At 41.2% G+C, this 576,716-nt stretch overlaps 7 protein-coding genes across 25 annotated transcripts; 3 read left to right on the forward strand and 4 right to left on the reverse strand.

Annotated features, from left to right (window-relative positions):
- Positions 1 to 8,641: 8,641 nt before the first annotated feature.
- Positions 8,642 to 56,357, reverse strand: PPIL6 (peptidylprolyl isomerase like 6). 12 transcript variants are annotated; one of them, XM_033234848.1, is made up of 8 exons: positions 55,628 to 56,356; positions 51,317 to 51,412; positions 48,284 to 48,472; positions 44,213 to 44,275; positions 43,963 to 44,110; positions 35,721 to 35,777; positions 18,679 to 18,814; positions 8,642 to 11,432 (listed from the first exon to the last, which is right to left on the reverse strand). In XM_033234848.1, the coding sequence occupies exons 1-8, from the start codon at positions 55,760 to 55,762 to the stop codon at positions 11,321 to 11,323; spliced, it is 936 nt and encodes a 311-aa protein (XP_033090739.1). In that variant the 5' UTR covers positions 55,763 to 56,356; the 3' UTR covers positions 8,642 to 11,320. The 12 variants fall into 12 exon arrangements, with proteins under 12 accessions (XP_033090739.1, XP_033090744.1, XP_033090751.1 ...); XM_033234849.1 differs by having other exon boundaries at positions 11,230 to 11,432; positions 43,963 to 44,068; positions 55,628 to 55,815; XM_033234851.1 differs by having other exon boundaries at positions 11,230 to 11,432; positions 55,688 to 55,805.
- On the forward strand, positions 55,897 to 59,098 carry SMPD2 (sphingomyelin phosphodiesterase 2). The gene is made up of 10 exons (XM_033234846.1): positions 55,897 to 56,339; positions 56,524 to 56,620; positions 56,728 to 56,804; positions 57,148 to 57,241; positions 57,384 to 57,473; positions 57,717 to 57,799; positions 57,926 to 58,058; positions 58,153 to 58,257; positions 58,443 to 58,596; positions 58,693 to 59,098. Exons 1-10 carry the CDS (start codon positions 56,290 to 56,292, stop codon positions 59,079 to 59,081), a joined length of 1,272 nt encoding a protein of 423 aa, XP_033090737.1. The 5' UTR covers positions 55,897 to 56,289; the 3' UTR covers positions 59,082 to 59,098.
- A 136-nt stretch (positions 59,099 to 59,234) lies between these two features.
- Positions 59,235 to 81,907, reverse strand: MICAL1 (microtubule associated monooxygenase, calponin and LIM domain containing 1). 5 transcript variants are annotated; one of them, XM_033234842.1, is made up of 25 exons: positions 71,134 to 71,267; positions 69,359 to 69,668; positions 69,058 to 69,265; positions 68,700 to 68,804; positions 67,938 to 68,042; positions 67,673 to 67,828; positions 67,028 to 67,128; positions 65,444 to 65,701; positions 65,112 to 65,227; positions 64,803 to 64,929; positions 64,546 to 64,627; positions 63,864 to 64,023; positions 63,338 to 63,528; positions 63,061 to 63,149; positions 62,867 to 62,908; positions 62,554 to 62,637; positions 62,269 to 62,425; positions 61,879 to 61,970; positions 61,306 to 61,582; positions 60,943 to 61,031; positions 60,583 to 60,696; positions 60,377 to 60,470; positions 60,076 to 60,175; positions 59,905 to 59,978; positions 59,235 to 59,512 (listed from the first exon to the last, which is right to left on the reverse strand). In XM_033234842.1, the coding sequence occupies exons 2-25, from the start codon at positions 69,614 to 69,616 to the stop codon at positions 59,364 to 59,366; spliced, it is 3,228 nt and encodes a 1,075-aa protein (XP_033090733.1). In that variant the 5' UTR covers positions 69,617 to 69,668; positions 71,134 to 71,267; the 3' UTR covers positions 59,235 to 59,363. The 5 variants fall into 5 exon arrangements, 4 of the variants coding, with proteins under 4 accessions (XP_033090733.1, XP_033090734.1, XP_033090731.1 ...); XM_033234843.1 differs by having other exon boundaries at positions 71,083 to 71,196; XR_004442852.1 differs by lacking the exons at positions 60,377 to 60,470; positions 71,134 to 71,267 and adding an exon at positions 81,747 to 81,907.
- Positions 81,639 to 99,848, reverse strand: ZBTB24 (zinc finger and BTB domain containing 24). Of its 2 annotated transcripts, XM_033234844.1 has the most exons (7): positions 99,619 to 99,846; positions 97,621 to 98,600; positions 93,004 to 93,171; positions 92,417 to 92,500; positions 91,658 to 91,741; positions 83,715 to 83,796; positions 81,639 to 82,631 (listed from the first exon to the last, which is right to left on the reverse strand). In XM_033234844.1, exons 2-7 carry the CDS (start codon positions 98,570 to 98,572, stop codon positions 81,908 to 81,910), a joined length of 2,094 nt encoding a protein of 697 aa, XP_033090735.1. In that variant the 5' UTR covers positions 98,573 to 98,600; positions 99,619 to 99,846; the 3' UTR covers positions 81,639 to 81,907. The 2 variants fall into 2 exon arrangements, with proteins under 2 accessions (XP_033090735.1, XP_033090736.1); XM_033234845.1 differs by lacking the exon at positions 93,004 to 93,171 and having other exon boundaries at positions 99,619 to 99,848.
- Positions 99,849 to 110,830: 10,982 nt separating this feature from the next.
- On the reverse strand, positions 110,831 to 286,899 carry AK9 (adenylate kinase 9). Of its 2 annotated transcripts, none has more exons than XM_033234862.1 (41): positions 285,998 to 286,899; positions 276,263 to 276,390; positions 274,956 to 275,019; positions 272,878 to 272,930; positions 272,680 to 272,776; positions 265,651 to 265,763; positions 262,336 to 262,521; positions 257,263 to 257,391; positions 245,002 to 245,076; positions 241,898 to 241,996; positions 235,512 to 235,651; positions 235,251 to 235,431; positions 222,669 to 222,813; positions 219,657 to 219,752; positions 219,473 to 219,568; positions 214,651 to 214,734; positions 212,978 to 213,126; positions 196,481 to 196,637; positions 195,689 to 195,803; positions 190,084 to 190,160; positions 183,740 to 183,898; positions 178,521 to 178,610; positions 177,845 to 178,045; positions 177,371 to 177,486; positions 163,471 to 163,683; positions 159,586 to 159,846; positions 155,485 to 155,609; positions 152,853 to 153,072; positions 148,638 to 148,700; positions 135,126 to 135,338; positions 134,553 to 134,771; positions 132,925 to 133,138; positions 127,585 to 127,786; positions 125,069 to 125,215; positions 124,742 to 124,962; positions 116,917 to 117,113; positions 115,710 to 115,879; positions 115,381 to 115,479; positions 113,321 to 113,423; positions 111,971 to 112,085; positions 110,831 to 111,545 (listed from the first exon to the last, which is right to left on the reverse strand). In XM_033234862.1, exons 1-41 carry the CDS (start codon positions 286,143 to 286,145, stop codon positions 111,343 to 111,345), a joined length of 5,883 nt encoding a protein of 1,960 aa, XP_033090753.1. In that variant the 5' UTR covers positions 286,146 to 286,899; the 3' UTR covers positions 110,831 to 111,342. The 2 variants fall into 2 exon arrangements, with proteins under 2 accessions (XP_033090753.1, XP_033090752.1); XM_033234861.1 differs by having other exon boundaries at positions 219,455 to 219,568.
- FIG4 (FIG4 phosphoinositide 5-phosphatase) lies at positions 286,873 to 422,403 on the forward strand. 2 transcript variants are annotated; one of them, XM_033234864.1, is made up of 23 exons: positions 286,873 to 287,013; positions 310,285 to 310,383; positions 311,649 to 311,772; positions 323,152 to 323,308; positions 328,960 to 329,010; positions 331,430 to 331,578; positions 334,619 to 334,747; positions 337,887 to 337,987; positions 339,530 to 339,692; positions 340,405 to 340,502; positions 352,129 to 352,262; positions 354,285 to 354,401; positions 356,143 to 356,188; positions 357,219 to 357,367; positions 358,933 to 359,099; positions 368,365 to 368,503; positions 376,071 to 376,129; positions 377,393 to 377,540; positions 380,577 to 380,660; positions 382,348 to 382,543; positions 383,550 to 383,632; positions 386,798 to 386,884; positions 422,060 to 422,403. In XM_033234864.1, the coding sequence occupies exons 1-23, from the start codon at positions 286,948 to 286,950 to the stop codon at positions 422,235 to 422,237; spliced, it is 2,724 nt and encodes a 907-aa protein (XP_033090755.1). In that variant the 5' UTR covers positions 286,873 to 286,947; the 3' UTR covers positions 422,238 to 422,403. The 2 variants fall into 2 exon arrangements, with proteins under 2 accessions (XP_033090755.1, XP_033090754.1); XM_033234863.1 differs by lacking the exon at positions 286,873 to 287,013 and adding an exon at positions 287,026 to 287,160.
- Positions 422,404 to 570,270: 147,867 nt separating this feature from the next.
- Positions 570,271 to 572,667, forward strand: GPR6 (G protein-coupled receptor 6). Its single transcript, XM_033236542.1, has 2 exons — positions 570,271 to 570,421; positions 571,041 to 572,667. Exon 2 carries the CDS (start codon positions 571,059 to 571,061, stop codon positions 572,145 to 572,147), a length of 1,089 nt encoding a protein of 362 aa, XP_033092433.1. The 5' UTR covers positions 570,271 to 570,421; positions 571,041 to 571,058; the 3' UTR covers positions 572,148 to 572,667.
- The last annotated feature ends 4,049 nt before the right edge of the window (positions 572,668 to 576,716 follow it).

The following is a 576,716-nucleotide window of genomic DNA, read 5'->3' on the forward strand; positions in this document are numbered from 1 at the left end:
CACGTGGTTAAGGAGTTTGTGCTTTGCGGCCCACGTATGGTGGGCGGCTGAGGCGCCGCCCGGGTCAGAGCCGCAGAGCGTCTACTCTGTCACTTTCCCAGCCTGACTTTTCCGAATTGCTATTTCAGGCGGCGGTTGCAGCAGCCGGTCTGTGTCAACTCCACCACTGTAGTCAGAGAATCAAAAGCGGTCTGAGTTGGAGGCCATTGGGGCGGCTGCCACCCCCACATTACCAGTGAGGAAATTGAGACTTAGAAAAGTGACCTGACCTGGATACGGGATTGCCTGGCATCACAGCTGGATTCTTAAGTGCCTGTTAGTGTTCAGGCATTGCTAAGACTTTTATTTAGTAAGGGTGAGCGCCATCTACTGCCAAGACTCTCAGAATGTTCGCAAAATTTGATACGGTTTTCAAGTGATAAAAATTAGACTTCAAAGTTGTATTTAATGCTGTGTTTTCAGCTGTTGTACACTTATGTAATTTTAATTATGCAAAGTTATCCTAATAATATAGGAATATTAATTGCTTTTGTGAGGTCTGTTGTGATGTGCCACGAACGCCAAAAAAGATGACTGCATAGTGCTTTTACCTTTTTGCTCAAATAGAAAGCTTTTTATTTCCCCTTGAGATCTTACCAGTGTCGTCCTTCTGTACCCTCAGGACTATGAACATTTGTTCCAATACCTACGCTAGTTGGAGTAGTGTTGCTTGGATGTAAACAAAAAGCTGATAGTTTTGACTGATCCAGCCCATGGGCAGAAGCAGCATGAGAATTCTCAGGGAAGTGAGCTCCCACCATCAGTAGTTCAAAGAAAGAAATGTCTGCTCTTCTTTCAGGAGGCCTCTCTCTGTATTTAACACTTGACTGTCTGGCAGCCAGACCAAATGAAGCACAAGGCAACTTTAATTTTTTTTTTAAGGTTAAGAATGTAAATAGGGGCCAGGGGCGGTGGCTTACGCCTGCAATCCCAGTACTTTGGGAGGCCAAGGCGGGTGAATCACCTGAGGTCAGGAGTTTGAGACCAGCCTGGCCAACATAGTGAAACCCCGTCTCTCCTAAAAATACAAAAATTAGCCAGGCATGGTGGCTCGTGCCTGTAATCCCAGCTACTATCGGGGCTCAGGCAGGAGGATCGCTTGTACCTGGGAGGCGGAGGTTGCGGTGAGCCGAGATCGCGCCACTGCCCTCCAGCCTGGGCAACACAGCAAGACTCGGTCTCAAAAAAAAAAGAAAGAAAAAAAAGTGAATGGAAGCTCTGTTCTCAGAACCCGGTGTGTTGTCTTCTTTCCACCCTAGGATAAACACACTCCTCTGTGGAGACCATTGTTTAACAGTTTGTCACCTGAATGTTCAACTCTAGTCCTCAGGTATTCCTCAGTCCTGATAAAGGGACATTTCACGCTCTTGTTTTAAGACTAGAAAACTATTGGTTTATTTTATTTTGCGTGGCAACTGTAGAGATAGATCAAGGGAGTTCCAAAGTCATTTTCACCACTTCAGAGAGACAGTTTTGTTTTTTTGTTTTTGTTTTTTTTTTCAGTTCCTGAAAGAGTAAGCTTCTGTTTATTGTTGTCATAGAGCAGCGTTTCTCAATCTTGGCACTGTCAGGATTTCAGGCTGACTCATTCTTGCTTGTCCTGTGCATTGTTGGATGTTCAGCAGCCTCTACCCACTGGATGCCAGAAGCACCCCACCTCTCAGTTGTGACTACCAAAAATATCTCCCGATATCGTTAAATGTCCCCTGGAGGTAAAATCACAGTTGAAGAGCACCCTCAGAAAGTTCTGCCTGCAAGGTCAGCCATCACTCAGGTTATTTCCTCTTAGACACTTTGCTTGCAATTAGGTTGTTGATTGGTTGTTAGAGCCACCTTCTTAACCATTTATTTTCTTGAAAGCAGCAAAACAGAGTGCTTCTGCGCTTGTGAATCTTCTAGCAGTATAAGCTCCTGCTAAGATTTTTAAACAGCAAATTTTTATACAATGCTTCAGCCTTATGTCAATACCTTTCCCCAAATAAACAGACCAACACTCCAAACAGGACCCTGCCTTCTAGCTATAACTAACATCCAGTGGCCCCTTATAATCAGAGGTTTGGCTCCACTACTTGATAGCAAGAAGTACAAACCCTCTTGTACTCGCTTGTGTTAGAGGGAATCCATTCACTGTAAGAATATGACAGTAAATCTTACAGGTATTCAGGGGTGGGAAATAAAATGTGTGAGGGCCAATGGAGACTTGAACTTAAGAGGAATCCGGCCGGGCGCGGTGGCTCACGCCTGTAATCCCAGCACTTCGGGAGGCCGAGGCGGGCGTATCACGAGGTCAGGAGATCGAGATTATCCTGGCTAACACGGTGAAACCCCGTCTCTGCTAAAAAAAAAAAAAAAAAACCCGGGAGGCAGAGCTTGCAGGGAGCCGAGATCGTTCCACTGTACTCCTGCCTGGGCGACAGAGCGAGACTCTGACTCAAAAAAAAAAAAAAAAGAGGCCGGGCGCGGTGGCTCAAGCCTGTAATCCCAGCACTTTGGGAGGCCGAGACGGGTGGATCACGAGGTCAGGAGATCGAGACCATCCTAGCTAACACGGTGAAACCCCATCTCTACTAAAAATACAAAAAACTAGCCGGGCGAGGTGGCCGGCGCCTGTAGTCCCAGCTACTCAGGAGGCTGAGGCAGGAGAATGGCATAAACCCGGGAGGTGGAGCTTGCAGTGAGCAGAGATCCGGCCACTGCACTCCAGCCTGGGAGACAGAGCAAGACTCCGTCTCAAAAAAAAAAAAAAAGAGGAGGAATCCCTAGCGTGTGGAGCTGGTTTGCTAGGAGTTCAGGCTTCACCCCTACAGGACATTGCCAGATCTATATCCCCACAGCCAATCATCTCTATTGCCCAGTATTACAGTTACAACTCTTGAAAGAGATAACTTGACTGAGTACCATGCCTTCTCATCCTGTCTGTTACCTACTGTCTGCTCTGACACCATCCATGCAGTCTACACTAGAGCTTCCAATTATCCTAACTGGTCATGTTTTCTTCTGCATGTGGATCTTCATCCGTGCAATTTCTTCTGCCTAGACCATTCTTATTCCCTTCTGGCATCTGACCAACTCCTACTTCTACTTTCAGGTCTCTCAGCCAAGCTGTAACTCCCATCTTAAGCTATCCTTAAAATATTCAACTACCGCTTTCTCCCCACTCCCAGACTACAAACGATGTTCCTGCTCTGTGCACCCTGGACTTGCCCGTAACAAAGCATATACTGCTTTATATAACAATTGTCTTTCTTGCTAGATTAACTCAGAATACAGACAGTGCTCACCAGTTTATTCCCTGCACTTAATTTTTTTTTTTTAATGAATAAATGAACAGACTGGCTTATTTCAGTCAGTTGTCCACCCTTGCCAATAATTAGCTGCATTGAAAAGTACAGGAGGAGCTCGGCGTGGTGGCAGGCTCCTGTAATCCCAGCTACTTGGGAGGTTGAGGCAGAAGAATCTATTGAACCCAGGAGGCAGAGGTTGCAGTGAGCCAAGATTGCACCACTGCCTTCCAGCCTGGGCAACAGAGTGAGACTCCGCCTCAAAAAATAAAATAAAAGAGAATAGAATAATAGAATAGAATAAAAAAATAAGCGTAGGAGGGCAGCTGCTACAAATAGCTCCCTGAACTCTTCAGCTGTGGGTCAAGGCAGATTCATCTAGAGGAGTGTGGGTGGGAAGCAAGGGCTGGCGTCTATAAGACAGTTTTAACAGCATATATTAAAGCTCATTTAGTAGTATTTGAATCCGTTTTGACAAAGAGAAGGATTGGACAAATCAAATATTAGTGAGCTAAAACTGTATATGCAGAGTCTTACTATTAATATTGTGATTAAGATTGAGGGTGATGGCCGGGCACGGTGGCTCAAGCCTGTAATCCCAGCACTTTGGGAGGCCGAGACGGGCGGATCATGAGGTCAGGAGATCAAGACCATCCTGGCTGACATGGTGAAACCCTGTCTCTACTAAAAAAAATACAAAAATCTAGCCGGGCAAGGTGGCGGGCGCCTGTAGTCCCAGCTACTCGGGAGGCTGAGGCAGGAGAATGGCATAAACCCGGGAGGCGGAGCTTGCACTGAGCTGAGATCCGGCCACTGCACTCCAGCCTGGGCGACAGAGCGACACTGTCTCAAAAAAAAAAAAAAAAAAGATTGAGGGTGAAATTCTAGAGATACTCTCATTAGGAGGCTCTCCACTTTATGGATGTTTCTTTGAAAAGTGTGCCAGGGCACCAGAGGGGAGCATTATACTTCAGAGCAGTTGTTCTTTTTTTTTTTTTTTTTTTTTTTGAGACGGAGTCTCGCTCTGTAGCCCGGGCTGGAGTGCAGTGGCCGGATCTCAGCTCACTGCAAGCTCCGCCTCCCGGGTTTACGCCATTCTCCTGCCTCAGCCTCCCGAGTAACTGGGACTACAGGCGCCCGCCACCTCGCCCGGCTAGTATTTTTGTATTTTTTTTTTTTAGTAGAGACGGGGTTTCACCGTGTTAGCCAGGATGGTCTCGATCTGCTGACCTCGTGATCCACCCGTCTCGGCCTCCCAAAGTGCTGGGATTACAGGCTTGAGCCACCGCGCACGGCCCAGAGCAGTTGTTCTTAATTAACCTTAGCTGCACATTGGAACTACCTGGTGGCAGCAGTGGTGGTGGTGGGTGTTGAAAAATACTGATACTAATGCCTGGGTACTGATTTATTTGGTCTGGAATAATGTCAGAGCATCAGGAGTTTTAAAATCTTCCCAGGTGTTTCTAATCTGCAGCTTAGTTGGAAAACCAGCGCGTTACCCTTGCTTTCCAGAGTGTGGTTCTCGAACCAGTATCGTTTATATCATGTAGAAATGCATAAGAAATGCAGAACTTCAGGCCTCCCGCTCAGATCTCCTGAATCAGAACCTACATTTTAACAAGATTCCCAGAAGATAGGTACATGTGTGTAGTCTTAAAGTTGGAGAACAGCCAGATGCAGTGGCTCACGCCTGTAATCCCAGCACTTTGGGAGTCCGAGGCAGCGGATCACCTGAGGTCAGGAGTTCGAGACCAGCCTGGCCAACATGGCGAAACCCCGTCTCTGCTAAAAATACAAAAATTAGCCAGGCGTGGCTGCGGGCACCTGTAATCCCAGCTTCTTGAGAGGCTGAGGCAGGAGAATTGCTTGAACCCAGGAAGTGGGGGTTGCAGTGAGCCAAGATCATGCCATTGCACTCCAGCCTGGGTGACAGAGCGAGACTCCATCTCATTAAAAAAAAAAAAAAAAAGTTGGAGAACACTGCTTTACACTATGACTTGCACAAAAGTGTCTTATCCTAAACCGCTGCAATTTTTTTTTTTTTGAGAAAAAAATGAATAAATGAACAAACTGGCTTATTTCAGTCAAACTGGTGCAATCTAAGCTCACTGCAACCTACGCCTCCCTGGGCTCAAGTGATCCTCCCACCTCAGTTTCCTGAATAGCTGGGTGTGCCACCACACCCGGCTAATTTTTTGTATTTTTGCTTGAGACGGGGTTTCACCATGTTGTTCAGGCTGGTCTAGAACTGCTGAGCTCAAGCAATCTTCCCCCACTGGCCTCCCAAAGTGCAGGGATTACAAGCATGAGCCACCATGCCAGGCCTGCAATTCTTAACAGCGATTCATCTACAAAATTACATCAAGACATACTGTTTTTGCTTCTTTCTTTACAAACATATGTAAGGTTAGCACACAAACAGCACAAACCTCTTGAATGTGCAGGAGTCATGGCCCCATCCCAGATTCCCTTTAGGCTGGCACCTGAGATGCATGCTTTTTGTTTTGTTTTTTTGAGATGGAGTCTCACTCTGTCACCCAGGCTGGAGTACAGTAGCACGATCTCTGCTCACTGCAAGCTCCGCCTCCCGGGTCCACGCCATTCTCCTGTCTCAGCCTCCTGAGTAGCTGGGACTACAGGCGCCGGCCACCACGCCCAGCTAATTTTTTGTGTTTTTAGTAGAGATGGGGTTTCACCGTGTTAGCCAGGATGGTCTCAATCTCCTGACCTGGGGATCCTCCCGCCTCATCCTCCCAAAGAGCCACCGCGCCCGGCCTGAGACACATGATTTTTTTCTGCTTCAAACCCTGGGTCTGCTAGAGCTCTTTGCATCACATCTTTTGGTCCTTTAGGAAATGAAGCCTTTTCCTGACTTGTTCCTTAGGAATAACCTCCAAGTTCAAGCTAAACTACACCTCAGGCGGCTTGCTGCTATCTTGGATTAGCTATGACTTCCCCTTGTCCCTAGGTATTCACTGTGTTTCTTCCGATCCTGTCTTGGAGAGCTGATTTTCAGCCAGAACACACCTCATGGCCACTCTGGTTATTAAAATATTCTAGTAATTCGGTGTTGACTGGCAAAGTGCATGTCCTGAGCAGCCCAAGTGTCCAAGTCCCTCCCTAAGGACCTGACTACCACGTTGCCACTGTCCAGCACCTGGAGGTCTCACATCTGACCTGGCTAAGAACCTCAGCACCTTGCAACAGGGTTCTGGTCACTGTCTAATTGGTCAACATAGCATACCTCCTCTGCTGCCTTGATGAAATCAAGGTTTCTTGTCAGTTTCCTTCATTCTTCCTTTTCTGTTGTAGGTTACACTTTACCGTTGTGACTTTTCTCTTCTACATACCTGTGTGCCACAGGTCTCTCATAGATCTGTCTCTAATATATCCCATCGGTTCTTAAAGTGTGGTCTCCAGACCAGCAGCAGCAGCAGCATCACCTTGAACTTGTTCAAATTCTCCAGCCCTACCCAGAGCCACTGAATCAGAAACTCTGAGGTCCAGCAATCTGTTTGACAGGCCCCGGCATTCTGACGCATGCTAAAGTAAAAGAACCTGTGATTTATCACCATACTTACAAAGCCCTCTATCAAATATGCAACTTGTAATTCATGTTGTATACATTACTACTGAGTTTGTCACCAATATTTCGTATGATATTCGAAAGTCTTAAGACTTGCCAGATTTAAGTGGTGGTGATTCCACTTTGGGAAGTGTAGGGGGTGGTAATATCAATATAGTTTAAAAAATAAATCTCCATAAGAGAGAATATTGCTAGGTGTGGTAGAGACCAATTTTAATTTTAAAGATATACCTCTGAATTAGTTCAGTTGATTGAAAGTTAATCTGATGTTAGTGAGAACTGCTAATACTCAGTATAAAAAGGGCTCGATATTTCTTGAAATGATGATGATGATATTCTCTTAGTGGTAGCGTGACTGGTTTTTGCAGGGAGATGTTTCAGAAGGGAAACGAATTCTTACGGAATATCTGTGTGCCAAGCATTATTAGAAGCACCTTCACTTGCTGTCTCAATCCTCAGAACACTGAGACAGATGTACCCCCATTTCACTTAAGAAATTTTTATTTTATACATTTACTCAGAAAAATCACTGAAGTTTTAGAGCCAGAAGAAAGCTAGCAACTCAACTTCTGTTATTTCTTACAAATGAGGACAGTGAAAAGTTAAGTGATTTGACCATCACATTGCTGGACAGGTGGTTCTCAAACAAATATGCTTCATTTAAAATATGTATTAAAAACTCGGGGTCTGGAATCCTGAGGTTGCCAGACTATCCATTCCTTAACAAATAACCAGCACTGTTCGCAGTAGGCGCAAACAAATTCCTTGGATAGAATTTTAAATATTTCCTCATAGAAGAAATCTCCCCATAGAAGAAAAAATGTTTAGATATGCACTCCCTTATTCACACGGCCTAGTACAAGATACAGCGTATGTACCTGACTTTGCCATATCAACAGTTAGGGCAAGTTTAGATATATAACTTAGCATTTTGTGTAAATCATCAGAAAGCCTTTATGGTCCTATCTACAGATGTGGGAAAATCTAGAATCCCTTCTGTTTAATTAATGTATTTCAGTTTGGTTACATCAAAGTCTTACGTGTGGAGTTCATTGGAGTCAACTTTTGAGTCCTTCTAACAATCAGTTTCTTCAACCAGGAGGTTAAACATACAAATCATTCTAGCACAGAAGTATCAGTGTGTATACTTTTAAGTGTTGGTGATAAGAACCACTGCACAGATCTGTGGTTGAGGTTTCTACAGCCCAGAAGTGGAAAGTTAGAGTGAACAAAGGGACCATGAACTCGCCATCCTTTAGAAGACTGGCAGAGTTCTATCTTTCTATTGCTGCTGACAAAGGGAGCTGGAATCAGTTTCTTACACCCACGCAAATATTCCAGTTCTTTCACAACATCAGATAAAATGCCTAATGCCATTAATACATAGGTTCATCACCAGTAAGAACCGCCCTGCTGCTTGTTATTACATGAGCAATCCTTGCCATGTGTTTATTACTGGGCTCCTTGCAAAGAATCAGTTTTCATTCACCAATTGTTTTGAATCCTGGTGGCAAACCCATCTCCCTTTTGTCTGAGATGTCCCCAGTGTGACCTGAGGAACCTGGGCAAAGGCCCAGCGAGAGAGTCTGGAAGCTGCAGACAAATAACCTAAGTTCTCAGACTGCCCAGAAGTCTGCGAGTGCAGGAAGAGGGAGACTCTCCTCAGGGATTCCCAAATCTGGCTGTCAGAATCCTTGGAGAGCTTTCAAAAAGTCCAAGCTCTGAGGCTACACCCTGAAGATTACACATTAGTAATTTATTATTAAATGTTATCAAGCGCTTACAGCAGACCAGCCCTGAAGGTTACACATTAGTAATTTATTATTAAATTTGTCAAGCGCTTACAGCAGACCAGGTCCTCTTATAGGTTCTTTATACAAATTATTGATTCATGGAACCCTCACAACAATCCTATGTGGTAGGTACCACTGTTTCTCGGATGAAGGAATTGAGGCACAGAAAAGTTCTTGCCTGAGTTTGTGCAGCTAGGGAATGGCAGAGCCAGGATTTGAACCCTGGCAGTCTGGCTCTAGAACACACATTCTTAACACTATGCTGCTCTGGGTCAATTGAGAATGTAACATAGGCGGTCTGCTTCCTCCCATCCACCTCAGGTCTTAGCATAAAGCATATGTCATATAGCAATAAAGCTATCATAAAAATAAGCAAATGCCAGTTGTCAGGAGTTAGGGATGGCAGGGGACAGGGGAGCGGGTGTGGCTGTAAAGGGGTACTGGAAGGGGGTCTTTGAGGTGCTGGAAAGGTTCTATATTTTCTCTATAGTATTGGTTACATGATTACACTCATGATAAAATGGCATCACACACATTTTACCAATGTCAACTGCCTGGTTTTGATATTGTACTACCATTTTGTAAGTGTAACCACTGGGGAAAATGGGTGAAATATACACAGGACTGCTCTGTACTTTTTTTTGCAACTTCCTGTGAATCTATAATTATTTCAAAAGAAAAAAAAAAGTCTATGCCTACTTTTGGCAAGCCCCTTATCTACTAAAAGCCTGCTCCTTTAAGACTGATGTAAATAGAGATTGTCCTTGGAAGACAAACCTCATTCTGCTTAGGGTAAGAAAAGCACTCTCGGCCGGGCACGGTGGCTCACGCCTGTAATCCCAGCACTTTGGGAGGCCAAGGTTTGGGTGGATCACAAGGTCAGGAGATTGAGACCATCCTGGCTAACATGGTGAAACCCCGTCTCTACTGAAAATACAAAAAATTAGCCAGGCGAGGTGGCGGGCGCCTGTAGTCCCAGCTACTCAGGAGGCTGAGGCAGGAGGATGGCGTGAACCCGGAGGCAGAGCTTGCAGTAAGCCAAGATTGCGCCACTGCACTCCAGCCTGGGCGACGGAGCGAGACTCCATCTCAAAAAAAAAAAAAAAGCCCCCTCAGTCTGGGCAGACGAGGGGCATAGGGTAGTGGTGTAACAGGAGCTGAGCAAGGTCACCAACAGCAGAGTCAAGCACTCTGCTGACTACACTGCACCATGGGGGCTGGAACCAGTTCCTTATACCTTGCAGTGATTCCCAGATGACTAGTGCCCAGCTGTCTAAATGGGAACCCTGGGGAAAGAGCTAAATGAACACAGAATCTGTGCCCCATGCCTGGGAACCCTGGGGAAAGAACCAAATAAACACAGAATCTCTGCCTGACGCCTGGGAACTCTGCCTCAGTAGGTCAAAGACAAGGTCTGTTAGGTTACATTTTAAAAGCTCCCCAGGTGATATCAGCTTGAGAACTTTAGACTACAGAGTAGTGATAAAACTGAATCTCCAGTAACATCACATGAGTCAGCCACCATGGAGACTGTAACACAATCCCTTGGTTTTCACAGGGTTGGTATGGCTCAGAGAGAGAAGGATGATGTTCATGTCGTGTATGAAAACATCCAAAGTATAGATACCCTTTCTGAATGCTATGTATAAACAATAAAATATTTAAACGAATTGCTTTTTCTTTTGCATCATTCCTATTTGGTTACTTACCAAGTTTCTCCTGGGAGTACATGTAGTTACAAACAAGAACATAATTTTATGACATGTCTTAGGCTATCGAGTATGTTGCTAAATTAAGAATTTTTTTTGTCTACAAGTAACAAAATTCTCAACCAACAGTAACATAAACAACACAATACAGGGCTCTGTTAGTCTCATATACTAAGAAGTCCAGAGTAGGTGGTTGCTGGTATTGGTTCTGCAGCTCAAGAGACTAGGGCTGACATCTCTGCAGTACTTGGCCTTTTTTTTTTTTTTTTTTTTTTGAGACAGAGTCTCACTCTGTCACCAGGCTGGAGTGCAGTGGCAAAATCTTGGCTCACTGCAACCTTTGCCTCCCGGGTTCAAGCGATTCTTCTGTCTCAGCTTCCCGAGTAGCTGGGACTACAGGTGCACGCCACCATGCCCAGTTACTTTTTATAGTTTTAGTAAAGACAGGGTTTCACCATGTTGGCCAGGATGGTCTTGATCTCTTGACCTCGGGATCCACCTGCCTCGGCCTCCCAAGTGCTGGGATTACAGGCGTGAGCTACCGCGCCTGGCCTCGGCCTTTTCTTTATGGCCACGAAATGACAGCTGCAGCTCCAGCCTCTCCACATTCCAGACAGGATGAAGGGGAAGGGGCAGGACCACTGGCATTCTACTCCTGTCTCACTGGCCACAACCATCTCTTGTGGCCACCCGTGGCTGAAAAGGAGTCTAGGAAACTGAGTATTGTCCTTTCACAGTCTCTATGGCAGAGACAGGAAAGGAAGATGGGGAGGGATTGGGTGTCGATGAGGCAACCTACAGTGTCTGCCACAGCTTTCAAATTACAATTTATCAAGTACTGTTTAATTAAATCTACAAACAGCTGATCAGATACAAAGTAATAAATTATCACAGAAAATATTGATATGAAAATCAAGCATAAGGCTCTCCACTGTCAGTAATTCTACACATATGTATTGGTCTTTCATTCTCTGTTGGAACTAATTCTAGTTGTTTAAGCACTTCTGTTCCTTCAATCAATTGCCTACATAGGAGAAAAAAACAGAAAATTTAGTCAGTCATAAGTTTTCATATTTAACTTACATTCCGAAATGGAGTCCTACCCAGCTATAGTCAAGATTATTTCCTACAAATTAAATGAACATCAGCTCTAAGTATCTTAAACCTCTCTGGATGTGTGCACTTTGCCACACCTACAGTACTCAGGACCATCATCCAGGCAGCTGGCCTCCTGCTGCAGCTCTGAGCTGGCTTCCTCCATCTGCTTGGCACCTTCCCCTCTGTTCTTCTCCCTGCAGTCAGCATGATTTTTTTTTTCTTTTTCTTTTTTTTTTTTTTTGAGACAGGGTTCTCACTTTGTTGCCCAGGCTGGAGTGCCTTGGCATGATCTTAGCTCACTACAGCCTTGACCTCCTGGCTCAAGTGATCCTTCTGCCTCAGCCTCCTGAGTAGCCAGTGCTTACAGGTGTGTGCCACTAGGCCTGGCCAATATTTTTATTTATTTATTTTTGTAGAGAAAGGATCTTGCTATTGCCAGGCTGGTCTTGAACTCCTGGCCTCAAGCAGTCCTCCCACTTTGGCCTCCCAAAGTGCTGGGATTATATGTGTGAGCCACCACACCTGGCCAGCATGGTCTTTTAGAAATAGCAATCTGTTTTCATCTCCTTGCTCAAAACACAACAATAATTTCCCATTATCCTTAGGATGAAGACCAAAAATCCCTGCCATTGCCTACCAGGGCCTGCATGGTCTATCTCCCATGGCCTCTCAGGGAGGTTGGGCCACATGTTTCCTTTTGCTCTCTGCGCCAGCCAGACTAGCTTTCAGTACCTCAAGAGCTCCACACTCCCTTCTTCCACAGCTCCTGTGTTACTCCCCAACCCCTACCCTTTGGCATGGTCACCTCCTGGTCTTCCTTCAGACCTCAGCTCAGTCATCACTTCCTTGGGGAAGTTTCCCAGGCCACCCTGCTTGTGTTAAGTTCCCTCTCTCTCCTTTAGAGAAGTTGCCAGGATTGAAACCTTACATTTATTTGTATGCTTCTTTGACTGATTTCTGATTCTCTCATGATGGCAGGGATCATGCTTGTGCTCAGGCTCAGTGCCTAGCATAATGCCTGGCACATAGCAAGCACCTGACAACATCCACTGAGTGGATGAATAAAAGACAGCTCAAAGCCATGCTAGTTTCGACTGATGTGGTGACTCATGCCTGTAATCGCAACACTTTGGGAGGCCAAGGCAGGCAGATTGCTGAGCACAGGAGTTCGAGACTAACCTGGGGACAACATGGTGAAACCCTGTCTCTATTAAAATACCAACAATTAGCTGGGCTTGGTGGTGCACGCCTGTAATTCCAGCTGCTCGGGAGGCTGAGGCAGGAGAATTGCTTCAACCCAGGAGGTAGAGGTTGCAGTGAACTGAGTTTGCACCACTGCACTCAGCCTGGGTCATAGAGTGAGACTCATCTCAAAAATAATAATAATAAAATAAAATTTAAAAAAATAAAAAATAAAAAAAGTCATGCTAGTTTAGATCTCCATAGACACTTGCTGGCCATGAGCTAGAACTTTCTGGGGAGTGGAGCTAGACTTCTGATGGTTCTTTCAATTAAAAGAGGGCAGAGAGACAGGCCAAGACATAGGACTGGTGCCCTCTGCCAGTGCTTGGGCTGGGACAGTGGCTGAGGGGAAGGGTGCAACTTCCATCTCATGAACCTTTACAGGGGCATGGTCAGTGCAAACACCAACTGTACTCTAGCCCTCTCTTTGCCTTTGGGATCTGTTTTTGCCATCCAAATAAAAAACCACAACACAGGACAATACAAGATACGTTCCAAGGATGAAGGGCAGAGGATAAATAGATTCATTTCTGTCCAAAGAGAGTACGAAGCCTGTTCTCCAACAAGAGAGGATAAGCAAAGGCACAGAGACTGTTCTTGGAGTGATGGTACTATGGCCTGGTTGCAGCTTGGCTGCTAGTCTACAAATTGCGTCCAAATTACATTTCCAGCTCTGACTCAGCTTGAATATCCACCTCCTGGGATGCCACCAACTGGCTATCCTATAGGTATCCTAATATGAAACTTGTCCAACTTGAACTCATGATCTTCTCTCCCAAATCCTCCTCCTTATAGTCTCTATCTTGGTGAATGGTACCACCCCTCCAATCAGTTCCCAAATCCTAGGAGTTACTCTAGACCTGCACTGCCCAGTATGGTCGCCACTAGCTACATGTGGCTATTTAAACTTAATTATAGGCTGGGAGTTGCGGTGGCTCACACCTGTAATCCCAGCACTTTGGGAGGCTGAGGTGGGTGGGTCACTTGAGGTCAGGAGTTCGAGACTAGCTTGGCCAACATGGTGAAACCCCATCTCTACTAAAAATACAAAAATTAGCTGGGCATGGTGGTACATGCCTGTAATCCCAGCTACTTGGGAGGCGGAGGCATGAGAATTGCTTGAACCTGGGAGGCAGAGGTTGCAGTGAGCTGAGATTGCACAGAGTGAGACCCTGTCTCAAACAAAACAAAACAAAACAAAAACAAAAACAAAAACCCCACCTTAAATAGAATTAAATATAGTTCCTTAGTCACACTAGCCACATTTCAAATGCCTAGAGGCCACATGTGGCCAGTGGTTGTCATACTAGGTCGTGCAGACTACAGGACATTTCCATCATCACAGAGAGTTCTACTGGACAGTGTTGGTCTGGACTCCTCTCAGGCCCCCTCACCCCTGACTCTAACTTCTTTGTTTTTTGAGACAGTCTTACTCTGTCGCCAGGCTGGAGTGCAGTGGCGCAATCTCGGCTCATTGCAACCTCCGCCTTTTAGGTTCGAGCATTCTCCTGCCTCAGCCTTCCGAACAGCTGTAATTACAGGCACCCGCCACCATGCCCGGCTAACTTTCTGTATTTTTAGTAAAGATGGGATTTCACCATGTTGGCCAGGATGGTCTCGATCTCCTGACCTCGTGATCGGCCCACCTCAGCCTCCCAAAGTGCTTCTTGACTCTTAACTTCTCAATGTCTTGAGTTTGTCCACTTATCGCCTGCTCATCTGTACTGCTGGTGCTTTAGAGCAGGACTTCATTTATAGCCTATTATAACCAGAGCTTCTTAAGTGGTCTTGCTACTTCCTTTTCATTCTTTGCCAAATCATTCCTCACTTCTGCTAAAGAGATTTTTTCTTCAAAATGAGAAGCTGGTTGTGTTGCTCACAATGTAAAATTCTCCCATGGCCCCCATCACCTTTGGGTGAGGCTTGTGCTCAGCAGCATGGCACCCATGGTCTGTTGGGAGCTGGACCCTTGCTGACCCTCTTTTTTTTTTTTTTTTTTTGAGACAGAGTCTGGCTCTGTCGCCCAGGCTGGAGTGCAGTGGCCAGATCTAAGCTCACTGCAAGCTCCGCCTCCCGGGTTCACGCCATTCTCCTGCCTCAGCCTCCTGAGTAGCTGGGACTACAGGCGCCCGCCACCTCGCCCGGCTAGTTTTTTTGTATTTTTTAGTAGAGACGGGGTTTCACTGTGTTAGCCAGGATGGTCTCGATCTCCTGACCTCGTGATCCGTCCGTCTCGGCCTCCCAAAGTGCTGGGATTATAGGCTTGAGCCACCGCACCCGGCCAGCTGACCTCTTATCCAGCCTCCACCCTCTCCATTCTCCCCTAGGCACTAAGCTCTGCCCAGACCAGATGACTCGTAGATAAGATGCTCTCTTACTCCTCAGGGCCTCTCTGCAAAAGCTCTTCAATTTTCCTAAAATTGATTTGACTCATTGTAATTGCTAGCTTCTCTATCTGGCTAACTTCTACGTGACTTTTCACTCCTCAATTCACCTTCTCATGACACTTTCCATGACCCCCTCCCACCTTACAAGTCTCTTGAAATAATTCCCCCTCCAACTAACCCCTCTCTACCATGGGTGCATGTGAATGGAGAGCTTACAGGCTTGTTTTGTGGTATTCTTTCTCTATGAGCTCACTGGGCCAGCCATGCTCTGTGGATTGCTACAGTCGTTCCTGAAGGACATTCCCAGTATCATCCACCTGAGGGATCATGTACCTGAAACCAGGCTTGGAAGGAGTGCCTGTCTTGGATGAGAGAGGAAAATTCTGTATCTCTCTGGACCTTGCTAACCATGTCTGGGCTTCCAAAAGCTCAGACATACCTGGGGATACTGAGAGATGATAGGGAAGAGGCAGTTCTACAACTGGGAAGGAAGTATCCCTGAAGGAGCTCTATTTCATTAGTTTAACTAGATTATCTAGTTGCCTATTATGTTTTACCTTTCCGCTTCTCCCTTAGCGTTCTATAAGGTCTTGTTTAAATATTCCAGCCCAGCCTCAACTGTGATTTGGAGACTTTTTTTTTTTTTTTTAATTTGGAGATTTAAGGAATACACTGAGATCCTACTTGAGGCAAAATAGCAGAATAGAAGGAGGGCAGTGCCTCCCTGAGGCTAGAGTGATGATGATAAAAATTAGAGATTTCCCCAAGAGGAAGGTGGATCATAGAGAACAGGAACCATCAAAAGGAGACCGAGTGCTCTCCACTCCATTGCCGCCCTGTAAGGCTCTGTGTTCACTTTGGTGAAAGGAGTTGGAGGGTGTTTTCTTACCCGTCTGCCAATGCACCCTTTACATGGTTTGCATAGCCCATGTCTCACTGTCACATAGCTATTGGCTATTTGACTTATTTTTCATAACATACTCTAAGCTCCCTGAAGAGCAGGGATTGTACATTGTCACTCTTTTTCCCCAGCACTGAGTACCATGAATGGCATACTGCAGGTGCCTAACAAAATTCTGTTTGAATGAGTTGAGGAAACAGCAGAAGTGAAGGCTGAACAAAGGATGTGGAGCCAGAGAGTGGAGGACCTGGAATGCCACTCTAGACTTCAGGCTGTGCAGATGTGGAGATGGTAATGGAGGCACTAAAAGTTTTAAAGTAGTCATGTTTGTGTTTGAGAAAGGTACCTTTAGCTGAGATACAAAGGATCACCAGGAAGTTGGTAGAGGATAGAGACTGTCAGCAATATGACAGAGATTTAAATGATCCAAGAAATGTTATTTGGATTTAAATGATCCAAGAAATGCTATTTGGATTTAAAACAATTTTTTTTTTTTTTTGAAACGGAGTCTTACTCTGTTGTCAGACTGCAGTGCAGTGGTATAATCTCGGCTCACTGCAACCTCCACCTGCTGGGTTCAAGCAATTCTCCTGTCTCAGCTTCCTGAGTAGCTGGGACTACAAGTGTGTGCCTCCATGCCCAGCTAATTTTTGTATTTTTAGGAGAGACAGGGTTTCACCATGTTGGCCAGGCTGGTCTCGAACTCCTGGCCTCATGATCTGCCCACCTTGGCCTCCCAAAGTGCTGGGATTACAGGCGTGAGCCACCGCGTCTGGCCTTAAAACTAATTTAATAATGCATTTTCAAACTCAGAATACAATTTATTTGGGACCAGGGAAAACTTAAGTCATTATTTTATGTTATGCATCTATTAACGTAATGTTATCTCTTTAAAGATATCCTATGGATGAAAATACACTTTCTATTTTTTCATCCTGGAAGTATCACAGAAAGCATTACATTAAAGGAATTATTGTAGTTAAAATGAACATCGGCATGAAATTCCAGGTGCTGGAGCATCAGTAATTATCCCTATGGAGTGGGTGGAATAAATCTAACAGTTATTCAGAAAAATCCAAACACTTTACGCTATCTCAGGGAAGACTAAGTAAGCCCTCCCTCATATTCACTCAGTAATTAAAGAGAGATATGAAACACTGGAGTGATGAAAAGTATTTCCATCATCCATTTTAGGTCCACATGCCTTTAAGCATCTTGCTAATAATATTCTGATAATAACTATTACCTGTGATGTTTCCATATTTAAAATCGTTCAGTAAAAATAGTTACATGTAACTTGAATAGTTTTCATCTACCTCTTCATGATGTACATGGACAATTAATTAAATGACTTCACCTCTTCACTTCTACATATTAGTATATCTATATTATTAAGCACTGTGGTATGATTCATAGTAATGAAGAATTGATAATATCCTTAAGGCTGAAGACTGATAGGTGGATAGAGACACAGAAAGAACACTATTATGACTATGCCTAAATGGTTTCTGTTTTTATTTTTTTATTTTGTCTTATATATTTTTTTGAGGTAGGGCCTCATTCTGTTGCCCAGGCTGGAGTACAGTGGCACAATCATGGCTCCCAGGCTCAAGCAATCCTCCCACCTAAACTTCGTCAGTAGCTGGGACTACAGGCACATACCACCACACCCAGCTAATTTTATTTATTTATTTATTTATTTATTATTTTATTTATTTATTTATTTATTGAGACAGATCTTGCTCTGTCACCCAGGATGGAGTGCAGTGCACTCACTGCAACCTCTGTCATTGCAACCTCTGTCTCCCGGGTTCAAGCAATTCTTCTGCCTCAGCCTCCCAAGTAGCCGGGACTACAGGTGCACGCCACCAGGCCTGGCTAAATTTTTGTATTTTTAGTAGAGACGGGGTTTTGCCATGTTGGCCAGGCTGGTCTCGAACTCCTGGCCTCAAGTGATCTGCCTGCCTTGGCCTCCCAAAATGCTGGGATTACAGGTGTGAGCCACTGTACCCGGCCTATTTATTTATTTTTGAGACAGAGTCTTGCTCTGTCACCTAGGCTGGAGTGCAGTGGCATGATCTTGGCTCACTGCAACCACCTCCCATGTTCATGTGATTCTCCTGCCTCAGCCTCTGGAGTAGCTGGGATTACTGGCACACGCCACCATGCCTGACTAATTTTTGTATTTTTAGCAGAGATGGGGTTTTACCATGTTGGGCAGGCTGCTCTGGAACTCCTGGCCTTAAGTAATTCACCTGCCTTGGTCTGCCAAAGTGCTGAGATTACAGGCACGAGCCACCATGCCCACCCAGCTAATTTTAAATTTTTTTGTAGAGATAGGTTCTCACTGTGTTGCCCAGGCTGGTCTTGAACTCCTGGGCTCAAGCAGTCCCCGACCTCAGCCTCCAAAAGTACTGGGATTACAAGCCTGAGTCACTGTGTCTGGCCATTTTCTGTGTTTTTATAGATAGCAAACTTCTTGCAAAATATTTCTTAAATACTTTTGTCTCTATTTGTATTATTTTTGCATTTAAGCCCTATTTTTAGCTACCTATACACTATATACAATACTTATCCAAATATTTTTAAATGACATTTTTACAGGTGTGAATATTATATAGACAGATCTACAATATACATACCCAAAAGCCACAAATTTTCTATCTAGATAAGGGGTTGCTTGCAGTGTGATATAGAATTGTGACCCGTTGCTGTGACGGCCTTTGTTGGCCATTCCAAGTACTCCTCTTTTATTATGAGGAACTGAAAAGTTTTCATCTAGGAAAGACAATAATCAGTAGGTCATTAGCACATTTCTATTATCTCAATTTATTGTAACACATAAGGAACAAATAGAACCCTTGGTAACACTCTCAATCATATGTATCAATGGATTCCAAATTGTAAATACTCTATTTATTTCAAATTACTTTCAAACATTCAAATGAGCAGTTAAAAAAAATAAACTGTAAAACCTCATTAGAACTATTGGAGCATTCAGTTTTAGTTTGTCTTTACCATAAACAAGTGTGCTAAGAAAATTAATAATGTACAAGGAAATATATACAGTATTCTAATCAAGAATAAAGGTCAGCAAACTTTCTTGTGCTATTTTGGTATTTCTTTCAAACTACCACCACGCTCATTAAAAACATCTCCTCTGAGAAGTCTTTTGTGGATCTGACCTTTCCCCTGAACCCCAAGCATCTTACACATAGTTCTTGGACAGTCCTTATAACACTCTATGTAATTATTGGTTTACATGACATTTCTTCTCTAGTAGGTGAAGGCAGGAACCGTGTCTCCTTGAGGCTTTGGCTCCAGGCTTCCTAGCACATTAATTGGCATAAGTGTGGCCCTAAATGTTTGGGCAGATTTCCATTCCATGTACCTTCCCATTCCATGTAGTTTTAAAATGTTGATGATGAAAGGAAATTAATTATGTTTATTTTTAGTAATCTTCAAATAAATTTTAATCTGAAACCTTGTTTGGATCAACCAAGATTTTGTGGAAAGCAATAGCTATTTTAGCGTAAGATTTAGAAGTAAAAAGAGTTGTATGGTGATTACCAGGCAACCAATTTGAAGATGTACCATTCCCAGCTTTGCCTCCAAGTTCAAATACACAGAAGGAAATAATGGATGAGAAGTTCAGTGAAAATTTTCATTCAATAACTTCACAAATTTCTGAGAATAACTGAGAAATACGAATATTAACTGTCTATAAGATTTTATTAAACTACAATTGCTGTTACTATTTTAAGTTTCAAAACTAAGCAAACTAAGTGATTAAGCCATACCTGGGGTAGTTTCTTTCAGCCTGTTAAGTTGAAAACTGAATAAAGACCCCTGAAACCTTATGAAATGCTAATGAGGCATTTTTGTACAAATAAGTCTATATAATTACGCTGATGCTCCTTATTCATTTCAGTGAAATAAAGAAAAAAACTCATTAATTTCACAGAAAATTGCATGAAATGGAAATCTGCCCACAGCAAAGATTCAGAGAGTTTTAACAGAATGGTGTTTGTCATTGCTTCTACATATTCTGATTTATTTTTCTTAAATTCTGTAAAAATTGGGAAAGAAAATTGATAGAGTTGTAACATTTTTATCAAAAATTTTGTGATTGTGGGAAATTTTAAAGCAGTTAATCATAATACCTATCAAAAAAATTGCTACCTATGTGAAAGCCCATGTATAAAACAGTTCAAAAAGTGCCTAGAGCAGCCAGGCACAGTGCCTCACACCTGTAACCCCAGCACTGTGGGAGGCCAAGGTGGGTGGATCGCCTGAGGCCAGGAGTTCGAGACCAGTCTGGCCAACACGGCAAAACACCGTCTCTACTAAAAACACAAAAATTAGCTGGGCATGGTGGTGCGTGCCTGTAATCCCAGACACTTAGGAGGCTGAGGCACAAGAATCGCTTGAACCCAGGAGGTGGAGGTTGCAGTGAGCTGAGATTGCGCCAATGCACTCCAGTCTGGGTGACAGAGAGAGACTCAGTCTCAAAAAAAAAAAAAAAGAAAAGAAATGCCTGGAGCCCTCTCATCTCCTGACCACATTTATTTAGGAGAGCATGGAAATCCTTAGAGACAATTTGAGAACCACTGCTATAAAGGGATAGAATAAATTATATTTTTAAAAGGTGCAGGTAGTCGCTGACTTAGAAACTTAAAAATGTATTGACCTGAAAAAAAGTGTGAAAACTAAATGACTATGTGTGGATTCTCTAAGTCCAGAATGTGTATGTGAATCTTAACAACCTGAGGCTAAGCTACTTCCAGTCAGGTAGTAATGCCAGGGCCTACGGAAACCACTCAGTGGTCATGCCATAACTGGCCTACTTGACATGATCTTGTATGCATCAAATAAAATGATGTGTAAGAAAGAACCATTAACTCTAACTAGGTTTGCAGACATAAAGTATTACAAGGGTAATTTACATGTTCTTTTGTTCTGCCTCGTCTCTCCGACTCAACTCTTTAACCGTCTGCTCACCTCGGTATTTCTCGATCTTCCCAACCCCTCTGCTTTCCTTCTGCCTCTTTTCACTTCTCTTCAAGCTTCCATAAAGCTCTAAAATTCAAGAGCTATAATTTTAATTTAAATCAAATTTAATTTTTTTAGAGAAGGCATTGTGCTAGTTGTCCAGACTGGTCTTGAACTCCTGGGCTCAAGGCCTCCTGTCTCAACCTCCTGAGTAGCTGGGACTACAGGTGTGTGCTACCACACCTGGCTAGCTATAATTTTTTTTAAAAAAATTATTTACTAACGTAAAGTTCCCTGATTTTTTTTCTAATAGTAAATTTTTGGTACATTTTATTTAACACTTAAAACATTAAGTTGCTTTATACTTCCATGATAACAAAATGCACCCTTTGGCAGTAAACAGCACTGCTGAAGGGGGCTGAGCCTCTTTAGGTTTAAATAGAGTGAAAGCCCCCATAGAGGAATTTTTGCCCTCTTTGTTTGGTGAGGAGTGAGGCCACTCCTCACTCCTCACCAAATAGGTTTGATTCAAGCCTATTTTCTCCTGAGTGTTTCTGCCAGGGAAAAAGTATGTATGGGAACAACCTACACAGAAACCAATAGCTGAAACTTGCCTGAGTAGAAAGAACCTGTTTATTTAGGACTTTAAAAGTTGTGATTCAAAACAAATCAAAACAGACTTTCCCTAGGTTAAAAAAAAATTAACTCGTTTATAAAATAATAAATCTAATTTAATGATACATTATTTATTGCATTATTTTTGTGTTAAGCTTAATAAAAGTGAATTTTGTGGTTGCAGTTTTTCGCAGCCCCGGTTTTAATTCTGCATCTCATGGAAATAGGACCCCATGAGAGAAATGTGGAGGAAGGACTGGCTGGCTGCTGCCTTCACATTCCCGGGCAGGTGAAGGGATGAGGGAGACAGACCCATGCCTTAGCTGTTCTGAGGACTAGCCGTGCTCTCGCTTTCACAGTTACTCATCTTTCCTTCTGGAACATCTCTCCTTCCCATTTGATTGCTTCCTGGATTTTTTATAATTTTGTGCTACCAGACCAACCGAATAATAAACACTTCACTGAACGCACTGGGACTCCATGGGCACAGTGAGGACAGCAAAGACTCTATCTGGAGACCAAATACTACAACAGTCTAAGGATAGGGCGAGGGATAATCAGCAGAGACTATCAATCCCCTGAATTGAACAGATCAATCCCCTACTGGACAGGAGGCCTATGTTCCATCTGAGGCTGTGCCTCCAAGCACAAAGCATTTGGGTGCTCTGATAATGGCTGTGGGGTGGAGAGGTACAGTGGATTCTCATCAGGGATTGGGGCCAGGAGAGTCCTTTCCCCATCCGCAACGTGTTGCTGCAGACGCAACTCAAAGCTTCTCTGTGCCTCCATGCCCAACTCTCCAGGCAGCTATTCTTTCTTTTCCCACGGCACTCGGTTCCTTCCTTTCTAACAGCAACTGGCACAGCACCTGTAGTTGATCTGTTTTAACATCTGCTGGCACAAAACCACTACAAGCCTTCAGAGTAGAAACTCGGTTATACCATCTTTGTTGCCACAGGCCCTAGCACCATGTGGAAACCTACCTTGGAGTTTAGTATTTTATGAATGACTAAAGGAATGGTGTCACTTGCATGCTTTCATTTGATAAAGCTGTCTGCAGGAATTTAGAAGGAAAGTAGCTATTACTTTTCCCTTTCACTGTGGCCATTGATTCAATAAAGGTATCTTTTCGGCCGGGCGTAGTGGCTCTTGCCTGTAATCCCAGCACTTTGGGAGGCCAAGGTGGGTAGATCACGAGGTCAGGAGTTTGAGACCAGCCTGACCACCATGGTGAAACCCCATCTCTACTAACAATACAAAAAAATTAGCTGGGCATGGTGGCATGCACCTGTAATCCCAGCTGCTCAGGAAGTTGAGGCAGGAGAATCACCTGAACCCGGGAGGTGGAGGTTGCAATAAGCCGAGATCATGCCATTGCACTCCAGCATGGGTGACAGAGAGAGACTCCATCTCAAAAAAAAAAAAAAAAAATATATATATATATATATATTTTATAATCTTTTCATTGTATTAAAATATAGACACAAAAAGCCACAGAAAACTAATGTATAAAGTTATTATAAGGCAAATACCCTTTTAACTACCACTCAGGCCAAGAAAAGAAACTTTGCCGGCCTCTGCCCAAAGTTCCTTGTCAAGCCCCTCTCTTACCCAGAAGGAATCATTCCCCCGACTTTTATATAACTATGCACTTAATGTTTCCTTGTAGTTTTAACATCCAAAATATGTATCCCTAAGCACTATAGCCTTTTCCATTTAAAAAAATTGGTTATGCTTTTTAAGCCTCTTTTAATCTGCAGGTTCTTACCTCCATCTCTTTCTTTTCCTTACATTTATCTATTACTAATGAACCTCAGCTGTTTAACCTCGAGAATTTCTCCCAGTCTTGAGTCTGTTGATTGCACACATGGTACAGTCCAGCATGTTGCTCTGTCCTTTGTCCTGTCAGTTCTGCTAAAATACTTGTTTTGAAAATGCACATTTGCTTCAACTTGATGGATACATTAGGGAAAGTCTTGTGCATTATGAATTTCGCCCCCACTTAACATTCTTCCACCATGAGAAACACTAGGGAAATGAAAACTGCATTCAGCTACATGGAGCCACATAGGAACACACACACCTCAGATATCTACCAGCTACTCTGGAGCTGTGCTGAGCCTCTCCTACCCACATCTAGGGTTCTGATTACAGAAAACCCTCCTGCCGCCACTTCAAGATTGCTCAAAAGCTGCAACTCTTCCCATGCCCACCTTCACGAACTTCAGGTCTTTTACAAGGTATGTATGTTTCGTGACCATTTAACATATGTAAAACTGTATTGCTGGGTTTTTTTGGTTACTATCCTGTTTTTTAATGCCATCAAGAAAGTTTTTCTTAAACCTCATTTTCACAATAAACTCAGTGGTTTTTGTTGTACAATGCTGCAAAGTGTAGATTTTTTTGGTTTGTGTTTTGTTTTTCGAGGCAGGGTCTCACTCTGTCACCCAGGATGGAGTCCATTATGGCTCCATGATCATGATGATCATGGCTCACTGCAGCCTTGGACCTCTCCAGCTTGAGATCCTCCTACCTCAACCTACCAAGTAGCTAGGACCGCAGGTGCATGCCACCATGCCCAGCTAATTTTTTTTTTTTTAAGAGATGGGATCTCGTTATGTTACCCTGGCTGGTTTTGAACTCCTGGGCTCAAGCAATCCTCGCACTTCAGCCTCCCAAAGTGCTGGGATTACAAGCATGAGACACCATGTCTGGCCAAAGTGTGGAGATATTTTAGGAACACATATGTCGCATTACAAGGGAACTGACTGTATTTCTTGCAAATTGGCAGCTGAGTCCAGAGGCTTAATCAGACTCATATTATTTGGTTGTGTGTTCTTTCAACAGAAGCCTCATCATGTCTGGTTGTCTCTGTTTTTGTGAAATTAGCAGACTGATGCAGCAAATGCTTAGACCCATTATTTCACTGGGGCCAGCAAAATGGTGACATTCCAATTCTATTTTTTCCTTTTCATTTATCAGTGGCTATCCTTTTATAAAGAGATGTTTCCCCTTATCTACAATTTAGTACAGTTCATACAGGAAAGGCGGGTAATTGATTCTTTCCCTATACTTCCCACTTTTCACGATAAATTCATTTCCTAGTATTCCTCCAAAGGTAACCCATTAGCCTTTATCTGATAATATAATTATAAACTCACAGATTCGAAGTATTTGTTGGGTTTTGATCAATTGCAATTACTATTGTTCGTGAAGCTCAAACTACTCCATCTTTGGTCAGTGAGACCCTCTTCAAATTGGCTCCTGAGGCCTTTTGACATGACCCCAGTAATCTTTCAGAAAAGAAATCTCTGCACTTTGCAGCATCGTACAATAAAGGCCACTTTTGCTATCTAATAGAACATGAGGTTCCAGGCTCATTTTGTAGATTTCCTCCCTGAGATCTGGCATCTGCCATTTCTCCCAGAGACTCTGGTTTCTTTAAGTGAGAAATGATATTTCAAAGCAACAATCTAAATTCTAGGACTACCCATCGCTACTGAGTTGTGGTCGTTGTTTATAGACCTTTTCAGTGAATAGAGCTATATATATAGACATTTGATACTTCTTGAGTTTAAAGTCATGTTCAGGACTATGGAATATTCTTATCAGCCTCTATTATATTTCATCTCTATCTTCTTTCTTCCACATTTTGAGAATCCTGGATTCTCAAGGACAAAGAAAATGATGAAATTTGAATATTCCATAATTACTCAATGACTTTATCCCACATTACATATACAACAGTCTCAAAATAACAATACTAAAAATACCATCACCAGTGTACTTTACTGAGAATTAAAAAATAAAACTTGTATATATTCATTTTCTTCTATTTTTTAAATAGACGATATCTCCACTGCACAAGCATATCATCATTACACAGCATACTCTCACCCTTTGAGATGGGGTCTTGCTATGTTGCCCAGGTTCCTGGGCTCAAGCTCCTGGGCTCAAGCAATCCTCCTGCCTCAGCCTCCCAAGTAGGTGAGACTAACGGTGCATGCTGCCATACCTGGCATACTCCTCACTGAATGTGGTAAGTTCACAAATAATAATATGATTAATCCTCACCACCAGTTGCGTGTCAAGGTCTCTCTTATTATTAATATTTGGTTGTGTGAAATTCATTCTACAGCAGATTCTGCAGAAGGGGCTAATGGCAACACTATTCCCTGAAGTCTTGCATGTTGATAAACCTGTGGGGCCCTTTATAATTCAACATCAGTTTGACTGGATATAAAATCCTTGCTCATGTTTCCTTTGCTTGAGTTCATAAATATATTATTCCACTTTCTTCTAGCATAAAGTGTTGCTGTCAAAGAATATGATAATCTAATTTTCTTTCCCTTATAAATCACTTGCTCTTTTTTGCCTAGATATCCAAATAATTTTTCAATGTCTAATAATGTTATGAACAAATAGGTCTTGGTGTTGGTTTTTCTGCTTCAAATTGTCAGGTTCATGGTATGCATTTTCAATAAGTGGTTTCAATTTTTTACAGATATTTTTATTTGAGGTATAAACATTTTCACTTGAGATATATAAATATTTTTACTACAGTATAAACATATGCTTGAGGTATACACAATTGTCAAAATGCATCAAACATCTAAGATATATGTGTTTTATTAAAATTTAATAAATGTATCTTTGATGTTCAGTTTGATGCTGTATAATCATCTTCATGGTTGCTGGATTTGTCATGAACATTCCCAGGATAGAGAGTTCTATCTTCTGGCTTATCTGAGAAATCTCACTACCATCCCCCCGACCTCCTAACTAACAACAGTGATCTTCAAATCCCAAACCCCTACTTGTTAAATGGAACTCTCCCCCACTTAACGGATTCCACTTGAAACCCCTGCCACCATTACCTGGACCTGGGAAATAGGGTATCTATATCTCCAGCGCACTAATGATTCTATCTTTTGCATTCACTGTTGTGTTCACGACACAAGAGGGGAAGCCTCCCTGTGATGCTCTGATTCAACTTTAGTTGCCACATTCCCAAGGCCACAGCAAGGTAAAGGGATTCCACTTGTAAGCGAAGAGACCACATATGGTGCCTTCTGGATCAGAACATATAAGAGAAAAACAACTGCCTAGTCTGGGAAGGTGGGAGTACTGTCCCCTTCCGGAAAAGAAAGAGTGTCCCGCCACCCTCATTGGAACAGCGGAAAAATATCTCTACAGACACAACTTCGCAGCAAAGCATAAATACCACACCCCGTAGGGCTTCTGTTTGTGCCCCAACTGGCTCATTTTTGTTTGTGGCATGAATGGAAAGAAGTTACAACCTGAACTGCTCCCAACTCCCTAGGGAGTCACCTGTTCTCTTAGGAGCAGTTTTCCTTTGTATATTAAAAACTTGGAACAGAGGTGAATGTATGCTGGCCACTCTTGCCCCTCCAGGAGTCACTGTCTATAACCCCATAACACCGAAGAATACCAGAAGTAAGTGAGTAATAGGAGTAATTCTGGCAGGAATTGGCAGAGACAGGACTAGCAGCACCCTGGGGCAGCTTTGCCTACCATGACTCAACTCTAATGAACTTGACTCAATCTAGAATCCTTAGCCACCAACACAGGTCAGGCATTAAAGGGAATTCAAGAGTCTTTAGGCTCTTTGGCAAATGCAGTTCTCGATAACAGACTAGCATTGGATTATTTACTAGCTGAACACGGTGGAGTCTGTGTAGTTATTAATAAAACCTGCTGAACATATTTTAACAACTCTAGACAAGTTGAGATTAACATTCAAAAGATCTATGAACAAGCTACCTGGTTACACAGATATAACCAGGGCACTGACCCCAACTATAGCTGGTCAACTATCAAGTGCTTTCCCAAGTCTCACCTGGTTTTTACCTCTTGCAGAACCTTGGAAAGTTATCTTTTTGTTTCTAATTTTTGGCCTTTGCTTATTTAACCTCTTAGTAAAAGTTTGTGTTTTCTAGATTACAACAGTTCCAGGTAAAAAACAATGCTGGCACAAGGCTTCCAACCTATCCCATCTACTGACCTGGAGAATTAAAGTGTCCTGCCTGTGGGACCCTTACATCAGGTATCCAGAGATTTTTTTACTCCTCCAGTGCTAGGCAGGGCCTATCCTATGCCCATGAGCTCAGCAGGAAGCAGTTATAGAAGACTGGCCTTTACCCTTCTGCAGCCCCCTTAAGATTAAGGAGGAGGACCTAATTTCTGAGGGGGAGATGAGGTAGGAGGCAGGACTTGACTCCAGAGGTGGGGCTCAGACAATGGACCAGATTGAGGACTAGCTAAAATAGGGCCAGGGTGAAAGCACCTTTCAATCAGACCTGTCCATCAGTGTGCCATGTCAATTTACTGTTGCCATGGCAACACCTGGGAGTTACCGGTCTTTTCCATGGCATCTAATGATCCAAAAGTTACTATCCCTTTCCTGCATAAACTGCTCCTTAATCTGCATGCAATTAAAAGTGGGTATAAACGTGACTGTAAAACTGTCCTGAGCTGCTACTCTCTGTCTACGGGGTAGCCCTGCTCTGCAGGAGCAGTCACAGAGCTATAACACCACCAGAGCTGTAACACTGCCTGTTCAATAAAGCTGTTTTCTTCCATAAAGGAATTACCAATGACATTCTTCATGGAAATAGAAAAAACAATCCTAAAATTTACATAGAACCACCAAAGACTCAGAATAGCCAAAGCTATCTTAAGCAAAAAGAACAAAACTGAAGGAATCACATTACCTGACTTCAAATTATACTACAGAGCTATAGTAACCAAAACAGTATGGTACTGGCATAAAAACAGACACAGACCAACGGAACACAATAGAGAACCCAGAAACAAATTTACACACTCATAGTGAACTCACACCCATTTTTGACAAAGGTGCCAAAGAACATAAGCTGAGGAAAGTACTTCAATAAATAATGCTGGGAAAACTGGATATCCATATGCAGAAGAATGAAACTAGACCCCTACCTCTCACCATATACAAAAATTAAATCCAAATGGATTAAAGACTTAAATATAAGCCTTCAATCTATGAAACTACTACAAGAAAACATTGAGGAAACTTTCTGGACAAATGGGATCATATCAAGTTAAAAAGCTTCTGCACAACAAAGGAAACAATCAACAAAGTGAAGAGATGGCTGGGCATGGTAGCTCACACCTGTAATTCCAGCACTTTGGTAGGCTGAGGCGGGCAGATCACAAGGTCAGGAGTTCAAGACCAGCCTGGCCAACGTGGTGAAACCCTGTCTCTACTAAAAATACAAAAATTAGCCAGGCGTGGTTGTGTGTGCCTGTAATCCCAGCTATTTGGGAGGCTGAGGGATGAGAATTGCTTGAACCCAGGTGGCAGAGGTTGCAGTGAGCTGAGATGGCACCACTGCATTCTATCCTGGGTGACGGAGTGAAACTCTGTCGCAAACAAACACACAAACAAAAAACCCACAGAAAATATTTGTAAACTACCCATCTGACAAGGGATTAATAACCAGAATATATAAGGAGCTCAAACAACTCTATAGAAAAAACCTAATAATCAGATTACAAAATGGGCAAAAGATTTGAATAGACATTTCTCAAAAGAAAACATACAAATAGCAAACAGGCATATGAAAAGGTGCTCAACATCACTGATCATCAGAGAAACGTAAACCCAAACTACAATGAGATATCATCTCACTCCAGTTAAAATGGCTTTTACCCAAAAGACAGGCAATAACAAATGCTGGCAAGGATGTGGAGGAAACGCGACCCTTGTACACTGTTGGTGGGAATGTAAATTAACCACTATGGAGAACAGTTGGAGGTTCCTCAAAAAACTAAAAATAGAGCTACCATATGATCCAGCAATCTCACTGCTGGGTATATACCCAAAAGAAAGGAAATCAAGGCCGGGCGCGGTGGCTCAAGCCTGTAATCCCAGCACTTTGGGAGGCCGAGACGGGTGGATCGCGAGGTCAGGAGATCGAGACCAACCTAGCTAACACGGCGAAACCCCGTCTCTACTAAAATATACAAAAAACTAGCCGGGCGAGTTGGCGGGCGCCTGTAGTCCCAGCTACTTGGGAGGCTGAGGCAGGAGAATGGCGTAAACCCGGGAGGCGGAGCTTGCAGTGAGCTGAGATCCGGCCACTGCACTCCAGCCTGGGCGACAGAGCGAGACTCTGTCTCAAAAAAAAAAAAAAAAAAAAAAAAAAAAAGAAAGAAAGGAAATCATTGTATCAAAGAGATATCTGCACTCCTATGTTTGTTGCAGCACTGTTCACAATCACCAAGATTTGGAAGCAACCTAAGTGTCCATCAACAGATGAATGGATAAAGAAAATGTGGTACACATACACAATGGAGTACTATTCAGCCATAAAAAAGAATGAGATCATGTCATTTGCAACAACATGGATGGGACTAGAGGTCATTATGCTAAGTGAAATAAGCCAGGCACAGAAAGACAAACATAACATGTTCTCATTTATTTGTGAGATCTAAAAATCAAAACAAATGAAATCATGGAGACAGAGAGACAGTTACCAGAGACTGGGAAGGGTAGTGGGGGTTAAAGTGGGGTGGTGGGGATGGTTAATAGTCACAAAAAAAAGTAGAAAAAATGAGTAAGGCCTTGTATTTGATAGAAAAACAGGGCAACTACAGTCAATAATAATTGTACCTTTTAAAATAAAAGTGTGTAATTGGATTGTTTGTAACACACAGGACAACTGCTTGAGGAGATGGATACCCTATTTTACATGATGTGATTATTTTGCATTGCTTGCCTGTTTCAAAATATCTCAAGTACCCCATAAAGATATACACCTACTATGTACCCACAAAAATTAAAGCAAACAAAAAAATTCCTCTGCCTACCTTGTACTTCTTTTAGGACATACGTTGTATTTTTATTTCCTCTTGTGTTCCTTGTGGTTTACTCACTTCTGAAATTATTTTTCTTTCATTGCTTTCCTCAGCCCTTCTTTCCTCAGCTCTGTCACATCATGTTTAAGTTTTTCTAATTCTGACTTATGAGCTCTTTCATGTCTTGTGTCATTTTCTTAATGTCTTTTAGCTTTTTTTTTTTTTTTTTTTTTCGAGACAAGGTCTTACTCTGCTGCCCAGGCTGGAGTGCAGTGGTGCAGTCTTGGCTCACTGCAGCCTCTGCCTCCCAGGCTCAAGCGATGTTCCCACCTCAGTCTCCTGAGTAGCTGGGATTACAGGTGTGCACCACTATGCCCAGCTAATTTTTGTATTTTTTGTAGAGATGGGGTTTGCCATGTTGCCCAGGCTTCTTTTAGCTTATTTTGATATAGACTGTTACGGTTTTGATCTACAGTTGACCCTTAAACAATGTGGGGGTTAGGGACACCAACCCCTCGGAGCAGTCAAAAATCCACATATAACTTTTGACTCCCCGGTAACTTAACTACTAATAGTCTGCAATGGACTAGATGCCTTATCACTAACATAAACAGTTGATTACATATATTTGGTGTGCTATATGTATTGTATACTGTGTCCTTACAATAAAATAAGCTAAAGAAAATAAGATGTTATAAAGAAAATCATAAGGAAGAGAAAATATATTTACTATTCATTAAGTGGAAGTGGATCATCATAATGGTCTTCATCCTTGTCACACTGAGTAGGCTGAGGAGGAGGAAGAGAAGGAGTTGGTCTTGCTGTCTCAGGGGTGGCAGAGGCAAAGGTGGATGAGGTGGAAGGGGAGGCAGGAAAGGCAGGCACACCAGTGTAACTTTACGGAAATACATTATAATTTCTGTTTGACTTTTTGCTTTTTCATTTCTCTAGTAATGTTTCCATACAGTATCAATCCTTCTTCCACTCTTTGCTTTAGTTTCATTGCTCTTATCATAAAAGGGTCTATGTTGTAAAAGAAGTCAAAAGTAGTCTTGAGTAACTGGAACCCTTCCGCCAGATTGTCTAGTGTCAATTTGTTTCCTGACACTGCTTCTTCTGTTTTCTTCCTCATGATCTGGCACTGGTTCGGAGGCACTCATCTCCATCAAGTCATTTTTTAATGCCTCTGCTGTGGTATATATTAGGCCTTGAATTTCTCCAAGATCCGTATCTTGACAATGTTCACCCCTCATCTTTTTTGCCATACCCTCAAATCTCTTCCATGATTTCCTTTATGGGCTCTGTCATAAATTCCACGAAACTTGTTTTGAGCTTGATGGCTTTCATGACTTTTTCTATAACAACAATGGCATCTTGAATGGTATAATCCTTCCAGACTTTCATGATGTTCTCTCTATTGGGGTTCTCTTCCATAATGTTGACAATCCTTTCCATACAGTATCATGTGTAATCAGCCTTAAAGGTCCTTATGACCCCCAAACTAGAGGCTGAATTAGACACGTTGTGTTTGGGGGCGAGTAAACCACTTTGATGCCTTCAGTGTTGAACTCACGGTGTTCTGGTGGCCAGGGGCATCATTGTTCAATATCAAAAGAACTTTTTAAAAGGTAGTCCCTTACTGGCAAGGTACTTCCTAACTTCAGGGAGAAAGTACTGATGGAACCAATCTAGAAAATGGGTTCTCATTGTCCAGCCCTTTTTGTACAACCAAAAGGCTGGCAGTGGGTGTTTAGGTTAGCAGCTTTATGGTTAGGGGCAGTCTGGATCATAAACCCAACTGCATTGGCACAAAACAGTACAGTTAGCCTATTCTTTCCTGCTTAAATGCTAGTGCTTACTTCTCTTACTAATAAAATGTCTTTTGTGGCCTTTTTTTTTTTTTTTTTTTTTTGAGACAAGAGTCTTACTCTCTCTCCTAGGCTGAAGTGCAGTGGCGTGATCTCAGCTCACCGCAACTTTGCCTTCCGAGTTCAAGCGATTCTCCCGCCTCAGCCTTCCAAGTAGCTGGGATTATAGGCACCTGCCATCACACTCGGCTACGTTTTATATTTTCAGTAGAGACAGGGTTTCACCATGTTGGCCAGGCCGGTCTTGAACTCCTGACTTCAGGTGATCTGCCCGCCTCAGCCTCCCAAAGTGCTGGGATTTCAGGTGTGAGCCACCATGCCTGGCCTTTTGGTGGCTTTTTTTTTTTTCCAGAATAGGTCACTTTTGTCTGCCATAAAACTTGTTCAGGTAGATATCCTTTTTCCTCTCATTTTGTTAATGACATCTTGGAATTCATCTTCTGCCTCTTGGTCAGAAGATGCTCTTTCTCCTGTTATCTGGACATTTTTAAAGCCAAACTCTTTTCTACAATTATCAAACCATCTTTTGCTGGAATTAAATTCTCCAGTTTTAGGTCTTTTACCTTCCTTTTGTTTTAAGTTGTCATATAATAGTTTTGCTTTTTCTCAAATCATATTAGAGTCTATAGTTCTGCCTTTCTTATAGCCATCCTGTGCCCACATAAAAGCTGCATTTTCAATACAAGACAAAAAAGGTATTTTGCAGGCTAGGCGTGGTGGCTCACACTTGTAATCCCAATGACTCAGAAGGCCAACTCAGGAGGACCACTTGAGCCCAGGAGTTGGAGACCGGCTTGGACAACAGAGCAAGACCCCATCTCTACAAATTTTTATTTTTTTTAATGAGCCAGCATGGTGGCATGCACCTGTAGCCCTAGTTACCTGGGAGGTTGAGGTAGGAAGATCCCTTGAGGCCAGGAGTTTAAGGTTACCATGAGCTATGATCACTCCATTGCACTTTAGCCTGGACGACAAAGTGAGACACTGTCTCTTAAAAAAAAAATTGGTAAAAGTATTTCACAAATAAGTGCAAGGTTTTCACACCTGATGGTATAGCTCCAGTGGCAGCTTCTCCAAAAAATGTTCTCATATATTTACTGAAAACAAGCCAAGCTAGGTGGTAGTCCAATTAGGCAGCAGTCCCACCTACTCAGGAGGCTAAGGTGGGAAGACTGCTTGAGCCCAGGAGTTCAAGTCCAGCTTGGGGAACATAGTGAGACCCTGTCTCTATTTTTTTTTTTTTTTAAAGAAACTATAAGTTTCTTTAAGTGGACTCGTACAGTTCAAATCCATGTTGCTCAAGGGTCAACTGTATCCTATGAGCATGTCTTTCTAGGGTACATTCATTATCAGTGCTGATGTTACTCTGCTCCTTATTCTCTTTATTCTTATAATCACCTTGAAACTTCCATTGTTCATTTTAATATAAAATTAGTGTAATAGTGGTCAGAATCAAAATGTACTCATGTGTGTTTAAAAAACGCTGACAAATAGAGCCAAGGAAAGGTATGAACAGAGAACTCTCACACTTGTATGCCTGATAACAAAACAATCACAAAGAACTACAAAAGCCACAACCTTGCATAAAGGCCATTGCAACCTTAAGGAAATATTAATACTTCTGCAGGGATACCTGTCCAGTCCAACCTTGGACCCTTGTTACTGATCGCTGCAGCCAAGGATAATCATTTCAAAACAATAATGAAATCTTCCCCAATTTTCCTTTAAAACCCTTTCTCTCCCTTTACCTTCCTGAATATGCACATCATTTCCTACGGCACACGTATGCCTACTGCAATGCCCTATTCCTGAAGAAACATCATTTTCTTTCAGAGAACCTCTCTTTGTTATATAGGGTGACATTAGTTTTCCTAAATGTCAGAGGATGTGTCTTTAGAAAGAAAGTAGATTTTCGGCCGGGCGCGGTGGCTCAAGCCTGTAATCCCAGCACTTTGGGAGGCCGAGACGGGCGGATCACGAGGTCAGGAGATCGAGACCATCCTGGCTAACACGGTGAAACCCCGTCTCTACTAAAAATACAAAAAACTAGCCGGGCGAGGTGGCGGGCGCCTGTGGTCCCAGCTACTCGGGAGGCTGAGGCAGGAGAATGGCGTGAACCCGGGAGGCGGAGCTTGCAGTGAGCTGAGATCCGGCCACTGCACTCCAGACGGGCGACAGAGCAAGACTCCGTCTCAAAAAAAAAAAAAAAAAAAAAAAAAAAAAAAAAAAAAAGAAAGTAGATTTTCTAGTTTCAAAAAGCTCCCTCTTGCATGTTGAAAATCTTGCATGTTGAAGCATGTGGCTTTCTTCCTTACATTTCTGGCTCTGTTCCTATTCCCTCTTTGTCATGATTGTCCCTGTATCCTGGATGATTTTGATGCCATTCCCAGCAGTTCCACCTGCATGGGAGACTGTCCTGGAAGACAGCCTTGTCAGATCCGTTTTCAGAGTATACAGGGGTTAGACGGCCCCTGCCTCTTCCAACCTTCCTGGGGGACCCTTGTACTCACACACTATTGGCTACTTAGGGGATCCTAAGTACCCTATTCTTGGGAAGCCCTGCCTTCTTCCACATTGTTGGTTTGTTGTTTGTCTTTACCCGTTTGTATTTTGGAATTTAGGTATATTCCTTGTCACCTACTTTTGTTGCAAATGTTATACAGGATTTTTCTACCGACAGCAATCTTTTCTTTTTCTTTTTCTTTTTTTTTTTTTTTGAGACTGAGTCTCACTCTGTCGCCCAGGCTGGAGTGCAGTGGCACCATCTCAGCTCACTGCAACCTCTGTGTTCCAGGTTCAAGTGATTCTCCTGCCTCAGCCTCCTGAGGAGCTGGGAGGCGTGCGCCATCACATCTGGCTAATTTTGTATTTTTAGTAGAGGCGGAGTTTCACCATATTAGCCAGGCTGATCTCAAACTCCTGACCTCAAATGATCTGCCCACCTCAGCCTCCCAAAGTGCTGGGATTATAGGCGTGAGTCACCATACCTGGTTACCTGACAGCAATCTAAGTAGAATGATTATCAAGGTACCAGTTCTAAGTATCAGCACGGAAAATTACAAGTCCTAAAAATATAAATTCCCTTTGACTCTACAATCCTAATTCTGGGATTTATCCTAAAGAAATAATATCATTAGGTAAGTGAAAAAAATATGTGCATATGAAGCTGCTCTGGTCGGGCCTTAGGGTGCTTCCCCCTAATCTGCTCATTTTTAACTCTTGCTTTTACTGTTAAGTATTGCCCCCAGTGATATCTTATCTGGAATTGTGAAACGGTCCAGTCCTGTTAACGGTCCAGTCCTGTTAAGTTTGAATAATCAACTAATATATAACTAACAAAATGTAAAGATACATACCTTCAAATGTTGGTCCATAAATCGACTCTCCATTATCTCCTTTTCCATACACTATATCTGAGAAATAGCAATAAATAAACATTAGAATTTTGAGATGAAAAGATTTAGGATGCAGTAATGACAGGGAATAAATGTTGCTTTAAATGATGATTCCAAGGCTGAGGTGGGATGATCACTGGAGCCCAGGAGTTTGAGACCAGCCTGAGCAACATAATGAGACTCCATCTCCATAAAAGAAAAAAAAAAAAAAGGAATCAGCCAGGTACGGTAGCTCACGCCTATAATCCCAGCACTTTGGGAAGCCGAGGTAGGCAGATAACCTGAGGCCAGGAGTTCGAAACCAGCCTGGCCAACACAGTGAAACCCCATCTCTACTAAAAATACAAAAATTAACTGGGCATGGTGGCATGTGCCTGTAATCCCAGCTACTAGGGAGGCTGATGCAGGAGAATTGCTTGAACTCAGGAGGCGGAGGTTGCAGTGAGCCAAAATTGCGCCGTTGCACTCCAGCCTGAGCAACAAGAGTGAAACTCCATCACAAAAAAAAAAAAAAAAAAAGAATACAATATGATTCCACTTATACCAACAAATAAAGTTACCTAATTGTTCAATATCCATACTATGAAAAATTACTATAATAATTTCCCTTGTATCTTGTAAGCACTTTTACATTCATAATGCAAACTTTTGAAAGGATGAAGCATTAAATTATAATTGTGGCCACAATTTTTCAAAAGTATGTTCACATAAATTCTGCTTACTTCATAAATTATTCCACAGTCCATCGTGCTTTTCTGAAATTAAGATTAAACTAAGAGGCTAAAACAGGAAAAGTAAATTATTTTTAGAATATGTATAAAAAATAGAGCCGGGCGCGGTGACTCACACCTGTAATCCCAGCACTTTGGGAGGCCAAAGCAGGCAAATCACTTGAGGCCAGGAGTTTGAAACCAGCCTGGCCAACATGGTGAAACCTGTCTCTACCAAAAATACAAAAATTAGCTGGGTGTGGTGGCTGGTGCCTGTAATCCCAGCTACTCAGGAGGCTGAGGCAGGAAAATCGCTTAAACCCAGGACGTGGAGCTTGCAGTGAGCCAAGATCGCGCCACTGTACTCCAGCTTGGGTGACAGAGCGAGACTCCATCTCAAAAAAAAGAAAAGAAAAAAAAAGAATATGAATAAAAAATACGTGCCCAAACAGAATTCATGTTCAAAATTTCATATCCTATAGTGATAACTCATTTATTTACCTAGTGTATTGGAAATAAAGTTTCCTGTAATGTAACAAGGTTTTTTTTCAGGTGTTCACACGCTATGCATATTTTGGTTTAGGCAATGCTCCCACTATAAAAAGACTCCATGAACAAGTTATTTTTTATCTATCCACAGTTAAAAGAGGAGCAAAGCTAACTCTAGTGAAAATAATGGGCTCTGAGGTCTGTCCTCTCTCCCCCATCCTCCCCATCAGTATCTCTCTACGAACTTCAGCTCTACTCCGCTCCCTCCTTTAATACAGTGCTCAATAAATGTTTATTGAAGGACTACGCTTTTTAAAGTCAGTATGAGCAATTTACCTACAATAAAAGTGTGTGTGCTATTTTTCAAAGAAAACTGATGCAACATCAAGTATGCAAAGAGAATTTATCCCAGAAAGGCCATGTAGCATTTAAATTACACTATTTCGAAAGCTAGCTCAGAAGTTAATTGATAAGCCTTAAGTCTCCAACCCGACTCACCTAACACTCAGTCACAGTTCACTACACAGCCCCAGGCAACTCTTGAAAGGAAGTTGTCATGGCTGAAGGCTAAATCTGGAAATGGGGAAGCTGAGGGACCCCCCATCAATTCCTTCAGATCCTAGGGGTTGGTTCTCTCAGGGAACTCTGCCCGGGTGGTCTTCTCCCCTGCCAACTTACCTACCCATCGGTCACATTCCCTTACCCCCTCCCTCCCACACTCACCAACATTACTCTTGTCCTCTGCTTCAGATCTCCTAGGTGAATATTTTATATTGACACCATTTCAATCCGTATTTACTATTCTTTTTTTGTGGCCACAGTCCACCCTCTTGAATTCAGCCCTGTATATCTGATATTATTGCTATACTTCTGACAACAAATTCAGAGTGCCGAATACTGGTTTAAGCAAATTTTAAAGTCAGATGATTTTGATGAAAATGTTGATGTCGGTTACTTTTTCCAAGCCTGTTTGCTTATCTGTATAAACAGGGATAATGGTAACTGCCTCACAGGTAGCTCTGAGGATGAAATAACACAGGTAGAGCACTCGGGCAGTGCCTGGCAGAGTGTCATGCCCATGCAGCATCACATGCTTCTAGAATGCCCACTCTCATTATCATCTTCATCATTCTGCTCAATATGATGATGATGGTAATAAAATGCATTAAATTTATCTCAAAAGATCCTTCTGAACTCACACTGAAGAAATGTCTTATGAATAGAGGAAATGTGGTAAGGGCCTTTGGTGTTCTAGTTCTATTTGATAATATAAAACAACTCATTCTGGAGAAGAGCTCTGAATGTACAGAATGTGGCCAGGTACGGTGGCTCATGCCTGTAATCCCACCACTTTGGGAGGCCGAGGTGGGAGGGTTGCTTGAGGCCAGGAGTTCAAGACCAGCCTGGGCAATATAGTGAGACTGTCTCTACAAAAATTTTTCTTTTTGAGACAGAGTCTTGATCTGTTGCCCAGGCTGGAGTGCAATGGCACCATCTCGGCTCACTGCAACCTCTGCCACTCGGGTTCAACCGATTCTCCTGCCTCAGCCTCCTGAGCAGCTAGGACTACAGGCACATGCCACCACAACCAGCTAATTTTTGTATTTTTAGTAGAGACGGGGTTTCACCATATTGGCCAGGCTGGTCTCAAACTCCTGACCTCATGATCCACCTGCCTTGGCCTCCCAAAGTGCTGGGATTACAAGCGTGAGCCACCGTGCTCGGCCTACAAAAATTTTTAAAAATTAGCTGGTCATGGCGGCATGTGCCGGTAATCCCTGCTACTCGAGAGGCTGAAGTGGGAGGAGTTCAAGGCTGCAGTGAGACCTACGATCGTGCCATTGCATTCCAGCCTGGGTGACAGGCTAAGACCCAACACTTTGGTGGGGCTGAGACAAAAGGATTGAGTCTTTGAGTCCAGGAGTTCAGGACCAGCCTAGGCAACACAGAGAGACCCTGTCTTTACAAAATTTTTTTTTTAATTTGCCAGGCATGGTAATGTGTGCCTGTAATTCCAGCTACTTGGGAGGCTGAGGTGGGAAGATCACTTGAGTCCGTGAGGTTGAGGCTGCAGTGAGCTGTGATTGTGCCACTGCACTCAGCCTGAGCAACAGAACAAGACCCTGTCTCAAAAAAAAGAATGTGGGAATGCCTTCATTTCTCTCGAATCCATTCAAAGTCACATAATAATACACACTGGAGGTGGACCTTATAAATACAAAAATGCATACTTGATTAGAACCCTAGTAGTTAGAAAAACACAGAAAAGTTAATTTAGACAATTAATTTAAAAGTCGTGTGAAAACTCCTACTGGAAAGAAATCCTATAAATGTAAGTCAAATGGAAAGCCTGAAGCATATTAATTATTTTGTAATGCTCCAGAAAATTCACAACATGAATGAAATGTTTTATGAGTTATAAACATATTGTGCTTATCAAAGCAGTTCTTTTTTTGTTTTTATTTGTTTTTACTACTTTCATTCATATCTCTTTACCTTCAGCCAACTCACACCATAGCAATGCTCATTCTTAAAGAGAGTCTCTGGACTATGGATTTCCACTTTTTTTTACAAGGGAAAACTGAGGTAAGAATTCGGTATGTTCTCTTTAAGCAATAATATATGAGTTCAGCCGGGCACGGTGGCTCATGCCTGTAATCCCAGCACTTTGGGAGGCCGAGGTGGGCAGATCACTTGAGGTTGGGAGTTCAAGACCAGTCTGGCCAAAATGGTGAAATCCCATCTCTACTAAAAATACAAAAAGTTAGCTGGGCATGGTGGAGCGTGCCTGTATCCCAGCTACTTGGGAGGCTGAGGCAGGAGGATCACTTGAACCCCAGAGGTGGAGGTTGCAGTGAGCTGAGATGGTGCCATGTAATCCAGCCTGGATGACGAAGTGAGACTCTGTCTCAGCATAATAATAATAATATAATATATGAGTTCAATAGGTACTTTTTTTTTTTTCTAAAGCCAGTTAATAAAATTTTCCTCTATCCATTTTAAAGTGTGTTGGATGTATGGGTGAAATGAAATGTATTTCTAATATATAGGTAGGTTTAATTGCTAATAGTTGGGTAATTGTTCTGTGACTAATGGGCTATTGAAACATGAATCTTTGTTAAGTGTTTGAATTTTCTTACTGGAATTATTTGGTGGGTTCTGGATATCCTCGCCCATCATATATATATATCTTTTAGTCTTATGTAAAACATGATCATTTTTGTGTAAAAGAGTTTGTTTCATTTTCTTTGATTAACAAAGAGTTGGTGTCGATTTTTTTTTTTTTTTTTTTTTTTTTTTTTGAGACGGAGTCTCGCTCTGTCACCCAGGCTGGAGTACAGTGGTGCAATCTCGGCTCACTGAAAGCTCCGCCTCCCAGGTTCACACCATTCTCCTGCCTCAGCCTCCTGAGTAGCTGGGACTACAGGCGCCCGCCACCACGCCCGGCTGATCTTTTGTATTTTTAGTAGAGACAGGGTTTCACCATGTTAGCCAGGATGGTCTCGATCTCCTGACCTCGTGATCTGCCCGCCTCGGCCTCCCAAAGTGCTCCCAAATTACAGACACGAGCCACCACGCCCGGCCGACTTTTTAAAATCCTTCTGAAGGAAGTAGGCCTCAAGGGAGCCCAAGGGGGAATCCAACCAAAGTGGTAGAACGACTTGCTATCTTAACTTTGGACTTTCAAAATGCAGAGAATGTATGTTTTCCGTTTAACCATCTATTTTCCTTCTTTCTCTGTCTTTCTTCCTTCTTTTCTTTCTGCAAGTATTTATTAAGCACCTACTATACCTCAAACACTGTTCTAGTACCTGGGATACCATAGTGAATAAAATAGATAAAAATTTCTGGCCGGGCGCGGTGGCTCAAGCCTGTAATCCCAGCACTTTGGGAGGCCGAGGCGGGCGGATCACGAGGTCAGGAGATCGAGACCCTCCTGGCTAACACGGTGAAACCCCGTCTCTACTAAAAATACAAAAAACTAGCCGGGCGCGGTGGCGGGCGCCTGTAGTCCCAGCTACTCGGAGGCTGAGGCGGGAGAATGGCTGGAACCCGGGAGGCGGAGCTTGCAGTGAGCCGAGATCGCACCACTGCACTCCAGCCTGGGCCACACAGTGAGACTCCGTCTCAAAAAAAAAAAAAAAAATTTCTGCCCCTATGGAATTTAGAGGAACAGACAATAAACAAATGAACTAAGAAACATATGGTAGTATGTCTAATGATGAAAAGTGCTAGGAAGAAAGATAAAGCAAGGTAAGGAGTAGGAGGGTGGAAGGAGGAGTGAGCAGAGTGTGTGGAGAGAAAGACGGCAGTTTCATATAGGGTGGGCCAGTAAGGCCTTGCTGAGATAAACTCTGGGCAATAATCAGAAACAAGGGATACCTGCAGGAACAGGTTGGGTGGTGTGTGCCCCAGGCAAAATAAATGAAGCCTCAGGGCCCCTGTATGCTTGATGTGCTTAGGAGGCAGCCAGAGCCCGTGTGTGCAACAGAGTGTATAAGACGTCAGAAGATAAGTTGTGGGGAGAAGGGGCAGGCAGTGTCCACTGGGTAGAGCCTGTTAGTCCCAAAGGGCAAGCAACAGTGCCTGGAGGCATCCTAAGGCACAGCACAAAACCACATTTAGCTCCTGCCCTCCAACATTCTACATAGTCCCGTGGTATCAAAGGCATGTGAACCAGAGCAACTTCATCTTGAATAGGAGCTGGGTAAAATGAGGCTGAGACCTACTGGGCTGCATTCCCAGATGGTTACTGCATTTTAAGTCACAGGATTAGATAGGAGGTCGGCACAAGATACAGGTCATAAAGACCTTGCTGATAAAACAGGGTGCAGTACAGAAGCCAGCTAAAACCCACCAAAACCAAGACGGCGATGAGAGTGACCTCTGGTCGTCCTCACTGCTATACTCCCATTAGTGCCATGACAGTTTAAAAATGCCATGGGAACGTCAGAAAGTTACCCTATATGGTCTCAAAAAGGGAAGCATGAATAATCCACCTTTAGCATATAATCAAGAAATAGCCACAAAAATGGGCAACCAGCAGACCTTGGGGGCTGCTGTGCCTTCGGAGTAGCCATTCTTCTATTCCTTTACTTTCCTAATAAACTTACTTACACTTTACTCAACAAACTTACCCTGAATTCTTTCTTGTGAGAGATTCAAGAACCCTCTCTTGGGGTCTGGATTGTGGAAACTGGACATCCGTAGGAAGAGAGGATGATTCCAGAGCTTGGCACTTTCAACACACCAGGTCATTGAATCCTCACCACATCCTGTGATATTCTTATCATTATCCCCATTTTATGATTAACCAACTGATTCAGAGAGGTTCAGTGGCTTGTCCAAGATGGTATAACTTACATGAATCAGAGCTTGGCTTTGAATCTAGCAATCCCACTTTTTCCCAAGCCGTCCTTAACGTTGCTGCCTCACTGTTTGAAAACATGACCCAAGACCTGGGCACTTTACTATTTGAAATTTTACTTTAAATAAATAAAAACACAAACAAATAATACGACCTACTTTTCCCAGATCTTGCAAGGGTGGTGGGAGCTAAGCAAAAACAAAAATAAAACGAAACAAAAGAATGCAGCATCTGAGGCTGGGTGTGGTGACTCACGCCTGTAATCTCAGCACTTTGGGAGGCTGAGGCAGGCGGATCACCTGAGGTCAGGAGTTCAAGACCAGCCTGACCAACATGGCAAAACCTGTCTCTACTAAAAAGATATAAAAATTAGCCGAGTGCTGGGGTGGGCCCCTGTAATCCGGCTACTCGGGGGGCTGAGGCAGGGAGAACTGCTTGAACCCAGGAGGTGGAGCTTGAAGTGAGCCGAGATCGTGCCACTGCACTACAGCTTGGGCGACAGAGTGAGACTCTGTCTCAAAAAAAAAAAAAAAAAAAAAAAAAAAAGAACACAGCATCTGAAAGCCTAGCACTTGAGAGTCAACACCGAACTCAGTGTCAGGAGCCCCTAATATTAACAGGCCCCCTTGAGAAATGTTTTATACTAACCAAAAATGGAAAACCATCTAAATGTTCACCAATAGGAAATTAATTAAACTGGTATAGAAATATGATTAAAAAAAAAAAAACTAGGCAGACGCTAAACGTTTTGTATGTTTATGTTCATTGGCATGGTTAGATTGATACCACATATTCAGTGGAAAGACACAAAATGGAAAAACACTTGAAAGTGAGGTTAGATAACAATACTTGCTGTATGATCTCATTGTGGAGAAACCAAAGGGAAAATAACTTGCTTTAACATGCAGGATGCTCAGAATATATCTATATTTTTCTCCTCATCAGCATCAGGATGTTCTAGATCATACAAAAAATGGTCAACACCAATTTAAGCTTCTCAATATGTCATCAAGTTCAAGCAAATCTCCTTTGACACTAAGCCAATTATTTGTAAATTGCTGCCTGGTTGCTCCCTATGGAATATCCCCCAAAAGGCACCCAAAATTTAATTCCATGCTTTTAATCAGACACCTAGTCTATGTAAAACCAAAGGACTGACCTGAAAAGAAAGCGAACATAGAAACCAAACTCCTTTAGACATTACTTTTTACGTGTAATAATGTAACATGTTTGGTGAGAAATAAGTTGTTTTCCATTTATTATATTTTCAAATTCCCACTCTTAGTATACTTATTAAAACCACTGTACTTCTAGGTACTATGTATTTAGGTAAGCATTTAAAATTGGTGAAAATAAAATTGGTAAAATAAAATGTCACCCTACTCTCCTCTGTCATTTTTGAATTTGGAATATTCCTGGTAACATAAATTAGATTTACTTATTTTAATAATTAGAGTGTTTTTTAAAGAATACAAATATCTTACTTCATTATTTGGCTATATAAAGCATAATTATTCTTTAAATATGTCTAATTTTAAGTATATTTAATTCTACATACATTTCATAAAGATAAACGAAAGTTTAGACCTTCTCATTTGATATTGCAATTAAGTTGTATTTAACATTTTAAACTTACCCCCTCCTTGTATCCAGCCATTCCGTACTATTCGATGAAAAATGGAATCTTTGTAATGTAGTCTTATGCCACGTTGAGAAAACCCTGCTTTTCCTGTGCACAAGACCTGAAAATTTTTACATGTTTTGGGACATACATCACAGTATAGCTACAAAATAAAGACAAAAGGGTTCAAAGATTAAATATTCAACACTCCAGCAGTTAGAGATCCTACCCCCACAAACTTATTTAAAAAAAAAAAAAGTCTTACCTCAAAAATCAATCTTCCAATTAGAGAAGAATCAATACAAATGTCCAAAAACACAAAATCATGCTGTGAAGATTAAGGAGAAACATATAATGCAGGTCAAAGTCTCATAAGAAAGCTTTTAGAAATGACCAAAAATATAGCAGATGCAATATTTTTAGTGATAAGATTTCAATAACATTACCAATGGATAATATTACAGTAAAATTAAGTGAATGACTTGTATTAGTTTATTTCACTTTATTGAGTTTTTACAACCCACTTTACATATTTTAATTTTTACTATTGTATTTATTTATTTATTTTTGAGACAGGGTCTGGCTCTGCCCCCAGGCTGGGGTGCAGTGGCACCATCTCGGCTCATTGCAGCCTCAACCTCCTGGGTTCAAGTGATCCACCCACCTCAACCTCCCAAGTAGCTGGAACTACACACATGCACTACTACCAGGACTAGCTAATTTTTGTATTTTTGGTTGAGATGGGGTTTCACCACGTTGCCCAGGCTGGTCTCGAACTCCTGAGCTCAAGGGATCACCTACCTTGGCCTCCTAAAGTGCTGGAATTACAGGCATGAGCCACCGCCACACCTACCCAACATTACACATTTTTAAAACCGTTCAGTAGTGAAAGTTCTGGAAAACATTAACCTATCTCATAGGAGTGAAACACATGGCCAAGTTATCTACCACATTACAACTAGGTATAGAAATAGCCACACCTAGTGTGGGGAAGAAAACAGCCCAGGGATTCTTCTCTACTTCTCTTCTTTCCTGAGTATTTTTGGGAAGGATCCATCATGAACACCATGCATTTGGTGACTGTGCATCCTGGATTTTCAGAGACAGCACAGATTAGCTAATCAGAGCCAGGCCACATCTGTTCTGAGTGGGAAAATCAGGTCCCTACATCCATAGCAGATGTAGCCCCAGAGATAGGGAAGAGAAGGATGCTGGGCTTTCAAGTTACATACAGTAATACCCTCAGGTGCACAGACGCTCCCAGCTTGTCTTCACTTGATATCCTTTCTGGTAGAGAAAAACATTTGTGAGACCTTGTCTAGCCCTATAAAGAGGCATTCAAAATGAAAATGCTAGTTTCAATACAATAGCATTAATTTAGTTGCCAAAGCACATTTAATAGAGTACATTTGAAATCTTGGGCACCATTCTCCTACATTAAAATGCCACCTTGGCTCATGTTGGTAATCCCAGCACTTTAGGAGGCCAAGGTAGGTGGCTCGCTTGAGCCCAGGAGTTTGAAATCAGCCTGGGCAACATGGGGAGACCCTGTCTTTACAAAAAAATTAAGAAATTAGCTGGGCATGGTGGCATGTGTCTGTAGTCCCAGCTACTTGGGAGGCTAAGGCAATAGGATCACCTGAGCCCAGGGAGGTTGAGGCTGCAGTGAGCTATGATCGTGCCACTGCACTCCAGCCTGGGCGACAGAGTGAGACCCTATCAAAAAAAAAAAAAAAAAAAAAGGCGACCTTATTGAGCAAGGTGCATAACTTGTCCTGTCCTCTTTCTTAAGAATTTAGGAAACAAATGAAATTAAATATATCATATTTTTATGTCACTCTAACTTTTCTTTTAATGAAAAGACTGAAATAATATTGTGCTATCTGGCATCTAGCAATGAAATGTTCCATCCATACTAATTAGAATTCATTTGTGCCTCTCAGCTTCTGTACTACAAGTTTTTAAGTATAAAATAGAACAGTGTAACTAAAGAATAGGAGGCATAATATATTAAACTTCAGAGGCTCAGGAGGATAAAGAGGATATATTGGAAATCGTGGTGGACTTAGGAAATGGACTTACAGTCCATTCAGACACCACTAAACTTCCCCATGCATCAAGATATTATCTTTATGAGGTAGTCCAGAATAGATAATTCTGAAAACGCCAATAAAAGAGTTCAAATGAATGCAACACAAGGTAATGTCCCAGTCACCTAGCAGCCAAACAGGCAAGCATATTTATCTACCACATGGTTCTAACTGGAAGTAAACAAATCCCTGGGTTTTATTCAGCAAGAAAAGTCCACTCTCTATGCGAAAAAATCTAAGGATTGTCTCTTGAATTCTTCATGACTATCCTTTATCCTCACTGCCACGAATTATTTCTGGCTTTCATTATGTCTAACCCATGCTGCTATCCAATCCCCTGCTCCCAAGCTCCCCCCTACTCCAGCCTGCATCTGCACAGACCTAAACATTTCTCCAGAAAAGCAAAGAGGATTACATCATACTCTTTATGGAAAGTTCTGTTTCCATAAAGTTCTGTTTCCTTCTGGATAAAATCTAACTCCTTCGTTCAGATGGACAATAAATCATAATCCAGCCTCAAATTTTCTTTAGGATCTATTGGATTTTTTTTCCTAATTAAAATCTGAGTACCCTTCCTATCTGGGGAACTCCTCACAGGGTCCCACCACCTTCACTAGACCCTAAAGGGGCCAGATTCTCCCTCTCCCCATGCTGAGAGCACCAGGGTTTAGGAATATGACCTAGGCTTGCCAGCTAGGTGCTCCTGCCTGGGCTTAGGTCTCCAGGGAATGATGAAAAGACACTGAAGCATCGAACAGTTAATCTCGTTGAAGGTGGCGATGTGAACAAAACCCAGCAGTGCCATGGCAGTTCCCTGGCAGCACATCCCTGTAGTGTGACTCTAGCCATGTCTTTCTGCTGCCAGGCCTCGTTGGTTCCCACCTGTTTTCCAAAGCTGTTGTCCAGCTTTCCTGTCAATTGTGAGATAACAGCATCCTTTCAATACACACCTTTTCACCTTCAATCAATCAGAGGAGTCTGGTAATGCTGGCACCAAGAATCTTGACTGAAACTCATCTTCCCAGCTTCATTCCCCACAAATTCTGGCCTCCTTGCTGTTGCCCTGCCATTCCCAGGGCATGTACTGCTGGACTCCTGACCCTTTGGGAATTAACTGTTTGAACATTAAATGCCTCCCCACACCCCAGAGTTTCCAGTATTTTCAAAGTGCACTGTTGATTCAATCAAACATGCACTGAGCACCTATTATGTTTCAAGTCTGTTTGAGCAGTGGTTCAACAAGGATGAATGAGACAAGGCCTTTGCCTTTGCACAGTTCAGATCTTAGCACTGGCTCACTGTGGGCACAGGCCGCCATGGGCAGGAAATGATTTTCTGCACAATGCAGTTGTTGCTACCAGAAGGTTTCTGAGCAGAATTGCAAACTCCCTCCACCCCTATTGCCATCACTTCCTGATAGCTATTTCTCACCCCTGGACCTCAAGCTTCATGACTATCCTCTGCCACTGGAAACCTCCCCACTGGCACAGCCTGTCTGGGCTTGCTCTTGCCAACTATGTGTTCATGCCTTTTTTTTGAGATGGAGTCTTGCTCTGCACCAGGCTGGAGTGCAGTGGTGCGATCTCGGCTCACTGCAACCTCCACCTCCCAGGTTTAAGCGATTCTTCTGCCTCAGCCTCCCAAGTAGCTGGGATTACAAGCACACACCACCACGCCCAGCTAATTTTTGTATTTTTAGTAGAGACAGCATTCACCATGTTGGCCAGGATGGTCTTGATCTCTTGACCTTGTGATCCGCCTGCCATAGCCTCCCAAAGTGCTGGGATTACAGGCGTGAGACACCGCGCCCAGCCTGTGTTCATGCTTTAAAATGTCACCTTTCTTCAATCAACTTTCCATTGTCTTAGCTCAGTAGCTCTTGCCTAGATGTTGGACAGTCTTAATTTAAATATTTAACACTCAAGATAAATGGATGATAGGTTTTACCTTCTCTGAGGGGGTGGTCTTTGTATTTTAAAATAGATTATTCATGCACATAAATCTCTAATGGGAAGTAGAAATGTCTGCACAGAGATGATTTCCCTGTGCAGCCCATGTGCTGTTAGGCACACTTGCTTTACATACCACCATATTATAATCTTTTGCAAATGGAAATGGAACTAGGCTTTAAACTTAGTCTCCTACATTTTTACAATCTCCTTCGTTAGGATATCAATGATTCATGCTGAATCAATATAAAGGGTCAAAAATTCCATGACTTTTCTTTAAAAATTAGTATAACTTGCCTTGGTGTCTCTTAAGAATTTCATGGAAAAATCCTCAGTGAGTGCATCATAAAGTGCAGAGGGTTTAATGTCAACTATATCCCACACCTCGTGGGCCCATTTCTGCAGATCCAATGCATCACCCAGGAACTGACCATCAACAAAAGACATCACAGAGGAAGAATATTCCCAGGTTTCATTTTTGAGTTCCTGTAAGGGAAAAGGACCAAAAAAAAAAAAAAAAAAAAAAAAGTAAGAAGTGGGGGAAACTTGCTAAACCCATAAGCCAGAGCTTGGGATCAACTCTAGGTCTGAATTTGTCAACTCTAATATTGAATCTTTTAAAAATAATTTTTAAACATTTTTATCATCCTTTACAATTTTGCTCTCAGATATAATTTAAGAACATTTTTAAGAATCTGACATCATTAAAAGCAAAGAATGATCTAAAAAGGAATCACAAAAATGTTACAAATGAAAAAAAAAATTTATCTGAGGAATGTGAGCCCCTTTAAATGATCATGCCCAGAAAGGCATTTAAAATATAATAGCAGTCATTTCTCACTCCCCCTGGAGCTAACTAATTACCTCCACTTACTAAGTGGGCTCTAGGCTGACACCAAACAGCCATAAAAAGCCATCCACCCTATAGTTCAACAACATATAGCCAATTGCTAACCAATGTTATTTCTGAAAATCAATGACAATTCCTGACCAACAGCTTTTGTAATCACCCCCTCTTCTGATTCATTCTTTTTTCTTTTTTTTTTTTTTTTTTTTTTTGAGGCGGAGTCTCGCTCTGTCGCCCGGACTGGAGTGCAGTGGCCAGATCTCAGCTCACTGCAAGCTCCGCCTCCCGGGTTTACGCCATTCTCCTGCGGCAGCCTCCTGAGTAGCTGGGACTACAGGCGCCCGCCACCTCGCCCGGCTAGTTTTTGTATTTTTAGTAGAGACGGGGTTTCACCGTGTTAGCCAGGATGGTCTCGATCTCCTGACCTCGTGATCCACCCGTCTCGGCCTCCCAAAGTGCTGGGATTACAGGCTTGAGCCACCGCGCCCGGCCTCATTCTTTTTTCTTTAAACACTTGAGCCTCTATTTTGTTCTCTGGAGCACTTCCCAAGGCAACTTGGAAATGTGTCCTGGGCTGCAGTCCTCAACCTTGGCCCAGATAAACACTCTATATTAATTTTGTTTCAGCTTCTTCCTTTTAGGTTGACACATTAATAGAAAGATAAATGGTAATCTGGTATTAAAAATCACCGTGAGCCTGGCATACTTGTTATATTAACTTGCAAACAAAATTCAGTCTCTGTCTTCAGTCCTAAAGCACATTTTACTGTGTGCGTACTTGGAAAGGATAGGAGGTTCAGGTAAGACGTGGGGTTCAATGCAGAGGACTGTGAAAATGTTTTTTGGGTGACGTGGGGCTTAAGGTTAGGAAATGACTTATGAGGGTCAACAGGGATTTCTGCGGCACAATCAGGAGCAGTGAGGAAGCTCCTTAGCACTGTGTCTTCAGCCCCTCAAAATGCAGTGTGTTAACGTTTTCATCAATACAACGCTGATGGTAAACCTTCTAAATCTCCAGTGGGCTTGAGGGATGCCCCCTCTGAGGAGATCTGGTTTATTATTACCCAGTACCAGCCATGAATAACTTGGAACAGCTATGCTCAAACTTTTGTGGGCAATGAGAATCATTGAATCTGAAATTCTTATTGATCTGATTCTCAGAATCACAGAATTTGAGTTCCCTCTCCCCTTCCCCCAATACTCTGATTCTAGGATGGTGCCTGAGAATTTGCACTTATTTATTTATTCGTTTTTTGGAGATGGGGTCTCACTATACTGCCTAGGCCGGTCCTGAATTCCTGGGCTCAAGATCCTCCCACCTCAGCCTCCCAAAGTGTTGGGATTACAGATGTGAGCCACTGTAACCCGCCAGAACGTGCCTGTCTAACAACCTCCTAGGAGGTGCTGGTGCTGCTGCTCTAGAGACTACACTTGGAGAAATACTAGTTTGGGGAACAGTTTACATTCAGCTTGCCAACTTGCTTCATTCTCCTTTGGAGGTTTAATATCCTATTGCTTGCTTCCTATGCCCTTAACAAAATCTGCTTCTAGGCAGAGAAGAGATTTGTCTATGCTGAACTATAAATTACTGATAGAGCCAGTGGGTCAATACTTCCTGGAGTGTTTAAATTTATCAGTGTTATCATATTTTACAGGACCTAAAACTTACTTTCTTTTTCCTTTTTTTTTTTTTTGAGACCGAGTCTTGCTCTGTCTCCCAGGCTGGAGTGCAATGGCGTGATCTCAGCTCACTGCAACCTCCGCCTCCTATGTTCAAGCAATTCTCCTGCCTCAGCCTCCCGAGTAGCTGGGATTACAGGCACCCACCACCATGCCCAGCTAATTTTTGTATTTTTAGTAGCGACAGGGCTTCACCATGTTGGCCAGGATGGGGTCTTCATCTCCTGACCTCATGATCTGCCCGCCTTGGCCTCTCAAAGTGCTGGGATTACAGGCGTGGGCCACTGCGCCCAGCCCAAATGATGTAGTTAAAAACAAATACAAAAACGAAAAACAGCTTGGTGGCCAATCACAATGACTCACCCCTATAATCCCAGCACTTTGGGAGGCCGAGGTGGGTGGATCACTTGAGCTCAGGAGTTTGAGACTAGCCTGGGAACACGGTGAAACCCCATCTCTTAAAAAAATACAAAATTTAGCCAGGTGTGGTGGTGTGTGCCTGTAATCCCAGCTACTTGCAGGGCTGAGGCAGGAGGATTGCTTGAATCTAGGAAGTTGAGGCTGCAGAGAGCCAAGATCGCCCCACTGCACTCCAGCCTGGGTAACAGAGTGAGACCCTATCTCAAAAACAAAAAACCCAGCTTGGTAAATGATTAATATAATTTAGGAAAAGTACATAATTTAGAGAAATAAAATCTAGTTACACTAAAATTACTCTTTCAGTTTTTCCAAAACAATGCATAAATAATTCAGGCAAAACTTGGTTTGTTGTCTACATCCCCCACATCCCAAGTATCCTTTACCCTTTTTTTCTCCTGTAGATATTGCTGCCATGCAAATTCTTGAAGAGGAACTAATATAGGATCTTCAAATTTGGATGGATGATTATTCTTCAGATTCTGGATTTCGAAATAGAATAATTATTTTAGAGTTAGTTCCCTTTTAAAGTCAATATCATGTTCCCCAATTTTTATGGGGTTTCCAGAAGTTTTATACAACACACGCCCAGGTCATGCAGTCTGACTGAGAAATTCCTTGCTCGCTCTCAGAGGCCCTTGTGCTCACCTCCAAGTTGCTCCCCAGTCCTGGGAGCTTATTTGTATAAGTGCCTCAAAGCCAAGAACTATGTCTTAGAGGCTGGGCGCAGTGGCTCACACCTGTAATCCCAGCACTTCGGGAGGCTGAGGTTGGCAGACCACCTGAGGTCAGGAGATTGAGACCAGCCTGGCCAATGTGGCAAAATCCTATCTCTACTAAAAATACAAAAAAATTAGCCAGGCATGGTGGGTGTGTACCTGTAATCCCAGCTACTGGGGAGGCTGAGGCAAGAGAATCACTTGAACCTGGGAGACAGAGGTTGCAGTGAGCCGAGATCACGCCACTGCACTCCAGCCTGGGCAACAGAGTGGGATTCTATTTCAAACAAAAAGAAAAACAAAACAAAACAAAACAAAAAAAACAAAAGAAACAAACTCTTGTCTTAGTCTTCCTATATTCCCACCTGCCACAACCTCTGGCACATAGCAGCTGAATAAACAAAGGAATCTATAAATGGGCTAATGCCAATAGCTTTGTGATATGTTATGTTCTTTTAGGACTAGTTTTTCCCAAAGTACAACTCTTGCTAAACCTCAGCGGATCTACAGACACTTTACTTATAACATAAACAAAAGTCCTTGCTTTATTTCACTGATGAATGGGGGATGACCCAAAAGATAATAACATTGCGGTTATACCCCTTAGGAAAAAGAGAAGTACGAAATCAGTTTAGGTTTAGATACTGAACATGTTTTAGTTTGACATAGATTGTCTGTAGGAATCAGAGAAAATTCTTATTGGTCAGCAATCCAGGCTTGGTTCTTGGTATCTGTCTCCCTCTAAAGCAAGAGAAGGCAGGTGAGGCAATAACAGGCTTCTTTTCTGAGTGGGTCTGGGAAGTAGATGGACCAAAGGGAAAAATAACAGCCGCTGCAGGTGGCACCTTCCCTGCTAGGGACAGTGCTTGGAGGCCCTGTCGTGGTCCAAAAGAGGGTGCTGGCCTAGCACAGGTCATCAGGAGTGAGTATTCCAAGGGGAGAAAACCAGGATGTGAGTGCGGCCCACTTTGGCAATACTCAGGAAGACGGCAACGATAATCAGGCCATTTCCTTCTGTCCCCAAGCAACAGGTGACGTGTCCTGTTTCTCAGTTCCAGTGTCTGTGCTCAGTTTGAGGCAATACTTCAAGTTGACTAATATATATATATATATATTTTTTGAGACGGAGTCTTGCTCTGTCACCCAGGATGCAGAGCAGTGGCATGTCCTCAGCTCACTGCAACCTCTTGTCTCCTGGGTTCAAGCAATTCTCCTACCTCTGCCTCCTGAGTAGCTGAGATTACAGGCGCCCGCCACCACGCCCAGCTAATTTCTGCATTTTTAGTAGAGATGAGGTTTCACCATGTTGGCCAGGCTGGTCTCAAACTCCTGACCTCAGGCCATCTGCCTGCTTCACCCTCCCAAAGTGCTGGGATTACAGGCATGAGCCACCGCACCCAGCCCAGCTGACTGCTATTTCTAACCATCTGGAATAAACTATAAATCCAACAGTTTTCAAATGAAACACATCATGTCTTTTTAATAATTTAGTATTTGTTGTAGAACGGACTATATCCAAATTAAAATATATGCAATATTTATTCTTATTCTCTACAAATCTCAATGTTTTGTGTGTTTGGTTTTTACACTTTGTTTTTATTTTTGAATTGACATATAATAATTGTACATATTTATGGGGTAGTGATGTCTGGATACATATAATGTATACCTATCATTGGCATATTCATCATCTCAACATTTATTATTTCTTTGTGTTGGGAACACTCAACACAAATCTAAATCTCTGTCAGTTAATCAGGCATCTGGGATCACTCACAAATTATCACATTAGGGATATATTCAGATATCCTTTATTAAGACAGAACTAGAGGCTGGGTGTGGTGGCCCATGCCTATAATCCCAGCACTTCGGGATATCGAGGAGGATTGCTTGAGCCCAGGAGTTCAAGACCAGACTAGGCAACATAGTGAGACCCCTGTCTCTTCCAAAAAAAGAAAAAAAAACTAGCTGAATTTTCATATTTGAATACAACTACAGTAGGTAAAAGTTTAAGAAAGGGAAATTGACATTAATATAATAAAGATATTGTTTTCTTGACCTAGTGTCTTCTACAACAGGGGTTGGACAGGAATAATTTTTAGATTTGTAAACAGTAGTTTTTTTTTTAAGACAGAGTCTCACTCTTCTTGCCCAGGCTGGAGCGCAGTGGCGTGATCTCAGCTCACCAAAACCTCTACCTCCCGGGTTCAAGCGATTCTCCAGCCTCAGCTTCCCGAGTAGCTGGGATTAGAGGTACCCACCGCCACGCCTGGATAATTTTTGTACTTTTAGTAGAGATGGCGTTTCACCATGTTGGCCAGGCTGGTCTTGAACTCCTGATTTCGTGATCCTCCTGCCTCAGCGCTGGAATTACAGGCATGAGCCACCGTGCTCGGCCTGTAAACAGTTTTAAAAAATCAAAAAAATCATATTTCATGTTATGTGAAAACTATACACAAGTCAAATTCGGTGTCCATAATATGGTTTTACTGGAATACTGCCATTTATTTCCATCTCTGTGTCTGTTTTTGCAACACAGGACAAAGCTAAACAGGTGGACTGAGACTCTATTGCCAAGAATGCCTAATATATTTACTATCTGGACTTTACAGAAAAAAACTTGCCAACACTTTCTTTACAATGTGGAGTAAGCACAGAAAATATGTGCCTTCAGAAAAAAAGCGAAAAAAAATGGGAAAAAAAAGAAATCCCCGAAACTCATTAAATACATTAACTTTGTAATTAGCTTTATGGCCATTAACTTTGGTAATAAAAGGTTGCTGATCCCGTCTGCCCAAGCAACACAGACCATAATTTCTACTTTTGATGATTCATGTATTATTTTCACAGACTTCTGATCATTTGTTTTCTTTTTATTATTGATTTATTTATTTTGAGACGGGTCTGGCTCTGTCGCCCAGGCTGGAGTGCAATGGCGTGATCTCAGCTCATTGCAAACTCCGCCTCCCGGGTTCAAGCGATTCTTGTGCCTCAGCCTCCTAAGCAGCTGGTATTACAGACGACCGCCACCACGCCCAGCTAATGTTTTGTATTTTTAGTAGAAACGGGGTTTCACCATGTTGGCCAGGCTGGTCTAGAACTCCGTCTCTGCCTCCCGAAGTACTGAGATTAGAGGCGTGAGTCACCGCGCCCAAGAAGTCTTCTATTTGGAAACATTTTGTTGTCAAGTATCCAGCTGAGGAAAAACATTAACTAAGGCATGGTCCTGGAGTCAAGTGAGGTTCGGCGAGAAGTCTGCCATGGACAACATTTCTGGAGCAAACCCTGTAAGAAGGGCTGAATTCTACATGCCGACATTTCATACATTTCTCCTGCATTTCGGGTTGTAAGTGTGCTGCAGCATGACTGATTTGGCCAAATTCTTCCAGTTTCCTCAAGTGCTTTTCCTTTAATATCGTTCTGAGTGTTTACAAATGATTTTCCAAAGCACTTGTGAAGCATCTAGTTCGATAGGAACGCAGTGAGGGGTCTATAAAATTCAAAGAAAAGAACCTCCTCGAATGAATAGTTAACAAAAATCCCTTGGCGGGGGGGGGGGGGGAGTGGGGGCGCGGGGGGTTGTAAAAATCAGCTAGTTATATAGTAATCATTTTTCCATGAATTTTAAAATCTACAATTAAATAAAAAATTGACGTAGAACAAAATCCGCGGGTGTGTGTGTGTGCGTGTGTGTGTGCCTCGGAGGGGATTTCCTTATTTCCCAGCACGGTTCTGAACCCTTCCTTCGCTCAGACATCGTCATAAGTCGAACGCCAGCCCCTGGACCCGCACTTGCTCCCCTATACGCTCCTCCCGGTCCTCCAGACGGAGCCTGCCCGGCCAGGACACGCCAGCCCCTTCCTCGGCCGGTGGGGCCTCGACCCCTGCCGCCTCGAGGGGACGCCGCGCCTGCAGTCCACGCGGCGGAGAGGGGGGAGCGCGGAGGGCCGCCCGCGACGGAGGTTTCTCTGTGGTTACCTCAGCGGCGCTCTTCGCAATCTGAAAGTTGGGGCAGCTGAAGAGCCCCACCACCTTCACCTGCAGCGGCCGCTCGGGCAGCGACGGCGAACCGCACCTGGCGTGCTGGGGCCCGCAGAGCTGCGGCCTTGCCATGGCCGCGCACGGGGACGCCGTGTGACCCCAAACACTGCGCGTCGCTCCGGCAACTGCGCGGCCCCGCCTCCGCCGCTCGCAGGAGGCGGGGCCCAGGGGCGGGGCCGAGGGCGGCCCGTGGCGGCCGGGCCTTTCCTCAACTTTGCGCCTGTTGCTGGGCCGCTGGCCCGCGGGCGGCGGCGGCCGGGGACGAACGGAGGAAAAGGAACCGGGAGCCGCCCACCCGGGGGCGCTCTGCGGACCCCCAGGGTCCTCGCGCGCGGCCCTCGCCGAGCCTGGGCACCCGGATTTCGGCAGCGGATCGTCTTTCCGGGTTGGCAGCCCGCCTGATTGGGACCAGCCGGCCGGTTGCCGGGGGAACGCGGGAGTCGGGCTCGGCCTGAGCCACGCGAGCTTGGTGCCCACCTGTGCGCGCCGCCTGCGTGGAAGGAACGGCCCGGGGAGAAGGCGCCGCCGGCCGCCCCCGTCCCCACCGCGGCCGTCGCTGGGGAGCTAGAGCCGCCTTGCGCCCCTGGTGTGCCCCAGCCATGAAGCCCAACTTCTCCCTGCGACTGCGGATCTTCAACCTCAACTGCTGGTGAGCGCGTCCGCGGAGTGCGGTCTGGGGGCCGCCTTCCGGTCGCACCCATGCAGCCTTCCTCACCCCATCGCGCGCTACGATCTCAGGGTGTAGGGGAACCCGAACCTCCAAAGTCCACATCTGGCCCCAGCTCCGGTGGTCCCAGCGGTCACCTCCCCTGCCCCGCTCTTCTCTTCCTTAGGGGCATCCCCTACTTGAGCAAGCACCGGGCTGACCGCATGAGGCGCCTGGGCGACTTTCTGAACCAGGAGAGCTTCGACCTGGCTTTGCTGGAGGAGGTGAGATTGTGTAGCACCATGTGGAACCCAGGCTGGAAGGAGGGCACCTGGGGGCAGACCTTCCCCCTGGGGAAAGGCCAGGCAGACATACTCACCGCTTCCCTTAGGTGTGGAGTGAGCAGGACTTCCAGTACCTGAGACAGAAGTTGTCGCCTACCTACCCAGCTGCACACCACTTCCGGAGGTGAGAAGCCCACAGGCCTAAAGCCTGTTTTCATCCCAGGAGGCTCTTGGCCCTGCCAGCCCTTCCGTATCCTGCCTGCACCCTCCAGTCTCCTCCAGCCTTCTCTCCCTCTGGATGTGAGAAGGGGAAGGGTGAACCAAGAAGGTCCTATGACTTCAGCCCATTTCAGCTTTGTTTTCTGGCTGCCATATACTCCTCCAAAGGCTGTTGCCTTTGTTCTAGGACTAGTTCCAGCAGTAGAAAAAGAAAAAAATAGCTGATCAAAGCTGGAAGAGAAGGGAGGGGAAGAGGGCTGGGTGTCTCTCCCTGTTTTTCTGGTTATTAAGCAGGGCTTGGCTTTCAGCGGAATAATTGGCAGTGGCCTCTGTGTCTTCTCCAAACACCCAATCCAGGAGATCACCCAGCATGTCTATACCCTCAATGGCTACCCCTACATGGTAAGCCAGACCTCTGACCTCTTCCACCTCCCTTCACCACCTCCAGTAATACAAGATACAGGAGGCAGCTCTCTGAGAGCTGCAGGGGATGGGCAGAAAGATGGTGGTGGTGCCCTGAGTTTCTGTCTCCTCCTGCCTGCAGATCCATCATGGTGACTGGTTCAGTGGGAAGGCTGTGGGGCTGCTGGTGCTCCATCTAAGCGGCATGGTGCTCAACGCCTATGTGACCCATGTGAGTGAAGCTGGCAGTGCCTAGGGCTGGGACATGCAGCCCAGTCCTGGGACAGAGAGATGGTACTCCTCTAGCTCTAATGCCTGGGGGTGAGGTGTGGGGGCAAGATCTTATAAGGAAGCAATGGGCAAGGCTTATCCATTCTATACCAAACACCATGCCAAGTGACAGACACAGGCTTGATTCAGACATACCCCTGGAACCCTCAGTCTTATCTGCTGTGATCTCATCTGTCTTGCTCAGCTCCATGCCGAATACAATCGACGGAAGGACATCTACCTAGCACATCGCGTGGCCCAAGCTTGGGAACTGGCCCAGTTCATCCAGTGTGTGAGCCTGGGTTTGAAAGGGGAAGTGGGATGGGACCCAGGGGCTGGGGGTGAACAAGGCCCCAGTCATGGGGAAGATCTGATGAGGGAAGAACTCCCGCCTCACCAACCTGGTTTCCCCAGCCACACATCCAAGAAGGCAGACGTGGTTCTGTTGTGTGGAGACCTCAACATGCACCCAGAAGACCTGGGTTGCTGTCTGCTGAAGGAGTGGACAGGGCTTCGTGATGCCTACCTTGAAACTCGGGACTTCAAGGTGAGAGGACTTGCCTGTTACTTCCCCACCTATATCCCCAGCTTCTCTCCCTCCTCCTTCCCCACATCCTAGCATGAGCCAATGATTCCCTTAGGGCTCTGAAGAAGGCAACACCATGGTACCCAAGAACTGCTACGTCAACCAGCAGGCGCTGAAGCCGTTTCCCTTTGGTGTCCGCATTGACTACATGCTTTACAAGGTTGGGCTCCTCCCCCAACACACTTTCATCCGCTGTGTCTCTGTCTACCACCAACCTGTATAGATCCTTTGCTCAACTAGTCTAGTCTTGGACCACTGATGGTTGGAAAGTGGGGTAGCCAGGAGCTGGTTCTCTGGGAAGAGGCCCTCATCTATAAGCTGCTCTCTGGCCCTTACTTTTCCTAGGCAGTTTCTGGGTTTTACATCTCCTGTAAGAGTCTTGAAACCACTACAGGCAACGACCCTTACAGCGGCACCCCCCTCTCCGATCACGAAGCCCTGATGGCTACTCTGTTTGTGAGGCACAGCCCCCCACAGCAGAACCCCAACTCTACCCACAGTGAGTCACCCCCACCCTTTCCTTGGCCCTTGCCCTGCTTGAAGCAGCCCTTCCACTCTTGACTCTCTCCTGCCCCACTGCCCTGCCCTGTTGTAGGACCAGCAGAGAGGTCGCCGTTGATGAGTGTGCTGAAGGAGGCCTGGACGGAGCTGGGTCTGGGCATGGCTCAGGCTCGCTGGTGGGCCGCCTTCGCTAGCTATGTGATTGGCCTGGGGCTGCTTCTCCTGGCACTGCTGTGTGTCCTGGCGGCTGGAGGAGGGGCCAGGGAAGCTGCCATACTGCTCTGGACCCCCAGCGTAGGGCTGGTGCTGTGGGCAGGTGCATTCTACCTCTTCCACGTGCAGGAAGTCAATGGCTTATATAGGGCCCACGCTGAGCTCCAGCATGTGCTAGGAAGGGCAAGGGAGGCCCAGGACCTGGGCCCAGAGCCTCAGCCAGCCCTACTCCTGGGGCAGCAGGAGGGGGACAGAACTAAAGAACAATAAAGCTTGGCACTTTGGTGGCTCTGCCTTTTTACTTGTAGAGGCAATGGGAGCCAGGGATCAGTGTGACTGTCACACTACGGACCTTTAGGCTCCTACACATCTCCTGTCCCCATACATGCCCCCACCTCCCACCTGTAGGCAGTGTGAGCACTGTTTGTGGCAGAAACATTTTAATTGTAAACAGCAAGGCTCTCTGCCAGGCAGCCCAGATAAACAGGGGTGGCACTGTGCTGGGGTGAGGTGTTTTCCTTGTGGGAACGAAAGCAGACAGTCCACCCTCTTCTAGCCCTGGGCCCCTGTCCCCAAGGCCAGCTCGCTGAGCCTGCGCTCCTCCTGGAAGCGGATGAGGGCATCTCTCTGGTTGACCAAATCCACCAGCTTCCTCAGGACCTGGTCCTCAGCCTGCCGATCAGCAGCTGTCTTTAGGGTTTCTAAAACGGGGGAGACAAAGCTTAGAGAACAGGGAACTAGGCAGGGAAGCAGGAAAAGCCACAGCCTAATCCCAGCCTATGTGATTTCTATAACCCGGGCTTTGTTTCCTAAGCTGCCAAATTAGGACGGTTGCCAACACCAGTGGTTTTCTAGCACTACTGAGCAGCACTATTTTTTTTTTGAAGGAGATCTTGTATAAAAGCCAACTGTGCAGTGCAGCTCTGATTGAACTGAAGTGAGAAGGGGCTTTGCAGCCCCCTCCTCTGGCTTCCTTCTGAATTGTCTCAGAAGTACACAGACTAGAGGACCATGCTGCTTGGTCAGTATCTGAGATCATGAGGCTTGCATGACAACCCTGGGTTGTGTCTGCCTCTCCCCACATTTCACCTACCTTCCTGGTTCATGTAGCCTCGTAGCTCCTGGTCCAGCTGCCACTGTTTCTCCTCCAGGTTCAACTCCTGCACCCTGTGGAGGTCAGGGACTGTAGAAGCAGAGCTGTCTAGGGTGCCCAAAGGGCTGGAGCCTGGCCCGAGGGCCACTGTCACCATCCCCTTCCCCTTACGTGATCATCAGCTCAGCCTCCTCAGCCACCAGGCTGTTTTTCTTGTCAACGAGCTGTAGCAGCTGTCCTACCCATAGTTTCTTTTGCTGTTCTGGGGAACCTGAGAAGAAGGAAGATGGGTGGGGTGGTCAGGAGGTTCCCAGCCAGCACCAAAGGAGTCACAGGCTTAGGGGCCACAGGAGAGCAGGGTGTCACACGTATGTGTTAGCTGTGTGGCATGGCCACTGGGACTCCTATGGGCTGCAGCATGGAGCTGAACACAGTGGTAGGAGGCAGAGGGGTGTCCTAGCTTGTCACTCACTGCTCTGGCGCCTCAGGGCCAGCTCCAGCTTCACGCCCTCGGCCTCTAGCTCCCTCAGGGCACCCTCGATCTCATTTAGTCGCCGTTGGATGGTCTGAGGGGTACAAGACAGGATACCCAGGAGTCTCTGGGTTGCTCAAGAACAGAGCACTGGAGGAACTCAGAACTTTGACCCCGTCAGAATTTTGGGAACCCCTGGGCTTCACCTGGGCCTTGCGGAACCTCTTCATCTCCTCCTCCTTCGCACGGCGCAGCAGAGTCTGACGCCATGTTGGGTAGTCATTCATGGTGCCTGAGGTCTTGGCAAAGGTCTGCAGGGCCTATGGGAGGATCAAGCCAGTCAGGGATAGGGCCTGGGCCCCCTGGTGGATAGGAGTGTTGTTTGGAAAGGTAGAAAAGAACCCGTGCTGGAAGTGGGGTAAGCTCTGATAGAAAAGGTGGAGGCCAGAGATATGACAGGCTGAGTGAGGACATTCCAAGAGAAGGGTGCAGAGGACGGAGTGCAGTGCAGGTTTCTCCTGTAGTGGGCTGGAGAGCATTTCGTGGCTGCACACTGGCCCACTCACCTGTTCCACATCTGAGTCCAAAGGTACATCTTCTTCCTCCTCACTGGAGGAGGAACTCTCTTCTTCCTCCTTCTCCATGGCCACAAGAGCTGAGAAGAAGAACTGAGAAGTTCTACTGCCTCCAACACCTGCCCCAGTCAGGCAACAAAGAGCATGGTGGTGACGGAGGCCCTGCGAGTCTGGTAAAGACTGAATGTGTGTGTTGGGGCATGGGAGGAACTGAGAAGAATGGAGCAGAGGAGAGGCTGCCATGGCCTGGGATCCCCACAACTTCCCTCTGTATTCCCCAGAATCCTCTGCAGGAAGACAGTGCTCCCACCCTGTCCCATCCTGGGTCAGCACATCTGCGAGGATGGCAATTACCTTGAGGGCTCTGGACCGGCAGGCCCCAACCCACAAAGCTGCTCTCCAGGGCGTGGCGGGCCAAGGCGGAGCAGCTGCGGGGGGGCTTAGGTGGAGGCTCCATTTCCGGGTCAGGGGTAAGGTTAAGGGAAGACAACCGCTGGCGCTCCAGGCTGGAGAGGTGGATCCGCCGACGGGTGGGCTGGCTGGGATCTGGAACAGGACCGGCCCCCTCCTGCGAGGCTGTGGGAGTTGAGAGGCCTGGTGGCATGCTATTCTCACTTGGTGTGGGGAGCTCCTGGAAAAGCCACCATGTGGTCTGGTCAGTGACCTGCCCAGGGTGGGATGAGGTTGCGGGGTGAGGCTACGCCTTTGGAGCAAAAGTGAGCCTTGGCATTCATCTGCTTAAAACTGTTTACGAACAGTGTCCGGCTGTGTTTTAGATACTTGAGAGAACAAGAAGTGTAAGCAGACAGGCATTCCTGCCTTCACAGAGCTTACATGCTAGTAGAGGAAGACGTTCAGTTACCCCCAGCAGAGCGCTGGTTTGATGAGACCCTCTTCCTCTTCCCATGCCCCAGTACACACACATGCCTTCACAGTCTTTACCGGACTCTCGGGGCCTCCATCACTGCCTTCTTCTTTGTGGTCTGGCTGGGGCAGGTGCTGGAGGCAGTAGAAATATCCTGGAAAGGGTAGAGAGAGGAGGCATCTAGTGTGGGCAGCCCAGTGCCCAGACACGCAACAAGTTTATGAAGGAAGGTAGGGAAAACAAGACAGATTTGCAGGTGAATTTCTGCCAGCCTCCTGTTCCTCAGAACCACATATCTGGAGCTTTGGAGGGGATAGAGAAGACCCTGAGCTCAGGAGAACGAAGTGCCATCTTGAGCCTGTTTCCACCCTGTGCCCCTCTACCTCAAGCTCTTTGTCCCCCAGGCAGGACCAGGCCAAGAGTCTCTCTGGAGGTCTCCCAGGCCCACTCACCATCTCCTGGGTGCTGCTCGTAGCCACCTGGCCATAGTGTGGCCTCACAGGTGTGGCAGCGGAAGCAGTTCCGGTGGAAGAAATGGCCGTCGACACAGAGGCGTTCCAGGACATAGAGGTGTTCCCCACAAAGTGCACAGAGGTCCCCGGCACCAGCCTGCATGGACCCCCAGGACACGGGGTCAGGTAGAGCCAAGGCCAGCTCCAAAGTTCTTTCCCTCCCATGAAATGTCCCCGCCTTGCCCTCCCCAGGCCTCTGCCTGCACACGAGGCCCTGGCTCTCACCTCCTGGTGTTGGGATGGGGGTGTCAGGGGTACACCAGGCTCTGGGTCAGGTGGCACCTCAGTACTTGCGCTCTCGGCGTCCATCTAAGGAGATAAGTGCTCAGGCAGGGAGGGTAGAGGGGCAGGGCCAGCTGGGAGGGGATGCGTACAGATGAACAGAAGGGGCTGAAGGGAAGGGGAGTGAGACTAGGCAGGGAGGCTGGATGGGGGGTTTTAGGACCTGGGATGGGGGCAATGAGAAATCGGGAAGCCAGTATCAGGAAAGGGGATAAAATGTGCAGTAGGAGACCCACCCGCCCCTGCTTGCATTTACCTCCAAGCGCAGCTTCTTGCCACCAGCATCCTCTGCATTTTCCTGCAATAAGTCCTAACAGCTCTGAGTGTGATGTTTTGAGCCCCCAGTCCTTGCCACTTTCTGAATGTCTTCACCATCACTCCAGGATCTCCACTGCGTACCCCCCTGCCCACTCCTCCCTGCTCAGCTCCAGCCCTGCCTAGACTCTTCACCTTGGCCCGGGATCGCTGCAGGGTCCTCTGAAGTTTACCAAGGAATAATACAGCACTGGAGGTCCCTGGGGAGGCCTGGCTGACAGGGCCTGCAGGGAGAGCCAGGGCATTAGTGTGGATGGGGGTGCCAACACTGTACCCCTAGAACAGACAGTCACTCTCCAACCCAGGACACCCCTCCCAAGCTGGCCCTCAGAGGGTGCCTTCTCCCTCTTTCTGTCACACACACAGACACCTCCCCATCCCACCTATCCCGCCCGCCTTCCTTTCAAGTCACCTGGGCTGTGGGCCGTGCTCTTGAAGGCACTGTGGAAGTGGCTGAGGTAGGCAATGAGGCCCAGTGGGTCGCTCCCTGCCACCACGGCCTGTGCAGACACCACCGGTGTGATGCCCAGCTCATGCTCTGCCACCTTTAGTGCCCAGGCAGTTGCTTCCAGAGCCCCCAGCCCCTGCAGCTCTGAGGGTTCCCTGTGGGGTGTCAGGGAGAAAAGCCAACTAGAGACAAGAACCTAGCCCCACTGAGGGGAGAAGGGGCAGCAGGAGGGGAGGGACAGCAAGCAGTGGCTGGGGTACAAGAAGGCTTGAAGGTAGGTGTGCAGTCTCTGCTACCCAGTGCCCAACCCAGTGACACTACTGGCTTTGGCGGCCTGTGCCATTCACAAAGCTCTCCACTATCTGAACGCATTAGAGTCTCACAAGACTGTCGGCAGATGCAAGGAAGCACACTATCTCTAGGACTCAACTGGATGTGCTAACTCCTACACTGAGATCCTGACAGAGAGGTGGGTCTGCCAGGGACTCACAGCAGGCCAGGCTGCAACCGGTGCACCAGGGCACACAGAGCTAGCCCATCAGTCCAGGAGGAAGACAAATCGGAGACGTGGACTCCCGGGTACCCAGCTGTCTGCTCCTGGCACCAGCGTAGCAGCTCCTCCTGGGTGCCTGCCGACCCGCCTGCCGACCCTGGGAGAGAAGGCTGCGCTGTGCCCAAGGTCCCCTCTGCCCATCCCAGGCATATAGAGAACCCAGCTGTTGGGTGTGGGGGTTCTGTAGGGGAGAAGGAGCCAGGGACCCACCTCTACTAGGGCACCAGCCTAAAGCTCACTGTCAGCAGCCCTCCTTCATCCCAATTCTCTTTATAAAAAATCTCTTTGGAATAAAGTAGAGGAGTGAATAAAGTGAAATCGCAACTGGCCACATAGAGGGCAGCAGACTAACCTGGGAGCAGGGGAGATTGCCAGCGCCACTGTGGCTGTAGCGGTGGTTAAAACACGGAAGCGCTTCCACTCAGACTGGCAGCCCGCTGCTGCCTGTGCGGTGCTGCCCCTCTGTTCCTCCAGCAGGCCCCCAACCAACCCACCAGCCAACAACGAGTGCTCCGGCACGCTGCTCCTGTCCTGAGGCTGCAGCTGCTTTGCGGGGGCCACCTGGGCCTCACTGGGTAGTACATACTTTGGTCACCGCTCAGGAAGAAGGTCTGCTCACCGGTGGTTGGCATCCCTGCATCTCTCTTGTCGTTGTTCCTCTGCACAGGCTCCTTGGTTAGCACGTCATACAGGTCTCGTACCTAAGGCAGCCCCGCTCAGGTCTCAAGGCAGGCTGGCCACACAGCCTCTCAGTCCAGGGGTAAGGGCCTGCCGGGGGTAGGACTGACCCCAAAGGGCAGTGACTGGGCAGGGAGGGCCTGACCTGGGGGGAGGGGGTTGGCTTGGGAAGCCTGGTGGGGGTGCCGGGGGTCTGACCTGATTGGGGGTCACTGCCCGGAGGTTCAGGTTGGGGTAGCGGGTGGCTGGGTCCAGCCCGTACTGGGCCACATTGCGATGCATGTTTTCTGGGGATGTCTGTGACAGAAGCTGGTACAGGCTCTCACTGAGGGGGTGAGGGTAAGGGGCAGGGGCATGAATGGGAGGGCACCTGTCAGCACCCATCTCTCAGGAACTGCCAGGCCTTCTGCCTATTTTCTCCATCTATTCACCCAGCACCCCTTCCCCTCTTCCTGAGCCTTGTCACATGTCCTGCCCTGCCCACACCCCCCTCAACTCAGGTCTCACCGCTCAGCCAACACCTCTAGGGGCTCAGCGCCCTCTGCCCACCGCTTCACCATCCAGGCTGCATCAAAGGCTGCCAGGAAGCCCCGCGCCACTCCAGTGCCCAGGGGCCAGAAGGGCTGCAGTGTCAGAGGAATAGGAAGCAGCTCAGGGAGAATCCAACAAGTGCATCCCAAGCCCAGACACCCACCAAGATCACGGCAGAAGGGGCCGTCCCCACACCAGGCAGCCCTTAGCTCCTCCCCTCCACAGGCAGACCTTTTTATCCCCTCCTCCATACTAGGCTAACCTCCCTCCCCTAACCATGAAACTCCTGTGCCTCCTGAACCCCTCACCTCCACCAGGCAGTCCCCCACCAGTCCCAGCAGCAGGCGGGCACCATGCTTCTCTTGCACACGAGCAGAACTCTCTGCCCGCATCATGCTTGTGAAGTCAAAGGCAGAGACATCAGGCTGCCTGTGGGCATCCTGGGCAAACTCTAGTTTCCCGAGCTTGCCATGGGTGGCAAAGTCAGCAGCTGCCCGGGCAAAGCGCTGCAGAGCCTCGGGCACCACATTGGCACTGCCCAGCAGCCGATCGGTGTCTGGCCAGTCCTGTATGGTCAACAGAGCAGAACCTCAGAGAACTCTGAGAGCAGGGTCAGTGGGCCAGTGCTGCCCCCTTGGGCGCAGAAGGTGCACATCCTGGGGCCCAGAGAAGGAAGGGGCTACCCTAGACTACACAGCAGTTGAAGGCTGAGCTGGGACTAGAATTCCAGTAGGCTGGAATTCTCAAAGCCCTTTCCTCAGCACTCACGCTGCTGCTGGGGTCCCAGGCTGTTCTGCCTATATCACTACTGTCATATACTTGCCACAAACTCAAGAGCTTTAGTTTGTCCATCACTTAGAGACAACATGCCTAATTTATCAGGGTACTCATGAGAATTAGATGAGACAATGCAAATTTAACTCTAAACACAGTATCTAGCACATGGTAGGCACTCAACTAATTCATTCATTCAGCAAATACATACTGAGTGCTTACTATGTATTTGGCACTGTTCCAGGTACTGGCAATTAGCAGCAAGCAACAAAGAGACAAAAGTGCCTGTCCTCAGGGAGCTGACACATACCTACTGTGGCTGGTATAAGGTGTTTAGCCCAGAATATGATTTCTGTTGCCTTGTAAATCCCAGGGTAAATAACTTTTTTTTTTTTGAGACGGAGTCTTGCTCTGTCACCCGGGCTGGAGTGCAGTGGCCGGATCTCAGCTCACTGCAAGCTCCGCCTCCCGGGTTCACGCCATTCTCCTGCCTCAGCCTCCCGAGTAGCTGGGACTACAGGCGCCCGCCACCTCGCCCGGCTAGTTTTTTTGTATTTTTTAGTAGAGACGGGGTTTCACCGTGTTAGCCAGGATGGTCTCGATCTCCTGACCTCGTGATCCGCCCGTCCCGGCCTCCCAAAGTGCTGGGATTACAGGCTTGAGCCACCGCGCCCGGCTTTTTTTTTTTTTTAACGACAGTTTCATTTTGTTGCTCAGGCTGGAGTGCAGTGGCACAATCTTTGCTCAGTGCAACTTCCACCTCCCAGGTTCAAATGATTATCCTGCCTCAGCCTCCCGAGTAGCTGGGATTACAGGCGCCCACCACCACACCCAGCTAATTTTTGTACTTTTAGTAGAGACGGGGTTTTACCATGTTGGCCAGGCTGGTCTTGAACTCCTGACCTCAGGTGATCCACCTGCCTTGGCCTCCCAAAGTGCTGGGATTACAGGCGTGAGCCACCATGCCTGGCCGAGAGAACTTTTAGAGGTGAAGTTAATGCCAGGACAAAGGCAGGAGAGGACGGGGTCCCCACACCCAGGTGTCGACTATGTCCAAGCCTAGCCTCTGCCTCCCGGGGCTCACCACCCTGCCTCTCCCGGCCAGAACTGGGCCTCACCTGGCGCAGCACCCCCAGCCGCAGCAGGCACTGCTTTTTGGCTGTCATCACAAAGTAGTGGGTGTCATCCTTGTAGTACACAATGTTCTCCAGATCAATGCCTGGGGGTACAGGCCAGGGGAGAGGAGATATGTCTCCTGATAATGTATCACCTTCCCCAAACATCCCAACACGGCCAGACCTCTGAGCTGGGATCCCAGCTGAGGCTGCAGTGAGTGCTCCACACATAGAACCCTATGAGTCCTGATGACACAAACAACCATCTGCCCCAGGCCCAGGAGGCCTGAGGGCTTAGAGCAAAGAGGGAAGCTTGGAGGGGGTGGCATTTGGGAGATCTGCACCACCTGGTCACATGGCAGTGCAAAGCCAAAGTAAACACAGGCATCTTCTTGAAGTACCACTTAAGCAAAACTCCCATACACAGGTTAATCTTTGAGAGATTCCAGGACTTTTCATGCTGGGTGGTCAACTAGGGCTGTGCCTGCTTAATCCCTGAGGGGACAGTTTCCTTCTCTTTTGCGGCCGAGACCAAAAAAACAGAAAAGTGTGGAGTTCCTTGCAGCGAGGACAGGTTTGGAAGGGAGAGGCAGGAGCCAGGCCACGGTCAGGCAAGGGGAGGGGAAATTCAGCAAGAGGGTCCCTGACCTGTGGCTTTGAGAAGGCTCTGGAAGAAGCTCTGGTTGTAGATCCTGGCTACACCACTGATCTCCGGCACCTGTGTCTCCTCCACGGTGCGTCCATTCACAAAGTTGGCGGTGATGCCAATGGCCAGTTTGCCTCGCATTTCTCGAACTTTGAAGCCTAGAGGTGGCAGTAGGTGAACAACGGCAGGAGGAGGGTGTTATAACAATCTAGAAAGGCCCAGGAGGTGCCAGAGATGCTGGCTTCTTTGAGGGAAGTGATCACTCACCTTCAGGGACGAATTTACCTCCTGCAGCGGAGATAAGGACGTCAAATTCATAGTTGGCCAGCTGGGCAGGGGGGTTGGGTTGGAGCTGGGCACGCCAGCCACTCCCTGGGGCAGGGGGTATGAGAGGCACAAAGGTGTAGAAGTCTTAAGAGCCCCTATACTCTCAGGGCAAGCTAGTGAAATCATCAAAACATGTATAAAGGGCTCTCTGGTTTAGAAAGCAATGATATATTATCTATCAGATTATACCTGCACAGCAGCCATGGAAGGCAGGTAAGGAAGGAAGTGCTATTCTTGTTTTGCAAATGCTCAACCTGAGGCCAGAGTTGCTTGCCCAAGGCCACACTATTAGAAAAGGAGACTTCTAGCTGGCGCGGTGGGTCACACCTGTATTCCCAGCACTCTGGGAGACCGAGGCAGGTGGATCACTTGAGGTCAGGAGTTCCAGACCAGCCTGGCTGACATAGCAAAACCCCATCTCTACTTAAAAAAATACAAAAATTAGCTGGGCATGGTGGCACATGCCTGTAATCCCAGCTCCTCGGGAGGCTGAGGCAGGAGAATCGCTTGAAACTGGGTGGCAGAGGTTGCAGTGAGCCGAGATTGTGCCACTGCACTCCAGCCTGGGTGACAGAGCGAGCGAGACTCTGTCTCAAAACAAAACAAAAACAAAAAAGGCCACTCCTGGCCCACCCTTCTTCAGATACTGGCCAAGTTCCTGATGGAGGAGGGGGAGATTCCAGGGAGCATAGAAATACTTACCCTTTCTGGGAGGGGGCTGGAGGCCAGTGAAAGAGACACCCCAGTGAATTTCCACCCCCAGCAGCAATACTACCTTCAGCAGAAGCAGCTGGAGCTGCCGGATGCCTGGAAGGGAGAGGACATTAGGAACAGGGACCCTAGGGCAGCACAAGCTCCCCATGTACCAGTCAGACTGGAAAAGGTTGTAGCGATCACTCAGCCCAGAAGACCACTTATAGATGGGGGACCTGAATCTTCAAGGTCACCTGGCTGATATGGATCTTATCCACTTGGACTCTTGGCTGGCCCAGCATTTCCCCACTGGCCTGCCTCTAGGCCCAGGCTCACCCGCCCCTCCAGGCCACCACGTGGTGCTCACTGATGTGGTCCAGGGTGCCAGTGCAGAAGCGCCCGTAGAACTTCTTAGCACCAAGTGCCCGCAGGTCGTGGATGGTGAAGGGCCAGAGGTGGAGCACATTGTGGCGAGAGAACTTGGTGCGCTTTTCCACCAGCACCACTCGGGCACCCAGCAGTGCCAGCTCCACAGCAACCCGCAACCCACAAGGTCCGGCACCTACCACCAGGCACTGTGAACACACAGGGCAGTGAGGGCATGGCATCCTGTCCCTCCTCTGACTCCCCCTATTCTCCACACCGCATCCCAGGCACTGTGTATCCACCTTGGTGCTGGCGCAGGCCCGGCCCTGCTGGTAGACAGGCTGGCCTGCTCGCTTGTCCAGCTTGGTCCACAGTGACTTGGCACTCCAGTAGTTGAGCTGGTCCTTGATCTTGTGGTACTGGGGCAGCCCCCCACTGGGCTCCAGTCCCAGGGCCCCACATAGCTCCTGGAAGCTGCTCAGCACGTCCTGGCACAGCTGGGCCTGCAGGAAGCTCTCAAAGTGGGCATGCGCTGGGTTGGTGGAGGTGGGTAAAGCCATGGAGGCCTCCCTGGGGCTCCCGGGGGGGCAACAGCTGGGCAGAGGCAAGTGGCTGGAGAGGTGGAAAAAGAAGGGGAAGAGGCTGGAGAACAGAAGAAATAAAGAAGGGGAGGCGAAGAGAGCAGGCTGGTGTCCCCAGGGAGCTCGGGATTCACCAGTGATTGGCTTTGCTCCTCCCAGCCCACTCCCCTGCCAGCATCTGCTCCAGAGACAGCTGCTATCCCGTCCACTCACAAGTGAAATTTGCCAAATTTGGAAGTGAAAAACATTAGTCTTGGGCAGATGGGACACCAGGGGAGCCTCCAGCTCAGCCTCCCTGTCCAGGGATCTCCAAGCCGTTGGGTAGGAATTCTTAGCCTGCCTTCCTTAGGCCTTGGAATCAGGGCGTGGGGGGATTTCTTAGATGTGGAGAGGACAGAGCTGCCTTTGCATGCAACACATGGACAGATCTGATACCCACAACCCCAGCTGCTGCGCACACATCCTGCCCCATCTCCCTCCATACGTCCCTGTGCCGGGCGCCCCTCGATGGCCTCAGTGCCACGCTGGGTGTGAGAAGTGCCTCATGGCAAGGGCAAAGTTTTCCTCAGCACTCGTGCTTGCCTCCTGACAGAGAAACAGCCTCTGTCCGCGTGGGTTCCACTTCCCACCACCAAACTACCTCAACAAACGACGGGAGGATGTTGCGACTGACTGGGGAACAGAGGCCTGGGTCTATTTCTGATGCACTGTGGTCAGAACACTTCCTCTGTGAATGTGCCCTGCTCCAGGGGGCTGTGGGTAGGGCTGGGGGTCGACTGCAGCCGGGTTCGCCCCTCCCAGGTTCCCCCCTCCCGGATGGACCCCGCCCCGCCCCCTGTGCGCCCGGGCGCGCTCTCCCAAGAATCTCCGGAGACAAGGCCTCGCTTTGTCGCCCCCTCCCACGCTACCTGAAGGGTGCCCGAGGGGGTTTCTCACGCGGGTCCCGGAAGGGATCAGAGGGTAAGGAGGAGGCGGGTGTTCATGGCAGCGTTAGGGAGGGTGAGTGGCAGCAGCGGGGGCACGTCTCTGGGGCTCTGGCCCCTCCACCCTCCAGCTGCCCCTCCGTTCCCAGCCCGCCGCGCCGAAACAAGAGATGAAAGCCTCCCGCTGCGGGCCGCCCGGACGAAGGCAGACGGAATCTTAAGACGGAAGGGCAAAGATCCTTCTTGGGGGTGGAGAGTGGAAGGAGGAAGACCTCGGCGAAAGGGAAGAAAGGGGCGACCCAGCCTGGAAACGCCAGGACAAAGGCTGTGAGAGAGGTGGAGCGGTCTGAAAGGATGGAGAGGGAGCTGGTCCGCGGGCGGCAACAGTGGGGGTCCCCGACACTCTGGACGACAAAGTCCGGACGCGGGGTGAGCAAGGCTGGGCTGAGGGAAGACCCGCCCGACCTGCCAGACGTGATTCCCGAGCGCCCGCGGCCGCATTTCCCCGGAAGCGCACCCCACCTCACTCCACGCAGCCGCGGGGCGCGCAGCCGGCTCCGCTGGACGACTTACCGGCGGCTCCGGGACCGGGAGGGGCCACTTCCTGCCAGGCTGGTAACCCGGTCTGAGCTGGTGGGAGGGCGGGGTCGGAAACGCCGAGACCGGGCGGGGATGCTGGGATGCGGCACGGCCCCCGGCGTGCGCCTCGGGTGCCGCGGAGTGTGGCTTCCGCGAGGGGCGCGGGGCGCCGCCGGAGCTTTATTCGCGCTTCATTAGCATCTCATTACTTCTGGATCCCCCCACCGCCTCCAGCGGGGACAGTCCCGGGCCCGCCCACGCCTGCAGGGTGGCGCCCCAGGGCGTGGCGCTGCGGTCTCCCGGTTCCGCTCTGGGGCCTCGGTATGGGTCTGGCCTGATGGGGGCCGAGGAGTTCGAGAGTCAGGGCTGCTGGTGCTGGACCACGCACCCTCGGTCTGGGCATCTTCCCGGCGCCGGCGTGTGCAAGGCTAGCTCTTTCCCCGCGGCAAGCGAGGACCACCCGCACCACCCCCAATCCCGGCGCGGTCCCAGGTCCGCCGACAGCCTCCCAGCGTCTGGCCGAGAGGGCGCTCGGGCTCCTCAAGAGGTTTGGAAAAGCCGGCGGGTCCGAGGGTGGCGCCGAAACGTCTGCGCTCTCCTCCCGTCTCCCACCTGGAGATCCACGGCCCGGGCGCCCCAGGATGGATCCTAGCGCGGAGTGCGCCTCCCTTGAGACAGGTCGGCCCCTCACCCCGGGCCAAGGGCAAAGGGCGCAGATTAAAGACCTGGAAACGCAGCAATCTGCAGCTTCCAAATGGGTATGAGAAGTGAGAGGGAAGGGGATGGCCGGGCGGGTTAGACCACCACTGAGAGATGGGGAATGGGAGAGGTGTGTGAAAGAGAGACCAAGTTTTCAATGTTCAGTAATGCCTTAGAGTGAGGACCCACGGGACTGTCTGCTGAAAGGGGCTGAAGAGGCCTTTGGGATCAGCTTCGTCGTTTTCCCGATGAGGAAACAGCGCCTCAAGTGAAGGGACGCCTCCAGTCTTTCAGCTAGTTGATATTAAAAAAACATCGTCTCATTTATTGACCGTCATCCTATGAGTATTACCTCAACGTCAGTGCTTGCAAGAGTCCCATTTTACCAGAAAGTAAACTGAGTCACAGAGATTCTGTGACCTGCACACAGCAAGTGGCAGAGCTGTTTGGGGGCCCAGGTCTGTCTGGGCTCTACCCCAGGGTTGACCCAAAATGACATGAAAGGCTGGCATAAGCTGTTTCTTGGTTTTTTGTTTTGTTTTGTTTTTGAGAAGGAGTCTTGCTCTGTCGCCCAGGCTGGAGTGCAGTGGCGCGATCTCGGCTCACTGCAAGCTCCGCCTGCCAGGTTCACGCCATTCTCCTGCCTCAGCCTCCGGAGTAGCTGGGACTACAGGTGCCCGCCACCACGCCCGGCTAGTTTTTTGTATTTTTTTAGTAGAGACGGGGTTTCACCATGTTAGCCAGGATGGTCTCGATCTCCTGACCTCGTGATCCGCCCTTCTGGGCCTCCCAAAGTGCTGGGATTACAGGCTTGAGCCACCACGCCCGGCCTAAGCTGTTTCTTGTTTAGAGGAAGTGACACTGCTACACTGGAAACACTAATAAAACCCAGTAATAAATAAGAGGGTTGCTGTCCTTGAGATCCAGAGACCATAAAGAGCTGGGAAGCAATAGGGCTCTCCCTTTATTCTCATTTTGCATTTCATCTGAAAAATCTCTGAGACCCAGTAAGACCTGAACACTCACTGTTCCCAGCTCGAGCTGAGAAGCAGGCAGTGGGAGGAAAGCAAGGGAAATGTCTGTTCTCTGCCAGGAGAGGCGAGGGAATTCAGCCAGGTCACGCTCAGAAAATCAGGGCAGCCTCTCAGTTGGGCCCATCCTAGCTCTTGAGTGTGACACGTCATTTGGCTTGAAATTAATTTGCCGAATATCAGACACATCCATATTTAAATACATAGTGTAAAAACGTTCTAAAGTCCACTACAGTTGGGTTACCCTAGGCTCCACCAACCCAGAGTTGATTCAAAATGACATGTGAAAGGTTGGCATTATAGGAAGAGAAGCTATATCTTGTTTAGAGGAAGTAACACTGTTACACTGGAAACACTAATAAAACTGAGGAATAAATAAGAGGGTTGCTGTCCTTGAGATCCAGAGACCTTAAGAGATCTAGAGTCAGTCCTGGGCTTCCAGAATAATCTCATTTCCCTTTCACTAGCAGACCGCACACAACTAGCTGTTCCACTTACTGCCTTTGCAAAGGCTCAGTGGGGTCTGGCTTGACTCAATGCCTTCTGCCAAACAGGGTCATGTGGCTCTATGAATGACACATCATAAAATTTGTCTTCAAAAAAGATCAGAGAACAATAATGAGTTCATCAGTGCTAAAAACTGCTGACTTGGAGTTTCAACTCATGCTAATTAAATACTTAACATAGGGGCATAAAGCAGCAGGGAATATTGTTCTGGAATCCAGACGGTCTGGTTGGATTCCAGCTTTGCTTCACACTAGCCTAGTCTGACCTTGGATGTCACCAACCACACTTCGTCTGCCCATCTCTAAATGGAGGCAATTTAATTACTCGGCCTCAGCCCATTTCTACTCCAAAATCCTATCATTCAGTGTTGCCATAAGAAATGAACAGACTAGAAGACCCAAACTAAGTTCCACTTAGAATTTCTTCCAAGAAAAAAAAAAAAAGCTTTATTAAAGCTATTTATTAACTACAAGAGTTTCTCTCCTTAATTAGAATCTTGAGTCATGATTCAAATTATGTGTATATAGAACTAAAAATACTGGCACAATCACATTGGCCAATTCACACAGGATCAAATAAGTGGGTGGTACATGAAGTCAGCTTAAAAAGAGTCCCATTCTAAGGCTGGGCACGCTGGCTCATGCCTGTAATCCCAGCACTTGGGGAGGCTGAGGCGGGCAGATCACCTGAGGTCAGGAGTTCAAGACCAGCCTGACTAACATAGAGAAACCCCGTCTCTATGAAAAATACAAAATTAGCCGGGCATAGTGGCGCATGCCTGTAATCCCAGCTACTCAGGAAGGCTGAGGCAGGAGAATCACTTGAACCCGGGAGGCAGAGGTTGCGGTGAGCTGAGATCGTGCTGTTGCACTCTAGCCTGGGCAACAAGGGCGAAACTCTATCTCAAACAACCAACCAACCAACAACAAAAACAAACAAAAAAAAGAGTCCTATTGTAATGTTTTTGCAAACGGTAAAACCTAGCAGTAGCCTAGGTTCAACACCTGAGCCATGAAGACAGGATCTCCTTTTCTCTGCCCCATACCATGTTCTGTCACCTCCCAACTTCTCATCTCCTGGGCCTGGGGCCAGAAACTGGGTCCCTAGTACTGCAGGTGACATGTTTAAGTCACCCTATAATATGGCTTTGTACCTGCAGGCCAGTATCTTCAAGCAACAAACCCATGGTCCTGGGCCGGGCAGCTGTGGCTGCAGCATAGCCAGAGAGACAGAGACCGTGATGTAAAAACAGTGACATCTGCGCCAAAGGTGTAGAGAGTAAAAACTGACATCTGCGCCAAAGGTGTAGAGAGTAAAAACAGTGACATCTGCGCCAAAGGTGTAGAGAGTAAAAACAGTGACATCTGCGCCAAAGGTGTAGAGAGTGCCATGAGAGGATGTGACAAGGTGGTTTGATTGAGGTTAGAGGACAGATGAGTAGTCACGAATCACAGTAAGGGCAGACAACTTTCAAGGCTGAGAAACCACCCGCCACAAAGCCCTCAGGCAGGAAAGAACTGACTGTTTGGGGAACAGCAAGGAACCCACATGACTGGAATGAGAATGGGGAAGAGAGTCCCAAGAGGAAGTTGGATTGGAGATTTTATTCTGAAGGCCAAAGGAAACTGTAGAAGGATTTTAAGCAGAGCAGAGACACGGTCATATTCATCTTAATAACTAATGCAAATCCATTCATTTAGCAAGGCACTCTGTTTGATCCTAAGCTAAGGGTACAATGGTGAGCCCAAACAGATCACCACTTCCAGTGGAGAAAGCCCAGCAGGAGGTAGTAGAAAGGATCAATCAGGTCTTTGTCGGGAATCCAGGCAAGTGACATGTCGTACAGTGAGGATGAGAGAAGTGGATGGATTCAAAAGGTATTTCAAGGTGAAAGTGACATAACATGGCCATGAGTTGGGTGTGGGGGTGAGGTGGGCTCCTTCAAGAATGACACCCAGCTTTCTCTCTTGGCTTGGAGTGGGTAAATCACAAATTTGGGGCCCCCATTCTTTTCCATTCTTCCTTCCAACCTTATTCCTCTGTATGCTGCTTTTTACTCAATACCTTCCCCAGAAGTCAAAGCACAATTATGATTTCATACTCTGAGATACACAAGGACTCTACCTTGAGAGGCTGCAAAGATTAAACATACAAATAGGTTCAGAATCAGTTAAATACTTGCCCATATTTTTGTAATAAGACTGCCTTTGCCCTTCAAACACTAAGATTATAAGAAACATTTATCCAGAAGCCACTTAATCAAACTAAAATTATCTTGAGAGGTGGATTTTTAAAATGTAGTTTTGAACTTTGATTTAGTCTAAGGAAGCTTCAGTTTTGACTTTTCATTTAACAAGGATAAAAATAATATGAATGAACTAAAACCAAGACCCAAACTATTCTTTTGGAAAATCATCTTTAAATTATATTTAAAGTGACATATTATGGATATTAGGAATTCAGAATAAAAGTTTTCTACCCTGACCCCTGCTCAAATTTTTTCCTTTTTTCACATGTCACACTGAATATAGTACCACTTTTCAGACTCACGTAAAAAAGCTAAGATCCCTTGTTGTTACCAAAATGTGTTTAAATTCCTACATTTTGTATTAGTGAGAATGTGTGCTGAGTAAAGTGGCCTGTGTCTGTAATCCCAGCACTGAGAAGCTGAGGTGGAAGGATCACTTGAGCTCAGGAGTTTGAGACCAGCCCGGGCAATGTAGTGAGACCTCATCTCTAAAATAAATTTAAAAATTAGCTGAGCATGGTGATACATGCCTGTGGTCCCAGGTACTCAGGAGGCTAAGAGGCTATAGTGAGCCATGATCATGCCACTGCACTTCAGCCTGTGACAGAGCAAGACCCTATTAAAAAAAAAAAAAAAAAAAGCAATCAAATGAGCTTTGGTTAAAAGCTGTTGATGTACTATGTTTCAAGTTAGAATGGAATATATATAAATACACACACACACACACACTCCAGTCAACTAAAGTCTTTTGCTGCTTAATTATGTGTAAAGAATTTGAGAGCACGATAAACTATCACGACATTCCAGCTTCTTTTAGAGGTCACTCCTTGAGAGCTGCTATTTACAAAAGGAGGTAAGCAGATTTTTTACAGGTCATTCCTCTTTATCTGCTATTTACAAAACCAAGACAAAGTTTTCTTTCAATTCTTAAGAATTTAGGCTTAAGTTTAGAAACTGAAGATGAAATTTTACCTTAATGTTTATAAGGATAACGAAAATAAAACACACCTACCCTAAACTTAAAATATCCTCAGTCAAAAATTTGAAAAAAGGGCTCACTTACAGAGGCTCCTGTTAACTAAGACATTTTCACCTTACTAGTAACTTTTATCCAACTGGAAAATTTTGCTTAAGCTTTTTTTTTTTTAATTATACTTTAAGTTCTAGGGTACATGTGCGCAACGTGCAGACTTGTTACTTATGTATACATGTGCCATGTTAGTTTGCTGCACCCATCAATTTGTCATTTACATTAGGTATTTCTCGTAATGCTATCCCTCCCCCAACACCCGACCCTACGACAGGCCCTGGTGTGTGATGTTCTCTGCCCTGTGTTCAAATGTTCTCACTGTTCAATTCCCATCTATGAGTGAGAACATGCAGTGTTTGGTTTTCTGTTCCTGTGTTAGTTTGCTGAGAATGATGATTTCCATCCTTTTTTATGGCTGCATAGTATTCCACGGTATATATGTGCCACATTTTCTTATTAATTAAGCCTTAAATCAATAGTAATGAAACACTGATTATATGGTAGTTACTGAATTTCTGTAGGCCATAACTTTCACTATTATTGTTTTAACATAAAAAGGTTATAATTGTATTCGGGTGGCACATGCTTATAATCCCAGCACTTTGGGAGGCCGAGGTGGGAGGACTGCTTGAGGCCAGGAGTTTGAGGCCAGCCTGGGCAATATAGTGAGACCCCGTCTCCACTTAAAAAAAAAAAGTATGCTATAATTTCAGACATAGACCCTCAATTTTAGTCAGAAAGTTCTATTACATTAAGCAGGTCACATTACTTAATTAGTAAGTTCTTATTAAATAAGAAATTTTTAATAACTTAATAAGTAGGAAATAAATTATTTAATAATAAATAAGAAATTACTTATTTAATAAGAAAATTACCATTTTCTTTTGGTTCTATTAACCTTGGGAATAAGAAATCCAGCTTAAAGTTTTAAAAGCCTGTGCCCTAGTTCTGGTTCTACCACTTACTGTATGACATTTGGCAATAGACTTCCTCTTTGGGCTCCATGTTCTCATCTGTCCAAAAGGCATAATAATTACTCATCTCATCAGAATGTCATGAAGATTAAGATGAGACATGCTTCCAGTGGCTAAGGTGTGTCCCAGATACTGCTCCCCTCCTCACTCAGATGCCAGTCGTTAGGAGGTAAATTGTGTCCCCCTACGCCAAATTCACGTTGATGTCCTAATACCCAGCATCTCAGAATGGGATTGTGTTTGAAAAGATGAATAAATGAGAACATTAGTGTAAGCTGATCCCATATAACTGGTGTTCTTAAAAGAGAGTAGGACAGAGGGAAGGACATGTGAAGATACAGGCAGGGGAAGATGACTAGAAGGGAGGCCTCAGCAGAAAACAACCCCACTGACACGCTGATCTTGGACCTTTCCATGTTTTCAGTCATCCAGTCTGTGGTATTTGTTATGGTAGTCCTGGCAAACTAATATACCAGTCATGACCAGAGGGGACTGGCATCCTCCGGTTGTAAATCTGTGTGCCATGACATGGAAGATGTTGTAAATTGTAATTCTGTGTGCCATGACATGGAAGATGTTTGAGACCCAGTAAGATATGCTACAGATTTAACAGACCTGGCTTGGCTCCTAGCCAACAGTAAGGACTCCATATTTGGAAGATGTTGTTACGTTCCCATTTATGAAAACCTAGATAAGCATCTATAATGAGAATCCTAGGTAAGCATTTATAACGAGAATCTTTTTTCATTCCTCAGCATCATTTAATCTGTCGCTCATAACATTTATAACACAAGAACCAACTGTAGATAATACAGAGTAGAGGTGAGTTTCAAGAAGCACTGGGCAAGCACTTGAATAACTGATTTTGATGGTAAGAGCTCCAGTCATCCCAAGGTCGACCCTCTACTGGGAGAAAGCCAAAGATTCACCTTCAAAACGAAGTGTTTCAGGAGCCCCAAAGCATAACATTGTACTTCCTAAGAAACACACTCTGTATTTCTGTTAAAACAACTTAAAAAATTGTACACATTTAGTAGAAAATGAATTGTGAAACACTGCACTAGCAACATCATCTCTCAAGGACACATGAGAAGCACTTTCATGTTCATGACATTTCTTTTGGGTACTCAAGTCGTTGAACTTTTTTTTTTTTTTTTGAGATGGAGTCTCGCTCTGTCGCCTGGTTTGGGTGCAATGGCGCGATCTCAGCTCGCTGCAGCCTCCGCCTCCTGGGTTCAAGTGATTCTCCTGTCTCAGCCTCCTGAGTAGCTGGGATTACAGGCGTACACCACCACGCCCGGCTAATTTTTGTATTTTTAGTAGAGATGGGTTTCACCCTGTTGGTCAAGCTGGCCTTGATCCTGACCTTGTGATCCGCCCACCTTGGCCTCCCAAAGTGCTGGGATTACAGGCATGAGCCACCACACCCGGCGTCATTAAACTTTTTTATTCAAAGGGGTAGAACGTATATTTGGGACAACGAAGGAAGCTAGATTGATAAAGCTATCATTTCCTTGTTTCTCTTTGACAGCTGGTCAAATAATTCAGGAATAGCTAGGACTAAGGCTCAAGCTAGAAACAGGTGTCCCATGCTGTCCAATATAGCAGCCACTAGCCACATGTGCTTATCAAGCATTTGCACTGTGTCCCATGCAACAAGGAACTGGATTTTAATTTTAAATAATTTTAATATAAATTTTTAAACTGATAATTATTTCAATTCTTGAAAAAAAACTTTTGTCTGTAGCTACTTGACATGAGAATCTGTTTTCATCTGTAAGTTGTATGAAATCTAAATACAGATCAAGTATGTTCAATGAACATTAGCATCCAAATTGAGATGTGCAGAAAGTGTAAAATACACACCGGATTTTGAAAGCATAGTATGAAAAAGGGAATGTAAAATGTCTCACTAATACATTTTTACATATTTGGCTAACGTTGGATTACATAAACTTTTATTAAAATTGTCACCTGCTTTTTATGGTTTTAAATGTGGCTACCAGAACATTTAAAGTGACCTATGTTGTTTATGTTATAGTTCTCTTAGTGTAGAGGTAGACTGTTATAGAACCAGTGAAACTTGACTTACAAAGAGCTATGTAACCATATGTTCTGAATAATCACTTAGCTATCCAGAGTGAGTAAAAATTCACTTACTTAAATATTTAATTCCCTGGAGAAAATGTGGATTGGTAGGCTTTGAAAAGCTGGCAAAAACTTTGTGTTTTAAGAATAAAATTAAACACTTTAAATGAGAACCTGAAATAATACTTAGGGCTTAACAGTGTTTGCAGCCGGGCGCGGTGGCTCAAGCCTGTAATCCCAGCACTTTGGGAGGCCGAGACGGGCGGATCACGAAGTCAGGAGATCGAGACCATCCTGGCAGACAAGGTGAAACCCCGTCTCTACTAAAAAATACAAAAAAACTAGCCGGGCGAGGTGGCGGGCGCCTGTAGTCCCAGCTACTTGGGAGGCTGAGGCAGGAGAATGGCGTGAACCCTGGAGGCGGAGCTTGCAGTGAGCCGAGATCGCGCCACTGCACTCCAGCCTGGGCGACAGAGCGACACTCCGTCTCAAAAAAAAAAAAAAAAAAAAAAACAGTGTTTGCAAAAAATTGTTATCTTTGCTCTAGTCAGGCCTGATTTAAGATTCGTTTGGTTGATACATATAAGATATACATCATTTTGGAAATTTTGTGAATTACATATAATATAGATTAGCAAATATGCAACCAAAATATTTTTATCTTCTCTCAAACCTGAAAAATTCTCTATTACTGTAATCTCCAAATAACTTATTTAATTTAGATAGATATCAAGGATATCTAAAACAAAACAATTGATGGAAAGGCTGTATTAATTTTAGAGTAGATTACCCCCTACTCTCCATCAGCATTACTAATTTAGACATACTAGTGCCCACCTTCTTTTCTCAAAAATTCCCTACCAGCTTACAAGAAAGTGGTAAAAGAATTCAATATGCTTAGCTTGAAAACTTAACCCAAACATAATTTAATCTTATCACGATGATTTAAAAATCACACAATTACAGACACATGCTGGCTACAAATTCTCTGAGGCTCAAAGTTACTTTTAAGATTAGAAGATTAGCTGGGTGTGGTGGTACATCCTTGTAGTCCTAGCTACTAGGAGGCTGAGGTGGGAGGGCTACTTGAGCCCAGGAATTCGAGGTTACAGTGAGCAATGATTGTGCCACTACACTCTGGCCTGGGTGATAGAGTGAGACCCTGTCTCTAAAAAGGAAAAGATTAGGAAAAGATACTCACTTTGTGGCATCTGCAATAAAAAATTATAATAAGCTTCCATCTCCAGAAAGTTATCAGACACAAGACAGATCAACATTTTCAGATTAGTTAGAATTCAGTAGAGTACATATAAGATTTAAATTACACTGAATAAAATTTTATGTTCCAGGATAGTGAAGAAAAGCTTTACTTTCATGAAAATCAAGTCTCATTCTGACAAAAATTCAGAATTTAGAGTGAATGTCTGGATCCAATTTTGTATTTTAAACTTTTGATAGCTTGCTGTTAAAAAATATGTAAACTTATGTTTCTCAGAAAAGATACATTCAGAATTTTTAAAAAAATCCTGTACTTTTGGCTAGCTTGTTACATGAATTTTGAGTTAAAACACTGAGTTTATCAGTTTGAATCTTCCTGAAGTGTAACACCATAAGCCCACTGTACTGCACAAAGATGAAACGTTGAAGGTTACTTTGTCTTAGGGGACTGGAAGTTATTAAAAGGGCAAATTCCCCACACATTGTGATCTGTCATATTTAGCCCTGACTTGTCTTGTGGTAACAACTGCGTTGACTGAGAAAAATAAGAAAATAGAACAAACCATTCTGCTCAGTTCAACCAAAATATGACTCCCTTTGTCCTAGAAAATAAAAGAACGTAACTGGGGAGGTTGGCAAGACCATAACCTATGGCTGTGAACTTATTTAAACCTTACAGAAAAACTGAAATCAATGCCCCCAAAGAAAAATTACCCGAGTCTTTAGGACACGTTACAGATGAAAATGAAAACCATTCAACAATATTGAAATGCTCAATCCAAATCAGTACCTTAGACAAGACATTCACACACCTTGCTACCTGGATGGAGAGCATTATAAACATCAGTTAGTCATCACAGCTCTCACAGAAGGATCTGCAAGTCGATGGTATGGAGAGCCTGACTTCAAGCGTTCAAAATACAGTCAGAGCTGGCTTATGAGAAGAGCCCGATCAAGCAAACATGTTTTCAGGTCAGCTCTGATCCTGGCCAAGCGGCGTTGGCTGGGGCACGTGGTGAGTGGGTGGTGGCGGATCAGACTCCTGTGTCAACTGCAGGTGCTGAGCTGGATCTGAAGTATTTGTAGCTAAATGGAGCTCCTCTGTTTGCCCTTGATGGGCGTGAAGATGTTCCAGTGTTTCCTTGGACAGAGTGATCACGTGCACTGGCTCTGTCTGTGAGGGCCCCATCTGGCTTTCAATCATATTAAGGCTCTGAATGTGTTCTGTTTGCTCCTGTTGAGCCGAAAGAATTAAATTCTGCAGTTGCTCTGGTTGCTGCGTGAGCAGGGTAAGATTAGCAGCCTGGTCTGCAGTCATGTTCTGGGAACTCTCTGCAGTCACGATGCTGATTCCCTGGCTAGGACCGGGCATGAAATTGATGTTATGTACAGAATCAGTTACAAGAAGCTGAATTTCCTGCTCTCCTGAGGTGGAGAGTTGATATGGCTGTAGCTGAAGAATATTCCTGACCTCTTCTGTGTTACTACTGCCAGAAATGCTGCTGGCATCTGACACATGCTTCTCCTTGCTATGAATTTTCAAGTGAGCCTTCAAGTTGTCTACGCGAGCAAACTGTAAGTTACACTCAGGGCAGGAGAAAGGCTTCTTGCCGGTGTGCAGAATGCAGTGTCTCCTTTTGGCACTGGAGTCAGAGAAGGATTTGCCACAAATGCCACACGAGTACGGCTTTTCTCCTCTATGAGAAAATAAACATTTTATTTTCAAAATGGAAATACCTACTTACTACTTCCTGATTATTTGGGGGAAGCAATCAAGAGTAGTGGAAAATTAACTAGACTGCAAGTCACAAGTCATGGGTTCAGCTACTAACTCAAGGACTTGAAGCAAGTCTCACTTCCATGGGCAGTTTCTAATCTGAAAATAGGGTGGGGGTGGTGCCTGAGGAAGGGTGGCAGATGGGGCACGGCTAGATATGATAAAATTTTATGATTCCACGGTATGTATTTCAGATTAGAAAAGAGAGTAAATATTTATACATGAAACATATAGTTCTCTTTTGTTTTGTCTTAGTTTTTACAGCCAATTTTTAGACTCTAATGGCCCAATAAGTATCTATGATTGATGTTAATTTAAAACAATTGAAGCTTCCTCTAATTATTTGTGATGCTGTTAGAAGAACTCCTAAGTCCAACCTCGGGATAACTGTGTAAACAAAAACATTTATTCAGAAAACATCAAATATAATACTTATTTTTGATCAAAGATTTAAGTTTTGGACCAATCCCTAACCCCAGTCAAAATTTAATAAATGAAATCAGTAATGTATACTTTTACTGGCCAGAATCAGCATTCCTTTTTACCTAGGTGAGGAATTTCATTATTGAAAAGATAAAACAAAATAGGCCAGGCACAGTGGCTCACACCTATAATCCCAATACTTTGGGAGGCCCAGGCAGGCGGATCACTTGAGGTCAGGAGTCTGAGACCAGCCTGGTCAACATGGTGAAATCCAGTCTCTACCAAAAAATACAAAAAACTAGCTGTGTGTGGTGTCCCAGCTACTCGGGAGGCCGAGGTGGGAGAATCGCCTGAACTCCCACCTGCACTCCACTCACGCCACTGCACTCCAGCCTGGGCAACAGCAAGACCCTGTCTCAAAACAAACGAACAAAACAGAACAAAGCAAAGTAATAAAACGCACACAAAATTCTGCCAGAGTAACAACTGCGAGAAAACTACATAGGTAACACATGTCATCTCACTGAACATCAGAACTGAATGAGGCCTGCATGTGAGAAAAGTATCTGCAAAACTTTACCGATGGATTCTGATGTGGGTCTGAAGAGAACTCTTTGCTGTGAAAGATTTGCCACAGATTTCACAAGTAAATGGCTTCTCACCTAAAAAAAAAAAAATTTAACAATATACATTCAGCATAAGACAAAATCAAAAAAACACTTCGGTTTCACAATATAAACAGAACAAAGGCAATCCCTTCCATAAGCATAAATGAATGATGCACTCACTAAATATCTACTCTGTAACTAAGCTAAGCACTGTGTGCCGAGTGCCAAGAACATACACAGAAAGCCTAAGGCATGGTTCTCTTAAAAACCTGAAAACTGCAACAAGGAAGTGAGTTACACCCTATTTACTCCTGTTTTCTCCCCTTAGATACTACAGCCCCTATGCTCTCCTGCCTTATGGCTTAGCTAAGTAGCCCACTTGACCCTGAAAGGACTCCTGTGTGCTAGGGTGAGTTATGTATTACTGATGTTTATATCAACCTTCCAAATATATCCAGAATCTGACTCCACTGCTCCTCTCTGGTCCACACCACCACCATCTCTTGCCTCCTATGGGGTCTCCGTTTCTGCTCTTGCTTCCCTGCCATAAACTGTCAATGTGGCCACCAGAGTGAGCCTTGATGCAGTCAGGTCGTTCTATGCTTGGGCTGCAAATGTTCTGATGATTTCCCACCCCAAGATAAAATCCAAAGTTCTTGGCCTACAAGCGATCACAGATCTGTACCCTGAAAACCCTACTCCTCACCCCAAACTTCCCTGATCTCATCTCAGGGTGTCTCCCAGCATGGCTCACTCTCCTTATCTCCTTCAAGTCTCTGTTCACATGTTATTTTATCCGTGAGGCTCCATCACCACCGAGAGCACTACAAACCTTGCCACACACTCCTTAGTCCAATTCTCCAATTTAGTTTTTCCATAATGCTACTGCTGCCTCATATCATGGAGAAGTTATTTATTATCCATTTCTCCCTTTTTAAGATAACTTGTGGGTACGTCCGCTCCTAGTACCCCAATGCCAAGAATCTGGCCTGGCATGCCGTTTCAGAAATCCCTGCTGAATGAATTTCATGGCAGTGGCACACCTGAGATGCTATAACTGCTCCAGCACCCACCAGGCTTCACTAACACCAGCAAGTGCTTATTCAGTGTGTTTGCATGCTGAACATACAATAACAGACCATTCATGTTCCCCAGAAGCAAAATTAAGTAATCCTAATGCAGAAAAAAAAACTAAATTGGAAAAAAAGAAAAAAAAAAAAAGCAAGCAGCAAAATACACTTAACTGGAGAACAGGAGAACAGCAAAGGATAAGTACAATCTGAAATGGAAGATGGTCAGTGATCTTCCCTTTCACAACATCTACTGGAAAATTCAGGCAAGACACTTCTCCCCACTCCATCGAGGCAGAGGACAGCGGTAACAACTTGGATGAATCTGCATCTTTGCATCATGAACTCTTACCACTCCAAAGATTAAAACCGGGCCACTGCCATCATCTGTCTATAGCTTTCTACATCAGAGCGGGCCTTCTCTGATCTTGGTTGGTTTTCTCCCTCTCCAGATTCAAAGACTGAGTACCTGCTGTGTGCTTGTGAGTGTAAAATTCTTGTTGCAGTTTTCAGGTTTTTAAGAGAAAGAACAACAACAATCATCCATAACACCATTAACTATGCCATTTAGCTCCAGCTGAGTTTGTATTTCAGAAAGTCTGTCTGATGGCAAATGTTTTTTGAGGGTGTTTAAAATAATGGAACTTCTTTGCAGGAGCAACATCCTGCGGTGGAAGCTCTTTGAGGGAGTGAGCAGGACAGTAGGAAGGCAAATTTCCCTAGCCAAGATGAATCTGCAAGGGGCCTTCCCACTTAGTGGTTTCTGATCTGTTCCCCTGTGTACAATTCTACCACCTTCAATGGAGATGCCCATTCCTTAAATTTATTTAGTTCTCAAACACTGATAGATCATCAATAAAGTACACAGCTAAGAAACAGAAAAGAAACTTTTCTAATCTACTTGAGAAGATGCCCGAACTAATTAACATAGGACTGTGCTTCACTGAACATTAAAACAAGTGGCGTCAACAATACTGAGTGCAGACAGGGTGCTGGATGGGGTGGGCAGGATCTGGCTAGACTGGAAAGAAGCCTGGGCCAGGGTACTAGTCTAAATAGTATGAGCAGAAGCTGGTGTCAGAAATGACCACACGGTGTGCACCAGGAGCAACAAGGATCACTCTCAGGAGCCACGAGGCCAAGGCACCAGAAGCTATGAATTCCAGGCAGGGGACCTGTGGAGCCTCTGGAAGTTTTTAGCAGAATGACATGCTGAAAGTACTAAGAAAATACACCTGTGAATGCTGAGGAGGGTGGGCTGGAGGCAGGAGGACCTCTAACAGGCTATGCACAAGGCCTGGACCAGGAGGTGGCAGGAGGCAGACGGAGAAGAAGGATAAGGTACTAGGACAGGGCCTGCGGCATGGGGCCGGAAAGACGTGTGTTACAAGAGGATCAGACAGTAGTGATTAAAGGAAAAGGCAGAGACAGGAGTGTGACGAAAGGTCCCACACAGGGTGACATCAACAGAAGTACTGAAACAGCTCCAGGGTGTACTTCCAGACCCTCTTCTCAGCAGTTACTTCACCGATCCCAGCCCTACCCTTCCCCAATGACTTAAATCCTGGACCCCACTCCAGATAGTATCGATGACTCACTGCTTATTGGCATCACAGCTGGATTTTCCATCCCCACCTGCTGAAACCCAGAATAACTCTCTTGGTTAATGACAACATCACCCAGCCCCTGCCCAGCCAGGCACAACAATCACAGTGACACCTCCCATTCCCTCAGCTGTCACGTTCACCTGGCAGTCCAGTTCTGTCTGTCTAGACCCCTCAGCATCCTGCCTCCCACTGTGGATCACAGCTTTGTTTTTCTTTAAAAATTACTGTGTTCGGCCGGGCGCGGTGGCTCAAGCCTGTAATCCCAGCACTTTGGGAGGCCGAGACGGGCGGATCACGAGGTCAGGAGATCGAGACCATCCTGGCTAACACGGTGAAACCCCGTCTCTACTAAAAATACAAAAAACTAGCTGGGCGAGGTGGCGGGCGCCTGTAGTCCCAGCTGCTCGGGAGGCTGAGGCAGGAGAATGGCGTGAACCCGGGAGGCGGAGCTTGCAGTGAGCTGAGATCCGGCCACTGCACTCCAGTCCGGGCGACAGAGCGAGACACCGCCTCAAAAAAAAAAAAAAAAAAAAAATTACTGTGTTCATTGTAAAAGAACCAAATATTGAAAATACAAAGAATATTAAAACTGCTCCACTATTCGCATCCCTTGAGACAACCAGTTAACAATGGCGAGTATCTTTACAGACAAATCTGTTTATTTGCGGTCTTACTGTGTGAGGTCATCCAGTGCATGCCATTTGTCACATCAGTAAAACCACACTGCCATTTTAAAAGCCTGTGCTGTGTACCATTGTGTATACTGCCCCAAATTTACCTACCTAATCCCCTCCGGGGACATTTAGGTGGCTGTTAAGCTTGTTAAGTTATAAACAATGCTGCTTATGATGAATATCCTTAGGCAAACATCTTTTCACAATTGTGTGGTTTATGTTTTGGTAAGGATTGCAAAACTTCCTTCCAGAGAGTTCCCAAATTATATTCCCACCAACAATAAATAAAGATGTGCATTTCCTCAAGTACTTGCCAATCTTGGCAAAAAAGGGACACACATCCATAACTGTGGATAGCATGGTTCGACACCTGTGTACTTGGCATTCCTATGTGGTCTTCGCCATTTCCCGTCCTGTGGTCACATCTCTGCTGTGGCTCTGACCACACCATACAGTTTCATAATAGATGGCAAGTAGACTCTGTAAGGGTATGCTATGGTGAGGGGCCCCCAGGTCTCAGGAATATGGGAAGACCCCCAGGTCTCAATGTTAATGGATGGTCTCAACACACAGTTGAGGAGATTTGGGAAGCTTCAACTTCAAGCCACAATGAGGCTGTGAACAGAACTGTGACTTACTGAACTTTATCATTTGTTCCCAGGCAGGGTCATCTACCTGTGACTAGGAGCCCTCGGAGCAGAATCAGTGTTCACGGAACACCATCCAGGAACAGGGACACTGGCGGGGTGGGACTGTGCTGTGGGGTCAGAGGTCACTCACCAGGCTTCTCTGTGGCCTGGGCTAATTCCCTTGACTTGATCCCAGCTCAGCATACAATCTTCTGATCACTAACTTGGCTTTCGGGTACACTAATGTGAGGAAGGAGGTGCTGTGGGCAACAGAAAGGTGTATTCCCTTTGTTGAGTTTATTCTCTGGTTTATCAGTCTTGTGACTCACTTGGCTTGACAGGGTCCCTGTAAACCTGACCAGCGCCAGGTACGAGGACAGTATGTGAGCAGGAGGGCCTGAGATGTGGTGACCTGGCAAGTACTGCTTGTCTGCCTGATACTCTGCCTCCAGTCAAAATGTGTCCATCTCCCCTCACTGGGGATGCTCTCCCAGGAAAGAGAACATCTCTAATTTGCCCTTGACTTCTCCAGTGCTTGGTGCAGGACATCTAACCCAGAGACAGTGTGTGCCTAAACATCTAAGAGATGAATGACGGTTCATCTCTGAGAGGAAGTCTTGGTTTCCAACTGAGCATGGCCCTGAGGGCAGGACTGGCACTTCTCACCCTGGCTGCGCTCAATGCCCAGGGAGCAGGGAAATGGCACACCAATGCCCTTCACCAACATTGAAGCAGATTCCCCACACTAATGTAGGGACAGATGGGTCATAGCTGCTCTTGAAGAGCCCCAATTTTTGGAGAGGTTCAATTTATTTTCATATTTCTAAGTCATGCAAACCACTTTACAGAGGCCCATCTATCTCCTTTTTAATTCATCACACATCTTCCACTTTCTGTTCTGCTTCTCAAAGTTGACAGGTTGAGAAAAGTTTGCTGGAATTATAGGCCTCCGGAGGTCTTCTGTTCCTTTTCATCCCCACTTCAAGTCCTACTGCTACTCACAAAGACCAGAAACCTCACTCCCCCTTATACTCAGACAACAAAACCAAGCGGAAGTGTCTCCTCTGGCACTGCTCAGCATGACCAAGCCAGTTCCACTCTCCTCCCCCATCGCTGTCTCCCTAGGGAGCTCAGCACAGCACTATATACTATTTGCAGGCACATGTGTACGTGTGGAAATCCAGAGCTCTGGCTGCATCTCTTCCCTGAATTCTCCAGACCTAGAAATCTAATGATCTACCCCACACCTGCACATGGATGTCAAATAGACACCAACCAGTCCACAATGTAACTCCTGATCTGTTCCTCTTAGTCTTCCCCAGTTTTTCCTCCTTCCAGTGGCTTTTGCCTCCTCCTTCAACTCCCACATCCAATCAGGAGCGAATCACATGGATTCTTCCTTGGAACACATCCAGAACTGGACCACTTGACACCACCTCTGCTGCTACCGTGCTGTTCCAAGCCCAACTACCGCACAGCCTCCTAAGGGGCCTCTCTGCCTCCACCCTGGCCTCGCCCCTGCCCCCCACAGGGCGGCTGGAGTGACCCTATTACAACCCTAAGGCATGCCACGTCACTCATCTCAGTAAAGCCACCTCCCTCAGAATAAAATCCAGTCTTTATTGTGGTCTTCAAAGTACTTCAGCCCAAGTGTACTCTACAATTGTTGAGGGGTACTTTAAAAAACACCAATTCCCAGGCTCCACCCAAGTGAAGTCAATCAGAATCTTGGAGGTTGGGACAAGGCTTTTTTAAAACCTCCCCAGGTGGTTAAAAAGCATGCAGCTAAACTGAGAACATCCACCTACACTATGACTTCCTACTCCCAGCTCTCGGGTCGCCTCGGTGCTCCTCACCTCGGTGCTCCTCCCGCATGTCTCCAGCATGTCAAAAACATTCCTGCCCGAGGGCCCTGTGCCTAGGGCTTCCCCTGCCTAGAATGCTCTCTCCTGGGCATCCTCAATGGCTGGCTGGCTCACTGCCCCACTGCATTCTCATCTCCATCCAAGACGCCACCTCATCTGTGAGACCTTCCCAAACCAGTCTGCATATAAAAGGGCAGCTCTCCTTCCCACACTTTGCCCCCTTACCTTGCATTTTATTACTCAACGCACTCACAACACCTAATGTGTTATACACTTGTTTGTACTCTGTCTTCCCTACTGAATGTCGGCCCCTTAAGACAGAGGCCTGTCCATCTTATTCACTGCTGTATTCTCAAAGCCTAAAACAGTGTCTGGTTCCCAGTAAGTACTCAGTAAATGTGTTAAAATCCATATCCTATGAGGCGTTTACTGAATTTAAGAAGAAAAACTTATATTTAAATAACAATGTCCAGGCCAGGCACAGTGGCTCACGTCTGTAATCCTAGCGCTTTGGGAGGCTGGGAGGGTGGATCACTGGAGGCCAGGAGTTCGGGCGAGACCAGCCTGGCCAACATGCCAAAGCCCTGTCTCTACTAAAAAAAAACAAAAATCAGCTGGATGTGGTGGTGCACACCTGTAGTCCCAGCTACTCGGGAGGCTGAGGCAGGAGAATTGCTTGAACCCAGCAGGCAGAGGTTACAGTGAGCCGAGATTGCACCATTGCACTACAGCCTGGGCAACAGAGTGAGACAGTGACTCCAAAAAAAAAAAAAAAAAAAGGCCAAAGCAGCATAAATCAATTTGCTATTTAGATAATTCCAGTAGACAACAGAATTATTAAATAACCTGTAATGGCAAGTTTTTCTTAGAAAATCTGATAGACTTATTTTTAACACATGTTCTTTGCCAAAAGGTATAAAAGATCCAATTTTCTGATCTTACATAAAAAAACTGACCTGCCCTAATCAATGCTGCCTCCTCGTCATCTCTGAAACTGATTTTCTGGAGGCTGTGCTGCTTAAGCTTAAGTGTTGGTTTTAGGGGAGAAAGTGGAAAAATTCTCAGTGTCTATGCTACATTTGTGTCTGTTACATTTGGCTATCTTTTCTAAAAAAAATTATCTTGGGCCGGGCGTGGTGGCTCATGCCTGTAATCTCAGCACTTTGGAAGACCAAGGCGGGCGGATCACAAGGTCAAGAGATTGAGACCATCCTGGCCAACATGGTGAAACCCCGTCTCTACTAAAAATACAAAAAAAAATCAGCTGGGCATGGTGGCGCACACCTATAGTCCCAAGTACTAGGGAGGCCGAGGCAGGAGAATCACTTGAACCCGGGAGGCAGAGGTTGCAGTGAGCCAAGATGGCGCCACTGCACTCCAGCCTGGCAAGAGAGCAAGACTGTCTCAAAAAAAAAAAAATTATCTTGCTGAGCATGGTGGCTCATGCTTGTCATCTCAGCATTTTGGGAGGCTCAGACAGGGGGACTGCTTGAGCTCAGGAGCTCAAGACCAGTCTGGGCAACATAGTGAGACCTATCTCTACAAAAAACTAAAAACTAAAAAATTAGGTAGGTGTGGTGGTGTGCACCTGTGGTCCCAGCTACTCAGAAGGCTGAGGTGGGAGGATCACCTCAGCCCAGGAGGTCGAGGCTGTGGTAAGCTGTGACCGTGCCACTGCACTCTAGCCTGGATGACAGTGTGAGCCCTTATCTTAAAAAAAAAAAAAAAAAAAGTCTTGATATCATCTTCAATGCTGAAGTAAATTAAGAGTGAAGCACAGAACCAGACTCAGACTCACTATTCTGTGGTATTAAATGAATTGTGACATAGGAACAGCGCTCAGTAAGTGATCTCCGTTTTGCTCATCTACAAGAGATGTGATTTCCCCAAAGACAGTGCTGACAACATTCTGCCTTCAACTTTTAACTTATCTTCTTCCACAACTCCCATCCAATTTATAATAAACGTTTCCAAACACAGGCTGGGCAGGGCACTCACAGAAAGAACTTCATTCTTCACTCTCCCGAAAACATCCCGTGTACTGGGGAAACAGACGAGATGGAGTTTTACCTGTGTGTGTTCGCAGATGTTTCTTCAGCTGAGACACATCCATGAATTTGCGATGGCAGTCTTTGCATTCCGGTAATGAGTGTCCTTGTCGCAACAATAAAAAAAGTGTCAGTGCATATATGCTCTCCCTGCATTTTCTTCAGTGATTTGTGTTAAAGCACTTCCCTGAAAAATAATCACTTTAAATATAGTACTTTAACAACGAAAATGTTTTTATTAATTTGGTAACAGTTAATATTTTCCTCAGCACCTCAACTCACTGCCTCCTCCGAGAGAGCTAGGATCCTTCCAATTCTAAATGTAGTCTCTGCTTTTCTCCTCAAAGTATTGGTGTGACTGAGGCCACAAATGACCTCAAATGACACTTGTAACCCACATTCATTTCTTATCAGTTGGCAGGAAAGAAAAAGGACAACAGGTAGAACCAGGGGAGAGAAAGCCTGGGCTGACAACCGCGGGGTGATGATGTCTCTGCCTAGGCACCACTAACAACCATTCACTGAAGCTCCCTTGGGCAAGCGGCACTTCTGAAAGATGCCAATTATGTAGGGTTTCTGTGTGTGGCATCAAAACTGTAGTACGCAAATAAAATATAATTCACATGGTGGCAGACAGTAACATAAAAACATGTAATTTAGACTCTCAAGGCACTTTTCCCTAAATACCCATTTATCACCTACAATACGAACCTAACGTTTCAGAAACAATTTTTATTTGCATTTCTTTCCCCCCAATCTAAATGTTCTCACTTTACCGTACCTGTATGAACTCGGTAATGGCTCTTTAGTTGTCTGTTCTGGCTGAAATATTTTCCACACTGATCACAGGTAAAAGACTTCTGTCCTGCCAAAAAAACCAAAACACTAAAACTTGCAAAAAACTATAAAGAACTGGAATGCTCACTAATAAGGTAAATATTAGGTGGGTACAGGTCCCCATTTTCTACAAATGATACAAGTGACCTGTTTACAAACCCAGAAGCCTTCAATCTACCATAGAAACATAAATGTGCAAAGGTATGTAAGGCAATAGGGAGTAGTGGAGACTGGGGTAGAACTGGAGAATTTAAGTTTCCCCCAAAGGCGTTCAAAGTAAAATAATTCTAAACTTTGATAGTTTAATAAAACATGCTTGCACACCAAACTCCAGCAGCCAGTTTATAAGCTCTAGTTTAAGGATCAGTGCAGAACTCTAAACTGCACTCAGACAGATGCAAACTCCTGTCTTTCAATAACCCCACGTTGGAAATGATACTGGGCTGAGAAAACACCGTTTAGGTGTTGGCAATGCCCACCCTGGGGAATGGGAATCTGGTGACAGCTGGCCCTCTGGGCAAGTCCCACTACCTGAGTGCAGGCTCATGTGCTCCAGCAGTGAGTGCTTGGTGGTCAGAGCCTTGCTGCACACAGTGCAGGTGTACGGTCGCTCGCCTGTGTGCATCCTGGTGTGGACCTGTAGCGAGTGCTTCTGAGCAAAGCCTTTTCCACACTCATTACATTTGAAAGGTCGCTCCCCTGGAAGAAGAGCCCCAGAAGCATGGTGTAAGTAAGAATCCACACATTTTTGTCTCTCCTAAATTAAAATAACAATAAAGGATTTTTCTTAAAAGGCACACATCCAAAAGGCCAACAACGAACACAAGAGACATCAACAATAAAATTTTGGAAGCTGGAACAGATGAATCTGAAGCTAGCCATGGGTAGCACTAATATAAACTATATATATATATATATATATATATATATGTATTTTTTGGTAACAGGGTCTCACTCTATTATCCAGGCTGGAGTGCAGTGGCATTACCATAGCTCACTATAGCCTCAGCCTCCTGGCAACAAATGATCCTCCCACCTCAGCCTCCTGAGTAGCTGGGATACAGGCATGTGCCACCACCACACCCAGCTAATTTTTTAATTGTAACTTTAATTTTTTTTTAGAGATGAGATCTCACTATGTTGCCCAGGCAGGTCTCCAACTCCTGGGCTCAAGCAATCTTCCTGCCTCAGCGTCCCTAATTGCTGGGATTATAGGCATGAGCCACCACACCCAGCCCAATACAACCTAATTTTTAAGACACAATCTCCAAAAGGCTCAGGAATTGGTGGCACCTGCTATCTCTGGAAACAGGTGTGAGGGAGGGTAAATGAAAGTCTGTTTCAAAGGTACTTAGACCCCTGATCAAATCTTCCATTCTACACAGCCTGGAGACTGTCCCTCTCCCCAAAAGAAGATAGAGTGTTCTCTGAGAAGGGTTAAGAAAAAGGGGTCTCTGGATTAGGAGTTTCTAGGCACAGTTGGGTTGGGATCACCACAGGGAGAGTAAGTCAACATTTCCATCTGGGATGATGAGACTCCCCCACTCCTTCTTCCCTCTCCTGCTCTAGCCACAGGCGGGCAGCCAGGCCTAGTGCCTCCAAGTGGGAGAGTAGTAGAAGCGTCTTCCACTGGAAGGTGATAGGTCCAAGGTGAGAGAGCAAAGATGTGGAAGCCTGGCACCAGCAAGGACATGGGGCACAGCCACACCACCTCCAGTGAGGTTATGACAGGCCTGCATAACAACTGTTTCAGTACTGACCAAGTGGGTAAGTTAAATATTAAAAGCCAGTGCCTTTAAACAAAGGCTGGAATGTAACAAAAGCCCACCAAGAGTTTTCCCTAGGCTTCTCCTGGGCCTTAAAGCATGACAAAATAACAAAGGAATTCTTAACAGGACCCATTTAGGATTAAACAAGTTTTATTGGGGATCTGAAGGAACTCCCCAAACCTCCTTGATTTAGCGGAAGATAAGGGTAATCACTCCAGCACCTAGACCCATTTAGATTAAGTAAACTTACTGAGGCTCCAGAAGAAAGTCTCTGGGACGCAGACCTTAGTTATAGATTAAAAGAAGTTAATCACCTGTGTCTTTAGAGGAATGCACACTTACATGTAGACATACAGCTTAGGAGGTATATAAGCTCTGAAAAACTTTGCAATTTTGAGTTGGTCTGGCGATAACTTCCAGGCCTTCTCCCTGTAACCGGTTACAGAAATAAAACCTCTCTTCCTCCCCAGTTCATCTGCATCTTGTTACTCGCCACGAGAAATAGCAGCCTGACCCTCAGTGTGATCTGGGAGCAAGGTCACAGTTTTACAGGCTCTCTCATACAAAAAAATTAGCCAGGCATGGTGGTGCATGCCTGTAATCCCAGCTACTTGGGAGGCTGAGGCAGGAGAACCACTCAAACTCGGGAGGCAGAGGTTGCTGTGCTGATCGGAGATCACACCACTGCACTCCAGCCTGGGCAACAGAGTAAGAAATAAAATACAGGCTCTCTCCACACACGCAGCATTGCCAGTAGCTTTTAGCAACCCACTCTTACATATGATTAAATATGATTTTTAAACAACCACCAGGCACTCAAGGAAAGCCTTTTGTAGTAGTGACAGAGAAACAAGCAAGAAGGAAAAAAAAAAAGCAACTTGCCTCCAGTGAGGAAAATGTTGTTATCATTAACACGCTCACAGAAGTAAGATATTACATTGTAAAATAAAAAGATCATTCACGGCCGGGCGCGGTGGCTCAGGCCTGTGATCCCAGCACTTTGGGAGGCTGAGACGGGTGGATCACGAGGTCAGGAGATAGAGAACATCCTGGCTAACACGGTGAAACCCCGTCTCTACTAAAAATACAAAAAACTAGCCGGGCGAGGTGGCGGGCGCCTGTAGTCCCAGCTACTCGGGAGGCTGAGGCAGGAGAACGCCCTGCGAACCCGGGAGGCGGAGCTTGCAGTGAGCTGAGATCTGGCCACCGCACTCCAGCCTGGGCAACAGAGCGAGACTCCATCTCAAAAAAAAAAAAAAAAAAAGATCATTCACATTAAAACATTTAGAAAACAAAAAGCTCCTAAAGGGGGAAAAAAAATAAGAGCGAAACAGAAAACCTCAAAGGGCTGAAAAACAAAGTGGAAATCCCCCAGAAGGGCCAAAAACGATGGAAAATATAGGAGAAAATAAAGTTACAACAGAGAAAACACAGCGGGGAAATCATCTATGAAATAACTCAAGATTTTCCGGAACTGAAAGACAGTTTCCAAACCTTATGAATCTACCTGGTATCTACCCAGATGGAAGAAAACAGATCCATACTAAAGTGATGGGCTGCAAAATTCAGAATACAGGTGCTGCCTGAATTATGACGGGACTACGTCTCAACAAACCCATCATACTGAAAATATCATAAGGAAAGATGCACTTAATACAGAGTACTGTATGAATGCCCCAAATGCAGAGTACTGGTCACTTACCCAGGTGACTGTGTGGCCCAGCAGGGCATGAGAGGATCATACTGAATATTACTAGCCCAGGAAAAGATCAAAACTCAGAATTCAAAGTACAGTTTCTGTTGAATGTGTACTGCTTTCACACCATTGTAAAGTTGAAAAATTGAACCACTATGAGTCGGGGACTGTCTGTACTGGGGACATAAGGGAAGATCGATCCTACATGCTTTTTCTTAAGTCTTGTATAACGATTTAACTCCAAACTATGTCCATATAAATCTTTGATAAAAACAGCCAGCTGGGCACAGTGGCGCATGCCTGTAATCCCAGTACTTTGGGAAGCCAAGGCAGGCAGATCACGAGGTCAGGAGTTCGAGACCAGCCTGACTAACATGGTGAAACCCCCGTCTCTACTAAAAATACAAAAAAATTAGCTGGGTGTGGTGGTGTGTGCCTGTAATCTCAGATACTCAGGAGGCTGAGGCAGGAGAATCGCTTGAACTCGGGAGGCGGAGGTCGTGGTGAGCTAGATCGCGCCACCGCACCCTAGCCTGGGCGACAAGAGCGAGAATCCACCTCAAAAAAAAAGCCAAAATATAACCCATTACAGTTCAACAAATATTTCTCAAGTATCTACTTTTTTCAAAGTACCAGAATTCAAGGTCTTCAACCTATCTGTAGCTAAAGTCTTTAGGCAGCTTTTAAAAGCACCAAGGTTCCAGACAAATCAGAAGCTCTGGGGTTCCTAGGCACTGGTAGTTTTAGAAGCTCCCTAAGTGATTCTAATTTGCAGGCTGAGAACCACAGCACCAGATGCTGCTGGATCACAGGAGAAGACTTAAGCACCAGTCCCTATACTTCAGCTTACAATTAAGTTGAGGGATGTCAAGTGGCAACAACAATCTGACCCAAAGCAGAGTGGGTTTTAAGCACCTGAAAGGGCTCAAAGAAGGAAGGGATTTCTCGCTAGGACTGTAGTGTCCAATATGGTAGCCACTAGCCACATGTGGTTATTCAAATTTAAATGAATTAAAATAAAATTAAAAATTCAGTTTCTCAGTCACGCTAGCCACAGTTCAAAAACCACATGTGGTTACTGGCCACCATATTGGACAGCGCAGATGTAGGAACATTTCCATCATCATAGGAGGGTCCCCGTTGGTCAGTGCTGGGCTGGAGGGACCAAAAACGAGGTGTTTAAACCTAGATAGCTGAGTTAGAAAGTGGTCAACACAGACTTGGACAAAAGCATGGTTATGGTCAAGATGAAGAATGTTCAAGAATCAGAAAGCAGAGTACACTGGGCTAGATTTTGATAAGTGGACATTGAAGGCTTCATTCAACAACTACAAATGAGAGGGGTTCTTGAACCAGGCTACCTGGGTTCAATCCCAGCTCTGTCACTCATGGGTGACTCTGGCAAGTTATTTAGGCTCCCTAGAACTTGGTTGCTTCCTCTGTAAACTATGCACTTTAGCAACTCTCTCTTACATATAAGTAAATGTGATTTTAATCATACAATGTACAATGAGGATATTACCTACCTTGCAGGATTGTGGAGAAAATTAAGTGCAATAACATGTATAAAGGCTTTATTACAATGCCCATCATACAGAAGTTGCACAGTAAACAAAAGCTGTTATTATCATCCCTACTCCCAATTCTGAAACACACTGCAATCAGCTTTGAAAGCATCATTACCTGTGTGGCTCCTCTGGTGGATTGCTAAAAAGTGATTGTACTTAAAGACCTTGCCACAGTCTTTACAACGGGCCTCAGGGCCTCCAGGGCGCTTTCTCCTTCCACAGATCCTCTTGGCTGAACCATGGTCCTCTTGATCCCCAACAAGTTTGTAATCTTTAAGTTTGACGGATCTCCAAATCCTCCGCTTGCTGTAACGACTCTGGCTTGCCGGGCCATCCTGGGTCTTGGGATCATAGTCCTCATCTTTTTCAACTGGCATTTCCTCCTCTCTACTTGGCTCACAGGTAGGCTCCGATTCTTCCTTTTCTTTCGCTGCCATCTGCTTATTCAGTACACTACTGTCTCCTTTAACCACGAAGTTTTGTCTGTTCTGAACTGAATTGTTCACTCTTAACTGTATTTCTTCCTCTGCAGCCAGTTCTGACTTCTCCTCCTGCAATGTATTGACTTTTTTTGGTCTTCCCCGTTTCCGCTTTGGAGGATCGTTTTTCTTATTAGAGATAACAACCACTGGGGCATCAGCAGTGTTCAAAGTTGTTGGCTTTGGGGAGCTATGATTATTTTGGAAGTCTGTGTAAGCCTTTACCAGGTCATAGACTTTTAAGAACTGAGCAGTAGCCAGGATTTGTTCTGTACTTTTCTCACTGGCATGGAGATAACCTGTGTAGATAAATTCCAGCAGGATACCAAAGGTGTCTGCAACCATGCCTTCCAGCATACAAATGGACTGGCCGATTTCCCCCTCTTCTGCAAACATCATTGAAAAATATTCACTACTGGCAGCAAGTAAGGCTTTGTGGGCCCGGAAATGTACATTCTCCACGATTAAAGTAATGTCACAGAGGAAGCCTTTCTTCCTCTGATCCTCAAAACTGGCCAGGACAGTGTCACTGTGAGCGTCTGAGTGTACAACAAGCTGCCCAGAAGGCTCTGGCGATGTTTCTGCCATTTTCTTCAGAAGCCACGAAGGGTTAAATCTGAAAGAAGAAAACAAGGTTTAAAAAGGAGGAAGCACTGTCTAAAAGGTTAATGCCAGCCCACATGAACTTCCTATTCACTTCACATCATTAACTGAATTTTACCATTACCATTTTTAATTGTCTAAAAACTTAGCTCTGGGCTCGGGCACAGTGACTCAGGCCTGTAATCCCAGCACTTTGGGAGGCCGAAGCGGGTGGATCACTTGAGACCAGCCTGGGCAACATGGCAAGAATCCACCTACACAAAAAATACAAAAATTAGCCTGGCGTGGTGATGTCCGCCTGTGGTCCTAGCTACTGGGGAGGCTGAGGCAGTAGCATCACCTGAGCCTGTGAGTTCGAGGATGCAGTGAGCCGTGATCGTGCCACTGCACTCCAGCCTGGGCGACAGAACGAGACCACCAAAAAGCCCTCCAACGAGACCTCAAAAAACAAAAACAAAAACAAAAACTTAGCTCAGGGTTCTTTTCTTTTCTTTTTTTTGAGACGAAGTCTCACTCTGTCGCCCAGGTTGGAGTGCAGTGGCGCAATCTCGGCTCACTGCAACCTCCACCTCCCGGGTTCAAGCAATTCTCTCCCTCAGCCTCCTGCCGCACATTACCTAGCTGAGTGACTCTCCAGTATTCATGGAACGGTTCAGGATCTATCTTCTCTAAAATGAAGGAATGGGATCAACCATCTCCAAAATCCTCTACAGCACGAACTTTCTATGGTTGCACAACTATCTCAAGGAGATCGAAGCTGCCTCCATCTCCCAGATTACTAGCCATTTCATGTGTGGGAACCAATGTGAAGAGTGAAGAAATGTGCATGTGCAAAGCGAATTTGAGGTAGCTGCAATAAAATACTAATAACGTAAGCTGCGTGGGGCCGCCAGACAGACGGCGCCGCGCGGAGCCCCCGGAGGTCCGAGCACGGGGAGGAGGCGCGGAAAGACCCCCACCTCCCCACCCAGGCCCCGCGGGGCCCGACTGGGGAGCAGACGGCGGGGGAGGAGTCGGCGCGGTAGACCTACCTCTCAGGGGTACCCAGTGGGGTCCGGGTCGCTGCCAGCTCACCTGGCGGCCTGGCGGGAGACCCGGGTAGGGCCCCGCCAGCCCTCCACTCCGCCCCGCCCGCCTCTGGGGCTTCTGCGCCGCACAGGTTTCTGCCCCTGCGCTGCCGCAGCAGCCACTGCACAGCCAACCCGGAAGCGCGGCGCCAAGAGCCGCTTGCGCGCGGACGCCGGGCCACGTGACCCGCACAGGCGCTTTTGGAGGTGGGGGCCACGAGAGCGGCGGGGCGGGGCTCGGCGCCGCGCGTTGACAGTTGGAGGGTTGGGGCGTGGAAGGGGCGGGGAGGGGCAAGGCGGCGCGAGAGTGCAGGCCTGGGGTCTGGGGTTGGGGTGGGGGGCGCGGGGGCGAGACGGCAGGCCCCAGGCTTGGGGGCCGGGGCAGGACGGGGAGGGGCGAGGCGGGGCGCGGCTTCGGAAGAGGGACAGTGGCCTGGGCGGGGCGCACTCAAGGGCGGGGCGGTGTCGGCGCCCGAGGTCCTGCGTGTGGCACTGCTGGGGAGCCCAGACAGGAGGGACTTTTGCGGCGGATTGGAGGCAATGGACAGGAGAGGCGTTGTTACCCTTCCCTTTGGGAAGTTTTATATCCTATTAAACTGTTAGTTCAACGCCAATGCCTTAATCAATTTTATCTTCTTCTCCGACACTGAACCCGGTGTTAAGTTTTTGAATGTATAAAGGCAGGAAATCCCCCTTACCTTCATCATCGTTGTCATCATCATCACCATCATCATTATCTAGTGCTAATATAATAACTATTACTTCCTAAATGTTTTTCACATCTGCCTCCTTTTCCTTCCTGCTCCCGATGCCTTAGTCTAACAGAATGAAGAGAGCACTGCGGTCAGAGAAACCAGGGTTCTGAGAGATCTTGGGCAAATGACTTACCCTCACAATTTCTTTACCTTACTGTGGGGAAAAGAGAGGTCAGCCTGTTACTGTGTCTATATAGAAAGAAGTAGATTTAAGAGACTCCATTTGGTTCTGTATTAGAGATGCTGTTAATCTGTGACCCTACCCCCAACTTTGTCCTTGCAAGAGATATGTGCTGTGGTGACTTAAGGTTTAAAGGATTTGGGGCTGTACAGCATGTGCTTTGTTAAACAAGTGCCTAAAGGCTGCTTGTGGTTAAAGGTCATCACCATTCTCTTAAATCTCAAGTAAGAGAAAAACATTTGTCTCCTGCCCATCCCTGGACAATGGAACATCTCCGTGTAAAACCCATTATGTGCTTTGTTTACTGAGCAAAGAGAAAACCGCCTTTAGGAATAAGGTGGGACTTGGTGGAGCAATACTGCTAAAAGGTTTATGGAGATGTTTGCATATGCATCTCAAGGCACAGCATTTTCCTTGAACTTATTCAGGTCACAAAGATCTTTATCTATATGTCTTACTGCTGATTTACTCCCTTAACTTTTAGATGGTAAAGATAATTATCAATAAATACTAAGGGAACTCAGAGACTGGGGCCGTCATGGGTCCTCTGTATGCTGAGCGCCGGTCCCCTGGGTCCCGCTTTTCTTTCTCTATACTTTGTCTCCGTGTCTTATTTCTTTTCTAAAGTCTCTCGTTCCACCTAACGAGAAACACCCACAGGTGTGGAGGGGCAGGCCACCCCTTCACCTTACCTGTAAAATGGAGACGTTAACACTAGTGCCACTTTGGTAGGGTTGCTATTGCATCACCAAAAGTATGTAATGGGCTTAGGAAGTGTCTGGTTTAATTCGACTGGTATGATTAAAATGATCATTATTATTCAAACTTTCATCATCTTTGTTCAATAGACTGTTTCTAACTGGTCTCAGCTGCAGTGTTGTTCCCTTTAATACGCAGTAGTACAGAGGATCTCTCCAAGTACATATGAGATCCGGAGACTAGAGTCACTTCTCGGCTTAGAATCCATTGTGAAGTACAGAGGATCTCTCCACGTACGAGATCCAGAGACTAGAGTCACTCCTCGGCTTAGAATCCATGTGGCTCCCACATGCCCTCTGGATAAAGTCCGAGCTTCTTAATATGGTCTACAAGCCCCATCCAAATCCACTCCCCACCTATTTCCATCCATTTATTTCAGCATTTTCTCTCTCTTCGCCAATACCTAATTAGTTATTATTTATTTTTCTGCCCATTTCCAGATTCCCAACATGTCATCTGTAGCCTCCCTGATTTTGAACCAGAGGTGTAATTAGCAACCTGGCTCTTACATTTTTACTGTATTTTTATTAAAACTAGCTCAAGTCACACATGCTCCTTCTCTGAGGTTTCCCTTTCATATTGAATTGTCTCTTAAGTCCTCTGGATTTGTGGGGGTACAAGTGGGATGGGAACGCTCCCTGACTTCTGCATACCAGCAGGAAGTTAGCTACCTCATTGTTTCTTGCTGCTACGAGAGTTGCAGTCAAAACACTGGCCCTCTAGAGGTCCTCAATGGCATAAGATGACTCAGTGCCAAGGTAAGCTGTAAGAAATCAAACATATATCTCAGTCCTGGGCCCAGTGCAAACATTCCTCCATTTGTCTCAACTTCCTGGACCCAGTGCAAACATTCCTCCATTTGTCTCAACTTCCTGGGCCCAGTGCAAACATTCCTCCATCTGTCTCAACTTTAGAAAAAACACCACCTGGAGAGTCCCCGATAAGGTCACAACCGTGTGTGGAGTGGTTTTACTGAAAGCGCGGGAACCAATTAAAAAACTGCTAAATGTATAACTTAAAATGTTAACCAATTGTAATGCTGTAACCCAAAGAATTCCCTTGTTTCTCTGTAACCTTACATATCCTGTTTACATCGGGCTATAAAAAGCGAGCACATGCATCGTTCGGGGCCCTCTTGTGTGCTGTGGAGCAGAGGGACCAAGTTCGAACTTGCAGTAAAGATCCTTGCCGCTTGGCTTTGACTCTGGACTCTGGTGGTCTTCTTCGGGGAATAAACGGTCTGGGCATAACAAAGCCAGGTACTCCGTTTCCTCATTCAATCATTGCTCACTGGAGAATAACCCTGTGAGGGAAGATTGAGTCTGGAGGATCTTCCAGCGTCAGCCACCCACAACACAGACTAGCCCTTTCTTCAAGGAAATTTTGTTTTGGATCCATATTGATTTTTTCGAAACTTTTGTTACTGTTAAGGCCAGCTGGTCTACGCCTAACAGGTATTCTTAACTTTAAATCTTGCAGAACAGGATTTGGGGTGTCATACATTCATCTAACAAATATTTATCAAGTGCCTAGTAAGAGCCAGACACTGGCGTCAGGTGTTGGGGATACAGCAACTAATAAGGCCTTTGCTGTCATGAAGCTTACGTTCCACTAAGGGGAGACATGACAAATATACAAGTAAACTAATGAATAATAGTTTCGGAAAGTTAAATTTTATGAAGAATGATGATGGAGACTGACAGGGAAGTAAAATCAGGATAGGGTGACATTTGAGCTGAGATCTGAATGACATGGAGACAGCTGTGGGAAGATCTAGAATAAGAATGTTCTAGGCAAGGGAAAAGCAAGCATAAAGGCTCTGAGACTGGGAAGGAGCATCTGATGAACGGCAAGGACTGTGTGGCTGGAGCACAGTGAGTGAGGGGCAGCAGATGGAGTGGAGAGTTGCCAGATTTCACAAATAAAGACACAGGACACCTGGTTAAAAAAAAAATGCTGCCTCAGCCTCCCAGGCTCGGATTACAGGCATGAGCCACCTATACCCAGCCAAGAAATAATTTTTTCATATAAATTTAGCGTAGCTTAGAGCATACAATGTTTATAACGTCTATGGTGGTGTATAGCCATGTCCTAGGCCTTCACATTCACTCACCACTCACTCGCTGACTCACCCAGAGCAACTTCTATTCCTGTAAGCTCTATTCATGGTAAGTGCCCTACACAGGTGTACTTTTTTTTGTTTTTGTTTTTGTTTGGTTGTCTTTTATACTGTTTTGTTTTGAGCCAAAATCCCACCCTGTTGCTTAGGCTGGAGTGCAGTGGCATGATCTCGGCTCACTGTAACTTCTATCTCCTTGGCTCAGGTGATCCTCCCACCTTAGCCACATGAGTAGTTGGGACTGCAGACACACACTACCACACCCTGCTATTTTTTGTGTGTGTGTGTGGTATTTTTTGTAGTGATGAGGTTTTGCCATGTGGCCCAGGCTGGTCTTGAACTCCTGGGCTCAAGTGCTCTGCCCACCTAGGCCTTCCAAAGTGCTAGGATTACAGTCATGAGCCATCAGTAGAGTGTATTTTAAGTGTGTTTCTTATGTTTTGATATTTTTAGATACACAAATACCACTGTGTTACAGCTGCTTACAGTGTTCAGTACAATAACATTCTGTACAGGTTTGTAGTGCAGGAGCAATAGGTTGTACTAGGTGTGTAGTAGACTATACCGTCTAGATTTGTGTAAGTTCACTCTGTGGTGTTTGTACAGTGACGAAATCACCTAATGATGCATTTCTCAGAATATATCCCTGTCATTAAGCAATGCATGACTGTACCTATAAAAGAAAACCAGTTAAAATGACAACTGTTTTTCAAGAGCAACAGTAGAAGTCAGAGGTTAGTGGCATACTTCCAAAATTCACCTAGAATCTTTTTTATACACTACAATTATCATGGACAAGGACAAAATCAAGACAATTTTGGTCAAAGAAAAAATAAAACTATTAACCTCCTACAAACCCATACCATAGGAAGGAAAATAACACCAAGAGGAAAGTCTGAGATATAAGAGGTGTTATGCCCAGACCGTTTATTCCCCGAAGAAGACCACCAGAGTCCAGAGTCAAAGCCAAGCGGCAAGGATCTTTACTGCAAGTTCGAACTTGGTCCCTCTGCTCCACAGCACACAAGAGGGCCCCGAACGATGCATGTGCTCGCTTTTTATAGCCCGATGTAAACAGGATATGTAAGATTACAGAGAAACAAGGGAATTCTTTGGGTTACAGCATTACAATTGGTACATTTTAAGTTATACATTTAGCAGTTTTTTAATTGGTTCCCGCACTTTCAGTAAAACCACTCCACACACAGTTGTGACCTTATCGGGGACTCTCCAGGTGGTGTTTTTTCTAAAGTTGAGACAGATGGAGGAATGTTTGCACTGGGCCCAGGAAGTTGAGACAAATGGAGGAATGTTTGCACTGGGCCCAGGAAGTTGAGACAAATGGAGGAATGTTTGCACTGGGCCCAGGAAGTTGAGACAAATGGAGGAATGTTTGCACTGGGCCCAGGAAGTTGAGACAAATGGAGGAATGTTTGCACTGGGCCCAGGACTGAGATATATGTTTGATTTCTTACAGAGGGAGTTGTAAGCAAAAAAACAGAGAAAAAGTAAATATGAAGGAAATCAAAACAAACATTGATTATGCAAAATAATGTCTAATTTGGAGAGTAAACAAATAGAGGAGATCTAAAATATTGAATGAAAATACCATTTAAGATGGGAAGCTGGTTATCAGTATTCCAATGTTTTAAGGGTACAGCTATTGATTACTGTAAGGCTTTACATATACATGGTGAAAGAGTAAGGGACAGCCACTTAGTTGGTACAAATAGAGTGCATACTTCAAACACTGTAGAGGAGATAATAGCATTTAAAAGTTATTGGTCAATGCCGGGTCAGGCGTAGTGGCTCATGCCTGTAATCCCAGTACTTTGGGAGGCCGAGATGGGCGGATCACTTGAGGCCAGGAGTTCAAGACCAGCATGACCAACATGGCAAAACCCCATCTCTACTAAAAATACAAAAATTAACCGGGTGTGGTGGCACAGCTACTTAGGAAGCTGAGGCACAAGAATCACTTGAACCCAGGTGGCAGAGGTTGCAGTGAACTGAGATCATGCCACTGCACTCCAGCCTGGGCGACAGAGGAAGATACTGTCTCAAAAACAAAAAAAAAAAAAAAAGAAGAAGAAGAAGAAAGAAAAGGAGAAAAGGATGGAGAGGATATTGAAAAGGGAGGAAGAGCCAGATCATTTAAAGTCTTTTATACCAAGAAAAAGGAGTTCGGATTTTAACTGAAATAGGAGGCCATTGGAAGATTATTCAAAAGGACTGTTGAGTCTGACTTGTGTATTTAAAAATTACTCCAGCTGCTAGATGAAGAGTAGATCCTGGAGGGACATGAGTGGAGGCATGGAGATGAGGGTGACAGCAGTGTAAAATGTGAGAAGAGCCCATATTCAAGGTAGATTTGGGGGATAGGTCTTTCTGAAAGGACTTGCTGACAATGGATGTGGGGAGTGACAGAAACAATGCAATCAAGATTGACTCCTGGGTTTGGGGATAAATCAACACAGTGTACGGTGTTACCATTAACTGATCTGGAGGAAAAGAAGTTGGGTTGGATGATAAGTATGGGGTGGAGATACTAAATTTGAAATGTTAACTAGATAACCAAGTACAGTAGGCAGTCGTAGGTAACAATCTGGAGTTCAGAGCAGAGAACAGAATTGATATATTAATAATGGAGTTATCAGAATATAGATTATAAATTGTTGTAAGATCAGTTACAAAGTGAACATTGATAAAAGGCTATCCAGATTTTTTCTCTTTCCTCTTTTAGTCTCCACTCTTCTCTCCTGGTGGTTTTTTTTTGGCCCTGGGAGGCTACAGGGACTCAAAGATGTCATCATCGAAGCCCTGTGCCAGCTGGCTTCCAGATGTATTGAGCCAATGGAGAACCTGGCAGATTGGAAGAAGAAGGTCATGATCATCTGGCAATTAAAAGTTAGTGGAAGTCCTGGCTGGGCGCGGTGGCTCAAGCCTGTAATCCCAGCACTTTGGGAGGCCGAGACGGGCGGATCACGAGGTCAGGAGATCGAGACCATCCTGGCTAACACGGTGAAACCCTGTCTCTACTAAAAAAAATACAAAAATCTAGCCGGGCGAGGTGGCGGGCGCCTGTAGTCCCAGCTACTCCGGAGGCTGAGGCAGGAGAATGGCGTAAACCTGGGAGGCGGAGCTTGCACTGAGCTGAGATCCGGCCACTGCACTCCAGCCGGGGCGACAGAGCGAGACTCCGTCTCAAAAAAATAAAAAATAAATAAATAAATAAAAGTTAGTGGAAGTCCTTTGTCATGATGAAGGGCATCAAAAATATTTGTGTAGCCCGGGATGGTTGGTTGGTAACTGTGGCTGGAAGGAACTGTAGTCCAAGGCTCATTATGACATAAAGGGATTTGAGAAGAACAGAAGGATAATTGTCAATGTTCAGTGCCAATAGTGTATCTTTAGAGGGATTTTATAGCACTAATCCAGTAGTGCTCCAATTTCCAGATCTCATGTGTCCAGATACACAAGGGCAGGGTGTGTATCTGCTTATATTTTAATCTCCTACTGTGTATAGACTGGTAGAGTTCTTGTAAATATACATATGCTTGCATATGCTAAGCAGTCTTCAACATGCCTCTCACAGGTTTGGTAAATACATGTCCTCACAAATTAATTCTTGGAATGTCTTTCACCCCCTGCTTATAATCTTAAATTTGACTTATTTTTTAAATTTTTACCTGCTTTGATTTTTAAAAGTCCATTTAATTCAGATGTCACTCCCTCTGATAATTCTTGCCAGAACCACCCATAGCTAAGGGCTCTCAGGCTTTGTAGCTTGATATTCTTTAACCCAGATCTTCATTTGTAAAAGCAAGAACCAAAAAAAAAAAAAGAAAAAGAAAAAACAAAAAAATCACGCACAACTAGACAAAGGTATTCATGTATCTCTCATTCCTATCCTGTTCTTGAACCGCCTCCCCTTCACCACCGAATTTGTGAAATTTTAATGAATGACCTGAATTCAACAGATTATCAAATGAATTGCAAATAAAATGAAAAATATATAAACTTGAAAATGTTTAAAACCTATAATATTTATTACTGTACTTTGAGTGTTGAAGAATTTAAAACCACAGTACACACCATATCCTGAAATAAATTCTAGAGGGCTTAAAGAATTAAATATATATTTTTAAAAACACAAGTAAGTACAAGAAAACAGAATGGAATGTTCCATTTCTAGAGACTGAAGAATTTCCAGAGCTTAGAAGACTATTAAAAATCAGCCTGGCCAACATGGTGAAATCCCATCTCTACTAAAAATACAAAAATTAGCCAGGCATGGTGGCGGGTGCCTGTAATCCCAGCTACTCGGGAGGCTGAGGCAAGAGAATTGCTTGAATCTGGGAGGCAGAGGTTGCAGTGAGCTGAGAACATGCCACACCACTGCACTCTGGGCGACAAAGCGAGGTTCCATCTCAAAGAAGAAAAAAAAAAGAAAAATCAGAAAGGAATGATGAACAGGTTTTACATTAGTACTTAAAAAATGGAATATATTTACTACCAAAGGTTGATGTCTATATTACATAAAGAACCCATGCAGAATAACTTTTAAATGCCCCATAAGTTAGAGGGCAAAGGATGTGATAAAATAATTCACAAAAGAGAAAATGGAACTGGTGACCAACATATGCAATAACGTTCAATCTCACTATTAGTTCAGATTAAAGCAAAAAGGTTCTGCTTTTCACTCATTAAAGAAAAAAAATGTGAAGATACTGCCAAATGATTGTAAAGAAGTATTAAAATTGGTGCTCTTGGGCGCTCCTGGAAGCAGTATAAATTGCTAAAACTATTTTGGAAAGTCGCTTGGTAATATGAATTGTGAGTATCCATTTAAGAATATTCATGCCCTTTAACCCAGGAATTTTATTTCTCAGAATTTATATCAGGCTAATAATACTAAATATAAGAGGGAAAGATTCAACACAGTATTGCATTTATTTATTTTTAAAATTTTTGTAGAGACAGTTTCACTATGTTGCCCAGGCTGGTCTTAAACTCCTGAGCTCAAGCGATGCCCCCACCTTAGCCTCCCAAAGTGCTGGGATTACAAGCATGAGCCACTGTGCCCAACCTCAACATAGCATTTTAAAATATAGTACAACAGTACACAGTCCAGCAATAGGAATGGTCAAATATAGCATATGTATCTACTCAGTGTGGATCTGAGTGTAACTGTTAAAAAAAAAAAAAAAAAGGAAAGGAAGTACTCCAAAATCCTTTTCTTACTTTTCCACATTTCATTTACTGTTTGACTTAGGATCTGTCAAATGGAGACTGCTTCTCCTTCCTGGGTGAAGTTATTGTTGCTGTGAAAATGACATCTAGACAAGCCATGGAGAGGCATAGGCTGGCTGGAGTTTCCCTTGCCCTCAAAGCTGCACTGCCTCAGCCTCTTCTGAAGCAGTCAGAATTGGAGCAGCAGCTGGAGGATGGGGGTGGGCAAAAAGGAGTCTCTGTGAGCCTCAGTGAGCACCGTGGCCTGGCCACCCACTCTGTTAATGTTTCACACAGGGAAGGACACCTGTTCAGAATATTCTCTCATCATATTTGGGATGCTAGTTAATGGATAATTTATAATAATATGCAAGCATAATTTCTAAACAAAAGCAGAATTTCAATAAGAGGCTTTAAAAGGATACATGTTCTTCTTATTGCAGAAATGTTGTTCTCCCTTGTTGGGGACACAGACCCCTTGACCTGGAAAACACAGCTTGCTCCCCTGAGAAGGAAAGCAAACATGATAGGTGGGTGTGAGTGCACGTCTGTAGTGGGCCTGGAGGGGGAGTGGTTCTCAGGCTCCAACAAGAAGACTTTCCCGAGGGTCTCCCGTATGTTTTTTGTACTCTAAAGTACACTCACACAGACACACAGACACACATGAAGGACACTACTGACACTACTTAAGAACACTGACACTGTGATGGTGGCTTCCAAGATGCGCTTACCGTATAGGAAGTGGTAAGAGTAAGAGCAAGGCTCTGTAGTTAGGCAGATCAGGGTCTGAATCTGGATAGTATTTATGTGATCTTGGGTAGGAAGCTCTTCTCATGTGTAATAATGAGATAATGCATGAAAAGCCACTAGCACACTCTCTCTGGCCACATAGAAGACAGCCGGGAAATAGTAGCCGTGTCAGTAGTTACTCTAAATCAGGCCCCAAATGTAGCTAACTGTAGTTGCATATGAATGGTAGGGACCCGGGGTGTCCAGCACTAGAAGCTACTCTAGGAAATTTGACTCCTCACTCCTTCCCCACTGCTCCTACTTGCTATACTCTGTTGTATATATTTACTCAGAGGAAGATACTCTATGGAGAGAGACGTGAAAAGGGAGAATCACATGGCTTTTGGTTGCTGGCTCAGCTCAAGGACTGAGTTTCTTCCCACTAAGAAGATAAAGGGCATTTGCCCTAGTTTTGTGCAGAATTCAGCAGCTCCAGAACAATGATGCATGAGATGTCAGAGCTCAGAAGACAGCATCCTTGGGCTCGTAGAGTTCTCAGGGCAAAGCCATACTAGAGAACTTCATCCCCAGGAGATGTGCAGTGGGTGTGGACTTTCTCTGGAGCACACGGGACACTCCCAGGAGACCCCAAGAAACACTTGGCAGTATTCCTCAGGCACTGCTGCCCTTCGTAAAGGCAGGGGCACTGAAGCAATGAGTTGCTAAAGCAAACTCATCATACCCATAGGCTGAAGAGACCTGAGAATATTTATATCTTGTCAACAATGAAAAAGCCAGTAGATTGCAGTCAGTGATGGAAAGATGGTAAATTACAGGCATTAAGAAATGAGCAGGGAACAAAAATGGGGCTTAAGTTGCCAGCAAAACTTGGTAGATATTGGCAACTCCCAGTCTCCTGAAAAAGTAACGGCTTTTGAGGTTTATCCTAACTTTGAAAATAGGCTTCCAGTTTTTGTGTAAAAATCATTTTATTATGAAATATGTAATGCAAAACATATATAAAAAGGCTTCTAGTTTTTAATTAACATTATTGAATTTATAGGAATCAAAGAACTAAATCATCTATTGTAGAGATTAAGAAATGAAGGCTCAGAGAAATTTACCTAGGGTTACACAGTTAATGGTCATATGTTTTATTTCTTATGAGTCAATCTTGCTGTTTCATATTCCAGATCTTTTTACATTGCTGCTGAAAATTGTTCTTATTTTAAAAATCTCACTAAATTCAATTTAGTAAGTTTTCCTCTAGCATATACTGAGTCATATGATGACTCTAGATTTCATCCTTCTTAAAATTCCAGGTAATTTCTAATTATAAAATTAAGGTATAAAGCTTACTTCAATGAATACTTAAGAAAAAGAAAAGAGGCAGCCAGTCAGTTGTTGCAAAATTCATTTATTTTATTGGGAAAATGATAGTATCGTATGTTCACAAAGTTCACAAACAATTTCTTAGGTAAAATGTATAACCCATATTTTGGTTTCATTTATAAGAATGTTAATTGTGTTTCTTAAAGCTTTCTAGCATTTAATGAGTAATTTTAACAGACTGACTTTTCTACTGAAAATGTTAAAAAGGAAAATAATACATTTATTAAATGTTACTTAAATTTTCTATATGCAATTATGAATAGAATGCTTATTTTGTTAAAGCATCAAAGTTCAGGCAAGGAGCAATACATTTTAAAATTGTATTAAAACTTATGTTTCCATAAGAGTGCTCCTTCCTGGCTGGCAGACCTTTGAGTTCGTCTGAAGTCTGGCAGCCGTGGTACGTTGCTCAGGAGGCAGAAGTACTTCCAAGAGGCCCAGATTTTCAATCTACTTCTCTCAGTTTCCCTCTATCACTTTCAGATAACTCTTGAGATTCAGGCTGCTATCACCTAAGTAAACTACCCATTAATGGGGTCTATATTTCTGAGAGAGAGAAAGGTCTTTAACTTATGATCAAAGTCAATGGCTCTGAACTGAGGTTCCTTGTATTTTCTGGTCATCTTGGCACCCAGGTATGTTATGAGTTCACAACTCTCCATAAACTGCTCCATCTTCTTCTTATACTTTTTTCTTGTATATTCAGAACCTTTGGGATTAAATGCTGTGGAAAATTTCACAGAACTGTGAATAATTTCTGCTAGTTAGGGAGTCATTAAATGAAAGAGAAAGAGACCTGGATGTGTGATTGAGTTAGTTACATAGTTACAGTTGAGAAGATATCCAAATCCCAAATAAAATCTGGAGATTATTCTGTTTTAGGTCATAATTGCCTCTATTCACCCTTCTTTATGGCATGGATTATTGACAGCTGACTGTATTACTCATAGTCCCTACTTTGAAAATAGAATTTTAACTTTGATATTTTATTTAAAATATTTGGCCTGTATTGTATTTGCTACTAACACACACTCTCTCTCTCTCTCTCACACACCAAGCAGGCAACTCAGTTTAACAATCCTATTCATCACTTATACTACCATTAATGTTAAATTCGTTCAGAGTAGTAAATCATTAAAAAAGACATACCTTTGAGATGAAGTGCTATATATAGCAGTGCAGATCTCCTTATACTTAAGAAGGGGAACTTGGGCTTTAAGCATCCCACGGCATTCATTGCTTTAATTAGAGAAGTTGCTATACCCTGCAGGGAGGGAACAATTCAAATTTTGTGTATACTTGAGTTTGGTTTCTTTTCTTAGTGCCAATAGATGAAGAGGCAAATATTTCTTTGCCTCTCCCCTGGAGTAGGGATGGGGCTTATAAATATGGTTAAATGACCAGTTAGCCAACAGGAAAGAAATACAAAATACATTTGATTAGGAAAAATGAAAATACAAACTGACTTAGTGTCAGCTGGGGATGGATAGGAGTATGGGCTTCATTACACAGGTCTCTCTATTTTTATATGTTTGATATTTTTTATAACAAAAAGTTAAGAGAAGAAAGAAGGGGACCCTAGGCTTTGTGTTTTCTTGGCCCATATCTGCTTCCATTCTCAGAAATGGCTAGACTGCCTCCCACTCTGAGGACCCTTGGCCACCTGACAAGGAACTCCAGAGACCACAGCAGTCAGTGCTGGCAAGATTCCAGAGCCCAGAAGAAGGTAAGGGGCCCTCCTGATAAAATTTGACCTTCATGAGAATACTCCCCTCTGGGTGGGTCTCATCTGGCATTTTGATGTTAAACCAGACTGAAGGCTAACCTTATAGGCAAGTTGAAAAAATCAGAGTGGTTAAGAATTGCTGACAAAGGTTTGACATTGTGCCCTAAGCATTTATTTTGTATAATTTTTTTTAAAAAAGCTTTAAAAATAGTAAAAATAAATAAAATACTAAAGATAGTTGTAGGCTGCTGCTAAGTTTTGCTATTCTTAAAAAGTTATACTTGGATACATAAAATATAACTTAAATAGAATAAATAAATAATAGTAAATAAAACTGACTTTATCTGGATGTGGGGCAAAATATGGGCTTTTTGGTTTGGTTGTGTCACTGTAACTCCACTCTTTCGAGTACTGAGTGAATGACCCTCTCACAGACTGAATCTGCACATTTCAAATTACGAAAAGTTTCACAGACACTGAAATTCTAATGTAAGAACCAAACTACATATCTAATTCAAATGGAAACAATTTCCTGATGCTCTACTTTCTGTTCACTTTGGTGCAGATATTTTGGAATTAGCTATGGAAGCAGGGGATTTTCACACATTTTATTTTAACCACTACACATAAACAAAATAGGCTGAGTGAATTTGCAGCTCAAAATCAGAAAACTCTGCCTTGAATTTTATTGTTCCCAAAATGAAAATTAGTGTTAAAAAGAAGAAATCGTTGTATTCTTCTAACATATATAACAGAAAATTAAGTAAAAGAACCTGTTCCAGATATCCAGGCAAAGGAAGACTAGTAAGAAGTATCGGTTCCCTTAACGGGGGAAGCTTGTGTGGAAGCTTCTGTTCCCAGTATTTCAGTGGCGACCTAAGAACACAAAGTTCATTAGATGGATGCTCACAGTTATACTCAGTGTGTATAGATAGAAATAGACAAGAGATTATTAGAAGATAAAGTTCACTACTTGTTTTTCTGCACTGGGAAGGCTAGGGCTCCTGGAAGTGCACAGCCACTCATTCCACTAGGTACCCAGCCCTACTCACCTAGTCTCAGTTTTCTCATTTTTCACAGCAATTATATAAAACTTTATTTTCCTCAAACTTCTGACTCTCCCAAATGCCCCCTCACCCCCAGGCAGATGCCATGCTGTACTCAGAGAAGCCATCGGGATGGGACTTCCTCAACCCATCACAACAGAGCCACCCACATGTTCTCTTCCCATGGTGGAGGTGCCTCCCATCTGAGACCAGGCCCCTTGGTCCCACCGCTCCCTCTCTCCAGGCATCTTACTATAGCACCCACTTGCTCCCTGCCCTGGCATCTCTGCTACTTCCTTCTTTATTGGGTCCTTCCAGTGCATATGCATTTAAACATCTTCATAATTCCCCATTAAAAAAAAAAAAAGAAAAACCACCTTTACTCCTTAAATCCTATGTGCCTTCCAGAAACGAACATCTCTACTCTTTTTATAATTAAACTTCTTCAAACAGTGGCTTCACTAGAGATTGCAAGCTACCACATACATTTTATCTATAGATGGGATTTGATCCATATGTATTTTATTTTTAAATTTGAATCAAATATGGATGTTTAGGAATGTGAACAATTTAAACAGCAATAATGGTTTCCAGCTTCTTCCAGCAGTAGATGGGCAGCTGCTGGTCCCTTCAGCCGGCCATGTGCAGTCCAGTTTGTAGCAGGCCCCCTGACTCCTGTGTCTTCACACCCAGCCTGCTTGCCTTAGGTCCCTCACCTCCTGGCTGCTGTAGGCATCTGTGTTTGTTTGCAGCCTCTGCACTATAGGCAAGAGCTCAAGTTTCCTCAGCTCTGCTCCTTGGAGCTCTGTAGTCATGTCCTCTCGCGTCACTTGACAAAACCATTCTTGGCAAGATTACCAATGACCTGTTATACCCTAAATCTCAAACGCTTTTCAGCCCTTGTCTTGCTTGACCTCTGAGAAGCATTTAAACCTGTTGCCATGCCATCCCTCCCCTCCGCCTCTCTCAACCCTCCTCATCCTGGCTCTCCTTTCACGTCTCTGTGGTTCTTCTTTCTCAGTTTCCATTGTAAGCTCTTCTGACATTCATGCGTTGGTGCTTCTCAGGGCGTGGTCCCAAGCCCGCTGTGTTCCCCACATAACTATGGATGAGCTCAAACATGCCATCGTATTTCAGACAAGATCACTCTGGCAGCCTCATCACCCATGGTCTACACTTTAGTAGTGGTCTAACTCCAGAGTAAATTTGATTCTAACACTGACCTCACTTACAATCAGTCATTGTGCTCGGATTGCCCTCAGGATCACTATGAGGACACAAACTGTGTACACAGTATGAGTCCATGAAACTGCAAACACTTGATGGTTGTCTTACTTGACCTTCCACACTCTGGCCCTGCCCTCCACCTCCAGCCTCGCCTTCGCTCAGCCCCTTCTCCACATCGCATCCAGCTATGCTGAAGTTCTTGCAGTTCAGGAGTACCCTAGGCCAGGTTTGTTGTAGGTCCCTCTGTTTGGAACATGTCCCTCTTTCCCTTCATCTAGCCAATTCCTACTCCTTATCCTGACCTTACACCCACACACAATTCAGCTAGACCTTTGGACTACACTTTCTCAGAAGTCCAGGCATTTCCCCACCCTAAAGTCCATCACATGCTGTTGTTATCAGGCACTCAAAGTCCATCTTACCCTGGACAGTTTTGGGATGGCAGGGACCAGTGCTTGTTCACACACACACACACACACACTCACACTTCTCTCCCCAGTTCCCAGCATGTTGCATGCAACACAGGTTTTCAGTAAATATTTGTGATTTAATGGTCTCACCTCAAAAATTTCTGGAGTTTTTCTTTATTCTCACAAATATATATACGATTACGATATTCTAAAGCATAGTTAATGCTACCAGGTACTAGAGCTTCATATCTGGAAGACCAAAAAACAAAACCAAACCTCTATTGTATAATTAATATGCATTCTTGTATAAATAAAATGTCAAAAGTATTTTATTTTTCTACCTATGTAGCTCAAGGAAGAAACAATATTTTTCCAGTTAAACAATAGCGACCTTTTGACTAAAATGTTAAGATTGTTACATTAACCACTTCTTCGGTATAGCAATATCATTCTATACTTCCATGAAGGCCAGGGCTTGCCTTTGGTTTCCATCCTGATAGGTCACTGGACAGTAGCCCTGGAGCTCCGCACACTTAGGGAATCGACTCTTCAGCTCTGACAGCGTCAGCCTTTTGGGGATCATGTCAGCAGATGGGAGTGGATGAGGTGCTAAGGGAGGCACGTACAATTCTGGGTTCTCCAAGAATTTCTATTAAAAAAGAATTCCAGTAGCAAGACTATTTAAACCAGAAATGCTCTGCCAATCAGAAGGCCACCGAGGCTCTCCTGCACCCTCCCCATTTTCAGTAGCAGCATTCTGCCGCTCCTCAAACTGTAATAACCTCTTCTCTGACCGGAAGCTCCTTACAGGAATACTCCCAAGTGATCACATCCAAGATTTATCCTCATCTTAGTCAATCATTCATTCATTCCTACAAAAAACACTTGTTGCACTCCTACTACACGACAGGCACTGGAGAGAGCAGGCCCCTGCCAGCCCGTCTTTCTGTCCCCTGTGTAATTAACCGGTTGGGTGCATTTGGCAGGTGAGTTAACTTCTCCAGCTTCAGGTATTGCTCTGTAAAATGGAGGGGGTGGACCAGACATGTGGCCTTTAGTGTCACTTCCAGTTTTAAAAATCCTATGATTACCATTTAAGTAAGCAGGAATAAATAAATATCTCATAATAAAGGGAACAACAATTCTAATTCTCCAAGGAAATAAAATGTTCAGAGGCATCTGATTTATTTTTGTTTGTTTTCAACTACCAATCTTTTAAACCCATCAAATTGTGGACATTATGAGACGAAATCTATATTCTGTTCCATTAAGCAGAAATATAAGGTATATAAAGAGTTCTAGTGATAGAAAAAAATTTAAAGTGCAGGAGACATACGTCAGCTCTTGCTTCATTTCTACTGACTCTGATTCCCTTTGGCAACCCTGGGTCTTGAATGCCCTGGATCCCCTGTGGGCTGAGCCCTTGATGTTCAGCATCTCTTCCATTGATGGGGCTCACGGTTGGCTCTCCCTAGCCAACATTGACTCCTGCAATGTTTCAGATTATGTCCTGGGATGCAGTTTTGGAACTCACCACTGAGTTGCTTCCCTGGTTCCAGAGTCACAGGTTCCAGTAATGGGGCTCCTGGTACCAAGTTTCTGGGTGCCTATCCCTTCCTATTGATGAATTCCAAGATAAGACATTTTCTTTCCTTAGTAAATATTTGGAGTTAGGAACAAACTTACATTCAGTTTTTCCTGAGAACTCATTTTATAGTAGTGCCCCCTGAACTCTGCTGCAAATTCCAAGGAGTCAGTTGCAGAGCAATCAAATAATTCCTGGGATTCTGCCAGGCTGACAGGGCAGAACTGTCCAAATTCTCCCAGGCGAGAAAGCAGCTCTTGAGGTGTGATACATAACTTGTCAATGCAGGCAGCTTTTCCTATTATTAACATATTAACTATTATTATGTATATATTTTTCATAGAAAATACAATGATTTTAGAAATTGAAATAATTTTAATTACACAGCACTATACATCACATTATAAATTTCCAAACAGTAGAGTAAAAAGTAAAAGTTACTATTCACATCTCCGTTGTTTCAATCCAATACTTGACCTGAGAGGTAATCATCACTGTTGGATTTGTATCTTTTTCAGTCTTTTTTCTATATATTCACATATATATTTTTTGCATATAGTATGCTTGTGCACCTATACTATAAACATTATTCTGCAACTTGCTTTTATCAGTCAGTTATGGTCTTTGACCTCTTTTCATATAAGCTTATACAATTTACCTAATTTTTTTTTTTTTTTTTTTTTGAGACGGAGTCTCGCTCTGTCGCCCGGACTGGAGTGCAGTGGCCAGATCTCAGCTCACTGCAAGCTCCGCCTCCCGGGTTCCCGCCATTCTCCTGCCTCAGCCTCCCGAGTAGCTGGGACTACAGGCGCCCGCCACCTCGCCCGGCTAGTTTTTGTATTTTTAGTAGAGACGGGGTTTCACCGTGTTAGCCAGGATGGTCTCGATCTCCTGACCTCGTGATCCGCCCGTCTCGGCCTCCCAAAGTGCTGGGATTACAGGCTTGAGCCACCGCGCCCGGCCTTTTTTTTTTTTTTTTTTGAGATGGAGTCTCGCTCTGTCACCCAGGGCTGGAGTGCAGTGGCGTGGTGCAATCTCAGTTCACTGCAACCTCTGCCTCCCAGGTTCAAGTGATTCTTGTGCCTCAGGCTCCCAAGTAGCAAAGATTACAGGTGTGTACCCATCGCGGCCAGCTAATTTTTTAGTACTTTTAGTAGAGATGGGGTTTTGCCATGCTGGCCAGGTTGGTCTCAAATTCCTGGCCTCAGGTGATCCACCCACCTCGGCCTCCCAAAGTGTTGGGATTACAGGTGTGAGCCACTGTGCCTGGCCAATTCACTTAATTCTTTTTAATCGATGCATAGTATTCCACTGTATAAACACACAAGTAGTTTACTCAACTATTTATCTGTTGATGAATGTTTTGGCTGTTTTAGTTCTTAGCTATTATAGACTATATATGTGATACACAGACACACACACACACACACACACACAAAATTTATACATGTGTATACCTGCACATTTATAAACCTGCTACATTTAAAAAAACCTATGGGCCAGATTTCAGGAAGTGCAAATACTTTGTTGACATGATGTTACTCACACAAAGTTCTCCCTGTGCCCAGATCCCACCCAAGAGGAGGAAAACAAACATTTATCCAAAAGTGATTGGCTTTATTCTAAAGGGTAGATTTTAAAAAGAAAGTGCCCAAGTTCCTTTAGTGAACAGGATTAAGAGTTTTCTCTCTATGCTTACCCAGAACAAAAATATAAGTATACACATAAAAAAAGAGAGTTTTCTCTCTAATACTCCACTGGAGTGGGGACTTCAAAGCAATATGAGATGTTATAGAAAACAAAATTACTTTTTAAATACATTTTAGTTATAATGAGTGGACTTATTATAGCTAGTATATTTTGTTAGTTGTCCTTTTACCCAGGAAAAGTTTTACCTTATTTAAAGATTATGCCTAGGAAGGTCCTAAATTAACCCTAAAATTATGAAGCATAAATCATAGTTTGCTTTTTTGTTTGTTAGGATAGAAATGATCTCATCTGAAATGTACTATTACAGAACTATAATCCCTTATCTAAGACCCTTGGGGCCAGATATGTTGGATAATTCAGAATATTTTAGATTTTAGAAATACATCGCACTCAGCCAGGTGCAGTGGCTCACGCCTGTAATTGCAGCACTTTGGGAGGCTGAGGTGGGTAGATCGCTTGAGCCCAGGGGTTCAAGACCAGCTTGGGCAACACGGTGAGACCCTGTCTCTACAAAAAATACAAAAATTAGCCCAGTGTGGTGGCACATGCCTGTAGTCCTAGCTACTTGAGAGGCTGAAGTGGGAAGATCACTTGAGCTTGGGAGGTGGAGGCTGCAGTAAGCCACTGCACTCCAGCCTGGGCAACAGAGTGAGACTGTCTCAAACAAACAAACAAACAAACAAAATGAAAGAAAAGAAATGCATCACACCCTCACAGAGTCTGGAGAAGCACCCTGTAATTGATAAGATGAAATTTCTCCAACCAAATAGGATGACCCTTCCCCACTTACTGGGTTTCATAAAAAGACTGCAAATAGCCATATGTCAGCTCATGTCAAGTTTTGCCCTCAAATGATTTATAACTAAACTTGATATTTTTAGAGGTTTTTGGATTTTGGAATCACAGGCCAGAGGTGTCATGTCACATGATTGCCTCACTGATCTGCCTGCCTTTACTGGGGAAGAGGGTGTGGGGGTCCAGGAGATGATGTCCCCTGATACCAACTACCATTTTCACTTCTTCAAAAGGTCACATGTAATCCTGAAAAGGAGATGGTTGGGAAACCATGCCCAAAGAGGTTTCCATTATGCAATCTCTCCACAATTCTGCTTTTAAACGGAGTCAGGGAGGGGGGAAGTAATATACACAAAATGAAGGGATCTTTATTAACTGGCATTTCTTTAAGCAATCACAGCCCTCCTTCAATAAGGCAGGCATTTAAAACCATTGCTTATTGACTCTCATCCTTCATTCATCTCTTGAAAGCAAAGAATCTGGCCAGGTGTGGTGGCTCACGCCTGTAATCCCAGCACTTTGGGAGGCCGAGGTGGGTGGATCAAGAGGTCAGGAGACCAGCCTGACCAACATGGAGAAACCCCATCTTTACTAAAAATACAAAAGTTAGCTGGGCGTGGTGGTGCATGCCTGTAATCCCAGCTATTCGGGAGGCTGAGGCAGGAGAATCGCCTGAACCTGGGAGGTGGAGGTCGCCGTGAGCCAAGATCGCTCCATTGCACTCCAGTCTGGGTAACAAGGGCAAAACTCAGTCTCAAAAAAAAAAAAAAGACAAAGAATCATCAGTGTGGTATCAGCACTATTCCCATCAAGGTATTCAGGACATAAACCGATAAAGTGACAGTATTTTCCAAATGGTAACATCTAAGACTCATCAGAGTCAACAGAGGTCACTTAGAATCCCCAACTCAACTTCTGAGTCCCAGAAGAAAGGATACCAGCCATGAATGAATCCTGACCATATCATTAGGTTCTGGTCTTCTCTGAAGAGCTGAGAGCCAGCTGGGTGGGATCTCCTGAATGTCTTTGTGCCTGTTTCACAGAGTTAACAGAGGGGCTTTCTAGGAGAGCATTAATGACTTATGAAGTCATTAGTGAATTATTGTCACTTAACATTCCCAGTTGCCGGATTAATCTGAACATAAATCTGACTGTGAATTCCTTCACCGTATCATCATATCATGTGTATCACTGGAAGTCACAGGGTGGGCTGATCTAATGTGACTCCAGTGGTATTCTTGATCCCTGCCTTGTGGTGTTCATGCCTTTGTGTAATCTCCTCCCCCATGTGTGGGCTGGACTGAGTAACTTGGTTCTAATAAACAGAATATGGCAAAAGTGAGGGGCTGTCACTTCCAAGATTAGTTTGCCATTATGGCCTGAATTATGTTTCCCAAAAAGATATGTTGAAGTACCCCCAGTACCTATGAATATGACCTTACTGGGAAATAGGATCAGAGAAATACACACAGACAGACAGATATGGAAAGGAGAGTGATGTGTGAAGACACAAAGACACACACATGGAGAATGCCATGTGATGACAGAGGCAGAGACTGGAGTGATGCGTCCACAACCTCAGGAATGCTGAGGATTTCTGGCAACACTGGAAATTAACAGAAAGGCATGGAATAGATCCTCCCCTAGAACCTTCAGGCAGAGCATGGCCCTGTCAACACCTTGATTTTGGACTTCTAGCCACCAAAACTGTAAGACAATACATTCTTGTTGTTTAAGCCACCCAGTTGGTGGCAGTTTGTTTCAGCAGCCCTAAGTAAAACAATTACAAAAGATGGACACTCTTTCTTGCCCTTTCAGGTTGTTCACTTGATAAAGAAAGCTGCCATGTTGGAGAGGTTTACGTGGCAAGGAACTGAGGGTGGCCTCTGGCCAATAGCAGCCAGCAAGGAACTGAGGTCCTCAGTCCAGTAACACTCAAGGAACGGAATCTTACCAACATCATGCGAGTGAGCATGGCAGTGGGCTCTTTCCCAGTTGAGCCTTCAGAAAATGACATAGTCTTGGCTGACACCTTCACTGTAGCTTTGTGAGAGACTACCCAGCTAAACTGTCCAGATTTCTGACCCACAGGAACTGTGTGTGTGTGTGTGTGATTTGCAGTTGCTAAATTTTGGACTAATTTGTTATGCAACAATAGATAACAAATACACTGTTCTATCTGTTGCTTATTATACAGATGAAAAGGCTAAGAAGTCCCAATATTGATTTTCTACAAAGAATATTACACTATTATGATACTATAGTGGTACTATAACGTGGTACTATAGTACAATAATACATAGTATTATTAAGGTATATAGTATTAAAATACAAAGTATTATTATATCATACTACGTGCTGCTATAGTATTATAATACTATCTATTCCTAGGTTGCTCTTTAGCTCAGATGTACTGAATCTTACCAATCCTGATAGGTTTAGTGACAGGGTAATTTAGAATCATGTGACTTCAAGTCTCAAAAGACACCCAAATGTCTCTTTTTCTAATTATTGGGATATTCTTGATGACATCTGGCAATGTCTATGTACCCTCTTCCGGAACGTGGCAGGAGGAATCTCTTTAATCCTCTAGCCCCAGCCTTGCACCATCTCACATCTCACTGATCAGGGTAAATATTGGCCTCCTGATGGGGAGGATCATTTGAACAGTATACAAAGGAAACAGAGCATGAAAAAAAATCAAAACTAAATTCAAACAATCAAGTACAAGCTAGATTATCCGGGGGACGCTGAAGCAGAAGAGAATAGGACAGATTTCACTGAGATGAAACTATGTGTGGCAGAGGCAGGCACTGGAATCATGTAGTGGTTCCTCAGTTCCGTCTCCAGGGCTGACACACCCACCCTGCAGCTGCTGGACACCCTGGCGCTGATGGCTCACAGCTGGACTGGAAATTGCCCTTCTATCACAGCTTACACAAGTTATACTGCCCCCGGGGGTGGCCTCCGGTCAATGACAGGCTGATGCGAGGGTGGAGAGGATACAAAGCCTGGACCCTCCCCCCACTCTGGGGACATTTCGAAGGTCCCTCCCAGAACCAGTGTTTCCCCAGGATCTACTCAGGGCTTCTGCTCCCACCACACTGCAGGTTAGTTTCTCCCTCTACCGAATTTGACCATCCTGACTTGTCCACAGGTGTATCTCCTTATTAGAGTTGCTGGATAAAATAAAGGACACTGCTGGGCACTGTGGCTCATGCCTATAAACTCAGTACTGTGGGAGGCTGAGGTGGGAGGATCGCTTGAAGCCAGGAGTTTGAGACCAGCCTGGGAAACAAAGTAAGAATGCCCCCTCCAAACTCTATAAAAACATTTTAAAAGTTAGCTGGGCATGGTGGCATGCACCTGTAGTCCTAGCTACTGGAGAGGCTGAGGCAGGAGGATCCTTTGAGACTAGGAGATCAAAGCTGCAGTGAGCTATGATTGTACCACTGCACCCCAGCCTGGGGAAGACAGCAAGCTCCTGTCTCAAAAAAACAAAAAATAAAATTAAAGAATGCCTGGTTAAGTTTGAATTTCAGATAAGCAATGAATATTAATAGTTTTTAGTATAAGTATACCCTATGCAATTATTTGTGATATAATTATACTAAAGAATTATGGTTTATCTGAAATTTAAATTTAACTGGGTGTCAGTTGGGCATGGTGGCTCACACCTGCAATCCTAGCACTTTGGGAGGCAGAGGGGGGTGGATCACCCAAGGTCAGGAGTTTGAGACCAGCCTGGTTAACATGGTGAAACCTTGTCTCTACTAAATACAAAAAATTAGCTGGGCGTGGTGGCGCACACCTGTAGTCCTAGCTACTCAGGAGGCTGAGGCACGAAAATTGCTCAAAACCAGGAAGGGGAGGTTGCAGTGAGTAGAGATCATACTGCACTCCAGCCTGGGTGACAGAGTGAGAATCCTTCAAGAAAAAAAAACTGGGTGTCCTGTATATTTAGTTGCTAAATCTGGCAAGTCTACTCCTGAAAGTACTTTCTGATAAAACTTCTGCACATAACTTTTCATCTTGAGTCTGTTTCTAGGGAACCCAGTCTAAGACAGGGAGGGTGAAATAGAGTAACAGAAAGATGAATGAGGCACAGCTTTCGCTTCAAAGTCTGCTGTAGAGTGTTTTCCAGTGCGATCCCATCCAGAGCTTATTGAGATATTTCTAAAATCTCAATTCTCCCCTCCCTTGCGCTTTTATCTTCATGCCTTATGATCTTTAGGTGAAAACAGATTTGTAAACAAACAGGAACCAGAGATACTGGTTATGTCCACATGATGAAGCAAATCAAGATACAGTGATGCAGTTATTATTGGAATCCTCACTGCCTTTTTCTTTGTACAGGATTCTCTTAGTCACATTGCTCCCATAAACCTCATCATACCTTCTCTGTAGTTCCTGAAGTTAAAACAAAATCATGAAACAGATGTCTGTGAGACCCCTACAGATCACATCTTTGTAGTCATCACTCTTTTAAGAGATATTAGATGCTGATAACTTTCCTTGTATTTTGTGTATTTTCAGAGAACAGTCAAGAAACTATTTAATGAGACTATATAATCAAACATGTGCTTCTGTGAATTCCTAATATAGATTAAAAGACATTTTAATGAGCAAGTTCAGTTTTTTTTTTATGGACTCAACATTTACATCATACTATAATGGGTGTAAATAGTAAAAATAATTTTAATTCTAGATTCCTAAATAAAATTTTGCCAGATGTCATTCTGCAATCATGGACCCATATAACTACTCCACACATTCTGAAAAATAGCTTCTTACTATTGCAAACACTATATACCCTTTTAGTGAGAGATCATGCATTATTTTTATGTCCTAGATTCACAAGGCATTCAATAAATGATAGCTTGGGTAGCGGCAGTCATTTATTAGGACAAACATGCCCACATGTCGTAGTCTATTTTGGCTGCTATAACCAAATGCTACAGACTGAGTAATTAATAAACAACGGAGATTTATTGCTCACAGTTTTTGAGACTGGGAAGTCCAGAATCAAGGTACCAGGAAATCTAGTATCTGGCGAGGCCCTGTTCCTCATAGATGGTGCTCTCGCTGTATTCTCATGTGGTAGAAGGGGCAACCTGGCTCCCTCGAACCTCTTCTATAAGGGCACTAATCCCATTCATGAGGGCAAGCCCTCATGATCTAACCACTTCCTAAAGGTCCCACCTCTTAATACTATCACACTGGGGATTCGGTTTCAGCATATGAATTTTGGGTGATACAAATATTCAGACCATAGCATCACAATAATTGAATAATACATACAAAGTACTGATTAAGTCATGCCTGACTCATGTTTAAATGGAATGAATTACAGTAACATGAGTCAGGCATGTTTACACTTTAAATTAATATTTTATTCTACCTTAAAAAGTGCTTTCTTACCTGCTTTTATTCTTTCCAGGTATGTCTGCATGTATTTATTCACCATTTGAACATTCTTAATGACTTCATTCCATACCCACCACTTGCTGTGAAATCCATCAATCACATACCAGTTCTGATGCTGTTCTTGATAATATTGCCTAATCTCACCAATATTTTTGCGATACTTTGCATTATTGACAGCTATAATTTGTGCACTATTGTGCAATGGATAAGGCAATCTAATAGAGAAACAGAGAAGGAATGGAAAAAGCTGTTAAAAACATATATTTTCCCCCGTATGATTAAAGTTTATTCCTCTTTTGTTGTCTTCATCGTGCACGTTACCTTTGTTCATTTTCTTTTTCTAGGAGCAATCTTTTGAAAATCTCCTTGGAAGGCACACTCAATTCAAAGATGACCATGGGAATGATTGACCTGGCTTCCAAGAGATTCATTTGATGTTTAGTTACAGGATATCCATCGATGACAACACTAACAAGCAAAAACATGAAAATAAAAATTCCACCTTTCTTTTTCTCTCGTACTTCCTTTCTGTCTTCCGGAACCAGTCTGTCTCTTTAGGAGTAGCCCCATGGTTTTCCTTATGTAACTCATTTATTTTCTTCACACTTTGCCCTCTTCATCACTACATCTTTAATCTCAGTCAGGCCAAGAGCCATGAGGTGGGCAGGACACATCCAAACACAGTTCAGAAGGTGGGCGTAGGAAAGAGCTCTGAATTTCTACACTCAGCATGCTGGAGATAGGTTTTGGCAGAATTTGAGAGATAACTCCCACAGTACCTTGAACATTGTGTTCAATTGGTGCTATTAATCTAAACATGAAAGAGTATAGCTTTACAGGCAGATAACTTTAGACTTAAAATCTGGTTTGAACTTTCTGAGAGGAAATGATATTTAACTCTTAGAGTTGTTTTAAAGATTGGAGATCAGGTATGTAAAGCAACTAGAGTAGGACCTGGTACATATTAGATGCTCAAGAAGTAGTATTTTAGTAAGAGACTAAGCCAATATGGAAAAAAAAAAGTGTGCTCTAAGCTTGCTTTTTGTAGTAAATGCTCTGTGAGAAGCCTGGGAGTGCAGCTGGGGGAGAGGTGGTGAGAGTGGCCCTATAATATTTGGGTGGGAATCATTCCATCAGGACCCATGATGCATGCCTCTGAGCAGAAATGGCCAGGAGAATTTAAACTAGTTCAATAAATTGAGATAATGAGATTGTCACTAACAAACTGAGAGGAGGGAAAAAAAAAGGCTGGTATAGTTTCTAGCCTCCAAGGTCAGGAAACTCCCTGTGAGGTGAGAGCAAGCTGGGCATGCTGGCTGGTGGTCATTAGGGAGCTTGGTTTGGCCTAAGTCACAGGATGCCCTGCCTCAGTGCTTTCCAGCTGTTATAGCAAACTAAATATGGCCACACTTCTGTATTTGACTTATTGTGGATGAACTGTAACCTAGCTTAATAGTCAGACAAGATTGAAAACCTAACTTAGGAGTATGTGCCTATAACAATAACTGAGTCCTGGGCAATCCTAGTGGCCACACTTCAACCACTCATAGATTGCTAAGTGTTTAAACTGTGTTCAAATAAGGCAAACACCAACCTGTAACCAATCCAGCTGTTTCTGTATCTCACTGCCAATTTCTGTACATCATTTCCATTTTTTGTCTATAAATCTTCTTCCACCATGTGGCTGTGCTGGAGTCTCTATGAATCTGCTGTGATTCTGGGGGCTGCCCAATTTGTGAATTGTTCTTTGCTTAATTAAACTCCTTTAAATTTAATTCAACGGAAGCTTTTCTTTTATAACAGCTGAGTCTCTAGGCACTGGCCTACAATTCTACAGCAGAGGGGATTGTTGGCTAGGCTGGCCTCATAGAGAATGTATGAGGGTGCCATTGTTGTTTTTTTAATCAAGAGTAGCTCAACTTACTTGTTCTGTGAAGAGTCACTTGAGTGGCCCTCAGGATTAGGGAAATTCCAGGTGAATGAGCAGTGGTTGTCCTGGTATTAAGGTGGAATGAAATCTTTTTGACTCAACCATGATTGCCTCACTGAGGTCCTTCTTATGCAAAGCTGAACACCAGGGAGGAGGTAATTCAATTTGGGTAAGACCCGGGGCCTTTTCTGGGGATAAAGTCTGACAACCCAGAAGCTGCTTCCCAATAAATGAACTCACGAGAACTGTTCAAGGACTTAATTATGGGTCACAGATAAGGAAAGGCAAGGAGACTCCTAATAGAAAACCTTGAGTAAATTAGGGGAGTTCTAGGTCAGTGACCTGTGCTCAAGACCAGGGCCTCAGGTTTCATGGGGGAGGGCTTTTACTACTGGGTATGGCCCATGGCTATGCTGGAGGAGCAAAGGTGAGAAGTGTAAATGGAAGCGACAGCTCAAGTGCATAGCTTTCTTGTCCAAATGTGGTGTTAAGGGAGAGGCACTGCTACCCGTGCAGAATGCTGGGCCAGACATAGACCATCTCCATTGGACCAGCACCTGGGGGACAGGGGAGGGCCACTTCTCCATCACTTCATGGGGCAGTGAGAAGAACTGGAGTGTAGAAGTCACATCAGCCTCCTTTGTTTAAGTCTGAAGCCTTTTGGATCACTCAGGGGTTGCTGGAGTGAAGGGGCCTGCCTGCTAATCTGGGATGTGAATTTTCAAGCCAAGTTTTTGCTTGACAGAAAATCAAATACGTAACCATATAGGTGTCCAGAGTTTGAGAGAAGTAGATCACACCCTTTTACAAGAGCTTTAAGCCCTATGTAAGTGTTTTAAATCATGAGCCAGCAGATTCTTGAAAGATTTAACTCCCTCTGTCCCATCCTCTCACCCCATTCACTTACCCTGCAGTACCGCACACACTTTCCATCAGAGAAAGTTCTAAGGCTTGAATAGCCAGTTCATCAGGTGCTGTCATTCCTTTATGAAGATGCCAATTTAACATAAGTGCCAGCTCTGTTTCCGGGTAATTGTTTAGTACATAACGCAAAGCTCCTCCTATTGATATATGCTTTAACCCATATTCGCTTGTAATTTTTTTGGCAACTGAAAAACATAAAACTTTTAAATTAAATTAAGTGATTTAGATTCAAGGGGAACATGTGCAGTTTTGTTACATGGGTATATTGCATGATGCTCAGGTTTGGGCTTCTAATGATCCCGTCTCCCAAGTAGCAAACATAGTGATGGCAGTGGCTGCTGCTATCATGCTGGCTGCAGCTGCCCAAAACATGCTGCAGACCCAGGCCTCCTGCTCTATGGAGCAGGCAGGAGCCCCATCCTCCTGGGCGTGGCTACAGTCACTTAAACTGCTGCTGTGGGTCTGAGCCTCCCTGTACTCTTGGAGGCAGCCAGGAGCAGGTAAGATCTGCCCTCTTGGGTGCAGCTGCAGCCGCCTGACCCACGGCTGCAGCTCTAGGCCTCCTGCTCCAGGGAGCAGGCAGAAGCCATGCACAAGCCAGAACCCTGCCCCTTCTGAGTTGGCAGGATGGGAGCTCCCTGGCTGCAGCTTGGGGGGTTCTCCCAGATGCAGGACCCAGGCATCTCTGCATCTCTGCAGCCTGCATCCTCAGGGGCCTGGGAACCTCCCCAACCCCTGCAGGCTCAGTGGTGTCTGCTCCCGCTCTCTGGCCTCTCTCTGCTCCTGACCCTACTCCCATCTCTGAGCAGGGGTTGGGACCAAGCCCAGGGGCCATAAATAGCAGTGGGTGGCAGATTGATTCCTAGGCAGAAGGGGGTGGGTCCCCAGTAAGGCCCCACTTTCAGGCCAGGGAGGGCCTGAAGGTTGGGAGCTGGGATGCCAGTCTGTGGACAGGAGTGGGGACTTGCGGTGCCTCTTCTGGGCCTACCCAGGGCCACTCATGGACCAATCAGCAGGCACTTCCTCCCCTCTGAGGTCCATAAAAGCCCTGGGCTCAGCCAGAGCAGGGAGAGGCTGACCAGAGGACGAAGAGGGCAGAGAGATGACAGGATGACCAGCTGCAGAGAGAAGTACCCTCTCTGCTGACAGTGGAGTACCCTCTCTGTTGATAGCTGAAGAGGACAGGATGACCAACTGCAGAGAGGAGTATCCTCTCTGCTGATAGCTGGAGATGACAGAACAACCAGTTGCAGAGAGGAGCTACACTCTCTGCTGAGAGCTGCAGAATGACCTTCCAGCAGATAGGAGCCACCCTCTCCAGGGCCTCCTCTCTGCTGAGAACTGAACACTGGACAGATGACCTGCCTGCGCAGAGGAGCCACCCACTGTGGGTCTCCTCTGAGCTGCTGTAACACTCAATTCACATTTGTCTTTTTCACTGTTCAGTTGTCTGCCTACCTCATTCTTCCTGGATGCAGGACAAGAATGTGGGCAAAGCTGCTGCAGCCACAGAGGTTTCAAGCCAGAAAAGATCCAACCCAAAGATACCAGAACAGTAGTACCCAACAGATAGTGAAAAACAAAACTCTAAATTTATTTCATTTCACTAATTTATCAGTTCACCTTAGTTTTAGACTCTGGCTGATTATATCAACAGCAAGCTAATTTTCACATTTCTCAATGAAATTTCAAAAATTAAAATTGTCATATTTTATGGAACTAATAACTGTCAAAGGTCAGTCATTAACAGTACTTCAGGTCTGTGGCTGATAGATCTGGTTAATGGGCCAAATCTGCTTGTTTTTTTTTTTTTCTTTAACAAACCAATTTTAAGGGTTTTCTTTCTTCTGCGTGAGGTAGCAAAATTTTTGAGAGCTTTGCAAGTCATCTTATATGTACTCTTAATATCTGGTAGTATGCCCCAAATAACAATGTAACACTCCTGTTTCACTGAATCGTATCATTCTCCTTTCTGTCCATTTATGGACTCCATGATGCAATCAGCATTGCATAACCTATACAGTTAGATCTCAGTTAATACTCTAGGAAATAATTTTTAAAATGTATAATGGCACACTTGACATTTTAATAGTGACTTACAGCCTATGAGGAATTTTTCTTCCATGACTTTATTTGATATTTTTAACTATTTCATCAGGTGGGTGGAATTGATATTGAAATTTCGATTTTATAGATGAGGGGAACTGATTTGTCCAAGGTTACATAGATGTTGCCATTGGCTGAAGGAAGACTCACACTGGCTTCTCCTGAGTGAGACAACAGACAGATAAATGGATTCTGGTAGCTAGTAAATGTGGGTGTGCTCTGTTGTGTGTATATTCCTTGCCTGAGCACTGTGTGGAGATAGCAGTTGGTGGAGGATACTCAGAACCCTACTCATCCCATGAGGATGGTGATTGACTAGGGACCACCATCAGGACCATCCAATAAGGAAGTTCCTGTGAGAGCCACAGAGCACGTAACTTCAGCTTTGCACAAATGCTGGAACGAGATATTTTTTTTTAAGTTCTAACAATAATTAAGCTCCTAAAATTTGACACCTTGTTTAAAAATCAACCACCATTTCAACAAAAAAAAATGAGATATCAGGTAATCTACATTTTCACTTTGTGCTCTGGATGTGGGATCTTATTTTGCATGTCAATGTTCTGCTGTCTTTGGAAAGCATCATTATCTTTGTGAACATTTAGGATATGATTATGTCAGAGGCGTGCAAACCAGAGCAACTCCATCTTGAGTAGGGGCTGGGTAAATAAGGCTGAGCCATACTGGGCTGCATTCCCAGACAGTGAAGGCATTCTAAGTCACAGGATGAGACAGAAGGTCAGCACAAGATACAGGTCATAAAGACCTTCTGATAAAACAGATTGCAGTAATGAAGCTGGCTAAAACCCACCAAAACCAAGATGGCAATGAGAGTGACCTCTGGTTGTCCTCACTGCCACACTCTTACCAGTGCCATGACAGTTTACAAATGCCATGGCAACGTCAGGAAGTTACCCTATGTGGTCTAAAATGGGGAGACATGAATAATCCACCCCTTGTTTAGCACATCATCAAGAAATAACCATAAAAATGGGCAACCAGCAACCCTTGGGGCTGCTCTGTCTATGGAGCAGCCATTCCTTCACTTTCCTAATAAACTGGCTTTCACTGTACTCTATGGACTCGCCTTTAATTCTTTCTTACTTGAGATCCAAGAACCTTCTCTTGGGGTCTGGTTCTGGACCCCTTTTCCTGTAACAATTATAGACTCTTTTGTCATGTTAAGAACTTTATAAAGCCAAAACAAACTTTTCATCTGAAGAGCTGGAACATAAAACTCCCTTATCTCTCTAAAGAAGAGAACAAAGAGTTATCTGTTCAGTCAATCTTTAAGACTTACTGTTTTCCTTGGAAATGTATCCTATATCTGCCCTTTCCATTCTGTTCTGATTGTGACCACCCACTGTTCTTTTTGTTATCATGTCATGTTGAAATACTACAATCAACCAAGTTTTGGACTATTTGCCCTAAAGTCCAAAGTTACACAAAACATTACAGGAATACAGTTTATCAAATGCCTTTCCAGCAATGATTAAGATAATTATTTATTATTATTACTTGTTTTGAGAGAGGCTCGCACTCTGTTGCCTAGGGTGGAGTACAGTGGCATGATCACGGCTCACTGTACCCTCAATTTCCTGGGCTCAAGTGGTCCTCCCACCTCAGTCTCCTAAATAGTTGGGACTACAGGCATGTGCCACCACACCCAGCTAATGCTTTAATTTTTTTGAAGAGATGAGGTCTCACTATGTTACCCAGGCTGGTCCTGAACTCCTGGGCTCAAGTAATCCTCCCACCTTGGCCTCCCAAAGTGCTGGGATTACAGGCATGAGCCACTGTGCCTAGTATAGTAGATTATATTTATAAAATATTTTCATATACTTTATATACTTAGGATATTTGACTATAATTATGAATATTAGTTTGTAATTTCTTGCATTGTCTTGGTTAGGTTTTGATATTAGGGTCATGTTAATTAAAAAATGGGTTTGTATCCTATATGCCTTTTTGGCTGTATGAACCATATTCCTTAATAAAAAGGAAAATAAAAATAAGTTGGGAAACTTACTCTTTCTCCTTGCTATGAGAGAGCTTATAAAAATACAGGCATTAGCTCTTGAGTTTTTAATCCTTTTAAAATTTGCTATAATTTTTGTCTAAAACAATTTGATTCTGGGCCATTTCAGAGTTGGGTTATTATTTTCGAATGCTTTCTCTTCAATGGTTATTGGTCTATTTAGGTTTTCTACCTTGTTTTGAGTCAATCTTGATAGCTGGTTTTCTGAAAAGTGGCACTAGTTTTCAGGGTGAAGTCATTCTCACAGGATTAACAAGAATTCTGGACAGAAATATAGTTATAATAAGCCTGAATCAGGCTGCAGCTTTGACCCACTTCCTTGTAACTGAAAGTCACATAGCGTAGTTACTGACCACTGGCATCCCCATCATTCCTATAACAGGATTTCTTTTTTTTTTTTTTTTTTTTGAGACGGAGTCTCGCTCTGTCACCCGGGCTGGAGTGCAGTGGCCAGATCTCAGCTCACTGCAAGCTCCGCCTCCCGGGTTCCCGCCATTCTCCTGCCTCAGCCTCCTGAGCAGCTGGGACTACAGGCGTCCGCCACCTCGCCCGGCTAGTTTTTTGTATTTTTTAGTAGAGAAGGGGTTTCACAGTGTTAGCCAGGATGGTCTCGATCTCCTGACCTCGTGATCCGCCCGTCTCGGCCTCCCAAAGTGCTGGGATTACAGGCTTGAGCCACCGCGTCCGGCCTATAAACAGGATTTCTGATGTTCAACTCATAAGGCTTTTTGTTTAAGATAGATAGGATTTCTGATGTTAGAATAATAAGGCTTTTGTTAAGGAATTCCTTAAGCAGAACCTAAATGTCAGCAGAATAGCTGACACCAACAGGAGGTTTAAAGACCCCCACAGAGGAACCGAATCAGCAGGAGAATTCGGTTTCTTCATCTCCCTCTCCCATGACTTCAACCTGCATTCTTCAACCAATCAATGATTTTTGCACTTCAATTCAGCCCACTCCAAAACTCTTAAAAACCCTAGCCCCAAATTCCTCAGGGAGACAGATTTGAGATTTCCTCCTGTCTCCTCACTCAGCCACCCTACGATTAAATGTCTTTTTCTGCTGCAACCCAGTGTCCTGGTGAATTGACCTGCCATGTGCATCGGGTAATGTACCTGTTACAGTTAACAAGCAGATTCTTTTATGCTTGAGGGAAACAAAGGCAAACATACGCTCACCTGTAGTTTTCCCAGATTTTGGAGGCCCCACAATCATAATCCTAATGGGCACAGTAGGCTTAGGTTTGGGTTGGCGGATATATTTGATTGGGTTCTTCATAAATTTTTCTCTTGTTTCTTTACTAGATAAAAAATAAATATATTGACGATGGATTACAGGATAAATTGGATTCTCTGCATTTTCAACTGGCTTGATTGTCTCTCCTTCACTTAGCTGCAACATATACACAGTTGAATTTGAAAGTTAGTTTGAATTTATACAGCACTTCCCTGAAATACATTTGAAAAAAACAATTCATAAGAAAAAAAATTTCCTTACAGAATAGGAAAACTAATTATAATCAACAATTAATATTAAACAACTGTGGAAAAGTACACATTATTTTACAGCCGTATGTAATCAATGTAATAGTTCTTAATTGGCCTTCAGTTTATGACAATTATAGTCCTTCTACTTCCTTTATAGTGTGTTTAGTGTATACTGAATGTTTCTGTCAAAGAGCCTAAGGTTGTTTGCATTTTTTCACAGGCCAATTTATCCTCACAAAGAGGTCCATTCCTAAGGTGATGTTATGGATTGAATTGTTTCTCCCTTACCTCCTCAATTTCTGTTTGAGGCCCTAGCACCCAAAGTGACTGTATTTGAAGACAGGGCCTTTAATAAAGGAGGTAATTAAGGTTAAATGAGGTCAGAAGGATGGAACCTGAATCTGGTGGGACTGGTGTCCTTACAAGAGGAGGAAGAAACATCAGGGTGGGCACACAGAAAAGACCATGTGAGGACACAGTTAGAAGGTGGCCAACTGCAAGTTAAGGAGAGAGGTCTTGCCTTGTCAGAAAAACCAACCCTGCTGGTACCTTGATCTTGAACTTTTAGCCTTTAGAACTGTGAGAAAATAATTTCTGTTGTTTAAACTACCAAGTGGTATTTTGTTATGGCAGCCAGAGATGACTAATACAATTGGGTTCTTGGGTTATCTTTTGGAGTATTCTAGTAGGACAAATCCCACTGGGTTCTCTTCTATATTTTTGTACAGTTCAAATCCCACTGACATACACATTAAGAGCTATCATGAAAGGGAAAAATAAACCTAAAAGGCAGCCTAAGGTGTGGGTAGGAATGAAGTTGGAGGAGTGGTTCCACATCTTTGCATTGGTGATGATGAAGACTGGGCAATTGATCAATGCTACATTTGAATATCTTTTTATAGCATCAGATGGGCAAGTGTTAGCCATCCCTGGACTTGACAGAGCAGGTGTGAAACAGTACGGTGATATTGCTTCTCCCTGAGAGCTACCTCAAGACAGTTGTTACAGATCAATGGTAGTGTCAACATTGTAATTCTTGGTCTAGAGTGAAGTTCATGGATGGGAGTAAAGGCTAGAGATAAGGAGAAACTCAGGGGGAGGTAGGGGTGTCTGCTCTATGTTATACAGTTGGTGATAAAAGAAAAGTTGAAAGTTTAATGATTCCATTTTAAATTCCAAAGTATTTTTATAGCTAGATGAGACTACTATACAATACTTACAATTTTTGAAATTATCCAGTCTTTTTCCTTTTAAGAAAGACATACCTTTGAAAAAAATAAAGAAGGAACATGGCTTTCAGGTGCATTTGCTGAAATTACCTTTACAGGGTCCCAATAGCCAAATGAGCTTATATACTTGTAGGTAAAGGTGAGCATTTTCTGGGCAAGGGCTGCTGATATTGGATGACATTTCTCAAAAATGCTTGCACGATTTTCCACCAGTGGTTTCAGTTTCATATTCAATGTATATTGTACAATGTGATTTTTCCGAGCTCCATTAATGGAAATTATTGGTATCAAATACCTCTCAAGTTCATCCTGATAAGAAAAGTCACAAAAACAAATATATTTCGTGAGAAAAAGGCTGGTAGTATTTAGTCACAGCATGTACACACTGCTGGTGACTGACTACTTCAGTCCAGAACACAAATATTTTTCAGCTTCCAAGTGGCTGCATGTTGGTGACTAAACTTATTCTGACCCTCTGTGGCTTCCACGTTGCTCTTAAATTATGGACTTATTGCATAATTGTTAAATGACACTGATAAAAGGAAATACAGCCCTAAAATATACATTTTTGAAATGTTTAAAAAATGGCATGAACTAAATTGCTTTAGTCTGATTCTCAAATGTTACTTTTTGAATTATAAAAAGTGAAGGAAAAGTAGTAACCTGTATTATTTGTAAATTGTGTGTATCTGCTTCAAATTTTTCTCCTAGTTCACCTCTCAGGCGCTCAATTGCATCAGTTTCCTGTTCTTCATCTTCCTCACCACTCATCTCTTCCTCATCTTTTGGAAACTCATCTTCAAGGATGTTTTCAATATCATCATTGTCTTCTTCTAGTTCTTCCTCACTAATCTCTTCATCATCTCTAACAACATTCTAAGGAAGAAAACATTCTCTTTTACTATACATGTAAAATATGTAACAAAAGACACTATTAACAAATCATCTGGAATATTTTGTATGGCTTGATACTGGTCGGTATTGTATGTTGACATTCATCGAGTAACGCAACAAGGTTTTAAATATCTGACACTTTTGGGGGTGTTATAGAACCCTTTTCTGTCATGTTGCCAGAATTTTTTCTGGTTCCTTCTCATTTAGGTAGACTATTTCTTCTAATTATTTTTGAATTTATTTTGGATTTGACTGGTTTTTTTAAATTTCTTTTTTTTCTCCTTGAGGATGTGACTTTATGTTTATAGTTGCTTGTAACTTCTGGGTTCCTTCAGGGGTGAAGCCTCTGTGCATGAGTTCCTCGGTGGTAGTCTTTAGATGATGGCTTTCTCAGTCGCTGGTTGTAGTAACAGTGTGCTCAATGTGGAGCAGGTTCATTGTCTCAGTTTTCTGCCTGGCTCCTAGTGTAGGCTGTAGCCCGCTGCTTCTTTCAAAGGGTCTGTGGTTTCTTTCAGTTTTCCTGTTCAGTTCCTATGTTGCTTCTTGGAAAAACGTTCATAGTGTGAATCTCTACACATTATTTTGTCTTTCCAAGTGGGGAGGCATGCTAACACTGCCTCCAACCTGCCATCTTGGAAAAATTGCTTAAAAATTTCTTTGGGGCCGGGCGCGGTGGCTCAAGCCTGTAATCCCAGCACTTTGGGAGGCCGAGACGGGGGATCACGAGGTCAGGAGATCGAGACCATCCTGGCTAACACAGTGAAACCCCGTCTCTACTAAAAAAATACAAAAAACTAGCCAGGCGCGGTGGCGGGCGCCTGTAGTCCCAGCTACTCGGAAGGCTGAGGCAGGAGAATGGCGTGAACCCGGGAGGCGGAGCTTGCAGTGAGCTGAGACCCGGCCACTGCACTCCAGCCTGGGCGACAGAGCGAGACTCCGTCTCAAAAAAAAAAAAAAAAAAAAAAAAAAAAATTTCTTTGGTACTCAGAATTTTAATACTTTCAAGACTCTGGCCCCAAAGTGGTCCCATAAATAAATACAGAGACAAAATATTAAATATTATTTATGTTTATGATTGTCAGAATGTTACATGTTTTTGATGATCTTCAGGAACAATATTTAATGCAGTTCAAAGAATATAAAACACTAGCTGTCTTAACTGGGACAAGATGTTTCCTCATCTGTAAAATAAGAATAATAAAAGTACCTCACAGGGTTGCTGGGAGCATTAAATTAGTTAATACATGCAAAGCCATTAGAAAAGTATCTGGCACATGGTAAGTATGTGAACATTAGCTATTATTATGCTCTTATAGCTATCACTGTCACTTTGTGTAAAGCAGTGTACAAATAGAAGAGCAAATGCCTTTTCAGAGGCTATAGCCTATCTGAGAAAATGAGAATAATACATTAAGGATTATTAAAGACCATGACAGGATATTGGTACTAAGTTGTATTGTGTAGGTTTTAAGTGCTATAGTTCACTTTGCACAAAACTGAACCCTATAATAATCATCCTCCTGCACTGCCTCCACACTGTTCTCCCTGTAGTATTCCTTGTTTCAGTTGGAGAACTGCCCTCCAGCCTGAAACCTGGGAATTATCTAGACTCCCAGGATGAGAGTCCTGGATGGGAAGGGATGGGGGGTTACAAAGGACTGTAATTCTAAATAATGCTCAACACTCCCTCCCTTGAGGCCCCTCTCCACTGTTTGCCTTCAAATTGTCTCTTGCCTGCAATTTTCTGGCTATTTCCTAATCGTTCTAAATGACCAGGCCTCTGGTCCTGTGAAAAGTGCCTGGAGATGGGATTTGGGCTTGTGAGTGCAGGGAGGAAGATGAGAGCATAAGGACCCTTTCCTGCCCAAGCTCCCCTTTCTCCAAAAGGAGTTTGGCTATGGAGCAGGGTTTTTCAGTTCTGGTTCCTTTCAAAGAAGTTTGAGATCATTTAGTCTCCTTATGACTTGTTCTTTTTTTATTATATCTTGTCAATTTTCTAACCTGATATTTGATTTTCTAAGGATCATTGCAAGTACAGTGGGATAGGTCTACACTACAAGCTGGGACATCTTAGTTCCAGATGAACTTATGCTCACCTCTCTGGCTCCACTGAATAGCTCCTACAACTTTTTATTAAAAATTGAAATTGTACAATTTTAAAAAGAAATTCATTTTTATTATAAAGAAATTAAATTATATAGCATTGTGTAAGATAAAAAGTAGAAGTCTTTCATCACACTCCTATTTCTACCCTCCTACCTGGAATTAACTTTGGTTAACAATTTGGTTAGGATCCTTACAAATGTTTTACTATATATGTATATATATTTAATTACCTTGTATTTTAAACATAAGGGGGATTATTTTATTTTCTACAACTTTAAAAAAATTAGCAATATATTTAAATTTCTTTTCATATCAGAATATACATCTCAATTTTTTTCAATTAATTAAAAAATAATTTCAACTTTTACTTTAGATTCGGGGTATGTGTGCAGGTTTGTTACAAGGGTATATTGCATGATGCTGAAGTTTGGGGTATGATTGATCGTGTCACCCAGATAGTCAGCATAGTACTCAATAGTTATTTTTTCAACCCTGTCCCCAACCCTCCTCCTAGTAGTTCTGAGTGTCTATTATTGCCATCTTTATGTCCATGAGTACCCAGTGTTTAGCTCCTACTTATAAATGAGAATACAGGGTGTTTGGTTTTCTGTTCCTGTGTTAATTTGCTCAGGATAATGGCTTCCAGCTGCATCCACATTGCTGCAAGGGATATGAGTTTGTTCTTTTTTATGGCCATGTAGTATTCTACAGTATTATACATGTGTGTGGCACACTTCCTTTATCCAGTCCATCATTGATGAGCCCCTATGTTAATTCCATGTCTCTGCTATTGTGAATAGGGCTATGATGAACATATGAGTGCATGTGTATTTTTGGTAGAACAATTTATTTTCTTTTGTATATATACCCAGTAATGGGATTGTTGGGTCGAATGGTATTTCTGTTTTGAGTTCTCTGAGAAATCTTCAAACTGCTTTCCACAGTGGCTCAGCTAATTTACATTCCCCTCGAGTGTATAAGCATTCCCTTTTCTTTGCACCCTCACCAGTATCTGTTGTTTTTTGACTTTTTAGTAATAGCCATTCTAGCTCAGGCATGGTGGTTCATACCTGTGATTCCAGCACTTTGGGAGGCTAAGACTGGCAGATTGCTTGAGACCAGGAGTTTGAGACCAGCCTGGGCAAAATGGTTAAACCCTGTCTCTCCAAAAATAAAAAATAAAAAAATAGCTAAGTGTGCTTCTATCTGCAGTCCCAGCTACTTGGAGACTGAGATAGGAGGATTGCTTGAGCCCTAGAATTTGAGGCTGCAGTAAGTTGTGATGGTACCACTGCACTCCAGCCTGTCTCAAAACAAAACAAAACAAAACAAAACAAAACAAAAACAAAACAGCCATTCTGACTGGTGTAAGATGGTATCTCACTGTGGTTTTGATTTGCATTTCTCTGCTGATTAGTGACGCTGAGCATTTGTTCAGATGTTGTTGGCTGCGTGTATGTCTTCTTTTGAAAAGTGTTCACATCTTTTGCCTACTTTTTAATGGGGTTATTTGCTTTTTGATTGTTCAATTGTTTAAGTTCCTTATAGATTTGGAATATTAACCTTTGTCAGATGCATAGTTTGTGAATATTTTCTTCTATTCTTTAGGTTGCCTGTTTATTCTGTTGATAGTTTCTTTTGCTGTGCCGAAGCTCCATAGACTTAGGTCCTTAGTGGGAGCTAAGCTCCCATTTGTCACTTTTTTTTGGTACAATTACTTTTGGGGACCTAGTCATAATTTTTTCCCAAAGCCAATGTCTGGAATGGTGTTTCCCAGGTTTTCTAGGAATCATATAGTCTGAGGTCTCACATTTAAATCTTTAATTTATCTTGAGTTAATTTTTTTATATGGTGAAAGGTAGGCATCAGGTTTCATTCTTCTGCATATGAATAGCCAGCTAACCTGGCACCATTTATTAAACAGGGAATCCTTTATTACTTTTTGTTGTTGTTGGCCTTGTTGATCAGATGGTTGTAGCTGTATAGCTTTGTTTCTGAGTTTTCTATTCTGTTCCATTGGTCTATGTGTCTTTTTTGTACTGGTATCATGCTGTTTTGATTACCGTAATCTAAGAGTATAAAGGTAGTATGATGCCTCTGGCTTCTTTTTTCTTGGGATTGTTTTGGCTGTTTGGGGCTCCTTTTTTGGTTCCATATGAATTTTAGAATAGTTTAAAAAATCTGTGAAGGATGATATTGGTAGTTTGATAGGAATAGCATTGAATCTGTAGATTGGATAGTATGACCATTTTAATGATATTGATTCTACCAGTCCATAAGTATGAAACGTTTTTTCTTTTTTTTTTTTTTTTTTTTTTGAGACGGTGTCTGGCTCTGTCGCCCAGGCTGGAGTGCAGTGGCCGGATCTCAGCTCACTGCAAGCTCCGCCTCCCGGGTTTACGCCATTCTCCTGCCTCAGCCCCCGGAGTAGCTGGGACTACAGGCGCCCGCCACCTCGCCCGGCTAGTTTTTTGTATTTTTTAAGTAGAGACGGGGTTTCACCGTGTTAGCCAGGATGGTCTCGATCTCCTGACCTCGTGATCCACCCGTCTCGGCCTCCCAAAGTGCTGGGATTACAGGCTTGAGCCACCGCGCCCGGCCGACGTTTTTTCATTTGTTTTGTGTCGTCTCTGATTTCTTTCAGCAGTGTTTTGTAGTTCTCCTTGGAGAGATTTTTCACTTCCTTGGTTAGCTGTACTCTTAGGTATTGTATTCTTTGGTGGCTATTGTAAATGGGATTGCATTCTTGATTTGGCTCTAAGCTTAAATGTTACTGGTATAAAGGCAACTAATTTTGTGCATTGATTTTGTATCCTGAAAATTTACTGAAGTTGTTTATTAGTTTCAGTGACCTTTTGGCAGAGTCTTTAGGGTTTTACAGGTATAGAATTCCATTGTCAGCAAAGAGATAGTTTAACTTCTTTTCCTATTTGGATGCGTTTCTTTCTCTTCACTGATTGCTCTTTGCATCTTAATATTTTTAACAGTCACATAGTATTTCGTAGTATCACAGTTCATTCAATCATTCTTCTATTTAAAAAAATGTGTGTTTTTTTCTATAGAAACCAGTTTAGAAAGTAATAAAACAAACAGTAAATGGTAATCACTTTTGACCCTCGTGATATTTGGTTCCTCTTTCCTGCCAGGGATGATGAGAAATTTAGCTAACTTACATCACTCCTCTTTCTGCCTGTTGCCCAGTTTTAGTCATATTTTCGCTGTTTATTTTGTAATCGAGTGCTTATAACTTTGAATACTCTCCCCGAATCTCTATTTATTGAGCTGTTCTCTTCAGATGTCTGTTTTGATTCCCCGTCAAGAGGATGTCCTTACTCTTCCTTCCAAGTCTCCCTTTCTTCAGTTTCTAAGTATTTCGTCTCCAATATTATTACATTTATGTCCCTGTCCTATAATTGGAGTTCAGTATTTGGTGTTTCATGTAAAATTGATTCTAAAAATTAAAAGCAAGCAAACAGCATTTGATTGATTCTGAATATGGAAATCCAACAAACAGCACCTGCTATGTTAAATTATGTAACCCTTATTCACTACAGCTAGAGTTAGTAATACAGGGAATGCAATTCTATATAAAGAAACATGCACTACCCTAAGTAGAATGTTTCTAGTATCAAGACCAAACATCATTTTTTCTTCTTATTCAAAATCATGCTACAATTATATTTGCCCCATATTTGAATAATACTTTTTTTTTTTTTTTTGAGACGGCGTCTCGCTCTGTCGCTCAGGCTGGAGTGCAGTGGCCGGATCTCAGCTCACTGCAAGCTCCGCCTCCCGGGCTCACGCCATTCTCCTGCCTCAGCCTCCCCAGTAGCTGGGACTACAGGCGCCCGCCACCTCGCCCGGCTAGTTTTTTGTTTGTTTTTTTTTTTTTTAGTAGAGACGAGGTTTCACCATGTTATCCAGAATGGTCTCGATCTCCTGACCTCGTGATCCGCCCGTCTCGGCCTCCCAAAGTGCTGGGATTACAGGCTTGAGCTACCGCGCCCGGCCTTGAATAATACTCTTATTGTCTCTCCCCACCCCCATATTTCTAGGGTTTTTTTGTTTGTTTGTTTTATTGTTGTTTGTTTTGTGAGCAGAAGCAGTGCTATTCATCATATCAATTGGCTACTCTTTTCAGGAAGAATACAAAAGAGGCTAATTTTCACAGACCTTAAGTATCTGAAAATTTTTCCATTTCATTTTCTCGCATTATAAACAGTTTGGCTAAGTACAGAGTTCTAGGCTGAAAATCATTTTCACTTAGAATTTTGCAACCATTGTCTTTGTCTTCTGCTATCCAGTATTGTTACTGAGAAGTCTGATACAAATCTTACCTCCATTCCTTTGTAGATATCCTTTAAAAATTTTAGAAACAAGTGGGAGCTTCTCTTTAAACCTGCCAATCTCAAATTTCATAAGGATGTGTCTAATGCACATCTCTTTTTATTTATTCTGCTTGGCATTCGATGGGCCCTTTCAACTTGAAGACCTCCTGCTCTCTTCAATACTGGGAACTTCTCTTCTAACATTTCTTAGATTATTTCCTTCTTTATTTTCTGTTTCCACTGTTTTGAAATGCATATTGGATGTTGACCTTCCTGGATTGACCTATAGATCTTCAGTTTTTTTCTTTCATATTTCCTATCTCTTGCATTTTTTTTACATTTGAGAAACTTCTTGGACTTTTCCTTTTTTTCAGTTTAATTTTTAACTTATTTTAGTTTTCATTAACTCTTTTTTGTTCTCCGACTTTTTATAGCATCTTCGTCCTGTTTTATGGATACAAGTTTCTTCTTGAATTTTCTGAGAGAAAGTGAAATTATTTTAATATTTAATGATGTTTCCTGGGTTGTCCACTTGTTTTATGATCAATTGTTCTGTTTGTTTATGTTGGGTTTTCCTTTTGTTGGTGATTTTCCTCAAGTATATAGTAATCCTTGGTTGGCTATTCATTTTTATAAATGAAGGGTTAAATTGATTAGTTCAGAGCAACTGCATGCTGTCTGTATATGAGCAGGTAATGCTGTATCAAATTGCTATTTAAGATGTGAAGATGAGAAGATGCAGGAAGCCTGGACCTTGCCCCAAAACTGAAGGGTATCAACCAACATTCTGGGGACCTAGAATCTTCTAGACAGATTATTTCATCCCTTTAGAATATTTAGAAATATTTCATTATTTACCTTTTTTCTGTATAGGGCAAATGTCGCTATTAAGTGAAGGGCTGGTAGAGGTGACCTTAAGGAATTTTTCAGCAATTTACTCTCTTACACTTTCTAGATATTCAAATTATATACAAATAATGAGTTTTATTCTTACTTTTTAATATGTATGCTATTTCTTTTTCTTACTTTGCTTTGGCTCACACCTATAGTACAATGTTGATTTTAAAAAATCCTAAAAATATCCTGAAACTCTTCACAAAAGACCATTTAAGAGACTCTCAGGTTAATTCTTCCCAGGGGAAAAAAGGTTTTCATTTTTCTGTAAATGGTCATTTAATCTTGTAGAAGAGTGTTGTTTTCCCTGATATGATGCATCTCTTAGTCTTCAAGTTGGAAGATGTATATTCTAAACTTCATGGTCTTGAAGATCTGCCTCAAATATGAAGAAATAAGTTTATTTAACCTCTAGCAGATAATAATAAACTGTAAACAACACTCCTCTCTCTCTACTATATTTGAGGTCTTTGGAACAAGAAAAGCAGATTTTGAAGAGCAGTCAAAATTTGGAGGAAGCAAATGGCATAGGGTGAGTTTTCTAATTTTGTGCATTTGCCCAGAGGGCAGTTTCAGAGTTGTGGTGGTTCAGTGTGACTAAAACTTTGGTAGAAAGCCAACTGACTTTCTGGATGGAGCAACCAGAGAAAGGAGCCACAACCAGGGCCACTGGAGAGTGAGGGTAAATGCCAGAGATGAGAGAGCCAGAGAAGGGAATACCAAACTCAATTTGTCCAAGACTCTGGCTAGCGTGTGAACCATGTACATATGGGCAGTTCAAGAACAGTATACACAGAGCTGCCGTTCATTGCTGGCATGACAGAATTTTAAAGTTTATCTTACTTTAACTTACAAGTTAATTGGCTGCTAAAACAAAACCTCATTTCTCTTTGGAGGTATATAACAAAATCCAGAATCCTCACAATATAACATTTACAATTCTAGAATAGAATCCAAAGTTACCCAAAATACGAAGAATCACGAAAATTTGACCCATCCTCATGAAGAAAGATAATAATCAAATACCCAGCCCAGGTGTTAGAATCACCAAACAAGAACTTTTAAAGCAGTTATTATTACAATGATCAAAGAGGAAAAGGAAAATACACTTGTAATAAATGAACAGATAGGAAATCTTAGGAGAGAAATAGAAAATATAGAAACGAACCAAATGGAAATTTTAGAACTAAAAATACAATATTTGAAATTAAAAAAATTGTTGGTTGGGCTTAAATTATTTACATTAAAGAAGAGAGAAAAAAAAAGGAAAAAAATCAACAGAGTTCCCAGGACATGTGGAACAACAGCAAAGGTCTAACCTATGTGTAACTGGGGTATTATAAGGAGAAGACAAAGAGTAAATGAGACAGAAAAAATGTCTAAAGAAATAATGTCTAAAGTTTCCCCAAATTTAGTAAAAGACATAACTGTACAGATTAAAGGAAGCTTAGTGGGCCCCAAACTAAATGTGAAGAAAATGATATGTAGGCACATCATAACCAAACTGTTAAAAAGCAAAGATACAGAGAAAAGAAAAACACAGTAGGTGAACAATAATTCTGATGTCCAGCATTCCCATCCTTCTGATTTCCATCACACCAGAGGAATGAATGAAGAACATCAGAAATAGTAAATATCTGGATAAATGTAAAACAAGACTTTCTTTCCTATTAATTTTTTGAAAATACATGTGACTAATATAAGCATTAGAACTATTTCCTAAGAGGGTTGTAATGTATTCAGTTGTAAAACACATCACAACTAGAGCATAAAGGATGTTAGTGGTTTGGAGATGGGTGAGGCAAACGGAGCTAGACAGTTCTAAGGTTTATACAATATTACATTGAGTAATATTGACCCTAAGTAGAATGTGAAAAGTCAAGGATGTATTTGTAATTCTAGCATAACTACTAAAAAATGAAGCATAGAGGTATACTTAAAAAGGCAATAGATTTTCTTCTAGGGTTTTTATAGTTTTAGGTCTTACATTTAAGTCTTTAATCCATTTTGATTTTTGTATATGGTAAAAGGAACAGGTCCAGGTTCATTCCTCTGCATATGGATAGCCAGTTATCCCAGCACCATTTATTTACTAGGGAGTCATTTCCCCATTGCTTGTTATTGTCGACCTTGTCAAAGATCAGATGATTGTAGGTGTGCAGCTTTATTTCTGGGTTCCACTGCTCTATGTGTCTGTTTTTGTACCAGTGCTATGCTGTTTTGGTTCTCGACAAATATTTTATGACAAAGTCTCCAAAAGCAATTACAACAAAAACAAAAATTGACAAGTGGGACCTAATTAAACTAAAGAGCTTCTTCACACAAGAGAAACTATCAACAGAAGAAACAGACAACCTACAGAATGGGAGAAAATATTTGCAAACTATACATACAACACAAGTCTAATATCCACAATCTACAAGGAACTTAAATCAACAAGCCCAAAACAACAACCCCATTAAAAAATGGGCACAAGATATAAACAGACACTTAAAAGAAGACATAGACACCGAAAACAAGCATGTGAAAAAATGCTCAGTGTCACTATTCATTAGAGAAATGCAAATCAAAAACACAGTGATGTGTTATCTCATGTCAGTCAGAATGACTATTATTTAAAAGTCAGAAAATAATAGATGTTAGTGAGGTTATGAAGAAAAGGAAATGTTGGTGGGAATGTAAATTCGTTCAGCCACTGTGAAAAGCAGTTTGGAGATTTATCAAAGAACTTAGAACTACCATTTAACTCAGCAATCCCATTAATGGGTATACACCCAAAGGAATAGAAATCGTTCTACCAAAAAGTCACATGCACACATGCAGTGCACTATTCACAATAGCAAAGACATGCAATCAACCTAGGTGCCCATTAATGGTGGACTGGATAAAGAAAATGGGCCGCATATATACCATGGAATACCATGCAGCCATAAAAAAGAATGAATTCATATCTTTTGCAGCAACATGGATGGAGCTGCAGTCCATTATCCCAAGCAAATTAACACAGGAACAGAAAACTAAACACTGCATGTTCTCATAAGTGGGAGCTAAATTTCAAGTGCACATGGACACAAAGAGGGGAACAACAGACGCTGGGGCCTACTTGAGGGTAGAGGGTAGGAGGAGAGTGAGGGTCAAAACACTACCTATTGGGTACTATGCTCACTACCTGAGTGACAAAATTATTTGTACATCAAACCCCGGCAACATGCAATTTACCCATGTAACAAACCTGCACATATACCCTCTGAACTAAAATACAAATTGAAAAAGAAAAAATAAAATTTTTACACACTTTTCAAAAGAAAAAAGGGCAATAGATAATTAAAATGAATTTCTAAATATATTGAAATAATCCAAAGAAGGATGGAAAAGGGGAACAGAGAAACAGAAAACAGAGGGGACAAGCAGAAAGCAAATAAATTCATAGTCTCAGAGAGACAGGACTAGATTTGGGGTAAGCTGTGTTACTACTGTCTATTGGTAGAGGAAGACAGGGGAAGCCACATCTGGATAGAAGCTTGTGCCAGGAGAGTGATGAATTTTTTCATAATTAGAGAGAGGACGGAAGAGGAAAGCATGAAGAAATGGAAGAAATAAAAGACCTTTCAGAGTTCTCAGGGCTTCCTGACACAGATGCTCATTATCTAGATCCCCAGATTCCTTTATTATGCTGTGGTGTGACTGATGTTGCCTGTGGAGCTGCTATTGTGAACTACTTGGTTTTCAGCGCTTTTACCCGTATACCCATGTACACTTTTGCTTGCTGTTTCATCCTGAAGAGCCCTCTGTGTATCAACCTTTGGGTCTAAACACTCTGTCTTCTCCCTAGAGGATCTTGGAGATGGTTTTGGCATGGTACTTGGTGCCGACCTTCGTTTCAACCTGTGTGGACCTTGACTTGGACCTTCACTCAGTCAGTACCTATGATCGATGTGTCTCTATTACTCTTCACCAAGGTGCAGTCTGACACTGTGCTCACTTGCTCCCTGGGCTCCCTGCCCTGGCCCTCCCTTGCTTTCACCTCCCAGTGGCTACCCAACACCTAATAGAGACCTAGAGATGGAGCCAGTGGACGGGAAGAGAGGAAAGATTACAAGCAAGGCCAGGGGCTGCCTTACAGTCACATTCTGAGATGACAGGTCCACAAGATGGCGACGTTTCCCTAGGAAATTAATGCAAGTAGTGCCTGGGATATTGAAGTGATTTCTAACGTTGGAAATGTCCCATTCAGTGCTAAAAAGAAAGTAAAGGCAACGATTTTGTTTAGGGCAAGAAGACAAACCTGGGAAGGGCTTTCTCTGCCTGGGATTCCCCAGTTAGTGTGAAAAAGGCAAGTCACGGAACTGCATATTCTGCATAGGAAAGGCAAATGTGAGAAACCCCCTGGATCTGTTCATGAAAGTGAACTCCAGGATAGATGTGGAGTCGGGATGGATGCCACTCAAGGTGGCACACTAACCAATAGTAACAAGCACACTAACTCATCCCTGAGATGCTACATTTTGTCTGCTTTATTGTCTGAGTCAGTAGCAGGACATATAAAATTTCCATCAAAGGAGTTGAAAAAAAAAAACCCACATACAGTTTTAATTTTTAATTCAACAAAAATCTCAGGAGTTGTGTTGCGAGTTTGTTTGTATCAGTTTTGTGGGATACACAGCCAATTTTACAAACATGAAGTCTCAGGAGAACTGACTTACAAAATCCTATTTAACCTCTACATAGAATATTGAATTTCCGAATGAAAAATCAGAAGAAATCACACCATTCTAATGTTAACAAATGAAAAAATTATAAAGAACATTTAAAGTTTATCCTGAAAACTAATTCTTAAGAAAAGAAGATTTAACTAAAGAGTAGCAAAGGGAAATTAAATTATTATTAATTAGGGAAACTAAGTGTATTAATTTTTCCCATCTTACAATAAAAAGCCCTAGGTTTACAGAGGCTAAGTGACTTACTCAATGTTATACAACCTCAGATAAATAACTGAAGTTGAATGTCACATGTGTGAGCACTCCACCAGGCACTGGAGAGCAGTGGACAAAGTCAACGAGAACTGGAGAATGGATACCGCGTAGGTGTGTTTAACTGCAAAGCCTGGACTCCTTCATGCTGAAACATTTGAAGTGATTCAGAAGGGGACCACTAGGGACTCACAAGGGCTTAAAGTAGTTAACTATACTTAATTCCAGGTTAGGACATCTTTTTGATCTTAAACATTAGCATGACACCTTGAACAGAGTAAACTTTCAGAACATGTTTGATGAGGGAAATGAGCATTAGAATGAAGCTAGGATTTCTGTAAGCTTTGCTCATGGCTGATTTGCCAGTATTTGAAACAGTGTCAGACACAAAGCTCAATTAATGTTTGCTGATGGACTGAATGAATAAATGAATGAAAATTGAGGCAAATAATTAAGAGGAGGGTTCTTATTCTTAGATGGTGCCATAATTTTCTTGGTCCAATGGTTTTTTATCTACTTTTGGTTGTAAATATTTTGTTTTGACAAAGCAACAATTACTTTGGCCCCTCCTCTGCAATGCTTTGTGCCCACAGTTGCAGTTGCACTGTATAATATCAGCAGTCCTCTGTACGGAAGTTCAGCATATTCACACCAGGATGACATGTGGTTGCACTTGTAGCAAGTTGTATTTTCTGATATTCCTCTTTTTCTCTTCTTGTTTGGCTGGACATTTTTATACAGATGGAAATCAGGTTACAAGAGGGTCAGCCTTGAAAAGGTGTTACAAGGGTGTCTTAAGACAGAAGGCAAAGATTGGGTGTGATGGCTCATGCCTGTAATCCTAGCACTTTGAGAGGCTGAGATGGGGGGATCCCTTGAGCCCAGGAGTTCCAGGTTGCAGTGAGCTATGATTGTGCCACTGCACCCTGCCCTGGACAACAGAGTGAGACCCTGTTTTGAAAAAAAAAAAAAAAATTACTTACCTCCCTCCTTTTTTTATCTCTCTCCAATATAAGTTCAGCCCTTCTTTTAGCAATCATATCAACCTGTTAAAGAAAGAGACATTAAAAAATTGCAATAGAGAATGACAAAAGTGTCTTTCTCTGTATTAATATATTTTTATATAAAGTAGGAATAACATTTGGGCAGAAGCACAGTGCACTTTGCAGGAAAGGATGTGATGGCGGTAATCATGTTGCTTGGCTCGCATGCTTGTACCTCTGAACTTCTTGATCAGCTATTTTCTGCCAGAGGGGTAAATAGCACTTGGGGTCAGTTATTCTTTTCTTTCCACAAAGTTTAGAACTCCTTTTCAAAATTTATTGCTCATTTGTTTGGTTTTGGTCGCAGGAAACAGGGAAATACTTGGAGGCAATTCATTGAAAATGGTAAGCTTTTAACACACTATTGAATAGCCTAACATAGCAATCCCCAACCATTTTGGCATGAGGGACCAGTTTCACAGAAGACAATTTTCCATGTACCGAAGATGGGGATTGTTTTGGGATGATTCAAGCTCATTACATTTATTGTGCGCTTTATTTCTATTATTATTACATTGTAATATCTAAAGAAATAATTTTACAACTCACCATAATGTAGAATCAGTGGGAGCCCTGAATTTGTTTTCCTGCAACTACATGGTCCCATCTGGAGGTGATGGGAGATAGCGACAGATCATCAGGCATTAGATTCTCATGAGTGTGCAATCTAGATCCCTTGCATGCACAATTAACAATACAGTTTGTGCTCCTATGAGAATCTAATGTGCTGCTGATCTGACCAGAGGCAGAGCTCAGGCCGTCATGTGAGTGATGGGGAATGGCTGTAAATACAGATGAAGCTTCACTCACTTGCCCAGTCACTGCTCACCTCCTGCTCTATGGCCTGGTTCCTCACAGGCCACAGACTGGTATGCATCCATGGCCCAGGGTTTGGGAACCCCTGGCCTAACAAACCTAAAAACACATATGTCCACATGGGGAAAGTGCATGTGGTTGGGAGATAGTCACAGACTTGATATATAGACAGTCCTCTAAATCTAACACAGTGGATCCTCTTTGATAGGTCTCCAAGGTTTTAATGAAAACTAATCTGCTTTCTTCAGGTTTCGGGGCTTATTGGCTCAGGACTCCACAAACTGGTCTCCCTTTAAATACCAGGAGGATAGTGGTGCCTGAGGACATGCCCTGGGGCTCTGGTCCAGACAAGCAGAGCCTGGGTGCTTTCATCTGGTTGCTATTGAGCACACATTCCTGAGAACGTATGCCTTGTAGGCATGCAAGAATTATTTGTAGATAGAATTATAAAGCTGAACTGAATATAATGTATTTGGTTTATGAGCCCCAGAAAGATTTTATGGCTCTTAACATGGCGAGAATTTACAAAAACTTCCATTATTTCCTTTTATAAAAACATATTTTTACCATAGATTCTTTAAATGTGGAGTTGTGAAAACATAGTCTCTTTTGTGTTTTTGTAAAACTTAAAGACCACTATATATACCAAAATTGCAAACTATACCAATAGCACTCATACACATTCTGAGTCTACTTTTCTTCTGCTCCTTTCACTCAAATAGTCAGTGAGGTTTAACTAATTATTGTACATCTGCCAGATGGCAGCACTGTCCTGAGCACTATAATATATATTCTTTCATTTTCTGCTCAAAACATATCTGCAAGGCATTACCCCACTCTAGAGGTGAGTTAACAGAAATTCAGAGTTTAACTCATGTAATGTCACACAATTAGTGTGAGGATGCTTTTAGAAACTACCAGATATGGTCTTGATCTCTTGACCTGGCCAACATGGTGAAACCCCGTCTCTACTAAAAATACAAAAATTAGCTGGGCATAGTGGTGCATGCCTGTAGTCCCAGCTACTCAGGAGGCTGAGGCAGGAGAATCGCTTGAACCCAGGTGGCGGAGGTTGCAGTGAGCCGAGATTGCACCGCTGCACTCCTGCGTAGCGACAGAGTGAGGCTCCGTCTCAAAAAAAAAAAAAAAGAAAAAGAAAGAAACTACCAGATATGGGATTGCCAAAGCATACAATATGGTGGCTACTGCAGAGAAGGGTTTGTATTTGTTTCCACTGAGAAAAAAAGTTAGAAAGAGAATTTGGGGTAAGATTGAGAATTCAGACCTTAATGGGGTGGCTTGATCAAAATGGAGTTTTAGGAAGATTCATGTGGAGGTAGTCAGAAGGATGGTCTGGAAGGCATAGAGCTGAAGCCAGGGAGGACAGTTAGGTCACTGTAGGAACTCTGGTGTCAGCCAAGAAAGCTCTGAACTGAGATAGAGTTAGTGGGTGAGGAAAGGAAGGGGCAAATGCCTGGGGTGATACACTAGCTCCTGAAACCTGCTGCTTTCCTGTTCTAGGTCCCTAAAATTCTTAAAGCATGTGATGTCTAGGATGTGGCTTCATTGCCCTACAGCTGTTCTGTCCAGTACAATAGCCACTAGCTGTGTGTGGCTATTTATATTAAAATTAAATAAAAGTAAACATTTGATTTCTCAGCCACACTAATCACATTTTAAGTGCTCAACAGCCACTGTGACTAGTGGCTCCTGTATACGACAGCACAGATCTAGGACATTTCTGTCATCACAGAGATTTCTGTGTTAGCACTGGCCTAGATATTCTAGGCCCCACAGTGAGACAACGTACAAATGTGCTTTGTAGGCTCTCTTCTTTGGCTCTTTCTTTTCCATTCTCATACTTACAGAATCTTGTGCATGGCAGACAGTTTGGCCTGAATGTCATCAAGAACACTGTGGAGCTGGGTATCTTCCCACGTCTCCCTCCTTACTTCCATAGTTCTTAGATGGCTAAGAACTCTGCCTGCCTTGATATTTTGCAGACCAGTGATGGCCTGGGACATGCAACTTAGTGTGGTGGGGAAGAAGAATGGATGGCAAAGGCCTTGAAGGGATTTCCTCTGGCTAACCCCAAGATGAAAATAATGTGAAAACTGTGTCTGAGCAATGAAAGAGGAACTGCTTGGCTTTAACACTTTGGCAGTCTGTAATTTAATTGGTGTTGAATTGTGAGAATGTATTACATAATTTAAGTCTTAGTATCTCAGAATTGAAATTAATAGATGAGCTCCCTGACACATTTTTCCATTCTCCCTTGCCAAATGTTTGTCTAGTTTATGCTTATTTATTGGCAAGAAGCTCCCTGCCTTCAGTCTTGGCGCTTTTTGAAATGTCTCGCTAAGAATGAAATATACTTTCCCGGTACCTTCCTCCTACCCATGGTAGTTCTTTCCCTTGAGGCCACGTGTAGTAACTCCAAGCTCCCTTTGGCATGAAAGCCCTTCACACATTGAACACTGCTCTCATGTCTCATCTGGGCCATTCTAGGTCCAGACTCAAAAGTCCATTCTTTATACTTCAGCCCAGGTTTGCCTTTTCAGGGCATGTCATGTAAATGGAATTGTACAGGATGCACTCCTGTTTTGCCTGGCTTCGGTCACTCAGCACAATGGTTTTGATTTTTATCCATGTTACAGGGTGTATCAATAGGTCATTCCTTCTTAATGCTGAGTAGTTTTTCAATTCTAAGGATATACCACCTTTTGTTTTTCTATTCATCAGTTGATGATTTGGGTTGTTTCCACTTTCTGGTTATTAGGAATAATGGTTATGAACATTCACATATAACTTTTTATGTGGACATATATTTTCATTTCTGTTAGATAAGATTACCAGGAGTGGAACTGCTGGTTCCCTGTGACACTTTTGAACATTTTATGGAATATTCCTCAGAATGTAGGTTTAGGAACAACATTCTAACGTAATGTGGATCTGGTTTCACTACAGGCTCACATGGCTTTGATGGATGGTGTCATCGCTCTAGGGGCAGTGAAAAAGACCTCTGAAATTTTACTTCTTTGTGTTTCAAATCTCTGTTTGTTACCTCTTCCACTTTGCTCCCATGTCTGGGAGAGGGAAGCCTTGGCACTACCACTATCTTTTATTTGCCATAAAGAGAGAAGCATTAACACATGGATTACCACAAAAGTCTGAAATAACTCTTCACTCTTATTATAGTCTTAATATTTGATGAAAAATGTTTCATACTTACTGTGGTATTAAAATTAGAAAACTATTTTTTTGTGAAGATCACTTTATAATAGATCACTAAACAGATGCTGAACAGATTTATTCAATGCATTTTTGCTGGACACATACCCTGATTTTTGTCTTCATGTCTTTGATCAGTTTCTTCCTTTCTAATTTCTTCTTTTGTTTTAGTTTCCACTTTTCAATTTGGGCAGGAAGGAGGCGATCAAAAATATCTTGATCATCAACTTGTATAAAAACAGTTGCATCTGGGAAAAATCCATGATCCCCCAAAAACTGGGCCTCTTCTGGGTATCGTGGGAAACCATCTAATATAAAACCTGTGGAACTGGTGGAAATTTTCATAATTTACTTTATTTCATTAAAATATTGTAATGGACATGTTCATTAATTTGACTGTAATGATCATTATACAAGGTATATTAAATCATCATGTACACCTTGAACATATACAATCTTTATTTATCAATTAAATATTTTAAAAGAAAAAAATAAAGTAAAAAAAGTATTGATAAATATCAACTTTCTGTATGTAATGAATAGTTTAAAAATTTACTCTACTATCTTTTATTTCTTTTAATATTTCTAGTTGTATATGTGACATTTCTTTTTCAAAATATATCAAATTGGATTAAAATGACAATATTTAATACATATATTTATAATATAAAATTGTAATCAATTGGTTTACAATTACTATTAACTGAAAGTTTACTAAAAGTTGTGAGAAGGCCATAGGAAAAGAGAAAATAAGTTTTCTGTTTGAGGGGGGTGCCCAGCCTAGTGAATCTGGTACTCTCTATTTAAAGAGTACACCTGGCCAGCCCACTTGTAGTGAGAGCCCTTGCTGTTGGCAGTTTTTCTTCTAACAGTGCTTCCTTTCATGAGACAACTCATACCCACTTCCCTGGGTCTCCTTGTAACCGATGACAATTGTTAATGTATGTATCCTGGTTCCTATGGGCAAGATAATTATATTCAAATGGGATTGTCAAACTTGCCCACGTGTGATGAGACTTTAAGAATTAGGAAAATATGCCATTGCACCCCAGCCTGGGCAACAAGAGTGAAACTCCTTCTCAAAAAAAAAAAAAAAAAAAAGAATTAGGAAAATAACTGGAATGTTAATACATTTTAATTAGTGAGCACTTATAAAACAATCAAGTTTGAAAACTTGGCTTTGTTTAGTTGAGAGAGTCAATACTGGTCCCCGTTTGAGTGAGAATTTGTTTCTCCTGCTTATCTGAAATTTGGTTTGTTTTTAATATTTATATTTAAATATATATTTTCTTCTGAATACAAATAGGACTTTCATGAACATTTGACAGTTTCAGCCTTCAAAGTTGTTAATTCAAAAATGTGAATTTTCCTTTCTTATTAAGGGGGCAAATTTCCATATATTGGCCATAATATATGTGTTTTCTTCTTTAGAGGTGCCTTCAGTCTGGTCTATTCTGGCAGGGTCAATTTCATTCCTACTGTTCCTGCTGTCACTTCTCTGTCAATGACTTCCAAATCTTTACCTCTATACCCAATCTCTCTTCTGAGTTTTGGTTCCAAATTTTCAAAAAGCTGTGGAGTTTCTCCAACTGAATGCCCTTCTGGAATTATACACACATTGTACCATCAAAAATCATACTGTTAGCCTTCCAAACTGCTCTTCCTTCTGACCCACTCGCACTCAGGTACTACCTGTTAGAGACCTTTGGCCCTCTCCCCTGGCTCCCTCTTGCTTCTTATGTTTAATAGGTAAGTCCTGGCATGTCCCCCTCTGTCCTCACACTTCTATTTCTGCCATTCCCCCTTAGTTCAAGCCCCTTAGTATATCTCTCTGGGACTAATGCAATAACCTTTTCAAAATGTATTATTTTCCCCTTGATTATAAAAGCAACGTCACACTATAGAAAAATGGAAAAAATAGAGAAAAGCATAAAAAGGCAAAAATTATCCATAATCCCATATCTCAGAGGTTATTAAAAATTTGTTTTATTTCTTTCCAGTTGGTTCTTCATGTGTGCATTCTCTATTATATTATAGTTTTACATCTTCTTTTTAACTTTATGTAATAACATTTCTCATGCTATTACAAATCATTCATTATAATTTTTTGTTTTTGTTTTTGGGACGGAGTTTCACTATCGTTGCCCAGGCTGGAGTGCAATGGCGCTATCTCGGCTCACCACAACCTCTGCCTCCCAGGTTCAAGTGATTCTCCTGCCTCAGCCTCCTGAGTAGCTGTGATTACAGGCATGCACCACCACACCCGGCTAATTTTGTATTTTTAGTAGAGACAGGGTTTCTCCATGTTGGTCAGGCTGGTCTTGAACTCCCAACCTCAGGTGATCCTCCCGCCTTGGCCTCCCAAAGTGTTGGGATTACAGGTGTGAGCCACTGTGCCTGGCCCTATAATAAATTTTAATGGTGCTTAATATTTAGCTACTTTGTTTAGGCTTTTACAGTTTTACCACAAATGCATTTTAGAATAACTTGGGGGTACTGAAAAATATCCCAGGCTGATACTCCTAGAGATTCGAATTCAATTATTTTGGTGTGGGGTCCTGGCATTGATATTTTTAAAGACTTTACAGATGTTTTTAATGTGTATCTCAAGTGAAAAATCACCAGCTTACATGAATATAAAGCAGAAAATTCTTAAATGTATGTTAAAATAAATTTTTAACTTTTAAGAATAAAACAAATAAAAGCAAATAAATATATAATTCTATATAAATTAAGATACCGTATTGGTTCCTTAAGCCACCACTCAGAAAGTATTACTTCAAGAATTTCAGGAGGCAATGGCTCATTTTCCATTAGACTTGATTTGATTACTTCTTCTTCTTCTGTAAGTTGTACTTCTGGAAGCTAAAAACAAAAATCAGAAAATAAAACAAGTTTTAAAACTCTATGCTTATAATTGCATGTTCTCACTCATGTGAAAGCTAAAAAAGTGGACCTCATGGAGGTGGAGAGTAGAATGAAAGTTACCAGAGGCTGGGAAGGGTGTATGGTAGGGATAGAAGAGATGAAGAGAGGCAGGATAATGAGTAGAAACATACAGTTAGATAGAAGGTGTAAGTTCTAATGTTCAATAGCACAGAGGGAAACTATAGTTAATAACGATGTATTGTATATTTCAGGATAGCTAGAAGAGAGGTCTTGAAATGCTCCCAACACATAGCAATGATAAGTGCTCAAGGTGATGGATATCATAAATACCCTGACTTGATCCTTATACATTCTATGTGTGTAACAAAATACCACATATACCCCAAAAATATGTACAAATATCAATTTAGAAAACCCCAAAATCTATATTCATAAACAATATGGTATTACATAGTTGATTAGAATGAGACCTGTTATTTTTCTCTGAGGTCTTTTTTGTAGTGTTGCTTATAAACATTTACAAATTTGAGCTATTTTCCTTAAACCAATTATTTAATGTGGTTAGAAATATAGGTTGGTGCAAAAGTAATTGCGGTTTTTGCCTTAAAAGTAATGGCAAAAACACAACCGCTTTTGCACTAACCTATAGTAAATAATATTTACTATAGCTAAGATAAATTATAAGTAATAATATTGATTTTCATACATGGCCTTGGGGTCATATCTCATTACTTTTTGCTAAACCTTTTTCAATTTATCACACACACACCTATAAGGCTTAACTGATTTTTGTTATTTATATTATAATTATACAGTATTATCTCTCCAACCTAGATGCTGATCATGGGATAAGCCAAACAGGCAGCCATCTGAAATACAAACTAGATGAGGATTATAACATAATAACAAATAGAAAGCATTGTGATAATTAACTCAGGTCAATTCTCTCTGAAGTAGGATCACCTTGAATGGATAGTAAAAAACAACAGTTCTTACAAAAATGAAGCTACTTTTGTAGAGTACTTTTGTCATCCAAAATTCTAAAACTGAATAGATGAGGTATGATAAACTGCTGCTTACCAGGAAGTAGGATTAATTTTATTATCTAGAAATAAAATACCTTAATTGCTTTTTGAGAAGTTAAATGATTCAGAAAACAGCAAAAGAAAACCAAACAAAAAACTGTAGACAAGCAGGAGATATTTGTTGCACTTTAAAATCTAGACTTGTTAAATTAAAAAATCTGGATGGCCAGGCGCGGTGGCTCAAGCCTGTAATCCCAGCACTTTGGGAGGCCGAGACGGGCGGATCATGAGGTCAGGAGATCGAGACCATCCTGGCTAACACGGTGAAACCCCGTCTCTACTAAAAAGTACAAAAAACTAGCCGGGCATGGTGGCGGGCGCCTGTAGTCCCAGCTACTCAGGAGGCTGAGGCAGGAGAATGGAGTGAACCCGGGAGGCGGAGCTTGCAGTGAGCTGAGATCCGGCCACTGCACTCCAGCCTGGGCGACAGAGCAAGACTCTGTTTCAAAAAAAAAAAAAAAAAAAAATCTGGATTGACATACTTTTTTCTTTTTTTGAGATGGAGTCTTGCTCTGTTGCCCAGGTTGGAGCACAGTGGTGAGATCTTGGCTCACTGCAACCTCTGCCTCCCGGGTTCAAGTGATTCTCCTGACTTAGTCTCCTGAGTAGTTGGCATTACAGGTGTGTGCCACCATGCCTGGCTAATTTTTGTACTTTTAGTAGAGACGGAGTTCCACCATGTTGGCCGGGCTGGTCTCGAACTCCTGACTTCAAGTGATCTGCCTGCCTCAACCTTTCAAAGTGCTGGGATTACAGGCGTGAGCCACTGTGCCTGTCCTGATATACATTTTTTAAATTAATAGGATATCAGTTTCTCCTGAACGCTACTAAATATAGGTGAAAAACATTTAAAGAATATGTCTGAAGGCCAGGCACAGGTGGCTCATTCCTGTGATCCCAGCACTTTGGGAGGCCAAGGTGAGCGGATCACTTGAGGTCAGGAGTTTGAGACCAACCTGGGCAACATGATGAAATCCCATCTATACAAAAAACACAAAAATTACCCCGGCATGGTGGTGCATGCCTATAGTCCCAGCTACTTAGGAGGCTGAGGTGAGAGGATCACTTGAGCCCAGGTGGCAGAGGTTGCAGTGAGCCGAGATTGCATCACTGCACTCCAGCCTGGGCAAGAGAGCGAGATGTTATCTCAAAAAGAAAAAAGAATATGTCTGAAGAGGTACTTCATTACCTACTAGAACACCATATGTTACTCACTATCCAACCCTGCTTCAACTTTGAGTGTTACGTTTAACTGCACTTGGATCATTTAAGAACAAATGGCCTATTAAGAACTTTCATTGTATAACTCCAGATAGAAGCCATGTAAGAGGTTAATCTGGTTCTGTTTCCCCGCCCAAATCTCATGTGGAATTGCAATCCCCAATGTTGGAGGTGGGGTCTGCTGAGAGGTGATTGGATCATGGGGGCGGTTTCTCATGAATGGTTCAGCACCATTCCCCCCTTGGTACTGCCATGACTGTAGTGAGTGAGTGCTCATGAGATCCAGTGGTTTAAAAGTGTGTGGCACCTCCTGCCTCACTCTCTCTTCCTCCTGCTCTGGCCATGTGATGTGTCTGCTCTACCTTCACCTTCCGCCATGACTGTAAGTTTTCTAAGGCCTCTCCAGAAGCCAAGCAGATGCCACTATGCTTCCTGTACAGCCTGAAGAATCACGAGCCAGTTAAACCTATTTTCTTTAAAAATTATCCAATCTAAGGCATTTCTTTATAGCAATGAGAGAACAGATCAATACAGTACAAACTTTCTGATAAGGCATCATTAGAAATTAATATTTTGAGATCTCCACTAAGGCTGGGGCAGATTTTTATGCTATTTGATGGAAATCAGAGAACACAATAATGGAAAACTGTATTGTCTAAGTCAGATATACCAAAAATCATACTTCCAAATAAATGCTATACAACAGCCTTGTCAAAGAAAGTTTTTCTGAATTTTTTTTGAGTCATATAAAACTCAGTACTTTATATTCTAGAAGAGCTGGAAGATTTTTATTTAGCATATGACGAATATGACTCTTTAAATGACTTTTATGGGCTAATTTTTTTATCTTCTTAGAAACTTTATAGAGTTTCATACTACTGCTTCCCCAGAGTAACACCAGTAAGCACAGCTGTCTGCATAGATTACTACTGCCAGGCACAGTGGCTCATGCCTGTAATCCCAGCACTTTGGAAGGCCAAGGTGGGTAAATGGTTTGAGCCCAGGAATTTGAGACCAGCCTGGGCAACATGGCAAGACTCCTATCTCCACAAAAACTACCAAAACTAGCTGGGCATGGTGGTGCACACCTGTAGTCCCAGCTACTTGGGAGGCCAAGTGATATGGTTTGACTGTGACCTCACCTAAATCTCATCTTGAATTCCCACGTGTTGTGGGAGGGACCCAGTGGGAAGTAATTGAATCATGGGGGCAGGCCTTTCCCATGCTGTTCTTTTGATAGTGAATAAGTCTCACAAAACCTGATGGTTTTATAAGGGCGAGTTTCCCTGCACAAGCTCTCTCTTTGCCTGCTGCCATCCATGTAAGATGTGACTTGCTCCTCCTTGCCTTCTGCCATGATTGTGAGACCTCCCCAGTCACGTGGACCTAACTGTAAGTTCATTAAATGTCTTTCTTTTGTAAATTGCCTGGTCGTGGTATGTCTTTATCAGCAGTGTGAAAATGGACTAAAACACCAAGGCAGGAGGATCACCTGGGCCCGGGGAAGATAAGGCTTTGGTGAGCTGTGATTGTGCTACTGCCCTCCTGTCTGGGTGACAGATGGAGACCCTGTCTCAAAAACAACAATAACAGCAGCAAAAACAAAACAAAACAAAACAAAAAAAACAAAAAAAAGAGATTACTACCTGCTTTTTTGTATTTGCTTCCTCAACTTTGACATTGGCTTGAATTGCAAGCTCTTCAAGTTCTTGTTTGGCAGCTTGTTCATCCTCAGAATCTTCCTCAAATTCAGGTCCCACTTTCTTTTCAGTTTTGAGTAGTAGTTTTTCTTGAAGAACTTCTTCAAACTGAATGTGAAAAATGTTTAATTTTTCTGCCAACTTTCTTCCACACAAAGTTTTGCCAGAGCCCTGGGGGCCGACAAGGCATATTCTTAATGGAGGAGCCTGCCACAGGGGGTGGGTCAGGGAGGGGTGGGATAAAGGGAGAGTGAAGGAAGAGCAGTTTTGAGTAATTTAGAACACATAAGACTTATTAACTGCCCTCCCTAAGATGGGGTAGGAATGATCACATCATGAACTCAAGGATGCTTAGACATTAGGATTTCAATTAACATAATTAATTCCATCAATACTGGTCCTCAGGGAGCACCAACAACCATGTACGATTATCTTGGTATCATATGCCAAAAGGCATTTAATAAAATAGGGTTTACTTATTTTTGTTTTTGACAAAAGTTTTAGTTAATACAGAATGGTAAGATATGTTCCTAGCATAATAAAATAAATCTATCAAACAGAAAGCCCATTAATAAGAAAAATTTAGAGCGTTCTCCATTTATTCCAGTAATCTCAGGACTCATGTTATATGGATCATCCATGGGATGCTGAAACTGTCAAGAACAACGTGAGCACTGGAATGAAGCAGCAGCTAAGTCTTCTGTGATTGTGAGGAAATACTAAGAAATTGGTAGGTGACAGCAGCATGGAGGAATGGGGCTTGTTGATACATCTGAGTAGGATAAGCCTCAAAGGGGCTGGAGTTTTTGCAAGGGGAAGGAGAAAAACTAGAATGACATGAAATTATATAGCTGCAGCCTCACACCATACTTTTAAATCACATTTTAAACCTCTCAGTGATAAAACTGCTGGCTTAACACCTCACTCATCCACCAGTTAAACTTCTGGCAATTAGGGCTGTCTGGTGCTCAGACTGTATTCAGGTACCCTATGGTAGGGAAGGGAAATGCTTCTGGAAAACCCAGTTCATTTTATGCTTTGCAAAACTATGGAAATACAGTCAGGATTTCAGGATCTTATCCAAATGGATTTGTGTAAAACAAGGCAATAGATCGCAAACAGCAAACCAGACTAAGCAGAAATTACAGTTGAAAACAACAACAGAAAAGGATAAATGGCCACAGTCCTTAAATGACCCCCAACACCAGTGGATTGGGGCTTCTTTGTGAGGGCACAACCATCCACATACTTCAGTAGTCTCATGGGCACTATATAAAATTTGAGGTTCATGAAAATGGCCCAAATTATACAGAAGTGCTTAGTTCCATGTGTTCATTTTAAGAAGGCATTGATATTATCAAAAGTCATAAGGCAATACATTGTGATGTATATATCTTGCAGTAATCCCATCCCAGGGAGCTATAGCATAGCACAGTAGTAAAATAATTCAAGAAAGTCAAAACACTTACAGCCAACTCATTTTCTACAAAAGCACCAAATACATGCATGGAGGAAAGGATGGTCTCTTTAATATATGGTGCTGTGATAGGTGGATATCCATATGCAGAAGAATGAAACTAGATCCTCATCTTTCACCATATACAGAAATCAACTCAAAATGGATTAAAGACCTAAATGGAAGACTTGAAAATATAAAACTGCTAGAAGAAAACGCCGGGGAAGTGCTACAAGACATTGGTCTGGGCAAAGATTTTTCCAGGTAAGACCTCAAAAACATAGGCAATAAAAGCAAAAATAGACACATAGGATTACATTAACCTAAAAAGCCTCTGAATCACAAAGAAAACAACATAGTAAAGAGACAACCTACAGAATGGGAGATAAGATTTGCAAAGTATCCATCCAACAAGGGATTAATAACCAGAATATATAAGGAACTCAAACAGCTCAGTAGCAAAAAAACAAATATTCTGATTTCACAATGGGGAAAAAAAGACCTGAACAGACATTTCTCAACAGAACACATACAAATGGAGAATTGGTATACGAAAAAATGCTCAACATCACTAATCATCAGGGAAATGCAAATCAAAACCACAGTGAGATATCATCTCACCTCTGTTAGAATGACTATTATCAAAAAGACAAAAAAATAGCAAATGCTGGTGAGGATGTGAAGAAAGGGGAACACTTGTACACTGTTGTGGAAATGTAAAGTAGGACAGCCATTATGAAAAACAGTATGGAGTTTCCTCAAAAATCTAAAAATATGAGAGGTCTTCGAAAAGTTGACAGAAAATGCATATTATGAAAAACTATGCATGGATTCACTTTTTTTTGCACCAAATAAACTCATATGGACTTGTATAACATGTCTGAACAGGATCTAGTTTGAAGCACTAAGAAAGATAAGACATCAGTATGATGTAAAACAAGGCAATAGATCACAGCAACATGAGTTCTGCTAGAATTGAAGCAAGAATAAACATCAAATTTATGGTGAAGCTTGGGAAGAAAAATGGTGAAATCATTGATGCTTTATGAAGGTTTCTGGGGACAATGCCCCAAAGAGATCAGCAGTTTACAAATGGACAATTTGCTTGAAAAAAGGATGAGACAATGTTGAAGATGGAGCCTGTAGCAGCAGACCACCCACTTAAATTTGTGAGGAAAAAATTTATCTTGTTTGTGGCCCAATTGACAAGGACTGATGATTAACAGCAGAAACAATAGCCAACACGCCTAGACATCTACATTGGCTCAGTGTACAATTTTTCTGACTGAAAAATTAAAGTTGAGCAAAGTTTCTACTCTATGATTGCCAAAACTGTTGCACCCAGATCATCTGCTGACAAAAACAGAGCTTTCAATGGAAATTTTAAACACATGGGATCAAAATCTTGAAGCATTTGTTTGAAGAACTGTAGAGGAGATGAAACATGGCTTTATCAGTATGATCCTGAAGACAAAGCACAATCAAGGCAATGGTTACCAAGAGGTGGCAGTGGTCCAGTCAAAGCAAAAGTGGACTGGTCAAGCACAAAGGTCACGGCAACAGTTTGTTTTTTGAGGCTCAATGCATTTTCTTTGTTGAGCTTCTGGAGGGCCAAAGAGAAATAACATCTGCTTATGATGAGAGTGTTTTGAGAAAGTCAGCCAAAGCTGTAACAGAAAAATGTCCAGGGAAGATTCACCAAAGTGTCCTTCTCCTCTATAACAACGCTCCACTAAAAAATGACTATTGGATAGCCATGGTAACAACAGCCACTCAACCAATTTTAAATTGGTTTAATTGATCAGGGTAAACTCACTTCAGGAAACACATTTTTGCAATCCAACCAACCAGTGTCAGCCCTCACTCTTGAAACTTACCAATCAGGATGGACTTACCCCTATAACAATTCTGAGTGTGCACCAGTCAATAGCAGTGTCACTAATCTTACTTCCATAGATGTCAACCCACTTATGCCTCTGAAAGTTCACCAATCCCTGAATTCCACTCTTCTCCAAAATCCTGTAGAAGACCATCATCCTGCTCTGCTCTCAGAGACTAACTAGCATGACTGGCCTCACTATGGTAAGGAATTCATCCAGCTGTGGGGTTTGTTTTTGTTTATGTTTTGTTTTATTTTTACTTCAGCTAAAAAGGCAGTTATTAAGTGCTGGTTTGACACAAGCAATTACTACAGAAATCAAAATAGATAATTATTTTATGTTATATTCCAAAAAGTTGTTCTTTGAACTTAGATATTTTCTTCATATTGTAATATCAGATTGGGGACTTCACCCTTAAGTAAATTGGTAGCGATTGGTAATCAGTCCTGAAAAAATCCTGTGGGAGCAATCATTAAGATAGGAATACTGTCTCACCTTCAGTGGTTCTTCATGAGCCACATAGTCCTCAGGATGTTCCAAAAACTTTTCTTTAGCCTCAGCACTTGAAAAGTAGTAGATCTTTTCTCGATACTTGGCTGCTTCTTCTGTGTTTCCTGGTTGTAGGATGAAGTTTTCTTTGAGGACTACTGGACAAAAGTGTTTTGTGTCTCCCAAATACCTCTTTCTCTCCTTAATTTTATCTTCACCCTAGAAACGTTATTCCAAAGTTTGGAGAACATTAAATTAAAAAGTATTTTGATGGAGAGAATTTTTTTAAATGCTTCTTGAATAATATTTAATCTGTAGCAACTTGAAAACAATCCACAAAGGGCGAGTCCTTATATTATTTTAATTAATTAAAAATCAGTTTCTCATATATTACTCTAAGTGCACATCCTAAGTTTCTCTATTTTCATGAGGAAAATAAAGCAGCACTGAGAATGAAGGTGCCCTCAGTCCTCTACCAACATAGATGTAATGAAAAACTCCGGAATGTGTTGATGCTGGGTCACTGTGAGGTCAGTTTCTAAAATAAAATTTTTTCCTAAAAGAAAAAGCTGAGTCAAGATCAAAACTTCTTACCCATGGCAAATAAAATGAGAGATGCCTCAGAATTTACTTTGCTATTAAGTGGATATATGATCAAATAATAATTTGGAAATATCCGATTTAGCTCAATTGAAAGTGTAAAATGTATTTTCTTTTATGATAAAGAAAATATGTGCACAGTCCCTTAAGGATTCTTTCAATTTATTTAAAGCAAGGGAAATACATTTAAAAAATGCTTTTTATGATATAAAATACATGCTTACTGTAAAAATATTCAAAACACAGGACAATGTACAAAAAGTGAAAATCTCCTTTCACCTTTTTTCTTCCAGTACTATGTTAGCATTCTTAATAGTTTTATCTCCCAGACTCATTAAAAAAATCCTACCAATATACCTATAAAAATAGATATATATTTAGGCACAAATATATTATTTTAAAAAATACAAATGGAATACTTTACATACTTATTTACATCATACTTCTTTTCACAAAACAAGATACAACCAACTTTCTATAAAGGTGCAAAAGTGAGACTAACCTTTTCTTTTACTACTTTTATTTGATATTTATATCAGAATATGCAAGCTTTGGCTGGGTGCGGGGGCTCATGCCTGTAATCCCAGAACTTTGGGAGGCTGAGGTGGGTGGACCACATGAGGTCAGGAGTTCGAGACCAGTCTAGCCAACATGGTGAAACCCCTTCTCTACTGAAAACATAAAAATTAGCCAGGTGTGGTGGCATGTGCCTGTAATCCCAGCTACTAAGGAGGCTGAGGCAGGAGAATCGCTTAAGCTGGAGAGGTGGAGGTTGCAGTGAGCCGAGATTGCACCACTGCACTCCAGCCAGGGTGACAGAGTGAGACTCCGTCAAAACAAACAAACAAAAAAAATCAAAAGCAAGCTTCAAAATGAGCTGGAAAATAATGATTTTTTTCTTATGATGTTCAAAAAATACAGGGAATTATCTAATCAACGAAGGTGTACGTAAGAAATGACCTATAAAGCCTCCCCATCTGTTATTTTTGTTTAGTTTTTATCTTTCTTCCTAAGCCCATATTTTAGTAATTGATTTTTTTGGGGGTAAAATCCTTTCAAGTTCTTATAATTTTTTTTTTAGTTTTTTCTTTATTTCTTCTAAAAAAAAAAAGAGATACATGTGCAGAACGTGCAGGTTTGTTACATAGGTACACATGTGCCATGGTGGTTTGCTGCACCTATTGACTCATCCTCTACATTCCTTCCTCTTACCCCCCAATAGGCCCTGGTGTGTGTTATTTCCCTCTTTGTCCATGTGTTTTCAGTGTTCAACTCCCACTTATGAGTGAGAACATGTGAGTTGGGTTTTCTGTTCCTGTGTTAATTTGCGGAGGATGATGACTTCCAGCTATATTCATGTCCCTGTAAAGAACATGATCTCATTCTTTTTTATGGCTGCATAGCATTCCATGGTGTATATATACACCACATTTTCTTTATCCAGTCTATCATTGATGGGCATTTGGGTTGGTTCTATGTCTTTCCTATTGTAAATAGTGCTGCAATAAACATACGTGTGCATGTGTCTTTATAGTACAATGGTTTATATTCCTGTGTGTATATACCCAGTAATGGGATTGCCGGGTCAAATGGTATTTCTGGTTCTAGATCCTTGAGGAATTGCCACACTGTGTTTCACAATAATTGAACGAATTTGCACTCCCACCAACAGTGTAAAAGCATTCCTATTTCTCCACAGCCTCACCAGCATCTATTATTTCCTGACTTTTTAATAATCGCCATTTTGGCTGGCATGAGATGGTATCTCAGTGTGGTTTTGATTTGCATTTCTCTGATGATCAGTGATGTTGGGCTTTTTTTTCATGTTTTTGGCCACATAAATGTGTTCTTTGGAGAAGTGTCTGTTCATATCTTTTGACTACTTTTTGATGGGGTTGTTTTTTCTTGTAAATGTGTTTAAGTTCATCATAAATTCTGAATATTAGACCTTTGTCAGATGGGTAGATTGCAAAAATTTTCTCCCGTTCTTCAGGTCACCTGTTCACTCTGATGATAGTTTCTTTTGCTGTGTGGAAGCTCTTCAGTTTAATTAGATCCCATTTGTCAATTTTGGCTTTTGTTGCAATTGCTTTTGGCGTTTTTGTCCTGAAGTCTTTGCCCATGCCCATGTCCTGAATGGTATTGCCTAGGTTTTCTTCTCGGGTTTTTTATGCTTTTGGCTTATACATTTAAGTCATTAATCCATCTTCAGTTAATTTTTGTATAAGGTGTAAGGAAAGGGTACAGTTTCAGTTTTTTGCATATGGCTAGCCAGTTTTCCCAGCACCATTTACTGAATAGGAGATCCTTTCCTCATTGCTTGTTTTTGTCAGATTTGTTGAAAAACAGATGGTTGTAGACGTGTGGTATTATTTCTGAGGTCTCTGTTCTGCTCCATTGGTCTATATGTCTGTTTTGGCACCAGTACCATGCTGTTTTGGTTACTGTAGCCTTGCAGCAGAGCTTGAAGTCAGGTAGCATGATGCCTCTAGTTTTGTTCTTTTTGCTTAGAATTGTCTTAGCTACACAGGGTCTTCTTTGATTCCATATGAAATTTAAGATAGTTTTTTTCTAATTCTGGGAGGAATGTCAATGGTAGTTTGATGGGAGTAGCATTGAATCTATAAATTACTTTGGGCAGTATGGCCATTTTCATGATATTGATTCTTCCTATGTATGAGGATGGAAAGTTTTTCCATTTGTTTGTGTCTTCTCTTATTTCCTTGAGGAGTGGTTTGTAGTTCTCCTTGAAAAGGTCCTTCACATCCCTTGTTAGTTGTATTCCTAGGTATTTTATTTTCTGTGTAGTGATTGTGAATGCGAGTTCATTCAGGATTTGACTCTCTGCCTGCCTACTGTTGGTGTAAAGGAATGCTTGTGATTCAGGCACATTGATTTTATATCCTGAGACTTTGCTGAAGTTGCTTATCAGTTCAAGAAGTTTTTGGGCTGAAATAATGGGGTATTCTAGATCTTAAAATCATGTCATCTGCAAAAAGAGGCAACTTGACTTCCTCTCTTCCTATCTGAATACCCTTTATTTCTTTATCTTGCCTGATTGTTCTGGCCAGAACTTCCAATACTATGTTACATGGGAGTGGTGAGAGAAGGTATCCTTGTCTTGTACTGGTTTTCAAAGGGAATGCTTCCAGCTTTTGCCCATTCAATATGATATTGGCTGTGGATTTGTCACAAATAGCTCTTATTATTTTGAGATATGTTCCATCAATACCTAGTTTATTGAGAGTTTTTAACATGAAGGGATGTTAAATTTTATCAAAGGCCTTTTCTGCATCTATTGAGATAATCATGTGGTTTTTGTCTTTGGTTCTGTTTATGTGATGAATTACATTTATTGATTTGTGTATGTTGAACCAGCCTTGCATCCCAGGGATGAAGCTGACTTGATCATGGTGGATAAGTTTTTTGATGCACAGCTGGATTCGGTTTGCCAGTATCTTATTGAGGATTTTTGAATTGGTATTCATCAGGGATATTGGCCTGAAGCTTTCTTTTTTTGTTGTGTCTCTGCCAGGTTTTGGTATCAGGCTGATGCTGGCTTCATAAAATGAATTAGGGAGGAGTCTCTCCTTTTCAATTTGTTTGGAATAGTTTCAGAAGTAATGGTACCAACTCCTCTTTGTATTTCTGGTATAATTCAGCCGTGAATCCATCTGATCCTGGGCGTTTTTTGGTTGATAGGCTATTAATTACCTCCTCAATTTCAGAACTTGTTATTGGTCTTTTCAGGGATTCAACTTCTTCCTGATTTAGTCTTGGGAGGTTGCATGTGTCCAAGAATGTATGCGTTTCTTCGAGATTTTCTAGTTTATTTGCATAGAGGTGTTAATAGTATTATCTGATGGCAGTTTGTATTTCTTTTCTTTTCTTTTTTTTTTTGAGATGGAGTCTTATTCTGTAGCCTAGGATGGAGTGAAATGGTATGACCTCTGCTCACTGCAACCTCCACCTCTCAGGCTCAAGCTATTCTCCTGTCTCAGCCTCTCGAGTAGCTGGGATTACAGACGTGCACCACCACGCCCAGATAATGTTTGTATTTTTAGTACAGATGGGGTTTCGCTATGTTGGCCAGGCTGGTCTCAATCTCCTGACCTCAGGTGATCCACCCGCCTTTGCCTCCCAAAGTGCTGGGAGTGCAGGTGTGAGCCACCGCACCCGGCCCAGCAGTTTGTATTTCTGTGGGGTCAGTGGTGATATCCCCTTTATCATTTGTTATTGTATCTATTTGATTCCTCTCTCTCAATAGTCTAACTAGTGGTCTATTTTGTTAATTTTCTAAAAAACCAGCTCCTGGATTCATTGATATTTTGGAAGGGTTTTTTTGTGTCCCTATCTCCTTCAATTCTTCTCTTAACTTAGTTATTTCTTGTCTTCTGCTAACTTTTGGGTTAGTTTGCTTGTGCTTCTCTAGCTCCTTTCATTGTAATGTTAGGGTGTTGATTTGAGCTCTTTCTAGCTTTCTGATGTGGGCATTTAGTGCTATAAATTTCCCTCTTGACACTGCTTTAGCTGTGTCCCAGAGATTCTGGTGCATTGTCTCATTGTTCTCATTGGTTTCAAAGAACTTCTTGATTTCTGCCTTATTTCATTATTTACCCAGGAATCATTCAGGAGCAGGTTGTTCAATTTCCATGAAATTGTGTGATTTTGAGTGAGTTTCTTAATCCTGAGTTCTAATTTGCTTGCACTGCAGTCTGAGAGACTGTTTGTTATTATTTCAGTTCTTTTACATTTGCTGAGGAGTGTTTTGCTTCCAATTATGTGTTTGATTTTAAAATAAGTGCCATGTGGCACTGAGAAGAATATATATACTGTTGATTTGGAGTATTGAGTTCTGTAGACATCAACTAGGTCTGCTTGATCCAGAGCTGAGTTCAAGTCCTGAATATCCTAATTAATTTTCTGTCTCATTGATCTAATACTGACAATGGGGTGTTAAAGTCTCCCACTATTATTGCGTGGGATTCTAAGTCTCTTTGTAGGTCTCTAAGAACGTGTTTTATGAATCTGGGTGCTCTTGCATTGGGTGCATATATGTTCATAATGGTTAGCTCTTCTTGTTGAATTGTTCCCTTTACCATTATATAGTGCCCTTCTTTGTTTTTTCTGATCTTTATTGGTTTCAAGTCCATTTGGTCAGAGAATAAGAGAATCCCTGCTTTTTTTGGCTTTCCATTTGCTTGGTAAATTTTCCTCCATCCATTTATTTTGAGCCTGTGTGTATCTTTGCATGTGAGATGAGTCTCTTGAAGACAGCATACCAATAGATCTTGGCTCTTTATCTAGTTTGCCATTCTGTACATTTTAATTGGGCCATTGAGCCCACTTACATTTAAGATTAGTATTATGAATCTGATCCTGTCATCATGATACTATTTCCTTATTTTACACACTGGCTGATGCAGTTTCTTTGTAGTGTCATTGGTCTTTATATTTTGGTGTATTTTTGCAGTGGCTGGTACCAGTTTTTCCTTTCCAGTATATATTTAGTGCTTCTTTCAGGAGCTCTTGCAGGGCAGGCCTGGTGGTAATGAAATCCCTCAGCATTGCTTGTCTGGAAAGGATTTTATTTTTCCTTTGCTTATGAAGCTTAGTTTGGCTAGGCTATAAAATTCTGGGTTGAAAATTCTTTAAGAATGTTGAATATTGGCCCCCAGTCTCTTATGGTTTGTAGAGTTTCTGCTGAGAGATCCATTGTTAGTCTGATGAGCTTCCCTTTGTATGTTACCTGGCCTTTCTCTCTGGCTGCCCTTAACAGTTTTTTCTTCATTTCAACCTTGGAGAATCTGATGATTATGTGTTTTGGGGTTGATTTCATGGAGTATCTTAATGGTGTTCTCTGTATTTCCTGAATTTGAATGTTGGCCTGTCTTGCTAGATTGAGGAAGTTCTCCTGGATAATATCTAGAAGTGTGTTTTCCAGCTTGTTTCCATTCTCCCTGTCTCCTTCTGGTACTCTAATCAATCATAGGTTTCTTTTTAGGAAGTCCCATATTTCTTGGAGGCTTTGTTCATTCATTTTCATTCTTTTTTCTCTATTGTTGTCTGCATGTCTTATTTCAGTAAGGTGGTCTTCAAACTCCAATATCCTTTCTTCTGCTTGGTCAATTTGACTGTTGATAGTTGTGTATGCTTCATGAAGTTCTCATGCTGTGTTTTTCAGCTCCATCAGGTCATTTATGTTCCTCTCTAAACTGATTATTCTAGTTAGTAATTCATCTAACCTTTTATCAAGGTTAACATGCTCCTTTAACTCATCTTAATTTTTTTATTACCCATCTTCTGAAGCCTACTTCTGTCAATTCACCCATCTGATCGTCCGTCCAGTTCCATGCCCCTGATGGAGAAATGTTGCGATCATTTGGAGCAGAAGATGCTCTCTGGCCTTTTGGGTTTTCAGCATTTTTTCATTGATTCTTTCTATCTTTGTGAGTTTGTCAGGTTTTGGTTTTTGATGCTGCTGACCCTTGGAGTTTTGTGGGGGCCTTTTTGTTGTTGTTGATGCTGTTGTTGTCATTTTCTGCTTGTTTGTTTTCCTTTCAATAGTCAGGTCCCTCTTCTGTAGGGCTGCTGCAGCTTGCTGGGGGTTCAGTTCAGGCACTACTCATCTGATTTGCCCCCGTGACTGAAGATGTCACTTGAGGGGGCTGAAGAGCAGCAAAGATGGGTGCCTGCTCCTTCTTCTGGGACCTTTGACCTTAAGGAATGCCAACCTGATGCCAGTAGGATCACTCCTGTATGGGGTATCTAACAACCCCTGTTGGAAGTTCTCACCCAATTGGGTGGCACAGGGAGCAGGACCCATTTAAAGAAGTACTTTGTCCCTTGGTGGAGCAGGTGTGTTTTGCTGAGGGGAAACCCACTCATCTGGGCTGCTTGGATTCCTCAGAACTACCAAGAGGAGAGGCTAAGTCTGCTGGTTCACAGAGACAGCAGTCACCCCTCCTCCTATATTGATGAATTACTGAATGGTTTCCAATTTGAAGCCATTACAAATAAAGCTGCTGCGACCACTCATCAAGTCTTTGGGCATGTGCTCTCCTTTCTCTGGGATAAATCCCTTAGGAGTGGTAGGACTGGTTGCTATGGTAGATGTATATTTATCTGTTTAAGAAATTGCCAAACTATTTTCCAAAGTGATTGTACCAAGTTATATTCCCATGAGCTGTATATAAGAATTCAAGTTATTCTGCATCCTAGCTAACACTTGGTATGGTCAGTCTTTGATTTTAGGCATTCTAATCATTATCTAATAGTGTCTCATTGTGATTTTAATTTTCACCTCCTTAGTGACTAATGAGGTTGAACATCTTTTCATGTACCTATTAGCCATCTGTATATTTGGCTAATATCTGAAGTATCTGGTGTCTGTTAAAATCTTTTCTCCATTAAAAAAAAAGGGTTGTTTGTTTTCTCATTGAGTATTAAGAGTTCTTTATATATTCTGGATATAAGGACTTTCATCAGATGTGTGATTTGCAAATATTTTATCCAAGTTTGTCTTTTCATTCTCTTAATAGTGTTTTTTTTTTTGAGACATAGTCTCGCTCTGTCACCCAGGTTGGACTGCAGTGGCCGGATCTCAGCTCACTGCAAGCTCTACCTCCCGGGATCAGGCCATTCTCCTGCCTCAGCCTCCAAAGTAGCTGGGGCTACAGGCGCCCGCCACCTTGCCCGGCTAGTTTTTTGTATTTTTTAGTAGAGACGGGGTTTCACCGTGTTAGCCAGGATGGTCTCGATCTCCTGATCTCGTGATCCACCTGTCTCAGCCTCCCAAAGTACTGGGATTACAGGCTTGAGCCACTGCGCCCGGCCAATAGTGTTTTTTTAAAAAAAAATAGTTTAGTTCTTACTTTTGATGAAGGCCAATTTATCATTTTTTTCTTTATGGATTCTGCTTTTGGTGTCATGTCTAAGAAATTTTTGCCTAATCCAAGGTCTCAAAGATTCTCTCTTAGGTTTCTTCCAGAAGTTTTATAGTTTTATAATTTACATTTAGGCCTATAATACATTTTAAGTTAGTTTTTGTATATCATGTGAGGTTTGGTTCAAAGTTCACTATGCATATGGATCTCCAATTGTTCCAGCACTATTTATTAAAAAGTCAAAAAGACTGTCCTTTCTCCACTAAATTGCCTCTGTAGATTTGTCAGTAATCAATTGTCCATATATATGTAGCTCTATTTCTGGACTCCCTTGTGTTCTATTAATCTATTTGCTCTTTTATGCCAGTGACACTATTTTGATAGCTATAACTTTATAATTAATTAATCTTGAAGTCAAACGTATTAATTCTCTTACTTGGTTATTCTTTCTAAAATTTGTTTACATTATTTTAAGTACTCTGCATTTTCAAATGAATGTTAGGATCAATTTATAAGTTTCTACCACAGTATGCTGGGTTTTAAAGTTTGATTATATGGAAGCTGTAGATAAATTTGGGGAGAATTGATATAACAATATTAAGTCTTCTGACCTGTGAACATAGTATATCTACTTTTTTTTTCTTTTTTCTTTTTTGAGATGGAGTCTTGCTCTGTCACCTAGGCTGGGGTGCAGTGGCACGATCTCAGCTCACTGCCCGAGATCAAACGATTTTCGTGTCTCAGCCTTGCCAGCAGCTGGGATTATAGGCATACACCACCATGCCTGGCTAATTTATATATTTTCAGTAGAGAAGGGGTTTTGCCATGTTGGCTAAGCTGCCTTGAACTCCTGACCTCAAGTGATTTGCCTGACTCGGCTTCCCAAAGTGCTGGGATTACAGACATGAGCCACCATGCTCAGCCATGGTATATCTATCGGTCCATTTATGTAGGCTTTCTTCTATTTTTCTCAGCACAATTTTGTAGGTTTTAGTGTATTGTTCTTGGATATCTTTTGCTAAATTTATCCCTTTGTATTACATTTTCTTGACACTATTTTGAAAGGCATTTAAAAATCAATTTCTGATTGTCTATTGCTTACATATAGAAATAAAATTGATTTTTGTATATTGATTTTATGTCCTAAAACTTTGCTAAATTCAATTATTAGTAGTTTTTTTGTTGATTCCATTGGCTTTTCTACATAGATGTATTAATTTCATAATGCTGCTTACACAACTTACCACAAATGTAGTGGCTTTAAACAGCAAACATGTATTTTCTTACAGTTTTGGAGATCAGAAGCCCAGAGAGTTTTATGGGGCTACTGTGAATTTGTTGACAGGGTTAATTCCTCCTGGAGGCCCCAGGGGAGAATCCATTCCTGCCTCTCCACTTCTAGGGTTGGCTCATGGCCCTTTTCTCTATCTTCAAAGCCAGCTTCAAAGCACCTTCTCTCTGACTTCCTGTCTTCCTCTTATAAGGACCTTTGTGATTACATTGGTCCACGTGGATAATCCATGATAACTCCCTTATCTCAAGATCCTTAATTTAGTCACATCTGCAAAATCCCTTTTTGTATAAGGTAACATTCACAGGTGTCAATTCACAGCTTAGGACATGGACTTCTTTGGGGTGCCATTATTCAGCCTATCACAATAGAAAATCTTATCTCCTATATATAAAGATAGTTGTGTCTTTCTTTTTCAATCTGAATGCCTTTTATTTATTTTCCTTGTCTGAATGCAGTAGCCAAACCTTCAGTATAGTGTTGAATAGAAGTGGTGAGAGTGAACATCCTTTCCTCATCCTCATCTTAGGAAAAAAGCATTCAGACTTTTACCCTTAAGTATGACATTAGCTGTTAGTTAGAAACCTTCTGTGGATACCCTTTATCAAGCCAAGGAAGTTCCCTTCATCTTTTTTTTCTTACCAGTAATAGATGTTGAATTTTGTCAAATGCTTTTTCTGTATCTATTAAGGTGATCACGTTTTTTCCCCTCAGTTTCTTCATATGATGAATTACATTGATTGCTTTTCAAACAATCAATGTTTCATATGATGAAACATATGAATTACATTGATTGCTTTTCAAACGTTAAACTAAACTTGAATTTCCGAGATAAGTCCCACTTGGTCATGGTGTATTATTCTTTTTGTGCATTTTTGGATTTGATTTGCTAAATTTTGTTAAGAATGTCTGTATGTTAATGAGTGATATTAGACTGCAGTTTGTTTTTCTTTCCTTGCTTTTAATGTCTTTGGTTTTGGTATCAGAACAATGCTGATCTCATAGAATGACTAGGAAGTATTCTCTCTTCTTCAATTTTCTGGAACAGTTTGTATGGAATTGGTTTTCTTTCTTTCTTCAAGATTTGGCAGAATTCATCATGGAAGCCTCCTGTGTCTGGCTGCTTTCTTTCAGCTTCTGTGTGTCTAACAGAGTCTTCAGTTTGCCTTTGTTTTTATTTTTTTATTTTTATTTCTTGAGAAGGAGTCTCATTCTGTTGCGTAGGCTGGAGTGCGATGGCATGATCTCATTGCAACCTCCGGCTCCCAGGTTCAAGTGATTCTCCTGCCCCAGTCTCCTGAGTAGCTGGGATTACATGTGCGCACCACCACACCTGGCTAATTTTTCTATTTTTAGTAGAGATGGGGTTTCACCAAGTTAGTCAGGTTGGTCTTGGACTCCTGACCTCATGATTTGCCTGCCTTGGCCTCCCAAAGTGCTGGAATTACAGGCGTGAGTCACCACGCTCAGCTTGCCCTTGTTTTTAAAAGAGGGTTTCAATGGACACAGAATCCTAGGTTGACAGTTTATTTTATTTTATTTTTATTTATTTATTTATTTTGAGACGGAGTCTTGTTCTGTCGCCCGGGCTGGAGCGCAGTGGCCGGATCTCAGCTCACTGCAAGCTCCGCCTCCTGGGTTCACGCCATTCTCCTGCCTCAGCCTCCCGAGTAGCTGGGACTACAGGCACCCGCCACCTCGCCCGGCTAGTTTTTTGTATTTTTTTTTAGTAGAGACGGGGTTTCACCGTGTTAGCCAGGATGGTCTCGATCTCCTGACCTCGTGATCCACCCGCCTCGGCCTCCCAAAGTACTGGGATTACAGGCTTGAGCCACCGCGCCTGGCCTATTTATTTATTTTTAAGACAGGGTCTCCCTCTGTTGCCCAAGCTGGAATGCAGCGTGTGATCTCAGCTCACTGATGTCTTGACCTCCTGGGCTCAAGCGATCCTCCCACCTCAGTCTCCCGAGTAGCTAGGACTACAGGTGTGCGCCACCATGCCTGGTTAATTTTTGTATTTTTTGTAGAGATGGGGTTTTGCCATGTTGCCCAGGCTGGTCTTGAACTCCTGAGCTGAAGCAATGTGTTCGCCTTGGCCTCTCAAAGCGCTGGGATTACAGTCATGAGCCACCGCACCAGGCTGACAGTTTTTTTTGTTCCCTTCAATACATTAAAGATGTTGCTCCACTCTCTTCTTGCATTGTTTTTGCTGAGAAATATGCTGTCATCCTTATATTTGTCCCTGTATGTGTGGCATATCTGTTTTCTCCTTTATTTTTAAAATTGGTTTTGAGCAATTTGAATATGATGTACTTGGTATTATAATATTTTCTTCATGTTTCTTGTGCTTGAGCATGTTTATTTATTGGGCATATTGAATCTGAGAGTTTGTAATTTTTTTTCAAAATTTAGAAAAAATTTGACCATTATTTCTTCAATCCCCCTCATGCATACTTTTTGTAGATCTGAACCATATGTACACGTTGAGCATCCCTAATCCCCAAATCTGAAGTTTGGAGTGCTCTAAACTCTAAAACTTCTTGAGCAGTGATCTGACACTCAAAGAAAATGTAGCATTTTGGATTTCAGATTAAAAATGCTCAAGTGATGTGTATTGTGCAAATATTCAAGAATCTGAAAAAGTCTAAAATCAGAAACACTTCTGGTCCCAAGCATTCTGTATAATAGGCTGTTTGAAGTTGTTCCACAGATCACTGATGCTCTTCTCATTTTTTTCAGAATCTTTTTCCTCTGTTGTTTCATTTTGGACAGTTTCTATTGCTATTTCTCTTGCAGTGGCTAAACTGCAGTCATACCATTAATATATATTTCATTCCATATACTGTACTTTTCAATCTTAAAAGTTCAATTGAGGTATTTATTATATCTTCTATATCTCTGTTTAACTTTTTGAACATATAGAATAACAACTGTTTTACTGTCCTTGTCATCTAATTCTAAGAACACCTTTGTCAGTTCTGAATCCATTTCAGTTGATTACTTTTTCTCCTCAATGCGAGTCATATTTTTCTGCCTGTTTGCAGGTCTCACAATCTTTCAGTGGCTACTATAATTTTACTTTGTATTCCCATAAATATTCTTGAGCATTGCTCTTGGACACAGTTAGGTTACTTGGAAGCAGTTTGATCCTTTTGGCTTTTGCTTTTTGATAGGTGGGGCCAAAGCTTCATTTATGCTAGATCTAGTTATTCCCCATTCCTAAGGCTAGACCCTTGTTAGTACCTTACCCAATGCTCTGTGAATTGGGAGGGTTTTCTTAAAAAATATATATATTATTAATGAAGACCATACTTTAAAATATAAGCTTTGAGTATTATAGCCGGCTTGATAATTGTCTGCAGATACCAGAGATCATTTTATGGTGGGCCAGAGTGGGACACAGAAGAACAACAGCAGACATGGCAGACGATGGATGATGAAAGAAAAGAATCTGCATCTGAGTGGGACAAAACCCACATCCTTTAGTCATCCCAAAGAAAGGCTCTCCAGTTCCTTAGTGATAAAGTACTAAAACCTGTTATCAGAATCACACTACATATTGTTTGTAGTTTGACACATACATATTTGGGTTTAAGTCAGGCAACTTAACCCAGTTAATCACAAGTCTATGTTTATATAACTTAATAACATAATATTTATAAAGCTTCAAATTAAAAGAACCACTTCCTGTTTCATTACTGATAGATGTCTGAACTGGACAGCTATCAAATGAGAGTAGTTGTCCAAATTCTGATGCCAAGGGAGTGGATGGGGCCTGAATATGGGTTGCTCCTAACTGAGAACACTGCTCATTATTTTCATGCAAGTAGCCTCTTTTAGTTACAACCACCACTTCTGCTAAATTTCTAAAATATTTATGTATTTAAAACTTAAACTTTTTTCCATGTAAAAAAGTTAAAGTAGTTTCCTTTTATCTTTTCATGAGTCTTTTTTTATACTACATAGCCTGGAATTTCAGGGAGGTCAAGTGATGCTGAGGCAGAGGGAGAATGTATGTGCAAATGAGAATGTCCGTTCACTTGGGGTCCAAAAGTGATAGTTACCACTCTTATTTGCATATTTTCAATGACTTCACAAATGAGGATGAGTAGAAATAAAAGAATCATGCCTCTTCCTCTTCCTCTTCCTCTAGCTCCTCATCAACCTCTGCTTCAGTCTGGTAGTCTTCTGTTTCTTCCTCATAATCTTCCCCAGTTAACTCCCATGCAGTATATTGAAATGGTTCTAGAGAAAAAGAGAATCATTGGGGAAAATATTTTTAGCAAAAAAGCTATTAGCATATTACTATAAGGTTAAGAAAATTAATTATTATTATTAGTCTCTTAGATTAAATATGTATGCAAATAGGCCTTTGTAAGTTTCTTATGTGACAACTGGTCAGTATGGCCAGAGGTGTTTGGACCGCGTGGCTGTTCTGATTGGTCAGGACCTGCACTGTGATAGTTGCTAAGTATTTTATACATCAGCCTTGCATATATTGAACATTTACTTCATAAACCATCAAGGAAGGCTTTCAAGTTTCAAAATGCTTCTAATACTATTGCCTGCTCTTGATAATTAATGTTATGATTAAAGCCCTTACTTTCCATAGTCTCAACTACTTTTTGAAGTAATTCCTGTGGAGTTCTGTCAGCAATCTCCAAGTTTAAAATTTTAATGTAAGCCTCACTAATTGTTGCTTCCAGCTGTTTCCAGAGGATGATGAAAGAATTAATCTTCTCTTTAAATGGCTCCATTTCAGGAACATCAGGATAAGAGTCTTCTGGAAACTCAGGTAGTACAACTTTTGAGTAAAAGACAAAGGAAAGAAAAAAGGGGCTTTAAATATCCTATCTTTAGCCATATTGCCAAAATAACTTATACTTTGTAATATTTTTAAACAGTTGAAAAAAATATTCTAAGCAACAATATACATTCATAAATTTATAATTTAATTATGCTTTGTTCTTATATTTGCTGTAGATGTATATTTACCTGTTACTAAAACTCAAGCTTTTGGATAATTAACATGAGTTTCTTAAGGAAACTTTTTAACTGTTAACAAAAAATGTATAAAACAAATTTGTGTGAAAACCAGTGTTATAATCTGGTTTGATAGACTTTTAATGTAGTAAGCCAAATATTTATGTATGTCAATTAGCATACAACATGGAAAGAAATAAGTATGAAGCACCTACTATGCCTAAAATTAGGGACCCGTTATAAGAAAATATGGAAAGTACTTTTATGCACTAACTACTTTCATTTTACAGTCTAACCTGTTTCAGATAATTTTTCAGTTTCCAGGCCCTCTTTGGATCCTTTTGGGATTTCTGTTTCCACTGTAGTTTCCTCAATAGGCTCAGATACTTAAGAAAGAAATCTAATAGTTAGTGTTTGAATTTTAAAACATTATTCCTTTATGAATGTTTTGGCACAAAGAACACTTCAAATAGTTTAAATTGTATATGAAATGTCTAATAGAAAGTACAGTTTTTGTTAGGGAAAAAATGGCATAAGAATACATAATTAAAAAGGCAGAAAATAAAGAATATTCTTAAACACATAAAAAGACATGGACTAGAATAATAATTGACACATGATACATACAATTCTGGCTGATAATTTGTTAAATATTAATCAAACTTCTTTTAATTTGGCAGCAGACTAATAATACCTGATATTCCTTTTAATTTCTTATTAAAATACCCATGAAGCCAGGCATAGTGACTCATGCCTGTAATCCCAGCCTTTGGGAGGCAGAGGTGGGAGAATCACTTAAGGCCGGAGTTCAAGACCAGCCTAGGCAACACAGCAAGATCACATCCCTACAAAAAATGAAAATTAGCCAGGCATGGTGGCTCATACCTGTGGTCCTAGCTACATGGGAGGCTGAGGTGGGAAGATCACTTGATCATGCCACTGCACACTAGTCTGGGTGACAGAGCAAGACACCATCTCTATTAAAAAAGAAAATTTTCAAGAAGATACACCAAAAAAGACCACAAAGTGGCAATGAGAGATGATGATATTGCAAAGTCCCAGCTGTAGGTGTAGGCATGGAGAGATTTAAGAGAATCTCAACTAATTTCACTGTTGAATGTATAGATTGAAAACTGTGGCCGGGCGCGGTGGCTCAAGCCTGTAATCCCAGCACTTTGGGAGGCCGAGACGGGCGGATCACGAGGTCAGGAGATCGAGACCATCCTGGCTAACACTGTGAAACCCCGTCTCTACTAAAAACTACAAAAAACTAGCCGGGCGAGGTGGCGGGTGCCTGTAGTCCCAGCTACTCGGGAGGCTGAGGCAGGAGAATGGCGTGAACCCGGGAGGCAGAGCTTGCAGTGAGCTGAGATCCGGCCACTGCACTCCAGCCCTGGCGACAGAGTGAGACTCCGTCTCAAAAAAAAAAAAAAAAAAAAAAAAGAAAACTGTTTTCCTGAAGAATATAAGACATGCTGCACATACAGATCCAGCAGAGGTGGTTTCAGGGAAGGCAGGCCTAATTATCTGTCTTTTCATCCTACTCCGCTCCTAGTTCTGAAACACAAGTTTTGCAAAGACAAAAATACACAAATCTATATGTATATACACACACACACATATTCTGTAACACTGTGGAAACTGTCTTCTGAGGTAGCTAAAATAATACTTGGGTCCTCTTTCAACAGGATCTATAATGTTTAATACTCAATAGAGCAGGAAGTAGAAGGGGACAAGCCTGAGGCTGGCCTGGTGGTGGCATGTTTAATTGTAGGTTGCTCAATTAAGAAAATCATTATAAACCATGGAAGAGAAAAAAGAACACCAAGAATATACAGATAATTCTACAATACCTTAGCTTCTCTGGCTTAATCAAAGACTGCAATAGTTGGGGAAGATCTAGCCTTAGTCTAGAAGAGCCATACAAGATGAATACTTACTAAATATTACAACTTGAACTAGGTTGATTTGCATTAACCTGTATCAGATATAACAGGTCTATATCTGAGAGTGCCAGGAAAGAAGTCTAAGTGAAAGGTACATGTGTCTGGTGGTCAGGGTAGGGAGGCAGGGTTCTTATAAATATTCTACCTACCCTTCCTGTTGGTAAATGAAGAGTTGGAAATATTCTGCTTCATCCAAGGATAAGTCCACAAAAACAACAAAAATAAAATTGATGAAGAAAAAGAGAGTATTGATCCAAAGATTCAGATGAAAATTTTACTTCTGAAGACAATTTCTTATATAAAGCAGAGTAAATTTTACAAGATGTATGCTTGGAGTACTAAAAAACCAAGAGAACAACTGAGTCTATGAAATAAAAATCATGAGGCATAAAGATAGACCAACCTAAAATAAAGGCAGAAATACAAGAAAGGTAACTGAAATAAGAAAACAATGCAAGGAAATCTAAAATGCAATAGTAGAGTTAACATATGCATTGGGAATGTTCTCATAAGTGAGAGCTAAGCTGCGGGTATGCAAAGGCATGTAGAGTGGTATAATGGACACTGGAGACTCAGAAGGGAGCAGGGTGAGAGGTGAGTGTGGGATGAAAAACCACCTATAGGATACAATGTACACTACTTGAGTGATAGGTATGCTAAACCCCCAGACTTCACCACTATATGTGATTCATCCATGTAACCAAAACCCACTTGTACCCCTAAAACTATTGAAATAAAAAATTTTAAAAACGCATTAGTAGAGAGGCAATAAAGTGGAGAAGGCAAACCAGTGACATGGAGGATAACAAGTCTCTGAAGAATCCAGAGAAAAAATACAAAGAGATGAGAACTATCAGGAAAAAGAAGACTAACGTGGTTGAGAAACAATTGTTATCTGACCAAAAATAATAAACGATCCTGAAAAAGGAATCTGAAACAATAACTGAAAAAAGGCATTTTTAGGTAGACAAAGATTGTGATATGAAGACAAAAAGAGCTCAATGAATTCCAGGGTAAATCATTCACATATCAGCAAAGTTTTAACAAATAATGGCATTGAAAAGGATCCTTTGAGCATCCCTGCAGGAAAAGAATGAAAAGAACAGAAATGAGGCAATATCTTGACTTTTCCATGTATAGAAGACGAAGCAATGTCAACATGAGGAATTCTGAGAAGAAAAGGTTATGACAATAATTTAATAGCTTCTAAGTTGTTTTATATGTGCAAAAGCAATAGATTTGCAGAAAAATCACAAAATATGCCACCCTGGATCCTTAAAAAGTTGCTCAAAGATGTAGACCAGATAACTAAGAGATGAATCAAAATTAAAATCTCAGGAATGGAGTCATGTGGAATTTGGGAGAAATCCAAATGGAATTATCATGATCCTAATACCACAAAGCTACAGAAATGCACAGCCTGTTCTAGTGGACTGGAAAAAACTGGCCACACTAATGAGCATTCAACAATGTGGAGAAGTTGTCTCTTTCCAAAAAGCTATCTGAAGGAAGTTTGTAAACAAATAATTTCCATATAAATAGTTATTGTTTATTGAAAACAACTCTCTTGTAGGACTTTAAAAATGTCTGAGAGGAAACCTTTCTCTCAGGCTGAAGTCTAATTGGATCACAGTTAGATAAAAACAAAACAAACAAAACACCATGCTTTAAAAAGCTAAAAGGAAATACATTAGAATGTTAGGTTTCATTGCCTTTTGTTGTCAGATCAATGACGATTTCCCCCATCTTTCTATTTGTATAATTTCCATATTTTCTATAGTTAGCACATATTTTTATCAAACCTGGATGGATGTATGATTTTGAAACACACAGTTCAACATCAACTATATCAGAACTATGATCACTGTCTTTAATAGACATTTTTCAAATTTCTATTCAATATATTCATTAATTTTGACCTGCAGATACAGTGTACAGCTAAATCATTCTAGCGTTTTTATTTTCAGGATCAGATTTTTCTCAGGTATGCTACTGTGCTTTTTCCATGATATAAGGAAAAATTTACAAAACCTTTTCTTCAGGCAAAATTTTTTTCCTATAGCAGTAGTTCTCAACTGTTAGTATGTATAAGAATCACTGGGGTGTTCATTAAAATGTAGATTCCTAAATTCCATCATAGACTTACTGAACCAGAACCTGTATAGAGCTCAGAGGCTTACTTTAAAATAAGAACCATAGGTGATTCTGATACAGCTGATCTACCACCTACACTATGAAAAAATATTTCTCTTTTATGTGAAACTCTAAAGTCTCAGTTAAGCATTTGTTTAAGAATTTGAGCAGATGATCCCTTATTTCTTGGATGAAATCATGAACCAGAGCCTAGGCATTCCTGCAACCTGCATCTGTGCAAAGGCAGTATGGTAGATACTGTTGGTTGGCTCCCTCAAACCCCCTCTCATTCTTCTACTCCATTGGCTTCTACCATCTAGGCAAGGAAGCCAAGTCCAAATTAAATTCCCAGATTCCCTGCAAGTAGGGGTAGACAATGATACAATATCCTGCTCAATGAAATGTAGGTGAAAGTCTCTGGGAACTATTTCTTGAATTAGAAATAAAAAGTAAAAGCTTGCAAGAGGAGACATTGTGTCTGGATGCAGCAGCCAGCTTTGGATTGTGAGGATGGAGTCAGATACTGGAGAGAAGTGCAGGAGGAAAGATGATGCTTGGGGTTTCGACAAACCAGCCTGGGGCGCTTAGATATGCATAATACTCAATATATTTGTCAGAATGAAACACATGCACGTACAAGCCGTGAAATATGAATTGTGTAATTTTCATTAATTTCCCTTAGTCTTGCTTCTTTTATAAACTCACAGCAGTTCCAAGCCCTTAACTGCTCCAGGCTAGCATCCAGTTACAGGTATCTGAAGACCTTTTAGTTTGTAGGGTGAGTGTCAGATTCAATACTGACTCTGCTTGAAAGCATTTGCAAGCCTCATTCCCACCACAAGTGGGTAACCTATCTTCCTGCTTTAAGCCCACTCTCTAGTCCTTGGAGTGGTTTTCATGGCACATAGACTCCTTCTTGCCCTGCCTCTGAGGTAGGGCTTAAAGAGTTAATGCTCTTATATTTATGTTTAAAATGCTCTTATATTTGCATTTAAAAATGGCATTACACACCACAAAGATGAACTGTAAAATTCATGCTAATAATTTAAAATTTTAATTTACTTTTTCTTTACTTAGAGCAACATTAAATAGCAAACAAAAAAGTAGAGAAACAAATTGAGAGAAAGACTCTGGAAGAAAGGAAAAAGCATTATATTTTACTAACTTTAATGACACTTCTTTCCTGCTTTTTGAACAACATGCCCCAGAAATTACATAGCCAGCTGTGCTTCTGCATGCCAGTGCTGGGGCAGAGCAAACTCCGCTTTCCTACCACACTTGAAACTGTGAGATTTGGACTCAACGGCTGCTCTTTGGGGGCTCATCTCCCCATTCTCAGCCAGCTTCCATTTTACCAACATATATACATACACACATGCCCAGACACATTAATGCACATGAGTAGAATTAAGAACTTGCTATCAATAAAGTCTAACCTGCTTCAGGCTCAGTTTCAGGGGCCTCAGATGCTTCAGACTCCTCAGGTAACAATGACCCTCGGGTATCGTGAGCTACCTCAGGTGCCTCAGGCTCTTTGTGAACTTGCAACTCATCACCTTCAATCTCCTCTTCATCCTCATTATCAGTCTCTTCAGCTTTTAAAAAAATTTGAAGAAATAAATCATCATTTGGTTGAAGTCAACAAATATTTATTGGGTGTTGACAAGTGCTGAAGCCAAGCAAAGAATACAAAATGGTCCCTGCCCTCCTAGAGTATGTAGTTTAATGGGGGAGATAGAAAAATTATCTATATATTATAGCTATTCACATGCAGTGGTAAAGGATGATAGTCATCTGCTCAGAGTGCTATGTGAGTACCAGACTAGGGGTTCATTCAAAAATGAAATGTTTATGGCAGTTCCAAATATCCTTACAGTAAATCTAGAAATAGCCCAATGTCCAAAGAAAAGGCTACATCAGCAACATTCAATATAGTAGCCACTAGCTACATGTGGCAATTGAGCACTTGAAATGAGGCTAGTCCAAATTGATATATACTGCAAGTATAAAACATACAGTGAATTTTAAATATTTAATGTGAAAAACTAAATATAAAATATGTGACTTTTAGAAAATTTAAAGTTCCATGTGTGGCTTATATTATGTTTCTAATGGGTAGCACCAGGCTAGATTATATATATAATGATTGATTTTCTTACAGTTAACAAAAAAGAATAAATCATGTAGTGTGATAATCAATATATTAAATGTAAATACAAAATACAAAAATTAGCTGGGTGTGGTGGCACACACCTGTAGCCCCAGTTATTCAGGAGGCTAAGGCAGGAGAATCGCTCAAACCCGGGAGGTGGAGGTTGCAGTGAGCTGAGATTGTGTCACTGCACTCCAGCCTGGGTCATGGAGTGAGACTGTGGCTCAAAACAAACAAACAAACAAACAAACAAAAAACCAAAAAAACCCCAAACAACCCAGAACTAGTAGCTGGTTTAATAACTACCACAATTTTGCAACAGTGATAAACATATAAAGATACGTAAAACTATAACGTGATATGAAAACATCTTCATTTCTATTGGTGACAAAGTCAAGGTATTGCTAATACTATTGTGGTTTGTTGCCTATATTAATTGCGCATTGAAGGAAATAATAAATTTCAGTTAAACGTTAGTGAAAATAAATTTTGAATCATTTTCCAATTAAGTTCACACATCTCTGAATTTTACCCATAGACTCTAGGTTAAGAACTCCAGTCTTTTTTTAATGTCTGTTTTACCTTTAAAAAATTTTTTTATTCCAAAAGTTTTTGAGGAACAAGTGGTGTTTGGTTCCACGGAAAAGTTCCTTAGTGGTGATTTCTGAGGTTTTGGTACACCTATCATCCGAGCAGCGTACACTGTACCCAATGTGTAGCCCTTTATTCCTCATCTTCCTCCCACCTTCCCCCCAACTTCCCAAAGTCTAGTATATCATTCTTATGCCTTTGTGTCCTCATAGTTTAGCTCTCACTTATAAGTGAGAACATATGATGTTTGGTTTTCCATTCCTGAGATACCTCACTTAGAATAATGGTCTCCAACTCCATCCAGGTTGCTGCAAAAACCATTATTTCGTTCCATTTTATGATATATAATATATATATCACATGTTCTTTATCCACTCGTTGGTTGATGGCATTTAGGCTGGTTCTATATTTTTTCAATTGTGAATTGTGCTGCTATAAACATGTGTGTGCAAGTCTTTTTCAAATAATGATTTCTTTTCCCCTGGGTAGATACCCAGGAGTAGAATTGCTAGATCAAATGGTAGTTTTACTTTTAGTTCTTTAAGGAATTACCATAGTGTTTTCCATAGTGTTGTACTGGTTTACATTCTCACCAGCAATGTAAAACTGTTTCCCTTTCATCACATCCACGCCAACATCTATTATTTTTTGATTTTTAAATTACGGCCATTCTTACAGGAGTAAGGTGGTATGTCACTATGGTTTTGATTTGCATTTCCCTGATAATTAGTGATGTTGAGCATTTTTTCATATATTTGTTGGCCATTTGTATATCTTCTTTTGAGAACTGTCTATTCATGTCCTCAGCCCACTTTCTGATGGGATTATTATTTTTTTTCTTGCTGATTTGAGTTCCTTGTAGATTCTGGATATTAGTCCTTTGTCAGATGGGTAGTGTGTGAAGATTTTCTCCCACTCTGTGGGTTGTCTGTTTACTCTGCTGATTATTTCTTTTGCTGTGCAGAAGCCTTTTAGTTTAATTAGCTCATATCTATTTATCTTTTTGTTTTTGGGTTCTTGGGCATGAACTATTTGCCTAAGCCAATGTCTAGAATAGTTTTTTGATGTTATCTTCTAGAATTTTTATGGTTTCAGGTCTTAGATTTAAGTCCTTGATCCATCTTCAGTGGATTTCTGCATAAGGTGAGAGACAAAGATCCAGCTTCATTCTTCATTGTGGCTTGCCAATGAAGCACCATTTGTTGAACAGGGTGTCCTTTCTCCATTTTATGTTTTGTCTGTTTGTTTGTTTGTTTGTTTTCCTTGTCGAATATCAGCTGGCTGTAAATATTGGACTTTATTTCTGGGTTCTCTATTCTGTTCCATTGGTCTACATGCCTATTTTTATACCAGTACCATGCTGTTTTGGTAACTATAACCTTGAAGTGTAGTTTGAAGTTGGGTAATGTGATGCCTATAGATTTGTTCTTTTTGCTTAGTCTTCTTTGGTTATGTGGGCTCTTTTTGTGTTCCATTTGAATTTTAGGATTTTTTTTTGCAGTTCTGTAAAGAATAATGATGGTATTTTGATGGGAATTGCATTGAATTTGTAGATTGCTCTTGGCAGTATATTTATTTTCACATGCTAATGGATTCTACCCATCCATGAGCATGGGATGTGTTTTCATTTGTTTGTGTCATTCGTGATTTCTTTCAGCAGTGTTTTATAGTTTTCCTTGTAGAGATCTTTCACCTCCTTGGTTAGGTGTATATATATACTTTTTTTTTTTTTTTTTTTTGCAGCTGTTGTAAAAGGGGTTGAGTTCTTGATTTGATTCTCAGCTTGGTTGTTGTTGTTATATAGCAGTGCTACTAATTTGTGTACATTGATTTTGTATCCCAAAACTTTATTGAATTCATTTATCAGATCTAGGAGCTTTTTCGGATGAGTATTTAGAATTTTCTAGGTATATGATCATATCTCATCAGTGAATAGCAACAGTTTCACTTCCTCTTTACCGATTTAAATGCTCTTTACTTCTTTCTATTGTCTGATTGCTCCGGCTAGGACTTCCAGTACAATGTTGAATAGCAGTGGCGAAAGTGGGCATCCTTGTCTTGTTCTAGCTCTCAGTGGCAATACTTTTAGCTTTTCCCCTTTCACTATAATGTTGGCTGTGGGTTTGTCATAGATTGCTTTTTTGTTTTGTTTTATTTTGAGACAGAATCTTGCTCTGTCACCTAGGCTGGAGTACAGTGGCATGATCTCGCTCACTGCAACCTCCACCTCCTGGGTTCAAGTGATTCTCCTGCCTCAGCTTCCTGAGTAGCTGGGACTACAGGCACATGCTACCATGCCTGGCTAATTTTTTGTATTTTTAGTAGAGATGAGGTTTTACCGTGTTAGCCAGGAAGGTCTCGATATTCTAACCTTGTGATCTGCCCGGCTCAGCCTCCCAAAGTGCTGGGATTACAGGCATGAGCCACTGTGCCCGGCCATAGATGGCTTTTATTACCTTGAGGTGTGTTCCTTTTATGTCCATTTTGCTGAGGGTTGTAATCATAAAGGGGTGCTGGATTTTGTCAAATGCTTTTTCTGCATCTATTGAGATGATCATAAGATTTTTGTTTTTACTTCTGTTTACATGGTGTATCACATTTATTGACTTGTGTATGTTAAACTACCCCTGCATCCCTGGTATGAAACCCATTTGATCATAGTGTATTATCTTCTTGACATGCTATTGAATTCAGTTAGTATTTCGTTGATGATTTTTGCATCTATGTTCATCAGGGATATTGGTCTTGCTCCTTTTTTTTTAATGTTCTTTCCTGGTTTTGGTATTAGAGTGATACTGGCTTCATAGAATGACTTAGGGAGGATTCCCTCTCTCTAGCTTTTGGAATAGTTTCAGTAAGATTGGTACCAATTCTCTGAATGCCTGATAGAAATCAGCTGTGAATCCACCTTGTCCTGGACTTTTTCTTATTGGAAATTTTAAAATTATTGTTTTCAATCTTGCTACTTGTTATTGGTCTGTTCAGAGCTTCTATTTCTTCCTGATTTAATCTAGAAGGGTTGTTTACTTCCAAGAATTTATCCATCTCCTCTAGATTTTCTAGTTTGTATGCATAAAGGTGTTCATAGTAGCCTTGAATGATCTTTTGTGTTTCTGTGGTACTGGCTGTAATAGCTCCTGTTTCTTTTTTTTCCCTTCCTTCCTTCCTTCCTGCCTGCCTGCTTTCTTGCTTTCTTGCTCTCTTGCTTTTTAGCTTGTTGCCCAGGCTACAGTGCAGTGACACGATCTCAGCTCACTGCAACCTCTGCCTCCCAGGTTCAAGCAATTCTCCTGCCTCAGCTTCCCAAGTAGCTGGGATTATAGGCGTGCACCACCATGCCTGGCTAATTTAAAAAAAATTTTTAGTAGAAATGGGGTTTCACCATGTTAGCCAGGCTGGTCTCGAACTCCCAACCTCAAGTAATCCACCCACCTCAGCCTCCCAAAGTGCTGGGATTCCAGGCGTGAGCCACCACACCTGGTCTCCTGTTTCATTTCTAATTGAGCTTATTTGAATCTTCTCTCTTCTTTTTTTGGTTAATCTTGCTAATGGTCTATCAATTTTGTTTATCTTTTCAAAGAACCAGCTTTTTGTTTCATTTTTCTTTTATTTATTTATTTATTTTTGTTTCAATTTTATTTAGTTCTGCTCTGATCTTCGTTATTCTTTTCTTTTGTTTTGGGGATCTTGGGTTTAGGTTTGGGTTGTTCTTGTTTCTGCTGGGTTTGGGTTTGGGTTTGGGTTGTTCTTGCTTCTCTAGTTCCTTGAGGTGTGACCTTAGATTGTCTATTTGTGCTCTTTCAGACTTTTTGATGTAAGCATTTAATACTATGAACTTTCCTTTTTGGACCACTTTTGCTGTATCCCAGAAGTTTTGATAAGTTGTGTCACTGTTATTGTTCAGTTCAAATAATTTTTAAATTTCCTTCTTGATTTAATTGTTGGCCCAAAGATCATTCAGGAGCAGGTTGTCTAATTTCTATGTATTTGTATAGTTTTGAGGGTTCCTTCTGGAGTTGATTTCCGATTTTATTCCACTGTGGTCTGACAGAGTACTTGGTATAATTTTGATTTTCTTAAATTTGCTGAGACTGCCGGGCACGGTGGCTCATGCCTGTAATCCCAGCATTTTAGGAGGCCAAGGTGGGTGGATCATGAGGTCAGGAGATCGAGACCATCCTGGCTAACATGGTGAAACTCCGTTTCTATAAAAATACAAAAGATTAGCCGGGCATGGTGGCAGGCGCCTGTAGTCCCAGCTACTTGGGAGGCTGAGGCAGGAGAATGGTGTGAACCCAGGAGGCAGAGCTTGCAGTGAACTGAGATTGCGCCACTGCACTCCAGCCTGGGCGGCAGAGCGAGATTCTGTTTCAAAAAATAAATATAAAAATAAAAAATAAATTTGCTGAGACCTGTTTTGTGGCCTATTATATGATCTATCTTGCAGGATATTCTATGTGCTGATGAACAGAATTAATATTCTGCAGTTGTTGGGTAGAATGTTCTGTAATTATCTGTTAAATCTATTTGTTCTAGGGTACAGTTTAAGTCCATTGAAACACTCAAATCTTAAAAGAAACTGTTAGAGTAAGTTATATAATGAAGATGGGAGTTTAATCTTAAAGACAGTGAGTGGGTAATAAGAGATTTGCTGTTTTCTCAACTCCTGTAGGATGGTTCTAACAGAAGTAATTCTAACAGCTATGTGTCACCTGTGTCAACAGCAACCATTTAAAGACAAGCTGTGTGTGCTATTCTGCTGTGTATCACTTGTACAGGGTATATGAATAGGTATCTGTGTCAAGAGTCATTTTCCTATGAATCCATTACTTCAGTGACAATATTATTTAGTATACAAACTGGAACACTTTAAGAATAAAAGTTACTATAAAGACTTCAAGAACATAGGCATAAACCTGGGTTCTCATGGACAAATTGGGAAATGTGATCACCCAGTCTATAATTCACTTGAAATAGTGCAATTGCTTGCAGTAACAATACCATGACACACCATCAGTCATAGCAATCTGTGCTTGCCTTTTGCCTTCGCTTTCATAACTTCCAGTAGCCTTCGATTTTCTTCTTCAAGTCTCAGTGCCTCTTCTGTGGCTTTTCTGAAATGAAAAGTTTCAAATTTAATTATCTTTGGAAATTCAGACTTCTCACACTATTGCAGGATTAAATGCTTGTAGTGTTAAAAATAAAGATTAAATCGTATTATACTTACTTTACAATGTATAATTTTAAAGTACTCATGTTGAGACTAGTTACTTTTCAGTATTTTCTTCTGGGGGAGAAAAACTGGAATGTTATACTTTGAAAAACTTTGTCTATTAATTAGGAAACCTGTCAAAAATAAGAAAGGATTACCTAACTCTACATTGAAAAGGCAAATGGGAGGATTTGTAGCATTTTTCCTCTGATTCAATGGTAAATGTTCACAATATAATGTTAAGTAAGAAAAGTTGAATATAAAACTATATGTATAATATAATTTTAATTTGGTATTTAGAATGCATATAAACGAGGATTAAAAGTCTAGGAGAAAACCAATCAAATGGTCAACATGGATGATGGCGTATAAGAGTTTTAAGTTTTCTTTAACTTTTTGCATTAAAATTTTTTCTATATTGAATAAGCAGAGCATTTGTAAATTTATCCTTCTAATAAGAAAAAAACCCTAATTATTTTATTTTTAACATAGTAGTGATGACATTTAAAGAGACCTGGAATATGGAAACTTAAAAACCTGGAGGGTATCTGTTTTTCATTAGGATTGAAGCATCAAACCTGCCTTAACGATGGTGAAGAAAGGTGGATAGAAAGTTAGTAAAATGCTGTAGAAAGGCAATATTTATTAAAAATTAAAATGTATATATCTTTGATCTAGAAATTCTATATCTAGGAATTTAGCCCTCAGAAAGAGGAATACTACTGCACAAACATACAAAAGAATGTTGACTGAATTTTTAAAAAATTATAACAAAAAACTATATCAGGTATTGATCAGTAGGGGACTAGTTAAGGAAGAGCCCATTCGTGTCAGCAGCACACACTGGGGCACAGCTTTCCTCAGACCTGTTATTTTCTCATACTCGGCATTCTTTGCATCCATTTTCCCTTCTTTTGAAAGCTAGTTACACATAAGACATTACTACACCTCTTCTCCCAGCAGGTTGGCTTCCTGTTAATGGAGGACATTCTCTCACTGCATTCTTAATCCTGTGTTCCACCAGAAGTCTTGGTGTAATTCAAGTTTTCTTTGCTCAGCCTCAGCCCTCTGAGGCTACTGAGTGTTGTTTCTGAACTCCTTTCTCATTTTGTCTGTGTGTGAACAGGCCGTTGCTCTGCAGGCATACCTTGCCTTTGCTTCATTGCACTTTACAGATATTCTGTTTTGTTTTTTTTTTCCTTTTTACAAGTTGAGGGTTTGTGGCAACCCTGCATTGAGCAACTCTATTTCTCTATTTCAAACTTCCTCATTATTATTAGGTATCAGTGATCTGTGATCAATGATCTTTGATGTTACTATCATCATTGTTTGGGGCGCCATGAATCACATCCATATAAGATGGTAAACGGAATTGACAGATGTTGTGTGGGTATTGTGACTGCTCCATTGACTGGCTGATCCCTTGACTCCCTCCCTCTCCTCAGGCCTCCCTATTCTCAAAGACACAATAATATTGAAATGAGGCCAATTAATAACCCTACAATTGCCTCTAAGTTTTTAAGTGAAAAAAAGAGCCCCACATTTGTCACTTTAAATCAAAAGCTAGAAATGGCTAAGCTTAGTGAGGAAGGTATATTGAAGGCTGAGATAGTCCAAAAGCTATGCCTCTTGTGCAAAATAGCCAAGCTGTGAATGCCAAAGAAATGTTCTTCAGGGAAATCAAAAGTGCTACTCCAGTGAATACACTAATGATACAAAAGTAAAACAGCCTTAGTATTGATATGGAGAAAGTTTTTGAGTGGTCTGATTAGATCAAACCAGCCACAACATTCCATTAAGCCAAAGCCTAATCAGGAGCAAGGCCCTATAATTCTCTTCAATTCTGTGATGGCTGAGAGAGGCAAGGAATCTGGAGAAGAAAAGTTTGAAGCTAGCAAAAGTTGGTTCATGAGGCTTAAGGAAAGAAGCCATCTCTATAACAACAAAGTGCAGTGCAAGGTGAAGTAGGCAAGTGCTTATGTAGGAGCTGCAATAAGTTATTTAGAAGACATAGCTAAGACCATAGATAAAGGTGGCTACACTAAACAACAGATTTTTCAATGTCAACAAAACACAATTCTGTTGGAAGAAGATGCCATCTAGGACTTTCAGAGCTAGAGAGGAGAAGTCAATGCCTGGCTTCAAAGCTTTAAGGACAGGCTGACACTTTTATTAAGGGCTTGTGCAGCTGGTGAAGCCAATGCTCATTTCCCGGTCCAAAAATCCTAGGCCCCCTAATAACTATGCTAAATCTACTCTGCCTGTGCTCTACAAATAGAACAAAGCCTAGATGACAGTACATCTGTTTACAGCATGCTTTACTGAGTATTTTATCTGCTGTTGAGATCTACTGCTTAGAAAAAAAGATTAATTTCAAAATAATACTGCTCATTGACAATGCACATAGTCACCCAAGAGCTCTGATGAAGACATACAAGAAGAATGAATGTTTTCATGCCTGCTAATGCAACATCCATACTGCAACCCATAGATCAAAGAGTAATTTTGACTTTTAAGTCTAATTATTAAGAAACACATTTCATAAGACTACAGCTGTCATAGATAGTGATTCCTCTAATGGATCTGGGCAAAGTAAATTGAAAACCTTCTGGAAAGGATTTACCATTCTAGTTGCCATTAAGAACATTCATGATTTGTGGGAGGAGGTCAAAATATCCACATTAACAGGAATTTAGAAGAAGGTGATTCCAACCTTCATGGATTACTTTAATACGTTCAGGACTTTAATGAAGGAAGTAACTGCAGAGGTAGTGAAAACAGGAAGAGAATTAGAATTAGAAGTGAAGCCTAAATTGCTGCAATCTCATGATCAAGCTTGAACAGATGAAGAGTTCTTCTCATGGATGAGAAAAGAAACTGGTTTCTTGAGATGGAATCTATTCTTGGTGAAGATGCTGTGAACATTGTTGAAATTACAACAAAAAATTTAGAATACTACATAAACTTGGTTGATAAAGTAGTTGTGGGTTTGAGAGGATTGACTCCAATTTTGAAAGAAGTTCTACTGTGGGTAAAATGCTATCCCACATTTTGTGGTATCCCACAATTTGTAGTAACAACATTACATACCACAGAAAAATATTTTGGGAAAGAAAGAGTAACAGATAGATGCAACAAACTTCATCGTTGTCTTAGTTGAAGAAATTTCCATAGCCACCCCAAACTTTGGCAATCACTACCCTCATCGGTCAGCAGCCATCAACAATGAGGCAAAACCTTCCACCAGCAAAATGATTGACTCACTGAAGGCTCAGATGATCATCACCATGTTCTTTTAAAGCATTCTAAAATTAAGGTATATACATTTTTAGACATAATGCTATTGCACACTTAATAGATGACAATATTGTGTAAACATAACTTTTATATGCACTGGGAAGCAAAAAGCTCGTGTGACTTGCTTTACTGTGGTGGCCTAGAACCAAACCTGTAATATCTCCAAGCTATGCCTGTACCTCAGACGGGGCTCTTTGTGACATCTTCCTTATCCAAATCCTGGATCAAGTATGTTGCTGCTGAGAATCTAAGACCTGAACAGAATAAGGAAGAATTTTGCTGCCAGTTCTTAGAAATTTCTGTAAATCACTTGGATAGAAGATCCAAAGACTAACAATATGACAGAAATTATCTCGTCATTTGACTGGCACATTTGGAAACTGATGCTGGAGAAGTTTTAAAATTTAGCATGTCTTTAGATATTTGATCAAGATGCAGTTCTTAATCCTGTTAAGTTCCTCTCTTTTCTAACCAACTTATAAGGCCTTAAAAGTGAATGTCTGACAGTTTTTTAAAAACCATCTTAGATTTTATTTTCTGAAGTATAAAGGAAAAAAGTTTGTTTTGAAAAACTCATGTTGAAAATTAAAAATCAACATATAAAAACATAGAAAAAGCCTGCTTCAATCTGGGAAAGTGAAATTAAGAAGTTTATAAAGATGTAAAAATTTAGAATCAAAAGAAGTAAAGATTGATTATAAAAATAACTTAGAGTATTCCATATGGTAAAAGAGGTGAAGGCAGAATTGAGAGAAAGTGGACAAGATATCTTTTCCTTTTTTAAAAAAGTTAAAGGTATACATATTTTTAATATATTTAAAATGTAGCAGATCTCCAGTCTAGAAATCACATCAACTTTGTTTTACTCTTATGTTGAGATATCCATCTGTTCTCAAAGATTGGACTATTTCTCACTCACTGGAAAAAGATTAAATAATTCCTTAATTATCAACAGATTATAACTGATCTGTAGATTGAGTATAGCTGATTGTAGCTAATTAGTAGATTTGTAACAAAAGTTTTAAAAGCTAAAAGGGAATATAAGTAAATTTGCAATTATTGTCTGAATTAAAGTAGTGTTTGGTCAATATACCACATAATAATTTTATTAACTAATTTAACTGAATCATACATATTTTTGTGTTAAATTTCTAAAGGAGTGACTAGCTTAAATGAATAATGAACACTAAAAAGTAAAATCCTCTGACACACATATCAGTTAAACCACTCTCTACCTCTGTTAATTACCCACCTCCCAGCTTCTTCATTTCTAAGGTTTAAAGAGCCCTCCTAAGTCTCAGCTCAAATAGCTAATATTTGAAAGGGAAAAGGAAACAGAATTTAAGAAAGCCATAGGTGCCATCATCAATAGTAGGAGGTTCCATGGATTTACACAGAAAAATTTAATTCTTAAATGTCTAGGCCTTTATTACTTTGAATAGTAGAAATCCTAGTGGACAAATTGAAATGTAAAGTATTTAAAGAGAATTTTTTAGTAAGGAAGAACGATTAGCAAACTAAGTCATTGTTTCTTTTAATATTTTATTCTTCAATCTGAAGGACTTATAGTTTATTAAAGTTTAGTATTGACCCCTGCCATGAACAGGTAACTGTGGGGTCACATTTTAAAAAGTCATTCATTATACCCAGATTAGAGAATAAGCCCTCAATGTTAAACCTGTCAAACATAAATAATTAGCCTGTTCTTTCCATATGTAGAACTTAGTCAGGCTTTGGATTTTAGTCATGTCACACAAGTATTATATATTTTCATTTGCTTCCTATCATATTGTTTCTTCAATTTGTAAATGCTAGTTAACAAAATTAAGTCACAGATAAATATAATAACAATATATATATCTTACCCATGCTCATTTTTTTAATAGTGTCTTTTAAGAGCAGATGCTTGATTTAGAACAAGTTTGATATGGGCTGTGAAAACATCCACAACTGTGTGCTTTAGAGATTCTGTAAGTATTTGTGAAATTGCTGCTTTTCTTAAAATTAACTAGAATCAGATCAAGTTAATAATCATGGCAATATTAAATATATTCTATAAGTATAATTGCAAGAAGATATTTAACTGCTATAACAGATACATTAATCTGTTTTATCATTCTAGGCAGATTTTACCTTGCTGCTTCTTCCTCTTTTTTTTTCTTTTGTAGTTCTTCTAATAATCTTTCTAAAATCTTAGAGTCAATTTCAGATTTATTCTGTAAATATATTCTATTAAATAAACATTTTCCTGAAATACAGATAAAGAGACTAATATTACTTTTGTAGCTTATAAAATACAGTGAGATGTATTTTGAAGATTAACACAAACATTATTTCTGCCTATTATCTAAGTGTATTTTCCTTTAAGCATGTATCTAGAGCCCAGATTCTTTAAAATATTAATAGACCATCTTATATTCTCTTTAAAAAGGTATGTATGAATACAGTATAAATAAATAAAACATGAAAAGTGGTAATATATTATATTTTTCCCCTGGAAATTGCCATTTTGAATATCTTACTTTAAGAGGCAAACAGAACAATTAAAATTTAGCTCTGCTAAATTTATGTACCTCATTTTTCCTACTTGAGGTTAAGAAGAACTAACATTTAGTCTTTGCCCTCAGCCTTATATGTTATTCATTTAGAAGTTATAGCTTCTAATTGTGTATGTGTGTGTGCTAAACTGTAAGCTTTAAAGGACAATTACAATGGCCAGCTAGAACATTCAGCCATCCGGCACTTATTCCTGGCCACCTTCTCAGTATATGGAAGCCTCATTTTGTGTACCTCTAGTTCCTGCAGGGATTGCTGGGGTGGGTATTTCTATCTAGGAAGAGTGGAGAGTTGTCCATTCTATATTTAACCAAAAATATCAATAATAAAAACTTCACTTTCAAATTTACATAATAAATATTTACCAACCATTGTTTTCTGTATCTGATAAATAGATGACCAAATCAGGTATAATTCCTTTCTTGATTAAGACCATCCACAATTCTTTTACAATAGGGCAGTTGTCCACAATCCAGCCTCCATATTTTGGGGCACCAGGAAACCTATCCTCATTTTCTTCCATTACCTGTGAAAAAGTGTACACTGATATTACTATCATAGCTTGATAAGTCAAGGGTGCTACCTTGATATGTAATTTTTGTGGATCTTAAACAAGTATCTTTTGAGTTCTTCTTTCAAAAGGAAAAAAAGGGTGACAATTTTTAAAGATAAACTTAATTTTAAAGCAATAAAATCATAAGTTTAAAAAGTTCAGAATGGAGGCTGGGCGCGCAGTGGTGCATGTCTGTAGTATCAGCTAAACAGGAAGCCAAGGCAGGAGGACAGCTTGAGCCCAGGCATTTGAGGTTGCAGTAAGCTATAATTGTGCCACTGCACCAGTGTCAGACCCTGTCTCTAATGAAACAAAAATAACAAAAGTTAACAATGGGAAGAAAAACCTTTGTGAAATAAGTATAATAATACATTTTTGCTATATATTACTCAGAGTACAGATCATGATTCAAAAGGTCTGGGGTGTGGCCCTAGAGTCTACATTTCTAACATGTTTCCAGGTGATGATGATGCCTGGACCACTCTAAGTAGAAAGCTCCTGGTCCAGCTTGCTTTTTCAGACAACACCCTTAACTTCTCTTCTGCTTTCATTTCTCAATGTGAGAGCTAAAAGGTACTGAGATGGTTCCTACTGATGGCAGTAGGAAGCACAGAGTCAAAAACAACAAAACAAACCTTGCAGGTGCTTAGACAATTCTGCTAAATTCTTGTCTTCCTGCTTCTCTCCAATAGCAATAGTTTCAACACGTTTGGAAATTAGTAATGTGTATCTATGAAAACACCAATTCTGAAAGCTTCAAACAAGTTTTGTGGACCATTAGGTAATCACAAAATATTAGAAGTTAAAGGGGAAGAGATGTCAAGAGGGCCAATATTACCCTCTTGACAGGCCTATGCAGAATTTAAAATTATCTGCTTTTTGATTTTTTTTAGATGAGGTCTTGCTATGTTGCCCAGGCTGGTCTAGAACTCCTGGGCTGAAGCAATCCTCCTGCAGCTTCCCAAGTAGCTGGGACTACAGGCTTGCACCCCTATGTCCATCTTGCTTTTCGAATTATCTGAATGAGCAGTCTTTTAAAAAAGAATTTTAAGCACTTTGAAATGTTTAACATGAGAGAATTAGGGGAAAAGGAAAGCTATGAAGAAGACCTATAAATGGTTAATACAAATTTAACCATTCAAATTTGAAATTGTATTTTTGAAACAAATTTTCAAACAATTTTACGTTTCAATTGTTGTTTGAAACAAAACAACATTGAGATATAACTTATAATTTCTCCACCTCGTTCAACTTTATTTGTTTTTTGTGTATATTCATGGGTTACAAGTGCAATTTTGCTGCATTGATATATTTCACTGTGAAGTCAGGGCTTTCAGTGCATCCATCACCAGAGCAAGGCACATTGCATCAGCCAAGCAAGCTCCCATCATCCACCACTTCCCCACCCCTCTGATACTCTATCGTCCATCATTCCATATTCTGCTTCCATGTGTACACAGTGTTTAGCTTCCACTTGTGAGAACATGTGGTATTTGTCTTTCTGTGTCTGAGTTGTTTCACTTAAGATAATGGCCTCCAGTTCCATCCATGTTGCTGCAAAAGACATGATTTCATTCTTCACTAATGAACACTTAAGGTTGGTTCCACGGCATTGTTATTGTTAATAGCACTGCAATACGCATACTAGTGCAGGTGCCTTTTTGATAAAAAGGCTTCTTTTCCTTTGAGCAGATACTCAATAATGGGATTGTGGTTGAATGGTAGTCTTATTTTTAGTTCTTTGAGAAATCTCTATATTATTTTCATAAAGGTATACTAATTTACATTCCCATTAACAGTGTATAAATCATTTCCTTTTCTTTGCATCCTTGTCAACATCTGTTGTTTTTTGACTTTTTAATAATAGCTTTTCTGACTGGTGTAAGATGCTATTTCATTGTGGTTTTAATGTGCATTTCTCTGATGATTGGTGATGTTGAGGACTTTTTTCATATGTTTGCTGGCAGCTTGTATGTCTTCTTCTCAGAAATGTCTGTTCATGTCCTTGGCCCACTTTTTAATGGCATTATTTGTTTTTCTCTTGCTGTTTGAGTTCCTTGTAGATTCTGGATATTAGCCCTTTGTCAGATGCATTGTTAGCAAACGTTTTCTTCCATTATGTAGATTCTCTGTTTACTCTATTGCTTATTTCTTCAGAAACTTTTCATTTAATTACGTCCCATTTGTCTATTTTTGTTTTTGTTGCATTTCCTTTTGAGGACTTAACTATAAATTATTTGCCTATACTAATGTCCAGAAGAGTTTTTCCTAGGTTCTCTTCTGGGATTTTTATAGTCTGACATCTTACATTTAAGTTTTTAACCCATCTTAATTTTGTATCTGGTGAGAGATAGGGATCCAGTTTATTCTGCATATGACTCTCCAATTTTCCCAGTACCATTTATTGAACAGTGTCCTTTCCACAGTGTATATGCTAGTTGACTTTGTCAAAGATCACTTGGCTGTAGGTATGTGGCTTTAGTTATTGGTTCTCTATTCTTTTCTATCGATCTAAGTGTGTTTTTAAAATACCAATACCATGCTGTTTTGGTTACTATAGCCTTGTAGTATAATTTGAAGTCTGGCAATGTGGTTTCTCCAGCTTTATTCTTTTTGCTTAAGCTTACTTTGGCTATTGGGCTCTTTCTATTGTTCTGTATGAATTTCATTTTTTTTTCTTCTAATTCTGTGAAGAATGACATTGGTAATTTTATAGGAATTGTCTTAAATCTGTAGATTGCTTTGGGTAGTATATTCATTTCAACAATATTTATTCCTCTGATCCATGAACATGGTATGTTTTCCATTTATTTGTGTTATATATGGTTTCTTTCATCAGTATTTTGTAGTTCTCCTTGTAGAGATCTTTCACCTCCTTGGTTAAATGTATTCCTGGGTATTTTATTATTTTCATAGCCATTATAAATGGGATTGAGTTCTTGATTTGGTTCTCTGCTTGACTGTTATTGGTGTAAAGAAATGCTAATTTTTGTATGTTGATTTTGTATCCTGAAACTTTACTGAAGTCATTTATCAAATCTAGGAGTCTTTTGAAGGAGTCTTTAGGGTTTTCTGGGTATAGAAACATATAATTAGTAGAGATTATTTGAGTTCCTCTTTTCCAATTTGGATGCCTTTTATTTCATTCTCTTACCTGATTGCTATAGCTAGGATTTCTAGGACTATGTTGAACAGCAGTGGTGAGACTGGGTATCTTTGTCTTGTTCCAGTTATTAGGGGGAATGCTTTTAACTTTTCCTCATTCAGTATAATGTTGGCAGTGGGTTTGTTATATATGGCTTTTATTATTTTGAGGTATGTTCCTTCTATGCCTAGTTTGGTAAGGGTTTTTATTATGAAGTGATGCTGGATTTTATTGAATGTTCTTCCTGCACCTATTGATGTTATCACATAGTTTTTTTGTTTTTAATTCTGTTTTTGTGGTGAATCACATTAATTGATTTGTGTATGTTGAACCAACCTTGCATCCCTGGAATAAAACCCACTTGATTATGCTGGATTTTCTTTGTGTATATGTTCCTGAATCTGGTTTGCTAGTATTTTATTGAGGACAGCTACATCTATGTTCATCAGGAATAATGGTCTACAGCTTTCTTTTTTTGTTGTATTCTTGTCTGGCTTTGGTATCAGAGTGATGCTGGCTTCATAGAATGAGTTAGGGAGGATTCCTTCCTCCTTGATGTTTTGGAACAGTTTTAGTCGAATTGGTAGCAGTTCTTCCTTTTACATCTAGCAGAATTTGGCTGTAAAACCATCGGGCCCTGGGCTTTTTTGTTGTTGTTATTGAGAGATTTTAAATTACTGATTCAATTCCACTACTCCTTATTGGTCTGTTCAGGTTTTCTATTTCTTCTAGTTCATCTTGGGAGGTTGTATATTTCATTTTTTTTTTTGAGACAGAGTCTTGCTCTGTCACCCAGGCTGGAGTGCAGTGGCTGGATCTCGGCTCACTGCAAACTCCGCCTCCTGGGTTTACGCCATTCTCCTGCCTCAGCCTCCCAAGTAGCTGGGACTACAGGCACCCGCCACCTCGCCCGGCTAGTTTTTTGTATTTTTTTTAGTAGAGACGGGGTTTCACCATGTTCGCCAGGATGGTCTCGATCTCCTGACCTCGTGATCCGCCCGTCTCGGCCTCCCAAAGTGCTGGGATTACAGGCTTGAGCCACCACTCCCGGCTGGTTGTATATTTCTAAGAACTTATCCATTTCCTCTAGGTTTTCCAGCTTGCATGCAGAGAGATGCTGATAGTAGTCATTAGTGATCTTTCATATTTCTGTTGCATCAGTTGTAATGACACCTTTATTATTTCTGATTTTGCTTATTTGAATGTTCTCTTTTTCACTTGATTAGCTATCAATTTTGCTTATTTTTTTAAAGAACAAACTTAATTAATTATTTGTAATGTTTTTGGTCTCAATTTCATTTAGTTGTGCAAGCTTTTGATGTGGTTTGCTCTCGTTTTTCTAGTTCTCTGAGATACAATGTTACATTGTTAATTTGAGATCTTTCTATCTTTTTGATGTAGGCTGTTAACACTGTAAAATTGCCTCTTAGCACTGTTCTTGCTGTACCTCAAACGCTTTTGGTATGTTGTGTCTATTTTCATCTGTTTCAAAACTTTAAAAAATTTCCACCTTAATTTCATCATTGATCCAACAATCATTCAGGAGCAGATTATTTAATTTCTATGCATTTGTATGGCTTTGAGGGTGCCTTTTGGTATTGATTTCTAGTTTTATTCCACTTTGGTCCAAGAATGTACTTTATATGATTTCAATTTTTAAAATATTTTTGAGACTTGTCTTGTGGCCTTGCATGTGGTCATTTGAGGATGTTCCATAGGCAGATGAAAAGAATGAATATTCTACAGGTGTAGGGTAGACTGTTCTGTAAATGTCTGTTAGGTCCATTTGGTCTAGAGTCCAGTTTAAGCCTAGAGTTTCTTTGTTGATTTTCTGCCTTAATGATCTGTCTAGTGCTGTCAGTAGAGTACTGAAGTCCCCTACTATGATTACATTGCTGTCTATCTCTTTTCTTAGGTCTAGTTGCATTTTGTTTTATGAATCTTGGTGCTGTGGTGTTCGATGCATATATATTTAGAAATGGCATTTTTCTTGTTCAGTTGATCCTTTTACAATGATATAATGACTTTGTCTTTTTTAAACTATTGTTGATTTAATATCTGTTTTATCTGATGTAAGTATAGCTACTCCTATTTGCTTTTGGTTTCCATTTGTGTGGAATATCTTTTTCCATCCCTTTACTTTGACTCTGTAAATGTATTTACCTGTTAGGTGGGTTTCTTGTATGTAGCACATGGTTGGGTTTATTTAAAAAATCCATTCCATCAGCCAATATCTTTTAAGTGGAGCATTTAGCCCATTTATGTTTAATGTTAGTATTACATGTAATATTGATAGCCTGTTGTCATAATGCTAATTATTACCTACTTGCTTTGCAGTCTCAATTCTGTTATTGCATCATAAGACCTGTAAAGAGGTCTTATACTTGCAAAGAGTTTAATATTTTCATGTGTTTTTACGATGCTGAATATCACCCTTTTGCCTTTATGTTTAGAATTCCTTTGAGCATTTGTTGTAGGTACAGTCTAGTGGTGATGAATTCCCTTATTGTTTGCTTGTATGGGAAAGACTATTTCTCCTTCATTTATAAAACTTAGTTTAGCAGGATATAAAATTCTTGCCTGGCATTTTTTAAAACCCTTTTCCCATTTAGAAAAAAAAAAAAAACTGCAGTTCATTGCCAGTACTTATTTGATTTTATATAAATGAACTCTTTGAGGCTGAAGCAAATCTGACTGATTTTCAATGTGAAAATAAAGTATAAAAACTGGTCTTGGAGTTATTTCTGAACAGAACTAACGTCAGAATCATCTGAATCATCAGAACTATTTCAGAAAAATTGGATTCATGAAATGAATCTTTGGCCAAGAACTGTATGAGAATGATGTTAACATCACGTGTAGGAATGCTACATTTTCTAGGATTTGACATTTTCAGCAATTGAGAATTACTATATTTTGTAAATGGAAATATCACTACTAAAAACAGAATGCTATAAAAAGAATGATATCTTTTATTTCCAAAGTTGCTATACTAGAGCAATAAAATAATAATAAAAGCGAGGTATTTCATGGCAAAGTTATCTCAGGGTAAACACTACAGCTGCAATTACCACCAGTGAGTATTCTAGGGGCAAATGGGAAAAGGATTAAAGAAGACCAAAAATAGGACTCTAATATCTTCTGGCTCGTAAGGTTTCTGGTGAGAAGTCTGTTGTTAGTTTAATGAGATTTCTTTTATAAGTGATTAGATGCTTCTCTCTTTCTGCTTGTAGGATTTTTTCCCCCTCACGTTGACATTAGATAGTCTGATAACTATATGCCTTGGTGAGGTACTTCTTGCACTATATCTTACCATAGTTTTATGATCTTCTTACATCTGGCTGTCTAGATCTCTGACAAAATTAAGGAAGTTTTCTTAAATTATTTCCTTAAATAGGTGTTCCACACTTTTTACTTTTTCTTCTTCTTCCTCTGGAATACCTATAACTAGTAGGTTGGGACACTATATATAATCCCATATTTCTGGAAGAGTTTATTAGTTTTTTTTTGTTTGTTTTTGTTTTTGTCTAACTAGGTTAATTCAGAAGCCCTGTCTTGCAGCTCTGAGATTGTTTCTTCTGCTTGTGCTGGGCTATTGTTAAAGCTTTCAACTGTATTTTGCAATTCCTTCAATAAATTTTTCATTTCTACAATTTAGAAAAATCTATCTCATCTTTCAAATCCTAAATTGTTTTCCTGATTTCTTTGTGTATGTTTTCAACATTCTTTTGGATTGCATTGAGTTTCTTTAAAATCTAAACCAGGAAAAGTCAAGTTCCTGAATAGACAAATAAGAAGTTCTGAAATTGAGGCAGTAATTAATAGCCTACCAACCAAAAAAAGTCAAGGACCAGAAGGATTCACAGCTGAATTATAACAGGGGTACAAAGAGGAGCTGGTACCATTCCTTCTGAAACTATCCCAAACAATAGAAAAAGAGGGACTCCTTTGTAACTCATTTTACTAGGCCAGCATCATCCTGATACCAAAACCTGGCAGGGATGCAACAACAACAATAAAATTTCAGGCCAATATCTCTGATGAACATTTATGCAAAAATCCTCAATAAAATACTGGCAAACCAAATCCAGCAGCACATCAAAAAGTTTATCCACCACGATCAAGTTGGCTTCATCCCTGGTATGCAAGGCTGGTTCAACAAATGCAAATCAATAAACATAATTCATCACATAAACAGAACCAAAGACAAAAACCATATGATTATCTTAATAGATGCAGAAAAGGCCTTTGATAAAATTCAACACCCTCTCATGCTAAAAACTCTCAATAAACTAGGTATTGATAGAATATATCTCAAAATAATAAAAGCTATTTATATCAAACTCATAGCCAATATCATACCAAATGGGCAAAAGCTGGAAGCATTCCCTTTCAAAACTGGCACAAGACAAGGATGCCCTCTCTCAACACTCCTATTCAGCATAGTATTAGAAGTTCTGGCCAGGACAATCAGGCAAGGGAAAGAAATAAATGGTATTCAGATAGGAGGAGAGGAAGTCAAATTTTCTCTCTTTGCAGGTGACATGATTGTATATTTAGAAGACCCCATCGTCTCAGCCTAAAATCTCCTTAGGCTGATAAGCAAATTCAGCAAAGTGTCAGGATACAAAATCAGTGTGCAAAAGTTGCAAGCATTCCTATGCACCAATAATAGACAAACAGAAAGCCAAATCATGAGTTAACTCTCATTTACAATTGCTACAAAGAGCATAAAATACCTAGGAATACAACATATGAGGGATGTGAAGGACCTCTTCAAGGAGAACTACAAACCACTGTTCAAGGAAATAAGAGAGGACACAAACAAATGGAAAAACATTCCATGCTCATGGATAGGAAGAATCAAATTGTGAAAATGGCCATACTGCCCAAAGTAATTTATAGATTCAATCTATCCTCATCAAGCTACCATTGACATTCTTCACAGGATTAGAAAAAACTACATTAAATTACATATGGAACCAAAAAAGAGCTCGTATAGCCAAGACAATCCTAAGCAATAAGAACCAAGCTAGAGGCATCACATTTCCTGACCTCAAACTATACTACAAGACTACAGTAACCAAAACAGAGTGATACTGGTACCAAAACAGATATATAGACCAATGGAATAGAACAGAGCCCTCAGAAATAACACCACACATCTACAACCATCTGATCTTTGACAAACCTGACAAAAACAAGCAATGGGGAAAGGATTCCCTGTTTAATAAATGCTATTGGGAAAACTGGTGAGCCATATGCAGAAAACTGAAACTGAACCCCCTCCTTTCCCCTTACACAGAAATTAACTCAGGATGAATTAAAGACTTAAACATAAGACCTAAAACCATAAAAACTCTAGAAGAAAACCTAAGTAATACCATTCAGGACATAGGCATGTGCAAAGACTTCATGACAAAAACACCAAAAGCAATTGCAACAATAGACAAAATTGACAAATAGGATCTAATTAAATTAAAGAGCTTCTGCACAGCAAAAGAAACTATCATCAGAGTGAACAGGCAAGCTACAGAATGGGAGACAATTTTTGCAATCTATCCATCTGACAAAGGGCTAATATCCAGAATCTACAAGAAACTTAAACAAATTTATAAGAAAAAAACAAACAACCCCATCAAAAAGTGGGCAAAGGATATGAACAGACACTTCTCAAAAGAAGATATTTATATGTGGCCAACAAACATATGAAAAAAAGCTCATCATCACTGGTCATTAGAGAAATGCAAATCAAAACCACAATGAGATACCATCTTACTCCAGTTAGAATGGTGATCATTAGAAAGTCAGGAAACAACAGATGCTGGAGAGAATGTGGAGAAATAGGAATACTTTTACATTGTTGGTGAGAGTGTAAATTAGTTCAACCATTGTGGAAGACAGTGTGGCGATTCCTCAAGGATCTAGAGCTAGAAATACCATTTGACCCAGCAATCCTATTACTGGGTATATACCCAAAAGATTATTAATCATTTTACTATAAAGACATATGCACATGTATGTTTATTGTGGCACTATTCACAATACCACAACACAATACTTGCAACCAACCCAAATGCCCATCAGTGATAGACTGGATAAAGAAAATGTGGCACATATACACCGTGGAATACTATGCAGCCATAAAAAAGGATGAGTTCATGTCCTTTGCAGGGACATGGATGAAGCTGGAAACCATCATTCTCAGCAAACTAACACAGGAACAGAACACAGGAACAGAAAACCAAACACCACATGTTCTCACTCACAAGTGGGAGTTGAACTATGAGAACACATGGACAAAGGGAGGGGAACATCACACAACAGAGCCTGTTGGGGGGTAGGGGACTATGGGAGATATAGCTTTAGGAGAAATACCTAATGTAGATGACGGGTTGATGGTTGCAGCAAACCACCATGGCACATGTATACCTATGTAACAAATGTGCACGTTCTGCACATGTATCCCAGAACAGATACAAAAGCATATGTATCAATTTTCATACTTCCTAACAATGTTTGAAAGTGAGGCTATCAGTACAGCCTCACTAGTACTGATTGTCAAAAAACTTTGCCAATTAGATGAGAAATTGTATCTCATTCTTTTATTTTTATTGAAACAAACATTAAAAATTTTCTTTAAAAAATTTTTTATTGCAACCTCAATTCTTGCTTGCTTCGAAGAAATAATTCAACTGAGGGGCATAAAGCAGAAGAAGAGACTAAGGTAAGTTTCAGAGCAGAAGTGAAAGTTTATTAAAAAGCTTTAGAAGGGTAAGGAAAGAAAGGAAAGGAAAGAAAAAAAGTAAAGTACAACTTGGAAGAGGGTCAAGTGGGCAACTTGAGAAACCCAGTGCCTAAAAATTTTCAATGAACCATTTGTATTTCTTCTTTGATAAAATCTGCTTATATCCCTTGCTTGCTTTTTGATCAGATATTAGATTCTCTACAGAGTTCTAAGAAATTAATGTTATATTTATTATAAATACTTTCCCCAGCTTGTCCTTTGCCTTACATTTTTGACTTGCATAATTTTTTTAGAGAGATGGTCATTATTAAATAGTCTATTGAGATTTGCTCTTACAAGTTCTTCCATTGCATTTGTGTCTGGAACTGTTGACCATTCCAAATCATTTCAATGTTAATACACTTTTTACTAGTCTAAATAAAATACCATTTTTACATTTAACTATTTAGTATATATGGAATTTATCTTTATTTTGATAGAAAGTGAGAACCTAAATAGTTTCTTCCCAACAGTTAATTTTATCAACACCGTTAAATAATTCTTTCCTTTTGGATTGTGATGTAACCTTTGGCATATACTAAATTTTTATCCACACTGAAGTTTGTTTCTGTACCCTCTTTGTAGTTCTGTTGCTTCTGGTATGTTTATCAGGCCTATATACCACTGTAGCATTACAACATATTTTACTAGTTGGTAGAGGAAGTCTCCCTCTGTCATACTTCTTTGTCGAACTGTTCTAGTCTCAAGTATTGGTTCTTTCAGATAAACTTTAGAGTCATGCTGTCAGTTTTGAAAAAAATTGATATTTTTATTAGAACTGTATCAAATCTATAAATTAACTGAGAAAGATACTTTAATAAGATTTTGTCTTTACATATAAGAATTTATGTCTCTATTTATTGATATCTGCTTTTGTTCACATTAAAAATTTTAATAATTTTATTCATGTGGATCCTTCATCTTTATTTCAAACTTAGTTATATTACATTTATGTTCTTATCACATGTGGATTGCTAAAATTCCTTTGGCTACCTTATTTCTGAATGAAATTATTAGCTCATTGTTTTTTAGATTATATTTAAAAAACAAATAGTATCAACTGCAATAATGATTATATTTCTCCTCTATTCTAATAGTTATTCCTCTTATTATGTTTCAAGGCATTGTATAAAGCTAAAATTTCTATAAATCATTAAGAATGGGTGTGACAGCAGATGGGCATGGTGGCAAGTAGTCCCAGCTTCTTGAGAGGCTGAGGTGGGAGGATCACTTGAGCCCAGGAGTTTGAGACCAGTCTGGGCAACGCAGCAAGTCTCCATCTCCCAAAAAAAAGGAGTGTCATAGGAATATCATTGTCTTGTTTCTGACTTTAAGGTTATATGGTCTGCAGTCTGAAGCCAAACTCGTTTGTCATGTTAATAAGGTATTCTGCTATCCTTAATGTGACAAGATAATTTATTGAGGTACTCATTTGAATTTTTTCTTGCTATGTTTTTTTCATCCCCACTCTGAGAAGGGAACCAGGACCTCCAATCTCCTTTTTTGGAGAAGTTTGTGTGGCAGAGCTGAATGCATTAGATGTCTTTCTGATTTCAATTTATCCCACATGATTCTGATTAAATGGAAAAAGGTCAAATACTGAGCAATTTTGGAGTAAGAAAGAGAGAAATGAAACATGATGGGCATCTCCCATGGCTTCAGGAAAAGAAGTGGCTTGAAAGGGGAGGTGCTACTGTTGTTGAAGTAGCCCAAGTTGCTCAAGTTCAGACACATTCAAAGCTAAGGTGAGGAAAGGTTTGAGGGATGAGGACTTGGGTACTTGAAGATGCAAATTTTGGATGAATCGACCACAAAGCTTTATTTTGAGAATGTATTGAGGTGATTCCTTAGTTGGGATAACTGTGGGGAGAAGGTGAAATCCTTCCCCATGATTTCATATTCTAAAGAATTCCAGAGTATGTGGCCAGGCAGAGGGGTGAGGAAGCTCTGAGGCTGGGGACTATGCCTGTTGGGGGAATGGTGAGGACAAGGGCCCCGAGAAGCCTTTACATGTGGTCTATGTCCAGTCTGGCTGTCACCAGAGAGAATCATGGAAATAGGCTCTCAAGAGTTTGATCAAATAAAATTAGAGTGGCACTTCCTTTTGACAAAAATGGTATACATTTTTGTACATTACTCATTCTTCTATCCTCTTGTGATTTTAACTTAAAAGATTTACTTTTTCTGCATTTAAACATACTATTTCTGGATTCCCTTACTCTACACTATTTTATGTTTACTTTATATTTTATCACTTGTGAATAGATATATAGATAGATAGATAGATAGATAGATAGATAGATAGATAGATAGATAGGAGACCGAGACTGGGGGAAGCAGAGGAAATAGGACACGACCCAGAGAGATGTAGGAGGCACAGAAAGACATAACGATGGTGCCAAGTATACAGATACAAAGGTGCCAAGTACATGGTGCCAAGTACACAGAAATGAACAACAGATAGGTACAGATGTTAGAGGGAAACCATGTAGACAGAGAAGCAGAGCAAATCATGTTAATGACACAGAAGAGTGCAGAGATAAGAGAACAGGCTGTGGTTAGATGTGCAGTTGGATAACAAGTCATGAGCTTCAACTGGAAAACACAGAGTGGCACGTTTGACACAAAAGGCCCATCTCCCTAGAGGTTGCTACTGTTTTTCTGTTAGGTACTGGGCAAGTACCTTTCATAAAGTCAGTGTAACAGCTTCACTCAACAAAAGTGCTCAGAGCAGTAGAAGCAGAGAACACAGCTGCTGTAGAGTAAGGTCCCATGTCCCTCTGCCTCTGCTTCGCTTGGGTGCTCTGTAGCTGGTCAAGGCGGGAGAACAGGGAGAAGTGCGAATGGTTTGGTATGAACAAAATAATTTCTGTGCATTCTCCATGACAAGGGAGTGACTCTTCTCTTCCTTTGGTAGAAACAATATCTATCATTATTTCTACATTTTTAAGGCTTTAAAATACTGTTAAACTATAATTCTAAGAAATTCTTTAAAAAATGCTTAACTGATCCATTTGCAAGTAAAATATAACCTATTTGCTTTCCCTGGACTGGATCATACATTAGGTCCAAGCGCATCAGTCATATCTATTCTACACATGGGCTGTGAGCTTCAGACAAAAACCAGAATTTAATGGGAGGCACAGTTTTAAAAATGGGATAAAAAATGGTTGCAGCAACAATTAGAAAATAAAATAAAACACTAATATCATTTATAGCAGCATCAACATACACCAAATACCTAAAAATAAACCTAATGAAAGATGTTGAAGACCTTTACCTTGAAAATTACAGAACAATGCTGGGAAAAATTAAAGAAGACCTACATTAATTATAGTCAGTCTTCTGTATCCATGGCTCTGCATCTGTGCATTCAACCAACCACGGATATAAAATATTTGGGAAAAAAAGGATGGTCACGTCTGTACTAAACATGTGCAGACTTGTTTTTCTCGTCATTATTCCCTGAACAATATAGTGTAAACAACTATTTATATACCATATACATTATATTAGGCATTATGAGTAATCTAAAGATGATTTAAAGTATATGGAAGGATGTGCATAGGTTATATGCAAATACCATGCCATTTTATACAAGGAACTTGAACATTCATGGATTTTGGTATCTGTGAGGGTCATGGAAATAATCCACTGAGGATATCCACTGAGGGTACTGAGGGATGGCTGTACAAATATTTTATGTTCATGGATTATAAGACTCAATATTGTAAAGATGATAGTCTTAGCCAAATTAATCTAATAGATACAATGCAACCTAATCAAAATGCCTGCAGAGGTGTGTGTGTGTGTGTGTGTGTGTGTGAAAATTGAGTAGCTGATTCTAAAATTTATGTGGAAGTAAAAAGGACCTACAATAGCTAAGATAATCTTAAAGAAGTAAGCAGAAGAAAACATAATGTATGACACAGAGAAGGATGCAATGACAGGAGAAACAGGGTGTTGAAGAATTCACTCCCTCAGATGTCATGATTTATTATAAAGCTACAGCAGGGCCAGGCATGGTGGATCATGCCTGTAATCCCAGCACTTTGGGAGGCCAAGGTAGGTGGATCACTTGAGGTCAGGAGTTCTAGATCACACTGGCCAACATGGTGAAATTCCGTCTTTACTAAAAAAATACAAAAAATTAGCCAGGCATGGTGGCGTACACCTGCAGTCCCAGGTACTTGGGAGGCTGAGGCAGGAGAATCGCTTGAACCCATGAGGTGGAGGTTGCAGTGAGCTGAGATCGCACCCTGCACTCCAGCCTGGGTGACAGAGCGAGACTGGCTCAAAAAAAACAAAAAAACAAAAAAACCCCAAAAAACTACAGTAGTTAAGACATGTGGCTCTGGCACAGACAAATAGACTAATGGAATAGAACAAAGAGTCTATAAAGGGACTACATATATATGGCCACTTGATACATGATAGTGGAGAAAGGATGATCTTTTCAATAAGTGGTGTTAGAGCAACTAGTTATCCATCTTGAAAAAAAATACAACTTGACCACATTGTGGTAAATGATTAGTGATGTTAAGTACCTTTTTATATGTATATTGGCTATTTGAATATTGTTTTTGATACACAAAAATTAGTTTCAAATGGACTGTAGATCCAAATATGAAAGATAAAGCAAGGTTTCCAGAAGAAAACCTAGGAGAATATCTTCCTGACTTTGGGTAGGCAAATATTTCTGAAACAGAACATGAAAAGCACTAACTGTGAAAGAAAAAATTAATAAATCTGATTTCAATAAAATTAACTCCTATTATTCAAGACAGAAGATATTTGTAAAGATCACTGCAAAATATCCAACAAAGAATCATACTCAGAATACATAGATGAAACATGAATCAAAAAAGAGACAATCCAATTTAAAAAATAAAAAACAAAACCTCCAAAACCCCAAAACAACGTGGGCATATGACTTGTACAGGCCCACCTCAAAGGAGCATATCTCTAGCTGCTTATGAAGAATAGTTCTCCTAATCATAAAGATCATAGAACTGATGATGGGTAAAACTGTCTCCTCCACAGGTCTCTGGTCTTTTGAGAAATGACAACCTGATACGAGCTTGGGAGTTAAAATCTCATATGATTTAAACGGTTCCAGAGCTACAGTTTACCATCTAATACTATAAATATTCCTGTATCAGAAGTGTAGGACTACTTGTGGATTTATATCCTCCAGAATAAACTCTGAAGAGAATGGAGAAAAATTTCACTCAAGAGCAAATATGGTAATTCCACACTCCCAAACATGTCTGTCACTTGCAGATCTCCTCTGCGATGGTTTCTCTTACCTCCCAGGCAGAGATGATGGCTCTGACCTTCATGGAATTCCTACATCTCATACACATCTATTTGCCTCTAGCACATGATAACTCAGCTATTGGTTTACATGTCAGTTCAGTCTTCCCTACCTGATGGATAGCTCCTTAAAGGAAAGGGCTGTGTTTAATCCATCTTCAGATTCCTGGTATCTAACACAGTATGGGGCAGATAGTAGGTACTCATAATATTTCTGAAGGACTAAATGGATGATAGAACAACCAGAAGACAGACATGCAGAAAACTTTGAAAGGTCTGTATGGGAAGCTCAAAGGGAGCCATGGGAATCTGAGAGTCAGAGAGGCTGGTAGAGCCTGGGGCTTGAGGAAACCACCCAATGTGTTACAAAAAGGTTCCATACTCTAACATCATATATATTTTCTTCACATAGTAATTTTAAGCTAAATCACAGAGATATACAGAAGTTCATCAAGGGCTGAAAAGATTAGTTCTGCTTTTGATTTTGCTCTGAACGTTTACTTAAGATCTTTGTACAAAACAGACCCACATGAATATCCTGTTCTTTATAAACAAACAATGGGCCTTCTGACCTGCCATTGATAGATAGCATTTGAGGATTTTTTTCCCCTTTAGACTGGAACAGCACATGTGTGTCCACTCATCTCCCCTATGAACGCATGTTCAAGTTGGTTGGATGAAACTAATTAACCATGGAGCAAAATTTGTCTTGGCTTATAATTAATCAGTTCATAGATGAAACATACAACTTTGGTACCTAGTGCCAATATGCATCATCTTTTAACCGAACTGAATCAAAGACAATAAAATTTAATGAATAATTAATTTCAAAGCATAAAGTTATATTACATAATTTTGTTTATAATTGAAAATTTACCAAAGAGCATCAGTAGTTGTTCACTGGGGTACTTCGCACTTAACAATGCTGACTACACAATGTACATGAATTTGAAGGCTACAAATTTCAACACCATAAGACTCTAAAATAATTATACACATACTAGATTAACATTTTCTCAGTAATAGTTAAGTCACTGATAAGAATTACCCGACTAGATTTTTTACCTCTCCAAGGACTTCTTGTAAGATTTCAGCATATTTTTCATATGGCTGTTCAAAGTTCATATCCTGTGACATTTTTATAGTCTCCTCAATCATGGACACAACCTCTGGATGATCTGCAGTTACCTCTTCTATCGAGTCTTCTGTTGGGGCTAAAGTAAAATAAGCTGATAAATTAATGCCATTAATAATGTTAGTGGACAATACTACTTGCGATAAAACATGATTGATAATATCTGACCCAAGAAAGTATTATTTTTGTGTCACTGCAGCACATGTTGGAAGGAGGGAGAAATAAGACTCTGGAGAGGAAATGTTAAGTCAGGAATCACAGCACCACAAACTCTCAGAAAAGTGACTTAAAGCCAGTGCAGCAGAATGAAAGTGAGAGGCAGGAATAAAGTCATGTCTGGCAGGAGTCAAAACCAGGGAAGAAATGTAGGGGCCAGAGGATTCCAGGAGTCAAGTGAAAACACAAGCATCTAGGGAATGAGTCAAAAAACAAGATGAATACTTCCAGTTACTAGCACGAGACTACAAGGGACAGTAAGGGGACAAGAGGTAGGCAAGTTGGAGGGGATGGAGAAAAGGTGGTATAGGCTGGTGTTTCAAGTGTTACACTTGATTCTTGTCCTCTTTGGTGTTGAAGTGTGTCCTTGCCCAGCTGAGTTGGCTCTCAGGCTGCATGGTGATGTAAATCTTTGTTCATCTGCTACTCTAATGAGATAGGAGTTTGGCAGTTTCACCTGACTCCTGCATTTGCAGGAGTTTGAATTCTGCATTTGCAGTCAAGCTTCTGAGCCTCTGCCTCAGGGTTCCATCTCTCAGGGTCTCTAGCAGGAGCCAGACTGATCCCAACCCAAAAAAATCCCAAAGGGCCTTCAAAAGCAGTTGCCTGCTTCCCTCCCTGTCTGAAAGTGTTCTCAGGGATCAAAAGACTCACAGTTCCTGAAAGCCAGAGCAGAAAAGTCAAGAACCCATGATCTTACTGCGCCCATGGGAGTGGGTACATAATGAAGCAGAAACAGCCAGGCAAAGATGCGAAATGTGCTAGAAGCCGCTAATTGTCCACCCAATATCCATTAGCCTCTTCCTTCACACAGCAACCCTCATTTTATCAAGGCTAGCAATGTGCCCAGCTGAAAAACTACATCTCTCAACTTCCCTTATAGCTTGGACAGTCAATAAGAGGCAAGCAGAGTTTGTGTGTGTGTCCACACATGTGTGTGTGTGTGTGTGTGCACTTGCCTGCACATGAGCTCCTCACACTTGGCTGACTCAGCTAACTGCCAGTTTTTGTCCTTTGCTTTCCTTTTCCTTTCCCTTTCCAGTGTTCCTGCTAGGTACACTGATGTCATGGCTGGAGCTCCAGCAGCCATCTTGTGGCTTATTATAGTGGCTGCGTGCCAGGGATGGCAGAGCAGAAAGATAGACTGCCTGTCTTCCCAATATTCTTTTTCACCAAAACAACATATCATGTATTAGTTTTTCAATGTTCTTGCATGTCCAACTTTTCATAATAGAGTAGCCATTAAAATAGAGTACTTGGGTGTTAATCATGCTTTCATTTTTTTAAAAAATCACACATTTCTTCTTCTAAATTCTGAGGGAACTACTTGTGTTTTTTTTTAGAACCACAATTATAAAAGAATAAAATTATCCAAATATGAATTTACCTGTATCTGAATACAACTTTACATCTTGACCAGCATCTTGAGAATGCCTTCTAAATGTGGATATTTCACCAGATTCTTTTCCATCTGTGAATAAAACATTGTGAATTCCTAAAGAACGGTATTAAAAAAAAAAGTAGGTGACTCCCAAAGAAGATTGTAATATAAACCTAGGGAACCAGGACTCACATTCCCAATTTTTAATTAAAATAACAACCATAACATTTAAATGGGTCAATATATCTAGCAGCAGATAATGAAGGTAATAACCTTTAACAAAACCAGGAGTAATTTCAGTTTATTATAATGCCAATGGATCTAAACAGAAAAAAACAATCAACAGTACCCTTCTTGAGACAACTAACACCCTCTTGACTCCTGGAGGTCAAGGCTGTGCTTACTTCAGAGACATGGGGCAGAAGAATGACTTTTTACCCATGGATACTGGCAATATTGGCATCCTTCCAGCAGTGGATAGAGGTACTGCTGCCTGCTTCTAACCTGGACTGCCTCCCCCAAAGAGGGAGCAGACAGTCTCAGGGTGGGGCTTTCTTTGTGGATTGGAGTTGGGAACTCCACAGCAGCAAAGATGAGGCTGTCAGTTGCCACCTGACAGTGAAAAACTTAATGTACAGGGGGTGGGGTCCTTCTTCTGTGAAGACTGTGTGTGTTAAGGCAGGAAGAGTGCCATACACGAGTTTCTGACAGTGCCCCATTCAATTCTTACTAAGGCTTTAAATAAACAGCAGGCAAGCACATCTGTCTGAATTAGTAGGAGAAACTAAAAAAACCAGCTCTATATTATTTAACAAAATATAGATGCACTTTAAAACTGAATAAAAAACCACAATATAAGTTTATATATATAAACTTATACAAATATATTTATATAAAATTTATACATATATATGTAAAGCTATTATTTATATATGTCCTCTCAATTATATATATATGAAAATTTCCTCTCAGACATTTATATAATTATATATTACATATTATAAATTGAAAATTTATATATTTATATATGATATAATCAGTTCTCTCACTTAGACATTTATATATAATAATAATCAATCTATCCTCTCAGACATTTAATATATATATATAAACGTCTGATTGAGAGGAAGACTATTCAAGCCTAAAAGTGAAGGAAGAAAGCAACAAAGAGAAAATAATGATTTGACTGCAAAAATGTGAAAAATACCTTTACTTCAAAAACAGCAAGCTGACTTAGAAGACAAACCACTCAATTTGTAAAATATATGAAAAATAAGAGACTAATATAGACAGTTTATACAGAGACTATATAATTGATATAACTATTTAGAGAAATGGGCAAAAGACAAAAATAGTCACCTCAAAAAAGAAGAAATATAAATGGTTAACAAATAGGAATTTAAATTTCTGAAGCAAAAATTAAAACAACAGAAAATACTGAGGAAGTTTCCAGGATCTGGCTGGCAGGCGCTTTGTCTCGCCTTCGCCACAGTAGGCTCTTCCTGTTAGTCTCTGCTGCCACTTCTTGGCTCTGGGAGGCCCAGGTGGCTCTGCAGCAGCCTCTGCCACCCTGTGACCTGTGGGTACTGGGACATCCCTAGCTGACGCCAGGACACCCAGGAAGCCGAGGAATGGACTCCATGGCTTTTGAGGATGTGGCTGTGAACTTTACCCAGGAGGAATAGGCTTTGCTAGATTCTTCTCAGAAGAATCTCTACAGAGAAGTGATGCAGGAAACTTGCAGGAACCTGCCTTCTGTAGAAATCATATGGTACAGAGACTGTGTGAAAGCAAAGAAGGTAGTCAGTATGGACAAGTTGTCAGCCAAATTCCAAATCTTGATCTGAATGAGAACATTTCTACTGGATTAAAACAATGTGAATGTAGTATTTGTGGAAAAGTCTTTGTATGTCATTCCCTCCTTAATAGGCACATCCTAGCTCACTCAGGATACAAACCATATGGAGAGAAGCAATATAAATGTGAACAGTGTGGGAAATTCTTCCTTTCTGTTCCAGGTGTTAGAAGACACATGATAATGCACAGTGGAAATCCAGCTTATAAATGTACGATATGTGGGAAAGCTTTTTATTTTCTCAATTCAGTTGAAAGACATCAGAGAACTCACACAGGAGAAAAACCCTATAAATGTAAACAATGTAAAGCGTTCACTGTTTCCGGTTCTTGTCTAATACATGAATGAACTCACACTGGAGAGAAACCCTACGAATGTAAGGAATGTGGGAAAACATTCAGATTTTCTTGTTCTTTTAAGACGCATGAAAGGACTCACACTGGAGAAAAACCCTATAAATGTACCAAATGTGATAAAGCCTTCAGCTCTTTCACTTCCCTTCGTTACCCTGGAAGCATTCATATTGGAGAGAGACCCTGTGAATGTAAACAATGTGGCAAAGCCTTTAGTCAATTGAGTTCCCTTTGTAACCACAGAAGTACTCATACTGGAGAGAAACCCTATGAATGTAAACAATGTGACCAAGTCTTCAGTCGCCTCAGTTCCCTTCACCTCCACGAAAGAATTCATACGGGAGAAAAACCTTATGAATGTAAGAGATGCCGTAAAGCCTAACACTCGTTCCAGTCACCTTACTCACCATGAAAGAAGTCATGATATAGAGGCTGGGTGTAGTGACTCAGCCTATAATCCCAGCACTTTGGGAGGCCAAGGTGTGTGTATTGCTTGAGTCCAGGAGTTCATAATCAGCCTGGATTAAAACAATGTGCAATAACCTGGGCAACATGGTGAAACTCTAGTCTCTACAAAAAATAAAATAATGCCAGGCGCAGTGGCTCACGCCAGCTACCCGGGAGGCTGAGGCAGAAGAATCACTTGAACCCAGGAGGCGGAGGTTGCAGTGAGCCAAGATTGTGCCACTCCAGCCTGGCGACAGAGTGAGACTCCATCTCAAAATAAATAAATAAATAAATAAATAAAGCCCCTTGAATGTAAGAAATGTGGTAAAACATTTACTCTTTCCTATTCCCTCATAAACATGAAAGAGCTCACACTGCAGAGTAACCTTAAGAATGTAGGAAATGTGGTCAAGCCTTCAGATTTTCCCGTTTTTGAAGATTTGGGAGGACTCAGAGTGGAGAAAAACCTTTTGAATTTAAATTTGTGGTAAGGCCTTCAGTTGTGTTAGTTCCATTTGAAGACATCAGCTCATTCCTGAGAAAAACCCTATGAATGTCCAGAATGTGGGAATGTTTCATTTCTCTCATATCCACTCAAGGACATATGAAAATGCACACTGTAGCTGGCTGAACCTTGTAAATACAAGAACGTACACAGGATTAAAACTCTAATAGTTTAGAAACTGCAAGAATATTTTCAGTTTTAACATTCACTTGAAAAGTCATGTGAAAAGTCCCACTGGAAAGAAGTTCTATAAGTGAAGCTTTTCTAATTTGGAAAACCTGATGCAAATGAATTATCGTGCAGTGCTTGAAAAAAATGTATGAAATGTTACACAAGTTACAAGTATATTGATTTTATCAGTGAAAAAAAAGAGAAAATACTGAGGAAACAATGACATGTATTTTGAATATTACTGGGGAATCATAATTTGGAACAATTTTATGCAAAGCAATTTGACTCTGTCTATAGCTTCATATTTGTTAATTTAGTACTTCCTAGAAATCCCCAGGAATTCTAGAGAAATTGTGCAGTAACTTATAATGAGGGTTAAAATATTTCCCAATGAAGTAATATAAATAAATGGTAAATTATAAGTAAAAAATGTAAAAACAGTTTATATTATAGCTATTCTGTAATATTATATTACATATAATTATCATGTAATGTTATATAATGTAGTGCTATATGCTCTTATGTTCAAATATTAATAGAAAAATTTTATAAGGATAAATAGCACAATGGGTAAATGATAAAACTTCACAGCTAAAATTGTGGCCTTAAGATGCTCTAATTTCAATACGTTAAAGTAGAGAGCTTTTAAAAAAGAATTTATGTTGAATAGGAGTGGTGAGACAGAGCATCCCAACGATTATAAATCATGCTGCTATAAAGACACATGCACACGTATGTTTATTGCAGCACTATTCACAATAGCAAAGACTAGGAACCAACCCAAATGTCCATCAATGATAGACTGGATTAAGAAAATGTGGCAGATATATACCACAGAATACTATGCAGCAATAAAAAAAGGATGAGTTCATGTCATTTGTAGGGACATGGACGAAGCTGGAAACCATCATTCTCAGCAAACTATTGCAAGGACAAAAAAAAAAACACTGCATGTTCTCACGTATAGGTGGGAATTGAACAATGAGAACACTTGGACACAGGAAGGGGAACATTACACACCAGGGCCTGTTGTGGGGTGGGGTCTGGGGGAGGGATAGCATTAGGAGATATACCTAATGTAAATGACGAGTTAATGGGTGCAGCACACCAACATGGCACATGTATATGTATGTAACAAACCTGCATGTTGTGCATGTATCCTAGAATCTAAAGTGTAATAAAAAAATAAAAAAGAATTTATGATATGATAATGATTGTATAACATTGGAAACATTCAAACATTTTTCTTTGGGCTCTAATTGTATCTGACTCCCCATTTATATGTTTTCTTCTTTATTCTAGTAAATTGACTTCTGTTTTACCGTTGTTCAGGTTAAATCCATAAGGAAAAATTTAGCTTTTTTCCTCCTGAAGTTTCCAGTTTTGGGGGTAATTTTAAGCATAAATATAAACATAATCAAATATGAAACAAATGAAAATGAGATCCACAAACATGGGATTAGCAATTCACTTTGTTACCATCTTTATCAACTTTACCAGCTTGATCATGGAGGACATTTTCTGACTTTGTTTTGGCTTCTTCAGTGTTCACTAAAGAGCTGTCTCTGTCCCTTTGGGAGCCTTGAATGTACCCTGCAATGAAATAGTAATATACTTTATCAGCTAATCTATTTATATTAGGAATGATTTGGTCAATAACATCAGCAATATATTTCTTTACCTTCTTCATCAATTGACGAGTGTGTTGCCTCCACTGGGAATACTCCAAACTCCATTTTTTCATATTGCCTTTGAAATTCTCTTAAAGTTGTTTCAGCTGAAATATAACAATGGGTGGTGTTAGCAAAAGGTAGTTGGGGATAGGGAGGCAGGTGGAGTGACCAAAAGCACCTGCTTCAAAGTTAGATACACTTGAGTTTCAGTTCTGACTTACAAGCTGTAAGGGCTGTGTGGCTTTGGTAAACCACTTGATCTTTTTGTCTCAATTACTAGGCAATGAGGATCTTTAAACTGAAAGCACTGCTGTGAGGATTAAATGAGGTAATGAACATAAACACTTAACTTGGAAAATGCTGGCACATAGGAAGGCCGTTCCATGTTGGCTGCCATCCTCTGTATAATCATGTAATTTTTATGTTAAAAAACCTCAATATTCTCCACTGACAAATTTTTCTTAAAAATATACTGAGGCAAAATTCAATAGCAAAAAATTCCAATTTTAAAATTTTAAGTAGAGTCACTCCTATTGTCAGATTTAGAATAATTAGTGAACTTGGAAAAGAAAATAAAAAGGCTTTTAAGTTTGCAGCATATGAGAGATAGCAACTATTGCTATATTCCAGTGGGAGAAGGTAATTTGTGGAAAGCTGTAAAATCTATGATTTAATGTTAGAATTTAATGTGAAAGAAACATTACAGATCACTGTTCTTCCTCCAGGAGCCCGGCTAATTTCCCGCCTTGGTCCAGATCTCAGTCAAATGTCCCCTCTTTGGAGATGTCTTCCCTGGGCATCTCAACATTTCAGTATCCCTACTCCAGTCACTGTCTGCCCCATTACCATGTTATATTTTTTTCCAATCTGTTCCCTTGCCTTTTTTTTTTTATTGCCTTCTGCCCTCTATTAAAATGTGAGCACCACAAGGACAGGGACTTTATGTGTCTTGTTCTCATCTGTATTGCTGGTGCCTAGAATAATGTCTAACACAAAGTAGGCACTCAAGTATTTGTTGAATGAATTAATAAATTCATTTTGTCCAGCCTTAAGTAGGTTGAATAACAAGCCACTTTAGTAGTCTGAGCCAATATTTCTCCAGCCTCAGTTTGTAAGTTGTCTGAGATATTTTAAAATTTTCAATTTTCATTTCGAAGGTAATATACTAAAAATATAACTTCACTCTAGATTGTCTGGATAACTGTTTGCATGGCATGCAATTTCAGTGCTGGTCTTTTTGTTGTTTTTTGTAATCTCTTGGGCACCATTATTTCATTTGTTTATAGGCTAACAGGAAAGAAGAGAGGCAGATTTATTAGGCAAATACTGTGTCCTCATCTAGCAAAAACTCAACCTTACCATGTAGGGAGAAGTAATTTCCTTGCTATTTAAATAGTTTCAAGCACAGAAAATGTTGAGAAGCTTCCTAATTTATGTAAAAAGTTAAAAAAAAAAAACAACTGATAGCAAACTTTGACAAATAGAGACCACCTCTCCCCGCCCCAACTATAAACCAGTCACACCTAAGAATGTAGGGAAAAAGTCCTAAATAAACAAAGTAAAAAAAAAGTATGTTATAAGAATAATGAAAATGGGCACAGTGGCTCATGCCTGTAATCACAGCACTTTGGGAGGCCAAGGCTGGAGGATCACTTGAGGCCAGGAGTTAGAGACCAGCCTGGAAATCATACTGAGAGCCCTGTCTCCGACAGAAACAAAAAAATCACCATGACGAAGTAAGGTTTATTTCAGAAATACAAGAATTGTTTAATGTTGGAAAATGCATTAGTATAACTGATCAGTAGGTCAAAGGATTGAAAACTTAAATGATTATCTTGAAAGATGCTGGCAATACATTTGATAATTTTCATTCTTTTTTCTTTTCCTTTTTTTTTTTTTTTTTTGAGACAGGTTCTTTCTCTATTGCTCATGCTGGAGTGTGGTGATGTGATCATAGCTCACTGCAGCCTCAACCTCCTGGGCTCAAGTGATCCTCCCACCTTAGCCTCTTGAGTAGCTGAGCCTACAGGTATGGACCACCACACTCAACTAATTTTTTTTTTTTGTAGAAATAACGTCTCCCTTTGTTGCCCAGGCTGATCTTGAACTCTTGGCCTCAAGAGATCTTCCCACTTTGGCTTCGCAGAAGTTGGGATTACAGGTATGAGCCACTGAACTTGACTGCATCTGGCAATTTTCAATATCTACTCCAGATAAAAATACTTAATAACCTGAAGGAGAAGTATTGACAAGAACCCCTTCAAAGATGCTCAGTATCACAACTGCTATTTGACATTCCAGAATTGCTCATCTACATAATTAGTCAAGAAAGGAAATAAATATAAGTATTGGAAAAAGAGGGGTTTAAACTATACTTCTTTTCAAATTATATGATTAGCTCTCTGGAAAACCCAAGAGAATCAACTGAAAGTCCATCAGAACTAGAAAGTAAGTTTAATAAAGTAGAAAGTTATAAATAAATATATGAAAATCAAATAGCTTTCCAACACACTGTTAATAACTACTTAGAAAATATTATAAAAAGATCCCATTCACTAGTAATAAAATGACAAAATATCTGGCAATAAGCTTATTAAGAAAACTGTAGACAATACATGAAGAAAGCTACCAAATACTATGGAAAGACAAAAATAGACTAAAAAATGGAGATTTCATGTCTGCATGAGAAGATTTAATAGTAAATATGAGAATTCTTACCAAATTATTATATAATATTAACACAATCCTCCCATTGGGATTTGTTGTAGAACTTGACAAAATTCTACAAGCATCCTAACTGAATCCTTCTGATTCATTTCCTTAGAGGTCTAGAATTGAAATTTTTTTTCTCTGCTTTTGAATTGGTTTATGTATAGTCATTCCTTCGACCATTTGTTAAGAGTCTATCATGTGTAAAGTGCCAAGAATGCCAAGATGAGCTAAACAAAGTCCTTGCTTTCAAGTAGCCAGGCTTAATTTTCACCTAAACTTAAAACACACATTTTAAAAAGATGTTTCACCTTGTTTTCTCGCTTGCAGTTCCGTGAGAAGCTTTTCTTTCACAACTTTAATTGCTGCTGCAGTGGCCTCAGCTATGGTATTTTCTACTAATGTTTCACGGGCTTTATCAAAACGTGGCTGAACAAGTTGGGCATAGTCGACTACCTGCAAAGAATATTTGAGAAAATCAATATAAGCAGGAGTTACTGTGACTGTAAAACACATTGTTCATCTATCTTTCTATATCTACCTGTATTTCTATCTCTATTCCAAAAATATTAATACTACTTGAGGTATATTTGGAGTTATGTTCAGAATTCACCTATTTTTGAGTACTTGCTTTAATAGAAATTCAGCCATATTTTTCACATAGGATATTTATCTGTATTATGTATTTATCATGTAGTATATATATTCAGATTATGTATATATATTTTGACTTAACAGAAGTTAAAACATAGATATTTTTTTAATCAATGTTATATGTATAACTTACACACAATAAAAGGCATACATCTTAAGTACACAGTATGATGAGTTTTAACAAATACATATATACATAAACCACAATCAAGATATAGAACATTTACTGGGTGTAGTGGCTAACATTTGCAATCCCAGTACTTTGGGAGGTTGAGGCAGGAGGATCCCTTGAGTCAAGGAGTTTGAGACCAGCCTGAACTTTTACATCACTCCCTAAATTCTCTTATGCTCCTTTGTTGTCAATCCTTTCCTGCCTCACCCCTTCCCCAGCTTTCATTCGTGGCCCCTGGCAACTACTTTCTGCTTTCTTTTACTACAAATTAGTGTTGCCTTTTCTAGAATTTCATATAAATGGCAGCATACAGTATGTGATCTTTTTCAGGTTATCCCTCCTTAGCAGAATGTTTTGGAGATTTATCAGTGTTATTGTGGGTATGCTTTTTATTGTTGAGTGGATTTCATTGTATGAATATACTACAGTTTTTTATTCATTTATCTATTGATAGACATTTGGGTTGTGTTCTAAGTTTTGGTTATTATGAATAAAGCCGTGATGAACATTTGTACAGAAGTCTTTTTGTGGTTATGTGTTTCCTCTTCTCTTGGGTAAAAACCTAGGAGTGAAATTCCTGGGCCATATGGTAAGTATGTATATAACTATATAATAAACCATCAAACTATTTCCAAAATAGTTGAACTATTTTACATCCCTACCAGAAATATATGAAAGTTAGTTTCCTTGCATCCTCACCAACACTTGGTTTTGTGAAGCTTTTAAATTTTCCACTGGGTGTGAAGAAGTATCTCATTGTAGATTAAATTTACAGTTCCCTAATCATGAATACTTCTGAAATTCTTTATACATGCTTATTCACTTATTTTTTTCTCTTTAAGCATATGTTCAGCTTTTGCCTAAAATTGTGTTAGAATAATTTCTATGTTCTGGATATAAGTTGTCAGGTGGATAATAGATTTAATACAGAATATTGGGGTCTTAAAAATAGGATTCTATGTGTCTTTAATTAATATTTACAGATCTCTATATTCCCATTCTGCTTTTCTTTTGGTAGGCTTACACTGCTTTATTCCATGACAATAAATCTTCATCCACATCATCAGTTTTTAGTATGTGCATATTATTGCATCAGATGAATATGTTACAACTTATTTAACTAAAATATCAATACATATATGGTATACTATATATACATAATAGTACACACATATACATATATACCATATACCATATATACTATTCATATATATACATATACAAACAGATACATATATATTTTATATACTTGCTGATAAAAGCATAACCATTAGGCATAGCAATTGGAAATACATATACAAGCCTAAAATCCATGCATATCCTTTGAACTGTCAATTCTGTTTTATGGATTTTTCTTAAAAAACTGTCAAAGATATGTTCATAATTTTGTTCATCATAGCCTAGTTTATAGTAGCAAAAATGTATATACCAAAATATAGATAATATGTGTATTATATATTATCTATATATGTATTATATATTATCTATATATGTATTATATATTATATATGTGTATGTATATACTATAGTTATATATAGTATACATAGCATACTATATACATTGTATACTATGTATATAATATGTAATATATTTTATATACTATACTATAGTATATTATACATTATTAATGTATAATATTAATATCAATATAATATGTATTAATATAGTGTTATATTAATATATTACCATTATATATCAGGATAATAATATATTAATAATATATTAATATTAAATTGCATATTATATATAATATATAATATATGCATAGTATGCTATATATGTATACATGTGTATTATAGGCATAAAATATATATGTATATAATATAATATGTGTATTATAGACATAATATATACATACGTATAATATGTATAAAATGTAGACAATATATAATACACATTATGGATTATATTTTGGTATACACATTTCTGATACATAAACTAGGCTATGATGAACACAATTATCTACATATCTTTGATAGTTTCTTTAGAAAAATCCATATAACAGAATTGGCAGTTCAAAGGATATGCATGGACTTTAGGCTTGCATATGTATTTCCAATTGCTATGCCTAATGGTTATACTCTTACTAGCAGTCTATGAGAATGTGCTTCTCCCATCCTACGTACACATCGAAATTTGGTGTTTTTAGTAATCTTTTAATTCTTACAATGAGATTGATATGACAAGTCTCTGATTTTTGGCATCTCTATCAGGGAGGTAGTATCCTTTTGCTAATGTTTAATGGCATTTGTATCTATTATTCTGTGAATTGCCTGTTTGTTTTTTTTTCTGTTGGGGTTTTATCTGCATATTGATTCATCTTTTTGTATCTTAAAATGATAATTCCTTTATCTGACACATATTGTGATGTGATGGGTTTAAAATAAGTCCACAAATCTTTTGACACACCTCCCTTTGGAAGGTGGAGCCTAATTCTCCTCTTTAGTGTAACTAGAACTTAGTAGTGACTTGCTTTAAATAGAGTACGATGCAAGTGACAGCGGATGACTTTTAAGACTAAGTCATGAAAGACATTATAGCTTCCTCCTTGGTTTACTCTCTCTGAGGGTAGTCAGTTGCCAGGTCATGAGGACACATAAGCAGTCCTATGAAGAGATCCACATAGAAAGGAACTGAGGTCTCATTCATGTGACTGAGCCATCTTCCAGCCCCAGCCTAGTGTCAGATGAGTGCAGCCCCAGATGACATCTTACCTGTAGCCTCATGAAAGAACCTAGGACAGAACCACGTAGCTAAGCCACTCCTGAATTCCTGACTCAGAGAGACTATGCAAGATCATCAATGCTTACTGTTTCAAGTTGTTAGGGTAATTTTTTATGCAGTAATAGATGAGAAACACACACATAGCAAATATATACTCAGTATTTTCCTCTGTATGCTGTCAAAAGTTTTAGTTTCCTTCTAATTTTTTTCCTTTGTCCTTCTAATTTACACTTTAAATAATCTGAAATTGCCTGGATATAACTTTTTCTTTCCCAAATGATGAATTAGTTAGGAATCTTAGAGACACATACACACACACACACACACACACACACACACACACATTTCTTCTCCCACACCCCTCCATAAGCCTCCAAGAATTAGAGAATACATTTAAAAAAATAATATGCATTATTCATGTTATGCTTATAGAACAATTATTCACAATTACATAGAACACGTTCATATTTCTGTTCTCGCAGGTTTTTTTTAATGGGGGTTGCTTAGTTTTCTATATACCTATCAATAATGAATTCCTAAACTCTTCTTCACAAGTATAAATTTCTGCTTGAAAATATATCAGGTAATCATCTCCCTGGAGCTATCTCTTCTAGAACCTTCTGGACTCCTACCCCAAACTGGATTGGTTATTTTCCAGGCTTCTAGGCCTGCAGAACAACTGACATCATGGGTTCTCCTTCCCCCACCATCTTGGGATTTCCTAACCCTCTTGATGCATGGATGCCCTTTTGCTTCTGGATCCCATGTTGCCATCTTAGTTTATGCCCTCATTTTGATGCACCACATCCTCTAGTAGCTTCTGACAAAGAATACATTAGAGGTAATTTTTTGCATGTGTGACTGAAAATGCCCTCATTGTATCGTTAGACTTTGTTTGCCTGAATATAAAATTCTAGGCTATCAGCCACTCCCCCCCCAAAAATGTCTTCTGGCTTCCAGAGTTGTGGGTTGAGAAGTTCCATGTTATTTGAATTCCCAGTCCTTTCCATGGGACCTAGTTTTCCTCTCCAGAGTCTTCTAGGCTCATTTTTACAGAAGCTTCTGGATCTTTGCCCCCACTGTCTTATAATTTCAAAGTGATGTCCCTTCGTGTGGGTCTTTCTCCATCCATTTTACTGGGCATTTACTGTGTCATTTCTATCTGGAAGCGTGTCCTTCAATCTGGGAAATTTTCTGCAGTTATTTCTTTGGTAATATTCTTTTCTCTGGTAGCTCCTACAAGAATTCCTATATGGATAATGAACACCCTAGACTGACCTTATGGTTTATTTTCTTTTCTATTCTTTTTTCCATTTGTCAATTTATACTAATTTCTAGAAGGTAACTTTAATTTCTATCTTTTAACTCTTCTATTAAATTTTTCATTTGTGTTATATTTTCTTTTTTAATGTTCTTCCATCTTGCATATATTTTAATTTCAAAGGACCCTTTTTGTTTTCCAAATGTTCCCTTTTCTGTTTCTATTATCCTGATCTAGTTTCTAGATTCAATACTTACTCTTATTTTCCAGAACATATTAATAATTGGAAGCTTCATTTGCATATTGTTTCTTTAGTGCTTGGGTGATCTGGCTTGGCAATTGTAATATGAAACTCTTAGTCATCAGAAGGCCAGAAAGTGACTTTTATCCAAAAATATCTTTGTGTTAATTCATTTTTCAAGGACATTTTTCACTTGCTATATACTTCTAGGATGGCTTTTCTTCTTGTAGTTGTTTAAAGCTCTTGTTTCATTGTTTTCTGATTGCCATTGCTTCTGATGAAAAGTTGGTAGTCATTTGTATCAATGTTTTCTTCTATTTAATGCATCAATTTTTCTGTGGCTGCTTTAGGGGAGGGATCTCCCACCCTCAGGCCATGGACCTGTAGGAACTGAGCGGCACTGCAGGAGATGAGCAGTCCGACGAGCATTACGGCCTGAGCTCTGCTTCTTGTCAGAGCAGTGGCAGTGTTAGATTCTCATAGGAGCACAAACCCTATTGTGAACTGCACATGCAAGGGATCTGGTTTGTGTGCTCCTTATGAGAATTTAATGCCTGAGGATCTGAAGTGGAACAGTTTCATCCTGAACCCATCCTCCATCCCCACAACCCAGTCTGTGGAAAAACTGTCTTCCATAAAACCAGTCCATAGTGCCAAAAATACTGGGGACTGCTGCTTTTGGGGTTTTCACCATTAAATATGATGTGTGTAGGTGTGGTTTTCCTTGTATTTATCCTGTTTGGGGCTTGCTGAGCTTCTTGGACCTATAAGTCAATCTATAATTTTTTGGTTTCTGCTTGGTTTCTTAATTTAAGTTGACAATGATATTTTCAAGTATTTTTTTTTTTTCTGTCCTATTTCCATTATCATCTTCTTCTGGGACTTCACTGACTCACATTAGACAATTTGATTTGTCCCACAGGTCCCTGAAGCTCTGTTCATTTTTTTCAATATTTTTTCTCCCTCTGTTCTTCAGACTGGAAATGATTTTTTGATCTGTGTTCAAGTTCTTCCACAAATTCCAATCTGCAGTCAAACTAATTCAGTAAAACGTTCAGTTTGGTTTTTATATTTTTAGTGCAGGATTTCCATTTGGTTCTGTTTTAAGTAGTTTTTTCATTTATCTTAAGAGATTCTCTATTCTCTTATACAGACCTTAAGCATATTTATAACAGCCATTTTAAAGATTTTATCTGCTAAATCCATCATTTGGTCCATTTCAGGGCCAGTTTCTATAGTCTCCTTTTTTCTTGATATGGGTAACGTTAGTTCCTGTTTCTTTGCATGCCTTGCAATGTATGTTGGACATTGTGGATGATACATTATTAGGGACTTTGAATTCTGTTATCTTCCTCTGAAGACTGTCATTGTTGACTTTTGTGCTATCACGCAGTTCAGTTACAGTCATGTGTTGCTTAACAATGGGGATACATTCTGAGAAATGTGTCATAAGGTGATATTGTTGTGCAAACAGCATAGAGTGTACTTACACAAACTTAGAGGGTACAGCCTACTAAACACCTAGGCTATGTGGTATAGCCTATTGCTCCTAGGCTACAAACCTGTACAGCATGTTGCTGTACTGAATTTTGCAAGCAACTGTAACACAACGTTAAGGATTTATATGTCTAAACATATCTAAATATAGAAAAGGTACTGTACAAATATGGCATAAACATTTTTTAAATGCTACACCTGTATAGGGAACTTACCATGAAACTTGCAAGACTAGAAGTTGATCTGGGTGAGACAGTGGGTGGTGAGTGAGTAAGAAGGTCTAGGACATTATTGTATACTACTATAGACTTTATAAACAATGTACACTTAGGCTACACTACATTTATTTAAAATTTTTTTCTTTGTTCAACAATAAATTAACCTTGTCTTATTATAGCTTTTTTACTTTATAACTTTCCAAAATTTTTAAACTTTTTGACTCTTTTTCAACAATTCTAGCTTACAACACAAACTCATTGTACAGATGTACCAAATAGGTTCTTTGTATCTTTATAAGCTTTTTTCTATTTTTCGATTTTTAAGCTTTTTTTGTTAAAATCCAGGACACAAATACACACAGTAGCCTAGCCCTACACAGGGTCAGGATTATCAATATCACTGTCTTCCTCCTGTACATCTTGTCCCACTGGAAGGTCTTCAGGGACAATAACATGCATGGAGCTGTCATCTCCTATGACAACAATGCCTTCTGGAATATCTCTTGAAGGACCTGGCTGAGGCTGTTTTACAGTTAACGTTTTCTATAAGTAGAAGGAGTACATTCTAAAATAATGATTAAAAGTATAGTAAATACTAAACCATTAACATCATTATTATTGTCATCAAGTATTACATAACTGTACATAATTGTATGTGCTTTGCTTTTATACATCTGGCAGCACAGTAGGTTTGTTTATAGCAGCATTACAAACACATGAGTAACTTGTGCTATGATGTTACAATGGCTATGACTTCACTAGGCGATGAGAAATTTTCAGTTCCATTATAATCTTGTGGGACCACTGTTGTATATGCAGCACATGACTGTATTGGTTTACCACATTGAACTTCTGTTTTTTGTTTTTTTGAGACAGAGTCTCTCCTTGTCGTCCAGGCTGGAGTGCAGTAGTGTAATCTATGGTCACTGCAATCTCCACCTCCTGGGTTCAAACAATTCTCCTGCCTCAGTCTCCCGAATAACTGGGATTATAAATGTGCACCACCATACCTGGCTACTTTTCGTATTTGTAGAGACAGAGCTTTACCGTGTTGGCCAAACTGGTCTCAAACTCTTGGCTTCAAGTGAACCGCCCTCCTCAGCCTCCCAAAGTGCTGGGATTACAGGCCACTGCAACTGGCCTGAACCTCTATTTTGTGCTTTATTAAATCCAATATTTGGAAAGCCCCCAAGTATTTCCCAATTTGATAGGGTTCAATCTCCAAATTCAATCCCCCAGATTTCATTGAGGAGTGGTTTTAGGTTTGGTAACGGAGGGTGTAGAGTAGGCCTTAATCTAGATTGTAGTCCTTATTCCTAAGGGATGGCCTTTACAGTGTGTCAGCTCAGTGTTCTGGTAACAAGGCCTCTTCTTTGCAACTAGGCCAGATGTCTCAAGTCCCAGCACTCTTCAACCTCCGGTATCTGTTCTGTTGACAACCTGTAGGAGCCATCCTTCGATAAGCTTTGTGAAGTCTCCTTTGAGAAGCTCTTGGCCATGCACACTTGGGCCTTGCTCCCACTCTACTCACAAGCAGCTCCCTTCTCCCTGCTGCTCTGCTTCACAGTGCAGGCTGCTTCAGAACTGAGCTCAGCCTCCTCAGCTCCATAGAAGCACCAAGCTCTGCTTGTCCTGTCAGGAAACTGTCCCCATCCACACAGATAATTGGGGTAACCAAGTAGCTCACCTCATGAATTTCTCTTCCCTCAGGGATCACACATTAGGAGGGCTAGTTCCCCTGTCATGGCTGTAATTTAAAGATTCTTAAAAAGATGGTAGCCATGTACAGTTCCATCAGTAGTTTTTAAAACTTCCCATTCATACATGTTCTCATTAGAACAAAAGTTGTCATTCTTTTGACATGGGTGAAAATTTTCATCTTACTATTATTTTATGTTACTTATCTGCTGATGAGGTTAGGCATCTTTCATAAGTTTTTTCCCCTGACAACTCATCTTCTGTGGTTTTCTCTAGCTATCTGTTGCCTATTTTCCTAGGTTTGCCTATCTTTATCCTTTTGATCTATAGGCGGTCTAAGTATACAGTGCCAGAAACATGTTTTTAGTTATACTTGTTTCGAAGATCTCCCAGGCTACTGGGTTTCATTTAAAAAACAGAGGCCTTGTATCAGAGAGAAATGTTTTATGCTCTGATGAAATACAATGATCAATCTTAAAAAAATTATTTTGGGGTATTGTCTAATTGTTGCATAACACAGTACCTAAAAACTTAAGGACTTAAACAAAAAAATATTATTTCAGTTTCTGAGGGTCAGAAATAATAATTTTTCATGATTTTATTTTATTGTATTTTATTTTACTTTTTTAGAGAAGAGGTCTCAACTTTTTGCCCAGGCTGGCCTCAAACTCCTAGACTCAAGGGATCCTCCTGCCTCAGCCTCCCAAAGTGCTGGGGTTACAGCCACTATGCCAGCTGATTTTTCATTATTTTACATGGGAAATTTATAATGCATTATACCTTGACTCAAATTCTATAATGTAACTAAAACATAAGCAGAGGCCTATTACAAGTAACAGGCAATCATGTTGTTTGGATGCAAAATGGTTAAAACATCATTATGTGATCACCAAACAATTAATATGATTGGTGATACACATTTGTTTTCCATGCAGTAAAATGGTCTTTCTTAGGGCCAGCAACATTTGAGACTCTGTTACTGACACATGAGGGAGTTTTCTAAACACTCACACTTGATTTTGACATTCTACCACTTGTATTTGAAATGTATCGCACCATCTTTCCTGACTATTATAAATTTAAAATGTAGAATTTTCTTTTGGAAATGTAAATATAAACAGTATTTGAAAAACGTTGTATTGGAAGATATGTATGGTCTACGATGTTTGCACATTAAAAACCAGGTGATGCTTTACAGGAAAACATTATATAGGAATACATTTTAAGGATGTGTTTGAATTATAAGACCCTTGTACTACCTAAGAAGTATAAAAGTACCAATTTATATTGGAAGTAATATGTCAGGCATTATTTCTTGGGTGACTCTTTAAAGAAAATAATATATAACATGCAAGATAATAGAGAAAAGTTTTAATTAGTTAAAAATGATATTACCTAGGATAGCATCAAAACCCATCAAATACCCAGAGCTCTGTGCAAATTTCTACACAGGAAACTCTAAATTATTACTAACATAAATTAAAGAGGGCTAAATAACTGGTAAAATGTATCATGTTTATGGACTAGAAGAGTCAATATTGTAAAGATGTCCATTCCTCCAACTGATCTATAAATGTTATGCTATCCCAGTTAAAATCCCAAAAGATTTTTCTACATAAAATTGCAAAGGGCTGGCCGGGCGCGGTGGCTCAAGCCTGTAATCCCAGCACTTTGGGAGGCCGAGACGGGTGGATCACGAGGTCAGGAGATCGAGACCATCCTGGTTAACTCGGTGAAACCCCGTCTCTACTAAAAAAAAAAAAAAACTAGCCGGGCGAGGTGGCGGGCGCCTGTAGTCCCAGCTACTCGGGAAGCTGAGGCAGGAGAATGGCGTAAACCCGGGAGGCGGAGCTTGCAGTGAGCTGAGATCCGGCCACTGCACTCCAGCCTGGGCGACAGAGCGAGACTCCGTCTCAACAACAACAACAAAAAAAATTGCAAAGGGCTAAGAATAGCCAATGCACTCCTGAAAGAGAACAATAAGATAGAAGACTTTGCTTTATTTGACATCAAGACTTATTGTAAAGTTAAAATAATTAAGTCAATGTAGTACTGGCAAAATACTAATAAAATGATGAAATAGATCAGTGAGGCTCAGTATGGTGGTTCATACTTGTAATCCCAGTACTTTGGGAGGCTGAGGTGGGAGGACCATTTGAGGCAAGGAGCTCCCGAGATCAGCCAGGACAACATAGCAAGGCCACATCTCTACAAAAAAATACAAAAATTAGCCAGGCATGGTGATGTGCATCTATCATCTCAGCTACTCAGGAGGCTGCGGTGGGAAGATTGTTGGAGCCCAGGAGTTAGAGGATGCAGTGAACTACGATGGTATCGTTGCATTTCAGCTTGGGCAATAGAGCAAGACCTTGTCTCAAAAAGAAAAGAAAAGGAAAAAAGAAATAGATCACTGAGCCCCAAAAGAGACACACATATGTATAAAGACATGATATAAGACAAAGGGGGCAAACAGTTGATAACGGATGATCTTTTCTTCAATGATTCTGAAACAACTGAATATCTATATGGGAAAAAGTAAAACTTACGCTGTCCTTTACATTATAAGAAAGTCGAGTCTAGGTGGATTATATATCTAATGTGAAAGTCAAAACAATAAAGCTTTTAGAAGTTAATATAGGACAATATCCTCATGATGTTTGGGTGGAAACATTTTCTTAAGTGTGATATAAAAAGCACTAATGATAACAGACAAGGTTGATAAATAATTTCTCATTGAAATAAAGAACTTCTGTTTATTAAAAGATGCCATTAGAAAAGTGAAATGGCAAGACACAGAGAGACAAAGAATAGTCATAATGCATATAATCAATAGAGAACTTGTATATAGATAATATTAGGAACTCTTACTAATAATATACAAAAACACAACTAAAAATGGGTAAGACAGTTGAGAAAACACTTCAAAAAGAGAATATCTAAATGGCCAGTAAACATATGAAAGAGATTCAACCTCATTAGCCATTAGGGAAATGCAAATTAAAACCACAGTGAGATACTATTATACACTCACTGAAATGGCTAGAATTAGAAAGACTGACCATAATAAGAGTTGACAGGAATGTAGAATAATGGAACTCTTATACACTGCTGATAGTATTGTGAACTAATGGGACTACTTTGGAACACAATTTGGCATTATCTACACAAGTTGAACATATGTCCATGTGTGCACCAAGAGACACATACAAGAATGTTTACAGTAGTGTTATTTACTCCAATCTGGAATCAGTCCAAGTTTTATTAGTGCTCAAATGTGGATAAATACATTACAGTATAAGTCAATCAACAGAATACAATAAAACAATAAAAATGAATAAACTGCAGCTACATTCAATAGTGTGGACAAATATCATAATTATAATGTTAAGTGAAAGAAGCCAGGCACAAAGAAGATAAATTGTTTTAAGTCTATAAAGTTCAAAAAAACATGCAAAACTAGCCTATGGTATTTGGACCTATGCTTCCATGGCAAAACTGTAAAAGAAGTGTGGAAGTGAATGCCATAAAATTCTGGCAGTGGTTACCTTAGTGTGGAGAGTGAGGAGACTGGTATTGAGAAGAAACATGAGAGGGCTTCTGGGTGCTGGCAACATTCCAAATTTGACCTGGGTGGTGGTTACATGGGGGTTTATTTTGCGATAACTCAGTGGGCTTCACTTTTCTGTATGTTTGTCATGTTTCACAATGAAAAAGTTAAAAGCAAATAGAATACTCTTGTGCTTAAAAGAATGCAGCAGCACTCTGAACAACTTCTAACACCTTCCCATGGCCTGAATTGCTCTGTCTTTAGCCATGATCTTGTGCCATTCCTTCTTGCATAGGCAATCCTCAAGTCACACTGCCCCTTCTAGAATTCCTCCACATTCCAATCCTTCATCAAATCTTTTGGCTCTGCCTTCAAATTATATCCCAAATATGCTTGTTTCTTACCACTTTTACTGCTATCACTCTTGTCTAAGCTAAAAATAATTTCATTTACTGAGAGTGGAGAACAAGATTACTGAGGGAGAAGGTGTCAAGGTGTTGGGAGGATCATTTTTGTAATAGTGAAATCACCATGAATTAGGACAGGAGTGAGTATATGGGGAGAATGAGAGTGAGCCAGGAGTAGTGAAACCCAGGGGACCGAAGATGAGTAGAACCAAGAAAGCTAATAGGTGGCAGAGTCTGAATGACATGATATTTACATTGGGGGGCTTTTGGGAAGCAGGGAGGGACTCTGGTCTGGAAGCAGCAATAAACAACAAAAAGAATGCCTTCCCTATTCCAAGCCCAGTGGAATAACTATTCAATTGAAACATGAAATTTTAAAAACTGAGTACAAATAAAATCCAATAAATTATAATCAAGTATAGATAGATACATGACAGATAGATAGATAGATAGATAGATAGATAGATAGTTACCTTTCCTTTGTAATTTTCTGCAAGCATATTGCAAAGTGTTGTTTTCCCTGAATATTGAGGTCCAAATATGAATACTTTACATGGTGGTGCTGGCATAGGTGGAAGCAGATAGGGACGTGGATTCAATACAAATGATTTTAATGCTTCTTCTGATGAAAGACAGTAGATTTTACCTAGAAAACTTAAAATATGCCATATTAGTAAGCAACTGAAAAGATGTATGAGGAAGTTTTAAAATTAGGTTCTGAAAATCTTACTTACCTCACAGAATAATCTGGTAATCCTGAATAAATGTTACCATCTTTTAAATTCACAGGACATATACGTCCCCATTTACTTCTCTGCCATCTGTATCTTGCTGCAATAAGTTTATAAGATGCAAGAGTATGAAATAGTTCATCCTGTGAATTGCAAATACTACATTAAAAATATGGGCATAAATTTTGCTGAAATTAGAAGTGTTAAATATTTCATTTATTATTTTATAGTGCTTTACTATTTAATAAATAATTTGAAAAGGAAATTTTGGCTTTTTTCTTAATTGCAACATTCTGCAGTTGTCCTTGATTTAATAAGACTAGTTTACATTTATGTTAAAATATCTTTAAATTCTACTGAGCAATTTCTGTCATATGGTAAAATAAGCATAACGTAGATAGTACATTTTCTATCATCTTCCTTAGAAAACAGATTCTGAAAAATTCTTATTAAAATTTTTTGAAAATGTACCAGATTCTTAGCTAATTTATCTTGGCTTTTACGTATACCTAAGATGTTATGTACAGATTGTTTTTGCATTTACTTAGCTATAAGTGGTTCTTTAATTCTTAAAATGTAAAGTCTCCTTCATCAGCAATCCTCTCTGTTGGTGACCTCCAGATAAGTTAAGAAATACTTTTCTACAGACTGCAAAATTCTGTAGAAAACTGCTAACTCTCAGTTGGGAACATGCTTATTTTATTTTATATTTATGCTTATTTTACCATATGATAGAAAGGTTGCTTGAAAGGTTCATCTGTCCTTGTGGTTCCTTAGCAGGGGATGAGAAAACTGGTGAGAGATGGCATGGTGAGTATTACGGTTTGAATGTCCCCTCCCAGACTCAGGTTGAAATTTAATTGCCATTGTGATGGTATTAAGAGGTAGGGCTGTTAAGAGGTGATTAGGTCATGAGTGCTCTGCCCTCATGAATAGATTAATGTCCTTATCTCAGGAGTAGGTAAGTTATTTTGAGAGTAGACTTATTATAAAGGCAAGTTCAGCCCCCTCTTGTCCTGGCTCTTGCACTCTTTTGTTCTTCCACCTTCCACAATGGGAAACCCAGCACAAAGGCCCTCACCAGATGCTGGTGCCATGCACTTGGACTTCCCAGGCTCCAAATAAACTTATTTCTGTGAACCAAATAAACTTATTTTCTTTATAAATTACCTAGTCTGTGGTATTCTGCTATAGCAAAAGAAAATGAAGAGAGTGGGCAATGGCCAGGGGAAATCTGCTCCCCCCAACCCTCAGATGTGGGTCACACATGTATATGCTGGCTTCAGAGCTGACTATGCAATGCAGATAAGATTGTGAGCTATGATTTTCCCTGGACCACTGCAGCATCAGAGAACAAAGAGGCATGTGCACTGCAGGGATGCTGCATGAATGTTCCCAAGTGAGAGCTGGAAGTGATAATAAATGTTAAGGAAACTGTCAGTGCTTAGGAGAGTTGCATAAGACCAAGAACCTCATCCATGGAGCATATTAAGCTACAGGCCTTCTCCACAGAGTTCCTGGACAATGAGCTAGGGACTGAAACCATGGCCAGTTAGGTCAGGAGGCAGTCACTCTTTCCTTATCATCCATATTTCCCACCCATACATGAAAAAAGTATTTGAATAGACCATAAGTATTCTCTAAAAGGTTAAGTATTTGAATAGCAGACCATGTTCCTCTCTCAATTTCATGCCCATGAGGCCACATGTTCAGCAGGTGCTGAGGGGAGAGGAGAAGATGAGCTTTTGAATAAATTTGATATTACAGGCTTCAAAATGGTCAGGACTGGCTTCTGGTTAAACCAAGCAGACTGAAAACATGAATTTATGTTTGCCGCTTTCCTAAAGCCTCACTAAAATGACAGTAGGAGAATAAAAAAAAGAAATAAAACTCATGAAGACACAGAGAATGGGAGAAGAGACTAGAGATGCTGATCAGGGCTGGCTATAGCTACGCAATATTTTAAGTTAGAAAGCAGATGGATGAGTGGTAACTGACTTATATCAGAGAAAGGTGAAAGAAAGCCAAATATCTGTGGAGCAAAGATAGGTATGGGAGGGGTAGGAACAACAATGAGCCAGTGGATTCACTTTGCAAAACCCTGGAAAGACGTGGGACCTTGTGATACCATGTACCTCTGAAGGGGAATAAATGGAGAGCAGAAAACAGTATAACTGATTGGAAGTCTTTGAAAGAAGGTGCTAGTGCCAGAGCCATTCCCACTCTACTTGGTCCCCCCACCACCTCTCTCCCAGTGAGAAGACCAGAGGCATACTTTCTGGAGCGACTGAACCAGAGGAGCATGTGAGGGACCCCAGATACAGCCAAGGTAGTGGAGCAGGGGCAGAAGAAAGCTGGCCACTATAACCACTACCCTCAAGCTCTACTCCTACCCATCCTCTTGCTGAAGAACCCCTGGACCTTTCCATGATCCAGTAACTAAGGGTTAATGCCTGGCAAATGTCTTCAGCACTTCTGCCAGCTCTGCTGTGATTGGGTGAATGCTCTTGCACAGCACAAACTAATTTGCCAGGGCTAGAACAAAATGAAAATTATAGGACTCTTGTTCTACAATTAGTAAGAATTTCAAGACTGCAGCAGTAGAGAATTAAACTAAGCACATGGGCCTGTATGAAGTTCATGAAGCCAGCCCTGCCCCTACAATACAGCTGTTAAATTTTTTAAATATCACCATTGGTTATAGGCACTTTAAAAGCATAATCTCATGTAATCTTTACAATAACACAACATCATAGGGATTGTTGTCCCTTTTTAATATATACCATTGAATAAAGGGCAGCAAGGTTAAGCAGAGTCACAGGTCTGATAGGCTGTACTGCTGAATTCAAATCCAGGTCTGTGTGACTCAAAAACCAAAACTTCTACTGTGCCAGGTGCCAGTCTGACCCTGTCCTTCCTCCTACTGTACAAACCCAGGCCCATGTCCCCATCTACCCGCACAGCCCTTCCTCTCCAGCAACTCAGCAGATGCTACAGTTCTCTCACTCTTCGCCAGGATGCTGAAGTCTACAGTAAGGTCTTTGTGCGTTTCCTACCCCTTTAAACCAGTGGTTCTCTTCCCTGGCTGCATACTAGAATCTCCTAGGGAAGATTTTTGGGTTTGTTTTTTGTTTTTATAATTGTGGTAAAATACACATCACATAAAATTTGTTTTTGTCACCACCTTTAAGCATACAATTCAGTGGTATTAAGTATATTCACTGTGTTGTGCAACCACCACCTGTATTCATTTCCAGAACTTTTCCACCATCCCAAACAGAACTCTGTACTCATGAAATAACTCTCCTTCCCCCGCCAGCCCCTGGTAACCTCTACCCTACATTCTGTCTCTACGAATTTGTCTATTCTGTGTATCTCGTATAAGTGGAATCATTTGTCTGCCCTTTTGTATCTGCTTGTTTCACTTAGTACGTTTTCACGGATATTTTATCATATATAAGAATTTTACTCCTCTTTAAGGTTGAATAATATTCCATCACACACACACACACACACACACACACACACAAACACAAACACATACACTCCACATTTTGTTTATCAGTTCATCCACTGATGGACATTGGGTTATTTCCACCTTCTGGCTATTGTGAATAAAGGTGCTAGAAATATTGGTGTACAAGTATCTGCTTGAGTTCCTGGTTTCAATCCTTTGGGGGAAATGCCTAGAAGGGTAATTGCTGGATAGATGAGAATTCTATGTTTAACTTTTTGTGCAACCACCAAACTATTTTAAACAGCAGCCGCACCATTTTACATCCCCACAAACAATGTAAGAGGGTTCTCATTTCTCATCAACATTTTTTATTTCTCATTTTTTGAATAATAGCACCCCAGTGGATATGAGATGGCATCTTATTATAGTTTTGATTTGCATTTCTTTAATGGCTAGTGATATTGAGCATCTTTTCATGTACTTATTAGCCATTTATATATCTTCTTTAGAGAAATGTCTATTCAAATCCTTTGCCCATTTTTGAACCGGATTTTTTTTATTGTTGTGGAGTTGTAGTTGTTCTTTACATATTCTGCATATTAATCCCTATCAGATATATGATTTTCAAATATTCTTCTCCTTTCTGTGGGTTGTCTTTTTACTCTACTGATTGATGTGTTTTCCTTTTTTTTGTAGAGATGGGGTTTCACCATGTTGGCCAGTCTGGTCTCAAACCCCTGGCCTCAAGTGATCTGCCTGCCTCAGCTTCTCAAAGTACTGGGATTACAGGCATGAGCCACTGCGCCTGGCCTCTACTCATAGTGTTGATGCAGAAAAGTTTTTTGGTATTTTTTCTTTTGTAGTCTGTGCCTTTGATGTCATATCCTATTTTGTTTCGTTTCACTTAATGACAGAGCCCTGCCTTAGAAATTCTGTTTTAACTGGCCTCGGCATTGTTACGTTTAAAAAGCTTCCTAGATGACCCCATTTTGCAGTCAGGGCTGGGAATCACTGCTTTAAATATTCCCATTATATTGATTCTCTAAAAATCACCTGCCTTTAGCTGAAGATTATTCATCTAAAGTCCTTTGAAAACACAGGAACTTGTAGATGAATCAACTTTAATTAACCAGGCTCTTTTGGTGTCCCAAGAGTTAAAGTAGGGGTTCTCAGATTTAAGTGGGTACAGGAATTTGTTCTAGATTTTGTAAAAATACATTTTCAGGTTCCATCTCCAGAGAGTCCGGTTCAATCAGTCTGGGATTCGGGCCTCAGGGATTTGTATTTGTAGTAAGCTTCCCAGGTGATTCTTTTGAGGTGGGCTTGACTGCCAGGTAGAAATGCTACTTAAGGGATATGAATAATGACTCCAGCATACACAGCCATATCTTTTTCCCCTTTATGAAAAAGGAGGCAGGTCCACCTAGTTAGTCATACAGCTTATGAACTACAACCTTACACCTATGCCTCATGCATGCAATGCTTTCTAAGGACAAACTTTCTGGCCAGAAATTTCCTGCAGGTTTTATAGATACTTTTTCTCTTTCCTTCAGTGACGACCTAGAACAGGAGGCCTCAGTACCCAGTTTATTTTTCCCAGCCTCTGTTCTGACCAAGCTCACTTTTCTTCCTCTTCAACACCAGTTCATATTGCAGAGGTCCCAGCTCGTATTCCAGTTATGTGGACACACTGAGATCTTGTTACGAAACGGGATAACAAAATGACCTCTTTCTTCAAAGATTTTAAAATTTGAATTATATCTATTTATGATCATGGCATACGTTTTGGTTTTTATCTTATTTTTATTTTTGAGACAGGGTCTTGCCCTATCACGTAGACTGGAGTGCAGTGGCACAATCATGGCTCACTGTAGCCTTAACCTCTAGGCTCAGCTGATCCCCCCATCTCAGCCTCTCAAATAGTTGGGATTATGGGCATCTGCTATCATGCCTGGTTAATTATTTTTTATTTTTTATTATACTTTGCACTTTTGGCAATTGGCAGTATAATTTGATACCCATCACATACGTAGCACATCAGTGTCAGGAACACATTAGTTACTTAAAAAAATTTGGTTGAATGATTAAAGAAATAGAGTTAAGAACTTTTATGTCTTCACATTCTTTGGTGCTGCAAATTTTTAAACTGAACTTGGATTTCTTTCTTTTTCATTGTTCCTACATTTAATCGTTATGATTTTCTTTGTTTCAAAATTTGTGTTGTGTCTAATGTCTAAAAGGATATCGTGCTAATATTACAGCTTATTCCCAGAAATCAAATCCATTTTTATAAAAGAATACAAATTAAGGCCACAACGTACATATATATGAATAAATATATATATTTATGTATATATATGAATATATATGAATATATATTTATGTATATATATGAATATATATGAATATATATGAATAAATATATATTTATGTATATATATGAATATATATACATAAATATATTTACATAGATGAATATATATTTATGTAGATGAATATATATTTATGTAGATGAATATATATTTACATAGGTGAATAAATATATATGAATAAATAAATATATGAATATATATATATATATATTTTTTTGAGATAGTATCTGGCTCTGGTGCTCAGGCTGGAGTGCAATGGCATGATCATGGCTCACTGTAGCCTTAACCTCCTGGGCTCAAGCAATCCTCCCGTCTCAGCTCCTGGGTAGCTGAGACTACAGGTGCATACCACCACACCTGGCTAATCTTTTCTTTTATTTCTTTTCTTTTTCTTTCTTTCTTTTTTTTTTTTTTAGGATGGGTGCTCACTAGGTTGTCCAGGCTGGTCTCAGACTCCTGGGCTCCAGCGATCCTCCCATGGGATTACAGGTGTGAGCCACTGCACCCTGCCCACAATATACATTGAAAACTAGACTTTCAAACAGTTCCATATAACTTACATTTTCCATTGTGTCATTAATTTCTTCCTCTGCACCCTGAAGTTTGGTTATAACAGCTGCTCTTTTTAGGTTCAGATATTTAAGTCGACTCATAACAATCTAGATTTAAAGAACAGATATTTAACTACATTGGCATCTGAATATCTCAAATATTCTGAAACAGTGATGGGCTTATGAGTCAAGCCCATGCTCCCCCTGACTCTGGGTTGAATCCTTGCTTGCTTCATCTGGCTTCTGGCTGTTTGCTGACAATCCTTGGTATGTCTTGGCTTGTATATGCATCACTCCAATCTCTGCCTCTGTTGTCACAGAGCCATCTTCTCCCTGTGTGTCTGAGTCTCTTCTCCTAATCTATAGGCAAAGACCTTATTTCCAAATAAGGTCACAATCACAGGTATTGGACTTCAGGGTTTCAACATATGTTTTTGAGGGACACATTTCAACTGATAACAGTCTGCCCTCTGGTCCCCAGATATTCATGTTCTTAGAGGTCTTGGTCTCCAGGATCTCTTCAGGCAAAGGGATGATTGCCATATGAAGATGGAGGCAGATATTGGAGTTATGCTGCCATAAGTCAAGAAATGCCGGTAGCTACCAGAAGCTGGAAGAAACAAAAATAGAGTCTCCCCAAGAGCCTTTGGAAGGAGCATGGCCCTGACAACACTTTGATTTTGGACTTTTAGCCTCCATAACTGTGAGAGAATACATTTCTGTTGTTTTAAGCCACCAGTTTGTGACACTTTGGTATGGCAACCCCAGGAAATTAATGCAGATACTATGTGGAAGAATCTGGAAAAATAAAACAGTCCAGCACATAGATCATGAGACTGGAGATAGTGAGACAGCCAAAATCCTGATGGTGTGTGGTAGCCTGTGATAGATTGTGTTACAATGCAACCTTCACTGGTTAATTCCCTAATTCATTCTGGGTGGAGTACACTTCCTTATTCCACTAATGTCGAGATTCTCCATGTAGCCTGCTCTGCCATGGAACGTAGGTGGAAGTGCAGAGTACCAGCTCCTATGGGGGCCTTCACAAGCTTGGCAAGTTCCAGTCAGACGCCTTGGAGCTTCTGCCCTCTACCTTGAGGAAAGTGTGTCCCAGGTAGTAAAAAGTGGTAGAATTCTGGCCATATTTTGAAGGAGAAGCCTGCTATATATGCTGGTGAATGGGATGTGGGATGTGAGAAAAAAAAGTCAAGGAAAGCAACTGGCTGGGTGGTTTTTGCATTTACTGAAAAAGGAGAATGGTGGGAGAAGCACATTGCGGGTAGGGTGGTGGTGGTGAAGTTCTATCTTGCACACTTAAATCCAAAATGACTAGTAGACATCCAATTGGAAAAACAGCAGTTGGGCAGCCATTAAGTATACAAGTGTGGAATTCAGGGGAAAGATCTGATATAGTATCATGAATTTAAGAGATGTCAGTGGTGAGATGATATCTAAAGCTACTGACTGAATGAAGTCTCTTAACAAGTGAGGGTAAACAGAGAAGAGCTCATACCTTGTGAATTCTGGGGTCTTGCAACACTGCAGGTTAGAGAATTGGAGTGTGCAGTGAGGTGTAATGAAAATATTGTGGTGTGGGGCCCAGGAAGCCAAGGAAAGAAGGGTGCAGAAAAAAAGAAGTGATCTGTTGTGTCAAATGCTGGTTCTATTAAAGATTGAATTAGATGAAGACTGAAAAATGAGCAGTGGCTTTGGTCATGAGATCACAGGTCATCTTGGCAAGAGCATGTCTCAAGTGAGAAGCTTCTCCCTGAGTTGGCTCCACCACTAGCATGCACTGTTACCGTGTTGCCACCAATCAGATCACGCCAGAAATATCGGCATTATCTTTGACTTTTCTCTCTCCCTTAATTCCCATATTAAGTTGCTCATCAAGTCCTGTCAAGTAGATTTCTTAAATGTCTCTCAGATCTGTCCTTTTCTGTCCATTCCTGTGGTCACTACCCTAGGTTAGGCCACTATCTCATACCTGATTGATGGCAAAAGCCAAAACTAGTTTTCCTACCACCAATTTGATTCTCCTTTTGTTTTATACTCACGTGGAATGGTGTGATCTTTCTCAAACAGAAATAGGATCATTTGTGCTTTATGGCTTAAAACCTTTTCCTGGCTGCCTATTCCCTCATGTTGAGGTCTAAACTCCTAACTACAGTTTACAAGGTCTTTCTTGGGGCAATCCCTTCTAATTTCTAGTCGTGGCTCTATGCCACCCCTCCTACCCAATCCTCCTACGTTCCAGTCCTACATTCAGTTCTTACAACTCACTATGCTCTTTCTGGCCTCTGGGGCCTTGACACAGACTCTTTCCTCAGCATAGAACACTGTCCCACTTCCCTCACCTACCCTTGTCTTCAAGGTCTAGTTCTTACTAGTCCTTTACGTTTCTATTTAAACATAGTTTCAGACTGGTGGTCCTCCTTACTAGATTAGGTTTTGTCTTTATGCCATGAACTCCTATAATACCATGCATGTGTATCCCTGACTATAACAAAACTGCTCTCTAGAGATTTATTTTTCCCAACATATTGGATACTGCATGAGCAGAAAGACATGTGAACCCTTCTGCCTCCTTCCTATCTTTATCCCTAGAGCCCATTATAATGCCAGATACTTATTTGGCATTTAAGAAATAATGACTACATTTTTGTATTATTGAATTATTTTTGTAAAACATTTTTGGGTTCCAATTTCTCTGCATCCTCACTAACACTTTTTATTTTCTGTTTTGTGTTTGTTTGTTTGTTTTTACTTTAGTCATCCTAGAAGGTAAAAGGGGTTCCCCATTATGGTTTTGACCTGCCTTTCCCTAATGACTAACGATGTTCAGCATCTTCTTGTGTGCTTTTGGTTACCATTGCTTTTACTTTTCTGTGAGGCACCTTTTGACAGAGATTTTAAATTCGAATGTAGTTTTGATTTTTAAATGGACAGATGAATAAACAGAGCATCAAAATTTTAAGTGTCAAGACAAATTGTTCAAAGATAAATGGTGTTTAAATATAAACATACTTCTGTTTATTAAAAGAAGTACAATACTGTCAATAGCTTTTAAATTTTCCACACTGTGAAGCATTCCTGCTGAACACTGCACTCACCATAAAGAGCTCCTCTGGTGGTCTATTTCCATTTAGCTCAATGAGATACTGGGGATTGTGTTCAGCCATTACTTCCTGCAGTTAATAGAAAATAAACTTTATAATACAGGATCACTGGAAAAATGGAATACAAGATCAGAATCTTAATACACTATGCAGAAATATTTAAAGTAAATTGTTTGCCTTATAAATGTTATAATGTATGTTATTTTCAATGCTCAAGAGATCTTTTGCAAAAGCTCAAACTAATCTTCTCTCCATGAATTTTATTTTCCTGTTAAAAAAATCTTTTTTCTCTACATTGATGCCTTAATTTTTTTTCAATACAAAATGTTTTGGGGCATCTATCTGCATACGTTCATAGCTTTGCTATTTGGTTTCCAAACCATGGAAGCATCTGATTAAAATTTAAGTCACAGACTTTCTTCACATAGATACTAGCATCATTTAGAAGACACAACGTATTTTGATCGTTCCAAGATGGCCAAATAGGAACAGCTCCAGTCTACAGCTCCCAGCATGATCAATGCAGAAGATGGGTGATTTCTGCATTTCCAGCTGAGGTACTTGGTTCCTCTCATTGGGACTGGTTGGACAGCGGGTGCAGCCCACAGAGGGTGAGTTGAAGCAGGGCAGGGAATCACCTCACCCTGGAAGTGCAAGGGGTCAGGGAATTTCCCTTTCCTGGCCAAAGGAAGCCATTTCCAAGGGTACCTGGAAAATCGGGACACTCCTGCCCTAATACTATGCTTTTCCAACAGTCTTAGCAAACAGCACACCAGGAGATTATATCTCATGCCTGGCTCAGTGGGTCCCATGCCCATGGAGCCTTGCTCACTACTAGTGCAGCAGTCCAAGATCAAATTGCCAGGCAGCAGCCAGGCAGGGGGAGGGGCATCCGCCATTGCTGAGGCTTGACTAGGTAAACAAAGCGGCCAGGAAGCTTGAACTGGGTGGAGCCCACCGCAGCTCAAGGAGGCCTGCCTGCCTCTGTAAACTCCGCCTCTGAGGGCAGGGCATAGCTGAACAAAAGGCAGCAGAAACTTCTGCAGACTTAAACGTCCCTGTCTGACAACTTTGAAGAGAGCAGTGGTTCTCCCAGCACAGAGTTTGAGCTCTGAGAACAGACAGACTGCCTCCTCAAGTGGGTCCCTGACCCCCAGTAGCCTAACTTGGAGACACCTCCTAGTAGGGGCCGACTGACACCTCATACAGCCAGGTGCCCCTCTGAGACAAAGCTTCCAGAGGAAGGATCAGGCAGCAACATTTGGTGTTCTGCAATATTTGCTGTTCTGCAGCCTTCACTGGTGATACTCAGGCAAACAGGTTATGGAGTGGACCTCCAGCAAACTCCAACAGACCTGCAGCTGAGGATCCTGACTGTTAGAAGGAAAACTAACAAACAGAAAGGAGTAGCATCAACATCAACAGAAAGGACATCCACACCAAAACCCCATCTGTAGGTCACCATCATCAAAGACGAAAGGCAGATAAAATCACAAAGATGGGGAGAAACCAGAGCAGAAAAGCTGAAAATTCTAAAAACCAGAGCACCTCTTCTCCAGAGGATTGCAGCTCCTCACCAGCAACGGAACAAAGCTGGATGGAGAATGACTTTGACGAATTGACAGAAGTAGGCTTCAGAAGGTCGTTAATAACAAACTTCTCCAAGCTAAAGGAGGATGTTCGAATCCATTGCAAGGAGGCTAAAAACCTTGAAAAAAGAGTAGACGAATGGCTAACTAGAATAAACAGCACAGAGAAGACCTTAAATGACCTGATGGAGCTGAAAACCATGGCATGAGAACTACGTGACGCATGCACAAGCTTCAGTAGCCAATTTAATCAAGTGGAAGAAAGGGTATCAGTGATTGAAGATCAAATGAATGAAATGAAGCAAGAAGAGAAGTTTAGGAAAAAAAAGAATAAAAAGAAATCACCAAAGCCTCCAAGAAATATGGGACTATGTGAAAAGACCAAATCTAAGTTTGACTGGTATACCTGAAAGTGACAGGGTGAATGGAACCAAGTTAGAAAACACTCTTCAGGATATTATCCAGGAGAACTTCCCCAACCTAGCAAGGCAGGCCAACATTCAAACTCAGGAAATACAGAGAATGCCACAAAGATACTCCTCGAGAAGAGCAACCCCAAGATACATAATTGTCAGATTCACCAAGGTTGAAATGAAGGAAAAAATGTTAAGGGCAGCCAGAGAGAAAGGTCGGGTTACCCACAAAGGGAAGCCCATCAGACTAACAGCAGATCTCTCAGCAGAAACTCTACAAGCCAGAAGAGACTGGGGGCCAATATTCAACATTGTTAAAGAAAATAATTTTCATCCCAGAATTTCATATCCAGCCAAACTAAACTTCATAAGTGAAGGAGAAATAAAATCCTTTACAGACAAGTAAATGCTGAGAGATTTTGTCACCACCAGCCCTGCCTTCCAAGAGCTCCTGCAGGAAACACTAAACATGGAAAGGAACAACCGGTACCAGCCACTGCAAAAACATGCCAAATTGTAACGACCATTGATGCTAGGAAGAAACTGCATCAACTAACGAGCAAAATAACCAGCTAACATTATAATGACAGGATCAAGTTCACACATAACAATATTAACTTTAAATGTAAATGGGCTAAATGCCCCAATTAAAAGAACACAGACTGGCAAATTGGATAAAGAGTCAAGACCCATCAGTGTCCTGTATTCAGGAGACCCATCTCACGTGCAGAGACACACATAGGCTCAAAATAAAGGGATGGAGGAAGATCTACCAAGCAAATGGAAAACAACAACAACAAAATAGCAGGGGTTGCAATCCTAGTCTCTGATAAAACAGACTTTAAACCAACAAAGATCAAAAGAGACAAAGAAGGCCATTACATAATGGTAAAGGGATCAATTCAACAAGAAGAGCTAACTATCCTAAATATATATGCATACAATACAGGAGCACCCAGATTCATAAAGCAAGTCCTTAGAGACCCACAAAGAGACTTAGATTCCCACACAATAATAATGGGAGACTTTAACACCCCCCTGTCAACATTAGACAGAGCAACGAGACAGAAAGTTAACAAGGATATCCAGAACTTGAACTCAGCTCTGCACCAAGTGGACCTAATAGACATCTACAGAACTCTTCACCCCAAATCAACAGAATACACATTCTTCTCAGCACCACATCACACTTATTCCAAAATTGACCACATAATTGGAAGTAAAGCACTCCTCAGCAAATGTAAAAGAACAGAAATCACAGCAAACTGTCTCTCAGACCACAGTGCAATCAAATTAGAACTCAGGATTAAGAAACTCACTCAAAACCACACAACTACATGGAAACTGAACAACCTGCTCCTGAATGACTACTGGGTACATCACGAAATGAAGGCAGAAATAAAGATGTTCTTTGAAACCAATGAGAACAAAGACACAACATACCAGAATCTCTGGGATACATTTAAAGCAGTGTGTAGAGGGAAATTTATAGCACTAAATGCCCACAAGAGAAAGCAGGAAAGGCCGGGCGCGGTGGCTCAAGCCTGTAATCCAGCACTTTGGGAGGCCGAGACGGCGGATCACGAGGTCAGGAGTCGAGACCATCCTGGCTAACATGGTGAAACCCGTCTCTACTAAAAAATACAAAAACTAGCCGGCGACATGGCGGGCGCCTGTAGTCCCAGCTGTTGGGAGGCTGAGGCAGAGAATGGGTAAACCAGGAGGCGGAGCTTGCAGTGAGCTGAGACCCGGCCACTGCACTCCAGCCTGGCGGCAGAGCGAGACTCCGTCAAAAAAAAAAAAAAAAAAAAAAAAAAAAAAAAAAAAAAAAAAAAAAAAAAAAAAGCAGGAAAGATCTAAAATGACACCCTAACATCACAATAAAAAGAACTAGAGAAGTAATAGTAAACAAATTCAAAAGCTAGCAGAAGGCAAGAAATAACTAAGATCAGAGCAGAACTGAAAGAGATAGAGATACAAAAAACTCTTCAAAAAAATCAGTGAATCCAGGAGCTGGTTTTTTGAAAAGATCAACAAAACAGATAGACTGCTAGCCAGACTAATAAAGAATAAAAGAGAGAAGAATCAAATAGATGCAATAAAAAATGATACAGGGCATATCACCACCGATCCCACAGAAATACAAACTACCATCAGAGAATACTATAAACACCTCTACGCAAATAAGCTAGAAAATTTAGAAGAAATGGATACATTCCTGGACACATACACCCTCCCAAGATTAAACCAGGAAGAAGTTGAATTTCTGAATAGACCAATAACAGACTCCCGAAATTGAGGCAATAATTAATAGCCTACCAACCAAAAAAAGTCCAGGACCAGACGGATTCACAGCCAAATTCTACCAGAGGTACAAAGAGGAGCTGGTACCATTCCTTCTGAAACTATTCCAATGAATAGAAAAAGAGGGAATCCTCCCTAACTCATTTTATGAGGCCAGCATCATCCTGATACCAAAGCCTGGCAGAGACACAACAAAAAAAGAGAATTTTAGACCAATATCCCTGATGAACATCGATGCAAAAATCCTCAATAAAATACTGGCAAACCAAATCCAGCAGCATATGAAAAGGGCTATCCACCATGATCAAGTTGGCTTCATCCCTGGGATGCAAAGCTGGTTCAACATACACAAATCAATAAATGTAATCCATCACATAAACAGAACCAAAGACAAAAGTCACATGATTATCTCAATAGATGCAGAAAAGGCCTTCAACAAAATGCAACAGTCCTTCATGCTAAAAACTCTCAATAAACGAGGTATTGATGGAACATATCTCAAAATAATAAGAGCTATTTATAACAAATCCACAGCCAATATACTGAACGGGCAAAAACTGGAAGCATTCCTTTTGAAAACTGGCACAAGACAGGAATACCCTCTCTCACCACTCCTATTCAACATAGTGTTGGAAGTTCTGGCCAGGGCAATCAGGCAGGAGAAAGAAATAAAGGGTATTCAATTAGGAAAAGAGGAAGTAAAATTGTCCCTGTTTGCAGATGACATGATTGTATATTTAGAAAATCCCGTCGTCTCAGTGCAAAATCTCCTTAAGCTGATAAGCAACTTCAGCAAAGCCTCAGGATTCAAAATCAAGGTACAAAAACCACAAGCATTCCTATACACCAATAACAGAAAGAGAGCCAAATCATGAGTGAACTCCCATTCACAATTGCTTCAAAGAGAATAAAATACTTAGGAATCCAATTTACAAGGGATGTGAAGGACCTCTTCAAGGAGAACTACAAACCACTGCTCAACGAAATAAAAGAGGACACAAACAAATGGAAGAACATTCCATGCTCATGGATAGAAAGAATCAATATTGTGAAAATGGCCATACTGCCCAAGGTAGTTTATGAATTCAATGCCATCCCCATCAAGCTACCAATGACTTTCTTCACAGAGTTGGAAAAAGCTACTTTAAAGTTCACATGGAACCAAAAAAGAGTCCGCATTGCCGAGGCAATCCTAAGCAAAAAGAACAAAGCTGGAGACATCACACTACCTGACTTCAAACTAAACTACAAGGCTATAGTAACCAAAACAGCATGGTACTGGTACCCAAACAGAGATACAGACTAATGGATCAGAACAGAGGCCTCAGAAATAACACCACACATCTACAACCATGTGATCTTTGACAAACCTGACAAAAACAAGAAATGGGGAAAGGATTCCCTATTTAATAAATGGTGCTGGGAAAACTGACTAGCCATATGTAGAAAGCTGAAACTGGATCCCTTCCTTACACCTTATACAAAAATTAATTCAAAATGGATTAAAGACTTACATGTTAGACCTAAAACCATAAAAACCTTAGAAGCAAACCTAGGCAATACCATTCAGGACATAGGCATGGGCAAGGACTTCATGACTAAAACACCAAAAGCAATGGCAATAAAAGCCAAAATAAACAAATGGGATCTAATTAAACTAAAGAGCTTCTGCACAGCAGAAGAAACTACCATCAGAGTGAACAGGCAACCTACAGAATGGGAGAAAAATTTTGCAGTCTTCACATCTGACAAAGGGCTAATATCCAGAATCTACAAAGAACTTAAACAAATTTACAAGAAAAAAACAACCCCATCAAAAAGTGGACAAAGGATATGAATAGACACTTCTCAAAAGAAGATATTTATGCAGCCAACAGACACATGAAAAAATGCTCATCATCACTGGTCATCAGAGAAATGCAAATCAAAACCACAATGAGATACCATCTCACACCAGTGAGAATGGAGATCATTAAAAAGTCAGGAAACTACAGACGCTGGAGAGGATGTGGAGAAATAGGAACAGTTTTACACTGTTGGTGGGAGTGTAAACTAGTTCAACCATTGTGGAAGACAGTGTGGCGATTCCTCAAGGATCTAGAACTAGAAATACCATTTGACCCAGCGATCCCATTACTGGGTATATACCCAAAGGATTATAAATCAGGCTACTATAAAGATATATGCACACGTATGTTTATTGCTGCACTACTCACAATAGCAAAGACTTGGAACCAACCCAAATGTCCATCAATGATAGACTGGATTAAGAAAATGTGGCATATATACACCATGGAATATTACGCAGCCATAAAAAAGGATGAGTTCGTGTCCTTTGTAGGGACATGGATGCAGCTGGAAACCATCATTCTGAGCAAACTATGGCAAGGACAGAAAACAAACACCACATGTTCTCACTCATAGGTGGGAACTGAACAATGAGAACACTTGGACACAGGGCAGGGAACATCACACACCAGGGCCTGTTTTGGGGTGGGGTCTGGAGGAGGGATAGCATTAGGAGAAATACCTAATGTAAATAATGAGTTAATGGGTGCAGCACACCAACATGGCACATGTATACATACGTAACAAACCTGCATGTTGTGCACATGTACCCTAGAACTTAAAAGTATAATAAAAAATAAAAAAGAAAAAAGAATTTATGATATGATAATGATAACATTTTTCTTTGGGCTCTAATTGTATCTGACTCCCCATTTATATGTTTTCTTCTTTATTCTAGTAAATTGACTTCTTTTCTATAGTTGTTCAGGTTAAATCCACAAGGAAAAATTTAGCTTTTTTCCTCCTGAAGTTTCCAATTTTGGGGGTAATTTTAAGCATAAATATAAACATAATTAAATATGAAATAAATGAAAATGAGATCCACAAACGTGGGATTAGCAATTCACTTTGTTACCATCTTCATCAACTTTAGCAGCTTGATTGTGGAGGACATTTTCTGACTTTGTTTTGCCTTCTTCAGTGTCCACTAAAGAGCTGCCTCTAGGGTACTTTAAGTACCCTAGAACTTAAAGTATAATTAAAAAAAAAAAAGAATCTCAAGCCAGAAAAAAAAAAGATGCAATGTATTTTTATTATTTCAAGACACATTTTTTTCTTATGGAATTTTTTTTAAACCCAGAAAAGTAGAAATTGATCTCTCATCCAGCCCCCAAAGGTAACTACTATTACTGTTTTCCTCCCATCTTTCATGCCATGAAAAATTGTTTTGTAAGTTCAAAGTCATAATGGAGCTTATTTTTTCACTTAACATTAAAACTAACCTTCCCCTATACTTTTTATAATATCACTGTCAATGTAACATTTTAGTGGTTTTATAAGAGTATGTACTGTGGATATAGCACTATTTAATATTCCTCTGCTGTTTGACATTTAGGTATGTTACAATACTTTATTAGTTATTTTCAAGCATTTCTTTTTATGAAGTTTTAAAAATTACTTTCTTCTTTAATAATTACCAAAATAACTTTTACTAACTGTAACCAGTGAAGGAATGCAAAAAAGTACATAGAAACAGTTAACACGACTTCTCCCTACTCCTCCATGCTGCCCGCCCAACCTGGTGGGTTTCTTTACATAAGCATTCACCTCATTGATATAAATATACGCACACATATAAATGTTCAGTAACAAAGAACATGCATCCTTCAGTATATCCTCATATATGGGCCAGATTTTTAAAAGTAGGGTTTTGTTTTGTTTTGTTTTGTTTTGAGATGGAGTTTCACTGTTGCCCAGGCTGGACTGCAGTGGCTCAATCTTGGCTCACTGCAACCTCTGCCCCTCTGGCTCAAGCGAGTCTCCTGCCTCAGCCTCCCGAGTAGCTGGGATTATAGGCGCCCACCACCAGGCCCGGCTGATTTTTGTATTTTTAGTAGAGAGGAGGGTTCACCATGTTGGCCAGGCTGGTCTCGAACTCCTGACTTCAGGTGATCCACCCATCTCAGCCTCCCAGAGTATTGGGATTACAGGCGTGAGCCACCATGCCTGGCAAAAGTAGGTTTTAATATTAATACAGGTAGGTATAGCCAGTTGGTTTTCCAAAGGTGGTGGCAATTCAAAGCCCTAACCAGCAATGTATGAGAAGGTTCATTTCTTCTTGCCACCATTGGCTATTTTAGCTTTTAAATTTGTGCCAAACTGAGTTAAAAGATGGAATCAGTTTATTTTACTTTTTATTCTTGTGGCGAGGTTCAGCATTCAGATATGCATCTCTGTAAACTGCCTTATCATAACCTCTATGCATTTTTCTATCGGATTGTTTCTTTTCTCTGACATTCATGGAAAGTTTTTAACCCTTATCTAGCAGGTGGATTGCAAATAGTTTACCTTTCCATAATTTATCTTTTGAATGTATTTATGGCATCGTCAGCAAGATAAAATATTTTAATAATCAATACATATTTTCATTACTTGTAGACTTCCTTTCTTGTTTAAATTAGATTTTCTTCTCTCTCTCTCTCTCTCTCTCTCTCTCTCTCTTTCTCTCCTTCTTTCTTGTAGAGACAGGGTTTCACCATGGTTTTTGCCGTGATGCCCAGTCTGGTCTTGAACTCTTGGGCTCAAGCGATCTGCCCACCTTGGCCTCTCAAGTGTTGGGATTATAGGCATGAGCCACCATACCTGGCCTAAATTAGATTTTCTTTATCTCAAGATTATATTAATATTCTTCTAAATTTTATTCTACCATTTGTTTTTATTTTTAATATTAAAATCCAATATCTACTGGATTTTATTTTTGTACATCAACAGTGTTAAATTCTGAGCCCTGTGTTCCTGGAAAGTAGGGATGGTTGAGAAATAAGACCCACCTCCATCCTTCCTCAAGGACTCAGATAAAGTCTGTCTCCATCTTTTCTCATGACTCAAGGATGGCTCCCTTGTTTATCTGCTTCCATAAAATCCAGCTTGCTTCCATTTCTTTTAGAAGGTCCTTATTAATGAACATTCTCCTTATTGCAAGTTTGAACCAAATCATCTCTTTAATTATCCAGTGTATTTTGTTTTTCACAATATTGTGCGAGGTTAGATTCTACATGTTTTCCTCTAGACTGACAACAGATTATACCAGCATTATTCACTTACCCATAAATAATCATGTTTTGAACAAGGCTTCACATCACGTTGTTTTACACATATTTTATATATATATATATATTCTTTCTCTCTCTCTCTCTCTCTCTCTCTCTCCCCCTCCCTCCCTCCCTCTCTCTCTCTCTCTCTCTCTCTCTCTTTCTTTTTTGAGACAGAGTCTTGCTCTGTCGCCCAGGCTGGAGGTACAATCTCCCCTTACTGCAACCTCTGTCTCCTGGGTTCAAGCAATTCTCCCGCCTCAGCCTCCCGAGTAGCTGGGATTACAGGTGTGCACCATCATGCCCGGCTGTTTTTTGGATTTTAGTAGAGATGGGGTTTCACCATGTTGCCCAGGCTGGTCTCAAACTCCTGAGCTCAGGCAATCCACCCACCTCGGCCTCCCAAACAGCTAGGATTACAGGCATGAGCCACCGCGCCCAGCCTGTTCTATATTTTTTACTGTTTCCTTAAGCTAGATTCAATCTTAAGAGTGAACGGCCGGGCGCGGTGGCTCAAGCCTGTAATCCCAGCACTTTGGGAGGCCGAGACGGGCGGATCACGTGGTGAGGAGATCGAGACCATCCTGGCTAACACGGTGAAACCCCGTCTCTACTAAAAAAAAATACAAAAAAATTAGCCGGGCGAGGTGGTGGGCGCCTGTAGTCCCAGCTACTCGGGAGGCTGAGGCAGGAGAATGGCGGGAACCCGGGAGGCGGAGCTTGCAGTGAGCTGAGATCCGGCCACAGCACTCCAGCCTGGGCGGCAGAGCGAGACTCCGTCTCAAAAAAAAAAAAAGAGTGAACTACTAATTTGTAGAGTATCAACACTCTTAAGGAAATGGACACCTGCACCAAGAGCTGAGTTGGGATTCAAAGACAGGCCCAAATGGGGATGTGGTGTTGGCTTAGCCCTGAAGCAGTGGGCAGACCATATATCAGAAAGTGATGCAGCTCAGTTTGCTCCTGCTTGCTTTCCTTGTATCTCTTGGAGATACACTAAACTTTAGTGGTCTTGGTCTAAAAGCGAAGTAACATCTCAGCCAGGTCAGAGAAGATTAGAATTGTAGGGTCTTACCCTTTCTGGCTCTCCTCCCTCAACATGTAAGGCAATTGCTTGGCTATTCAGCAAGTATCATGTAGGCCTAAAGTCTAGGTTCTTGGCTTTGAAATTCTGCTTTGTTGCACTAGGGCAATGAATTCTTATCTACATTTTGCTGCAGCGTCTAGATGTTTTCTACTTCTGGGTGTTTTTGTGGACAAGCTGTCAAAGGATGGCCGTACAAATTCATATTTGGGGTATAAGAGTTCTTTACCATACCCTTGCTAGCATTAGGAATTTTTACTACCTGTTCATCTCTTAAATTTTGATCATGGAAATGATATTTCATTACTTAGATTAGCATTTCTTTATTATCAGTGAAGCTGAACATTTTTTCTACAGGCTTATCACTCTTCAGTTTTGTTAATTGCTCATATTTGTTGTCCATTTATCTCAGGAAAGAGTGAACTTACAGGCTTTTAAAAAATCATTTCTATGACCTTTTAATATATCAAAGCTTTAAATCTTTCATCATAGTTAATGTGAATATTTTTTTCCAGTTTATTGTCTTTTAGTTTGAGTCTGGTTTTATCTATTTAATTTCTGGAAGTTGTATATTTAATGAAATTGAAGCTATCATTCTTTTTCCTTTGTATCTTGTCATCTGTGCTGATCAACATTTGTTAAGCATTTACTGCTTGCCAGACTTTGGGCACTGCACTGGGCACCAGGAATGTGAGGAAATATAACCTGGTGCTTGTACTAAAAAGATAACCTCTGCATTTCCCCCCCATAAATATAATTTTCTAATTTCTGAATCTGATTCTAATTTGGCTTTATTTCATACCCAGTGCCAGCCACTTAAGGAGTAGTCAGGATGCTTTTATTGAAGGAAGAAAGGATGTTATTGATAGTCATGTACTTCACGTTTCAGAAGCTACGTTTATAAGCCAGTGACAGGAGAGATGGGGAGGAATAGAAGTCATACATATGAAAGCAATTAAGTGTGGTTCCCATTTTGGGGGATGGATGCTGAGAATGAAAATGATCCACTCATTTATCTTTAAAATAATATAAACATTGTGAGACAGCATGAAACACATTCTTTAGTTTCTCTATCATATGGGAACAGGCAATTAGAGGACTGTGTCTTATTTGTCTTCATAGTTCTGTTGCTTAGCATAGTGTCTGGCTAAATGTGCAAGTTCCATAAATGTTTGTTGACTAAATCTCCAACACAAATGATTATATTTGGTAGAGTCTTACCTGGACTTTTTACCATATAAAATATGCTTTTCACATACTTGTAATCTCAGTCATCATACTTTTAGAATACTATTTTAATTAAATCCTTCCTATTACATTATATAATGGTCTTACCATGTTTACATATAATGGGATAACCATAGACCAATCAGCATAACAAATTCTACCTTTTAAACAAAAGGTGCACCTGAAGTGCACATTTGTTTTGATAAAGCTATAACTTACAGATTGAAAATGCTTTTATAACATAGTCTTTTAACATGAATTTCCCAACCCCCATCCATAAAAGAATTTCCCCACTAGCTTTTGAAAAATGTAGTTCATTTGTCACTTTGCAGTAACAGAGTTGTTTTGTAAGAGTAAACTAATATTGTTCTGGGAAACAGTCTTTGGGATGGAAGCCTTTTTCTAACAGCTTTCTACAAAGTTCAAGGGGAGAATCAGACAGACAATAATACACGGGGATGAAGACATGTGAAAGCTATTTAACCAGTGATGAAACACAAATATCAATATTCATTTTCAGTGATATATTTTGTTCTTACTTCTAAAGTTTGGAGAATTGTTTCCTTATAAAGCTTAACAACGTTTTCAACGTTTTCCAAATAATCTTCAGGCCTCTGAACTAGATGATGAAGAATTTCAGCCACCATCTGCATTTCGGCAATAAACGCCTAAATGGAAAAGAAGAGATTTCGAATATCTTTAGGTCAATGACTATTCAATTTACAAGCCATATTCCCCACTCCTTACACCTAGATACCATTTTGGGGTGAGAAGCAGGGGTAGGGGATGATTAGAGATTAAGGATTTTTATTTAAGAGAATGGAAGACTCCTAAGGGGTCTTCATCAGATGGAATAAAGCTTTAAATTAACCTGGATATTTACTCATGTCTGTTTGCTCCCCAATAAGTAGGGATGAGTAGGGGAAGAACATCAGATTTTTAGAGACAAAATAGAGAAGTTAGATTTCCTGTGAACACCTGAGCTTGTAGTTCACTCATTCAAGTATTTATTGAGTGCCTTCTATGCATCAGGCACTGTTCTAAGGATTTGGGATAGAACAGTGAACGAAACCAACTAACACCCTGGGCTCATAGCACTCACATACACTGCAGTTGAGGAAGGCAGCATAAACAAGTACACAAATAAATATATAACATATTAGGTGGTGGTAAGTACTAGAAAGAAAAATAAAGCAGGGTAGCATGGATGAAGAGTGGTGGGAGAAGATGCTATTTACCTCAAGTGGTCATGAAAGGGTTATCTAAAGAAATGGAATTTGAGTTGAAATCTGAAGGAAATGAGGCAGAGAGAACTACCACACAAGTTTCTAGAGAAAGAACATTTTAAGGCAGAGGGAACAGCGTTCCATATCATATTTATGATGCTAATTATTCATTCTTTCCCATTTTTATCAATGTATACATATACATATTTTACTTGAGCCATATTCTCTATATAAGCCATTTTATAACCTGTTTTAAGTATTATTTTAATGGTCAAAGAATATATTAATTTCCTTGAATGTACAATTATTTAATTACTCTATAGTTGGACAACAATGTTTCAGGCTCTTCACAATTACAAATAATATTGCAATAAGTAGCTTCATAAATAAATCTTTATATGGCTAATATTTTCCCTTAGAATAATTCCTACAAGTAGAATTACTGGACCAAAGGTTATACATTTCAAAGTGGCTCAATACACATCTTTTCCGAAAGATGCTACCATTCTTTTCTCTCTAGTAGAGGGCTTTGCTAGCACGCTGGCATTCATTCATTCAGCGATTACACAGCTTCGTATTAAGTACCCACTATCAGGCACTGGAGACAGTCTCTGCTGCATAGAGTTTTCATTCAGTGGGGCAGACAGATAATAAGTAAGTAAAAAAGTAACATAATTTCAGAAAGTGATAAGTGCTATGAGGAAAATAAAACAGAGCAAGGGGCTAGACTTATGCTATCTAGCATGGAAGTTATTAGCCACATTTTCCCATTGAGCACTTGAAATTTGGCAAGTGCGATTGGAATGTGCTGTAAATATAAAATACATACCAGATTTCAAAAACTTAGATGAAAATAGAACATGTCATTCTCAGAATGTTTATGTTGATTATAAGTTGAAATAAAATTTTTTGATATATTTAATTAAATAAAATATATTATTCAAATGGCTTTCACTTGTTTATATTGATTATAAGTTGAAATAAAATTTTTGGATATATTCAATTAAATAAAATACATTATTCAAATGACTTTCACTTGTTTCTTTTTGCTTTTAAAAAGCATGACTACTAGCACATTTAAAATCACTTATGGCTAGCAGTACATTTCTATTGCACAGCGCTAGGTTAGAGAGTTGCTTGCTGGAGGGTCTCTGAGGATGTAATACCTGGGGTGAGACCAGGATGAGTAGAAGGAATAAAGATGAATTGAAGAGTGTTGTAGGCAGAGGAGAGAGGAAACAGTAAATGCAAAGGCGTGAAGCTGAAATGAGCTTAGCACAGTTGAAGACGACTAGCTAGAAGGCTAATGTGGCTGGAATACAATGAGTAGGTAGAATTGAGATCAGAGAGGCTGGGTTCATGGCTTTGCAAGCCACATGAGGGTGTTTGGATTTTAATCCAAAGGCAATGGAAAGTCACTGAGGGTTATCTATATATATTTTTAAATGAGTCTGGCTTCTGTAACAAGTGGAATGGGATAGGGAGGGTTGAAGAGAACAAAAGCCAAGAGAACATTTACAATGCTGTTGTAGCAACTCAAGGACAGTGCTTCGATTTGTGTGTATGTAGGATGAACACACCTTCATGTTGGCCATCGATCTCAGCAGGTGGCAGGTCTGCTCATCTAACTTCTGAACATGGCTGTGTCACTAGGCAGAGATCATGCAAACCAGACCCCAGAGGCTGAGTCTAGTCTAAGGATATAAATTGATCATCTCCCACAGCACTGGCCAACATTGTGTTGTAAACATTTCAGACTAATTGCCACTCCCATCTATTTTAAAACGTGCTTTTGGCTTCCCTGGAAAAAATGGCCTCCCTGGTAAAAATGGGCCAGCATTTCCACATGGCAACAGCTGGCTGGGCTGAGCCAAGAGGCAGTTGTCCTCTGAAGAGCATGAAACTTTCTGCAGAAATGGAGACGTTCCATAGCTCCACTGTCCACAGCCATACTTGGCCAATGAGCACTTGAAATGTGGCTAGAGATACTGAGTAACTAAATTTTAAACTTAATGTAATTTTAATTGATTTCAATTTAAATAGCCATGTGAGGCTGGTGGCTATCATACTGCACAATGCAGTGTTAGCCTACCCCAATCCTCCCTCTTCCCAATTATGTAATCCCTGGCCGATATCACCAATGGACATAATCTACCTGGCCCCTAAAATTAAGTGAGTTGTGACCCCTGTATCTCACCATTTGAGGGCTACATTGGCTTTGATTTAAGATGGTATGTTTTATTTATGCTAAAGTGGCACACTTTATTCCTACTTGCTATGAGGCTTTCCTTTATTTGAAAAAATCTGGAATTCATGCTGGTTACTATCTAATGCCTTATTTACATGAGTGAGATTATGTTTTTAAATGGGCTTTATTATGTTAACACTTTTTAAAAATTGAATACCCATTTCAAAGATTTATCTAACCCATTAATTAGGGGACCAGTAGAATGGCAAGGTGAAAGTATATCTAATCTCTGAAATAAAATTGCAAAGCTAGATACAAGGCTGCTTAATGTCCTATAGGACGATAAAGCTGTAACCTTTGGGGGTTATCTTTTTCTACTGGAGAAACAATTTGCAATGTGTCTATCTATAAATTAACATCTGACTTCACAGCATCTAGGCCCTAATAGAAATAATCAATCACAGGCATATTTCACTAGGGCAGGTATTGGCCAACTATGGCCCTTCCCACCCTAGTGGGTCATATCCAGACCATCACCTATTAATACATTTCTTAATATCAATTTTTCTTGTCAAGTCATGGTAAAAGATTCTCTTTTAGCCCAAAACCTTAGAAGACAAAATATTATTTTGATGCCCTATTGCTTATATTTAGTAGTATTTACTTTAGAATTGTCATAACAATGTGTACATGTGAAATTGGGCTACATATTTCTTTTCACATTCTCTCTTTGTCAGAGTTTGAAATCAGGGTTGTGTTAGCTTCACAAATTGAATGATGCCTGGTTTACTTTGCTCCCCACACTATATTTAGTCCTTTATTGCTCTGATATGGTTTAAATGTTTGTCTCTTTCAAAGCTCACGCTGAAATTCCGTCCCCAATGTAGCAGTATTGAGAGGTAGGGTCTTTAAAAGGTGACTGAGTTATGAGGTCCCATGAAGGATTAATCCATTCATGGATTAATGGGTTAATGGATTAATTGTTTATTATGTGAGTAAGACTGGTGGTCTTATATGAAGAGGAAGAGAGACCTGAGCTAGCACACTCAGCCCCTGTACCATGTGATGCGCCACCACCTCGGGACTCTGCAGAGAGTCTCCACCTGCAAGAAGGCCCTCACCAGATGCGACTCCTCAACTTTGGACTTCTCAGCCTCCATAACTATAAGAAATAAATTCCTTTTCTTAAGGGAATGCTCATACACTGTTGGTGGAGTTGTAAATTAGTTCATTCCCTGTTGAAAGCAGTTTGAAGATTTCTCAAAGAATTGAAAACTGAATTATCAACTCAGCAATCCATTACAGGTCATATACCCAAAGGAAAATAAATTGTTCTACTAAAAAGACACTTACACTCTCATGTTTATCGCACACTGTTCACAACAGCAAAGACATGGAATCAATCTAGGTGCCCATAAATAGAGGACTGGATAAAGAAAATGTGGTACACATTCACCACGGAATACTACACAGCCATAAAAAAGAATAAAATCATGTCCTTTGCAGTAACATGGATGCAGTTGGAGGCCATTATCAGAAACAGAAAACCAAATACTTCATGTTCTCACATGTAAGTGGGAGTTAAACACAGGGTATACATAGACAAGAAGATGGGAACAATAGACACTAGGGACTCCAAAAAAGGAAAGGAAGGGAGAAAGGGAAGGGTTGAAAAAATCCTTGTTGTGTACTGTGTTCCCTATTTTGGTGATGGGTTCAGTGCAAGCCCAGACCTCAGCATCACACAATATATCCATACAACAAATCTGAACATGTACCCCCTGAAGCTTAAATTAAAAAAAAAAAAAAGTCATTCTTTATAAATTACCCAGTTTCAGGTATTCTGTTGTAGGTAACAGAAAATAGACTAAGAAATGCTCTAACTTCTTATTCTACCTTGCCTAGTGCTTGACACATAGTAGGTGACCAATAACTCCATCGTTATGAAGCACACTGGGTGTCAGAACATCAGAAATATAGAGACACATCTACACTGACAGGAAGGCTAAACTTGACTTCAAGATTATCATCTCATAATCCTTGAAAACATGAAAGACTTGCTTATTTCCTCCAAACTCAATAAAAATGTAAAGAAAATGTGTAGCATCTGCTATTTCCTATTACCTATACCATCATTTAATTTAATTATAGCAATTTTTAAAAGTGTAGTGTATGGTAGTTACCTATTGAGATATTACCTCTTCTTCTTCTTGCTCTTCCTCCTCTTCCTCTTCTTCTCCTTTTCTGTCTTTTTGGGTTTCTTTCTTCTTTTTCCTCTGATTCTCAATGACTTCAGGATCCCACTGGTCTCTACTGTATATGTATCCCGTATTATTGTGCTGTCTTTGCCCAGAAACTCTCTGGCACAAATCATAGTCAGGACACTAAGAAACAACATTATTAAATCACTTAAAACATTTTGAATATGCTTTTAATTCCGTGTGTATTTATTGAATATATTGTACAGTACATAAACCAAAAAATTCCCTTAAAACCTAAGCAAATGCAATGTTGTGACTGGCATTTTGCGTCAGGTTTCATTACATGCCAAGAGAGGCTCAGACACTAATTTTATGCTATATGTTTTTATTTGTCCAAAATTAATATAGGTGGAAAAGCATTACAAGTCTTAAGACGAGGAAAGAGGATTGGAAAAGTAGAAAGAGTAGAGAAATGGAATAGAAAATCAGTTAACTCTGCAAAGGTACACAGAATTCTATGATTAGCTTGAAAAGTTTAAGAATGGAACAAAATGGGGGGAATAGCCACATATTTCCAATAAAAAATATTGTTTATTTGTAATATTTACTATCGCTTATAGCTTTATGGGTGAGGTATTTTATACAATGCCAGTCATAAATGGGACTGAAAGATCATCTATTCTAGTATAACATTTATATTTTGTAAATGAGAAAACCGAATCTAGGTAGTAAAAAAGCCAAAACCAAAGTCTACAAGTTTCTTGTTCCAAAGTGCTTTCACATGTTTGATTTTACTGAATTCTCAACTAACCCTATAAGATAAGCAATCCAAATTATGATTAAAGCCATTCTGCAGGTCAGAGAAGTACAGCTCTGGCAGACTGAGAGACCAATCTCAGATCACAATGTCACATGGAGGAACTGCAACTTGGAACCAGGCCTTCTGATTGTAGTCCATGGTCTATGGTGCATTATTAATGATAATGATGGTTTGAGGCTGTAAATTGTGCTCTGAATGTTTTTCAGGATAAAAAAAATCTGGATGGTTTTCTGAGGCAGCGATTCTGATACATGAGCATGTAACTCTATCTGGGGAGCTTGTTAAATCGATCACAGCTCCTCTTGTCATTTATTAAGTTTGGAGTGAGGCTTAGATTCTTCAACAAGCATCATCAGTGATTCTGATGCCAGCAGTTCATGTACCACACATTGAGAAACGAAGGAAGCCAGGAACGTTGGAACCTTCATTGCTCATTTTATGATTTCTTCAGGCCATCTCTAGCTGGAGATGGGATGGGTCATTATTGGGGTAAGACTTTTGTTAGGCTTCCTAATTTTTCACAAAAAAATTTCAACCTACTCAGGTAATTTTTTAAAAACATCTGTTTTACAACCTAGGATACCCACCTTCTAGGACCTTGACAAGGACTATCTCCTTCAGCTGTCTCCGTTCTCATTTGCAGGACGTGACTAATGAAAGTGTGAGTCTGAAGCATATGCCTCAGAGCAGAAGTGCTCAGTGTCACCTGGAGGGCTCTGCAACACCAATAGCTGGGCTCCATCTGACAGATTCTGGTTCTTAGTTCTGGGGTAGGGCCTGAGAATTTACATTTCTACCAAGCTTCTGGTTGCTGTTGCTCTGGGACCACTCTCTGATAACTAATGCTCTAGTAGATTGCTAGACTTTAACCAGGTTTTTGGTAGCACAGAATCCTTTAGAATATGATGAAAACCATAGATTTTTGCATCAGAAAAGTTCATATATGCATAAAGTTTTATGTATAATTTCAAGAGGTGCATGAATGCTTCATGGATCTCAGGCTAAGAGCTTCTGCTCTAGAAATTCCAGGCTTACTCCCCAATAAGGCCAAACTATCCAAAAAGTGTGTGTTGCACTGAATTCTGTCTCACACTACGCCCTCTGGTGATACTCTGGTTACCCTGTAGAAACTGCCATAGGACACTTCATGATCACACTTATAACATGAATGGGGTTAAGGACTTTATTCACTACATTAAGCAGTCTCTTATATTAAGACCCATCTAAGGTATTTCTCTCATTCTCAATGGCAGTCTTGTTTTGCCTGAGGAATGGCTTGTCTTCTCATGGACAATGTGAATTTTATAACTGGTCACATTTCCCCTTTTACTTTAGTTCATCAAACCTAGAACCAAATTTATGACCCAAACTTAGTAACCATTTGGGGTCTTCTGGCCTGTATATCTGTGTGCTCTCTCTCAACTAGATCTTAATTTCCTATTGAATCTGTCTTTTCCTCAGTTTAGTTTTTATATGTGGTTTAGTTTTATATGTGGTTTTCTCTCTGTTATGTCCACATTCACATGTGTGACATTCTCAAGTTCACTTGCAATTGTGATTGAGCCCTGGCCATGAGTGGTGGCTGGGGCTGCAGATTACACCACACTCAGAACTGCAAGGCTACCTCTCTCGCACAACTGACCCTGACACTCCACTGGGTCCCAGCATCTGAGCTGACAACCATCTCATTTATTTGAGCTGTCATAAACCCTGGCAATGTATGGATACAAAAGCTTATCATTCGTTTTGACATAAACAAGAAGATACCACCTTACTAAATTCTTATTACAACCCTATAAGGCAGCTATTGTCATCTTTGTAAAAAGGAAATCAAGACTTCTAGATGTGATTGACCAAATTCTAGAAATAAAAGAGAGAATTAGGAACAGGACCCAGCCTTAACTCATAATTAATATAGTAGTGTTCTTTAACATTCATACATTCATGCCATGTGTCTATTCTTTCATTTTATTAGTAAACTTACTAGGTGCCACTAGGTACCACATAGTATACTGGTTGATGTTTATATGAACAAGACATGGTTCCTACCTTCAAGTAAGACAGAGTCTAGGAGGAAAATGGATAATTATAATGTAGTAAGTGAGTAACATGATAGGGAGGAGAAAGCACCACAAATGGTCATCAGAGAGAGATTTAACTCTCTTATGATAAGTAAGGTGTGGAAGGGAGAGAAAGAAAGAGAGGTAGTGGAGCAGGGTAGTTGTCAGGGAAAGTTCTAAAGAGATGATGCCTTAACTGACTTTCAAAGGATGGCTATGATGAAGCCTGGTAAAGAGGCAAGAAGGTATCTCATGTGGATGGAGCTGTAGGAGCAAGAGCACAGAACGATGAGAAAGTATGACTCAGTTCCTGTGATTGATGCATAAGTTACTATCTCCATAACTACTTAAAAATGTTTAAAGCATTCCTTGAATTTAACTACTATCAAAAAGAATGGTTTACTGTACTAGCAAAACAATTAATATTCTTACCTTTATATTGATTATAATATCAGGTTTCAAATTTAAGTTTTTAATTAATTCTACTTGCTGTAAGGTAGTCATGGCATCCTGTGAAAGTGATGGTATTTCAGTGATAATATAACCTGTAAAATAAAACATAATTTTAAAATTTTATAAAATTATCAACATATGAGGGCATGGATTTATTATTATTACTTTATCAAATATCATCTATCATAAACTCATCTGTAAAAATTTTAAATTAACACTTAAGGTGATTGCCACATGAAGTATAACTATGAATAATGTTTTCTGATGATAAAGACATCACTGGGCTAGAAAGAGACATTTTTGAAAACTCCAACTCAGTTTATTTTAGACAGATGAGGTACCTAGGGAAGGAAATTTCATGCTAGTAATTACTTTAACTCATGTTAGGAAACTTTACTCATATAGATGGTAAAGGTATATTATAGGGGTTGCATGCCATATCATTTTCTTTCTCATATTAATATTTCATAATATAGTAGAGCACATGTATATAATGTTTGTGTAAGTTATGAGAGTAACAAAACACCCATGGACACACTATAATTTTCTGTTTTTTTAAACAGCCAATATAATTTTGGTTTAGCACAGTTATTAGCTTGTATCCCCACCCAGAAATCTCAGTCTTCTCACTGAAATTCACCCTGTTTACAATCATCATATTAATTTCCTTAATATATTTCTTTAATTATGTTACTGTCTTGCTCAAGAAACTTTTCTCTTATTTATAAAGTCTCAATTCCTTCAGTGGGAATTGAAAACTTTCAGCTTATTTTTCTACATCTTTTCCTGGAAGAACAACAGACAATCTATGTTTATTCAGCCTTGGGTATTTGGCAGAAATTTTATGAAAAGCGAATGGAATGACCCTGTCACTTCAAGGACAAAAAGTGATAGCATTTGTTGCCAGTTATAACAGTCCAGTGAAAATCTGAATTTCGAAAAACTTATATCCAACACCATAAGCTTAATAAAGGGCTTTTCTTGGTGAGATTGGTGGTGACATTAACAAATGCAATTTTTTGATACTGTATAGTAAAATGAGTCAACATTTGGAAGATCTGTATAATTCAGTGAACCAACTTTTCCAAATGACCAATACATGGTACCACAAAAATTAGGCATAGGTTATAGGCTCATTCCAAGTGCAAGATAGACCAATGGATTTTAATGTAACCAAGTTTTGAAAAGTTCACTGATAACAGTTTCAGATTCCACAATGCAACCAACCTTCAGGAAACTTCCCCTTGTTGGGTTTTGATGTAGAATCAAGAATATCCACAATTACTCCAAAGGCTATTAAAATACTCCTCCCTTTCCAAGTGTATGTCTGTGTGAAACTACATTTTCTTCATGTACTTCCGCAAAAGCAATATATCGCAACAGATTGAGCAGAAGCAGGTGTGAGAATCCAACTTTTCTTAAGTTGGACATTGAAGAGATTGTGAAAATGTAAAGCAAAGCCACTCTTCTCCCTAATTTTTTGTTTTGAAAAATTATCTTTCATAAAATATGCAATTTAAGTTAACAAGTCATGGTTTTATGATTTCTAAACAGATAAATATTTTTAAAGTCTCAGTTTTAATTTATAATATGGTAAATATAAATACATATAGCCCATGTAAGCACAACCTCTTATGGAGCCTCAACAATTCTTATGAGTGTAAGGGAGTCTTGTGCCTCAAAAGTTTGAGGACCACTATCTTAATGCAATGCCTAGAATAGCATAATAAAAAAAGTTACTAAGCACCTGTTGATAGATGAGTGAATGAATATGTGTAAAACAAACTTAAAATTCCTCACTTGAGAATACACTCATCACAATCTTTTATTTTTATTATTTATTTATTTATTTAGAGATGGAGTCTTGTTCTGTCGCCCAGGCTGGAGGGCAGTGGTGTGATCTCAGCTCACTGCAACTTCCACCTCCCAAGTTCAAGTGATTCTCCTGCCTTGGCCTCTGGAGTAGCTGGGACTACAGGCACACGCTACCAAGCCCTCATTTTTGTATTTTTAGTAGAGACAGGGTTTCACCATGTTGGCCAGGATGGTCTCCATGTCCTGACTTTGTGATCCACCTGCCTCGGCCTCCCAAAGTGCTGGGATTACGGGCATGAGGCACCATGCCCGGCTGCAATCTTTCATTTTTAAAAAAGAAGACCGGCCAGGCATGGTGGCTCATGCCTGTAATCCCAGCACTTTGGGAGGCCAAGGAAGGCAGATCATAAGGACAGGCATTCGAGACCAGCCTGGCCAACATGACGAAACTCCATCTCTACTAAAAAAAAAAATACAAAAATTAGCTGAGCGTGGTGGTAGGCACCTGTAATCCCAGCTACTCGGGAGGCTGAGACAGGAGAATCGCTTGAACCCGGGAGGCAGAGGTTGCAGTAAGCCAAGATCGCACCACTGCACTCTAGCCTGGGCGACAGAGCGAGACTCCATCTCAAAAAAAAAAGAAGAAGAAGAAGAAGAAGACCAAGAACTATCATGCTAATTCAAAACCTAGTTAATGCTTAGGCATACACAATTTCTCCTAAGCTTTTTTAATCACTTTACTTTCTGCTAACAGTGTGTTGGGCTCTACCCAGAGAAGCAATCCTACCTAATTTAACTAAAAAAGGCAGAAAGGAAGACCTTGTCATCTTGGTTTTGGACATAGGAACTGTAATTATGATTCCCTCTTGTCTTGCTGTGATCCTTAGTGTCCAACATGGCTTACTTACGTGTTCCTGCTATTGTCTTAAACGTAGCGTGGTACCCCCAAGGCATCTATCCTATTGGAGATTCATTAAATGAGCTCAGTGCATCCCTAAAAAAATGTAGACACTGCCTGTACTGTCTCAAGAATGGGGCCAGACCTTTCTCTGCCTGCCTCTTCTTGTGGTTCTCTGCTTTCTGCTTTTCTGGCTCCACACCACCCTCATTTGGTTTGGCATCTCTGCTCTTGTTGTGAGTCTAGCTTTCACTTGATTAACATGTCTGAACTGGTTTTTAAGACTTTGACCAGCATCTCCTCTGGTACACTCTGGCATTAACTCCGGGTCTGACACATTGTGATGGTGGGTACTACAGTGAAGGGGACTGCATGCCTAGCTCTGGATGGAACTCAACCCTTGCCCAGCTAACTTCTCCAAGTTGGACAGTTCCAGAGACCATCTGTCTTCAGAGTTCATGCCCTTCCCTTGTAAGCAAAAGCAACAATATCTCCCTGCCATTCCCTATGCTGGCAATACTTCCCAACTTTCTGTATCACAAGTGATCACAGAAAGATGCTTGGCACTGTTTGCTGTGCTTGCCAAAACCCTTCCTGTTCCTACAGTCACTGCCACTGCCTGGAGAGCTTATCAGGCATTCCACGTGCATCTGTTTGCAGGAATGCTGAACTTCTGGTGTACATGTATATTGGAATGATGTTCATACTTGGTCCCTTTACTGATGGAAGTGGCAGAAGAATAAGTAATTTCCATGGATCTAGCTCTCTCTTGAAAGGCCGTTATTTGGGCTGCCTAAATGTTCTGAGCTATGAATTTTGGGGCTCTACCCTCTGAGAGATGTCTAGTATTATCATTCCAGAGCCTAGGGGTGTATCTATGGGAGGAGGTGTAAGATAGACAGTTATGTCATCTAAGTTTGTCTCACCATTGCAGATGTAAGGTAGAATATGCAGATGTAAAGTGGAATAACTTAGTCCTCTAGTGCCAATTCTGGGAAGATCCCAGGGATACACTGCTTGCTAAACAGACCAGAACTACTGAGCCCACTGTCAACCTTTCCAATTTCAGAAACATGTGAGAATGAAAGCATAGATGAGGAACTCCTCACTCCCACCCCCACATGTCCTTGAGACTATTACCAAGCCCTTGCCCTTTCATGCTAAAGATGGAGGAGTGGTACACCCCCAGCCAGTCCTTGCTGGGAGACTGTGCATCTTCTATCATAGGCAGAGTAGGTGCTTTGTAGGCCATTGCCCAGCTTTCATTAGCCCAACAAGTGAGAAACTGTAAGACTGTCCAGACCACTACCCAGAGGAAACTGACTTTTCCCAGGCCCATACCATCACTTTGCCACCATTTCTTGGCACAGTCAGAAGGAGAAGGCATTTTCTATTTCCATACAAATGAAGATGGCAGACTACTGCTTCAGATTGAAGTGATGAGAGATTCAGAGACATCAGGTAGCTTTGTGTCCAGCCATCCCTGCTACCCATCTGACCTCAGGCCAGGCTGATGTAGCCTTGTGTCCAGCCATCCCTGCTACCCATCTGACCTCAGGCCAGGCTGATAGGAGTGGACACATTGGTGACCAATGACTTGCAAGACCATTCATAATGATACACTCGGGGCAGGGAATGCCCAGACTGGGGCTATTCATTCACTGGGGAAAACGAGATTTTCCAGAATCTAGAAGCAGGGAGCAGTGAGGAGCTTTTAGGATGCCATGTATTGACGCTACTGTTTCTCTTGGGTAAGGATATAGCTCTGAGAGCTGATTTCGGTTAAAGGCCAAAATAATACAATAGATTGTCAATGAAAAGTTAATTATAGATCGTGTAGGCCCTTTTAAAATAGTGATAGAAACACAAATTATAAAAGGGCTCTAGCATAAAACAAAATTAAGATGAATTTGGCAATACTCTGCTGTGTGATGTTCCTGGAAGTGCACATACCTCGTTAGGGATTTTGGAGTCATCAATTATCCATATTCACCCAGCCCCTTACTCAAGTTTATATCCCTGTTTTGAAAACCCTTCACTTCCAATTTTGCCTCTACCTTCCACCAGGCTACGGGTTGAGAGCAAACATCAGGATGAGAGGGCTTGCTGGGAATTTGGGCAAAGACTTTCAAACTGTATTTAGCAGAGTGCTGGGTTCTAAAAAGATTCCTGTGGGGATGCTACAGGATGGGCTGAGGGGTGGCTGGGCAGAAGGGGCTTTAGGTTCCATCTCCACTGCAGCCTTTAAATGAGCTTGTTTGTGCATGCCTAGAATGTGGCCATGTAAGCAAATGGTGAGGGTGTGGCCCCCAGACTCAAGAAACCATTTATATCACTTTTCCTCTGCCAGATCCTTGGACAAGTACTGGCATACAGGAAATACTGAGGTCTGAGGAATGTAATCAGCCAAATCCAGAATGTGGGAAACTCTACAAGACAAGTGACCCATTTCTTCAACAGAGAAGACACAAGAAGACAGAAAGAAGTAGCGGAAACTTATAGATAAAAAGAGACTTGAGACATACTAGTCACTTACACTATGTGAAATCTGGTTAGATCCTGCTTCAAAAAAAATTAACTAAAAAACATCTATGAGGTAATTAGTGAAATCTGACCACAGACCGTTTAGTAGATGATATCGAGGAATAACCATTTTTTAGGTGTGACAATGGTAATGCGGTAATAGGTTTAAGAGTCCAAAAGATCTTTTAGAGATATAAATGAAACATTTTATAGATGAACTGATATGATATGGATTAGCTTCAAAATAACATAGGTTGAGAGAAGGGAGTAAGTAGAAGTGTAGATGAAACGAGATTAGACTAGAGTTGATTTTGAACATATGCTGAACCTGGGTGGTAATGTGGAAGGATCTTTATACTAATCTCTCTACTTTTGTTTGAACTATTTCCTAATAAAAATTGTAAAACATTATGAACACCATGAGAGGCACAACTGAGTTTCTTTGTATTATTTTTTTTCTTTCTCCTTTTGCCAATACTTATAATTTATGCCATCTTTTTTGTAGCCATGTAAACCAATCCAAGTTTTTCAAGAGGTAAGTGAGGTTAACAAATAGGTATTTACTTACCTACCTATATACATACTTCTGTTTCAAATAGTATGCTTTCTGATAATTTGGAATTCTGTGATTCCTGTTTGCCTTTTTACTTATCCAGCCTTCCATATTCTGGATATTTTGCCCAAGTTCAATCTCTTTATCACTGCTGAGCAAATAGGCAATAAGTGGATAGACAGGTAGGTAGTTTACAGACAAACCTTATCTATCTACTTACACTATAATGCATTTATAATCCATATATATTAATCTATATATATGTATTATATATAATACTCATATATCCATACAGAGACCTATCTACATATGTGGATAGATATGGTACATTCTGTGTATCATCTCTGTATACGTATGATCTATATGAAGAGGTACCTTTCTGTCTATGATAGAGACCAATCAATACAGTTTGACAAGGCTGCTTTTGCTGCTTGCATCATTGATTTGCTTTGGCAGTTATGGTTTTTACTTTCCTGTATTTTTATTCCTGCATTAATAGTTACAATGTCCTCTTCTAACCTACTAAGAATATAAAGCAACTTTCTTAATTTTTCTTTTTTCATCCAATAGATCCATTTCAGGTGGATAATTTTATCACTTGTCATTATTCTTCTTCTCCTCTTTAGAAGAGGTATTAGAGTTTGCTCTTTTCTTTTTAATCATTTTGAGCTTCAGTGGTCTTTGTCTTGAAAAATTAGATCCAAAGCCCTTGCTCAGCATCCATTTGAGTACTGGGACAGGTTTCAGGTCCAGAGTCAGAGGGTAGACTGGATGAACAGGATGAAGCCTGAAAATATCTGGAGCTCAACAGTAAGATGGTGGCATTCCACTTCCCATTCCTGCCTTTTAAGTGCGGATTAATGCAGACAACCCTAGCCATTGTCAGGACTTAACGACATTACCCAAGGTATATGAGGAAGCAGTCAGCAGAGTTAGCAGTACTGCAAGATGGACCACAGCAGATTTCTGATGCTTTTATTGGATAACACAATGTTAAAGAAGATTGGGTCATATAAACTTATTTTTTAAACAAATGTACAATCTGAGAAATAAAAACAAACAAGCAAATAAAACCACCGAGCTGCTCAACTGAATAGAGATAATGAGATTCCTGTGCTAAGGCAAAAGAAAGGGCAACTCCAGAAACTATTTTTGCCTCAGGTAAAGAATGAGTTTTAAGGCTGCTTTGTGGGCTGTAAATATATTAAAATAAACATACCAAAGTGACAGACTTCTGGGGAGTTGAGCTTCTCCAACATTAGCTTTATGACAAGTTCATCTGGAATGCTTTGACCACTGATCAACATTGATTGCAACTAAGGACAAGCATAGATATTGTACATTACTGTATAATATATCTATGATACAGAGCTTTTTTTTTGTAATCATAGTTACTGTGAAATTTAGATCTGTTTACCATAACTCCTGATTCAGTTTCAGCAGCAATCTGTTCTTCCAAAACTGGCAAAGCTAAAACATGAATTCAAAATATTAATACAGACTGATACTAGGATCACCAAAATAAGAAACACATTCTAGTGTTTTCTAACTGGTAACAAAGATTAACATTTGTGCATCACTTTATGATTTACAATGCAAATGTATGCATATTATGTCATTTAAGCCTAACCAAAGCAGAAGCAGCAGAATGTCTTCCACAGAGAACTTGTCTCTGCCACTCACTAAGCTTAAGAATCTTGGAGAACTGAACATGGTGACTCATGTCTGCAATCCCAGTAATTTGGGAGTCCAAGGCAGGAGGATTGCTTGAGCCCAGGAGTTTGAGATCAGCTTGGGCAACACAGGGAGACTACATTTCTACAAAAAGTTAAAAAATTAGCAGGGCGTGATGGTGCATGCCTATAGTCTCTGCTACTCAGGAAGTTGAGGTGGGGCAATCACTTGAGCCCACGAGGTCAAGGCTGCAGAGAGCCGTGATCATGTCACTGCACTCCAGCCTGGGTGACAGAGTTAAAGTGTGTCTCAAAATAAAAATAAAAAATAAAAAAATAAAGAATCCTGGGGGAGCTAATTCCGTAAACACCGCTGCACCTTGGATGCATACATACTGTGTAGTGTACAATAGAATGTAAGGATGAAATCAGGTGGTGTATATGACAGTGATTTCTACATCATTAAGTATAGTTACAAAAGTATGCACTGGTATTAATTAATCCAGATTTTCATAATCCTACAATTACATCCAAAGCCCGCTAGTTTTGCACATGGTGTAAAAGGAAATGAATCAAGAAATGTTAAAATGGGTAAACACAGATTAGAAAGAGGGGTCTTGAGGCTGAAATTCCGATGATTTGTTTCCTTTAAAAGAGGAAATGTATCATTCCTTGATAGAGGACATCCTGGGATAGGAATGACAGGGGCATGATCCAGGGGAGGATCCAGGAGAGTTGTTACATCATTAGTTGTTAATAATCTATGGGACGTTTGGTATTCTTTAAGATTTCCTAGAAGTAAACTTTTTGAACAAAGAAAGAAGAAACTTTTAGAGTTGTGTGTGTGTGTGTTATGTATTACAAATTGTTTTCCAAAAAACTTGTAGCAGATTGTAATTTTACCAACAGCATGTGGAATGCCCATTTCATAACATCCTTACCTACAGTGATTGTAGTAATTGTAAAGATTCACTGCCAATTTGATAGGCAAATATGGATCAGTGTTATTTTAATGAACATTTCTTATAATGATATTAAACTTTTTTCTTATATTGTTTATTTTTATTTCTGCTTTTATGAATTGCCTATTCATTCTTTTTCTTATTTTTCTATTAGGGCATAAATAGTTTTATTAATTAAGAGACTATTTATATATAAACATATCAACTCATTGTCTTACATATTGCAAAGAATGCAAGAAAGTTTATAAATAAAAAATAAAAGTTATCATTGAAGACAATTAAGTCATAAAAAATGTTCCTAAGAAAAGCTGTGAGAGTTCCATCTCATTTGAGCTTTCATAAAGAGACACCCAAACACACATATTCCAAACAGTTCTAAATTACGAAATTAGAGAATTAGAGGTAGTAGAATAGAGTTGATGACATTTCATAAATTCTATGAACAAAACTAGGACTAACAGAAGGGCAAAACATTATTGGATTGATGATGCTGTTATAAATATAATATTGGGCTGGATGTTGTGGCTCACACCTGTAATCCAGCACTTTGGGAGGCCAAGGTGGGAAGACTGTTTGAGCCCAGGAGTTTGAAACCAGCCTAGGCAACAAAGCAAGACCATGTCTCTACCAAAAAAAAAATTATTTAATTAATTATTTTAATTAAATATAAATAAAAACCCAAGCAGATAATATTCACTGGGTTGACAGGTGGACAAATGTGTGATAAAGCAAATATAGCAAAATGTTAATCACAGACTCTAGATGCCAGGTATATGGGCATTCACTGTATAATTATCTCCATTTTATGCATATTTGAAAGTTTTCATAATAAAATATTAGAGAAAAAAGATAAAATTTACCTTCAACACGAATACATTTCCATGCCTGTATTATATAATGGGCCAATGTTGTTTTCCCAACACCCTTAAAAAGAAAAATGTTATTTAAAGCCCAACAGAACAGTCACTTGCCAGTGAAACAGATACACCAATTTTTAAAGATTCTATTGCTAGTTACTATTACATTAATGTTATAATTTTTCCCATAAAAAATGAAGAGTAGACCCTAGATAGGTATAGTTTAGTTTTTCTTTACTAATTCTTGCATATGCCACATCTCCTAAAATAATATAAATAGACCCTTTAAAATTAAGTAGATAGCCCTAAAATCAGGAAGCTATACCATTATGGTATTGCACTCTTTTAACTGTCAAATTTTATAATTTTGATTACAAATCATTGTGATTATATTAGAGAGTCATCATTTTATTTCCTTTCTAAAGTTTACAATCATGAATGTTTTGACAGGCTTCCATTTAGTAATTTTGATGAGCAAAAAGATCCTTTTTAACTGACATCTTTGGAAAGTATCATACTTTAAAGATAAAAGGTCATTTTGTTGAAGTAACATTTGCATCTGGTTGCTTTCACCGTTGACTTTTTAAAACCCATTATGTTTTTAGAAACATAGTGAAAGTTGTTGAAACCATTTATTGGTACCTGTCCAGGGTCCACATAAAGTAAGTCAAGGATGGGATCCAGCTCTTAATCTCTGCTATGCTGGAGAGGCTCTTTAATTAACCAGCTCAGTGGCTGTCAGTAGCTCTTATCTAGAGTTCCTTACTAGAAATGTCTAGAAAAGCAAACTTTATTACAACAGCCATTTTGGTTTTTTCCTGCTTTGTGGAAAGACAACATATAGGTCCTCTAACATGCTGTAGGTAAAGCCTGAGGCACAGTGCCTCTCAGAATCTCAGACATTAACAGGAGAACCTCCTGGCTCATCTTGATGGTGTCCTGTCTTCACATATCCAGAGAGCCTCACAACAAATAGCAAAGGAAGTTTCATATGCAAATAAAGTCTGAAGTAACCTCAGATGGCACACTACTAACAGTTGTCATGTGCGATGTTTTGGTGAGTTAATTTCCTCATAATATAAAAGCAAATTTAAATATAGTCTGGGTTCCTTCTCAATTATAACACATAAGAAGAGAGAGAGTTATGAATTTATAATCAATATTATGTCAGATTTTAGGTCATATAATGAAAACTTATCAGAAGCTCAAAAATGAGCACAATATGTGGTTTTTATTTTTATACGGTAACTTAGAAAATTGTGATTTTAAAACTAAAAAAAAATTATACAAAATAATAAGAGATAACTTACTGGTTTCCCAAATACAACAAAGCAAACAGGTTTGGACAACAAAAAATTCCTTTCAGTTTCATCTTCATCAAATATATCTGCAAAAGGATGCTCTTCTGTCTTCTCTTGAGAAGTCATGATACAAAATACTACAATAAAACAGGGTAAGATTGTTAACTTGCCTAATTTGGTTGGAGGAGGTGACTAGGAACAATTGAAATAACCTGTGAATTTTCTTAGCCCAGAAGTCATTTTGTACCATTAAACACATGAATTTTGTCAGTAATTGCAAATAAGTTTAACTCATTTATAAAAATAATAGTAAGCTCTTAATTTGAGACAAAAACAAAATCCAACTATATGTTGTATAAAAGAGAGCTCAAAGTGTTTCTGAAAGACTAACTTAAGGAAAAAACACATATATATGTATAAATACACAGATTTGTGTGTATTATATTGAAAACCAAATTAAAGTTAAATATGTTGTACATGCACATGCAACATAGGTGCATGTATAATTTTTACCAGAAATGGAAAAGGTAATGTTGGCTAAATGTATTAGATTCATATTTTCATATTTTAGGAAGCTTTGGTTAATTCCATGAAGAAAATTTTTCCAACAGTAATGTAGGTTTTACATTTTTTCTTTTGTAATATTTTATAAATATCTGCAAGAACATATATTTATTTTAAAGTTGTTTTCAGAAACCTTTTGCTATTTTGATTTGCTCTTAAGCGGATTTCTAGCACAGAAACTCAAGTCCTCAATATTTTAACATGAACAGTTTTCAACTTAGTCCAACTCTTTTGGAGTGAATCAGAAACAAATAAGGTCGTAACTTTTTATTTGTTTTTGCACGAAGACTGTCTCTTGTTTTCAAGCACTTGTAGACTACATATTCATACTCATGAAATATTTATATATACCCATTGAATATTTCTATTATGTAAACAGTAAAATAGCATGGGACATATCTCTTGATCACAATAAAACAATGTTAAAAATAGTGATAAAAGAATTTTAAAAACCCCTAATTATCGAATATTTAAAAGAAAAAAGAAAACTATATTTTTCTAAATATTACTTGATCAAATAAAATTTTAAAATGGAAATGATAAAATATTAGCAAAATAATAGTATTATTAAATATCGATACTATGAAGAAACTGCATCAACTAATGGGCAAAACAACTGGCTAGCATCATAGTGATAGAATCAAATTCACACATAGCAATATTAACCTTAAAAGTAAATGGGCTAAATGCCCTGATTAAAAGACACAGACTGGCAAATTGGATAAAGAGTCAAGACCCATCAATGTGCTGTATTCAGGAGACCCGTCTCATGTGCAAAGACACACATAGGTGCAAAATAAAGAGATGGAGGAATATTTACCAAGCAAATGGAAAGCAAAAAAAGGCAGGAGTTGCAATCCTAATCTCTGATATAACAGACTTTAAACCAATAAAGATCAAAAGAGACAAAGAAGGGCATTACATAATAGTAAAGGGATCAATGCAGCAAGAAGAGCTAACTATCCTAAATATATATGCACCCAATACGGGAGCACCTAGATTTAGAAAGCAAGTTCTTAGAGAACTACAAAGAGACTTAGGCTTCCACACAATAATAGTGGGAGACTTTAACACCTCATTGTCAATATTAGACAGATCAATGAGATAGAAAATTAATAAGGATATTCAGGACTTGAACTCAGCTCTGGACCAAGTGGACCTAATAGACATCTACAGAACTCTCCACCCCAAATCAATAGAATATACATTCTTCTCAGCACCTCATTGCACTTATTCTAAAATTGACCACATAATTGGAAGAAAAACACTTCTCAGCAAACACAAAAGAACAGAAATCATAACGGTCTCTCACACCACAGTGCAATTAAATTAGAACTCAGGATTAAGAAACTCACTCAAAACCACACAACTACATGGAAATTAACCTGCTCCTGAATGACTACTGGGTAAATAACGAAATTAAGCTAGAGACAAAGATGTTCTTTGAAACCAATGAGAATGAAGACACAACGTACCAGAATCTCTGGGACACATTTAAAGCAGTGTGTAGAGGGAAATTTATAGCACTAAATGCCCACAAAAGAAAGCAGGAAAGATCTAAAATCGACACCCTAACATCACAATTAAAAGAACTAGAGAAGCAACAGCAAACAAATTAAAAAATCTACAGAAGACAAGAAATAGCTAAGATCAGAGCAGAACTGAAAGAGATAGAGACATGACAAACCCTTCAAAAAATCAATGAATCCAGGAGCTGGTTTTTTGAAAAGATCAACAAAACAGATAGACTGCTAGCCAGACTATAAAGAATAAAAGAGAGAAGAATCAAATAGATGCAATAAAAAATGATATCACCACTGATCCCACAGAAATACAAACTACCATCAGAGAATACTATAAACACCTCTACATAAATAAACTAGAAAATTTAGAAGAAATGGATAAATACATGGACACATACACCCTCCCAAGTCTAAACCAAGAAGAAGTTGAATCCCTGAATAAACCAATAACAAGCTCTGAAATTGAGGCAGTAATTAACAGCCTACCAACCAAAAAAATCTAGGACTAGATGGATTCACAGCCGAATTCTACCAGAGGTACAAAGAGGAGCTGATACCATTCCTTCTGAAACTATTCCAATCAATAGAAAAAGAGGGACTCCTCCCTAATTCATTTTATGAGGCAGGCCAGCATCATCCTGATACCAAAACCTGGCAGAGACACAACAACAACAACAAAATTTCAGGCCAATATCCCTGATGAACATCGATGCAAAAATCCTCAATAAAATGCTGGCAAACTGAATGCAGCAGCACATGAAAAAGCTTATCCACCACAATCAAGTCAGCTTCATCCCTGGGATGCAAGGCTGGCACAACATACACAAATCAATAAATGTAATCCATCACATAAACAGAACCAACGACAAAAATCACATGATTATCTCAATAGATACAGAAAAGGCCTTCAACAAAATTCAACACCCCATTCATGCTAAAAACTCTCAATAAACTAGGTATTAATGGAATGTATCTCAAAATTATAAGAGCTATGTATGACAAGCCCACAGCCAATATCATATTGAATGGGCAAAAACTAGAAGCATTCCCCTTGCAAACTAGCACAAGACAAGGATGCCCTCTCTCACCACTCCTATTCAACATAGTGTTGGAAGTTCTGGCCAGGGCAATCAGGCAAGAGAAAGAAATAAAGGGTATTCAAATAGGGAAAGAGGAAGTCAAATTGTCCCTGTTTGCGGATGACATGATTGTATATTTAGAATTGTATATTTAGAAAACCCCATCATCTCAGCCCCAAATCTCCTTAAGCTGATAAGCAACTTCAGCAAAGTCTCAGGATACAAAATCAAAGTGCAAAAATCACAAGCATTCCTGTACACCAGTAACAGACAGAGGGCCAAATTATGAGTGAACTCTCATTCACAATTGCTACAAAGAGAATAAAATAACTAGGAATACAACTTACAAGGGATGTGAAGGACCTCTTCAAGGAGAACTACAAACCACTGCTCAAGGACATAAGAGAGGACACAAACAAATAGAAAAACATTCCATGCTCATGGATAGGAAGAATCAAATTGTGAAAATGGCCATACTGCCCAAAGTAATTTATAGTGCTATCCCCATCAAGTACCATTGACTTTCTTCACAGAATTGGAAAAAACTACTTTAAACTTCATATGGAACCAAAAAAAGAGCTTGTATAGCCAAGACAATCCTAAGCAAGAAGAACAAAGCTAGAGGCATCACGCTACCTGACTTCAAATAAGCAATGGGGAAAAGATTCCCTATTTAATAAATAGTGTTGGGAAAACTGGCTAGTCAAATGCAGAAAACTGAAATTGAACCCCTTCCTTACACTTTATATAAAAATTAACTCAAGATGGATCAAAGATTTAAACGTAAGACCCGGGATCATAAAAGTCCTAGAAGAAAACCTGGGCAATACCATTAAGCACATTGGCATGGGCAAAGACTTCATGTCTAAAACACCAAAAGCAATGGCAACAAAAGCCAAAATTGACAAATGGGATCTAATTAAACTAAAGAGCTTCTGCACAGCAGAAGAAACTATCATCAGAGTGAACAGGCAACCTACAGAATGGGAGAAAATTGTTGCAATCCATCAATCTGACAAAGGGCTAATATCCAGAATCTACAAAGAACTTAAACAGATTTACAAGAAAAAAAAAAAAAAACCCCATTAAAAAGTGGGCAAAGGAATGAGCAGATGCTTTTCAAAAGAAGACATTTATGCAGCCAACAGACATATGGAAAAAATGCTCATCATCACTGGTCATCAGAGAAATGCAAATCCCACAATGAGATACCATCTCATGCCAGTTAGAAAGGCAATCATTAAAAAGTCAGGAAACAACAGATGCTGGAGAGGATGTCGAGAAATAGAGACACTTTTACACTGTTGGTAGGAGTGTAAATTAGTTCAACCATTGTGGAAGACAGTGTGGCAATTCCTCAAGGATCTAGAACTAGAAATATCATTTGACCCAGCAATCCCATTACTGGGTATATACCCAAAGGATCATAAATCATTCTACTCTAAAGACACATGCACACATATGTTTACTGAGGCACTATTTACAACAGAAAAGACTTGGAACCAACCTAAATGTCCATCAATAATAGACTGGATAAAGAAAATGTGGCACATATACACCATGGAATACTATGCAGCCACAAAAAAGGACGAGTTCATGTCCTTTGCAGGGACATAGATGAAGCCGGAAACCATCATTCTCAGCAAACTATCACAAGAACAGAAAACCAAACACCGCATGTTCTCACTCATAAGTGGGGGTTGAAAAATGAGAACAGATGGATGTAGGGAGGGGAACATCACACATCAGGGCCTGTCAGTGGGTGGGGGACTATAGGAGGGATAACATTAGGAGAAATACCTAATGTAGGTGACGGGTTGATGGGTGCAGCAAACCACCATGGCACGTGTACACCTATGTAACAAAACTGCACGTTCTGCACATGTATCCCAGAACTTAAAGTATAATAATAAGAAAAATAAAAGACCAAGTGGAAGCTCATGACTTTGCATACTGGGTCCTCTACACCTGAGCAAGATAACCAAGAGTAAATCATTCTGAATGAAGAGTGATATGAACAACAATTTAAAAGATGTATAATCCTGCTTATTGCTCCAATCTTGCTTTTATAGAAGCTAGACAGAGCACAACAGATGAGGGTAGACTTCTGCAAATTTAACAAGCTGGTAGTCTCAGTTGCAACTGCTGTAAAGATGAGATCTTTACTAGATAGACACAGTATCTTGTATTTTTTATGCAGCTGATGATCTGGCAATGTGTGCCTTCTTTTCAATCCCCATGAAGAAAGGATCGGAAGCAATTTGTATTCACTTAGAGCAGTGACAGCGAACATCCAGTCTTACCCAAGGACTCTCCTGCTGTTTGAGACAATATAGTATAAAGGGGTCTTGATCCACAATGTTGACAATATCAGACCAGTGAGCAGGAAGTGGCAAGTGTCCCGGATCCCCTTATAAAGACACATAAGCAGTATAAAGTGAGAGATAAACCTACAAAGTTTGAAGGTCTTATTACTTCAGTAAAGTTTTAAAAGGTCAGTGATCTGGGACATTCTGTCCAAGGTAAAGGATGAGTTACTGTACCTTGTACCTTCTACCTCTAAAATAGAGGCACAGTATTTTGTAGGCCTCTTTAGTTTTCAAAGAGAGCATGAAGCACACTTAAGAATACTGTTTTGACCCATTTAGTGGGTGACATGGAAAGCTGTTGTTTTTGAGTGGGGCACACAGCAAGAAAAGCTCTGTAGTTTTAGGTTGCAGCACCAGAGGCTTTGCTTCCTGGGCCATATATCTGGCTAGATCCTGCAATACTACAGGTCCCACAGTGCTGTGGTATGTAGGGATACCTTTTGGAGTCTTAGGAAAGACACAAAGGAGCCTCTCTCTGTAGATCTTTGCTGTCTGCAGCAGAGAACGATTCCCCATTCAAAAAACAGTTCTTGGTATGCTCACGGGCTCTGGTAGAGAATGAATGCCTGGTTATGGATTATCAAATGACTATGCAACTGGAAGTATCCACTATGAGCTGGTTATGTCAGACAAGTCAAGTCCTAAAGTCAGGCAGTCACAGCAGCAACCTATTACGTGATAAAAATGAACATTGGCATCAGGCTCAAACAGGTCTTCAGGGTATAAATAAATTTCATAAGTAAGCAACCCAGATGCCCATGTCACCTGTCTCGTGCACCAGTGTCTCTTTCAGCTCACACCTCGTGTGGAATTCCCTAAGAACAGCTGACAGAAAATGAAAACAAAATTCATGGATGAATCACAATATATTGGTACAAGCTGTAAATGCAATGTTGTCAGACATTAGTTCCTCTCACAAGTAGCTCTGAAAAATGGTGATTAGGGGAAATCTTCCTGGCAGGCAGAGCTTTAAGCAGTATTCCTAGGCCCTCAGTTTGGAGGACAATGCCAAATGGTTTCATCAAGGGCCTAGAAGGTACAAGATCAGAAGGTAAGAGAAAAAGAGTTCTGGGGAAGAAGCATGTGATTAGGCCTATGAGGGTGGTGTAGCCAACAAACCCTAATCTGACCTCCAATGAGTCACACCCTTGCACAATCCTCTTCCTTTGAGTGGGAGTGGGGTCTGTAATTTGCTTCTAAATATAGCAAAGGTAATAGAATGTCTGTCTCCTGAATATGTTACATTGTATAAGATTCCATCTTAGGGGACTAGAGGGAGACTTTCTGTTGGCTTGGAAGAAGTAAGCTGCCATGCTGTGAGAGGACCACATGATAAGGAAGAGTGGGTGGCCTGTGAGTTCAGCCCCTGCCAACAGCTGGTAAGAAAACAGGGACTTCAGTCCTACGACCACAAAACGATGATGCTTGCTAACAATGTGAATCAGCTTGGGAGTGGATTCTTCCCTAGTCAAGTCTCCAGATGGAATCTCATCTCAGCCAACACCAGATTGCAGCCTTGTGAAACCCTGAGCAGAGTACCCAGCTGAGTGATGCCAGGGCCCCTGGCCATGGAAACTGTGCGATCACAAATGTGTATTTTAAGCTGCTAAATTTGTGGTAATTCGCTATGCAGCAGAGAAAAAATACGTAGATATTTGTATCTCAGAAAGCATCCACCTCAGAAGAGGCACTGAAAAAACCAGGCGGATAGGATAATTTATCCAGTAGACACGAACCAATCTTTGCTTCTGGTCACCTCAATGCTTGCATAATGGGTTCGTAAATGAAGCAGGCATGGTGGCGGGGATGAAGGTGATGAAGGCTAGGCATGGGCTCAAAACAAGGCCCCCTTTCACCAGGCTGGTTTAGCTACACTACTGCTGCTGAATGTTGTACCCATTCATGGCAGAGACCTGTTCATATTAAGCCTTCAATATGATACAACCCCTTTAGGAGACAAAACATTCATTCAGTGACACATTGATTACAAATTGAGACCTGTTCATATTGAGCCCTCACTATGGTACAATCCCTTTAGGAGACAAAACATTCAGTGACAAATTGATTACACAAGACCCCTTCACCTTTGAAGGGGCAAGTGACAAGTGCTCCTAATATGGGCTTGTTTTTCTTTCCTGCAGTGCCTTGGCCAGCACCACTACCTAAAGGTTTAGAGTATGTCTCATTTATCTTCATGAAATCTCATATAATATTGCCTTGGATCGGAGGACCCTTTTTACATATCATTTCACCTAGAAGCTGCTGGTTTGACAGAATGTTGGAATGGCCTCTTAAAGGCACAACTAAGGTGCTAGCCTGGGATTTGAGACAATGTACTTCAAGATGAGGAATATGCTTTGAATCAAGGGCTGGAAGTAGGAGTGACCCCTCTCACTAATACTCTCAGTGACTGACTTGGGAAATTTGCACCTCACTTCTGAACAAGAGGTCCTGGGTCTGGTGGAGGGGAAAGATGGTTCTATCAGGGGACCCAGTAAAGGTTTCTTTAAATCTTAAAACTACTGCTGCCACCTGGTCATTTTTGACTCCACAAGCCTGTAAGTTATTGCACTGGCAGATGGAGATAGGGTTGCTGCTATGTAATTGGATGAGATTGGGGTTGCTAAGGGTGGTATGGCCACAAACTGCTAGATAAGTGGGATAGGGGATGCATTTCTTGAACTCAGGGGATTCTCTGAGACAGCTCTTGACGCTTTCACGTCCAGTGAATGGGTAATTGCAGCTACCAAAACCTGACAATGACACAGTAACCAAGGGCTTACACTCCTCAGGAATGAAAGCTCGTTATCCTACTGGGCAAACAACAGACCAGCAGAAGTGTTGGCCAAGAGTAAGGAAAATCTAGAATGATGGTAGAGGAAGGAGATGATCAATTACAGACCTTGGATTAATTGCAGTAGAGGATTCTGCAGCTTGTCCCATAATCTTTTTTGTGTAAGTCCTTTTCTTTTAAAAACTGAGACTAGCCACTACTTTAAAGAATTAGGGTGGGATGCGGTGAACTTGATGTGGAGGAAGAGTGGACATGAGTGCTGCAAAGGGTGGAATATAGCAGCTGCTATTAGTGCCTTCCCCATATCCACTTGACATACATCTTTCCTATGCACGACCAGCCCAACTTCCAAAATGTCAGCATGTGCGACTTTTTGCCCATGGGCTCTCTCCAGCTGCCAGAACCTACTCTCCCTGAACATAGGGTAGACTGGAAGTTCTAGGGAATCCATGTTCTGCCGTATCAGGCTTCATCCAATAACTGATGGGAGTTGGCGAATAAATACTCCAGCTTCCTTGCCCCTTAAGAGGGGATAACTGAGACATGCCTCCCAGTATTCCCTAGTGAATTCAGCCCACAAAGAAACTTCTTTGGTAATATTCCCTTTATTAGTTTTCTTCCCCTCCCTGCTGCTGTTTCCTGGGATTACGTCTCATATAAACAACCTGCCCTCAAAGTTTTGTCTTCGGATCTAATTCTGGGTGAAAGAAATTAAGACAAAGTTAAAATGGAAGTGCTAAGCCATAATAATCGAAAACTAGAATCCTTAAGGTATTTTAAGAGCTGCTATCCTACATAAAAACACTGTGCAAATATTTAACTAATATTCAGAAGAGTTGGTTTCATTATGAAACAGAACGCAGCTAATTATTTTTCCCAGCTAAAAGATCTAAGTTCAAAATGCCAGAATGGACATGGCCATCTTTCTAGTTCTTAATAAAAGGAGTACCAAACTACAGGGGGGGAAAAGCGCAAAATAACATATAATTAAGTATTTAACTTTTTTTAATTTCTCAAGTTTTAATTTACAATATAATCTTTCGTACTACATGAATGTTATCTGTGTATGCTATAATTCTGTAATTTTTAAAAAAGTTTCCTTACACTTAGCCCTCTAGCGGAGGATTCTGAGGTTTAGAGGTTTCCTGGGAAACCTAGCATTGCCGCCTAAGTTAGGAGCGCCGCCTCTCCCCTACATCTTATACTCTTGCAGTAGGTGTTCAGTAAATATTTGTGGAATAAATACTTCAGTCGTTGAAAGGAGACGTGGTTTTAAAAAGTGAATTTACAGAGACCGTTTTGCAAGAAAAGGAGCTGGTCTGGGGGTCCCCGCAGGAGGCAGGGTTCCGTGCAACAGATACCAAGGTGCCTCCGGGGCGAACCACTACCCAGCCGGCCGCGGGAAGGCTCCTTACCTGGCCGCAGCGGACCCTCCTCAGGGCAGCAACCGCCTCCAGGGGCTCCGCCTGGCTGTTGGGAGGTTGCCGGGGAGACCTCAGGCCGCCGCTCACGGGCTGCTAGGAGGGCGGGGCCTCGGGAGGCGGGGCTGTAGTTCACTGTCATTTCTGTTCCAATTCGAAATAGTCACTTTTGTACCTAATTTGGCATTCATAATTCTAATGCACTCATTTTCACAACTATGGAAGGGGGGTACACGCATGCCCATTTATGTAACACACACGAAATGAAGAAACCTCCTTTCGAGCGCGGCTCCGACACACCGCGCGAGAGTCTCTGTCGAAAACTTCAAGTGGCTAGTCTCAGGCACAAACGTGTGGCAAAGCCACACTTTCCAGTTTTAGGTGATTTTAAAACAATTCCTCGGGCCACACAGCGTAGGTACAACATGGATTAGAGGTGAGGGGAAGCTGATACTCAGTGAAAGACTGTCAGAGGGCCGGCTTTCAGCAGCAGGCAGTGAAAACACAACGATCTATCCTGCTACTCGGAGAATCCTTTTCAAAAGAAGTTACCCAATCCCAAACCTTCCTCTTTTTTCCAGAGAGGGAGGAGATAAATAGACTCAACTAACCCGTCGACTTTTTTTTTCCGCCCACGTTTTCCTCCTGTCCTTACCAAAGATGGCGCCCTTCGCTTCCTCTCTTGGCAGCACGCAGGTCCCGGGAGCCTCTATCCGACCTCTCTATGATACATCCTCCAGCCCTGCTCCTGCGGTGAGGGGCGGAGCTTGCTTGGAAGCGGGGCGCAGGAATCCGGAAACACCTGATCATCTATAGGTTTAGTGCCCAGGTGGTGTTGTTCCTGGCTGGACTTGACGTCCAGGGTCTGAGGAGTTTTCTCGCCGAGTCTCCTAGGGCGGTCCGGCGGCTCGTGCCCTGTTGTGGGACCCCCATTTGCAGCTGCTATGCCCTCGGCCGCCGCCCCCATTATCAGCTCGGTCCAGAAGCTGGTTCTGTATGAGACTAGAGCTGTGAGTACCCCTCGCGGCAGGGGGGCGGGGGGGGGTGCGGGAGGATGGATGTCTGCCAGTGGGTGTGGGGCCGTAGGGCAGAGGCTGTACCCTGCCTCCTCCTCCTTACTCTCCAGTTCCCAAATCCCTGTCAAACACAGCCTTGAGGTAAGCTAGCTCCCTTGGATTGTGCCTGGGCGCCTTTCCCCTATTTTGGTACCCTGGACGTTGCAGCATTTGCGGGTCCACTTACAAGCCATGGCTGGAACATGCTGGAAACAGGTGCTTGTGGTACCTCAGGAACTGTTCATGAGGTTCTCTGTACGAGTTACTGGATTCTTTTCAGCTTTCAGAAAGTGTTAAAGTTCTAGAGTTCACAAGTTACGGTACAGGCAGGGGTGTGAAAAAATTTGAACTATGGCTCGTAACTTTTTTCCTATTCCATGGTATACCATCACTGCGATTGATGTGAATTACACTTCTATTGCTGAATTTTTTGGTTCTCTTTCTTATTTGAAAGGAAAGAAAAAGTTATTTTGTTTAAAGACATCTAATTTGGTTGTATAACATCTTGCTTTTCACTTGACTTTTTTCAACATAACATTTACTTTTAAAATTTTATTACTTTGAATGGCCATGTAAATAGTGAATAAGCCGATCAGTTTGTATGTATTTCAATTACTAGTTCCTCAATTAAGGGGGAATGGTGTTTATAGAACTTCATGCTTGGTCCTTTCTGTGGGTGGAAAGCAAAGTTGGTACAGTATAGCTCTCTAAATTGGGGTGCCACAGTGATATTGGGGACTGTGTTTAATATTACCCATTTCGTGCTAACAAGATTGCATATGCCAGATATTTGCATAATGCTCTTCACTGTGTTATAGAGTGCTTTATAAACTGTTTCTCTGAAACTTGGGTTGTCTCCATTAGAGGAGTACGAGAAGGCATTTGACAGTTTCTCAGTTATAACATAGTCCTAATAGCACAATAACCTCTGCCTCAGGTTAACATGAGTAGAGAATTGTTGACCTTAAATTAATTTTGCTGACAACTTTGATTAGATCTAGATCAGAAGATGAAATTATCAAATATACTGTATTTGCAAGTATTTTCAGTTCTTTAATGAGAGTCATAAAGAAGTATCATTTGACATTGAAATGAAACCTATTTTTTGTAAAATGTGCTGCTAGATGTCCCTAGTTAGAAACATAAATAAATTTTTTTTTTCCGTTTGAGATAAGAGTCTTGCTCTGTCACCCAGGCTGGAGTGCAGTGGTGCTATCTCGGCTCACTCACTGCAACCTCTGCTTCCCAGGTTCAAGCAATTCTTCCACCCCAGCCTCCCAAGAAGCTAGGGTTACAGGTATGTGCCACCATGACCAGCTAATTCTTGTGATTTTAGTAGAAGACAGGGATTCTCCATGTTCGCCAGGCTGATCTAAAACACCTGGCTTCGGCCTCCCAAAGTGTTGGGATTACAGGCGTGAGCTGCCGCATCTGGCCATAAATAAAATGCAAATTTCAGCCCATTAAAAAGCTAATCACTCATGAGGACTGCGTGAGATATTAGTGTTCAGAAAGCACAATTCATATTATAGGGCTCTTCTGCTCAGAAATCTTCAGTAGTCCCAATTCTGAGGAGAGTAAACTCTGAATCCTTTAGGTTGGCATTTAAAGCCATGTATTCTTTATCCTCAACTTGTCTATCTAGTTTTACATCTAATTTAATATCAATTCGTGAAACATTTATTGAGGATCAACCATGTGCCTTCACATGCCTTATTCTGCAGTAAAACTGTATTGCTTTCAGTTCCTTGTATCTACTCTGTTTTTTTGCTGTTCTCTATTCTCATAATGCCACACCCCCTCTTTTCCTGTCAAAGCCTTGCTGATCCTCATAGCACATATCTGGTCATGCCTTGCAAACAGTAGACTCTCAATAGATGTGGATTAAGGAGCTCTAACACAAACAGACAGAGGTGTGTTCTAGAACTCAGCTGTGACCCCTCTCAACCGCCTAAGTAATGGAAATTAACTCTGGCCAGCTTAGAGACAAAAGGTAAATTTATCAAAATTTAGGGGAGCCGTTGCATGGTATCATTGGCAGATCCTAACTCTTCAGCTTCTGGAAAAGCAGGAAAGAGATAACAGGTTTGAGAACCCTCTCAGAGCACTACCAAAAATAGTGTAGGTGCTTAGAGAAAGTATCTGATTGACTCAACTATGATTGGGTATCATCCCCTGAGTGGACAGATCATTCATGGCCAGGGAGGGTCTGGCAGGAATGATGTAGCTGTGGAATCATCCTCTTTGTTTCAGCAAATGGTTGGGGCTGGGCAACCACCCTTGAAAATGTCTGCTGCATTGAATCACTGAGTCTTGGTTTTGTTGTTAGTTAAATAACTTTTTTAAAAATTTAAATATATAAGCGGAAACGTTTTGTTTTCTTTTGTTTTTAGTAATAAGCTCAAAATATAAATAAATAAGAAAAAGGCATAAAATTATGGGTAACTAGATAAATTCTATGAATTAAAAAAAACTGTAGTAGGTTGTAATAATGAGAATAATAGCTCAAAATATTCTACATATATTTTATTATTTGATCCTCATAAGACCTCTAAGAGATCACGCTGTTACTACTACTACTACATGTATTATTTGGTAAAGAAAAAAAATGAGGCAAAGATAATTTAAGGCAGTGTTACTTAACCCATTTATACTGGAGGTTGCAAATTTTTTTGTGTGAAAAATCAGACCTTTGCCATGACCTTGAGCAGTAGGATATAAATAAGTCCCACAAGTTCCAATAATGGAACACTAGGCATAAGGTGTGGTGCATGTGTTAAGAATGTATATTGGGGAAAGGACAGTCTCTTCAATAAATGGTGTTGAAAAAGCTGGATATCTATGTGTAGAAGAATGAAATAAGGCCCTTCTCTCTTGCCATATCCACAGATCAACTTAAAATGGATTAAAGGCTTAAGTGCAAGACCCCAAACTGTAAAACTACCAGAAGAAAACATAGGGGAAATGCTTCAGGATATTGGTCTAGGCAAAGATTTTATGAGAAAGACTTTAAAAGCACAGGGAACAAAAGCAAAAATAGACAAATGGGACTATATCAAGCTGAAAAGCTGCACAGCAAAAGAATCAACAGAGTGAAGAGGAAACCTATAGAATGGAGAAAATATTTGCAAACTCTTCATCCAAGAAGGGACTAATATCTAGAATATACAAGGAATTCAACAACTCAACAGCAAATACCCCCAGATAATCCAATTAAAAATGGGCAAGGATCTGAGTAGACGTTTCTCAAAAGAAGATATACAAATGGCCAGCAGGTATATGAAAAATTACTCAAGGTCACTAATTATCAGGGAAATGCAAATTAAAACCACAATGAGATACCGTGTCACCTCAGTTAAAATGGCTAGTTTCAAAAGGACAAAAATTATCAAATGCTGGTGAGGATATGGAGAAAGGGAATTCTTTTTTTTTTTTTTTTTTTGAAGCGGAGTCTCGCTCTGTTGCCCGGACTGGAGTGCAGTGGCCGGATCTCAGCTCACTGCAAGCTCCGCCTCCCGGGTTTACGCCATTCTCCTGCCTCAGCCTCCCGAGTAGCTGGGACTACAGGCGCCCGCCATCTCACCCGGCTAGTTTTTGTATTTTTAGTAGAGACGGGGTTTCACCATGTTAGCCAGGAAGGTCTCGATCTCCTGACCTCGTGATCCGCCCGTCTCGGCCTCCCAAAGTGCTGGGATTACAGGCTTGAGCCACCGCGCCCAGCCGAGAAAGGGAATTCTTACACAGTATTGGTGGTAATGTAAATTAGTATAGCCATTATAGAAAACAGTATGGAGGTTCCTCAAAAAACTAAAAATCCGGCAATCCTATTACTGGGTGTGTATATGAGGGGATTTCAAAAAGTTCATGGGAAAATGGAATTAAAAGATAAAAATAACAAATGTAAACTTTATTTCTCAAGCTAATTTCCGTCAAGGTCAAGACATTTTTGTAACTAATGATACCAGCCATTTAATTTATCCATAAAGATCTGAGGGTCCTGGGAATTCAACCACGTTGGTGCGGTCTTTTTTACTTTGTTAACTAAAGAAAAATAGGTGCCCTTTAAGGATTTTTTTTTAAGATGAGAAAACAAAAAGAGGTCAGAAGGAGCAAAATTGGAACTGTAAGGCAGAGGCCTAATTATTTTCCATTGAAACTCTTGCAAAATTGCCATGTTTGATGAGAGGAATGAGCAGGAGGTTGTGGAGGTGGAGAAAGACTCTGTAATGGAGCTTCCTGGGTATTTTTCTGCTGAAGTGTTGGCTGACTCTCTCAAAACACTGTCATAATAAGCAGATACTGTTCTTTAGCTTTCCAGAAAGTCAACGAGCAAAATGCGGTGAGTACACACACACACACACACACCACACACACACACACACACAAATGTTGCCATGACCTTTCCTTTTGGCTGGTCTGCTTTGCTTTAATTGGACCACTGCCATCTGTTGGTAGCTATTGCTTTGATTGTGCTTTGACTTTAGGATCATACTGGCAAAGCCATGTTTAATACAGTTCTTCAAAGAAATGCTTCAGGATCTTGATCTCACTTGTTTAAAATTTCTATAGAAGGCTCTGCTCTTGTCTGCAGCTGATCTGGGTGAAACAGTGTTGGGAGCCGTCAAATGGAAAGTGTGCTCAACTTTAAATTTTCAGGCAGAATTGTGTGAGTTGTACCAATTGAGATGTCTGTGGTGTTGGCTTCTATTTCTGCTGTTAATCATCTGTTCTCTTTAATCAGGGAACAAACAAAATGAATTTTTTTCTTGAAAAATTTACATGGATGGTCTGCTGCTGTGGGCTTCATCTTCAACGTCATCTCATCCCTTCTTAAAGTTATTCGTTTGTAAACTGCATATTTCTTTGGGGCATTGTCCCCATAAACTTTTTTTTTTTTTGAAACGGAGTCTGGCTCTGTCGCCCAGGCTGGAGTGCAGTGGCCGGATCTCAGCTCACTGCAAGCTCCGCCTCCCAGGTTCAAGCCATTCTCCTGCCTCTGCCTCCCAAGTAGCTGGGACTACAGGCGCCCACCTCGTCGCCCGGCTAGTTTGTATTCTTTAGTAGAGACGGGGTTTCACCGTATTAGCCAGGATGGTCTCGATCTCCTGACCTCGTGATCCGCCCGTCTCAGCCTCCCAAAGTGCTGGGATTACAGGCTTGAGCCACCGTGCCCGGCCTGTCCCCATAAACTTTTAATAAGCATCAATGATTTCACCATTCTTCCACCCAAGTTTTACCATAGACTTGATGTTTGTTCTTGTTTCAATTTTAGCAGAATTCATGTTGCTCTGACGGGCTCTTTTCAAACTGATCTCTTACCCTTCCTAGTACTTGCAACTAGATCCTGTTCAGACATGTTATAGCAAGTTGTTATCAGTTTATTTTGGTGCAAAAATTTTTTGAAATCCATAGCTTTTTTGTAATATGCATTTTCCATGAACTTTATCAAGTTCCCTTATATATTCAAAAGAAAGGAAATCAGTATGTCAAAGAGATATCAGCACCTCCATGTTTATTGCAGCACTATTCACAATAGTTAAGATGTATAATCAGCCTAAATGTCCATCAACAGGTGAATGGATTAAAAAATGTGGTATATATACACACAATGGAATACTATTCAGCCATAAAAAAATGAATTTCTGTCATTCACAGCAAATATGGATGAGTGTGGAGGACATTATGTTATATGAAATAAGGCAGGCATAGGTAAATGTTCTCAGTCATATGTGGGAGCTAAAAAACAATGTTGAGCTTGTAGAAGCAGAGAGTAGAATTGTGGTTATTCGAGGGTAGGAAGGGTAGGAAAGAGGGAATGATAGGGAGGGAGGGTTAACAGATATAAAATAACAGCTACATAGGAGGAATAAGCTCCAGTGTTTTATAGCACTGTAGGCAGACTATAGATAAATAATTTATCATACATTTTCACGTAGCTAGAAGAAAGGATTTTGAGTGATCCCAACGCAAAGAAATGATAAATGTTTGAGGTGATGGATATGTTAATTACCCTGATTTGATCATTATGCAATGTATGCATGTGTTGAAATATCACTCTGTTTCATATGTGCAGTTATTACATTTTACCTCAAAAAGGGAAAAAATGTATGATTCAGTAGATTAGGATTTTGGGAGTGACTTAGCTGAGTGATTCTGGCTTAGGATCTCATGAAGTTGCAGTGAAGATTCAACTGGGTTGCAGTCATCTGAAGGCTTGAAAGAAATGGCAGATTTACTTCCAAAATGGCTAACTCACGTGCCTGACAAGTTGAGCTGACTGTTGACAAGGAACTTTGCCTTCTTGCGTCATGGACATTTCCACAGGACTCCTTGAGTGTCTGTCCTTACAATGCGGTAGCCTGCTTCATCCAGAGAGAGTTATACAAGAGAAACAAGGAGGAAACTGCAGTGTCTTTTGTGACTGAGCCTCAGAAGTCACACTCTATCATTTCTACAATATTCTTACACAGGTTAGCCCTGTTCAGGGTGGGAGGGGACCATATGAAGGACATGAATACCAAGAGACAGTAATCATTAGGAGTTATTGGAGGCTGCAGAGATTAAAGTTCACTTTTGTCTGTACCTCAGTTGTCCCGTATTGTTTGTAAAAAAGCCTATCCTTTATTAAATTTCTTTGGCATCCTTTGAAAAAATTAGTTGACTAAATAAATGTGGATCTTTTCTTAAACTCTTTCCTTTGATTAATTTTTTTAAATGTCATTACCAACTTGTCTTGATAATTGTAGTTTTATAGTAAGTCTTAATATCAGGAAGTTTTCCAACTTTATTCTTTTCCCAAATTATTATGACTATTTTATACTTTTGTGTTTCCACATGAATTTTACAGTAGGCTTAACCAAAAAGCTTGTTGGGATTATGATTTGGATTTTATGGAATCTGTAGACCAATTTGGGATAATTGAAATTGTGTAATCTAGAAAGAGGAACACTTTTGGCTTCCCCATCTTTTTCTTGCCAATTTTTTCTTTTTTTTTTTTTTTTTGCCATTTATTTCTTTTTTTTGATCTATCGCCCTGACCAGGACCTCTAGTACAAAGTTGAATAGAAGTGACCAGAACAGACATTCTTGTCTTGTTTTTTGTCTTAGAGGGAAAGTATTCAGTCTTTTACTATTGAGTATGATGTTAGCTATTGGTTAGATACCCTTTTTCAGATTGAGGAATATTTCTTGCTTTGGTCCAATGAGACTTTATAATAAAATCATGAATGGATATTGAATTTTGTCAAATGGTTTTTCCACATCTGCACATGACATTTTCTTTATTTGCATATTATGGCCAATTACATTAATTCACTTTCAAATGTTAAACCTTGGATTTTGGAGGTATACCCTACTTGATCATGATTTATACTGTTTTTATATATTGCTAGATTGTATATGCTAATATTTTGTTAAGGATTTTTGCTTTTATTAATACATTCAGGATATTGGTCTATCATTTTCTTAATGTCTTTGTCTGATTGTGGTATCAGGATAACTCCAACTTCATAACATGAGTTAAAAAGTGTTCATTTTCTGAAAGTGATTATGTGATTGGTATTGCTTCTGTTTTTCAGTGTTTGCTAGGATTCGCCAGTGAAAGATTTGTGGATAGAGTTGCTTTGTGGGGTGAATTTTGATAATGATATCAATCATTTTCCATAACAGATATAGGGCTATACAGATTTTCAGTGGACCTAGAATCAGTTTTGATAAATTATGTTTTTCCAGGAATTTGTTCATTTTATCTTAGTTGTTGAATTTATTGGCATTAAGTTGCCCATAATATTCCCTTATAATCCTTTTGATGTCTATGGGATTTGTAGTAAAATTCTCACTTTTATTTCTGACATTGGTGTTTTGTGTTCTCTTCCATTTTCCCTTGATTCATCTTGCTAGGGATTTGAAAGAATAAACTTTTGACTTGGTTAATTTTCTGTATTGTGTATTTTCTGGTTAATTAATTCTGCTCTTAGGCTTATTTTTTTTCCTCATATGCATTTTTTTTTTTTTTTTTGAGATGGAGTCTTGCTCTGTCACCCAGGCTAGAGTGCAGTGGCTTGATCTTGGCTCACTGCAGCCTCTGCCTCCCGGGTTCAAGCGATTCTCCTACCGTAGCCTCCCCAGTCACTGGGACTACAGGCCCACACCACCATGCCTGGCTAATTTTTTCTATTTTTGGTAGAGACAGGATTTCACCATGTTGGCTAGGCTGGTCTGGAACTCCTGACTTCAAGTGATTTGCCTGCCTCAGCCTCCCAAAGTGCTGGGATTACAGGCGTGAGCCACTGTGCCTGGCCTCTCATGTGCATTTTGGATTAATCAGTGTCTTATTCTGTTCAGGCTGCTATAACAAAATACCATCAATTAGGTGGCTTATAAACAATGAACATTTGATTCTCACAGTTTGGAGGCTGGTAAGTCCAAGATCAAGACACTGGCAGATTGAGTGTCTAGTGAGGACCTGCTGTGTCTACACACAATGGAAGGAGCAAATAAGGCTTCATCGGGCCTGTTTCATAAGTGCACTATCCCCATTCAGGAGGGCTCTGCTCTCAAGACTGAATCACTTCCAAGAAGTTCCGCTTCTGAATACTGTTGCATTAAGGATTAGGTTTCAACATACGAATTTTAAATGTTTGGGAGGATACAAACATTTAGACCATAGCAATCAGTTCATCTTTCTCTAGCTTCATAAGATAGAGATTTATACCATTGACTTAATTTTTTTCTTTTCTAATATAAAACATTTAAAACTATCAATATAAATTTAAAAGTAGTCAAAAGATTAATGACAGATGGTGAAAGTCTTGGTAATCTGGACAACAGATAAAGCAGTATATCCTTACGTGCAAAAATATCTTATAAAATCAGTCTGAAAAATAAAACACCCAATAAAAAGGACAAGGGTATAAACAAGTAGCTCACTAAAAAGAAGTTTGAATATGAAAAGATATTCAACTTGCAAGTAATTAAAGCAATAAAATGAAAATAGATTCCCTTTTTTCCCCTGTTAGAATGGCAAACATTTGCCAAAGCCGTTGCTGGGAAGTGTTTGAAAGAAATGGGCATTCTTGTTTTGGTTGATGGGGGTGTATTATGGGTTGAGTATCCCTAATTTGAAAATATGAAATCTGAAATGCTCCAAAATCCAAAATTTTTTTGGACATGACCTGACACCACAAGTGGTAATGCCAACAACTATGGATTGTCCACATCGGTGGCTGAGCTAGTGACATCTTTGCTTTCTGATGGTTCAGTGTATGCAAACTTTGTTTCATGCACAAAATTATTTAAGACATTGTATAAAACTACCTTTAGGCTACGTCTCTAAGGTGTATATGAAACATAAATTGTTATGTTTAGATTGGGTCGCATCCCCAGGATAGCTCATTATGTATATTTTAAAAATCTAAGAAAATACAAAATCTGATTCACTTCTGGTTCCAAGCATTTTCAGATCAGGGACACTCTACCTTTAATTGGTTATGAAGGAATTAGGAGACACATTAATGAGCAAAAGACACAGTGGACAAGATGGGCTGTCTCTTGTCCTGAGCCTTCATTTAGAAGGATAATTGGGTAGACTTGCTCTGGAGGTGAAGTTCAGGTCATTATTGTTCTCTGTGTATAGAGGTGGATTTTGAGGAGTATTTGGAGAGGAGAGGGAGCTGTGTTGGCAGATGACATACAGGAAGTGTAGTTCCAGCTTGTGAGGGTTGACCCTTTCCCAAACTTACCTATTCTCTTTGGCACCCAGCACCTTCAGTATGCTCCTTAGCTCTTGTGACTCTGCTCTGGTCCCTAATATGCCCTGTGGCCCAGGCCTAACGCAGTGCTAACAGTCATACAGCCCAGTGCAACTAGGAATTTCCAGCAGAGATTTAGCAACTTGAAGTTATCCTGGGTGAAACTGCAGTTTGCCTTTACAAGAAGTTGCCCTTGCTTAATATGTGATGGCATAGGGATCTTAGCATCACAATAAGTGACCATTTCATAACAAAGAAATGAACACATAATGGTTGATGTTAAAATTGGTAGCTAAACAGAACTAGGTCTGCATGTGTCTGTTTTGCAGGGGGTGGGGAGATGAAAGTTGTTAGGATAATCTTTACTCTTACTTGTTCAAGATTGTTAGCATACATGTATGCATTTATTGTCTGCCTTGTTCCAAAAGGATTTAAGGAAGCTCCTTCCCACCCCCATCACAGAAAGTAGAATAAAACAAGAACCACATGGCGAGGAAATGCACCTTTCTTAATTAGCCTTGGTTTGTGTAATCAGGGAATGGGAGAGAGGAATATAGGGTGTAGTTGACTAAGGATTGGAAAAGGAAACCAAAGTATATAAAGTGAGAGAGAGAAACAGCGATTATATTAATAACTGGTGTAGAGTGTGTGGTTGGAGGTGACATTCTTCTTGCTTCTACAGAGGATTTGAAGCTTCCCCAGAGTAAAGCCCTGAAGCTCTAATGGATAGACTTGCAGACCTCTCTTGAGATTCACTTCCCCCTTCTGGGCTGCATTACCCAGTTACTGGGATTACTGGACTAAGTGAGAAGGCAGGCTTGCAATACTGTTAGATTGGGAGAAGCAACTTTGTGGTGCTCTTTACAAATAATACATTTAATCTGAAAGTTCAAGTGAAGTTTAACATGAATTGAAGCTGTCATACAACCTAAAATTTCTTTCAAGAAGGCTGATTTTCCTCCCTCAGATGAAAAGTGAGTGATTAATTAGCCTGTCATTATAAAAGGAGATAATGTTAGTAGATACTGAATTTCCCGTTAAATGGATTACCTATTTTATTCCATTGTGGATTTCACATATATAGTTTAGAAATATTCATCTTTATACCAAGTCACTTTATACCAAGTGTTAAAGCTATATTGAAATTTTAAGCTTTTCTTGAACAATGACACTTTCAGAAGAGAGCCAGCTTAGCTCATCTTCTATCTTAACAGGTATTATTTCAATGTAGCTTTTTTTGGTATCCTAATTCTCCACCCAAACTCCTGCCAAATCCCAAGCCCCAGTGTATCTACAAACACACAAACCTTTTCCCCAGTGATGTTGATTTGTAGGCACCTACTTGCATGTATATGTGCATTTAGGGAGTCTGGCTGTGAGGCATGCCTGGTCTGTGGAAATCCTGTGTGCTCCAATTACTGCTCGCTTTCCTTCCCTGTTCTTCTTGGATATTTTATTTATCTCCTTTCCCTCTACCATTTGAACTAGGGGCCTTTTGCTTCTTCAGACTCTGCCAATACTTGAGATGACTTTTCCGTCTTATTTCAATCCCTAGTTCTTACTACGAATTTGTAATAAATTGAACCCTGACTTTCCTCTAGATGTATAAATCTCTCAACACATTCACACCCCTTAAGTATTCTTCTGGGTTTCATCTTGAAGCAATGGCTTTAGTCCAGACTGGATGCTCCCAAGGTCTGCACTACAGCTGCCATCCTGGGGTTTCCCTTCACCGTTACCCTATATCATACTGTCTATGACAGTTTCTCTGTTTTCCTGGATCCCATCATTTCCTGTTTCTTGATTATGGCCTAGTTTTGGTAGAGTACTTCCTTTAATTACTTCATGAGAAAGGGTTCATGGAAAGGTCATTTTTTTTTTTTTTTTAAGCCCATACATGTCTAAAAATGTCCTATGCCACCCTCAGGTTTGATTGATAAAATAAATATTGAATTAAGGATTGGAATGAATTTTCCTTTAGAATTTTGAAGGCCTTATGTCATTCTCTTCCATCTTCCAGCATTGTTGCTGAGAGCTTCTAATGTTACTCTGTTCGAGGTCTTTAGTTTGAAACTTGTTTTTTTTTTTTTTCTTTTTAGAAGCTGTGCTAACTTCTTTTTGTGCTCCCTTCTTTTTATCTTCTTCTGACACTACAGAGGTATCGGGGCCTCAAATTCTCAAATTCCCTTTTGGAGGTTCTATTATGTAAATTGGATTGCTTCTTGACTTTTCCATTGCCACTTTAGGAGTCAGCTTTGGTACACATGCTTTTCAGTTTCAAATGGTTTTTATTTTTCTCCTTTATCTTTGTTCCTCCTTTTGCTCTTGGGGCTTGAGCCTAAAAACAAACATAAAAAACTTTACTATGGTTTTAGTAAGATGTTTGGGAGGACCAGAGGTGTCCACTCCCCAATCTTTATCTAGAATTCTACCTGTTTTGCACTTCAGACACCTCTGTTGTGGATCTTGCCCCCGCTCTGTGCCTGAGACTGCCCACAGAAGGACCACTCATAAGCGCCTGTCGTCAGATGCTCTGTTCTTATCGACTTGACTTCTCAGCAGCATCTGATGTCAATAAACTGAACCTTTCTCCTTTCCCAGATGATCTTTCTTTGCTTTGACGAGTCCACCCTGTGCTGGGGTTTTCTCATTCACCAGCCATTCCTCCCAATCTTCTCAGCTGGTTCCTTCTGCATATCCAGCCTCTAAATAATGAAGTTCCTCAGGCTAGCTTTTTTGGGCTCTCATCACTCTCCCTACTCTCTCTAGTAGGTTTAACCCAGTCCCATGGCTTTAAATGCTGCATACGTGCTGATGGCACCCACTGAGCTCTTTTACCCACTGAGTTCTCACTTGGCCTCTCTGGGCATGTTGTAAACAGAACTCTTGGTTTCCCTTCAAACCTGTTTCTTCTCCAATCATCTGGACATCAGTAAGTGGCACCATCATCTAGCTGTCTGCTTAAAGGTACTTGGATCTATTACTCTCCTTCCTGATCCCATCTACCAGTAAGTTATATCTCTAAAATATATCTTCAATTTATCTTTTTCCTCAGGCATCGAGCCCAGTTCCTGACACATATGAGGCATTTACTAGTCAGTGGTCAAATGTGTGACATCAATAGAAACACCAAGAAAATTTATGTAAAAAAAAATGTGGGCTTGGGGCCAGGCGTGGTGGCTCATGCCTGTAATCCCAGCACTTTGGGAGGTCAAAGCAGGTGGATCATTTGAGGTCAGGAGTTCGAGACCAGCCTGGCCAACATGGCGAAACCCTGTCTCTACTAAAAATACAAAAAAAAAAAAAAAAAAATGTAGCTGGGTGTCATGGTGCATGTCTGTAATCCCAGCTACTCAGGAGGCTGAGGGAGGAGAATTGCTTGAACCCGGGAAGCCAGGAAGCGGAGGTTCTGGTGAACCAAGATCATACCACTGCACTGCAGCCTGGGTGACAGAGTGAGACTCCATCTCAAAAAAAAAAAAAAGTAGGCTCTTTAAAGATGAAGTCATGAAAAACAAAGCCTGACGGACTATTCTAGATTAAAAGATTTAAAAAGATGTAACATATCTTTACATAAAGATATGTAATACATGATCCTTGATTAGATTCTGGCTTTTAAAAATCCAGCTATAGAGGATATTATAGAGAGATGTGGGGAAAATTGGAATATAAATTGTACATACATAATATTGTATCGATATTATGATTATGTGTTATGATACCTGCAACTCATTTTCAGAGGTTCAGAGGAAGAAAGTGTCTATCAGGAGTGGGGGAGGGAGAAAACAAATGCAACAAAGTGTTAACAGCTGGTGAATCTAAATGAAGGGTATATGGGTGTTCCTTGTACTGTTCCGTTGTCTTTGAAAATTTTTTTAAATTAAAAATTGGGAAAAAAATCAACAGCGGAGAAAAATTTAATGGAGGGAAACTTTAGGGAAATTTTGAATCCCCAAAATGCTGAGGTCCATTTTGAGACATACTATTAAATTAATAAAGGCTGAGGATATACAGAGTTGATGTATTCAACAGGAAGGAGATAAGAACGAGTAGAAACAAGGCCTTTCTGGAAGTTACCACTTAAAAATTGGTGTTCATGAAAGTGGATGGTCCGCTGCCCACCAGAGGGCAGTGCAGGCAGTGATTCCGCGGTCTACAACAGGCCCACTGAAAAGCAGGGGTTTTTTTTCCCACATAACTGGCTCCAGGTGAGGTCGCTATTCTCTGCACAAAACATTTTTAGGATTCTTAGACTATTTGAGAAGAGAGAGAATGCGGATAGTTATAGTGCTCCCCATTTCTTTCCCTCCACTCTAATCTATGTCCAGATTCTGTGGGTTTTAGCCTTTGTCTGATTCATGGATTCTTTGGAAGAATCTGGATATGGGAGGTACAGATCTGCCTTCCTAAGTGTGTGTTTCAAAGTCCAGTAATGCATTTGCCAATGAGCGTGTCAGGATTTATATCTGTTTTTAAAATCACAGACTGCCAAAGTATAATCCCATTTGCAATTAATCTTTAGGTTTCGTAGGATTTATTAAAATTCTGTACAACAAACCCCTGTGACACAAGTTTATCTATGTAGCAAACCTTCACATATACATACCCCCAAACCTAAAATAAAAGTTAAAATTAAAAAATAAAATTCTAGGGAATTTCATTTAGGGATTTTACCTCTTTTAAACCTAGGATGTGCCTCCTTACCGAGTGGTTGACTTAAGAGCCATTTTTCTATGTGCTTACCCAGAAAAGATGGGTTAGTGTAAATGTCTTAGAAAATTACCCAGCAAATGAAATGATTACTCTGTGGTACATAGCTGTTCTTTCACCTAACACTTAGCCAGTGCCTGAGGTACCATATTGTGCTACTAGACTAGGGAATTAAAATCCAGAGGTTAAGGAGTTAGCCCCAGTGTCCTGAGGTGCTTATAGTAGGGGACAGACAAGCCCCAAACAATTTTAGACAAGACTTTCAGAAGTAAATACTATGTTTAGATAGAAACAAAAGTGCTTTGGGGAGAACAGGTGATGAGTAGGGACTGGTGCAGGTGGACATGGATGGTTCACTGGCCCTGTCTTGGCTCAGTGCACAAAGTCCTATTTAGAGGTTCTTCAAGGCCAAACTCAGCATCAGGACTACACCAGCCTGCTCTGACCATCCCCAGATAAGTCAAGTGCCCTTCCTGTGTTCTCATGGCATCTAGTTCATACCTCTGTTATAGCATGCTATTCATGGTTGTCAGTTTGCATGCTTTTCCCTCCTGAGGACATAGACTGATTACTAACAGATTGGTGCATTCTCCCATCGTGGGTCCATTGTGGTCTTGAACATGCTTTCCTCCCTTTGGGCTAACTCTCTGTTTTCCTCTGGCGTTTGTCTTTTTCCTCAAATACAATGGCATAGTCTCACTGACTTCTTACAAAGTGAAGGAAAGAAAAGGAACTAACACTTATTGAGTGGCTTCATTGTGCTGACCGCTGTAGTCACTGTGTTAGGTGCTTTGTGAACGAACATTTGCTCGCTTATTCTTGTGCCTGTAACAAACATGCCAGGCTTCTTCCCTTTTCAGGTCTTCGCACTTGCTGTTTCCTCTCCTAGAAGCCATTTTTAAGTCCTTAAGAAGGGCTCCCTGTTCTGCTAACAAGCACATAGAGTTTGCAAACCATTCTTCTTAGGTGAATGTTGTTAGATTGGTTACCCCCTCTCCTCTCAGTGGTGGGTAGGGTGTCAGGGACAGGAATTAGCTGAAGCCTGGCTGAGATTCTTTGACTTCCTTTCTCTTTCTGTTTGCTTGTCTAACTGTGCCCCCAGTACATCGAATCCTGTCACTGGTTGTCCCAACTTAGTGTACTAATTTTTATTATAATTTCTTTATTTCTACCTCATTATAACTCATAGTGTCATCTAAACTGTACCTCTCCTAGGAGATGCGGGATTGAATTTCTTGACTAGCTTTCCTCTTGAGATCAGGCTAACCCATCATTTTTAACATGTTATGTTTTGCTCTTCATAACCTATCAGTAAATCAGAACTTTATAAACATATATCACACACATATATATACTTAATAGTAAAAATTCCATCTATTTCTACAGATTTAAAGTTAAAACAGTATATCCAAGTGTTCATGTTCTAATATACAGTAGTATCTTACCTTTTAAAGTGTTATCCATTCTTGAAGGTTCAATTCTAGACCCAACTCGTCTGACATTTTTCTCATCTATAGTCTCATCTATCCATTCTTGAAGGTTCAATTCTAGACCCATCTCATCAGACGAGTTTTTCTCAACTCGTCTGACATTTTTCTCATCACATTAATCTTTCCTGCACTGATTTACTGATTTCCTATGGTCTACATGCTTCTTTTTTTTTTTTTTTTTTTTTTTTTAGATGGCGTCTGCTGCCGTGCAGTGGTGCTTCATTTTGGCCTTTAATATCGAAAGACTTATTTGTTATTTAGTTGCTTTGTGTATCTACACCTTATATGTCCAATAGTAAATGGCACAATGTGAGTTGATTGTGGCAGTGTTTTCTCAATTTTTGCAATGTTTAAAAAGTGTCACTTTTTAAAGGACTTTTTGAAGCAAAATATCTGTTTTTGCTAATGAAGTTGTACTTATTTTTTAGATATAATTTTAGAATAATTCATTTCAGTTTTTCTTAAAAGCATTTTCATTTAAATACAATATTTTTCTATATTTTGATTATTCTTTTCATTCTCAGTATTCTTTTTTTTACTTTTAAGTTTGGGGTACACGTGCAGGTTTGTTATGTAGGTAAACCTGTGTCATGGGGTTTGTTGTACAGATTATTTTGTCACGCAGGTATTAAGCCTAGTACTCATTAGTTATTTTTCCTGATCCTCTCCCTCCTCCCACCCTTTACCCTCCAAAAGACCCCGGTGTCTGTTGCTTCCCTCTGTGTGTCCATGTACTTGTAAGTGAGAACATGCAGTATTTGGTTTTTTGTTTTTGCATTCGTTTGCCAAGGATAATGTCCTCCAGCTCCACCCATGTTCACGCAAAGGACTTTTTTATGGCTGCATAGTATTCCATGATATATATGTACCACGTTTTCTTTATCCAGTCTATCACTGATGGGTATTTAGGTTGAATCCATGTCTTTGCTATTGTGAATAGTACTATAGTGAACATACAAGTGCATGTGTCTTTATAATAGAACGACTTCTATTCCTTTGGGTGTATACCCAGTAATGGGATTGCTGGGCCGAATGATATTTCTGTCTTTAGGTCTTAGAGGAATTGCCACACTGTCTTCCACAATGGTTCAACTAATATACACTCCCACCAACGGTGTATAAGTGTTCCTTTTTCTCTGAAACCTTTCCAGCATCTGTTGTTTTTTGACTTTTTAGTAATAGCCATTCTGACTGGTGTGAGGTGGTCTTTCATTGTGGTTTTGATTTGCATTTCTCTAATAATCAGTGATGCAGAGCTTTTTTTCCATATTATTTTTGGCTGCATGTATGTCTTCTTTTAAAAAGTGTCTCTTCATGTGCTTTGCCAATTTTTTCATGGTTTTTTTTTTTTGTAAATTTGTTTAAGTCCCTCACAGATGCTGGATACTAGATCTTTGTCAGATGTATAGTTTGCAAAAATTTTCTCCTATTCTGTAAGCTGTCTGTTTAGTCTCTTGAGAGTTTGTTTTGCTGTGCAGAAGCTCTTTAGTTTAATTAGATCCCATTTGTCATTTTTTGCTTTTGCTGCAATAGCTTTTGGATCTTCATTATGAAATCTTTGCCTGTGCCTATGTCCTGAATGGTATTGCCTATATTATCTTCCAGAGTTTTTATACTTTTGAGTTTTACATTTAAGACATTAATCCATCTTGAGTTAATTTTTGTATGTGGTGTAAGGAAGGAGTCCGGTTTCAGTCTTCTGCATATGGCTAACCAGTTCTCCCAGAATCACTTATTGAATAGGAATTCTTTCCCCATTACTTGTTTCAGTAAGGTTTGTCAAAGACTAGATAGTTGTAAACATGTGGCCTTATTTCTGGGTTCTCTATTCTGTTCTATTGGTCTGTGTATCTGTTTTTGTACCAGTACCATGCTGTTTTGGTTTCTGTAGCCCTGTAGTATAGTTTGAAGTTGGGTAGCATAATGCCTCCAGCTTTGTTCTTATTGCTGAGGATTGTGTTGGCTATTTGGGCTCTTTATTAGTTCCATATGAATTTTAAGATAGTTTTTTCTAGTTCTGTGAAAAATGTCAGTGGTAGTTTAATAGGAATAACATCAAATCTGTAAATTGCTTTGGGCAGTATGGCCATTTTCACAATATTGATTCTTCCTATCCGTGAACATGGAATGTTTTTCCGTTTATTTGTGTCATCTCTGATTTCTTTGAGCAGTGGTCTGTAGTTCTTGTAGAGATCTTTCACCTCCATAGTTAGCTGTATTCCTAGGTGTTTTATTCTTTTTTGTGACAATTGTGAATGGGAGTTTGTTCCTGATTTGGCTCTCAGTTTGACTGTTGGTTGGTGTATAGGAATGCTAGTGATTTTTGCACGTTGATTTTGTGTTCTTAGACTTTACTGAAGTTGTTTATCAGCTTAAGAACCTTTGGGCTGAGACTATTGGGTTTTCTAGAAATAGAATCATGTTATCTGCAAAAAGGGATAGTTTGACTTCTTCTCTTGCTATTTGGATACCTTTTATTTCTTTCTCTTGCCTGATTGCCCTGACCAGAACTTGCAATACTATGTTGAATAGGAGTGTTGAGAGAAGACATCCTTGTTTTGTGCCAGTTTTCAAGGGGAATGCTTCCAGTTGTTGCCCATTTGGTATGATGTTGGCTGTGGGTTTGTCATATATTGTTTTTATTATTTTGAGGTATGTTCCTTCAATACCTAGTTTATTGAGTTTTTAACATGAATGGATATTGAATTTTATTGAAAGCATCTGCATCTATTGAGATAATCGTGTGATTTTTGTCTTTAGTCCTGTTTATATGGCGAGTCACATTTATTGATTTGCATACGTTGAACCAACCTTGCATCCCAGGGATAAAGCCTACTTTATCATAGTGGATATGCTTTTTGATGTGCTGCTGGATTCAATTTGCCAGTATTTTGTGGAGGATTTTTGCATTGGTGTACATCAAGTATATTGGCCTGAAGTTTTCTTTTTTTGTTGTATCTCGGCCAGGTTTTGGTATCAGAATGATGCTGGCCTCATAGAATGAGTTAGGGAGGAGCCCCTCCGCCTCAGTTTTTTGAGAATAGTTTCAGTAGAAATGGTACTAGTTCTTCTTTGTACGTCTTCTAGAATTCAGCTTGGAATCCGTCTGGACCTGGGTTTTTTGTTTTTTGTTTTTTGTTTTTTTCTTGTAGGCTAATTACTGCCTCAATTTCAGAGCTCATTACTGGTCTGTTCAGGGATTGAGTTTCTTCCTGGTTCAGTCATGGGACAGTGTATGTGTCTAGGAATTTATCCATTTCTTCTAGATTTTCTAGTGTATGTGAATAGAGGTGTTCATACTATTGTCTGATGGTTGTTAGTATTTCTGTGGAGTCAGCGTTAATATCCCCCTTGTTGCTTCTGATTGTGTTTGTTTGAATCTTCTCTCTTTTCTTTACTAGTCTAGCTTCCAGTCTATATATTTTATTAGTTGAAAAAAAAAAACAAAAAACAGCTGCTAGATTCGTTGACCTTTTGAACAGTTTTTTGTGTCTCAGTCTCCTTCAGTTCAGCTCTGATTTGGAGTATCCTTGTTCATTTTGTCTTGATGATCTGTCTACTATTGTCAGTGTGGTGTTAAAGTTTCCCACTATTAGTGTGTGGGAGTCTAAGTCTCTTTGAAGGTCTCTAAAAGCTTGCTTTATTAATCTGAGTGTTCCTGTGTTGGCTGCATATATATATGAGTTGTATCTTCTTGTTGAATTGAACCCTTTACCATTATGTAATGCCCTTCTTTGTCTTTTTTTAAAAATCTTTGTTGGTTTACAGTCTGTTTAGTCAGACACTAGAATTGCAACCCCTGCTTTTTTCTGTTTCCTGTTTGCTTGATAGATTTTACTTTGTCCCTTTATTTTGAGCCTATGTGTTTTATTGCATGTAAGATGGGTCTCTTGAAGACAGCATACTTATGGGTCTTAGTCCTTTATCCAGTTTGCCACTGTGTGCTTTTTAAATGGGGTATTTAGTCCATTTGCATTCAAGGTTAGAATTGGTATGTGTGAACCTATCATCAGGATGTTAGCTGGTCATTTTGCAGACTTGTTTATGTGGTTGCTTTATAGTGTCACTGGTCTGTGTACTTGAGTATGTTTTTGTAGTTGGCTGGGAATGGCCTTTCCTTTCCATATTTAGTGCTTCCTTCAGGAGCTCTTGCAAGGCAGTTCTGGTGGTAACACATTCCCACAGCATGTTTATCTGAAAAGGAGGTTATTTCTCCTTTGCTTGTGAAGCTTAGTTTGGCTGCATATGAAATTCTGGGTTGGAAATTATTTTCTTCAAGAACGTGAATATTGGCCCCCAATCTTTTCTGGCTTTTAGGGTTTCAGCTGAGAGGTCTACTGTTAGTCCGATGGACTTCCCTTTTTAGGTCACCTGACCTTTCTCTTTAGCTGCCTTTAACATTGTTTCTTTCGTTTGACCTTGGAGAATATGATGATAATGTGCCTTGGGGATGATCTTCTAGTGAAGTATCTGACTGGGGTTCTCTGCATTTCTTTAATTTCAATGTTGGCTTCTTTAGATAGGTTGGGGAATTTCTCATGGATGATATCCGGAAACATGTTTTCCAAGTTGGTTCCATTCTCTTTCTGGTATACCAGTGAGTTATAGAGTCAGTCTCTTTACATAATCCCATGTTACTCAGAGTGTTTGTTCACACCTCTTCATTCTTTTTTTCTCCATTCTTGTCTTATTTCAGAAAGCCAGTCTTCAAGCTCTGAGATTCTTTCCTCTGCTTGGTCTGTTCTGCTGTTAGTACTTGTGACTGCATTATGAAATTCTTGTAGTATATTTTTCAGCGCTGTCAGGTCAGTTATGTTCTTCTCTATGCTGGCTATTTTGTCTGTCATGTTTTATCATGATTTTTAGCTTCCTTGGATTGGGTTTTAACATACTCCTGTAGTTCAATGAACTTCATTTCTATTCCTATTCTGAATTCTATTTCTGTCATGTCAGCCATCTCAGCCAGGTTCAGAACCCTTGCTGGAGAATAGTGCAGAAATAGTGCAGTTCTTTGGAGGAAAAAAGGCACTTCTGGCTTTTTGAGTTGTCAGAGTTCTTGCGCTGGTTCTTTCTCATCTTTGTGGGCTAATGTTTCTTCAGTCTTTGAAGCTGTTGACCTTTGTATGGCTTTTTTTTCCTTTTATCCTATTTGATGACCTTAAGGGTTCGATTGTGGGATAAGGTGGATTCAGTTGACAGGTTTTGTTTCTGGAAGATTATAGGGGGCCAATATTCAGCTGCCAACTCCTGGACTGTGTGCTCTAATTCTGGAATACTTGCATTGGGCTCTGACTTTGTTCTCTGGCTCCTTGAGGTTAGGTATCCAATGCGCTGAGGGTGCCAACTTTGATGGGTGGTGTCAGCCAAAGCATTTCATGGTGTGGTGGTAGTGGGATCTTTTCTCATTCACATGTGCCAGTGTCAGCGAAAGCATGGTGGCTGCAACAGGGTGCCAGCAGGTGCCTTCCTCCATGTGGGCATTCACAGCAGCAGCAGAGGCAGCATGGCTCAGGAGGTGGGGGAGGCCTTGCTGGTGTGCATGTAGTCATCATGGTGATCCTGTTAGCACAGGTGCAGGGCACTGGTAGATGCAGGTCTATATACACTCTCTGTGTGCTGAAGGCAATTGTGGTCACTGAGGGTTGGGGAGGGTCCACTGGTCTCTGTGCCTAGTTTCACTCCCATGGCAGCATTGGCACAGGGGTGGGATGAGGATGGGGCAGGCTGGTTCTGTGCCCACCAAGGCTCCAGCTGCAATGGCAGTGCAGCTGAAGGAGGGAGGTGGATTGCACTCCCAAGTGCAGCAGTGGCAGGAAAGGGTAGACGTGCACACATGCACTGGTAGGGCAAGGAAGACAAAACCCGTCCGCGCACACACATGTTGGCAAAGTGACGTTGTAAGTGGTGGTGAGCCTGGGGGAAGCTGCAGTGGAGGGAGGGAGAGCATAGGCTGCTGGGTGGCCATGGGGGCCACCCCACTAGAGCTCTTCACCAGTCAGGTACCAGTCTACCAGCACAGGGGCTCTGATGCAGGCCCCCAGGGCACCTGAGGCTGCCCTGCAAGCAGGACTGGGGCCCTGGGAGAGAAGTCAGCAGACCAAAGGGTTCTCCGGTCGACTGTCCAGTCCGATGGGCAAGGGCGCCCTTCAGAGTTCAGGTCTGACAGTTCCCCTAGGGCTAAAGTCTCCTATGGGAACAAGTCAACCCTAGCGGGATGAGTGTGCCTGGCTGGGCTCCATTACAAAGGCTCCCATACCAAACCCTTTGGGCTCTGCATCAGCCAGCGTGTTGCCCCTACCACTTCTCTAGGCAGCTTTCCCTGCCAACTCAAGTGTCTGTGGTGGTCAGGGAGTCTCCTTCTGTCAGGATTCCAGAGGCCTTGGCGAGAGTAAGTTTCTCCTCACCAGTTCAACTCACCCATTCCCCCAGAGTCACTGGGGGCCAGGAACGAATGCCGGTGCATGGTGGTCCCATGCAGCGTTCCCAACTTCCTCCGTCTTCAGCCCAGCTTCTGTGTCTTCCCGCCACCACTCTCAGTGCCTTCTTCCCTCTGCAGATCTGTTAGGAGTGCTCCGGTTGTCCGATCCCCTCCGTGGCAGCTGTTCTGCCCGGCTGCCTCTAGGCAGCCATCTTGCCCAGCACCCCTCCAGTGTTTATTTAATAAGACTAATGTGATTGTGTTTAGTCGGAATGCTCCAAGGAACTGTTTTAGGAAAGAAAGAATAATAATAATTTCTTGTAGCTTATCTATAAAAGGTCATTTGGGAAGGACAACCATTTTAATCATTTACGGGACTCTGGGGTAGATTTTATAGTTGCTATATTAAAGACATTATCAGACATTTATGAAAATTTGTAAGTAGTTTTTTGATAAGCTGTCAGTACTTTAGTAGCTATAATTGTCTAAGCATTCCTAATTATATGTTGAGCTTTAGAATTTTTACCTGAGCTGCTTCCTGGTAAAGCTTAAACATCAGCCTCCAATCAGTTAGATTAATCTCTAAATTTATGACAATTGAATTCATCTGACCTGGTTACTGGGCACATTTCAGACATCAGACTGATCTTTATCATGAAACCACTAGGAATATTTTAATTTTAAAATTGACCTTTTGGAGTCAGCTTTCCTTTAATCTGCCGGTTATACATAACAGAAATATTTCTTTAAAAAGTAACTTGACTTTATTAATGTATTTAATTTCAAAAACTGAAGTGGTATAAAATGTGTATAGGGCAAAATGCCTTGATAAACTAATGACATTCCTTTTTATTTATAGAGATACTTCCTAGTTGGGAGCAATAATGCAGAAACGAAATATCGTGTCTTGAAGATTGATAGAACAGAACCAAAAGATTTGGTCATAATTGATGACAGGGTAAGTATCCTCCAAACCTGACTGCAAAAAAACTTTCATACCTGTTGTTTAAAGGATATGAAATATCCTTACAGTTTTTAGTGATATATTATTTTTATCATAAATCTAAAGGTTTCAGTTATTTTTCTTGGTTGGCTAGAATTTGAATCTCCAATCTGATTTCTAGAAATCACTGGTGTCAAGAAGTATGCCAGAATTATACTTTGCCCCTCGTTTTGACTTGTTTTCAAAAACACACTCTTAGGGTAAGATAATGAGTATTGTTTCTTAAAGAGCAGACATTTTAAGGATTCAATGTAACTTAATATTGCATCTGCCAAAGAGATGATCTATTGTGGCTCTTTAATATCAAGCTACTTGAAGTCAGGGAAGACTTCTATGCTACAGACTTTATTTTGCTCCTAAAAATCAGCTCTAGGACCTTTTCTGACGATTTGCTATACACTAAGGAAATGTTAAGCTGTTCTTATCTAGAAGTTAGATTATCCAGAGTCAAGAATACAGAGGCTGGAATTCAGGTGGCACAAAAACCTGAAGCTGTTAGTCAAAAGTGAAATACTATATGGTGGTTTGAACAGTTAAGTTTAACTTTTTCACACAAAAGAACTTAAGTTACATTTTGTATTGAAATTCCTGTTGGTGAATATTTCTGAATCCATAAAGATTCCTGGTTTCTCAAATATGTAGTAACTACAGTTTGGAATCCATTTTCACTAAGCTACTTGTAACAAAACTATTTTCTGTGTTGTAATAATATTAGATAAATTCTTTCTATGATTTCCCATGCTACTCCTGGGGTCCATTCTGCCCCCACCTATCTGAACATTTTAAACAATATAATGTAATGGTTCTTGGCTTTATTTGGAGATGGGAGCAATTAGTCACGGAGCCCTTTGAAATGCTAAGAAAATCTGTGGGCCTTCTCATAAAGATGCACATTTACTCAGAATTTTACATATAGTTTTAAGGGATTCATGGACTGTTGAAATTTACCTGTAGATCCCTTAAATCTCTGCATCTCTGGTTTAGAATATAAGGTTTGGACAGTTTTTTTTAGTATAGCAGCATGATCCAATAACCAACCTTAATTGCTAATGTTAGAGAAACTGTTAGCTTCTTAAAATTGTAGCTTACTTGTGTACTATTGTATACTTCTGTATGAAATAGCTGATGATGCTTGTAGGTAACTTTTAACTTTCAGGCACAAATAATAAATAATCTACAGTCTAAGCACAACCTTACAGAGTAAATGTGCTTATTTTTAGCATGTCTATACTCAACAAGAAGTAAGGGAACTTCTTGGCCGCTTGGATCTTGGAAATAGAACAAAGATGGGACAGAAGGGATCCTCGGGCTTATTTCGAGCGGTTTCAGCATTTGGTGTTGTGGGTAAGAAATCTGCCCCCTTCTTAACAATCTTTTGTTTTTTGTTTTTGTTTTCTCTACATAGACTACTTAAAGGAGTTTATAAGGCTATAAAGCTTTAAAATTATAATTACCTGTAGCTTTGGTTATTTAAAACTTTATTATCCATCCATCAGATAACAAACAGCACTTCTATAGCATCTGCTTATGCACTTAGCACTGCTTAGTTTTATTTAGGATACAAACAAATATAGAAATGTTTTTGGCCTTTGAGGAGGTTGCTGTCTGGCTCGTTGGTGAATGAAAAAGTGACAATTAGCTTGGACTGTAAACATCCACCCTGCCATTCATCAGCTGGAGTAACAAATCACATAAAACTGGATTTGAAGGCCAGGCACGGTGGCTCAAGCCTGTAATCCCAGCACTTTGGGAGGCCGAGATGGGTGGATCACGAGGTCAGGAGATCGAGACCATCCTGGCTAACACGGTGAAACCCCGTCTCTACTAAAAATACAAAAAAAACTAGCCGGGCGAGGTGGCGGGCGCCTGTAGTCCAAGCTACTCAGGAGGCTGAGGCAGGAGAATGGCGTAAACCTGGGAGGCGGAGCTTGCAGTGAGCTGAGATCCGGCCACTGCACTCCAGTCCGGGCAACAGAGCGAGACTCCGCCTCAAAAAAAATAAAAAATAAAAAAAAAAAATAAAATAAAATAAAATAAAACTGGATTTGAAATTAATAGGAATTTCTCCTAAGGTTAATCTATAGTTATAAAATGCCATAATCCCCTTCTTTGGATGACAGCTTTTTTTTTTTTTTTTTTAAACTCACTGAGAAACTTTGGTTTCTAAAATCACAGACCATCAGAAACTCCACTGTTTGAAATTGTGTTAGTAAGATAAAACATCCCACATTTACTTGGACAACCCAAATCACTGTGACACAGAGAAGCTGCTTTGGTTTACCAACTCAGGTGCAGAGCTTCAGATACGAGGTTTCTGAATGCAGTAGTCCATAGTTATGATGATTCTGTTGTTTTCAATGAAACAGGACCCTTGGTCTACTTCATAGTCCAAATGTGATATTGATCTCTTTAAGTATCACCTTGCTTTGGTTTGAGCCTCTTCATTTAAATTTTACCTAAGCTCCACCTTTCCCCCAATTCGTTAATAACTTGTTTAGCAAGATAGTCCATGGTTTCTCTGATATGCATTGTCCCTCCTTGTGGTGTATCAATAAATCTGTCTTTAGTGTACTATGGGTTTGTCCCTGATTGATCTGTGGCAGAGGACAAAATCCAGTGTACATAAAACAACTAAGATTATAAGTAAGAGCCAAGCTGTGTAGCATGAATTCGTTGGTGTTGGAGATCACAGAAGAGGTAAATGACTTGGACCTGGAATGGCCAGGAAAGATTTCCCATAGTAGATGAGACTTGAGCTGTACCTTGAAGGAGGAACAAGGTATGGATAAATGCAGAGAAGAAAAGAGGGAACTCCAGTAAGGGTGATAGCAGAGGGACATTCATGAAGGTACCCACAGGTGCTGGGAATGCTAGGGAGTAGTCAGGCAAGGCCAGATTGCTTCGGGCTTTGAAAGCCAAAGCAGGGGGCTATTGTATTTTAGCATCACTGCTGCCAACACCTTATTTTGAGTCTTTTTGTCTATAAACACTTAGGAAATTATCTCTGTGTTTCTTAAACCTACTGGATTGTATGTAATATTAAGTGGTTATATTGGTTCGTTCTCGCATTGCTATAAAGAAATACCTGAGACTGGGTAATTTATAAAGAAAAGAGGCTTAATTGGCTCATGGTTCTGTAGGCTGTACAGGAAGCATAGCAGCTTCTGCTTCCAGGAGGCCCCAGGAAACTTACAATTATGTCAGAAGGCGAAGGTACAGCAGGTGTGTCTTACATGCCTGGAGCTTAATTAAGGAAGGGTGAGGGAGGTGCCACACACTTTCAAGCAACATTTTTAAGCAACTAGATCTCATGAGAACGCTGTATCACGAGAATAGCATCAAAAGGGTGGTTGTAAACTTCATGAAGGATCCACCCCCAGGAGCCAGGTACCTCCAAACAGGCCCCACCTCCAACAATGGAGAATTACAATGGAACATGAAGTTTGTGTGAAGACACAAATGCAAACCATATCAGTGGTTTCTATAGATATTAGCAAAATTAATATGGACTTGACTACACTGTATGTTTTCAGATTCTTATTTTGGGTCTTCTGATTAGCACTTTCTATTTTGCTACTCTATGTCTATGAAAACTTTGATTATATTGTGCCATCCTTGGAGTTTGCTTTTCTAAGATTGCTCTCATTGCTCTTCATACATAATCTCTTTAGGCTCTTTTTGTGTGTTAGGTGGCTGCTGGGGAAGGTAAAGAGTAGTATAACGTGACTGGTTTCTTCTCCTCAGGCCTAGCCCCTTTTCTATGCCTTCTGCTCAGTCTTGAGAAGGCCCTTGAGGTTACATGTTGAAAGAATGAGTGTTTGTGGGAGTATGTCTGTATGTGTCATGTGAGTTCATGTGTTTAAATGCCATAAATGCCAATATGTTAAATTCCACTTTCAGTCCTGCTTATATTTTAATTTAAGAAAAAAATACTATAAATAAAATGTGTTTTAAATATGGTAGACTCTAATTTAAATAATAGTTACATAATAGTTTAAGCTTGTTCCCTTAATGTTGATACTTTATTACAACTTTTTTTTTTTTTTTTTTTGAGACAGAGCCTTGCTGTGTCACCCAGGCTGGAATGCAGTGGCATGATCTTGGCTAACTGCAACCTCCGCTTCCTGAGTTCAAGCCATTCTCGTGCCTCAGCCTCCCGAGTAGCTGGGATTACCAGTGCGCACCACCATGCCAAGCTGATTATTGCATTTTTTTGTAGAGATGGAGTTTCGCCATGTTGGCCAGGCTGATCTCAAGCTCCTGGCCTCAAGCAATCTGCCTGTCTCAGCCTCCCAAAGTGCTGGGATTGCTGATGTGAGTCACTGCGCCTGGCCACAGCTTTTTTGATAGGCATTTCCTAAGTATATACTGTTGAATGCCTTATTGGCCAGATTTTATTATTCAAAATTGAAGTTTTCTTGATGATTAAATGTAATGAAGTGAAAATCACTTATTGAACTGTGTGGGTTTTGTTTTGTGTGTTTGTGTCTGTGTGTGTGTGGTTTTTTTTTTTTTGTTTTTTTTTTTTTTTGAGACAGGACCTCGCTCTATCACCTAGGCTGGAGTCCAGTGGCGAATAATAGCTCACTGCAATCTCTACCTCCTGGTCTCAAGTGATCTACCTGCTTCAGGCTCCTGAGTAGCTGGGACTACAGGCATATGCCACCATGCCCAGCTAATTTTTTTTCTTTTCTTTTTTTTTTAAGAGGTGGGGATCTCACTGTGTTTTCCAGGCTAGCCTCAAACTGCTGGGCACAAGCAATCCTCCTGCCTTGGCCTCCCAAAGTGTTAGGCTCACAGGCATAAGCCACTGTGCTCAGCCTGAACTGTGTTTAAAGATAGCTGTCGTTGGATATTCCAGAGTTGTATTGGGCTGTTTGACTTTACGTTAAATGGCCTCTAGACTGCTGGACTGTTTTTTTCTTGTGATGCTTCGGTCACCTTTTATTGTTCTTGACATGTTTGCTTTTAGCATATTCTTTGCCTCATTTTTAATCTATTGATAACCAAGCTTGTAAAACTAGAACTTTCCTTTGAATCAATTGATAACCAAGTTTGTAACCAGATGTTTACTTTGCACAGAAGTTTTGATTAGTAAACTCTGGGTGAGGGCTGAAGGTGTCTCCATGTTTCTTTTAAAGGTGACATTCTTAGCTATATCTGTTGACCTTAGAGCCCTTTTAGCTTTGAGACTGTGCATGTATGGTGAAGTCACCATAAGGTTAACCTGCAAGTAAAGTAGGACAGTAATGTACTGGTAAACATTTGGTATTTTATGGAAATGTGCCTTATGTATCCTACTTCAGTCATGTAAAGTTAAGAATCAGTGAAAAGTAAACAGGGAGTAATAAAAGTCTATGATTTTTCTAGTACAAGCTTAGAAATGTACTGAATGCTGAAATTATTAACACAAAATACTTTGAAAAATGTGTAGTCTAGTTGTCAAAATAATACATTTGTGAAATGACTAGAATGGTTGTGTTCTATTCTGTGGCTAAAATACTTTCTTCACTAACTTTTTGAACATGCTGAATCTGTGGAAAATATTTTTGTTGGAATGTTTTGGATTGTTGTCATGGTTTATTTAGTACACATGTCATGAGAATCTGGAACAATACTTCTCTACGATCTGTAATAAAGGACGATTTTTCTCCCCCTCCCTCACATATATCACATGTTGCAGACCAACACCACATGTGACTTAAAACACGAGTTTAGTACTATCCAAACTGGTATATGCCCTGTGTGAGGGCAGGTTCATTGATCATGCACACAGATGTTGTGGGACAATCTAAATTGTACTAAAGTTTCTAAATCCTTCTTTTCAATTTGTTTACTTATATTTTCATAGGCCAGGTCTGAAAGCTCATGGACCAGCACTGGTCCCTAGGTCATATTTTGAATATTACTGACCTAGAGGATTTTCCTTGCTATAAACGGATTAATCCAGTCCTGTAGCTGCCTGGCCAATTCCTGATCTGTTCCTTTGTTATTTGACAGCCAGCAGGAAGTTTGGGAAACCACTGGATGGGATCGTGAGCATCCATCACTAAGTTGTTTTATGTGGTCCTAGGACACATGAATGGAATGACCTGTAGCCCATACTACTCAGTTTTGTTATCATCCCAGCTCCTTTTCATAATAGCCCTTAGGTACGTGTCCTTTTTCTGCCACTGTCATCTGTCAGACGACACTCTTCTAAGCCTCTAGTATGTTGAAAGGGAGTGGCAAAATAAGAAGTGTCAATACTGTAGACTGTGATGGACTAAGCTATTATTTAAAACAACACCGTTACAAATAGACTGCAGATCCAAGATAACAGTGAAAACACCAACAAAGTGTGAGTCTCAGACTAGTTAGGGGGCAGTATGATTTGATAGTAGAGATGTCACTTTGGTTCCAGAGAGCTGTCTTGTACAAAGGCACTGGGTGCCTTGTGGGGGGTTTTCGTCCTTCTCTGCTGGAGTGCTGTTCTCACTGGAGGCTTTCAAGATGATAGCTGGCTGGCATGGTGACCCCCCAAACAGGATATTACATTATTCCCTGTTAGTGGGCTGATGAGGGTCCTCTCCAGCCACCAGAAGTGCATACTACCCCATTCTCTCATGTTGTCCTTTTTAATATATTTTGCTTGGCATCCCTCTCAAATGACACAGCCTTTTTTGTTTTGGAGAGAGAGAAATCACTTTTGCATGATGACCGTCATCTTGTCTTCTGGAAAGTACTCAGTGAAATTGGTCTGGGGTCAGAAGTACATAGAATGAAGATGAAGAAACTTGTTCTGGTGTTCATCATGTTAGAGGAATGAACAGTTTGGATAGCACTAAACTCATGTTTTAAGGGATGAACAGGCTGATTCTTGGTGGATGTCTATGCCAAACTGAAGCCTTTAATTGTTGAGAGTCATTTCTAATTGGTAGTAAAAAGGAAGTGGAAAATAATCTCATTTATAATATACTGAAGCCATTTGTGCCAGAAGAAGAGTGTCTCTTGTGAAGTATATTTACTTTCCCTTACACAAATTATAAAGGGAAGTGTAGAATGATATAAATAGCCTGGAGCTAAAAACATAAAATTAAAATTCAATTGGAATGCAGGTTGAGAGAAATTATTATTAGTAAGAAATTTTATCTAAAAAATAAATATACAGCAAGAATAAAAGGAAAACTAATTTATCTTGTAAATATTTATTATTTAATCCCAATTACATTCCATTTTTCAGTTTGTGTGTGTGTGTGCTGCTTCTGAAATGCTTACTTTTGTAAGTTTTATATTTCTGAAAGGATGACTACTTCCTAAGTTGCTGTTAATGAGGTTGTCATCAGCTTTTTTCTTCTTTCCCATTCTGTGCCCTTCAACTTTAGTGAGGTCATTTTTGGCTAGTCTCTAACCTTTTTTAAAAAACACTTTGTGTTCTGTGGATTTCTAAAATATAAATATTTTCCATTATTTTAATAGCATTTTTTTCTCAGTAGCATGGCCAATAAGATTCTTGAGGCATCTTTCCATTATTGATTTCAACTCATTCATGTTAATGTATTCAATTAGTAGTTCTTTTTTCATCAGCTGACAATAACAAGACATAGATCATAAGTATTTGCCAATTCTGGAGCAAAAATTCAGAGCACCAGTATCTTAGCTTAGACTTCATAGACTATAACACTCAGAGAGACACACACACATAACACACACACAGAGAGAGAATGTATGTGTAAGAAAGTTAGTTTTGAAAGATAACTAGATAGGATATATGTGTGTGTGTATATATATATATACACACACTATATATATATATTCTTCTGGATATATGTGTGTATATATGTATTATGTATATTATATATACATATTATATATTATTGGAACTAGAACTTACATATATAAAAGTTCTTTATGTCATCCCTCTTCATTCTGGCTTTCATTGCTTCTGATGAGAAGACAGCTGTATATGACTGTTTCTAGCTTGCCCTATGAGCCAGTGAGCTGGGCAGGGATGGGACCTTGTGTTCTTGGCCTGACATGCCTGGAGTAGAGCCTCCACCCTGTGAGTCGGTGCTCGGTTGAAGGAAGGAGCCCGGACCTTAGCCACGCTTGCCTGGAATAGAGCTTTTACAACAGAGTTGGTGGGGATGAGAAAACCTGGTGGCCTACCCATCCTGAGCAGAAATTGTGGTCCTAGACTGGGAGCTGGAGAGAAAGGAAGGAGCCCTGTCTTCTTGGCTGCATCTGCCCAGAGTAGATATTCTGTCACACTGAACTGGGAGGCAATGTGGAAGGGGAGCAGGCCGTGATCCAAATGCCCCAGACTTGCTGTTCTTACCAAGATTCAGTAGATTTTCTTGGATAAATGTTTCTCCACTTTCTGTATGCCCTTTGGGCAGTTTCCAGAAACTTTTAATGTTTTCCTTTGTTTTTATTATTTTTACTAGTTATGGTTGTTTTCCTAGGAAAGAGTCTGCTGAGCTCCTTGCATTGCTATTTCAGAAGTGTCCCCTCTTCCCCACCACCAAGAAAGTTAGTTTTAACTCCCAAAGCAAAGTTCAGGGAACCTGAAAGTTTTTGACCAAGATTGTATGGCAACTAGTGTGTTGCTGAGAATATAATGCTGCTGAACATTAATGTATATGGCTCTTTCTTTAGTCACCAGTATAGAACCTCTATGTTCTAATGATCTGACATGAAATATAACTCTATTTATAACTCTCCAATATTCTTTTAAAAATGAAACTATCGTCATTTACATTAGGTATATCTCCTAATGCTAACAAACCTGCATGTTGTGCACATGTACCCTAGAACTTGATGAAAAAAAAAGAACAACTAAACTATCAGAAATGATACTTGTGGAAGATTGCATGAAGGATATGTAATTTACTTGATGTATTGTTTTCTTTGCCCAACCTATTCACTTTCCAGGGAACTGGAACCATGTCCCCCAGCCACATCTAGGCCACCTAGTTATCATATAAAATGGCTTCCAATGCTGCATGATTCTGTTCTTTGGCCATAGTTGATTGGTCCTGGGCTGGACACCTGACCCAGGTTGGGTGAATCCAAGTTCTTTCCCAGGAATTCTGAAATTGAACGTGATAAAAATGTCCTTTTCTTTCCAGTGAAGGTTTTAGATGGAAAGCCCAGAGCTGTCAGCAGTTGTGTTTCCTACTACGTGATCCAGAGAAGTGGAGGAGCCTGGTCTATGGAGAGAGAGAAGAATGGAGTAGATGTTCAGAGACACATCTGACTAGGCTTTTCCTGAGTCCCAGTCACTCTGTTTCCCATGTGTGGCATGCATCACTTCAGGATCCTTAATATAAATTCCTTTTTTAGTTTAAGCTGGCTCAAATCGGTTTTTGACATTAATTATTAAGAGTCCATAAAGTTTGTTCTTTTGGGCAATATTTCCCAAAATATGTTCCTCAGAACTTATATCCATTGGTTTTTGTTGTTGTTGTTGTTGTTGTTGTTTTGAGACGGAGTCTCGCTCTGTCGCCCAGGCTGGAGTGCAGTGGCCGGATCTCAGCTCACTGCAAGCTCCGCCTCCCGGGTTTACGCCATTCTCCTGCCTCAGCCTCCCCAGTAGCTGGGACTACAGGCGCCGCCACCTCGCCCGGCTAGTTTTTTTTGTATGTTTTTTAGTAGAGACGGGGTTTCACCGTGTTAGCCAGGATGGTCTCGATCTCCTGACCTGGTGATCCGCCCGTCTGGGCCTCCCAAAGTGCTGGGATTACAGGCTTGAGCCACCGCGCCCAGCCTGTTGTTGTTGTTTTAAGGCAGGGGGCGGGAGGAGGTTCCATGAACAAAGGAATCTGGAAAGGCACTTGGTTTTTATCTCCCATCAAGATTCACAGTGTACTTCAGCACAGTACTGTAAGGTTCTCAGGAGTTTTAAGTTTCTTAGTCCAGTATTATTTGCTCACTGCCACTCCTCTCCCCCCAGGATTCCATTAACTAGTATTTCATGGAGAACACATTTGGGGAACTGTTACCAGAGATACTTAGATTTTTATCTTCAAATGAAATTAGACCTCCATTCAGCTGTGTGCCTTGCTGCATTCTTTTAGTTTGTAAAGAATGACATTTATTGAATTGTGCCTTGGCATATGAAACAGCATTGAGAAATGTGTCCTTGACATTGCTGGAGAATTCTCCTGAGGTTGTTCTCTACAGCACATACATTTTTGTGAGGATTCACTCTGGAATTGTCTCCCAGTTCTTGGAACTACTGTAGCTTCTCCAAATAGTGGTTTGGTTTTTATCTTTCAGCCACCGTGCATGGTATAATTGGATGTGTGTTCCTCTTTGCATTATCTATTAGAAAATGGAGAGCCAAATGTGGGGAATAGTACATAGGATCTTAAGATTCATTCTTATGTACAACTTTTATTCTTGGACTAATCTTACTATGTTTTTAAACATTATTTCCTTTACTGTAATTTCTTCTTCATTTTTATAATCTGTGTGTATTTAATTTTGGTAAAAAACAGAATTTGCCATCGCAATCATTTTTAAGTGCACAGTACAGCAGTGTTAACTATATGCATCTTGTGCAATAGATCTGGAGAATTTTTTCATCTGTGCAAAACTAAAGCTCTGTACCCATGGAACAACAACTCCTCTTAATCTTATATCCATTTTTGCTTAAGGCACCTCTGTCCTATTTGCAGTGAGACTAAAAGGAATGAATGAATTAAATTGTTTAGAGTAATTTTTTTTTTTTTTTTTTACTTTAAATTCTGGGATACATATGCAGAATGTGCAGGTTTCTTACATAGGTATACATGTACTATGGTGGTTTGCTGTACCTATCAACCCACCATCTAGGTTTTAAGCCCCGCATGCATCAGGTATTTGTCCTAATGCTCTTCCTCCCCTTGCTCCCATCCCCCGACAGGCCCTGGTGTGTGATGTTCCCCTCCCTGTGTCTATGTGTTCTTGTTGTTCAGTTCCCACTTATGAGTGAGAACATGTGGTATTTGGCTTTCTGTTCCTGTGTTAGTTTGCTGAGAATGATGGTTTCCTGCTTCATCCATGTCCTTGCAAAGGACATGAACTCATTCTTTTTTATGGCTGCATAGTATTCCATGGTGTGTATGTGCCACATTTTCTTTTTCCAGTCTATCATTGATGAACATTTGGGTTGATTCCAAGTTTTTGCTGTTGTAAATGGTGCTGCAGTAAACATATGTGTGCATGCATCTTTATAGTAGGATGATTTATAATCCTTTGGGTTTATACCCAGTAATGGGATTGCTGGGTCAAATGGTATTTCTGGTTCTAGGTTCTTGAGGAATCACCACACTGTCTTCCACAATGGTTGAACTAATTTACACTCCCACCAGCAGTGTAAAAGCGTTTCTGTTTCTCTGCATCCTCTCCAGCATCTGTTGTTTCCTAACTTTTAAATGATCGCCATTCTAACTGGTGTGAGATGGTATCTCATTGTGGTTTTGATTTGCATTTCTTTGATGACAAGTGATGATGAGCTTTTTTTCATGTATTTGTGGTCGCATAAATGTCTTCTTTTGAGAAGTGCCTTTTCATATCCTTTGCCCACTTTTTGATGGGGTTGTTTTTTTCTTGTAAATTTAAGTTCCTTGTAGATTCTGAATATTAGCCCTTTGTGGGATGGATAGATTGTAACAATTTTCTCCCATTCTGTAGGTTGCCTGTTCACTCTGATGATAGTTTCTTTTGCTGTGCAGAAACTCCTTAGTTTAATTAGATCCCATTTGTCAATTTTGGCTTTTGTTGCCATTACTTTTGGTGTTTTTAGACATGAAGTCTTTGTCCATGCCTATGTCTTGAGTAGTATTGCCTATGTTTTCTTCTAGGGTTTTTATGGTCTTAGGTTTTACATTTAAGTCTTTAATCCATCTTGAGTTAATTTTTGTGTAAGGTGTAAGGAAGGGGTCCAGTTTCATTTTTCTGCATATAGCTAGCCAGTTTTCCTAGCACCATTTATTAAATAGGGAATCTTTTCCCCATTGCTTGTTTTTGTCAGGTTGGTCAAAAATCAGATGGTTGTAGATGTGTGGTATTATTTCTGAGGGCTCTATTCTGTTCCATTGGTCTATATATTTGTTTTGGTACCAGTACCATGCTGTTTTGGTTACTGTAGCCTTGTAGTATAGTTTGAAGTCAGATAGTGTGATGCCTCCAGCTTTGTTCTTTTTGCTTAGGATTGTCTTGGTGTCTTGGCTATACGGGCTCTTTTTTTGGTTCCATGTGAAATTTAAAGTAGTTTTTTCTAATTCTGCAAAGAAAGTCAATGGTAGCTTGATGGGAATAGCATTGAATCTATAAATTACTTTGGGCAGTATGGCCATTTTCACAATATTGATTCTTCTTATCCATGAGCATAGAATGTTTTTTAATTTGTTTGTGTCCTCTCTTATTTCCTTGAGCAGTGGTTTGTAGTTCTCCTTGAAGAGGTCTTTCACATCCCTTGTAAGTTGTATTCCTAGGTATTTTATTCTCCTCGTAGCAATTGTGAATGGGAGATCACTCATGATTTGGCTTTGTTTAGAGTAATATTTTTAAGTGAGATAAGTGTCAGTATAGATATTCTTAGAGAATAATTCTAAGACACCTGAAAATGTGTATGGCTGTAAATCATAGAAATAATAAAGTGAGAAATGTATTGAAGGTCTTAAGCCTTTTAAATAGGCATCTAAAAGCCATTACTAAGTTTATAAAGCGTCTTTCTCTTTCTTTTTTGTTGCATAGGTTTTGTCAGGTTCTTAGAAGGTTATTATATTGTGTTAATAACTAAAAGGAGGAAGATGGCGGATATTGGAGGTCATACAATCTATAAGGTCGAAGATACAAATATGATCTATATACCTAATGATTCTGTACGGGTTACTCATCCTGATGAAGCTAGGTATGTATGGTGGTAACTCCCTTTTTTTTTTTTATTTTTTTATTTTTTGGAGACAGGGTCTTGCCCTGTTGCCTAGGCTGGAAGTCATGGTCATAACTTGCTATAGCCTTGGCCTCTCAGGCTCAAGTACTTTTTTTTAATGTCGTAGATCAGGTAGAAAATAAAATTAGTTTAGATACTATAAATTTATGTAAAAAGATCAAATGTTGGCTCAGAATTTTACAACTTTTGTTCAAGAGCTGTTAAAAACCTCCATTATAGCAATTGGCAAGAATCAGCAATAGCTACTAACACTATTAGGTGAGAGGTTGTTATCGAGGAACAGAATAATCACATAGTCCCAACATTTTAAACTCCATGGATCTCTTTGTTATTTACAAAGAGGAGTAAGTATTTTTATGATGAAAAAAATGGCAGATATTCTTATCCAAAAAATTAAACTTCTCATCACCAATAGTGAGACAAAACTGACATTGTTTGACTCTCAATGGGAAAGACACAGTTTACCTTAGTAGTTAAATATTGTTAAAAATATTTAACTTGAATCTAAGCATGGGGAATAATCAGATATATACATACCGCTAGACTTTCTGCAAGATAACTGGCCTAGATTCTTAAAAGAATGTTAAAGTCATCAAAGACAAAAAACAGAGGACTGTTGTAGATTTTAAAACAGACATGACAACCAAATGCAGATTTTGGTCGGATCCTGGGTTAAAAGTGCCTGTACTTGTACACACATCCTCACACAAAGATCTAAAGGGCTTTATTTGGACAGTTTGTATGTGGACTACATACTCGTGATCTTGAATCAATATTTAAATTTGGAGTATAATAATGGTTTGTGGTTACTGAGGAGATTGTCCTTGTTTTTAATAGGCACATGCTAAAATATTTAGGAGTGAAGTGTCATGATGTCTGCTACTTACTGTCAAGTGGTTTAGAAAAATAAAATGTATATTTAAAGAGAGATAATGTTTGTGTATGAGTTTAAGGAGAGAGCTCTAAAAGTGAATTCAGAAGAAGGGCATATTGGTGTTACTTGTACTTCCCCCCTGCCCCCCAAGTTTTTCTGTATATCTGAAATGTTCAAAAGTTTTGGAGGAATTATTGAAACCTTGGAAATGTGGGAAAAGCTATTAACAAATTGATAAAATTGTAAAGGTTGAATTGATTTAATATTATGAAGATTAAAATGGAACAAAGAAATATTTATAAGTTTTTAGGATAGGTAACAGTTTAGATTTTAATTATATCCTGTACTTTTATAGTGTTCCAGTACATGAACCAAAATTTAAAGGTGATGTGGCCCTGTTGCTTGAGACCATCTTAGACAGTGGTTTTCTGGGCCCTTGTGATGCTGCTTTTGATGATGATTTGGAAGGGGGGTTATTAGAAAATAATTGGTTTCAGATGGGAATAAGTACAGTTTATCAGACAAAGTAGACTTTTGCCTTGCACTAACTGAAAAAAGTTATATCCCATACAGCTTATAGGAAGGCCTGTATAGTGTATTGACTAAAAGTGAATCAGAATGACCAGAGCATGCAAATCCAGGGATAGGAAAAGTTCAAGAAGTAATGTTATTTATAGGTCTCATCTTTATGATACTTTAGCCAAGAATAGCAATACAAATTATGTTATTGTATATAGTGATTTGGATCTCTTTAAAGAATAAAATTATGAGTAATAACATGTAGTAAATGGACTTACTCAGAATAAGATACAATTATATTAATAGTTTTTTATAGGTAAACTGAAGTAATATTACTAAATAGGAAAAACTTTTAATACTTATAAGACTATGTTATCCAATAGTGCATCTAAGCAAAAATAATTGGTAAAATATTTGGAAATAAAATATAGTACTGTTAAACATTTCATACATAATATTTATCTCTGTAATGCATGATTGTTATCAATGTTAGAAAATGTACTAGAGCAGTTCACCACATTAAAATATTGCTGAAAAAATTATCTTCTTAATGTTTGCAGAATATATATTTGACAAAATTCAATACTCAGTGTGATAAAATGTTTTAGCAAGCTAGCAATATAAGCAGATTTTCTTAATCTGGTAAATGATACCTATTAAAAACTATATCCAAAATTGTTCTTAGAAGTGAAACTTTAAAATCATTACTTTTTTTTTTTTTTTTTTTTTGAGACGGAGTCTGCTCTGTCGCCCAGGCTGGAGTGCAGTGGCCAGATCTCAGCTCACTGCAAGCTCCGCCTCCCGGGTTTACGCCATTCTCCTGCCTCAGCCTCCCTAGTAGCTAGGACTACAGGCGCCCGCCACCTCGCCCGGCTAGCTTTTTGTATTTTTTTTAGTAGAGACGGGGTTTCACCGTGTTAGCCAGGATGGTCTCGATCTCCTGACCTCGTGATCCGCCCGTCTCGGCCTCCCAAAGTGCTGGGATTACAGGCTTGAGCCACCGCGCCCGGCCAAAATCATTACTTTTAATCAAGGTAGGAACAATACGGAGATATCTGCCGTCACTACTAACATTCAGCCTCATATTGAAGGCCCTAGGCAGTGCCACAAGACTAGAAAAATAAGCCACAAAACTTGAAAAGAAAAATTAATGCCATTATGCAAACAACATCATTTTCTACTTGGAAAGTTTGAGAATATCTACAAATTCTCGAAACTGATGAAAGAGTTCAGTAAGGTAAGAAAAGATGGCTGGGCATGGTGGCTCATGCCTGTAATCCCAGCATTTTGGAAGGCTGAGGTGGGAGGGTTGAGCCCAGGAGGTTGAGGCTGCAATGAGCCATGTTTGTGCCACTGTACTCCAGCCTGGGTGACAGAGTGAGACCCTGCCTCAAAAAAAAAAAAAAAAAAAAAAAATTAAAAGAAGAAAAAAGAAAAGATCAACATGTAAGACATATAAGGACCAGTAATATTTCTACACACTAGCAATAATGAACTAGAAAATTTATAAGGTACCTGCCAATAAATATAATAAAAGCCATACAAAACCTTATGGAAAAGACTTAAAACGTTATTAAAATATTTTTAAAATCTCTTAATTAATTGGAGAGATGTCCCTTTTTCATGGATGAGGTTTGATGTCTTAAAGATGTTAGTTTTCTCCAAAATTAATTTATATATATATTTTTTCTTGAGACAAGGTCTCACTCTTACCCAGGCTAGAGTGCAGTGGTGCAATCTTGGCTCACTGCAGCTTTGAACTCCTGGGCTCAAGTGGTCCTCCCACCTCAGCCTCCCCAGTACCTGGGACTACGGACACATGCCACCACACCTGACTAATTTTTGTATTTTTGGCAGAAATAGGGTCTTTCTATGTTGACCAGACAGGTTTTGAACTCCTGGGCTCAAACACTCCTTCCACCTTGGCCTCCCAAAGTGCTGGGATTACAGACATGGGCCTGGCCAATTTTTAGATTTAATGTAACATTAATCCAGATTCCAAGAGGATGTTTTGAGAATGGAACTTGACATGATTTTAAAAGTCATATGGAAAAGCAAATATCTAAGCATGGTCCAGACAATTTAAACAAGAAAAACAAGAAGGGATAAAGTCAACAAGATGGTAAGACCTATAGTAATTAAGATAATCAGGTAGTAAGCTATAGTAAATAAGACTGCCAAGTATTGGTGGAGGAATTGATGGGGGTCAATGAACAGTGTTGAGAAAGCCTAGAAAAAGATCCATTTTATGTGGCAAACTGGAATATGATAGAGTGAGCATTACAAGTCATTAGGGGGAAAGATGGGATAAATAGTGTTGGTTTTCCAACTGGACAAAAATGAAATTTGATTACATTCTCTGATAATATTCAGGAAGCAATTCCAGAAGTACGAAGATAATTTTAAGAAAATAAAGGTAAATATTTTTATAATCCTGGTATGGAAAAGGATTTTACAAACAAAATACAAATGGATAAACCATAAGGCAAACAATGCTATATTTGATACTATAAATATTCAAAATGTATTTAGACAAATTTTAGGAAACAAGCAGCAGTCTGAAAGTAGATATTTGTAACATAACGATGATTATTATTTAGAATGTGGGAAGAAATTCTACAAATCAGTGAGAAAAAATAAGCAACTTAACTGAAAAATGGTTAAAAGGAACAGGCAGCTCACAGTGGAGATTCTGAACCTTACCTAGTAGTTTGGGAAATGCAAATTAAAAAGGTACCTTCTTATTCTCATTAGTCAGTTCGGGAATAATCAAGAGTATCTGCTGTCATCAAATGTTAGGAGAGATGTGGGAAATGAGTTGTATACTATGAGTTGGAGTGATATTTTAACCACTTAGAAGAACATTTTGGCAATTCCAGCGAAATTGAAAATGCACGTTATCTGCAGTGCACAGTGGTTCTTGTTTCCACGTATGTGCCCTAGAGAAACTGTTATACATGTGTATGGGAAAACATGCATGGATGCTCTTGGCGGCATTGTATCTTATAGTGGAGAACTAGAAAGAACCTAGTGGTCTATCAGCAGACAATGATAAAGTGTGTCAAGTGTAGTTGGCTTTCCTTATCCGTGGGTTCCACATCTGTGAATTCAACCAACCACAGCTTGAAAATACTTGAAAAAAATTGTATCTGTACTGAACATGTACAGACTTTTTTCCTGTCATTATTCCCTAAACAATACAGTACAGCAACTGTAGAATTACTATATAGCATTTACATTATATTAGGTATTATAAGTAATCTAGAGGCAATTGAGAGTGTACAGGAAGATGTGTATTGTGCATTATGTACAAATACTATGCCATTTTATATCAGGAACTCGAGCATCTGCAGATTTTGGTATCTGAGGGAGGACTTGGAACCAATCCCCCACAGATACCGAGGGATGACTGTATATGATGAAGACCAAACATTGATTCAAGTGAACAAATTAAATCTATAACTTTCAACGTAACTAGATTTCAAAAAATGAGAGAAAAAAGTAGGACAGTATACAAAGTTTGTAATGATTTGCATACTTATTTTAAATATATAATATAATGCTATGTATTATTTAAAGATGGGTCTAATGTGATAAAAGTAAAGAGATGAATGGACTAGAAGGATTCATATCAGTGACAGGAAAATGGTTGCATTTGGAGCAAGAGAACAGGACTGGGGAAGTCTAAAGGGAACGTTAACTTTTTAAGTTGTTTGTTATTTATCTTAAAAAGGTCAAAATAGATATTTAAAAATGTGAACATTTATTAATCCTGAGAGACAGAAATGTGAACATTTTATTTTATACCTTTTCTGGTATAAAAACGTAGCAACTTAAAATTGTGGTGACCCACGTTGTGCTTGTTGTTGTTGCTCTCCTCTCTCCATCCTCGAAGCATTTGCAAAGCACATTGTAAAAGCAAAAACAGTGTTTACTTCTGTCTTGCCCAAAGTCTGCTGTGCCCCACACATGTAGATGCATGACTTTGCCTCTCACTGGCATAATCAGTGATAAGGAACAAACTAAAGTTAAAGGTTTCCAAAGGGATGATCAACAGACCTAGAGTTGCTTCAGATGTAATCCCTCTTCTAGATATGACTTGAATTCCTCAGCTTTAATGAGCATATTTACCAATATAAATGTACATATGGGTACATGTTAAACTGTGAGAAATAATAGTATTGGACAAATAAAATATACTTTGGTTTTGTTTTAGGTATCTACGAATATTTCAAAATGTGGACCTATCTAGCAATTTTTACTTCAGGTAAGTTTGAGGTTACTCCTATCAGTCACATAGACTTTTATATTATTTTCCAGTGGGTAAAAACAGAATGAGAACATAGTAGTACTTCTGTTTCTTTTTAGTCAACTTGTTTTATGTAAAAGCATTAAAATATAGCTATTTCTTCCTTTTAAAAATCTTATATTTGAAAATCCAAATGGATAAATTAAAGGATGTTTATTCTCAATATAAAAATCATCTTTGTTTTAGGTAGGACTTAATGTATTTTAAAGAAATATTCTGATTTTGTAATCTTAAATTACAAAAATGAAATTTACATTCAGCCTCTAATACAGAGTTGTAACAATTTCATGGTTCAACTTTTAGTAAATAATCTGGCAAAATTAGGTAAAAATAAATTAAAATTAGGAAGAACTGTTGCAATACTGATGTACTGCTGGTGGCATTGTAAATTAACAGTTTCCTGAGAAGGAATATGCATTGAACATATATGAAAATATGTCCTAAGAAAATAACCAGGAGCAAAAATAACAAATCTCCATTGGTAAAGAGACATTTATAGCTTCTCTATTTATAATAGCCCAGACAAGCAAACCAAATAGTCCAGGGACATCCCAAATACTGATAACTGAAGAACAGTCAAGTAAATTATTACAACATCATGATAAGTATTTTACTACCATTGATGTGACCAGTATGTGGGCCTGATAGATAACAATTGTTGTGATAGATGGAAAATTCTATCAGCTATAATATCCAGACTAAAAATAGAACACAGTAAGGGCTTGAGTCATAAGGACTAAAGGAGAACCTAGAGCATTTGTAGCTGTTGGTGTTATATACTACTGATAGGGTGCTTTGCATTAAAAAATTATTTTAAATTATTAATATAGTTAACCGTTTCTTTATGAAACAAAAACATGTCTACTACATGGGGTGAATTATGTCTTTATCAATGCAAACCTGAAGGAAGCTGATTATTTTAACAGAAATGGAGCGAAGGGCTCCTAAAGAAAGAGTTTTTACTTCCACAAACATTTATTTAATGTATATTTCCATTGTATTTTTTGCCATCTTCTAGTTTTCAGTCTTTATGCCTGACTTGGTAGTGTTTGTGAATTATTATTGAAGCTCAGTGCTGTTATTAGAAATGGCCTTCCTCTGCTTCATATTTCTCAATTTTGTCTGTATTTTTATACTGAGTTGTGATCAAATCATTCTATAAGTAAATACATGTAGGTTAAAGTTTTTGTGCCTCATAAATAGGCTTTTAAAAAGGTTACAATATGTTTTTAAGAATCTCTATAATAAAGGAATTGTTTTAAATAGAAAGAATTGATTGTTAAAAATCAGAAACCATCTTCTTAATATAGCTTTATCCCTTTGAGATTAGATGTTAAAATGAATGGATCCATCAAGGAAATGTGATACAATTGAATTTCACAGATGAAACAAATCAATTTCAATCAAATAATATAAAGAAATGATAATTAAAATAATGTGTGTGATTCTCCAGACAGAATTGTAACCATTTTAAAATATGCCTAAAATACTTTAAAAACAAATTTGTGTAAAGTATTCAAAATACCTTCTGAAATTCTGTGCTAAAAGTATATAGCTAGGCTCCTTTAGAATTTCCAGTAAAAGCTGGAAAACCCCCCTCACACTTAAGAAATATATATACACACACACACACTATACATATGTATAGTATATATATGCACTCTATGTATATATGGATATTTATATAGAGTATGCATATATACATATATTTATATATTTTTATATATAAATACTTAAAAATATCTCTAGCTATATATATAGAGTGCTAGAGATGCTTATTTAAAAAGTATTATGTGAGATCAAAATTGTAATGAAATTTAATTTGCACAGAGACAGTTATATTTTTGAAATGCCTTTTACTCTTCTAAAACATGTTTCACTGTAATGGCCTATATTATTTGCTTATTTCTGTTTTACAACGTCGGTTATGATACCACCATTAATAATTAATAGAATTATTTTTGCTGTTGGGTAAACTAGGGTACAGAACTATGCAGTATTGCAGTGGTTATTGTAGAGCTGTAAAACCCCATACAGATTCATAGAAGGTATGACCTTGTTTGCACAATACCATGAACTTATACTGATTTTAGTATCAAGCAAAAAATACACATTGTACAAATCAAAGAATGTAGATTACTGACATTGTATTGTATGTTTCCAGTCATGCAGATGCCTAGTCATGCAGTGAGGTTGTTATTTCCAATTACATTTGTATTTTGCTGTGCTTTACAGTACTTATTTGAATAGCATTGCTTCCAAATAAGGTAATGGTGTTAAGTAATTTAGTTCACAGATTTTAATTCTGTATGGGAGCCAAGACCTTGAAATATGCTTTGCTTTTGTAATTCTTATTAAGTTTCAATTCTGTTCTCAGTTACAGCTATGATTTGTCCCACTCACTTCAATATAATCTCACTGTCTTGCGAATGCCCCTGGAAATGTTAAAGTCAGAAACGACCCAGAATCGCCAAGAGAGCTTTGACATCTTTGAAGATGAAGGATTAATTACACAAGGTGGAAGCGGTAGGTGGTCTTGGCATATCTAATGTATATTAATGTGGTATCCATGAAGTGACATCTTATTAAATTCACTCACATTTCCCTCATATTTGTCCACCCCTCTTTGCTGTTTGTCCTTACGTGGGGTTGTTTTGGATATGTGAAGTTGACCAATTCATTTTTATAGAGATATTAATCACCATGTAATTTCATTTGTAGGCCAGCCACAAAATTGTATGCTGACATTTTCTAGTAATTATTCATGTACTTTTTGTTGAATACATTCAAGCGTAGACTTTTACATGGTGTGCAGAGGTGAAGTTTACATGGATTTTTTTTTAAATATTAGATAATATACACTACTTATTTTCCTTTGCAGAGACTAGTTTGTTATGGTCTGAGTTTTGAAAAAGAGTTACCATGGGTTGCCTATTATGTGCTAGACATTTACATGTAATATCTCTAATCCTCATAAAAACTCTGCTTAGTAGGTATAATGCTAGTTTTATAGAATTAAAGACTAAGTAGGAAATGGAGGCCTGGAAAGGAAGATCGTACGGCCATGTCGAGGAATCAGTGCAGCAGGTCAGAGGTCGTTATTACTTTGATTGGTCCCAGCTTGACCCATCAGTCCTGTGTAGGTCTTGCCTCCGCAGGACTGCTGTAAGACACTGTAGGGCCACTCAGTGCCTCACCCAGAGTGCCCCTGAGATCCTGGACTAAACCAGTCACACAGTACCTTTATTGCCAGATTCTTGGGTTGGTCTAGCACTCTAAAGCTAGCAGCATTGCTAATGTGAATGTTGTAAGGGAATCATTTCAATAGTTAAGACACTTTAGCTGTGTTCAACTGACTGTGGAAAGTAAGTCAATAGTGTCTTTGGGTTCCTTGCTCTGTGCAACTTCAATGATAGTGATGAACATGTGGATGCAGAGGTAGAATCCAATCTAAAGTAGTCCCGGAAGATCTGCCCTTGCAGCACTCTCAGAAAGAGGCTGTGTTCTGTTAATGGTTTGCCAAAGGTTGTGATCCACTCTAAAAAGGTTTAGGCTGTTACTTAAACTGAATTTATCCCTGGCATTCCCCTTGACTCTTGTTAGTTTACTTGATTGATTATCACTTGAGCTAAGGTGAAACCCAGGGCATCCTCCCTACTCCCAGATCATTAGATCACATACATTTGCCCTGGTTCAGACACTCTGGTGATAACCCATACCACTAGAGACAGATAGAGGGCAAGACAACTAGTGTGTTTGAATATTTGCTTGCAACACTTCTGAATATCACAATTTGTAATGCAAAACCTGAAAGTATCACTGAATTTGCCCCAAATGCCATCCAAAATCTGAATTTGAGTATCTGTTCTGGGATCTGAATTAAGCCTCCAATGCTACTTAATTTTTTGTCATTTCTGGAGCAATTCTACTTGACAGATATGAATAATAGGGTGTATTAGTTTATTCTTGTTGTTGTGACAAATTACCTAGCTTAGTTGCTAAAACGACATACATTTATCATCTTACAGAAGGCAGAAGTCCACAGTGGGTGTCAGTGAGCTAAAATTAGCATGTCAGCAGGATTGCATTCCTTTCCAGAGGCTCCAGGGGAGAATCAGTTTTCTTGCCCTTTCCATCTTCTGGGGGCTGTGTTCATCCCCTGGCTCATGGCTCCCTTCCATCTTTAAGGCTACATTACATTACCTGACACTCACATTCCTGTTTTCCTCTTTGACTTACAAGGACCCTGTGATTACGTTGGACCCACTTAGAAAATGCAGAATAATTTCCCCATCTCAAGGTCCTGATTAGGAGCCTTAACTTCATCTTCAGCTTTAATTTCTTCTTGCCATGTAATATAACAGTTCATATTCACAGTTTCTGGTGATTAGCATGCATACATCTTTGTCGAAGGTGAGATTATTCTCTTATCACACAGGGGTAAACTGATAAGAAACAGGGAGTGAGGGTGGAAGGTATGGAAGTAGGTTGAAAAGGAAAACAGTAAATTTTTGAAATAATCTTTACTGCATGTCAGATACTTCGCATATATTATTTAACCTGAACAATATCTTTGAGGTGAGTAGTATTAACATCATTTTCTAGTTTAGAAAGTTGAAATTCAAAGACATTAAGTAACTTGCCTAAAGTCACAGAGTAAGTGACAAAACAGGACTCCTATCGATGTCTTTATTATTAATTCTCTTGTGTAATGCATTGAAAGGGCAGAGAAAGGTTAGTTTTTATGAATCAAACCTAAGTGTAGTATAGTGTATAAACAAATACTCTTAACAAATCATGTTTTGAGGAAAAAAATGGTCTTTATTAACTGCTATTCAGAACCGTTACAGTCTTTTAAGCTATTATCTTATAAACATAGTTTTAATTTTTCACTTCATGTAAGTTTTGTAAAACTCATTGCTGTTTTAATACATTTATCTGGATATGCTAAAATTATGTTTGATGAAATTAATTTATTCATAGAGAAAAGGCCTGACATAATAATAAACGCCACGTATTGGAAGCGTTTGTAATACACCAGGCTTATTCTAGACCCCTTATATCCATTATTAATTCATTTCATCCTTACAACAACCACGTGGTACAGGTGAGGAAGCAGAGACGCCGAGCTGGGTAAGTAACACTCTTGATCGTGCCTGTCACTCTGCTGATGAGAGGCAGAGCCAGGATTTGGATCCAGGAACTTTGACTCCATAGGCATGTGCTCAACCGCTACTTCCCACCACCTCATCTTTATATATTTGTAACATGTCCTCAATTTCCTTGTCATTTTCTTTTCTCTGAAGTTAAGAACTCTCACAAGTCAGAAAAGAGATTTCTTTGATTTTTTACAGAATCAACACAATGTTCTGGACATGATAGGAATGATAGCCATTGAAAATGGCAATGCTGTTAACCAAGCATGTTACTTTGAAGTTAAAAACAGAAGTTAACTTTAAAATGAGTTGAATGTCAGCCAATTCCCATATTCTGATACCAACCTTTTTTTAAATTGATACAAAATATTTTATGTATTTATGGACTGATACAGACTTATATTTTTCAGGGGTATTTGGCATCTGTAGTGAGCCTTATATGAAATATGTATGGAATGGTGAACTTCTGGATATAATTAAAAATACTGTGCATCGTGACTGGCTTTTGTATATTATTCATGGGTTCTGTGGGCAGTCAAGTATCCTTTTTGATAAAAAAGTAAGATACATATTACTAAACTTATGATGTATCAATTTGTAGACAGCTACATATGAATTACATGATTATAATACCACTCTGCACCCCAACAGGAAAACCTGCCCGTAATACTATGTAGTAGAAATACAAATAAGAATGCAGACTATTTGAACAGGCCTATTATATACCCAGAAAGATGAATAAATAACAAGGAAGAAAATGCAATGCGATATAGGTAGTAAGTGTCGTGTTTATCTGGGAGAAGGAGGAGAATTACTGACAGTTGGAGAGGATGGGACAGGCCCACGGGAATAGTTGAACTTGGCCTGGGCCCTAAACAAAAGTCAGTGCCTTAGCAACGAGAGAGATCAGCAGTCCGAGCAGAGAGAGACATCACAGCCTGGGAAACACTGTGTGTGTAGAGGTGGAAAAACACATAGGAGTGTTCTCATGGCTTGTGAATAAAACTCCCAGGAGGTAGGATATAGTGAGAAGGAGATTGGTATGTGGGAGTCAGATTGCCAGTCACCAGATTTCCTTGGTGATCAAGCTAAGGACTTTGGGTTTGGTGCTAGAACTTTTGAAAGGTTTTGTGCAGGAGAATGACATTTGCAAAGCAGTATTTAGGAGGCTTGAGTTGACAACCATTTTCAAGCTGGAATAAGTAAAATGAAACTAGAACAAGGACCATGAGTTAGGAAAAGATGGCAGTAGTCCAGGCAAGGGGGCAAAATAGATTAAAGAGAAGTAGGTTCAGCTTTGGGTTAAGCTGATGAGTTCAATTTTATAAAAACTTTTATTTCCTTCAGTAGCTTCATGTCTCATTAATTTGTAGCTACATTGAAGCCTTTTAATAAAGTGCAATTATGGGGTTTAAGAAGGTAGCACGTACCATCTAGAAGTGGTGATTCGATTTTTTCTATCACTTTTTGAGATCACATAGGGCATTTTTGCATTCAGCATGTTTTCTACTATGTTAGGCTTTTAAAGAAAAGGCGTTTGTACCTTTTTCCCCCACAGATAAGAAGTGTTTGTAATGGATTTGTATTTTTCTTAATTTTATTCTCTTTAGACATTTAAAAGAACCAAAAAAGAAACTTTTTCTTCTTTGTTTTCAGTTGGAATTTGCAGTTTAATGGCCTCAGATCCTTCTCCAGATCCCCAGGGTTTCTTTGTCTTATTTATGGGGAAAAATCGGTCACTTTGTCCAGCGCACTGTGAGGCCCCATTCAGGCCAGCCCTGGCCCCCTGTGGTACTTGGAACTGAAGTTACAGATCTATATTAAAATAATAATAATAATGTACAAAAAAAACCTTTAAAGGAGTGGTTGCTTTGAGACTATTAAGTGGGTAAATGCGACTGACCATTATTATGCTTTCTTGCACCAGGAGCATTTGAGAGGAGTGGTACCAAGGGCACAGCTGGCGAGGTTACCCTTGAAGAGCAGCAGGGCTGCCTTCTGTGAGGGGGACGAAAGGCTAGATAAAAACACAGAGGGATTTTGAAACAAAGATCAGTGAGATTTATGTGCTACACTTGAAAATCAGGCTCATTACTTTATAATCATTTTCAACCAGTGAGTGGTATTATCTGGTTGATCATTATTGCATAATGAGATTTGATCCTGAATTACTTTTGTCTCTTTCCAAAAGTAAATTCTGCCTGGGAAGAACACAGGTTTTTCACCACCAAGGATACCAAAAAGAATGTGCTACAATTTCTTTTTTTTTTTTTTTGAGACGGAGTCTCACTCTGTCGCCCAGGCTGGAGTGCAGTGGCCGGATCTCAGCTCACTGCAAGCTCCACCTCCCGGGTTTGCTCCATTCTCCTGCCTCAGCCTCCCGAGTAGAAGAATGTGCTACAATTTCTAAAGGTAGTTCCTAAAAGATAGTTCAAAGCTGTTTTGTGTTTCCAAGAGCTAACTTGGGGCCTGGTGCATATTAAACATAATAAATGTTTGTTTTTTAAAATAGTGAGTGCCATCATAGATTATCATTTTGAAGCTCGTAAGTTTAAACAATGAATCTAGCCTCCTGGTTATCAAGCATTTAATGAATTCTGGAAGTCTATATGAGATAAAGAGAGTAGCTTTTGATAAGAGTAGCTTCTGAATACTAGAGACCAGGCACTAGTTGTACACACATTACTTCACCTAGTCCTCCTGACCACCTTTGGTTACTTTATTGTTACTCCATTTTATAGAAGATGAGACTTGGCTCAGAAAGTTAAGTAAGGTAACATAACTAATAAGCTGTATATTGGTTAAGCAGTTCACAATAAATTATTCAGTGTTCAGGATTTGCAGGTAGGTGACAAATTTTGACTGCTTTTAGAGTCTTATACTCAGTTATATCCTCAGTGTTACATATTACTCATAATTTAAACAACCTATTAGATGGCACATGTTCTCTTTGAGAGGTGTATGCTCTTGGAAGACTAAGGGAGGTGTATTAGTATGTTCTCACACAGCTACGAAGAACTACCTGAGACTGGGTAATTTATGAAGAAAAGAGGTTTAATTGAGTGTAGGCTTAATAGGAAGCCTGACTGGGAGGCCTCAAGAAACTTACAATCATGGTGGAAAGTGAAGGGGAAGCACGCACATCTTCACAATGGCAGAGCAGGGGAGAGAGCGAGTGAAGGGGGAAGTGCCACACACTTGCAAACAACCAGATCTTGTGAGAACTCACTATCATGAAAACAGCAAGGGGGAAGTCTGCCTCCATGATACAATCACCTTCCACCAGACTCTTCCCTGACACATGGGGATTACAATTCAAAATGAGATTTGGCTGGGGACACAGAGCCAAACCATATCAGAAGGATTAGCTGTACTTGTTTACATCCTTTACTTAGCCATAGGGCTTCCCTTGACCAGTAACCATACACCTGCGTACCATTTCCTCTGAAATTTATGGAAAGCACTCCTTAGTTAGGTTGGATGTTGCCTTCCCTTTGTAGCCGCACGGCAATTCTGAAGAAACCATTAGACCCAGCGCTGTTCCATTCTTGGGTGGAGCTTTTGGTGTTCTTTAAGCCATTGGACTAGCTGTATCTAAATGTGTATATAAGGTATAATGACTCTATTGGTCTTATGTGACAGTCATGAATGCTAAACAACCTTAACTTGCTTTCTAAGAGCTGTTGATCTATGGACGACCAGTGTATGTCACTCTAATAGCTAGAAGATCCAGTAAATTTGCTGGCACCCGTTTTCTTAAAAGAGGTGCAAACTGTGAGGTAAGATGACAAACAGTATCTTCACTGAACTTGAACCTTTTGTATCAGCTTTGCTGATGTAGAAGCACAGTGAAATTTTAAAATATGGAATTTCTTAGTTTGGAATGTTATCTAGAGAATACAGTTGCCCTTTAGTATCAACAAGGGATTGTTTCTAGGAACCCCCTTCCCATCCAAAATCCACAAATGCTGAAGTCTCTTATATAATATGGCCTAGTGTTTGCATATAACCTATGTACACTCATCTGTATACTTTAAGTCATCTCTAGATTACTTCTAATATCTAATATGATATAAATGCTATGCAAATAGTTCTAATACTGTATCTTTAAGGGAATAATGACAGTAAAAAAGGTCTGCACGTGTTCAGTTCAGATGCAACCATTGTAGGCCTAACTACATTTTCTATCTGAGATTGGTTGACTGTGGAGGGAACCCATGGATGTGGGGGGCTGACAATAATTAATATTCCAGTGCATCTGAAACATGTGAGAAGTATGACTAATAAACAGATGTTCTGAAAAGTCAGCCATCTTAGAGTTATGCAGTGCTTTGAGGAATTATAAAATGTCTAATGTTGTGGAGGGTGAGCCATTTCTATAATATATGAAATGTGGTACATGTTTAATGTAGAGACAAAAATAGCAAAGCACCTCCACCCAAATAGAAGGCAGCACTCATCACGGGAAGTCAATTCTTGGTAAGAAGATGAAGTGGAGCAAGGTACGGGAAACCTTTGCCCTTTTTGTCTTTTTTGCTCAGACTCCTTTTTCTGTTCACCGCTAGAAAATAACAACAGCAAAAATGCAGCCGTCCTTCCATCAGCCGTGTTCTCTCCTTTGAGTGCTCCGTCTCTGTTTGCAATAGACAACTTGAGTCTTGAGTGGATGTGTGATTCAGTAGACAGATTGAGTGAGGCATTGGATTTTGATCCTGACTTAAAATAGCAATATTGTTCTTAAAATTATATCAACAATGAAAATTGTTACAGCTGATGCTTTAAAATATCAGAATTTTGCAACTATATTATTTACTTTTGAATATTCAAAGATAATCAGACATGTTATTACTGCCTCTGAAATTATTCTTTATTATGTCCTTATATACTTCTATAAGTACCTCAAAACCCTATTTTTTCCTTTTGTCCATCAGGCATTATTTGAATCTCAGTCTTTTGTCCTTCTATTTCATTTTGGTCATCAGAATTGAATTTTGATATTCTTCTAGTCTTCCTTACCTCCTGTGTAATTTCATGTAATTGTCGTTTCTTTCCCTCTCTCCCATTTATTTAAACCAGCTGTTTCGTATCTGATTTATATTATTAGAGATTAATCTGGTTTTTTTCTAGTCTATTCTCTGCTACTTTTAATTGCCTTCTTTATTATATTTTAATGGTTTTGCTTTTCTAATGTGCATATTGAATATTGATCAATGTTTACCTCTCAAAACTTTCAAAGAATAGGAATTATAACTTCATTGAAAGTTATTTCATTAAACATTTCTAAGAACATAATGTATTTTTCAATGCACCTTTCTTTTCAGGGTGATGTTGCAAATGAAGTGGAGACTGAACAAATACTTTGCGATGCTTCTGTGATGTCTTTCACTGCAGGAAGTTATTCTTCTTACGTACAAGTTAGAGGATCTGTGCCCTTATACTGGTCTCAGGACATTTCAACTATGATGCCTAAACCACCTATTACATGTGTGTGGAGCCATGTTTTTAATAATAACTCCTGTGCTTACATTTAGAGATAGTGAACTATTGTCACAGAAACTTCATAAATGCTTAGGTTTTCACGAGGTTTTAGTCCTGGAAGGTAGTTAATTTAGAAGAAGAATTTCTGTTTTTCTTATGTAATAAATTTATATTTAATTTTGACTATTAGTAAATTATTTTTATTTTGCTCCACAAATGTAAGAATCATTCAAATGTAATAAATACATGATCAGGCCGGGTGCGGTGGCTCAAGCCTCTAATCCCAGCACTTTGGGAGGCCGAGACGGGTGGATCACGAGGTCAGGAGATCGAAACCATCCTGGCTAACATGGTGAAACCCCGTCTCTACTAAAAAATATGAAAAACTAGCCGGGCGAGGTGGCGGGCGCCTGTAGTCCCAGCTACTCGGGAGGCTGAGGCAGGAGAATGTCGTGAACCCGGGAGGCGGAGCTTGCAGTGAGCTGAGATCGCGCCACTGCACTCCAGCCTGGGCGACAGAGCAAGACTCTGTCTCAAAAACAAACAAACAAACAAACAAATAAATAAATACATGATCAATAAGTGTCTAGTGAGCACCTTAAGAAGGATCTGGGAAGATTAGTTGAATTGCATTTCTTTAAAAAAACAACCCTATGCTTCTTTTATTTTTGCTTTGCAATTTTAATTCAGGTGCTTTTTCATCTTTTTTCCTTCTTAGTGGATCAGGCAGATCCATTTGCACATGTGGCTGCCCTTCACTTTGACCAGATGTTTCAGAGGTTTGGCTCTCCCATCATCATCTTGAATTTAGTGAAGGTATGATGTGCTCATCTGTTTGGTTATGAGATTCAGACACTTTGGGAAGCCTCTTCCTCAATACAGAGGGGTTTAACAAGCCGTGCTTCCCCTCTCCCTAGTGGAGAGATGTGCAGATTATTATGCTGGGACAGCTCACTGTGTCTGAGCTGAGTCACTTTTCTTTGGCCTCAGATTCCATGTGGCTTCTTCTCTGCATGGCTGAAAAAAATCAGTAGTATATCTGTAAGGGAGTAGAGTGATTCAGTGTATCAGGAAATCATTGTGTCCTGATTTCCTTGTGTGAATTAGATGTAGGTGAAACTTCTGCCTTAGTTCCCAGGACAACCTGGAGAAAGAAGCATGAAAATCAAACTATCACAGCCTCACCTTTACTGTCAGCGACCTTGAAAATCCATAAGCTCCCCTGGGCAAATTAATTTATAGTAATAGGATCAAAAGGCTAGATTCATAAACTAGAGTAGTGTTGTTTCTCAGGGATCAGGTGGGCTTGTGAGAAGCCCAGACAAGGTGGTATTAGCCTCATAGTTCCCTGCTTTCTTGGCAGAGTACATGGACTAGTCAGCGTATCTATCTGTATGAATGGGCATACAGGTCAAAGGCTGAGAACAGGAGGCAGGGAGACCACACAGTAGGTTTTATCTGCATCTGTTGCAGCCAAGTGAATTGAAAGACTCTCAGTCAGAAGCCAAGAAGACCCTGAGAGTATGAAAAGCAAGGGCGTTGTTACGTCATGTGCTTGTGGTGGTGCCCAACCATCTAGTACTGTCTGAGGTTATTCTGAGAGGTTGGTTAATAAATGTAAATGAATTTACTAAAAATCCAAGGAGGCCTGTGACCCTGTGTCCATTTAGTGAGTCATTAATTTTTATTTATTTTTTATTATACTTTTTAAGTTCTCGGATACATGTGCAGAACGTGCAGGTTTGTTACACAGGTATACATGTGCTGTGGTGGTTTGCTGCACCCATTAACCCTTCATCTACATTAGATATTTCTCCTAATGCTATCCTTCCCCTATACCCCCAACCCCTGACAGGCCCCAGTGTGTGATGTTCCCCTCCCTGTGTCCATGTGTTCTCATTGTTCAGTTCCCACTTATGAGTGAGAACATGCAGTTTTTGATTTCCTGTTCCTGTGTTAGTTTACTGAGAATGATGGTTTCCAGCTTCATCCATGTCCCTGCAAAGGACATGAACTCATCCTTTTATATGGCTGCATAGTATTCCATGGTTTATATGTGCCACATTTTCTTTTTCCAGTCTATCATTGATGAGCATTTGGGTTGATTCCAAGTTTTTGCTATTGTAAATGGTGCTGCAATAAACATACATGTGCATGTGTCTTTATAGTGGAATGATTTATAATCCTTTGGGTATATACCCAGTAATGGGATTTCTGGTCAAATGGTATTTCTGGTTCTTGATCCTTGAGGAATTGCCACACTGTCTTCCACAATGGTTGAACTAATTTACACTCCCACCAACAGTGTAAAAGCGTTCCTATTTTTCCACATCCTCTCTAGCATCTTGTTTCCTGACTTTTAAATGATCGCCATTCTAACTGGCATGAGATGGTATCTCATTGTGGTTTTAATTTGCATTTCTCTAATGACCAGTGATGATGAGCCTTTTTTCGTATGTTTGTTGGCCACATATAAATATCTTCTTTTGAGAAGTGTCTGTTCATATCCTTTGCCTACTTTTTGATGGGGTTGTTTTTTTCTTGTAAATTTAAGTTCCTTGTAGATTCTGGATATTAGACCTTTGTGAGATGGAGAGATTCTACAGTGTTCTCCCATTCTGTACATTGCCTGTTCACTCTGATGATAGTGTCTTTTACTGTGCAGAAACTGTTTAGTTTAATTAGATCCCATTTGTCAATTTTGGCTTTTGTTGCCATTGCTTTTGGTGTTTTAGTCATGAAGTCTTTGCCCATGCCTATGTCCTGAATGGTATTGCCTAGGTTTTCTTCTAGGGTTTTTATGGTATTAGGTCTTACGTTTAAATCTTTAATTCATCTTGACTTAATTTTTGTGTAAGGTGTAAGGAAGTAATTTATAGATTCAATGCCATCCCCATCAAGCTACCATTGACTTTCTTCACAGAATTAGAAAAAACTACTTTAAATTTCATATGGAACCAAAAAAGAGTCCATGTAGCCAAGACAATCCTAAGCAAAAAGAACAAAGCTGGAGACGTCACGCTACCTGACTTCAAACTATACTACAAGGCTACAGTAACCAAAACAGCATGTTACTGGTACCAAAACAGAGGTATAGACCAATGGAACAGAACAGAGGCCTCAGCAATAACACCACACATCTGCAACCATCTGATCTTTGACAAACCTGACAAAAACAAGCAATGGGAAAAGGATTCCCTACTTAATAAATGGTGCTGGGAAAACTGGCTAGCCATATGCAGAAAACTGAAACTGGGTCCCTTTCTCACACCTTATAGTCAGTCATTTACCAAGTATTTTTGAGAGTTTCCTATGTGCCAAGGCAGTTCCAGATACAGCTCCTACCTTGAGCTAACAGCCTGTTGTAGGAGATGGTGAGGTAATGCAGAGGCACCAGTACAAGGCAAATGGTGCAATAAGAGCTTATAATGGAGAGAAGTCTTTCCTGAGGACAGGAAGAGTTAGCATCAGCCTGAAGGAAGAGGCATTAACCAGGTCAATGGGAAAGAGAATGGTCTTCAACTCAGAGCACAGCATGTACAGCGTCCCTAGGACAGGAGGAAGTGTGGTGGGTTGGAGGAAGAAAAGGGGGTTCTCTGTGGTTGGGGCCCAGAGGATGAGGACAAGATGCTTGTTGTGAGATGAGGCTAAAGAGATGGTTATGGCCAGACCATGCAGGGTATTGTAGGCTGCATTAATGAGCCTGGCCTTCTTCCTGAGAGTAATGGAAAGTCATTAAGAATCTTGCATGGTTGAGAGGATCCTTGTCAGATTTATGTTTTGAAAAGATTACTGTGACCTCAACATAGAAAACAAATGGATCAGTACAAAGCTGGAAGACCAGCTAGGAGGCTGTTATAATTGTCCAGAAAAGAGGTGATTAAACCAGGGTGGTGTGGTGGAGATCTAGAGAAGTGGACAGTCAGTAGACTTGGTGATGGGCTGGATTTGAAATGAGGGGATGGGGGATGTCAGGCTCAATTCCCAGGTTTCTGGCTTACTCAGGTGGGTGAATGGTGATGCCATTCACTAAAATACAAAACACTGACTGGGTTTGTTGCGGGAAGATCGTGGGTGTAGCTTGGATATACTGAGTGAGGTTTGAGGTATGCTTGAGTCCTCTAAACGGAGGTAACAGTTCAGGGCATGGTTCAGGAGCTCAGAGGAGAGGTCTGGGCCCAGATGTGATTTTTGTAACTCTGTTTACAAGTGACATTTGAAGGCATGGGCATGGATGAGATGCCCATGTGGAGAGTATAAAGAAGGAAAACCTCAAACCTCATCTTGGGGGATTTCCAGCTCTTAACGCCCAGTTAGAGTGGCTGAATCTCTAAAGGAGTCAGAGAAAAAAACAGCCAGAGGAGTAGGAAGAAAACCAGGAAATGCTGTGTTAGGAATACCAAGAGAAAGCGTGTTTCATAATCAAGGAAGTAAATGATCAGCAGCATCAAATGCTAAGGGCTCAAGTAAGATGAGGATGGAAAAATTGTCCATTAGTGTTAGCATCATGGAGGGCACTGATTGAAGCAGACCGAGTGTGGGATAACAGTGAGAAAGTGGGAGCAGTAAGTGTTGTACTTTTCCCCCAATAGGAGTACCCAGTAAAAGATGGCATTTTTATTTTTTAAAAGAGATCATACCGATATGTTTAAAAGCCTATGGGGAGGATACATTTGAAAGGGAGAGTTGTCTGACACAGGAGAGAAAAGGAATGATCAGTGATTTCATGTACTTAAGAAAGTAGGAAATGATGAAATCTGAAGCATACATGGTAGAATTATTATTTTATTTTTGAGACAGGGTCGTGCTCTGTCACCTAGGCTAGAGTGCAGTGGCAAGATCGTAGCTCACTGCAAACTTGAACTCCTGGCCTTAAGTAATCCTCCCACCTCAGTCTCCCAAAAGTGCTGGGATTACAGTCATGAACCATGGTGCCTGACTGGAATTACTTTAATGGAGAGACAGAGAATAGTAAGGGTTCGGGCATGTGTGTATTTGTGAGCATGCACATTCCATTCTGATGGCTTTAATTTCTCCTTAAGGTAGGAGGAATGATCATGCTGAGAGTGGAGGTTTGAAGGGAGTGGAGAAGGTTTAAGTCTTGTGTACATGAGAGGGTAAGTTGACTAAAAACCTGCAGGAAGTACCAAGAGCCAATTTCAGGTTGGTGATCATGATTTCTTAAATAGAATCATTTTACTATTGCCTGCCTTCTTCCAGCAGGCTTGTGAATGAGTATAAGCACAGGTAAAATAATAATTGGGTTTATTTAGTTTCATCAGACAGGTGTGACATAAAAAGACAGGATGAAAGGCATTTTGGATTTTGACAATCCTGTGATTGAAGTGAACCATGGAATCTGAGCCAAATAAGGACAGGGCTAAAAGAACAGGGCTGCTGGAGAAAGTGGAGATGTCAGTGGATTGCGGTCCTCATGAGGTGGGATATTTAAAGCAAGCAATGTGGAAATAAAAGAGGTCACGAATAAGAAATGTTGAAGAAAGAGCAGCCTGTGATAATGAATTGGTCTAAGATGTGAGAGTGGGAATGGGGATTTAAAGTGGAAAACGAGGTGGAGATACTGAAAGTCACCCAGTGTATTAGTCTGTTTTCATGCTGCTGGTAAAGACATACCTGAGCCTGGGTAATTTATAAAGAAAAAGAAGTTTAATGGATTCACAGTTCCCTGTGGCCGGGGAGGCCTCACAATCATATCGGAAAGCAAAAGACACATGTTACATGGTGGCAGACAAGAAAGAATGAAAACCAAGCAAAAAGAGAAACCCTTTATAAAATTATCAGCTCTCGTGAGACTTACTCACTACCATAAGAACAGTATGGGGGAGACCACCCCTGTAATTCAGTTATCTCCCACCAGGCCCCTCCCACAACACGTGGGAATTATGGGAGCTACAATTCAAGATGAGATTTGGGTGGGGACACAGCCAAACCATATCACCCAGGATGGAGGCAAAGCTTTGGGTGGGGAAGAGACAGTTCCCAGGAGAGGACAGTATAACTACATGCATGGGCTCAAAGGGTGTGTGTGTGTGTGTGTGTGTGTGTGTGTGTGTGTGTGTTTTAAATCAAGAGTATGGAGGAATATGTCCCCAAACTGGCAGCTGGGGGAGAAGAGTGAAACAGTGAGGCAGTCAGCTTCATTTCTTCCTGTGTTGCTCTTTGTAATTGCATCCCACTAGGGATTGACTTTATAAAACAAATCATTCAGATGTTAAATAATCATTTTCTAGACATTTGTTCATATTAATTCAGAAGTTTCATATTCACGTCTCTCTCCATATCAACTCAGAATAATATAAGGTGGATAATCTCTCACCTCAGTCTAATATTAAACAGTTAGCTATAGTAGATACATAAGTGAAAATTTAAAATATGAAAACTTTAGTGAAAATGCTCATGGACACTTCTCCAGTAAATGTATAGAAAATAAGATATTGTTAGTATGGAAATAAATTATTGCTAAAGTATTAAATTATAAAGTGTTACTGGATTAGAAACCTAGTTTTAAATTAGTGGATTTAGTCAGAGCACGACCCTGCCTCAATAATAAAATAAGATAAAATAAGTTCATGTTTTACAGAGTTCGTATAGTGTGGTTGAAAAGCTGTCATTAAATGGAGATTCAGGTCTACAATGCTTGAAATAATTCTCTATTAATTGTGCACACTCAAAAAATACTATCATATACATGTGATTATAATGTATTCTTTGCCAGGTATCTCACATGTACTTTTATTTTTTCAAATATTTAAAGATCAGTCAGTGGATTTTAAAATTGTACTTCTTTATTGTTCCACTGCAGTAAAAATCCTGACAATGACTAGAAGTTAGCTACAGAAATAGTTTGGAGATTAAGTTGCTGTTTCATGGAATAGGAAAGTATTTTGTTGTTTATAGCACTAGTTTTATTCATAGGATTTTTTTTTTTTTTTTTTTTTTTTTTTTGGAGACGAAGTCTCGCTCTGTAGCCCAGGCTGGAGTGCAGTGGCCGGATCTCAGCTTACTGCAAGCTCTGCCTCCCAGGTTTACGCCATTCTCCTGCCTCAGCCTCCCGAGTAGCTGGGACTAGAGGCGCCCGCCACCTTGCCCGGCTAGTTTTTTGTATTTTTTAGTAGAGACGGGGTTTCACCGTGTTAGCCAGGATGGTCTCGATCTCCTGACCTCGTGAGCCGCCCGTCTCGACCTCCCAAAGTGCTGGGATTACAGGCTTGAGCCACCACGCCTGGCCTTATTCACAGGATTAAAGAAGATGTTTATTCAGGTCACTTGGTAGAAGACCTTATTAATTGCGATTAAAGAGCCAAAGAATACATGTGTGTATAGAATGATACCTAGGGGATACTCATTCTTTATTCTACCACCATATGAAGAAGATAATAAAGTGAAATGCTTTTTGTGATTTCATTTCTCTTTTACCCTGTGTTGTGAACTTCTTCCCAGTTGTGAAAGTTTGAGGCACTGGTTGAAAGATAGTTTGCAGCAATCCGTGTGCTTTCATTGCTGCTACTGTATCAACAGGAGGCCAACCTAGGATCAAGTATAACTGTACATCAGAGGTTTTTAATCTGTGGGCCATGCATGGCTGTTAGGGGGATCTTGGAATCCTTTGAAATGATATGCAGCTGGATGTGGTGGCTCATGCCTATAATCCCAGTGACTTGGGAAACTGAGACGGGAGGCTTGCACAAGACCAGGAGTCTGAGAGCAGCCTGGGCAGCATAGGAGACCCAGTCTCTACAAAAAAATTGTTTTTCAATTAGTTGGGCATGATGCACACCTGTAGTCCCAGCTACTTGGAGGCTGAAGTGGGAGGATCACTTGAGTCCAGAAGTTCCAGGATGCAGTGAGCTATGATTGCACCACTGCATTCCAGCCTGGGTGACAGAGTGAGACCCTGTCTCTTTATAAAAAAAAGAAAAAAGAAGAAAAATGATATGCAAAATCGCTTGTGTATGTAAAGTTTTCCTTTACTTGTTAGGGGTCTGTGGCTGTAAAGAGGTAGACTAACAACCCACTAACACTAATCCTCTATGGACAGAGAATGCATACAGCAGATTCTTCATACAGAGATGAACGAAGGTTGCTCAAACATTTCCTCTCCATCCCACAAAATGTCAGATTTGATATAAGCATTTCAAGAAGATTTTGTTTCCCTAGTTGATTTTAAATGCTTTTGAGAAAAATTTCAGATATGTATTTTTCTCATATATATAAGCAAAATTTATTTTCATCCTAAAATTTAACAGTTCTTAATTCTTATCTAATTATTTCATTTGATGTATTCAGCTGTGCCCAGTAGTGACCCCTTTTTGTTGCTACAGTACTTATCTAATTAAATTCATGGCAACTGAAAACAGCAGTGTAATTTTGATGCCAACAATAGTGCCTTAGTACCATTTCAGTCTCACTGTTGTGGAATTAATTGTTTTTCTTTGTTTCTAAGTGAAGGCTTGATCAGGGTAATAATGAAAATGGCAAATTTTTATAGGGTACTTCCTATATGCCAGCTGTTCTATAAAAACTCACCATGCTCTGCTGCTGGGTTTGGTTTGCCAGTATTTTATTGAGGATTTTCGCCTCAATGTTCATCAGGGATATTGGCCTGAAATTTTCTTTTTTTGTTGTGTCTCTGCCAGGTTTTGGTATCAAGATGATGCTGGCCTCATAAAATGAGTTAGGGAGGAGTCCCTCTTTTTCTAATGTTTGGAATAGTTTCAGAAGGAATGGTACCAGCTCTTCTTTGTACCTCTGGTAGAATTTGGCTGTGAATCTGTCTGGTACTGGGCTTTCTTTGGTTGGTAGGCTATTAATTACTGCCTCAATTTCAGAACTTGTTATTGATTTATTTAGAGATTCGACTTCTTCCTGGTTTAGTCTTGGGAGGGTGTATGTGTCCAGGGATTTATCCATTTCTTCTGGATTTTCTAATTTATTTGCATAGAGATGTTTTAAGTATTCCCTGATGATAGTTTGTATTTCTGTGGGATCAGTGATGATTTCCCCTTTAACATTTTTTATTGTGTGTCTATTTGATTCTTTTCTCTTTTTTCTTTATTAGTCTGGCTAGTGGTCTATCTATTTTGTTAGTCTTTTCAAAAAAAAAAAAAACAACTCCTGGATTCACTGATTTTTTGAAGGGTTTTTCATGTCTCTATCTCCTTCAGTTCTACTCTGATCTTAGTTATTTCTTGTCTTCTGCTAGCTTTTGAATTTGTTTACTCTGCCACCACCAAGTCAGCTTCATCCCTGGGGTGCAAGACTGGTTTAACATATGCAAATCAATAAACGTAATCCATCACATAAACAGAACCAATGACAAAAACCACATGATTATCTCAGTAGATGCAGAAAAGACCTGCGATAAAATTCAACACCCATTCATGCTCAAAATTCTCAATTAGGTACTGATGGAACATATTTCAAAATAATAAGAGCTATTTATAACAAACCCACAGCCAATATCATACTAAATGGACAAAAGCTGGAAGCATTCTTTTTGAAAATCGGCACAAGACAAGGATGCCCCCTCTCACCACTCCTATTCAATATAGTGTTAGAAATTCTGGCCAGAGCAATCAGGCAAGAGAAAGAAATAAAGGGTATTCAAATAGGAAGAGAGGAAGTCAAATTGTCTCTGTTTGCAGAGGACATGATTGTATATTTAGAAAATTCCATAGTCTCAGCCCAAAAACTTGTTAAGCTGATAAACAACTTCAGCAAAGTCTCAGGATAAAAAATCAGTGTGCAAAAATCACAAGCATTCCTATACACCAATAATAGGCAAACAGAGAGCCAAATCATGAATGAACTCCCATTCAAAATTGCTACAAAGAGAATAAAATACCTAAAAATACAATTTACAAGGGATGTGAAGGACCTCTTCAAGGAGAACTACAAACCACTGCCCAAGGAAATAGGAGAGGACACAAACAGATGGAAAAACATTCCATGTTAATTGATAGGAAGAATCAATATTGTGAAAATGGCCATACTGCCCACAGTAATTTATAGGTTTAGTGCTATCCCCATCAAGCTACCATTGACTTTCTTCACAGAATTAGAAAAAACTACTTTAAATTTCATATGGAACCAAAAAAGAGCCTGTATAGCCAAAACAATCTTAAGCAAAAAGAGCAAAGCTGGAGGCATCATGCTACCTGACTTCAAACTATATTACAAGGCTACAATAACCAAAACAGCATGGTACTGGTACCAAAACAGATATATAGACCAATGGAACAGAACGGAGGCCTCAGCAATAACACCACACATATACATATCTGATCTTTGACAAACCTGACAAAAACAAGCAATTGGGAAAGGATTCTCTATTTAATAAATGGTGCTGGGAAAACTGGCTAGCCATATGTCGAAAACTGAAACTGGACCCTTTCTTTACACCTTATACAAAAAATTAACTCCAGATGGATTAAACACTTTAATTTAAGAACTAAAACCATAAAAGCCCTAGAAGAAAACCTAGGCAATACCATTCAGGACATAGGCATGGGTAAAGGCTTCATGACTAAAACACCAAAAGCAATGGCAACAAAAGCCAAAATGGACAATGGGATCCAATTAAACTAAAGAGCTTCTACACAGTAAAACAAACAAACAAACAAACAAAAACAACAACTATGATCAGAGTGAACAGGCAACCTACAGAATGGGAGAAAATAGTTACAATCTATCCATCTCACAAAGGGCTAGTATCTAGAATCTACAAGGAACTTAAATTTACAAGAAAAAAACAACCCCATCAAAAAGTAAGCAAAGGATATGAACAGATACTTCTCGAAAGAAGACATTTATGTGCAGCCAACAAACATGTGTAAAAAGGCTCATCATCAGTGATCATTAGAGAAATGCAAATCAAAACCACAATGAGATACCATCACCATCTCATGCCAGTTAGAATGGTGATCATTTAAAAGTCAGGAAACAACTGATGCTGGAGAGAATGTGGAGAAGTAGGAATGCTTTTACACTGTTTGGTGGAAGTGTAAATTAGTTCAACCATTGTGGAAGACATTGTGGTGATTCCTCAAGGATCTAGAACCAGAAATACCGTTTGACTCAGCAATCCCATTACTGGGTATATACCCAAAGGATTATAAATCATTCTACTATAAAGACACATGCATATATATGTTTATTGCAGCACTATTCACAATAGCAAAGACTTAAAGCCAACCCAAATGCCCATCAGTGATAGACTGGATAAAGAAAATGTGGCACATATACACTGTGGAATACTATGCAGCCATAAAAAAGGACGAGTTCATGTCCTTTGCAGGGACATGGATGAAGCTGGAAGCCATCACTCTCAGAAAACTAACACAGGAAGAGAAAACCAAACACTGCATGTTCTCACTTATAAGTGGAAACTGAACAATGAGAACACATGGACACAGGGAGGGAAACAGCACACACCAGGGCCTATCAGGGGATTGGGGGCTAGAGGAGGGAATAGCATTAGGAAAAATACCTAATGTAGATATCAGGCTGATGGATGCAACAAACCACCATGGCACGTGTATACCTATGTAATAAACCTGCACATTCTGCACATGTATCCCAGAACTTAAACAAAACAAAACAAAAAAAGCTCACAATGCTCTATCTCATTTATGTCTCACATTAATGTTGTGAGGAAGATACTGTTGTTGCCCTATTTTATAGATGAAAAAATGGAGGTGTAGGGAAATTGCGAACATTGCTGAAGGCCACATGGCTAGTGAGTGGCAGAGTCAGCACTCCAACCACAGAACTGTACAATAAAGTACTAGCTTGTCTTGAATGAGAGGCAGTGCAGTGTTTAACTAAAGAGATACCCCAGGTAAGGAGGCAGAAACCAAGGTTTAGTTCCATGAGTGCCTCTCAACCTCAATTCATTCAACCACAGTGTAAAAAGAAAAAGAAATGCCTGTCTTGGTTATCCCACAGAGTATTTGCAAGTCTAATTTATGAAGTCCTGTGAAGGCTGTGGAGCTGCTTTCTGCTGTGCTAGTTTAGGAATTGTTCATCCAGACCAGTTGATTTCTTTCTGGCCTTCAGCTGGCTGAAGTTGGGGGCTCCCTTCTTCTGATCCTTGGGAGGGATCTCCTCTGTCAGAATTGGGTGTGGAGTGTGTGGGCCATGGCCCATGGTGGGTAAGCTGGGTTTCTCAGGATGCAGGGAGGGTACCAGGAAGAAACCTGATCTCCTTCAATCTTTAAAGCTCATTATCTGTTCACTTTAATGCAATGGAGCATTTATTTCTTTGTATTTTTATTATTTCTGATTATTGTAGCTAGGTTTCATTTTAGTATATTTAAGACTTGGATTTTTTGTCTTAGCTTAGCTTAAAAGTAAACATGTTGAGCCTGTTCTTCTGATTTAAGGGAATTGGAACACTGAAAATGTTTAATTTTTGATAAAGGAACGAGAGAAAAGAAAGCATGAAAGAATTCTGAGTGAAGAACTTGTTGCTGCTGTGACCTATCTCAACCAGTTTTTGCCTCCTGAGCACACTATTGTTTATATTCCCTGGGACATGGCCAAGTATACCAAAAGGTGAATGATACTCTTCTGCCTGGCTATGATCGTTTCCTTTTCTTATAATGAGAAATAACAGAAAGCTGACCTCTATGGTAAAGTAAATTTTACCCTGTTAATTTCCTTCATAAACCTGTTGAGGGGCTGTTTTGAGTATATCAATAAACTAACCGAACTTTTTTTTTTTTAATTTTATCTATCTATCTATCTATCTATCGATCGATCTATTTTGCCTATCGTAGATACCATTTGCAACTTGTTTGAAATATCTAGTCGTTTCAGAACATTTCTACCACTATTCCATAAAGGCATTAGTTTTACTTTTTTCTGTATCATCTGTCTCACTATTTAAACACTTTCTCAGATGTCACTCGTGGATGAACCTGTGATAATTCCTGACTGTATATAGTAGATCCAGACTCCCTAGTGTAGTGTCAAAGCCTCCTCATCTGATTGTCTTCAGAATGCGATCACTTTTTGTTTATCCCCAGGGCTGTTCTTTTCCAGAAAACTGAGTCTTCATGCTCTGCCACAAATGTAGCAGCCAAAGTCCTATCCTAAGCCTCCATTCCTATTCTTCACCCTCCCTGGGATGCTTTCCCACCTCTCTTTTATCTTTCAAGATCTGATTCAAAACTCATCTCTTCTAAGGAACTTACTTTTGTTAAATCTTGCATTGTCTTTTTGTTCACTTACTGCACAATCATACAAGCTCTAGGTTTACTTAAGGTCTTATTTTTTAAAATGTTACTATATCGTTTTGTACTTATTGTACTTTTTTCTAAATCATTTTATACAGTTAGATACACACACACTTTCCCAGAATATAAGTTTGGTTACAAGTTGTTGCCATTCATTTTTTTTTTTTTTTAATTTTTTAAACATAGTCTTGCTCTGTCACCCAGGCTGGAGTGCAGTGTTATGATCTCAGCTTATTGCAGACTCCGCCTCCTGGGTTCAAGTGATTCTCCTGCCTCAGCCTCCTGAGTAGCTGGGACTACAGTCATGCACCACCGTGCCTGGCTAATTTTGTTTTTGTTTTTGTTTTTTGAAACGGAGTCTTGCTCTGTTTCCCAGGCTGGAATGCAGTGGCACAGTCTCGGCTCACTGCAAGCTCCACCTCCCGGGTTCACGCCATTCTCCTGCCTCCTGAATAGCTGGGACTACAGGCGCCTGCCACCATGCCCAGCTAATTTTTTGTATTTTTAGGGGAGGCAGAGTTTCACCATGTTGGCCAGGCTGGTCTCAAACTCCTGACCTTAAGTGATCTGCCCGCATTGGCCTCCCAAAGTGCTGGGATTATAGGCCTGAGCCACTGCACCCAGCTGCCATTCATATAATTTTCCAGTTTTTTCTTCTCTGCCGCCTGCATTGTGCATGGTGCTCTTTTCACAGCCATTTTATGAATGTATTTTGACTTGACAACTCTTGAGGAGTGAAAGGCTTTGGAGAAAGCTCAGGCAGGGATGTTATATGCCAAGATTAAGGATCACCAATAAGTTACAGGTCTTTTGTGTCTCTTTCACATCAAATGTTGCTGGTTACTGAGTACGCATTATATTCTAGACATTGTTACATGTTTCTATCAAGTACCAGCCAAGAGATTTAAAAAATTACATCCTTTGGCCGGGCGCGGTGGCTCAAGTCTGTAATCCCAGCACTTTGGGAGGCCGAGACGGGCGGATCACGAGGTCAGGAGATCGAGACCATCCTGGCTAACACTGTGAAACCCCGTCTCTACTAAAAATACAAAAAAAAAACTAGCCGGGCGAGGTGGCGGCGCCTGTAATCCCAGCTACTCAGGAGGCTGAGGCAGGAGAATGGCATAAACCCGGGAGGCGGAGCTTACAGTGAGCTGAGATCTGGCCACTGCACTCCAGCCTGGGTGACAGAGTGAGACTCCGTCTCAAAAAAAAAAAAAAAAAAAAATTACATCCTTAAATATCATTGCTATAGACTTTACTGGCTTTAGATATAAGGATAAATATATATTGAAACTTGGCTTCTTCTCACTTTTCTCATTCTTCCTCCTCTCCTCAGCAAGCTGTGTAATGTTCTTGATCGACTGAATGTGATTGCAGAAAGTGTGGTGAAGAAAACAGGTTTCTTTGTAAACCGCCCTGATTCCTACTGTAGCATTTTGCGGCCGGATGAAAAGTATGTAGGGTATTTTAAAACTTATAATAAATCATGATTTTTGCTCTTATGGGTATTCTGAATATGAGCAATTTGTACTACTTGGAAATTGGATGTATTTAGTCCTGGGGGAGGCACACTGCTCACATGACTGAGTACTGAATGTTCGCTGGGGCATGGGAATTCCTTTGTTGGTTACCTACATACCTTGAGATGTAAGCCATGGGATCTGTATCTCTTGCTTCATAGAAAAAATGTTGCATAAAATATTTCTGTAAGTAAAATTTTCAACAGTGAACTCTATTTTTCAGTATTGAATAGAAACAGACTTTTTTTCTTATAGATTACATACTAACATTTTTATAAAAATAGTATTTATTATTGTATTATGGTTATTCGCTCACAAATCTTTCATTACTATTTTGGGAACTTCTTCAGATCAAGGATTTATGCTTTATCTTTTAAGAAACCAATACTATATATTTCTGGCATTTTATTTTCAGTTAATGTAGTTAACTACAATGATAAGACAACAGAAAAGAACTAACTACTAGTGTAATGTCTTTGGAAGTAATCCCTTTGTTATAGTTTGCATTGTTTGCACTTGTTTATTGTTTGAATTTTAGGGTACCCATGACAGGGGTCCCCCAAGACCACTCCCAGATTCAGTAATTCACTAGGATAACTGAAAGGACTCAGCTTATTGTATTCTGGCTATAATTTATTATGGTGAAAGGATATAAAATGACGTTAACAAAGGGAAAAGGCAAAAGGGGCAAAGTCCAGAGGAAACCAGGCACAAGCTTCCAGAGTCTTCTCCTCAGTGGAGTCGCATAGAACACACTTAATTCCCCCAAGAAACAGGTTGTGAAGCATGGATGAAATGTTGCCAGCCAAGGAAGCATGTTGGAGACTTTGTTTTTTTACTGGAGGCTGGTCACATAGGTAGCCTCTGCATGGCATATGCCAAAATTCTTGACTTCCAGAGGGACAGAAGGTATTCAGGAAAAACCATATTATTTGTACAAACCATTTCAGCACAGTGAGTCACTCTTATCAGTTCTGGGAATGGTGGAAACCCTCCTGAAATTTAAGCTCCCAGACGTTGGCCAAGGGTCAACCTTATAAGCAGGACTTTCTGAGGATAGCAGTTAGGCCTATTAGGTTAACTCTTTTCTGCACAGCACCTTCTTTTAAATAATTAAAATATTAACATCATCTATAGTATTTCATAACAAAACATATTCCTGTGTATTCATTGCACATGGAGAAAATAAGTAGTCTCTAAAAGGAAATCTGCAAAACCAACCAAAGAAATATAACAAAGCCTCCATGAATAAAAGCTGGGGGAGATAGAAAATCGTAATGTTGAGTTGGGAAGGCTAAGACTTGGAAGATTTTATTAGAAAGATGCTCTACGATTGTTACTTATGTGTATAGAGACCCAACAGGAAGTGGGTTTGAATGAAAGCAAGGGAGATTTTGGTTGAGCATGGGTAACAAAAAATGCCAGAGTGGGCACTTGGGCAAATTAAAATGCCCCTTTCCTGGACTCTCTTTGAGGAGAGTGTGGTAAGCAGTCCGCCTCAGTCATTTGCATGTTCACTTACCTGAAAAAATAAGAGTAGGCGGGATCAGCTGATTTTTCAGGAGGCTTCAGCTCTATTAATTTCATTCTATGATTCTTAACAAGGAGCTGGTACCGAAAATAAATATTTATTCTGCCATTAACTTTTTAAAAAGTGTTTATTTTTAAACATAGGTGGAATGAACTAGGAGGATGTGTGATTCCCACTGGTCGCCTGCAGGTATACACAATATTATATTCATAATGAACAGCATCTGTATCCATTGTATACTGTACGTTTTCTGTAAGCATTCATGTAGAGACCTGTATCTTATTTAATGCAGAATTATTATTTGAGAATGATTGTTGAAAGTCTTACTTCTAGTCTTTAATGCTTATGAAAAATGTGTAGCTGGCTGGGCGCGATGGCTCACACCTGTAATCCCAACACTTTGGGAGGCCAAGGCAGGTGGATCATAAGATCAGGAGATCGAAACCATCCTGGCTAACATGATCAAACCCTGTCTCTACTGAAAATACAAAAAATTATCTGGGCGTGGTAGCATGCACCTCTAGTCCCAGCTACTTGGGAGGCTGAGGCAGGAGAATCGCTTGAATCTGGGAGACAGAGGTTGCAGTGAGCCGAGATCGTGCCACTGCACTCCAGCCTGGGTGACAGAGCAAGACTCTGTCTCAAAAAAAAAAAAAAAAAAGAAAAGGAAAAAAAGAAAAATGTGCAGGTGAAATAATATGGCCTATGGGTTTTTTCTGTGTATTAAATTTTATTTCTGGAAATAGAAACACAAACAGGAACATGAAAAGAACAAATTACAGTGACTTTGGAAAAGAAACCAAGCATATGTAGTATATATGTTAACTATGCTTTAAGAATGATATGGCCCTAACCACTGAATATTTAGGTTGTATAATGAGGAGATATGTCCAAAAAAAGCCCATATTTTGCTAATTGGTACATGTGGAAATTGTTAGCTATTTGTTTTATTTTGTTAAACTAACAAAGTAAATTCAAATATAGGCCCGAAGATTTAATGATGCTGTTCCAGCAACATAAGTGAGCAGCATATATAACCTTATGCAACTTTAAACATGTTCTTCATTATTTTGACTTTACATAAAATTGAATAATATTTGTTCAAGAATAACACCTGCCCACAGACCTTTTTTTTTTGCTTCTTAAAGAAATCTAAAGTAGTATGGAAGTTCTTTGGTGATAGAATAATGATTGAAAATCTTAAGGTATTTCTCTTTAGACTGGCATCCTTCGAACCAACTGTGTGGACTGTTTAGATCGCACCAACACAGCACAGTTTATGGTGGGAAAATGTGCTCTGGCCTATCAGCTGTATTCGTTGGGACTGATCGACAAACCCAATCTACAGTTTGATACAGATGCAGTTAGGTAAGTCTTATTTTTTGCTATTTGAATGCTGATAATGGCGGAAGGCAAACCTGGTTAATAATAAGATTTTTTTTATGAAAGTGTCTCTACTTTTAGCTTCTCAAAAATTGTGTTGCTAGAAAACATTATTCAAACTAATTCTGTTTTTCTTATATTTTCTTCTAGTAGTTTTATAGTTTTTGGTCTTATGTTTAAGTCTTTAATCTGTCTTGAGTTGATTTTTGTATATGACGAGAGACAATGGTTCAGTTTCATTCTTCTGCATATGAATATCCAGTTTTCCCAGCACCCATTTGTTGAAGAGGGTGTCCTTTCTGCAGTGGATGCTGGTGTCTTAGAATAAATATTTCTATTAAAAATTTGTGTATTCTTGCCATGGTTTGGACTTTGGGTTTTTCTTTTGTTGTTGTTGTTTTTGCTTGTGTTAATTATGAATAAACACTACATTCTTTAGATAAATTCAAAGTACTTAGACAAACTAGTGGGTGTTGTTTTAAAACAAATCCAGATGGCATTTTCAAAAAAAGTACTGTGTCTTCATACATACTAAAAATCTGAGATGTGTAAAAGATTGATTCTTCATTAAGGATTACTATTTCTTCACTGTCTATTGCGTCTGTGACAGTCCATGAAGTATTATTTTTTGAAAATACAATTAATGATAGCTGATAGTGGTCATCAGAAATTGTCATAAAGGCTCAGCTGAGGAAAGTAATCAGTTTACAAATGGCCACACCAACAGATACCACTGCACTGGAAATATTAACAGACACTTGAAGAAACACAGGTTTCAAAAGTACATATCTAAGAAGGCATATGGTATGTTAGTCTGCTGTGATCTGAATGCTTGTGTCTTCCCTAAGTTCATATGTTGAAATCCTCACCCCCAAAGGGATGGTATTAGGAGGTGGGACCTTTGGAAAATGAGTAGAGCTGACAGGAACCCTCATGACTGGGACTAGTGTCCTTATTGTAAAAAAGACTGAAGAGAGCTAGCTAGCCTCTTCCATCATGTGAGGACACAGTGAGAAGACCATCTGTGATCTAGGAAATGGGCCCTCACCAGACACTACATCTACCAGCTCCTTGATCTTGTACTTCCCAGCCTCTAGAAATGTGAGAAATGTTTGTTGTTTATAAGCCACCCAGTTTATGGTGTCTTGTTGCAACAGCTTGAATGGACTGACACTGTGACAGGAGCATATTCTTTCTTCAGAGGCAATTCAGAGAGCGTATACATTCTGTCATGGGAGATGAATTGCTCTGGCAGGCTACAGAAAGTTAGGAGTCTTTAAGTATGGTTAGAAACAGCCTGGTCTGGCTTTGGTGGGTTATGTTTTTGGTGCCCCTGCTTCCATTTTAGTGTTTTCTATAGCTTTGGTGTTTACTGGAATATCACTCTAAAATATATTAGCATTTGCATTTGTTTTCAAGATGTTGAAGAATCTAACTTGAAAGGCTCAGAAGAATTTTTAAAGTATAAGACTTGTTTGGAGTTTGGCTAAGTGAATCACTTGTGCTTTGATTTTGGTGAAATTCTTTAATGCGAGTTTTTCTTTTTTTAGGTTATTTGAGGAACTCTATGAAGATCATGGTGATACCCTATCCCTTCAGTATGGTGGTTCTCAACTTGTTCATCGTGTGAAAACCTACAGAAAGATAGCACCATGGACCCAGCACTCAAAAGACATCATGCAAACCCTGTCTAGATATTACAGCAATGCTTTTTCAGGTAATTCTGAAGTAATAGCTATTTTAAAGACTTACTCTGAAGAGCATTTTTTATACATTTTTTAAAGCTATCTGGCTAAGTAAAATTAAAATTAAATATTTTAAAAGTTTAAATAAAACAGTCTGTCACTTAGAAGGTGCTCAGTAAATGTTTGTCCAATAAATGAATGAATAAACATTTGTATTTTAAATAGAACACTTTTGCATTTTGGCACCCATAATTAGAGTTTTTATATAATGCAACACACTTTAATTCCTTGGCTTCTGTCTCTTTCTATTTTTCTGCTTGCAGTATATAGATAAAATTTTTTGAGGGTGTTGAGTCATTTTTTTAAATAGGGTTCAAAGTCTCGACAATTGTCTAAGAGTGTAAATATCACTGAATTTTTTAAATGTCAACTAGAAACAAATTGTGATATTAGCACTAAATTATACTCATTAAATTCTACTGTTTTATGACTTGTGAATACTACATGTAACAGGGTGTTAACATGGTGCTTTTCCTGCCTTCATTCTGATGGAATTGCCAATACAATAGCTATCACAGACCAAAGTGATTGTGAAACAAACCCCCGTGCACAGAATTTATGAAGAAAGTGCTCAGTGATTGATTTCATGAGTCTCCAGCCCCTGTATCAGATTAAGGATAGGAAAGTCCACAGAATAGGGAGACGAAGATTAATAAAGAGGTCCTTGGGAGTGAACTATTACCTGCAATAACACCCACCCTCAGTGAAAAGAGAGTGGGCTTCAACAGGACTCTGGGTGAGCTTGACATGGTATCCTGCTATTGAAGAGACCCAGCAATGTGGGTCTTGTACTGTTGTACAGCAGATCTGAAGCAGAAGGATGGGCTGAGGAGAGTGTGCCACATTGGGAACTGTCTGCATTCCTCCAGTTGGGTGGGCCAAAGGATACTTGAGGGTTGACTGGTAACTGGGTGTGGGCCTTATGGAGGAGGGTGCCATGGGGTTCGCCTGGGTCCTGGCCAGTAAGGCCCTTGGAAGAACAGAGAGACCCTAGCAGCAAGACCCAGGAGGTAAACACTGGATACCTAAGGAGCTAAGGAAGGAGTTACAAGAAACTGCCTGATAAAAGGGAATTGTAAGAGAATCCCAGTGCTGGCAGTTTCAGAAGCATCTGGGAAAGCATCCATAAGAGTCAGCTGTCCACATTTTCTAGGCCCAGAGAGATTGCAAAGCTCATCTCTTATGCTCCTGTCCAACTGTATTCGTTTTCTGTGCTGTGTAACAAACGACTATAAACGTAGCAGCTTAAAACAGCACACATGCATTATCTCACAATTTCTGTGCATCAGAAATTTATGCACAACTTAACTGAGTCCCCTGCTTAGGGTCTCTCAAGGCTGCCATTGAGAAACAACCACTTCCCAGCCCACACGTTGGCAGAATTCAGTTCCTTGTGGCTGTAGGACTCATAGCAGCATGCTTGTTCACAGCTGACAATAGCATTAGCTAGCAAGACTGAGTCTTATAAATGTAATGTAATAATGGGAGTGACAACCCGTCATCTTTGTCATATTTTGCTCGGGAGCAAATCCTAGGTGCCCTTGCCCACACACGCGGGGGAAATCCACATCCATTTCCTAGGGCTGCTGTATCAAAACAGCACAAACTAGTGGCTCAAAACTATAGAAATGAATTGTCTTGCAGTTCTGGAGGCTAGAAGTCTGAAATCTAAGTGTTGACAGGGCCATCTCCCTCTGAAAACCCAGAGAGGAGAATCCTCACCGGCTACTTCTGTCATGTGCTAACATGTACATATCCCTCAGGGTGTATATCACCATGAAAAAGGGCATCTGCTCTTTTGCCCTCTCCTGTTGTCATTGTCCCTGTAATAGGGGTCATTATTGACACTTAAGGATCAAGTAATGTGTTTTTTTTTGAGACGGAGTCTCACCCTGTCGCCAGGCTGGAGTGCAGTGCTGCAATCTCGGCTCACTGCAACCTCTGCCTCCCGGGTTCAGGTGACTCTCCTGCCTCAGCCTCCTGAGTGTAATGTGCTTTTTAATAAGACTAGAGGACAGACAGAATGACCGTATAGCTGTCCATGTTTAAAAAAGAAAGGAGTAATATAAAAGATAAAGATAGTTATGAGAAAATAATGTGCACAAATGGAAAGGTAAGACAAAATTATGCACAACTGAAAGAGGAACTACTATGAAAGGAATGATTTTGTGAATAATGTGGCTAAAACAGGCTTCTTTATTTTAAGAAGCATGGTGTCATTGGAGTGTACAACTTATTTTTAAATTACAATGGGTATTATATAATGGTGACAATATAGAACAATTTTCTTTAAACCACTCAAGACAACTTTGCAAAACTTAGTAAGTCTTCTCATGTTATGCTCCTGGGCTAGGCAGGAACATACTGATTAACTAGACTTAAAAAAAAAAAAAAAAAGCGCTGGGTGCAGTGGCTCACACTTGTAATCCTGCACTTTGGGAGACCAAGGCAGGAGGATTTGCTTGAACCCAGAAGTTTGAGACCAGCCTGGGCAACGTAGTGAGATCCCATCTCTACAACGAATATATAAATTAACCGGGCATGGTAGTGCACACCTGTAGTCCCAGCTATGTGGGAGGCTAAGGGCAGAGGATCCCTTGAGCCCAGGAGTTCGAGGCTGCGGTGAACTATGATCATGCCACTGTATTCTAGCCTGGGTGACAGAGTGAGACTGTCTCTCAAAAAACAAGCAAACAAAAGCAACTAGAATAGTGAAATTAGGTTGTTAGGAATTTTACCCTTGGTTTATGTGGATGGATTGATGCTATGTGGGCAACTCACCTGACCCTTTTTTCTATTTATTTTATTTATTTATCTATTTATTTATTTACTGTTCTTTAGGCTTCACATGCTAGCATGCATGTTTGTCTAGGAAGCACCTTTTAGTTTTTAATATAACTAGTTACATAGGCAGTTGGAGGATGCTTTACAGGGAAAGCATAGGTATCTCTTCAGATGTTAGGGAGAGCTTTTAATTCCCTTAAGGGCCTTGCTAAGCTCTTTCTATTTTTTTTTAATGCAAATTTTGTAAGCCTGCATTTTCTTGCTGAAGCTGGTTGAATTTAAATCCTATTATAAAAAAAAAGATAAGAAACCTACAGCAGTTAATAATAGATCTGCTGTATATATATATGTGTGTGTGTGTGTGTGTATATATATAGGCCTAACATAAATATATACACCCACATGCGTGTGCATAATTTAAATGTGGTGAATGTGTATATGCATGCATGGAGGGGAATCATGTTCTCAACAGGTATCTAAAGAGAAAAGCTCCCAAGGTGTGTTAGGCCGTTCTTGCGTTACTATAAATACCTGAGACTGAGTAATTTTATAAAGAAGAGAGGTTTAATTGGCCCACGATTTTGCAGGCTGTATAGGAAACATGGTGCCATTATCTTCTTGGCTCCTGCGGGGGTGCCTCAGGGAACTTTTAATCCTGGCAGAAGACGGGGAGCAGGTGTCTCCCATGGCAAGGGGTGAGAGGAAGGAGATGCCACACACTTTTAAACAATCAGATCTCTTGAGAACTCAGTCACTATCACAAGGAGTGCACCAACCCAAACACCTTCCACCAGACTCCATCTTCAACATTGTGGATCACATTTCAACACCAGAGTTCAGCAGAGACAAATGTCCAAATTATGTCACAGTGTCAGGACTTCAAAGCTTACCACGCGTGGAAAACAGTGATCCCAGAAGATGGTGCTGAGATGGCTTCACCTGGCATTATGTTAGTACTCTAAAGGACGCCAGCAGTTTCTTCCCCTTTCTGCTCACTGCTGAAAGAAGGACATCAAAGGGAACATGCTGAGAACATTTTAATTTATCAAGAATAGTGAGATAGCCTTCTGAGGTCATCCTTCAAACAGCAGATTGTGAGTGAATAAGCTGTATTTGGCAATAGCAGAAATAAAACAGTTGGAAAAATGTTTTGTTTTAATAACGTTTGTTTTAATACCCTTGGTAACTCTTGTTAAAGCCCAACTCTTCACCTCTCCTGCAACCAAAGCAGTTATACATGGCAAGAGAAAAGATTGTAACTTATTACTCTTAGTTTAAACAGACTACAGTTCTCCAAAGGACAACTGACTGTCCTGTGACATTTCCATAGTAAGTTCATTCTTCCACTCTCCAAAATGACCATTTCATAACTTGTCCTCCTCCTTAAACCTACAACACCTCAGTCTCAGCTGATGACTTTGCTTCATGCTTCAGTGAGAAAATTAAGTTATTGGAAGAGAACTTCCTCTAATTCTTACCATCAAATCCAGAGGCCGTCGTTTTCTGCACCTGTAGTTTCTACCCTATATTGTATTACAGTGCTTGTAGTGGCCCTGCTCCATCTTAAGCCAAGCCTTGCCTTTTTGTTTGACTCCCATGCCTCCTTGTGTTCCCTAACTATATGCTCATTGCTGTACATCATCAGTTTCTCCCTCTGTAGTGCATCACTGCCATTAACATAAAAGTATGCTTTAGCGTTTTCCATCCACCTTTTCCAGCTATTCCTAATCCCACATCCCCCTCCAGCCACAGTCCTATTTTTCTGCTCTCATGAGCAAAACCTCTTGAAAGGGCTCATGAGCAAAACCTCTTGAAAGGTTTTTCTCCACCCTTTTCTCTCCACATGCTTCACTTGGCAACTGCCCTGCCATGACACTGAAACTGCGCTTGTCCAGGTTACCAACAATCCCCACATTGCCAAATCTAATGTTTACTCTTCTGACTCCATCTTACTCAACCTTTCAACAACTTTCATCACAGTTGACCACTTCCTCTTTCTTGAACTTCACTCTGTGAGATCTCTCAGTGGGATATTGAGATCTCCCCCAATAGGAGAGAGTCTCAGTCTCTTATTGACTTCCCTTGCCCTGTTGCTAAACCCTTCTCTTTTTCCAGTTTTGTCCTGGGGATATCACGTTCAGCTTTTGACCACCATGCATTTGACACTCAAATTTTTATCTCTAACTTTAACTTCTCATGAACTCCAGACTCATTTATCTAAATGTCTACCTAGCATCTCCTCTGGGATATTGAATAAATTTTTTTGTTTTCTGGTTTTTTGTTTTTTGTTTTTTTATTTTGAGACAGAATTTTGCTCTTGTTGCCCAGGATGGAGTGCAATGGTGTGATCTCGGCTCACCACAACCTCCGCTTCGCAGGTTCAAGAGACTCCCCTGCCTCAGCCTTCCGAGTAGGTGGGATTACAAGCATGTGCCACCACGCTCGGCTAATTTTGTATTTTTAGTAGAGACAGGGTTTCTCCGTGTCGGTCAGGCTGGTCTTGAACTCTTGACCTCAGTTGATCTGCCCGCCTCGGCCTCCCAAAGTGTTGGGATTATAGGAGTGAGCCATCATGCCCGGCCATTGAATTAGTTTTTATCATTGCCATCACAAATTACTACAAACTCAGTGATTTAAAACAATACCCATTATCTTAGAGTTTCTGAGGACCAGAAACCTACGGACACAGCATTACTGAGCTGTATTCTTTGCTTAGGGTCTCACAAGTCTCAAGTAAAAATGATGTCACATGACATTAAAATGAAGTCGAAATGTCAGCTGACCTGGGCTCTTTTCTGGAGGCTTCCTGGCTCATTCTCATTGTTGGCAGAATTCCATGCAGCTATTGGACCGATGTCCCATGTCCTTGCTGGCAGTTGGCTGAGGGTCACTCTCAGTTCCTAGAGGCTATTGCGTTTCTTGGCTTGTGGCCTGCTCTATTTTAAAGCGTACCACAGTGCACCAAATACATCTTGTGCTTCAAATCTCTTCCTTCCCCTCCTGCCTTCCTCTTCAGCCTCTAAAGGATTAATGTGATTACAGTGGACTCAACCAGATGAGTTAGAATTTTTCTATCTTGCAGTTGATGATGAGTAACCTTAATTACATCTGCAGAGTCCTTTTTGCCATGTAGTAGAAAATATTCATGGTATGATACTAGGGAGCAAAGGTCTTAGGGACCAGATTTCTGAGACAGAAACTCTTTTTTTTTTTCTTTTTTTTTTTTTAGACGGAGTCTCGCTCTGTCCCCCAGGCTGGAGTGCAGTGGCGCGATCTTGGCTCACTGCAAGCTCCGCCTCCCGGGATCATGCCATTCTCCTGCCTCAGCCTCCTGAGTAGCTGGGACCACACCCATCTAATATTTATTTATTTATTTATTTATTTATTTATATTTTTTTGTAGAGACAGGGTCTCCCTATGTTGCCCAGGCTGGTTCCTACCTCCTGGGCTCAAGTGAGCCTCCCTCTTTCCAGCCTTCCAAGTAGCTGGGACTATAGGCGTGTGCCACCATGCCCAGCTCACATTTTTTAGTTATTTTTATAGAGACGGAGTCGCCCTGTGTTCCCCAGGCTGGTCTCAATCTTGTGATCTCAAGCGATCTGCCTGCCTCAGCCTCCCAAAGTGCTGGGATTACAGGCATGAGCCTCCATGCCTGGCCATTTTTTTTCAAACACTAAAGTAATATATGTTAATTATACAAAGTACAGAATGGCTCACAAATAAATCATATGATCCCCACCTTCCAGAGATAGCCACTTGTATATTTTGGAGAACATGATCCTTCTGGTTTTACTATACCTGTAATTTATAACCTGCTTTTACTCCTTTGGATAATATAGCGAATCTTTATAACCTTATTCTTCTATAACATGATTTTTAGTAGCCTTATGGTAGTCTATCTTTGAGAAGCATCATAATTTAGGTATTTGCTTTGTACATTTAGAGTCGTTCTAAACAAACATGTTTGAACATACACCTTTTTCATATTTTGATCTTATGAAAAATTCAGAAGCAAATTTATTAGGTCAGAGGGTAAAAATAATTTTTAGGGCTTAAAATATCTATTTATATATTATATAGATACATATTTGCCAAATTGCCTTTCAGAAAGGATGTAACAGTTAATGTTCCCCTTGGCAGAGTATGGGAGTGCCTATTTTGAAATGTATTTGACAACTTAACAGGCGGAAAATGATATGTTGTTCTAATTTGCATTATTTGATAACTAGCGAAGTTGGGTTTTTATATATGCATTGGCTGTTTCTGTTTCTTTTGAAATGTGTGTACCTGTTTTTCTATTTGGGGTTAATTTGTGTCTCTCCTACATTTAGTTGGTATTTATTTCAATGTCTGATGTGAGGTAGAGATCTGACATCATTGTCCCTTCCCCCTCCACCCCAATACTATTGTACTGTTTATTGAATAATACTTCCTTTCATTGCTGATTTCAGAGGCCACCATATCATAAACTTAATATTAGAATACGAGCTATTTCAGTTCAAAAGTGACTTTTTCTCTAATTAAAAAGAATTGTTTTTTTTTAAACCTGATCTATTTAAATATAGTGAGTAGTAAAATTGGCTAATGTTTAACCTGTCTGAATCGTATTTGAATGGCACATATTCTTTTTTCCCTTAAAGCACAATTAAACATAAAAGTGGCTAATCATTTTGCCCTCTTGTTATCCACAACCACAGAGAGCCTGCCAGTTTTAAACCCTTGTTCATATCCAGAGTACCACCATCTTCCTGGAGGTAATTGTTTTATTTGCAATCAGAAGTAGCCAGGAGAAGATCCTCGGGCTCGTTAGGGCTCGCCTTATATCTCAAGCTTAATAAGTGACGATAAACATCATACATGTATTTTAAGTTGCAGCAGCAGTACCTCTAAGAAGTCTTCTTTATGATCCTTTGAAAGAATATTCTTTTTTTGGCTATGTTTCTCACATCTTGCATTTTACCATACTTGCTGAAAATTAAAGGTAACTGCTGTTAAAGGATGAAAGAAACTCCTAGAAAACGTGGCTGAAAAGTGGAAAGCTTCTCTAGATTATATTAAGATATTTTGAGGTACTACATGGAATGAACTATTAAGTGTTATTAAGGCTATTTAAGAAGCATAAAGAATGTAATTGCCATAAGAGCAACATGTTTACTTTTGTGTTATGTAAAGAGGGTACAAATTGGGGCAGTAATGTATGCATTATTTAATGCTTGATGTTTTCTCTCAACAAGTACAAAGAAAGTCCCCAAATGTGCTCAGCATATAAACATGTCCCTTTTTATATATTACTTTTAGCCCAAAAGGTAAATGCTGTTTTAATGGAATGCTTCCTGTCTAATATATGAAATACATGTTTGATGTACTGTATTTCATATTTCAGTCTTTTAGTTTTGCCGTAATGATCAAATAACCCAATGAGAACAATGTCGCTAATTTCAGGTGTATCTTGTTCACTATAACTGTTGGAAGAAAATTGATTTTATAATAATATTACCTTGCTCCAAATGCAGTCATTTCTACTGCGCTTTTTAGTTCTATGCTCATTTTTGGAAAGAGGTTATTATTTATATTGTGGATGTCTGCCACAAACTTGAATATACAGGACTTTGAGACAAGAATGGAAAGAAGGAAATAAGGAGAAAGAATGAAGGACACTAGGGAGGAGAATGTAGGGTGGGAAGGGTGGTTCATGAGACCACTTCAGTGCATATTATCATTTTTACCAAAAGATAATTAGGAAAAGGAAGAGGAAGTAAAACATACATATCGTCAGTTTTGTTAGTTCATAGTATAGTTTAAAAGATAATTTTGAAATGCTTGAATAGTTACAATGAGGCTGTTATCATGTGCCTTCTCTGCCTTCATTTTCAACCACAAAAGAGAATGGGCCAGGCTCACAGCTGACAGGGACAAAATATGTTGTAAACATTGTCTCTGTTAAAGAAAGGGAGAGTATATTTTCAAGGATTAAAAGTGGAGACAATGCAACTGACTTGTTCAAGGTTGTACAACAGGATATGGATATAAATTGGGTCATTTTATTTGTCTCTGAAGTCTCTGCTTGTCTTTGCAATAAAGTGAAGATACATTTACTTCAGGTAAAATAACAAATGGTGAGGATATATTTTCATTTTAAAAATAAAACTGCTATCTAAGGTATTTACTCTCTGAGTTCTTAAAGATGTTTAAGTGTCTCCAAATTCAACAAGCAGTTTATGTTTGCTATCATCTGTGTATTTTATAAGAGGTATGGAACAAAGAGGAAACATTTTGAAGCAAGATTTTAATTCTGCGCCAAATCTTGATAATTTATGTGTGTGTGTATGAAGTACTTGTATTTGTATGTATTTGAAATAAATACTACTTTTGTACCACTATCCTCCTAAGAAAATATTCTCGAGTTATATACATCAGTAATTGATTTTCTGAAATATATATTTTGCTTTTTAGATGCTGATAGACAAGATTCCATTAATCTCTTCCTGGGAGTTTTCCATCCCACTGAAGGGAAACCTCATCTCTGGGAACTCCCAACAGATTTTTATTTGCATCACAAAAATACCATGAGACTTTTGCCAACAAGAAGAAGGTATTTTTCTTCCTAGTCTGTAATATAAAATCCCATTTGGTGTTATTTGGAATATGAGATACTTTTCATCTTGAGAAATCATAGGCTAAAGTAGTCAGTTTTATTTTATTTAAAAAATTTTTTCAATTTTTTTGTGGGTATGAAGTAGGTGTATATATTTATGGGGTACATGAGATGTTTTGATATAGGCATGCAATGGGAAGGAAGCACATCATGGAGAATGGGGTATCCATCCTCCCATGCATAAAGCAGTCAGTTTGGCCACATGCTTGCCATGAGTTCAGTACTATTGATGTCCTGAAGTAGGTTGGGGAAAATGTGGTGAGCAATTGTTGTTTTGCGTTTTCTCTAAGATATGAAGTTTCAGACCTTCATTGTTGAACAGAAGTTGTAGCTCCACTAAAGCAAACCAACAGTATCATCTTTGAGTGTTTCCTACAAACTTGAAACTCTCAAGGACTCTAAGATGCAGAGTCAGTCTTAAATTTTTCAAGTGTGACAGCTAAGCAGCTTGTACCTTGTAATTCCAATATTCTCTCCTCCAGGAAACAACCAGTCTCAGTGACACTGGGAAGACAGGAAGCTAGAGCAGTGCTACTAGCTAGTATCAGATAACCACTTTCATGTCCCCACCACTCACATGCTTGAGTCACTTGCCAGTACAGGTTATTTTGAGTACAGTTAAATTGGTAATAATATTCTCAGAAGAAACAAACAGTTTACCTGAAGCCCTGAAGCAGTTTAGTGTGACACTCTGTGGTGTGAGCCTCAGGATCAGGTAGAGTTGAGTTGGAATCTCTGTAGTTCTGTGACCTGGGTCAAGTAATTTAAACTCTCTAAGCCTTATTTTCCTTATCTGAAAATGTAAATGCCTGGACACACCTCACGGAGTCATTGCAAGGATTTAATGAGGAGGCTCTTTAGTGTTTTTTAACTGAGGAGTCATGTACTATAATAATATAATCAATTTTGCCACATAAATAAAATATTTTACATACCATACATGAGGTTAGAGCCTAGTCCATTGCACTCAAAGGCCTCTAATGTCAAGTTCTCCCGTCATGCTTTTCTCTTACAACATCAATTTGATAGAGCCGTAATTTTGTGCAAAGATACCTACAAGGCCAGGCGCGGTGGCTCACGCCTGTAATCCCAGCATTTTGGAAGACCAAGGCGGGAGGATTACCTGAGGTCAGGAGTTTGAGACCAGCCTGGTCAACGTGGTGAAACTCCGTCTCTGCTAAAAAAAAAAAAATACAAAAAATAGCTGGGCATGGTGGTACTTGCCTGTAATCCCAGCTACTCGGGAGGCTGAGGCAGGAGAATCGCTTCAGCCAAGGAGGCAGAGGTTGTAGTGAGCCGAGATCATGCCACTGCACTCCGACCTGAGCAACAAGAGCAAAATTCTGTCTCCAAAAAAAAAAGATACCTTCCAAACACTATAGGAGTCATTGCCAGTCTGTGCTAATTGTGTGTATGGGACTGTGAACAACGGACAAAGGTGCAAGTACAGCTCTTGCAGTTGTTATTAAGTTCTGTGTTGCTTCAGGAATATTTAAAATATTAGGAAGGTCTCAGAGTTTATATGTTTCCCAAATTTATACTTATCAATGCATATTATTGGAATAACCAACTTAATACTTGAGCTTACTCTCCCTATAAATGGAGCACTGCTAATTTTTACATTAAATTTATTATTAATAAAATATTATTTACATGAATTTTTGCTGACAAAAAATTTGGAACTGTTTATTTGTTGAGAGATGGGTATAAATACCTATATTTGTATTTACTGATGACAGTTAACTATAGGTAAATATGGTTGATTTTCTGAATTGTTGTATTACCTGTAAGTATTGAAGATATTTAGATACAGCTTGGGAACAGCCATAACTCAGTTTTCCACTGCAGAAATTAGCTGTGTATTAAAAGCATAATTTAAACCCCTTGCTCACCTTGAGTTATATAACGAAGGCAGGTGGTTTTGGAATTTATGTGTTGGAATAAAAGGAAGCTGGTGTTACATCCCCATTTTCTAAAAAAGGAAATTGAGGTGCAGAGATAATGTCTTGGCTAAGATTATTCAGTTAGATGATTCAGTGAGAATCAGCTCTAAGCCTACCACTGAAAATAAAATTGTTATCAAAGTAGATAATATGGCTTACTAAGTTGATTTAGATCTCCTTTTTCTGTTTGTTTGTTTGTTTGTTTTTTCCTCTAGAATGTCAAAATTCTGAAAACTGTTTTTTGGTGTCGGGGAAGAGGATATTGGTACTGCGCATAAACAGTTTTTTAAAAAACTTTCTAGTGTCACCCACCTGTACAGGTTATTTTGCTGACAGTTAAAGCAGCATTACAATTCTCAAAAGGAATGAACAGTTTACCCAGAGGCAGTAACAGGACAAGAGCATGGAGCTCAGGCTCAGGTAGAGCTGAGTTGGAATTTCTGCAAGTGTGTGGCCTGTGACCCATTAACCTCTCAACCTCATTTTCTCACCTGTAAAATGGAGTTGACTATACATACCTCGCAGAGTCATTGAGGCTTAAATGGAAAAATATATGGAAAGTACTTAATACTAGGTCTGACACAGAATAAACCCAGTACTGAAGTAGCCAGACTCTGGAAAGCCTGCCTTCAGTTAATACCTGGGTGACCTTGGGCAAGTCACTTAACTGGTCTCATTCTGTTTCCACATCATTAAAATAGAGGCAATAATAGTACCTAACTTACAGCTTTCTCAGAGAATCAGATGAGATCATATAAATGGTTAGCACCTAGCAAATACGATAGGTGTTAGTATTGTTACCGTCTTTTGTTTGTTTTTGAGTCAGAGTCTGGCTCTGTCACCCAGGCTGGAGTGCAGTGGCGGGATCTTGATCTCGGCTGGCTGCAGCCTCTGCCTCCCAGGGCTCACGCCATCTTCTCCCCTTAGCCTTCCAAGTAGCTAGGACCACAGGTGGACACCACCACACCCAACTGATTTTTGTATTTTTGGTAGAGACTGGGTTTTGCCATGTTGCCCAGGCTGGCCTCCAACTCCTGGGCTCAAGCAGTCTGCCCATTTTGGCTCCCAAATTGCTGGGATTACAGGTGGGAGCCACTGCACGTGACCTGTTACTATTCTTTAAGGAGATAACATTCCCTAGTTTTTAACATCTATTAAAGATCATACGGGATGCTCATAAAGTCTGGAAACTTAGATAATGTGACTTATTAATGTAATATTAATTAAGACTTTATTATTCATGGGTGTTTTGAAATTTGTGGCATGTTGTATTTTATATCGTGTTTACCAATGATACGGGAATGGTATAGATAATGGCATGGCATATCTATGCCATGAAATAATATTTTTCTTGCACAATAAGAGAAGAGGGAATAATAAACCTAACCCTACCTAGAGTTCATTGGAACACGGTCCTCTTGAGATAAGTACTTCAATGACACAAAATCTCACATTTATTGATCTGCCTAAAACCGCTAATTGAAGCTTTGTTCTGAATTTGATTAATATGGCATACAATCATTTAAGATTCCATCTAATGACCTGGTGTTTAGAATGTCACCAAGATGCTTTTAGGTATTAAGCGTTAATTATTTCATTGACTCCTAGAGTTGGGAGATTTATTGGCTTGCCCCCTGTCTGATATGTGAGTTCCCTTTCTGTTTCCCTAGGGAGAAGTAATCTGGCCTGTGCTTGACAAGCTCTTGTTTGTCAATTGTTGAAGAGGCAGTTGTTTTGGAACAGTTCGCTTACACAATTCTTCCTCACGTCGTGCTGAGATCTGCTCCTCTGTAATCTTACCTATTAATCCTAAAGACCTTAAAAACAGGTTTCCTCATCCACTTGATAATCTTTTAAATATTTGAAGATGAGTTCATATACTTTCAAAATCTCTTCTTCTACTGGTTAAATAGCTCTGGTTTCTTCAGCTGTTCCTTGTATGCTGTGGTTTCAAGTCCCTCCAGCATTCAGAACATCACTCTCCTCTGTGTATATTCCAGTTAAGGTCAATGTTCTTCTTAAACTGTGGCCCCCAGATCTGGGTCCAATAATGGTCAGCGTTTGGTCTGATTTATGCTAGCTGTTGTGAGACCTCTGGGACCATCACTCCCCTTGTCCTAGATGCTGTGTTTTCATTGATAAGCATAAGGTCACACCAGCCATCCTCAGCGTTGCCGTCACAGTGTGCACTCTCTGAGCTTCCTGTCTGTTAGAACTCCTAAGTCTTTTTTAACATGCCATTGCCGCTCTGCCACATCGGTACCATTCTTGTCATGTTCATATATGCTTTGCCTCCTTCCAAAAAAAATTAAAATGTGTATCCTTTAATGAATACTTCTAGCTTTATAGTTTCTTCAGATTTAATCAGCTGATCATCTTGATCCTAATGCAAGTACTTGATGAAAAATGTCTATAGTAGGGTAAAGGGCAGAACCCATTGATTTCTACCCACAGACAACTCCTTCCACATAACATTGTTTAGTCCCTTTGGTTGTAATCATTTAAACAGCTGTAGGTTCGCTTAACTATACTCTTGCCCTGCCCATATTTCTCTGTCTTGTTCACAAATATTGATTGCTTTGCTGACATTCATGAATGTTTCAGAGGGCTCCCAAGTTAGCTAGGGAAATTAAAGACAGTCTTTAAAAATTTTCCCTAACCTTCCTATGGAACCGAGAACTCTTAATACTAGGAACTGGAAAAGGAAAGAGAATCTGACTTACTGGCTTTTTTGTATGCAAAGAAGGAAGCGACACTCACTTGGAATCTCCTGTTTTCTGATCCCTGGTCCCAAAGCAGGTTTCTGATCCACTGCATTGTTCTTCCTCTGGATAAATGTACCTGGTAGTAGAGGTGGTAAAGATTCCCCTATCTTGGGCTTAGTCGTCTTAGATGCTCTAATCCTCCATCCATTTTAGCTTATCTTCCCCAAGGCAGATATTTCTTTGCTTCTGAGACTCACCCAAAAGACTTGGAATCTTTTAAAAGTGTTGTTAAATTGCTACGTATTGCTAAGGGAAATACAATTTAGTAATATTTTTTAAAAGTTTATGGCCTGGTCTTAAATCATGAATCCATGATTATCTTTTCATTCTTGCTCACCACAAGAATTCTGAGTTAGAACACATTTTTTGTAATGTCTACTTCTTCTTCCTAAGCAAGCTGATTGGAAGCAACATCCTTTAGGGAATTCCTCATGTACTGATAACTTCTCTACTTTCCTCCCCTGCCAGGGTTAGATCATCACAGAATTAGATTTACTCAGATGCATGCATACACACATGCATACACCCCTCTTAAACAATTAGTCTGTGTCTTTTTCATTCCCCTGATCTGACAGTCTGATTTTCCTATCAGGAAAGGAAATGATATTAGCTTGGTGTGGCTTGTTTTTGTGAATATATGTGAATTCAGAGAATGCATTGGCCATCTTTTTAAGTCACTAACAACACGTCTCTGTCTCATATTTGATTCTGTTATGTTGCTGAGATCAACATCACTTACATCACTTGTTGATGTCTGGTTTTTGGAATCTGTCACCCTCTCACTGTTGAGCATCAAGACTCCTGTTATCCTCAGCAAACTAATGCAGGAACAGAAAACCAAATGCTGCATGTTCTCACTTAGAAGTGGGAGCTGAATGATGAGAACACATGAGAACACGTGGACACATGGTGGGAGAGAACAACACACACCGGAGCCTGTGGTGGTGAAGGTGGGAGGGAGAGCATCAGTATGAATAGCTAATGGATACTGGGCTTAATACCTAGGTGATGGGATGATCTGTGCAGCAAACCACCATGGCACACGTTTACCTATGTAACAAACCTGCACATTCTGCACATGTACCCCAGAACTTAAAGTTGAAAAAAATAAATAAATAAATTCTGGTAAATGTAAAAATTAAACACTGCATTTGCCCATTTCCAGTATCAGCTCCATGTTTCACTGTTCCTTAAAGATTATTGATCTCAGCTACACCAGGACACTGGCCTGCTTGTAGAGATGCTTCTGTCTTCTGGGTTGTACAGAGTTCCGTCTTATCTTGTGTTTTTTCTTTCAGGTGCGAAACTTGTTGTGGCTAGGGAGGATCGAAACAGTACTGGAATTAAGTAGCTCTGCTTTCTCTGTCATTATTTTCAGCTTGGCACTTTCAACACATAGAGCAGTGTCTGACACATAGCAGGTGCTTAATAAATGTGGAATGACTGAGTGAATTCTTCACAAGCAGCAGCCTTATCCTTGCTCTGTTCTTTTTATATTCAAAACCTTGTTATTGAAAAGGGGTTGGAGGGTCTGCCCCTTTGGTTTTGCTCAGGAGTTTGTCATAGATGCGGAATCTCAAGCCCCACCTACTGAATCATCTGCCTTTTAACAAGATCCCAAAATGATTGACATGCACATTGAATTTTGAGTAGCACTGCTGTAAAGCGTAACTTCGGTCTAAAACAAAACTTTAAGAACCTTTCCTGTCAGAACAGTGATTGGCCCCACACAATTCATTAGGCTTCATATTCCTTCTTTCATCATTAGTGGTTGTGTATTCTGCTTGCCATCTCTAGGAGAGTTCCCTATGTTGCCAATTTCATTTGGATACTTTCCCGTTGCTTCATAATCAGGATTATTCAAGATTGTAATTTCAGCTTTATATTTTTAGAAAGCCTTTCATTTATATTAAATTCTCTTTTTAGCAATTTTTGGCTATAGGCTCTTTTTTTAATCTTTAGAAATCTGATTTTTAAAAATTCTTGATATACTGTTCTTCTCCTTCCTAGCTCTCATGAGCTTTGACATAATATCACTTTTCCTCTAAATATTCATTTCATTAGAATTTGATTGAGAATTAAATTAGGTGTTCAGAGAGAAGGCCACTTAGGATTCTTTCAGATTCTTTGCTTATAGCAGACGAGCCTTCTAGCAGAAACCCAGACAGTTGACATTCTTTACTCTTACTCTGACTAGCTTCTGTAATCAAGTAGCACATATTTACAGTTAAAGAATAACAGGATCTATACTGCTTTCTAAGGGAACTTGTTCGTTAGGACTGTCCAATTCATTCCTTCATGATTTTGCTTAACTGTTTTAACTATACACACAGATGTATACATATACAGCGGAGTAGATTCTATCAGATAACTGCACGCGAGGGAATCCTGGTTGTAGGACTTGGGTTAAGGTCCCACTTCTCACCTGTGGCAGAGTAAGTCACTGTAGGCACAGTCCCTGGGAGAAGTTAACAGCAGTTCATAGAGTCAGCTTATTACATTCTAATCCTTTTTAGCTAAAAGTAACATCAGAGCATCTTGACTCTCAGGTGGATTCGTGGCATTTTTGTAGATCTGCAACATAGTTGAAGGAAGAAAGCAATTGGGAAGGGAATTACCATGTTGAAGACCTACTGTGTCAAAAGCTTTGCAAACAAGTTTTAAAAAGATAAAAATTAACTTTGAAGTAGGAAGAAACATGTTACTATAGACCGTATAAATTCTTTTTTTCAAGTAAATTGTAGAAAACCAACATTTACATTTGGTTCATCTTTTTTTTTTATTTTTATTTTATAGTTATACTTACTGGTGGACACCAGAGGTGATAAAACATTTACCATTACCCTATGATGAAGGTAGGTAACTGTTTGTGTTTTAGTTTTTACAGTAACATATTTTGGAATTGTACCTTAATGAACTTGAAGCACTAAATCCTTTGCACATAGTATTTTATTAGAAACAAATGAATGGCTATTCAGTATTATGTTGCTGCTTTAATAGATAGGATATTATAACACCTCTTAGCTTCTTAAAGGGCAGGAATTATATTATACTTCTTTTTATCTATGTAGGCCAATACCTTGTATTGTGTCTTACTATTATGTATGTCTCTCATATTTAGTCAATAAAATATATCAGCTCATAACTTTAAACTAGTACAGCTTATATTTCTGCATATTTTGGGGGAATGCAGAGGAAGTGAGGACCCATTCACAAAGAGAACTTAAAACTTTTTTCCTGTGCTAAGCAGTGAAAAAAGGTACAGATGCGTGTATAAAAGTACATTTTAGTCACATTTAAATTAAATTTCATTAATTTGTCAGAGGGGCAGGAAACTTTCTATATTAAAGGAATACCCTCAAGTGTATAATACATTAGAATGTTGTTGCCAAATTTAAATAATTGCCCAATTTTAAATAAAGCTTAATTCTGGCCCTGTTGCTAACTCCCCTGACCTTGAGCAAGCTCATTTTCCATTTGGTAAAGGGTTCCTAGCAAGATCTCCTGCGAATCTGGAACGCTCCAGTTGAGAACTCCATCTAGTCATGGCTCAGCATCCCAACTTTGGGTGGGGAAGGCCATAAAGTAAGATTACAAAGTATTTTTGGTTTTTATTAAGTTATAAATTCATTTTGGAAGGTATTTGTAACTTGAAATTCTGGGCAAAATCATTACTCATATTGCTAAGAAGGTTTAGTTGTTCTGGGAGAATGGAAAGGGTTTTAACTATCTAACACTGGCTATTAACAGAATTTGAAATATAAAGGGAAACTTAGGGAAAAGCTGTACAATTTTTAGCTAAAACATAAAGGGCATTTATTTAAGAGTAAAAAGGAATTTAAAGAGCCTCCTCTAAATAACTCCCTGCTCCAACTGGACTTCCTGAGGCCCTCCTGGCTCCTTAGAGCTTGTTGAACTCAGCTTTGCATTGTATTTTCTGTGTCTATCTCATCTTCTTTCTAACTGTGTAAGTGTTGGAGGCAGGAGCTTACCCTTGGTCAAGGCTGTGTCCCCCACAGAACTTACCACAGTGCTGTCTGTGAACACAGTTGATATTATGGAAATGTTTACTTGATGTAATCTCAGACTTTTAGAGTAACATGCACTATCTCTCTTAGTTATCTGTGCTGTGAACCTAAAGAAGTTGATAGTGAAGAAATTCCACAAATATGAAGAAGAGATTGATATCCACAATGAGTTCTTTCGGCCATATGAGTTGAGCAGCTTTGATGATACCTTTTGCTTGGCTATGACAAGCTCAGCACGGTATGTTGTGTATACTCTGATACCATAAGTATTTGAGAACTATAATTTTCCTAGTTTGTATATATATATATGTGTCTTTACCAGAAATCCATTCTGTAGGCCTTCTGTCAGGTGGGTAGTCAGCCTTTGTTTGAATACCTCCTGTGATGGGGAGCCCACTACTTCAAGAGGCATCCCCTTCTATTTTTCTATTGACAGTTGGAGTTGATTTCTCCCCTTTGATAGGTTGAAATCTGCCTCCTATTGGTCCTAGTTTGCCATTTGGAATAAACTCAGTTTTTTCATTGAACACAGAAATTGAGAGTTGACGTAAGTTAGTGGGAAAAGCATCATCTTTGGTACTAGAGAGGCTAGGATGTGAATCTTGGTGCAGCCACTTCCTGTGAGACGTTGGGAAAATTATCCAACTTACCTGAGCATTATTTTCTTAATCTGTCTTCCTCTGTCTCCGTTTGTCCTGCACACACATTCACCTTTGTAGTGCCTGGTACAGGCAGGTGATTAATAAATAGTAGCTATTGTTATTACTGTTTTTATTAGTTACAGGACAAATCTAGTTCCTCTTTTGCCTCAAGATATTTGAGGAAGCCATATTCATTTTTTTTCAGGGTAAATATCCTTCATTTTTTCTTCCGTAACTTATATGGGATGGTTTCCATTCTCTCTCCATACTAGTCTCTCACCTTCAGACACATTTCATTTTCTGTATCTCTTTTAGAATTTGATGTAACCCTTTAGGAAAAATGCTGGGACCAGAATAAGAAAATTGAGCAAAGAAAATTACTTATTATATTTTATACTAAAATTTAATTTTTTATATTTTACGTTTTCTTCAGATGTGGTATTTATATGCTTATACTTTATGTGGTACATGTGGAAACGTATTCTGTGATTTTGTTTCCTAGAAATCACTCTACATTTTGCTTCAGTTTCAGGTAGTGAGGAACAGTTTGAAATTCTTACTTGCTTGATTTTTCGATTAAACGTGTTAGGGTTTAGCGGTTTTGACCATAAGACCTTTGTCATTTCTAGGAGTTTTCAACTCAGCAAAAGGTAAGTGACATTATGTATATGTGTTTATATACATATAAACCCTCACTTCACATCTTTGATAACTTCTTGGAAACTGACTTTAAATGAAATGATGTTGAAAAAAAACGACATTATTTAAGGACCTGCTGTACATTGTTTCATTTGAAGTCACAGTTTCCACGAACCTATCAATGACATTAAGTGAGGACTTACTGTAGTTAATTGTGTTTGTGGTAGCTACTTTCTATAAAGCCACTGCAAACACTGAATTAGTAAATACTGAACCATTGCTTCTAAGGGAAATACAGGATTAGGTTCCTAAGAGCCTCTGGTCACATCATATTTGTCAGCCAATCAATGCATAACCTAGTTTTGTGTGTGTTTTTGTTTAAAGACAGAAACGTAGTTAATATACAATCAGTCCCTGCCTTACAATGATTCAACTTACAATTTTTCAGCTTTATGATGATGCAAAAGTCACATGCATTAGGTAGAAACTGTACTTCAAATTTTGAATTTTGATTCAAAAATCTTTATAATAACTTTACTATAAAACAGGCTTTGTGTTAGATGACTTTGCACAACCATAAGCTAATGTAAATGTTCTGAGCACTTTTAAGGTAGGCTACACAAAGCTATTACGTACAGTAGGTTAGGTGTACTAGATACATATTCAAGTTACTATGGGTTTGTCAGGATGTAACCCCCATTCAAAATTGGGGACCATCTGTATATTGTTGATTTATTAACATAGCACGGCCAACAGCACTATAGCTCATGCCTGAATGAAGCTTATTTAACACACATGTTTTCTCTGTCAGGTGCATCAAAGCTTTCTTGTGCTTAGAACCACTAAACAGCTTCAGCACTATATGTGGGGACCATCTTAAATAGCAAGATCACCAAAAAAGGCACCAAACATGTGAAAAACATGGTATTAAATAGACTGTGAAAAAGACATTTATTTATGATACGAGAGCAGAAATTAAGAAGCAGAGTACCCCTTGTTCAGCCTCAGCTGAGAACATAAGCATTGGGGGATTCAAAGTTTTCACCATTCTGTACATGCACATGTCTGCAGTGACTGTGAAAGTACCATGAGGATTGATTTGGGGGTTACAAATACATGTTAGTGAGTAAGCAATCTCACAAACATGGAATCTGCAAATGAAAAGGATCAATTGTGTATGTTCAAAAAGAAATTAAGCCAGTTACATCTTTGAAACGTGTTCAAAATGTTACAATAGCTATTTTAGGCCAGGTTCAAGATTCCTTTCTTTTCCTTCAAATAATGTGATATTCAGTCACACACTTGGAGCAGTGTCCTTGCCAGAAGCCAGGAGTCTCATCCAGCATAAATCCTGGAACTGTTGCCTTTTTGGCATCTACTGTGGAATCTGGTCTGGCTTCAGCAGTAATGGTGAGGTGGCCCTTGCATAATGTGGAAGCTTTAGCTTACCTCAGTAAGTGGTAAATTAAAAGAGTTTCTATTTAAAGTGTTCTGGCAGTGTTTTAATGAATTAACTTCAGCCTAATGAGGTAGATGTTGATATTTCAATTCATACCACTGTGTTTTTGATCATTATGTCTACCTCCTTAGGTGGTGTAGCTTAAAAATGTTATCTGAACAGTTTAGTGTTTTGTCATTGGCCTTTAGGAATTTAAATTTTACCTGAGAACTAATCATGATACATAACCAGATTGACCAGATAGTATACATCTTAGCAGAAGTTCAGATGTCAACACTGTTATAGTAGATGATATTTAAATTCAAAACTACTGGGCCTTGTGATCATAGAGAATTCACAATTAAGACTGATAACATTGAAATTACCTAGTGCAGTTAGTTCATGGTTTTATGTCCCTGAGCAGTTGGCTCAGAATATATAATATGTAACTCCTAGAATTAAGAAGGCATATTATAAGAATGTGAACTGAGATGGAAGCCAATATCATCTGGATGGACAGTAATTCATATGTAATTGTGTTTTCACCTTTCTTTAGTGACTTTATGCCTAAGACTGTTGGAATTGATCCAAGTCCATTTACTGTGCGTAAACCAGATGAAACTGGAAAATCAGTATTGGGGTAAGATTTGTGTATAGAATGAAACTTTAAAGATTTGTGTAAAAGAAAAGTACTTGCAGTATGATTTCCACCAAAAACTAATAACTTTAGGTCATATATAGTTTATTAATAGCACTGGGATCGCTAAGGTGTTCAATACTGAAGGAATTTATGGGCGTTTCAGTGATCAGTGCATTTTATTGTTTAAATTGGGAATATAACAGATGGCATAAAGGCAGGTGACAGATAATATGTCTTATAAATAACTCAGCATTCTCTGTTTCCCAACATGAAATAGTTAAGTAAAACTTTATATTTATTGTATTTATTTTGTTGGCATCCACAGTAACATAAAAGCAAATATACCCTGATACAGAACTTAATAGATTTTTCTGTTTATTATTATAACATTATTTTGGGGGAGACGATTATTTTATTCAGTCCAGTAAAGAAGACACTGTGCTTGCATCTTCATGCTTAAGAGACTGGAGTAAAATGTGTTGTTTCCTGGCATGAGAGCCTCTTTCCCCTTCACTGACCTGCCTAGTCTCAGTGACAGATTTCTTCTAGACACTGGCCACATACCCCATTCAGGCTGCAGATGCAGAATCCTAATTGTATGGGATCTTAATTGTATTCTAGCTATGTGTGATTTATCCATTGGGACATATATTGATATTTTCCAGAGACACTATTTCTGTGACTTTTATATGTAGCCTTTAAATAGCTCATGTTAAGTCCTGATCAGATGCTATGAGGAATTGAAAAGAAGGAAGGTCTTCAGGAGTTTGGAATTCAGGGAATTCCCGGGACAAATGAGTAAACGACCAGCTGTGTTAGTGTGTAGCACAGAAACGTTACCAACTTGAATTTTTACTTGCAAAAGGTCAGAGTCTGCTTGTTTTCTGCAGTATCTAACCCATGGTCACATAAAACTGCATTTTCCTTTCCTAGAACATTTCAAAATATTATGGCATTTTTAGCTCCTTATAGAGAATTTTTTAAAGAGTGAAATATTAAACATTTTTCATAAAGCAAAAAGTATTACTATAAATTGTCTTCTGAATTTAAAAAACAGAATTCTTACTACTCTTCAAATTTGGCACTAAAATGAAAGCAAATACTTTTATAAGTGTAGGGTTTTCCCCCTTCTATTCCCTACTATTAAAGGGAATGTTCAGCAAATACACTTGTTTACTAATAACACAATAAAATTTAAAATGTTATTTATGTCCATCAGTTGTTCATTATTTGGATACACTATGATTGATAAAAAATTATAGGAGGGAGGGAAATATACATGGGTTTGGCTACCCACTTTTTCTTGGAGCTTTTATGAGTTATAGCTAATTTTAATAATATCCCAAACATACAGTCTTCTATAATTGTACCATAAGTTTTGAGAATAATGATATCAGTTACCAAAGGAAGGCAAGGTGACTAAGTGGTGAGAAGATTTTTTTCACACTCTACAAGTAATTTTCATTTATCTTTTGATTTTATAACAGGGCTTATATTCATATAAGGTCAGTACATGGACATGGAGAAATATGAACCTTTTCCCTGTTGCACAACCTGAATCCAGAAACTAGTGTCGCAGTCATTTTCTTATGCTTCACTAGGCCTAAGTCTTTGGGACAGAGTGATAGACAGTAGGTGTTGAGGGTTAGTTTAAAGATGCTTCACATCCATATTATTCTTTTAAAAGAAACAAAAGCAATAGAGAAGAAGCTGTATTACAGCGGAAAACGGCAGCCAGCGCCCCGCCACCCCCCAGCGAGGAGGCTGTGTCCAGCAGCTCTGAGGATGACTCTGGGACTGATCGGGAAGAGGAGGGCTCTGTGTCTCAGCGCTCCACTCCCGTGAAGATGACCGACGCAGGAGACAGTGCCAAAGTGACCGAGGTGCGGGGGAGGGAAGCTTGTGGGATCCAGCCTGAGGCCCTGGAAAATGATCTTTACAACTCCGTTTTCAGTTAAAAGGCTGAGAGCAAGAAAATGTCACATTATCTCACTGTTGTGTTTGAGGCACTGCATAGGATGAATACATTTAGCATAGGCATGATTTTATTTCATTTCAAAATAAAATTGGTATTTTTGCTTGCATGTGTAATGGTGAATTTCTTATCCTTTCAGAATTTTCAAGTGAATACTGGCCCTCTTTGATCAGCCCATACACTTGAGGTCCATTTATTCTCTTACTGGGCACATCGCTGGATCACAGGATTTAGACATACCTTCACAATCTTTGAATGGCCCCAATGGGAAATTCATCCTGTTCAATTCAATATTACTGATAGATTGGGGGAAACAAATAGAAATAAGCAACAAAGGACCAACTCTAGCTTTGGAGAAATTTGATTTCTAGAAATATCCAAAACTAATTTAGAAATAGATAAGGCAGATAAAAACGTGTTAATACAAGAGCTGAATCCATATTCCAGGAGTTGGCAAACTATGATGTATTGGCCAAATCCAGCCTGATGCCTTTTTTTGTAAATAAAATTACACTGGAATCCAGCCATGCCTGTTTGTTTACTTATTGTATGTGACTACTTTTGCACTATAACAGCAGAACTGAGTATTTGCAACAGAGACAGCATAACGCAAAAAAGTTTAAAATATTTGCTATCTGGCCTTTTACAGGATTAGGTTGCCAACTCCTGCATTATACAAAAACAGCTAGTAATTATTTAACAGCTTTTTAAAATCCTAGAACTATTTTTAGCAGAAATGGAAATCAAATTTTTTAAAAACCATTAACTAAGAAGTTTAATGAACAGGTTAAAGAAACATTGTGATTGCTTTTGTGGAAAAATTCACAGTTTCATTTTCTTTTGGAAATTGTTGATATGCTAGATGTCTAAAAATTCTTCCTGGTTCTTCTTTTTTTTTTTTTTTTAAACCCCAGAATGTAGTCCAACCCATGAAGGAGCTATATGGAATTAACCTCTCGGACGGCCTCTCAGAAGAAGATTTCTCCATTTATTCAAGGTGAGACATTTTCATGTAGAGATTAAAGAAAAATGAATATTTATAATTACAGTAATTTCTAACTACTATAACTTTTTTTAATTTGGAGACAGAGTCTCGCTCTGTCACCCAGGCTGGAGTGCAGTGGTATGATCTCTGCTCCCGAGTAGCTGGGATTACAGATGCATGCCGCTATGCCCGGCTAATGTTTTGTATTTTAGTAGAGACAGGGTTTCACTGTATTGCACAAGCTAGCCTCAAACTCCTGAGCTCAGGCAGTCCGCCCACCTCAGCCTCCCAAAGTGCTGAGATTACAGGCATGAGCCATTGCACCCAGCCTAGTATAACTTCTAAGAAATGAAAATAGTCAACAATACAGAAGAAAATGAATTCCACTTAAAATGCAGTTTCAGCATTGAGGCGGTCAAATTGTGAAACTTTGATTTATATATGGGGTTAAAGTGCTAAATGCCTGAGACTGTGCCCCTCAATGATAAAAATTTATGATGCATGCAGGTATCTGCACTGCTTATATGTGAACTACAAACCAAAGTACCAGTACATTCCTGCATTTCTAAATCCTCAAGATCAAAGTCCCTTCTCGCAAAATAAATCGGAGCTGTTAACAAATGAGGACCTTGCATCACTTTAGGTCCTAGATGCTGGTGGGAGTGGTGACTGAGGAGGAAAAAGAAAACAGTAATAATAAGGTGCTAATTCACAATGTTATAGGCCTTTATTAGGAAAATCTAGTTGAAAGGAAGGGATACCCATAAGGCATTCTCTGAAATCATGTGCATATTTTCGTGTGTATGTGTGTCCTTTTGAGAGGATAGCAGATTCTCAAAAGAATCCTTCACTCAGAAATCCCCATGAGCCTGATGAGAACATTGCAAACACCTCCTCAGCTTAATACATGGATTTAGAAGACTTGGTTATTGCATATGAATACAGTTCCACTTATACAAATTTGTAAATGTGTGTTTAAAATGTAAATTGTGTAATATAAAATGAGCACTGACCTTCAGTTATTTTTAAATGAGGGCATTTCATTTACAGAATCCATTGAATTAGATATTGTCAGCTTTTCGTTTCAATTAATAAAAACTACTCTATAATATATAAAATATAAAATGCACAGCATTTTCTGACTGCCAAAGCAGCTCCTGTAACTTGCACTCTTTTGAATATGCGTCATTGACTGGAAGCCAATTTAGTCATCAGAGCACAGCCACTCCCTCCTCACTCTGACACACAAACACACAGTACTTATTCATCATGGCTGTCAGAACTCTGTAGCCAGACTCTGCGGTCGTTGAAGTGGGCCTTTACAAACGTTGTCTGAAGAATGAATTATCTGAAGTTAGTGACTGAGTAATATGACTTTGTTTATTGCAGAGGGCATGAGTGTATATGCCAAGGATTGAAGGGGTTACTTCAGGGGAGGGAGGAACCCATGTCCTAGAATAAAATTCTGTGTTTGATATTCTGAAGATAATACCTCCTTTCATTATATAACAGTTTACACTCTTTTGTTTGTTCTTCAGACAATTCTGTAGTAGATTAAAAAGATATTATCCCCTTTTATAGGCTAACAGCGCAGCAAGCAGAGCCATTTAGTGCCTTATCCGGGAGTCATAGCCTGTGTTTCTGGGTACCATGGGATTTTAGGTTGTTCCCTCCTTTTTGTTCTCTTGATCGTAATCAGCTGCCTCTGCTTATGATGCAGACCTTGGGGGAAGGGGAGAAACAGGGGACTGACCAATTCTTTCCCTGTGAGTACCCCTTCCTGTGGGCACACTCTCCTTACTGGGCTTCTCCCTCCCTGCCTTGCCTGCCCTGGAACATCTCCCCTCTCCATCTGCCATGGGCATTGCAGTAGGCAGAGGAATCCTCCCTCCATCAGTATCTGTGGGGTAACTGTGCCAGAGGGTGACCAAGGGATTTTCAGGGACTGATTGGCACCCACTTTTGACTCAGCTAGGCTCTGGAGCTTTCTTAGTGCCTCCTCTGATCCCAAGGGGAGAGTTTCAGGACAGGGCTAGAGTCCAGGTAGTTCTGCACTGAATTGGCAGGTGCCCCTGCCACCCCATTTCTGCAGTTAGTTGGCTGGCTATGTTTGTGCACATAGTAGACAGCGACCTAGCCTGGCTTGCATGTAACAGCTCCCACCTGGCCTACCACAGAACACTGTGGAGAAGGGAAACCACACAGCTAGAAGTGGTTTCTGCAGCCTGTCTTCCAGCTTCCCATTCTTCTGCCTGTTTTTCCTACATTAGGGCTTGCCCACCTTTGGACTCCTAAGGATTTCTCGGTTTTGTAGTTTTATTGTAATTGCTGAGCCCCGCTGTCTATGTCTTCCTTTTCCCTCACCTTTTCTGGTGTCTTTGGTTTGCTATTTGACCAGACCTGAAAGCTCTCTACTTACTTCCTCAAAGCTTCATACACTTGCCAGTTTTTAGAAAACTCTGGCAGTGATTGTACACCTGATTTGGGAAGTTTGAAGTTCTGTGCAAGTAATCAGTACTATGTGGCATTCTTCCCAAAAAATGGATCAACGTTTTTTTACTTGCCGAAGATAAAAGTCGGATAAAAGTAAGCTGTTTGAAAGTTTTTCAGTAGTACTGTAATGATACAATAACTGGTAGTTTCTGTAACACTTTCTTGACCTTTTAAAAAGCTAATGAGAAATAAATGGTAAACTTTTTCGTAGTCTTCAAAGAAAATATTTTTAAATAGTTAAAAAAATGGAAAGGAATTCCATGTCACTTGTCTCACTGCCAGCACCATCCTGTGTGCTTCCCCATGCTTCCTGCATGTCACGCATTAGATACGTGTCACCCTTAGATGTGTGAGGCTCTGCGAGATCATCTTCCTGGCTTCAGGAACATTTCTGTTCAAGTTCTGCACCATGTTTAAATTAATAGAAGTTCAATGGCATGCACATTTGATTTCATTCTTTTATCCATGGTTATGACTTACATTTTAAGTAGAATCCCTTTTCCTACTTTTAACAAGCCCACTTTAAAGTAGGGCAAAGTCTTATGTTACATACAGTACTCTTAGGTGCTTTTCTGAAATAAGCATACTACTGTCATTTGAAAGCTGACACCATTTTGTGTGATCTACTGAATTAATTGCAAGTACTCCCTTCTTTAGCTTACTCTTATCCATTGTAATTTGTAGATTTGTTCAGCTGGGGCAGAGTCAACATAAACAAGACAAGAATAGCCAGCAGCCCTGTTCCAGGTGCTCAGATGGAGTTATAAAACTGTAAGTACTAGATTAGATCTTTAAAGAAATCTTTGTATTCACACCACTCATAGGGCTTTCTTTAAAGACTTTTTAAGAAAAAGATTCACTCTTGTCACCAAATTAGCATAAGCACCAAAGTATCTCCTTGTGGTATCTTACTCGAGGAAAACTGGGTCTCTGAGGGATAGGGAAGAGGTTGGCAGCCCTAATGGTCCTGAAATGCATCTTTGGAGGTGGGTTTGGCATTGGTGGAGGTTTCCCACCATGAACTCTGCCCTCCACTGGGTAGAAGTGGGATGGTGAAACAGGTCTGATCCTGGAGACATGCTCAAGTTTAATACAAGACCTTTGATGATATGGATGGATTTGTCTCTTCTAGCTATATATCCCCATCAGTTCTAATAACTTGCTGTAAGTTAAACAGTTGTTTTGTTAAATAAACAAAACAGTTTTATCTTAAAGAAACAGAACTATGTTCAAATCATACTACTTCCCAGTTTTTTACCTTGAGCAAATAACTGCTATGTGGTTCAGTTTCCTCATCTGCAAAAGGGAATAATAGCACCTACTTTGTAAGACAGTGATGAGACTCAAATGAAATAATGCACACAAAGTGCTTAGAGTAGTGTCTAGAATACGTTCTCAAATAGTTGTGATCACTGTCATCATCCTCTTCATAGTCATCGTTACTGACTGCTTGTTGGGACCTAACAAAGGAAAGGGTTGTGACCAGGAGAGGCCCCTCTGATGCCATATGCTCAGTTGAGTTGCTTCCATAAAATGGGTCACGGTGAGCGGGGCATGGTAGCTCACGCCTGTAATCCCAGCAATTTGGGAAGTTGAGGCGGGTGGATCACCTTAGGTCAGGTGTTCGAGACCAGCCTGGCCAACATCATGAAACCCTGTCACCGCTTAAAATACAAAAATTATCCAGGCATGGTGGTGCGTGCCTATAATTCCAGCTACTTGGGAGGCAGAGACAGGAGAATTGCTTGAACTCGGGAGGCAGAGGTTGCAGTGAGCCGAGATTGCGCCACTGCACTCCAGCTTGGGTGACAGAACAAGACTCCATCTCCAAAAAAAAAAATTCACTGTGGAAATTCAGTGAGGTAGTGTATGTGAGGCATCTAGAGCAGTGTCTGGCATACGCTTGACATTTAATAAATGTTCTCTTCCTTTTTCTTAAATCAGTTTGATCAATTAATTGTTTATTTGAATAGGTATTGATTGCCTAACTTCTCTGTATCTCACATCTGCGGGTTCTTAATTGATAGCTCACAGTAATTACTATTAGTAATGGCTCATAGTAATTACTGTTACAGTAATCCAGTAAAAGACTTTTAGAGAGTAGTGGCTGTGGGGATTTTGAGAATGGGATGGATCTGGAAAATAATCTAAGTGGTGAAATGGACAGAACTTAGAATCCTGACTCAGAGAATGGGGAGCAAGAGGGTGTTATTAAGGATGACCCTTAGGTTTTTTGGTTTGTGTAACAGTTTTGATTGATTTATTCATTCATTCACCTACTCATTCAACACATAGGTATTGAGTATGTCTGTGTTAGGACCATTCAAAGCTGCCATTCACTGAGGTCAGGAGCACTGCAAGAGGACTGGTTTGCCTTTAATGTAGCATCAAAGTAGAGACGTTTAGGAGGCAATTGGATCAACCAATCTGGAACTCAGAAGAGAACCTGGGCTGGGGATGTAAATGCTCGTGAGTAATAAGGAAAGTCACCAGTTAAGGATGAGACTGCCTAGGAAGCGAGACTACAGTGAGAACATTCTACGGCTGATCTTGGTAGGGATCCGGGTCTAATGTCTGAGACAGAGACATAGAAAAACCTACAAGGGAAACAGAGATGGCTAATCAGAGAATTGGAAAGAACTCCAGACCGTGTTTTATCACAGCCTTCAAAAACACTGTTTATCCTTCTTTCTCTCCCCAACACTATTTTTTCTTTTTTTCCTCTTTTTTTTTTTTTGTTTGGTATATAAGCCCCTATTAATTTAGAGACCACTTTGTTTTGTTATAACTATTTAGCATATGGAACTGTGGGCTCTCAAATGAATTGACATAGATATGGCCAAGGAAGGAAACTTTTTAAATGTGCTAGTAAGAGATTCTATTAACCAAATTGTATTATACAAAGTGATTATTTCATTAAAATAATATGATACAACTTATGAGGAGATGATGAAATGAACATAGCATACAAAATAAAAGCAAAACATTCCCCACTGTTTTCTTCAACATTATTTCTGATTTGATCTGTAATTCATCTTACAGTTACTACTTTCACATTCTTTTTCTTAAAATATTTAGTATTTGCCTTTGAGTCCTAGTATAGATGAAAACCACGTGAATCTAGAATTCTTTAACCTTTTCCACTTAATTAGTAAAGAATCTGTCATAAGGGTGTTTTTATACAGCATTTTCAGCAAGATAACAAAGAGCTTGGTAGCTCAGCATTATGTTGTCATGGCAACTGCCCAAGAATGTTTTTGGTGTTTTGCGGGATGTGTGTGTGTGTGTGTGTGTGCACGCACATGTGCACAGGGATGAGCTTTCTAGCCAGGTTCTTAAAATGTTGACTATTCATTTTTAGATTTCTAAAGCTATGCCACAACCAAGAGAAATTACATTTATATGGGATTCTTGAAATTCTCCTCTTGCTATGTTTTGTTTTCTAGTATATTTAAGAGTCGTAATAAGTTTAAGTTCATGCACATACGCATCTACCCATCTCTGGATAGTTCATCTTACCAGTTTTTCTTGAAATTGTGAAGAAACCGTTTTTTTCTTTTCTAAATATGAAGTATTTATAACACCAAATGTAAAAAATATTGACAGTAAATAATTGGCAAGAAGCCAGTGGAACAGGGGCTCTTGAAATGAGCATGCAGAAACACAGATGGACAGCTGGACGCTTTCAACCACGGTCTTGCAGGACATTGCTTAGAAGTGGATGTTAAACCCCAAACTGGTCAATGTCTGTACTGTCAGCCCAAACACCCTAAGCTGTAGTTTGTGTGAGTGTGACCCCTCCCTGTGAGTCATAACCCCTCCCTGAGTATAGAGGTGGTGATCAGGGAGAAATGGCATCAGCCAACATTGACTGAACACACTGTGTGATGGGCACTGTTCTGTGTACCATAGCCTGTTCTAAGTTCTCACAATAACCCTATAAAGTAGATCTTATTATCATCTCCATTTTACAGATTGGGAAACTGAGGCACAGAGAAGTTATGTAACTTGCCCAAGATCATACAGCTAGCAAGTAGAGGAACCAGGATTTAAACCTGCACAGGATGGCTCCAGAGCCCATGATCTCCATCACTAAGCTATCAGTGCCTGTTGTTACCAGCTGCTTTCCAATCACTGGGGTAGCAATGCTGGATTATTAGCATTAACAGACCTCATTTTGGGCATCTGACATGACCTGGATTTGTAGACACCTCTATATTCAGAAATATTCAGAAATTCTAATATTTCTGCTCTGTTGATCTTGAGTTTTAAAAGATACTTAAGGAGAACATACCTTTATTCTTTCTGCAGTACCTAACATACTGTCCCTAATGTAGACACACTTAAGTTTCCTGGGCAAGCATACTTTGCTTGACTCATTTGGTAACATCACATGGAGGTTGTTTAGCCATCACTGGAACAGTGTTGCTGATATTTAGGGTTGTTATAATCCTACAAGGTTGTATATTTTTAGAGGGCAACTCATCTTTGTGTCTCTAGAACAGTAACTTAAATTGAGTGCTCAGTAAATATTTACTGAAATGCACTGACTCTCACCCCCACTCACACCCATGACCATCAGGGCCTGGCTGAGGCCCCATGAGCATCCCTAGAATGCCCCCTCCGTGTCCCACTGGTTTTCAAGGGGGCATCCTTGAACACTTTTTAGTTCTTTCTCTATTGTGTTTCTTCCTTGTAAACCCTTTGCCCCTCCTGTTTCTTTGTTCCCCTGCTGCCTTCTGAGAGAGAAAAAAAACAAACAAACACACCAAGTTATTAGCATTTTTTTCCCCTTTAGTCTGCCTCTACTGCACCTGTGACCATGCCAGGTGAGAAGAACCGGAGTGGCAGGACTTGCTGTGCCTGGCGGACGGGTGCTGTGGGGCCAGGCGGTGATTCACTATATTCATGCAAGACCAACATGTTCTCATTTTACACTCCTACCAGTTCTTGAGAGATTTTAACTAAGCAACAAATGCCAATCAGTGGTAGGTTAAAAAGGCATGAACACATATCATTAGTGCTTGCTTTTCTATGGTTCACCTATTCCAGGAATATGTCTCATTTAAAAATCACCTCTAAGAAATAGTTCAAAATATAACACAGAGTTTGTATAAATACTGTGTGTTTTAGGATTCTTCCAGCTCAGGATAAACTGACATGTAATGCAGGGTAAACAAGTGTGCTTGACCAGGCATGGTGGTTCATACCTGTAATCCCAGCAGTTTGGGAGGCTGAGGTGGGTAGATCATCTGAGGTTAGAAGTTCGAGACCAGCCTGACCAGTATGGTGAAACCCCATCTCTACTAAAAATACAAAAATTAGCCAGGCATGGTGGCAGGCGCCTATAGTCCCAGCTACTCGGGAAGCTGAGGCTGGAGAATTGCTCGAACCCAGGAGGTGGAGGTTCCAGTGAGCCGAGATCATGCCACTGCACTCCAGCCTGGGCTGCAGAGTGAGACTCCATCTCAAATAATAATAATAATAATAACAAGTGCGCTTACAGTTTTAGGACCATATGGTTGCATTTATCCCCTAAGAATCTCTCATAAAAAGTGGTACTTATTCAAGACTGGGTTTATGTCGCTTGGTGTAGGCTTCTACCAGGGCAAGTGTTTTATAAATCAGAGCATGCTGTTACACAGAATTAGAGCCCTTCTTCACACTAATGAGATGAGCATGACACAACGGCCATTATTAACTCAACTTCATTTACTTTTCATGATGTTAATTTTCAATAACACATTCTTCACATACAAGTCACACCCCGGACCTCCAACCTCCATTGATTTCATCTGGAACTTTGTAGATACTGCTGTGGTCTCTGTGCAGCAAGCCGAATAAGTATTTCCCCCCCTTAATGGATAATTCTTGTTATCTTTTCCAAACACCTGGAATACAGTCTTTAAACGTTTAAGGATTAGAGCAGCTCAGAGGCAGTGATCAATGATTAATCAGCTAATTCCCTCCACCAGTGGAGATAATAAGTGATAAGAGCTCCTCAGCCCAAGGAAACTGGAATATGACCTCTCCTCTCACTCCAGAAATTACCAAGATAGGCTTTCTTCCTCTTTCATCCTGACATTTGCTTTCTTTTCTCTTTTCCCTTGTGCATCTTTGACTTTTTCCAGATATCTTTTCTATTTCTAATTACCTTTCTCCACTCCCCATGTATTTTTGCCTTCCTTTTGCTTTTCTTCTTTCTCCCTCACTATCCTTTCTGTATCCCCTCCAGGGTATTTATAGCTCTAAAAAACGTACAGCAATTACTCCTAAATACAAGTTCCTGTCATACATATTGTAGGTCAGTGTTTTTCGGACAATTCTGAAAATTAGTCATGAAATTAATTTAGTAGGCCTATGCAGTGAAATGAAATAGCACTGAACTGAATACAATATAAAGTATGACCACAAGGCACATATTATGAGTAAGTCTTGTTTCATGAAACTTATGTTTCTGTGCAAAAGTTTAGCATGTGTGTACCAGTTTGCCATGCAACATGTATTTCTTACTGTGGGTGACTTCACAGTTTGGATTTATATGAATGCATCTTTTCTGGAACCACAAGAATTAGAAAACTTAGCTCTGTTCCTGGCATCTAGGCACTTACTGTTTGTTGAATGAGTGAAAGACATGTGAATGACTCCTGTTGGGGATAATTACAGAAAGAGAAGAGGAGTGAGTGGTTTCTGTCGTACATCCATAGTGGATAAAATAAATGCAGGCCTTGGAAAATAGGCTTCCATTATTTCCATTGAACTGGGAGCTGGGATAAGCATGTGAGGGAAGAAAATAGTAAGAAGTCCCCAGCTGAAAGTCAAAATGAAAAAGCCATCAGACAAATAAAGGACCAACTGAGAAAAGTGAATGCCTCTTCATTTGAATACTATCTACAATAGCATCTGCTATTGTTAAACAAGAAAAATGTATTAGAACAAAGTGAATTTGTAAAAATTTGGGGGGAGGGCTATCCTGAATGTTTTTAGCACATATGGAATGACAAATGAAATTTAGTTATGGGTGCTCATGTTTCTAACTTAAGGTATCTAAAACGACTGGGTTTTTTTTGTTTTTGTTTTTGTTTTTGTTTTTTGTGTGTTTTTTGGTTTTTTTTTTTTTTTTTTTACAATTTAACGTATTGCCCATTTTATTTTGGTGAGTACAAAGCATGCCATGTACGACAGCTTTCATGGGCTCATGTCAGAGCTTAAGTACTCCCTTTGCATGGGGAGGTGGTCCTGTTGCACCACTTTTGGAGACCCATGCATAGTTCAGTGTGTTTAATCCAAGGGACAGGTAGAAACAAGATCAGCAAGAGATACTAAGGGAGAGAGTATTGCCCTTATCCTAAAAGCTGTGTTCTAAACAGGGGAGCGATAGGCTTACATTTGCGTTTTAGAAAGGTCACTCTGGAAGTAGTGTGGAGAGTGGATTAGAGGAAGGGCGATAAACCTATCTGTTGGAAACATCAGGACAAGAAAGTGATTGAAGTCTGCTGTTGGCAGTTGAAATAGAGATGGGGTATTCTTTTACAAAGGTGGAATCTGTAAGTCTTCTCAAAAACTTGTTAGTGGATTGGGTTTCAGGAGTATTTGAGAGACCAGGGGTTTTATAGCTTGATTGACCAGCTATAGTGGCAAGTTGCCAGGATAGCAAATATACAACAAGGGCAAGTTTGGGAGCTAAGGTGGTGAGTTTCAGACAATAATGGGAAACCTAAGATATGTTTGAGCCTCAAGATGTTTTAGATTAGAGAGATTCAATAATTTAGGTTTTTTTCGGCTCTTGATTTAAAAAGCAAGTAAGTTAAATTTCTTTAACTTTCTCTAAACTAAAGGAGCCCAAGTTAAATAGATTATTTAACATTTGTGTTTAAACATTTTCTAAGGATTCATGTCAGATTAAAGGGAAAACATTCTTTACTGACAGAGATGAAGACTTTATGGTTTTTAAATGTATTCTTGTCTCATAAGACGCTCTTACCTTTTACATGAGCAAGCAGGTTAATCTGGGGGAGCAGATTTAGATATCTGATGTGGTCATATGAGGGGTATTACTCATTGGTTTTCCTTGCTCTGTGTACCAGAACCACATTTTTTAGTGGTTTAACCTTTCATTATTTTGTTAGTTTACCAAATTATCATCAGTTTTGTGTATGGAAGGTGAGTGGGAGGATTTGGGGCAGATGGAGTGATTATTGAGCCTTGTGCTGTGTCACCGTGGCTTCCTGACAACCATTCCTTTTGTACAACGAAACTGAGTGTCCAGGTATGATGTATTTATAGCCCTTGTCTTCTCTAAGCATATACTAGAAGTCTTTTCAGTTAAGATAAACTTTTGGCTGAAATACAAGAAAACACATTTCAATTTTATGTTTAAATATAGTCACACTGCCCTTTGCATGTTACTCAGAACCTTAAAAAGTACAAACTCCATTAAGTCCAAATTGTGTTTAAAATTTGCCAATGGATCTTTTAATATTATATAAGTAATTTTCCATGTTAAGTATTTTGATATTATTACTTATTTTCCTTAGGGTCTTATGAAGAAATTTGAGAAATCATACTTTGGAAATCAGTTGCATTCTATTTTCATGATTAAAGATCTGCTCATGTTTTATGAACATCTTTCTGTTATCGCTCCCAATTTTATGGGAACAGAAAGTCCTTGTTAAATGGAACCCACTATGTGGTATTGTTAATCTAAAACTAATTTAAAGAGACTTTGAGTTCCTGAGGGCAAGGCCTATCTGTCTTTGTATCCCCAGTCCCTACCATGATACTAATAACATTAAATTATGAATGAGGAATATTTGGCATTCAACAATTTTAAGTCTTGTAGGAATTTTGTGCAGTAATTGTGAGGGAGAGATGCAAGGGTTAACAAATTGGAGCAAATGGCAAGGCAAATGATAAGTATTTGTAAGTTTTTACTTTACTATGGTTTATTTTCAGTTTTAGGTGTAGCAGCTCAGAGTTCTGGGCAGACATCTCTTGATTTTCCCAACTGGCAAACTACTGCCGTCCTTATTAGTTAAGTTACACATTGTATTAGAAGGACAGGCTAAAATGGACTATGGTTTTCTGATTTTAGATTCTCTACTGCTACCAAATATCTGAAGCTCTTGATGAGAGAATTTCCTCCCATAGGTAATTAGCTCTTGAAGTCCCTTGATCAACAAAACTAGAGGAGAACCATGATTTCCTGATTTGCATTTGCCTATTATTTCCAAATACATGAAGCTCTAAAAGAGGACTTGCTTTGTTTTTATATTTAACTTACTTTTAGAATCCTATGATTTTAGAAAACTATTGTGGTTTGATCTTACTTGGAAAGAGTAGAAATTTGTGTATTCTTAAAAACCTTGCCTCTAAAACCTACTTTCTGTTAACTTGCAAAAACACTCTTTATAAGATGGTTTTACATCCGTTACTAAAGGGTCACAGTTTCTATTCTGTATGTGTGATGTCACCAGAATCGTAATTAAATCCTGAAATGTCTGAATAATATGTATCCTGTCCTTATTCAGAACAGAAAAGTAATTGAGACTCTCTTGACTTTCTTAACAATTTTATTTTACTCTTTATGTTAAAAATGTATTAATGTCAACATAAAATCAATTCATGCTTTTTAAGCATTATACGTCAGAGAAATGTATTAGTTTTTTAAAATAAAATTCTTTTAGTTTATTTCAAAGCATAAATAGCTAAATTGGTATCTCATTTATCATGTGATTTGAAAATACAAAAGTAAATTAAATAGAGTTAGTGTGCTCAAATACATTTATTTTTGATAATAGAATAGAGCTAGGAAAATTGTTCTGAAAATCTCAGAAGCATCAGTAAATGTTTAACAGATAGACAAAGAACAAAAAATATAATTTTAGATGGCTTTTGACAACTCTACATAAAATTATATTGAAGCTTCTTAGGCCAGTAACTTTGTTTTGCACACTCTTATCTGTTCATTGTTATTCCTATTGGCCTAAAGATTTTGCTTTTACTTGTTTTGAACAGTTTTAACTCTTAGACTCTGTCATGCTATAACAGATCAGTTACTAGTTTGTTTATAAGTCATATAGGTGATTAAATTTAGTTTATTGTTTATTAGATTTATTGTTTAACCTTTAATTTTTGTTTTTTTACCTGGAACCTTGGATATGTTTCCCTGCAGTCCCATAATAAGAAACTCAACTGGTGTAATCTGAATTATTCACATACTTATTTATTCCCAAAACCCTTCTATAATGATTTCTAGAGATACAAAGGGATAATCAGACTTGTGTGGAGAGGTGCAATGTGGCATTTTCAGGATGTCCCATAATATGCGCACAGGTGTGCACACGCGAGTGTGTGTTTGCATGTGCGTGTTTAGTGTATTAGGACTATGAAATTTGAGAACTGGAAGATGATGAGAGATCATCCGATTCCATCCTCTGATTTTATAAGAAGAGTCCTGGAGAGGGTCAGTAGTTCATTTTTTTTTTTTTTAATTATACTTTAAGTTCTGGGATACATGTGCAGAATATGTAGGTTTGTTACATAAGTATACATGTGCCATGCTGGTTTGCTGCACCCATCAACCTGTCATCTACATTAAGTATTTCTCTTAATGCTATCCCTCCCTTAGCCCCCAGCCGCCCGACAGGCCCTCCCTGTGTCCATGCGTTCTCATTGTTTAACTCCCACTTATGAGTGAGAATATGCAATGTTTGGTTTTCTGTTCCTGTGTTTGCTGAGAATGATGGTTTCCAGCATCACCCATGTCCCTACAAAGGACATGAACTCATCCTTTTTTATGGCTTTCTGGTATTCCATGGTGTATATGTGCCACATTTTCTTTATCCAGTCTATCATTGATGGGCATTTGGGTTGGTTCCAAGTCTTTGCTATTGTGAATAGTGTCACAATAAACATACATGTGCATGTGTCTTTATAGTAGAATGATTTATAATCCTTTGGATATATACCCAATAATGGGATTGCTGGGTCAAATGGTATTTCTCGTTCTAGATTCTTGAGGAATCGCCACACTGTCTTCCACAATGGTCAAACTAATTTACACTCCCACCAACAATGTAAAAGCGTTCTTATTTCTCCACATCCTCTCCAGCATCTGTTGTTTTCTGACTTTTAAATGATCACCATTCTAACTGGCATGAGATGGTATCTCATTGTGGTTTTGATTTGCATTTCTCTAATGTCCAGTGATGATGAGCTTTTATATATATATATTTGTTGGCCGCATAAATATCTTGTTCTGAGAAGTGTCTATTCATATCCTTCTCCCACTTTTTTTGTTTGTTTTTTTCTTGTAAATTTGTTTAAGTTCCTTGTAGATTCTGGATATTAGACCTTTGTTAGATGGATAGATTGCAAAAATTTTCTCCCATTCTGTCGGTTGCCTGTTCACTCTGATGATCATTTATTTTGCTGTCCAGAAGCTCTTTAGTTAAATTAGATCCCATTTGTCTATTTTGGCTTTTGTTGCTGTTGCTTTTGGTGTTTTAGTCCTGAAGTGTTTGCCCATGCCTGTGTCCTGAATGGTATTGCCTAGGTTTTCTTCTAGGATTTTTATGGTTGTAAATCTTACGTTTAAGTCTTTAATCTGTCTGGAGTTAATTTTTGTATAAGGTATAAGGAAGGGGTCCAGTTTCAGTTTTCTGCATATGGCTTGCCAGTTTTCCCAACACCATTTATTAAATACAGAATCCTTTCCCCATTGCTTGTTTTGTCAGGTTTGTCAAAGATCGGCTGGTTGTAGATGTGTGGTGTTATTTCTGAGCCCTCTGTTCTGAACAGAGCAGATCAGAGTTACTTTTAAGTAGTAAAGCTGGCATTCAAATTCATTTCTTTGGGACTCAGACAGGAAGTCCAATAACACAATCTGCTGAGCCAGGCATCTGGAATTTACCTAACCTGGGCACCTACTGGGTTCAGCTAAAAGTGGAGGAGCACCCACAGGAAGCATGGAGAGAGTAGCAAATATCCATGTGAGCAAATGGCTAGCAGCTTGTCACCAAAGGAAGAAGAGGGAAAAGATAGAAAACATAAAGCAATGGTCCTCAAAATGTGGTCTGCAAAACCCTCAAAATGTGGTCTGCAGGCCCTGGTTCCAAGACCCTTTCGTTGGGTCTGTGATAGCAAGGCAGTGGCACCAAAGTCTATTGGTGATCATTATTTTCTTCACTCTTACACACTCACAGCAAAAAAAAAAAAAAAAAAGAGAGAGAGAAAGAGAGAAGAAAGAAAGAAATGCCAGTTTTATTAAGTCTTGACAAAGCAGTAAAAATTATCAACACTTGAATGCATGTCTTTTTAGTATTCTTTGTGACAAAATGGAAAATATGCATAAAGCATTTCTTGCTTATCATAAAACTTGTATTTCAAAGTACTATGGTTGTCTTGAGGAAGAGGACTTGTGTGGTGATTGTCTAAGTTGTGAGCTAACTCATTGCTTTTTTTTAGTGAGGTAACTCATTGCTTTTTTCACTGAACACCAGTTGAAATAATGACTGACAGACAGACTGTGTTTCTTTGGGCTTGGATATTTGACAGACACTTTCTCAAAAATGAACAAAGTAAACCTGTCACTTCAAGAAAAACAGTTTACAGTATTTGTTACTAATGATGAAGTTAGATCTTTTAAGTGAAAATCAGAATTTTTGAAAATGTATATCTACCACCATGAACAATAAAGATTTTTTTATGAGATCAGTAGCAATCTTAACAAATGTGATTTTTTGATGTATAATGAGATATGTTACCATTTAGAAGATCATCATATCTGGGTGAACCAGTATTTTCCAAGTGACCAATACATGCTGTTAAAAACTCTTGCATGGGTAAAAAGCATTCATTCCAAGTAGCATGCATCAATGAATAAGAGAGTATGAGAAGTTCATTGATATAGTTTCAGTTCTACATTGAAAGTAACCTTTAAGAAACTTGTCAAATTTTCTTGTAGTATCAAATAAAAGTATTTGAAGGCTTACACTGTTTCCTTTTCCAACCACATATCTCTACGAGGCCCTATTTTCTTCATATACTCCAACCAGAACAATGTATATCATGACAGATTCTGCAGAAGCAGATTTGAGAATCCAGTTGTCTTCTATTAAGCCAGATACAGAAAAGATTCGCAAGCTGTGAAACATTGCTTCTTTTGCCACTAATTTTTTTGTTTTAAAAATGTACTTGTTTTTCGTTAAGAAGTAGTTTATGCTATCGTGTTTTGGGTTTGTTATTTTAATAAAGATTTTTAAAACTTCTGTCTTAATGTCTTATATGGTAAATATCACTAGATATCATCCATATTAACCAAAGCTAATTGGAGTCTTCAGTAATGCTTTTAAGAGTGTGAAGGGATTCTGAAACTGCAAAGTTTGAGAACTTGTTTGCATAGAGTATTTGATTATTTATGTCAATATGCATTACTAAGACAACCAGGGATATTATTATGTTATAGCCTTGCTTGGTATTTGCCAGCAGAATGATATCTGTGACTGGTTGAAGAAATGTTATTTCCTATGATTTATTATTTTTTAAGGAATGCAGGAAGCAGATGTTCTCTTTTTAAAGGGTTCTATCAAAAACTGGTCTGAACTTCTTAGGATGCGTTCAGTTCCAACTAACAGAACCTCTAACTCAACTGGTTTAAACTGTAAGATAATTTATTAAAAGTAAGACACAGTAGTGCCCAGGGAAGAAGGGAAACACCGACTCTGTGTCTCCTCCTTAGGAGCAAGGAGTCCCAGAACCTACTCAGCAAATTTCTCATGTCCAAATGTCCAGGATTGGGTCACATGCTAACCCCTAAGTACGTTACTGCCAGGCTATGAGCTGATGGTGATTGGCTTAGAATACTCATTCAGGATACATGGGTGTAGGGAAGTTGATCGGTGACTTAGTTATTAAAAACAAAATCCTTTGTACTTATCCAGTTAACTGGAAATTCATTTGCACAGGTGCCCAAAAAGAGGGGTAGCAAGAATCCGTGGAAAGAATTCTAGGCCAGAGAATCAGGCACCCTGGGATCTGATTCCATGCCTTCCACTGCTGAGCTGTGAGGCATGCCTTGCCTGTTCAGATCATGGCTGCCTTACTGGTGCTTGGGCTACAGCATTAGTTCTGGGATCATCTGGTTAATTGGTTCATTTATTCCCTTGCTCACTGCTTCATTCAATAATATTTATTGCATGCACACTCAGTTGTCTATGTCACGTGAAGGGTACAAATCATCACTAAAATGCTGCCTGTTTAGCCATGGCAGACGTTCTTCCTCCTGTGCTGCACACACATTCAAAGCCCAGTGGGAAGTAAGATCCAAACTGTGTGTTCACTTATGGAATCCTCATGCAATAAGTTGTTTAGTGCCCTCAGCAAAGAGTCCTTGCCACAAAGCTTATTCATGAGCAGTCCAAGTTTTCCCTCATCTTTCTAAATATAAAACTGGTTTAGAAATGAAAATGTAGAAAAATACATGCTGAAAAAGGTAAGCTTTGTCCCAGGAAAGATATAGACCTGGCTGTCTATAGTTGTCCCAGTTCCCTCAGTATCAGAAAGAGTATGATGCAGAGAACCAGGCTGTTAAGAGAACAGAAAGACAGCTGTGAGAAATGAGACCACATTCTCGGAATATCCAAGGACACTCTTGTGTTGTAGTTCCCAGATAAGATGCTTAGAAAGGTTTTATTTTTTAAAAAACCAAGCTGGTAAAATTTCACAGACCTTTCTCATGTGCAGTGTTGGATAATTTTTCATGTCACGTGCAGTGTTGAGATAACTGGGAGTATTTATCTCAGAGAAGAGAATTAGGAATCATGTGATCATTCCCTCAAGTAACATTTGAATCACTGTCAAGTGAAGCAGGGCTTTTTGAGTTGCTTCAGGGACCAATAAGTGGAACATATAGGGAGGAAGATTTAGAGTTGCTGAAGAGAACATCTTTCTAACAACCAGAGCTATCGACAGTGGCCTGTAAACATCCCATGATTGAAAGTCCTGGGTCTCCATTACTGCGAGTACTCAAGCAGAGGCAGATGACCTTCTACCAGCAATGTGATGGAGAGCATCTTCATTTGGTTTGAGGTTGGACAAGATGATTGGAATAGAGGTCCTTTAAGGAATCTATAATTATTATCATAGCCACAAGTCATCTAATAGTTGGAATCATTAACAGCTTGAAACAGAAAGTAGGTGATTCATTTCGTGTCCGGCACTGTTCTAGTCACTGGGGACACAGTAAAGAACAAGACTGACAAAGTTCGCCAGGGCCCTTCTGTTTTAGGGTAGGCAGACTGGTATTGACCTAATAAATACATAAGTAAGACAGTTTCATATTAGGGTAAATGCCCTGAAGAACACAAAGCAGGGGAATGCGAGAGAGTGATTGGAGCATGTACAGGTCAGGAGCTGTTTTAAATTAGGCTTAGAGGAAAGTTCTCTCTGAGGAGTTAATGTTTAAGCTGAGAACTTAATGAAGAAGAGCAGTCTACATGAGATGACTGGGGAAGAGTGTTTGAAGCAGAGAGAACATACACAAAAGACCAGGGCAGGAATAAACCTGGTATGTTTGAGAAGCAAGCTGATATGGTTAGGCTTTGTGTCCCTGCTCAAATCTCATCTTGAATTATAATCCCCATGGGTCAAGAGAGAGACCAGGTGGAGGTAATTGAATCATGGAAATGGTTTTTCCTTGTGCTGTTCTCATGATAGTGAGTTCTCTTGATATCTGATGGTTTTATAAGGAGCTGTTCCCCTTCGCTTGTCACTTCTCCTTCCTGTCACCTTGTGAAGAAGGTGCCTTGTTCCCCTTTTCCATGATTGTAAATTTCCTGAGGCCTCTCTAGCCATGCTGAACTGTGAGTCAAGCAAACCCCTTTCCTTTGTAAATCACTCAGTCTCAGGCAGTTCTTTATAGCAGTGTAAAAATGGACTAATATGCAAGCGGAAGCTTGGGTCAAAGGCACAGAGGCATGTGCTATGGGATGGAGTGAGGTGTAGGTAGGGGCCAGATCTCAGGGAGCCTCTCACAGGAGCTTAGCTGTTACTCTGAAACCATCCAGAGGGTTTTAAGTAGAGAGCTGCATCTCTGATTTACATCTCTAAAAGATGACCATGGATCCTTTCTGAATTGTAGTGGACAAGGATATAAGCAAAGAGGGAAATAGGAGGAAACTCAAGAGGAGTTGGTTTCATGCGAGCTAAGAGAAAAAAGTGTTTCAAGAAGGAAAATGGGCAGCAGTGTTGAATACAGAAAAATGGTTATTAGTTTAGGCAACAGGAAGGTTATTAATGACCCTGGTGAGAGAGTTTCTATGGGTGGTAACCTTGGAAGCCCACTTGGAATGAATTCAGGAAAAAATGGGAAGTAAGAGGACATCAGGAGTAGAAGCCATTCTTTCAAAAAATGTTACTATAAAAAGGTACAGGGGAATAAGACAGTTTCTGGAGGGGAATATGAACTTGAGGAAGGATCATTCCTCAGACAGGCGTTACACAGCAGATTCTCTGTATGCTGATGGCAGAGACAGATGCTGGGCACTGGACAGGGTGAGTAACTACAGGAGAGAGATCCTCGAAAGGGCACAGAATCATTTTGTATGCTTATGTAAATCTAGAATTTCATTATCTTTGGTGTTGATTAGTTTGTTGTAATTTTCTCATGTTAAATGGTACCATATGAGATCACTAATATTTACACTTTTTAGCTACAAAAATAGCAGTTTCATATAATTCTACCTAATATTTTAACCTAGACAATTTTAAATTTCTCTTGTAGGTCCTTTTAATTTAAATTGAAAATCTCAAGCTTGTGTAAAAGTTACCATTACAAAACAGAGACCATTCCCTCCCCATTACCAATCATTTGAGAGTGGGTTTCAGGCCTGATATCCTCTCTCTCCCTACCACTTTTTTGGGTATTTTTATACATAAGAATATTCTCCTGGAAAATCACAATACAATCAGGAAAATCAGGAAATTAATCTCAGTACACTGCAACTTTCTAATCCTCGAAAACCCATTCAAGTTTTTGCCAGTACTCCCAAAAGTGTCCCTAATTGCAAAAGGATCCAGTCCAGCATCTGATGTTGCATTTAGTTGTCACGTCTCTTTAGCCTTTTTCATTCTGGTACAGTTCTCCACTCTTCCTTTATTTTTATGACCTTGCCACACTGAAGAATGTAGGCCAGTTATTTTATAGAATAGGCATTGATTTGGGTTTATGATTATCTTCAGCTTATAAATCAGGGGATAACAGTGTGGTAGCTAACCTTCAAGTTGGCGACACCTCCTGTTATTCATATCCTCATGTAATCTCCAACCTTGTACCGGGATTGGTCTTTGTGACCACGAGCATACAGCAGAAGTGATTAGGTTGTGAAAGTTATCTCTTGGATCACTTGCTCTAGGAAACAAGCTTCCATGTTGTAAGCAGCCATATGGATAGGCCCATAAAGAACTGTTGTGTCCAGCCAACAACTAGTGAGAAATTGGAGCCTGTCAACCAAGTGAGACAACTTGGAAAAGAATTCTCCAGCCTCCGTTAAGCCTTGAGTTGATAGTAGCTGTAATCAACAGATTGACTATACCCTCATGGGACACCTGGAATCAAAACTATTAAACTAAGCCACTCTCAGATCCCTGACCTCCAGAAACTGTGACATAATAAATACTGGCTTAAGGTACATAACAAATACAGACAGGAATATCACAGAAGTGACGGTGAGTTCTTTTTATTGCGTCCTGTCATGAGCACACAATTTCAGTATGTGCCATTACTGATGATGTTTATTTATTTATTTATTTTTATTTTTTATTTTTTTGAGACGGAGTCTCGCTCTGTCGCCCAGGCTGGAGTGCAGTGGCCGGATCTCAGCTCACTGCAAGCTCCGCCTCCCGGGTTTACGCCATTCTCCTGCCTCAGCCTCCCAAGTAGCTGGGACTACAGGCACCCGCCACCTCGCCCAGCTAGTTTTTTTTTTTTTTTTTTTTTTTTTTTATACTTTAAGTTCTAGGGTACATGTACATAACGTGCAGGTTTGTTACATATGTATACTTGTGCCATGTTGGTGTGCTGCACCCATCAACTCGTCAGCACCATCAATTCATCATTTATATCATGTATAACTCCCCAATGCAATCCCTCCCCCCTCCCCATGATAGGCCCCAGTGTGTGATGTTCCCCTTCCCGAGTCCAAGTGATCTCATTGTTCAGTTCCCACCTATGCGTGAGAACATGCGGTGTTTGGTTTTCTCTTCTTGTGATAGTTTGCTAAGAATGATGGTTTCCAGCTGCATCTATGTCCCTACAAAGGATGCAAACTCATCCTTTTTTTTTTTTTTTTATGCTAGAAATCATTCTTTTTTTTTTTTTTTTATTTTTTTATTATACTTTAAGTTCTAGGGTACATGTGCATAACGTGCAGGTTTGTTACATATGTATACTTGTGCCATGTTGGTGTGCTGCACCCATCAACTCGTCAGCACCCATCAATTCATCATTTATATCATGTATACTCCCCAATGCAATCCCTCCCTCCTCCCCCCTCCCCATGATAGGCCCCAGTGTGTGATGTTCCCCTTCCCGAGTCCAAGTGATCTCATTGTTCAGTTCCCACCTATGAGTGAGAACATGCGGTGTTTGTTTTCTCTTCTTGTGATAGTTTGCTAAGAATGATGGTTTCCAGCTGCATCCATGTCCCTACAAAGGACGCAAACTCATCCTTTTTGATGGCTGCATAGTATTCCATGGTGTATATATGCCACATTTTCTTAATCCAGTCTGTCACAGATGGACATTTGGGTTGATTCCAAGTCTTTGCTATTGTGAATAGTGCCGCAATAAACATACGTGTGCATGTGTCTTTGTAGTAGAGTAATTTATAATCCTTTGGGTATATACCCAGTAGTGGGATGGCTGGGTCATATGGTACATCTAGTTCTAGATCCTTGAGGAATCGCCACACTGTTTTCCATAATGGTTGAACTAGCTTACAATCCCACCAACAGTGTAAAAGTGTTCCTATTTCTCCACATCCTCTCCAACACCTGTTGTTTCCTGATTTTTTAATGATTGCCGTTCTAACTGGTGTGAGATGGTATCTCATTGTGGTTTTGATTTGCATTTCTCTGATGGCGAGTGATGATGAGCATTTTTTCATGTGTCTGTTGGCTGTATGAATGTCTTCTTTTGAGAAATGTCTGTTCATATCCTTTCCCCACTTTTTGATGGGGTTGTTTGTTTTTTTCTTGTATATTTGTTTGAGTTCTTTGTAGATTCTGGATATTAGCCCTTTGTCAGATGAGTAGGTTGCAAAACTTTTCTCCCATTCTGTAGGTTGCCTGTTCACTCTGATGGTAGTTTCTTTTGCTGTGCAGAAGCTCTTTAGTTTAATGAGATCCCATTTGTCAATTTTGGCTTTTGCTGCCGTTGCTTTTGGTGTTTTAGACATGAAGTCCTTGCCCATGCCTATGTCCTGAATGGTACTACCTAGATTTTCTTCTAGGGTTTTTATGGTATTAGGTCTAACATTTAAGTCTCTAGTCCATCTTGAATTAATCTTCGTATAAGGAGTAAGGAAAGGATCCAGTTTCAGCTTTCTACTTATGGCTAGCCAATTTTCCCAGCACCATTTATTGAATAGGGAATCCTTTCCCCATTTCTTGTTTCTCTCAGATTTGTCAAAGATCAGATGGCTGTAGATGTGTGGTATTATTTCTGAGGACTCTGTTCTGTTCCATTGGTCTATATCTCTGTTTTGGTACCAGTACCGTGCTGTTTTGGTTACTGTAGCCTTGTAGTATAGTTTGAAGTCAGGTAGTGTGAAGCCTCCAGCTTTGTCCTTTTGACTTAGGATTGTCTTGGCAATGCGGGCTCTTTTTTGGTTCCATATGAACTTTAAAGCAGTTTTTTCCAATTCTGTGAAGAAACTCACTGGTAGCTTGATGGGGATGGCATTGAATCTATAAATAACCTTGGGCAGTATGGCCATTTTCATGATATTGATTCTTCCTATCCATGAGCATGGTATATTCTTCCATTTGTTTGTGTCCTCTTTGATGTCACTGAGCAGTGGTTTGTAGTTCTCCTTGAAGAGGTCCTTGACATCCCTTGTAAGTTGGATTCCTAGGTATTTTATTCTCTTTGAAGCAATTGTGAATGGAAGTTCATTCCTGATTTGGCTCTCTGCTTGTCTGTTACTGGTGTATAAGAATGCTTGTGATTTTTGCACATTAATTTTGTATCCTGAGACTTTGCTGAAGTTGCTTATCAGCTTAAGGAGATTTTGGGCTGAGATGATGGGGTTTTCTAAATATACAATCATGTCATCTGCAAACAGGGACAATTTGACTTCTTCTTTTCCTAACTGGATACCCTTGATTTCTTTCTCTTGCCTGATTGCCCTAGCCAGAACTTCCAACACTATGTTGAATAGGAGTGGTGAGAGAGGGCATCCCTGTCTTGTGCCAGTTTTCAAAGGGAATTTTTCCAGTTTTTGCCCATTCAGTATGATATTAGCTGTGGGTTTGTCATAAATCACTCTTATTATTTTGAGGTACGTTCCATCAATACCGAATTTATTGAGCGTTTTTAGCATGAAGGGCTGTTGAATTTTGTCAGAAGCCTTTTCTGCATCTATTGAGATAATCATGTGGTTCTTGTCTTTGGTTCTGTTTATATGCTGGATTACGTTTATTGATTTGCGAATGTTGAACCAGCCTTGCATCCCAGGGATGAAGCCCACTTGATCATGGTGGATAAGCTTTTTGATGTGCTGCTGAATCCGGTTTGCCAGTATTTTATTGAGAATTTTTGCATCGATGTTCATCAGAGATATTGGTCTAAAATTCTCTTTTTTGTTGTGTCTCTGCCAGGCTTTGGTATCAGGATGATGTTGGCCTCATAAAATGAGTTAGGGAGGATTCCCTCTTTTTCTATTGATTGGAATAGTTTCAGAAGGAATGGTACCAGCTCCTCCTTGTACCTCTGGTAGAATTCAGCTGTGAATCCATCTGGTCCTGGACTTTTTTTGGTGGGTAGGCTATTAATTGTTGCCTCAATTTCAGAGCCTGCTATTGGTCTATTCAGGGATTCAACTTCTTCCTGGTTTAGTCTTGGGAGAGTGTAAGTGTCCAGGAAATTATCCATTTCTTCTAGATTTTCTAGTTGATTTGCGTAGAGGTGTTTATAGTATTCTCTGATGGTAGTTTGTATTTCTGTGGGGTCAGTGGTGATATCCCCTTTATCATTTTTTATTGCGTCTATTTCATTCCTCTCTCTTTTCTTCTTTATTAGTCTTGCTAGCGGTCTGTCAATTTTGTTGATCTTTTCAAAAAACCAACTCTTGGATTCATTGATTTTTTGGAGGGTTTTTTGTGTCTCTATCTCCTTCAGTTCTGCTCTGATCTTAGTTATTTCTTGCCTTTTGCTAGCTTTTGAATGTGTTTGCTCTTGCCTCTCTAGTTCTTTTAATTGTGATGTTAGAGTGTCAATTTTAGATCTTTCCTGCTTTCTCTTGTGGGCATTTAGTGCTATAAATTTCCCTCTACACACTGCTTTAAATGTGTCCAGAGATTCTGGTATGTTGTATCTTTGTTCTCATTGGTTTCAAAGAACATCTTTATTTCTGCTTTCATTTCGTTATGTACCCAGTAGTCATTCAGGAGCAGGTTGTTCAGTTCCATGTAGTTGAGTGGTTTTGATTGAGTTTCTTAGTCCTGAGTTCTAGTTTGATTGCACTGTGGTCTGAGAGACAGTTTGTTATAATTTCTGTTTTTGTACATTTGCTAAGGAGTGCTTTACTTCCAATTATGTGGTCAGTTTTGGAATAAGTGCGATGTGGTGCTGAGAAGAATGTATATTCTGTTGATTTGGGGTGGAGAGTTCTATAGATGTCTATTAGGTCCGCTTGGTGCAGAGATGAGTTCAATTCCTGGATATCCTTGTTAAGTTTCTGTCTCGTTGATCTGTCTAATGTTGACAGTGGAGTGTTGAAGTCTCCCATTATTATTGTATGGGAGTCTAAGTCTCTTTGTAAGTCTCTAAGGACTTGCTTTGTGAATCTGGGTGCTCCTGTATTGGGTGCATATATATTTAGGAGAGTTAGCTCTTCCTGTTGAATTGATCCCTTTGCCATTATGTAATGGCCTTCTTTGTCTCTTTTGATCTTTGATGGTTTAAAGTGTGTTTTATCAGAGACTAGGATTGCATCCCCTGCTTTTTTTTGTTCTCCATTTGCTTGGTAGATCTTCCTCCATCCCTTTATTTTGAGCCTATGTATGTCTCTGCATGTGAGATGGGTCTCCTGAATACAGCAGACTGATGGGTCTTGACTCTTTATCCAGTTGCCAGTCTTTGTCTTTTAATTGGAGCATTTAGTCCATTAACATTGAAGGTTAATATTGTTATGTGTGAACTTGATCCTGCCATTATGATATTAACTGGTTATTTTGCTCGTTAGTTGATGCAGTTTCTTCCTAGCCTCGATGGTCTTTACATTTTGGCATGTTTTTGCAATGGCTGGTACCGGTTGTTCCTTTCCATGTTTAGGGCTTCCTTCAGGGTCTCTTGTAAGGCAGGCCTGGTGGTGACAAAATCTCTAAGCATTTGCTTATCTTTAAAGGATTTTATTTCTCCTTTACTTATGAAACTTAGTTTGGCTGGATATGAAATTCTGGGTTTAAAATTCTTTTCTTTAAGAACGTTGAATATTGGCCCCCACTCCCTTCTGGCTTGTAGAGTTTCTGCCGAGAGATCTGCTGTGAGTCTGATGGGCTTCCCTTTGTGGGTAACCCAACCTTTCTCTCTGGCTGCCCTTAAGATTTTTTCCTTCATTTCAACTTTGGTGAATCTGACAATTATGTGTCTTGGAGTTGCTCTTCTGGAGGAGTATCTTTGTGGCGTTCTCTGTATTTCCTGAATTTGAATGTTGGCCTGCCCTACTAGGTTGGGGAAGTTCTCCTGGATGATATCCTGAAGAGTGTTTTCCAAGTTGGTTCCATTTTCCCCCTCACTTTCAGGCACCCCAATCAGACGTAGATTTGGTCTTTTTACATAATCCCATACTTCTTGCAGGCTTTGTTCATTTCTTTTTCTTCTTTTTTCTTTTGGTTTCTCTTCTCGCTTCATTTCATTCATTTGATCCTCAATCGCTGATACTCTTTCTTCCAGTTGATCGAGTCGGTTACTGAAGCTTGTGCATTTGTCACGTATTTCTTGTGTCATGGTTTTCATCTCTGTCATTTCGTTTATGACCTTCTCTGCATTAATTAGTCTAGCTGTCAATTCTTCCACTCTTTTTTCAAGATTTTTAGTTTCTTTGCGCTGGGTACGTAATTCCTCCTTTACCTCTGAGAAGTTTATGGACTGAAGCCTTCTTCTCTCATCTCATGAAAGTCATTCTCTGACCAGCTTTGATCCGTTGCTGGCGATGGGCTGCGCTCCTTTGCAGGGGGAGATGCGCTCTTATTTTTTGAATTTCCAGCTTTTCTGCCCTGCTTTTTCCCCATCTTTGTGGTTTTATCTGTCTCTGGTCTTTGATGATGGTGACGTACTGATGGGGTTTTGGTATAGGTGTCCTTCCTGTTTGATAGTTTTCCTTCTGACAGTCAGGACCCTCAGCTATAGGTCTGTTGGAGATTGCTTGAGGTCCACTCCAGACCCTGTTTGCCTGGGTATCAGCAGCAGAGGTTGCAGAAGATAGAATATTGCTGAACAGCGAGTGTACCTGTCTGATTCTTACTTTGGAAGCTTCCTCTCAGGGGTGTACTCCACCCTGTGAGGTGTGGGGTGTCAGACTGCCCCTAGTGGGAGATGTCTCCCAGTTAGGCTACTCAGGGGTCAGGGACCCACTTGAGCAGGCAGTCTGTCTGTTCTCAGATCTCAACCTCCATGTTGGGAGATCCACTGCTGCTCTCTTCAAAGCTGTCAGACAGAGTCGTTCGCGTCTGCACAGGCCTCTGCTGCTTCCCCTGTTGTTTTTTAGCTGTGCCCTGTCCCCAGAGGTGGAGTCTACAGAGACAGGCAGGTTTCCTTGAGCTGCTGTGAGCTCCACCCAGTTCGAGCTTCCCAGCGGCTTTGTTTACCTACTTAAGCCTCAGCAATGGCGGGCGCCCCTCCCCCAGCCTCGCTGCTGCCTTGCGGATAGATCACCGCAGACTGCTGTGTTAGCAATGAGGGAGGCTCCGTGGGCGTGGGACCCTCCCAGCCAGGTGTGGGATATATTCTCCTGGTGTGCCCATTTGCGTAAAGCGCAGTATTGGGGTGGGAGTTACCCGATTTTCCAGGTGTTGTGTGTCTCAGTTCCCCTGGCTAGGAAAAGGGATTCCCTTCCCCCTTGCGCTTCCCAGGTGAGGCGATGCCTCGCCCTGCTTCAGCTCTCGCTGGTCAGGCTGCAGCAGTTGACCAGCACCGATTGTCCGGCACTCCCTAGTGAGATGACCCCAGTACCTCAGTTGAAAACGCAGAAATCACCGGTCTTCTGTGTCACTCGCGCTGGGAGTTGGAGACTGGAGCTGTTCCTATTCGACCCAGTTTTTTGTATTTTTAGTAGAGACGGGGTTTCACTGTGTTAGCCAGAATGGTCTCGATCTCCTGACCTCATGATCCGCCCGTCTCGGCCTCCCAAAGTGCTGGGATTATAGGCTTGAGCCACTGCGCCCAGCCTGATGTTTATTTATTTAAAGACTGTCTCACTCAGTAGCCCGGGCTGGAGTGCAGTAATATGATCATGGAACCTTGACCTGCCGGGCTCAAGCAATCCTCCCACCTCAACTTCCCAACTAGCCAGGCCCACAGGCATGTTCCACCACACCCAGCTAATTTTTTAATCTTTTTTTTTTTTTTTTTGAGTTGGGAGTCTCACTATGTTGCCCAGGCTGATCTTGAACTCCCGGGCTCAAGTCACCCTCCTGCCTCAGCCTTCCAAAGTGCTGGGATTACAGGCTTGAGCCACAGTGCCTGGCCTAATGATTTTTTTTTTTTTTATCCTTTGAGTAAGCAATATCTTCTGAGTTTTTCTACTTAAAGTTGCTTGTTTTTTTCTTTTAATTAATAAATATTTTATGGAAGGTACTTTGAAACTAAAAATCCTTCATCACATTTTCATTTTTTTTTTACTATGAGATCGTAACTTCCTGTATTCAATGGGATATACTTTGTTACTGACATTATTTGTTGTGAAGCTCAGAGTGTTCCAAATTTCACCAGCGTCTCCTCAGCCTGGCTCCTGTGTTCTTTGGATATGTCCTCATCAGCCTTTGAATATGTCTTTGACTTCTGGCACAAGATGTTCTAGGCTCATCATGTCCTTTGTCTGTCCCAGCCCTGAAATCAGTCATTTCTCTAAGGATCCCTGATTATTTTTAGTGGAAAATGACATTAAAGCCAAGATCTGGGCATTAGGTGTACCTGTTGCCATTGGAGTGTCACTGCCCCCAGGCCCACTGAAAACACATTCACAAATTTATGTGTACATGTACATATATGTGAAAATGTATATGTAAGTATATACATGTATATCTATTTTATATATCATATCAAATATTTTTATAAATAAAATGCAGCTAAATATATATTTAAATCCATAAGTTCATACTGATTCTTCTAACTGTAGGGTATCCAGGGTTTATTCTAGCCTTCTCCCTGTTCTTGCTAGTAACTGCCTTCTCCAACAGTGAGGAAACTGAACTCCCATTACCCTTGTTATATTTATTTGCTTTATCCCCCCATACATAACCAGTTGGCCATCACCACTGCATCCACCCCTTCCCGGGACCACATGAACACCCTCCATTCAGGCTCTGACTCCACTCATGGAGACACCCGCCCACAGGGATGCGTTCCTCCTCCCCGCGGGCCCCAGGCCACCCCTCCATGTGGACTCCCATGCCTGCCTCTCCCTGCTTGGGCTCTGACATACCTCCTCAGGTTGCATCCACATGCATGCCCTCCTCTCCGCATCCAGGTTCTCACTCCCTACACTGGATCTGTCCTCTGGAGGAATGGCCTTCCCTTGCCTGGGCTCTTTCTCCCCACTCCAGGCTGCCCCCCTCTCCCTTAATGAGAGTGTCCTCCTCATGCTGCTTGGTGCCAGCATCCCCCAGGCTGTCACAGGCTGCTCTCCATGCAGATATCTGCCCATCTGAGGGCTCTACTACTGGCCTGTGCAGTGGAGAAGGGAAGAGCATGGCTTTATGATCACATAAGGGCAGTCGACACTGAAAGGGACATCGTGCTCCCCGACAGCTGAATTTTTCATTTTTTCTGTAGTAGTGGGTTCCAGTTTTCCAGTTACACTGACATATTTTAGGAAGCTTGTTTAAATGCAAATTCCAAAGCAAACAAACAAACAAAAATAAATACAAATAAAAACAGGGAGCAACCAGAGTGTTCCTAGAGCATGTTTAGATTATGGGGGACACTCAGTTTTCATTTTGGACTTTTGACTACTGTTTAAATTTTCCACATTTATGCTTTTATTTATATTACTAATACTAACAGATTATAGGCCATGTTTTCTTTATAATTGCCAGTATTAAAAATAATTAGCATTATTATTTTTTAAAGAATAAAAAAATACGGAATCCAAAGTCCCATTGCTAGAGATTCTAATCCAGCACACTTGGGCCAAGCCTGGAAATCTGGACTTTGTACAATTCTCCATTTGAATGTAACAGCCAGGCTAGGGAGCTGCTCTGCTGGATCCTTCACAGGAATGTCCTTGGTAGCCAGTGGAACATCCACTGGGCAGAGCACCCCTGAATTCATCCGTCTGCAACCTCAGGACACTTAGGTCTTGTTTTGGAGGCTCATGATCCTACTGATAGCTTCTTCCAAAAGACAGTTTTCTGTGATTCTTAGGAAAACTCTGAAAAGATACAGGTTAAGCATCCCTCAAAACCGTCAAGGTCGTCAAAAACAAGTAAAGCCTGAGACTGTCACTGCCCAGAGGAGCCTAAGGAGACATGATGACTAAATGTAAAGTGTCCCAAATGGGATCCTGGGACAGTAAAAGGACATTAGGTAAAAACCAAGTATGGACTGTAGGTAATAATCATGTCTCACTATCAGATCATTAAGTAGAGCAAATGTACCATACTAATGGAAGAAGGTGTTAATAAGACAGGAAATTGTATCCTGCACAGACCCAGTGCTGTGCGGGATACCCAGTCCTTGTTGCCTGTGGCTTAGAGCCAAGCCCTCTCTCATTAAACAACATGGAATGCATATGAACTCTCTGTCTTCTACACAGTAATTCTGTAAATTTAATGTGGGTCTAAAATTAAAAGTTTATTAGAAAAAAGATGGAAGTCACAAGAAATGTAATGATGTGACATGACAAAGTCAATGGTAGCTCTTTATCAATAACCAGGAAAAGATGGAACTATCACAACGGACATGAAGAACCTAAGTAGGCGTCATCACTTCCATGTGGGAGATAAGACACACACCATTACTGCAATTCATTGGTCTGAGTTTCCAGGAGTGACAGCAGGAGTGGCCACCGCTGCTTCTGTTCTAGGAAATGTGAGGACAGAAGGGACTGATCCCTCCAAAAGGTCACTGTATAAACATCTGATGGATGACCATTTGTGCAGAGGAAGCATCTGGCCCTGCATCCAGGCAGGGAGAAAGGATGGCTCTGGGAGGAGCAGTTACATTCTTTGCCCTTTGAGAACAGCTGTTGTGTGCTTGATGTGCCACCTGTCCTTTGTTGGCAGAAAAGCCCTTTCAGAGCAGACCCAGTACTGTGCAGGAGAACCAGTCCATGTTGAATGTGGCTCAGAGCCAAGTCCTCTCTCATTAAACAATAGCTGAAATGTTTGAGTTAGAGCCTACAAACAATGCAGCCATATATTGGTGGATGCTTCTCCAGTGTTTGTGATAATAAATGCAGCTGAAACAGAGAAAAACTGCACTTCTTTTTATACTAAGGTAGACAGTATGTCCTGCAAATGGGAGGGAAATTGTACTGTTTATAAATTGCATTCTGAATTGGAAACATTTTACCTATTTCAGGTCAGAAAATCATCGTGCTTTATTTCTCTAAAACCAAAAGTTATTTTTAAAATACAAATGGCCTTTTTTTTTTTTTTGAGACGGAGTCTCGCTCTGTCGCCCAGGCTGGAGTGCAGTGGCCGGATCTCAGCTCACTGCAAGCTCCGCCTCCCGGGTTCCTGCCATTCTCCTGCCTCAGCCTCCCGAGTAGCTGGGACTACAGGCGCCCGCCACCTTGCCCGGCTAGTTTTTTGTATTTTTTAGTAGAGACGGGGTTTCACCGTGTTAGCCAGGATGGTCTCGATCTCCTGACCTCGTGATCCGCCCGTCTCAGCCTCCCAAAGTGCTGGGATTACAGGCTTGAGCCACCGCGCCCGGCCACAAATGGCCTTTTTATTTTACAGCTCTCAGAGAGTGTGTAAAAAAAAAAAAAAGAGAGAGAGAGTATAGTTCTACTATACCTGGACCAACACGAAATATCAACAGCAAAGGCTAAAACATAGAAAGTACCACCATGGCCACTCATATATGTGCCTGTGGTAGACTGTCCTTTCTCTCTCCTTGAGGAGCAAACATACATGTGCTCAACTGCTGAAAGAGTTCATTCTCTGCCAGAACCATCTAGGAACAGAGGTCTCTTGGGGGCATGGGAGCTTGCTCCTGGGTAAATAAGAGGGCTGGTGCTAAATTTCTTTACCAGTTAGCTGACTGTGCTGGCCAGGGTTCAGTTGCAGAAAGCATAATCTGCTCTAGGTAAATTAAACAGAAAGTGATTTATTATAGGATTTTAGGTAGCTTTCAGGATCACTGGAGAGCTGAAGAAGTAGACTCTAGACCAAACTTCCACAAATGACTTCCAAAACCATATGGCAAACCATCAGAGGAGCTGCTGTGTCTGCCTTCATCAGGAAGCTATCACAGCAGCTGCTGGCTCCAAAACCAGCCACCTCAGCTATACAGTAGTCCCCATTTATCCACAGTTTCTCTTTCTGCAGTTTCAGTTACCTGAGGTACAGAACAATAAGACATTTTGAGTGATGGAGACCCTATTCACATAACTTTTTTTTTTTCTTTTCTTTTCTTTTTTTTTTTTGTTAGACAGTTTCACTGTTGTTGCCCAGGCTGGAGTGCAATGGCACTATCTTGGCTCACCACAACCTCCGCCTCCTGGGTTCAAGCAGTTCTCCTGCCTCAGTCTCCCAAGTAGCTGGGATTACAGGCATGCACCACCATGCCTGGCTAATTTTGTATTTTAATAGAGATGAGATTTCTCCATGTTGGTCACACTGATCTCAAACTCCCAACCTCAGGTGATCTGCCTGCCTTGGTCTCACAAAGTGCTGGGATTACAGGCATGAGCCACCGCACCTGGCCTCCCAAAGTGCTGGGATTACAGGCATGAGCCACCGCACCTGGCCTCACGTAACTTTTATTACAGAATATTGTCATGCATGTTCTATTATATTATTAGGTATGCTGTTAATCTCTTACTGTGCCTAATTTATAAATTACCATGTCATAGGTATGTATGTATAGGAAAACAGGATATATGAGGGTTGGTGCTATCTGCAGTTTCCAGCATCCATTGGGGGTCTTGGAACCTATCCCTGAAGGATAAGGGGGAACTACTGTATTCAAAAAGCCGGTACCACAGTGCCCAACTCAAGAGCACATCACCTATGCCACTAATCTGCAAAACACATACCCTGCATCTTGCTGCTTTCCATATGACCCAGTTCCAAATCAAAGCACTTGAATACAAGTCATAGGTAGAACCTAAATTGCATTTTGAACCTGAATTGCAAGGGATCCTAGGATATTCGTTTTTGCTTTTCCGCTGCTGCACACTAGATGGGGAATGCAGTGGATGATGAGGAGCCTCATCTGTGTCATGTGTCACCATCTGCCCTCTAGCTTCCCGGTTACCCATGCATACTCTTCTTGCTATAAGTAGGACCCACTCCATCCCTTGTAAATTTCTGCATCCCATTCAAAGTCTTGGATCTCTGGGTATGTGCAGCTCTCTTCATCAGGTCCAGATACTGCTTCTTACCACCTAGTGACCTGTAAATAAAGACTGCCTCTCTGCTCACAATATACAGTGGTGGCAAAGGAAAATTAAAACTCTCACTGAGAAAGGAGGAGTATGGGAAACATACAACTGCTATTTGTCCTTAGTGGTGACCTCATCCCACTAGGCAACAATGATAAAGGCACCCTGCTCAGATGGTGGAGTGAGGTCCTTGGGTAGCCACTCAGGGCTTCTTTGTCCATGAAGCCCAAGGCCCAAATCAGTTTCAGTTGGGTCACATTTTGACGGCAAAGTAACTTTTGGTTATTATAGCTTGTGGGATTTCAGAATTGCAGATAGGAATTATGTATCTGTAATTGTTTTTTGTTTTTGTTTTTGTTTTGAGGCAGAGTCTCACTCTGTTGTCCAGACTGGAATGCAATGGCCTGATCTCGGCTCACTGCAACCTCCGCCTCCTGGGTTCACACAATTCTCCTGCCTCAGCCTCTGAAGTAGCTGGGATTACAGGTGCCTGTCACCACGAGCTGCTATTTTGTGTAATTTTAGTAGAGATGGGGTTTCACCATATTGGCCAGGCTGGTCTCGAACTCCTGACCTCAAGTGATCCACCTGCCTCAGCCTCTCAAAGTGCTGGGATTACAGGCATGACCCACCATGGCCATGTAATTAACAATAGTTCACCTTTACTGAGCACTCAGGCACTATGCTATACATGTAAACTCATTTACTCCACTCAACAGCTGTGTGAGGCAGGAATTCTTAGTATCCCCTACTTTATTGATTTCTACTAAATCTTCCTTAAAAAGCCATTGAGTCCCTACCATATGCCAAGGAAAAACAGCAAAAAGTCTGTACAGCCTCAGCAAAAGTTGCTCCCAATCACATGAGGGAGACAGATGGGTGCACAGACACAGGTGTGCACAGGGCTATGGGAACAGAGGAGAGGGGCGTGCCCTGCCTATCCATCAGGCAAGGCTCCCAGGCAGGTACTAGTCCAACTCTGTCCTCCAGGCAGAGGAAAAAAAAACAACCCTGAGTGGACTGGGGAGGTCATTCTAGCAGCTTGTTAATAGTAAACCTGCTTTTTCAATCTAGCGACTGTCAAATGTTTCTGAGACCGCAGCTCACATTAGAATAGATGGTGTACCATCTTCCATTAGCTACAATAAAAGTATATCTGATAAGTAGTCATTTAAAACATTTCTCTAACTCTTCTTGTACCTCTACTGCTATATAGGCAATACCTGATTAGCCACATGCAGATGAACCACAAGATTAAGAGGGCTACCACCTCACCCACACCCCCGAAGCCTCCCATCACTCAGAGAGCTGGTCCATCTGAACATCTGCAGTATGCACTGTCTCTGAAGGGAACAGGTCCTGCCAGAGTAGACGTGGGAGTTGAGCTGGGAAGGAGCTTCTCTGAGAGCAGCCCTGTGTAAACAGGGGTGGCGTGGCCATGCCCATCTCCAGAACAAGGAAAATGGAGCCCTGCAGCTGACAGTATAGCAAATGTAGGGCTCAGTTTGAGGGATGGGTGAAAAATACACTTTTAAAAATAGAGCCTGGTCAGTTCTGGAAGAAGGCTGCAGCAGCAGCATTTTAAAATCTCTCTGAATCCTCACACAAAAAACAGAACAACTGCTTAGCAAAACCAGGTACCCACAGACAACACTTACTTCAAAAGTATGTGATACAGTATGCCCACACACCCCCAAATCTAAAGAGGCTGTGGAGGTCAACCACCCACAGCCATAAGACCTGCGTGATAGCAGTGTGTGTGCAAGGGGAAGAAGCAGGAGGGAATAGTGGGGCATCTGACAGGCCTGAGAATAGGAGAACCCCAAAATAGCTCACAGGTAGTTGCCAGAAATCACTGCAGCTGAAACAGAAGGGGTTCACCCAATTCAGTACCAGGGGAGTGCAAGGGGTTTTTGCTGAGCTCTGAAAGGGGCTGAGGCCGTCTAGGCCACATACACTCTTGAACCCAAATGGCCAAAGCTCCCTTCCTGGACACAGCAGGAGAAACTGCTGACAGTGGCATTAAAATTGAGCAGGACAGTGGAGATGAAGGAAGGAGAAAGCCCAGACAACACTGAGTAAGGTGAGCAGAGAGGAAACCTCAGAGAGCAAGCTACGGTAGTTTTCAACACTTCACCGAAACAACCAAAGAGAGTTCTGTGAAGTTAAGTGAATCTTTCCTGAGCAACGTCTTCTTAAGGCTGTGCAAAACTAATTTTGCACAATAAGCAACAGAAAAGTATCAAGGGCCAATCTCATCATAGAATTATAAAGAACAGCAAAATAACATTCCTACACACAACAAAACCATGCCAGAAAGACAAGATAATAAAAGAGGTTAAAACGGAAACATACTATTTCAAAATGAACTAAAATACAACGCTTTAAAAAGAAATGAAGAAAGACATTAAAAAGGATTGAAAACGAAGTGTCAAGTGATAATTTGACAAGCCCCAGTGAATTACTGGATCTAGGCATTGGCCTCAATGGCTGTTAACATAAAAAAGATAAGCAAGCAGACACTGTGACCCTCCTGATGCAGCAGTACACCACCACCCACGGTGTTCCCAAAGCAATCAAAACAGCATCTCACCAGCCTCTGGATCCACCTGCTGACCCATACCACATATAAAGGACAGAGGAACTGCGTCTTGACTATGCAAGCGGCTAAATTCAAACTGAGGAAAACTCTACAACCCAGATTCTTCAACAGATACATTGTAAGAAAAAGAAAGGTGAGAGACCGGGTTCGGTGGCTCAAGCCTGTCCCAGCACTTTGGAAGGGCAAGGCCAGGAGGATTACCTGAGCCCAGGAGTTCAAGGTTGCAGTGAGCCATGATCAGTCCATTGCACTCCCGCCTAGGAGATACAGCAAGACCCTGTCTCTTAAAAAAGAAAGAAAGAAAAAGAAAGACGAGAGCCTCTGTAGATTAAAAGTCATATCACACTTTTGAAATGAGCAAGACAATAGAATCTAGGGATGCACATTTGAACGACAGTGTCTTTTTTTAAAAGTGCAAACAAATGATTCCTATAGAAGTCAGGAGAAGGTTACTTATGAGTCAGGGTAGGGGATTGTGATTGCGTTGGGGCACCTGGAAGGGGCTTTGGGTTGGTTGTCAGAATTTCTGTTTGTTGACCTGGGTGATGTTCACTTTATAATAATTATGTTGTTGTTTTGTGTGATTTTCTGTATCGGTTTTATTTTGCAATAAAAAGGTGAAAAGCACTGATAAATGTGAAGCACAGTAGTTTTTCTATGATACATATTGGGTAAATATTGTTAGTTTTTATATTTAATTAATGTATACATTAATGGCATTTCAACAGAAAACTTTACCAACCTTGTAGCAGCCTCTAAGTCTCTATCATGTATTTCATTGATCTTTTCTATATAACAGTATAAAACAAAAACAGTCACACTTTAAGGACAAGATGTTCCAGCTCTACCTAGGAAATAATAGGTGTTACAATATGTTATCTAGATTTATCGGCTCCAAACCCCATATGCTCATTAACTATATTTTTGTTCCAATATCTGCACAATAGAATAACCATTATAAAAGTTCACATGGCTTCACTTAAAGCACAGTACTTGGTGGGGATGGTTGAAAAAAAATATATATATATATATCCCTTCTGCATTGTTTTTAAAGAATATGTATACATATATAAGTGGGTGTAAAGCATAACTATATATATAGTGTGTGTGTATATATATACACACCATATCTCATCTACACACATGTATGCACACTGTTTTTTAATCTGATGACAAATGAGCCTACAAAAGATAGAGAATAGCAGCCTTAGACATAACAAATACATCAATTTCTTTAATATATATTAATGTCATTGTATACTTTGATCTATAAATAATTTCTTTGTGCTGTCGATGTTGACTTGGCGATAAAATCCTCAACCTTTTCCAGACTGCAGTATCTTTCTTGTTGGTCGGCCATTGACATGGCTCTCTGACAGGTTGAAGACAGATCAGTGTTTGAGAAACACGTACAGTAAGAGTTTTGCTGTCCTCATGCTCTCTCTAATACCAAAATGTCATCGACTCTCTTCCTATCGAAGTCTTTAAAGACCCAGCCTACTCTAAGGAGCTGAGATTCCTCATTGCTGATCCTTTGAAGGGCCTCATGTGCAGACAGGGCAGCCTGCTCCCCTGGTCACCCCTAGTTCTGTGTTATTTCAATGCAATTTAATGTAGTTTCCAGTCATCTCAGGATGTGTCATTGTTCTAGATAAAGGCAAAGTACAGTAAACTATCTTGACTGTTTGCTGGGAGCATAAAAAAGACCCACATTTAATTGTAGCACATCCTATGAAGATAGAGCCCTTTTGGGGGGTTTTATTGTACAACTTCAGTCTTCCTTTGTATGTCACCATACTATCTAGTGTCCAGTGAAATGTTGATATTTCAAATACAGACCCAGCTGGGTCTGAGGTCCAGTTCTGTGTCTGACTGCAGGGAATCTCCACAGGGGTCCCAGCTGACCAAACAATTTGGCATCCAGGGTGCCTTTCTGATTCCTCTGATAAGATGCACCCTAGCAAGCCTGAGATCTCAGCTCAGCAGAATAGATTCTCCAGATTTTCTTTCCCTGTGTTATCTTGGGTGCCCTGTTATGGCCAGCCACCCCCATTCTCACAGGGCCAGCCCTGAACCAAGTGGCAGAGTGTGTTGTCCTTGTGCCCCCAAGCCCCTCACAATGCCTTGTTAGCTTACCATCGTCCCCTTTTCATGACCTTCCTGGGCATGCACGTGTGCTTGCACACTCCATACACATACACACTCTGCATCACACCTGACTTTTTGGTTGACTCATCCCTTGAAGGCTTACTTCCTGCTAAGGATGTCAGACACGGAGCTGCATTTTGACAAGGGCTTTCTGGAGACAGTGCCTTCCCCAAGGGGTGGATGGCAATTTTAAGCCTATGGCAGCCTGAGTGGGGTGGGAATGGAGGGATATTTTTGAATAGAGAGATTATTGGGTGCTTTTCAAATTACCCCAGAAAGGAAGGAAGCGGCAGCCTGTTACAGACCCACAGGCCGTCTTCCAAAAGCCAGAGGCCAGATGAGTTGCAGAATTCCGAATTGGCAGTTAGCATAGCAGGATGGTACATACACCTTGTAATAATATCCCCAGCATGATTGGAGGCCATGTCCAATAATTAGACACATTAATATTCACAGGAAGTGGGGGTGATTATTGTCAGCTCATTAGGACGTGCCACAAAATGAGTTTCAGTTGGGTTACATTTTGCCAGCAAAGTCACTTCTGGTTTTTTCAGCTTTTAGGATTTCAGAACTGCAGTAAGAAATTCTGTACCTGTAATTGTTAACAATAGTTCACATTTACTGAGCTCCCAGGCACTATGCTGAGTGAACACTTTATACATATAAATATGCATATAAACTCGTTTACTCCTCTTTACAACTGTGTGAGGTAGGCCTTCTTATTATCCCTTGCTTCACAGATTTCTACTAAATCTTCCCGTAAAAACCAGTGAGTTCCTATCATGTGCCAAGGAAGAAGAGCAAAAAGTCCATACAGCCTTAGCTAAAGTTGCTCCCAGTCGTGTGAGGGAGACAGATGGGTACGTAGATGTGGGTGTGCACAGGGATGTGGGAACAGAGGAGAGGGGTGTGCCCTGCCTGTGCAATCAGGTCAGGCTCCCAGAGGTATTGGTCCAGCCCTGTCCTCCAGACAGAGAAGAAAACCAGCCCCGCAAGGACTGGGGAGGTCATCCCAGCGGCTTATCAAAAGTAAGCCTGCTTATTCAATGCCAGCGACTCTCAAGTGCTTCTGAGACCGCTCCCTGTGGTCCTTCCTTATGTTTTCTTTAATGCAGCCCTCTCTTTATTCATCTTTCATAGAACACCCATCTCAGCTTTCTCGCAAGATAACATCTATGAAGTTCAGCCCCCGAGAGTGGACAGAAAATCTACAGAGATCTTCCAAGCCCACATCCAGGCCAGCCAAGGTATCATGCAGCCCCTGGGAAAAGAGGACTCCTCCATGTACCGAGAGTACATCAGGAACCGCTACCTGTGAAAAGAGCGCAGGCCCACAGGGGGGCCACATCTGATTAGCTTAGAACCTGTCTTGTCTCATCTTCAAAGGGTAACTTATCAAATGTCCTTTGCGTCTGAAGCCTTTCCCCTTTTCTGTCACTTGCAAATTCCAAATTATAGCTAATAAAGTAATAACTAGATAATTTACTGTTGTTGCCTTTCTTTATTTTAGAAATACTTTGTTTACACATGTGGTCAATATACTATCACACCATCACATTCAGAAATTCACAGGTATCTGCTGAGCACCTGCCATGTGCCAGGCACCATGGCAAGGTCTGGGAACATCCCAATAAGCAAAATAGGCCAAACAATTCCTCTTTTGTGAGGAATGAAGGTGAAGTATTTTTATTATCTTTATCCATCAAAGCAAAGTATTGTTTCCTTATAGTTAACATTTTAACATTTATTCTGGTGGCTTCTATGTTAACTTTGATCAGAACTACATAGATAATCTAACATAGATTAACTTTGTTAATTTTGATCAGAAATTTCATTATTCTAAAAGCCCTTGTTTATAGGAAATAAATGCTGAAATATTTATGGATAAAGGGACAAGATGTCAAAAAAGTGCTCTCCAGTGGTTCAGGATAAAAAGAATGAATGATAAATCAAATGGAGCAAAATACTAATAATTTGTAAATCTAGGTAAAAAGTAAACAGGAGTTCTTTGAGCTACTCGTGCTGCTTTTCTGTAAGTATAAAATTATATCAAGGCTGGGCACAGTGGCTCATGCCTGTAATCCAAGCACTTTGGGATGCTGAGGCCGGGGGATCACCTGAGGTTGGGAATTCAAGACCAGCCTGACCAACATGGAGAAACTCCATCTCCACTAAAAATACAAAATTAGCCAGGTGTGGTGGCACGTGCCTCTAATCCCAGCTATTCGGGAGGCTGAGGCGGGAGAATCGCTTGAACCTGGGAGGTGGAGGTTGCAGTGAGCCAAGATCGGCCATTGCACTCTAGCCTGGGCAACAAGAGCGAAACTCCGTCTCAAAAAAAAAAAAAAAAAAAAAATTACATCAAAATCAATTGTTAAAATTGTTATTCCAATTGACTTCCTGTGGCATGCAGCTGCATTACATACTTTGACATTTGGTGTTCAGTCAGGTGTTGACTGATCACAGCACGTGTTTTGTTCTCTGTATAGTCAAACATGAATGTGGACAACTTTCTGCATTTCCTAACAGTTTACCACAAATGATTTGATCTCATTATGTGTATACTTTTGTTACAGACTGTCCCATTCTCCCGCCCCATAAACAACATAGAGAAGAAATCCAAACCTTCTAATGGGAGAAGGAAAACTAGTCAGCCAAAATGACTTGTAAGCTATCACCAACCCTGACGTGCTGGGAATTCTATGGAAGGTTTTACATTGCAAAGAAGGGTTAAGTCCCCATTTGACAGATATTTTTGATTGATGCCATCATGAAGTAAAGATTAGAGAACGACAAAATAATAGGTAAGAGGAATTTTGTGTTGGCGCAGGTTGAATATCTAACACAATAGCTTGCTGTTGTGTGTGGGAGTGGGATCTCACATGAATCTTCCCAAGTCAAAGAATAATCCCAAATTGCTGCAGAGATGCCAATTATAGATCAGACACTGATCTTCATTTTTAAAATTTATTTTTAACATGGCTTCTAGAGGTCCACCTACTTAAGAAAAGGATGAACTTAAAGTTCTTTGAGAAGATCTGAAATCCAGATCTTCTTTCACAACCTCCCTGAGCTTAACTTTCCTTAGCTATAAAATGAGGATAATAATCCCTACTTTATTGGCTTATTGTGGCACTTAAGAGAGTCTGCATGTAAAACATACAGCCATGGTTCCTGGCACATAAATGATGCTGTCAACGGTAGCTGCTGTTGATGATGGCTGTGGTTGGTGGTGGTGACAGTGATGGTGTTCTCAACACCAACACCCCGATATTTTCAATTTAAGGCAGCTGTGTATGTCCTTTTCAGAGTTAACACAATTTTGATGTAACAAGATGGTATCTGAGCTATTAATCTTGACATTCAGATTACTTCAACTTTGGATGTACAAGGAAGGCTTTACAAATTGATGATAGCAAAGCAGACATAACATTTAACCTCTAGAAAAAGGTTAATGACCTCAAGGAGCATGTAAACAGTAAATGCGTATCTGAAAGTACTAAAAAGCTAATATGTCATGGAAAATATAGAAACTGCTCTTATTTGTAGACCCAAAGGGAAGCAAATATGGTTAAAAGCAGGAGCTTTGCTCTCTATCACTTACTAGTAGCTGTGGGTCTTTGAGCAATCGCCTAGTAGCTCTAATCCTCAATTTTTTCATCTAGTATAGCAAGTTGCTGAGAGAAAGAAGATACCTGTAAAGCACTGGGTGTGGTGTCTAGCACAGCATAAATATTCACTGAAAGATCACTGATCACATGTAATCACCAGCACTTGCTAACCTGGTACCTCAGCGTCATCTCAGAACAAGGTTATATATTAATGCTTACCATGTCCTAGTCACTGAAAAAGAAGATGTCCTAGTTCAGCTTGGCATTGTAGATTTTAATTATTTAAATAAGACAACCTAAATGAACCTTGAGACACAGTAGGTCATAAATTGAAATCTCAGCAAATAATGGCCAGATCCCATGAAATAAAATTTTGTTGGTTATATTATCACACCCAAGGGCAAAGCATTCACATTGAAATAACAGTGTGAACCTCCTAATGGTGTGTGCGTGCGTGTGTGTGTGTGTGTGTGTGTGTGTGTGTGTGTGTGTGATGGTGGGAGATAGGGCTGGAGGGGCATGCCTCTTAAAGCCACTTAGTATATAAATCTAGCCACCACTATGGAGGAAGTCATATATCATTTTGTCAAACCTGGAGATCCTTCCTTCTTGGTTGAACTTTTCCAGCTTATACACTCCCTGCCATGCTGTTGAGAAGACTGGACACATGTATTGAACAAATGATTCTGACTTGGAAGATCATTCATTTGTCATGAGGCAAAATTCATAGGATTGTGCTCTGTCCTCAGAGTTTAATCTTAGATTTTGTGGATCCAAATGGAAATTATTTTATGTGAAGTTCGTTTCTCCATAGAAAAGTGACTCCACTTAGAATCCAAATAGACTTTATTCTTCACTTACATGTGAATAAATTAGATGCCACTTGAAAATGAGATTCCAACTTTAGTCGAAAATTGTCCTGTATCTTATTATATGTTTCACAGTAAAGCTTTTTTCTCCAACTCACTGAGTTTTCTTCTTCCTAGAATTTACCAGATGCTGAATCAGAAGTATTTTCTCCTTTTGGAAAATAATGTGCCTCATGATTGTCCCCACACGTGCCTTTGAGGTTAGCTGGTCGGAATGAGATTGCTTAGAGTGGCCAGAGAAGGCAAAGATGTTCTTGTGTCCCAAACATGCTTTTTCTTGAAATTGTGTTTTGCTCTTTTAAAATCAGTTTAAAGATACATTCTCTTTTTCTGGTTTGGCCCCTAGCAATTTTTATGTGTTCTGTTGAGATAAGTATTGCTTAAATGAATCTTTATTGAAGGAAAAAGATCTGTTTTCCTTATTTCAAGATTTATCACCCTCCCTTTGGAAGAGGAAGTGGATTATTTTGGAAACTGCATGGTTCTGAGGTGCCCCTAGCATAGGTCAGTTTTTTCTATCTGCATGTGAGCAGCTTTCTTTAACAGAATTTTGAGCCTCCCTTTTCTGTTTCAGAAGTTGAGGGTCATTTGCTAATAAAGAACAATAAGCTGTAATTTCACTCTTGCTACCCATACACAGAATTTTTGTGGGTTCATTTCTTCAGTACGTTCAAGGAAACTGCAGTGTAATTGCAATCCAATTGGTAAATAAAAATTGTTGTCTTAATTGATCCTCCGTGGGTTGAAGATTTTTTTCACAAGGAAAATTACAAAACTAAACCACTTGCCTTAGTTTATGGAGAAAGAGAAGGGCCAGGAAATCGGATTTGCTAAACTAGGTAGCAACCAAGATTCTGGTCAAAAGCCAGGGAAATGTGGCATGGATAATGGCAGAGAGGAATCTTAAATGCTGTTGCCTCAATGTTAGTTGCAGAGATAAGGTAAATGCTTTCACTTGGATTTTCTTTTCTGCTAAGAAGCAAGTAAGTCCAGCACTCCTCTAACATCATCATTTTTCCTTTTAAGATGGGAATTATAATTTGAAAACAAAGTTCTCTTCTCTTGTTCCTCTCCCTAACCCCCAGTCATTGTGTCTTAGAGATGATTAGGCTGGTGATTAAATTTTCCATCTGGTCCCAAGCTGGCAGAATACCTAACAAAGGTGCATCCCAAAGATCCTGCACTCCGGGAACAATGGTATCCTGCCTCACCTGTGGTTACAATAGCTGGATAGTTCTCTGGGTGGTTTCCTACGGGGAAGGGGTGCATAATTAAATTTGTATGCAAGCAACTTTGGCTCATGTTAAAAGAAGACATTTCTGGAAGTGTGTTGGGGAAAGAAGGTTTGTATGTGTGCCTGGCAGCTACCCTTTAGTAGCTCAAGTGTGTATCTCCTGTCTTGTCTAGCACATCCCTTTTTTGAGGGGGTTGCCCCAACAACCAAGTGCCCTCCCTTTGACCTAGAGTCATTAGGTCAGAGCAGGAGAGTGAAATTTCTGCTCCTCTCTTTCCTCTTCCTTTTTTGGAATACTCTTCCTTTACCTGAGGAGCTCACTGCATAGAGGAAAGACAGATGTATAAGCAATGAGATATAGTTTGGCTGTGTCCCCACCCAAATCTTGAATTGTAACTTCCATAATTCCCATGTGTTGTGGGAGAGACCCAGTGGGAGGTAATTGAATCATGAGGGCAGGTCTTTCCCGTGCTGTTCTCATAATAGTGAATAAGTCTCACAAGATCTGATGGTTTTATAAAGGGGAGTTCCCCCGCACATGGGGGGGGAACAGGTCTTGCCTGTTGCCATGTAAGATGTGACTTTGCTCCTCCTTTGCCTTCCGCCATGATTGCAAGGCCTCCCCAGCCATGTGGAACTGTGAGTCCATTAAACCTCTTTTTCTTTATAAATTACCCAGTCTCCAGTATGTCTTCATTAGCAGCATGAGAACAGACTAATACACAGTCTAGTCTAGTCTAATACAAAATGACTTCCTAGGATCATCAGCTCTGCACAAAGCTCCCAGGGTGTAACTTACTTTGTAGGGTAATGAAGGAAAATTTTACTAAATTTGGTTTTAAGAGAACAAGTAGAAACTTGACACATAAGGGTCGTAGAGATGGCATTCAAAAGAACAGTGGAAATAAGGAGGGTAGCCTATTTGGAGGTGATATGGTTTGGCTGTGTCCCCACCCAAATCTCAACTTGAATCTTATCTCCCAGAATTCCTATGAGTTGTGGGAGGGACCCAGGGGTAGGTAATTGAATCATGGGGGCCGGTCTTTCCCATGCTATTCTCCTGATGGTGAATAAGTCTCACAAGATCTGATGGGTTTATCAGAGGTTTCCGCTTTTGCTTCTTCCTCATTTCTTCTTGTCACTGCCATGTAAGAAGTGACTTTCGTCTCCTGCCATGATTCCAAGGCCTCCCTAGCCATGTGGAGGTGTAAGTTCAATTAAACCTCTTTTTCTTCCCAGTCTCAGGTATGTCTTTATCAGCGGCATGAAAATGGACTAATACAGTAAATTGGTACCAGTAGAGTGGGGCATTGCTGAAAAGATACCCAAAAATGTGGAAGCAACTTTGGAACTGGGTAACAGGCAGAGATTGAAACAGTTTGGAGGGCTCAGAAGACAGGAAATTGTGGGAAAGTTTGGAACTTCCTAGAGACTTGTTTAATGACTTTGCCCAAAATGCTGATAGCAATAGGGACAATAAAATCCAAGCTGAGGTGGTCTCAGATGGAGATGAGGAACTTGTTGGGAACTGGAGCAAAGGTGACTCTTGTTATGTTTTAGCAAAGAGAACAGAGGCATTTTGCCCCTGCTCTAGAGATTTGTGGAACTTTGAACTTCAGAGAGATGATTTAAGGTATCTGGCAGAAGAAATTTCTAAGCAGCAAAGCATTTAAGAGGTGACTTGGATGCTATTAAAGGCATTTACTTTTATAAGAGAAGCAGAGCATAAACATTTGGAATATTTGCAGCCAGACTATGTGATAGAAAAGAAAAACTGATTTTCTGGTGAGAAATTAAAGCCAGCTGCAGAAATTTGCATAAGTAGCAAGAAGCCTAATGTTAATCCCCAAGACCATGGAGAAAATGTCTCTAGGGCATGTCAGAGACCTTCATGGGAGCCCCTCCTATCACAGGCCCAGAGGCCCAGGAGGAAAAATTGGTTTCATGGGCCCGGCCCAGGGTCCCTTTGCTGAGTGCAGCCTAGGGACTTGGTGCCCTGTGTCCCAGCCTCTCCAGCCATGGCTGAAAGGGGCCAATGTACACCTTGGGCTGTTGCTTCAGAGGGTAGAAGCCCCAAGCCTTGGTAGCTTCCATGTGGTGGTGAGCCTGTGGGTGCACAAAAGTCACAAATTGAGGTTTGGGAACCTCTGTTTAGATTTCAGAAGATGTATGGAAACACTTGGATGCCCAGGCAAAAGTTTGCTGCCAGGGCAGGGCCCTCATGGAGAACCTCCACTAGGGCAGTGCAGAAGGGAAATGTGGAGTCGGAGCTTCCACGCAGCGTCTTTACTGGGGCAGTGCCTAATGGAGCTATGAAAAGAGGGCTACCATCCTCAGACCCCAGAATGGAAGATCCACCCACAGCTTGCACTGTGCACCTGGAAAAGCCACAGACACTCAACACCAGCCTGTGAAAGTAGCCAGGAGGGCAAGACCATGGGAACCCACCCCTTGAATCAGCATGACCTGGATGTGAGATTTGGCATCAAAGGAGATCATACTGGAGCTTTAAAATTTGACTGCCTCACTGGATTTCAGACTCACATGGGCCCTGTAACTCCTTCCTTTTGGCCAATTTCTCCCATTTGGAACAACTGTATTTACCCAATACCTATACTCCCATTGTATCTGGGAAGTAACTAGCTTGCTTTGATTTTACAGGCTCATAGGCAGAAGGGACTCACCTTGTCTCAGATGAGACTTTAGACTCTGGACTTTTGTGTTAATGCTGAAATGAGTTAAGATTTTGGGGGACTGTTGGGAAGGCATGATTGGTTTTGAAATGTGAGGACATGAGATTTGGAGGGGCCAGGGGTAGAATGATATGGTTTGGCTGTGTCCCCACCCAAATCTCAACTTGACTTGTATCTCCCAGAATTCCCACGTGTTGTGGGAGGGACCAAAGGGGAGGTAATTGAATGATGGTGGCCGATCTTTTCCATGCTAGTCTGGTGATAGTGAGTAAGTCTCACGAGATCTGATGGGTTTATCAGGGGTTTCTGCTTTTGCTTCTTCCTTATTTCCTCTTGCTGCTGCCATGTAAGAAGTGCCTTTCACCCACCACCATGATTCTGAGACCTCCTCAGCCATGTCTAACTGTAAGTCCGGTTAAATCTCTTTTTCTTCTCAGTCTCAGGTATGTCTTTATCAGCAGTGTGAAAACAGACTAATACAGGGGACCTGAAAGTCATCAGGTATTTCTGGACATGGGAATGGCAGTGGAAGGGGAGGGTGGTGATGGGAAGGGAAAGGTCAGGAAATAATGATAGAAAGATAGGTCTGGTGTGATTGTGAAGGGCTTGGTATGCTAACTCAGTGTTTCTCAAATGGGGCTCTCAGAACTCCATTACAAACATAAAAATTGTTGAAGACCCCTGAAGTGCTTTTGTTTACATGGGTTCTATCTATCGATATACCACATTTAGAAATTGAAACTAATGACTTTTAAAATATTTATTAATTTTAAAAGAACCATAATAAACTCATCATGCTGACAAAAATAGCATATTTTTTATGAAAAATAACTTTTCCAAAACAAAAAGATTAACAAAGATTGGCATTGTTTTACATTTTCAAATCTTTTTAACATCTGGCTTAATGGAAGATAGCTGTATTCTTGCATTTTCTTCTATATTCAGTCTGTTTTGATATGTTGTTTTGGTTGAAGCACATGAAGAAAATCCATCTTTACACAGATAAGAAGTCGGAGAAAGGAGGAAAGAATATTTAAAGAGCCTTTTGGCTGGGCACAGTGGCTCACACCTGTAATCCCAGCACTTTGTGAGACTGATGTGGGTAGATCACAAGGTCAGGAGATCAAGACCATCCTGGCCAACATGATGAAACCCCGTCCCTACTAAAAATGCAAAAATTAGCTGGGCGTGGTGGTGTGGGCCTGTAGTCCCAGCTACTCGGTAGGCTGAGGCAGGAGAATTGCTTGAACCTGGGAGGCGGAGGTTGCAGTGAGCTGAGATTACGCCACTGCACTTCAGCCTGGTGACAGAGCGAGACTGTGTTTAAAAAAAAAAATAGCATTTTTAGATAATTGTGAATATTCTTTCTTAATACACTAAACTCAACAAGCAATAGATTCTTAAAGGTCAGTTGCATTATGATATCTGAACTATCAATGAACTTTTCAGTGTGAGACATTAAAATCCATTGATTAATTTTGAAATTAGATTGGCTCTTCTACCCATGCGTGACTTTGTAACACCATGCACAGATAATTTGGAAAATAATGGTTCACTGAGTCACTGGTGGATCTTCCAAATGTTGACACATTCATTTACATCCAATATATCTTGTAGAAAAGCTTTTAAGCATTGGGAAGCTGCCAAACTCATAGTGGTGAATACAAGTTTTCCAAAACTAATGTTTGTTTGAAAAGCTCACATTTTATCACTGGCAACAAATATTGAGAGTTTTCCTCGTAATGATAGGCAGGCTTACTTTGTTCACTTTCAAGCAAAAGACTGCCAAATACCCAAGTCTAAATAACTATGGTTTGTCTCACAATTGTTCTTTCAAGTAAAAATAGTCTTCCATGAACAAGTGGCTAGTAGCTCACAACTCAAACGGTTGCAGTTTTCCTTAAGGTAAGCATTACACGTGGGTGTGCAGCCTGAAGTGCTTTTGGCATACTTCCCATCATATCACATAGAATATTTAAGAAGACTATACTCAAGGGTAGAGGTTTAATAAAATTGATTTTTACTGCTTCATCAAGGACGTTCTCACTTGAGAAGCAACCATTTCTTGAGAGTGTGTGGTGGTGAGACCCACTATACCACCATTACGCTCTCACATCCCTGCCTTGATTGGTGCTGACTCCAGCAGTCGTGCCTTCACTGCTTTTGCACCATTAGTGCAAATGTCAACACAATGAAAAAGGCATATAACATTTTAGTATCATTCTACAAATAGCTCTGACCTGGCAGACCGCCTGCATGGGTCTCAGGAATTCCCCTGGGTTTACGAGCCACATTTTGAGAACCTCTATGCTAAGGGATTACAGGCTCAGGTTGCTAACTTGTAGACAGTTGGGACCCATGGAGGATCTCAAAGAGAGTGCCTCGGTCAGACACTCTCCTCTGGGTGCTCACAGCACTTCGGATCTTACAGCACTTATCACACACTTCTGTAACAGTGGTGTTTATGTGTCTGTCTCCCAAGAAAACTGAGCATCTTGAGAGCAGAGACTAATTCACACACATCCTCTCCCAAGCCCAGAGCCCACTTAGGCGGCACTCAAGAAATGCTGTTGAGTGAGTGCCCTGAGGATGACTCCAGCAGCACTGTGACTCTGGAAACTCAGGGCCAGAAGGAGATTTCAGTCATCCTCTTGCCTTTGAGTGTCTAATCCATTTAGAAAGATGTTAACTCATTCCTGGTTCAAAAGATGTCCAAGGAAGATGTAACTGCACCTTCCTTAATCTCTGTCTTTCCAACCTGTGGCATACCTCTTTCTACTACCACCCAGGACTGTTCTGCATACAGACTACATGCCTTGTCTTTCTTGAGAGAAGAGATTTATGTAAATATAGAATTCACTTTTATTTATCACATCCGAGACAATCAACTAGTGCAGAACCTTAACTTCGTTGGACTTGGTCATTGAAATATAATAAAAATTATATTAACAATGTTGAAAATTCTTGACAATGTATTTTTATCTCATTTATTTACTTTTAAAGGTTTTATAGCAGAGAAAGATAATCTATAGTTTATAGCAGAGAAAGATAATCTATAGATTATATTTCTTATGTTTGTGGATTCAGAGGGTTCACCTACAGTTTGGTTACATGGATATATTGCATAGTGATGAAGTCTGGACCTTTAGTGGGGCCATCACCCTAATAGTGTGCATTGTACCCATAAAGTAATTTCTTATCCCTCACCTCTGTAGATTATATTAACATGCTGTTAAATTTTACTATTTACTTAATTGTGGAGAATTATGAATTACGGTGTAACTCTCCACTTCCAGACTAGCTACAGAGGCCTGGTTTTTTGCAAGATACGTGGGTGACAATTTTGTTAAATTTGGTTCTGCCTTAATAAAATCCAACGACTCTGAAAAAGAAATTTGAAAAAAGATACCACATGTTGGCAAATCACGTGTGATAGAAAAGAACCCTTATGAATCGCTCTTCCCTAATTATGAAGTCATCTTTAATTCAGTTCAATAAAACATTTAATTTTGTCTGTATCTTCAGAGAGAGAAATTCACAGGTCAGCTTGTTCACAGAAAACATTTAGTAAATGGAAGTATATGACCTTTTGAATCATTGTTTCAGGTCAATTAAACTTGGGTAAAAATCCATTTTATCTTTTCCTCATGAAATCTTTGAGGATAGAATTAAATCAGATGTTTCTATAAATCTTCTGAGAGTCTTCTGCATTTAAAAAATGTGAATGTCTATTCAGGAAACTCAAATTATTACATGTATAAAGGACTCCTATTTTACATCCTTACTAGGGTAAGTTTTTTAAAAATTATTTTTAACAAAATCAACTTGCTGGAGGTTGGCAGCCATGGTGAGGGACTCTTTTGGATCTACTCCTGGATCAGAACTGGCTGCGAGTACAAGTGCCCTATATGGGGGCATTTCTATCTGTGGGGGACTTCATGCACCCTGGGGTTTAGGACCAATCTAGGGCTCTATGAAATCTACTTTTTTCTTTAAAAGTGGCACTAATCTCCTTCTGCCCTGGGATATAAATTTTTTATTCACAATCCTGGCCCTAGGAAAGGGGAGCAGTTTCAAAAGTTTCCAGTTGACCTTCCCCACTCTGAGAGGTGTTGAACTGCAGTCCAAGGGTCTAATGTGGACGTTACTTTTAACTGCAGTGTATCAGTTCCAACTATATACTCAAATCTGGGGAAAATGACCACACAGGCCCAAGGGGCCCATGGTGTACTGGACTGTGGCCTGGATTCCATTTATTACCTGGCCCCTGTGAGTCCTCCTTCTAGCAGTGGGGCCATGATGACATTTTGCATCCCCAACTGTCCGTGTCAACCCAGACCCCTGTCTAATAATTGGTTAAAGCACAGGGATTGAGAGAGAACCTGGGTTCAAGTCCCTGGTCCAGCACTTGGTGAACAAGGGACTTCAAGCAATGTTCAACCTCTGTCGGCCTCATTTTCTGTTTCTATTAAATGGCCTGGGATATGACTTTTAGAATACTTTGAATCCCATTTGGATTTTATGAAGATTAAATGAGACACTTTATGTGAGGAGTTTAGAATTATTCCTGGCCCATAATAGCACGCATTTTTATATGCTAGTATTCCTAAAAACTAAAGGCCATTTGAGATTCTCCAGCTGGAGTGTACTTTGCTGAAAGTCTGAGAAATCTACAAAAATTAGACAGTCTTCCATATCTCAGCACCTAGCTCTGCTCTGGTTTAGAGCTAAAGACTAGAAGAAGCATCCTATCTGCATGCTTTCAGCTGAGGGAAAGTCCCAGGGTCACTTTGCTCTGGGCTGCTGAGTCCAGCCACCAGGGTGATGATCTCCTGTGGTCTGGAAGCTCCTGCATCAGGGGCACAGGGTCTGGAGGCTCTGGTCAAAGATTCAGGGCACCATGGGCAGGGCTGGTAGCATCCACTGTACAGCCGGGTTATGGAGAGGCAGGGATAGTGCTGCCCCATTGGCACAGTGAGAACAGCAAGAGACTGTCAGGCTTCTAATCTCAGGCATTTGCCTTTAGTTCTATGTCACTCCTTGGCTTCAATGTCATAACCAGCCTTGTCACTGTGCCAGCCTTTGGAGATGTGCGTGTGTAATCCAAATACAATTGGGCCACCTCTAGAACCAGTCTCTACGGTGTCACATTAAAAAATCCAGCCATCCAGATCCCTCCCTCCAAATAGAGCTCAGGCATGCTGAGCTGCAAACCTCAAAACTCAATTTCAGGCCCAGCTCTTCACTAGAAGGAGCAGGGAAATGGTGGCTGGCACTGTCTTACGGCTGTTCATTGTTATGGGGGCTAGAGCAGTCCCGTCTGCCAGATATAGTCCTCATGGCCCCGACATGGAGTAGAATCGGGGCTGTACGTGGCCCTGGATCTGTGACTATCCGTTTAATACATGTCAACTCAGTTAGTTAAATTAATATAGTCAAATAAATATATTTATGTAAACAAATACACATCCATACTAAAAAACTAGTCAAATCCCATTTCAGACCCGGTTCTTGACCATCCTTTTCAGACAGCTCTCTCACTTTCATCTCACATCTCCCTCTCTCTTTACTACCTGCCACTATGGGACTCCTCTCGCCAGGATGCTCTCCCTGGCTTCTTCCCCACCAGGCCTCGCTGGTCATGCACTCCATGCCTGCAACATGTGATCTTCCCACTGCACGCACCTTTCTTTCTCTAATCATTGTCCTCGTGAGAACCTGCCGCCCTGCAATTATGGTAAATAAGAATTCTCCACTTTGTTACATGCAGGTGAGTCAGGCCACCCAACCATATCCTCCTCCCAAAGTCAGAGTGTCTCCAGTTTAGGCTGCCCTTCTGAGCCCCTAAGATTGTTTGAAATCCCAGTCTTAGCAGCTTTGTGCCCTTCTTTTAGCAAATATTTTCCAGTCCAGCAAAGGGGTTGGGCCTCCTTGCATAGTTGAAAGAACCATTCTAGGCCCTGCTTTCCTTGGAGATATGTCCCAGGAGTGAGGTGCACTGCAATACACAGGTACTGCTCATCACCAGGAGTTTACTGACACCTAGGGTCATGTATGAGAGTCACGGGGCCTCTCTGAAAAGTGCCCCTCAGCCATCTTGCTTGTTAGTTTTGTGGTCAAAACCTTTCTTGACATCAGTAGCCTTCCTTGGCCTCTCACCACCTTCAGCCTTCGGAGTGAGCCACAAATCTCCACATTTCCAGAGATGAACACTCCCAGTGCTTTCAGAGCCCAAAGCTTTCTGTCTGGATTTCCTCTCTCCCTAGTGCTTTGACTTGCTGGTCCCACAAACCCATCTTCTGAGCTCTGACCCTTCCCATCCCCCACCACACAACTACTAGCCTTCTATTGTCACTCTTCCAATCTCAAGAGGTCCCCATTCTCCTCCAATGGATGCCCCCCAAGACTATGAGAAGATGGCTGCTTAACTATTATGAATGCATCCATTTACACCTTGGCTAAGTATGCTTTCAGCTAATTCATTCAATAGACTTTGTGTGTGTGTGTGTGTGTGTGTGTGTGTGTGTTCTTTGTGCTAGGCTGGGTGTAAGCCTACAGAGTCTGGAGAGTGAGGCAGGGACTGGGTCTCCCTACATGTGTCTGTCAGCTACCAAAAAGAAAAGGCAGCCCTGATACATGGCAAAGTACGACCATCACAGGATTAGACCTGAATATCTACTATTACTAGGTTCTTTGCTAGAGATTAAAAACACATTGGCAAGCAAGACAGCTCATTTTCTCAAAGAGTTTACAGCCTGGTGAAAAAGACAGGCAAGAAAGGGCACTTAAGCTTCATAATGGTAAACATTATTGTATTAGGGTTGTCCAGAGAAACAGAAATATATATATATATACACACATTCACACACACACAATTCCCAACTTGTGGTAGTTCCACTTACAACTTTTGACTTTACAATGATGTGAAAGTAGAAATGCACTTTGAAGTTTAAATTTTGATTTTTTTTCCTGGGCTAGTGATAGGTAGTCCAATAGTCTCTTGCAATTCTGGGCAGTGGCAGTGAGCCGTAACTCCCAGTCAGCCACACTATCATGAGGGTAAGCAATGGATACTCCACAGTGTACTGCATTGCCAGATGGTTTTGCCCAGTGCTAGGCTAATGGCAGTGTTTTGAGCACGTTTAAGGTAGGCTAGGCTAAGCTATGATGTTTGGTAGGTTGGATGTATTAAATACATTTTGACTTATGATGTTTTTGAGTTAATATTTCAACTTATGATGGGTTTATCAGAACATAACCCTAGCATAAGTGGAGGAGTATCTGCGTGAGCACACACACACATACACACACACACACACACACAATCAGCCCTCTTTATCCATGGGGTCCACATCCATGAGTTAGACCAACCATGGATTGAAAATATTCAGAAAAATAATCATGTGTGTACTGAACATGAGCATATTTTTCCCCTATCTTTTTTCCCTAAACAGTACACTATAACAACTGTTTATATAGCATTTACATTGTTTTAAGTATTGTAAGTAATATAGAGATGACTTAAGGTATACAGGAAGAGAATTGTCTATTCATGTCCTTAGCCACTTTTTGATGGGATTGTTTTTTTCTTGTTGATTTATTTGTATACTCTGGATGTTAATCCTCCATTGGATGTATAGATTGTGAAGATTTTCTCCCACTCTGTGGATTATCTGCTAACTCTGCTGATTATTTCTTTTGCTGTACAGAATATTTTTAGTTTAATTAATTCCCATGTGTTTATCTTTGTTTTTGTTGCATTTGCTTTTGGGTTCTTGGTCATGAAGTCTTTGCCTAAGCCAGTGTCTAGAAGGGCTTTCCAATGTTATTTTCTAGAATCTTTATGGTTTCAGGTATTAGATTTTTGCATAAGGTGAGAGATGAGAATCCAGTTTCATTCTTCTACATGTGGCTTGCTGATTATCCCAGCACAATTTGTTGAATAGGGTGTTCTTTCCCACTTTATGTTTTTGTTAGCTTTGTCAAAGATCAGTTGGCCTTAGGTATTTGGCTTTATTTGTGGGTTCTCTATTCTTTTCCATTGGTCTATGTGCCTATTTTTATACCAGTACCATGCTGTTTTGGTGATTATGGCCTTATAGTATAGTTCGAAGTCAGGTAATATGATGCCTCCAGATTTGTTCTTTTTACTTAGTCTTTGGCTATGCAGGCTCTCTTTTTGATTCCATATGAATTTTAGGATTGCTTTATCTAGTTCTGTGAAAAATGATGGTAATAGTTTGATGGGAATTGCATTAAATTTGTAGATTGCTTTTGGCAGTATGGTCATTTTCACAATATTGATTCTACCCATACAACTGGCCAACAAGCTTACGGAAAAATGCTCAACATAATGAATTATCAGGGAAATGCAAATCAAAACCACGATGCATTTCCCTGATAATTAGTAGTGTTGAGCATTTTTCCATAAGCTTGTTGGCCATTTGTATGGGCAGAATCAATATTGTGAAAATGACCATACTGCCAAAAGCAATCTACAATACTGTGAAAATGACCATACTGCCAAAAGCATCAAACTACTTACCATTGTTCTGTGTGCAAATCAAAACCATAATGCACTGGGCACAGTAGCTCATGCCTGTAATCCCAACACTTTGAGAGGCTGAGGCAGTGGATCACCTGAGGTCAGGAGTTTGAGATCAGCCTGGCCAACATGGTGAAATCCCATCTCTACTAAAAATACAAAAATTAGCTGGGCATGGTGGCAGGCACCTGTAATCCCAGCTACTCAGGAGGCTGAGGCAGGAGAATCTTTTGAACCCGGGAGGCAGAGGTTGCAGTGAGCTGAGATCACACCATTGCACTCCAGCCTGGGCAATAAGAGCCAAACTTTGTCTCAAAAACAAAAGCAAAAACAAACAAACAAACAAACAAAAACTCACCACGTGATATCACGTCACTCCTGCAAGAATGGCCGTACTTTAAAAATAAAAAAATAATAGATGGTGGCGTGGATGCAGTGAAAAGGGAACACTTACACGCTATTGGTGAGAATGTAAACTAGTACAACCACTATGGAAAACAGTGTGGAGATTCATTAAAGAACTAAAAGGTCTACCATTTGATCCAGCAATCCCACTACTAGGTATTTACTCAAAGGAAAAGAAGCCATTATGTAATATGAAAAATATACTTGTACATGGATGTTTATAGCAGCACAATTTGCAATTGCAAAAATATGGAACCAGTCCAAATATCAATCAATCAACAAGTGGCGGCCAGGCGTGGTGGCTCAAGCCTATAATCCCAGCACTTTGGGAGGCCGAGACGGGCGGATCACGAGGTCAGGAGATCAAGACTATCCTGGCTAACATGGTGAAACCCCGTCTCTACTAAAAAATACAAAAAACTAGCCAGGCGAGGTGGCAGGCACCTGTAGTCCCAGCTACTCGGGAGGCTGAGGCAGGAGAATGGCATAAACCCGGGAGGCGGAGCTTGCAGTGAGCTGAGATCTGACCACTGCACTCCAGCCTGGGCAACAGAGCGAGACTCCATCTCAATAAATAAATAAATGAAATAATGGCATTCACAGCAACTTGGATGGAATTGGAGACTATAGTCTAAGTGAAGTAACTCAGGAATGGAAAACCAAACATTCTATGTTCTCACTCATATGTGGCAGCTAAGCTATGAGGATGCAAAGGCATAAGAATGATACATTGGACTTTGGGGACTTGGGGGGAAGGATAGGGGATGGTGAGGGATAAAAAACTACACATTGGGTGCAGCATACATTACTCAGGTGATGGGTACACCAAAATCTCAGAAATCACCACTACAGAACTTATTCATGTAACCAGACACCACCTGTTCCCCAAAAACCTATTGAAATGAAAAAATAAAAAATTAAAAATAAAATAACCTATAAAAAATAAAAATGAAGTATACAGGAAGATGTGCATAGGTTACATGCAAGTATTATGCCATTTTATGTAAGTGACCTGAATATCCACAGATTTTGGTATCTGAAGGAGGTCCTGGAACCAATCCCCCATGGATGCTGAGGAAGGACTATTATTTATATAAACATAATTCATTATAAGGAATAATCACATAATGATGAAGGCAGGCTAACCTAAGATCTGCAGGGTGAGCCAGCAAGCTGGAAACCCAAGAAATCCTTGGTTTAGCTCCAGTCCAAGTTAGAAGGTGACCCAGGAGAGTCAATGGTGTCATTTTCATCCAAAGGCCAGCAAGCTGGAGACCCAGGAAGAGTCAAGGTTTCAGTTCAAGATTGAAGGCAGAAAAAAAAGTCTACATTCTATTTGAAGGGTGTTAGGAAGAATTCTCTCTTACTCACAGGAGGGTCAGCCTTTTTGTTCTATCCAAGCCTTCAACTGATTGAGTGAAGCCCACCCACATTAGGGAGGCAATCCACATTAGGGAGGCAATTTGAGTCCCCTGATTCAAATGTTAACCTCATCCAGACACACCCAGAGTAATGCTTGACAAAATATCTGGGCACCCTGTGGTCCAGTCAAGTTGACATATAAAATTAGACATCACTGTCACAGTGTGTGGTAAGTACAGGGCATCCCAGGAGCACCCAGGAGGGCACCTAGATCAGCAGGGCTTCGCTGATTAGGAAGAAACACACTTACAATTAAAGTCTATATGTGGACTCCTCATCTAGAGGTTCTCAGCTGGTGCACAGGGAATTCTTTCATGGATGTGCTATCAGTTCTTCACTGGTACGTAGAACTCATTTAACTGCAGCTGAGTATTCCCACAGCAGGGCCATCTCTTCAGACAGAAGGTGACCTGGGCTGGCTGAGCAGCTTGCTGTGGAGTGGGTGCCGTGGCTGTGGGTAAGAGGGAAGAAGTGGAGCACAGTCAAGTTCCCTCCAAAGAAGGACTCTGCATGCTAGGCCATAGGACGACTGGGCCCCAGAGTATAGGAGAGGTAGCCCAGGCAGCAACCATTCTGTTCCAACAGCCAATTGTGCTGAAGGGGCCATTGGGACAATCACTGTGCTATTATATTTTGTGGTAAGGTTTGTGTTGCAAAGCTTGTTGATTGGTGTTGCATTGTTTTCATCTTTCAGTGCTTCATCAAACATGTTGGTATTAAAAAGAATGCTGTGATCACCAAAAAATTGAGAGTTGCTACATTACATTCTAAATCACAAAGAAGCAAAGGTGTCATTTTCTGTTTTCAACATCAGTAACAACAAACAGTTTGGTCTGAGCCCATTATGTGTGTCTTCCTTGCTCTGAGAGGGCAAAAAATTCACCTTAAGAAAGAATGTAGGCAAACTTTTCTTTTGCTGTAAATGACAAAGCAATTTCTCTACCCATATTTTGAAAAATTGTTTTCATTATGAGTTTGACTTTACTCCTACTTTCTGAAGGAAGGGCACAGGAGATACTGACAAATTCTTTGGCATTGCAAGCAACAAATTATCCACAAAAACTTTCAAGGCAAGAGCCCTGAGCAAACAACTCATGGCCAAGAGCCTTGCAAGTTGGCCCCCCACCGAGGAGGAGAAAAGTGATTTCTTGCGAACCAAGGTTGCTTATACTCCCACATTTAGTACGTTTAGTATCCTCAGGTGTGGTGTTTAGCAGCCACTTCCCAGGCTGGAAAGCTTTGAAGACTGTCCTCTTTGGAGATCCAGACATTGATTTTGAAAAAGCACCATGCTGCACTAGCCCTGAATGCCTCCCGAGATGGGCTTTCCCATCAGCTCACAAAGACGATCTAGTCTGAAATGAGGAGCTGCCAGAGTGTGTCTCAGGGCACTGGGAAGCATCTAAGTACAATGGGCTTTCAGAATGGCAAAGGTACTTTAGAACCATAAAGGGTCTTAGGAAACAGCATTTCTCTCTCCAAATGCTCCTAAAAGAGTTATGTAAGTCAACTCCACCATCAAGTCCAAGTTCATATTAATTTACTGTCGTCAAGTTAACCCAGCTCAGCACCAGCTCCTCCACTGCTGAGCCCACACCTACATGGAGTTGTTTCCACAGAGTAAGGGCAGATGTGAACCCTCACTCAATCGCCAGGGCTTTGCATACATTCTCACGTTAATTCTCACAATGCATTTATAAGATAGTTATTATTTTCCTTGTGGTAGGGAAATATTTGGGAATAGTAACCTTTTCCCTCTTCAGTTTGTTTTCACTCCCTCTCTCCCATCATGGCCAGGCCATTTAGGAACCATGCCATTGGAAAGGGAATGAAAGAAGCATTTCTATGCTGGTTTCTATAAACCAGTGATATTGGAGAAAGGAGAGGACCATTGGCATTTCCAAAATGTTTGAGGATTTACTCTTTTTTTAAAAGAGGAATTCTCTTTTGCATACCTGCCACACCCTCTCTCCACTAGGAGAAGAATGGGAAGAGAGGATGGTGAAGTAAGAATAGCCTTTGGGTCCAGGCACAGTGGCTCATGCCTGTAATCCCAGTATGGGAGGCCAAGGTGGAGGATCACTTGAGCCCAGGAGTTCAAGACCAGCCTAGGTAACATAACAAGATCTTGTCTTACAAAAAAAAAAAAAAAAAAATTAACGAAGTATGGTGGTGCATGCCTGTAGTTCCAGCTACTTGGGAGGCTAAGGTGGGAGGATTGTTTGAGCCCAGGAGCTCAAGGCTGCAGTGAGCTATGATTGCACTACTGTACTCCAGCGTGGGTGATGGAGCGAGACCCTGCCTCTAGAAAATAAATAAATAAATAGAAAATGGGCTTTAGAGGTCCCTGGAGAGAGGGGCTACACCAGGTTACATTGTCTAAAGAGAGTCACAACAACCTCTCCCATCTCACACACTCTTCTTGCAATGTGAGTGTGACACCTTTCAAAGAGAGGTGGGGCCCGTTTCCCCTTCTGTGGTCCTGAGCAATCTGGAGACTCTGGCAGCAGTAGCTCTTAAGGGCCATGCAGCTCTGGTTTGCTGAGACTCTCACCTGTGAGTCCAGGGCAGCCATGCTGTGAGGAAGCTCAGGTTGCGTGGCGGGGCCTTGTGGAGGTGTTCAGGCCCCAGCTGAGGTCCGTGCTGAACAACTGCCATCAACAACCACACGTGTGAGTGTAGAAGCTTCTAGATGATTCCTGCTTCCAGCCATCAGGTTGAGGCTTCATATACCACAGCAGAGAGAGGAAAGGTGTCCCCACGTGCTCTTTGCAAATTTCTGACCCATAGATTTCATGAGCATAATCAAATGGTTGTTTTAAGGCTCTAAATTTTGCAGTAATTTGTTATGCAGAAATAATTGAAACAGGACCCAGTATTCTTTCACCAGGGCTGAGGGAAGTGTTAAACACTATTGGATTTGAGAATGCCAGAACAGAGGATCTGCACTTCCTGAGAGCTCTAGGGTAAGATCCAAGAAACAGAATGGTAGACAGGGCCTTGGACAGCCTCTTAGATTCTGGAAGCCTACCATGGATTGAAACTAGCAGAATGATTCCTCTACCTGCAAGCACGGCACAGATATGAAGGGATGAAGTAACAAACATACCAGACTTATTGGTGAGACATTTGCGTGCCAGAGGTTGGGAAATAAATCCAACTAAAATTCAGGGAACGTCTACCTCAGTAAAATTTCTGGGGGTCCAGTGGTGTGGGGCCTGTGGAGATACTCCTAAGGTGAAGAATATGTTGCTGCATTTGGCCCCTCCTACAACCAAGAAAGAGGCCCAACGTTTAGTGAGCCTATTTGGATTTTGGAGGCAACACATTCGTAACTTGGCTGTGTTACTCCAGCCTATTTATCAAGTGGCCTGAAAGGCTGCCAGTATTGAGTGGGGTCCAGAACAGGAAAAGGCTCTGCAACACATACAGGCCGCTGTGCAAGCTGCTCTGCCACTTGGGCCATATGACCCAGCAGATCCAATGGTGCTTGAGATGTCAGTGGCAGATAGGGATGTCCTTTGGAGCCTTTGGCAGGGCCCCATAGGTGAATCACAGTGGAGGCCTCTAGGATTTTGGAGCAAGGCCCTGCCATCTTCTACAGATAACTACTCTCCTTTTGGGAGACAATTCTTGGCCTGTTACTGGGCTTTGGTGGAAACTGAACGTTTGACTATAAGTCATCAAGTCACCATACGACCTGAACTGCCTGTTATGAACTGGGTACTCTCTGATACAGTGGGTCATGCACAGCAGCATTCCATCATCAAATGGAAGTGGTATATACGTCATCAGGCTCGAGCAGGTCCTGAAGGCACAAGTAAGTTACATGAGGAAATGGCTCAAATGCCCATGCTCTCTACTCCTGCCACCCTGCCTTTTCTCCCCTAGCCTGTACTAATGGCCTCATGGGGAGTTTCCTGTGATAAGTTGAAAGAGGAAGAGAAGACTAGGGCCTGGCTCACAGATGGTTCTGCACGATATGAAGGCACCACCCAAAAGTGGACAACTGCAGCACTACAGCCCCTTTCTAGGACATCCCTGAAGGATAGTGGTGAAGGGAAATCTTCCCAGTGGGCAGAACTTCAAGCGGTGCACCTGGCTGTACACTTTGCATGGAAGGAGAAATGGTCAGATGTGTGACTATATACTGATTCATTGGCTGTAGCCAATGATTTGGCTGAATGGTCAGGGATTTGGAAGAAACATGATTGGAAAATTGATGACAAAGAAATTTGGGGAACAGGTATGTGGATGGACCTCTCTGAGTGGTCAAGAACAGTGAAGATATTTGTATCCCATGTGAGTGCTCACCAACAGGTCACCTCAGCAGAGGAGGATTTTAATAATCAAGTAGATAGGATGACCCGTTCTGTGGACACCACTCAGCCTTTTTCCCCAGCCACCCCTGTCATCACCCAATGGGCCCAGGAACAAAGTGGCAGTGGTGGCAGAGATGGAGGTTACATATGAGCTCAGCAACATGGACTTCCACTCACCAAGGCTGACCTGGCTATGGCCATTGCTGAGTGCCCAATTTGCCAGCAACAGACCAACACTGAGCCCTCAATATGGCATCCAAGGGCAGTGGTTTGTCCTCACTGGAATAGACACTTACTCCAGATACAGGTTTGCCTATCCTGCACGCAATGCTTCTGCCAAGACTACCATCCATGAACTCACGGAATGCCTTATCCACCATCATGGTATTCCACACAGCATTGCCTCTGACCAAGGCACTCACGTTATGGCTAAAGAAGTGTGGCAGTGGGCTCATGCTCATCGAATTCACTGGTCTTACCATGATCCTCGTCATCCTGAAGCAGCTAGATTGATAGAATGGTGGAATGGCCTTTTGAAGTCACAATTACAGTGCCAAATAGGTGACAATACTTGGCAGGGCTGGGGCAACGTTCTCCAGAAGGCCGTGTATGCTCTGAATCAGTGTTCAATATATGGTACTATTTCTCCCATAGCCAGGATTCATGGGTCCAGAAATCAAGGGGTGGAAGTGGAAGTGGCACCACTCACCATCACCCCTAGTGATCCACTAGCAAAATGTTTGTTTCCTGTTCCCACGACATTACGTTCTGCTGGCGTAGAAGTCTTAGTTCAGAGGGAGGAATGCTGCCACCAGGAGACACAACAACCATTCCATTAAACTGGAAGTTAAGATTGCCATGTGGAGACTTTGGGCTCCTCCTACCTTTAAGTCAACAGGCTAAGGAGGGAGTTACAGTGTTGGCTGGGGTGATTGACCTGAACTATCAAGATGAAATCAGTCTACTACTCCACAACAGAGATAAGGAAGAGTATGCACGGAATATAGGAGATCCATTAGGGCATCCCTTAGTATTACCATGCCCTGTGATTAAGGTCAATGGGAAACTGCAACAACCCAATCCAGGCAGGACTAAAAGTGGCCCAGACCCCTCAGGAATGAAGGTTTGGGTCACTCCACCAGGGAGAAAACCACGACGTGCTGAGGTGCTTGCTGAAGGCAAAGGGAATGCAGAATGGGTAGTAGAAGAAGGTAGCCATCAATACCAGCTACAACCCCACGACCAGCTGCAGAAATGGGGACTGTAATTGTCTTGAGTATTTCCTCCTTCTTTTGCTAAAAGCATGTTTGTGCAAGTATACACTTGTACTGAGACTTGATTAGGATTGGATAATCATCATGATCCAACAGTACAGGATTGGTGGAAATAGTAAGATGAGAGATTCAAAGAATCTTGTCTTTGATGCTTTCTATTGAAGATTCAGTTGATGACAAATTTAAAGAATTGTTTTTGAGACGGAGTCTCATTCTGTTGCCCAGGCACACAATCTCGGCTCACTGCAACCTCTGCCTTCCAGGTTCAAGTGATTCTCCTGCCTCAGCCTCCCAAGTAGCTGGGATTACAGGCACACACCACCACGCCAGCTAATTTTTTTTTTTTAGGGATGGGATTTTACCATGTTGGCCAGGCTGGTCTTGAATGCCTGACCTCAGGTGATCTGCTCCCAAAGTGCTGGGATTACAGGCACGAGCCACCATGCCCAGCCGAATTTAAAGAATTTTTACAGGAAATTTCTGTAATGAACAAAGAAAGGTTTTCCTTGGGCTGGAGGTTACCATCAAAGTTAAGTCATGCTAATGAAGACATGTTAAAGATTTGCTAATAAAGATAGCGAAATCCTGTTAATTAGATTGTAAGGGAGGTTTGGGTTCTAAGTATCCAGGCTGAGTGTGGGAGCCAGTGGGTTCTGTTCTCACTACTATATCCCGATTTTACATTTAGGAGACCTTGGGTTCAGACCCCTCTGAACTTGTAACGCATTCAAAGTTACTTGTAACTTTGAAGTAACTTGTTCAAAGTCACAAATCTAGTCAGATGAAATAGTACAGTGGTTAAGAGCATGGGTTCTGAAATTAAACTGTTTGGGATCTTATGCAAGTTTAGAAAGTTACTTAATTTCTCTGTGCCTCAGTTTTATCATCCATAAAATGGGGGTACTAATGGTAGCTAGCACATAGAATTGTGATGAGAAGTAAATGCATTAACGTCTGAAAAGGGTTTACCACAGGCTCTGCCATTGTGCTCCAAAAATGACAGCTAGCAGTAGTAATGGTTGCACAATAGTAAAAGTGGTAGTAGTAATAATAATAAGTGTAGATCAGGGTTTGAACCCGTTCTGTTGGACTCCAGTGCAGAATTGGCTACAGAATTTGTCCAGTGCAAAATTAAAATGCAGGACACTTTGTCCAAAAGTTATTAAGAATTTCAAGAAAGCAACAGTAACGCATTAAATTAAACATAGGGTCCTTCTAAACACCCAGCCCTGTATGCATGCACAAGTCACATGCCCATGAAACTGGCTCTGCTACACGGCACTTTCAAGGAAAATCCATTATCCTCTTAACTAGTGTTAAATAAAATCTATGGGAGGCCACTGATTTGGACTGAGCTACTGCATTAGGCCCCAACATGTGAACCCAAAATGGAGTCACCTGTGCTAAGATTCCATGTCATCAAACTGAAACCTAACCTGTTTACTTGTAAGATCTGACCTTCCTCTGGGCTTGATGGCTCATACCTGTAATCACAGCACTTTGGGAGGCCAAGGCAGGTGGATTACCTCAGCTCAAGAGTTTGACATCAGCCTGGGCAACATGGTGAAACCGTGTCTCTATAAAAAAATACAAAAAAATTAGCTGACCATGGTGGTGCACACCTGTAGTCCCTGCTCCTTGGGGGACTGAGGTGGGAGGATCATTTGAGCTGGGGAGGTTGAGGCTGCAGTGAGCTGAAATTGTGCCACTGCACTGCAGTTTGGACAACAGAGTGAGACCCTGTTTTCCCTCACCACACCCCCCTGCAAAAAAAAAAGAAAAAAAGAAAAAGATCTGACCTTCCCAGAAATCAGGGTAGAGATGATAGCCAAATCCCTAAACAGGCCCGATTTCCAAATAAATAAATAAATAAACAGGAGATTCACAGCAACTAATCGAAAGGGACCCAGTCAATCTGAGCTAGCATGGTAAGAAAATTCCTTCTGCTTTAAGGCATATGAAGAAAGTAACTTGAAGTAACCTGATGTTAACCAATCCACTTTTTGAACCGTTCTGTTTCATTGTTTCTGCTCAAGCTACCTCACAAAAATAAATGTCCTGCCATGCTTCTTGAAGCTCCTATTTTGTAGACTGGATGCTGCCCAGTTCATGAATTGTTAATACAAGCCAATTAGATCTTTAAACCTCAATTTGCTAAAATTTTACTCTTTCACAGTAGCACTGCATTGTACCGACCTGCTCCTCCATATTACAACTACCATCTAAGAAGTTTGGAACCCCAATAAAAGGTTGCTTTCCTGCAAAAATTTAGCTATTTTGCCAACACAGATTTTATAAGATTTGAAACTACTGTACCAGATTAAGTTGCACAAAGTAGCACTTATCCATGGCCTTTTGGACAATCTCTTATGTGAAAGGTTAGAGAGAGATTGGAATGGTCTTAGTACCTACTACATGCCCTGAAGGCACACCAAACTTAGACTTTGAGTTTGATTCTTTAAATGTTTCTTTGAAAACAATATTATGGGCTGGGCATGGTAGCTCATGCCTGTTATCCCAGCACTTTGGGAGGCCAAGGCGGGCCGATCACGAGGTCAGGAGATCAAGATCATCCTGGCCAACATGGGAAAACCCATCTCTATGAAAAATACAAAAATTAGCTGGGTGTGGTGGCATGTGCCTGTAATCCCAGCTACTCAGGAGGCTGAGGCAGGAGAACCACCTGAACCAGGGAGTCAGAGGTTGCAGTGAGCCAAGATTGCACCACTGCACTCCAGCCTGGCAACAGAGCGAGACTCTGTTTAAAAAAGAAAAAAAGAAAATCATATTACGTAGCTGGGCATGATGGCTCATGCCTGAAACTTCAGGAGACTGAAGTGGGTGGATGGTTTGAGGCTAGGAGTTCAAGACCAGCCTGAGCAACATAGCTAGACCTCCATCTCTACAAAATAAAAATTAAAAAATTAGCTGGGCTTAGTGATATGTTCCTGTAGTCCCAGCTACTCAGGAGACTAAGGCAGGAGGATCACTTGAGCCCAGGAATTCAAGGCTGCAGTGAGCCATGATGGTGCCACTGAATTCCAGCCTGAGTGACAGAATGAAACCCTAACTCTTAAAAAGAAATTGTATTATGGCTGCCTCTGGTCAGTAGAATTGTGAGTGAATTAAATTTTTTTCTACATATTTTCCTGTAGTTTCCATTTTTTAAGCAATTTAACATGGGTTGATTTGAGATTAAAAATTATGTTAAATGTTTTATGTTTTACAAATCAGATCATTCCAGCATGGTACAGCTATTCTGGAAAGGAAAGAGCTTATGAATCTATCTTCATATAGAGCTTGAAATGCTTCCAGAATATTTTCTATTGAGTCTATAGTTGGATGCTTAGGACTTTGATCCTGAGAAATCCTGGGTACAGAGAGAATAGAATCAACTTTGAAATTAACTTAGCTTATCTAGTTCTGCTGGGACAAAGCAGAAGAGAATGTTTTATTTGGTACAAGCCATTAATAAGAGAAAACAAAGCAAAACAACTGGAGGTAACCAGAAGGTAACACAAAAAGTTAGTGTTTGATTTTGACATCAAATGGTTCCCTGGACACTCAAGACTTTATACAACCACTTTCCAACCCTGGCATTACTGGGAAAGAAAATTTCAAATGCTATTTTATAGCACTGGATCAGACAAAGACTCTTCCATCAAAATGTTAGTCAAGCTTCTGCAAGTCATTTGCTTGACTAGGCCAGACTTTGGGCTTCCCTCTCTGTCCTTGTATAATAGAATCCAGTTTTGGGTGGGGTTTTTTTTCTCTGTTTTTTTGAGACAGAGTCTAGCTCTGTCACCCAGGCTGGAGTGCAATGGTGCGATCTCGGCTCACTGCACCCTCTGCCTCCCAGGTTCAAGCAATTCTCCTGCCTCGGCCTCCTGAGTAGCTGGGATTACAGACACCTGCCACCACACTCAGCTAATTTTTGTATTTTTAGTAAAGATGGGTTTTCAGTGTGTTGGCCAGGGTGATCTCAAACTCCTGACCTCATGATCACCCTCCTCCTCAGCCTCCCAAAGTGCTGGGATTACAAGCATGAGCCACCATGCTTGGCCAGGATCCAGTTTGAGCAAGAATCCTGCTAAGCCAAATTAACCAAAACCCCCACTCTGCTATCTGACCACCCTTGCCTTCAGCAATAACCCTATCAAGTCAGTTTAGCCAGAAACCCCTTATCCCTGACAATTTCTCTTAGTAATTTTTCATCTATTGACCTCCACCCCGCTCCTTGTAATAAATCCCTACTTATCCTTGTTAGAGCTGGAGTTGAGTCCAGTCTTTTCCCCCCACTACAAGACCTGATGCCTATCACCATGGACCCCTTGCATAAAGCCTACATTGCCATCTTTGACAAGTATCAAGAATAATTTTTCTTTAATAATTTTTCTTTAACAGATCAAGTGAAGTAATACTCCTTTAATAAAAACTATTAGAATTAAAATGTCACAGCTTTTCCTGATTCTTACAATTAAAGTCTGTTAGCCTCATTCTGGGGAAAGATGATGAGTTTTAATTTTTCAATGAATGATGCAGTATGTGAAGCTATGAATGTGGAAGGCAGTGACGTTAACACAAAAGACCACTGCTGTCACTTTTCCTGAGGACCTGAGCCATGACCTGCTGCTCTTCATAGCACAGATATAGGTCAGCAGTTCTAGGACAGTGACCCAGTCCCTTACCTCCTTGCAGGAGAGACAGGGACATACAAGGAGTAAAACTGTAGCTGGTAGATGTGGTGGAAGAGAAAAGTAAGACGGGGAGATAAAAGGGAGGGGGCAGTGGTCTTGTCGAGAGAGAGGCTCGGAGCTGCAGGTTGTCACCCAGATCTTTTTTTTTTTTTTTTTTTTTTTGAGACGGAGTCTCGCTCTGTTGCCCAGGCTGGAGTGCAGTGGCGCAATCTCGGCTCACTGCAAGCTCCGCCTCCCGGGTTCCCGCCATTCTCCCGCCTCAGCCTCCGAGTAGCTGGGACCACAGGCGCCCGCCACCGCGCCCGGCTAGTTTTTTGTATTTTTAGTAGAGACGGGGTTTCACCGTGTTAGCCAGGAGGGTCTCGATCTCCTGACCTCGTGATCCACCCGCCTCGGCCTCCCAAAGTGCTGGGATTACAGGCTTGAGCCACCGCGCCCGGCCGTCACCCAGATCTATAGTGTCTTAACTTTGGGCATGCATTTAAGAGGTGGGGACAGGAACTATATGGACAGTGAAACTCTGCCATGCATGCAAGTGAAGTCTGAAAATTTCAATTGTCCTAATGTGAGTGGATAAAACCATTTTTCAGTCTGTATTATCACAAAAAGCACAGAAATAAAGTGAAACGTATACACAACTGACTATACAAGGAACTCAAAGTCTCAGATGATCAAGATTATCTCTTCCTAAGGCCTCCATGTCCACCCTTCCTAACTTTCCCTCTCCCCAGGAAAACAACATCTTCCCACCCTTTGAGGTCAGGGCTGCTCTGAGGATGGGAACCATTCACAGCGTAGCCAAATTTCTCTTATCCGTGTTGGCTTCACTGCTGGGTATGTTACTGGGAGAGTTTACCACGGGTGTAGGGATGAACTGAGTGGAGCTCTGTTCTTCCCATTGCCTCCTCTCTCACTCTCCCAGAATCCCCTGAGGCCCTTGAGCCTTTCCGGTGGTGGCATTGTGGTTGTTTTCCAGGTTGACAGCCTTCCTCTATCCAGTCTTCTGGGCTCATGTTTGTTTTACTCATTTATTCATTAACTCATTTGTTCACCAAATGAGCACCTGTCCTGTGCAAAGCAGGTGCTATGAGCTAAAGCGACAAACACAAATAAACACAAGCTCTTGCTGGCTCTTTGAGAATTCACCATCTTTAAAAGTACAAATACAAGGACATATCAAGCATTTACTATGCACCAAATGCTCTTCCAAACATTTGATATGTGATAACTCAATGGATTGTTACAACCCCTTGAAATAAATAATGTTGTCATCCCCATTTGATGCAACAGGAACTGAAGCCCGGAGAGGAGAAGCAACTTGCTCTACATCACACAGCTTCTAAGTAGAGGAACCAGGATTCAAACTGGACCTTCTGGCCCTTGACCGTGAGTTCTTCACCACTCTGCCCAGACTCTACTGTCTCTCGCCAAACCCCAGGACAAGGCAGGGCTGCTTCGGGACATGTATAACAGAATGTGGCAAAAAGTTTTGGGAAAAGAACTTTCCTGGGAAGTCCTTTGAAATAGCACAGAGAATGTTGACACGCAATAGCTTAATGGGTGGATAATTGGGGGCAGAGGCAGTGGTCATGCCAGGGCCCCACCTGTTCTAAGGCTGTGGGGGTACTGGGGCATCTTCAGGGAGCAGCAGCAGTCGCACTCTTGGGAGAGGAGGCAGTGACATCTTAGAGGCATCATTGGCAGACTGCTCACAAAGTCACTGTGTTCGTCGTCCAAGAGGAACACATGACTGTGGGAGCACGTGCATTTCCAAGTCAAGCAGTGGAAAATTTGCTAGGGAGAAATGGAAATACTAGGCGGTTTCTTCGTAATACACAACAAAGCCCCTTGGCTATATTTTTTATGAGTAGAGATTATTTCTCCACTTTTTATTTTTAACTACATCTAGTAGTAAATCAAATCATGCTCATGGAATTTTTTTTTTTTTTTTTTTTTTTAACAACCAGTGAGTGCTGATAGGTGGAAGGAGAGTAACCAGGAATTTAGGAGATGTAGGTTTAACATCTCCTAAATTACTAGCATTGTCACCTACTCGTGGTGTGACCTTGGGCACCACAGTAGTCCTTTGGCACTGGAAAGATCTTACCTCCTAAAAAGTTCTGATTGAGCAATTCACCTTGCATTTCCAGGAACATGCTTCATGAAAGAAAGGGGTTTTGTTCTCTGAGCTTGGCTGAATTAGCAAATTCTTACTTGTGGCTTAGAGTTTCTTCTTTGATTTCAGAGCTACCTTCAAATCTTTTTTTCCTAAAAATTACTTGTCCATTAAGTAGTTTGATTCTGTCCTGTTGCTGCAATATATGTCTCAGTAACCTTAAAAAAACTCTCTGTTCCAACTACTGATCTTGGCTCTGCTCCCTCTGTGGGAGCCAGATTTATTTTTGCTCATGGAGTGTTTTTCCTTCCCTCCCTGTTTATTGGTTTATTTGCTGCCATTAAGTACACATTAAGTACAGTTTTGTGGTTTGGGTGTTTTTTTTTTTTTTCTTATTTAGCCAGTATCATTCAGTTCTGGGAAGCAAAGATGCTCATGATGTTGGTTTGAGCCCAGGAAATTCAGCTGGGGGGCGGGGAAGTCCTAATTCATACAATTACTGTATTAACAGACTTTCAGTAAGTTGCTATTAAAAATAAATAAATAAAAGTCAGCCAGGCATGGTGGCTCACGCCTGTAATCCCAGCACTTTGGGAGGCCGAGGCGGGCAGATCACCTAAGGTCAGGAGTTCGAGACCAGCCTGACCAACATGGAGAAACCCCATCTCTACTAAAAATACAAAATTAGCCATGCGAGGTGGCACATGCCTGTAATCCCAGCTATTCAGGAGGCTGAGGCAGGGGAATTGCTTGAACCGGGAGGTGGAGGTTGCAGTGAGCCAAGGTCACACCATTGCACTCTAGCCTGGGCAACAAAAGAGAAACTCCGTCTCAAAAAAAAAAAAAAAAAGGCACCCAGGTGCAATGGTGCACTCCTGCACTCCAGCTACTCAGGAGGCTTAGGTGGAAGGATGGCTTGAGCCCAGGAATTCTGAGCTTTAGAGGGGCCAGGAATTCACAAGGTCAAGAGGATATGTGCACTCAGAGCCTGTGCGCTCCCCTTCTGGGCCAGGCACCAGGTATGTGGGACCCAGTATTCCCTACCCCAGTAGCCCTGGGCTCACTTCTGGGCCCTGAGTGGGCCTCTTCCCCAAGGCATCCTCCAACACTGACCCCTGTGCTGGTGCGTGCACCAGTGAGGCTAAGGGGTGGCTGGTGGTGGCCATTTACAGGTGTGTGGGCATGCGTGTTGGGGTGTCCACATGTGTGGGCTCTGAAAGCAAGGGTGAGATGATGCGTAAGCCAGCCCTCGAAGGTCATTCAGGCATGGCACTGAGATTTTAAATTTGAACCTGGCCCTTCCACGGTGTCCTGAGATATATTTGTCAAAATAGAAAGATAGAACACACTTTACTTGGCAGTTCATTCACTTGATTTACAACTTCTGAAGAGTTAGAGGCACGGTATGTGGCCTTCCATTGTATTCCTTCCCCAGTTGGCAAATGTTAGGAGTGGCCCGTGAAGGTTGTGAACTGAGAACATCTGAGACAGGTCTCAGTTAATTTAGAAAGTTTATTTTGCCAAGGTTAAGGACACATGCCTGTGACACAGCCTCAGGACGTCCTGACGACATGTACCCAAGGTGGTCAGAGCAGTTTGGTTTTATACATTCCAGGAGACAGGAGACATCAACTAACATATGTAAAATGAACATTAGTTTGCGACATGTACCCAAGGTGTTCAGAGCACAGTTTGGTTTTATACATTCTAGGGAGACACGAGACATCAATCAACATATGTAAAATGAACATTGGTTTGGTCCAGAAAGGCGGGACAACTCAACTCAAAGTGGGACAACTCGAAGTGGGGAGGGGGCTTCCACGTCACAGGTAGGTGAGAGACAAACGGTTGCATTCTTTTGAGTTTCTGATTAGCCTTTCCAAAGGAGGCAATCAGATGTGCATTTATCTCAGTGAGCAGAGGGGTGACTTTGAATAGAATAGGAGGGAGGTTGGCCCTAAGTATTTCCCCAGCTTGACTTTTCCCTTTAACTTAGTGATTTGGGGGCCCCAAGATTTATTTTTCTTTCACAAGGTTTAGAATAAAGTGCTCAGGTGTACACACTGCTGCATATGTAAAATACACAGCCCAGCCTGTCCTCACGTGTCAAGGGGCTTTCTGCATTTTTGCTGTGTATTATGAAGAACGTGCCTGAGTATTTCCATTTCTCCCTAGCAGATTTTCCACTGCCTGACTTGGAAATGCATGTGCTCCCATGGTCACGTGATCCCCTTGGATGAACACAGTGACTTTGTGAGCAGTCTGCTGATGCTGACACTCCTGCAGCAGCCTTCTGAGCAGTCAGGGGAGCATGAACAAGATATGCTTCTTTTGTGGAAAAAATTTCTAAAAGCACATGCTTCCTCGGTACTTAAGTCATTCTTCCTTTGCGTCCATGTAGGTGCTTATTTCACGGTATTTTGCAGAAAATTGTTTACATTCCTGTCTCCCCTCCTAGGTTCTGAGCTCTTCAAAAACAGGTACTGTGTCTTGGTTCTCTTTAGATTTCCAGCACCCAGTTCTGCGTTCCACAGACAGATAATGAGCATCATGGTGCGATATAATAAAAAATATATATATTTAGTCTTTCTCTCTGGTTGCTGGCTCAGAGCTCTTAAACCCTCCGAATTTCCTGAGTGGTAGGAATGTCTTTTGTCTGCTAGTGCGTGGACTCAAGGGGTGGGGTAGTGGGGGTTATAGCTTCAGGGTGGGGCTGATCACCAGAAAAACCAATCGCATGTTGAGACGGTTAGAATGTTCAGCTCTACACTTCACCACCTCCATGGAGGGGAGAGGCATTGGAGTTGAGTTCAATCACCAGTGGTCAATGATTCCATCAATCATGTCTATGTAATGAGGTTTTGATTGACACTATGAGGCTAAGGGAACCCTGGGCAGAGGTGTACCCCATCACTCCCCTGACACTGTGCCCCATGAGTCTCTTCCATTTGGCTGTTCCAGAGTTTATCCATTATAAGAAACCAGATATTGTAATTAAAGTGCTTTCCTGAGTTCTGTGAATCGTCCTAGCAAATTACCAACCCTGAAGTGGAGTCATGGGAGCCCCCAAATGTGTCTACAAGTTGGACAGAAGTGTAGGTAGCCTGGGGACCTGGGACTTGTGACTGGCGTCTGAAGTGAGAGCAGTCTTGTGGTACTGAGCCTTTAAGCTGTGGGGCCTGCACTGCTTCCTGGTACTTAGTGTCTGAATTGAATTGAATTGTTTAACACCCAGTTGGTATGAGAGAATTGGTTGGTGTTGGGACACTATATTTGTTGTGGAAAAACACTACCACGTATATACTAGCCTAATAATTGAGGCAAAGTGTAAAGCTCAAATTGGCTCTAACTGCAGACTTTACTCCAATTTTGTTAAATATTAAGAATTCTATGGCAGTTTAACATTCCTTCTGTTGAAAGATAGGGTCCATGTACCTTCCCTTGGATATTAACAAGTTTATAACTGTTTTGACCAAGAGTGTGTAGTGGAAGTGACACCATTTACCGTCACGGGTGACAACTGGCTGAGGCCAGTGTTGCAGGTGGTAAAATAATTTACCAAAACAATAATGAGTTAAAGAGGCAAGTTTATTAGAGAGAAAGCACATTGCAAGGAAGCAACGGGCCGCACAGCAGAGATGCACATCTGCAATGCAACAGGGGCTGGAGGGAAGTTTTATAGGATGGTGCTGGAGGGGTTATGTGCAGACAGGATAATGCTGATGGGGCCATTTGCAGAGTGAGGTCTTTGAAAACAGTTGTTTTTGGTTAGCTGTCTCTTAGAACAATTGTTTTCCTCCACCAAAGGCCTCTTCTTCATTGTTGCTAACTTATCAGCCTCCATAAGACTAAGTCATAAAAGGTCTTGCAGCTTCCATCTGGTTCTTAGAATTCTTGCTCTGAGGATCCCTTTTGGAATCCCGTGGCCATACTGTGAGACCCCCCAGCTACCAGGCAGAGCCACTTGTAGGTGTTCTGGTCAAGCATTGCAGCTGAGACAGCCCAGCAAGTCATCCCTGCCAGGTGGCAGCCAGGTGAACACAGAAGCCTCCAGATGTTTCCAGTCCCCAGATGTTTGAGACACCCCAACCATTCAACTTCCCAGCTGAGGCCCCAGAATCCTGAAGCAGAGACATGCCAACCAAATTCCTGGCCCACAAAATGTATGAGCATTATCTCCTGACTGTTGTTTTATACCAGTGTACTTGGGGTAGCTTGTCTTTATTTTTATTTTTATTTTAAGTTCTGGGATACATGTGCAGAACATGCAGATTTGTTACACAGGTATACATGTGCCATGGTTGTTTGCTGCACCTATCAACCTGTCATCTATGTTTTAAGCCCCATATGCATTAGGTATTTGTCCTAATGCTCTCCCTCCCCTTGCCCCCCAACCCCCTGGCAGGTCCCGGTGTGTGATGTTCCCCTCCCTGTGTCTCTGTGTTCTCGTTGTTCAACTCCCACTTATGAGTGAGAACATGCAGTGTTTGGTTTTCTGTTCCTGTGTTAGTTTGCTGAGAATGGGGTAGCTTTTCACAGGAATAGTAACCAGAACACATGTCCTCAACATTGTGTAATGACCAGCTGTTTAAAACTCATTTTCTTTACTTTAAGTTATTCTATTTAAGGGCCATTATATTGCAAATGAATATAAAAATTAGACCCTCAGAATCCTGTTAATTGTTAATTATTGAAAGAAGGGGTTTTTTAATGCAATAAATTATGGTTTTACAAGATGCAGGGAAATATTTTTCATGCATGGCAATTATCTTACTACATTAATATTTCTACACAGCTCTGATTATTCCCTTAGATAAATTCCTAGAGATGGATCTGCTGGGTCAAGTGGCATGCACGTTTCAGAAACCACTGATTCACATGACCAGGTTATCAAAACCCACTTCTCACTCAATGCCCTTCCTCTTCCAGGCTTGGGGACTGCACTGGGGTGGGGATTTGGGCTGCTCTTTCCTGCTTCCTCCTCCCCCTCACTCTGCTGCTTCCAGGTCCTTCAGAGCAGGGTTTAGGGAGGGGTGGAAACAATAGGAAAGGGACAAAAGTCTTTTTACCTGGCGTGGTCCTCTCTTGGGGTCTCATGTCCTCCAAGTGTTAGACATGAATACACTAGGTCTCTTGTAGAGCACTTGGGAAAGTCCCTTGGGAAGTCTTTGGGATGCCTCCCTCAACATGGGTGCCTCAAAAGGAACATTTGCTTCTATTGTCCCTGCTCCCCAACTCCAGCCGATGCTAGAGATCCCCACAGGCTTCTGCTGCCAGTCTGTCACCCTCTAGGGAGTCATCTTCAGGCAGGGTGTCAGCAAAGGTGGCACAAGCCTGGCTTCCTTCCACGGTGTCCACTTGGCCACAGGCAACTAACGCATCCCTATCATACCAAATAAGGTGGAGGTGGGAGCAAGAGCAAGTGCTTCTTCTCTTTGTGGTGCCATCTGTAGCCAGTTCCTTTTTTTTCTACTCAACTGATAGAGAATCTGAATCAGCAATTCACTCTTCAAGCAAACGTTCAGAAAATGAGTGCCTGTCTCTCTTTGCCAATACTCCCAAGCTCTATGATTCATCTGGATCTGGGCCTGGGGAGCATTTTCCCCTAGATCAGAAACTCCCTATCTAATTCCTCCAGTTTTCATATCTTGGGCTCATAGAGACTGGAGTGAGAGTGGGCGTGGGGCCGGGAGCAGAGGCTGAGCACTGTGGGGCTGGGCTGGAGTGTGGAATTGATCATAGGATGGAGAGCCAGGCAGGGCGTCTGTGCTTTGCCTCTTTGCTTTATGGCTAATAATCAAACAATAGAAGTTTTATTTGAGATTCTCTCACAGTGATTGGTTTAATAATTATAGAATATTCTCTATGATGGATAAAATGTAGCCACTCAAAATCCAAGGACAACTTAGTGGGAAATATGTATTGATAAGCACCTATTGATATATATGTAATGATGTATTGCTAAAGGAGCAATGTATGTGCCCAAACCACATAATTCCCCATTTATAAAACACATAGTACATATTTATAGATGCATAGAAAAAAATTATTAGAACATCCACCAAACCATTCTCTCAGAAGGATAGAATTATTGGTGATTTCTTCTCTGTGCTTTTTGGGGTTTTCAAATTTCTATGATGAGTACATGTTACTCTGATAAACTTAAAAATTGTTTCTGAAATATAAAACTAAATGTTAAACCTTCTCTTCACGCACACTCTCCTACAAATGTTCTTTCTCTTTATTCCCTTTTGAGTTTTCAATATTAAGGGAGCTGTTCTCCTTCAAAGCAAGTGAAGGAGCAGAAATAAAATCCACATGTGCTGCTGCTAAATTCTCCACAGTCAGCAAGAGCACACATGTCCAAGGCCCAGGGCAGCAGAGGCCAGCAGAGTTCAGACAAGGCAGCCACAGCAGCAAGGGTTTCCGGAAGAGTCCCTGGAGTGGTGGCTTGCATCCTAGGTTGCGCATTGGAACCACCTGGCATACTTTAAAAACTACTCATGCCTGAGGCAGCAGGATTTTAAAAACCAGAGTGATTCTAGTGTGCAGCCAAGGTTAGGAAGCCCTGCCAGAGAGTGGGAGCCTCACCTAATTTCCAGGCACCTTCTCCGGGAATTTCCTGTGTCTTCTCTTATGTGAATTGTCTGAAAGCATTTGATTACAAATGCAGTCTCCAAAATTATAACTCAAAGTAGGGGGCAAGAAGAAAGGGTTTTAGGTCATATGCTGGTTTGACTAGTGTCCCCCAAAAGATTTATATTCACCTGGAACCTTAGAATATGACCCTGTTTGGAAATAGGGTCTTTGCAGATGTCATGAAGCGAAGACAAGATCATACTGGAACCAATTAAGGTAAACCCCAAAGCGAATGACTGGCGCCGTCATAAGAAGAGGGAGATTTGAAGGCACACAGACACACACAGTGGGAAGAAGGCCATGAGAAGATGGAGGCAGGAATCCATCTGCAGTGATGCAGCTACAAGCCAAGGAATGATCAGAACTGCCAGCCCCGTCAGAAGCTAGAAGGGAGGCATGGAATGGATTCTCTCAGAGCCTCCAAAAGGATCAACCCTGTTGACATCTTGATTCTATTACAGCAGCCCTAGGAAACTAACTGTTAGTTTCAGAACTGTTTCAGAAGTCTGACCCCAGAAGCAGGGAAACAGTGCTCTGCAACAGGTAGCGCACTCATCAGCACAGCTCTTTACTGGACCTCCAAGGAGTCTCTCTTGCATGCCCACTTTTCTCTGTGTGCACAGGAAAAAAAAATGCATCTTACACCATCCATGTCAATTCTTTTTCAATTATGTGTACGCAGGACCTACTTGGTTTGCAAGGTGGAAAAAAACCTCACTATACATTTTGTTCAATTGCTTTTCCTAGCTCAGTCAGGAGACCTTTCTTATTAGAGTCACTCACCTTATAACTAACAAGAATTGCCCGCTTTCGAAAAGCAGTTACTTCTAAGTAAAACAAGCACTTCTCTGAAAGAGTCTGATAAAGCTGTGCCTGCTGTAAATAAGACATTCTATGAGTAGGAGTTTGCTATTTCTGCTTCAATCTTGGAAAATTTCTTTCATCGACACTATCTTTAATAGAGAAAGGGAGATGATGAGGCCTTATGTGGTCGTTTACTTTATTCTCCAGCTTTCCAGTGGGCAGCACCAACTATGTAAATTAAGTTGCATTCAACTGAATGATTAATTATCTCATGCCCTAGATCTATAATAGGGGCTGGAAATGCAAAGTGACCGCTGCCCTCAGGAAAACCATAGGAGTGGTAGACAAGTAACAACACATTAGATAGAGCACAGAGCAGAAGCTCAAAGCAGAAGAAATACATTGGAGCTACAGGGACCACGGAATGGCTTTCCTATTAGATGGTGAGTTGAACATGAATGTTTATCTGCTCCATCCTGAAAAATGCACTAAGGTGAGAGAAGAGCAATAAAAATAAATATACATAAACCCAAAAGGACTGAGAGAACTGAGGAAGACACCACAATGAATGAAAACCACCATCGGATTTGGTAGGATGGAAACCAGAGGAAGTAGAGGAACAGAGAAATCTGACTACAAGGTGCCTGCAGAGGCGATATTGATCAGAGAAACCAGCTCCACCAAAAGGGAGGGTGGAAGACTGGAGGCACATAAGCTATCAGAGGTCATGATGGGCATAAAGTGAAAAACAAGAGGTTTTGGTTGAAATTCTGTTTTAAGTAGAAATTAGATCCCAGGTTGTTCACCATCTGGAGCAGCTAGGAGGCCACTCCTCCCTACCCAAGTAGGAGACTTATTCTTGGAGCAGAGGACCCAGAGGGACTGCACAGCACAGAGTGGGGCAAAGTGCCGTACTGAGGGCACTTGACCTGCTGAACTGGGAGACTCCCGGCCCTCTTTGCCCCCCATCCCAAGGGTGTAGATGGGACAGCCAGGTGGAAGGGGGTCCCTGGGGAAACTCCAGCCAGGTGCCCACTGAGGTGGAGCCTGGGGAAGTTCAGGACGTTTGCAGCAAGGAGGAGCGTGGCCCCTCCTCTTCCTGGGTAGAACCTGGGATTCAAGCAGCTGGAGGGAAGCGCTCTAGCAGAGGGACTCTGGCCTTGTGAGGGTCCCTGTTTCCCCCTTTTCTTCCTTTTTACCCAATAAAACCCTGTCTTGCTCACCATTTACATTGCGAGCCTGAATTTTTGTGGCCATGGGGCTGTGAACCCAGAAAATCTGAGGTCATAGTTAATTTAGAAAGTTTATTTTACCAAGGTTGAGGAGGCACCCGTGACAGAGCCTCAGGAAATACTTACGACATGTGCCCAAGGTGGTCAGGGCACAGCCTGGTTTTATACATTTAGGGAGACAAGAGACATCAATCAATATGTGTAAGAAGTACCTTGGATCTTAAATGTACTTAAAGCAAAGGCAGGAAGACTGGGAGTGGGGAAGGAGCTTCCAGGTCAGAGATAGGTGATGCACAAATGGTTACATTCTTTTGAGCCTTCCCAAAGGAGGCAAATCAGCTATGCATCTATCTCAGTGAGCAGAGGAGTGACTCTGAATAGAATGGGCACCAGGTTTGCCCCAAGCAGTTCCCGCTTGAGTTTTCTTTAGTGATTTTGAGAGCCCAGGGTATTTTCCTTTCACAGGACAAAGAACCCCATTTTTAGCTGAACTTAGGAAAAGTCCTGCAACATTTTTGTCGTGCAACATGGGGGCTCCAGAAGCCTCAAGTGAAATGGGGACTCAAAATCTCTCACTCTTGCTCCCAAGCCTTTTCATCCTTGGACCCTTGGACTTCTGAGGGTGGGGGAAACCATGCCCTCAACCCCCATCACTCCAGGGCCTTTTCATAGCCTTTTTCTTCCCTTTTCAGGACAGATCAGAGAGCAGCAGCTCCCCACCGCTCTCCCCTCCATGCTGGGGCTGAAACGCATGGCCCAAGGCTCCCGGGGCGGCTGACTGGCATTTTCCCCTAAGAGTCGTGGGAGTCTCCTTTTCTGGCCAAGAGATTCATCTCCATCAGACAGTAATTAAACTTTTCTCCCTGGTGGAGGAACCACTTGTTTAAGAATACGAGGTTCTTCCCCAGGCATTTTTAAGCCTTTTCTTTTCCCTTCTCTACCCCATCAGCAAGTTAACTTTTAAAAAGATTTTTTTTTTTTCTCTTAGAAGATATTGTACTAGGCTAGGACCCCCCAACTATCACTGTATTCTCTGCAAAGTTTTGGTGGTGAAATCAAGCCTCCATCTTGTTTTACAGCCTGAGAGCATGGCTGGCAACCTCTTAGCAAGACTTTGTTTAGCAATCCTGCCAGAGGCGATGAGCCCTCTCATGTTCCATATCTGCATGTTTTCCTAGCTCTATTGGAACAAGAATTAAAAGAAATTAAAGAGTATGTAAGCAGAAGCTCAGTTGTATGTAAGAAAACCAATTCCCCCTGAGAAAGAGAAAGAGCTGGAGTCCTTTAAAAATTAACTGCCTGTTTTTCTGTAGCTGGTGAGCCTTATCTCTCCTCCTTTCCCAGGCATTGTGAAGACCCTGTTTCCCTAGCTGTGCAGCTGCAAGGTCACTAGACAGATAAACTCAAGTCACAAAACGTGTTTTTCCTTGAAAAGTAAGAAATGATGTAATGCATGTCTCAATTGATTGAATAATTGCCTTTGTTTCTCGCTTCTGTAGTATGCTTCCCCCTGCACAGATCTCCCCTCACCCGCAAAATACTTAAAAGGTGACTTCATTCTTTGTTCAGAGCTGGTCCTTTGGATGTTAATCCGACTGGGCTGGTGCACCTAAATAATAAATATCTTCTTGAACCCCATTGGTCTCTCTGATTCCTTAAAAATCCCGCAACACTGTCTCTTAAAGGGCCCCACGCAGCAACTGGGTTTTCTTCTGCCTGTGTGTGTGTGTACTGTTTGTGATGTCTGTAAAAAGAGCTCTAATTAATTTGACCTAAAGAAATATGAGCGCTTGGATCTAATATTTTTTAAAGGGAAGATAAAATCTGTGATACCTGTCAGTTCACGAGACTTTAATTTTACTTTAAGAAATAAGACAGCCCTAAAGATTATTGGTAAAATGCAGGTCAGATGCAAGGTTTGCTAAGTGTTTTAAGGTTACAAACTGCTTTTGGAGTTTTGAGAACTATTTGACTTGCCAGCTTCACAACTGGTAGGGCCTGGGGACATATGGAACTAACCGCACCCTTAATTAAGAAGGCAAACCTTGGCTGCAGTTAGCACGCAATTAAAGCAACCTAACAAGTTTTACCTTAAAGTTAAAAATTGCTAGGAGTTAATTGAAACTACTAGAAATAGATTTACATGCAAGGTGTGTGAGAACGGTAAACTGTGATTTTTAGTAAAAGGCTGTAAGAAGGCAGGGAAATGTGAACTTTTGCCTAGGGTTAAAGGATTGTTTTGAAGGAAAAAGCTGGAGGTTCAAAGAAGTGGTGGAAGAATTGTGGAACTTAAATCTTGAAAAAGAGGTTCTCTGTGTGAACATATTGACTAACTTCAAAAAAGGGTATTATATGGTTTTTCTGTAAATTGAGCATTGAAATAAAAGCATAAAAAGGTTTTCCTAAGGCACTAATCTGCTCTTTGGCAAAATTTTTAAAGAGCTGTGAAAAGTTTTCGCCTCTTAAAAATTTCTGAGTCATGATTTTGGCAAAATAAATAACTGATGGTAATTTGGGATTCTATTTCGTAGTATCAAGTGATTTAAACCTCAAACATTTAACAGCCTTCCCAAAATCAAACTTCAGTTTCAAAATTGTCTTTCCTGGCACCTGACTCTTCAGATGTTTCAGAGGGCCCCTGAAGTGTCCAAAAAAGAGTGGTAAACAAGATTATTTGACATGTTTAAGTACATAGATTGCCAAAATGACGTTCGATCTTCTTTAGGTTATATTTTGTGTGAATAATGCTGAGAGACAGGACTAGCTGGATTTCCTAGGCCAACTAAGAATTCCTAAGCCTAGTTGGGAAAGGTGACCACACCCACCTTTAAGCACGGGGGCTTGTAACTCAGCTCACACCCGACCAATCAGGTAGTAAAGAGAGCTCACTAAAATACCAATTAGACTAAAAGCAGCAGGTAAAGAAATAGTCAATCATCTATCACCTGAGAGCACAGGGGGAGGGACAATGATCGGGATATAAACCCAGGCATTCGAGCCGGATCGGGCAACCCACTTTGGGTCCCCTCCCTTTGTATGGGAGCTCTGTTTTCACTCTATTAAATCTTGCAGCTGCACACTTTTCCAGTCTGTGTTTGTTCCAGCTTGAGCTGAGCTTTCGCTCGCCATCCACCACTGCTGATGACCGCCGTCGCAGACCTGCCTCTGACTTTCACCCCTCTGGATCTGGCAGGGTGTCTGCTGTGCTTCTGATTCAGTGAGGTGCCCATTGCTGCTCCCAATCAGGCTAGAGACTCACCATTGTTCCTGCATGGCTAAGTGCCCAGGTTCGTCCTAATTGAGCTGAACACTAGTTGCTGGGTTCCATGGTTCTCTTCCGTGACCCATGGCTTCTAATAGAGCTATAACACTCACTGCATGGCCCAAGGTTCCATTCCTTGGTATCTGTGAGGCCAAGAACCCCAGGTCAGAGAGCAAGAGGCTTGCCACCATCTTGGGAACTCTGGGAGCAAAGACCCGCCGGTAACAATGCTAATGTATGCTCCAAAATTGTATGAAATTTCTAAAATTCTAATGTCTAAGTATATGCTACCAATCATAATTAAGGTTGTTAAGTTATTGTAAACCACAGAGATAACCAAACTTCTTTGTCAATTGTGTTTCTAACTGTAACTATCCTGGACATTTTGATATTCACAGACAATTGTTCTCTTGTTTTAATCCTTTTTAAAGATGGTTTATGTTAAAATACCAAAATTGTTAGAAATAGACAATTGGTGCTGCAAAGAAAAGTCAGCATGGAGACGAAAGACCTCTAAGCAAGGCAATCTACTCTCTGCAGAAAGGGTGCTCAATTGCAGATGGAACAATGGTGAGCGCACACCTGAACAAAGGAAAAGCAGACATATTTATCACTTACACATTTGGGTCGTCCTTACTGCTGTGTCCTGCATCCATTGGCTGGAGCTGGACCTCACACTCTTAAACTGATACTCAATTTGCTAATAGCCTAAGACTTTCCTAAATAGGTAATGCAGGGAAGAACAAAGAAGGAGAGGAAGTTGCTTACAAAAGGTTTAAGGAAGCAATAACATTCCCAAATAAGCAGGGGGCATAAGCTATGAGCTAAGACTTGCCTGGGCCTGTCCAGACATGCCTGAGTAAGCCAAAGCAACTAACTGGGCTAAAGTGTAAGAACTAATAGTTGATAGGAGGATTTAGAGTAAGGAACTATTATTCCCAGTGTCTATTATTTTGTTTTTAAACCAAGAGGAGTTTTGAAGAGGAACTTTTCTACTTTCTACGGTTTATAATGAGCTATAGAAACTTAACAGGTGCTCTCAAATACAGGCTTCTGATAACTTTGGAGATTGTAACATTGGAATAAAGGAAAATGTACAGGACTCATGAAGAGCAGAAATGTTCATGAATATCAAGCGAAACAAGAGTTAACTAAATGAACTGAACTCAGAAAGCTGAAGCAACCTTTTGTCTTTTGCTTGGAATATTGCTGATCCTTGTTTTGTTTTCAAAGTCAAGGAAACTTATTTTAAACTATTTACCAGCTATACAAAATAATTTCCTTCTTTATATCCTTATTCTATAAGCTTTTTTTTTTGTTTTTAATTTTTAAAATATTCTTTACTTTGTAAACTTGTTTGTTAAAAATGAAAACCCAGGCCGGGCATGGTGGCTTATGCCTGTAATCCCAGCACTTTGGGAGGCCGAGGCAGGCAGATCACCTACGGTCAGGAGTTCGAGACCAGCCTGACCAACATGGAGAAACCCTGTCTCTACTAAAAATACAAAATTAGCCGGGTGTGGTGGCACATGCCTGTAATCCCAGCTACTTGGGAGGCTGAGAAAGGAGAATCACTTCAACCTGGGAGGCAGAGGTTGCAGTGAGCCGAGATTGGGCCATTGCGCTCCAGCCTGGGCAACAAGAGCGAAACTCCATCTCAAAAAAACAATAAATAAATAAAATAAATAAATGAAAACCCAAACACACATATTAGCCAAGGCCTAATCATCAAGGTCAGGATCATCAATATCACTGTCTTCCACCTCCACATCTTGTCCCACTGGAGGTCTTCAGGGCCACTAACACATGTGGAGCTGTCATCTTCTATGTGATAATGATGCCTTCTTCTGGAATACTTCCTGAAGGTCCTGCCTGAGGCTGCTTTTCAGTTAACTGTATATATGTATTTGTACATAGGAATACACTCTAAAATAATGATTAAAAGTGTAGTTTATGAGTTTCAACGCAAGACTAAATTTAAAAATATATGTAGTATAGTAAATACGTAAGCCAGTAACATCATCATTTATTATCATTATAGGTGTTATGTACTGTATGTAATTGTATGTGCTGTGCTTTTATATAACTATTAATGCAGTAGATTTGTTTACATAGTCATTCCTGCAGGCACATGAGTAATACACTGTGCTATGATGTTATGATGACTAGGACATCACTAGGCAATAGGAAATTTTCAGCTTCATTATAATTTTATGGGACCACCATCATATATGTGGTCTGTCATTGACTGAAACATCGTTGTATAGTGCATGACTGGTGAACAGCCTTGGAGAGAGAAAGCATCCCCAAAACAAGAAGAGTTTTCTATTAAAGAGGAATGTTGGGATAACAATATAAAAACTCATGGACATTAAAAATATGATAGTAGGAACAGAAACAAAAAATAAACTGATGATTTAACTATATGAAAAATGGCAGTCAGAAGAGTTCTATCCTTTTTTGGAGAATTTGTGAAGAATTTGTGCTAGTAATATAAAGTTAAGCTTAAATAAAAAGTCAGTATCTATGGGAAAACAAAAATGTTGTACAAGAAAGAAAATGGAATTATATTATTTGGTTTGGCAGCGAATAACAATTATATGATCAAAATAGCAGAAACACTGAACATTGACTGAACATGATTGTTATCACGAGTTGGAAGGTGGGAAAGTGGCAGTAGGACATAAAATAAAACTGTCAAATCCTTATAATAAGAAGTCAATAATTAATGTATTGAGTTGATACATTTAATGTTAAATCAAGTTAAGCCTACAGCTGCCTCCTTACATATTTTAAGTTCAACCTAAAGGTTTCTTTGTACATCATAAACTATAATCTAAAAGGGGTTTGATACAGACTGTAGCCAACTCTTGTACCAATTACTGAGTTTTGAGTAATCAGAGGTGGCCAAGTGTTCAAACCATGTTCAAATAAGGCAAACGCCCAGCTATAACCAATCCAGGTGTTTCGGAACCTCACTTCTGTTTTCTGTACATCACTTTTCATTTTCTGTCCGTACATCTTCTTCCACCACATAGCTTCACTGGAGTCTCTGAGCCTACTCTGGCTTAACAGGCTGCTCAATTTGTGGATTATTCTTTGCTCAATTAAACTCTTAAAATTAATTCGGCTAAGGTTTTTCTTTTAACAAATGGTGTGAGAAATAAGATCTGAAGTAGAGCTTCTAACAACCCCCCGAGCACTGAGTGACCAAGCGAGGTACCCACCGGGCCCATTATGTCCATTGCTCTCTCAGAGCAGCTGGAAATTGTGGTAAATTCCCTCTTGAATTCCAAAGCTCTATGGATTTGTATTTTGGGCTCTCTAAGTTTCTTTGAGCAAATTTCTGAACCAAACTGGGTTTGGAAGTCCCAATAGAAACTGTACTGGGTCCAGGATTGAATTGGATCTGATAATTAACTGGCTTGAATCCAGTTAGATGCCTCTTATGGAGGACTGAATGGCAATATTGCAGGGGCTGTAGCTGTAAAATTTGGCTTTTGGAAATTCACAGGGATTTTTGTGTTCTACCCATTTTGTTTTATTTTTCTTGCACACACAGGTAGGAAAAAATCTTTGGCTAAGTTGACCAGGGAAACTGAGAGCCAAAGGCAATATTTGAGGTGAAAATGGGATCCTTAATTTCTGAAGAACTGAGTTCTTCTGGCTTATACATGTGTAAGTATTAGGCCCTGGAAGCAGCGAAGCCTTGCAGAAAAGGTGAAATCTTACTAAAGATGAGTTACAGTGGAATGTTCCAAATGAACAACACTGCAGCAGTAGCTTCTAAAAAGATTTTCATATTTTTATTTAAAGACTGTATAAAAGACAAATAAAAAGCTTAAGCAACTAATTGATAAGAAAAATTAAATATGTTAGCCTTTTGGCTTGGTTACTGTGCCATCCCAAAGGTAGAAAGAATGCTCTCCTAGATAAAGTGCTTATAAAAGGTAGGCCCTCACTTAAAATAGATCTGCCTTTTTTTCCCCAGATCTATCTATGCTGAGTCCAGGCATAAAAAATGCTTTCGTGATGGCCCTATTCCTTAATGGGCTCCACCCATTACCCTGAACTCAGTAGTTTTAGCTAAGAAACAGTAGCAAAGTTAAAAAGAACACCATATTGAACGAAAATACACCTTTCTGGAATTTAATTGGCTATCTTGAAACTCTTTTGTAAAAGAAATTTACATCTATAAAGGAAATCTTGATTTTTAAGGATGTCTGCCCATGTGCATGAGAAACTTTACCATTCTTTTAAATTTACATGTTAAGTCATACTTTTGTTTAAGGTGCTTTTTCTGGCCATCTTTTCTTAAGTGAACTTTTATTTGAGCAGGTTTGTTTCCCTTATTTGAGGAAATGATGATACAATACTTAGGCCTAAAATCTTAGCTCTGTGCTTATGAAATATAAATATTTTTTGTTCCACCTAAGAGTTTTCCCTTTAGAAATGCAAATTTGTTGCCTGGTTAACAGTTGCTTTGGGCAATGAAGCAGGTAACTGGAAGATTGATAGACTGAATGGGGAAGAAAAAAAAACTATTTAAGGACAAGTGCGGTGACTCACGCCTGTAATCCCAGCACTTTGGGAGGCCAAGGTGGGCAGATCACCTGAGGTCAGGAGCTCGAGACCAGCCTGGTCAACATGGAGAAACCCTGTCTCTACTAAAAGTACAGATATTAGCCAGGCATGGTAGTGGGCGCCTGTAATCCCAACTTCTCGGGAGGCTGAGGCTGGAGCATTGCTTGAACCCAGAAGGTGGAGATTGCAGTGAGCTGAGATTGTGTCGTTGCCCTCCAGCCTGGACAACAAGAATGAAACTCTGTCTCAAAAAAAAAAAAAGAAAAGAAAAGAAAAGAAAAACTATTTAAAAGCCAGCAAATGAAAGTCCTTTACGAGAGCTAGGTTTAAGAGCTATTTCTGTGTGTTTATATGTCTATTTGTGTTACGTGTATGTGATAATATTTGGTAAATAAAAGCTAGTTTTTGATTGTTAGCAAAACAGAAATGGCTTCAAGATTATCATTTAAATATAATTAGATAGTTGCTTGATTTGACTATGAGCTTATGCCTTTAGTTTAGAGTATCTGGATTCAGGGGTCTGGACAGGTGGCCATGACGAGGACTGGAGACAAGTTCTTAGTGCTTAGACTATCAGCTATAAGCCAGAATCAAGCCCAATATTACCCCTTCTTCCTCTGCTTTCCCTGTTTTGTCTCCCGGCTATTTTAGAAGGGGTTGGACCCTCCAGGTACAGTCTTCACAGCTCTGTCTTCTGTCCTGATTGACTCAGACAGGCTTCATTGTCCTCCTGGGTGGCATGTGGCTACTTGGGACCCAGAATGACTTGAGGAAGACATTAGGAAGGCTACCTGTGTCATAGTTTTAAGATTCTTCTTAGTAATTTAAAGTCTTAGAGTCATGTTATGTTAAAGTAGGTAACAGTCATAAAATGTTGAGTCATCTGTAAGTTAAGATACTGAAGTATTAACTGTTACACATGAGTTTAAGTCTATATACCTTGATGTGTTATTTTTATATGGTATAGAAAAGCTAAATATACTTAGAGTTGTTAATAAATGATAATTTGAAGAGCTATTTTTCTAAAAAATTACAAAATAGTTATCTGCAAATACTGATATAAAACTGTTCAAAATTACTGTCTAGGCTTTTCACTAGAAATTAAGGTTACTAAGAGTTGAAAACTACTAGATATAAGAGAAACAATTCTGTATACAGAGGGTACAAACAAAAGCAAGGTACACATTTGATGAAGAAAATTATAAAGGTATGCGTGTTAAAAAATTTTTGTTTAGTTTGAAGTTACTTAAAGGTTTCAAATTGAAGGAGTATAAAAATAGATGAAACAAGATGAATGTAAAAAGTTGGCAAGACATGGAATCAACTCAAATGGCCATCATTAATAGACTGAATAAAGAAAAGGTGGTACATATACACCATAGAATACTATGCAGTCATAAAAAGAAATGAGATCATGTCCTTTGCAGGGACATGGAAGGGGCTGAAGCCATTATCCTCAGCAAACTAACACAGGAACAGAAAACCAAACACTGCATGTTCTCCCTTAGAAGTGGGAGCTGAACAGTGAGAACACATGGATACAGGGAGGAAAACAACACACACTGGGGCCTGTCACGGGAACAGGGAGAGGGAGAGCATCAGGATAAATAGCTAATGCATGCACATCTTAATACCTAGGTGATGGGTTTATAGGTGCAGCAAACCACCATGGCATGTGTTTACCTATGTAACAAACCTACATATCCTGTACATGTATCCCAGAAAATAAAATAAAATAAAATTTTAAAAATAAATAAGTTAATAAATTTTAAAAAAGAAAGTTGGGGAATAAATGTAAAATGAAAGGTTTATGAAAACCTTGTGTGGTTAAAAGATGACAGATTCTCCACAAGGAGTAGATGGAAATTAAAAACAAGAAAAGAAAAATAGAAAAAAAAGATGACCGATTTGATAAATTAATGAGGATTATTAAAATCAATTTTAGGATGGATAATACACAAATCCAAAAGTAAAATGTGGTTTTCTCTTTTGAACAAAAATTTTGTGTAGTATTAATAAGACACTAAAATATTTCTCTTCATCTTTTGACTAAACTGCAAAAATTTAAAGAAAAAAAAAGGAGAGAAGAAAAGACAGATTCTGTCTCATGCTGTCTTAGGTCTTTTGATTGTTTGGAAAACTGAGTCTCCTTTATCAAAGAGTACAGGTTTTTGTTTTTAAAAATCCGTTAATTATCACTTTGGTTAAATGAATGACTTGTTTTATAGTGATCTGTGATCCTATTTTGTTCAAGTGTTTTAAACCTTTGACATATTTTATAGGCTTCCTGAAACCGAATTTCAGCTTCAAAATCAAGTCTTTTTGACTTCTAACTTTGGGATGCTCCAGAGGACCCCTGAAACATCCAAAAGAGAGGTAAACAGGATTATTTGACATGTTAAGTTACATGAAGCATTGTCAAATAAAAAATGCTGTTTAACCTTCTTCAGGTTAAATTTTAATGAATGTTGTTAACATATTTTCCAAAATTATATGGGATTTCTAGAATTCTAACATGTCTGTGTATATGTTAGCAATTATAATTATGGTTATTATGTTGAGTTATTGTAATCCACATAAATAAACAAATTTCCTTGTCAATTGTGTCTTTAACTATGACTATTTAAAGTCATTTCCACAGTTAATTGCAGTTTCTGGAAACCTCACAAGTACACAAAATCCTAGAATATGGTGTCTTTATAGAGGTTTATGAAAGGATGAAAAGGAGCCTGAGAAACACTCTTGAATACAGGTTTCTGATAGCTTTAGAATCATATCATTTGGACTGGGTAAGAATCCCTGTAACTTTAGTGGAGACTGGCTGGTTTATCTAAATCAGCCAGTACTGAAATTGTTTAGATATACAATTTGAGTGAACTCTATGGTCTAAGTAAAATTACCTATGATAACACATCAGTTTTCAGTGCTATGCACCTAAATTGGAGAAACAACTGGTGTTCAAGAGGACGTAAGTCCAATGTTAAGCATGGACTCATAGAGAACCAGGAAGGCTGCCTTGTTCTTCCTGAGTCCTTAAAGCTTTTGTTATTAAAAGTTATCCAAACTAAATATATTTTGGTGTGGTGACTTCTAAATTGCTAAAATAGTTTATGACCAATGTTTGGTTTGCCAAATCCATATTCCTGGGAAGACAATCAAAACTTTAGGTACATTCTGCTATCTGATGGGCCATTTAAATATTTATAGAGGGGTTTTATTCAATGGTCATTTTCTTTTTCTTTTTTTTTTTTGAGATGGGGTCACACTCTGTCACCCAGGTTGGAGTGCAATGATACGATCTTGGCTCACTGCAACCTCAGCCTTCCAGGCTCAAGGGATCCTCCCACCTCAGTCTCATGAGTAGCTGAGACCACAGGCATGTACCACCGTGCCTGGCTACTTTTTTATATTTTTGGTAGAGATGATGTTTTGTCATGTTGCCCAGACTGGTCTTGAACTCCTGAGCTCAGATGATCCACCCGTCTTGGCCTCCCAAAGTGCTGGGATTACAGGTGTGAGTCACTGCGCCTGGCCAATTGTCATTTTCAGTGCATGTTTTCTGGTTGTGTAAAAACTTCCCCATGCAAGAGAGCAGTTGTAACAGTAATAGTAGCTCACTTTACAAAAGTATATATATTTTCACCAGGTAAAAAAATACGTGGTCTACTCACTGAGGAAAATCAACCTCTTCATGATCTACTGACTGGGGAAAATCAACCTCTTCACAATCTAGAACCTGAAGATTAGATCTTCTGATAACAACAGAGAAAGACTGTTCTTGCCATCCACACTGCAGCAAAACTTCAGGACCTTGAACCGAAGTTTTGGGTTCATAATCTCACAACTTGGAAGGGTCCCTCTACATTCTTGGAACTGTACACCTATTGGAAACCTTAAGATAAAGCTAAACAGGGAAGTTTTTTCCCAGAAGAAGGCATCTTTGATGTGGACAGCTTTTTCCCAAGATCACAGATCAAGATTTCTCTACTATTATGAGATTCTTTCAATTTTTTTTCCTTGCTTATGCCTCTGTGAACAGTAGAAGTGAAAAGGAGGTCTGTTTGGTGAATTCATAGGGTTTACTTTTACTTGTAAAAGATTTTGCAGCCAGCCTTATACATGATTAATCTTATATTTTGATATATGGAAGATGAAGGTCCAGTGTGGGTGAGAAATTTCTATGGTACATACTCATCATCAGTCAGAAACAAAACATTGATGTACTAGTCTTACCTACATCATGGGTTAAGAGAACATTGCCAGGAGGCCTTCACTCTTCTAAAGAGCATCATTTGTTAAGTCCTTTTTTTCCATGGCTTGGAGTAAATGAAGCAATGATTAGAAATTTATCCCTCATGATAGGTTCTATAGCAGATTCTACTGTCAAGGCTATGGTTACAAAACAGACTTTAAATTCTTTTGTGAACATTATGATAAATAATAGAATTGCTCTAGATGACTTACTGGCTGAACAAAGAAGTGTCTGTGTTGTGGTAATCAAGGGATAGGAGAGACCAATGGGACAGGAGGCCCTTGACCATTTAGCTGGCAGCTGCCAATATGCCTGGAGCCCACAGATCCAGTAGAGGCCAGAGGGCGCCTGCCAGGTATTTGGAGCTTCAAGTTGGTACCAAGAGTGGTTTAAAGAGGGGAAACGGGAGAATGAACCTGGGTGGGGTGATTTGAAATCATTCTTTCTGCCCCACGACAAAGTCTTTCCTAGCGTTTCACTGTAATGTTATTGTCCTAGGCAGGTTAACTCTCCTACCGGATCTGTAAAGGCTTTTCCCTAGTGAACAATGCAGGACTTACCCATAACAGAGGTTTTTAAGAGCCAAATGCTCAGGCTCGTGAACATAGGTTCAGGGGAAGAGACAGTCAGAGTGAAGTTATCTTCGGGCATCAGCTCTCTTGCCTCCCATGGCCATTGGTCCCCCATAGTGGTTCTCCCACAAACGTAGCATGAGGAGATGTGTAAGCTGCTGGCTATGTTTTCAGCCAGTTGGGTGAACGGGTTTCTGGCTAAGGGAAAGGGTTTAGGCAACTCCTGGTGGATATGCTCATAGAATGACTCAAAAACTCGAAATTGTTGGGTTGAATGCTTAATCTGGTCTTTTTTGATAATATATAAATAGACTCCTAGGTCTGTTTCCTGACCGCTGATCTGTAATGTCATGGGGTAACCTGTAGTCCATACGGTCCGATCTGGCTTTAAGATGGTGAAATTTAAAGGATTGCAAGTTTTCATCTTACAATTTGGTTTTACCAGCATTGTGGTAAGAGTTACTACCTGCTGTGGTGTTCTTGAACTTTCCACAGGGTCTGTGGACCGTGTTGTGCAGTCCTGACAGTCTTTTTCTGTGGAGTAGGGAAAGCAAAGAGGGGCTCCCTATTGAGTGGTTCCTTTCCTAGGAGCACATATATATTTGTGACAGTTACTATAGTATCTCTCCCATGATAGGCTACCACAGGAGACTACAGGATAGGGACCTATGTATGTTGCTTGGCAGGCATCAAAATATAAGGAAACGACCTCCCTCTGGGAGGGAGGTACCTTGGTTTGGTTCAGAAGTCTTCCTTCTTTTGACCCAACATAAACTTTTAACCAGGCTTCAGAAGGTGAGAACTTATGGTCATAACATATATAAGGCTGGCCATTTTCTGGGTCACAGATTGAGTAGGTTGTCTGGTTGTGTGTACAAGTTCCCCAGGGGGTCCCCATACACTCATAATAAGTGTGGTACAACACGGTTCTGGTTGTGGTGCTCCCTGACCCCATAGTATGAGTTCAGGGGGGGCATCCTTCTATGCGTCCCTCTCCCAACATGGATAAGGGAAGTGTTATAGTTAGGAGAAAAAGAAGTATGTATTGTTGACATACTTGCATGTTCCACTCTAGCTTTGGCCGTGCATAGACTAGTCTGCTTCTAGGGTGACTGAAGCAGGGCTGTTGCCTCCTCAAGCTTCAGCCATGCATAGACAAGTCAGCTTCCAGAGTGACCAGAGCAGAGCTGTCATCATCCCTAATGGCAACTCCGTTGTAGGATCAGCCAGCTTGGATGGTCTGGGTCCTGTTGGCTGGTCCACTTGCTTTGGATTGCTGGTTTTAGCCAACTGTGGTGGATCCAAGGCACAATTCCTATAACTTTAATAGCAGTGGGAGTAGACAAGATCATAGTATGGGGGCCCTCCCATATGGGTCCCAGAGTGGTTGGATTTCATTTCTCGACCCAAACAGAGTCCCCGGGTTACAGGGGCATACTGGGTCTGTCAGGCTTATGGGTATTCTCTCCTGTACCCAGCCATGGACACCTTGCATGCCTATCCCTAAGGCCTGCATTTGTCTTCTCAAGGTCAATTCCCCTAGTTCACAGATATCACCCTTAATTTGACCTATGATTGGGGGTGGCCGGCCGAACAAAATCTCATGGGGTGAACACCCAGTTTGTTTGGTGGGGATGCACCTGACTCAGAGGACCATGGGCAGGACATGATCCCATCTCAGATGAGTTTCCTGGCAATATTTCTTTAGTAGCTGTTTGAGTGTCTGGTTCATGTGCTCTACTTTTCCTGAGCTCTGTGGCCAGTAGGCTGTGTGCAATTTCCACTTTATTTTTAACAGCCATGTTAGTTCCTGAACTATTTTGGCTACAAATGCTGGTATATTGTCTGAATCTAGAGTCGGGGCAGTCCAAATCTGGGGATAATGTCTCTTAACAATCACTTCTCTGTGCTTTCTCTGTTTGGGTGGGGAAAGCCTCGACCCATGGCGAAAAGGTGCAGATGAGTACTAGCATGTACTGATAGCCTCTGCTCGGGGCAGCTTGGTGAAGTCCATAAGTAGGTTTTCACAGGGTGTGGCTCCCATTTCCTGAATCCCTGGGGGCCAAGTAGGCCCTTGTCATGGGTTATTCTGGGCACAAGTTAGACATTGTTCACAGGCAGCTCAGGTGATGGCTGTGAGCTGTGGTATATAGAAATGGTGTCCCAGTAGCATTTCTAGTGCTGTTTTCCCCATATGACTTCTTTGATGGAATTGTTTTACAAATCTGGGGGCCACTATTTCAGGGATGGCTAGTTTCCCATTGGAGAATCTCCACCATCCTCCCTCAATGTTTTTTCCAGATTCTCTACCAAACCAGGCCTTTGCATTTGGAGAGTAACTTAGGACCTCCGGGAGGGGAGGCTTTGGGAGGAGGGGCATAGCTAGGGCTTCTTCCCTAAGATGCGGAGTGGTCATAGTTGATGTTTTGCTTCCCTGTCTGCCTTTTTGTTTCCTTTGGGCTGGCCTCCAGTGTTCCTACCCTTTGGTTCCCCCTGCAGTGTGTCACAGCTACCTTCTTCGGGGCCCATACAGCATCTAAGAGTTGTAGAATTTCCTCCTTATACTTTATTTCTTTACTCCCAGCAGTTAAGAGTTCTCTCTCCTTATGTATAGCTCCATGAACATGCAACGTGGCAAAGGCATATTTGGAATCAGTATAAACATTGACCCTTTTGCCCCTTGCCAGCAAACAGCCCCTCGTCAGGGCTATGAGTTCTGCCTTCTGGGCTGATGTTCCAGTGGGCAGAGGCTGGGCCTCCACCACTGAGTCCAATGTTACCATCACATACCCAGCCTGGCAGACCCCTTCCAGTATGAAACTGCTTCCATCTGTGAAGTATTCAACATCTGGGTCTCTAAGGGTGAGATCTCCCAGGCTCGAGAATACCTCATCTACTGTTTCCACACAGTTATGAAGAGGGGCTCCCAGTTCAATTGGGAGAAAGGTGACTGGGTTAAGGGTGTTTACTGTTTCTAAAGTTATGTGGGGATTTTCACATAGGAGCCCCTGGTACTGAGTCATCCTTGGATTCAATAACCAATGGTGCCCTCTCTGATCCATTAAAGTTACAATCAAGTGCAGTACCCGAATAGTCAGTTGTTGCCCTAAAGTCAGTTTGTCAGCTTCCTGTGTCAATATGGTGGTGGCAGCTAGTGTCCTAAGACAAGGAGACTACCCTAGCACCACAGAGTCCAGTTGTTTGGATAAACATGGCATCGGTCAATGCAATGATTCTATGACTTGAGTCAGGACTCCTATAGCCGTTCCCTTAAAGGCTTAGTTATATCTGGCAGTCCTAAGGCCAGGGCCTGAGTTAGGGCTTCTTTGATTTGTTTAAATGCCCTTTCGTGATCAGCCTCCCAGAGGCTCCCTTTCCCCACCTTTTGTGGCTTCATATAAGGGCTTGGCCATAAGTGAGAAATTTGGGATCCAGATACGGCAGGATCCCAAAGAACTCTCTTATCTGGTGCCGGAGTTGGAATTGGGAGTGCACAGTCTGTTTTCGTTCAATGCCTAGCTAGCATTCCCCTTCATATATATGAAGCCCAAATATTTGACATTCTGTTGGCAAATTTGAGCTTTTCTCTTGGGCACCTTATATCCGGCCTTCTATAGGAGATGGAGGAGGACTTGGGTTCCTCTGTAGCAGTCCTTGTGGGTTGGGGCTGTCAGAAGGAGGTCATCCACATATTGTGGTTGGCAGCCAGTGCCTCTCCGAAGATTGTGGGAGAGTTTTTTAATCCTTGTGGGAGTCTAGTCCAGGTGAGCTGTTCCTTTGTGCCTGTGACTGGATCCTCCCACTGAAATGCAAAAATGGGCTGACTTATTGATGGCAGGTGAAGGCAGAAGAAAGCATCTTTTAAATCCAGACAAGTAAACCAGGTGGTATTAGCTGGAATGAGTCCCATCAATGTGTATAGGTTTGGTACCATTGGGTGGATGGTTACAGTAGCCTGCAAGTCTTGCACTAGTCTGTATTCATTCATTCAGTCCTGCACTGGTCTGTAACATGCACCAGTTTCAGCATGCAAGTCCTGCACCAGTCTGTATTCATTACTTCCTGGTTTTCGTACCAGCAAAAGTGGAGTGTTCCAGGATGACTGTTATCGGGCTAAGATTCCATGTTCCAAGAGCCACTTCAAATGTCCTTGAATGCCCTGTATGGCTTCTTGGGGTAGTGGGTATTGATGAACCTGACTGGCGTTGCTCCCAATTTTAGCTCTACTGTCACTGACGCCTGGTTTACAGCCAGCCCAGGTGGGTTACCTTAGGCCCATACTTCAGGAATCTTACAAAGCAGCCCGTCCAGTTCATCCAGTCCCAGTTCTGGTAACCCCTTGATGTACAGAGGTACAGTCTCCATTCTTCAGCCTGTGGGATGGTAAGAGTTAACACCATGGCCCTTGTGTAAGTCAGACTTAAAGTCATATCCCCTTGTGGCCCAAAAGCAATCTGTGCTTGCAGTTTTTGGAGCAGGTCTCTTCCCAGCAAGGGAACTGGGCAACTTGGGAGTTATAGGAATTCATGTTTGACTTCTCTTCCCCCTATGACACACCTCCTAGGCTGGCAAAATGGCCTCTTCTCTGGGACCCCTGTAGCTCCAACAGTAGTTGCACGATGTTTGGATGGTGGCCCTATGGGCTGTGTCACTACCGAGTGTTCAGCCCTGGTGTCTACTATAAAGTCCATCAGTTGGCCCCCTACTTCCAGTGTGACATGGGCTCCTGGGGGCCTAAGGAGATGGAGCCCAGTCTTGCCTAGTCTTTATACCCTTCAGTCCCTGCTAGCCTGAGAAGGTCAGCGTCTGGCTCCTTTGGGGTACGGTAGCCCTTGGCTGGCAGTCTTCTAGTTTTATAGCCTCTGTCATTTCCCTCATCGTCCTCCAGACATTCATTCTTCCAGTGTCCCTTCTTCTTACATTGTGTACATTGGTCCCTATCCAGTCTTGGCCAATTTTCGGGTCTTTGTCCAGTTTGGCCCCTTCCTTGTCTGTGTCCGTGTCCACATCCTCTCGTGATACTCGTTCCTCTTTCTGTGAGTGCTGCCACCAGCAGATAAGCTTTCTTCCTGAGTCTCCGATCAGCTTCCCTTTTTGCCTCCTGGTCACAGTTAACATACACCTTGGTGACCACTTCCCAAAGCTGGGTGGCATTTGTGCCTGTGAAACTTTCTAGCTTTTGTAGTTTCTGCCTGATGTCCCCCTGGATTTGTCCTACAAACACCGTGTTCACCGTGCACTGATTCTCAGTAGCCTCAGGATCAAATGGAGTGTAGAGCCAGAACACCTCAGAGTCTCTCATAAAACTGGCTAGGGCTTTCATCAGTTCCCTGAAGCACTTCTGAGATTTTTCCCATATTGACTACCTTCTTTCCACCCTCCCTTAGTCCTTGCAAGAGTGCCTCTGGGTACCTCTGCTGGTTGCAACATTTGGGTCCCAGTGTGGATCTGCTTCTGGGAATTGGCCCTGAGCGTATGCCTGGACATTAAGTGTGCCTTCTGGTGCATTGTTTTCTAGCCAGTGGAGGGCTGCTTGGGTCACCTTTTGGCATTCTTTGTTGTTAAACAGTGTCAGGAGGAGCTGTTTGCAATCTGGCCAAGTTGAATTATGTGTCTGAAAAATGGACTGCATTAGATCTATGAAGGCCTGGGGCTTCTTTGTGTGTGAGGGAGTATGGTGTTTCCACTTTAGGAGATCAGTGGTTGAAAAAGGCTGGTAGATGAAGGTCTGTTGCCCCCCTTGGATATGGCCATGTTGATCATAATAGAGGGGTCCTCGAGTTTCCCAGAGAGACATCTGCAAAGCCTGGCTGCAGCCAGACTGGAGCTGGCTTGCTTGATCAGCCTGACTTTCCTCCTTGACCTCCTGGGGCAGTGGTTCTGATTTTTCCTTTTGGGGTGAAGCCTGGGGCTCATCATCATCTGAACCTGACTCCTCAGCGGCCAGCCTCAGTAAGGGGGTAGATTAGGGTATAGGGAGGAGGGACTTCTATTTCCTCAGGTGGTACCTGCAAAATCGGTTTTTCCTGTCTTTCCTGTGGCTTTCCCTTTGTCCCCGTAGCTCCTGGCAAAGCTGAATTTTCTTTCATTTTAGGTTTGGCTCGAGCCACAAGCATTTTGTAATTAGCTGCCAGGCAGGGCTGTAGCCATGCAGGTCAGGTTTGGACTATATTCAGCCATGTGTCAATATAAGGAAATTGGTCTGGATGCCCTGACTGTCCTCCAACCCTGGTCACCACCCAATGTACACTGCCAGTTGTTCCCCTATCTATTGTTTCTTTGGCCAGCCATCCGACATGAAAAGAGGGCCATTCTATTTCACAAAGGGAGAGTGAACTTAACTTCTGGGGGGTCAACATGATCCCATAATCCCCGGTATAACTTTTCTTAAAGTTCTTTAACATACATTCTAATGGGGTGAGTTTCAACAGCTTCCCTCCCATTTCCTCCCAGTTATGGTGCAACTCACTCTCTTTTACTTTCACTTCAGATTGATTAGACCACTTCCCTCGCAGGAGTATTCCAGATGTCACCTAGCATTGGAGGGTTCATATAAACCCCAAACCTGGACCCCACAATCACTAAATTGTGGGGAACCTCCATAAGCTGTATGCAGTTCACAACTAGTCCCAGTCGGTCCCACACTCGCTCGGGATGTATGGTCTCACACTAGGAGACTTGCAGTCACACACACTCCACTCCACTCATTCACATGCATTCACACACTCTCCCACTCCCAGTTCCTCTTCTTAGGTTGGGGCATAGGTTTCAACCGACTTAGTGAGCCACTCTCACGTCCTGGGTTGGACTACTAGGTACACCCTGGGAATTGATCAGACTCCCTTCTATCCTTATGGGATGGGTCCTTCCTTGAGCCCCAAACCTTACGGCAGTCCTGTAGCGCGCTGTTCCTGGAATTGTCCTGTAGCCCTTAGGTTCCGTTGTGCTGTCAGGAAGGGGCACTGGGTCACAGGAGAGCCCATCTCTCACCTGGGTTTTAGTTCCCCCGATGGTGTGCCTGAGGTCATGTGTCTCCCCCTGGCTTGGAGCCCTAGACCCACAGGGAAAGGAGACAGCAAACCTGTTGCCTCCAATCCTGGACGAGCCCCCAGAAATGTTACATGAATCAAGGGACAGGAGAGACCAATGGGTGGGACAGGAGGATTTTATTAGGTGCTCACCGGCCCAGTAGATTAACATCCAAAGGCTGAGCCCTGAACAAATACAGGGCTTGACTTTTATACATGCAACTGAGAGGGGATCAGCCAGTTTGATGGCATGAAACCTGTAGGGTGGGCAAACAAGCTTACAGAAGCAGAACAAAGGCAGTTTGTCGAACAGTGACAGCTTTTGTAACTCAAGCATATCTTGTGACCTTACCATGCCGCACAGAAGGGGAAAAACAGGAACTTACAAAACTTCCAAAAATAATTATAAGAACAGAACAAGGAAAAATGGTAAGGGAGAAGAATCTGAAGAGGGAGGCTGAAAAAGAAAAACTCATGTTTTTTTTTTCTATATCTTCTGCTTCATTTGTGCAGCTGCTGTCACTTCTTATTGCTCATGGAGAAATACATCATATTGGGTATTATAAAGATTCAGTTGTAGGGGATTAACAAAGAGACTGCTTAGTTACAGTGAGTAGATTCTTTATCTAGCTTATTATTTGACCTATTAGATTTTAGTTGGTTTGGTTCATGTGGACCCTGGCTAAGGAGGATACTTCAAACTCTTGGTAATATCCTTCTGATAGTTATAATAGTTATAACAGTAGTTTCTCTGGTGTGCTGTATTATCTCAATAGTTTCAAATGTTTGCATGCAGCCATCTCTAGAATGTCACTCCACTGTCTTCAAGTGGAATGACAAGAGCTGAAAAAATGTGTGACCATAAGGGCACTATAACCTATGAATTATGTGCTGAGACCAGAAACCCAACATCATGGTAACTGAGAGTAGTGCGAAGGCCCTAATTTTCAGTCACACTCTTACCTAAGTGAGAACCTGACCAAAACTGGAGGATTTGTAAACAAAATGGTGGAAAGGCCATTGTTTTGGACTGAGCTTATGCACTAGTCTGCAACAGACCAGACCAAACCAAAATGGAGTCTCTCATACTAAACTAAAACTTTAAGGAAACACAATGATCCTAGAACAGACTAGCTTTTGTTTTTTCCTCTGTGTATAGCACATTCCAGCATAAAAAGATACCCTTTACTCTAAACCTTACAACAACAACGACAAACCCTGAAGTTCTTATTCCTACCTTACAAACCCCACTGTTCTGCTATTTCCCAGTGGGTCTCAAAACCAAGTAAGTACATTGACAATGGTAATAGTGACATTGACGACTAAAGTTTTGGCTAATCTCTCAAAATTGAGAGGATGACCCGAAGTAGAAAATTGTTCAATCAAGTTTAGCTGATAGCTACCTCCTTACATATTTTAAGTTCAGCCTAAATGTTCCTCTCTACACCATGAACTATAACCCAAATAGAGTTGTATACAGACTGTAGTGTCAATGAAAAGAGCCAAACTCTGTAAAATATTTGAAGAGATTTATTCTGAGCCAAATATTGACTTGTTTTTTCTAAGACCACTAGAGCGGGCGCAAAGGAACCAGCGACTAGGCAAGGGTAGGAGCAAAACTGCAAGTTTATTTTGGTCACCTAGCTTCAGGGGAAGAAGGTGGGTAAGGAGAGGTCTGTTGGCCTCCGGCAAATGAGGCCCACAGAGTTCTCCGTGCTGCCCTCGGACGGAGTTCCGGCAGTCCCGACCGCAGTGGGGAAGCTGGGAAGTCCGTGCGTGGCACTCGTCCGCAGCGGCTTTTCTGGGAGTGGGAGGGCGATAGGCGGGGCACGGGCGTGTCCGGGGGCGTTCCGCAGGTGCGACCAGGTAAATCTTGGTCTCTTCAGATTGACGTCACCTGGCGCATGCCCAGTTGGTCTGCACCTTCCTGGGCGTCGGCTGCATTTTCGCGCGCGCGGAAAAGTTGGGGGGGATGAAGAACCCGGAAGTGCGCCATCTTGCCTCCGTTCGTCCAAACAGTCCAACCTTTTATTGGTAATAGTGATAAAGGGGCGCCGTGGTCTGTCTGGCTACTTCCTGCTGTTAAGGGGCGTCGTTAAGGTCGGGGCCCATGGTTGGCATTTGGACGTACGGATGAAGAATAAAATAAGGCACAGTATTAGTATAGGAACGAGGTATGGAAGCATTTGTCGGAATATGGGCAAAACCCAGAAGGAAGGTCCTGGCAAGGTTGGGGTGTTAAGGTTTTGTATCTCAGTTTTTTTTTTTATTTTATTTTATTGAGGGTTTGAATGTTAGTGTCTACTAGGCCTGACTTGCTAACATAATAGCAGCACTCTTCTCCAAGGAAGAGACAAGTGCCTCCTTTTTCAGCTGTAAGCAAGTCTAGGGCTCGCCTGTTTTGGGCAGCTACTTAGGCTATTGAGGTAGTTCGGCGCTGCAGGGAGGCCAGGCTTTCAGCTGATTCCAATAACTAGAGGGAGGACAACAGCCCGTTTTTTTACGGGGGTGTCGTAGTGGCATGGAAAGTTGCTGGAAAAGCTCTGCTACTTCTGCCTGGCTGTATAAAGTTAGACTGGGGACCAAGGACATGGGGACATAGAGGGATCAGTTAATGGCTGTATGGTTAAGAGTTTTAGAGAGAGATCAGTTGCACGAGAAATAGCCTTCAATGGGGGCTGTGTGGCCTCCATTGGGTGCCTGAGCATGATTACCTCAGGATGAATTTGGAGTTGAATAACGGAAAGGAAGGATTGGGCAGTTTGGGCGAGAAATAGCCTTCAATGGGGGCTGCGTGGCCTCCATTGGGTGCCTGAGCATGATTACCTCAGGATGAATTTGGAGTTGAATAACGGAAGGGAAGGATTGGGCAGTTTGGACGAGAAATAGCCTTCAATGGGGGCTACGTGGCCTCCATTGGGTGCCTGAGTATGATTACCTCAGGATGAATTTGGAGTTGAATAACGGAAAGGAAGGATTGGGCAGTTTGGACGAGAAATAGCCTTCAATGGGGGCTGCCACTAGGTGGGGGCCTTCTAAAGCCTCACAGAGGAAGCAGTGGGAGAGATTGGTTATATTCACAGTGTAGGTTAAGTCTAGCCTTTGGCAGATAAGTGCGAGCCATGAGAAAGGGGTCTCTATTGTGTGGAGAGAAGTTTTATAGCCTTAAGGAAGACAACTGGCAGAACTATGTACTACTGAGTGTGTTCGGCTGTCTTGTGGCCAAGTTTCAGTGATGAGAAAAAATTGCCATACAGTAGGGGACTAGCAAAGGTCTGAGTGTATGAGTGAAACAGCAATATAAGTATAAAATGAGACTTCATTTTCCGTGTAGTCACGGAGTGTCCCTTGCCACTGGAGATGTTCAATGAAGGTTAGGAGATGGGAGAACCACTGCTCTGGACTATTGTCTGGAGGTAGATATGGGTCTGGGGTTATGTATTGAAAGTCTGATAGGTTTATGTAGAAGATGGTGAGAAAGCGAGCTAAGCGCCAGGGGTCAGGGAGCATGAACTAGTTAAGAAAGTTTTGTAAGCTTGAGGCGAGTGGGGGAAAGTTGAACTGATGTCCACTGATTGTTCCCGGTGGGGGCCCTCTTTAGCTGGGAATGAGGAACGAGTGTGCAGAGTAGTTGTTGGCCAGGCAGCAATTAAGGAGTGGAGTTTTTCGTGGGGTGGATGGCTTTCCGCTACTCCTACTACAGAGATATCGGATGGAAGGCTAGGTCCAGAGAAGGACGGCAAAACAGAATAGGTAGCCTCGCTGTTGATTAAAAAATTAATTGTCTTACCCGCTACCAGGAGAGTTACCCGTGGCTCGGCGAGGGTGATGGGGGTCCCCGAGTCTCGGCACCTTCAGTTGTCATTGTCGTCCAGATGTAGGAGCTGGAAGGAGCTCCCAGGATCCTGGGAAAGGGAGTCACGTGGAGACGCAGCACCTGTTCTCAGGGTGGGGCAATCAGACTTCCAGTGTCCTCCCTGCTGGCAAGCAGGGCAGGGGGTTGCTGGTGGACGAGGCTTAGGACATTCATTGGCCCAATGTCCTGACGCCTTGCACTTATAGCAAGGCTGCGTTGGGGCTCGGGGACCTTGCGGACACCTGTTGGCATAGTGTCCCACCTTGCCGCACTTATAGCAGGCTCCTTTTGTAGCCTTGGAGTCTGCGGAGTGTGTACTCTCTGGTCTGGGGTTACAATTGGGCTGTAAAGCCGCTGCTAGGAGTTGGGCCTTCTGTTTGAGGCGTGCCTGTCGCACTGCCTCAGCCGTCTCCTCTCTGGAGTTATAGACCTTAAAGGCTAATTTAACCAGATCTTGTATTGGTGCCTGAGGACCATCCTCTACCTTTTGAAGTTTCTTACGAATGTCAGGAGCTGATTGAGAAATGAAATAAGACACCAAAATGGTGGCCCCTGTGGGGGAGGCCGGATCTAACCGGGTATATTGGGTTAGAACCTCAGTCAGCCTATTTAAGAATGCGGCTGGATTTTCTTCTGGATTTTGTATAATTTCTTTTAATTTGTTAAAATTCACAGTTTTGTTGAGGCTGTTTGCATACCAGCCAACAAACACTGAACCATTATGTCTCGCCTACGGCGCCCAGGCTGGTTTGCTTGGTAGTTCCAGTCTGGGTCTGCCGAGGGGACTGCTTGCTCCCCTAGTGGGATGGTGGCATCAGTTAAATGTAGTTGGTTGGCGTGCTGCCTGGCGGCCGCTAGGATGCGCTCTTGCTCCTCAGGGTTTAGGGTGGAGGTTAGGATAACCTGAAGGTCATGCCCAGTTAAGTCATAGGCCTGACAAAGATATCTAAATTCCTTTATGTAAACGGTGGGATTAGCTGAGAAATCCCCTAAACGCTTTTCAATTTTGGAAAGATTGGCCAATGAAAAAGGGACATGTACTCTGACTACCCCCTCCGCCCCAGCCACCTCTCGCAAAGGCGCTAACACTGTAGGAGGGTGTGGGGCAGGAGTGGAGGCATCAGCAGGGCACTTAGAGCGGGTGTGTGCAGAGACAGGAGACTCAAGACAGCCAGTTGGGGGCCCCGAAGGAAGCACGGGACTGAGTGGATTACTAGTAGGTAAGGAACAGGAAGGAGGAGTCCGGGCGGAGGGAGGAGAAGTATAGGGCGGAAGTGAGGGAAACCCTAGATCCTCCGGCTGAACAGAAAGGAATGAAGACTCCTCTTTTTCGGGTTCCTGTGAGCCGGCGTCCTTGGCTAGCATAACTTGGGCCGAAGAGCACCGGCTACACAGGTCGGGACGAGAGCGTAAGGCCCAAAAGCCTTGTATGTACGTAATTTCAGACCACTTGCCTAACCGCTGGCAGAAATTGCTGAGGTCGATCACACCACAGTGGAAAGGAAAATTAACCGCTTCCTCCTAAGGTCTTGTTCAAGCTGTAAGGTTTTTTAAATTGGCTAGGAGGCACCCTAAGGGGGTGCTCTTTGGAAATTTGGACTGGGGGTTTCCCATTTGTTTCCTCTTTACCGACACAATGGACCCAATGGACATGGGAATGGATCTCTGCCTGGCTTCAAAGCGTCCTTTGGAACCAGCAGAGACAGACGAGAGGCTCTTGAAGCCTAAGTGGAGATTACCTTCAGGCGGACGTCTCCGTCCTGAACGGGTCTCCCGAGCCACGTGGTGGCTCCTGAGCCACTTGGTGGCCCCAAATGGACCCCGGACCTGCGCAGGATTTCTGGCCGAGGGAGGTAAAGAGGAGACAAGGGCACTTACCCCAGAGAGGCCGTGAGAGTGAGGGAAGCGGGTCTCAGGTCCTGGTCCGTCTGCGGCGTGGAGCGAGGAGGAGGAGGAGGCTCCCCAGGCCCTGGGGGCCCTGAGGAGGGGTCTCCTCCCGGGTTCAGCACCAACTGACTTGTTTTTTCTAAGACCAGTAGAGCGGGCGCAAAGGAACCAGCGACTAGGCAAGGGTAGGAGCAAAACTGCAAGTTTATTTTGGTCACCTAGCTTCAGGGGAAGAAGGTGGGTAAGGAGAGGTCTGTTGGCCTCCGGCAAATGAGGCCCACAGAGTTCTCCATGCTGCCCTCGGACGGAGTTCCGGCAGTCCCGACCGCAGTGGGGAAGCTGGGAAGTCCGTGCGTGGCACTCATCCGCAGCGGCTTTTCTGGGAGTGGGAGGGCGATAGGCGGGGCACGGGCGTGTCCGGGGGCGTTCCGCAGGTGCGACCAGGTAAATCTTGGTCTCTTCAGATTGACGTCACCTGGCGCATGCCCAGTTGGTCTGCACCTTCCCGGGCGTCGGCTGCATTTTCGCGCGCGCGGGAAAAGTTGGGGGGGATGAAGAACCCGGAAGTGCGCCATCTTGCCTCCGTTCGTCCAAACAAATATGAGTGACCATGGCCCATGACACAGCCCTCAGGAGGTCCTGAGAACATGTGCCCAAGGTGGTCGGGGTGCTGCTTGGTTTTATACATTTTAGGGAGGCATGAGACATCAATCAAATACATTTAAGAAATATATTGCTTTGGTCCAGAAAGGTGGGACAACTCTAAGGTTGGGGGGGCGGCTTCCACGCTATAGGTAAATTTAAACATTTTCTGGTTGACAATTGGTTGATTTTGTATAAGACCTGGGATTGATAGAAAGGAAATGTTCAGGTTAAGATAAAATATTTTGGAGAACAAGGTCCCTTTGAAATCTTATAGTGGCTTCCCTTAGAGACAACAGATGACAAGTGTTTCCTATTCAAATCTTTAAAAGGTGCTTGACTTTTAGTTAATCTCTTTAGGATTGGGAGAGCCTGGAAGAAAAAGATCTAGCTATGTTAATAGATTCTTTACAGATGCATATTTTCCCCCACAAAGGACAGCTTTGAAGGGCCATTTCAAGATATGGCAAAGAAACATGTTTTGGGATAAAATATTTTGATTTTTCTTTTTTTCCTTGTCTCGTAATATTATACCAGAGTCAGGTTGGAAAGTAAGTCATGGTATATAGAGTTAAGTAAAACCCATCAGATGAGAAGTTATGGTTTGTAGGGCATGACTCCCCAACCTTTTAGATAGGAATTTGGGCAAGATGAAAAAATCAGAGCTTAGTCCTCAGTAGCCAAATCTTATGCCAATCGCTGAGTTTTGGCCAATCAAAGGTAGCCAAGTGTTCAAACCATGTTCAAATAAGGCAAACACTGAACTGTAACCAATCTTGCTGTTTCTGTACCTCATTTCCATTTCCTGTACATCGCTTTGCTTTTATTCTGCACAAATCTTCCACCATGTGACTGCACTGGAGTCCCTGAGCCTACTCTGGCCTGAGAGGCTGCCTGATTTGTGAATCACTCTTTGCTCAAACTCTTTAAACTTAATTTGGTCAAGATTTTTCTTTTTACACCAGTATTCATGGTGTAAACATTACTTGGAAGCACCAAGTGGTCTCCCTAATCACAAAAAACAATAGAAAGTGGAAAGTGAGGCTAGGCATGGTGGCTCATGCCTGTAATCCCAGCACTTTGGGAGGCTGAGGCAGGCGGATCACGAGGTCAGGAGATCGAGACCATCCTGGCAAACATGGTGAAACCCTGTCTCTACTGAAAATACAAAAAAAAATTAGCCGGACGTGGTGGTGGGCGCCTGTAGTCGCAGCTTCTCGGGCAGCTGAGGCAGGAGAATAGTGTGAACCCAGGAGGTGGCAGATCTTGCAGCAGTGAGCGGAGATCATGCCACTGCACTCCAGCCTGGGCAACAGAGCGAGACTCTGTCTCAAAAAAAAAAAAAAAAAAAGAAAGTGGAGAGTGCTTTTTTTCCCCAGAGAGCTGGGCTGAGATAGGAGTTAGGGAAGAACTGTAGACTACTATTTTCATGATAAGCCTTTCAGTACCATTTGGCTTTCAAAATTACATAAATGTCTGATTTGGGAGACAAATTTTAAGTTTCATATAAGGAGACAGAACTAAGAAAGATGTGATTAACTTTACATAGAACGTGCTCAATGTCTTAGTCTGCTCAGGCTGGCACAACAAAGGATCATTGACTGGGAGGTTTAAGCAAGAAAAGTTTATTTTCTCACAGTTCTGGAGGCTTGAAGCCTGAGATCAGGGTGGCCCACATGGTCTGCTTCCGATGAGGGCTCACTTCCTGGCTTTTCAGGGAGAGAAAGCTGAGACAAAGTGCAGGGGTAGGCTGCAGCCTGGAGGGTGTTAGAGGGAACCTGCAGGAGGGATTTCCTTCAGCACAAACCTAGCTCCTATACCTCTTGACCTCTGGGGAGGTAGAGAGCTTTGTCTCATTGGGTGTTGGGGCTCTTGCAGGGTGAGTTGGGCAGGTGGAGGGAGCTTGCTCTGTCCAGAGCTGTCCCCGTAGGTATTTTTCCCTTTATCTGTGACTTCTTTAATTTCTTAATTCTTTTATTTTCCAAATTGTTCCCAACGTGAGCCAGTAAGAGGGGGTGGCAGTCGTAGGCGAAGAAAGGCAGATTTATTAGAGAAAGTATGAAAATACATTGAAAGGTTGCAGCAGGCAGCACAGCAGAGAAGGGGCTGTCTGCAAAGAGGTGGGGCTGGAGGGAAATTTTGTGGGGTTGTACTGGAGGGGATTCCATGCAGGGTTCTTGTGCTTGAGGACGGAAGCCATTCATTGTGCCCATTGAGGTAGTTGTACCCTTGGGTAGTTTGTGATCAGCCATCTCTTAGAACAATTGTTCATTGTTCTTTCCCATCTGGGGCCTTCCCTGATCTGGGGCCCTCCCCTACCTGGGGCCCCTTCCTCCTTATTGCTTACTTATCAGGACTCCACAGAGGCCTTGACAATGTGTTTGGGAAACTATTAATAAAATTGTAACTGCCTGAGGGATTCTTTCTGTCCACTGCATAAAGACCACAGCATTGCAGTGAAGAAAGAGGTTAATAAACACAAGACCCGTCATGCCATGTGGGAGATGGAGTTCATACTCAAATGATCTCATCTAACGCTGGCTCATAGGTTAGGAGTTTTTCAAATGCAGTTGTGGGAAAGGGGTTGGGGGTGGCCGGGAGACGGGTGCTTGCTGCTGATTGGTTGGGGTGGAGATGAACTCACAGGGGGTCGAAGCTGTCCTCTTGTGGGCTGAATCGCTTCTGGGCGGGGCCACAGGAGCAGGGTTGGCTGGTCCAAGTGGAGCCATGGGTATCAGACATGCAAATCACCTGGAAAGTGATCTCAAAAGGCCAATCTTAGGTTCGACAATAGTGATGTTATTTTCAGGAGAAATTGGGGAAGTTGCATATCTTATAACCTCCAGAATGATGCTGACGATCACTTATGTCTGCACCTTAGCAGGATTAAGGCTCCCCTCCTCCCCACAGCCTGATCACCTCCCATTAGCTTCACAAAAGTGGTTGAGTTTGGGTTTAGGCCTGTTATTGTTTAAGCTGTAGGCTAAATGCCTCTCAAAGTTATCTGGGCCCGGCTGGGTGTGGTGGCTCACACCTGTAATCCCAGCACTTTGGGAGGCTGAGGCAGATGGATCATCTGAGGTCGGGAGTTAGAGACCAGCCTGACCAACATGGAGAAACCCCGTCTCTACTAAAAATACAAAATCAGCCCGGTGTGGTGGTGCATGCCTGTAATCCCAGCTACTTGGGAGGCTGAGGCAGGAGAATCACTTAAGGCAGAGGTTGCGGTGAGCCAAGATGGTGTGATTGTACTCCAATCTGGGCAACAAGAGCGAAACTCCATCTCAAAAAAAAAAAAAAAAAAAAGAATTATCTTGGCCCAATAGCCCAGGAACAATCAAAGGAAAGGCAAGATGGGGGTGGGTTAGCTCAGATCACTGTCATAATTGTCATAATTTTTTCACTGATATAACTTTTGCAAAGGTGGCTTCAAAAATAGTGCAGAATTGTTGAAGCAAAGGCTGTGTGGATTGAGGGGTGGAGAGAGGTCAGCAGGAAATGGTAGGAGGTGGTGGGGGATATTTCCAGCAGAGGTAGGAGCAGGAATGGTGGCACTCTCCGCCGCTCTACCAAGGCACCGAGCTTCATTCACTGTGCACCTGTCTGGGTGGGAAGAATAGGTTGGAGGGATGCCCCTGAAGGCCAGGTGACAGGTGATGAGGTGACACAGAAATGTGGGCAAGGAAGTGAGGACCTTGGCAGAGGACATGGAGGGGAGGGGACACATTTGAATTATAGCTAAAAGGTGGAATCAATACATAAGATTTGGTGATGAGTTGAATGAGAGATTGGCACTGAGGGTGACTCCCACATTTCTGCTACAGTAATTATGTGGAAAATACCTTTTCTTTCTCCGAAATCCTGCAGCTCACCTAGATAACCCAGCACAGCTGGGGGACTGGGCATCCCAGGACATTACCTTGGGAAAAGGATTTTTAGTGCTCTGATGACCTTCTCTCCTAGCAAGGTGCATATTGCCCACACAACCCAAGTTCTTTGGGAATTCCACACAACTTCAATTCTTTTTTTTTTTTTTTTTTGACAGGGTCTTGCTTTATTGCCCAGGTTGAAGTGCAGTGGCATAATTAGGGCTCACTGCAGACTCAATCTCTCAACCTCCTGGGCTCAACCAATCCTCCCATCTTAGCCTCACAAGTAGCTGGCCTACTTGTGGACTGCACCTGGCTAAGTTTTGTATTTTTTGTAGAGACTAGGGTTTCACCATGTTGCCCAGGCTGGTCTTGAACACCTGAGCTCAAGCCATCTTCCTACCTTGGCCTCTCAACATGCTGGGATTACAAGCATTACTGCGTCCAGCCCACATCTTCAATTCTAATTGAAGTATATAATCCTCATTTCTCCAATAGAGAGATTAGAAAAGCAGAACACAATACTCAAAAGAAAAAAAAACCTTTTTTATTTTGAAAAATATTTTAAACTTACAGAACAGTTGCAAAAGTTATATAGTAATCTCCCATATACTCTTGACCTAGATTTACTAATTAACATTTTGACACAGCTTTCTCTATCTATATCTAATAATTATTATAATTAATATTATTGAGCCATATGAATGAAAATTGCATATATTATGCCCCTTTATCCCTAAATGTTTCAGCATAGATCTCCTTAGAACAAGGACATTTTCTTCATAACCATAGTACAATGATCACTTTTAGGAACTTTAATATTAATGCAATGTTATTATTTAAGATAAGGCATAGTTTATAGTCAGCTTTCACCAATTGCCCCAATAATGCCCTTTATGGCACCTTTTCCCTAAACTGAAGACCTAAGTCAGGATTTTGCATTATACTTAGTTGTCTTATTTCTCTTATCTCATTTAATCTGGAAAATTTACAGAATTATTTTGTCTGTCTTTCATGACATTGACAATCTTAAAGAACACAAGCCAAGCATTTGGTAGAATTTCCACAATTTAAATGTGTCTGGTGTTTCTAGATGATTATATGCAAGTTATGCGGTTTGGACAGGATTATAACATAAGTTATGTTTTGTCCTCAGCATATCACATCATTGTTAGTGATGTTAATATTGATCAATTAGTTAGAATAGTGTCAGCCAAGTTATTCTAATATGAAGTTACTATTTTTCTCTTTGAAATTAATACGTCATGGCTGGGCACAGTGGCTTACACCTGTAATCCCAGCACTTTGTGAGGCTGAGGTGGGTGGATCACCTGAGGTGAGGAGTTCAAGACCAGCTTGGCCAACATGGTGAAACCTCATCTCTACTGAAAACACAAAAATTAGCCAGGCATGCTGGCACATGCCTGTAATCCCAGCTACTTGGGAGGCTGGGGCAGGAGAATTGCTTGAACTCAGGAGGTGCAGGTTGAAGTAAGCAGAGACCACATCACTGCACTCCAGCTTGGGCAATAGACCAGACTCTGTCTCAAAAAAAAAAAGGAAAGAAATTAATAAGTCATCTCTAAAGAGATACTTTGAGACTTCCACTGTCTTAGCATCCATTAATAATTCCTGTCTGAATCAATTATTACTACGATGTTGCAAAGTGTTGATTATCTAACTCCATTATCCATTCTACTTTTATTAGTTGGCTTTCTATTTTAAAGAAGAGCATTCCTCTCTTTCTCATTTATTTGTTTAGTATAATATGAATCAATGAAATATTATTTTTCCATGGGTGAGAATTCATCACTATTCTTGTTTTGATTATCAAAATATGACAGATTTGGCCAGTGGGAACCCCTTCAAGTTGCTTTTTATATTCTTGCAACATCCTCCCATCATTTTATGTGCACTTTCTTACTTTTAAGAACAACCAAATGTTCTTATACTTGCCCTGCCCCACCCTGGAATCAGCCATTTCTCCAAAAAGTCCTGGCTTCTTTTGGCAGCAATGGTATTTAGAAACCAAGATCTGTGCTCATTGCTACCGCGATATCACTGCCATTTCAATGGACAGAGCCAGGAGTAACCACTAATCCCAATTCAATACCACATGGTTCTTCTTTGCTTTTTCCTAGTTTATGCTTGTATCTTCTTTCTTTTATAGTGAGAATCCTGAATCCCTCTGCCACTCCTGGCCCACGGTCAAATTATTTACTTTTTTGCTTAGTGCTGCACTAATAAAACACAAAATAATCCCAGAATTGCTACATTTATACCTCTACCAACAACACCTTTACTAAATTGGAGTTGAAGATTTGTTTATAGACCTTTTTGTCTTTAGATTAACATCATTGTGTGTCCTTTCAATGATGTGCTGGGCATTATCTAGTAGACCCTCTTTGTCTCTCTAATGACCCAGCAATTTTACACTATAGGAGTAGAAGTTGAAGAAAACAGTAATGGAAATTATTCTTATCCATAGCAATGCAAATGCTGGTGTCCAGTAGAGATATGATAGTTTTCTACCCAGTAGAAAGATACCAACAAACATGCATTGTCTTATAGAATATTAACCAGTTTTGCATCCATTGGCACTTACTTCAGCATTCCAGATTGCACACACACACATACACACACACACACACATTTTGTCCTTCGCAAACTTAATCTTTGACCTTTAGGCCAGAACAGTAAGACCACAGGGGTGGTTGTGGCGTCTGTTTTCCAGGAGACATTTTTCCTCCTGCAGTCGCACCATTGGAGGGTCACAACATTGGCTATTCACTGAGTTATTATATAAAGCAACTAATCCTTTGAAAAATATTGTCTTGCTCATTGCTCTGCAAGACCAGCAGACAATCAACTCTGGGTGATGTGCTGATAGCGAAAGGACTAGAATGGATAACTATGCCCCCAGAGAAGCAATGTCTCATTTTGCCAATAGGTTCAATCTTCCCACCACTGTCTGTCCAGAGTTGCTAATGAGTGGCAAAATCGACTGCTGTCACCTCTTCTCCCAGCAAGGGCTCGCCTCTAGTGGAAGTGCTAATGAGCCCTAACACTGTCCTCAGCAGGAGGCCCAGGAGGAGAAGTGAGAGTCAGGAGTTATCCACTCACTGTCACCGAATATTCCAGAATCAGCTATCAAACTGCAACAACCATCCTTTCTCCGGCTTCTCCTGCTTGGTTAGAAGCCTCTAGAATCTGCTGTTTGTTCCGGGGTCTACACAGGTATCTCATGTGCCAATCCTCACACCTTCAGCAAGTTCAGATTCAGAGAGGAGTTCAGTGACTCAGATTTATTTGACCACAGGCCTTTGAGGAAGCAGAGAGTGCTTTCCCCAGAGACTATCACTCTTCCACCATGTTTCATTCCGTTTCCCCAGCAGATTGAGTAAAGGCTATTCTAGGAATGCTGAGTGCAATGGAAATGCCTAGGATGATGGAAGTGTTGAAAACCTGATCTCAAACTGGAAAGATTGGAGAGGCTCCCAGAAGAGGTCAAAATTTGAGCTTTGTGCACCTGTGTGTGCATGTTGGAATGTGTGTTGAAGAAAGGCATGGAAGAGTGCACACAGCTGGGACACACTTTACTGCAGGGGGATGAGGTCAGGCTAGAGGTGGGGATGAACTATTCAAACATTAGCTTCTCTCCAGTAGGATTTATAATAACAAGCATGGATAACTTTTGTATTTAAAAAACACAACAAAGCAAAAGGGAATAAACAATCTAGAAGTTTCTTGTTGAACAATAGTATTTCGTATCATGAAAAACACTTCATTTTACAGTGGATATGAATCATTCCCAGGCTTCTGACAGTCTAAACCACAAGTGTGGGTGGGTTTGCCCTTTGCTAGGTAACAAGAAAGAAAGAATTTCAAAAGAAAATTGATTATTTCATGGCACCCATGGCCCCAGTTATCTAAGGAGAGAGTGTTGGAGATGGAAAACCTGAACAACTTAGAAAGTGGAGTGGCGTGGTGCGTAGTTACAGCTCCTGGCTGGACTGACCTGTCAGTACAGACACAGAGGCACTGCAAGAACATGGAGTGCAGGGTGCAGTAACCCCAGTGGTCATCAATACAGTTAAGCTGCCGTGGCCTCTGCAGCAGTTTCACAGCTGGAAGGCATACCAGTAGCCAGCAACGACTTCAGTTCCATTCACGCTGAAGAGGCAAAGGGCCGATTCTGAAGCTTCTCCTGCCTGTGGCTCCCTGTACCCAGAAGACACAGCCTCTGTGCTATAAATTTATCTATAAACCAAGCAGTGCTGCCTCAAAGCTCACTTTCTCTGGTCTACTAAAATCTCATAGCCCATCTTACAATCTTTTCTATGAGCTTCCTGTAATTCAAAAGGGAGAAAACAATAGTTAGAAAAGTAAGATTCATAACAGAAATTTTTATAATGTAGGGAAGGAACTCATGAATAGTGTTGGATGAAGCATCCTTCCCAACCAAAGATGACAACAAATGCAAGCAGAATAAAACAAAAACTACACAGATCTTTTGTTGCATGACTCTGAGAGTCCTTGGTCAAATTATGCCTCTAAGAGTGAAACAGCAGCATCAGTTATGTGATAGAACAGTCAGTCCTGTCTCCCAACAGCAACAAGAAAGGGACCCTAGCATAGATACTGGTTAGAGCAAGGAGATAAAGAATGAAGAAAGAAGAAGGAGAGACTTCAAGGATGGGGCAGATGCTGACTTTGTATGTAACAAAGGATTAAGAAGACGCTCCCTGAGAGCAAATGTGATTTAAAGTGTGGACAGGACCACCAAGAGCCATTAGAGACCCTCCTTACTTTGACAATTACTTTTTCTTCCCTATGATGGCCTAGATCACTCCTTGCCTGTAGGGATTGAAGGAACTGGGGCTCTATCGACTGAGACTCTTCTCATAGCATCGTTTTTGTCCCTAAGACTTTCTCCCTTTCAGACTTACCAGCCTTCATCTTCCATTTATTGTCAGTGATTTGCATATTGTGTTGTCTTCCTATACAGGGCAGTGCATGCTCTGTCCTGCTCTGCAGACTTAAGAAGGGATACAGAGTCCTCAGGGTTCCAGGAAGATCCCTTATAATTTTTAAAAAACCTTTGTCCATAGAGATGAGTGGCCAAGATATGGTACATTCAAATTTATTGTTCCTTTTCCAACTTTTCCCAAAAATACGTTTTTGCCCCTTGCAACCTGCTTGTCCTGACATCACATGTTGAATGAGTCAGAGCTGTCTCACTTAAATGCAGCTAACACTAAAATTGTGCTATTGATTTCTGATGCTCTCTTTACTTTTCCTTTATTGTTAGTTTGTAGAAGTTGCTTCAACTAATATTACTCTAAATATGTAATGCTGGTTTTGGCCCTGTCTCTTTCTCCACTTGCCTTGTTTAGCATCATTTATTGGAGGCATCTACGTCAAAATATTTTTTTAAGATTTCAAAAAATGGATTTTTCCAATCTAAAATAGTTCTAAATGTCCCCTTTTGATCCAGTACACTTTTAGCCACATAGAATACATCCATGCTGATATATATTCTTCCTGACACACATAGTATAATAATAATAAATAAAAAAAACCAGTATTGATGGTATACAGGTTTGAGCATCAGAAGACCTAAGAAAAATCCTGGCTCTATGACTCACTAACTGTGTGATTTTAAGCAACTGAGTCAGTTTCTTTGAGCCTCAGCTTCCTCATTTATCAAGTGGGCTCTTTGTGTTTATCTCACAGGGTTTTTGCGAGGCTCAAATGAGATTATGTAGGTAGGGGTGGTTTGCTAATATTATTACTGCTGTTCTCTGACATCCCTACTCAACTCTTTCTTAAATTGGAAACACATCTAGATAAGGGCAGAACGGTCTGTGACCATGAGAAGGACGCAGGCATGAGAGAGCAATGATGTCTCCTTAGTCACCTGGGCTCATGTCCTCTCATCTTCCAAGACCCAGCCTAAAAATCATCTCCTTGAGAAGATACCCTTGGATTCCCCAGGTCAAAATGAATTTGTCATTGTCCTACACTAGTACCTACCATAAGATTTCTCTCTAGCTATGTGTCACAGGCCCCAGAAACCCCCAGATAATTCAATAGTTAGACGTTTAACACCTTGTATTAAAATGTAGCTCGGGGAGTAGAGGTTATAAGTGACTATCACTCTATTTATTATATCCACTAAAATAATAAAGACAGTACCTTATATAAAGAGAATATTAATAACATTTACATACTCTGCATTAGCAGTAATGTACATTATATGCTTAACATCCATTTGTTGAAAGAAAAATCTTGAGACTCTTCTTTCTTGGCTGTTTCATTAAAATACTTTTTTAAAAGTTTTACTTTTAAATAGATAGTTTGCCCAATAAAAGGAATGTACTTTTCTGCCCGCTTCTCCAAACACTCAAAGCTTTTCTGATTTTGCATCTTGGAGTTGTTGACTCCTGTCGCCCAGCTCTCACTGGTTCCACACAGCGTGGATCACTGAGAAGGTTGGCTGCGTGGAAGTATCTCAACTCCCTGCCTCCTGCACAAGTCGTTTAGCCTTTGCCCTGTCCATGATAGTGTCACACAAATCCCTTGCAGTGAGCCTCTCTGATAAACATCTCTACTTCTCATCTTGCTCCGTAAGAAGGCTCCTCATTTGTGTTGCCTCACTTTCCTTGCTTTCTCCTCCTGGGTTCCGCTGAAAATGTCTCCACTTCTCCCCTGCCATGCGTAGTGTCTCCCTTGTTTCTTCTCAGCCCCAAGCTCTGTCTTCTTCCCTCCCCTCCCCGCTAATGACCTCAAATGAGAATGATTCAATGTATAGATACCAGAACTAGAATTCATAAGGGATATGCTACAATTTCATGTAGAGGAAACTGAAGTTCTGGAGGGGTACCAGGGTAATCATCTTTTAGTGTCGGTCTCTCTCTGAGTTGTTGAGGATGGGGGCTTTAAAAAAAATTTTTCTTTAACTCACCATTTTGTCTTTAGCATCAAATACAGAGCCTGACACATACTGGCTGAGGGAATGTATGCTGGCCAACAGATCACTTTCGCACCCTGGTCTAGTCAATTTCAGTCATATAAAATGAAATTTCTTGAATGTCCTCTTCCCAATTATAATTTCAGGTACTAAATTAGAGTGCTTTAAAAAAAGGAGATACAGGAGACAAAAAAAGCAAAGGAGCTGAAGAACAGGCTCTACCAGCTGACGTTGGTAGCGGTAGGAGGAGAACCAGGCTGGCCAGGGAATCTTTGCAGAGCAGCCCTGGAGGTTAGGAATGGCTTCATGCACTTAGGGACAAACTTTGGAAATGTGCCACATGCCTCCCCTACAGCTACAGACCTCTCATGCTGTCTCCAGCCTGCTGCCTGCTCTCACAATGAGAACTGTCTGGGATTCTGACCCTCAGGCTGGCTGACTGGTCATGTCCAGTACTTGGGATGCAGCCTGTGTTTGGGGTTGGAAGCCCGGGACCAATATGCATCTGCACAGACTGTCCTGCCACATCTCTCTCCAGGCCCTTTCCAAGGTCCAGTCTCACAGATTCTTGTGAAGCCATGAACACAAATATTCACTCTGAGTTCTGGTTTATGCTCAGCTTGGGTACTCTTCCAGGCTACCCAATGACAAGACAGGCACAATCACAGCCTTTCCGACCCACATGAATGCACTCTGGGGGTAGGAGAAGACTGTTTTTATGGGAACAAGGCAACACTGTACTACTTTTTCTCTCACACATGAAAAAAGGGAAAAAGTTGAAAGAAGCTGAACTTTCAGGACAAGTTAGAGGAGTTGATGTCATTCCATCAGTAGGAGGCAGGCTGTGCGAAGGTAGGGGTGTGTGCAGGGGGAGAGAGAGCGAAGGTAGGGGTGTGTGCAGGGGGAAAGAGAGAGATGTTGAGATTCTTGCCACTGGGGACAACCCCAAACCAAATATTCAGAGAGAAACCATTTACCTTCACCATTGTGGTTCCTGAAAATGTCCTAGTTAGCCATAGCAAAGTTGTGGATATAGTCACAACAGGATTAACACATGCAGTTATATTAGTCTAGGGTCCTAGAGAAAAAATAATCTCCCCACAGATTATATAGTTACCCCAAGATTCCGCTGAAATCCTGGATCTACCTTTCTGAGGCACTAACTCAATAAAACAATCAACTTGACACTTTTTAAAAAATTAATAAGCTTCATTTTTGGAGTAGTTTTAGGTTTATAGAAAAATTGAGTGGAAAGCACAGAGTTTTCATATACTCTTCTGCCCCACCCCCACAGTTTACCCTATTAATGTCTTGCATTAATGTGGTACATTTGTTATAATTGATTGGTCAATATTGATACCTTATTTATTATTATATTTTAATTATATGTCTTTAAATTATATTATTCTAAATAAACGATATATATGTTTTACTATTATATTGCTTAAGGTCCATAGTTTATATTAGGGTTCACTCTTTGTGTTGTATATTCTATGGGTTTAGACTAATGTACATGATATATAACCTCCAGAATAGTATCATGCAGAGAAGTTTCACTGCCCTAAAAAAATCCCCTATTCATCCTCTCTTCCCTCCAAACTTCTGGCAGCCACAGATTTTTCTTTCACTCTCTCCATGGTTTTGCCTTTGCTAGAACACCATGTAGTTAGCATAATTAAAAATGTAGCCTTTTTGGATTGGCTTCTTTCACTTAGTAATATGCAGTTAAAATTTCCTCCACGTCTTTTCATGACTTCACTGCCCATTCATTTTTACCGCTGAATAATATTCCATGATCTGGATGTACCATAGTTTATTTATCCATCCACCTACCAAAGGACATCTTGGTTGCTTCTAAGTTTTGGGAATTATGAATAAAGCTGCTGTAAACATCCATGTGCAGATTTTTGATGAACGTAAGTTTTCGGCTCATTTGGGTAAATATTAAGGAGTATGATTGCTGGATCACATGGTAAGAGTATGTTTAGTTTTGTAAGAAACTATCAAGCTGTCTTCCAAAGTGGCGGTACTATTTTGCATTCCCACCAGCAATGAATGAGACTCCCTGTTGCTCCATATCCTCATTAGCATTTGGCATTGTCAGTGTTCTAGATGTAACAATATCTCATAGTTGTAGTTGGCAATTCCCTAGTGATACGATGTGGAGCATCTTTTCATATGCTTATTTGCCATATATACGTCTCCCTTGGTCAGGTGTCTGTTCAGATCTTTTGCCCATTGGCATTTTTTTTTTTTGTAAAAAAAAGTAAGTGACCTGGGAGGCCAACCGAGGCAGATCACCTGAGGTCAGGAGTTTGAGACCAGGCTGGCCAACATGGTGAAACCCTGTCTCTACTAAATATACAAAAATTAGCCGGGCATGATGGCAGGTGCCTGTAATCCCAGCTACTTGGGAGGCTGAGGCAGGAGAATTGCTTGAACCTGGGAGGTGGAGGTTGCAGTAAGCCAAGATTGCACCACTACATGCCAGCCTGGACAACAGAGTGAGACTCCATCTCAAAATAAATAAATAAATAAAAATAAAATAAATTGACATTTTAACTGAATGTTCTAACTGGCAAAATTGACTAGTTGTCACCTCTTCTACAAATAGAGTTTCTTAAGCAACTGCAACAAATAGATGAATTAGACTAGGACACCAAAGACAGACCCAATCTATAGAGATCCATAGGATTTTTGTTTTGTTAACTATAGGACATCCAAAACTAGTTTTTCTGGAGATAATCAAGAAACATTTTCTTTTTTAAAAAATCATTTTTATATGCCTTTTTTTTCTCATCAAGAAACCAATACATTTTGTGAAAGAAAAATAAAAACTCAAAATGATTTTTTAGGACTGAGTAGAATTATTACCTACAATAGCAAAGCACATGCCAAGAAATCCAACTTTCAGAACAGCTGGCTCCCAATTTTCCTACAGAGGAAAATCTTTATAGATCAAATTGTTGAATGGCAGCAGGAATTCTGATGGGGTGCAACTGGGTCCTTTTGATAAAAATTGGATATTCCTAACTCCAGGCTAGTCTCAGGATTCCCAGGATTGTCCTTTTTGGCCTTCAGGAAAACTCCTTCATGGCTTGTGCCTGAATTTAAGGCTTTCAGGAATGTAAGCGTTCTCCAGCCATCTGGTGTGCCTATTTTAATACTTTGATATGTATTTCCAAGTATCGTCTAGAAACATTGTTTTAGTTCATATGCCTAGCAAGAGGATAAAACTGTACCCGTATCCTCACCAATGCTGTGTAATTTAAAAATAAAATCTTTGTCAGTTTGACATATGAAAAAAAGACGTTTTGTTTTAATTTTCATTTTTAATGACTCCTCCTCCTTCTTCCTTCCTTCCTTCTTTCCTTCCTTCCTTCCTTCCTTCCTTCCTTCCTTCCTTCCTTCCTCCTCCTTCTCCTCCTCCTCCTCCAATGGTATATTTCTTTAGAGAAATGTCAGACCTTTGCCTAAGAGAAGTGGCTAGGACTGTGTCTTTTGTAGCTTCCTGCAAGGGGAGCAGCAACCACAGCAGACAGGGGCTGGTGGTGTATCACTGGGGTGGGTCATAAATGCTCTGTCTGAGAGACCACCTTCCATATTGGGGTATGCTGGAGTAGAAAGTCCCCAGCTAACAAGAGTCTTCAGGGTAGATCCATTATTTGGGGTGACTATATTCTGAGCCCCATGAAAGAAAAAGCCAGGCTTTGGTTTGGTCTTATTTGGAGGGCCCATTATCAGATAATAAGTGTACCTTCATAAAGGTACTCTTTTTCCCCTCATTTCTCCCCTTTGCTCCAACACTGGCGGCCATATAGTGAGTAAAGGGGAAAAGGCGTGTACAGGCAGGTGGGAAACAGTGAAAAAGCAGCCACATTGCCTTTTACCTCTGCAGGTTTCTGAGCTTGAGTTAAGCCTACAGTCAGAATAGGAAGAAGCTCTAAATAGGATGAGGACTAAAGTTTTGATTTTAGATAGAATTTGACTTTTAATAGCTCAAAATGACCAGAAAAGTTAAGGGATCTACCCAAGATTTTATCCAGGCTTGGGGATGCATGGTCTAACATTATGGGTGTAAAATAGCAGTGGAAAAAAGAAAATAAAGTTGGTTTCTGCTTATATCATATGGAATTCATGTAATAATTTCCTAAAGCCACTGTACCACAGAGGTCTGCTATGGTTTGAATTTTTATGTCCCCTCCAAAATCCATGTGTTGAAACGTAATTCCCAATGCGATAGTATTAAAAGGTGGGGCCTTTAGGAGGTGATTAAGTCATGAGAGCGGAGCCTGAGTGAATGGGATCAAACCCTTCTAAAACAGGTTTCCTGACATTTGGCCTCTTCCCTTCCACTCTCTACCATGGGAGGACACAGCAACAATGTGCTATCTTGGAAGCAGAAATTGGCCCTCCCCAGACACCGATGCTGGCACGTTGATCTTGGACTCCCCAGCTTCCAGAACTGTGAGAAATATATTTTGGTTCTTTATAAATTACCCAGTCTCAAGAATCTTGTTAGAGCAGTACAAACAGACTAAGACCAAGTGCAAAATCAAGATGGTGGCAGGCCCATACTTCCCTGAGGTCTCTAGGGAAAGCTTTCCTTGTCTCTTCCAGCTTCTGGTTGCCACAGGTGTTCCTTGGCTTGTGGCAACACCACTCCAATCTCTGTCTACATCTTCACAAGTCTTTCCTCCATGTCTGCGTGTCTCTGTGTCTTTGCATGGGATTCTCTTTGTGTGTCTGCATTCAAATATTCTCTTCATGTACGAACATCACTCATAATGGAGCAAAGCCCACGCTAATTACATCTTAACATGATTAAATCACAAAGGTCTTATTTGACAATAAGGTCACACTCACAGGTACTAGGGGCTAGAACTTCAATATTGTCTTTTTTGGGGGGGTTACACAACTCAACCTACAGAGCCCACCTCGTCAGAGAACTGGCTCCATGTGTGCTGACCTCCCGGCTAATCTCCACGCGATGGTGCTTTGTGGCCTACTCATGGATAGGCTCATTGTTTCATCTCCTTCCCTCCTGTTCTTCTCAGGCTGTCCCCTGCCTCACTGTCCTGTTAGAGAGTCGATGGAGCAGAGATCACTCTGAGCAACATTCAGCATCAAGCCGATTTCAGCATTTGATGTAGCGTGGGACCCTACTAACTGCATTTAGGTTGTGATCCAATGTCTTTTATGAACATCCGCCTAAACTACCCATAGTGAATCAGGTAGGTGAGAATGGAAATGTCAGCCTGGAAGCAGGATTGAACACAATTTAAATTTTACAATCTGCACTGCACGATATCAGAATGCCATTCAGCAAGTCTTATGTTCTTTAGGGAAAGACATTGTTTAAAAACAATATTAAAAACATTTTAAAAGTAACATTCCCAAAATGCAGAATCCTATTTCTGAGACAAGAAAAAGAAGACATTTTTTTCCCCCCAAGTGAATCCTGTGACATGATTATGTATGATGGGGAAGAGAAATTAAAGATAAGGGGTCATTGAAAGTAAAACCTCAGCACCTCTGTCCTGAGGGCTGCAGAAAACAGCAGCCCTGGAGTGTGTGTGGTAACAGCTGGGGAGTGAAACTGAACTTATTCTTCCCAAACTGTGAAGGTTGGGGGAGACACAGAGAATAAATCATTGAGGGCATGATGTGTGGGCAAAGATTAAAATCAGCAATCATCTGATTTTGTAATTTTATCATTAAGACACATCAAAAACTGTTACTGCTGGAGGCATATTGGAGGAGATGAATACTGAACTCAGATGCTGGAGTGAAAAGGTCATGGAGAAGGAATTACCTTGCTGAACTTAGAGAAAATATTTATTTTCAGACAAGTGTCATATCTTGCAGACTTCCCACAGCCTTCTGCCTCAATTTTCAGATTCAATTGAAATACTCTTGATTTCTTGGCAGATTGCATTCCTTTATCTGTTCATCCATTCATTAATACATCTATCAAGAGCGATTGGATTTAAGTTCATGTTCCATTTCCACGTGACCATAAACAAGTAAAACAGTTTCCTAGTGCATCAGTTTCCTCATTGTAAAATGGGGATAATTGTATGGATTTTATAGGGTTTTGTGGGTACTAAACCAGTTAATACCTATTTGTCCCTTAGCAAGCACTCAATAATGTTTTTAACTGCTTTATTGTTAAATAACTTTTAATCATAGTTTGATTGTAAAGGCAGGCACACATTTAAAATAAAAGCTTAGTTCTCCATTTTGAAAATAAGGGAAGACACTTCTCCTTACCTCTCCCTTTTTGTTTCAGAATTTTTTTCTGTCCTTTTCAAATGTATGTAAATCTTCATGATGACAAAATAAGCCTTTTGCCAGTCTCACTGAGAAATGTTTCTTCAAGGACCTGGGAAATGTTTTTTTGAAATGTGAGCATTAAATGAGATAGTGCCCCTGTCTCTCAATTACTGTGGAAGGGTAGACGTCTAATTCAGTAGGCACCTTGTTCCAATTTGCAAAACTACTTCCTGTCATAAAGATGAGAGAAGTTTTTTTCTCCAGCTAAAGCCAATTCAAGTAGTCTTTCCATGGTAGAGGTGGGAAGGAGGGAGCTTTTTTTGTGTCTGCTTTTTCTCAGTTGCCTTCAGTGCAAAATATCCTTATGCCAGAGTGGCACATTTTGGGGTGGCATATTCTGAACCTCTTCAATGTGCATCATATTCTGGTTTAATACTTATTGTGAGAAACAAACTCACGTGTCCAAACCCAAAGCATGGACTCAGAGACCCAGAGAACAGTGGAAGTGAGACTTTTAATGATGGTCTTGCAAGATTGGGTGTCTGGCATGCAGGCAGAGTTTCAACAAGCACAGTTTCAACAAGCAATTTCTCCCCTAGTGCACAGGTCCCTCCCCTGGTTCCTCATAGGCTGAGTACTATGGGGTCACGATGTTCCTGGACGTCACCTATTGATTGTTAGGCTGGGCCTTTAGGTGTTTTTTTGCGAGGAGGGGGCGGGGCGGGGAGGGGATTGTCTTGCTGCATTTTGTTGCAGCCCACAATGCATTGCAATTCTAGTTAGCTCAGGGGCTCTTCAACTATTTGACTTAGGACCTAAGTAGCTGGGCAGGCTGATAAGAACAGACAAAGTGAGCTATTTTGCAGACTGGTTAACTTTTATCTTAGACTAAACTTCTTTGGTTTGGGTGAGGGCAACTAAGCCTGGGCGAAGGGGGAGGAAGAGGGAGGCCTACGAGTAGGCATCAACTATTCAAGCAGAGGCCTAATATATCCTGTTTCTTCTGTAGTTTGCTAACCTGAGCCAATTTAAGACAATTTGTCTTGGAAATGGACCACTGTATACATTATTTCCTTCACTTATTCGATAATAAAACCATTTTGTCTCTACTACCTTTGCAGAGAGATTTTCTGAGCTAGGAGAAGACTCCTTTTTATTTCCCCAACACCAACCAATAAAACTTTACTAAGCACCTGCCCGTGCCAGGCACAGTTTTCCTTTTTACTGTAGCAGAGCTGGGAGGCACCATGTGAGGTCACATTCACTCTTTTCTTCCAGAAAGAGTTGGACTCTTGTCCAACAGGACACAGCTCTGCTTGCTGGGAGAACACAACCCTGTGTCCTGAGGGGCCTCCCTCTCCCTCTGCCTTTCCCTCTCCCTCTCCCTCTCCCTTTCCCTCTCCCTCTCCCTTTCCCTCTCCCTCTCCCTCTCCCTCTCTCTCCCCCTCCCTCCCCCTCCCTCCCCCTCCCCCTCCCCTCCCCCTCCCTCCCCCTCCCTCCCCCTCCCCCTCCCTTCTCCCTTGCTTTCCCTTTCCCCCTCCCTTTCCCTCTTCCTCTCCTCTGTCCACTTTCTCTTAGTCCCTTTTTGCCCCTTTCACTTAACTTAGAAGGTAATTGAATTATTCAGCTTGTTTCAGGACTTGTCCTCAGTAATTCTAGTGAATGTTTACTAAATGCTTGCTACATGCCAGCTGCTGTGCTGTGCATTTACCTGCATTATCTTATTTAATCTTCAACTAGGACCCTATAGAGTAGGTACTATAATTCTCCCATATTATGGATGCAGAAGCTAATGGAAGCAGATTAAGTAATTTGCTCATGGTCATCACAGTGATGGAGCGGAGATTCATACTCCGGACCCGCAGGCCCTCAACCTCTGCTGGGTGGGGCAGATGTGAGTCATGATGGAATACCAGAAGACATGGGAAGCTCCCAGTGGAAGGTGACACTCGGGGGTGGGCCAAAGGGAGTGGAGAGGAAGGAAAGGGCTTCAGGGAGGTTAATCTTCCTCCCAACTCCCAGTTCTCCAGAGTCCTTCTCCAGAGAACCACGATTCAGAGGTTCTCATGTCTTTCCCCAGCTGGAGTGGCAGGGTGTCCAGGTGTCCCTTCCCAGGTATCCAGGGCCCACCTACAATTATTGGCTACACTGGGACACTGCAGAGGCCAGGGGTACATATATACAGGGGCAGGCACCCGGCTGGGATGTAACAGAGTCCACTTTCTTGGCTGCTGGCTTAAGGACTGTCCATTGCAGGCCCTGACAGCGGGTGCTGGGGCTGTTGACACTAGGGAGAGTATCATTGGCTTCCCCAAGGCTCCAGGGCCCTTGAAGGAGGCTGCAGGTGGAGAATTGCTGCCAAGGCCACCTTCTTTGCTCTCCTGCCCAACAGGCCCAAGGCAAAGGAGGAAAATTTACAGGAAACAAAGACCTAAGTTAAAATCTCAGATTATGCTTCAGCCACACAAGCATGTACATATACCTATGCATCCTTGTCATTTTAAACAGATACAAATGTACAAGCAGACCTCATTTTATTGCAGTTTGCCTTATTGCCCTTTGCAGATACTGCATTTTTTCACAAATTGAAAGTCTGTGGCAACCCTACATCAAGGAAGTCTACGGAGCCATTTTCCCAATAGCATGTGTTCACTTCATGTCTCTGTGTTACATTTTGATGGTTCTTGCAATATTTCAAGGCTTTTCATTATTATTATATCTGTCATGTTAATCTGAGATCAGTGATCTTTAATATTACTATTGTCATTGTTTTGGGGTGCCACAAACCACACCCATATAAGACAGCAAACTTCATAAACGTTTTACTGTCCGACCGCTCCACTGACCAGCTGCTCCCTCATCTCTCTCCTCCTCCAGCCTTCCTACTCCCTGGGACACAATAATATTAAAATTAGGCCACCTAATAGCCCTATGGTGGCCTTTAAGTGTTTAAGTTACAGCCTTGCATTTCTTGCTTTAATTAAAAAGCTAGAAATGGGTAAACTTTGTGAGGGCGTTGAGAGCCAAAGTAGGCTGAAACCTAGGCCTCTTCTGCCACTTAACCAGGCTGTGAATGCCAAGAAAATGTTCTTTCATAAAGGACATGGGAAGTGCTACTCCAGTAAACACAAGAATGATAAGAAGGTGAAACAGTCTTATTGCAGATATGGAGAGAGTTTGAATGGTCTGGAGGGAAGAACAAACCAACCACAACACTCCTTTAAAGTCAAAGTCTAATCCAGAGCAAGGCCTTAACTCTCTTCAATTCTGTGAAGGCTGAGAGGTAAGGAAGCTGCAGAAGAAAAGTTTGAAACTAGTACAGGTTGGTTCATGAGGTTTAAGGAAAGAAGCTGTCTCCATAACATCAAAGTGCAAGGTGAAGCAGAAAGTGCTGATGGAGAAGCTACAGCAAGTTATCCAGAAGACTCAGCTAAGATCACTGATGAAAGTGGCTACACTAAACAACTGATTTTCAGTGTCAGTAAAACACTGTTATATTGGAAGAAGATGCCCTCCAGGACTTTCATAGCTAGAGAGGCGAAGTCAATGCATGGCATTTAGGCTTCAAAGTTTCAAGGACAAGCTGGTTCTCTTGTTACGGGCTAAATGCAGCTGGTAATTTTAAGTTGAAACCAATGTTTATATGCCATTCTGAAAATTCTAGGGCCATTAAGAATTGTGCTAAATTGGCCAGGCACAGTGGCTTATGCCTATAATCCCAACACTTTGGGAGACCAAGGTGATAGAAACTCTTGAGGCTAGGAGTTTGAGATCAGCCTGAGCAACATAGTGAGACCACATCTCTATGAAAAATTTAAAACTTAGCTGGGCATGGTGGCACGTGCCTGTAGGCATAATTTCTGGAGAGAGGCTCAAGCAAGAGGATCACTTCAGCCTAGGAGTTAGTTCAAGGATACAGTGAGCTATAATAATGCCACTGCACTCCAGCCTGGGTGACAGAGTGAGATGTCGTCCCTTAAAAATAAAAAGAAGACGATGATGAATGTTGTTTTCATGCCTGCTAACATAGCAGCCTGCGGATCAGGAAGTAATTTCTACTTTTAAGACTTACTATCTAAGATATATATTTTATAGGGCTATAGCTGCCATAGATAGTGATTTCTCAGATAGATCTGGACAAAGTAAATTAAATATCTTCTGGAAAGCACTCATCATTCTAGATACCATTAAGAACATTCATGACTCATGGGAGGAAATCAGCATATTAACATAACTGAAGTTTGGAAAAAAGTTGATTCCAACACTCATGGATGACTTTGGGGGCTTTAAGGCTTCACTGGAGGAAGTCACTGCAGATATGGTAGAAATAGCAAGAGAGCTAGATTCAAAGTGGGGCCTGAAGCTGTAACTGAATTTCTGTAATCTTGTGATCAAACTTGAACAGATGAGGAGTTGTTTCTCATGGATAAGCAAAGAGAGTGTTCTTGAGATGGCCTCTACACCTGGTGAAGATGCTGTGAACGCTGTTGAAACGACAACAAAAGATTTAGAATATTCCATAAACTTGGTAAAGCAGCAGCAGGATTTGAGAGGTCTGACTCCAGTTTTGAAAGAAGTTGTACTGTGGGTAAAATGTTATCAAACAGCATCACATGCTACAGAGAAATCTTTCATGAAAGGAGAGTCATTTGATGCAGCAAACCTTATTGTTGTTTCCTTCTTCCTCTTCCTCTTCCTCTCCTCCTCCTCCTCCTTCCTCTTCTTCTTCCCCTTCCCCTTCCCCTTCCCCTCCTTCTCCTTCTCCTTCTCCTTCTCCTTCTCCTTCTCCTTCTCCTTCTTATTCTTCTTCTTCCTCTGTCACCCAGGCTGGAGTGTAGTGGTGTGATCACAGCTCACTACAACCTTGACCTCCTGGGCTCAAGCCATCCTCCCACCTCAACCTCCTGAGTAGCTGGGACTACAGGCATATGCCACAAGGCCAGGCAAATTTTTTTTTTTTTGATAGAGACAGAGCTTCTCCATGTTGCCTAGGCTTATTGTTGTCTTATTTTTCTTTTATGAGAAATACATTCTTTTGTAATATTGTCTTATTTTAAGAAATTGCCACAATCACCCTAAGCTTCAGCAGCCACCGCCTTGATCCATCAGCAGTCATGAGCATCAAGGCAAGACCCTCCACCAGCAAAAGGGTTACAACTTGCTGATAGCTCTGATAATCCTTAGCATTTTTTAATGATAAAGCATTTTATTTTATTTTATTTTATCTTATTTATTTTTTGAGACAGAGTTTCACTCTTGTTGCCCAGCCTGGAGTGCAATGGCACAATTTCAGTTCACTGCAACCTCCACCTCCCAGGTTCAAGCAATTCTCCTGCCTCAGCCTCCATAGTAGCTGGAATTACAGGCACACGCCACCGCGCCCAGTTAATATTTTGTATTTTTAGTAGAGACTGGATTTCACCATGTTAGTCAGGCTGGTCTCAAACTCCTGACCTCAGGGATCTGCCCACCTCAGCATCCCAAAGTGCTGGGATTACAGGCATGAGCCACCACGCCCGGCCCTATGTGATTCATATTATTGTGATATTTGCTTTATCGTAGTGATCTGAAATTGAACCCGCAATGTCTCTAAGGTGTGCTTGTACTGGGTTTACTGTCTTCTGCCACCATCCCCATCCCTCTTTTTTTCTTTTTTCTTTTCTGAAGATAGCTTATTGCTATTTCCATATTGGTACTATAGCTCTGCCTCATTTTTAATCATGGTTCACTTATTGAATGCTTATTATCCTGCTCCTGACAAAATGATGAGGTATGCACATTCTTATCTGTGTTTTATAGATGAGGAAACCAAGTTGCCATTTGTTCAAGTCACAAAACCTTAGTTTACTAGCTCAGGATGTTAGCTCCAGCATGCGGTGATAAAGGAGATCACGTATGTGGAAACTCAGAGCTGCGGCTGATGCAAGGTACTTCTCAGTAGATGCTACTCTCTCCCTGGAGGAACATTCACTGCTGGGCTCTGAACAGAAATAGAAGGGGATATTGGGCACCATTCCTCAGCCTTCAGCCACAGTGATGTTGGACATGGCTGGCTCTCTCTGGCTCAGGCAGCAGTCTTCGGAGGTCACAGAGCAGCCTTTCCAATCACTGCTCTGACCCTATTCTTGCCAGGTCAGCAGAGCAGATCAGGCCCTCCCAGCCTTCCCCTCTAATGCCGCTCCTCAGAAATGGCTCTCTAGGAGCTAACAGTTTCCCAAAGCTCCATGCATCTGCCTGGTGGAAAGGTTCTCCTGCTTCTCCTACTGCTGATGAGATCGGGAAGCCCTCAGCTCGAGCAGCGGCTAATTAGAGTGTCTGTGTGGGGGTATCTACTGCCAACACACCCCTCCTCGGTGCCACCCACTCCTGCCTTGGTGGGGCAGTGAGGGGTTCGTGCAGTGGCTGAGGCTGGACTCTTAAGGGAAACTGGGCCCTTGTTTTCTTCCTCCACACAGATTTGCTTTCATCTATTTGGTTTTACTCTGGGGATGGAATGAAATGTGGGTGGAGGCTGCTGGTGCCCTCTGTGATCTGACTGCCCCCTCTCCTTCCACCACTCCCTTCATCTGGCTGAAGTCCAGCTGCCTCAGGTAAGGGATCAAAGCTGTTTTGTGCAAGAAAAAGATAAAAGCTGCTAAGACCTTCATGAAAAGAGGGTATTTGGTCTCACTCCCTTTCATTCTGAGTGACAGAGGCAGGTTGTTCATATGGATGAGGGCGCTGATCCATGCCAGGGACCTGAACCAGGAAATTCGGGGCTCTGGAGGATTTCTGATAGGGCCCTGAAGAATTCCCACAAGAAGAGTTAACATTTTATTTATTTATTTATTTATTTATTTTGAGACAGTGTCTCACTCTGTTGTCCAGGCTGGAGTGAAGTGGCACAGTTATGGCTCTCTCAAACTCTCAGGCTCAACTGATCCTCCCACCTCAGCATCCTGAGTACCTGGGACTACAGGTGTGGGCCACCACACCTGGCTAATGAAAACATTTTTTTTTATAGAGACAGGGTTCCATGTTGGCCAGGCTGGTCTTGCACTCCTGGACTCAAGCCATCTGCCCGCCTGAGCCTCCCAGAGCGCTGGGATTACAGGTGTAAGCCATGGTGCCCAGCCAACGTTAACATTTTGGATGTAACAAAGACTCAAATATTCACTCGGTTAAAATGGACCATCCTTTCTTTAGAATGGAATAGTTTTCAGAAGCTCTGCTCAGTTTCTAGGAAAACCCTATGGTGAGGACACCTGTGATAGTGTTTGAATAAGGACCCTGGTGGGTTGGCCCCAGGCCAGTCACTCACTCAACCAGGCCTCCAAGCCAGAGAAGCACAAAGCCAGGGGAAATAACAACAGCAAACAGATTTGAAATCTAAACTTTTGAGGAGTTCAGCCTGAGGGTATTCCTTTGTCTTGTAATTCTTTGTGAGAACTTATATAAGAACTAGTGGGGTTTTTTGTGTAATTGGGAAGTAAATTGAATTGAACTCTGCTGCAAATCCACTACCCTGAGAATAACAAAGTACACAGATTGAGTGGCTTAAAACTATGAAACTGATTTTCTCACGGTTCTGGAGGCAGAAGTCCAAAATCAAGGTGTCGGGAGGCTTGGTTTCTCCTGAGGCCTCTCTTTTTGGCTTGCTCATGGCTATACCATGCTGTGTCCTCATGAGGTCTTTCTTCTGTGCACACATATTGTCTGTTTAAATTTCCCCTTCTTATAAAGGTATCCATTGGATCGAATTGGGAACCACCCAAAATGCCTCGTTTAACCCTAATGACTTCCTTCAAGACTCTACCCCCAAACATGAAGGTTGGCACTTCAACACAGTTTTTGAGGACATGGGAAGAAACACAATCCAGCCCATAATATCCATTAATCTTTATGTATTAAGACACATTTTTCCCCAAAATGGGGATAGAATGTAATTATAATTTGGTAACCTGTTCGCTAAAAAAATGTAAATGTGCTTTTATATGCTAATTTTCTATGCTAATGTCTATGCTAGTTTCTGATTCAAGATTGGTGGTCTAAGTAGATGCATTTGCCTCCCATCCCCTCCTAAGACTGAATTGATAATAAGCGCTCACACTTAACTGGTGCTTACTATGTGCCAGGCACTGTTCTAACTACTTTGGCTGTATTAAATTACAGTCACGCATCGCTTAATGATGGGGTTAGGTTCTGAGAAGCGAGTCAGTAGGCAATTTTGTCCTTGTGCAGATGGAGTGAACTTACACAAACCTAGATGGTGTAGCCTACATACACCCAGGCTGTAATGGTACAGCCTATGACTCCTAGGCTACAGCTCTCTACAGCATGTGACTGTATGAATGCTGTAGACAATGTGTTACACACAAGTATGTGTGTATCTAAACCTAGAAAAGGTATGATTTCGCTAGCAATAGGAATTTTTCAGCTCCATTATAATATTATAGAATCATCATTATATATGGTCAACAACGGACATTATATGTGTCCGTTGTTGATCATGAAGTCATTGTATGGAGCATGACTGTATTTAATTCTCATCACATTGTGAGGTAGGTATTATTATTCTTATCTCCATTTTGCAGATGCTAAGAGGTGAAGTCAATGGTGTCTACCTGGAGAGTTTATAGGCTTCAGGGAAAAGCTGGAAGAGGGAGTGGCTCAGCGGGGCTCCACTACGGGCAAGGGTGCCTGTGTCTCTGTGTGCACACCCTGTAGCGTGGTCCTCTCCCACTGCGGGTAGCTGTGTACCCTGACTCCTGCTGTCCCTCTGGGATGCCGTGTGCCTGACTCCTGCTGTCCCACCGGGGGTGCCGTGTGCCCTGACTCCTGCTGTCCCTCTGGGGTGCCGTGTGCCCTGACTCCTGCTCTCATCCCTGATGTGCACCTTATTCCCAGCACCTAGCTGTGCACCTCATACATGATACAGGTGTATAAATATTTGTTGAAATGTACATACCTTAATATGAATATCCTGAAAGCCTCTCTAATATAATTATTCTTATATTTTTAAAGGTTTTGAAAACATTTTTAAAATTCCTGGAGATGGAGAGTAAACATTCTCAGTTTAGTGAGTTTCATTTCTGGCCACAGTTGATTATAACATGTTTTTCCTACTAAACGAGAGAAAGGAACTAAAGAAAAGCAGAAACCCCCTTATGCTTCTTCCAGAAAAAAAAAAACCAACAACCTTGGCTAATAGGGCTGGACATGGTGGCTTATGCCCATAATCTCAGTGCTCAGGAGGCAAAGGTGGGAGGATCGCTTGAGGCCACGAGTTTGAGACCAACTTGAGCAAAAAAGTAAGACCCCCATCTCTACCATAAAAACAAAACAAAAAAACCTTGGCCAAGGGCAACAGCATTAGTACTAAGATCTCCCTTCACCATTTGCAAAACATTTTTCAAGCTGTACAGGTTAGGGCCAGAAATGAAAATCGTCACTCACCTAGCATGAATGACAGTGTTTTCATTGTCCCCTTGCCATCTGACTCCATGTCACACACCTTGTTTCTCCAAGATCATCATCACCCAGGATCACTCTTCAGCCCAGCAAGCTCTGCAGTCCTCTCGCCCTGCATCCCATCTCACACCCCCTCAGCCCAGCACACACCAGAAAGCCCTCCTCTCCTCTATGCTTCCTCTCTCTGCGAAAGCCCTACAGAAAAGTACCTTCCACCATGAAGCTTTACCAGACCCACTCCCCATCTCTCCCGCCACTCAGCCCTTTCTTTGCCCCTGGAGTCCACAGTGTACAGTGCCTGGTTCCTTCGTTGAAGTTATCAACCAGTAATTCTCCTGCTCTCCCTAATACAGAAACACAGAAGTCAAACACCCACATCACCGGCCCTGAGGAATCCATGTTGTCAGAAATGCGATGTTCACTGTTCCGAGGCGCAGGCCCGGCACCACATTCACATGCTGGAAGGATGCATTGACATGATGACTGATAGGGCTGTCAACAACTGGACAGTCATTGTCCTTGTCTGCCCTTTCTGTTTTACTCATCAGATTTTTAAGAGTTCTGAATCACTGGAATGGCTTCTCAAAAAGAACACTGCAAACGTTTACCATCCTCACTTTAGTGATCAACATATATTCTGATACTTGGTTAATTTTGTTTTTTTAAAAAAATACTTATGACTATGGTTTATTATAAAGGATACAACTCAGGAACAGCCAAATGGAAGAGTCAATAGCTGAGTGGAACAGGGCAAGGTCTGGGGGTGGGAGGGTCCCAAATGCAGAAGCTTCTATCCCCATGGAATCAGGGTGCACCTGATGCTTAGTTAACGTTTAAAAGCAGTTTTGTTGCCTCGTTTTTCATCTGTCTCCTTATTGCGTGGAATAAGAAGAAATCAAGATGTGGCAATGAGATGAATGGCTCTGTCCTCCTGCAGCTCCACCCTCCTGTTTTCCTAGAGCTACTCAGGCTAGATAAATTGATCTCAATCATAATTGTGAAGAGACAGTCCTAATCACACCACTTGCGATTGCTCATCTCTCTTACCAAAAAGAAAATGCCCAGGTTCTGAGTGCTTTGCCCTCTCACAAAAAATTTTAAACAACAACAAAATGTGCATGGCCCTTATTAGCATGGGTTCTCTGTGTCCCCAGGAGAGGACATACTGTGCAGGAAACACAAAGTACTACATTTAGGGGAGTATAAACAGGCAATTCTGAAGAAATGGTTTTAAACAAGTAATTGCTAAAGGAACAGAGCTTGAAAGAAAGTTTAAAAAAAGGAAGACACCCACAAGACAACTGATTGCCTAGTGTTGTAGGTCGCTTGTCCTTCAGAAAGGAAACGAGACTCCAGCCTCCCTTCTGTTGCACAGATTTGCAACAGGATGGTGATAAACTGCAACTCTCTCCCTACTCAGTCTTCTTCCTGGCATGAAACAGGTGATCTGTGGATCACCATGGGCATCCACAAAACAGTGCCAGCTGTAGGGCACTGTGAAGATGGACAAGCGTTTTCTATCTAGGTGATAACTGTAGTCTGAGCCAATTCGGATCTGTGTGTGTGAAGCCCCAGGCAGACCCCTGAGCCTTGAAGAAGAAAGACGATCTCTTGTCCCTGCAAAGTCCAGATGCAGGGGGAGGGAGCAGTGAGCAATGGGCAGGAGATGCTTTGAGTAAAGTCCCTGAGAGGGCAGTGGGGTTTGCTGAACCCCCTTTCTAGGCATCCTGGTCAACCACAACCTGAGAGAAGAGCGGTGGGAAGGGAGCCAGCTTAGAGGGCTGCCTGGCAAGGGGTTGAGACACCAGGGGCTGAAATTCGGAGGTGGCAAAGGAGGAACTCTCTTATTCCAAGTCAGCAGATTTACATCTCAGTCTGGTGACCCTGGGTAAATCCCTTCACCCCTTGGAGTCTCAGTTGCTAAACCGCATAATAGGAGAGTCATCCAAGTGACACTAAATCTTTCAAGATAAAACTAGACAATGTGTATTAAAAACATGTATGAAACTAAACTTACTTTGACCACATGATTCAGCAATCATGCTGCTGGTGTTTACTCAGAGAGGTTGAAAACTTATGGCCACACAGAAACTTGCAGACAGATGTTTACAGCAGCTTCATTCATAATTGCTAACACTTGAAAGCAACCAAGACTTCCTGCACTTGGTGAACGGATGAACTATGGTATATCCAGACCATGGAATATTGTTCAGTGTTAAAAGGAAATGCACTATCAAGCCATGAAAAGACATGGAGGAACTTCAAATGCATATTACGAAGTGAAGTAAGCCAATCTGAAAAGGCTACATGCTGTATGATTCCAACTATTTAACATTCTGGAAAAGGCAGAACTATGGAGACAGTAAAGAAATCAGGGTTAGAGAGGGATGAATAGACTGCACAGAGGATTTTCAGGGATGAAACTGTTCTGTAGGATACTACAGGGGTGAGCCATTTGTCCAAACCCATACACTATACATTTGTCCAAACACAGAATGGACAGCACCAAGAATGAACCCTAAAGTAAACTCTGGACTTCGGGTGATAATGATGTGTCAATGTAGATTAATCAGTTATAACAAATGGACCCCTCTGCCGGGGATGCTCATCGTGCAGGAGGTTGTGTATGGGGTGGAGAGGGGAATGTGGAGAATCTGTACTTTCTAATCAATTTTTCTGTGAACCTAAAACTACTCTAAAAACTAAAGTATACATATGGAATCTCTATAAAGGAAACTTTATAATTAATTCTGTAGATGTTATTTCTATAGTAACACCTGTGGAAATAAATGACTATTACTCACTACATGCCACAGACTGCTACTTTAGAAGTGAGCTCCCAATCACAGCTCTTGAATCACACATGCAAACAGGACAATCAGGCTGTAGGAGTGGTGTGGAGATCCCCAGAGGAGGTCCCCCAAAGACTGTAGGGATGACAAGCCTTCGGAAGGTCATGTGTGGTGACTCTGCTTGGGTTCAAATGAGGCCCTTCGCAGGACTCGCAGTTCCACCCTGCCCACCACCCCCCTACATGAGAATGCCACAGTAGTACCCAAAGGTTAGGAAGGAAAGCTGGGAGTCAGGTTTTGATCTAAGAGGGAGGGGCACGGAGCTTTGGCAAAGGCCTGAGGGGCGGAAGAACACCCGGGAAATGCTTGCTGTATATTTCTTGGAGCCAAGATTTAGTAACCTGTTGGTATTTCTGATTTGGTATTCTTTTCTACCTTCCCTGCCCTCCAAAGAGAATGTTATGTTATCCCCTCAGCATTAAATTTAAAAACTAAGTGTGATAATATATGTTAAGGCGCTATATACATTTTTAGTGACATTATTTCTATTACTTTAATTCATTGTGGAAACCCCCGGACTGCTGCCTAAAAAGACTTGCCTCTTGGCCAGCCAGCCCTGCTCTACATTTTAATGAGGGAGAAAAGGGTGGAAAGAGACAGGCTGGATGGGAGAGGCTGCAGAGGTTAAAAAGAGGCAGGGGCAGGAGGGAAGAAAAAAGGAGGAAAAATAAGCAGGCCAGGTATGGCAGAGCGCTAGGGTGACGGGTTGCATGGAAAGAGCTTCAGAGAAGCTGAGGCAGAGAGGGAATTGGGGAGGATGAGAAGTAGACTGTGGTGGGCCATGGACTGGAATCCCTTCCAAGTTCTTCAGGAAATGTGAGTAAATACTGGAATAAACATGGGAAACCTTTATAGTTAATGTCGGCTCTTGGACACATCTATGAGACCCTATGCAGAGAACAGGACTGATTGTCCTATTTGCATGTGTGATTCAAGAGATGTGATTGGGAGCTCACTTCTAAAGTAGTAATCTGTGGCATGTTGTGAGTATGGCAAGCTTTATTAATATCAGGTACAAAATTCTGGGATAATAAAAGCACTGAGAATGGCAGTGGTGATTTATAATGATGACATAAAACACTGATTGGATGCTTACCATGTGCCAGGCTCTATGCTAAGTGTGTAGGTGCAGTTGATGTTACAAACAACACTATAGGGAAAGTATTCTTGTGATACTTCAACCAACCAACAGATGAGGAAACAGGCTGAGAGAGGGTAAATGATAAGTCCAAAGACATTTCTATTAAGTGTCAAGCCAGGTTTGTTACAGTGGGTAGCTAGTCGGGTATAAGCAGGGCAGGAGAGGGCTCCCACACACACCAGGAGTGACAGGCGACCATCAGGTCACGGTCAGGCTGTTGCTAACAGTCTCTCTAATGTAGTAATTAGTCGCAGCCAGCACCAGGGAGAGGCAGGCTCCTAATAGATAGAAGACACCTGAAACTGGCGATCAGCAGCTTCCCAATAAGATCTCAGGAGTTGGGAGAAGTAACGCAAAACCTGGGAAGTATGACAACGTAGAAAACCCCAAGTCAGAAGGTCAAATCGTGCACTTGACCTCCCAAGTCGCCCACTTGGCCCTCTTCCAGGTGTACTTTCCTTCCTTTCATTCCTGCTCTGAAGCTTATAATAAACTTTTACTCCTGTTGTAAAATCTGCTTTGGCCTCTCAGTTGAATTCTTTCTTCTAAGGAGGCAAGAATTGAGGTCGCTGCAGACCTGTATGGATTTGCCACTGATAACATATTTTGGTGCCACGTGACAGAGATACCTTACAATGCTAACAGGTTTTGAATTCAAATAGTGTAATTTCAAAGCAGAGGCTCTGAAATGGATGCACATACAACATGCTGATGGAGTGAGAGGTTGCCAGATAGTAAAATATTCATTTATTCCTAGAAAAAGAGTGCTGGGAAGACAACCACACTAAGCCAGGTCACTTACCCCCAGCAAGGCTAGATAGCTTCTGCTGGGCTGCTCTCAGCAGACGGTTGCTACTTTCCATTTGGGTGAGATTAAGATGTCTTCATGCTATTTTCAAAGTCCTTCACCAGGCTCTGCTGACCTCTCTTCGTAGCCACTCAAGCCCACGCCCTGTTGGGGCCTCACCAATCAACACTGGCAAATTTGGTTCAGTGGCTCCTTGATCTAGCCATCCTGCCATCTTAACTGGATGCTTTTCTCCAAGCAGTAAGCAGTCAGCAACACTGGCCCTCATTTAACTTGGATTCTTGCTAATTTAAAGCAATGTGACATCAGATGGCCAGAAAGCGTCAGAAGCAGGTCCCAGGAGGACAGTGAAGCTTTATAGAGATGTTGGAACCATGCTGCTCTGGGTGAGCATCAGAGGCACCTTGAGGCAGGAGACACAGTGGGGAGAACCTAGGAAAGAAGAGGCAAATGCTGATCACCACCCTGCCAGGAAGGCTGGGATTGTGAGAAAATGTGAGATGCGGCCTGGAGAATCCAGGAATAGCAGGCAGTAGTGGGTTCCACGGAGCTGAGGTCTGTGCAATTTCAGGTTGAGGTGAAGATAATGAAATGTTTTCCTCCCAGGCTGATGTAGCCCCAGAATCATAGGTCTTGATGCTGACTCGTTTGTCTTAGGGTGATGCCTTTCACCAATGTCACGAAGTCCTTGTGCAGGTCATGTTTCTGAATCCACATTCATTGTCTGAAGTAGCTCCAAGTTCAAAGCCCAAAATGACCATTCGTAGAGCAACACACTGAATATATGTTACATGGAGATTTATACTGAGTAGCTCATGGTCAGGGAAAGAATTCGAAACATAGAAATTTCCTCCCCTGCAAAAAGGCTACAAACTGGCAGATTTCTTAGGGTGATAACCTATGCTTTCCTCTGAGAACTTCTCAGTGTATTAGTAAAAGACTAATCGTGTCTCTATCTCTGATTACCACTGGCTGCAATGAGGACCAGACTTCCCTTGGAGTAACAGGATGAGCCTGGAGGGAGGACTCCATGGGCCATCGATTCCCTCATCATTATGGGTCAAGGCAGTTGTCTGAGAGTCAAAGACCCATTAGCGATAATGCAGTCAAAATGGAAACTCAGAATGGTTCAAGCCCAAGGCAAGAGCAGAATCTGTGAATTAAGAGATTGAGTCATCCTTTCTAAACGTAGAAAAAATATATCAATTTATAGATTGTCACCTCAGCATCTGAGAGGGAGTTCAGAGAAACAGAAAAAGTAGGAGTTTGCAGAAGCTGGAGTTGGCTTATATTCTGCTAGATTATTTCTAATAATAATAAAAATAATGCTTACACAGTATTACCATGAGTCAGGCACTGTTCCAAACATCTTACATATGTTAACTCATTTAATCTGACCACTGTGTGACCACTTCACTGGTATGACAAGTGCAGGCTGCCTACTCCTCTAAGTCTCTCCTTGATTTGTAGTGTAATGCTTTCAGAACCAATGGAAACTACAGGTGACCTGGGCTCATGTGATGTAAGGAATAACTTAGTCATTAACCTGTACTGAATGCTTGCAAATCTGTCATGAGCCACGAAAGATGTTGACATTGGCTAAATGCAAATCTGTCTGTAAGGGATAACCCTTTACATTAAAACAAAAACAAAAACAAAAACAAATTCCAGGTGTGGTGGCTCATGCCTGTAATCCCAGCACTTTGGGAGGCCCAGGCAGGCAGATCACGAGGTTAGACGATCAATACCATCCTGGCCAACTTGGTGAAACCCTGTCTCTACTAAAAATACAAAAAATTAGCTGGGTGTGGTGGCACACACCTGTAATCCAAGCTACTCCAGAGGTTGAGGCAAGGGAATCTCTTGAACCCTGTAGGTGGAGGTTGCAGTGAGCCAAGATTGCACCACTGCACTCCAGCCTGGGTGACAGAGCGAGACTTCGTCTAAAAAAAAAAAAGCTACATATCAACCATGTGTCAGGTACTTACATAAACATTATTTCATTTAATTTCCACAGTCTTAAAAGGCAGGTGGTATTTGATGAAAACTGAGGCTAAGAGAGACCAAGAAACTCACTCAAGTTCTCCCAGTTAAAAAGTGGCAATACCAGGATTTGAGCCCAAATCCTAACTCTAACAACACCCAACAGGTTCCTCCTCCTGTACCTCATGACCTTAGCACTATATTAATATCTTTTTCCTTTATTACTACTTAACTATATACACACACACACACACACACACACACACACATATATATATATATATATGCACTTTTTTTTTTCTTTGAGATGGAGTTTCACTCTTGTTGCCCAGGCTGGAGTGCAATGATGCGATCTTGGCTCACTGCAACCTCTGCCTCCTGGGTTCAAGCGATTCTCCTGCCTCAGCCTCCCGAGTAGCTGGGATTGCAGATGCCTACCCCCATGCCCGGCTAATTTTGTATTTGTAGTAGAGACGGGGTTTCACCAAGTTGACCAGGCTGGTCTTGAACTCCTGACCTCAGGTGATCCACTCACCTCGGCCTCCCAAAGTGCTGGGATTACAGGGGTAAGCCCCCGCCCCCAGCCTTAACTATACATTTTAATAAATAACAACTTTTAAAAACATAACGATGGTATAATAATCACACCCAATAATTCGCAATAAAGCCCATGTTTCATTTTCCCTGGTTGTCTCAAATACACATATTTATTTATTTGTTTATTTTTAACATATATTTTTTAGTTGGCTAGTTCAAATCAGCATCTAAACAAGATTTATACACTGTATTTGGCAGATACATTTTTAATTTAAAAAAATTTGAAAAATTTTCAAACCTACAGAAAAGTTGAGAGAATAGTATAATGAACACCTGTCTACCTTTCAACAAGAGTTACTGAAGTTGGTATGTCTCTTAAATCTCTTCCCATCTATCATTGTTCCCCATCTCTTTTTAAAAAGAGCCATTAATTTTAGATGAAAATAGGTAATCTGACCTGTTGAATTTCCCATGTACTTTTTATTTCCAGTTAATTACTCATGGTGTCATTTAATGTATTCCTCTCTGTTTCATATTTCCTATGAACTGGGAGCTCATTACATAATTCATTACATTCAGGTTCTTGGGTTTTTGGTGGGGAGAATAATACTCCATGATAATACTTCATAGGTGATGTTGTATTCTTCCTTTTGTAGCCATCAGGGTGCACATAACACCTGGTCGGTTTAACTTTGATCTTTGAGTTCAGGTGGTATCAACTCGATTCATGCATTGTAGAATTTCTCATCAACTTTTAACTTAATGGCTTTGGCAGTCATTGATGGCTGTTGCCTTGAATCATTATTTCTTTAGGGGTTGAGAACTGGCGATTTTGCAATTTTATCATTCTGATTGAATTTACTACTTATGCTTCTCTAAAAAATCGAATAGCAACTATTTGATTGTTATAAGGTACAGTTTGTATAAGGAAGGCAGGATAATTATTTGATTCTTTTTCTTTATTAGTCAATTTTCAGAATAATGAGTTGGTGTCCTAGCAACTACCAAAGGCAACCAAGGAGGTTTTACCTATCGTGGCAGAGGGGGAAGAGTGAAGCGGGATGAGGAGTATTATTTTTGAACCCAGGGACTTTTGTATATTTAATATATTTCAATCAATTGCAGTAAATGTTATTTATTTTACTTATTTTTGGAGACAAGGTCTTGCTGTGTCACCAAGACTAGAGTGTAGTGTTGTGATCATAACTCACTGAAGCCTCAAACTCCTGGCCTCAAGCAATCCTGACACTTCGGCCTTCCAAAGGGCTGGGATTATAGGCCTGAGCCACTGCACCTGGCCAGTTTTTGTAATTTTTTAAAATGTTCAAGCTGTCTCATCTCTGGTCAATGGGACCCCTTCAAGTTGGCTACCCTATCATTTGATATGATCATAGTAATCTGTGACAGCTTCCTTGCTTTTAGGTATAACAAGATGTTCCAGATCAAGACATCCTTGTTCTTTTTAGTGGAAAATGGCATTTAGAGTCCACAGTCTAAGAACTAGGGGTGTTTCTTGTTATTAAGTTATTGCTGCTTCTAATGTTTTCAGTGGACATAACTAGAAAATATTAATTTTTTAGAAAAATAAAAACAAATCATGAGGTCAGGCATGGTGGCTCATGCCTGTAATCCCAGCACTTAGAGAGGCTGAGGTGGGCAGATCACCCGAGATCATGAGTTCGAGACTAGCCTGGCCCACATGGTGAAACCTTATCTCTACTAAAAATACAAAAATTAGCTGAGTGCAGTGGTGGATGCCTGTAATCTTAGCTACTCCAGAGCGTGAGGCAGGAGAATCGCTTGAACCTGGGAGGCAGAGGCTGCAGTGAGCCGAGATTGCACCATTGCACTCCAGCCAGGGCAACAAGAGCGAGACTCTGTCTCAAATGAACAAACAAATAAACAAACAAAAAACCCACCCAAATCATGAGTTAATACTGATATTTTCAATTTAAAGTAAGAGTTACAGGATTTTATTTAATCTTCCTGATTTTATAATTTGTATCTCTATGTTTTATCTCCTTACACTGTAAATCTGGGTTCCATCCTAACAATATTGAAGAAATATATTTGTTTTGTCTTATTTTCTGGTTTCAAAATAACAATATCACTATATTGTACTACCTACAATAAGACCACTGAATGCAGAGTACAATTTATTGATATCTCTGTGGTTCTTTTTGATTCTCAAGATAGATTCCACAAGAGATGTGTAGTGAAAATATTGTGGTTTCAAGTAATTTGAAATAAGCCTTCTATGTGTGGTCATGTCAAAAACTGGATATACAGTTAGATTTCCTTTTTAGGTTTGTTATTTTGGGGGAATTCTTTTTTATTTAGTTAATTAAAATTATATAAAACATTCACTGGTTTCAAAATTCAACTCTAAAACAATGTTCATTCAGAAAAGTATAGCTTCTACTCAACTCCCTTGCTGTTCTCTCCCTCTGTCAATTGCAACTTATTTCAAATGTGTGTCTACAAGATCAATGACCTGAAGCTACAGCAAATTCTCTAGAAATCAGACAAAACTGAGGACTAGGTCCTCATATCTAGGACGCAGAGCCTCCAGCAGCATAGCCCGGTTAGTTACAAGGCTACTCTAGACCACCTTCAAGATTGGAAGACCAAATCCTAACTGTATTATCTCCACTGCGACATTCACTCATTCATTCATTCATCCACTTATCTGTTCAGCACAGCACTAGGTTCTAGGGATACAGAGATAAATATACACCAGTCACTTCTCCCCATGGCAGAGCTGGATATGGAGACAGGTCACTTGGAAGCAATGTAGTAAAAGCAAGGATAGGTTTTGATGGCCAAGGTTGTCAGGATGGACCTGAGGAAGGTGCTTAACTCAGACTAGGGAGGGGTAGAGGTCACCAATAAAGGTTTCCTTATAGAGGTAGTACCTAGATACCAGGAAAACCAGCCCCCAATATTCCAGCATAGGTTCTTTCTATTTTCCCTAAGTGTCAGCCAGTCTGAGAAATAAAGAGAAAGAGTACAGAGAGAGGAATTTTACATCTGGGCCTCCGGGGGTAACATCACGTATTGGTAGGTCATGATGTCCCCTGAGCTGCAAAACCAGCAAGTTTTTATTAGGGATTTTAAAGGGGGAGGGGGTGTATGAACAGGGAGTAGGTCACAAATATCACATGCTTCAAAGGGCAAGAAAGATCACAAAGCAAGGGTAAAATTAGAATTACTGATGAGGGTCTATGTCCTGCTGTGCACGTATTGTCTTGATAAACATCTTAACAGAAAACAGGGTTTGAGAGCAGAGAACCGGTCTGACCAAAATTTACCAGGCCGGAATTTCCCAATCCTAGTAAGCCTGAGGGTACTGCAGGAGACCAGGGTGTATTTCAGTCCTTATCTCAACCGGGTAAGACAGACACTCCTAGAGCATTGTTTATAGACCTCCCCCTAGGAATGCATTCCTTCCCCAGGGTATTCCTTGTTGGGAAAAGAATTCAGTGATATCTCTCCTACTTGCACATCTGTTTATAGGCTCTCTGCAAGAAGAAAAATGTGGTTCTATTCTGCCCACCCCCACAGGCAGTCAGACCTTATGGTTATCTTCCCTTGTTCCCTGAAAATCGCTGTTATTCTGTTCTTTTTCAAGGTGCACTGATTTCATATTGTTCAAACACACATGTTTTACAATCAATTCATACAATAGTGGTCCTGAGGTGATGTACATTCTCAGCTTATGAAGATAACAGGATTAAGAGATTAAAGTAAAGACAGACATAAGAAATTATAAAAGTATTATTAGGTAAGTGATAAATGTCCGTGAAATCTTCACAATTTACGTTCAGAGATTGCAGTAAAGACAGGCATAAGAAATTATAAAAGTATTAATTTTGGGAACTGATAAATGTCCATGAAATCTTCACAACTTATGTTCCTCTGCCGTGGCTCCAGCCAGTCCCTCCGTTTGGGGTCCCTGACTTCCCTCAACACCTAGACAGAGTTTTAGGAACAAGGAAGTGTTGATTGAGTTAAGGTTGGGAAGGGTGGAAGGTGAGAAGGCAATGCAGAGAGAGAAAATAGCAAACTAAGGCCCAAAGGTGTGAGTGAGTCAGGAGTCTGTAGGGAGTGATAAGTGATTTGCTACTTGGGGCAAGATGAGAAATAAAAAGAAACAAGACTCATGGGACAGTCAGCAACAAGATCTCAGAGGGTTCTGGGAGGGGCAGGGCCTGTCCAGCTGCCAGGTTTAGTTCTTTCCCTACCACCTCCAGCTCCCAGTTACGGGTTAGGCCACGCTCAAGCGATGCTACTTGTCTGCATGGCACAGGCCCGTTGATTCACATGAGCCTATTGATTTACTCTGTGTATCATCTGAAGCAGCTAAGATGCCAGGAGGTCCTCGGCTTCCCATCCTGACATCAGTTATTCTGTGGGTAAGGGAGGCAAGTCCATGCTAATATCATCTAGCATCAAATATGAACTGGGAAGTGAGATTGGAATAAAACAGAACCACAAGGACAACAACAAAAGACCCAATTCTAATGTAATGTGTTTTAAACTTTTGGATGGTGATCCTCAGTAAGAAACACATTTTATGTGGTGATTTTGTTCAAACAAACACATACACACCCATTCATAATCACATGTTGTATTAGTCGGGGTTCTCCAGAGGGACAGAATCAATAGGATATATGTATATATAAAAGGCAGTTTATGAGGGAGAACTGACTCACAGGATGGCAAGGTGAAATCCCATGATAGGCCATCTGCAAGCTGTGGAAGAGGGAAAAGGTGGTGACTTGGTCCAAGTCTGAAAGCCTCAAAACCAGACAAGTCCACAGTGTAGCCTTCAGTCTGCCACCGAAGGCCCGAGACCCCCCAAGAAGCCACTGCCGCAAGGCCCAGAATTCAAAGGCCGAAGAATCTGGAGTTGGATGTCCAAGGGCAGAAGGAGAGGAGCAAGCATCTCAACAGAAAAAAGAGAGCCAGAAAACTCAGCAAGCAAAGCTATCCCACCTTTTCCCACCTGCTTTGTTTTAGACATGCTGGCAGCTGATTGGATGGTGCCCACCCCCATTGAACATTCTCTCCCTGTTCACGGACTCAAATGTCAATCTCTTCTGGTAACACCCTCACAGACTCACCCAGAAATAATGCTTCACCAGCCATCTAGGCGTCTCTTAATCCAGTCAAGTTGACACCTGATATTAACCATCACACATGTATATACATGAAATTAATATTTAATGAAACTGCTGGGTGCAGTGGCTCATGCCTATAATTCCAGAACTTTGGAAGGCTGAGCTGGAAAGATCACTTGAGCCTGTGAGTTCAAGATCAGCCTGGGCAACATAGCAAGACCCATTGCCTCTAGAAAAACACAAAAAGAAAGAAAATAAAATCTAATGAAGCAATACCCTTACTATGAACAATGCACTCTAATCTTTTTCACTTTATTTTAATTCACTGAAAAGATGCTGGCTGCAGTCCACTAAATTGATTTTCTAATCTATATATGTAGGTGGAAATCTGCAGTTTGAAAAACACTGCCTTTACTTGCCTGGGATTCCCCTTGAGGATCCAGTGGGACTTGTGAGAGGAAACAAGTATGGTCCCTGAGGCCCAGGGACTGGCCCTGTCCATGGCCCACGGACATTTTAGACCAGGGGTCAGCAAACTATGGACTGTAGGCCAAATCTGGCCTGCCACTTTTTAAATAAGGCCTGTAAGTTAAGAATAGCTTTTGCATTTTTAAATGATTTTTTTAAACATGTAAAAACAGCAAGAATATTTTGTGATATGATAACTATAGGAAATTTAAATTTCAAGGTCCGTAAATATTTACAAGTCCATGACTGTTTTTCAGTAAAGTTTTATTGTAATTAATTAATACAACTTTACTAGAATGCAATCACATTCATTTGTTTACGTATTGTCTATGGTTGCTTTTGCACTATATTGTTAGAGTTGAGCAGCTGCAACTGTATGGCTTGTGAAGCCTAAAATATTTGTTACCTGGTCCTTTATAGAAAAAGTTTGTTGACAGGCCTAGTTTAGAAAACAGGCCTCCAGGCTGGGCATAGTAACTCACACCTGTAATCCCAGCACTTTGGGAGGCCAAGGTGGGTGGATCACTTGAGGTCAGGAGTTCGATACCAGCCTGGTCAACATGGTAAAACCCCTCACAGGGTTTCACCTGTCTCTACTAAAAATACAAAAATTAGCTGGATGTGGTGGTAGGTGTCTGTAGTCCCAGCTACTTGGGAGGCTGAGGCAGAATTGCTTGAACCCGGGAGGTGGAAGTTGCAGTGGGCCGAGGTCACACCACTGCACTCCAGCCTGGGTGACAGAGTGACACTCTGTCTCAAGCGAAAAAAAAAAAAAAAAAGGAAAAAGGAAAAAGCAAATAAGCCTCCCTGGCTGCAGAGGCTCAGGGAGTGCATGGACTGCTCAGGCTGATTCCCGTTTCTTTCTTTCTGTGAAGCCAACTTTTTGACTTGACTTCTTCCTCAAATACTTCCTTTTCTATTTGTCCTCCTCAGCCAAGTCCACTTTAGACTGCAGACAGCAGCCTCTCAGACCACATCTACACCTCTCAGCTGGCCTAGGATCTGGCTCAGCCTAAAGGCCCCTACCTAGTCCCTGCTCAGCCAGGAGAAGGGATTGGAGAAGGTGGGCAGAAAGCTGCAAAAGCAGTAGCTGCCGTGGGAGGAGAGGTGAGAGGCCCCTCCCAGCCTCCTGGAGGCTGGCTCCCCTGAGCTGGGGAGGTAGCTGTGGGAGTTTTGCACTGAGGTGCCAAATCCCTCATGGAGTGCTGCCAGATGGGAGGGAGGTTTCTGAGGTGACCCCATGTGTTGTTCTGCATTCACCTTTGACCCTGCCTCAAGTGAAAAGTGTCCTAAATTCGCCATCATGGTGAGGGAGAAAATGCATGAACCTGGGTGTGCTCCCCAGGGAATGCTACATGAAACTGAAAGCCCTGTCTGGCACCACGAAGTGACCGGTTTGGGAAGGATGGGAGGGAGGGAAGACCTTGCCCCCACCACAGCTATGGCAGCTCAGGGACGCAGCCTCCAGCAGTGCTGACACAAAGGAGCTGGTTCCCATTCATGGGCGAGAGGAGTGACCCTCATCAGTGGAGCTGGAGAACACACACAATCCAGTGACAATCTCGAAGACCCCTCCTAACCCATTCAGAGAGATGGGAGCAGCGCTGGGGAACAACCCCACCAGGCCTGACACGGAGAAGGACTTGTGCACAGTGGATGCAGGAGCCACTTACAGGTGCAGCAGGGAGGAGCCGGGGTGCAGGAAGAGGGCACTAATGTGTACTGAGTGCCTGCTGCAGGCCCCACATTGTCCTGAGCTGTTTGAGTGTTAACATGTTTACTCCTCCCCCAGCCTCTGAGCTAGGGTTTGGCCTCATTTGATAGGGTAGCAAACAAAGGTTCTAAAAGGTTGAGTGATTTTCCCAGAGTCATAACTTAGAAAAGCTGGAGTCCCAGGGATTCCACTCACAGGGGCACAACTCATAGATAATGTTCCATAATATTTTTATACAAACACACACCTCTTTGACCATCCTCTTAAGACCATGACATGAGCTGAGGAAAACATGGGCCTTGAAGAAATCATCATAGTGCAAAAGAACAAATAATGGTCAGATCACCTTCTGATGGGCAAGTGTCTCTGTGAGCACCCCCCAGGCCATATGTTGGTGGGAAACAAATGCTTACTGCTTCACTAACAGACACAGGAATTCCTGCCCAAGAGTGATAGTACACTTTAGAAAGCAGCAAAAATAGCTAGTAATTTTTGAGCACTATGGGTTATGCACTATTTAAGAACTTTACATGCATTAAGTCTTTTTAATCCTCAAGACAGTTTTGTGGGGCTAATACTATCATCACCTCCATTTTACAGATAAGGATCCAAGCACAGAAAGGTTACATAATTTACCGATAACCACCTAACATATACAGAGAGGGACGAGGAGTTAAGCTCGTACAGGCTTTCTCTGGAGTCAAAGTTTTTAGTTACCAAACTCTACTTCCTGCCTCCATTGTATCAATTATCAATGGCTATGGTGGTCTGCTTTAAAAAACAAAACAAAAAACTGTGCACACTGTGTTAGTCCATTCTCACATTGCTAATAAAGACGTACCGGAGACTGGGTAATTTATAAAGGAAAGAGATTTAATTGACTCACAGTTCAGCATGGCTGGGGAGGCCTCAGGAAACTTACAATTATGGTAGAAGGAGAAGCAAACATGTCCTTCTTCACATGGGGGCAGGAAGGAAAAGTGCAGAGCGAAGTGGGAAAAGTCCCTTATAAAACCATCATGTCTCCTGAGAAATCACTCAGTATCATGAGAGCAGCAGCATGGGGGTAACCGCCCCCATGATTCTGTTACCTCCTACCACGTCCCTCCCATGACACATGGGGATGATGGGAACTACAATTCAAGATGAGATCTTGGTGGGGACACAGCCAAACCATATCACACACAAACTGCATTAAAACAAAAACAAATACAAAAAAACTTCAGGGGCATACAATAAACACAAACTTCATTAAAAAACAACAATAACCAAAAAAAAAAAAAACCCCACAAAACTTCAGTGGCATACAACAACGAACACTTATATAACTAGCAATTCTGCAGGAATTGTTCCGACACCTGCAGTCAGCTGTAGGCCAGCTAGGCACCTCAGCTGATGTTGGCTGGGCTTGCTGACACAGAGGAAGATTGGCTGGCTGTTAGCTGAGACTACTGAGGGACTTGACTCTGTGCCAGGTGTCTTTCATCCTCCAGCAGGCTAGCCCAGGTAGCATTCTCATGGAAATGGCAGCTGCAGGAACAGAGGTCTGACTGCACAAGCCCTTTAGAAGTCCTTGTTCATATAGCGTTTACTATATGATTGTGTATAGTTTATCCCATTGGCCAACGCAAGTCACATGGCTGAGCCTGGAGTAAGAGAAGAAGATCCCTGCAAACAGAAGGATCCAGGAAGGGGTGAACAATGGGGACCTTAACCCACTCAATCTACCAAATTGGTTTTAATCTATTTAAGTAAATGTTTTTTCCCTTTTGTCCTTATAGTTCTTATAGTAGTTCTCACACTACCGTATATCAGATTCACTAGGGAATTTGTTGTGCATGGAATGTACCAACTCCCAAGCTCAGAGATTCTGATTCAGTAGGTCTGAGGGAGGCCCACACATCTGATTTTTTTTTTTTTTTTTGAGATGGAGTCTTGCTCTGTCGCCCAGGCTGGAGTGCAGTGGCACAATCTCGGCTCACTGCACCCTCTGCCTCCTGGGTTCAAGAAATTCTCCTGCCTCAGCCTACTGAGTAGCTGGGACTACAGGCACACGCCACCACACCCAGCTAATTTTTGTATTTTTAGTAGAGATGGGGTTTCACCATATTGGTCAGGCTAGTCTTGAACTCTTGACCTTGTGATCCACCCTCCTCGGCCTCCCAAAGTGTTGGTATTACAGGCGTGAGCCACCGCACCTGGCCACATCTGATTTTTAATAAGCAATCTGGGAGATTCTGATGCTCTTAATCTTTAAAAGACGCTTTGCTAATCAGCTAGATTTTCAGCTAGCTTAGGGCTTCTGCTTCACTTCTATTCTTTGAAATGATGATCCAGTTCAGCATTACAAACTCATCATCAGAGGCTATCGGCATGAGCCGAAATGTTCCCCTCAGCGTGAGCTCAGAGAGCCTGTGTGGCTGCAGGAGCTGCAGTGAGATCTTGTTTTGCAGCCTAAGGTAATACTTATCTTGTATTAAGCTTGTTGGGCAGATGTTTCTAAGCAGAAAATGCACCACACAGATGGAACTTATTCACAACAACCAAGAATGAAAGAAAACCCTAGGCAAGTCAATGTATCTGGATGCAGATTCTGACCAAGTTGATACTAGAGATTTATAGTTGGAAGAGATTAGAGATATAAAGGCCTTAGTAGAACCCAAGTCTATAGCCACCAGTTGCTTCCTGCATTTGCTTTCCAAGTTCTTCTTCCATTATTGAAAACTGCCCCAGGTGGGGGCTCCCATCTTTTTTATTTTTATTTTTTTTTTGAGACAGAGTCTTGCTCTGTCACCCAGGCTGGAGTGCAGTGGCACAATCTCAGCTCACTGCAACCTCCGCCTCCTGGGTTCAAGTGATTCTTCTGCCTCAGCCTCCTGAGTAGCTGGGATTACACGTGCACGCCACCACGCTCAGCTAATTTTTGTATTTTTAGTAGAGACAGGGTTTCATCATGTTGGCCAGGCTGGTCTCATACTCCTGACATAGTGATCTGCCCACCTTGGCCTCCCAAAGTGCTGGGATTACAGGTGTGAGCTGCCATGCCCAGCCCCCATCCTACATTTTTTAGGCCACTTTTCCATGAATAATGTTGCTGATGAGAAGGGGGACCTTTCCCTAGACCTTAATTATCTTACGTAATTCTCACTACAATAATTCTATATTGTTATCTGCAATTAGGTGTTGATATCTGCAATTTTTAGTTGAGAAACACAAGGTTCAGAGAGGTTAAGTGACCATTTTCAAACATGACATATAAAAATACGCAGTAGTGAATTCAGCATATGCTCTCAGCTGCTGCAATGAGGTCCAAAGATGGCAAGAGGAACACAGCATGAGCATGCGAATGCCAGCTCCAAGAGCCCCGTCATCATTATACTCCCTACTTCCCATGTATTTCTTTTCACAGGACTAGAACCCTAGAAGGGTGTTGGGCTGGACAAGTCACCTGCACTGCAGGTTCACTTTTCTCCTGGAGGTCACCGTTTGTCCCTGCCCACCCTGTCCTGCTCAGCTACCTCTAGTTGTAGGTTGCTCCTGTTGCCAAACCCAGGGGAGACAAGCAAATCCAGCCATCATCTCAGTGAGCAGAGGGTAGAATGCACTTGATGGCCTATCGGCAGCCATGTGGCAGTCATGTGAACACCAAGCTACATCTTTTCTCCGTTACTGTTTGTCTCTCTCTCCGCACCCGTTTCTGACTAGATTCTTGGTCCACACTTTCATTCCCAATCAGAAGTAGCCAGTTCTCGGAAACTATCATTCTGAGCAAACTATCTCAAAGATAGAAAACCAAACACAGCATGTTCTCACTCATAGGTGGGAATTGAACAATGAGAACACTTGGACACAGGAAGGGGAACATCACACACCGGGGCCTGTTGTGGGGTGGGGACCTGGGGGAGGGATAGCATTAGGAGAAACACTTAATGTAAATGACGAGTTAATGGGTGCAGCACACCAACATGGCACATGTATACATATGTAACATACCTGCACGTTGTGCACATGTACCCTAGAACTTAAAGTATATATATGAAAAAAGAAATAGCCAGTTCTCGCCATAGCTCCCTTGCACCCCTAATTTGAACCCTGCACTAATCTGGACAGACAGCCTGAGGGGTAGGATGTGCCCCCCCACCTATAAGTCCAGAGGCTGACTACAGAGTCCAGATGCTGAGTGCCTCCATATATTGGGCCAGTATTCAATGAATGTTCATTATTGTTATTATTGGTAGCAATATCCAAACTCTTAGGTTTAGCACGTGATTGTTCCAAGTGACAACCAGGACCTATCAACTCAGTCATAGAATTCCAAAGACCTGTGGGAATGGGGTGGGAAGGGCCAAGTAATACATGGAGAAGCCACCGCTCCTGCTGTCTGATGGTCATTGGGTCCTAGGTAACTGGCCAGGAGAGTCCTTTCACCAAGACAATTTTGGAGTGACTTTTCTGGGCCAGGGATCACACCTGGCTTACCTCCTTTTGGTGAATGGTGCCTTCCAAGGCTTTGGAGTCTAACATGGTCTGAATCATTACTACTGGGTGTTCCAATTGATATAACTTCACCAGAAGCCTTAAGTGTGTGGTTTGAAGGCTGGGGAGATCCTAATTTTACAACCCAGCTGTTGATGTCTCAACAGCTTTTCCCATCAGTGGGACAGCAGGGCGATGAAAGATACATTGGGAACAACTAGATATGGTTCCAGGCCCAGGCTGTGGCTGGGAAACACCATGGAGGAAGAACCTGGAAGCTAGACCTTGTAGACTGAAGCTTTTACTGGATGTAACCCTAAGCTACATGGAAAAATAAATAAATAATAAATAATCTGTCACCCAAACCCATCCTTACCCCAAATCCTGAAACCAGCCATCTAATCACAGATGCCAAACACTGAAGAGTATTTGAATTAATTCCTCTTCTCTCCATCCATCTAAGCAATCTCTAAGGCCTTCCGTTTTAGCGTACTAGCATGTTCCCGTCCTCACTGCCATGGCCTTATTCAAGCCATTAGCATCACTCTGCTGCTCCTACCTGGCCTCTCTGCCGGCCGTCACACCCTTTCATATAGTTGCCAAAGCTGATCATGTCACTCTGGTATTTAAAATACTTTTTATATCTCCCATCTCCCTATGGCCTAGAATATCTATACTCTTAAGCTGGGAGAGAAGATGTCCCTGTACTCCTCATCCAAGATCTGGCCCCTGCCAGTCTCCCTAGTCCAAGTCCTTACCATTTCCCACATTCCCCTGTGAGTCAGGATAGGCTTGAATCTACCGCAGGAATAAACAACTCTTAAAATCTCTGTGACGTAACATACCAGAAGTTTATTTTATGTTCAAGCAGAGACTGCTGTGGGTCCAGGAATCTAACCTTGGTTGATTGACTCAGACATTCAGGCCACTTTGATCCTGTGGCTCGGTCCTCTCAATCTGGGTCCTCTGTTTTTCAGACAGGGGAGGAGAGAGACTGGAGACACACAGGCTTCCACTGCCTCTGCATGGAAGCGACATACATCATTTCCACTCACATTTCCCTGGCCAGAACTTCACTATGGCCCTACCCTACTCAAAGGAGGTAGGAAGTATAGTCTCTTGTGTGCTCAGGAAAGAAAGAACCAGATATTACTGATGTTGGTGCCCCTGGTGCTCCAAGCACGCTAAAAACCTTGTGCCCTCCTTAGCATACCCTGCCATGCCATGTCTGTGTCTTGCACGTGCTGCTCCAACTCTCTAGAACACCTCTCTCCTCCCCTTTCCCATCTCTCCCAGCCTTTCTTTCTCTGCCAGCACATCTCCTGGGAAACTTGGTTTTACCCAACTCCACATGATATGGTTTGACTGTGTCACCGCCCAAGTCTCATCTTGAATTGTGGCTCCTATGATTCCCACGTGCTGTGGGAGGGACCTGGTGGGAGATGGTTGAATCCTGGGGGTGGTTTCCCCTATGCTGTTCTCGTGGTAGTGAATAGGTCTTACGGGATCTGATGGTTTTATAAGGGGAAACCCGTTTCACTTGGTTCTCATTCTCTCTCTTGCTTGCCACCATGTAAGACATAGCTTTCACCTTCTGCCATGATTGTGAGGCCTCCCCAGCCACGTGAAACTGTGAGTCACTTAAACCTCTTTCCTTTATAAATTACCCAGTCTCGGGTATGTCTTTATCAGCAGTGTGAGAACAGACTAGTACACCCCACTTGGTTCTGAAGATTGTGGAGCCTTCTCTGACAGCCCCCTGCCCCCAACAATGAGTGGTTTGTCCCCTCCTCAGTGCCATTCTTAGGGCATGGGCAGGCTATTGCCTGAGCTTACCTCTCAGCATTGACATGGTTTGTTGATGTATCAACAAACCATGTATCTTTCTGTTTCTTATGTCTTTCTGCTTCTTATGTCTTTTAGAAAGATGTATCTTTCTACTTCTTATGTCCCAAGAATCTAACACACGCCTTGGCACTAGCAGTTGCCCAGTAAATGTGTATAGAATTTAATTGAGTGGATGAGTGTGGTCTTTTACTGGGGAGGGCTCAAGTCTTCCTTATGGGCCCCACCTCCAAAGAGGTTGGACACAATGGTCCACGTCAGAGTTGCTGTCCTCACCTCTCCCTAAACCCTCTGCCTGTTGCTGGGTTGTCTCCTTGGACCCAGGAAGTGCTGCAAGGAGCAAAAATAGTTAGTTATTTCTTTAGGTTCCTGGAAATCTTCTTCACAGTCATTCTTGGGGCCAAGGCCAGGACTGACAGAAGAAGGGGGGTACCACTAAAGGGATGAGAGCTTGGAAAAAAGGAAGAAAACGTAAAAAGAGGTTGATGCTACCAAGGCAGTAAATGCTTTCCTCCCTTCCCCTCTTGTGCACATCCCCATATATTAATGTCAATCTCTGCCCAGCAAGATTCCCACTGACCATTTATCCCCAGGACCCTGAGGGAAAGAGGTCCTACACTAATTCACCTTTGCCTCAGTTGCCTCCTAACTTCTCCCTCTAAAACAAGCCTCTTCAACTGGTCGCTGCATCTTCTAGCAGGGCCCAGCAGACCTGACCTCAACCACTCCCTTTCAGTAAATCTGGTCTCAAACCACCCTGGCTTTTTCTTTTCTGTCTTTAAAAACTAAACTTCCAACTAATATTCCAGTCTTCCCTGGAGATCCAATTTGTGGGCAGGACCATGCTATCTCAGTGTTCTTGCCGAGCCATAATGGTAGTAATCGGTGTTCACTTCTTCCTATCATTTTTCCAATAATCTGAACATCTAGAATCTTTTTCCCTTCACATTTTCATTCTCTGTCATCAAAACTCATTTTGCTGTTCTCATGCCACATATTTAAAAAGCTCAGAGTGAGTTAGTGCAGCATCTGTGCGTCCCATGGCTAACTGTGCCTTCTAGATTAGTATCCACAGTAGATCTAATTAGCACAATATTTACCTCTGCTTCTTGCTTATTAATAAAGATATCATGGCAGAGCAGACTCCCGTGACAGCCCTCCTGAGCCATATCCAGGTGTATGAGTGTGAGAAGAAGGCCATTTGATTATTTGTGTGATCATTGCCATAATGATGTGTTCATAACTGTTTCCCCAAAGGTTCAGCAGACTTCTCGGAAGCAATTGTCAGACAAGGATTAGAGTTACTTTTAAAGTGACATTTTATAAAATCAATTAAGCATTGGTGAGATATTTTAAAAATATTCCCTTTACCATTCCACCCTGTCCACATCTGCTTATGGATCCGGAGTCCCTAACATGGAAGAATAACAAAGTGAAAGGCACAGAGCTGGGGGAAGAGAAGTGGGATGATGAACAAATTTTCTGTGGGGTCACTATGCCTGCCTGCCATGGACTGGAACATGCCTTGTTTGCTGTGCCTTGAAATGTGTCTGCTGGGCATTTTGGATTACCTTCTAATGTTCTCATCTAAATCAACTGGAACTCATGTTTGAGCAGGGAAATTTCATAAATAAACCAAATCAAAGAAGACCTCTATCTGCAACACTTACTTTGAACTCTTCAGTTGTTAATTCCAGAGCTCCAAGGGTGTTTAGATAATTCAAAGAACCCTTTTGTGTAAGTGGTTACAGTCAGGGCACTGAATAGGACTGGTCTATACATATTATCAATGTGTCTGGTAAGAAGAACATAAACCATCCTCCTACAGAGATGTTCATAAGATACCTGCAAAGAGGCTGAAAGTAGTTCAGAATGTACTTGGGAGTGGGACATGCAGGTGATAGCAGCAGTAACTTACAGCTGTATAGCACAGTGGCTTTTAACTAGTGCTACAGCAGAACTTTCTAAGCACCCTAAAGATTCAGATTCAGATTCAGCTGGTCAGGGCTAAGGTTCAGGCATGCACATTTTGAAAAATCTCTCCCTGGATACTCCTGCACAAATGTCCCTTTTTGAGAAGCACCAATAACACTTCATGGTTTCCAAAGCACTTTCACATTCCACATGGCTGCCCAGTGAGACTGCCTCCTTGCTGCCAAATGCAGGTTCATTATTTTTCTCATTATACTTAGCCTCTTGGTTGACCACTTTTGTGACAGGACTTCGGGGACATCACACTCTTCTGCTTTTCCTCTGACTGCAGTGACTGCTATTTCTCAGTTCCTTCTGCTGGATCCTTGTCCTCAAACATCATCTCTAGAGATTGGAGAGAGCCAGGACTCAGCCCTTGCACCTCTCCTCTCTCCTTAGGTGACCTTATCTAGTCCCATGGCTTCCAACACCTTCTCTATGCTCACAAACTCCTCATTTTTATCTCCGGCTCCTTCCTGCCTCCTGAGCTTTAGACCATGTAATCAACAGCCCAGATAATGTCTCTCCTTGGATATCTAAAACATAGCAGAAGTTCATCATAAATAGAATTATTGATCCCTCCAAACCCACTCCTCCCCTAGGCTTCCTCATCTCACTCAACAATCTTCTCAATCCCCAAATCTGACCTATTCTCTATTATTTTTTCCCCACATATCAATCCATGAGTAGAACTCATTGACACAATCTACAACACAGTGCCCCAAAGTGCCCATTTCTCTCCATCTCTCTCCTATCACCTTAGACCAACCCACCCTTGTCTTCTGCCAGGACTAGTGCAATTGCCTCCTTTCTTGTTTCTAAATCCACTTTCCTTAGAGTGAGCACAGAAATCTTTTAAAAACAAACCATGCAGCCCTGTCCTTTCTCAAACCATTATCATGACTTCCTATATATAATAAAATCTCAATTTACTACCTGGGTTTACAAAGTGCTGCGGGCCTGGCCTCCGCCTCCCCCTCCCCATTCCCCACCGTGCTCCAGCCGTATTACCCTTCTTTGGCTTTCTCAAACAGTCCAAGCTTATGCCCATAACAGGGTCATTTCACTGCATATTCCTTCTGCTGATTGCTCTTCCCCCATGCGTGAATGGTTGGCTCCTGTCATTCAGATCTCAACTTAGGTGCAATTTCATCAGAAATGCCTTCTCAGACCCCCTAATCTAAAGCAGTTGTCAGATCCTCTCTTTCACACTCCCCTGTTATTTATTTTCATATTATTTACCTCTGTTTATTATTTTTCTCACTTCCTTATGTTAGAATGTTAGAATTGTCTCATCTTCCTTTGAAATATCCCCAGCCCTAGACAACTATTGAATGCATGAATCAATTTACTTATCTGAGCCAATCGGCCTGTAAAGGAGGCTTGATCATCTGTTTTCATGGATGAGCAAAATGTCATCCAGTTGAATCAGATGACTTGCTCAAGGTCTCAGAGCTAGCTCAGGGGACAGCAAATCTTCTGAGTTTGAATCCAGTCCCCTTTCCACTTATATTGAGGCTGCCTCCACATGGAGAATTCTACCTTTAACAAATGGAAATGTCCTGCACTCACATGCAAAATAGACATTGTGTGCAGACTATGGGTCTCAATGCAGGGAGGCAGCAAACTTTGTCTGAGTCCTAAGGCTTGGTGGCTCACCCTGAGAAATTTCTGTTGACCAAATGTGACCTGACCTCCAGGAAGGGAACATAGTGGAGCACAACAGCAATTAAGGTGGGGACTGTGTGTGTGTATGTGTGTGTGTGTCTGTGTCCTGAATGAGTATGTGCACACACCACTCATCTCAGCTCCTTTGTGCTTGCACTGAACCCCTGGCTCCCGGATGAGTCATATCCACCAGGTTGCATTCCTTGAACTGAATCTCACAGCACCTCCTTCACCAATCATTGTTTACCTCGGAAACAAGCTGACAGGAAAGTTTGAGTGCACCACAGGACAGTCTACAAACACCCCCGTGATTAGAGATGGGATTGTCAAATAGTTTTCACATTACAAAGAGGTCTTCAGGTTCTGTCTTTGATAGGTGACCATCTGGCGGTCTTTTTCCAATTGAACCAGTGGAAGTACATGCATAAATAATGGCAGCATTTACCTAGGCCTGTGTGCTTCAGAAAATGGGTAGGAAATCGTTCCTATAGCAACAAGGGGATGGCAGTTCAAGTCTGTCACTTCTGCTGGATCATAGAATGTAGCAGGTGAATTCTTCCTTTTCAGACTAAAGCTCTCCTTGAAAAGGAAATGATCATGTTTTTAGGAATACTGTACCTGCCACTTAGCTTCCAGATCTACCAGTTCAGGAAACACAAGGCTGCATTTTCAAACTCTCCCAAGGACATCCAGGGGGTGGAAAAGAATGGAAACCTGTCACCTGCTGCTGGTTTTTGTCTTAAACCTCTGCTCTTCTTCTAGGCTTTCTGGTCAGTCCTGTTTTGTTTGCCAGCTAATTGCAAGTATTAGCACCTGGGCTTGAAACCCGGCTGCTACCCCTCCATTTCCCTTTCTCTCTATGCTTGTGCCATGGATGATTGTCATGGATAGGTGTGAGGATTAGCAAGCCCCTGTTTCTCTGGAGACTCTCCTCCCTAGTGAAAAGAACTGACTGAGAAACAGGGCAAGTGGGCTGGGGATTTTGCCAGCTGTGTGATGGTATAAAAAGAAATGTCTTAATCTCTCTAAGTTTTTACTTTCTTGTTTCTAAAATATGATTTATGCATTATAGGATTATTTTAAGGATTTAATGCAAAAAAGTAGAGAAGACACCTACCACATTGCCTGGCCAGTTACGGGTCTCCATAAATACTGATTCTCTTCCCCTCAATTCTTACTCCTAAGACCACCCTCCTTCAGGAGGACAGGCTCTTCCATAGATAGAGGCAAATAAATTGGGAGGAGAGAGAGCCGCCTTAATGGACAGGGAGGAAGAGAAGAGGGGTGCACACCAAAGAATATTGTTTTGGGGATAGGGTTGTGAGGCATGTTTTGGGTGGAGTCCAGCCCAAAAAGACCTATGCATAGATTCCGGGATATTTGATAGAAATGCCCCTGTTGGTGTTAAAAAATCTGAGCAGTACTTTCTTGCCAGTTGCCACCTTCTTCAGTCTAGAGTTGCTTGTGAGTTTCACCAGCACCATGCAGATGAGGTTTAAAGCCAGAGGGGCAAGAAGACACTGAGTATGGCAGACTCAGGAGAAGTGAAGGCAGCCTGTGCAATCTTTGCAGGTCCTCCTGAGAGAGTGGCCACACACTTCTTCTTCATAAGTAGGAAAAAGACTCCGGTGGGAAGGGGAAGGTTACAGGGGGTGGGGAGGTGGGTAGGGTGGTAATTTATTTAATATTTTACTCCTTTTGTTTGTTTGTTTGTTTGTTTGTTTTGAGACAGTCTGGCTCTGTCATACATGCTGGAGTGCAGTGATATGATCTCAGCTCTCTGCAAACTCCACCTCCAGGGTTCAAGCAATTCAGGTTCAAGCAGTTCTTGTGCCTCAGCCTCCCAAGTAGCTAAGACTACAGGCTTGCATCACCATGCCTGGCTAATTTTTGTATTTTTAGTAGAGACGGGGTTTCGCCATGTTGGCCAGGCTGGTCTTGAACTCCTGGCCCCGTGTGATCTGCTCACCTCGGTCTCCCAAAGTGCTGGGATTACAGTGGTAAACCACCATGCCTGGCCAATATTTTACTTCTTAATTTTGCAAACTGCTCACCTTACCACGGACCAAAGAAAGGTGTTTTGTTTTGTTTTTTTTTTTTTTAAACTCAATCAGTAACATATTGCCTCCAAAACCAGCAGCAGTAAAGTCATAAAACATAGGTTACCCTTCTGTTACTCCCAGACCTCTGATTCCTAGTAGAAAGTGGTCATAAAAGTAACCATAGGAGAAAGAAGAGGAATACTTCCAGATAACTCATGCATGAGCTAATAAACCTCTCCATAATGAATTGCCTCTGGAAGACACACATTTTCAATGTTAGAAAAAGAAAACACTGGAAATATTGAAAGGTGAAGGTACCTAAGGGATAGTGATTGGTTCTCAGGGAGGCTCTTACTGGAGGAAGTACCCAAGCATCCTGCAGGAGTCCTACAGAATCTCTGACTCTGGTCTGGCCAATTCTCCTGCAGGAAGAATGAACCTAGAGACAAGGAATCTGAGTAAAGACATCTACACATTGGAGGAGGATGCCAAGATGGCTTGTTGCCTAGCACCACCCCAGGCTCCTGTGGGTACTGCCGGTGTTGACAGCAGACGTAGAAAAGCTAGGGAGGCCCAGGGCCTGTTTCTGAGAGCACTCATGGCACAGAGTGATGTAAGTTCTCTCTCTCCTACAGGGGCTCATCTGTAACGTGCAGTGATGGAGCACTGACGAGTGACGAGTCACCAGGTGCTGTGGCCAGGAGGCCATTCTGCACCTTCACTGCCTCAGAGGCCAGGGCTGCTGAACCAGGGCACTGCCCCTAGCTACAGGTTCCTACAGCCATAGGCCTCAAGCCCCTTTCTTACCGCTAGGCTGATGGCTGGCTGTTGGCTGTAGAGTTTGGTAGCAGGCATAGCTGTGAGGCAGAGGAGCCCAGGGCTCTGTGGCATTGTCAGGGATTGGGAGTCACTGAAGCACCTACCTCAGGTCCCAGTTCATAGCCCCTTCCATCCCAGAAATACCAGGGACATTGTGTCCATTTGGGAGTGCAGAGTTAGGGAGACACACTGTCCTTACCCTAATCGATTTGCCTTAGAGAAAACAAATATTCAGCTGTATTTATCACTGCTGATTATTACTATTGTTTCTGCTCACACAGAATTTTGCCCATCAATCCTTGTCCTAAAAAGATTTTTTGCAAAAATTGATAAAACTGCCAGCATGCAGCCTCCACTCCTCCTTGCCCCCTGCCCTCCATGCCATTCCCAAACCCCTACACATGTGCACATATGAACAAACTAAATGACTGGGTTAAGTACGTGGATTCTGACACCAACCTGAATTCTGATACTAGCCTGGATTCAATTCCTAGCTTTGCCACTTAGTAGTTGCATGAACTTGAACAAGTTATTAAACTGCTCTCTGCCTCTTCTTGGAATTTGTATACTGAAGATAGTCAGAATATCACCCCATTTTTTGAAGATGATTAGATTAGATGATGTATGTGACCTCTGTGCATGCCAGGCACATGTAATTGTGGGCATGGTATCATCATTGGACACATGGTGTGCTTGGCATAATGGAGAGATCATGGGCTTTTGTCTAAAGTCTTCTTGGATGCAAATTTTGCTTCTGCTACATAATGGTGTAACCTTAGACAAGTAGCTTAACCTTAGTTAGCTTCAACTTCCTCATCTGTAAAGAAGAAATTAAATATATCTCAAGGATACAGTTCAGCCCAAGGGAGGTCACACAAATAAAATATCAGCAGTGCTTGGTACACAGAAGGTGCTCTATAATCTGCTAAAGTCCTTTTGTTTCTTCAAGACCCGCTTAAGTACTATCAGCTCCTCAAAGTCTTGCAGATCCCATAGAAGCAGTGATTCTCTCTCCTTGTTTATTTTTGCAGTAAACCTCTACCCAGTACCCTGCCATATTGTCCAGCACAGTCCACAGCAAAGGGGGAAACTGGCTTGGGCTGAGTATGTGGCCAACCACCTCCACTCCTGGACAGCAGTTCAGAAAGGGCCTCGTCTCAATCAGTAAGGACTGGAGTGTCAGTCTGTTGAAAGATGGACAATATACTAAGATGAAAAAATTTTTATAAAACTCTTCCTCTTCCCAGAATTGCAAAGGGACCGTAAAAACATTCAGTTATTCATTCAATCACTTATTCAACAAATGCTACAAGCCAGGTGCTGGGCCAGGGACTGGATTAAACAGACACATTGTTTCATCATGGAGGTCACCGTCCAGTGGATGAAAGAATCATTAATACGATGTTGTAAAGGCAGCCAGGCTTTCTTTTAATCATGTATAGCAAGACATGCAGAAGTGGAAATGACTGTCATGAGAAAGGAGTTTCTGTACTCACTGATCCCTAGAAACAGGAGGCAGGCAGGGCATGCTCTGCAGGCCCATGAGGAAAAGCAGCAGGGTAGGTCAGGACAGGAGGCAGAGGGAGAGAGGGAGGGGAAAACATGGGCAAGAGTCTTTATTGTGGCTTCCTGGGGAAGGAACAGGTGAGGCAGGGTGGGAAGATTTAGCATTGGCTAGTTCGAATAATTTCAATGGGCTCTGGCCCTCGGCTGATGAGGGCGGGAGAATACTGGCCCAGAGTGTGAGGGCCTGCGGAAGGAGGTGCTTGGGGCTTAGGGGCTCTGGGTTGGTTGCTCTGCATAAGAATGATCTGCTCCCAGGTGAGTTGTTTACTTAATCTTTAGCAATTGGCTAGCCCCGGGAGGGGCAATCCCTCCAGGAACTGCAAGGCATAGACGTCAAAGCATCAAACACTAGAAAACATAATTATTACATAAAAGAATCCTTCAACTATATCTTGCAAACTCTGGGAGTGCTGTGAAAAAAAATACTGGGGCAAGAGGGAGTGTAATGCTGTACCTGACCCGAGCTGGGGGTGAAAATCTTCCTCCCTACAGAACAGTCAGAAGGATCCAGAGCGCCTTGGTGAGCCCAGATGACATGCCTGCTTCCCCCTGCACGAGGCACCTTGGCCCTTGCCACCCACCACAGGACAGCCCAACCTTAGTGCAATTGATCTGTGAGGGAATCCTGGCCAAGGCTCCTGCCCCAGCATGGTCACCAGGGTTAGTTGGCTGATGAGTTTTCCTATCTCCCCACAGCTGCATGTTCGTCAAAGAGTCACCTTCTCAGAATCTTAGAAAAAATGCTTTAGAGAGGAAAAACAAAGTATTTAAAGAACAAAAACAAAAGCTATCCTACTGACCCATTTTCTGGCAAGGTGGAGTGAGAAGGTGGGTTGGCCAGCTCAGCTGTGCCTACAGTGACAATGCTCCCTCCCCGTTCACAGCACATGGGCAGGAGGAGGACTGCAGGTGCATGAGTCTAAGAGGCCTTGCCACTCCCACTGTCCCAGCGCTGCAGGGCTGAGGAGCCACCCCCAAAGGAACTATTACTGAGCTTTTTGTGATCAGTTGTGTCTTGTGAACTCCGCCTTCTATAAGAAAGACAATTCCAAGGAAAAATTTTTAGGCCAAGGATGCAGACCAGAGAACAATGGAATGCTGAAGTCACATCTCAGCTTTGTCTAGAAACAAGGAAAAGAGACATCTCTCATTCTTGTGAGAATATTGACTTCCTGTTATCAGAGCAGAGCCACCCCTGAGAAAGACATTTCCCACCTTCCTCACCTCCTCTCCTGAGGCCTGCAGGTTTCTCAAGACTCCCTGTACTACCCCTTCTCTGTCTTCTTGAGGAGAACAAAATATGATGTCATTCAGCTGTCATTAGGAATTTGATGTGTACAACATTTTGTGAACCCCAAAGTGTCTGAGACAGGACTTAATCAATTCAGAAGTTCATTTTGCCAAGGCTAAGAGTATGACCATGACATAGCCTCAGGGGGTTCTGACAACATGTGCCCAAGGTAGGCAAGGTCCAGCTTGCTTTTCTGCATTCTAGGGATACATAATACCTCGATCAATACATGTAGGATGCACACTGGTTCACTCTGGAAGGGTGGGGCAACCCAAAGCTGGGGGTGGGGGAACTTCCAGGTCATGGGTAGATTTAAAAATGTTCTGCCGGACATGGTGGCTCATGCCTGTAATCCCAGCACTTTGGGAGGCCGAGGCAGGCGGATCACGAGGTCAGGAGTTTGAAATCAGCCTGGTCAACATGGTGAAACCCCATCTTTACTAAAAATACAAAAATTAGCCCCGTGTGGTAGCATGCATCTGTAAGCCCAGCTACTCAGGAGGCTGAGGCAGGAGAATTGCTTGAACCCGGGAGGCAGAGGTGGCAATGAGCCGAGATCGTGCCACTGCACTCCAGCCTGGGCAACAAGAGCAAGACTCCGTCTCAAAAAAAAAAAAAGAGTTCTGACTGGCACTTGGTTGAAAGAGTTATTATCAATAGAAAGGAATGTCTGGGTTATAAGATGCTGTGGAGACCAAGTGTTTATTGTGCAGATGAAGCCTCCAGGTAGCAGGCCTCAGAGAGAATAGAGTGTAAACGTTGCTTAACAGACTTAAGGTCTGTGTTGATGTTAATGCTGGTCAGCTTTTCCTCAAGTCCAAAAGTGAGGAGCATATAATGAGGCATATCCAACCTCCCCCTTCCCATCATGGCTTGAACTAGCTTTTCAGGTTAACTTTGGAATGCCCTTGGCCAAGAGGAGAGGTCTATTCAGATGGTTGGAGGGGGGGCTTAGACTTTTACTTTTGGTTTGCAATTTCAAGGAGCATTTGTTATGTGCCTACAGTGTGCCCAGCCTGTGCTGGGTGCTGGGCAATAACTAAGACCCCCTGGGGTGAGATGTCCAGAGACAGACATGTTAGGGGCTAGTGGATGCCTGTTCATGACTCATGAAGAAAGGCTCCCATGTGCCTGGAAGGAGTCAGACAGCTTCAGAGAGGAGGCAAGATTGCCAGGCTGACAAGTAGGGGATGTATTTGAGGCAGAGGGAATAACATGGGCAGAAGCTCAGAGGCATGAATGGCATGGTTCGTTAAACCATAAGTGGTATGTATTACTGGAGTGGTGAAGAAGGAAACAGAGAAAGAGAAATGGGAGAGAAAGTTTCTCAGAGAAACTCTGGATAGGAAGGTGAGGGGGAGTAGATTAGATTATAGTGAACATTAGGTACTGTCATTCAAAGATTTTGAGCAGAAAATAGTTTATATGATGGAATGTGCAATTTAGAAACATACCTCTGAGAAAATATGGAGGCAGAGAAACCTATAGCAAGATCATTATAAAAGTCTAGGCAAGTGATATGGTTTAGCTATGTGTCCCCACCCAAATCTCATGCTGAATTGTAATTCCCAGGGTTGGAGGAGAGGCCTGGTGGGAGGTGATTGGGTCATGGGAGCAGTTTCTATTGTTTTAGCACCATCCTCTTAGTGCTGCTTGCTTAAAAATGTGTAGCACCTCCCCTTTCTCTCTCTCTTCCTACTGCCCCAGCCATGTAGGACATGCTGGCTTCCCCTTTGCCTTCCACCATGATTGTAAGTTTCCTGAGGTCTCCTCAGTCCTGCTGCCTGTATAGCCTGTGGAACTGTGATCCAATTAAACCTCTTTTCTTTGTAAATTACCCAGTCTCAGGTGGTTCTTTGTAGCAATGCAAGAATGGACTAATACAGCCAGGGATGAGGAGCATCTGAACTGAGGTTCTGGTGACAGTGCATGAGGAGAAGGGAAGGAGACATTATAGATTTTTCAGCCTAGAAGTAACAACCCAGTTAACTTCAGTTAAATGGACAAATACCTCATATAAGATAATTTTCCAAAACTGACAAAAAAATTAGGAAATCTGAATATCTCCTGTATTAAAGAAATGAAATATGCAATTACAAACCTTTTCAATAAGAAAATTCCAGGCTCAGATTATTTCTCTGATGACATCTATAAATATTGCCAACACTACACGAAATACATCATAAAAGAGAAAGAAGGAAAATAAGGACGTTATAAGAAAAGGAGGAGGCCATTGTTCTAAGCAAATTAATGCAGGAACAGAAAACCAAATACCACATGGTGTCACTTATAAGAGGGGGCTAAGCACTCTGTACACATGGACATAAAGATGGGAATAACAGACACGGAAGACTACCAGAAGGAGAGGGGAGAGAAAGGGGCATGGGCTGAAAAACTACCTATTGGGGACTGTGCTCACTGCCTGGGTGATGGCGTCATCCACATCCCAAACCTTAGCATCACACAATTCACCCATGTAACGAACTTGCACATGTACCTCCTGAATCTAAACTAAAAGTTAAAATTATTTTTAAAAAAGAAGCAAATAGACACACAAATTATATCTATTCAATTACTCAGTAATAAAAAGGAACAAATGATGGAACCATATGACACGACGCTGACTGAAAGAAGCCAGACAGAACAAAGCATACACTGTCTGATCCTATTTAATTTGAAGCTTATGAAGAGGCAAAAGGAATCTATGATGGTAGAAATTAGGAACTGGTTGTATTTGAGGGCAGGGATTGACTGTAAAGGGGCACTTTCTTGGGAGTCACGGGAATCTTCAATGTCTTAATTGGAATGTTGATTACATGGATATATTAATTTGCCAAAAGTCACTGAATTGTATATTTAATATTTGTGTTGTATTAGTCTGTTTTCACACTGTTGATTAAGACATACCCAAGAGGGGGTAATTTACAAAGAAAAAGAGGTTTAACCAACTTACAGTTTCACCTGGCTGGGGAGGCCTCATAGTCATGGTGGAAGGTGGAAGGCACGTCTTACATGGCAGCAGACAAAAGAGAATGAGAGCCAAGTGAAAGGGGTTTCCCCTTAAAAACCATCAGATCTCTTGAGACTTATTCACTACCATGAGAACAGTATGGGGGAAACCACCTCCATGATTCAATTATCTCCCACAGGGTCCCTCCCACAACATGTGGGAATTATGGGGGAGCTATAATTCAAGATGAGATTTGGTTGGGAACACAGTCAAACCATATCATATGCATTTGTCTCTATGCAAATTTGACCTTAGTTTTTAAAAGAGTAAGAAAAATAAATTGCAAAAAATACCCCAAGGCCAAAACAAAACAGAAAGCAACTGTCTTCCACTTAAAAATGAGAACACTTTCTAAAACACCACATCAGAAGGTTTGATGTAACAACTTAAAAAGAAAAGAAAAGAAAAGAAATAATCTCAAGAAGGAACAGCACAGTAATGTAAAATCATAGACTCAGTTTTCTGTCTGCAGCATCAGATGCAGATGATATTCTAATGAGCAAGACAGCACCAACCCTGCCCTCAAGGAGCAAACAGTTTAGTGGAGAAAGAGCAAAATCAATTTAGCAAATAATGATGGGAAACAAGTACTATAAAGGAAAAGTTCAGGACTTAGGAGTGGAGCACCTAACCTAGTCTGAGGACCAAGGAAGGATGCCCTGAGAAAGTGACACTTAAGCTGAGACCCAACAGATGTGTAGGCATTGGCAAGGCAAAGAAGCTAGAGAAGAGGGCTCCAGCCAGAGTGGAGTACACATTAGCAGACCCGGGTGAGAAGGGATGTAGCCAGTGTGCCCTGAGCGCAGGCAACGGAGAAGAGAGTGACCCAAGGAGAGGCTGGACACACAGAACCCTGTTTTCACAGAGCCTTGCATTCAAGATGAGGTATTTTATCTTAAAAGCAGTGGGAAGCATGACACGGTCATTTTCTCCTTTCAAAAGATCACTTTGGGTGCAGGGTCATACACAGTCTGCCCCAGCACTATCCAACAGAAATATAACACAAGCCACAAATGCAAGTCAAGGATGTCATTTCAAATTTTCTAGGAGCCACATTAAAAACTGTAAAAAGAAAAAAGCTCATGTGTGAGTAATCTTAAAAATATATTTTACTTAGCTCTCATTTCCCACTGTTTTCATTTCAACATAAATTAATATAAAATATTGTTCATAAGACTTTTTAATTTTTCATCTTTTCATGCTGACTTTTCATAATCCAGTGTGTACTTATAGTGCATCTTAATTCAGACTGGCCACATTTTCAGTTGCTCAACACCCATGTGTGACCAATGGCTCCTGTAATGAAAAACACAGGTCTAGACTGAGGGCGCCACTAGAAGTAGAACCAGTTAAGAGCTGCAGCAACTGCAGGGCAAGAAAAGACAAGGGGGTGAGCAGCATGGCCTGACCTGACAAATAACGTGGAGAAAGAATCTACAGCATTCAGTGACTCAAATGAACTGTTTTTTCCTGAAGCTCAGTTCTTGGTCTTTGCATTACTTGACCCGTCATCAGCATTTGATGCCATTGATCATTTTCCCCTGAAAATATTTCCCTTACTTGACTTCAAGCACATCATACTCTCCTGATTTTCTTCCCACCTTACTGGCTTTTTCTTCTCAGTCTCCCTTGCTGTTTCTTTCTCATCCCTCCATTCTCTGACACAGAAAGGTTCAGAGCACAGGAGTTGCACCCCTGCTCTTCTCTGTCTCTATCCCTCACTGCCCCAGTAATCACATCTAATCCCGTGGCTTTAAATATCACCTGTAGGCCGGGCGCGGTGGCTCAAGCCTGTAATCCCAGCACTTTGGGAGGCCGAGACGGGCGGAACACGAGGTCAGGAGATCGAGACCATCCTGGCTAATACGGTGAAACCCCGTCTCTACTAAAAAATACAAAAAACTAGCCGGGCGACGAGGCGGGCGCCTGTAGTCCCAGCTACTCGGGAGGCTGAGACGGGAGAATGGCGTAAACCCGGGAGGCGGAGCTTGCAGTGAGCTGAGAGCTGGCCACTGCACTCCAGCCTGGGCGGCAGAGCCAGACTCCGTCTCAAAAAAAAAAAAAAAAAAAAAAAAAAAAAAAAAAAAAAAAAAATATCACCTGTAAGCTGGTGGCTCCAGCTCAGATCTCTTCCCTGAAGTCCAGCCTGGTAAATCGAACTCCTTCTCAGTAGCACTACTTGGGTGTGTCCAATAGGCATGTGAAACTTATCATGTCCAACACTGAACTCATCTTCCCCTGCAAACCAGTTCCTCCCAGAGTCTTCCCCATCTCAATTAGTGCAACCAAATCCTTCTAGTTACTTTGGCGTCATCCTTACCCCAATCGAGTTCTGTTAGCACTTCCTTCAAAATATACATGTAAATATGAAAAAATGTTCAACATCACTAATCATCAGAAAAATGCAAGTCAAAACCACAATGAGATACCATATCACACCAGTAAGAATGGCTATTACTAAAAAGTCAAAGAAACACAGATGCTGGTGAGGCTGTGGAGAAAAGGGAATGCTTGCACACTGTTGGTGGGAGCGTAAATTAGTTCAGCCACTGTGGAAAGCTGTTGGAGATTTCTCAAAGAACTTAAAACAGAACCATCATTACTGGGTATATATCCAAAAGAAAACAAATTGTTCTACCCAAAAGACACATGCACTTGTATGTTCAGCACTATTCACAATAGCAAAGACATGGAATCATCCTGGGTGTCCATCAGTGGTGGATTGGATAAAGAAAATGTAGGATACACACACCATGGAATACTACACAGGCATAAAAAAAGAACAAAATCATGTCCTTTGCAGCAACATGGATGCAACTGAAGGCCTTTATCCTAAGCAAATTAATGCAGAAACAGAAAACCAAATACCAAATGTCCTCGCTTATAAGTGAGAACTAAACATCAGGTACCCATGGATGTAAAGATGGCAACAATCAAAACTGGGAACTACTAAAACAGGGAGGGACGAAGGGGGAAAGTTTGGAAAACTATTGGGTACTATGCTCAGTACCTGGGTGACAGGCTCATTCACACTCCAAATCCAGCATCATGAAATGTACCCAAATAACACATCTGCACATGTACCCCCTGAATCTAACATAAAAGTTGAAAAAAAAAGTTTGTTATATCCTAAAAAATTTACAAATAATGACACCTTAGTGTGAAAAGTGTTACTAAAATGAAATTTAAGACTCAGAAAAAAATATATATATATACACAGAGAGAGAGAGAGAGTCCCCACCTTCACTGCTGTCAGCTTAGTCTAAGCCCTCGAGGCCTCATCTTTTGCCTAGATTATTGTAACAGTCTGCTAACTTGTCTTTCCTCCTCGATACAGAAGCCAGAGTGATCTTGTTAAAATATAAGTCCATCCTTTCTCTTTCAAAACTTTCTGAAGGCTCACCACCTCACTAACAGTGAAAGTCAAAGTTCCTGTCAAAGGAGGGATTTTTGCTATTTTTAGATATATCTGCAGCATTAGAGTAGTACCTGGCACACAGGAGGCACCCAACATGTGATGAATGAGTGAATCAGATGGGAAGAGACAAAATGAGGTAAGAAAAATGGGACGAGACAAGAAGGCAGAGTCAAGGTTAACTCCCAGTTTTTTAGCCTCCCACACATGGCGCAACTTCTGCAGCTTGAGAATGTCTTCAACTCTACCTTGGAGAGTCATATGGGGGTGGTAAGATGCTGCCGCCTACAACAGCTGCACTCGCGTGAATTCCTCTGCTCACTTCCCACAGTTCAGAAAAGCTTTGGCCATCACGTGCTCTCAGGCAGTGTGTCATTCTGCGTAGCTGAGTTTCTCAGTAGCTTCCATATTTGATGGAAAGTTTGAAAAGTTTGAAAACACATGACACCCTTCCCAGCTTCCTGCTAAATGACCAAATTCACCTTTTCCTGATGTGTTGGGGCCATGATTGTAAGAGAGAGTGACTGTACTGTGCTGAGGAGAGGAAACCCTCGTGGTATCTGGGAAGCAGAGGGATGTTTGTGCCTACTCCAAAATGCCAGCCTAGGCTACTCTTGGAGCTTGTGTTCTGGTTATGAAAGTTGAATCATCCTTGCCATTAGGCTCCCAACTGCCCTTCTGAGCATGGCCACAGTCCCTCCCCTTGCTTTCTAAAATGTTGCTTCAAAATGAGACCTCAGCTTGCCCTAGTTATGATTAAATTAAAAGTACATCCTAGTGAGGGGTTGTCCTATGGTTAAAGGGGCAAGAAGTGTTGTGCATAGAACGCAGGCATCAGTTGTTGGGATTCTGATGATGAGTTTCCTAGAGAGCTGGTGTGTTACTGTGCAACGCACAACTGAAACTACCTTTTGAGAAAGTCAGGGCCTTCTTCAGAAATGAAAGGGGGAAAGATTTCTCCTCAGAATTCTAGTAGATTTATTTGTCTAAAGTTCCAAGAGGAGAGGAATGGGGCTTCCAGGACTCCTTGTGGAACTTTCCATTTATCAGTAGATTCCACTCTTTCCTGAGAACTGCTCTCAATCTCCATTAATGCCTTGCCTTGTCTCCTACTTCCATCCAGGGATGGTCATCCATCCCGCACTTCCTTCTTGTCTCTTCCACATCCACCATCCTGCACTCCTTTATCCAGCATCTGCTCTGACCCAAAGTAGCAAATAAAATATTTTATATTTCTGTGCCATTTAGACATCTGAAGGGCAAATTGTCTTCTTCAGACCTTGTACAATTTTTCATTTTTCTCAGATCTAGCTTAGGAAGAAGCCATTAAAAATTACTCACCTTCCTAGTCAACTCTCATCAGCCTCCCTTCCCCCATGACTTTTCGCCCCAGCAGTGGACAAAAGGGGGCAGAATTTGCTTCTTCCCCATCTAGACTTGCCTTTACCAGGTGGTCCACCTGCAAGACACTGATTCCAGATAACAAGTCCTGGAGCTGACTAGACTCCATGCCTCAGACCCCTTTCATTCCTGATTCATATGTAACCCTTCCTGGCTACTCAGGCTTGGCTGGAGCCTTTACGTCTGCATTTAAGGAAGGCCCTTCACAGGCCAGGCGTGGTGACTCACGCCTGTAATCCCAGCACTTTGGGAGACCAAGGTGGGTGGGTCACTTGAGGTCAGGAGTTTGAGACCAGCCTGGCCAACATGATGAAACCCTGTCTCTACTAGAAATACAAAAATAAGCCAGGCATGGTAGCACACACCTGTGATCCCAGCTACTCGGGGCTGAGGCAGGAGAATCATTTGAACCAGGAGGCAGAGGCTGCAGTGAGCCGAAATCACACCACTGCACTCCAGCCTGGGTGACAGAGCAAGACTCAAGCTCAAAAAAAAAAAAGGAAGGCCCTTCCTGAACTCCAGCAACATTAAAGAAAGGACAGAGGTAATATTGCTCTTAGGAGAAGATCCTCAAGGCATCAGGATAGAAGGACAAAATCATTTAATGATATCTTTTAAAAACCTATCAACGAGTAACAAAAACAGCTAGCATGTGTTCCAGTATTTGGAGATGAGAGTTGAAATTGGGGTGGATGGTCTTCTATACACATAGAAATGATTTTATGACCAAAAGACAATTTTATCTTGATGGTTGTGATAGGCAGAATAATGGTCCCCAAAGAGACGCCTGTGCCACTCCCTGCAACTTGTAAATATGTTACCTTACACAACAAAAGGGACATTGAGGATATGATTAAGTTCCCTGAGATAGGGAGAGCATCCTAGATTGTCCAGGGGGGGCCCATCTGATTACCCAGTTCCTTGAAAGCAGAGAACCTTTCCTGGCTATCGTCAGTGGGAGATATGACCACAGAAGAATGGCTGGAAGGATGAGAAATTCCTGGTCTTGAAGATGGAAAGAGGGCCCAGGAGGCAAGAAATGCAGGCAGACTCGAGAAGCTGAAAAAGGCAAGGAAATCAATTCTCCACTAGAGCATCTGAAAGGAATGCAGCCCTGCCCATACCTAGACCTTAGCCCAGCGAGACCCATGTGGGACTTTGGTGGAAGAGCTGCAAGATGACAAATTTGTGTTATTTTAAGCCAAACAAACGAACACACCCCTATCAACTGGAAATATTGTGGAAATGGATCTCTCAGCTACTCCTGCAACCTCAGAGCTGGGCCTCGGCCAGTGCATGCAGCAGACAGGAGAAAGAAGAGGTCAAGTTGGATGGGCTGCCTCGCCATTTGATCTGATACCTAGAGACGGTCTGGAGGGAGTGGTATGCTAAAGTGGAAAAATCTATGGCTCCTAAAGAAATTGGCTCACTTTCTCTTCAGTCTCTGAGGCTGTTAGACGGCCCCCGAACCAGAGGGCAATCTGCCCAAGGCTTCCTTTGAGCTCTGACAGAGGCAATGTTTGGCAGTCCTGCTTCCTGGCTGCAGGCTGGTGTCTCCCTCCACAGACTGGCAGGTTTACATCAGTGCATTCCAGCTAAGTCACTTCCTAGATAGCACCTGATGGCTGAGCCCAAGCCTTGCCCCAGAGGCAGGAGGCAGAAACGGAGCTGCTTTGGAAAAACAGGAAGCAAAACTCATGGCAATGGCCAGGATTCCCTCCTTTTATAGACAGATAGATAATGGTAACCACAACTGACCTTTACAGACACTTCAAGTGTGCCAAGCACCATGCTAAACACTTGACGTATATTCCCCCCTCTAAGGCAGTCTGCATGAGTAAGTCAAAATGGCATTTGCCAACAATTTCCTGTTATTAGTACATTAATTTCAATAAATGACCAGATGCAGCGTGAGACCACAATACTGGCACTCACTTTTGCACAGATGCAGCGATGGTTCAGCCAAACCAGCAGAGCACACAGGACTCCCCCTGGAGCCCAGGAAGCTTTGTGGACCCTTCCCTCCACCAACCCTGGACCATAGCTCATTGGGACCTTGACAGGCTTCCTGAAATCTCCCCAGAGCCCCAAATCCACAGATGAGCAGGTTTGCAGGCTGCAGGCGCTCTCCTCATTGACTCAGAAAATATTTTCTGGGCACCTGGCGTGTGTCTGGCCCTGTTCTAGGCAGTTGGGATACATCATTAAACAATACAGTGGGCCGGGCGCGGTGGCTCAAGCCTGTAATCCCAGCACTTTGGGAGGCCGAGATGGGCGGATCACGAGGTCAGGAGATCGAGACCATCCTGGCTAACACGGTGAAACCCCGTCTCTACTAAAAAAAATACAAAAACTAGCTGGGCGAGGTGGCGGGCGCCTGTAGTCCCAGCTACTCGGGAGGCTGAGGCAGGAGAATGGCGTAAACCTGGGAGACGGAGCTTGCAGTGAGCTGAGATCCGGCCACTGCACTCCAGTCCGGGTGACAGAGCGAGACTCCGCCTCAAAAAAAAAAAATAATAATAAAAATAAAAAAATAAAAAAATAAAAATAAAACAATACAGTGAACACTGCCCTCAAAGAGCTTAGGTTCTAGTGTGTGAGAGAGAGACATTGAACAAGAAATATAATAAATGACTAATGTATAGCATGTTAAATCTGATAAGGAGTATGGGGAAGAGGCAGATTGGGGAAGACGACTGCAGAGAGCCACGGGGCAGGGTGAGTTGCAATTGTCAATAGAGTGGTCACAGAGGGCCTCGTCAAGAAGGTGGCTTTGAGCAAAGACTCTGAGGAAGTGAGGGAGTTCATTGTGAAGTCTCCTGGAACAGCATTCCAGGCTGAGGGAGTGACCAGTTCAAAGGCCCCCTGCTGGGGAGTGTGCATGCCTGTGTCGGAGGAAGAGCAAGGAGACCCATGTGCCAGGAGTGGAGGGAGGGAAAGGAAAGTGGCAGCTGTGTTCAGAGAGGAGAGAGGGAGGCCAGACCATGGTGAGCCTGCACTGCCACTGCAGGGCCTGGCGGGATGCCAGCCTCAGAGGTCTTTGAGCAGAGGAGGAACAGAATTGACTTCCACCACAGAAATGCTCAGTCCATGTGCAGCATTGAGAACAGAAGGAAGGTGGGCAAGGGCTTGCCATGGAGGAGGTGGCAAGTGGCCAGTTTCTGGTTGTTTTTTTGAAAGTGGAGCCCACAGGACATTCTGATGGATTCTGTCGTTACCTGGGAGATCTGAGAGAAACCCCCCATAGAAGGCCATGTTTCTCCCTCTCTACACCACCAGTCAACATTTGAAACACTTTTTAGAAAGAGAGAATTTTCTTCACCTTGCAAGATTATTCCTAATAAAAATAGCAATATTGCTCCAAGAGGCCGGGCTGTTGCCTCACTTGCTCATGAGCTAAGCCTTTCAGAACAGGCATCAAGTTTGTGGGTTGATAGAACCCCATCTTTACCTGGCTCCTGTGTGGTCCACGTTGCAAGTTTTCAGGAAGGTGCACGAGTTAAGGGTAGAGTTCCAAAACAAAACTGCCTGGGTTCAAATCCCAACATGGACCTTTACTCCATGTGTAAACCTGGACAAGGGACTTTAAACCTCAGTTTAAAATATGGGTCCAAAATTACAGCTAGATGGGAGGAATAAGTTCTAGTGTTCTATACCACTGTGGGATAACTATAGATAACAACACTATGTTATATAGTTTCAAATTACTAGAAGGAGGATATTGAGTGTTCCCAATACAAATAAATGATAAATGTTTGAGATGATGGATATGCTAATTACCCTGACCTGATCATCATACATCAAGTACAGAAACATCACTATGTACACCATAAATATGTATCATTGTTATGTGTCAATTAAAAATAAAATAAAGTATTAAAAATAAATAAGATATTGGCAATAAACTATTCATCATTGGACTATGTGCATAATAACCATGCTAATGATGCCATATTTGCATTCTGGGCACATTCTCAGATGTAGCCAAAACCAGCCAGGCAGGACAGCAGGCTCTGGAAACTCTCCCAAGGCCTGCCTGAGGTAGGAGACCCACAGGGCTGATTTTCCAGTCTCAGGCCGGTGAAGTGATGAAACTGGGCACAACCAGTAGATGGTGCTTAAAGCAACCTCTAGTTGCGCTCATTCCTCATTGGCATGAGACACTCCCAGCAGTGCCATGACAATTTACATCCTCTTTCCATAACAATAACCCAAAAGTTACCACCCCTTTTCTAAAAAGTTCTGCATAACCTGCCCCTTATTTTGCACATTATTAAAAGTGAGTATAAGTACACAAGTGCAGAGTCTGGGCACACTGCCTGTGAGTTAGCTCTACTCAGCAAAGAGCAGTGCTGGTTCTATCAAAGATTGCTGTCTAACACCACCAGCTCACCCTCAGATTCTTTTCTGGTGAAGCCAAGAACCCTCACAGGCTAGGCTCCAATTTGGGGCTTACCTGCCCACCTACATCATGCCCAGCTCCGCTTCTCAAAGTGGCAAGCACACCCCCAGGTGAATGCTCACCAGCATTACCTGGAAGCTGCTTGGCCTTCTTCTGCCACAGCACAGAAATAGGCGTTCCCTCCACAGGAACCTCCAAGGCCACGACACCTTCGTTTTCTGTGCTGGGGAGGCTTCAGGAGGGCAGTACAGTCCTGAGGAGTCAGAAATCTCTACGTGCGTAGAGATGGAATCTGTAAACATTCTCACAGGAGTGGGGTTCCCCTTCCCCTCCTTTTAGATGGTTCTTGTTAACCTAGACCAGCTCAGGAGCAACAGCCAGTGTAATGAGTGAGTTGACAAGCAAAAGATTATGGATTCCTTGTGGGGATATACTAGTGATGCCTGGGGTTCTGAACATTATTTTTCACACCAAATGTGAGAATAGCTAAAATATCAACACTATGCTTCATTGACATTTGTTTTCTTTATCTGATACCTCTCTCTTATTTTATTAAGTATTCTTTATGTTTCAGGATAATTTTCCCTTCAAACTGTAAGCAAATTCTTGGAAATAATTCATTAGAAAAAATAAAACTGGGTGCAGTGGCACACCCACATAATCTCAGTGCTTTGGGAGGCTGAGGCAGGAAGACTGCTAGAGGCTAGGAGTTTAATACCAGTCTGGGCAACATAGCAAGACTCCATCTCTACAAAAAAATTAACTGGACATGGTGGCACACAACTATAGTCCTAGCTACTCAGGAGGCTGAGACAGGAGGATCACTTGGGCCCAAGAGTTTGAGCTACTGTGAACCACAATTGTGCCATTGCACTCCAGCCTGGGCAACTAGAGTGAGACCCTGTCTCAAAAAATACATAAATAAATAAAATAAAATAAAATTTAAAATGCTAAAAAAAATTAAATGACTTCTAATCATTTGAAACAGCAAAAGTACCAGCTGAATTGAAGCCAAGTTAAAATTAAATTGCTGATAGTCTCCTACAGTCTAGATAACCAAGTGTAATATAAACATTACATTATTATTAGGAATGAATGGAGACACTTGAGATTTAGAAATGTCTGAGGAGGTGTGGAGGAGGTGGGGGTTTCCCTATATGACTAATTCTGGCATGGCTTCTAAATCAACTGTAACCTTCTTTAGGACTCATTACCACAGGTATCTCCTGTCACTATCATTTAACACGTCAGTGTCATATGACACACGTGCATGTGTGAGCATGCACTCACACACACAGACACTGCAAACACATATCTACATAATATGCATTCACACACCCACATATCTGTGTGACACAATGCACGATACACATTTCCATATACACTCCTACCTAGCACACAGGTTTGGCAAACATATGCCCACAAAACATATGAACACCCACACCTCAAGAATATATGTGTATTCCCCACGCAGCAATACCACACAGCACATGAGCATATAACACACCCACACAAATAATGTGTAACACACAGCTGCCTCACACACACACCTACTCTGGCTTCCCTCTTGACCTCACAGGCTGTAGTCTCAATATGTTGACAGAAGCAGCTGATTTGGGCAGGAAAAGTGCTGTCTTGACCATTGCGACTTCGGTTTTGCTTCAGTTTGCAGCAGGGGTTCCCAAGCCCTGGGGTAGTTCTGATCCATGACCTGTTAGGGACCAGGCCACACAGCAGGAGGTGAGTGGCAGGCAAGCGAGCATTACTGCCTGAGCTCCGCCTCCTGTCAGATCAGCAGCGGCATTAGATTCTCATAGGAGCGAACCCCATTGTGAATTGTGTATGTGAGGGATCTAGGTTGTGCACTCCTTGTGAGAATCTTATGCCTGATAATCTGAAGTGGAACAGTTTCATCCTGAGTCTATCCCCCTGTCTCTGGTCTGTGGAAAAATTGTCTTCCACGACACTGGTCCCTTGTGCCAAAAAGTTTGGGGCCTGCTGACCTACAGTGTTTCCAATAATCTAGAAGCCTAACACAAAGAACCCAAAATCATCACAGTGGAGCCACAATCGATATCTTATTCCCAGGAAAGTTGTGAAGCCCTTTGAATTAAAATAAAGATAGTCCCTGAACCAGAGATGGGACAATGAGTTCTTTCTGTAAAAAACCGAACATGGTGTTCACTGCTGATCTGATGCAATTTAAGGGCAGAGATGAGTGAAACTCGGGACAAGTGGTTTCAGTGAAAAATGCTGTAGCCAGAAAAATCATTCCATGTACAGGACTTGGTCTTGAATTCTCAATATATCCGTCTGTATTTTGTGGTTTTTAAATATATACAAGTGTATTAGCTAGGATTTGCTTCAGCTGTCAAGTGGCAGGAAACTCAAAATAGTAGTGACTTAAACAAGAAAGAAGAGGGAAAGTAATTCTCTCTCATGTGTATATAGAATGTCCAGGGCTGGCATGGTGGCTGTATCGTCACTGGGGACACAGGCTTCTTCTCTCTTGTTTCTCCAGCACCTTCGGCATATGGCTTCCACTTCAGGGTCTAAGATGGCTGTTCCAGTTCCAGCCATCATGCTGGCATTACAGCCAGCAAGAAACAGGAAGGGGAAGGGCATGCCCCTTTCTTTCAAGAGCACTTTCTGGAAGGTGACATGCCACACGTGCACGTACATCTTACTGATCAAGACTTAGTTACGTGACCACACCTAGCTGCAAGAGAGGTGTAGACATATGGTATTTATTCTAAGTGACCATGTGTCAGTTAAATTTGGGGTCTATTACTGTAGGATAAAGTGAGTGGATATAAGAAGATAGCTATTAGTTTCTGCAACACATTTTTCAAAGAATTAAAAATAGCCTTGGGAGCCCGGGCAGCATGGTGAAACCCCATTTCTACAAAAACTACAAAAATTAGCTGGCTGTGGTGGCATGAGCCTGTTGTCCCAGCTACTCAGGAGGATGAAGCAGGAGGATCACTTGAGCCTGAGAGGTTAAGGCTACAGTGAGCTGTGATTGTGCCACTGCACTCCAGCCTGGGTGACACAGTGAGACCCTATCTCAAAAAGAAGCTTCCACCCAGAGGTAATCACTGGCTCACTGTTAACATTGTAATATGTAGCATGTGTGTGTCTGTGTGTGTGTGTGTGTGTGTACATATGATTTCTTTTACAAAACTGAGTCAATACCATATGCAATTTTTTGTTGCATTTTGCGAATGTCTTTTTATGACTGTGTATAAATATCTATCCTTTTTTAAAAAGCTCAAAAGAAAAATCTGTAATTTGACCTAATAAAATAAGCATGTTATCCAAGACACTTACTAATACTTGTTTGATGCATCATTCAGTTCGGGGATCCAAGGAGACCATTTCACATCATGCAAAAAGCTGGGAGGAATTCAGGACCTATGAGAGGGCAGGGTCCCTGGCTCAAGGAACACATGGGGGAGTGGTGAAACCCCTAAGAATGCAGGTGTAAAGAATGAACTCCTGGCGGGACTCACCTCTCTGTTCCTGGGAAGGAAAAGTGGAGGGGGAAAGAGAGTACAAATTAATAGTGTCCTCCCCTTCTCCAGCCAAACCTTCAAGTGCTGCTAGTGTTAGCTGGAGAATTGAGCTCATGATATTTTGGGAAAATTATTTTATGAATTCTGCTGTTTATGATACTTAGGGCTTTATTCCCTTAGCAACTTCTCCTAGGATTTAGAATCCTTCTCAAAAGCTCAGAGGATTACATTTCAGATAAGCATGCAGAGTGGTGACTTATCTCAGCGGCAACTAAGAAATCTCAGTTCCTGTGTGCTCTCATTTAGTAGGCCTGCTTTATTGACTTGGTCCCCACAAATGTGTCACAGGAAAACATCTTTCTTTCTGCTTACCACTCCCTTGCTGTCTTCCTAAAGCATCAGTTCAAATCAACTCAGCTGAGAATTCTCCTGTGGGTCCCTGCTTCCTCTTGCACCAAATCTAACCTTCTCTACCAAACTTCCAGCCCGCTCTGCCATCAGCTCACTGCTCCCCACTGCGGGCTCTTTCCCAGCTCCTGCATTGCACTGAAGCCAGCGACAACGTGGGTTCCCTTTCCGGAGCTGAGACCTTTTTTTTTTTTAAGGAAGTGCGAATTTGAGAACCAAATGGACTCTGTCTCTAATGAACTGTGTAATAATGTTATTTAAACCCTTTGAGCCTCTGTTTTCTTGTGTGATCAATAATACATAGGAGAGAATAACAAAAATGGAATAATAAATATGGTCCCACAGGGGCGTGGCTGGATCAAACCATGCACACAGTGTACCCTGCACTGTGCCTGGCCCTTGGCAAGGGATTAAGTCACTGTGACATTCCTCTCCCCGTGCTATTCCTTTTCCCATGTAGCCATTTTTCTGTTTAGGGCCTTTTCTCTGCTCAGTTCGCAGTAGATTGTATCCTGCCTGGATGCCACTTGTTCTGGGTTGGTCTTCTTCACCTTGCTCCTGCTGGGCGGGGCTGTCCAATTGCGCAGAGCCTCTTGGCTTTTCTTGCAGTTGAGGTTCTAGCCTCTGACCTTCCTGGGGAACTCAGTGCCAGAACCTAGGGGCTATGGTCTCCCAGCTGCCCAAAGGCTCTGCTGTCCTGATGTGCTAACACCCTTCTTGGATAAATTGTACAGGCCTTGGCCGCAGAGTCAGCCTCTGGGCAGTCAGGTGGAGACTGGACCTGCCTCTGGACCTGCCCCCTTCCAGAACCTTTTATCTCCTCAGAAGTTCTCGATCCTCTGTCTTCTCTAATAAACGACAGAAAAGCTCCACTGTAAAGCCATGAATGTGTCTTTCTGAGGCTAGAAGGCTCAGTGGACATTATATTTTAAAACCACCTTTATAAAAATGCAATTTCCAGGACAATCAAAACTAAAGTTAGAAAAGGAAAAATGAAAAAAAAATCCCTCAAATTGTATGTACAAAGCATTACTATCTACAGTGGACTTCATCAGCCCTACAAGTACAGCATTAGGTCCTAACAGATGGGGTAAAGAATAGATCATTCAACTAAGAGGAAATTGAAATTGTCTTACAAAAAAGACAAATATTTAATGTTATTGGTAGTCAAATAAATACAATTTAAATTTTTAATGAGGTACCACTTTGCCCATTAGATTGAAAGATTATTTTAAAATAATAAAATCCAGTGCTGGAAAAGCTGCAGAGAAGCTGTTATGTTCACAGAGTGCTATTGTCATTGTAAATTATTATAATCATTTTGAAAAGCAATTTGGCAGTGCATTTTAAGAGCCGTGAAAATGTTTCTGCTCTTTGGCTGACAATTTTCACGTCGATAATCAAGCAAAATAAAAATAATTATGTGCATGAAAGTAATCTTGGTAGGGTTATCTACAATAGCAAAAATACAAGCAATTTAAATGTCGAACAATAGGGGAATGGTAAATTAAACGATGCCCCGTGTCCTCAAAGTAATATTGTGCAGCCATCAGAATAATCCTTCCATTTACTATCTCATATTTATCTGATGTCCTCATCCCCAGATTGCGCAATGAATTAGGAGGCAATCCCTTGGTTTTCTGGCCCCCTACTTAACTTTCATGTGTGGCCCCATCTGTGCTTGTCATCCTTCTGCCCCTGCCCGCTTTCTCAGGTTAATCTCTCCACCTGACTTGCAGACCTTCCCTATCTTTGTTCACCACCATCTCACTCCCTCAACTACCTCCTCTCCCAGAAATCAACCTTAGCCTCTTGGCTGTCTCTTTTCCTTTCTTGTTGCTTTCATTTTCAACGAAAAGCTCTCCCTTGTACCTACATCTCTATCTAGGTACTGTCCTATTGCTCCCTCCCACTTTAAGCCCACCTTCTTGTTAGAGGCACCTGCACTGACCTTTCTCACCCCTCACTGACACATATTCACTTAAGCCTAGCTGCCCTGTGCTTTCAGCAAGGCCACCAACAACATCCTCATTGCTGTATTCAGTGAATAGTTTTTCCTTCTTGACCTTAGCCCATTTAGCCTCCCAGGGTGTATTCTGACTCTCCTTCTCCTGAAACCACTCTTCCACTGTTTCCCACAGCCCACTCTCTTATCTCCTACAGTCTCATCTCCCTCACTGAGGCTGGGATTCCATTATATGTCCTGCCTTTCTCACTGCTCTTCTCAACATCCTTTGTGGTTACCTCTTCCTCTACCCATCCTGTAAAAATAGTATTTCCCAAGGGACTGTCACTGGTCCTCTTCACTTAGGTTCATCAACTCTCTTCAACTGGAGTCAGATATGTGGGATTCAAATTCTGACTTTCTCACTTTTCAAACATGTGGCAAAGTTATTCCACCTCTTAAGCATCAGTTTTCTTTCCTGTAAAATGGAGATAATAATAGAACCCACCCCATAGCATACCTAGTAAATGTTACACATTCAATGCATGCTAGCTATTCTCCTCCTCCTCCTCCTCCTCCTCCTCCTCCTCCTTCTTCTTCTTCTTCTTCTTCTTATTATTATTATATGATACCCTACTCTATTTTTTCAGTCTATACTTTGCTGAGCTTCAGAGCAACTCCTGTATTCAATGTCCTACTGGAAGCCTTTGCCTGGCTGTCCTTCCTCAAACTCCATATGTCCACAATTGCATGAACCATTTAGCTCCTCCCCAACTGCATTCCTGACCATATCTGAAAACTGGGAGACATCCTTGATACGTTTTCTCCCTTTATCTGTATTTTTCTCCCTAGGCATGTCCCATAAAATACTCCAAGTGGATTTCCCCAAGCTTATGCTCCAACCACCAGAATGGTGAAATGCTAACGTTGTAAAAGCTGAAAACTCCAAGATCATAGAGGAGCCCAGGGCTGTAAGATAAAAGGAACTGGGGCCCCGGACTGACAATGTGAAAGGCTGCCTGCCTGGCAGAAAGGCCTGCTTTGAATTTCATGTAAGAAACAATCACCTAGTACTTTATGCCACCAAGATTTTTGAAACTATCTTTCACAGCACCTAGACATGCTTCAACTAATATAAGTCCAAAATATCTGAAGGATTCATGAACTACTCCAATCCCCTCTGTTACAACCCTCCGTTAAGCTTTCATAATCCTTTTTTTAGTAGATCATTGTAATAGCCTCCTAAAAGGTGTGCCTGACTTCACTCCTACCTTTCTCTAATCCATTCTCCATACAGTTGTTGGTGGGGCCTTCACAAATTGTTAGAGGATCCCAAGTTTGATTTTATCCACCATTCCTGCTTAAGGAGATCTGGCACTGATTCCCCATTACTTTCAAGATAAAATCCAACTCCCGCCATGCCATAAGAGGCCCTTCATGAATTGTCTCCACCTACCTGGTGTATCTCTGCTCCTGTCCGTTTGTCTTCCTGGCCAGCCAGAATTAACTATCCACAGTCTCAGTGCCCTGTGCCAGGCTTCCTTGACTGCAAGTCTTTGGGTACGCAGCTCCCTCAGCCTGGAGGAACACTTCTGTGTCTTCCTTACCTAGATAACAGTTACTCATCTTTTAAGATTCACCTTCCCTGAGAGGCCTTCTCTGACTCCTCCAGGCTGGGTGAAAGTCTCCTGAATGCACTAATTACCCTTATATTCACATCTTTTATAACATGCATTACACTGTCCTCATAAAATCTGTTTACTTGTCTCTGAATACAGACAATATTTTGGTGTCATTTTCTAGCACAATGTATAGCATATAGTTAGCACTCAATGAATGCTTTTTGAATGAATGACTAGGCAAAGTATAAAAACATAATTACAATGCAACATAGAAAAAGATGGACAATAAAGAGCTGGGTGTGGTGGGGCATGCTTGTAATCCCAGCTACTCAGGAGTCTGAGGCAGGAAGAACACTTGAGCTAGGAGTTTGAGTCCAGCCTGGGCAACACAGCGAGACCCCATCCCTATAAAAAAGAAAAGAAAGAAAAGAAAAATATTAACAACATACCTTTTATTACTAAGTGAAAATTCGAATTGTAGACTGTATGTATAGTACACTGCACACTATGCAATAAACCTACATGAAATATATATGCATGTGGATAAATTTTGGAAATAATCATTCAAGAGACATTTATTTAGCACCTACTCTGTGCCAGATAATACTAATGGAAAGATTAATTAGAATTGATCCATCCTCTCAAGGAGTTTACAGTCTTGGGGTAGGGGGGCAAAGCAATCTTGTTTAGCTAGTGGGAATATTGGGAAATGATTGTCTTTCAAAATTCTCTTTAATTGTTCAAAGCAATACATTTAAAAAAACAGAAAACAGTCTATCAAATGCTGCTCATGTGATACTGAAGTCATAAAAATTCAACCTCCATTATCTTGGATCCATCTATCCGCAGTAAATCCTCTTTGAGTTTTTGAGTCTGCCTACACACTGTCGCACACTTTGATCCATGTTTGGTTTTGCTTCCCCACAAGATTGTCAGTCTCTTGTACACAGTGGATTTGTCTGATTAAACAGGTGCTGGGCAGCCCTTGACTGGCTTAATTTTGCTATCTAGTTTAAGGGCGGCCTTTCTTTTCATACAAAGCAGAAACATTGGGGTAAGGTGGGGTAGGGAAAAGTCTATGCTAGAAATGGAGAGGAACCTTTTTAGAATTACTCAACTTCAAGCCCCTGCTCACCTGCCCTTCAGGGAAACTGAGGGGAGATGAGAACTGTGGGAAGGGGAGGCACCTGTCCCACCACATGGGGAAACCCCTGACCACGTGCCCAGTGTCCTGGAGGCCAGAGTTGATGATGATAGTGCTGCTTCCTTTTACATGGTTCATCAGGCCTCACTTGCCCTCTTGGCCCAGACAGGGACAGAAAGAGGGAAATCTGCTCCTGGGGGCCTGATGGCCATGCCAGGGAAGGGTGAGGGAGAGGACCATCCTGTTCTTTCCATCAACAGCTCCAGGACCTGTCATGGTCCCTGGCAAACAGCAGACTTTAGTAGGTACGGCGCTGGTGAAATGAACCCGTTCAAAGCTCAAGGCTCCTGCTAGTGCCCTGTGTACCTGTGGACAACTTCATCTCTCTGAACCTCAGTTACCCCACCTGCAAAGATCATAACCTCAAACTCCATGTAATTGTCTTGAAGAATAAAATGAAATAGTAAGTATGAACCCACGGAATGAGCTTCAAAGCACTTTGAACATGTGGGGTCTATTTGAGGGTGCAGGGTGGGAGGAAGGAGAGGAGCAGAAAAGACGACTGTTGAGTACTGGGCTTAACACCAGAGTGATGAAATAATTTGTACAACAAACCCCTGTGATAGGAGTTTACACATGTCACAAACCTTCACATCTACCCCCAAACTTTTCTTTTTTTTGGGAAAAAAAAAAGAGAGAGAGACTCCAGCCTAGGTGACACAGTAAGACTGTCTCTTTCTCAAAAAAAAAAAAAAAAGGCGGAGGGAGCCAGAGACCTTAACAGACATCTCACCAAAGAAGATATCCTCATGGTACATGTGCATCTGAAAAGATGTTCCACATTACATGTTATCAGGGAAATACAGATTAAAACACAAAAAGAGAGAGAGAGAGAGAAAAGAAAATGGAGGGCAAAAGGCATGGCAGATTGGAAGACTGCCTCTGTGTTCATTTTCAAATACACTAATTACACGAATAGAAACAACTTTCTCATTAGCATTCTCATAATCAGTAAAGTTGGTGCTCTAAGTTGTAATATTATACATTCCTTCATAAACTCAATAAAGTTATTGTCACTCTTTATGAAAAAAATGCCTTTAAATGTTATGATTTATTTCTCATGCAAAATAATGTTCATTAAGTGAATTAAACCCCAAATCTCAACTTTTCTGCAGTGTTCGCAACCTGTGGACATGTGACGATAATAATGGTGCTCTGCTCCTTATCTAAATTTGGTGGGAACATCGTTGATGCTGACCTCCTAGGATAGAAGCCCTTTGGAGTGGGGACTGCACACTTGGCATGAGGTAGGAACATCCCCCATGTGTCTGGACATGCTGAAGAAGTAGGTACCACAGAGCACTGATGCCTGAGGATGAGGGGCACCTCTGGGGGCAAGCAGAAACAGAAAGAAAGGAGATATTTTTAATATAATTCATCTTCCTCAGCATGTGTCCCCAAAAGATTACACTCCAATCCAACACCATGGATCTGGACAAACAATGTAGTGTATTCGGTGGCACTTTGTGATTTCTGCCTCTTGTAGCAACAATCTTTCTTAATAAACAGCTTCATACATCTCACCAAGCACTTGCTGTCTTCCGGAGATGTCAGTGTAAGCACCTGGGTACCACCAGTGGAACGCTATACTGCTTATCTCCAAGAATCAAGAATAGGGAGTGTGTGTGTGTGTGTGTGTGTGTGTATGAGTACGCAGATGCCCAGAGAGAAAGAGAGAGACAGAGAGACCACAATTTCTTTCCAGTGTGGGTCTTTCCAACATCATTTTATAAGGTTCTGGACAGCTTGGCTGGCTGCAGTCCTGATATTATAAAACAGAATTGATTTGCAAGGACTTGAGCCAGGAGAGGGCACATCTGGGAGGCAGCTGTGAGATCAGCACAGAGCAAGGGGGCAAATGCTGAGATATCTTGAAACCTACAGCAGAATAAAGGGTTCGGGGCTACTTGAACCAGAGCCAGAGTTTAGTGCTCCCTAATGGGACTACTGAATTCATCAGGGCCAAGAGAGAACCAAGTGCCAGCCTTTATCTTGAGAGAGGAAGGAGGTTCTATGTGTGTATGGAAAATTAAAGGTCCGAAGAAGAGATGTAGTGAATGTGTTAAACCTGAAATTACACTGAATGACTTACAGCTGGATTCTCACTGAAATTTCTTTATTGCAACTATTCCAAAAAGATATCCACTATTTCAGGAGTTTCACTACACACTAAATTGACAAAGGGATTGTTTAGATGAGTGTTCTCAACCCTGATTTTCTTTAGAGTCTTTAGAAAATACCCACTCCAGACAAAATGAATCAGAATTTCTGGGTGAGGGATCCAAAGACGGGTAGTTTTAAAAACCTTTCTATGTAATTCTAATATGCAGTCAGGATTGAGAACTGATGGCTTAGGCTGAGATGAGAATGAGGTACCAAAGGAAGCTAGAGAAAGAAAGATTGTGGCTGAAAGGTTGTGATTCCTGAGCTTAGCCTCAGACAAGAAAAGTTTCCTCATGTTTATGCTTAAGTGCCAGAACAGAAAGAAACAAGACACCTCAGCCTGTAATGAGTTGGTCAAAGGGTTGGCAACAGTGAATTTAATCTGTGACTACCAATCAGAAGCCAAACTCTAAAGACCCCAAAATATAAACAAAACCAGACAAGCTGGTGAATGAATAATACATTTGGTTGTATGTTTCAGTCAACTATCAAGGATTCACAGAATAGAAACCCACTTAAGGTAGCTGAAGATTAGGAAGGTTTGTGGTAGAGACCCAAAAGGTAATTTCAAAGCATCAAGGGATTTGGGCTTGCAGAGCCAGGAACCAGACACTCAGGGACTGAGGTCACTCCTTTCACCTCTCAGTCATTTGATCTCCTTCATCTCTGTTCCTCTTCACACATCTGCTTCCTTCTTCCCGTGCAGTTGGCTTTCTCCAATTAAACGCTTTACACAAGGTCCAACATACAAGTGATTCAGCTCTAATTTATCACTATCTTTCATGTGCAGAGCCCAACACTGACTCACCATTGTTAAGGTGTTTCTTAGTTCAAATTTTCAGCAGAAAAGGATCTGGTCACTAGCCCAGCAAAGGACGGTTGATCTTATCTAGCTTCAGGCAAGGTGTCAATCTCCTCCCATAAACTAGGGTATGTGTGGAAAATTTCATGTGGTTCACAGGCTGAACACTTCAGGAGACCATTGGAAGGGCAGATGCTTATATAGTAGCTATAGGCAAGGCAAGTAAAGAAGTCCGTCTAATTTCCATCCATAACTGATGAAACAGACACATTTTGCTTTCCCATCTTCTACCTTCCAACATATGGGTGGATATGGGGGAGATAAGGAGGAGCTTGAAAGAACATGCCCTGTCCGCACAGGACCTAGTCTAGCATCTAAGAGAGGTAACCACAAATTGGCATCACTCAAAGTCAGTCTACAAATCCTCAACCAGCATTTATGTGCATGATTCTACATGTGTTTCCTTTCTCTGGAAATCACTGAGAAATCCATGGTTGGTAATGTTGAAGTCTAAGGATATTCAGATCCTGTGGTAGGTTCAATTTTAACCTCATACTTTCTGCTATACTGTGGCATGTGAAAATGGAACATACTTAGACATTAAGGAAGAGTCTCCTACCCTTGGGCTTTTATCTGATCATTTGGAAAATCCTCAGTTAACATGCTATTACAGTGGTTTGACAGTTCACTTGACAGCTCTGAAATAACATTCTTGACTCTTAGATGACAATCTTGTACTGAAACACAAAATGGCTCTTTTCAGAAATTTAGAACTTCAGCCAAGTTTTGGGTTCAAGAAAATAGTGGTGTGTGGATTTTTTTAAGCTCCCCAAATGGATAAATTGTGTGTGAACTCTCTTTATGTCCAATATCAGCTATTGCACCAAATAATTGAACTGTCATATGTCCTTTGTTCTTGTAATTAAGGTCGGCTGCACTGAGGCAGGAATAGTCTGGACTTGGGGGTCATGTTTAAAGGCAGCAACCTAGAGTAAACTTATCCTCCAACCCATGGACAGTCTGAGTATCTTTTTCCCCTCTTTGGAGGTAGAGGCAAAGTGAAAGGAAGAAAGGGTCCACAGGGAGAAGTAGGGGGAGCACTAGCAACAAATGTTGCCAATTTTCACTTTTCCAAGACCCTGTGGTCCTGAAAATTATGACTGTGGCCTCTGTGCAATGCCATCATGCCAATGTGCAATCATCTATTTTAGAACCTCAGATGGCATCAACTATTTTAGCTCTTGCCAAAGTACAGCTATTGCACATTCTGGAAGAAGAAAGAGAAGAAGAAGAAGACTAGTACTCGTATCTTACTGACAAAACAAAACACCTTTAAAACAAAAGGATGATTTATCTGGGCTGAAAATAAAACTCCTGCCTACTGAAGTCTGGTGCAGCTGAGTTATCACTATTTTCGTCCTGTAATTTGTTTTATAGGGTACTAATTAACAGGGCAAAGTCTGAAGCCAAGAAAGTAAATCCCATTTTGCTGTTTTCCTTTTCTCTAGCAAGATGCAGACCTGGTCTTTAATTAAAGTGCAAGTTCCAAGGGTACTATCAGCTACCGAAATCGGGAAACACTGAGCAGAAAAGATCACGGTGAAACCTGCTGTGTAGAGCTCAAGAAAGATAATGGCAAAGAGAGGAATTGCACAGGCAACCTCCGAAAGAAGAGATTGTTTTCCTCAGATGTCCCATTCTTATTCAACTTTTGTCTGTTCCCCATAACTCAGAATTTCTTCCCTGGCTCTACTTAACTGAGCATATACCACAAACATCCTTTTTAAAAACTGGATTTCAGGCCCGGTGTGGTGGCTCACACCTGTAATAACAGCACTTTGGGAGGCCAAGGCAGGTGGATCACATGAGGTCAGGAGTTCTAGACCAGCCTGATCAACATGGTGAAACCCCATCTCTACAAAAATTAGCTGGGCGTGGTGGCGCACACCTGTAATTCCAGCTACTCTGGAGGCTGAGGCAGGAGAATGGCTTGAACCCGGGATGCAGAAGTTGCAGTGGGCTGAGATAGGGCCACCACACTCCAGCCTGGGCGACAGAGTGAGACTCTGTCTCAATAAATAAATAAATAAATAAATAAATAAATAAATAAATAAATAAAATAAAATAAAAAGTGAATTTCTTTTCCCAGATAATTCCTGTTTCGGGAGCGGCATTTTTTTTTTTTTAAAGGTGGCTACTTTCCCATCAAACACCCCTGTCCCAATCTCCCCCTTCTCTGGGGTTTCTTTTTTTATCTGATCCCTCAGTGATCTTGGAGGCTGGGCTTTGCTGCCCGGCAGGTGCCACTCATCCTTCACCCCTCCCCTCCCAGCTCACCCTCTTCGCCGCCTGGTCTCAGGGTCTTCTTCACTCCTTTTTCCCTCTCTTTGTCTCTCTCCCGTCCCATTCCTGGAAGTTCTGGACTGGAGGTGGCTGCTCTGGCTTCTCCTCCCTCCTAGGACCCTCAGATAGTATAGGGGGCAAGGGGAGTGCGGCGGGGAGGGTGCAGGATGGGTTGGTGAGGAGAGTGAGTGCTGGGTTCGCACCGGGAGCCGGGAGCCTGACGTCACCACGCCCTGCCTGTCAATCTCCAGCGCGCGCCGCTCGCAGCCGCCTTTTCTGCCACCAACTGTGTCTCTCACTCGCGGCGCCGGCACAGCGACAGGCGCCCCGCGCTTGCCTCCTCCCCGGCCAGGCCGCCTCCTGCAGGCAACTGCTCAGTCCGCGCGGGGAGCTCAGCCCGGCGCCCCTCCTCGGCGCCCATGACCAGCGACTTCCAGAAGTCCTGACGCCCCAGGTGAGCGGCCGAGTTCCCCAGGGAACTTTGAGGATGTGGGGAGAAGGATAGCCAGGGGATGGGTCTTTCCAGAAGAGGATAAGTGGAGCCAAGCTTGACTCCGACCCTCCACTCCCCCCATACACACACCCTAGTCTATCCTCCCAGACCCCCTTCGCAGGGGTCTCTGGGCTCCAGGGCTCTCCAAGCTTCGCAATGGCAGAAACTTCGCTTTCAGCACCACGGACAGCGTATCTACTGTCCAGCTCCCTGGAAATGTCCTGGTCGCGCCGCCACAACCCGGGCGGCACTCTCCCAGGATGACACTCCTAGCTGGTGCACTCGTATGCGTGTGCAAATACAGGCATCCTTGGAGAACTGATCCGTGTGCATGTGAGTGCATGTTGTCCTGGTGTATATCTGTGCAAAAACTCAGAAGTCCGCATGGGTATTTCACTCACTTACTCAACAGGTATTTATTTTGGGATCTCACTTAACCCATGATTCCCCGATTTGCTCTGGGGTCCCAGGGTGGGGTGGGCAACTCAAGTGGGGCAATGCGAGAGGAGGCTCTATGCGTGGGAAAGTTTCCTGGCAGCCTGAAAGGTACACCTGACGCCTGCACTCCCTCCCTATGCAGGGTGCAAATCCGGCCGCAATGAACGCGAGTGCCGCCTCGCTCAACGACTCCCAGGTGGTGGTAGTGGCGGCCGAAGGAGCGACGGCGGCGGCCACAGCAGCAGGGGGGGCGGACACCGGCGAATGGGGACCCCCTGCTGCGGCGGCTCTGGGAGCCGGCGGCGGAGCTAATGGGTCTCTGGAGCTGTCCTCGCAGCTGTCGGCTGGGCCACCGGGACTCCTGCTGCCAGCGGTGAATCCGTGGGACGTGCTCCTGTGCGTGTCGGGGACAGTGATCGCTGGAGAAAATGCGCTGGTGGTGGCGCTCATCGCGTCCACTCCGGCGCTGCGCACGCCCATGTTCGTGCTGGTGGGCAGTCTGGCCACCGCTGACCTGCTGGCGGGCTGTGGCCTCATCTTACACTTTGTGTTCCAGTACGTGGTGCCCTCGGAGACTGTGAGTCTGCTCACGGTGGGCTTCCTCGTGGCTTCCTTCGCCGCCTCTGTCAGCAGCCTGCTGGCCATTACGGTGGACCGCTACCTGTCCCTGTATAACGCGCTTACCTATTACTCGCGCCGGACCCTGTTGGGCGTGCACCTCCTGCTTGCCGCCACCTGGACCGTGTCCCTAGGCCTGGGGCTGCTGCCCGTGCTGGGCTGGAACTGCCTGGCAGAGCGCGCCGCCTGCAGCGTGGTGCGCCCGCTGGCGCGCAGCCACGTGGCGCTGCTCTCCGCTGCCTTCTTCATGGTCTTCGGCATCATGCTGCACCTGTACGTGCGCATCTGCCAGGTGGTCTGGCGCCACGCGCACCAGATCGCGCTGCAGCAGCACTGCCTGGCGCCACCCCACCTCGCCGCCACCAGAAAAGGTGTGGGTACGCTGGCTGTTGTGCTGGGCACTTTCGGCGCCAGCTGGTTGCCCTTCGCCATCTATTGCGTGGTGGGCAGCCACGACGACCCAGCGGTCTACACTTACGCCACCCTGCTGCCCGCCACCTACAACTCCATGATCAATCCCATCATCTATGCCTTCCGCAACCAGGAGATTCAGCGCGCCCTGTGGCTCCTGTTTTGTGGCTGTTTCCAGTCCAAAGTGCCCTTTCGTTCCAGGTCCCCCAGTGAGGTCTGAAGGGCTCGCTCCGTGTCCTCTCACCAACACCACACCCCCAACAAGCCAGCCTTTGGTAAGCTTGGTGCCTGCTGATGAACTCTGAGATCCCAATGGTGTGAGTCTGACTGTGGAAAGAAAAAGGGACTAAAGAAAAATTCAACAAACTCACAAGGACAAAGAGGCTTGTTGGCACTTTACATATACAGTGTATACATGTGTACATATATATACAAATATTTGTATCTTCTGGAGGTGTTCAGGATGTGGAGCTTCCTATTCTGTGAAAAAACAAGAAAAAGATATGATTGTATACTCAAATTGTACATCACATTTGTCAAACGAAGACATTCCAATACTGCTTAATTATAGCACTTTATTTTTAGCTGCTGAACTGCCAAAACAGTGTTGCCATTTTCAAGGGCAGGGAAAAGGGAGTAAAAGGTGTATTTTTGTTGTATGTGATAGAATATTTTGCTGCACATGCATCAACAAATTACAACATATTTTGTACACGAATAAACCCATTACAAGAATGTAATTTGGGATATGTGACTGACTATAGAATTACTATTAGAGAGCTGAATTATGAGTGTCTTTATTTCCTTTCTTTCTTGTTCGCTTGCTTTCTTGCTTTCTCTTGCTTGCTTTCTTTCTCTTGTTTGTTCTAGATAGAGTCTCACTCTGTCGCCCAGGCCTGAATGCAGTGGCACAATCATAGCTCAGTGAAGTCTTGAACTCCTGGGCCCAAGAAATCCTGCCTTAGCCTTCCTAGTAGCTGGGACTACAGGCATGCCACAGCATGCAGCTTACTTTATTTATTGTCTTAAGTTTTTAAAATTTCAATAGATTTGAGGGTACACGTGGTTTTTGGTTACATAGATGAGTTCTTTAGTAGTGAATTCGGAGATTTTTGTGCACCTGTCACCTGAGCAGTGTACACTGTACCTGATATATAATCTTTTATCCCTCACCTCCCTCCCAACCTCTCCCCACTCCAAGTCCCCACAGTCCATTATATCACTCTGTGTGGTTTTGTGTCCTCATAGCTTAGCTCCCGCTTATAAAGGAGATCATATGGTATTTGATTTTTCATTCTTGAGTTACTTCACTTAGAATAATGGGCTCCAGCTCCATCCAGGTTGCTGCAAAAGACATTATTTCCTGCTTTTTATGACTGAGTAGTATTCCATAGTACATCCATATATATATAGTCTTTTCTTTATCCAACCCTTGGTTGAAGGGCACATAGGTTGGTTCCATATCCTTGCAATTGCAAGTTTATTATGTAGCATTATTCTCCTGAGAAAACCTTAATGTAAAAAAGCATATGCATTTGCACATTGTTCATAAACTTTCACTGAAATACCAAATTTATATCATTGTGGTTGGGGAGGGAGGGTGCAGGAAGGGAGTAATATATTCATGTAACAGTATTCACAGGACAACAAAGGGTTACTGGTGTTATCTGTGAAAGTTAATCTACTCCCTTGGTTACTGGGTTTCAAAAACAAATATCTGAGGATGTCTTCCTCTCATTCCCTGTGCACTTGTGAATCCTGAAACCACAACTTTCAGTTGTAATTTTTCCAATATGGCAAGAAGTTTAAATGTTTAAAATTCATGTTGACTTAATACATTGTTGCTCGCCAGATCTTGTAGTAAAATGCACAGGCTGGTAAAATGAATAAATTCTTCCAAGACAGAATTCCAGTATATATATCTCCAATCTCATGAGGTACACAAAAGTATATCCAGTATCCTCTCTTGAGGTACTCTCATCTTCAAAAGAGGGCACTAAAATCCTTAAGCACTAAACATTCCCATTCCACTGATAGGTATGGGTCATGATGATTCCCCTCCTTCCCTTCTTATAGGATGATGTGAGGATAAATTGGAGAACACGTGAGAGCACGCTCTGAACCCTCTTGAATTAATATGCACACCAGCACAAGTCGTTAGTACTCTTAGGCCTTAGGAAAATACACAGGAGAAAATTTATTGAGTTTCCACTATCCTACAATTGAGTTCTGAGACACAATTCCAGGGATTGGAACATGGAAGTGAAAAAAAAAAAAAGGACAAGAAGTCTCGAACTCCATAGTGCTACCTTCTAGTGGGGAAGATGGCCTACAACCAAACAAACAAATATATAATGTCATGTTAGGATAAATGCTAACAAAGAAAATAAAGGAGGATGAGGGATAGGGTGCTCCAGTTAGGGCGGCCAGGGAAGATCTCTCTGAGGAGATAACATCTAGGAGGAAAGCTCAGTGAAGGGAGAGTGAGATGCATGAGCACGCAAGGGAAGAGCTTTCCAGACAGAGGAAGCAGCAAGTGTGAAGGCTTCCAGGTGGGAGCATGGCCGTCAAGTTCAAGGAACAGCAAGGAGGTCAACGAGGCCAGACAGACTGAGCAAGAGGAAGAGAGGCATGCTGTTAACTTGGAGGACCTGGGATATGATTATCTCAAACTTCACAAGCCACTACAGGGACTTGGGCTTTGACCCTGAGTGACATGATATGATGTTTATTTTTTAAAAAATCACTCTAGCTATCCTTTTGAAAATAGTCTCTAGGAGGGTCAGAGTGAGAGCAGGAGATAGGGGTTTATAAACATAATCCCCATGAGAAATGACAGTGGCTTGGAGCACAATGGCAGTGGTGGAGATGGTGAGAAGTAGTAGGTTCTAGAAATGTGTTGAAGGATAGACGGGAGGTGGGGCATGAAAGAAAAATGTTCAGAATTCATCAAATGAGGGAATGCAGAGGTCTTTAGTGAGCAAGGAAAAACTGAAGGTTGGGGGGAGTACATTGGGAAGTGTGATGATTAATTTTATGTGTCAATTTGGCCAGACAATAGGGTGCCCAGATATTTGGTCAAACACATTTTGATCATTTGAAGGCCTGAATAGAACAAAAATCTTGGCCTCCCCCAAGCAAGAAAGAAGTCTTCAGTGGGTTTCCCTTGGATTCCACTTGCAACATTGGCTTTTCCTGGTTCTATGGAAGATGGTCTTGAGACTGGAACTACAGCGTCAACTTCCCTGGGTCTTCAGCCTCCTGGCCCACCTTGCAGATTTTGGACCTGTCAGCCTCCATAATCATTGAACTATTCCTTAGAATAAATGTCTTCATGTGCACATATATGCGCACACACACACACACACACACATGCACATCCGATGGGTAGGATATATCTATGTACATATACACCCTATTGGTCCTGTTTCTCTGAAGAATGCTGACTAATACATGAAGGGTGGCAAATTTAAAAAGTTAGTTTTAAATACCTAGAGAGCGCTCACGTATGAAGTTAATTCATTTATTTATTTCACAAACACTTCTATAGCACTACTATATGCCAGACACTGCTCTAAACCCTTTACAAATATTAGCTTATTTAATCACCACCTTTATTTAATTCCAAACTGGTTACGTCTCAGCAGGAGGCAAATGGCACGCTCAAACGAGGTGACTGAGGAGAGTTTAATGAGGAGACTATTTATAAAAGTGTGAGAATAGTTAAGGGAAATCAACAAGGAATGGTGAAACGCCCCCAGAGCTGGCACCAGCAGGGCTGCGAGAAGGGGGAAGAAGAGAGAGTAATTACTGGAACCAGGAGAGAGGGCTTTAGGTCTTGGCTGTCCAGCAGGAGCTATGGCCTTCAACAGAGGAAAGCAGCAACAACCAACCTAGGGCTTGATAGGGAGAGATCTGGGAGAATAAATTACTCTCTTCCCTCTGTCCCACCTCTTGATGGAGGCTTCCATTAGCTAAACTCAGTCAGAAGCCAGACCGCAAGACAACTCTTTGGTGCAGGCCACACAGATCAGCTTCTCTGGGCACTGAGCAGATAGAGAAGGGTGAGAAGTAGACCTGCTAGTGCAAACAGAGAATATCCAGCACAAACGCTGTGAGCTCAGTACTCTTGTTGCTCCACTTTTTAGCTGAGGAAATGGAGGCACAGAGAGGTTAGCTATGCATATCTGGAATTCCGGACAAAGGTCTAAGCAGGACAAATGAATTAGGGACTTATCAACATATAGGTAGTACATAAAGCCATGGGTCTAGAAGGGGTCACTTCACGAGTACTCGTAGACAGAAAAGAGAAGAGGGCCAAGGACTGAGCCCCAGGAAATGGAAGCATTTAGAAATCAAGAAGAAATTGAGGATCAAGCAAGGGAGAAAGAAAAGTGATCAGTGAGATGGGAGGAAACCAAGAGTACAGTGACCCAAAAAATAAAGAAAAAAGTGTGTAGGGAAGAAGTAGTCAAATGGCTCAAATGCAGCTGAGAGAGTAAGTAAAATGAGAACTTTAAAAAATGGCTACAGATGATGTCATGTGAATGTCTTTGGTGAACTTCCCAAGAAAAGCTTCAGGAAAGAGAGGAAAAAAAAGCCTGACTGTAGAAGGGACAAGAGAAAATGTATGAGCAATCTAGTCTCCAGCAACTCACAGCAGAACTGTGACCTTTTCAACGCTATAAAACACACTACGTTTTATAGATGTAGAGTTTTACACTGTCTATAAATTCAAATCAGGGAAGATCAGCATTATTGCCAACTCATCAAATTAAAATTTTCTAAA

This window comes from Trachypithecus francoisi, unplaced genomic scaffold (genome assembly GCF_009764315.1).
Source record: "Trachypithecus francoisi isolate TF-2019V2 unplaced genomic scaffold, Tfra_2.0 Lachesis_group15, whole genome shotgun sequence".
NCBI lineage: Eukaryota > Metazoa > Chordata > Mammalia > Primates > Cercopithecidae > Trachypithecus > Trachypithecus francoisi.

Excerpts from the sequence above, each read along its gene's own strand:
- PPIL6 (XM_033234848.1), bottom strand. The coding sequence starts at position 55,762 with ATGGCAAGGCCGCAGCTCTGCGGGCCCCAGCACGCCAGGTGCGGTTCG. Across the intron at positions 48,473-51,316 it reads ATCTACAGGAGAAAAAAAGG|GAACTCAAAAATGAAACCTG; the intron begins GTAAAGGATACT and ends TTTCCCTTACAG. Across the intron at positions 35,778-43,962 it reads TGGCTGGATACAAGGAGGGG|ATATAGTGTATGGAAAAGGA; the intron begins GTAAGTTTAAAA and ends GCTATTTCTCAG.
- SMPD2 (XM_033234846.1), top strand. The coding sequence starts at position 56,290 with ATGAAGCCCAACTTCTCCCTGCGACTGCGGATCTTCAACCTCAACTGC. Across the intron at positions 57,474-57,716 it reads TCAACGCCTATGTGACCCAT|CTCCATGCCGAATACAATCG; the intron begins GTGAGTGAAGCT and ends TGTCTTGCTCAG. Across the intron at positions 58,059-58,152 it reads TTGAAACTCGGGACTTCAAG|GGCTCTGAAGAAGGCAACAC; the intron begins GTGAGAGGACTT and ends TGATTCCCTTAG.
- MICAL1 (XM_033234842.1), bottom strand. The coding sequence starts at position 69,616 with ATGGCTTTACCCACCTCCACCAACCCAGCGCATGCCCACTTTGAGAGC. Across the intron at positions 67,129-67,672 it reads GAGCCTTCTCAAAGCCACAG|GCATTGATCTGGAGAACATT; the intron begins GTCAGGGACCCT and ends CTGTACCCCCAG. Across the intron at positions 63,529-63,863 it reads CGGTTGCAGCCTGGCCTGCT|GGAACCCTCAGAGCTGCAGG; the intron begins GTGAGTCCCTGG and ends GACACCCCACAG.
- ZBTB24 (XM_033234844.1), bottom strand. The coding sequence starts at position 98,572 with ATGGCAGAAACATCGCCAGAGCCTTCTGGGCAGCTTGTTGTACACTCA. Across the intron at positions 92,501-93,003 it reads GCACATGAGCCTGCACTCAG|GACAGAAGTCTTTTACCTGT; the intron begins GTAGTGGGACTT and ends TTTTTTTGGCAG. Across the intron at positions 83,797-91,657 it reads ACATCTGCGAACACACACAG|GTGAGAAGCCATTTACTTGT; the intron begins GTAAAACTCCAT and ends TTTTTTTTTTAG.
- AK9 (XM_033234861.1), bottom strand. The coding sequence starts at position 286,145 with ATGACAGTGAACTACAGCCCCGCCTCCCGAGGCCCCGCCCTCCTAGCA. Across the intron at positions 178,046-178,520 it reads TGAAAAATTATCTGAAACAG|TTGTACTACCTGAGTTTCCA; the intron begins GTTAGACTGTAA and ends TTTACTCAAAAG. Across the intron at positions 124,963-125,068 it reads GAAAAAGAAAATGAACAAAG|ATTGCCTTATCCATTGCACA; the intron begins GTAACGTGCACG and ends TTTCTCTATTAG.
- FIG4 (XM_033234863.1), top strand. The coding sequence starts at position 287,062 with ATGTCTGCCAGTGGGTGTGGGGCCGTAGGGCAGAGGCTGTACCCTGCC. Across the intron at positions 331,579-334,618 it reads AATTACACAAGGTGGAAGCG|GGGTATTTGGCATCTGTAGT; the intron begins GTAGGTGGTCTT and ends TATATTTTTCAG. Across the intron at positions 380,661-382,347 it reads ACTGGAAAATCAGTATTGGG|AAACAAAAGCAATAGAGAAG; the intron begins GTAAGATTTGTG and ends TTCTTTTAAAAG.
- GPR6 (XM_033236542.1), top strand. The coding sequence starts at position 571,059 with ATGAACGCGAGTGCCGCCTCGCTCAACGACTCCCAGGTGGTGGTAGTG.